General features: G+C 37.0%; 1 protein-coding gene, 1 long non-coding RNA gene, 1 other non-coding gene and 3 pseudogenes across 23 annotated transcripts; 2 read left to right on the top strand and 4 right to left on the bottom strand.

Annotated features, from left to right (window-relative positions):
* Positions 1-31,494: 31,494 nt before the first annotated feature.
* LOC143649092 (26S proteasome non-ATPase regulatory subunit 3 pseudogene) lies at positions 31,495-33,218 on the bottom strand (annotated as a pseudogene).
* A 4,913-nt stretch (positions 33,219-38,131) lies between these two features.
* Positions 38,132-38,900, top strand: LOC143649091 (small ribosomal subunit protein eS6 pseudogene; annotated as a pseudogene).
* Positions 38,901-121,110: 82,210 nt separating this feature from the next.
* Positions 121,111-123,793, bottom strand: LOC143649427 (nucleolin-like; annotated as a pseudogene).
* A 14,885-nt stretch (positions 123,794-138,678) lies between these two features.
* PLPPR5 (phospholipid phosphatase related 5) lies at positions 138,679-552,500 on the bottom strand. 21 transcript variants are annotated; one of them, XM_077120160.1, is made up of 13 exons: positions 552,248-552,500; positions 543,428-543,526; positions 481,137-481,278; positions 468,162-468,233; positions 444,872-444,950; positions 431,456-431,540; positions 402,799-402,873; positions 295,871-296,059; positions 239,623-239,755; positions 236,192-236,442; positions 191,025-191,201; positions 168,401-168,535; positions 138,679-139,189 (listed from the first exon to the last, which is right to left on the bottom strand). In XM_077120160.1, the coding sequence occupies exons 7-13, from the start codon at positions 402,865-402,867 to the stop codon at positions 139,157-139,159; spliced, it is 987 nt and encodes a 328-aa protein (XP_076976275.1). In that variant the 5' UTR covers positions 402,868-402,873; positions 431,456-431,540; positions 444,872-444,950; positions 468,162-468,233; positions 481,137-481,278; positions 543,428-543,526; positions 552,248-552,500; the 3' UTR covers positions 138,679-139,156. The 21 variants fall into 21 exon arrangements, 13 of the variants coding, with proteins under 13 accessions (XP_076976275.1, XP_076976272.1, XP_076976283.1 ...); XM_077120157.1 differs by lacking the exon at positions 481,137-481,278; XM_077120168.1 differs by lacking the exons at positions 295,871-296,059; positions 481,137-481,278.
* LOC143651026 (U1 spliceosomal RNA) lies at positions 151,337-151,501 on the bottom strand. The gene has a single exon (XR_013159772.1). It is a non-coding gene; the product is annotated as a U1 spliceosomal RNA (small nuclear RNA).
* Positions 552,481-553,823, top strand: LOC143649982 (uncharacterized). The gene is made up of 2 exons (XR_013159287.1): positions 552,481-552,643; positions 553,695-553,823. It is a non-coding gene; the product is annotated as an uncharacterized LOC143649982 (long non-coding RNA).
* Positions 553,824-569,811: the final 15,988 nt, after the last annotated feature.

The raw sequence follows: 569,811 nt of genomic DNA, 5'->3' as shown, positions 1-569,811 counted from the left end.
GATGGGTTATCTGTTGTAGATATTGACTCTTGTTATCTGCTTTGCAAATATTTTTTTCTAATGTGTCTTTTGTATATTAACTTTGTTGTTGATATCTTTGCCATTGCACAGTTTTAAATTTTAATGTAGTCAAAAATGTCTTTTATTTATAGACATTATATAGCACCTAGAATATCTTCTGTGTTTTTTGTTTGCTTTGTTTTATAAAACTAAAAATGTAAATCGTCTGCAGTTAATTTTCTATGTGGTGCAAAATGAAGCCCAACTTTATTTTCTTATGAATAGATAACTGGCTGCAAATGCCCCATTTGTTATGTAATATTTTTCCTACTTTTTTTTATAACTTTGCTATATATAATATCCTCATAAATACTGAGAATTATTTCTGTCTTTATTCTGTTCATTTAATTTATCTAATACTTTGAACACTGCACACCAATTTTATTATGGTGTCTTTAAAACATGATCTGATAACTTCGTCATTCCGTTTTTTTCAAAAGTTTCTTAATTTTTCTTCAGCAACTTATTTTTCCATAAGAATTTAGATATTTTATACACTACTTTCCCCCAAATACTCCATTGGTTTCTAATTGGAATCCAACAAATTTTAACAAAGCATGCATTGACACGTTTATATGAAGTAACTGTTCCCAAATAAGACCATGGCATCGCTTTCATTTGTTCAGATTGCTTTTTTTTTTTTTCTTTTGGCATGCGCAGGCTTCAGGAATCAAAGCTGAGTCTCTGGCATGGCAGGCAAGAATTCTGCCACTGAGCCACTGTTGCACCACCCCAGATTGCATTTTATAACTTTCACCAAAGGTTCTAATGTTTTTCATAGATGGTCTTGTTTATTATAAAATTCACCCCCAAATATTTTGTATTATGTATTATTATTAGAAATGTAATGTTTTTCTTATTTTGGGGCACTAAGTGCACATATAGAGAAAAGTTATGGATTTGTATTTATTTATCTTAGATCTAGAATCCAAGTTTTTACCACTGTGGCTTTTTCATAGATGGCTGCTTTCTATTCCTAGTTTGTTGAGTGTTTTCATCATGAAATGATGTTGGATTTTGTCAAATGCTTTCTCTGCATCTGGTGAGATGATCATTCGATGTTTTTTTTTTTTTTTTTTTTTTTTATTAATTAAAAAAAGAATTAACAAAACAATTAGAAATCATTCCAATCTACATGTACAATCAGTAATTCTTAATAACATCACATAGTTGCATATTCATCATTTCTTAGTACATTTGCATCGATTTAGAAAAAGAAATAAAAAGACAACAGAATAAGAATTGAAACAATAATAGAAAGAAAAAAAAACAAAAACAAAAAACCTATACCTCACATGCAGCTTCATTCAGTGTTTTAACATAATTGCATTACAATTGGGTAGTATTGTGCTGTCCATTTCTGAGTTTTTATATCCAGTCCCGTTGTACAGTCTGTATCCCTTCATCTCCAATTATCCCTTCTCTTTTTTTTTTTTTTAATTAACGGAAAAAAAGAAATTAACCCAACATTTAGAGATCATACCATTCTACACATGCAATCATTAATTCTTTTTTTTTTTTTTTTTTTTTTTTTTTTTTTTTAAAGGAAAGACAGAGAGAAGGAAGGAAGGATAGAAGGAAGGAAGGAAGGAAGAAAGGGAAACATTTTTAAACATTTTCTTGTTTTATTGTATTTTGTTTCTTTGTTTTTGTTACATGGGCTGGGGCCGGGAATCGAACCGAGGTCCTCCGGCATAGCAGGCAAGCACTTTGCCCGCTGAGCCACCGCGGCCCGCCAGCAATCATTAATTCTTAACATCATCACATAGATGCATGATCATCATTTCTTAGTACATTTGCATTGGTTTAGAAGAACTAGCAACATAACCGAAAAAGATATAGAATGTTAATATAGAGAAAAAAATAAAAGTAATAATAGTAAAATCAAAACAAAACAAAACAAAACAAAAACCTATAGCTCAGATGCAGCTTCATTCAGTGTTTTAACATGATTACTTTACAATTAGGTATTATTGTGCTGTCCATTTTTGAGTTTTTGTATCTAGTCCTGTTGCACAGTCTGTATCCCTTCAGCTCCAATTACCCATTATCTTACCCTGTTTCTAACTCCTGCTGGACTCTGTTACCAATGACATATTCCAAGTTGATTCTCGAATGTCCGTTCACATCAGTGGGACCATACAGTATTTGTCCTTTAGTTTTTGGCTGGATTCACTCAGCATAATATTCTCTAGGTCCATCCATGTTATTACATGGTTCATAAGTTTATCTTGTCTTAAAGCTGCATAATATTCCATCGTATGTATATACCACAGTTTGTTTAGCCACTCTTCTGTTGATGGAGATTTTGGCTGTTTCCATCTCTTTGCAATTGTAAATAATGCTGCTATAAACATTGGTGTGCAAATGTCCGTTTGTGTCTTTGCCCTTAAGTCCTTTGAGTAGATACCTAGCATTGGTATTGCTGGGTCGTATGGCAATCCTATATTCAGCTTTTTGAGGAACCGCCAAACTGCCTTCCACAGTGGTTGCACCCTTTGACATTCCCACCAACAGTGGATAAGTGTGCCTCTTTCTCCGCATCCTCTCCAGCACTTGTCATTTTCTGTTTTGTTGATAATGGCCATTCTGGTGGGTGTGAGATGATATCTCATTGTGGTTTTGATTTGCATTTCTCTAATGGCCAGGGACATTGAGCATCTCTTCATGTGCCTCTTGGCCATCCGTATTTCCTCTTCTGAGAGGTGTCTGTTCAAGTCTTTTTCCCATTTTGTAATTGGGTTGGCTGTCTTTTTGTTGTTGAGATGAACAATCTCTTTATAAATTCTGGATACTAGACCTTTATCTGATATATCATTTCCAAATATTGTCTCCCATTGTGAAGGCTGTCTTTCTACTTTCTTGATGAAGTTCTTTGATGCACAAAAGTGTTTAATTTTGAGGAGTTCCCATTTATTTATTTCCTTCTTCAGTGCTCTTGCTTTAGGTTTAAGGTCCATAAAACCGCCTCCAGTTGTAAGATCCATAAGATATCTCCCAACATTTTCCTCTAACTGTTTTATGGTCTTAGACCTAATGTTTAGATCTTTGATCCATTTTGAGTTAACTTTTGTATAGGGTGTGAGAGATGGGTCTTCTTTCATTCTTTTGCATATGGATATCCAGTTCTCTAGGCACCATTTATTGAAGAGACTGCTCTGTCCCAGGTGAGTTGGCTTGACTGCCTTATCAAAGATCAAATGTCCATAGATGAGAGGGTCTATATCTGAGCACTCTATTCGATTCCATTGGTCGATATATCTATCTTTATGCCAATACCATGCTGTTTTGACCACTGTGGCTTCATAATATGCCTTAAAGTCAGGCAGCGCGAGACCTCCAGCTTCGTTTTTTTTCCTCAAGATGTTTTTAGCAATTCGGGGCACCCTGCCCTTCCAGATAAATTTGCTTATTGGTTTTTCTATTTCTGAAAAATAAGTTGTTGGGATTTTGATTGGTATTGCATTGAATCTGTAAATCAATTTAGGTAGGATTGACATCTTAACTATATTTAGTCTTCCAATCCATGAACACGGTATGCCCTTCCATCTATTTAGGTCTTCTGTGATTTCTTTTAACAGTTTTTTGTAGTTTTCTTTATATAGGTTTTTTGTCTCTTTAGTTAAATTTATTCCTAGGTATTTTATTCTTTTAGTTGCAATTGTAAATGGGATTCGTTTCTTGATTTCCCCCTCAGCTTGTTCGTTACTAGTGTATAGAAATGCTACAGATTTTTGAATGTTGATCTTGTAACCTGCTACTTTGCTGTACTCATTTATTAGCTCTAGTAGTTTTGTTGTGGATTTTTCCGGGTTTTCGACGTATAGTATCATATCGTCTGCAAACAGTGATAGTTTTACTTCTTCCTTTCCAATTTTGATGCCTTGTATTTCTTTTTCTTGTCTAATTGCTCTGGCTAGAACCTCCAACACAATGTTGAATAATAGTGGTGATAGTGGACATCCTTGTCTTGTTCCTGATCTTAGGGGGAAATCGATGTTTGTTTTTTATTCTGTTGATTGTGTATGTTACATTAATTGATTTTCACATGTGAAACTAACCTTGCATTCTTAGGATTAAATCCCTTGAGGTCATGGTGTATAATTTTCCTTTAATGTTACTGGATTCAGTTTGCTAGTAGTTTGCTGAGGATTTTTGCATTCCTATTCTATTCTTGTTTTATTCATATGGATTTGGTCCGATGATAATACTGGCCAAGTGGAATAAGTTGGGAAGTGTTCCCTCCTCTTCAACTTTTTGGAAGAGTTTGAAGAATTGATGTTAATTCCTCTTTAAAAGATTTGTAAAATTCACTAGTAAACCCTTCTTGGCTTGGATGATCCTTTATAGGAAGTTTTTAAATTACAAATTCAATCTCCTTACTTGTTGCAGTTCTGTTCAGGTTTTTTGTTTCTTCTTCAGTCAGCATCAGTAGTTTCAGTCTTTCTGGGAATTTTTCAGTTCTTCTAAGCTAACTGATTTGTTAACATAGAATTGTTCATAGTATTCCCTATATTACTTTTTGTTTCATAAAGTTGCTAGTACTGTCCCTGATTCAATCTTGAGTTTAATAATTGGGTCTTTTCTCTTTTTGTCATGGTTATTCTCACTAAAGTTTCTTCAATATAGTTGATCTTTCAAAGTCCCAAATGTTTTGGTTGATTTTGTGAACATTTTTAAATTTCCATTTTTAAAATTTCTACTTTATTCTTTAGTATTTCCTTTCTTCTGTTTGTTTTAGGCTTAGTTTTGGAGTGTCTTAAAGTAGAAATTTAGGTTATCTTTCTTCTTTCTTAATGTCAGCATATAGAACTATAAATTTCCCTCTCAACACTACTTTAACTTTGAGTAATTTGTGTTTTAATTTTCATTCATCTTAAAGTATTTCCTAATTTTCTTTTTGATTTCTTCTTTAAACTCATCTGTTATTATAAATGTATTGTTTAATTTCCATGTTTGTGAATTTTCCAATTTTCTTTCTGTTATTGAGTTCTAATTTCATTTCATTTTAGTCAGAGAACATTTTTGTAGGAGTTCACTCTTTTTAAATTTATTGAAGCTGTTTTTATGGCCTACCATATGGTCTGTCCTGAAGAGTGATCCATGCACACATAAAAGAATGTGTTTTCTGCTGTCGCTGTGTGTAGTGTTCTGTAAATATCTGTTAGGCTTGCTTGGTTTATAGTGTTGTTTGTATGTTCTTCTTCCTTGTTGATATTCTGCTGAGTTTGACCCATTATTGAAAGTGAGGTATTGAAGTCTCTGACTATTATTGTTGAATTGTATGTTTCCATTTTTTGGTTTACATAATGTGGTGTTCTGTTGTTAGGTGCATATATGTTTAAAATTGCATCATTATGATGGATTTACCTTAATGCCCCTCTTTATTTCTAGTAGCATCTTTTGTTTTAAAGTTCATTTTGTCTGATATTAATATGCTGCTTTAGCTTTCTTGTTATTTCAATTTGAATGATATGTCATTTCTATCAATTCATCAATTTCATCTTTGAATCTAAATTATGCCAACTGCTGACAGTGTATAGTTAGATCTTGTTTTGTTTTTTTTAATCTACTCTGACAATCTCTGCTTTTTTATTGGATTTTTATTCACATTTGATGTTATTATTAATATAGCTGGATATTTTCATCTGTCATTTTGTTTTTTTGATTTTCTATATGTCTCATGTCTCTTTTCTGCCTTTATTCCTCCTTTATTTCTTTATTCTGCACTAAGCATATATTTCTGATGTTGCATTTTAATCTCTGTAATGATTTTTTTTCACTATGTATTTTGAGTTATTTCCTTAGTCGTTGCTCCAGGGTATACTTATAATCTTATCTGGAACAACTTCAGATTTGTACTAACTTAACTTCAGTGAGATATAGAAATGTTACTTTTTGATGACTCCATCCCCAACCCCTTTTGTGGTATTGTTATACATATTTCATCAATATGTGTTTAAAACACAATGATATATTGTTATAATTTATTATTTTTATATAATTTTATGTCTTTTAAAGAAGCTAAGGGAAGAAGGAAAATAAATTTAATAGATTTTGTTATATTAACTTTCTTGTTTATCATTTACAATTCTCTTAATTTGTTCTGATGGATTCAAGTTTCCTTGGACCAAGACAGCTTTGTTCCCACCTACCTCCTTTGTACAGTTATTGATAAATATATAACATTTATATATGTTATATACCAAGCAATACATTATGCTGCTACAACCCAATATACATCTGGAGGTGCCAGAAGCTGAAAGAACAAGGAAGAATCTTTCCTTAGAGACTTCAGAGGGAATATGAGCCTGCCAACATCTTGACTTCAGACTTCAAGATTCCAGAACTGTTAATCTGTTGTTTTGAGCTACACAGTTTGTGGTACATTATTATGGAAGCCCTAGGAAACTAATGTCTAAAGTCACTTGCTCTCAGCCCCTAAGAAGTTCCTTTAGTATTTCTTGAAAAGTGATTCTGCCGCAAGAAATTCTGTTAGTTTTTCTTTACCTAGGAATGTCTTTATTTAGCCTTCATTTTTTCACTATAGCTTTGCTGGATATATGATTCATCATTAACAATTTTTTGTTTTTTTTTTTTTTCTTTGAGCACTTTGAATATGGTATCCCACTGCTTTCTGGCCTCCATTGTTTCTACTTAGAAGTCCGTTGTAAATCTTACTGGGGTTCTTGTAGCTTTCCAGATGCTCCTTTCTCTCCTCTTCTTTTGGTATTTCCCTTAAGGATATTTTGGGGAGCTTAATGGCTTCCCACATTTCTCTGAGGCTCTTTTTATTTTTATTTACTCTTTTTTTCCCTCTTTGTCCTTCATACTGAATAATATTTTATCAATCTGTCTTCAAGTGCATTATTTCTTTGTTCAATCAGTTCAAATATGTTGAACTTCTCTAATGAATTTTCATTTCAATTATTAAACTTTTCAAATCCAGAATTGCCTTTTCATTCTTTTTTTAAATTTATTTTTCTTTGTTGATATTCTCTATCTGATTTGACATTGTCATCACACCTCCCCTTACTTTTTTTATTCCCTTGCTGTTTAAATTTTTACATATATATATATATATATATATATATATATATATATATATATATATTTTTTTTTTTTTTTTTTTTTTTTTTGCATGGGCAGGCACCGGAAATTGAACCCACATCTCCGGCATGGCAGGTGAGAAATCTGCCACTAAGCCACCATCGTACCGCCCTCCCCTTACCTTTTAAATCATGGTTTCCTTTAGTTTTGTGAGCATATGTATAACAGCTATTTTGAAATCTTTGGAAAGAATTATAACCTATATACTAAAGAAAAGTTAGGCAAAAGAAACTACCTGTGAGAGTAACCAGATATAGGGTTTAACAGTGAGTCTTAGATATCTTAGGTAATACATTGTAGCAACTCTGAGTATTGTTCAACTGTCTCTGGGACTTGTTTTTGTTATTTGCTTGTTTATTTATATAGTGACCGGCTGTATTAATTTAGTGAAGTCCATTCCTTTCCCCTTCCTACTAGTATTAAGCCTCTGATGATGCTCCCCAGGGGGTGCAGTCTTAAGTATGCTCATGGTCACCCTGGGATGAGAGTGGTTTTGGCAGTTATCTCTTTGACTGTCTCTTTCCCTGACCACACCCCTGACCACACTGAACTGTTAAACTCCTCTAATTTTTAGCTGATTTCTCTCTTGTTTTCAACAATTCCCTGGGACATAAATTGCTTCACAGAGTAATCCAATCAAATTCTGGCTCCTTTGAGGGGCACTTGGTCCAAATACTGCAGGATCTTATTGTTCTTACTGAGTTTAAATAGATTTTCTTGAATAAATGGTTCTTCCTTAGCTATATATCCTTAGGACCATTTCCAGATACATTAAGTGGTTGGGTTTGTGTGTGTGCTTTGTTTGTCTGGGTTAGTTTTCAACTTTCTTTAAGTTGTTTTTTAAACTTTTTGATTTAAAATTTTCCCTGTTTGGGTTTGTCCTTTGCTGGAAAGACCTTATTTTGTTTGTTTTTGGTTTATAATTTTTACTGGTTTGCTGGGGAGCAAGTCTGTGGAGCCCCTCAAGCTGTCATACCTGAAGTGGATCTTATGGCACAGAATTCTTCAACTGAATTTTTTAATTACCTTACCTAGAGCTATGAAGTATTAAAGCAGTATTATTGGATGCCTCATCATAAAAAAGCTATTTTAAACAACAATAAAATAATTTGGACTTTTACTTAAAAGAAAAATCTACCCTAAAGTTTGTGTGTACTTTTTATTCAACACGTGCCCTTTCTCAGTAACTGTTTCCCAAAACATAGTTTTCTTGCTGTTCAGTTACTTTTCCCCCAAGCCTACAAATTCAGCAAAATGACAAAGAATTATTATAAATGGGACATGCCAGCAGCTATTATAGGGAACTGGAGAGATATTTATTATATTTTGAGAATAGGTGACCACATTTAAGTTCTTCTAGGATGATTGCTTGTAGCCAGGAAGTACTGCTCTCTTCTTTCTTAAAATTCTACTCTCTCCTTTCATTCCAGTTACCAAGGAGAATTTTAAATATTTTTTTTACCTTTACTGGCTATTCAAAGCAGATGTATTAGTGATGAATCCCTTTATTTTAAGCTGAAGTGTTTGGAAGAAAGAAACTTATTTCTTGTGTGTGGAAAAGGGACTGAACTTGGGTAAAAGACTTTGCCAAAGAAGGTGACTCACGTAAACTTTGGAGTAAGCAGAGTTAGATTTAAGATTCAGTTTGGAGACATTCTTTAACTTTGTGGTTCACAGACACAGAGTGTGTATTCATAGTGTGTACTATTCCTTTTTTTTTTTTCTTATTCTTGGCAGTTGATTCAATAAGTAACATTATTTACTCTCTTTCTAGAGAATTAGAAACTGACACACAAGCACACGTACAGACACACACATACATATATACACATACTTTAAATAGGAAACCTTTGCTTGATATGCGTATAATCCTAAGAAGGTACAAATGAAAATGTGGTCTTTTTGCCTTCTCTTGCCTCATCCCAAGACTACCTTGAAAATGATTTTTGTATTGCTCTGGAACTTCCTGTGTTTCAGTGTATGCAATTTGCCATCTGCATTAGGGTTCTCTAGGGAATCAGAATGAAGAGCAATTATCTGTAATTATTGTAAGATTTTATAAAAGTATCTAACGCAACTGGGGATACACGAGTCCAGATTCTGTAGGGCAGGCTGCAAGCTGTCAATTCCAGTGAGGGTTTTCCATGAATTTCCAAGAAGAAGCTGGCTGGCTGAAATAGAGGTGACAGTTCTCTCATTTGACTCTGAAATCATCATTTCTCTCTTTAAAGCCTTCAACTGATTGAGTGAAACATCCCTCATTGTTGAAGATACTCTTCCTTAGTTGACTGTAGATGTAGTCAGTCACAGAGGCAATCAATTTACTGGTAATTTAAGTACTTGAAACATCCTTGCAATAATGGTTAGGGCAGTACTTGCTTGACCAGAAAACTGGCACCATATGGCCAAGTTGACACATGAACCTAACCATCACACCACCTATTTCAAAATCAATTTATTTATCATCTTTTTGGTTTGCACAGTTCTATGAGTGTTTTTTTTCCCGAAGCAAAAAGTCAAATCTATGCCTTAAGCTGTATTAATTTCTTTGCTTTTTACCCTTGATCCAGTTTCCCCACTTGTTTTTTATTCCCAACATTGCACTTGACAAAAAGAACAAATCAGAGTATTTTTGAAAAGAGGGAATTAATCGATTTATATAACCAAAAAGGAAAAGGATATACCTGAGCACAACTTGCTCTGAAGAAGCCTGGTTCTCTTTGTGTCTTTATTCCTTACTTCTCTTGAATGGGTTGACCTCATTTCCCCACATTGCCTTTCTTTACCTGAGGCTAATGCTGTCCTCGGCTGAGTGGTTCTAAAACTGGGGGTGGTTTTGCCCCACAGGGAAGCAGGGTTCTACCAGAATGTAGTGAGTAGATGTCAGGGATGCTGCTCAACAACCTAAAATTGCACACGAATCCTCCCCCGCCAACAAATAATTATTTGACACAAAATGTCAGTAGTGCTGAGGTTGAGAAATCCACGGTTAGATAAATGTCTTCTAGTATCTCCTTGATCACATCCTCCCAGATTTGCTACCAGGAAGAGCAAAAGAGTTCTTCCTTTCCAGCTTCAACTCAGTTAAACATCACCAGGGAAAAATTGGCATGGAACACAACCAACCATCCCTGCCCCTAGCCAATCATTGTGACTAGGAGTTGATGAAGTGCTATGATCAACCTAGCCTCACTTGCATTCGTACTTTTACATTAATTACAGTAGGCATGGAGGTTGTGTACGAAGGCAGATAGAAACTTTCCTCATTCAGACCGCATATTGGATGCTCAACCTCCAAAAGAAGGGGGTGCTTTACTCAGCAGAAAAGAATTTGAGGGGAAGGCAAAGTAATACATTACATGCCCACATCACAATTTAAACAAGAGCATGCGTTTTTATTCATTCAGAATTCTATGCGTTCTGTACATTTATATAATTAACAATATTCTGCTCTTACGCCTAAACTTCCTCACCAAGCACAGATATATAAAAATAACTCTCCAAGGAACAAGGATTGGAGAATACAAGTATAAATAAGCTGCTAGTCCTTAATATATAGTTACATAGAAAGTCAATCATAATTTGAGAGGCTAAGAAATAGCGCAGGGCTGTGAAATTGGTGTGTTAGTGCACTCACCTATATTGAAAAGACAACTTTTATATTAGATTTGACTTAAATAAGGAACTTAGTATGGAAGTTCCTATGCTGAGAGTCCACTGAAGCACACTGATGTAAAGAATATACTGAATGATAAAGCTGTGAGCCTTTCTTTTACAATATATAGAACTACACGATTGTCTTCCCGTGAATGGTGTAATGAGGGGCTGCTACACTCAATTTCACTGAAGATCAAGTTCGATATTCTTTTCACTGTTTCATGAAGATTTGAAAGTTAAAGAATAATGAAATTAGTCTATGGTGAGAAGACATTTTTTTCAATTTCCAGGCCTCTTAAGCCAGAACAGTGACCAGAAAATGTCATAGAAGCATCTTTAATTTAAGTGGCTACAGCTATAGTTGATTTGTAATTAGTCAATCTGTTGCCATTATTTCCTATCATGTTATATTTTGACCCTCTAGCAATGCACCCCTTGAGTTCTGGCAGCCTGTGACAGAGGATGGGATTTTGTTCATTTGAAAAGCAGCTTGTTTTACAAAACATCGCAAGTCAAACTCTGACAAATATGCATTACCTAAAAAAAAAAATACTTTTAATAGTAAAGCTAATAGTACTATGCCCATTTTCTCCATTCTCCACAGCTATTTTGAAAAGAGGTTATTTGCTTTGGTTTAAATAGGATTTTCATCATGGATTCCTTACAATTGAACAAGGGCTCGAGTCACCTGTTAGGCAGAATATGACTTAAACATATTCCATCCACAACATGATCGCCAAGTTCCTAAGGCTCAAGCCCTTGAGAAATTGTTTTCTTTTTTCTATTATCCCACACATCTACTTAGAACCTTCTAGAATCATGGCATTGGGAACCAGACCCTAATATTATCTTGATCAACATCTGTCATATGAGAAAATAAAAACTAAGAGGCACACAATTCCTGGTTAACTGACTCTCCATTCTGTGACTCCCTTCATATTCTCTAGCATCACTGGAGAATCGGGTTTGACACATCATCCCTGCATTGCGGCAGAGGCATCTCTCAGTATTTCACTCCCTTACAAACTCTGTGACGTCTCTCCCAGTGATTTCCAAGTCACGATTTTCTGACTCATTTGAGCCTGGCAGTTTTCTTTGGCCCCCAGTAAAATGAGAAAATTAAAGACAATGTATATTTCTCATACAAATGTCATTCTATTTATGAATTGTTTTGAAATTGCATCCTTTTTAAAGCCATGAATATGTCTCTTTTAATAGTTAATAATTGCGATGTCTTTACCTGGAAAAATAAAAAAATTAGTCATAATTTTGTCTTCCCACATTTTTTTTGAAATTATACAGATGCTGAAATCCAAAAGTATAGAATTGAGGCTCTAATTCATTCTGCAAGCACTGCTTGGTCAATCTGAAGCTCAAATACATTTCTCTGCTTCCCTACTGTACAATCAACTCCTGGGGTAATCAGTGCCTCTAAAATCTAAATGAATGTTGGAGAGAGGATGAGGGGTACTAGGTAGAGGGAAATATTTTGATGGGTTTTTCAATATATTGTCCCACCACATGATTAATTTTTAAAAGAAGCATATCCTTTACAGGTAATCTAAAACTAACAGAAGCCTAAATTGAGTTCTATTTTAAGAGATAGTTAATAATGTCTATCAATTATTGAGTTCCTTTTATGTGTCAGCCAGGCTTGGTTGTAAGTGATTTCCTCGCATTTTCTCATTTAACTTTCTACCAATCCAGGAGCAGGGGAACCATCGTCTCTATCATTTATGAGGAAGCTGGGACTTCAGAAAAGTAAGTAACTTTCCCAAGATGACCAAATAGGAAAATAATGAGGCAGGGATGCCCAGGTCTGTTTCCAGTGTCCCTGTTCCCTGTTCCACTGCTTAGCGAACTTTAGTGTGTATCTGAATTTCCTGGGCCTCTTGTTAACATGCGGATTCTACTTTAGTAGATCTGGGGTGTGAGCTGGGGCTCTGCATTTCTAGCAAGGTGTCAGTGCTACCGGTTTAAACACTACAGTTTGAATAGCAATATTATGTCATTTTTGGGAAGGCATTGTTTGCAAGCATATGTTAAATGATGTCTATAAAATCCTTTACTTGAGATTTAGAGTCTGACTTTAGTTCATATTTTGGTTGTCCCGCTTATGGTTCTGTGACCTTAGGAAAATAACTTAACTTCTTTTTACATGTTCCATAAAAAGACCTATAATAGAAACTAATGAATATAACACTGCCTAAAATAATGCATTTAAAGGTGTGTGCATTCTAAAGGGCACAAGTTAATCATAAAAAATTTGAAAAGAGGATTTCATTTTAGGATGCTGTAACTGCTTTCCCAGTGAAACCTACCTTATAGCATAGGCTTCTTTCTAAATGAAAAAATTAATTTCATTGCTACATAATCTGAAATAGAAATATGCAACTATTGTTACTGATAAAGTCATAGATATTATACCGATTAAGAAAACTTCCCAAACCCCCAGCTATAAGATTACAGCAAAGTGAAGTATGAATGGCCTAAGTTCCGAGAGAAATGGAGGTTATCTGGAAATAGATTCTTTCTAGCAACCCGATTCTGACATCTAGCTTATGAACAGAAATAATGCCCCTGTGTGTTTAATAATGGCTTTGGAAAAACTCTTATAGTTAGAGCTAGAATTAAATCCTGAATGTACTGTAAATAAAAAAAAAGATGCATTTAGCATTTACAATTCTGAGCTTGTTAAGTACCCTAGGCCCCAATTTCCCCATCTGTGGAAAGGGGGTATTAATCTGCCGGATCTGCATTGCTGGGAAGTATAAGAATAAATCACACACAGCTGAATCTGCCTATTTATTTTGACATATATATATTAAATTTCTGTATCAGCTACTATTTGTTACTTCCCAAATACTTAAAACACCCAATCCCTGCAAAAGTGTACCCTGAAATAAGAAAAATGAATTGTCCTATTTCCTAAGGCCTATCATGTAAGAAATGTTTAGAATGTTATGCATATGTGTTTATATATATATATTTGTATGTATGTATATATTGCTTTACATAGATATGTATGTGTATATATGAAAACTGTTTCCCAAAATACCTAACATATTTCTTCATGTGTCTCATGTATATATACATATATATACATATATAAGTTCATGCTTACATACAAGAGCATATATGTATGAGTAAATATATGTGTATATATATGTATAGGTGGGTGTATATATACAAATATACATAAGGTACATACACGTGTGTATATTTATATATGGAAAGTAATTAGTGCAAAGACATATGGGTTAAAAATCATTGGAGGGTGGGCCATGGTGACTCAGTGGCAGAGTTCTCACCTGCCACTAGGAGACCCAGGTTCGATTCCCGGTGCCTGTCCATGCAAAAAAAAATCATTGGAGCAAGAGGCAACTACCTTCATCCTGTTGTCTTTCTTCTCTTCCTGTATAACGGTTCTATCAGGTTTCAAATACATTTGCATTCATGTTCATAAAGTTATTAGCAATGAGATCCTTTAAAATTGGACACTCTTTTATGTGTTTGCTACCACTTTAAACTATGTGATTCTTTAAGGCTACGATACATACTTTCAAAAGGGGAAACACTGAACTTCCACTGTTCCTATTTATATATCTCTTAATGTAAGTACTGGAAATCGAAGAGTTCGTACTTTTTATTCTAAAACATGATTGGGTAATCTTTTGGTAAGACCAGAAGAACGATGCTTCCTCACTTTGATGAGATTATCCCAGAAGTTTCAATTTAAATAGTTAATCATACCTGGTTAAAAGAGGCATTTGATAATTTTGCGTAAAATATTTTCTCTTCCTACATGAAGCGTTATGATTACTGATTTTAAGATTATAATATTTTTTTTTTTTTTTTTTTTTTAGAAATCTCCGGCCTGGTTTACAGATGGTTCAGCACGATATGCAGGTACTACCCGAAAGTGGACAGCTACAGCATTACAACCCCTTTCTGGGATGTCCTTGAAGGACAATGGTGAGGGGAAGTGCTCCCAGTGGGCAGAATTTTTTTTTTTTTTCGCAATATAAAATTTTGTATTTCTCTTAGCATATCAAATTTAAATACTTAGGGAAGGGACAAAAGTACAATATATTACATCTGATAAATCTAAGTACTGGTTATAAACAATTGTTGCTTATATTTTCTGTCACTTTCCATAGATTGAAAATATTCTATTTTTTTCAAAGGCAATTGTAATTCATTTGCATATTATAAATTGGATCCTACCTTTTCAATTACTTTTTTTTTATTTCTCTTAAGTAATTAATGTGAGCAATCTGAGAATCTAAAATCTTTAGAATCACTTTGCATTAAAATGTGGTTGTCCACACAAGCTAGGAATAGCAGAAGGACAGGAAAGAAAGGGAGGTGAAAGTATAAACAAGGACATCATGGGATGGCTAAAAATTTGAGAAGCCAGGATGCAAATTGTCTTAATCTGTACTGATATTTTTTAATTTTATTTTTTTCTTAACCTGTGTTAATATTAAGGATGATTTGCACTGATACAGCTATAATGGGCATTATAATATTTAAACACCCTGATACAAAACAACACAAAAATAAAATAAATTAATAAAAATAATAAAATGGCAAATGGCTGCTACCAGTGATCTCCAATCACCCTGCTGGAAACTGTTCTGGTGACTTCCTAGACTGTCCCCAAATTCCAGCAATTAAAATATTAGCTCATGGTGCATAGGTAGTTCAGTGATAGAATTCTCGCCTGCCATGCGAGAAACCCGGGTTTGATTCCTGGTCCATGCACCTAAACAAGAAAAAACAAAACGAAATATCATGAACAAAATTCCCTAAGATACGTGTATCACATATCTGCTTCTGTGTGTGTGTATGTATATAGAGATACACATATATGTAGGGAGATACATTAAAAAATTTTAAAAACAGTATTCGCTCATGAGGCAGCAAACCCTAAAGCAGCCCTATCTTTTGCTGTTCTCAATTCAGATTGGTACCCAGTATACTGGGTATATCATAGTAAGAAAGGTTTCAAGTGTGTATAGAGATACGAATATAGATATATATATTTATGTGCCTAAATATGCACTAATACACATACATATATTTGTAAAAATTATTTAATTGGTGGAATAAAATATTAATTATTTTATGTGTCTCTCCTGGCTTTTATCTCTGAAATCTTAACCGCCCACCAAGACTCAAAAGCATTGACTCCTGGGGAAATTGTGGAGCCTAGAGACAGAGAAGTGACTGAAAAAATTAACCCAGCGTAGAAATCCAACAGAGATCATCAGCTAACCTCGATTCGGGCTGGTATCCACATCCGAACGGCCCCATTTGACTGAGGAGGTATTAGAAGCAGGAGGCTTCAGGCAGAGGCAGAGGTCTGGAGAAATAACAGCATGCCAGTTCCAGGAGAGCAGCTGAGTTAGGAGGGACGCCCTGAGGGAGACAGCTGGCCTAGATTGGGTTCCAATGTAAGTGTTGGAATGGAAGGGCAACACTGATGAAAGTTGGATGCCTTTTGCTATGGATTAGAGGATCCTCACTTCAGGAGTTTTAAACAAGGAGGAAACATATCCTCGCTTAACTAGGAAGCCTAGAGGTAGGGTGGGCACACGGAGCAGCTTCATTCAGTCACTCCATCTCATTCTCCTCATTCCCTTCTCTGTGAGTACCTTGTGAGGTGGCCTACTTTCCTTTTCTCACTCTCCCCACAGTAGGAAAAGGATTTGGTTGCCTTTAGTTTCATATCCACATACAAAGCCCAGAGAAAGTGAGAGGCTGTCTCTTCCAAAGACTATCTCTTTCTAACTATAGGACAATTCCTCCCCAAAATACCCCATGAATTTCTCCTGTATCTCATTTGTCCGAGACGGAATGTATGCCCATCATTGAGCCAATCCCTATGGCCGGTTGATTGTGGTCAATGATTGGCTTAGGCCTGAGTTCTGAACTAATCACAAACAGGAAGAATGAGATAACTCTTTTTCCATTTAGCCTACTTTTGGATTTATTAATAACATTTACTTTTAATTATCCAGGTGTAGATCATTCAATTCCTGTCTCAATATTTTGAAAGCAAAGAATTGGAAAAGGATAGAGTGTAATAGTTTGGGTGCTCAGGGAGGCAGACTCCAAGATGAAATTAGAATTGCCAAAGATATATAGAAGCTATACCTATAAAGGATAAGGGGGAGAGGAACAGAAGTAGGCATAGAAAGTCTTCAGGCTGTAATGCAGACTTGAACCTATGAAAAGAGAAGTAGAAGCATAAGGAATTGTTTTGCTTTGTTTTATTTATTTTTTTATTAGAGAAGCTGTGGGTTTATAGAGCGATCATGCATAAAATTCAGAATTCCCATACACCACCTTACTACCAACTTTTGCGTTGGTGTGAACATTTGTTACAATTGATGATAGCACTTTTTAATAATTGTATCTCTTTTTGTAGGCTGTATGGTAGGTGTCACATTTCATTCTTTTTTCATGTGACTATCCCATTATTGCAGCACCAGTTATTGAATTTTGGGGAGGGGTGCGGGGGGGGGGGAGTTCATGGGCCAGGAATCGAACCCAGGTATCCTGCATGGCAGGTGAGAATTCTACTACTGAGCTACCCTTGCACCCCCTATAATTGTACTTTTTTTTAACAGTAGTAACCAGAATTTATTGAGAAATTCTATGTTCCAGGCACTATGTGAAGCAATTTACATGGATCGCCTCACTCAGTACACAGGCCTGTGAGATATGACCTATTATTTCTTTGTTAATTTTCTGATTAGAGAAGTTGTAGGTTTATAGAGAAATCGTGCTACAGATACAGTGTTCCCACACGCCCTCTATTGTTGACACTTCATATTTGTGTTCTACCTTTGTTACAAGTGATGAAAGAATATTAAAATAGTACTATTCATTATAGTCCATAGTTTGCATTAAGTGTATTTTTCCCATATGCCACCCTATTATTAACAACTTGTATTAGTTTTGTACTTTTATTATAATTCATGAAAGAACATTTTTATACTCGTATTAACTATACTCCATCATCTGCAATAGGGTTCACTATTATACATCTCTACATTCTTTTAATTTTATTGTAGTAATATACATCACCTAAAATTTTGCCCTTTAGCCTCACATATATGATTCTGTGCTGTTTATTACACTCACAATAGTGTGCTAGCACCACCATCAGTTTCAAAAACTTTCCAATCAGCTTGAATAGAAATGATGTACAAATTAAACACCAATTCCCAATTCTCTATGCCCAATCTATCCCCTTGGAAAGTATATTCTAGATTCTAACTATGAACTAGAATCTGCTTCTTATAATTAGTCCACATCAGTGAGATTGCACAATATTTGTCCTTTCATGTCTATCTTATTTCACTCAGTATAATGTCTTTAAGGTTCATCCATGTTGTCACATGAATCAGGACTTCATTCCGTTTACAGCTGCATAATATTCCATTGTATGTACATACCACATTGTGGTTATCCATTCATCGGCTGATGAACGCTTGTGTTGCTTCCATCTTTTGGGAATTGTGAATAACACTACCATAAGGGCAAATATCTGTTTGAGTGCCTACTTTCAGTTCTTCTGGATATATTCCTAGTAGCAGGAATGCTGGGTCATATGCTAATTCTATACTTAGCTTCCTAAGGAAACATCAAACTATCTTCTACGTGGTTGCACCATTTTACATTGCCACCAGCAATGAATGAGTGCTTCTACTCCTCCACATCCTCTCCAACATTTGTGATTTTTTTTTTCTGATAGCCATTTTAGTGGGTGTGAAATGATATCTCATTGTGGTTTTGAGTTGCCTTTCCCTAATAGCTAGTGATGTTGAGCAACTTTTCATGTGCTTTTTAACCATTTGAAAAAATGTCTATTCAAATCTTTTACCCATTTTTAAATTATTTTTTCTTTTTATTATTAAGTTGTTGGATTCCTTTAAATATTCTGGATGTTAAATCGTTCTCACATAGGTGGTTTTCAAATATTTTCTTCCATTGAATAGGATGTCTTTTCACTTTTGTGACAAGCTCCTTTGATGTACCAAAGTTTTTAATTTTGATGAGGTCCAATTTATCTATTTTTACTTTTGTTGCTTATGCTTTGGGTATGAAGTCTAAGAAACCACTGCCTGACACAAACCCTTAAAATGCTTCTCTGTATTTTCTTCTAGGAATTTTACGGTCCTGATTCCTGCGTTTAGGTATTTGATTCATTTTGAGTTAATTTTTCTATAAGGTGTGAGTTAGAGGTTCTATTTCATTCTTTTGCATATGGATATCCAGTTTTCCCAAAAACATTTGTTAGAGACTTTTTTTCCCAATTGAATAGACTTGGCAGTCTTGTTAAAAATCAGTTGGCCATACCCTTAGCAAGATTGACAAAAAGAAGAAGAGAGAGGATGCAAATAAATAAGATCAGAAATGGAAGAGGAGACATAACTACTGACCTCACAGAAATAAAGGAGGTAATAACAGGATACTATGAACAACTTTACGCTAATAAATACAACAATTTAGAGGAAATGGACGGGTTCCTGGAAAGACATGAACAACCAACTTTGACTCAAGAAGACATAGATGACCTCAACAAACCAATCACAAGTAAAGAAATTGAAGCAGTCATTCAAAAGCTTCCTAAAAAGAAAAGTCCAGGACCAGACGGCTTCACATGTGAATTCTATCAAACATTCCAGAAAGAATTAGTACCAACTCTCCTCAAACTCTTCAAAAAAATCGAAGTGGAGGGAAAACTACCTAATTCATTCTATGACGCCAACATTACCCTCATACCAAAACCAGGCAAAGATATTACAAGAAAAGAAAACTACAGGCCGATCGCTCTAATGAATATAGATGCAAAAATCCTAAATAAAATTCTAGCAAATCGTATCCAACAACACATTAAAAGAATTATTCATCATGACCAAGTAGGATTCATCCCAGGTATGCAAGGATGGTTCAACATAAGAAAATCAATTAATGTAATACACCATATCAACAAATCAAAGCAGAAAAATCACATGATCATCTCAATTGATGCAGAGAAGGCATTTGACAAGATTCAACATCCTTTCCTGTTGAAAACACTTCAAAGGATAGGAATACAAGGGAACTTCCTTAAAATGATAGAGGGAATATATGAAAAACCCACAGCTAATATCATCCTTAATGGGGAAAAATTGAAAACGTTCCCCCTAAGATCAGGAACAAGACAAGGATGTCCACTATCACCACTATTATTCAACATTGTGTTGGAGGTTCTAGCCAGAGCAATTAGACAAGAAAAGAAATACAAGGCATCAAAATTGGAAAGGAAGAAGTAAAACTATCACTGTTTGCAGACGATATGATAATATACGTCGAAAACCCGGAAAAATCCACAACAAAACTACTAGAGCTAATAAATGAGTACAGCAAAGTAGCAGGTTACAAGATCAACATTCAAAAATCTGTAGCATTTCTATACACTAGCAATGAACAAGCGGAGGGGGAAATCAAGAAACGAATCCCATTTACAATTGCAACTAAAAGAATAAAATACCTAGGAATAAATTTAACTAAAGAGACAAAAAACCTATATAAAGAAAACTACAAAAAACTGCTAAAAGAAATCACAGAAGACCTAAATAGATGGAAGGGCATACCGTGTTCATGGATTGGAAGACTAAATATAGTTAAGATGTCAATCCTACCTAAATTGATTTACAGATTCAATGCAATACCAATCAAAATCCCAACAACGTATTTTTCAGAAATAGAAAAACCAATAAGCAAATTTATCTGGAAGGGCAGGGTGCCCCGAATTGCTAAAAATATCTTGAGGAAAAAAAACGAAGCTGGAGGTCTTGCACTGCCTGACTTTAAGGCATATTATGAAGCCACAGTGGTCAAAACAGCATGGTATTGGCATAAAGATAGATATATCGACCAATGGAATCAAATAGAGTGCTCAGGTATAGACCCTCTCATCTATGGACATTTGATCTTTGATAAGGCAGTCAAGCCAACTCACCTGGGACAGAACAGTCTCTTCAATAAATGGTGCCTAGAGAACTGGATATCCATATGCAAAAGAATGAAAGAAGACCCATATCTCACACCCTACACAAAAGTTAACTCAAAATGGATCAAAGATCTAAACATTAGGTCTAAGACCATAGAACAGTTAGAGGAAAATGTAGGGAGATATCTTATGAATCTTACAATTGGAGGCGGTTTTATGGACCTTACACCTAAAGCAAGAGCACTGAAGAAGGAAATAAATAAATGGGAACTCCTCAAAATAAACACTTTTGTGCATCAAAGAACTTCATCAAGAAAGTAGAAAGACAGTCTACACAATGGGAATCAATATTTGGAAACGACATATCAGATAAAGGTCTAGTATCCAGAATTTATAATGAGATTGTTCAACTCAACAACAAAAAGATAGCCAACCCAATTACGAAATGGGAAAAAGACTTGAATAGACACCTCTCAGAGGAGGAAATACAAATGGCCAAAAGACACATGAAGAGATGCTCAATGTCCCTGGCCATTAGAGAAATGCAAATCAAAACCACAATGAGATATCATCTCACACCCACCAGAATGGCCATTATCAACAAAACAGAAAATGACAAGTGCTGGAGAGGATGCGGTGAAAGAGGCACACTTATCCACTGTTGGTGGGAATGCCAAATGGTGCAACCACTGTGGAAAGCAGTTTGGCGGTTCCTCAAAAAGCTGAATATAGAATTGCCATACGACCCAGCAATACCATTGCTGGGAATCTACTCAAAGGAATTAAGGGCAAAAACTCAAACAGACATTTGCACACCAATGTTTATAGCAGCGTTATTTACAATTGCAAAGAGATGGAAACAGTCAAAATGTCCATCAACAGACGAGTGGCTAAACAAACTGTGGTATATACATACGATGGAATATTATGCAGCTTTAAGGCAGGATAAACTTATGAAGCATGTAATAACATGGATGGACCTAGAGAACATTATGCTGAGTGAGTCTAGCCAAAAACTAAAAGACAAATACTGTATGGTCCCAATGATGTGAATTGACACTCGAGAATAAACTTGAAATATGTCATTGGTAACAGAGTTCAACAGGAATTAGAAACAGGGTAAGATAATGGGTAATTGGAACTGATGGAATACAGACTGTGCAATAGGACTAGATACAAAAACTCAAAAATGGACAGCACAATAATACCTAATTGTAAAGTAATCATGTTAAAATACTGAACGAAGCTGCATCCGAGCGATAGGTTCTTGTTTTGTTTTGTTTTGTTTGTTTTGTTCTTATTATTATTACTTTTATTTTTTTTCTCTATATTAATATTCTATATTTTTTTCTGTTATACTGCTAGTTCTTCTAAACCGATGCAAATGTACTAAGAAACGATGGTCATGCATCTATGTGATGATGTTAAGAATTACTGATTGCATATGTAGAATGGTATGATGTCTAAAAAAAAAAAAAAATGGTCAGCACAATACTGCCTAACTGTAATGTAATTATGTTGGAACGCTGAATGAAATTGCATCTGATCTATAGTTTTTTTTTGTTTTTTTTTTTCTTTCTCTTATATATTTTTGTACTTTTTATTTTTATTTGTGTTTTCTCTGTGTTATCACTTTATTTCTTTTTCTGTTGTCGTGCTATTTCTTTCTCTAAATCGATGCATATGTACTGAGAAATGATGACCATACACCTATGTGATGATATTAAGAATTACTGATTGCATATGTAGAATGGATTGATTTCTAATGTTGTTTTAGTTAATTTTTTTTAATTAATAAAAAAAAAAAATCAGTTGGCCATAGATTTGAGGGTCCATTTGTGAACTCAATTCAATTCCATTGGTTAATATATCTATCGTTGTGCAAGTACCATGCTGTTTTCACCACTGTAGCTTTGTAATATGTTTTAAAGCCAGGTAGTGTGAGTCCTCCAACTTCATCCTTTTCAAGAGGTTTTGCCTATTAAAAGCCCCTTATCCTTTGAAATAAATTTGATAATTGGATTCCCCATATCTGCAAAGTAGGCTGTTATAATTTTGATTGGGGTTGTTTTGAATCTATAAATCATTTTAGTTAGAACTGACATATTAACAATATCTAGCTTTCTACTCCATGAACATGGAATGTCCTTCCATTTATTTAGATCTTCTTTGATTTCTTTTAGCAATGTTTGGTAGTTTTCTGTGTATAGTGTTTTACATCCTTAGTTAAATTTATTTCTAAATAATTTATTCTTTTAGTTGCTGTCGTGAATGGAATTTTTTCTTGATTTCTTCCTCAGATTACTTATTACTAGTTATAGAAATATTACTGATTTTTGAGTGTTGATCTTATACCTCACACATTGGTGAATTTATTACCTCCAGGAGCTTTGTTTTTCAAGACTTTCTATAGATAGAATCTTGTCATTTGCAAATAGGGAAAGTCTTACTTCTTCCCTTCCAATCTGGATAATGTTTCTTTCTTTTTTATTTTTTGCCTGACTGCTCTGGCTAGAACTTCCAGTACAATATTGAATAACAGTGGTGACAATAGACATCCTTGTCTTATTCCAGATCTTGGAGGAAAAGCTTTCAGCCTTTCAGGATTGAGTATGATGGTAGCAGTGAAACTTTCATATACACTCAGGGCCCCTTTGCATGCAGCATGCCTCAGCAGCTTGTGTGTCTTGCTGCTGTATATGCATGGGGTTCTGACTCTCTGCTGAGTGGCTCTATTGCCACTCCATGCTGGGAAGGTGCCAGGCCGCTGCCTGTCCATGTCTCTCAAACTGTGTTGGACCTTGTGAGGGGTTGGCAATCTGAGATGGCAGTTTCCTACCTGATATATTATTTTTCTTCAATTCAACATTTGTGGAGCCCTTCTCCATTCTACCATCCTCCAGATTTCTAAGCAAGTGGGATCTGTCCCTTTACTCACTGAATCGCTGGGAAAGCATTTTTCAGGGGATGTCTTATATTTGCCATGTTGATCGATATGAAGGTTTTAAGTATGACTGCAAAAGGAGATTTCATGGTTCCATTTGGAACCATTCTAAATACAAGTAATGGGGGTGGGCGGTGGCTCAGTGACAGAGTTCTTGTTGGCTGTGCCAGAGAGCCAGGTTTGATTCCCCGTGCCTGCCCATACAAAAAAAATAATAATAATAATTTTAATTTAAATACAAGAAGTGGTCCAACATACAGACTTCTCAGGCACTGAAAAGTAGAATGATTTCTGCTACTGCAGACAATCTTACCTTTTTATCAGGACTGACAACCAATACAGCAGGCAGAAGATGAGTACAGGGCAGCCAGGTTATACACAGGCCCCAGGGCAGGGGGTCAGGTGACAGCCATACACAATTCTGTTCTGCGGTATCAAGCACTGAGTTGCACCTAGGGCCTAAGAGAGTCCGGCTGCTGAGGTGCTCCACATCCAAGGAGGTGGCCTGAGAACTAGTGAGATGGGGAGCCCAGCGAGCAGTGTCTGTAAGCAGAGGATGGACTGTGCCTTCTGAAACTGGTTTTGCAGTCTCTGCAGGCAACCCAGCTCTCAGAAAGTCCAGCCAGAGGGAGCCCCAGGGAATGATAACCTGTTAGAAGAGTCCCATGTTGGCAGGAGTGGCCTGGCTCGAGTCCCCTTGCCATGCCCAGTCACTGGCTGTGAGCAGACCAGGGGAGCTGGCCCTCAGTGTGAACATCACAGAGCATCTGAGGTGTGGCAGCTGCAGCTGTCTGCTAACTACACTTCTCACAGCAGGTTTTCTGCTGGATAGAGACCTAAGCAATAGATCTCTGCAGCTGTCACACAGAGTCTTTCTTCTTTTCAGATTCCAGAAAGTATAAAGAATAGATTTGACCAAGGTTTATTCAATGACATTTACTGATTCTTATACTCTTTCACTTACAAGTACATTGTTAAACAAAAAGGTTTAAGAAGATTTAAATATTGTTGGTTTTAATGCATCTTTGACATCACAGTGACTTTTATAAAGTGCTTTTATATTGTATATTGTAAATATTTTTTGTCAAAACTGTGGAGTTATAGATTCAGCTCATCAATTTATGGAAAATGTCTACCATATAACCTAATGGGCAAAGGTAGTCTTACTGTCAAATCAGTTAGGCTTTTCTATAAAAAATGTCTGTCTTTGTTCTTTGAATTCAAATAAATTTATAAATTCATATTCTCATGGAAATCATTGCCCTTCTGAATTCTGACATAGTTCCATGGAGACAAAGCTGAGAAATGGAAGGATGGGTTCATGGATAAATAGATAAATCAGCCTTGCTATTGGTTTGTCATCTGGATAAAATAAAGCACCACAGCTTCATCGTTCCTTTCAATAGACTATCTTGTACTCATGAGAGACAGTCAGTGCAGCAATGCATTCGTTGGTGATGTTCCACCTATGTATAAGGTGAAGTCATTAAATAAAAGTTGCCATTTCTCCTGCCTCTCCCTAAATTCTGAACTTCCCAACATGGGTTAAAAGATGTCACTTTTAATTCCATGCCACACCACATACGCACACATTCATACACGTATTTTTGTATAATCAATTGAAACTCATCGATAATCATGGAACTTTCAAGGTCACTCACAGACATGTGCACAGCAGCAAAAAATTTGCATGGCCTGACAGCTGAGGTCAAACAAGGCAACACTCTCTCTTCTTGCTTAACTCTCATATTAAAGATAAATGTTCTTTTCCCAGTATACTTCGTGCCATGTTTTTCACAATTTTGTGCTTTTTGTGGGTGATTTCATTGTTTTAGAATGGCTCCCAAACATAACGTTGAAGTAGTGCATAGTGTTTCTAAGCAGAAAAAGGCTGTCATGTGCTTTATGGAGAAAGGACACGTGTTAGATAAGCTTTGTGCAGGCATGAATTATAGTGTTGGCCGTGCGTTCAATGCTAATGAATTCACAATGAATTTTAAGTACGTTTTCTAAAAGCATAAATGCACACAAGAAAAAAGGTCATGTAGGGATCAGTTGACAGTGATGTTGGGATAAGAAACTCTCAGGCAGGCAGTTTTAGAAAAAGGAGTATATAGAAGTCAAGTGTCAAGAAATTGATTACCAAAAAAAGCTATCTCCTTAGACTACCTCTTGGTAGTCTCCAAGAGTCACTCTTCCCCCCATCTTCCCATAGCACTTAATAGCTATGTTTTTTATAGTGCACCCCACTGTTCCTGAATTCCCTTGTCTATATCACCTTAGGAATAATACAAGCATAGGAATAGTAGTTCATCTCTATCTATCTGCCTCAACTCCTCAGCTTTAAACTTCTCTAGGTAAAAGCCCTTAGAGAAAATATGGTCATTTGATCCGTGACAAACTGAAGAGCTACATTTGAATTGGAGGCTGGAAGGTTAAGAGGTTGTTGGAATGCCCAGATTAGAGATGACTGAGCTATTAACTAAAGCAGTGACAGTAGAGACTTGAAAGAAGTTGTTAAAAGGTTAAGGAAAAAAAAAAATCAGAATTTTGTTTTGGAAGATAAGGAAGGACAGCGTTTCCAGGTGAATTAAAAAAACAAGCAAAAATGTCTCAGAGAGAACTTATAGGAAATGGACCTGCCAAATATGACGCTTAGGAAATGAATGCTGCCTTAGTGAATATTTTTGCTCGTAACTTAATGTTTGGGACCGCACCACATTCCACCCAACGGAATGTGTGCAGCGAGGTGCAGTGGAGAATTTAGTGTTGGAATTCTACACCCTGCTTCCTCAGGATAAAATCAGAGCTTTGTACTGAGGAAGAAGGGAAGGCTTGATATTGGGTGGATAAATAATGGTATTTGCAATAAGTCTGAACCTACGGTGGGCATCATGGAATAATGGGTCTTCCTGAGTGGACCTCAGTCCTAATGGTAGTGTTATGAGAAATCCTCCAGCCTGATCCCAGCTTGTGCAGACTTCCCTCTTAACGGAAAAAGTAGGTTCTTTCCTATTTATTTCTTCCAAATCATCATTATAATCACTTGATTTTGAGTTTTGAAATTCCATAATATATGAAATAAAATTATTTCTTGGAATAACAGTGTAGTAACTCACCTTTCTTCCTTTCTTCTCCTTTTCTCCTTTTATTTTTTTTTTTTTCATTTTTTATACTCACTCTTTCTTGGTGTTTCATGCCCCTGTGTATTCCTGTCACATTGCAACACATGCCACTAAGAAATTCAAATTGTGACATTTCAAGAAAAGGAAAATTGTGCTAAAATCTATACAATTTGGAAGGAAAACCTTCTTGCTTAATTATTATATCACGAAAATCTAAAGAACTCAATTGGCTTGATGGCATAATTTGCATCTTTCAGTGAACTTTAAAGGGCTAAAATGGAAAAATGCAAGCCATAGAACTGTAATTATCCACTTCTAAACTTTAAGATTGAAACTACATAATAGCTGCAATTGCTTCTCCCCCTCAAAGGCCTTATGCAGATTTTTTTTCTGGTTGAGATTAGTTGAGTATTTCTTTAGAAATATGTGGTAAAAATAATCAACGAAATACATTTATGAGATCAGTATTTTTCTCCTCTATGGCAAAGATGTTACGAATACTAGAAGATATTTTTGGTGAGTAATAATTCACTTTTAGAGAAAGAAGTTCATAAAATTCTGCTATAACAAGTGAACATCACAATACTTTCCTCTGATAACATAAGGTATAATATAGTCATGATCTAGAATCCAAAAAGCTGTAGAGGACAATGGACATAATCTAACGTGTAAGTCAGTCCCTGAATTTGCAAAGAAGTTGTGAGCCCGGGTCTCAATCAGGGCAGGCTTCATGGCTTGCCACCTGTGCATTTGTACAGTATCCTGTGCTTAGGCTTGATTTAATGCCCTCCTGTTGCTATTTTGAAATTCTTAATAATTTTGAATAAGAGGCCCTTGCAATTTCATTTTGCACTGGGCCTTGCAAATTATGTTGCTGCTCCTGGGCTCAATTATTTGAAAATGGGTCAGAATTAGAGCAGTTCATCTCATCTCTCCCTACCCTCATTTCCTTAACCAAATATTAACTTGCTTTTCTTTCCCCCTTTTTATGTCCTCCTACCTAATACAGAGCATCTCTCTACATTTACTCCAAATAGTGTACAAGCATCTTCTGCCACCTTCCTTAGTTACATCAAGTAAGTGACTGGCTGGTAGTAGCAAAGAGGTGGGAAGGTGCTTTATTTGCAGTTCTCTCTCTCTCTCTCTCTCTCTCTCTTTCTTCATCAGTGTAAACTTGTGCAAAATACTTATATTGGGTTAAATAATGTCGCTTGATAATTCCTGTCCACCTGAAATCTCAGAATGTGACCTTTGGAATTAGGTTGTTTGCAGTTGTACTTAGTTAAAATGAAGTCCTACTGGGATAGGATGTCTTTATTATACAACAGTGAAACACAGAAGAAGACTGTGTTTTAGTTTCCTCCTCACTAAAGCAAATAATGCGTGATGGATTTGCTTAAACAATGGGAATTTATTGGCTCACAGCTTGGAGGCTAGGAGAAATCCACACCAAGGCACCATCGAGACAATGTTTTCTCCCTGAAGATTGGTGTCTTGTGGCTGGCTGCTGGCAATCCTCGGTCCTGGGCTCCTCTGTCACATGGCAAGGCACATGGCAGCATCTTGTGACATCTCCCTTATCTTTTGGGTTTTCCTAACTTTCAGCTTCTGGCTGAAAGTCTGCTGTGGCTTTCTCTCTACTTCTCTGAATTTCATTCTGCCTATGAAGGATTCCAGTAATAGGAAAAAACACATCCTGATTAAGCTGAGCCACACTTTGACTTAAGTAACCTCATCAAAAGATCCTACTTACATGGGTTCACACCCATAGGAATGTATTAAGTTTAAGAACATGGTTTTATGGGGGTGCATAGCTCTACATCACCAGTGAGGACAGAGATAGAGAGTGAGTGATGCAGCCAAGGATTGCTGGTCACCACCAGAAACTAAGATGAAAGGAAAGATTCTTCTCTAGAGACTTTGGAGAGTGCATGGCCCTGTCCACACCTTGATTTCAGATTTCTAGTGTCCAGAAGTGTGAGAAAACAGAATTTCTGTTGTTTTAAGCCCCCCAATTATGAAAACCCTAGAAACAAATACAATATTCATTAAAAAAAAAGTCTTTGAAAATTGAGGATGGCTATGCTGACAGAAAATAGAAAACTTGATTTTTCTAAAATAAAGAGGTTAAAATTTTGTATACTTTAAAAGCAATTTTGATTTATCTCTTTGATCTACATATATAAAACAGGGAGAGAAAAAGTTATAAATTAAAAGTCTCTGGTATTGGATACACACACACACACACACACACATTACTTTAGGGAGTGATAATGCCTACTTTATTTTTTATATATAAGTTTTCCTTCCTTTCCACTTGGTATCACTCATTTTTTAGATTTTGCATTCAGAAGATGTTTCTGTGATCCTTTGTCAGTTGCTCCCTGGACATTTTGTGAAATTACAGCCCTGACCAATACTAAACTGAAGAGTTTTCCAAGGAAACATTTGCAAATCTTCTAAATAGATCCCTTCCCTCAGAGAGAACAAATGTGTGAAATTACCCTGACCTAAAATGAGAACATAGAACTATTACTGCTCAGAAACACCTGTGAATTCTTCACTCACTACTTGCTTTGTTGTCCTAGCAGGTAAACCTTACTACATAGATCTTCATAAAATAAAAATTTCCTAAAAAATGTCCTCATACTTTTAGGCCATTCGAAAGAATGCACCGTATTCTTTTTCCTCCTTTAGCTTATAACGATGATTTCCCTCTAAAATGAGGTGCTTCCTAGATATTAATTTGCTTGGCAATCCCTGAAAAGGCTAATCAATAAATTTATCACCAATTATCTATTATTTGCCACCCAGTGTGCAAAACATGGTCAAAGCCACAGAAACACTTAAGATCTAGTTATGCAGAGAAGAGTTCATATGAAAAGAGAATGAGATACTCTCTTAACGGGGTGAAGAATGAGGGCATTTGAGTTGACTTGAATTTGAATCAGTTATTTACAAGCTGTGTGACCTTGGGCAAAGTTATAAACTTCTCTGAGCTTCATTTAAAAATGTTTCTATTAAGACCAGCAGAAAGGAACCTTAAACTTCTGTGGATTAAATAAGTTAACACATGACAAGTACTAAATATAGTACTGTCACCTAGCAGCAGGAACACGGCCACCAGATGTTCTTTTTTCCCACTAATAAGCTCTCTAAGTTGCCTAAAATTTCTAAGAAAAATTTAATTATGTAGCCAGTGAGTTTTGGAAATATGGGTCTCCACACCTTAATGCTTCTGAGTCATGTTAATGTAGTAAACTTAACTGTAACTTCTTTCCTAGGCAACTTCATAACAGTAACAAGTCCTGATGAACATTTCTGCAAAATATTCCCAAAATATATATTGAGGAAGCCAGAATCAAGTAGCATGTCTTTAGGGTTGTGTTTCCACTGTACTAAATGAAGCCCCAGATACTTTATCCTTAATAAAAAGCATAGTAATATTTTTAGATAAAGATAACCAATTGATTAATATATTTATGAATATACTCATTGATTGCTGCTAAGCACCAGATCCTGATCTAGGCACTGGGGAGTCAGCTGTGAATAAAGTAAAGCTCTCATGGAGCTTACATTATAATGGAGGGAGATTAAAAATAAACAAATGAACATATAAATATGTCTATAATGGCAGCAAGAGCAATGAAGAAAGCTATAGCAAGACAAACGGATCAAGACTGGGGTAGCTCTTTGACACAAGAAGTCAATGACTGTCCCTTTCAGAAGATAATACATGAGCAGAGAACTGATAGAGTGATGAAGTAAGCCATGCAAGTACAGAGGAAGGAGCATTCCAAGGGAGGGAACAGTTAATGCAAATGTCCTGAGCCAAACAGAACTTGGTGTCTTCAAGAACAACAGAGTGGCCCATTATGAAACTATTGCAACTGACAATGGTAGGATAACTAGAAGTGAACAGATGCAGGATAAAACCTATGAACCCTTTGCCTTCCTACACTAATTGTGTTAAATAAATTATGTTTGCATGAACATTTTAAAGTAAAAGGCATTTTAGAAGTCTGTCTATCCTCTTCATTAACATGGTCTTCGTTACAACCAACTTATCATGTGTATATCTTTGGAAAGATATAAGGTAGGTGGGGCAGCCTCACATCAAGACTACTCCAAACATTGCAGCTATTATTTTTATTTAAAATATACCTTAATCTCCATTCTCAACAATTTCTGCTTTATGTACTTAACTATATTTTTAGAGCACATTTTACCATTTAAAAATCATAATTTTGGCTTCAACAAACATACAACGCAACACATGTCCTAATTCCAGTCCCCCACTCCCCTAGAGAACCATACTGGGTGTTTCTTTCCCATACCACTAGCCAGGACCCTGTGCTGGGAGGGTGCTGCCTGCCCACCTGCCCACCACATGCTGAGTAGCTGGCAGAGGAGAGCCTCTGGAAGGAGGGTGGGGGTAGCTGGCTCCCTGCACCCTCACCCCTTGAACATATGCAGTCTATGAGCCATGTATGGGAGGAGAAGGCAGCTCCCTGGACAAGGGACTCCCCACCCCCCACTGGTCAGTCAATAAAAAGCAGCCTCCAGTGGTCCCACCCCTTCCTGGCTCACAGAAAGCTGTCATTGTCTTCAGCCATCTCCTTGGCAAACTCCAAGACTTGCTGCTCTGGCACACGCTGTCCTCTGCAGACTCCAACTCCTTGACAGGCACGTTGTGGATGTTTAGGCAGAAGGAGATGTGCTGGTGGAAGGCTGGCTAGGGTTCTCGGTTACAGTAGATGCCAGTTATCTCCTTGGACTGCACACAGCCCTCTTGCTTTTGATGCCGACCTCAATAGCAGCTGTCTCTGTGGCAACAATGAACAATGAACTCTGCATCCTCAAGATTATCCAGCTGCAGCTTCTGTTCCATGTCAGCCAGGGAGATCTGGGAATAGCAGAGTCTGACCCTGTGCATGCCGGTCTTTATCACGTGCTGCTGTGGCATGATTGGGGTGTAGGTCCCATCTCCTTGATACTTCTCCCCAACTGCCCTAGGACCTGGTTGAACTGGGCTGGGTTTCCTGTCCTAACAGCTTCGGTCAGAAGGAAGTAGGGCATGAGAGAGGGCTTGAGGGAGGGTTGGGGAAACTTCAGCCTGAACGTCCTTGTGGTGGGCGTTGGTCAATGTTCTCTTGGTATCTGAGCACACCAGCTGGATGGCTTCGATGCCTCCTGTGAAGCAGAGGCATGGAGCCCACTCATTGTTGTTGGCCTGCCTGGAGGACATGGACTTGGACTTCAGCTTCTCAGCAGATTGTACAAGCTGTAGTGTAGTGACTAAGTAGCTGGAGGTTCAGCAGTGTGATGTGTGCTCTGCATCAGGCTGAACGTGGCTGCCCAGAGCCCAGCATGCAAGGAGCTGTGCACCACAGCCAGCTTGTCCAGAAACCCATAGACCTGAGTAAGATAATAAAAGCTCTTTGCAGCCACAGGTTTCAGGGCCGGGTGGTTCTAAGTACTGGCCTGCATCAGGTCATCAGAAATTTTCTGGACCTTGTTGTAGTGCTTCCTGTTGCAAGAGGAGTTGTAGACAGCCTGTCACTTTAGACAGGAGGGGTGCCGGTGCTGCTTTTCCTTCTCTAGGCCAGAACTGTAAGTCACCTTCTGTGTCCCCGGGCTTTTCCAGGAAGGATAGAAAAAAGTCCCGAGCTTTATTTGAAGTGAAAAGGCAGTTCACAGGCTTGTACAGGACATAAAGGTTGAGGCCACCAGATGTAGAAGACAGCATCAGCACCAGTCGTGGCTCTTTGCCCTCAACTGCCTTTTCCAGCTATTTCACACGCTTCTGGATGTGAAAGTTGCCTACTTTTTAGGTGTCTAGTTCCTACTGGTAGTGCTCTGACATGGCCGCTGCTGCCTTGCCTTTAGCCCTCTCTGCTGGGCTGCCAACCCATCACCATATAAATGAACATATAAATACATCTATAACAGCAGCAAGTGCAATAAAGAAAGCTATAGCAAGACAATTGGATCGAGATTGGGGCCGCTCTTTGACACAGGTAGTCAATGACTGCCCCTTTGAGAAGACAGTACTTGAGCAGAGAAAAGAACCTCCTCTTTCATCTCCACATCCTGGCGGTGGGGTGGAGCTCCTACCCCTCTGTGCTTTGTCAGCACTGCAATGCCAGGCAGGACCCTCCTGCCTCATGGTGCCCAGGACACAGCCTACTCAAGGGACCCGACCGGGGCCTGGCGTGAACCCTGGCACTTGGGACCAGTCACCGGCCCGGGCCTGCACACAAGCTTTGTGCAGAGATGCATATGAGTGTGAGCTCATGTCGCGCCGCATGATGACCAAGCATCTCTGATTTATTTTATGGAAGTGTAACCAAGTACCTTTTGAGTATCTAATTGTGCCAACTGCTCTCATGGACGATGGATTAATTATCAAAAAGATAGACATCATCTCTCTTATGAGCAGCCTGTGCATTTCTAGTAAATATGAATGCAAGACTGTCAATAATAAAATACCAGTTAGAGGAAAACAGTCATGAGATCATTAAAATCTGAGAAATTTAACTAAAATGGTTATATCTGGTTTTGCATTCCTGGTTTGTGTTTACAATTATCTTTATTTCAGAAAGATGTATTCTTATAGATATTTTACAGCTTACTATTAGATACTATTATAATATTTAGTCTAGAACAAATATGACTATATGGTCCCAAGAATCCAAAGTATGTTTTGCTACTTTGTGTCCTCCTCTCAGGATAATGTAAATGGTTTTGTCCTTTGCAGAGATTGCTGTACAATCATGGAAATATTATTAACAATTACATAGGGACGAAAAACTTGATTACAGATTTGGCAGAGTTAATTTCTTTCCTTTAGCTTTCAGAAATTTTTCATAAAAGTAGATAACAAAGAATCTAATATACAATCTTGTTGTGAGTGGGTGGTTATACGCTGAGACATCTGACACCCAGTTGTTAGAAGATCAGAAAATGTAAAGCCCAGCTGAAAGGGTAATTGTGTTTGGTGTCACATGTGGCACAGCAGCAAAAGAGGCTCACGGCGCAGCAAAGACCACTGCTGAAGACGGAGAGCCATTGGTTTTGCAGCTTGTCTAAACAAAGCTCACAGAGAAGAATCAATTTGCATCTGTCTTCCTTACCTTCATTCTCTCAATTTAATAATTCATTCAACAGAATATCTTTAGAAATAAATAAGAGGAAAATACTTTCTTTTATATGCTTGCTTTAGCTTCCTAGACTTGCTGTAACAAATGCCATAGACTGGTTGGCTTAGCAACAAGAATTTATTGCCAGTTTGAGAGGCTTCAGCAGGGCCACGCTCCCTCTGAAGTCAATTGTGCTCTTGGTAGTGGCTTGCTGACAGTCCTTAACTCAGGCTCTACCTCTGTCACATGGCCATCTTTCTTTCCATCTCTCTCCTATTGTGTCCAAATTTTCTCTGCTTGTAAGGGTTCCGGTCACATTGGATCAAGGCTCATGCTGAGTCAATTTGGTCTCACCTTAATTAATAACACCTTTAAAGATCCTATTTACAAATGAGTTCACTATCACAACACTGGGATTAGAATTGGAACATGTCTTTGTTCATGACACGGTTTAATCCATATCAATTCTATTCAATATATGTTGCCTCTGGTTCTAGTACAGGTTGCAGAGACACTTGGCATTGAATTGTGTCAGTGATTTTCAAACTTTTCTGTCTTACTGCCACTCCCCCACCCTTACTCCCTTCAACTGCTGCATCGATCTTTCCAGGAGCTGTTATCGCCTAGCCACACGCATCCCAGTCTTTCTTGGAATGCAGCTTGTCTGTTGGAAAACCAGAGTCTAAAGAGGGTCAGTGGGATGGAGTAAACCATCAGACCCAATACCAGGTACTTATGGTTTGCTATCATCACTACCACATCGGCTTTGAAACTGTTGTATTATTCCCTACCATTCCCTGCCCATGGTTCCTTGAGAAGCCTGTTTCCCCAGATAAATCTGAAAGAGAACTTGGGAAACAATATGATACTGATTCTGATATGATGTGTGTCTATTACTTCACACTTGATGCATGATAATAGCTTCTGTGGTTGCCTCAATTAATTTTTAAGCTATAAAAATCTTTTCTTCTCATTGTGAATAAAGAGTAAAATAAGGGGGATATTAGAGCACAGTTCTCTTCCAGAAAAAGAAACACAGTGGATGGTCAATCTAATTTTATTATATAGCAACAATGGATAAAAATTTTTGACAGGTACTCTATCAAATACTTTACATGTGATTAGTCCTTATTCAGTGTGGTGAGAGTGAAACAATTATTACATTTCTTTTCAGATTAGGAAAGTAATTTCACAACAATCAGTGTGATTCATACCTAAGTCTGAATTACTCTAAAGCTTGAGCTCTTAACCATCCGAAAATGCCTCTCCTAGTCTAAGGATCTCCAAGGTTTTTAATTTTTAAATAAGTGTAAGCCACTTTGCATCTCCCTGAAGCATTGAGATCTACAGTGTGGAGAGAGGTGGGTTTTTACCAGCAAAATCCCTTGGGAGAGGGAGGCCATGTCGATACCACCCTTGCAGAAGGAAGTAGAGGCACAGCTGCCAGCCACGGCCACATTTCTTTCCCCTTTAGAAATCCTGTTGAGCTGCAGAGAGTAGAAATATCAGTTTCGACAAATATGATGATCTATCAGGTAAGACTTTGATAGCTACTAACAATAGATCTGTTTGAATGGGTTTTCATGTTATCTCTGTAAGAAGTCGCTTCACTTCCTAGAATATCTGTGAATTTAAAAATGCACTGGCTGGCTGTTAAAATGTTTTCTAACTCTAAAATTATTTGGGTTTATGAGGCATTGCATTTAAATTGTAGTTTACTCTTATCTTTATCCCACCCGGCATATTAGACCAGGTTATTTCCTTTTTAATGCTCAGTCCAATCTGCATGGTTTCTTAACAACAACAAAAAAAGATCCCAACCTCCCATCTCAAAGCAAAAAAGTGTTCTTGATAATTGAAACAATAGGTCTCCTTCTTTACTCTCCTTGGAGAAGACTGTTTGGTACAACTTTCTTAAAAAATAATGATAGTGACTAAAAAAATATAAAGCAACAAAAGATTTAAAAGAAACTGTGCTTTTCCTCCAAGTTAGGCTTTGTCTAAGTCCCCAAATACCCAAAATAACATTCTAAGCAGAAAACTCCAGTTTTGCTATCAGGAAGAAGTTTTAAGTAGGCCTATGGGTATTGTGATAGTTACTTACATTTCAAAGACAAGAAGGGGCAAGATGTACTTTTTAAATCCAGCATGCATGTACAAATCTATTTATTTATTGAATGTAATTTGCAGTTTCTACCTCAACTTTGCAGGGTTCATCGGGTAAATATTGGGCCAATCTCTTACTATTTAGTTAATGAGTAATCTATTTGTGATGCAGACAGGAAAATTCCATGTTCTAGTTGGTTTCCTCACATGGTTACTATTTTACATGCAATGTATGCCAGGGACCATTTGCAAGTGCAACTATCTCTCTCCAAGTAATTGAGACACCTTAGATAGAAGGAGTTTAGCACTGTTGTAACTTCAGTGTCCTTTGATGTAACATTACAGAAGAGAGAGGATTCACAAATATTTTCTTAGTCATATCTGTAACCCATGGCACCCAACATGAAACTATTATTCCCAGATTGGAGTTATAGCTCCATATGCAACCACTTCAATGTTTTTTTTTTCTTCATTGACTTGGTTAGTCAGTTAATTGAAACAACCCGTCAATTTCATACCATAAAACTGTGGATTTTACTGAATTGTCAAATAGTTTGAAACAACTGGAAATTCAATTTAGGCTAAGCCATTGAAGTGATTCTACCTATAGGCACAGTCTAAGCAATTGTTATGATGTTCTATAAGGTAATATGTTTTATCCACTCCAAAATTCTGTTTTCTTTATTGTAAAATATCCCTATTGTTTCATTTTATTTACCCACTTACGTTACCTGTATGCTCTTCTAAAATTAAATTTATGTGGAAACATCCTGAATTTTAAGAAAGAAATTATTTCACAGAGGAGTATTTTAATCTCCTTGATTGTATGGAAATAAAAGATGCTGTGGGAATACCATATTCATCTTATAGAAATATGAGACTCACAAGTTGTCATTTAGAATAAAAAAGAATACATTTAGGGACATCCTTTTCCAAACAAGATGGAGTCACAGGGGATTGAATTTCCACAAAACTTGAAAAAATTTAAAAGATTAACAAACTATATGAAATGAGAATTATCAAGGCACTAGATATCAGGCAACATAAGACAGTAATCCCTGAAAGGTGGGAGAAAAATGGTATGAATCCTATCATTTCCTTAACTTATTGCCTTGATACAGTTTCCATGCCATAGCCTAGGAAAGTGGTGACTAGGCAGAACTTGGCCACCTGTCTTCCTGAGTTGAAAAGACAGAGCCCAGGGTTTGAGAACAAAAGGATGGCTAGAGTTTGCAAGATAAAGAGAACTGGAAAGGAGACAGCTTTACAGAGAAAAAAAAAACTTAACTCCAGGGACTGCAGCATGTTCCCCTCTCATCTCTAGCACAAGGTTGATCAAGGCTGTGAGAAAACTACCTTAATGGATTAGAGGTAGTTGTGTAACTGGAGCTCTGCTAACACCAGTGTCATCTGAGCCCCTTTACAGCTTCGCAGTCTCCTGGCAAGGAAGAATTCAGGGAGGAGAAGGCAAATCACAATGCTTATTGCGGGAGAGTCCCAAGTGGCACGGATCTAGCTTGTTTTATAGGGAGGTTTTGCAAAAGTGATTTAGTGATTTCCCATCTCGACCTTTGAACACCAGGCGTCTTCTTTGTTTCCGGAAGAGATAAATATCACATACTCAAAATTTGTTTGAGGGCAGATATTTAACAATCTTTATAACCCCAGGCTTTCTGCTATTAATTAAGAGTCCATTTCAGGCACATGATTTTACAGGCTTTATGGCTTTGTGGGGTTTGGGGCATTAGGGGAATTTTTTGTCCTAGGAAATGTGCAGCTGTGCCTTAATTCCTTCAGTGCTGGATAGGAACCAGGGACCTCAGCCTCCATGCCCTATTCTATCCTGCATCAACTCCCTCTGAAAGAGTTAGACACCCTTAATCTCCAGGGGAGGCTGAGGGGTGAAGTCCAAACTTCTTAAAAAGAAAAAGGAGCTCTGTCTTGTGGTGCCCCGGAGGTGGTCGGCTGCCTCAGCATGGAGTTCAACATCTCCCCAGCCACCCGCTGCCTGAAGCTCATTGAAATGGATGATGAACGCAAACTACGTACCTTTGAGGAGACGCGAATGGCCACAGAAGTTTCTACTGATGCCCTGGGCACAGAGTGGAAGGGTGATGTTGTCCTAATCGGTGGTGGAAATGACAAACAAGGTTTCCCCATGAAGCAGGGTGTCTTTACCCACAGCCATGTCTGGCTTTCACTGAGTAAAGGGAATCCCTGTTATAGACCAAAGAGAACTGGAGAAAGAAAGTATCTGTCTGCTCAGGGTTGCATTGTGGATACCAATCTGTGTTCTCCACTTGGTTTTTGTAAAAAAGGAGAGAAGGAATTGTGGACTACTGATACCACTGTGCCTCATCGCCTGGGGCCCCCAAACAGCCAGAAGAATCTGCAAACTTTTAATTTTCTCTCAAGAAGATGATGTCTGCTAGCATGTTGTGAGGAAGCCCCTGAATGAAGAAGTTAAGAATTCCAGGACCAAAGCCCCCAAGATTCAGTGTCTTGTTACTCCACATGCCCTGTAATATAAACATCAGTGTACTGCCCTAAAGAAACAGTGTACTAAGAACAATAAGGAAGAGGCCACGTAATATATTAAACTTTTGGCCAAGAGGATGAAGGAGGCCAAAGGAAAATGCCAAGAACAGATTGCCAACAGACGGAGGCTGTCCTTTCTGAGAGCTTCTTCCTCTAAATCTGAGTCTAGTCAAAAAGAAGATTTTCTAAGAGTTACAAATAAATAAGATGGGATATTTTAAAAACCCCGTACAACCTTGTATTAGCTAGGGTTCTCAAGAGAAACAGAATCAGCAGGAGATATTTGTAAATATAAAATTTATATAATAGTCTCATGCAACCATGGGGATGTAAGCATCTAAGATCTGTAGGGCAGGCCACGAGCTGGCAGCTCCAATGAAGGTCCTCAACAAACTCTCAGGAGACACTGGCTGGCTGAAGCAGGAAGAGTAATTGTCTCTTCTGAATCCTCCTTAAAAGCCTTCCGATGATTAGATTAAGCACCACTCATTGCAGAAGACACTCCCCTTAGCTGATTGCAAATGCAAATGTGATCACCTGTGGATGTAGCCAACATGGTCATGATTTAAGTCCATGAAATGTCCTCACAGGAACAGACAGGCCAGTGCTTTCCTGACCAGACAGCTAGGCACCACCACCTGGCCAAGTTAACACATGAACCCATACCCCTTACCCCACACTTTCATTGAACACTAGTATTGTAATCTACCCAGTTTTTTCCCCTTATCCCCCCATTATTTATTTATTTATTGTCCTTATTTTTTTACTCATCTGTCCACACCTGGATAAAGGAATATCAGCCGCAAGGTTTTCATAATCACATAGTCATATTGTACAAGCTATATAGATATACAATTATCTTCAAGAATCAAGGTTACCGAAACACAGCTCAATAGTTTCAGGCACTTCCCTCCAGCCACTCCAATATACCATAAACTAAAAAAGGGATTTCTAAAAAATGCATGAGAATAACTTCCAGGACAAACTCTTGACTCTGTTTGAAATCTCTCAGTCACGAAAACTTTATTTTGTCTTATTTCTCTCTTCCACCTCTTATTCAGATGGCTTTCTCAATCCCGTGATGTCAGGTCCCAGCTTTCATCCCTGGGAGTCAGGTCCCGTATTACCAGGGAGTTCACACCCCAGGGAATCATGTCTCTTGTAGTTGGGGAGGGCAGTGAGTTCACCTGCTGAGGTGACTTAGAGAGAGGCTACATCTGAGCAACAGAAGAGGCTCTCTGGGGATGACTTTTAGGCATAATTATAAGGAGGCTTAGCTTCTCCTTTGCAGAAATAAGTTCCATAGGGTGAGCCCCAAGATCAAGGGCTTGGCAAACTGAATTGGTTGTTTCCACTGCTAGTGAGAATATCAGGATTTCTCCAAATGGGGAATTTTAAATATTTCCTTCTTTCTTCCCAGGCCCCAAAGAGGACTTTGCAAATACTTTTTTATTCTCTTCCCAAATTATTCTAGGATGTATTGGGGCAACACACAAGATCTCACATGCCATTCAAGATTCCATCCAGCATTGTTTTTAATTCATTGGGATTGTTCCCAAAGATCCCATATGTTTTTTGTTTGTTTGTTTGTTTGTTTTTTATTTCACCTGAGTGGTTGACACAAAGCCAGCACTCTTCTTGTAAGAAGCAGCAAGTTCTCCCTTGGGCTGCAGTGAGTGAACCTAGGGCTCATCTGTTTTGGAGTATTACCACCTCTAGGGACTCTATTAGGGTCCAGCGGAGCCTAGGGTTGGTGCTGTGGATTCTACACTGCATGTGAGCTCTGAGGAGAGACTGTGGTGGAATCTGTGGCTGGTAACAAATCCTCCTGTACCAAGTCCAGTGGATGCAACTGTGGTGTCCAATAAAAGAGGGATTAGGAGAGGAAATGCACATTTTGTTCAGAAGAATGCAGTAAAGGAGAGGAGAGGAACTGGTAAATAGGATCGTTCTGGGCTATCAAAGACTAAAGAGGAAGAGCCAGTCCAATTGCTGGGTAAAGATAGGTAGATATTAGCGGTGCTTGGCACTAACTCAGGGCTGAAAGTAGCACCTTTTCCCACCACCCAAGCTTGAAACCTCATGATCCATGGGGCTTCGGGAAGAATACGCCAAAGTATTTTCATCAATAGTAGGAAATAATTAGTCTGAAACACTTTTCCAGTCCCACTTAATAAATCTATATGTAAGATCAAACAGTATTTTGATGACAAAGCTGTGACCTAGGACAAAGCTCAAGAATATTTATAGGAATATGAAAATATGCAGCACCCAACAAAGTAAAATTTACAATGTCTGGAGCTCAATACAGAATTATTGAACAAGCAAGTTAGTAGAAAAATGAGACATTATGAGGGGGAGAAGTCAATCATTTAAAAGCCAGAAGTAACATAGATATTAGAATTAGCAAATAAAGGCATTAATACAGTTATTATAACCCCATTCCATATGTTCATAAAATTAAGTTTAGGTCTGGAATATATAAAAACTGAAAAAGTGATTTTCTAGAAATAAAAACTAAAATGCGTGAGATGAACAATGCACTGAATGGGACTAATGACAAATGTAACGCTGCATAAGAAAAGATTATGCACGTTATAGAGATGTGAGAGTAGGAACTATTAAAATGGATCAAAGAGATAAAGGAGAATTAAATAATTACAGCATCAGTGACGTGGCCTAATATATGCTGGTATTTAGAGTGCCTAAAGGAAGAGACAGGGACAGAAAAAATATTTAAAGAAATAAATGACAAAATTTTCCAAATTTGATAAAAACTATAAACCCACAGATCCAAAAATTTCAATGAGCCTCAAGCACAAGAAACATGATGACAAACACAACAAAGAATATCATAATCCCAGCTGCTCAAAAAGGCAATGATAAAAAGAAAGTTCTGAAAATCATATGTATGATGGACTTGTATCTAGCATATATAAAAGGTTCCCAAAATGCAATGAAAGGAAAAGAAACAACTTATTTTTTTAAATGTGCAAAAAATTTGAATAGACACTTCATGAAAGAAGATACAGCTATAGCAAATAAGCAAATGAAACACTACAAAACATCATTAATTATTAAGTGCAAATTAAAAACTACAATGAGATACCACTATACACCTACTAGAAAGGCTAAAAGTTTAAAAACTGATCATACCAAGTGATGAGTTTTATTTGTAAAAGCCAAAATCTCTGAACAACCTAGATGTCCATCAAAAGGTGAATGGATAAACAAACTCGTATATATTCATATAATGAAATATTGCACAATAAAAGTGAATGAACTATTGATAAATTCTACAACTTGGCTTAATCTCCAAATAAGTATGCTGACTGAAAGGAGCAAGTAAAAAGAGTGTACCTACTTTTTTTTTTTTTTTGGCATAGACAGGCACGGGGAATCGAACCTGGGTCTCCAGCATGGCAGGCAAGAACTCTGTCGCTGAGCCACTGTCATCGAGTACCTACTTTTGATTCCATTTATGTAAAATTCTAGAAAATGCAAACTAATCCATAATGAAAGATTAACTTTCAGTCTATAGCAACACACTAATTTGGGGACAGAGTGGAAGAGTGGAGTGGAGAAGTTTGAAAGAGAGGGTTTATAAAAATGTGCAAGGAATACCTTGGAGGTGATAGGTTTCTTGTGTTGATGGTTTCACTGGTCTTTAATGCACATTGAAACTCATCAAACTGTGCAACTGAAATATCTATAGTTTATTGTATGTCAAATTTATATCAATAAAGCTGTTAAAAATAACAAATGCACTTAGGAACACAAAATATTCTGTCTCTTGCCTTGTCTGTTAAAACTTTAACCAGGAAAGTGTGCTGGCTTATTGTGCCAGTTTCACATGGCAAAATAAAAAAATGTATGCTACTGTTATCTGATTTTTTTGATGAAAATTATTATTGAAAATGTATTTGGGTATAAATATTGAACTCATTTTGGAGACTATCTTTCATGTAATATTTGTGTTGGGACTGCTCTTTTGCCAATAATTGGATATGTGACCGCTCTTTGTCTCAGTTTAGAAGTCCCACAGAACAAATGCCCATTTTCTGTGATAACTCCCCAGTAAGAATTTCACTTTGCACCTAACTCTTCATCCCTGGAATTTTTTAAGCCAAGCTACCCACTTAAGGAATTATTCTTGTTTTAAAACATTTGTGGAAGAGAATATTTTCTCATTAAAAAAGCAATTCATATTTCTTATAGAAAGTTTTGGGAAATACCCCCCAATAAAGAACAGGAAAAAAATATTTATAAGTCTATACCACACAGCAAAAATTGCCATAATATTTTTCATAATTCATTTGCATTTTTTCTATGCAAAGTTACATTTGCATGTCATAATAACATCATATAAAATGGTGCAGCTTACTTTTTTTTCACTTGATATTAAAGAAGAAATTTTTTTGTATTAAGCATTGATTTCAATGTCTGGCATATATTCAGTCATATAGACATATAATTTATTACCAATCTCCTATTATTGGACATTGAGTTTGGATTCAGTGGTTGGCTATTATAAAAAATATTGCAGTGCCCACCTTCTGGGTAAAACATTTCTTGGGATTTTCTCCAAAATGTAATTATTTCCTCAAACATATGTAACCTAAAAATTCCTCTTGTTGATTTAAGAATTCGTTTATTATCTATTGAACACTTACTATGCAAGATACTGGAGAGGACAAAGACCAAATTCTGAATACAACTCTTAAGTCCTATATTAGCTCAAAAATGGGGGAGAAATGACCATAAGAGTTTCAGAGTGAGAGTTCAAATTTGAGTTTGAAAAGACTTAGCAGCTAGCTTAAACGTCAATATTTTTAAAATAGTAGATTATCGGGAGAAGATGGATGAAGTGCAGTTGTGCTGAATATGTGAATTCTTCCATGCTCTGGGTTTTGTATGCCTTGGTTTTTCAGCAGTCAACCGCAGCAGTTAGTTGAGCCACATGTTCACATGCTAAATAATAACCATCTCTTGGTATGGGTGGAGTAGAGACGGCTAAATGCCTATCACACTGATTTAATGAGGTTTGCTGAGATGAAGCCAAGAAGGCAATTTGAGTTTCTTAATGCTACTTTGGGGGGGAGAAAGGTGCCTCCATATATATGAAAGAATAAGGGAATGCCATAAAATAAAACTGTCTCAGTAGTTTTATTTTTAAAATGTATATTGAAGTTTTCTTTAGCAGAGTTAAGATTTTGTGAAAACATACTTTATGGGTAATGTACTAGTGGAAATATTTGAGACTCCATTAGTGTTGATGGGTAGGAAAGTAGGAACCATTCAGTAAAAGACAAAAAGAGAGAGCAAAAGAGATCAGAGGCAAATGCAAATTGTGACTGAACAAGTGTTGTTAGTGATAATGATATTTGATATCAATGAAAAGATATAAATTTTTCCAATGATCCCTCTTTGGTTCACTCTTATAAAATGTTTAAAAATGAAACTATCATTCACTTTTAGAAACTTAGAGAATTAGGGTAACTCTGTGACCTTAGTGAAATACTGTATGATTATTTAGAGAAGGGCATGATGGAACTAAGAGAAATACAGGAACTTACTAGGGACTGGAGTAAAGGCCGGGAATAACCTGGACAGAAAGGCATAACACATAGTATTCAATATTCATGATGTATCAGGAATCTGTGAAGCCATCATTAATTCCATGAGTTGTTTAAGAGCAGCTGGCAATAGAGGGGAAAAGGGCCAGCAAATACCAGACACTCGTATTGCTATCCCTCTAGTCTGTGCCCTGACAGACATTTCTAATCAATCGCAGTTCTCTTTCCTATTAAGCCTTAGCGTGAGCTTGGAATCAGTCTTAATGTAGCACCATCTATGCCCAATACCAACAGATGAACGTTAAAGAGCCCTTAAAATTATTTTTAAATATGAGTTGAATTGATGCATCAGTTTTCTTATCCCCTGCCTATTTGATAGAACTGTTTTGAAGGGCATATAAAATAGTTCAGGTTAGAATGTACTGTCAACAAAATGGTAGTAGGAATTATTTCATGGGAACATGGCTGCTAAAATGATTATTTATTTATTTATTTTTATTCTTTATTTGTGGTTACAAATATGTGACCAACATACTAACAACTTAAAGTCTTTTGCATATATACCCTAGAAGTCATTACAGGGTTCTGTGAGAATTGTATTCATCATAGCTCTTGTTCAAAATGATCCCCCATTTCTGAGATCTTTTATCAGAATGCTGTTCCTATTTGCTCTTTATTTTTTAGTGGTTTTCAGTCCTTAAGGGGTTCCTGTATTGTGGCATGAAGTATCTTTGGACGATTGTGTTTTTATCTCCCCGTTAGCTCATGTGCTCCCTGAGGGCAGGACATGTGTCCTTCGACTTCCTATTCCTGGCACCCAGTGTAAGATCAAGGACACAGAGTATGCCCAATATCTGCTAAACTGGAATTAGAATTAAAATCTGGATAATTTCCTGTTTTTCAAACTGTACTTTAGTCTTATCGCAATCTCAGGTGAGGCCAGGAGTTCAGAGTTTTACCTTCTACCTACATTAGACATTTCTTTTTCCTAGTCACTGTGAATTTGGCTTTTGTGTGGTTTAATCCGATATTTTCATCAATTCTATAGTGCTATTTATAAACACATGAGATTTTCTTTTAAATTAGGCAATAATGTGCCTTCATTTCACTGTGGATGGTTCCCTAGGGAAAATTATTAGTTTGACCTCAAATACGTTTACTTTTCGAAACTCAAGAACTTAAGAGAGTGATAGAATCTTTGACATTATTTCTGTATTGATTTTTGCTACCAACTGCTAACTGGTTTTGAGATTCCAAAAGAAAATCTTTGCCTATGTGCCTTCTGATCACTGTGCATTTTATTTCCTTAAAAATGTAAGATTCAACTTGCTCTGCTCTGGGAGTAGGTTGTTTTGGTTTATAGAAATATTGAGACAGCAATGCATCAGCACATTTGTACTGGGAAGGGAGATGAATATTTCAAGCTTATATTCATACTGCCTTGGGAGGAATCTGTAATCTGGATCCCACAGCTGTTGCTAAGTAAACCAGTGGGGTCGTTTTCCTCTGGCTAAGCCAGTAGGGGGTTCCCAAAGCCTTTCTCTACTGCAAGATACTCTATGCATTTTTATTACTTTCTGTAACCTTGACAGCTGTGTCTGGAAATGCATGATTTTTTAAAACTCTCCTTATAAATTATGTATATGTCTATTGACTTGAGATCATGTTCATGCACAGGTTCTACAATTGGGAGAAAATAAAGAGCACTTGGATGGTGCTGGATTCTGAGATATTTTTCCAGAGAGGAAGCAAACTTACTTAGAGAGACTGATTTTTCTGAATGTTGTAAGAGAAGGTTTGGGGGTGATGTCATAGATCTGGTGTGTGTGTGTGTGTGTGTGTGTGTGTGTGTGTGTGTGTGTATGCTAGGCTCCTGAGTGCTAGGACAGGATCCTTCCATTCAGCGTGCTTTTCTCTCCCTGTAGCGTGGTGCTACTTCAAGGATTGACTCTAAAGCTCAAGACTTGAAGGCTCTGGATCTGCAGAAGGTAGTCAGCTAGGGGATGACTGAAACGCATTTTAGGGAAGAGACTTTTCCAAAAGTAAACCGATAAGGAGGGGTAGGCAGTTGGTGCCAAATTTTCTATATCACTTTATAGTTTACAGCAAAACAGTTTTTTGTACCCAGTAGTTTCTCAGTAAATATTATTTTCATATTGTGTTCTCTAGTCTTTGCTAGACATTTATGTTTAATAGTTCTACTTTTGGAGAGAAAACACATAGAGACATATTAGCAAAATGTGATTTCATAATACGAACATACCTGCTTCTGAAAATCCTTGCTGTGTTTGTTTTCCTAGACTTGCTTTAGAAGAAAAAAATATTTTAAAAGATTTTCCCCTGATAACAATGTTTGCATGTTTAGAGTTTATTACTTTAATCAAACAGGAGGCAGTGAGTCCCTCCAGATCACACTATTCTCATCCTTGATCCATCTGATCCCTAACTTTGATTTCTTGGAATACATATTGCATTATCTGCCCATGTCAATAATGGTTCAAAAATGAACTCATGTTTGAAAATCACTTGTTGTTTAGAAAGGTTGGTCTCTATAGCTTTTAAGTGTAGGTACAGAGCTGATGTACATAATGAGTGATTGTTTTTTGTTTTTGTTTCTTTTTTCTCATTCAACAGCAATGTGTTTTCTTCACTGAGCTTTGTATGGGGCTTATGAAGAAGATTTTCAAGTGGAGCTTGGAGGAGCAGGGCAGTCTTTAATGACTGCACAAAAGCTTCTGTGGATATATGTCTCTGCAACACCAACATTTCTGATGATTTAAATTCAGCACTAAATCGACTCTGATAAATGTTAGCCAACACATTGGATGCAGTTCTGGTTGCGTATATTCTGACATCTTATCTAGGGGATCTCAGCTGTTCTTCACAGAAATACATTGGAAGCAAGGCTGCAAAGCAACCTTAATTACAGGGCAGATGGACCAGCTACAAATGTATGTTCTGCTGCTAGATGTTCAGTTCCAGAGAGGGATGCAATCAGTTCAAGCTGGTTTTGACTGATGCTTCAGATTGTAGTCTTATAAACAGGTCTTAAAATAGCTACTTTTAAAGACTGTAAATGCCTATAATTAGAGTATGCCTTAAAAATTAGCCCTAAAAGAATAGGGGCTGGAGGATGGGGTAGCTTTCAGTTTTGAATTACTAGCTGAATGGCTGTAGCACTCTGTTTTTAAAAGAGGAGGAAGCAGGTCATTAGAGGGGCTGCATCTAAATGCAGTGTGTCAGAAATGAAAGGAAAATGGAGTTTCCTTGGTGCTGGAAAACTGTGTAATTAACTGGGATAACAAGCACGGGTATTTATTGTAGTGGAATGCAAGGAAGAAACTGAAAAACAAAACTCCTGGTGTCTCTGCTTCACATCTGTTGAACTAATTTGGGGGCAATTTTATCATTTTAATCTGCATGACATGGCACTCTTCCCCAATTGCTAAAGGACCCTGGTGTATGTTAGATGTCAGATATTTAATGAGGCCTCCAAGGCTCAGGATGGGTTTGGTTGCAGGTGTTTAATGGCTGCCAGGCCTTCGAACAAACCGACAAGCCAATGTTTCCTGGTTTGAAATGATTCACACGACTTAAAACTCTTCTGTGAGTGTCAGTGGCCTCTCTCTCCACTAGGAGGAGCTCGAGACTATCCCTCTAGTCTGCTCACCTTCACCAAATTCTACATCAATTGCAAGGGCAAGAGATTTGATGCACTTGGGTACTAAGGAGTTAGTATTATGAAAAAGGGAATTAAAGCTCTTAGCCCCTAGAGGTGCAGTATGGTGGCTAAGAGTATACGGTTCCTGGAGTTATAATGCCTGGGTTTACATCCAGATTCAGCTTCCTCATCTTTAAAATAAAGATAACACTAATACCTATCTTTTGAGGTTGTTGTGAGCAAAAAATAAAACAATCTGGCTTAATATCTCGTATAGAGTTGACACCACTCCATAAATATTGCTTATTTTTGATAATATCATTAGATCCCTCAGGTGCTCACTTTATTATGGGGATCCTCTTCTGTGGAGCTTGATTTCCAGCTGAGGTAGAAGACATTTTGAATCGCCTATATTACACTCATCAGTTCTTCTAGAAGTAGTGTAGCCCAGTTGTTTGAAGCATAAGGTCTATAGCCAGACAGACCCAGGTTAGAGTTCTGGTCTGACACTTAGTTACTTTGTGAACCCAGAAAAATTATTTAACCTCTTTAAACCTCACTTTCAAGAACATTCCATGAGGAAAACAATGGTACTTAATCACATAGTTGTTCCTGGGATCACAAATGAGATGTATCGTGTGCAGCATGGCTTTTGGTGCATGGCAAGTTACTCAAAAGTGTTTGCTAGTATTATCATTCCTTATTCCCTAATTAAAATCTTCTATGCTTTCTATGGTGCCTTTTTGCCAGTGTTTTCTATTAAATAAATTTCAGGCATCCCTGATCATGGGAGATTTTTGATTTATGACAAGTGGTTCTTCCCATTTTCCCCCAACTCAGTTTGCTGACTTACAACTTTGATTCTGATGATAAATGTATCTCAGGGATTTTAAGATTACAAGCTGTTAGATCAAAATGTATGGTCATCATCTTTTTGTACTTAGATACCTCATTTTTGTAGCTAAGTACACGCGGCTTTGGAACCCAGCTAGATATGATATTTTGAGAAGGAACTTCTGTTAGCATTAGTCTCCTTGAACTTAAAATGGGAATAAAATTAATTTATGGGGGCGGGCCGCGGTGGCTCAGCGGGCAAGAGTGCTTGCCTGCCGTGCCGGAGGACCCCGGTTCGATTCCCGGCCCCAGCCCATGTAAAAAACAAACAAACAAACAAAATATAATAAAAACAAGAAAATGTTTAAAAATGTTTCCCTTTCTTCCTCCCTTCCTTCCTTCTCTGTCTTTCCTTCCTTTCCTCCCTCTCTCTCTAAAAAAAAAAAAAAAAAAAAAAAAAAAAATTAATTTATGGGATGGTAAGCTCATGTAGGTAAAACACAGCGTCTGATACATGGTAGGCTCTCAATAAATGAGCCAAGCATCTGGGTAGAGGTGGAGGATGCTGGGGAAAGGAATTCAGATAATCCAATTTGCTTGCTTCCGGGACCTAGAACCTACCTTATCAGAGGGTAGGCTCCAAACTTTTACCTAAATATAATCCTGTCTCTCCCATCCTTTGCCATAGACCCTTTTCCCATTGTCCATTCTTATTTCCCTCTCTCCATGCACCAGACCCAAGCTACAAATCCATTAAATATGGGAATGTAAGTTGGTCCCCCTTGTACTGATCACTGTTAATGGGGAAGAGTTAACAATAGCTAAATGAATTGCTTAAGATTCTGGGGAAAGTCAAACATAAAGGTGCTGTCAGGCTAAGATGGAATTCCTGGACCCAATGGATGGAGAAAGGTAGCGGATGGCAGATGGTCAGGACCAAGCAGGAAGGTGTCTGGGGCATCCACGTATAAAGGATCTAAAACAACTGCAGTGTCTTGGAGACATGGTACCATTTAACCAAGCTTTTTATATACAACTTCTTTCATGGCTAGCTTCTTTTACAGTTTGGCTTCTGCCAAAACGACTCCGTTTTGGTTTCAGTTAAAATTAAAACAAAACAAAGCACTCCTTGCCAGAGTGATGGATCTCTGATGAGAATTTTTCCAACAGGTGAGAACAACTCTGAGAACCGCCAGTTGACAGCTGCCTGAAGTCAGCAGTTAGAGCTGAAATTGGAAAATGCGTGTGATAATGCTACTTAGTGAGAACCTGAGATTTTTTCCCCCTATACCTTAAACTCTTTAAAATATCTGCCAAGGTGTTTTCTGATTTGAAAAATTGCAAAAAAGAGAGGAAGAACTACTGAGAAGGCGAAAATATTTTGCTTTCATAAGGGACAGGGAAAAAATAGAGCTTTCAATGATATTTTAAGCAGGACTTTGTGACATATCCTTACAAGTTACTTCAATATTTGTGCATGTATGAGTGAGGTAAAACTGAAAGAAAGAGGATTTCAAAGTAAGTTAAGAATGTTACATTACATTGCATGTGTATGACTGAATTGGCTTAAGTATAATGAAAGGCGTGAAAATAAACTTTCTCTTTTCCTTTAATAAATAATTCTGGTCAGAAAAATTTAAATATTTGTTTAATTGTGCATAAAATTATTAGCTAATCCAACCTATCCATATGTCTGGATGGTCCTGGAAGAGGGTCCAAGGTAGTCTGTTATGGAGTTAGATGAGTGGCCTTTTCTTTTAGTCTTAAATTTAAGAAGAAATCAACTACATACAGTGTCTAGTAACATGGATGCTGATAGATAATACTGGATAACAGCAAGGCAGAAATCAAGTGAAAAATGTTAGCAATTTCACTGATATATCATTACAATGGAATATCTTTTGAAATAAACTAGATCTTTTTTTTTTTTTTTTTCTCATGTTTACTCTCTTACTCCTGCTGCTTTAAAGTCTGGACTAGAAAATCAATAAGCGTGATAACATGAGTCCACCTCCTCTTCGGAGAAGTTCATTAGAGTTACCCATGTGAGAGGCAGCTCGTTTGCAAAACAACGTCAGCAATTCAGAGGGTCTTCCCTTGTCACTCTTGATTTGGGTTCATATTCGCATGATTCGTCTTCCTGTTCCCTGTTACTTAGCATCTGCTTTACACCGCTTCACTGAGCATCACTGGCTCCTCCACTGCAGTCTAGCTGCGTAGCAAGTTTTGCTTTTGTCATATTCCCTAAATGTTAACTTAGATCGCTTGCCCCTGACATATCTACATTTGGTGAAAACCTTTTTCGTCTGTTTTGGGGGGATGCAATTATAGGCTGAAATGTTAATTTTATTTGGTTTTATTAATTAATGAAACAAATATACTTTAGGATCTCACATCATATGCTTGTATGGAATCACAGAGTGACTTGGATGGAGAGCTAAATTCAGTGAGGCGGTGAAGGATTGCCTCTATGAGGGGCGACCTTTGAGCTAAAACATGAAAGTTAAGAAAGACCACTCATGTAAAGACCAGGAGCAAAGGAAAGGACCGGAACAAAGACCGGCAGGTAGGAGTGACTTTTGATATGTCAAAGGGACAGAAAGCAGCTTAGATTTTTCTGCTAAAAAATTTCTTTGGTGTGTAAATGCTTTTTTATTTTGATGAGCTCCCATTTATCTATTTTTTCTTTAGTTGCTTGTGCTCTTAATGTGTATTCTAAGAAACCATTGCCTAGTACAAGATCTTGATGACACTTTTTATATTTTCTTCTAGGAATTTCATAGTTCTCCTTCTTAAGTGTAGCCTTTTGTTCCATTCTGAGTTGATTTTTGTATTTGGTCTGAGGCACAGGTCTACTTTCGCTCTTTTGTATGTGGACATCCAATTATCTCCAGCACCACTTGTTGAAGCTGTTCTTTCCCAATGAGTGAACTTGGCACCTGTGTCAAAAATCAGTTACCCATAAACATGAGGGTTGACTTCTGAACTCGCTATTTGATTCCAATTGTCTGTATGTCTGTCCTTGTGCCAGTACCATGATGTTTTGATTATTGAGGCTTTATAATATATAAGATTGTGAAGTGTGACTCCTCCCACTTTATTTTTTTCCTTTTCAATGTGGCTTTGGTTATTCGGGATTCCCTTCTCTATCGTATAAATTTGATGATTGTCTTTCAAATCACCAAATAAATTTGATGATTTCTTCAAAGAAAGTTGTTGGAATTTTTATTGGGATTGCATTGGCTTTGGGTAAAATTGACATCTTAACAGTGTTTAATCATCCATCTGTGGGGTTACCATTATCAGTCTCTATTTTCTTTATGCTGTTTTGATCCACTGTCTAGTGTCCTTCCTCTTCAGTCTCAAGAGCTCCTGTTAGCATTGCTTGTAGAGTATTTCTAGTCGTGATGACCTCCCTTAATTTTATCTTGGAATATTTTAGTCTCTCCTTCATTTTTGAAAGAAATTCTTATCAGATATGAAATTCTTCATTAGAAATTGTTTTCTTTCAGCACTTTAAATATTTTGTACTACTGCCTTCTTATCTCCACGGTTTCTAATAAGAAACCAGTGCTTAATCTTAGGATTCTCTTGTTCTAACTCATTGCTTTTCTTGAGCAGCTTTTGGAACTTTCTCCTTGTCCTTGACACTGGGCAATTTCATTGCTGTGTCTGGGCCTGATTCTCTTTGCATGATCTCAAGAATCTTGGGATTCTTGAATGTGCATATTCATTTCATTAAGTTTGGGAAATTTTCTCACAATTATTTTTTTAATAGTCCTTTGACCTTTTCTCATTCTTCTCCTTTTAGGACTCCCATAATACATATATTAGTATGCTTGACATGTCCTACAGTCTGTTTATACTTTTTAATTCTTTTTCCTTTTTATCCTCAGCCTGAATCATTTCAGTTGTCTGTCTTCAAGACATCTGACTCTTTCTTCTGCATCTCCAATCTACTATTGAAGCCACTGAGGAAATTTTTCATTTCAGTTATTCTGTCTTTTTTTTTTATTGTCATGGGCAGTCACCAGGAAATGAAAGTTCTGTGTCCTTTAACTCCAATATTCCTCTATAGGATTCCCATGTTGTTCACTCATTGTTTTACTCACATTCTTTAGTTCTTTCTCCATGTCTTCCTTTATCTCCTTGAATATATTGAAGATTATTATTTTAAAGACTTTTTCTGCTAAGTCCAAAATCTGGTCCTTTCTATTGATGATTTTCAGATTTTTATCTTGTTCATTTGGATAGATGATCATTTCCTGTTTCTTTGTCTTGTAATGTTTTGTTGCACACTGCACATCTTTCTATTTTAAAGTGTTTAGTCCATGAGATGTCCATTAGGTTTGTGTTCAGCTAGTGATATGACAGATACTTCCTTGAATGAAGAAGCTTATCAAAATAAACAAAAGAAGTAAAAAAAACCACCTTTCACTTGCAAATTCGCTCAGATTTGACCGGTAGTCTCCTTCAGAACTTCGCCTTCCTATAGAGAAGACCACCCCAAGGCAAATGGGAAGTGCAGGATCTTCTCTGTCTTATCTGAGCATGAGTGGAGCCAGAGACTTGGAGCCTGTTTTTTTTGTTTGTTTGTTTGTTTTTTTCTGGGCTTATGTTTGCTAGAGGCTTAAATATTCACAGTTTACAGGAGTTCAAGTGAAGGTTCCCTTTCCTCCTTTTGAAATAGCCTACTCACCTTCCTGTGTGCTCTTTTGATGACTTATTTCATATAGTTCTTTGCCCTAGGCTGCTTCAACATAATTGTTTCTCACACTGTCCCAGCTGTCTGCAAGGTGGTTTCTCTGCCTTTAGGACAAATTCTGTGAGTGGGATCCCTAGACCATTTTCTGGCTAAATCTCTTAGATTTCTACCCAGTAGATTTGCAGTGGCATGCATGTACCTCAATATGCAAACAGGGGTCACTGTGCCCCCTAGAAACAGGGCCAAGTTCCCAGAACGGGAGCATAAGCTGGCCTTACCCTATATTATGAAGGGGGTGTGGAAGGGACCAACAAGCACCAGGAACTTCTTCTATGCTTTTTGAGGGTATATTTTTGTGATTCAACACTTACCTGGTTAATACAATCCTTTAACCATGTTCTGTAATTTTGAGGAAGGTTGCTATATTTAAGATTCCTCTTTTGCCTTTTTCCCAAGGGGGTTGGAAGATTGGCTACCCTCAGAGTCAGTCCCCAACAATCCGAAGTAGCTGATCTACGGTAGAGATCTGGGGTAAGACTACCCCTATCACCCCAGGGTTTGGAGGATTAGGTCTTTATATTCTACCCTGGCACCAGCAAGCTTGTTAGGAGTTCAAGGTCCAGTCCCCACTGCTTCCTGCCATGAAACTGGGGGAAAGGGGATGGTAGCTGCTGCAAGGAGTATGAAACTCATGGGTCCTTACTGCAATTTATCAGCATCTTCTTCCCGGTCCTCCCTGGATGTTGCACAGTGTTCCACTACACTTAGAGTTCCTAAGTAGTTGATTTAGACAGTTTCTGCAAGTTTAGTGGCTGTTTGTTTGGAGAGACTGATTCCTGGAGCTTCCTCCTTTACCAAATTCCCACAACCCTCCCCCACCACTATAGTTTTAAAAGAAAGGTGACTGAAGGATGATGAGACTATACAGTAATAACATTAAGAATTAAAGTATTTAATAACATTTAAAATCTTACTTTATCCTTTACCAAACTTCTTAAAGTCTTACAACTGTGTGTTTGGGAGATATTTCTCCATCCTGTCTAAATTCAGAACTATTTCATAGCAAGAGACATTATCTTCTCAATCTACACTAAGTAAAAGAATATTTATTATAAGAAGAAAGTAGTTTCTTACAAAACTCAAAGCTAGGAGATATGACTGGTCTTCAAAATGTATTGAGCCCCAAAAAGCAATGGGAAAACCTTCGAGGTCTACCCATCTCTTCTCTGCTCTCTGTCTGCATTGGGCTCTTATGATTCCTTTGTCTATATGATGGCAGCCTCTCTCTTCATCTCTTTCTCTCTCTGACGTCTTTGCTTACATACAGGTCATCATGGTCATCCCTTATCCCAGTTCCCCTGATTTCACCTATTTTTCCAGTTTCAGAATCTATATCTAACTACTAGACTATTTACATTCCAACTAAAAATTTCTGGACGTAAGTTAGACAGGAATGGGAAGTAGAGACACTTAATGCCCAATATGGATCAAGTAAGACAAAGGGTGAGGCCATGGCTCAAATAGTTTTCTATGAATTAATCATGAGTATGAGGGTATTTTTTAGAGAAGATGGACTAGGCTGGACAAACAACCCAAAATAAGTCACATATTCCCTTTACAGGTTAGGAATCTGAGGCTCTGTGCTTTCTTCAATAACCAGGGTCTGACTCATATTTGAAAGCCCTTAGCACAGCTCTTCAGACTGAAAACAATAGCCATCACTGAAATGCTTGTGGCAAAGTCCATCAAAGCACTGCTGATGACTTTGACACTTTTTCAAGTATTAAATTTGAGAAATGTGAGAAATGTGGCTTTGTTTTGAGGGAAAGGTGTATAGTATTAAATATTTCTTTAAAAATCTGAATACTGGGCATGGACTAATGCAAATTCCTGTTGACGGCTTCTGTGAATACAACCTGACCACTCTGACCTTCCATGGATAGGTTTTGGCTGGAATCAAGCCAATCATTGACATTTGACTGTTGCAGGCAGCCCCTGTTTGTTAAAGCCACTTCCTGTTGCAGCAGGCAGGCCCCTGCTTACTCAGGCCATTCTCTGTTGGAAATTCTCCCAGACCCCAAGGAGGGTCAATAGGCAGGATAAGAGAAGTCCCTGTGAATTCCCCTCCCCCCCAACTGCTCATCCGCTTCTGTAAAGCCAGCTTCACGCCCTTCCCAATTAAAACCAGCCAATCGTTCACCCTGTCTTTTACGTGTCATCCTGTCTGTAAAAACTGGTGTTAACCTTCAGTTTGGGGCTCAGACTTTCAGAGGCTACTTGGCTGAGCCCTATGGCCATAGTCTAATAAAACCTACTTCCTGAAACTTCCGAGCCTGGGCCCGGGTTTGTTCTTTTTCCACATAATGTTCTGGGAGGCTTGCAGCCTTGTCTCTATTTTCGTGAAACATATTTTTTCTTCTTTTCTATCATGAATTATCTAAGCCTAATCTTTTTTTTTATTTTCTGGCCTACATGATGCTCAGTTTCATCCAGATAGTCCATTGGCAAGGGAAGTTTGGATGAACCAGGACATTATCAGACAGACTCCAAGATGCAGACGTGCTCCCAGGCACAAAGAAAGGAAGCAGCATGATGCAGTTGGTGATTTTAACTTGTCTGCTCTGGAGCACAGGTGTTGGCATAGTTGGTATTAGAGCTGTGTCCCTCATTTGCTGGTATCTCAGATGTGGAGCCCACCATGTTTGGTGTTTATGGTTTTTTCTCTTAACTATCCTACTGCTTGTTTGATACTGGAGTGTGAATTTGAGAGTTTTGAAAATATTTAACGGTCATTTACTAAAGTGCTGTAATACTGAAAAATATAAAGATGAATAAGGCAAAAAAAGGACAAGAGAAAGATACAAAATGATAAAAGAAAAATCACAGGGACATGCTTATTAGATTTAAGTGCTATTTCCTAAATGTAAAAATTCCCCAAGGGGTGTCAAACCATATGTTTGTTTATTTGTTTTCCCAGCAGATGTTTAAAGGCAATCTTTACTTGCAAAAGGTTGTGGGAAATGTCCAACCGAAAGTAGGCTTGAGTGATGTTTGGTGACAGGATTTTGGTGATGAATTTATTGAAAGCAAATATGATTTACATATTGGCATACTTACTTTTGTTACAAAAGTTTTAGAGAAAATATTCAAACCATTATTTAAGGTCTCTAATACCATAATTCTATAATTGGTTTGTATCTATCACTGCCTGTCATCAACTTGGCCTGATCTGTAAACACTATATTTTCTATATCCATTTCATGAAGTCTAAGAACTTTGAGTTATGTTTAATGAAAAGATAGAAAGGGAAGTCAGGAAGCCTTTTAGATTGCATCCTATTTTCATATTCTAGTGTCTTTCTCAGATTCGGAGGTCCTGGAGCCCCATGGCAAAATCGTAGTTCATTGATCATAAAGACTAACTCATACTAACCAAATAAACATAAACTACATTGCCATTGACCCTGAAGGATTTTCATTTCCATCCACCAGAATATCCTTCTGTTATCCAAGCCAATCCCTCCCCAATAACAAACTCTGAGGTTACTGAAGTGGTATATGGAACCTTCCTTGTAGACATGGAATTGGAGAAAAACTAGAAAGCTGAGTGATTGGTTTCACTGATCCATGGTGAAGCCATAAGATCTTTCCTCGCTTCACAAGAGAATCCACCTCTCCAATGAATAAGAAGTCTGTCTGATCTCATGTCTGTTTTCCTTAGAAAGCACTGGAGAAGTACTTCCAAACTCATTCTATGAATTCTATTTTCCTATGGCATAAAGATATTTTCACTTTTGTAAACACCTTCTTTCTTTATGGGGGTTTTTATGATCCACCCTCGGAAATAACATGGTGTTCCTTCCACAGTACTCTATTGGTGGAGGCAGTAGCAAAGGGCTGCCTGTGGTCAATGGGAAAGGACATTGATTCTGCCATTCAATGAAAGGAGTGTCACCACTCAATGAGAGAAAGGAAGATTTTGATGCTGGCTATCTTTGAAATATGCAATCTGCCACAGTTCATCCTCTGGCCACAACAATTCACATACCTCTCACATACAAAATACATTCACCCCTGCCCAATACATCCAGAGTTTCATCCCATCACAGCATCAACTCAAAGTCCATTATTTCATCATCTAAATTAGATCTAGTAACAGTTGAGATTCTGCAGGTAAGGCTCCTTCATTAAAGTTTCTTCCAATTTGAAGACTTGTGACCCAAAAGAGACAACATTTTTTATCTGCTACCTTTCTCCAAATACCCAACATCCAATTCTGGGGCAGGAAAAAGATAGCTGCTTAAATATTGGAAAAATGAAAGATACGCAATTGGCACTGGTTCACAGTGGCAGAAAATCTAGCGGAGCACATTTTACAAGTATTTTGATTAGGGTTCTATCCTTTTCCATGAGAGTTGTTCTCCATAGCTCTTGGTTCCGTCCTCTGAGTTCTTCTTTTTCTATAAGAAATTACCTGTGGTTTCAGTTGAGAAGCTTTCTCAGATTGCTTCCTACCTATAAAATATTGCAGGTACAAAGATTTCAGTTTTCTTTTTCCCTGTCCTTTTCAACGCATGATGGTAATGTTGTGCCAAAATCATTTTCTTAAAAATTTTGTGAATTTTCTCTGAATCTTACTGTGTCTTACTCCATCAGAAAAAAGTGCACAAATATAAATATTTTTAAGACTGGCCTTTTTCTATTTTATGCTCCCTGAAAAGCAGCGAAGTGACAAAACACTTAATATTCTTACAAGCCCTAGTTTTTGTTGAGAGAATCTGCAAAGCGTGTTGTTAAGAGTTATAAAGTGCCTTTTGTCTGTCTGAACATGTTTATGAGGCATTATTTGAGGTTTTTCTGAAGTCTGAATAAAAGAGCTTACAGTCCCATCATGGATTTAATCTTTGGTGTGATTCTTTCTTAATTTGAGAATCTTTTGCTATCTGGAGAAACTGGGAATGGAAAAACAGTTTCATTTTTGAGCCTAGAGAGTGCCGACTCCTTGATGTTTAACAGTCTGTTCTTTAGCCCAGCTCTTTCTTTTCGTATTTCATCAAAGGCTGGGAGAAGAAGCCAGGTGGCAGTTTCAATATTCTGCCTGAAAATGTTCTTAGCCATATCGTCATGTCCATGAGGTACATTTGATTATTTTTCACATCACTGCAGGCAATAGTACTGCTAAGTTTTCTACCATAATAAGGGCCCACATTCCCATAGCTTCCAATAACATTTTTTCTTATTTCCTCTTGAGTCTTGATTGACAGTCTTTGAGCTTTGAGACCTTTAGGTATCTGAATAATCTGTTCTTGAGGACGTTTAGCTTTTCAAGGCCCTTTTAGCTTCCACCCATCACTGCATTCTCAAGACAACACTATGTGTTTTAGGATTTTGTTATGACAGAATCCATTTCCAGGTAGCAAATTATGTATCAGCTGTCCATTGCTATACTAAAAAAAAAAAATCACTGCACTCATCATAGATTAAAATGACAAAAAATCATTTATTTTGTTCATGGGTCCACAATGTGAGCTGGGCTCTGTGGCAATAGCTCATCTTTGCTCCATGTGGTGTAAAATTAAAAAGAAAATTTGCCTGGTGATTGGAGGACCCACTTGCAGTGCTGCTGAGTCATTGGAGACTGTTGCCTAGGAGCACAGCCAGCGTTTGGGGTTGGAGACCTTGATTCCTCTCCACATTGTCTCTCTATGGATTGCTTGAGCTTCCTCACAGCATGGTGGATGAATTCCAAGATTAAGCATTCCAGGAAAGCAAGCTGGAAGTGCAAGGCATTTTCATGTTATTTTCATTGCATCACTTCCCTGAACTCTGTTGGTTGATGAGTGTCAAGGTCACATTGTTAGAAAAGCATGTAGAACAGGAGATATTGTGCAGCCGTCTTTGGAAAATATAGCCTGCCAATACTACTATTGTTGTAAAAGCTTGCCTATTTATGGACCATCTGTGGATTATCTATTCTTACTCAGTGTCTATTTTTAAATCTTAATATTTGACTTTTTATTGATCTTTAAGTGTGCGTTACATATTGAGACCATTGTCTATATCCATTGTCGATACTGTCCTCACTTTGACCCTGCAGCACGTTCCTTTTTATGTGGATTCCAATAGCTTTTTAAAGAGATTACACGGGTGTAATTTTCTCTGCCACACATACTGGAAGTATGCAGTTGTTGAGGCTCACAGGCAAAATAAAACCCTCTGGGCTCTCTTATATTTTGTATGTGAAAATAAATTATAAAAGAAAATAAATAGTGATTTACAAATAAGAATAAGAATATTATCCTGACTGGGACACTCGTGGTGCAATGGAAATGGGGGGAAAGCAGTACCAGGGCAGTTGGGTTTCACTCTTGCATCAGACAGTTCTTACCTTAGATTGAGGAGAATTATCTTATTCCGGTAAGATGTGTAAAGGGGAGAATTGCCAAGAGTAGGTAATTACAACATAATTATGGCACATAGTAAGTGCCTGTTTAATGGTTAGTTTCTTTGTGAATTCTCTTTCATCAATGATGGTCTTAGTTTGGGTTCTGAATAAAGCAGTCCCTGAGGGTGGGCCACGGTGGCTCAGTGGCAGAGTTCCCACCTGCCATGCTGGAGACCCGGGTCCGGTTCCCGGTGCCTGCCTATGCAAAAAAACCCAAATAAACAAAAAACAAAAAATCGAAGCAGTCCCTGAGAGAAGATGTGGGTATAAGTAGTTTACTTGGGAAAGTGAGGAAGTGAGACAGGGAATAGAGGAGAATCCTAGGGTTACCCCTGTGGGCATGTAGAACATAATCCATCTTGGACTCTCCAAAAGGCTTTATGGAACACACCTCAGAATTATCTCGCCAGGAGATAAGAAGGAAGCTGAGGCATTAGGCCATCAATTCCAGTTCCTCAATGGTTGAGTGTATCTCCTGGGAGCATTAACCTTACAGCGCTTTCAGCTTTCCCTGAATGTAAGAAATGTGTTTGACATAGGAAGCCATTGGCAAGCCCAAGAGCTGCTCACCAAGCCACAGGTGACCTCTTTGGTGGCCACAGGCATGTACCCATTGTCAGCTTTAAAACAGCAACATATTGGCTAAACACAGTAAGAACTGATGCTAGAGAACTGAGAATAGAATAACCGAAATGGAGCCAGAAAAAAGGAAATCCATTTGTGGGGGAAAAATGAATTCTCCTACAACTTCTAACAATTATGACAAATTAATTACTTTTACAATAACTCTTGGGGTCAAATAATGCAATTTAGGGCTTTAAATAAGTTTTATATTTAATTATGTGAGATGAATGTGTGAAGGTATATTTCTGAGTCAGAAGTAACAGACTGGCAGAAATTTATGTGCTTAGAAGTTGCCTTTTGGATGAAATAGAAAGAAATTCTCTTGGAAAAGAGAATGCTGGTTTACTTTCAGAAAATGAGATTTGAGATTTGAATTCTGACAAAAAGAAAGCACAAACTGTAACCTGAAACAGTTGAAGCACCCTCCCTCCTCCCACCTTCCCTTCCTTCCTTCCAGAAAACATTCAACTCAAAGAAAATGTTGTTGAAAAGGATATATGGCCAAGCATATACTTAGCCTTCTATACCTTTATCTTAACATTTATGTCACCCTGGAACCTCTTAAGGTAATGGCATGCATGTGATTAAATGTTGCCTATTGTATGGTATCTATTTGGGCCTTAGGAACTGTGGACCCTTTACATTAGCTATAAGCTGCCACATTCTGATTACCACTCAGTACTGATCTCCCAGGGAATGATAATAGAATTAACTTACCAAACAGAGTAAAATGAAATGTCAATTTTTATTACATACTTTTCTTCCATCTGTTGGCCTGCTTTTAAATGCCAGCTTTAAAAAGTAGAGAGGCGACCAGCCGGCCGTTCAGCAGGGCATGCACATGGCATGTTCTGCACGCGCTCGGAGCGCGGCTGAGCCCTGGCCGGGTGGTGGCACTGCACTGCACATGGCAGTAATCCCTTGTCCATCTGTGCTCTTTCTCTGCCTTGGGAGAAGCTGTTATGATTGAACAGCTCTGTCTGTCCTTCCTTTTCTGAAAGTTTCTTGAATTTTGGATCTTGGCTGTTACATTGGCAAAGGTTCTGCTTTTCTCTTTCAGGAGAGATGCTGCATCTTCTCTTCCTCTCCAGACTGCTATACTTGTTGGTTGTGAGCCAACAACATGTATCACTGTGCTTTAGGTTTTGGTGGTAATTGTCTGATGAAATATGGCAGCTTGTGAGCTAGATGGTAAGAGGATATGAATAGTCAAATTTTAAATTTCCCTGGGTAAATCAAATGGAGTAACCTAGGATATTAGTTATCCAGCCAGACTAAGTTAGGTACTTTAGTCAGATTCTACTGTGCATGATTACATGATTACATGCACATGATTACAGCAATACATCACATCATGCGTTGATACTAGATTATTATCTGTTTTCCTCACAGGTTTATTTTCTATACTTCCATGAGAAAATACATTTGAAGGAGGCAAAGACTGTCATTTCTTATGCACAGGTATATTTCTAGCATACCTGGGATCTACTAGGTGCACAAAAAGTAATTGAATGAATGTCATCTTACAGCCTAGTTAGTTCATTTTTAAAGGGTATTGTATTAGGAAACAGACAGATGGGCAAGAACTGAACTTGCTTTCCGAACGCGATACTACCCAAATAGGCCAGCTTCAAATTTACCTCAGAACAGCAATCCCTTTGTCATTTAAGTATTCAAGGAGCATTTAAGGAGTTAAAAATCAACAAACCATAAATAGTGAATTATCTCATTTCCTACTGAAAGATACATATTTTTCTGACAGGTTAAACCTAAGTAATCTGAGTTTACAGCTGAGAGGTACAAGTTCACTTTGCCTGGTAAAAACACCACAGTTTGTGACTGGAAATCCAAAATAATGGGCGAGGGAGGCACAGAAAGTAATGAGACCAGTACGAGGGTAAAATTGGAGTTAGAGAAAAGATGTTGGATAGAAAAATCAGGGTGAGTTGCTGTGAGCTCTGGTGAAGGAGTGGTTGGAGGGATATTTGGGAAGCTGAGGAAGTTTGCCAATTTACCAAAGGTAGTGGTGAGGCAAGAGCTAACCTGCATGGTCACAACTGCTTCCCATTGCGGTGACTAATATGCATTCCTGATATGCTGCCACTCGAAAGCACTAATCCTGGCCTTCCCTGGCAGCCTCGCTGGAGATCACTCCTCTTCCTACAACTTCCGCCTTCTCCTGTGCGATGGAGTCAGTCATCTGTGAAATGTTCCAATCCCTTCTGCACTGTTCCCATGGTGTCCAAACACCAGCAGTGCTCATTTTTAAAGAAAGCCAAGTTCAGTTTTGGATAGTCATGATTGTTAGAAAATATTTCGGTTTTTGTAAAAATATTAGTTTCATTATTTTTATCTTTTGGCTTTAATTCTATTCCCTAGGGTCTTATAGAGCAAATCTCTCTCCTCTTCCACATGACTGTTCTTAAAATACTTGAAGACAGTATTATTCCCTGTTTTAGTCAAAGAAATAAATTCTGTCAACCATAGCAGACAAATCCCAACATTTCAGTGTCTTAACACAATGAAGGTTTCTTTCTTTCTCATACCAATATTATAGTTCAGACAGCTTTTCTCACTCTTATAACTTTGCTGTCTGGAACATGTGGCTTTCACAGTGACTTTGCCAGTGGAAAAGGGATAAGGAAGCAGCAAAACAGCTTTGAGGTGCTTTTCCTGGAAGTAACATGCATCATTTCCACTCACAATCCAATGGCCACAACCAGCCATTTGACCAGAACCCAACTGCAAGAAAGTCTGGGAAATTCAGGCAAGCACATATTGCAGTTGAAAGAAAACCTTTAGATGGCTGTGCAGTTTTGATCCACTATGTATCACAGAAAAGCCATTTTTTAATCCTGAGCCAATCTCATCAGGGAAGCCATTTCTTTTAATCCTGATCCAATATTGTAGGTGGAAACTTTGATTAGATTATTGCAACAGCAATGTGGCATACCCAATTGTAGGTATGCCTTTTTTTATTAGATGGAGATGTGACTCCACCCATTCCAGATGGGTCTTGATTAGTTTACTGGAATCTTTTAAAAGAGTAGATATTTTGAAGCGAGCAGAGCTAACATAGATGCTGACACTTGGAGATCAGAGACATGGATGTGTGGAGATGCATGAAGCCCAGCAGACACTGCTGTGTGCCTTCCCATGAGATGTTAAACAAGCCAGGACCTGGAGAGAGCCAAGGGAAGCTGAGAGATGAAAGCCAGCCCTGGAGAAGCAAAGTGAGGAAAACCTCATGAACAGAGACTGAAAGCAACAGAGCTCAGGAGCAAGGGACCAGCTGATGCCAGCCATGTGCCTTCCCAGCTGACCGAAGTGTTCCAGACCCTTTGGCCTTCCTTAAATTCAGCTATCCTTACCTGGATCCCTTAGTTTGGACATTTTTATAGGATTAGAACTATAAACTTGTAACTTATCAAATTCCCTTTTTAAAAGCCATTCCATTCTGGTACATGCATTCCAGCAACTTAATAAACTAATACACTCATTCATCCTTGGAACTCAGAAAATTGACACTGGGAAAAAAACTCACAAGTGCTGTAGAAATTAGCTTCATCTGAAGTTTCTACCTTGCTTGACGGCTGCTTATCTATTCAGGGAGGAGCACAGAGAAAGAGGGTGTGGACTCTTCAGCATGATATCCAATTTGATACCTCAGCAATGAACATTTTCTAGAAATGATTTTCCCAGCCACTAGAAAATTCTAGCCATTATCACTTTCTATGTGATAATTCCTTTCCTGTCCACTATTGTGTCCAAGTACCTTTCTTCTTCAAAGCTTAGGGGCCAATGGAACAATGAGATGTATAATGATAGGGGAAGTACAGAGATTATGGCTATGTATAGACACAATAGCTAACTGAAATCTTTCCAGGATGAAGAGACATCTAACCTGAGACCTGAGGAATTAATTGCAGTCAGTCCACCAGGTGGGAGGAGAACTGAGGGTGGATGTGTCTGAGCAGAGGGAAGGGCATATATAAGCCAAAGGCCCAAGCACAATGATGAGCCTGAAGCATTCAAAGAATTGCCAGAAGGCCATTTCTACTGGAATGTGGAATAAGAAGGGGGACTGAGCAGGGATGAGCTGAGATGTAGGAAGGGGCCACATGTACTCATGGTTTTAGCTTTATTATAAGAACAATGGGACTTATTGAAGGTTTTAAGCATGGGATGAAAGGATCAGAAATATTTTGGAAAGATTATTTTGGCTTCAATGTAGGATAATAGATTATATTTAGACTGGAATTGGGTGATTTCAACGCAGAAAGATCAGTTGGTTAGATCAGATAGTTAGGTGACTGACATAATTATCCCAATTTTGTACCAAAGTAAAATAAACGAATTGGAGAGTTTAGAGGATAGGTTTTCAAGCTATCTTCCATCCTCCATAGACAGAACTGTTCTCCACTGAGTTTTCTGACTCTAGCAAGAACCACCGATCAACTGCGTGTTACCAACCCACCAACATTGGAAATGGCCAAAGTTACATTTTGAGTTTTATTAGACACCCAGGTACTTCTTTCGAGGTTTCTGTATCTCTCAGCTAAAATTTGAGCTTATTTGGGGGAATCATGTTTGTACTTCATTTCAATTGCATTGTGCCATTCATAGTTCTAAGTATACAATAAATACTTTAATAATTGATGCTAATTAAAGAAACCAAGTGGAGCATGACATTAAGATAAAACAAATTTTGAAATCCTTATTGCAATCATGTCCCTGTCTCTCAGATGATCTATCCAGCAATCCACTGCTCTTACAAAACTGCTTTGGAATATATTTACAGTTGAATGTCTTTCCTCACCAGCAGGAAGAAAAGTAACTAAAATATGGATTAAGTGGATAAAAAGGCCTCCCATCCGTGATTTTGCATAGAGGAAGATTTGCATGTCATTGACTGTCTCTTTAATCTACTAATCTGGCAAGAAGAAATATTCAAAATGATTAATTGGGTTTCTCTTTTGAAACTGGATTAAAAGGGTACATCTTTGAAAGTAAACGAAACACATTTGTCATAAGAAACACTGCAAATAGTACAGGGTCTTTTTTTTTTATTAACCATAATAGAGAGACAAAACAAAGGTTTATTCTGATCCTCAGAACCCAAGGAGTAAGATGTCAACATCTAAAGGAGAATGTTTTTTTTTTTTTTTTTTTTTTTACCCCACCTGAACTAAATATGGGTTTTCCTTGATCATAGGAAGAGGGTCAGTGTTGATACCTATCCATGATATTTGTTAAAATTGCAGAGCATATTTGTGGCCTTTTAGTAAGGCAACCTCCTCACATGCATATTTGCAGACAAGGTTCACACACCATCTGCCCGAGAAGGACCCACGTTGTGCTCACATAGTTAAAGCTGATCACTCTGTTTTGGCAAAGAAACGAACATCTCAGTGGGAGCTGAGCACCACCACAGAGTTAAGATTCTTGTTAAATTAAGATTATCCAACCCCGCTGAGGAGGATAATCCACTTACATTCACAATTCAAGCTCTTAATTTTCTAGACAGGTCTTAATAAGAAAGACTGTATTTTACACAGGGAAACTGGGAAATTAAATATTTATTGCATTCCTTTATGTTCCCACCTAAATAATGCTATAAGTAAAAGAATAATGTGGTTGCTAACATTCCTAACAGGCTTTAATTTCCAAAGTATTTCACTTTGAATATTTAAGCTTCATGAGGGCAAGGTCTTGGATGGTTTATTCTTTGCTGGATCCTTCACATATAATATTGGCCCTAATACGAAAACAATGCTCAATAAATATTCATAAAGTGAATCTATGACTAAATGGTTTATATAGATTGTGCTGGTTTGAAAGGATTTGTGTCCCCTAGAAAAGCCATGTTTTAATCCTAATCTCATTTTGTTAAGGCAGCCTTTTCTTCTAATCCTTATTCAGCATTGTGTGTTTGAAACTGTAATTAGATCATCTCCCTGGAGATGTGATGTAACCGAGAGGGGTTGTTAAACTGGATTAGGTGATGACATGTCTCCTCCCATTCGGGTGGGTCTTGATTAGTTTCTGAAGTCCTATAAAAGAGGAAAGATTTTGGAGACAAGATTCGGAGAGAGCAGAGAACGCTGCAGCACCACGAAGCAGAGAGTCCATGAACCAGGGACCTTTGGAAATGAAGAAGGGAAACGCCTCCCGGGGAGCTTCATGAAACCAGAAGCCAGGAGAGAAAGCCAGCAGATGATGCTGTATTTGCCATGTGCCCTTTCAGCCGAGAGAGAAGCCCTGACTGTGTTCACCATGTGGCTTCTCACTTGAGAGAGAGAGACCCTGAACTTCATCGGCCTTCCTGAACCAAGGTATCTTTCCCTGGATGGATGCCTTTGATTGGACATTTCTATAGACTTGTTTTAATTGGAACATTTTCTCAGCCTTAGAACTGTAAGCTAGCAACTTATTAAATTCCCCTTTTTAAAACCCATCCCATTTCTGGTATATTGCATTCCAGCAGCTAGCAAACTAGAACATAGATCTTATTATATATTTTGTCTCCTAGATAGTTCTATTACTAAATAGTTCATATATGGTGCTATTATTCTAAGTAGACTTGGTTTACAAAGCCAACATTACATTTCATTATCAACAGTATACATGAAATTATTTTAATTTTGTAATATTAATGAAGTCAAAGAGCTTATGTATTTATACATAAATCATTCAAAATGCCTCTTCATTTGATAGTTTGTAAATGCATGGAAAACATTACTCCTTTTTCTGTTGCTGATTCTTACATTGGTTATTAACCAAAATCATTGGCAGTGTCATCATAATTTTAAACATGTATGATTATTCACAACAATTTTATAAATTTTTTAAGATTATAGAGGGACTTTGGGGAACAAAGTCCTATTTGATTTTCATGGGAATTCTGTTTGCATTGCAGTATATATTTTTAGGGAACTTGAGAGGACAGCAATGTGGCATTTGTAATTCCAGGTACTGAATGAAGGAAAACTCATATTCAGCACGGCCAACTCAGCATTTTAATCTTTTCTGCCAGCAGCTCTGCATTGGTTAATTTGTAGCTAATTGTTACTAAAATTTCTACCTTTCCTTAAGTATAAGAGAAGCAAACACAAATATAATATCTATCAAAATAAACCAGTCCCTCTTTTGAAAGGTATACACACCATGAAAATGATAATTATGGACATTATGCAAAAAAGTGAGGGAAATGTATAAGATATGACATTAAGAGGAATGCATGCTATGTAAAAATATAGATGCAAATAGACAAAGATTGGGCATTTACATACAAAAAAATGGTTATGGATAACTGTGTTTCCTCTTACAAAACTATATTCAAAACTGTTATAGCATGGTGTTTTCCTTTATAAAATCGTGTGGGCAATATGGTCTCCTGCCTTTGTATTACAAAATGATGATCCTGGAAATGTGGAAACACAAGCTGAGATTGCGTCACAGGAATAGCTATCAGTGTATTTGGAATTACTACAGTACTTAGTGTTCCTAACAGACATTCAGTTGGTACTACCTTTACCCACTTGTTCTACAGCAAGCCGTTTTCGTCCAATGTTGCAACAAACTATTATGCCTAGGCCAGTCTAATTTTTAAGTTTTAGACAATAATAAGCTACATATAATAAGTATTCAGATACACTACAGATAGTGTATCTGTACAGTATAGATAATTACAGATAGATGAGAGAGGACTAAAATAGAAATAGATACTACTGAATAGGAAAAAGAAATAATTATATTCAGATCTACTAGCAATCCAAGTAAACACTGAATAATGACCTGAAATTATTTTTAAAGTTTTTGCCTAAGCCATGTTTTTTATCTTCAAATGTTACATTTTAACATGTTATTACTCACAGTATACTTATTAATTTGTGGCACATATATAAATAATAATGTTTTGTGGTTGTAAATCTTGATCTCTGGTATCTTTGGTGTTCAAGGCATACCTAATTGCTTATTTGCAACAGAGAAAACAGTAGTAATGGATACAAGACTTATTGTATGAGAAATGAAGCGATTTTTTCTTGAAGTTATATTTTCCTAGAACAATATGAAATAGTTGTTCTCAACTTGTAATTAAGGGGAAACAATGCAAGCTTTACATGTAAAAGGATCTTGTGACTTTATCTGCTTTCTTATGGAGATGCATATCTTTAACTTCAGGCAATAATATAGTCCTGTCATCATCCAGAACGTGATGAGTGAACTGAGCTTTCACTCTCAAGAATATTTGCAAATCACCTTTGTATTTAAAATGAGAAGATTTCCCCTCTAATCCACTGCAGCAGCAGAGCATTAGACATGAACATAGTTCTATGTCAGTGACCAATCGAGGAATATTGTAACTTGGTGATTACACAAGGGAGAGAGAAAAAAAGACAATGGATTTGATGTCTGACTGCTTAACTTGGAGAAACCAGGTTCTACAAAGAAGAGCTTCTTCGTGAGAAACACACACACATGCACACACACACAACTAGTTGGATGGGAATATTGTTATTAAATACATAAAGGTGCCAAATCTGCTCATGTCTGCTAAGCATCAAAATAACATTCTGGTCATAAAAGATTTTGAAAGAAAGAGACCCATGACTCTCTGGAATGATCAGTCAATAATATGACAACTATAAAAGGCCTACTTTGGAATTCAGAGATCAAAAAGGAGCTGTAGTCTTTGCAGCTCCATTTGGGATTAGACCCAAACCGATTCCCTTTTTTTATGACAGCATTCAACTGTGAACTTTAGACTTTCCCAACAGAAAGCCTAATGAGCCCTGTGGAGGCTACACTACCTGCCAAGAAAATAATCCATCCTCCAAAAGCTCCAGTGACAATATTCTCAATGCTCAGAAAAAAAGTGCTGAAAAGTTGTCATTCAAAAGACTTTCTACAATTCTCTCTGGCAATCCTATAGAATCTAATGAGGGAAATGCCAAAGTACACAAAAGAATCATCATCTCCAAATTTAGAAAAACACAAGTGCTATAAATCAGCAAATTAACTACCGCATGTCAAAAATGACCTTCATGGAATGTCAAACAATACCTGTCATGACTTCTCAAATTACCCCAGCAGGAATGCCCGATAAGTGAAGAGAGACCGCAGTATATTGATTCACTGCCCTGCTAATGTGCAACCTGTTCCTAGCATTCTTAATACCATTTTATTTTAGAGATACATTTTATGAATCAATAAAACTAGACCAGTGAGTCAGCAAATCTGATAACAAAGGGGTTTACAAAGGATTATTGTATTTTTCTTTGTTCTACCTTTTTTTCTTCATTGACTATCTTTTTTTTTTTCCTTTTTTCAACTAATGTCAATATTGCTTTTAATTTTGCAATTAAAAATTAGACAGAATGGCCTTTCAGGCATGTAGAATGCAACATTTCTGACCCTGAAGTGTCTACTTCCCTGCAGATTGCTAGGGAAAAAAATAAGCATGCAACCATGAGTAAAAGTACATATTGGTCCTCAAAGAGCTTGCATTATACTTAGTGTGGTACAGGCAACTGGAATTCCAATGAAAACACAGGGTACGTACTAAGTACTATTATGATAAAGCAAAACCAAAATCCTAAATAGTGCCTAAAATGTGCACCAAGTTTCGGCTTCAAGAATCGGAAAATATTTCTGGAGAAAGTGAGGTTTAAACTGAGATTTGAAAAAAGAGTACAGGTTGCCCTATGAATGTGCCCCCTCTTTGATTAGACCATAAAGAACTTAAAAGTATAAATTCAGCTGGTAAACCATGTAATCACTGTGTCTTGAGTATCTCCTCTCAAAAGCTACTTTTGCCAACTTAGTGGGATTATTGTGAGGATAAGGATTTCTGAAACCAAGAAACCAAAAATTGTTACCCAATGAGAAAATCCTACTATATATTTGATTAATCATAAGATCTTACATGGTATAGTTGGCAACTTTTAAGATGGCCCCTAAAGATTTCTGCCTCCTGGTATTTCCTCCTTTGTGTAATGCCCTCCCTCTCGAGTATATCCTGGACTTACTATTGCAATTATAAAGATAGAATAAAGCAAAAATGATAAAGTGGCATTTCTGAATCAGGGTATGAAAAGACTGGCTCCTGGGTTGGGGTTCTCTCTCCTTTATTCTCTCTTAGATTATTGGCCCTGAGAAGCCAGCAGCCATGACATGAGGTAGTTCCATAGAGCGACCCATGTGGCAATGGATCAGTCTCTGACGACAAGCACACAAGTGAACTAGTAAGTGAAGGAACCCCAACACACACACCCAACACACACACTCTGGCATGTGCCTTTCAGATGAGAGCATCTTTCTGGCCAACAGCCACCTTATCAGAAACCTTGAGCCTGTTGTACCCTCTCAGCAGTGCCTGGATTCCTGAAAAGCTTGGAGAATACCTTGATATTTCTATTAAAACTCCAGAGGGGCCATGAATTAGAAAGAAAGAACATGACCATAACTACAAGATTTATCACAAGAGTAATAGACACTCCCTCATAAAATCTAAGTGATCTCCACAAGATCAAAGTAATCCCACAATAATTTAACTGCCTGCTCAGGCAAATCTCAATATTATTCAAAAGTATGTAGCAGAACTCACACTCTCTACAAATATCATCTACAGTATCCTGTATAAATTTTTTTTAATTAGCAAACTTGAAAAAGAACAGAAAAGTATAACCCATAATTAGGAAAAATTAAGTCAATGGAGACAAAGTCACAGCTTTGAATTTAGCAGACAAAGACTGCAGAATACTATGATAAATATCTTAAATAATCCAAAGGGAAAAGAATGTATCTGATCAATGAATAGATGGAAAATTTCAAGAGAAATACATATGCTGTTTAAAGAAAACAAAAACCCTAGGACTTAAAAAATAAAATATCTGAAATAAAATCATTTGATGGAATTAAAAATAGACTGAAAGAAGAAACACACAAAAGGACTAGTGAACTTGAAACAAATCAGTAGACATCATTGAAGTCAGGACACAGACAAAAAATATTCAAAAATGAAAGTCACCTTAGTGCCCTGTGTGTGTGGTGATTTGGAGCTTTGGACCCTTGGAAAACTTGTTCTTGAACTTAATTCATTCCATTTTAAGTAGGACCTTTTGATGAGGTTACTTCTGTTAAGTTGTGGCCAACTCAATCAGGATGGGTCTTAATCCTATTACTGGAGTTCTTTATAAGCAGATTGAAATTCAGACAGAGAAAAAGCCACAGATAAAGCAGCCAGAAGCTGAAAGTCATCGGAACCCAGAAAAGAAAGGAAACACCAGGCGAGGAAAAAAGAAGTCAAGGACCAAGGATCACCAGCTACAGAACACTAGTATTTGAAAAGAAAGCATCACCTTAATGATGCCTGATTTGGACTTCCCCTAGTATCAAAACCTGGAGCCAATAAATTCCCATTGTTAAGCCAACCCATTGAATGGCATTTGCTTTAGCAATGAGGAAACTAAAGCATGGTGGGAAAGCATCAAGCATTATAAAGTACTTGTAGTCCAGAAGGAATGGATAGAGAGAATGGAACAGAAAAGACATTTGAAGCAGAAAATATTAACCCAAAAGTTTGCAAACTGGATTTTCAAAGTAACCTACACAATTAGGAAGATAAGCCAGCCTCAAGCTTGAAAAGAAAGTTACATTTATATTTGGAACAGTTAAATTGCTGGAAACCAAAGTGTGCTGGCTTGAAGCTGTTGTGTACTCCAGAAAAGACCATGTTTTTAAAATCCATTCGTGTGGGTGCAGACTTAATGCTGTGGGACCTTTCAGTTAGGTTGTTTGAATTGAGATGTGACCTATCCAAACTCAAGGTGGGTCTTAATCCTTTTTACTGGAGTCTTTTAAGAGAGAGAGCAGAGACAGCAAAACCCTTGGAGAAGCCAACAAGTACCCACAGAAACTCAAAGAGTTTATACATTGCTGATAGGAGAGAATATATTAAAGTCATTTTGGGAAAAAAGTTTGACCATTTTTTATTAAATTAAATGCACATTTGTTATGATCTAGCAATTCTATCTCTAATTATATCTCCAAGAAAAATGAAACCATATGCCCACAAGGCCATATATACAGATATTCATGGCAGTGCTATTCATCTTACTACAAAAATTGGAAACTACCCAAATATCCATTTATAAAAAAATTGATCAAAAAGTTGTGGCATAAAATGTAATACAACTCAGCAATAAAAAGAATGAACTGCTGATACGCTCCATAATTGGGGTGAATCTCAAAATATTATGGTGATCTAATGACACCAATTACAAAGAATACCTATCAAATGATTCTATGTATATGACATTCTAGAAAGGCAAAGTTAACCTAAATTGATAGAAATTAGATCAACAGTTGCCTTGGGGGAGGGAGTGGATTTACTGCAAGGGGCAAGAAGGTGGAAATACTGTGTACTTTCATTTTGTGCTTTTTACATGGGTATATACATTTATTGAAAGTCAACGAATTGTAGACTTTAAAATTTGTGTATTTTATGTATGTAAATTATAGCTCATGTAAAATGAGTTATAAAAAATAAAATGAAAGGAAGAAAAGAACTGTAAACATTTTTTAAAATACATCCTTTCTTTTAAAGAAAGGCTTGATATTTATGACATAATATTAATTGTTTCAGTCTCTGTGAGATTTTTTCATATTACTTTTATTTACATAATTCTATATATCTGTATTTTCAAACTTTTCAAAAATAAAAGTGCATTTATTTTTATTATCAGCCAAAATGCATTTGGTATGTAAAAGGAACTAGAAAGGATAATTAATACAATTGATTAATAATTTTAAAAATTGTACATAACCTGATTGAAACATAACTGCTAATGCTTGTGGGTATGAAAGAGTTAAGAACAGGAAAGAGAAGGAAAAATAGAATGATTTAAAAATACAAGTGTGTATTAATATTTTTAAAAGACACATATATAATCAACTGGATTTTTAATTTGGCAAGGGGGAGATTCAAACCATAGCTATGCAAAACAATCTGCTATTAACAAAAAATCCTCCAAGATCAAATTAGGGAATGTACAAGGGAGTGCATTGCAAAGTAAACTCTGGGCAAAAATATAAAGCATTATTTTTAAAATAAGAATCAGAAAGCATAGCAATTTATAAAAGAGTTTGTGTCCTGATTCTAAGTGAATAGTATATTAGCTGAGACATCATTTGGCCATGGCAAGGGGTGCATTCTATTGACAATAACCCATATTAAAAAATTTGCCTTGACTAATCAAAATTGAATTCCACCTGATATTTGTGGACATGGAAATCAATGAGAGCAAATGTTGCTCAGCTTCTAATGGATTTCTTTCTTCACACTGCCTGTAAGAAATATGATCAAGCAAAACAAATATGTGATGTAATTTATGCACAAGGGTAGTACATAATCACATGACTTCAGGAGAGAAGCAGACCACTGAAGCATTATAATGAAATCTCTAAACAATATTGTTTAACACTTTATTTTAATAATACCATATGCTGGGGATTGAATCATGTCCCCCATAAAAGACACGTTTAGGTCCCAACCCCTGATCCCATAAGTATGGATCCATTTATAATTAGGACCTTTGGAAATGTTAGTAGTTAAGGTGAAGCCAAACTGAATGAGGGCAGATCTTAATCCCATATAGCTGAATTCCTTATAAGAAAAGGAAATTGGACACAGAAAAAAAGAAGCCAGGGGGACAAAGAGAACCTGGAACTCAGCATAGAAAGAAGAGTTCACCATGTGTTACCCTGTGGCACAAAAGCCAAGGACCAAGGATAGCCAGCAGCCAGCCTTAGAATGCAAGTTTCCTGGGAGAAAGTATAGCTTTGCTGATGCCTCAAGTTTGGACTTCTCCTAGCCTCAAAACCATATGCCAATAAATTTCTGTTGTTTAAAGAAATCTATTGCATGGTATTTGCTTTAGCAGCCATTAAAAAAAAAAAAGCACAAAAAACATCATGGCTACCAATTTAAAGGTTCACAGTGGAGGGCTTTCTTTCCCCCATTAGATAGCATCTTTTTCTCTGATTTTTGTTCAATGTGGTCTGCCTATATGGAGAATGGAATGACTAAACTATTTTTGAAATAATGTAGTGTATGCCTTTATAATATAAAAGCAAACTATTGATCTTTAGCAGTATTTTAAAATAAAATAATCATATTATTTTTGGGGAAAAGGCCAACATGCATTCTACAGGTGTGTCTTACCAATTAAAGTGAGGGAAGGAAGGATAAAATGCTAAAACATTCAACTGGCATATTATAGAATCACAGAGTCTCCTTGTTGGAAGGTACTTTATACATTTTCAAGTCCAATCTTCTTTTTCACTTCTTAAGGAAGAAATGGAGACCCAGAGAAGTGAATGGTTTGCCCATTCTCTCTATTATATGAGAGAACCAGGAGCAGAATCTTGGTCTCCCTGACACCCAGCTAAAATAAAATTATTTTAGTTTAATTAAAAAATTAAAATAGTGGTTAATTAAATGGCTTTGCTTCTTAGGAAGCTTTACATTTTGCAAGGTTCTTTCTTATTTGTCTTATGTTAGCTTTCGAAGTAGGGAGGAAGTGCTTTTATACAAACAGAGAAACTGAGGCTCAGATTCTCTCTAAACAAATTCTTTGGCATAGACACTGTTCAGAGGCAGATTAACATTTGTTTACTGAACAACTAATATAAGCTGCACAAATTAAGGGGAGGAAGCGTAGAGCATAATCTTCCATGGTTGAATGAATTTCCAATCATAATTTTAAAACGGCCAAAGATGAAAAATAAAATAAGTAAAGCAAATACATGTATATATAAAGTTATATATATAATTCATATTTATATATTATAAATTGTATATATGTGAAATTATATATATATTTTATATATATATATGATTTTTTGAAGACTGGTAACATTGAGATCCAGCACACTTTAACCTGAGAAGAAAACAGGTTTTGAGAAATTTAGATTTAATTTAGAAATTGAGATAAATGTTTAGTTACTATAGTTCTATAATTTTTCTCAATAGTTTTGCCTAATCAATATTCCTATCAATTGAGTAGTTGGGGTACAGTAGTCAGGATTTGTGAGGAGTTAAGCACAAATATATTCTGTTGGTTCATCAACTTCTCAGGAATGGGGCTCTAAATTATTTGTTAGTTTATCTACATAAGAACAGGATTAGGTAAAAAGCATAAAGGTTTTGAGCCTTCTTAAATTCAGAGGTCTTATGGACAGTTTTAAAAAAATATTCTTACTGATAAAACTATACAAACATACAAACCTTATGGAGGTTTTAAAGAATTCATTCATATATACACGCATGATGAATTCATTCGTATGTCAGCTCCCCTTCATTCCATTCCCTAGGGAATAAGAAGAAGTTACCTAAACTGGAATGGCTAGATTTGGTTCCATGACTTCAGGTCCCTGCTATGAGAGACTTGGAAAGGGATAACAAGGCACTTCTGCAAGAAGCTTGTTTGAAGCACTAAGGGGTGGCTGGTTATCACAAAGGATGTCTGTGATTGGGCAAAAGTTCTAATAATTTAGTGCTTACCTCTCATGCTTAAGAGGAAAATTCTGAGCTTGCTTACAGTTGTGCAAATTTTCTTTTGACTTGGCAAAATCTCTTTTGTGTTAGACTGGACATGGGCTGAAGTCCAGTGGGAATGTCGCACTGTATTCCCACTGCAGAGTGTATCTGTAGCACTCATTCTACAGATGTGCAGTTTTCAATCAGTCTAATTGCTTCAGTCTCTTGAAACATGTTGAATGGGAGAGAGTAGGGGAATCTATAAACACTATCTTTATCTCTAACTTCACTATTGATTTTGGAATGAGGCCTGGAATGATTATTTGTGACTACTTGGATTCCATCACTCAAAATGAATTTCACAGTAGTGTAACAATTCATTCTTTTAATTCTCTTGGCTCTGACACGACAATGCTTTTGGAAATGTTGAAGCCATATTACTCTATTGTGCCAGAGAAAATTTGTATAACTTCAAATGGTTATTTTTAGACTCATTTTCCACCAAACAGATCCCCTGATTTGGTGGAAACTCATGGCTTAAATGTTAGCAATATGTAGGAAAATTATAATTTTACAATTGTGTACAAAAGTAAATGAGACTGATGTATGTCAATCAATCAGCTCTGCAAACCATCATCTGTTCTTAGTAATGAATGGCTTCCTCTCAAAACTTAATTTTTCTTGCCATAATATAAAATTATGTGAATTCTAATCCTGAATCCAAGCTAACAGAATGACATATGGGACTAGTATCTACTTCCAATAATGTCATCTTGCTTCTCTGATTCCTTTTGAAGATGAGGTTGGGGATTCTTATGTTTTATATTTTTCTTTAAACTTTTTTATTTTGAAATAATGCCAAACTTACATGGCAGTTGCAAAAATGATATAGACCCCCATACAGAGAACTCCAAGATATCCCTCCCTACATACCCAGATCCATCCAATTTAAGATTTTGCCACATAAGAAATATCATTCTATCATTCCTTCTATCAATCCATGTATTATCTATTTCTAGCTATCTTATGTATCTATCCATTTATCTAATCTATTTTTCTATTTTCTAAATATTTGAAAGTAAGTTGTATACATTGTGCCCCATGAAAATTTAATACTTTGGTGTACATTTCATAAAAATGAGTATATTCACTTATCTATCTTAAGTACAGTTATCAAGTTCAAGGAATTTGACGTTGATATAATGCTTACAGACTAAAATCCTATTTTTTCATATGTCCCAATAATGTCCTCTCAAGCCTTTTCTCCTTCATTATTAAATCCCACCCAAGATCACATATTGTATGTAATTATCATTGTATCTTTAATTTTTCTCTCAAATTGTGGATATGTATATATTAACTTTCCCATATCAACTCACATACTACTCAATGGGGTTAATCACATTCCTGTTGCTGCAGTACCCTCACCACTATCCATTATTAGAACTTTCCCATCATCTAAAACAGAAGTGCTACACCCATTATTCATTAATTTCCATTTTGCTGGCCCCCTGCCTCAGGTAACCCATGCTCTACTTTTTACTTCTGAGTTTGTATATACTCCAATATTTTCTTTATGGTTACCAATGGGCTTAAATTAAACATCCTAAATCTATAACAATTTCATTTAGTTTGATATCAACTTGACTTCAATAGCATACACAAACTATATTTCTATACTCCTCTGTCCCTCCATTTTGATATAATTCTTATCACAATTTACCTATTTATATATCATGGGTCCAAAACAAATGATTTATCATTACTTCTTATGTATTTGCCTTATAGATCCTTTAGGAAGAAAAAGTAAAATTCATAAACCAAAAAATTAAATAATACTGTCATTTATATTTACCTATATTATTTTCTTTACTGGAGATCTTTATTACTTCAACTGGCTTCAAGTGGTTGTATTCTGTCTTTTCCTTTTAACCTGCAGAACTCCCTTTATTAATTTTTGTACGGCCAGTCTAGTGTTGATGAATTCCCTCAGCATTTACTTATCTGAGATTTCAATAATTCTCCCCCTACTTTCTGACAGTCAGATTTGCTGGGGACAGACTTCTTGATTGCCATTTTTTTTCCCCTTTGAGCACTTTAAATTTGTCACCCCACTGCCTTCTTGTCTCCATTGTTTCCAGTGAGAAAACACTTAATCTTATTGAGATGCCCTTGTATGTGATGCTTTGCCTTTGCTTTGTGGCTTTCAGAATTCTCCCCTTTGGCATTTGACAAGTTGATTATAATATGGCATGGTGTGTGTCTATTTGAGTTTATCTTGTTTGAGGTTGAGTGTCTTGCGTGTTTATATCCATGTGTTTTATTAAATATAGTAAGTTTTCAGCCATTATTTCTTTGGATATTGTCTCTGTCCCTTTCTCTCTTTTTTCTCCTTTTGGGACACCCATAATGCATATATTGGTACTTTGATGGTGTCTCACAGGTTTTTCATGCTCTGCTCACTTTCTTCGCACTTTTATTTCTTCTTCTCCTCAGATTGAATGATTTAAATCTTATCTTCAAATTTACTGTTTTTTTTCCTTCTGCCAGCTCCAATATGCTTTTGAATTCCTCTAGAAAATTTTTCATTTCTGTTACTATGGTCTCCAGCTCTGTTTGGTTCCTTTTCATAATATCTTTATTGATATATACTATTCATATATTATTTTCTTAATGTTTTTAGTTCTTTGTCCATGTTTTCCTTTAGTTCTTTCAGCATATTTAAGGACCATATTTAAGTCCTTTTCTGTATGTTCTAAGTCTGATCCTCTTTGTTGATGGTTTCTAATGTTTAATCTTCTCCTTTGTATGGACCATCACTTCTTTTTTCTTGGTCTATTTTATAATATTTTGTTGCAACCTGGACAATTTGATGTTTTAATGTGTTATTGCTAGAACTTAACCTCTGAGGTATGTGTTCGCTAAGGTTGTGTCCAGCTAGTGTTATGACGGAGATTTCCTTGAATGTCAGTAGCTAACAAAGATGAAGAAGAAGAAGGAGGAGGAGGAGGAGGAGGAGGAGGAGGAGGAGGAGAAGGAGAAGGTGGAGGAGGAGAAAGGAAAAAAAGAGGAAGACAGAGGAGGAGGAGGAGGAGGGGAGAAAACATCTTTCCCAGTGGTAGGATTGGCCTGTGTGAGTGCTTTCCTTCTGAATTTAGCTATACAATTAATTTAGAGAGTAGCCTAAGGCAAAGATGTAGATACTCTTTTTTCTTTTCTCCATATGTGGCCTGTTCTAGGCATATATGTGTGTGGCCCTAAGAATTTCTGTTTACACAGATATGAATTTCCTTATTCCCCTTGGAAAGTGTGCCTTCAGGGTCCCAGGGGACACATATATGTTCCACATCCAGTAATCCTTTGCTCCAGGAAGCCACCAGTTGAGTTTTCTCCTGCAGCATTCTGTAGGGTAGCTCTGTGAGCCACCTCTAGGTGCAGGGCAAGCTTTGGGATGGCAATCCTATGATAAGCGTCCAGGTTCAGCTCTTCAGGCTGCCCCCAGACTGTTTGGCGCAGACATACATGCATCCTAGTATGTGCATAAGGGTTACTCTGCTCCCTTTGGAACCAGAACTAGGGATCCACATTGGGAGTGCATGCTGACTCTGCAGTGGGCCAGTAAAGGGGAAGAGGAGAAGCTAGCAAGGGAACCAGTCTATCCCACCGATTTTAGGTTGCTTGTTTCTTGATTTGACATTTTCCCTGTTACTGCAATCTTTTAACTGTTATCTGGAGCACTGAGAAAGATATGTCTGCCAGTTCTTGATGGTTAGTCAAAGCTTCTGTAGGGAGACACAGCACTGGAGCATCTCAATCATATCTTCATGAGTGTGGAACACTCATATGTTTTTTTTCTTTTTGATGTGATGTTTCATTGTGATTTAAAAAAAAATTAACTGGAGAAGTTGTAGATTTACAAAACATCATGTTAATCATACACTGTTCCCACATACTGAAACCCCCAATTTTTAACACTTTGCAATTGTGTGGTGCCTTTGTTACAACTGTTTAAAAAATGTTATAATTTTACTATGAACTATAGACCATAGTTTAAATTAGTGTGTAATTTCCTCCATATAAGACCTTATTATTATCACCTTGCATCAGTGTGGTACATTTGTTATAATTTATAAAACAGTATTCTGACAATTTCACTATTGACTATAATCCATCATTTATAATAGGTTCACTGTGATATACAATCCTATGTTTTATCCTTTAATTTATATTCTAGTAACATATATACAACCTAAATTTTCCCCATTAAACCACATTCACATATATAATTAAGTAGTGTTAATGAAACTCAAAATAATGTGCTACCACCGTCTATTACAAACTGGATTACAATCAACCCAAATAGAAATTCTGTACAAATTAAGCATTAACTCCTCATACTCAAAAATCAACATAGGCCCTGTTAACCTATATTCTAGATTTTAACATATAAGTTTGTTTATTCTAATTGTTTCATATAAGTGAGATCGTACAATACTTGACCTTTTGTGACTGGTTTATTTCACTCAACGTAATGTCTTTAAGATTCATCCATGCTGAAGCATGAAACAGAACTTCAGTCCTCTTTTAATGCGAATAACATTCCATTGTATGTATATACCACATTCAATTTATTCATTAATTGGTTAATGAATACTTCAGTTGCTCCCATTTTTTTATGCAGCTAAGAACATTCGTGTGCAGATATCTGTTCAAGTCCCTGCTTTCAATTCTTTTAGGTATATACTGAACAGTGGGAAAGATTGCCAGGTCATTTGGTAATTCTATATTTAGCTTTCTGGGGAACTGCCAAATTATCTTCCACAGAGGATGCACCATTTTACATTGCTACCAGCAATGAATGAGTATTCTTATTTCTCAACATCCTCTCCAACTACTGTAAGTTTCTGTTTTTTTTTCCTTTTTCTTAATAGCAGCCATTCTGTAAAATGATATCTTATCTTGGATTTGCATTTCCCTATCAATGAATGATGTTGAGCATCTTTTCATGTGTTTTTTCAGCCATGTTTATATCATCTCTGGAGAAATGTCAACTCAAGTCTTTTGCTCATTTTTAATTTTTTTTTATTGTTTACTTATTGGATTTATTTATATATTCTGCATATTAAGCCCATATCAAATATGAGATTTCCAAATATTCTCTCCCATTGAGTAGTTTGTCTTTTCATTTTCATGATAAAGTGTTTTGATGCCCCAAAGTTTTTAATTTTGATGTCCCATTTATCTATTTTTTTATTTTGTTGCTTGTGCTTTGGGTGTAAATTCTAAGAAATAATTGTCTATCCCAAGTTCATAAGAATGCCCTGCTACATTTTCTTTTAGGAATATTGTAGTCCTGGTTCTTCTATTTAGGTCTTTGATCCATTTCGAACTAATGTTTGTATAGGGCATTAGAAGGCATCCTCCTTCAATCTTTTGCAAAAAAATATCCACTTCTCCCAGCACCATATGTTGAAGAGATTATTCTTTTCTAATTGAATGTACTTGGCAGCCTTGTCAAAAATCATTTGTCCATAGAATTCTGAATTCTCAATTCAATTCCTTAGTCTATATACCTTTCTTTATGCTAGTAACATGCTGTCTTTTAAAAAATATTTTTATTGAGAAATCTTCACACACATACAGTCCATACATGGTATACCATCAGTGGCTCACAGTATCATCACACAGTTGTGTACTCATCACCATTATCATTTTTAGGACATTTACATCACCTAGAAAAAGGAAAAAACTCATACATCCCATACCCCTTAACCCTCCTTCTTATTGACCATATATCAATCTACTCAATTTTTTTTTACCCTTTATCCTTCTCCCCTATTATTTATTTATTTTTTATCCTTATTTTTTTACTCATCTGTCCATACCCTGGATAGAAGGAGCATCAGACACAAGGTTTTCACACTCACATAGTCACATTGTAAAAGCCACATTGTTACACAGTTATCCTCAAGAATCAAGGCTACTGGAAACACAGGTCAACAGTTTCCAGTACTTACCTCCCATCACTCCAATACACCATAAACTAAAAAGGGATATCTATATAATGCAAAAGTATAGCCTCCAGGAAAACCTCTTGACTGAAATCTCTCAGCCACTGAAACTTTATTTTGTCTTATTTGTCTTTTCCACCTTTTGGTCAAGAAGGCTTTCTCAATCCCATGATGTCAAGTTGCCTCTCATCCTGTGAGTTCTGTCCCACAATGCCAGGGAGATTTACACCCCTGGGAGTTGTGTCCCACTTAGAGGGGAAGGCAATGAGTTCACCTGCCATGCTGGCTTAGAGAGAGAGAATACATCTGAGCAACAAAAGAGATTTTCTGGGGGTAATTTAAGCATAATCATAAGTAGGCTTGTCCTCTCCTTGCAGGAATAAGTTTCATAGGGGTGAATCCCAAGATTGAGGGCTCAGCCTATTGATTTGGTTGTCCCCACTGCTTGCAAGTATATAAAAAATTCTCCAAGAGGGAGGTTGAATATTTCCTCTTTTCTCCCCATTCCCCCAAGGGAACTTTGCAAGTACTTTTTTATTCTCTGTCCAAATTACTCTAGTATATATAGGGGCATCACACTAACCTGTACAAACTAACAAGATCTCACACCCTATTGAAGATTTAATGTACTTATGGTGTTCAACGAAACTGACCATACAAGTTAAATTATGTAATGTGCTGCCAAAATATAAACTTTGCACCAAATAAACATCTCTCCCTTTGGTCCCACACAGAAGTTGAAGTTTTAAAATATGGACTACATCATCCTTTACCCTGTATTCTGATTTATTTTAATCCAGTCCAGATTAGCTTCATTCATATTTCTAATTGAAGTTGATCACTTGATTTCAACTTTTTAACAGTTCCTGTATGGGGTACAGCTGACTTTCATAGCTTCGGAGCCCTGGGTCTCAGGTGTCACATAAATACCTGAGGTTTCTGGGAATGACCAGGATATATACAAGCAGCTCAGTATACCAGAATTTAGAATTAACTGTTGCAAATTTTGAATATATGTTACTGCTGTAAGAGTTTACAATCTAGGACCCTTTACAATAGGCCCCAACCTAATAACCCATGCTCTCAACTTTTCACCAAGTTTGTACATTATATTCAGTCCATGAGTGGGGGATGATATTTGTCTTTTTGTTGATGATATTTCATTCAGTATACTGTCCTTAAGGTTCATTTACTTAGTTGCATGACTCACAACTTCATTCCTTCTTGTGGCCACTTAGTAGTTCATTGTATGTATACACCATAGTTCCCTATTCCTTCCCTCAGTCGTTGTGCCCTTAGGCTACCTCCATTCATTGTGAATCCTGAACACTGCTGCCATAAATACTGGTGTGTAAATGTCCTTTTGTGTCCCTACACTCAGTTCCTCTAGGTATATACCAAGCAACAAGGTTGCATGATCATATGGCAACTCCACCCCTAGCCTCCTGTAGAGCTACCACACTGCCCTCCAGAGGAGCTGCACCTCTCACCTTCCCTACCAACAGTGAATAGGTACATCAGTTTCTCTGCATTTTCTCCAGCACTTGTTTCTCTCTGTTCATTTTAAGTTTTATTCACACATCATCCAAACTAAGTAAATAGACATACCTTTGCCACCACAATTTATATGAAGACATTTCCTTTTCTTCTGCAAAGAATCCATACCCCTCCTACATACCCCTTGCTTGCTGACATTTAGTTATGGCATAATGCTTTTGTTGCATTCAGTGGAAGCATATTTACAGTGTTACTGTTGACTATAGACCCTAGCTTGCATTGATTGTACTTTTTCCTGTATAGCATCCATTTTCAATACCTTGCAATGCTAACATTCATTTTTTCCCTCATACAAAAACGTTTTTATATTTGTACATTTAATCACCATCATTGTTCAATGTAGGCATTCATAAATTATACCATCTCAGTCTTTATCCTTTATCTTTCCTTCTGGTTTCATATGTGCCCTCAGCCCTTTTCCCTCAATCATACATTCAGCTTCATTCAGTGTACTTACATTATTGTGCTATAATCAGGGCATATTGTGCTATCCATTTCTGAGTTTTTACGATCAGTCCTGCTGCACAATCTGTATTCCTTCAGATGCACTGCCCATTCTCTACCCTATTTCTATCTCCTGATAACCTGTGTTCTCAATTTTTACTCTCAAAGTTCACTCATTATTGTTAGTTCATTTTAGTGAGACTGTACTTTATTTGTTCTTTTGTTTCTGAATAGTTTCACTCAGCATAATGTCCTTAAGTTTCATCCATATTGTAACATGCTTCGTGACTTTATTCTGTCTTATACCTCCATAATATTCCATCATATGTATTGTTTAGCCACTCTTCCATTTATGGACATTTAGGCTGTTTCCATCTCATAGCAATCATAAATAATGCTGCTAGAAACATTGGTGTGCAAATGTCCATTTGTGTCCTTGCCTTCAGTTCCTCTGAATACATACTTAGTAATGTGATTGCTGGATGATATTGCAATTTTATAGACAGCTTCCTGAGGAACCACCAAAATGCCTTCCAAAGTGGTTGTACCATTTTACATTCCCATCAACAGTGGATAATGTGCCTCCTTCTTCACATCCTCTCCAGCATTTGTCATTTACTGTTTGTTTTTTATAATGGCCATTCTAATGGGAGTGAGATGGTATCTCATTGTGGTTTTGATTTGCATTTCCCTAAGAGCCAGTGAAGTTGAGCATCTTTTCATGTGCCTTTCAGCCATTTGTAGTTTCTCTTCTGAGAAGTGTCTGTTCATGTTTTTTGCTAATTTTTAAACTGTGTTGTCATTTTTGCTGTTGAGTTGAAGAATCTCTTAATATATTCTGTATACTAAACCCTTATTGGCTATGTGCTTTCCAAATATTGTCTCCCATTGCATAAGCTGCCTTTTTACTTTCCTGACAAAGTTTTTTGATGCAAAGAAGAGTTTAATTTTGAAGAGATTGTATTTATCCATTTCTTTATTCAATGCTTGTGCTTTGGGTGTAAAGTCTAGGAAGCCACCTCCTATTACAAATTTATAAGATATTTCCTTATATTTTTTTCTAAAAGGTTTATGGTCTTAGTTCTAATATTTGAACTAAAATGGTGTTTGATCCATTTTGAGTTACTTTTTGTGTAGGGTGTGAGATACAGATCCTCTTTCATTCTTTTGCATATGGATATCCAGTTGTCTAAACACTATTTATTGAAGAGGCTGCTTTGTCCCAGATGGGTTGGCTTGACCACCTTATTAAAGATCAATTGTCCATAGATGAGAGGGTCTATTTCTGAATGCTCAATTCATATATCTACCTTTATACCAGTACCATACTGTTTTGACCACCCTAGCCCCATAATATGCTTTAAAGTCAGGTAGTATGAGAACTCCCACTTCATTATTCTTTCTCAAGATAATTTTTAGTTATTTGAGGCAACATGCTCTTCCAGATAAATTTGATTATTGGTTTTTCTACTTCTGCAGAGTAAGTTGTTGGAATTTTAATTGATATTGCATTGAATTTATAAATCATTTTGGGTAGAATTGACATCTTAAACTGTATTTAGTCTTCCAACATGAGCACAATATGCCCTTCCATTTATTTAGATCTCCCTTCATTTCTTTTAGAAATTTCTTGCAGTTTTCTGTATATTGTATCCTTAGTTAAATTTATTCCTAAATATTTGATTCTTTTGGTTGCTATTGTAAATGAAATTTTTTTCTTGACTTCCTCCTCAGATTGCTCATCACTCAGAAACATTACTGAGTTTTGGGTGTTGATCTGGTACCCTGCCACTTTGCTGTACTTGTTTATTAGCTCTAGTAGCTTTGCTGTAAATTTTTTTTGGATTTTCAACATATGGTATCATGTTATTGGCAAAGAGTGATAGTTTTACTTCTTCCTTTCCAATTTGGGACACCTTTTATTTCTTTTTCTTATGTAATTGCTATAGCTAGAACTTCCAGCAGAATGCTGAATAACAATGGTGACAGTGGGCATCCTTGTTTTGTTCCTGATCTTAGAGGGAAAGCTTTCAGTCTTTCCCCATTGAGGATAATGTTATCAGTGGGTTTTCATATATTCCCTTTACCATGTTGAGGCAATTCCCTTCTATTCTTATCCTTTCAAGTTTTCATCAGAAGAGGATGTCAAATTTTTCAAATGTCTTTTCTGAATCAATCAAGATGACCACATAATTTTCTGCTTTGATTTATTGATGTGGTGTATTACATTAATTGATTTTCCTGTTTTAAACTAGCCTTGCATACCTGGGATAAATCCCACATGGTCATAGTGTATAATTCTTTTAATGTGATGCTGGATTCAATTTGCAAGTGGTTCGTTGAGAATTTTTGCACCTATATTCATTAAAGAGATTGGTTTGTAATTTTCTTTTCTTGTAGTATCTTTGTCTGGCTTTGGTATTAAGGTGATTTTGGCCTCATAGAATGAGTTAGGTAGCTTTCCCTACTCTTAATTTTCAAAAGATTTTTAGAAGGATTGCTACTAATTCTTTTTTGAATGCTTGGTAGAATTCATCTGTGAAGCCACTGGTCCTAGACTTTTCTTTCTTGAAATCTTCTTGATGACTGATTCAATCTTTTTACTTATGATTGATTTGTTGATGTCTTGCATTTCTTCTCAAGTCATTGTTTCTTTCTAGTCACCTAGAAAGGTTGTTCACATCTTTCTAGGAATTTGTCCATTTCATCTATGTTGTCTAGTTTATTAGCATATAGTTGCTCGAGTATCCTCTCATCACCTTTATTTCTGCACGGTCAGTAGTTATGTCTCTTCCCTTTCTGATTTTATTTATTTGTAGCCTCTCTCTTTTACTGCTTGTCAACCTAGCTAAGGGTCCATGAATTTTTTTGGCTTTCTCAAAGAACCAACTTCTGCTTTTAATTTTCTTGATTGTTTTCATATTCTCAATTTCATTTATTTCTGTTCTAATCACGCTGTTTTGACCACTGTAGCTTTGTTATGAGGTTTAAAGCCAGGAAGTGTAAATCCTCCAACTTTATACTTCTTTTTCAAGATGTTTTTCACAATTCTGGGCCCCTTGCTATTCCAGATAAATTTTTTAATTAGATTTTCCATTTCTGCAAAGTAGGTCATGGAATTTTGTTTGAGATTGCATTGAATCTGTGAATCATTTGGGGTAGAATTCACATCCTCACAATATTTAGTCTTCCAGTAAATGAGCATGGAATATCCTAACATTTATTTAGAACTTGTTTGATTTCTTTACTAAAATTTTGTAGTTTTCCATGTATAAGTCCTTTATATCCTTGGTTAAATTAATTCCTAGATATTTAGTTTTTAGTTGTTATTGTGAATGGAACTTTTTTCCTTGATTTCTTTTTTTGATAGATTGTTCTTTGTGGATAAAAGCACTATTGTTTTTTGGCGTTGATTTTGTACTGTCAGTTGGCTGAATTTCTTCATTAGGTCTTGTAGCTTTGTTGTAGATTTTTTGGGACTTTCTAAATATAGGATCATGTCATCTACAAAGGGTGAAAGATTTACTTCTTTCTTTCCAATTTGGATGATTATTTTTTTCTTGTCTAATTGCTCTGGCTAGAACTTCCAGCACAATGTTGAATAACAGTGGTGACAGTGGGCATCTTTGACTTGTTTCAAATCTTATAGGGAAAGCTCTAGGTCTTTCACCTTGGAATTTTCGTATACGTCTTTTATCATATTAAGGAACTTTCTTTCTATTCCTATTTTTCTAAGTGTTTTTATCAAGGAAGAGTGCAGGACATTGTTAAATGCCTTCCCTGCCTTGATTGAGATGATCATCTATCTGGCTTTTCCCTTCCTTTTGTTAATGTGATGTATTATATTATTTGATTTTCTTGTGTTGACCAGTCCTTGAAGACCTGGAATAAAACCCACTTACTAGTGGTTACCGTTCTTTTAAAGTGCTGTTGGATTCAATTTGCAGGGATTTGCTGAGGACTGTTGCATCTATATTCATTAGAGAATTTGATCTGTGATTTTCTTTTCTTGTATTTTCTTTATCTGACTTTGTTATTAGGGTGATGTTTGCTTCATAGAATGAATTAGGTAGAACTTCCTCCTGTTAATGTTTTTGGAAGAATTTGAGCACAATTGGTATTAATCCTTCTTGGAATGATTGGTAACATTTACCCATGAAGCCATCTGGTCCTAGGCTTTACTCTTTTTAGAGGCTTTTGATGATTGATTTTATCTCTTTCCTTGTAATTGTTCTCTTGAGATCTTTTATTTCTTCTAGAGTCAGTGTAGATTGTGGTGTTTCTAGAAATTTGTCTATTTCATCTAGGTCATCTAATTTTTTTGGCATACAGTTAGTCACAGTATGCTCTTATCATCCTTTTTATTCCTGTGGTGTCAACAGTAATGTCTCCCTCCTCATTGCTGATCTTATTTATTTGTGTCTTCTCTCTTTTTTCTTTGTCAGTCTAGCTTACGATTTCTCAATTTTTTATTTTACTTTAACAAACTTTTGGTTTTGCTGCCAAAAGTTTTTGGTTTTGTTTTCTATTGTTTATTTCATTCTTATTTAATTTATATTTGCTCTAATCTTTGTTATTTCTCTCCCCCTGCTTGCTTTGGGTTTACTTTACAGTTTTCTTTAATTCCTCCAGTGTACAGTGAGGTCTTTGAGTTCAGCTCTTTCTTCTTTTTAATCTAAGCATTTAGGATTATATATTTCCCTCACTATACTGCCTTTGCTGCATTCTATTAGTTTTGGTATTTTATATTCTTGTTTGCATTTGCCTCAAGATATTCACTGATTTTCCTGTAATTTCTTCTTTGACTGAATGATTGTTGAAGAGTGGGCTATTTAATTTCCCTATATTTGTGGATTTTCCAGTTGGCTGTTATTGTTGTCAGAGGAGGTGCTTTGTCGGATTTCTATATTTCTAAATTTATTGAGGCTTGTTTTATGGAAATATGTAATATGTAGTCTCTCCTGGAAAACTATCCATGTGCACTTGAGAAGAATGTATATCTTGCTGTTTTGGGGTGCCAATTTCTATATATATCTGCTAGGTCTAGTTCATTTATCATATTATTCAAGTTCTTTGCTTCTTTATTGATCTTTCCAGTGTTCTATCTACTGATGAGACTGGTGTATTGATGTCCTCAACTATTATTGTAGTGGTCTCTATTTCCCCCTTCAATTCTGCCAATGTTTACCTCATGTATATTGGGACACTGTGGTTAGGTGCATAGAAATTTATAGTTGTCATTTCTTCTTAGTGGATTGCTCCTGTTATTAATATTTAGTGTCCTTCTTTGTTTTTTTTTTTACCATCTTTTGACTTATAGTCTATTTCAGCTGATATTAATAAAGTTACCTCAGCTGTTTTTTTTGTTTACTATTTCCATGGAATATCTTCTTCCATCCTTTCACTTTCAGTCTATTTTCATCTTTGGGTCTAAGGTGAGTCTTGAAAACAACGTATATTTGGATCATCCTTTTTTATCTATTCCGACAGTCTGCATCTTTTATTTGGTGAATTTAATCCATTCACATGCAGTGTTATTACTGTAAAGACAGTACTTAATACAGACATTTTAAATGATTTTTTTTTTTTTTTTGCATTGGCAGGCACCGGAAATTGAACCTGGGTTTCTAGCATGGCAGGCAAGAACTCTGCATGCTGAGCCACCATGGCCAACCCAACTACAGACATTTTGTCATTAGTTTTTATATGTCAGATCTTGTGGGGGGTTTTTTTCCTCTCTTTTCCTTTATTACAAATTCCTTTTCTGTAAAATTGATCTTTTGTGATATATTTGACTGTATATTTTCTTGTTTTTGTTTCTGTATATTTTTACAAACTTTCTTTGTGGTTACCCTGGGGTTTTTATTACACAACCTATATCTATAATGTACTAACATATAAAGATCCCAACTTAGCTTCAATAGCATACATGTTCTTTACTCCCATATCCTTCTATTTCCCCCTATGTATATTATTTTCATCCCACATCACCTCTATATTTGATGTTCGTTAGTAGGAAACATGATTTTCCAATTGTATTCTGACTCTTACAGGAATTAAAAAGTAGAGTTGTATATTAAGGAAACAGCATTTCTGAGTTTTGCATTTATTCTTGTAGTTATCTTTATGGAAGAGCTTCATTTATTTACACAACTCCAAGGCACTCTCTCCTTTCTTTTCTTTCCAACCTACAGAACTCCCTCTAGTAACTATTGTAGGGAAAGTCTTTTGATAATGAATTCTCTCACTTTCAGTTTATCTGTGAATATTTTAAATCTCCCTAATTTTTTGAAGCACACTTTTGCTGGATGAAGAAATTTGGCTAGCAGCTTTTCTCTTTCAGTACCTTAAATATATCATACTACTATCTTCTTTCTTCCATGGTTTCTTATGAGAAAATAAGCATTTAGTCTTATTAAGAATCTCTTGTATGTGATGAATTGCTTTTTTTCCTGATGCATTCAGAATTCTCTGTTATCTTTGGCAGTTGACATTCTGATTAGTATGCATCTTGGTGTAGGTCTATTGGAGTTTCTTTCTGTGTGGAATATGTTGTGCTTCTTGGACATGAATATTTCATTCAAAAGAGTTGAGAAATTTGGTCCTTTATTTCCTCACATAATCTTTCTACCCCTTTTCCCTTCTCTTCTCCTTCTGGGACACCCATATGAGCATGTTTACACACTTTATGCTGAGACTAAAATCCCTGAGACTCTGCTAAATTTTTTCTACTCTTTTCTCTATTTCTTTTGATTGTATGATTTCAATTTTCTTGTTTTTCAGTTCACTAATTCTTTCTTCACATGTTCAACTCTTCTGTTGCATGTCTCTAGTGTATTTTTCATCTCCTTATTGTGCCTTTCATCCCTATAATTTCTGATGTTTCTTTTTAAACTTTTTTTTAAATTATTTTTTATGCTCATATATTATCTTCTTAATATCCTTTAGCTCTTTACCAAATTTCCTTCATATTTTTTAATTTACTTAGTTGTTTGAACTTCTTTGCTTAGTTTTTTCAAATTCTGCATCTCCTCTGAGGTTTTAATTTGTTACCTTGACTGAACCATATCACTCTGTTTCTTAGTGTTGCTTGCAAGTTTTTGCTGATGTCTGTGCATCTGATTATCTTGTTGAGTTAACTTGGAAGGTCAATTTCTCCCTCTTATCCAGGATTTTATTGTTGCTTGTTTTGTATTAAGTCTCTTTTTTGATGCTTGGCATAACTTATTCTGGACCTTTTAAAATAGCCTGTGTTTACTATTCAGATTTTCTCATCTCCTCTTCATCTGCTTCTTGCCCTTGATATGTGGTACAATTGTTAAGATTTCACATTCATGCAATTGTGTCACCTCCAGGAGCAATTTTCCTTTCCTTTGTTCCATCTCTGGGAATATTGATCTGTTCTTTTTGGTTTTGGGTATAATTTTTTCCACAGCTCCTATTATTAGTTTAAATTTTCTCCCTCACTCAGTGCTCCCTTTACTTTGCAACTTTTCAGTTCTGGGACCCATCCCATTATACAGCAGATTAGTCCCCTCCCCCTTTTTTATTTCTGTAAGGCTTTTCTGCCTCTGGTTTCTTGCCTGTTAGAGTATCCTGTCTTAGGCACCCAGAGAGGGTCAATTCAGAAAAGTGAGTCAATCCAGAAAAAGCCCAGTTTGCATTTAGGTGACCAGAGACTGGATTTAGTCTGTGCACCTCTTGCCTCCAGTTCTGCTGCAGGCTCTCTCCCTTATTTCCCCATGGGTTCCCTTTGGAATGGGAACTCACAGTGTCATGTGTTCAGCCCTGGGTCTCTATGAACTTGAGTCCCTGTGCCTGGATATGCATGGTGTTCTAACTCACAGCTGTGTGTGACTCTATAGTTGGCATCGATGGCAGGAGGAACCTGGACCATGCTGCCTCTGCACAGCTCCCAAGCTGCATGGGACTGAAGGAGGGGGCAGGTTCCAAACTGGTGTGTCTGGAATGGAATTCTCCTACCTGGTCTTGAGGGTATTTTTCTTTTTTTTCTATTCAGCATTTGTGGAGTCCTCCAGTCTATCATCCTCCAGAGTGCCAAACAAGTGGATTTTGTCCTTTTATTAGTTAATTCTGAGAGGAGACTTCTCCAGTGGATTTCTTATGTTACCATGTTAAAGACATCATTCCTCAATTATTTTTAAAAGGTCTTGATTTGGTGATTCCTTTGTCTCCAACTAATGATTTTTTCCTTTTATTTCTGGAACATAGTTGCTAGATCTTTAGGGAAACTCAGGCTGATGGTCAAACTCCAATTTGAAAGATGTGTCATTTCTGTCTTCCTTTCAATGAACGGGGTGTCTCAGAACCTAAAATAATGAAATAAAGAGGCTCAGAATGATGAAACAAAAGAAACATTAGAGTCATTCAACCTAGGCTCTTTGCTTTACATCTTATGTAATGGAGACACTCTGTGTATAAGGGATTAGTCAGATATTATATATCTCCACACTCAGCATCCAATGCATTTTAAATAGAACATTCTACTCATCATGAAGATTGAAAACAAGTTTGAAAGGTGCTACTATAAAGGGTGATGACAATGAAGCTGTTCTAATCATCACTGTATTACTTTTAGTTCCTAGCCCCTAGTTATATATTCTGAACATTTAGAGCTCTTGTGATTAAATTACCAGTCATAGGTTTCCTGAAGCTGATTATAATTCTTATTATTTTTGTTTCCCAATTACTACTGGATAGAGGATTCACTCCCAGGCCCTAATATTTTGTTTTTGTAATTTATAAACTGTCATGTAGGTTTTCCCTGTCCATAAAGTGTCTTCCTTTCCTGACCATGGAAATATTAGCCTTCCACTGAATGTTTGGGCTCATTTTGTATTTTACTTTCCTAGGCTGCTAAACAAATACCATGAAATGAGTGAGGTTAAAGAATGGCAATTTGTTTGTTCATGGCTTGAGACCAGAAAAAGTCCAAATCAAGGCATCGTTGAGGTGATGCTTCTTCCTGAAGACTATGGCATTTTGGGGCTGGCTGCTGTTGATCTTTGGCCCCTAGCTTATCACATGGCAAGCACATGGCAGCATCCTCTGTTCTCTCCCTTCTCTTCCAGTGTCTGTCAATATTCAGCTTCTTGCTTTCCGTGGCTTTCTCTCCCCTGTCTGAATTTCATTCTGCTTATAAATGACTCCATTAATAGAATTAAGATCTGTCCTGATTGAGGTGGGCTATACTTTAACTATAGTAATCTCATCAATGTGTCCTACTTATAATGGGTTCACACCCGCAGAAATGAATTATATTTAAGAACATGGTTTTCTGGGCCACATACAGCTTTAAACCATTACATTTAAACAGACTTTTTCTTTCTTGCCTGAACTTGACTTTTCCTAAATCCAAAAGCCTTTAGCTGTATAAAAGAGACAAACAGTATTAAATAAGTTGGGGTCATCTCAGTTGACCCAATAAATAGACTAGCTAGTCATTTAATGCAAATTCTAAAATCGTAAACTTGATCTTCAATAAGTAAATGCCTCACACTGCAATTATTTTTGATATAGCAATTCTCATGTCTTACTAACTACCTTCTTGTACAAATTATAATATTTTTCTTTAGTGATTTCTGTGGAGGATTTAAATACTCCTGAATCAATATTCATATTTTAAGAAGACACTACCCTTACATGTTTCGGAAAGCAGAAGTAGCAAGGAGAAATTTCATGTTTTTTTCTAATATCATTCATCCCCAGTCTTGATAACGTTTTATGAAAAAAAAACCCATAGAAATTTTTTTCTATCTTTTTTTTGCAAAAATAACATAGTAACTTCATCATATATTATTGATATTAAAATATATATATATATGTTAGAATGAGAATGTAAAAGAATTACCCATGAAATAAAGTAAATTCTGCTCTTTTGTTAGGAGAATATAATTTTAAATAAGAAATTAATTCGAGGAGTTATTTTCAAATAGAATTCAAGCCTGTTTAAGTCCTCTAGCAAACATTTTCTGTTGATTCTCTTTCACATGGAACTGTTGGCTCACAGATAAATTTATGCTGGTCAGTGCATATTTCCCTTTGGATCTTTTTTTTACCCCCTTGCCTGGGACCAGCTATAAGCTATTTGGTTAGATTTATTAGTTCTTAGAAAATGCTTCCACCACCTGGCAGGTTTGTTACATATCTGCACACCATGAATTGCATCTCAATGAATGGCATTTTCAGCAATGGAATTTGGAATTGCTTATTGTACAATAGCAAATTGTATGGTAATGCTGCTGACCTAGCTAATTTTTAGAAAAGGTCTTCTCAAAAGCTAAATGCTGCTGCTGAATACTAACTCTATTTTAATGATCTTCTATCAAGCAAAGTAACATAAGTCAGAAAACCCAATCATTCCTCTTAAGGTCACCACTGTCACATACAGGGAGCCACATTTATGATTGAAGAATGGCTACACCAAGGAATAACATTCAATCTAATTTATTACCTCAGACTGTCAGCTATGAGCAGAACTATGTCAAATTATTAATCCATAAATTTAAATTCTTCTTTTGAAATATCACTGTAGAATCTTATAGTATGAACCACATTCCTGAGGTAGGGTTTAATAGCATTTCCTCCCATCCTTATTTCTCCCTTGCCTCTACCATCCCGTAGGATTGCCTGCTGTTAACTTCACAGCAGACTGAGGATTGTAAAGTGGCCCAGAACTCTGGAGTTGCAGTTTGGAGCTGTGAGGATGGCTGATTTTATACCCAGACTATATAATCTGTACTTCTTTCCCATCCTGGACTCACTCCATTTCATTATTGTATATAGGTTTATCTCTGTGACAGATTTGACTAAGCTGCTCACCAAATATTTTTTCTCCCTCTTTCATAGTGTGGAGTTGTTGCTCAAAGTTCTTCCAAGCCAGGTACTACTTTTCCTGGCCCTTTTGCTTCCAGAGTAAATGATGTTCATCAATGGAATGGGACCTGGATTTTAAAAAAGGAGTTATGCTTTCTCCAATATTTCTTTCATTGTTTCCCTTTCCCCTTTCTGCTGTCTGGAGGCAGAGGGTGCTGAAATACTGAGGGTATTCACAGTCAAAAGATGGAAGGATCTCAGTTCCTTATCACTGCATGGAGGAAAGCTGCTCTTGCCTAAAAGGAATGGCCACGTTAGACTTTTACTTGAGTAAGAAATAAACTTCTATTTGTATTAGCCATTGACATTTGGTAGCTTATTTGTTACATCAGTTAGCATTTCCTAACTACAGTGGTCTCATATGTTTTTGTGAATTTATCAAGAAGTGAAAATTGACTTGTTCGTTTTTAAAACTTCTTACCTTCCTAACTCCTACTCAGTGTCAAACAGTGTTTTGTTTTTGTTTTTTCCTCAATGGGCAGCAATAAAACTCTCTCTTCCTGATCACTTGCTATGTGATAATCACTATGCTAAGAGATTGTATACATTATCACAATCATCTTTATAGCATATCACAAGATTGCTACAAGGAAATGGGAAATGTATCCTTTCTGTGAACACAGATGGATTATGTCGCTTGTTCAAGGTCATAGGATTAGTAGGAGTTTAAAGTTATAGGTGTGTAATTTCAAAATGTATTTTTTTCAATAAAATAAACTGAGGCAGAGATTGAGATTGAGATTGAGATTACTAGCAAACCAGGAAGAGGCAAGAGAGGATTATATCCTACAGATTTCAGATTTATAGCCTCCAGAACTGTGAGGTAATAATTTTTTGTTATTTTAAGCTATCCTGTTTGTGATACTTTGGTATTGGCAGTGGTAGGAAATGAACACAGGGAGTCACAGATAAAGTCCCTACCCTAATGGCACATTGTCCCAATTGTTTTTATCGAATCCAAAGGGCGTCTATGAACCCCCACCACAACTTATGAATTTTCTTGATACATTATTTTAACATTTTAATCAAACAGCTAAAAGAGTATAAAGACCTGCCCTTTAAAAGCCTACACAATAAATGAATAATTAAGCCATATTTAATAAACAAGCTCATTCCACCTAAAGGTGAAGTTTGGCTGTTAGGAAAGCTATTTATTTTCTTTTATAGGACCCCTCCCCCCATGACATTTAGTGACTACTACTGTTTCTCATTAGAAGACATAAGAAACAACATGGTAAGCAAATTAATTTTTATTTACCATAACTTCTCATTGCGCTAATTTTGGATTTCTAAATTATTAAAATGCTTTATACACCCTAAGCCTGATGCTTCTGGAGTTAAACAGTTAGCAAAATGGTATACTAACGATTTTTTAACATTTTCTTAACACATCTGGTCTTTGCCCAGTGTATGAGTTTAGTGAATAGAAAATAATATTAATCCCTAAGTAAATACAAAGTTAAAGGAATCTTGGGAAGAGGTAAGACTAGCATTTGTTCAGAAGAAAAAGGAGATCTTTCTAGACAAGATTTAGCAGGAATTTATTCATAGTCTGAAAAGATAAGAGTATTTTAGAGTTTTCCTAGAAGGAATTGGGGCAAACCTTTGAAATGTAAAGTGTAGCAATTGACAGTGAAGTCAGAAAAGTCTGGCAATTTCTTGAGAAAAGAAAGACTTAAAAAGGAATCCTTGTAGTCAAGTGGCCTCCTCTAGCAATGACTCAGCACTGCATTCGGGAAGCATCTGTTGAATAGTAAGCATGCTTGCCAATGCAGGGGACAGTTATGCTGAATTGAAACTTTCTTTGAATCTTGTTTCCAGCCTCTTTGAATCTTGTTTCCAGCCCCCTTTGCTCTAATTATGTTCTTACTGGACAGTCTTTCAGTAATGATCAGTTTTCAAATAGGTTGGAATAACTGTGAAATAGTTTTCGTAGAATCTGATGGCATATGAATGAATGGATATGTAGAAAGAGCTTCTGACCTGGATATTTTGCATCCCAGAAGCCAGGGAACAGAAGCCAGTAAATGCTTTCCAGGCAGAGACACCTGTGCTCCTTGACCTAAATACAGATCTGGCTTTGTGCCTCCTCTGCTTAAAATCCTATCAGGGCTTCACACTGTTCTCAGCAAGCAAAGGCCTTGCTTGGCTCCGCTGTAGCTCTCCAGCATCATTTTTTCACCACTCCCACTACACATACAGGTTACCCTTAGCTCTATGAAGACCTTCAAAGGTGCCAGATTCGTTTTTGCCTTCAGATCCTTGCACATTGCCTTGGTTTGCCAGGGCTGCTATAATACAATAGCACAAAATGGTTGGTTGGCCTTACAAACAGGAATTTGTTAGCTCAATAGTTTTGAACCTAGGAGTCTGAATCAAGATATCGACAGGCCATGCCTTCTCTGAAGCAATCTGGTGGTAGCTTGCTGTCAATCAATCTCTGCCTCGGCCACATATGGTTTCTCTCCTTCTGTCTCTTCCTTGTCCAATTTCCTTTGCTCATAAGGACTCTGTACCCTGATTCAATTTGGCCTTATCCAAATAGGATCTTTGAAGATCCTGTTCCCAAATGCATACATACCCCAGGAGTTTGGGTGCAGGCTTGAGCATGTCTTTGTGGGGAACACAATTCAACCTCCCGCACACATGTCGTTTCTTCTTCCTGGAACATCTCCCCCATCTCATCTCCTCTTTGCCTGGATGTCTTTCTCAGCTCCAGTTGATGGATTTGAGTTACCACCTCTGGGAAATTCTCCCTAGTATTTCCAACTCCAGATCAGTGTCCATGTGATACCTGACACATGGTCCTTACTCCTTTCACAGACCAGACCAGTACAAGGGGTAAATGCCAGTTTTCTTGTTTGTTCCTTACACTATACAATGAGGTTCTTTTTTGCTGTGGTAGGCCTGGTGCCTGGAACATAGAGGTGTTCCATATATATTTGTCAAAATAAAACTTCAGCATTATATACGTTTTATCCAATTATTTTTCTAATAATATATTTTTCACTTGTTTACACTGGGGAAGCCCAGTAGAAAACCAAGAAAAATGCATATTTACAGTGTTGATAAGAAAATGAAAAAGAGATTAGCTATCATAGTTCTGCCATTTCTAGTTGGATGATATCTGAGAAATCAATCTTATTGAGACTTAGATTTCTCATGAATAAATTGGAAATCATAATACTAGTCTTACCTACTTTACAAGATAGTTTTGAGGATCACATGAGACACTTATGTGAAGCATTTTGTAAAGTGCTACATAAGTATTATGTTTGTTATTATCACTCAAAAAGGTCAGTGCCTAAGTCAAATCACATGAAATCTACTTATGGAGAAAACAAGTACCCAAAGAGCCCCACATTTGCTTTATTGCTGAAACTGCTCTTTGTAAATTTTAATCATCATCAACAAATATTTACTGAGCTCATGCTGTGACCAAAATCTCTTCCCCTCCATCAAAAAAAATTTGCATTTTGGGTGAAAGCGCAGGAGGCTTGGCATAGTCAAATGTGTTTCTTAATTAAATGAGAGTCATTTGAATGTTTTCATTTTGCTGGATTGCAGTCTTTGGAGTGCATTTGTTTAGAATAGAAGTTTGGTGTGTTTTACTCTAGGCTCAGGGAGGCTTTTGTAAGATGAGTAGTGATATCAACCACTGTTTTCCCTTCATCCCACCCCTACCACTCCCCCACCCCGAGGCACAATATTAATTTACTGTATTAGTTTTCTGTTGCTGCTATAAAAAATAACTCCAAACTTAGTGGTTTAAAACAATTTTTTCTCTTATAATTCTGGAGGTTAGAAGTCTAAAATCAAGGTATTACAAGGCATGTGTTCCTTCTGAAGCCTACAAGGAAGAGTGTTTCTTAGTCTTTTTCAACTTCTAGAAGCAGCCTGCATTCCTTAGCTTGTGGCCCCTTATTCACATCCCTCCAACTTCTAGCTTCCATTGTCACATTTCTTACTTCTCAATTTGACCTTCTTGCTTCCTTCTGCAAGGACCCTTGTGATTACCTTGTGGCCAACTGAATAATCCAGAGTAATTTTCCCATGTCAAGATCATTAATTTAATCCCATCCACAAAGTCCCTCTGGCCATGTGAAATGACATAGTTACAAGTGCTGGGGATTAGGATGTGGAATTCTTTCTAGGCCATTATTCTGTCTACCACAATGTGCAAAGTCTATTTCTTCTTGAGGTATTGCTTTTAGTGGCATTGGGTTCACTGTTATCTGGTGTACTGGTTTGCTAGAGCTGCCAGAATGCAACATACCAGAAATAGAATGGCTTTTAAAAAGGGATTTTATTACGTTGTAAGTTTACAGTTCAAAGGCTGCAAGAATGTCCAAACAAAGGTGTCCAGAAAAAGATACCATGACTCAAGAAAGGCCAATGTCTATCACATGGGAAGGCAATGGGTGGCATCTCCTTGTCCTTATTCGCAGTTCCTTTGCTTCCACCTTCTGATGCTTCCACCTTCTGATGCCAGTGGTTTCCTTTTTAAGCATCTGCTTTGTCTTCACTTAGTTCCTCAGGAACAGAACTCTGGCTTGCTTAGCATCTCATGGGAAGGCACATGGCAATGTCTGCTGGGCAAATCTCTAGGCATCTGCTCTCTGTCAGCACTCCAAGCAACTCCAAACATCCATGTCTCTGTCAGCTGTGAAGCAATTGTTCTCCAAGCATCTGCATCTGAGGTTTCTTCAAAATGTTTCCCCTTTTAAAAGACTCTAGTAAACTAATCAAGACCCACTTTGAATGGGCAGAGTCATATCTCCATGTGATCAAATGGTCACAACCACAATTGGGTGTGTCATATCTCCATGGAAGTAATCTAACCAAAAGGTCATACCCACAACTGGGTGTGTCACATCTCCATGGAAACAATCCCATTCAAAGTTTCCCACCTTAACTAATAGGTCTGGCCCCACAAGATTGGATCAGGTTTAAAACATGGCTGTTGAAATATTATAGATTCAAACTGGCAGCTCTAGAATTACAAGTAATCAATAGTAGTTGTACTAAGTATTTATTACTAGGTAAAAAATTACATCAAAACATTGTGGATTAAAAATGACAATAAACATTTATTAACTTACAGAGTTTTTATGGTTCAGGATTCAATGGTGGGATTCAGGTTGTTCTGGCTCAGGTTTTCACATTAGGTATTAGTCAAGATGTCATGAGTTGCTGCAGTCACCTGAAGGTTCCACTACACTGTAGGAGTGGCTTCCTGTTTGGCTCATTTGCATTGATGTCAACTTGGTGCTGGCTGTTTTCAGGGTTTTAGTTTCTTTGCCAAACATGCCTTCGCATATTCTGAGTATCCTCATGACATGGCAGCTAGCTTCCCCTAGAGAGAGTAATTCAAAAAAAGGCAATGTGTAAATCACAGTGTTTCATCATCTAACTTTAGAAGTTACTCACTATCAGTTCCACAGTATTAAGTTGATCACCCAGGCCAGCCATGAATCAGTCTGTATGGTAGGGTCTATACAGGTGTGAATGCCAGGAGAGAAAGATCTTTGGGGGCCATCTTAGAGCTTGCTTTCGATATCTGTGTATATGAGCTGGTGTTCTTTTTGGAGAGCTTTAGTGTTAATCAGTTGAGAGACTGAAGGAAATACTGCTGTTTAAGTGATCTTTATGAATTTAGCTATATGTCCTCTGAGATGAAATGACAAAAGGGAATTGTGAGCTTTTTCTCAGACAGGGCTTTACAGTTTAATATATCCAGTCATTTGAATAGGGAGATTTAGAGATAGAATAACACAATTTTAAGAACCGAAATTCTTCTTGATATACATCTGAACAAATTTGTTTTTATTTATGTATTTATTTATCAAAATATAAATACACATTTATATTTTTAGCTACACATTTAACAAAGTATCTATTGAAAAGAAAAATGTTGAATGAAAATATTACTATTCCAGAGAAGTCAGGATGCATATTTACCATACAAATAAATAATAGCAGTTATTTAAGGGATTAGTTACAGCTAAAATAGTATATGGTCATATAACCTATTATTCATAAGGTGTCATTTTTTGCTGGCCTCGAGTTGGCGAGTTTTATATATTAAAGAGGAAACTCTTAGGTAGTGAATTCTGCTTAGTCTTAGTGGATGTATTGTCTAGATTTCTTTGAATAAGTGAGGGCTCCTGCAACATTGCCTGGCAGATAGAAAATGATCTTTAAGTCCATACATGGGTGACATATTATGAGGACTACACATAATTTACATTTTTCTGTTCAGTTTCTATCTTGGCTATTAATTTGGAGAATACAGAAGTGGCTTTTACGGATCAACATCTAGATTATAGCTTCTCCTAGCATTTATGATAAAGCCCAACAAATAAGGACTTTCATGATGAAATGTTTGCTGTCCTGTCCAGCCACCTCTCCCTGACCTCTCTGCCCCTCCTTCCTGAGAAAATATTCTTTTCTCTGGCCATTTTAAATGACTAACATTTCTTAAATTCACCAATCTCTTACCACCTGTGCTGGTTTGAAATGATGTATGGACCCTAGAAAAACTATGTTTTAATGTAAATCCCATTTCGTAAAGGTAGAATAATCCCTATTCAATACTGTGTGTTTGAAACTGTAATCAGATCATCTCCCTAAGAGATGTGATTTAATCAAGAGTGGTTGTTAAACTGGATTAGGTGACGACATGTCTCCACCCTTTTGGGTGGGTCTTGATAAGTTTCTGGAGTCCAATAAAAGAGGAAATATTTTTGAGAATGAAGGAGATTCGGAGAGAGCAGAGAATGCTGCAGCACCACGAAGCAGAGAGTCCATCAGCCAGTGCTTTGGAGATGAAGAAGGAAAATGCCTCCTGGGAAGCTTCATGAAACAGGAAGCCAGGAGAAGAAGCTAGCAGATGACACTGTGTTCACCATGTACCCTTCCAGATGAGAGAGGAACCCTGACTGTGTTCACCATTTGCCCTTTCAGATGAGAGAGAAATTCTGATTGTGTTTGCCATGTGCCCTTCCACTTGAGAGAGAAACTCTGAACTTTATCCGCCTTCTTGAACTGAGGTATGTTTCCCTGGATGCCTTAGATTGGACATTTCTATAGACTTGTTTTAATTGGGACATTTTCTCGGCCTTAGAACTGTAAACTAGCAACTTATTAAATCCATCGTTTTAAAAGCCATTCTGTTTCTGGTATATTGCATTCCGGCAGCTGGCAAGCTAGAACACCATCTCTTAACATAGTGTCTTATCACCATGTGTTTGCGTATGCAGCTTCCTCTTCCTGAAATATTCAACCCATCTTCTTTTTTTCCTGCTGATATCTTACTAATTCTTTAGATCTCAGCTGACATGGTGCTCTGCCTAAAAAGCATTTCCTGAGCCTACCATTCTGAATTGTTTCCCTCCTATGAGTCAGAGAATAATTGTTATAATACATGAACTACATGTCAATAAGTAACTGCCATAGGACCTAAACTCTGGTTTGCAATTCTCTCTGCATTTCCTTGTATCCTAAACACCAAGCACATTGCTCACTGAGTCTCTATTGGATGGACAGATGGATGGATAGGTGTATTAAATAAATGGCTAAGGTGTTAAGACCACAAGTCAGAAAGCCTGGGTCATTTTGGATAAAATTTTTAGCTTGCTGTTAGTGAGGACACAGCTTATCTGTTCTCATTCTTAGAAGCACGTATATTCATCTGTGAGATGAAAATAAGCTTCATAATAATAAAAGAACTTGGTAAAACATGCTGCTGTTTATAATATATAAAGTATACAGTGAGGAATCCCAGGAAAGCCCTGAGGTAACTTTTATTCTCAGAATTTTGTAATTGAAAATTTTCAGGAGATCTTACTAAATCTAGCAATATTTAAGGTACCTTCTCAAAATCTGGTGTTTGTTGTTACTGTTGTTTCTTGAAGCTGACTCTTCGAAAACGAATTAAAGGATCCTATGGAAATTAAGTACTTGGGCCTAGAAGAAGTAGTAATAGGCGTGGTAAATTAACCACGAATGGACCGGAAGCTGATTAGTTCATTCAAAATCCTCCATATTTGAAAAACACTTTACAGCACCCTTATTTGAATCCGTGACTGTGAATTGAGCAGGATAGTCTTGAGGAAATCAAAGTCCAGAGTGCTGAAGTCATTTCCCCAAGTCAGTTAGGTAGGGAACAGCTATTCATTGTTCCCCTCCAATATATCAGCACCTTAGTAGGAGCTGCAGGTAGAGTTCCCTGGCTTCAGAGTTTATAATCCAGTGGGAATGACATCCATTAACTAAGTGCAAATGCAAACATTTGCAAAGAGCTACAAAAGAAAATTTCAGAGCGAGATAGGGACCTACAACAGGGATTACATGGACACGTAGAGGTTTAGAGGGGTTCCCTGAGGAGGGGATGTTGAAGCTGAGACCAGAAAGATGAGTAAGAGGTCAGTCATGAGACAGAATCAGGACTAGAACTCCAATATTCTGAGTTCAAACTCAGTGATCTTATCTCTAACTCAAGCTTTTATTAGGAAAGAAAATTTACTGAATGCTCCACTTCAAGTTGTTTCACCTGATAAATGTTAGGAATTGATTTGTAACTCTAATAACTTAGTAAGGGGATAACATACTTTAAGAACAGTTTCCCTCTGCCGAAGAACCACCTTTCAAAAGAAGAAATGGGTGCTGGGTTACGAGGGAGATGGGCACCTAGCCATTGATAGTTTGTCATCTTTAACATAGTCTTTTGACATTTTCCCAGCTTGGAGGGCTCACTTTTCAAAACTCTCTCTGGGTGCTTTCATCACATCCCACTTAGTGTGTTATGGAGTATTGACAAACTGCACACTTCAGTTTTATATTTAGTACTTTCTGGCATTATAGTCTTTCTACTTTTTATTTCTAATAGTAGCCACATGAATGTTGAACTATCTTATCTCATCTCTCTACCCATCACCTTGAAAAGACAGAGGGAGGGAGAAAGTGTAGGGGTTGGGGAGTGACACAGGAGAGAGAGAGAGAGAGAGAGAGAGAAAAGGAGGCAAAGAACTTCTGCTCATCACTTGCAAACTAAGTTAGTCACCAACAGGCATGAGATCTTCTAAGTTGTCAGCAGTTTGGGAGTTGGATGAGACTGCCAGAGAAGCAGCAGTAACATTTTCTTATGATGCTCAAGAAAGTGTCAAGATGGAGCAGTCACTTCAGCAGCCAGAAAAGAAAACTTAGTCATAGCCGTTCTCTCCTAGGCTATTTCTTGCTCTGCTATCATGGAGAATTTTGAAACCGGCTCTCTTCTGAAGACAATGGCTTGCCTCTGGGTCTCTTTCAGAATAGCTGTTTTCCCTCCTGCATTTGTAGGTAGTTAGGTTCAGGTGTTAACTTGGCCAGGAGATAAGGCCTCATCGTTCGGTGTCTGTGGCCTTAAATCATCAGTATGTGAAATTCATCTATGGCTCATTGCATTTGCAGTCATCTAAGGGGAGTTCTTTCCACAATGAGTGAGGTTTAATTTAATTAGCTGGAGACTTAAAAGAGAGATGTCAGAAGTGCGCTCAGAAGTTCAGCATACCTCATCGCAGCACTCACAGCTCTGCCAAGGCTTTTGGAGATGTAGAAAGGAATGGTCCCTGGGAAAGCCATTGGAACCCAGAATCCAGGAGAGAAGGCCAGCAGCAGTCATTGCTGTGCACCTTCCCATGTGACAGGGAAACTCAGATGGAGGCTAGCTGCCTTTCCTCTGAAGAACTATTAATTTTTCATTAAATAAATCCCCTTATTAAAAGCTGATCTGTCTCTGGTGTGTTGCATTCTGGCAGCTTTGGTAAACTAAAACAGGAGGTGAGGTAGGAATCCTCCTTGGTCCTATTGTTCCTTCCAGACCATTATCTCTTGATCTCTTCCTCTCCAAGTGCCACCTTCTATGTTTTAATCTCAGATTACGTACAGATGCAGCCCATCTACACCTTCTTCTTTGAAGGTGTTCGATCCTGGCATATTGTACAACACTACTCTAGCCATAACTATGGTTGATTTCAACATTTGCATAGGTTAATTTTTAAAAATTGTAACATCTCAGTTTCTTGAACTACTCTCCTGGGGTGATTTCCCTCAAACCCCCCTCAGATATACATTCCCATTCTCAATTTTAGTAACAGCGATACCTCCATGATTTTAAATCCAAGCATCCTAGTTTCTGGACAATGCCTCTTATCTTTCCTGCTCATGCCTTCTGTTGTTCTAACAATTCTATTAACTTCCTTTGTGTGTTAAAATCCATTGATTCTACTCTAATGTCCCCTCTTTCTTAAATTCCAGTTCAATCATGAAATAACGTCCTTGAAATCATTATAATAACTTCCTTGAATACACTGTCACTTTTCTTATACTTATCTGGCAAAGCCCTGATCATGGTTAAACCTAAATTCCTGCCTAACTTCCCAGATATCTGTACCTGCTCAGGTGAAAATATCTGGAGACAAACAACCATGATGCCTGGCCTTATTTTAATTTCACAATCAATTACTTTAAGTGGGTCCTTAATGCTGCTCAACAGTAAAGCTGCATTTCTTGCTCTATTCATTTTCTTATTGTCCTAAATGACTGTTTCTTACCTCTTCTCCCTTCAAAATTACTGCCTCCAACACCTCCTTGCCTTATTCATTTTTAGCTGATGAAGCAATCGGAAGAGAATTTCTCAAATTCCTGCCATCTCTATATCCTCTGCATTCTCTTCCATTACAGAAGTATGACCTGTGCTGTGAGGTAAGACCAGCATCTCCCTTTTGTGGTAGATCCCATCTCTTGTCCACTCAAGGATATCACTTTAACCAGTTCTCTCCTTTTGTGTTCGAGTTGATAGTTATTTTCTCTCCATTAGATTTTCTTCAGTATAGAAAAATGCTATGATTTCTTCCACCTTAAAAAATTCTTCTCTTGATGCAAATCAATAGCAACTGTCCTATCTTCTGTTAGAACCCTCCTAAGAGTGGTCTCTACATCTGTTTTGCTCTCTGTCCATTTTCTATTGAATTCACTAGAATCGAGTTTTCTGCCCCCACTACTCCACCAAAACTAGTCTCCAGGTTATGAACAAGGTCAATTAACAGTTATTATCTTACTTGATCTACATGTAGAGTTGATAAAGTTTATCATTTTCTCCTCCTTGAAATACTTCCACTTGGCTTCCAGAGTACTGTCTCTCTTGGTTGCTTGTCTACCTCTTTGGCCACCCCTTTTTGGTCCCCTCTGTTGATTCTTTCTCAACTTCCCTGGACACTTAATGCTGGAGTGCCTCAGGGCTCAGCCTTACTTACTCCATTAGTGCTCTCAGTAGGTAAGAATATATTCTTGAATCTAGTGTGGGTGTAAATACTATATATATATATAGACTATTGATTCTTAACTTTTTATCTCTGGTTCCAACCTCTTCCCTGCACATATCTAACTGTCTGGTAGACATTTCTTAAATGGACACCAGTCATCTTAAATCAACAGCTATGATCAAAACTCACTTCATGTTATTTTGCCTCAATCAAAACTTGATTTCCTTTCATTCCTCCTCATTTCAGTGAATGGCAGCTCCATCTTTTTGCATACTCAGGAAAACATCTTGGATTAATCTTTGACTTCTCTCTTTCTCTCAAACCCCATATTAATCCATCAGCAAATCCTATCCACTATATGGCCTTCAAACATATTCAGAATCTGACCAGTTCTCATTCTCTGTTGCCACCCTCAACCACGTCAACATCATCTCTCACCTAGATAATTGTAATATCCATCTAACTGGCGTCCTTGTTTTGGCCTTGGGCTCTTCCCCTTGTCTATTCTCACATTCAAGAATGATTAGGAATATATTCTAATTTTTATTCAATTTATTATTTGATTTATAGAATATTTAGAAGTGTGGTATTCAATTTCTACCTAGTGGAAGATATTCTTTTCTAACTTGGTTTCAAATTTTAATTGCTTTGTGGTTAAGTAAGGGCCATATTCTGTATGATTTCATTATCTTAAATCAATCAAGACTCATTTTTATGGCCCAGTAGAAGGTCTGTTTTGAGGAATGTTCCAAAGAGAGAGTTTTGTTGTGACCAGCAATTAAATTTGTGGCTGATTACCTTGATCTCATTTGCAGTTAGTTCTACCATATAGTCCTTTTCTTTAGCAGTGGTCCCTAAGGTTACCTTTAGGGATAACCCTAAGGCACAGCCTTCCTGGGTTATCCATCAGTAACTCTCATTCTGGCTGGGTTGGAACACTCATGTTTCCCCAGCATTTTGAAACCTCTGAATCACTGTCCAACAAATTGAAGGGAACCTCTATGCCAATTTCTTAAACTTCCTCTTTATGTTTTCATTCTATCTAGGGCCCTGCCCCAATAATTTCAGATGCTTAAAAGTCCCAGACTCTAATATAACTCTCTATCACCTACTTCCCATTTCCTCCACCCAGCCAGATAGGTATTCTTTGCTTGTTCAGTTCCTTGAGCAGTGGTTTATAAATCTAATCCCAGAGAGTCAGATTGAATGAGAATTTGATCTCATGAACTTTTCAAAGGATCACAGCTGTCTACTGACTATTGTTCAGTATATGTAAATAGTTTTTTTAAAACATATTTTATTTAGTTTCATAGTTCTTACAGGATGATAAATCTAATACCAGCTACTCTAACATGGATTGAATCAGAATTCTGATTTTGTTATTTTTAAACATTTCAATTAAACATTTTAAACATTTACTTAAGAAAAAAAAATATATGGCATACATTTTCCAGTGTTAGGAAAATGTCCTGCAGAACTTCTGAGGGATTCATATAGTGAAGTCACATTTTATGTGCTGGTACTGGTTGTGTTGATGGCAGTGATGGTGTTGGGATGTACATGTTTATAGTTATGGTAAGTTCTAAAGTTGATGTATAAAGCATAAACTGCATATAACTCAAAATTATTCTTGAAAATTCCATAGAATGGAGATCCACATAGCATTTCTTATAAAGTCTAATGAATAATCACTCTGCTTTTTCAGTTGAGCACCAGAAGGAGTAGTTGGCTTGTTATGTATAGGCCATGTTATAAGAAATCCTATATCTTTAAGCATGTGGTCAATTTTTTTTTTTTCTTTTTTTTTAGAATGAGGTCATTTTAAACACTTATCCTTGAGGAGATACTGATGCTACTTGAAGAGATACCAGATTCATATTTCTTATCTTATACTCTCTGTGAGGAGTATACTTTTTAAGTGAAATGGTGGATTTGGTTTTTCCATTACTACTATATTGTATTAAAATTTATAAATTTCTTTGTTTCTCTCTCCCTCCCTCCTTTCCACTCTTTGCTCTGTCTCTCTTTTGTCTGAGCATGAATCCTGGCATTTGCAGAGATTAAGTGTACAGCTCTATCTCAGGCAGAGTGATCATACCCTACCAGAGGGCTGGGTAGCTAAGTTGTTACAGAATAGAGCTACAGGTTTGGGGCTTCATTCTTCCATGGGATGATTAATTTCTTTTCTTTGTTTTCATAACTATAACATCATTCTGACCCTCATTATTATATTGAGTTGGTTTTATATGAGATAAAAAAAAAATTCATCATGACCATAGAAGAATAATCCAATGCACGTGCCATGAAGGTCTTCAGGTATGGAGGCTGTTGTGCCAGTCCATTCTTTGCTGTGTTTTGTACCTTATATCTTTAATTCATTCTGATTGGCACATATAGCCATCTATTTTCAAATTTGTCTTGAGTTATTGGACAGGAGGATGATTAAACTATCTAAGAGGTAATTTGAAAATAATTTTTTCTGTCATCATACTTTTTAGTTTATCAGCCAATGATAGCTTTTTTAATGACTTTGTGATAAAATTGAAGTTCAAATAAACTATTTCTATGTAAAGCAGAGTTTAGACATGTGTATACTCTTGTGAAACCATCACTACAATAAATATAGTGAATATATACATCAGTCCTAAAAGTCTTCTTGTGTCCTTTTGAAATCCATCTCTCTCCTTTCACTTCTATCCTCATGAAACTATTGATTTGCTTTCTGTCACTATGAATTTGTTTGCATTTTCTAAAATTTTACGTAAAGGAAATCATAGAATATATTATTATTTTTGCTTGGCTTCTTTCACTCAGCATGATTTTAAGATTCATATATGTTGTTCTGTGTATTAGTAATTCTTTCCTTTTTTTAATTGCTGAGTTATTTTCCATTGTAAAGATATACCATAATTTATTTATTTATTTAACTGTTGATGGGCTTTTGAGTTGTATCCACTTTTGGCTATTACAAATCAAGCTTCTATGAATATTAATCTATAAATCTTTGAACAATGTTTTTATCTCTATTGACTAAATATCTGGCAAATGCATGTTTAACTTTTTAGGAAACTGCCAAAATGGTGGTACTAACAGCAGTGAATGAGAATTCCACTTATTCCAACATATAGTATGGTCAGTTTTTTTTTTTTCTTTTTAAAATTTTGCTCATTCTACCATGTCTGTAGTGGTATCTCATTTTGGTTTTAATTTGAATTTCCTTGATGTTCAACAATGTTGAACACTCTTCACATATTTATTTGCCACTTATATATTTGTTTATGAAATGTTTATTTAAATTTTATTCCCATTCTTTATTGGCTTGTTTGACTTTGAACTATTGGGTTGTAAATATTCTTTTATATTCTGAATACAAGTCCTTTGTCCCATATATGGTTGCAAATATTTTCCCCCAGTCTCTAGACTGCCCTTAAATTTTCATAATGGTATCTTTCAAAAAACAAATTGAAGCTAAGATAGGTAAATTGACTTATTCAAAATTACTTAACAAATAAATGTCAGATCTGGAATTTGAACCCACAGCTTTGTGTTTCACAATTCTAGCTCTTAATTTATTAGCCATATATATTGTTATATATTCCTAAAGAATCTTGAAATGATTAATTTATTTATACCAAAATACTTTATTGATTGTCTAATATTTGATGGTTTCTGTTCTTGAGTAATGTTTCTGTATAAATAAACAATACAGGGTTCCTGTTCATCTTAAGATCCTAAACAAATATGGGAGGAAAAAACCCAAAATAAAAAAGATACTTATTGAATGCTGTAATAAAGATATGTAGTACTTGAGAAGCAGGAACTTATTACTATCTGGGGTTGTTGAGGAAATGATCAAATACAGCAGATGTTTGATAAGAGTCTGAAAAGTAAACTGGGTCTTGAAAGCAGAAAAGAATGGCAAGGAATGTAGATAGTGTGGACATTGCAATGCTAGAGAGATACAAAAGCAAGAGGTCTCTGCAGAATTGGAACTAAAGCTTAGTTTGTTTGGGAGAATGAGAAAAGATGTCATTTAAAATATATATTAGGATATGATAATATATATTTTGATGCCTAGAATTTATCCTATAGGAAATTAGTTGTAAATATTTATTTGATTGTGGTAAAACCATGGTTTTAGAGTATTTATTCTGCAGTAGTGTGGAGGCTTGGAAAAAGGGGCACGAGACTTGGGAGACAATTGGAAGCCTATTGTAATGGAAGAAGAAATATTAAACTGACAGGAATTAATCTTGTAAAGAGGAAGGCCTGAATTTATGAGATAAGCTTGAGGCATAATCAATAGTTCAGGCATAGAATATATAGCATGATATCCAAGTACAGTGACTGGACCAAATCAAACATGATGCATTAGATTATTAGCTAAGGAAAACCTTGAAGGGAAAAAGAAACTACCAGTTCACAAAGTAGGAAATTGGAAATCATTATTATTGATGCTATGGCTGAGCTAGATTGGTGGCTCAAAGGCCAACAAGCTGAAAAGAAAGCAAGAAAATCTGCAATAAAGAAGAAACAGGAAAACTCCAATAAAAAAACAAATGTATGACCCAGAGAAAGGCAAGGTTATTCTAACATTATATAATACTGTCTGTAGCCAGGGCTGCCTTAGGCATTTACGAGAACTGTGAGAAATGAGCGTAATCTCTTGTAATCGAGGGTGTCACGTGATATGTGGCTGCCCATGGTCTGATAGAATAATGTGTCCTAACATAATCAAAGGTCTTAGAGAGCCAAAGGCTGCAGAGAAGAGCAACCAAAGAGTTATTATCTTAGAGGTGCAAACTAACTGCTAGCATGCTGGTTTGGGTACACAGACATAATTTACCTAGTCTAAAAAAGTCTATAAAAATCGAGCTAACTAAAAATTAGAAAATTTCTCATAAATATTCCAGACTCTTGGCTTCACTTAAAAATAGAAGATCCAAAAGCCAAAGATCTTTGGTTTGACAACAATTGACAAGAGCTGCATATAGTAGCCACCTCCTCCCATCTTTTATCTGGATATACAATCCCCACACATTTATATAAAGACCAAGGGATCACTCATTTTTGTTATCTTCCTGACCTTGTAGGAACTTGAGTTTGTAGTCCCTGATTTAAATTGCAAGTGAAGTCTGAGGTGCCAGAGTTCTTCATAAACTGTATCCAATAGATAAGAAGCAATGTGATTCCTAAGCGAAGGCTAAAGAAATTGGTTAAAGGAGTCTGAAAACTACATTTAGAGTCTTCCAGAAATGTCAGCATTTCTGAGTCTGGCATCTAGAAAAGAGGTTTCAGAACCCATCTAAGGCAAAATTATCAAGGGGCTAAATTTCATTTGGGTCCAAAAAGCCACCTCTCTCATTTTCTTTCTCTTCAACATTTCAACATAGAAGTATATTTCCTGATTTTCTGGTCTCTGTTAATGCCTTTTGTAAACGTGTGTGTGTTTGTGTATGTGTGTGTAAGTATCTTCTAAAATACTTTCAGCAGCTAAGAGCAATGGGATTTTGTAAATATCCCTGGTGCTGGTTATGGGAAACTGTGAAAGTCTTGGTTTTTAGATTCAGATATTCTTTTAACAAATATTTATTTATTCAGCTTTTGATGATATAACAATGGTCGAGGTCTTTGCTTTCTTGGAGCTTGAATTCTAGGGCATGGAAAACAGATAATAGATAAGTGAGCACGTAAATAAATAAATGATTCTGCACATTGATAAGAGCTACAAAGAACAAAACAGACTGTTGGGATGGAGAATGGCAAATGACTGTGCAAGTTGCTATAGGAAGGCTGGTCAGGGAAAGCCTTTCCGAAAAATAAACATTTGAATTAAAATTGAATAATGAGGAGTCAGCTTGGGAGAGGGTGGCGGAGTCATTTATTGGGCAGTGGCAATAGCCAATATAAAGATAAGAAGGACCTTTGCATATTCTAGAAGGAGAGTAAAAGTCAATGAGGAAGATTATAATCAGTGAGCATGACAGAGGTTTATTTTTTAGCTCTGTGAGTTACTTCTGATCGTTCAGATTCTTTAACGTAAAATGGGGAAAATAGCATCTTTCTCGGTGGATTGTATAAATATTAAATTTGGTCAAGTATGTTGGGGATTACCTGTGTTCATCTGTGGGGGTCATTTCTGGGGAATTGTGGAACTTGGAGAACACTCGTCTTAGGAGAAGGAATAGGCAGATATGCTTCACCCAGTAACAAAAGTCTCCATCGGAGAGCAGAGAGGATTCTGAGCACAGAGTGGGAATGTCAGCAGGATTGCTTTCCAAGTCCCATCCCATATACAATTCATGTCTGACTATAGTTGAATTGTGTCATTTTTCAGTGACACAATTGCAGATTTTGAATGATAGTACAAGTTAGGATAGAAGTAAAACTTTCACTTGAAACTCTTTAAGGTATGGGAGCACAAAAATTCCCAGGGGTCCATATGAGAAAGTCCACGTGTCTAACAGATCTGAAGAGTTTTTCTGACAATTTCTACACAGAACACAGCCAGGCTTCATGCTTTGGCCTGGAACAAGATGGTAATCCCCAGAGAAAGGATAGCAAAACTGAGTGGATGAGGTAGATCCCAGTGGATATAGCACTCCTTAGTGAGGTTGCTATAGTACCTGGAAAATATGTAGTGCCCAGGGGAATGGAAGTGCTAAGCTAAAGTGACACAGGTGTCCATAGGGAGATAGAGATGGCTGGTGGATGCCAGAGCTACCTAAGGAGCAGGTGTGGCATCCAGGAGATAATGTGATACTTGGCAGGAGGGGCAGAATCCAGAATGACTGCCTTGATGGTATGGCCTGATTATCCTGGCAAAAGAGGGAAAAGAGATGGAAAAAAGACATGTGATACAGTGTATTAGTTAGGATTCTCAGGGAAACAAATAACAGGAGATACCTGTAAATATGAGATTTATAAAGGTGTCTCACACAACTGTGGGGATAATGGCGGAGTCCAAAGTCTGTGGGGAAGGCCATGAGCTGGCAGTTTTGATGAAGGTCATCAATGAACTCCCAGGAGAGGCTGGCTGGCTGAAGTGGATAGAGGATTCTCTCTTCTGAATGCTCCTTAAAAGCCTTCTGGTGATTAGATTAAGCATTACTCAAATCAGAAGACACTCCCCTTAGCCGATTGCAGATGTAATCAGCCATGGACACTACTAACATGCTTAGGATTTAAGTCCATGATATGTCCTCACAGCAACAGACAGGCCATGTGCTTGCTTGCCCAGACAACCAGGCACCATCACCTGGCCAAGTTGACACATGAACCTGACCATCACATACAATAACTATTAGTATACACATAGTCATATATTACTTGGGATATATGTATACTAACAATTATTCATTGTTGATCTGAAATTCAAAGTTGACATCCATATTTTCATTTGCTAAATCTAGCAAACTTATGCCTATAAATTGCCATTTATATCTATGGTGCACTACAGCCTGAAAAACTCCCCCTACTGTTTGGAATTCATTTTCCGCGCAGCAAACTTCCCATCAACCTTATTGTAGTTATGTTTAAAAGTTATTGCCTTAATATAGCACTATTCAGCAGGAAGTTTGCTATTTAACTACTTCATACCCCCTATGAAAAAATACTTATTAAAGGACTGTTATGAATCCTCTACTATCATAGATGCTGAGGATAAAATGATGGTAAAAGCTAACTTTCTTTAGTAGGATCCAATGAATTAATATTTCTAAAGTGCGTTAGAATAGATTGAAATACAAGTGATATATTTGTTAAACGAAGTAAATTATAAACCTGGGTGTTTGCCTCATTCCCAGCATCTGATCCTAACCATGTGTTCCATTCTGCGATTAGATTGCGATTGTCTTGATTCTCAAGTTTTCATACTTGCCATAGTAACAGCCTAACACATACCATGATAATTTCAGTTTTAAGATCCTGATTTACTTTTGCCAGCCCTTGTTACTTAAGAAGGGGGAATTAAGGGGCAGGGAAAGAGGGTGTAAGAGGCTCAGCCCCATACCCCAGCCAGCTCAGTAGCTTCTGAACTGCTGCTGCCTGCTGTTAGATTCATTCAATGCCAACTTCCTATTAGGATCTGAACTAGTGTGTGGCTTTTTATTCTGTTTTGAAGCTCTTGAATTCACATTTCTCCATATTAGTTAGTCTGAGACAGACTACGATGCAGTTACCTTTTGTTATCTATTCCTCTACTTTGGGGGCTATTGTATTTTTGCCCACCAGACTGACCTTCCATCCTGGACCAGCAGTGGAGACAGCAACCTGCCGCCTCATACCTCATTATCTACCCCATTGTAGCTCACCCCTTTTAAAAGAATGTAAGGTGTATTTCCCTTCAATATGCCTTTCTTTTTCATCAATTATCACAGATATATATCTTAATGAACATTTATATTAATGCTCAAAGAGAATAGATGTTTGTCAAATTTATGAATAACTGGTGACAGGGAATAGATGAAGCCAATGTCTGAATAGTAAGAAATGTGGACTTAAAGTATATCTTCTCATCTGTGACATTCAAGTAGTTTTGTAGAGAAGAGGATGTCCTACAAAACTTTTAACGAGCTTTTATAATGATCATCATTTTATAAATAAATGTTTTTATTCTATAGAAAAGTTTATGGAAAAGTTGTGAAGATTGTATAGAGAGTTTCCATATAACTCGCACCCAGTTTTCCCTATTATCACCTGTCACGGTCAGCTTCATGTGTCAACTTGGCCAAGTGGTGGTACCTATTTGTCTGGTTGGGCAAGTGCTGGCCTGTCTGCTATGATGAGGACATTTCATAAAATTAAATCATGATCACGTCAGCTGCATCCACAGATAATTCCATTTGTAATCAGCCAAGGAGAGTGTCTTCTGCAATGAGTGATGCTTAATCTAATCACTGGAAGCCTTTTAAGGAGGATTCAGAAGAGACAGGCTCTCTTCCTGCTTCGGACAGCGAGCCTCTCCTGTGGACTTCATCCAGACCCTCCATCAGAGTTGTCGGCTTCACAGCCTGCCCTGTGGATTTTGGACTCTGCATTCTCTTGGTTACATGAGACACTTTTATAAATTTTATATTTGTGAGTGTTTCCTGTTGATTCTGTTTCTCTAGAAATCTAATACATCACCTTACGCTGATATGATGTATTTGTCACAATTAATGGAAACACGTCCATACTTTATTCAGATGTCCTGTTTTTACCTTATGTCCTGTCTCTGTTTCAGGACTCCATCCAGGATATCACATTACATTTAGTTGTCATGTCTCCATTGACTACTCTTGGCTGTGACAATTTTTCAGACTTCACTTATTTTTGATGATCTTGATATTTTTAAGGAATACTGTTCAGGTTTTGTAGAACATCCCTCAATTGGGATTTTCTTTTTGATGCTTTTCCCATAATTAAATTAGGGATGTGAGTTTTGGAGAAGAAGACCACAGAGTTAAAGTGCCATTCTTATTACATTGTATGAGGGATACATCCTGTCAACTTGCTTCATAATTGTTGATATCAGTCTTGATCATCTGGCTGAGGGAGTGTTTGTCAAATTTCTTCACTCCAAAGCTACTCTTTTTTCCTTCCTTTCCTTACTGCACTCTTTGGAATGAGGTCACTATCAATAGCCCATACTTAAGGAGTGGGGAGTTATGCTTCACCTCCTTGAGGACAGAGTATCTATCTAAATTACTTACAATTAAGCCACCAGGAGATTTGCCCATTCTCCCTCATGTATTTATTTATTCAATCATTTATTTCAATATGGACTTAAATTTATTTTATACTTTGGGTTAATTTGTTGTTCAAATGTTTCCATCTTTGGTCACTGAGTTCTCTTTCACTTGACTCCTATGTCCCTTTGGCATGCCACCATCATTGTGCTTTTGTTTTACTTTCTGGCACTGCAAGATGCTCCCAGCTCATGTTGTTTGCTTCCTGCCCAGTCCTAGGATCAGCCATTTTCTCCTCGGAGCTCTGGTTCCTTTTATGGGAGAATGGTATTAGAAACCAAGATCTAGGCACTGGGTGTGCTCATTGCTACTGAGATGTCATGCTTCCAAGCTGTCTGTTTAGCCACTGGGAAGCCTTAAGGGAGATGGAGATTACTCTGAGTGGTAGCAATGAAGAAATAGGTGTTATATGTCACTTGGCAGAAAAGTGAATGGGAGGTGAGAGGTTGGTGGTAACCAGGGAGAAATGGTAGAGAATAAGTGGTATGGTTTGAGGTGGTGTGTTGGTTTGAAAAGATGTATTAATCCTAACCCCATTTTGTAAAGGCAGCCATTTCTTCTAATCCCTATTCAGTATTGTATGTTTGGAGCTGTAATCAGATCATCTCCCTGGAGATGTGATTTAATCAAGAGTGGTTGTTAAGCTGAATGAGGTTGAGGTATGTCTCCATCCATTCAGGTGGGTCTTGATTAGTTACTGGAGTTCTATAAAAGAGGAAACATTTTGGAGAATAAGAGATTCAAAGAGAGCAGAGAAGAACGACATAGCCATAAGAAGCAGAGAGCTCACAAGCCAGTGACCTTTGGAGATGAAGAAGGAAAGCCTGGGAAGTTTCATGAAACAGGAAGCCAGGAGAGAAAGCTAACAGATGATGCCTTGCTCGTGCATCATCTGCCCTTCCAGCCGAGAGAGAAACTGTGACTGTGTCCGCCATGTGCCTCCTCACTTGAGAGTGAAACTCTGAACTTATAGGCCTTCTTGAATCAAGGTATCCTTCCCTGGATGCCTTTGATTGGACATGTCTACAGCCTTGTAATTGAAACATTTTCTTGGCCTTAGATATGTAAACTAGCAACTTATTAAGTTCCCCTTTTTAAAAACCATTCCATTTCTGGTATATTGCATTCTGGCAGCTAGCAAACTAGACTAGGTGGAATCTCGGTAGAAGAAAAGTCACCAAATGATTCTGGGCATGTTTGTAGCTAAGGAAAAGCAGCTAGTGACAATGGGGAAAGTCAAAACACAGGACAGGGGCAGACAATTGGTTAAGGAAGCTAGATTATTTTATCTGTAAAATGTCAATAAAGTGGCATTATTTTGTTATGTTTTCATCCATATTTGCCAGAGAAACCTGATGAATTGAAAATGTCAAAGCAATTGCTCATAAGCTATTTGATAATTGTATCTACATCATATTTGTGTAACCAATTTCAAGAGCTTTTCAAATATATTTAATATTAATATTTATATAGTACCTTCTAGCTTCTTGAAGAACTTTCAAAATATGCATTCCATTTCATTTTCAGAACCATCCTATGAGTTAGGATAAATATTATTTACCTAAACTTTTTTTTTTAACCTAAACTTTTATAAATAAGGAAGTTGAAGGACAGGATTTAAGGAGCTAGCTCAAAGCCAACCTCTTTAGCAGTGGAAATAAAGCTAAAAGCTGGGCTTCTTTACTGTCAAGATAATTTTCTTCTCAATACCCAGCCCAAGGTTTCACAACCTTTATACTATTGAAATTTGAGGCAGATAATTCTTTGTTGTTGGGGCTGTTCTGTACATTGTTGAGTATTTAGCAGTTTATCCCTGACCTACTTGGAAGATGCCAGTAGCACCCCTTCCTACTTGTGACAGCAGAAATGTTTCCAGACATTGCCAAATGTCCCTTGGTGACAAAAATGCCCCCCTGTGAAAGAATCACTGGCCCTAGTCCATCGTACATTTTTAAGCAATAAGGGCACAGATACTTTCCATACAAACTTCAGTAATTTAGTGCAATGTATTAGAAATAATTTATAGCTGATTACATCATACACAGTATCTCAGGATTTATTTAAGATGTAGAGCATAACTTGCAACAGTAATTCAATGTGGAAATCACTGATGGTAACAAAAATGCAGGTTTTATCACTGTAAGTTGAGTAGGATGAGTTTCCCTCAGATCAAAGCACACAGATATTAGGATTTCATTAACATGCAAGTCGATGAAGGTGAGGGGAGCAGGCCATTGTTCTCAACAGGCCTTTCAAATAGGATTTTGCATTCATTGCACAAACAATACTGTAAAAGTACTTCTTAAACATTTGTTGAAGGTAAAGACATGACTGAAATAACTTTTTTAATTACAATGAATTTGCCTTTCAAACTTTGAATGTTTCAATGTCTCTGTTAATCTTACCCATTTACATATATGATTTTTACATAATAGTAATCATAGAGTATCATTTGCAACTGATTTTTAAACTTAAAATGATCTCATAAACATTCTCCTGTTGCTACATAATCTACATAATTATCATTTTAATGATTACATACTATTCTATATAATTGATTAGGCATAATCCATTTAACCGCCTCCTTTTGCTGTATAGTTAGACTGTTTTTGATAACATAAAAACACTGAAACAATCATCTTCATGATTGTTAAATTAAATCACTTTTGGGGACAGATTTCCAGGAATGAAATTACTCAGTGGAGGCTATGAGCCTTTTGGTGGCTCATGAAATGTATTTCCAAATTGCTTTCCAAAGGGGTTTATGCTGCAAGCAAAAATATATGTGTGTATCAGTTATACTATCTCCTTGCCATAAGCTAGCATTTTAAATATTTTTCTATGTTCTATCATTGGAAATTGGCAAAATTCACTTTGTGTCTTCTGTTTTTGATGTTAATAACCTAAGGTGTTGGAGGAAGACAAAAAACATTTATTGGGTGCCTACACATGCTATGTATGGACTGTGCTAGGAAATTTGCATCTATTTCCTAAACTATCTTACCCTCACCTACCTCCCGACTCCAGTGATGCCACAATCTATTTGCTCTGCTTTACTTTTCTTCATAACTACCTATAACTACTAAAAATTATATTACAAATTTACTTTGTTTTGTTTTGTTGACTCCTCCAATAAAATGAAATTTCCCTGGAGATGTGGACTTTATCATGTGCGTTGCTATATGACAAGTATCTAGAACTGGATAAATATTGCTGAGTGAATAATAGACTTAATTAACCTTACTGTATGCTCATATCAATTCTGATGGCTGGTCACTGGATTTGTTTACAGTTATTTGGTTCTGTCTCTCCCTTTCTAGAGACTTGCCCACCCCACTCAATTAAGGCATGATCATGTGATTTGCTTTGACTATGAAACATGACAGAAGTGACAAGTGTCATTTGGGGGCAGATTATTCAACAACCAGGCACACCTAACCACTGGTCTCTTTTCCTCCTGCCACAATTAATGTCTATGTTCCAATAATTGTCTCCTCTGTCAGCCGGGTCTCAATTTTGGATGGCTGTTTACTAGATGAGCGTTTTCAGCTGACCCTTCAAGGATATGCAGAATGAACCACTATTTGGTTACTTTCTGCCAGGTTTGGGGAGATGTCTGTCACTGTAGCATTATGTAGTGTAATCTTACTGATGCAGGGATTAGTAGATTTAAATAACATGGTCCAAATCACAGTACTAGCTGTGGAGAACTGCGATTCAAACCTGGATTCTATCTGTGCCTTGTCCTTTATTGCAGTGTATTGTAGGATTTAAACTGGAATAGAAGTACTTGTTTGGTCTATTTAAAATAAATATCATGAGTGTATATCAAGATATACACACAATATGACAATTCTGTACCTAAATCTAGATTAACCTGGATATAAGAGAAATGAACTTAATATTATTTGTCTTACCATATTCCTGGAAATCTTTTAAATTAGAATAAGCCATCAGTAATGAAAAAAAATTGCTAGCGAAAAACAGAAGTGTTATCTTTTTCAAGTAAATATTGTTAAGAGTAGCCTCCAGAATAAACCCTTGACTTTATTTAATCTTTTTTGGCCACGGATGCCTTATTTTATTACACTTCTTTTCCATCTTTTGGCCTGGAAGGTTGTGATCCCCTGGGGCCAGACTTAACCCTGAGAGAATACCCCACATTATCAGGAGATTTTCACCCCTGAATCTCATGTCCCATGTAGGGGGAGGATAAGGATTTTCCTAGCAGAATTGTGCTTAGAGACAGAGAGGCCACATCTGAGCAACAAAAGAGGTTTCCTAGAAGCAACTCTTAGGCTTTGTTATGGGAAGTCTTAGCTTCTACCCTACAGAAATAAGTTTCATTAGGGCAATCCTCAAAATCAAGGTCTTGACCTATTTTCTTGGGAATTCCCAATGGTTGAGAGGGAATTTCCCAGATGGGAACATTTGATAGTTCCATGTATATATATATATTATTTTTCCTTTGGAACCTCAAGAGATTCTACTAATACTTTTAAATTATCAGCCCACCATATTCTGAGATGTATCCTGGTATTACACTAAGCGATACAGATTTACAAGGCCTCATTCCCATTCTGGACTCCAGGAGTTTGGGTGCAACGTTCAGTTAGATAGTGCTAATTGTCATGGTTTGCCAAACCCCAACCAACATCACTCCTGTTAATTTTTTTTTTAGAGTTTAGGACTTTTAATTTGTTCCAAAGTCACTGAAGCAAAAATCATGATGAAACATTCTGCTTTCCTTTACAACTCCCAATGCAAAAATCTATTTGTAGGAAAAAAAAATGGTTTTGTACATGGAATGAAACAATATAAATTCAAAACTTACATCTCTTTAAAAAGTTTATGGGAATATCCATTCGAAACCAACAGGGCATCTCTCTTGAAATGTTATCTATATGCTATTTCCAAGTAGACCACAGGACTGTATACCTTCTTGGAATGTCCTCAGAAGTCTCTGTCATTGATCAGGTAACAGAGTAAAAACCTTTTTTTTTCAAATGGAAGAGGGATAGACAGACAGGGACAGAAGAAAGTATCCAAATTTCATCTTCTTTCCTTGTGGCTTGTATTCTCTGCCTCCTCAGCCTCCTCTGCCACCACCTCTGACGCCAAATCCTCCTCTGTCTCTGCCCCAATACTCAAAGATACCTTTACCCTTTTGCTTGGCCCAGTCCAAAGTAACTTTCCATGAATTTCACCATCTTCCAAGGCTTCCTTGGCAGCTTTGGCATCTTCCTCACTGTTAAAGTCTACGAAACCAAATACTTTGGAGGATTCTGTTTCCTGGTATGCCAGTTTGAAAGAATTATGTACCCCTAGAAAAGCCATGTTTTAATCCTGATCCCTTTTGTGGAGGATGCTATTTCTTTTCTTTCTTTTTTTTTGCATGGGCACACACCAGGAATCAAACCCAGGTCTCTGGCATGACAGGCAAGAATTCTGCCACTGAGCCACTGTCACACCACACCTATAGAAACTGTTTCTTTTAATCCCTATCAGTACTGTAGATTGGTGCTTGATTAGATTATCCCCATGATGATGTGACACACTCAATTCTGAGTATTAACTTCTGAGAGGGAGATGTGACTCCACCCATTCCAGGTGGGTCTTGTTCCTTTTACTGGAATCCTTTAAAGGAGGAAACACTTTGGAAAATGTGAGAGAGCCATGACAGAGCTGACATGGCCAGAGATTTTTGGAGATGAAGAAGGAAAATGCCCCCAGGGGAGCTTCAAGAACCAAGATGTCTGGAGAGAAAGCTAGCAGATGTTCCCATGTTCACAATGTGCCTTTCTAGTTGAGAAGCCTGAATTTCATCGGCCTTCTTGAACAAGGTATATTTTTCTGGATGCCTTAAATTGGACATTTCTATAGGCTTGCTTTAACTTGGACATTTTCACAGGTTTAGGACTGTGAACTTGCAACTTAATAAATTCCCCTTATAAAAGCCATTCCATTTCTGGTATATCGCATTCTGGCAGCTAGCAAACAAGAACACCTGGCCAGTGACTATACTGGCATGAATGGAGTGATCAAATGATTCTTTCAATATCTCTTCGGTGGTGTCCTCAAACAGTTTGGGATGGCTAACCTCTTGCATTAGGTGATCCCCTGGGCCCTTGCAACTTCAGCCTGATTTCTCTATACACAATTCCTCTTTTATTACAGGCATTTAAAGCTCCTTTAGCATCTTCAAGTGAAGCAAATTCTATAAATGCATGCCCTTTAGATTTGCCATTTTGGTTCTGGGGCACCTTTATAAAAATTGCCTTCTCAAATATTTCCTGAAGAGTTTCTTCTGTTGCATTGTAGGAGGGGTTGTTTAAAACCACAGTTTTGATTCGCCACTCCATTCTTGATTTTGATTCACCTCTATAATCTTGACATTGCCCTTTCTCTCCTGTGTAGTACAGAGAAATGGATCACCCACTGATCTCTGCTTCCTGCTTTTTTCCCAATGTTTTCTCTGCATCAGCTTCTGTCTTAAATTCAATATTAGCAATCTCTTTACTCTTCCCATCCTTGCTGGCTAATCTGATCTCGCCAGCATCTTCAAACACATCTTTTAATTCATCCTGAGTGACACTGTAAGGCAGATTTTTGACCAAAAGTGTTCTGGCATCTTGATCTTTCTTGCTGTCTTTCCCTTTGGTTTCTCTAATTTAATTTCACTACTAGAGACTTTTAAACCTGTGAGCTCCAAGGCTTTTTCCAGGTCTTCAACAGATTCAAAATCCATGTAGCTAAACTTCATAGACACACCAATTCTAACATCCACAATAGCAAGATTATTTTTAGCAAAAAGGTCACTGATCCCCGTTTTTAATTCAGGAGCAGATTTGTTGAAGTTCAGGTTTCCAATAAAAACATTGAAAGCTGTGGTTTCTAGTGCTTCTGCTTTCTGTTTCTTGGCTTCAAGTGTGGTTTTCTGCTTGGACAGTTCTTCTTTCATTTTCCAGGTGCTTATTGGATGACTCTTCTTCTTCCTCCTCCTCCTCCTCATCATCATCATCCTCATCTTCATGCTCATCATCTTCATCATTGTCATCATCTTCCACCTCCAGGACCTCATCCTCTTCATCTTCAGCCATGTTTTTGGTCTTTACAGCTTTTGCAGAAGTTTTCTTTCCTTTGGCTTGTGTCGTCTCCATAACTTCTTCAGAATCATCTTCTTTATCATCATCCTCATCCTCATTGTAATCTTCATCCTCATCATTGTCCTCATCCTCCGAGACAGAAGCAGTAGCTGCTGCTCTCATCACTGCTGGCTCGAATTCATCCTCATCCTTATCCTCTTCCTTGCTGTCTTAATCATATTCTGCATCATTGCCATCCTCTTGACATTTTTACCATTCTCCGCCCACTTGGCTGAGGCCACAGCTCTCTTCTTACCAGGGGTTGCCACTACCATAGCCTTGCCAGGCATGGCTCTCTTCTTGCCAGATATTGCTACTGGTTTGGCTGGTGTAGCTGTCAGCTTGGCCAGTATGGCTGCTGCTTTTTTTGCCAGGAGTGACAGCTGCTTTTTTTTGGCAGGTGTGGCAAATGCAACCTTTTTTGTTGGGGGAAACACCACTTTCTTTGCTGGAGTTCTGAAGGCATTTTTGCGTTTTTTTTTCTGAGGAATGACACCCTCTTCTCCACTGCTATCTTCCTTGTCATCTTCTGATTTTCCTCATCATCACTGTCTTCTACCTCCTTTGGGGAGGAGCCATTTTCTTGGGGTCACCATGATTTTCACTGGCCTCTGCAACCTTCACCATGATGGCAGCTTTTGATGGCAGAGTGTGGAGCACACTAGTGGTGCAGGTGAGCCCTGAGAAACACAAGCAACATCAATGGTGGCCGCACTACTGAAGATGCCAGAGCATGGTCACCTGTTAACTCTTAGGAATATTTAGGGCTCGAACTGAGACCTTATAAAAGTTGCATGCACTAAGTTTACTTTTCTGGAACCTATAATTCCAAGAGCGTTCTTAGGTCAGATAAATCCTGAAACTCAGAGAGACCAGTATTTCCAAGATTATGAATTAATTTCATCCCCCTATTCTTTGGTATCGACATACCTTGCCAACATGAAAAAGTCATAACAAGCATTGCCTAAAGAACCCTGTGGATTGGGAGAAGGATCAAATGAGAAGTAGGAGTTATAACAGAGAAGATAGGATTAAACAAAAGAATATGACTGCTAGGACAGTCGAAGGTGGCTCAGTGGCAGAATTCTCACCTGCCATGCTGGAGACCTGGGTTCAATTCCCAGTGCCTGCCCATGCAAAAGGAAAAAAAAAGACTGGGAATTACCATATTAATATTCCTTCTAGCCTCAGTGTTTTGGAGCAGCCAGAAGGAAAATTCTGAGATGAGATGGGGGAATGGTAGCCCATGACAAACTCCGGGATCTGTTCTGTAGCTACTTATTGAAGGGTGCTTTGGAAATCATTGCATTTCCTTTCTTTGCTTTGTATATATGTTATGTTTTACAATAAAAACATATATATTCATATTTAGATTGAACAGTGTTAGAGTTCCAATTTGTGGTGGCCCAGCTGGTATATCTATATGTCTTCAGCATTTCACGATTATGACCAAGTATTAAGAATAAACATAAAGGCATTTGAAATTGTATATGAAATTGTATGGATATAATAAGCTCAGATGCTATCATCATATGTTTTATAAATTTCACATTTATGAATACCAGGTTCATATAATTTGACTTATCTGGTATAATATACAAATGGTTGTACCATAACACAAGGCACTAAATCACAAATAAACCAAAGTAACTAAGAGAACTTGAAATTTTCATAGCTTTGAAGTTCCAAATTCAATCATTACAGTTTAGAATCCACAAGGTTTCAAATTTTATTTACAAAAAAACTATGTTAATATTGAACCATGTGCTAAAATCATCCTATAAAAGAGCAAAAAGAATTGTTTGACATCTATTTGGGCTTTAGCAGATTATACCTTAATATGCTATCACTTAAGATATCAGGAAATCTCACGTTCTACTTTTAAACTTCTAGCAGTGAGAAAAAATAATGCTCTATTTCAAGATATACTTACCCACAACAAATATATAATCATAGCCCCATTTTTGATGACTACATGTCTTTAGTAGACTTCATAGAGAGTCATCTGTTAAAGAAGCATAATAAATAATCAGAGCAGCATTAGTAGTGAAAACAGCTACCGTAAAGCCCAAGCATTTTATTTCATAAGAGTGGAGTGGAGTCCACTTTGGCCTAATTGACTTAATTTTATATATAATAACACCATTGTTATTTGTGTTCCATTTGGCCTCCTTTCATTCCTCTTAGGCTCTAATTATAGAAGATGAAATTCTAAGATAGTGAATAGCAAACTGAAAGTGGATAAGAAGGCTGTTAGGAGAGATCATTTTCGGAGAAGAAATAACGAGAGATAGCAGAAGGCAGAGAGTGCCATAAGAAAGGTGACGGCGGAAAAATAAAAAATCACAACTTCTGAAGTTCTTTAGATCATGGGAGCTAATACCCGTAAGTACTCCCCCACAGAGCTCTTCATTAGTCCCAAGAGCTTTAAGTCATACAGCACCAAAATATGATCCATGTTCAAAAGGCTGGATGGGCACACGTATATATAAAAATGTATGTATTAATTCAGAATGTGAGTAATATAATTTAGAAAGAAAGCTTAAAGTATTCAACTGGAGTTATCTGAGAAAAAAAATCACTCTCCCTAATTCTCTATCTTCTCCTACCAATGACTAGTCTGAATAGATGAACGGCACTCTAATACAAATACATTTCTTTTTTTTGCATGGGCAGGCACCGGGAGTCAAACCCGGGTTTAAGGCATGGCAGGTGAGAACTCTGCCTGCTGAGCCACCGTGGCCCACCCTACAAATACATTTCTATCCATTGACGAGGTCAATATTTCTTAATTTGGACATAGAAAAAATAAGTGACTGAATAATCATAAAAAAAGAGATCCAATAATTGCCAATTATAAGGCTAGAAGCTTCTTATGCTGTGTATTAATATAAGGTATAGGTAACATTTACTTTAATAAGAATGCTTTTGCATATTAAGTATATAATTGGTGTTACAACACACACACATTTAGGTTGTCCTCCCCCATACTTTATATGGTAGTAGGAAACTATAAAAATGACCATGCAAGCTGAAACCATGCAAGCGATCTTAATAAGCAATGGAAAAATTACAGTTATTATTTAAAGTTGTTTTTTTTTTTTTTCACATTGGGAGGCACTGGGAATCGAACCCCCATCTCCAGCATGGCAGGCAAGAATTCTGCCACTGAGCCACTGTCGCACCACTCTACAATTATTATGTTACTTTAAAAAAATCTTTGAGTGAACATTAAAAATTGCTGTCTTTTAAGTGTATAAGAAAATAAAAAGCAGTAAAATTAATATCTATGTAGTACACTGTAATTTAAAATATTAGAAAATTGAGAATTAAATGCCTTATTTCTTTGCAAGTTTGAACAGTGCTTTTCTTCTTGTCATATACTTTACATTCTGGAAAAGTAGCTTTTCTACACTTTGGCAAATTATTTTACCCCTTTCTAAGTTTGGATCAATTTTCAACATTTTATTTGTTTGTACTTTTGATGTTGCAAAACATCTCTAAGAGTCCTTCGATGTGAAAATTTTAATCAGGATCACTTCCACTGGGACATATTCATCCTTTTCATCATAACAACTTTGCCTATTTATTTGGATAAACTCACTTTCACTAAGTTCCTCTGGCTGCATCTCTAGAGTCCCTTGAATGATGGCAATGTCAATTTTGCATAGTCGATTCTTTCTTCTATAACTCCATCTATGTTCCACTTGAGTTTTGCTTCCAGCGCTATCGCTTTTGGTTTCTTTGCTACACTTCCATCTTTCTTGGCCAATTACCTTTTTTGACTAGTAATTTTTTGGTAAGTCATGTGGATTTATCATGGAAGACAAGCAGGCAACATAATACATGCTTTGCAGTCTGTGCATGAACAAAATTAACAATGTGCAGCAACCAAGTCCAGACAGACTCTGAAAGAAGTGACATGATTGGTCACTGACTGTGATGTTCGTTGTGATTTATACAGCAATTTGTGGACTGCAGAGTTAGTAGCAAAGTTTGTACTTTCTGCAATTACTCACAGTTATTATACTGTGGTAACAACTAACATTTGACTGTATAGCTGGATTGGTGTTCAGTTAAACCATGGTAACAGAAAATCTCAATTGCTCAAAGTTAGCATGCACATTTGTTTATATAGATAGGTTATCTGTCTATGTGTGTGCGTATCTCAGTGTATCATAATCTGGTCTTATATTTCAATTATTCGTTTTCAAATTTTATTCTTTTGCCTCCATCCTCTTTCTTGCCCTTCCTACCCAGATATTTTCTTTTCCTTACATGTATTTTGTTTTTTTAGTTTGCTTTTAAAATTATGCTTTCTTCTTTTATTGCTGACAATGGGAGCAGACTTTTCTCACCATTGTTCTCCAAACAAAAATTCAAAAGCGCCCTATTGCTCTTAGTTAATTTGTGGATGGACAATTCTCTAGCAGTCTACCATGACGGCATTTTGGGGTGTAGTTTGTGGCTGTTGAGGTGATTGTCCTTGCTCAGATACAGCTACTTTACTTTCTATTGTCATTTGGAGATTCTCTTGCTTATCAGGATAAATTTGCAGCTCCTCCTTGAATCTGATCTGGCCTTGGGATTTGCATTGGCCAATTGTGTGATGAAACTACTGGTGTACTAGTGCCTTGCATTGGGTTTTGAATCATGTCCCTCAAAAAGACATGTCAAAAAGACATGTGGGTGTGAACCTACTTGTAAATAAAATCTTTGATTATGTTATTAGTTAAGGCATAGTTAAACTGAATGAGGGTGGGCTTAAATCCAATATGGCTGAAGTCCTTATAAGCAAAGGAAATTGGACACAGTAGCAGGGACCAGAGGAGGAGATAGGGACAGATTTCCATGAAAAAATAGATTGCTGAAAATTTATCACCAGAACACCAGAGACTTTGGAGAAAGCATGAGCTTGTCAACACCTTGATTTTGAATTTCTAACCTTCAAAATTCTGAAACAAATTCCTGTTGTTTAGGCCAACCAGTTTGTGCTATTTGCTATATCATCCCTGACAAACTAAGGCACCTCATATGCTTCTGCTCTCTTTTGGACCTCTGTGACCACTACATGAAGTGGCTTGGCTAGCCTGATGATGGTGACAAAACACATGGAAGAAAGTCCAGATGTCCCAAGTGAAGCCATATTAGACCAGCCTACAGCCTGATGAACCCCATGTGTATGAGAAAGTCTAATCAAGAAGAGCAGAGCTACTTATCAGAGCATGGATGCATGAATGAGCCCAACTCAGATGAGAAAAATGGCTCCGCTGAAACAGAGACTTATGAAGGAGGGTACATGCTTTTTATTATAGGCCACAGAGCTTTAAGCCTTTTAAAATTCAGCAGTAGCCAAATAACACAAAGTTGTTTATGGAGGCAATGTATATTTACTAACTTTAGCAGTTGATATAATCTATGAAAATGTACTTTTCTGAGTCCTGAGATTAGGTAGCAGGTTAACTTCAAGCCAGTGCTATACTTAAATTCTAAACAAACCTGTTCAGGTGCCATCAGTGCCAAGAACACTGGCTTGTACAATCTAGAAGGGCAGGAGCCGTATCTATCTTTCTAACCAGTTTAATCAGTATATTGCAAAGTATCCAGGGCACAGAACCACTTGACATATATTTGCTGAATGAATGAAAGCAGGAAGGCCTTCTTCAAAAGGAGCATTAGCTCTAGGGAAACCCGACTAATACTCAAAGTGTCTCATTACATTGGATAGATTTTCCAAAAATTTTTTATTTAAAAATCCTTTTTTTCCCTTCTGGGGAGAAAAAAAAATTCCTCTTTTCTACAAGTCACATGTTTCCATGCAAAATAAAATGGAAACATATTTATAAATAAAATATTATGAAGGTAATTAGGCCAGAGAATGGGCTCTGTCTTTAGAATGACATCTGCAAGTTCTGAACTTTCAGTTTTCATTTGAATACTGGAGGTGGTCGTGTAACCACTCATCCATGTTTACTTATTTGGAGCTCTTTGTTAGAATGGCCACAGACTGAAAGATGGCAGTCTGGGTTTAGAATTTAGATCCTGTGAGCCACCCATAGCTCACAAGGTATAGGGTGAGGATAGAATAGTGACTTAATTTCCCTTTAATACAATATCGTTAAGATATATTCACACATCATATAATCCATCCAGAGGATATGATCAATGGCTCACAGTAACATCACATAGTTGTACACTCTTCACCATAATCAATTTTAGAATATTTTTTTACCCAAAAAAACTTACAAATATCTTGCATCCCTCATTCACTCCTATCATTGATCCCTTGCATTGGTGTGGTACATTTGGTACTGTTGATGAAAGAATATTAGGATTTAACTGGTAACTATAGTCTATAGTTTGCAGTAGGTGCATTTTTTTCATATGGGAAAACTATTAACTCTGTGTAATAGTGTCAGACATTTGTTCTAGTTCACCAAGTAAGTTTTTAATATTTGTACTGCTAATCACAGTCACTGTACACCACAAAACTCACTGTGTTATACAGTCCCATGTTTTAACCTCTAGGTGCTCTCCTGGTGACATCCATGACTCTAACCCTCTGGTATCAACCACAGTCATACACGGTTCAGCACTGTTACCACCACTCCACACATTTCTGAACATTTACATTTAACCTATTTAAATATTCTGCACATATTAGGCAACTGCTCCCCATTCTCTACCCTCATTCTATTGCCTGAAAACATATATTGGGTTTACATATTAGTTCATAATAGTGAGGATATACAATATTTGTCCTTGTTTGTCTGACTTACTTCACTTGATATAATGTCCTCAAAGTTCATCCATGTTGTCATATGTTTCAAGACTTCATTCCTTCTTACTGCTGAATGATATCCTATACTATGTATATAGCACATTTTGTTTATCCATTCATTGGGTGATGGACACGAGTTGCTTCCATGTTTTGGCAACTGTGAATAATACCACTATGAGCATCGGTGTGCAAATGTCTATTTATGTCTCCCCTCTCAATTTTTCTGGGTCTATACTGAGTAGCAGGATTGCCTGATATAAGCAACTGTAGATTTAGCTTTCTGAAGAACCACAAAACCATCTTCCACAGCAAGTGTACTATTTTACATTCCTACCAGCAGTGAATAAGTGTTCCTATTTCTCTACATCCTCCCCAACACTTGTAGTTTCTTGTTTGTTTAATAGTGGCCATCCTAGTAAGTAAGAGATGATACCACATAGTTTTTCTGACTTGCATTTCCCCAATAGCTCCTGATGTTGAGCATCTTTTCATGTGCTTTTTAGCCATTTGTTTCTCCTCTTTGGCGAACTATTTATTCATGCCCTGTGCTATTTTTTAAATTGGATTGTTCGTCTTTTTATTGTTGAGTTGTAGAATTTCTTTATCTATTTGGGATATCAAGCCTTATCAGATATGTGGTTTCCAAATATTTTCTCCCATTGAGTTGGCTGCCTTTTCACCCTTTTGCCAAAGTCCTTTGAAGCACAGAAGTATTCAACTTTGAGGAGGTCCCATTTATCTATTTTTTTCTTTTTTTGCTTGTGGTTTTTTTTTTTGGTAGGGTCTAAGGAACTACTTTCTATTGCTAGATCTCGAAGATGTTTTCCTACATTTTCTCCTAGGATTTTTATGATGCTGTCTTGTATATTTAAGTGTTCGATCTATTTTGTGTTAATTTTTGTATGGGGTATGAGATAAGGAGCCTCTTTTATTCTTTTGGATATGGATATCTAGTTCTCCCAGCACCATTTATCGAAGAGACTGCCCTTCCCCATTAATAGTTGAGTGAACTTGGGAACATTGACAAAAAAATCAATTGACCATAAATCTGTGGACTTTCTTTGATTTCATTAATCAATGCTTATCTTAACCCCAGCACCATGCTGTTTTGATCACTGTGGCTTCATAATAACTTTGAAGTCAGCAGCCACAAGTCCTCCCACTTCATTCTTTTTAGGAAGTTTTTGGCTATTCAAGGCCCCTTGTACTTCCAAATAAATTTGAAAATTAGCTTTTCCATTCCTGCAAAGTAGGCTGTTGGAATTTTGATTGGTACTGCATTGAATCTGTAGATCAGTTTTGGTAGAACTGACATCTTAGTGAGAGTTAGCCTTCCAATTCATAAACATGGAATATCCTTCCATTCATTTTGGTCTTCTTTGATTTCTTCTAGCAATATTTTGTAGTTTTTTGTCTATAGGTCTTTTATACCCCTGGTTAAGTTTGTTCTTAGTTACTTGATTCTTTTAGTTGTTATTGTAAATGAAACTTTTTTCTTGATTTCATCCTTCACTAGCTAATTACCAGTGTACGGAAACATTGCTGATTTTTTTCATGTTGATCTTGTGTCCTGTCACTTTGCTGAACTAATTATTAGCTCTAGTAACTTTGCTGTGTTTTTTTTTTTTTTCAGGACTTTCTAAATATAGGATCATGTCCTCCACAAATAATGAGAGTTTTACTTTTTTCTTCCTTTCCAATTTGGATTCTTTTTCCTTTTCTTGCCTCCTTGCTCTAAGTAGAACTTCTAGTTTTACAATGTTGGATAACAGTAGTGAGTGAGCATCCGTGTCTTGTTCCTGATCTCAGAAGGAAAACTTTCAGTCTCTCACTGTGAGTATGGTGTTAACTGCAGATTTTTCATATATGCCCTTTATTATGTTGAGGAAGTTTCCTTCATTTCATACCTTTAAAAGCATTTGTATCAAGAAAGGATGCTGGATTTTGTCAAGTACCATTTCTGCATCAATCAAGATGACAAGGTGGTTTTCCCCTTTCAGTTTATTAATGTGGTATATTACACTAATCGATTTTTTGTGTTGAACTATACTTGCATACTTGGGTAAAACACACTGGTCATGATGCATAATTCTTTTAATGTACTGTTGGAGTCAATTTGCTTGTATTTTGTTGAGAATTCTTTGCATCTGTATTTATTAGAGAAATTGGTCTGTAGTTTTTTTCTTGTAGTATCTTTATCAGTCTTAGGGTGATGTTAACTTCATAGAATGGGTTAGATAATGCCACCTGTTCTTCAAATTTTGGGAGAATTTGAGCAGAATTGGTTTTAATTCTTCTTGGAATGATAGGTAGAATTCACCTGTGAAGCAATCTGGTCCTGATTTTTTCTTTTCTGGGAGATTTTTGATGACTGATTCAATCTCTTTACTTGTGATTGCTTTGTTGAGGTCTTCTATTTGTTCTCAAGTTAATGTAGGTTGTTGTTGTATTTCTAGGAAATTGTCCATTTAATCTAACTTGTCTTGTTTCTTGGCATGCAATGGTTCACAGTATCCTCTTATGTTCTTTTTTTCATTCTTTCCTTGAGGTGTGTGGTCATGCCCCAATCTCATTTCTGATTATATTAATTTGCATATTCTTTCTGTTTTTATCAGTTTGCTAAGGGTTTGGCTTTATTGACTTTCTCGAAGAACCATCTTTTGGTTTTGTTGATTCTCTCCTTTGTTTTCAATTTCATTTATTTCTGCTCTAATCCTTATTATTTCTTTTCTTCTACTTGCTTTGGAATTAGTTTGCTATTGTCTCATATGCTAGGTTCTATAATCTCTGTATATTTGTCAATTTTCCAGTTTTCTGGCTGTTATTGATTTCAAGCTTCATTCCATTATGATCAAAAAAGTGCTTTGCATAATTTCAATCTTCTAAAATTTATTGACATCTGTTTTGTGGCCCAGTATGTGGTTATCTTGGAGAATGTTCCAGAAGCACTTGAGAATTATGTATTCCTTGCTGCTTTGAGATGCAATGTTCTATTTATGTCTGTTAAGTCTCCTTTCTTTATCACATTAATTAGCTTCTCTGTTTTTTTATTGATCCTTTGTTGAGATGTTCTATTTATTGAGGAAAGCAGCATGTTGATGACTCCACTATTATTGTAAAGATATCTGTTACTCCCTTCAGTTTTGCCAATATTTACCTTTTGTACTTTGGAACACCTTGATTTGGTGCATAGATATTTATGATTGTTAGTTCTTCTTGGTGAATTGCCCCTTTAATTAATATGTAGTGTCCTTCTTTGTCTCATGTCATTTTTGCATTCAAAGTCTATTTTGTCTGATGTTAGTATAGCTATGCCAGCTGTTTTCGGTTATTGCCTGCAGGGAATATCTTTTTCCCTCCTTTCACTTTCCACTTATCTGCATCTTGGGTCTCAAGATTATAGAATGAGTCTCTTGTAAACAGCATGTCGATGGATTGCTTTTTTTTTTTTAATCTACTCAGCCAATCTGTGTCTTTTGAATGGGGAGTTTTATCTAGTAACAATGTTATTATTGTAAAAACAATATTTACTTCAACCATTTTGTCCTTTGGCTTTTATTTGTCATATCTATGTTTTTCTTTCTTTTTATCCTTTTAACTACCCTTACTGATAATCTTCATTTCTATACTCTCCTCTGACCTCTCTCTGTTGTCCTTTCTTTTCAGTTGGCAGAACTCCCACGGTACTTTTTTGTAGGGAAGATCTGTTGTTAATGAATTCTCTCAGCTTCTATTTATCTGAGAATATTTTAAACTCACCCTCATTTTTGATGGACAGTTTTTCTATATAAAGAATTCTTGGCTGGCAAGTTTTCTCTTCCTCTGTCTGAAGTATATTTCACTCCTGCTTTCTCCCTTCCATGATTTCTGAGGAGAAGTCTACACTCAGTCTTAATTGGTTCCCTTGTATCTTGTGAATTATTTTTCTTACTGTTTTCAGAATTCTCTCCTTCTCTTTGGCATTTGGCAGTCTGATTAGCATGTGTCTTGGAGTGGGTCTATTCAGATTTATTCTGTTTGGAGTATATCAGTCTTCTTGGTTTTGCATATTTATGTCTTTTATAAGATGTGTTTGTGTGTTTCGTGTTGTCAATCATTACCCTGAGACTTTGCCATATTTTTTCCGTTTTTTCCTCCCATTGTTCTTTTGTCTGTTCAAATTCTGTTGCTCTATCTTCTAGCTTGCTGATTCTTTCTTCTGCCTGTTCAATTCTGCTATTGTGTCTCTAGTATAGTTTTAATTTTGTCAATACAGTCTTTCATTTTAATAAGAACTATTATATATATTATATATTTAAATTCTTCTTTGTGTTCACCCAGTGTCTTCTTAATATCCTTTATCTAATTAGCCATCTTTGAATTAATTTAGATTTGTTTGAACATCTTTGTTTTATTCCAAATTCTGCCTTCTATGACTTTTTAATTTGTTCCTTCAAATCGGCCATATCTTCCTGTATTTTAGTAAGCCTTTTGTTTTTTTTTTTTGCTTGTTCCTTCAAATCGGCCATATCTTCCTGTATTTTAGTAAACCTTTTTTTTTTTTTGCTGCTATCTGGTCATCTGATTATCTTGATTTTATTCTGAAGGTTGGTTTCTCTCTCTTGTCTAGGATTTGTTTTTGCTTGAGTTTGTAGTAAGACTTTTCTTTAACAGTTGGATTGTCAGTATTTCTGGACCGAAACAGGGCCAGGTACCCGTTAAGGGGCATAGACCAGATCTAGTGAGCCTTGAGATAGTGTCTGGAAAGACTTCAAATAGCCCTCTTTTTCTTGAACCTTCTGGTCTGTCCGGCAGATAGCGATCTTCAGCTACCTATTTCACTTCTGAATCAGTTGAAGCAGTGTTGGCTGGGTATCTACTGGGAGAGGCTGAAACTGCCAGGATCCCATGTTCTCACTTTGGCAGCCAATACCCGGCTCAGTGATGTACTGTCTCCCCTCTGTGCATGGGCAGAGGACTCCCTTGCCTATCCCGGTCTGCAGCCACCCACCAAGCAAGGATTGGGATTGCTGCTGCTTCCCTCAAGGATGAGGGAAGGAATGACTCACAGTCTGTGACCATGGTTTCTCAGTCTCTTTGTTCCACACTTTTCTGGGCATTGTACTTTCTTTTTTTTTCCCCCAGAGCCCCAAAAGTTGGTTTGGACAGTTTCTGTCTGGCTACTTGCTGCTTTGGGGAGAGAAGTACGTTCTGCTGCTCCTTCCCAAATCCTCCATTTTTGGAAGCTCCTCCTTGGGTCCCTTCCATATTCAGCAGTCCTGAGTGGCTTATACTCTGCCCTGGGTCTTTGTGGACGTGGGTCCCTGTGTCTGGATATGAGTCGGGTCTAACTCACTGCTGTGAGTGTTTTTATAGTCCGTGTCTCCAGTGGGAGGGATCCCAACTGCTGCCTCTGGGCACATGCCAAGCTGCATGGGACCAAGTGAGCTGGAGAGAAGAGGGCCTGCTAAGTTGGGATAGAGGTAACCTACCTGATATTTTCCTTTGCTTCAATTCAGCAGTTGTAGAATCCTTCTCCAGAATTTACCTTCCTCCGACTCTAAGCAAGTTGAGATTTGTTCTTTTTCTGCTGAATTTCTGGGGAGGTTTGTCTAGGGGATGTCTCACATCACCATGTTGATGACATCTTTCCATAGTACTTTTTCACTAAACCTTGCTATGTTCTAAGACTCCATCAGACTGAGAATAGCTATTATCTAAAGTGAACAAAACAGGGAAAATAATTTGAATAATCTTGCTTTTCTTTTTAGAAGGGACTTATTTAGGTAAAATCTGGAAGAAATTTTCTCAACAGATACTTTTAAAAAATCATTAACACATAAAACTCCTGATGCCTGGAAAATTGCAAGAAGTTCAGTGCTTGCATGATTTAAGAGTCATTTAGTATAAGCCAGGTGTAACTTTTCAAAGCATGCAATTGAAAATTTAATAAACAGTTTCCTAGTTGCAGGCACAAGATCCTTTTTATCTGTTCCTCAGTGCCTTGCTCATTCCCAGGAGGTAGATTATTTAGTAGATCTTACACCTGTCCAGTGCCCAAAGGTAGTCTCCAGGGGGTTGTGATATGCAAATAAAAAGTTGGTAAAATCCCAGGACCCACGGGATGCAGAGGATCACTTAGCTGATGGAGGAACTGGTATGATATGATCTAAACCACTATGCTCCATTTCCAAATGCTTTTTTTTTTTTTGCATGGGCAGGCACCAGGAAACAAACCCGGGTCTCCGGCATGGCAGGCGAGAACTCTACCACTGAGCCACTGTGGCCCACCCTCCAAATGCTATTTCTTTACCCTGAAAATCGTGACTTATGTTAACAAGCATTTAAAAAATTCCTCCATCCCAAATAAAGGATTAATTCATGGAAAGAAACAAGCTTCATTTTTTTTAAATTTAATTTTTAAAAGTTTATTTGAAAAATACAATATATACAGAGAATTATTTTGTCCCTAAGCTTTGCCACAAAGGGAACTGTATGGTAATTATCACTGAGATATTTGGCTAGGGTAGGTCCTGAGAAAAGAGAGGCCCAGTTAAAAGCGGAATAGACAAAGTCTGTAAATGAAGGTTCACCTCTCTTTTAACATAAAAGAGCCTTTTAAATAATCTTAGGAATCAGGTAAAACATGTGCAGAATTTCTGCCATGCAAACGGAGACTACTGAAATTTTCAGGTTGACCAATTTATACCCACCTGGGCCCCAAACAGAATAACAAGATGTCCTTATCAGAAAGATATGTTTGCTTGCTTTATCTAGACGATGTATGTACATATTTACATATTCTTTTCTTAAACGTGTTCTTCATTATTGTCAGTAACAACATCAAGGTTAAAGGCTCTGGGCTGGCTTTGTGCCTTCTGCAAGTGTGTCTTTTTCCTTTTGAGCTCCCTTCATAGTAGGATCACTCATTGCAGAATCTTGGGTCAATGGCCTATATATATTTCAGATGATCTTACTCTAATTCTAGGTTAAATCTGAATTTTTGAAGAATTTACAATTCCTGCATTTAGACAAGGTTTAGTGAGATGCAAAGATATTAATGCTGACATACAAATATCTAGCTCAGGCTTCCAATAGGAAAAATGTTCCTGCTTGACTTCCTGGAAAACAGAGTTAGAACTGATAAAATTGATCTAACTCTGGAAGCCTACTGGTAACCTTGCCTCTTAAAATATTATCATCATTCTCTTCACTTCCATTCCCAGTAAGCTTGCTTCTTATTGCTGTTATTACCCTAAAAAGTCTTTGACGAGGGTCAAGGTATTCCAATATTTTTCAAATTCTAAATTTCCAATAGAATTGAGTTTCCATCTGTAGAGGTCTGAAATTGGTAGAAATGTTGGGGGGGGTTTTGCCTTTTTTGTAGGAGGCCATACTTCCCCAGTGATGGAAATGGGCAAGCAACATCTATTTTGGGAGTAATGGCTACGTCTTTGGTTATATTCATTTTCTGAATTCTGTGGAAATTCCAGAGAAGATTCAAAAGTTTATTCTTTATAATACTGTCCAGGTTAGAAAAAGCCATCTCAGCTAATTAACTACTGCTCCTATAAGCCTCAGCTACCCAAGGGAGCTTTGACGACGGCCAAACTATTGTTGAGGAGTAACATTATGGTTTTCTCATGGTTCCGTTCACCTTCTTGTAACAATCTTGATTTTCATCCCTGATGCCATATACTCAATGCAAGTCAAATCCCTCTGGGCCTCTCCCAAGAGCTAAGGAGTTGGGTCTTGGAGATGAGGGTGGCAGAAGAACCATTTGATTCAGGCTCCACCTTTAAAAATGGTGTCACATCTGGACTCACAATATTATTTTAAAATAGGATTTTAAAAGGTCATTATATATGTATATCTTAAAAGTGTTCATTTTAAAAATGTAAACATTTAAAATATAGCATAGCTTCTGTAACTCCATTTTGGCATTTCTTCATTTCTTAAAACATAGGTAGTTTTGTCCAGGACTCGACTGACCTCTGACAGGTCTAGGTGTGCCCAATACAATATGGCAGCTATGGTATATTTGAAAGTTTGGGATAAGGAAACCTGGATTTAAGTTTTAACTCTGCCTCTTACTAGCTGCATGGAATTAAGAGAGCTATGTACCCTGTTGGCTTCATTTTTCTCATCTGTAAAACCAAAATCACATGCTTAACATTTACGTGGGGTTATCGTGAGGATTAAATGAAATGATGAATGAGAATGTAATTTGTAAACTATAAAGTCCTACACAGATGCAAAGTAAAATCTGTTAACCACAGCATTTAGATAACTTAAATTATGTGTCAGGATGTGGTTCTTTACCCTTTAAATTATACGGGATCTTAACTAGTAAAAAAGCCCAAGCATGGAGCCTTTAACCGTCCTTGAGACACTGTTATCAACGGAAGATTTTGCTCAATAATGGTTGTCATTGCTGAATTTACTCAATTAAACTACCTTAAATCTGCCTGCATTCAAAAACCACAAGTCAACAATTAAGCCACAACTGTCAGAAAAAAGTCCAAATAAATAATTTTTAATTATGATACATTACTTATTACAGTAAAAATTGGCATTTTCCCCTTCAAAAGCAGAAGCACCAGTCTTAGAATGTATAGTATGAATGGTATTTTTAAGTGAAATATAGCATAATATAATGTGCAAACATTATTTTAGTATATAGAACATACTTTCTAAAAGTAAAGTAATTGAACACACTGAAATCTGTTAGAATGGAAATAATGCCATGCTTAATAATAAAATAAACCCCCCATGACTTTCAATGTCCACTTCAAATTAAATATGGCATATTATCGGATATACGAAAACATTAAAAAGTTTAACTAGCCCAAATTAGAGGGTCTTCTTAAGCAAATATGACTCATTTTGAGGTTTCTTTTCACACAGTTGCAATGACTCTGTGAGAAGCTAAAGTGAACATTTTATTTAAGAGTTAGTTTGTTCATTTGGTCGCCACGTTTTCATTGAACACCTACTTTGTGCTAGCATTTTTGTAGGTGCTGGGGATACAGAGAAAAATTACACAGTCCTGCCCTTGAGGAGCTCACAGTCTAGTGGGGGAAACAGAGAGATTGACACTGATTTTAAAATTATAAAAATTATCAGACAACTTTATAAACTTCTCCTGTGATCATACAAACTTTGGGTGTTATGAATGGACGGTGAAAAGGGATGATGTCCAATGCAGTGAAAAACCATCTGCTTCAGTATCATGTGACTTCTGCGAAGGCGGTAATGTGGTTCTGCAGAAAGGAAAAGGAATTCCAAAGTCAGAGTCTTGAGAAAATTGGCTTCATAAAATATTTAGTGCTTTTACAAATAAGCGTTGGCTTAATATACAGCGGTAGTCCACATCGGTTTAAATTGCAAAAACATCCAGCATTGTTAAACTAAGTTCAGTGTGCTGTTGCCTACTTTTAGCTCGCTGATGATGTATTTTATTCAATAGCCTTAATTAACCAGGTAGACTAAAATGTTACACCTGCTTTATTCAAAATTAACACCGAAATGTGGAGAGATAAAAATGGCAATGCCAGACACGTTCATATTCTGATCAGTGTTAATGGAATTTTAATGCTGCATGTTAGAGTTTCAGATTAATTTCTCCTTGTGAGACAGATGGTGTAGAGTGAGGTGGTGAAATGTTCAGAATGAAATGGCATTTGCTAGTTGAAAAAAATCTACTTAAACATTTCATTTTTTGATGCAAATCGAGACTCCAGACTCTAAATTCTCTGTTGTTCACCTCTACTGCATAATTCTTTACAGAACCTTTTTAGCCCCAAAGCAGCAGAATTAGGTATTAAAAACCCTGTGTAAGGGCTGATTTTTAAATGACTGGAGCCATGCAACAGGCCATATCATGGTTACTGAAATATTACAGTGAAAATTGATAGAATTAATCATGCCTATCAAAATCTAACATTAGTGATAACCCCAACCAATTACAGTAGCATTCTAAAATTGTTCACCATCATATTACCTGTTTTGAACGTTTATCATAGTAGGTTTTGTATTGACTCTTTATAAAATGAAGACATCATAAATATTTCATATAATGTGTGTATGCCTGAGAGTTCTTTCATGTATATGTAGCTTTTTTCAAGCTAAAGTGTATTAACTAATTTAAACATATTTAAAATGTATGTGAAAAAGTTAATTCATTATTACTGAAATTAAGATAAGAAACCACTAGACAGATATCATTAACTTATGCTTAGGGCATAATTTTCTAGATTTGACCAACTTGAACCTAGAAAAAACAATATTAGTAAGAATCAGTCATGTGTAGGGCATGCTGCCTTATTCACTAATTCCTGATAAAAGCTTAGAAACCTTAGTTTCCAAGGTGTATGTGTGTGTGTGGGGGGGGAGGGCATGATGAAAATGCTGGGATATTCAGTAACTCGTTTCTGTTTTCTTTACAAAAGGACAAGCATAACTTCAGGACAAAACAACATGTCAGAGTTATATAATGCACTGTGACTGAATAAAAACTGTAAGAAATGCAGAAATAGTACATCACAGTTTTATTCGAGCGGTCTCATGGGATTTGAAAGCTGTGAACTGAGAAAATACAATTTGATACACAGAGTTTCAGTACAAAACTGTCAGGAGTGTCACGCCTCTGGACGGGACTTCACAGCAAGTAACTGCTTGGAAGATATGAATGAAGATTATCCAGTCAGAGGCAACTGAAGGGTAGAGGAAGGCTGAAGAAGTGGAAGTACAGAGAGAAAAAAGACAGAAACTGAGAGAAAATGGTGGCACTCCAAAGCCAATTGGCCTAGGGATCAGCACTCTCGTCCTTCTCCTAGATAACGAAGTGTCCAAAAGATTCATTAAATTTACTGAAAATGATCCTAAGTGAAGGGGACAACAGTCACCCTAGAGGGTGGAAATGGAATAGCAAAAGACCTTAATTAAGCTGAGAGATGATCAGAAACAAATCACTGAAGATCAATGAAAGGCAAAAGAAAGCAGAAGGAAAACTAAGTATAAACTGGAGAATGACAAAAAGAATGTGCAGTGACTGTAAGGCAACAATATAATATATTGTCTAAACCTGGGCATATTGAGGGGTTAACAGAGTACTAGTAATACAGACAGAAAACAGGCTTGAATTAGGACTATCCCAAACAGGACATAAGTTTCCCTTAGAAAAGAAGCACTGAAAGTCTAGTTTTAAGTGTGCTACTGAAATCTTGGAAACTTCTGGAATTCAGTCTTGAAATTTAAAATCACATGTTTGGATAGTCACTAGAGCTTCCTTTCGTTGCCCAATTTCAAACTATATTACCCTTGGTCTTATACCAAGTCACTGATGAGTTAAACTATATGGATAATAGTTTGTTTTCCAGATTAAACATATTTTTAGATCCCAGGTCTCTGCAGAAACTCCTGCTATTTTCAGATTAGCACAATTTTTAGTTTCACATCACACGTAAGTCTTAACCGCTGAGATGATTGGTTTTATTTCAATTTGTCTGGAATTAGAAGGATCTTGCTCTGGACTCAGCATTTAAAGGTAACAGTGATTAGCATAGAAACAAACAGATGAAAATAAAACATGAAACTGTGCAAAGGGAGGGAAAAATTAAGAGGAAATTTAGTAATAGGCTCTATTCCATGAAAAAAGTGTACAAGGGAGGACACGGATGATATGTTCTCATTAACCTCTATCCCACAGAATGAGGGCCATGGATTATTTATCTCAGCAGGTTTTTTAAAATAATTCATTCTCTTCTACTTAGAAGTGGTTTTCCTTTGCAGAATCCAGAGGAAGGAGAAGATAATTACTTAAGTCCTCCCCCTCTATAAGACTATGATTCTAAAGTATAAAAATTACAATAGCAAGGTAAATAAGTAATTTCAAATATATTAGATGCCATAATTTCTATGTAAGAAACTATGATATTGCTCATTTCCCCACCAGCATTTTCCCAGCAATATGAAAAACCATAATTCATTTAATATTTTCAAATCTCCTGTCCTAAGGATTAGATTCCCTGTGAGGTAAATTTGCTGCCTAACAGGGGCTTCTCCTTTTAATTTGGATGAATTCTAAATCTGCAATATTAAATCTTATTCCTAGATGATAGCACAAACAAGCAGTAGGCAAACAAAAAACACATGCATAAAAGTTTAAATCAGAGTCCCAGGAAGAAAGTGGGTGCATAATTTTTCAGCATCGAGACTGATACCTGGAGCAATTATATAGAGAGGCTTAAAGTGGAGGTAATCGAGTTTGAACCCAAAGAGTCAAAAATTAGAATGTCCTCCAAGAAGCATTCATTTAAAAGTGCTCATTTAAGTTCACAGCAAACCAGCGAACGAAACGCTGAGTCCTTGAGTGCAGGGGTCCCATGGAAAAACAAGTTCTCTGTTACTGCAAAGAAGCTGTGGATTCTTAAGTTTATGAATTCTAACATCTATAACATGTCAAGTTTTAAAGCTTTAAGTTCCACATGAAATTCCCCATTGCATTACTTATTCTGTACTTCCATTTGTTAAACTACACCCTGTAGTTCTTTTTTTTTAAGGTCATTTAAAATAAAACAGTCATTTATTTACTCCATGAAAATTTAAACACTTGTTGCCTGATAAGATCTGCCTTCACTATTTCCCTTTGAAAAAACAAGAGGAAAGGCAACAATGAGCACACAAGGAAACTGCTCAGAATTAACCCTATAGGAAAACACAAAAAGCCACTATTAAGGGCTACTGGGTTGAGGAATGCTAAATTCTCATCAATAAGTGAATGAAATCAGAGAAATAACATATTTGAAAGCACAAGTAAATAAAATAATAAGCTCTGGTCCCTAGATCCCTTTTGGTTGTAATGGAAACGTGCACAGAAGGACCCATTTTTCTGTATTTGCTTTCACTCTGTCACTCAAGTCCCACACCAGTGCGCTCTCGCGCACATACGTTTATTGCCTTAATTGAAGATGTTCACAGTAGCTCATTCCCATCATCCAGCTGAAGAACCTTGCAAGACAGTCTTTGAAGGACCTTTCCTGTGAATTTTCTTCTTGATCATTCTCAGAAGGATGGTTTCTAGACACCTACGATATATGGTTGATGTATTATTTTAATGTTTACTTAAACATTGACTTATTTACTTGGACAAAGTACTAGTTTATTTAAAGTTCTGTGTTACATTGTTAGACTAAGCGATGAGGTCAAATATTCCACCAGTCCTTTTTTTCATGATGGTTACAAAAACTTTTGAGCTTTAATGGGAGGTTATCAACAATCAGCTTAGATTTTTAACCTAAATTAAAAAATGAGTTTTGTGCATATAACATCAACTTAATGATTTATATCCTTGGCTCTATTGGCAAAGAGGCTCTGTGGAACAGTGGAATTTGCAGTCAAGTAGTTTGAATGCCAAGTGTTTGAATGTGGATTCTATCACAATTTAAATGTTCACAATCAATTTAATTTTTCAATGTCCTAGTTTAGCTTTTTCATCTGTGAAATGGAGATAATTTCAATTTGGAGTTTTATTAAGATTGAATAAGATTATAGATATAAAGGTCCTTGTTCCTATTCAAACAAATCCACCATGCATCCATAGTTGTCTTATATAAGAGTCTCGGAAATAAGCTAAAAAGAAGAAAAAAATAGAAACAAATTAACTATCAGTATTTTCTGCAATTGGTTGGAATTTTAAAAATGAAACTCACCATTTGTTTATTTGCTCAACAAGCCCACATTTATTCATTTATAATCCTAACATCCCAACAATTTTAGAACTCAAGTGTTTTATCATAAGATTGGGCCAAATTCATTTGGCAGCAAAACCTAATCTGAACTAATATGAGGCCATTCATACATTTTCTGTTTTGCTGCATAAATATCCATGTCTTTGTTATGAGAGGTTATTCCAGACCCTAATTTATGTAACAAAATACACAGTATTTTCTTTCTAAAATTTAAAATGTTTTGAATCCTGAGAAGCAGGATTCAATGACTTAGGTTAAGGAATCACAGCCTATAACTAAATCAATCAACATTTCTGATGCTATATGGGCACAGCCTGCATTTTAACAGGGTGAGGTAGATGGATGTCATACTCACAAATACTGCCCCTCTTTGCTTGGCTCTTTTGCTTCTAAATTCATTCACTGTATAGTTGATTAGTATTTTAGTTAGGAGAAATATTGTTAGATATGTTTAAAAAAATTATTAGAGACATCCAGACATCAGGCTGTGAAGTTCATTGTGAAATTCAGGTTAAGCAATTTCTTGCTGTTTTAAGAAGTTGGGGATATAGAGCCAAAAGTTAAAATGTGACAAAACCAGACAGACGTGCTCTCTTGGGAAAGAGGACTTTTTAAGAGCACTTTCTTTCTCTCCCGTGGGGTTCTGTTTCAGTTCAGAGTTTCATTTCCATTCAGGAATTTCCTTTTTGTACTATAGGAGGAAAGGGGTTAAAAGCTACTTTCTGAGAGTTTCTCTTCTCCCTAGAGAAAGGAGAAATCTCTTGGCGGCTTACTTGATAAACTAATTAAACCAGAGGTAGGCCCAGCTTTTATTAGAGTATTAACTACAGATCTTATGAAGTATTTCCAAACCCTGAGGAGCCAAAGAAGCTTAAGGCTGTCCACACCAAATCTGCAGGAACACCGGCTCTTCACTTTGGCTGTATGTTTGTTACTGGACAAAGGCCGTGAATTCTTTTGCCTGATGCACTCAATAACCAATTCCTGAGACACCGGGGTTTCAAAGAGAGTTTATTACTAGGTATGTAGTAGGAGAGCAGATGGGCTAGTGACCCAAAATCCTTTTCCCTAAACCATCATAATTCTGATAGTTTTACAAGAGAAAAATATGAGCAAGATTTAGGACAATGAGTATAACTGGCCCCAGATGATGTGATTAGAGGTGATCTAATTATTGAGCATGCACAAGTTGATTGCATGCTTAGTCACAGAATGTATGTAAGAAAATGGCAGAATGAGGTACAGGTGACTTGTACGTTAAAATCTAAGCTGCTGCGCATGTCAGGCAGGTCCACTTTGGTTGGATGCAGTCTCGGTTATCAAGATAATTTTGGACTTGGGGTGGGTTAGTTCCTGGCTGACCTAAGACCCTTCATTAATAAACATTAGGGGCTGTCTTTAGTGACTACAAGTAAAAGTTGAAAAACTGGACGACTAGGTACAAATGAAGATTAGTCACAAGGTTTTTACAATCACGGGGCAGAAGATAAAGTTTATATTGCCATTATCAGAGATCAAGACAGCTGGATTGCAATTTAGAGATTACAGATATTTCTGTCTTTCTACTCCAATATACCAGAAAGCAAAAAAGAATATCTCTATAATGATTCAGTAATCAAAATCGTCCCTTATATCTTGGTGTCTTGGTTACACGTTAGAAACTCCTAGGTCTTTAAAAAACACCGATGCCTGGCTTGCCAACCCAGAGATTTGGGTTTAATTGCTCTGGGAGTTGGCCTGGTCATCAGGACTTTTAAATGCCTTCTGGGTAATTCTAACGTGCAGCCAATATCAGTAACCACTATAAGCTGCGCAGGCCCACCTGAGCTGGGTATAGTGCTGGCTCCTAAATCCAGATCACTTGAGAGGTCTGCTATAGTGCAGATCCCTGGGCCAAAACCAAGGCCTCCTGGATCAGATTCTCAGGGCTGCATCCCAGAAATCTGCATCGTTTTTTTAACAAATGCTTCAAGGGAATGTTTCCCTTTCACACTAGTCTGAGAACCACTGCCTAAAGACATAGAAAAGTGAATTATTAGCCAAGTAAACATTGGCAAACATCTAAAGTCAATTCTTTCTTTAAAATGCTGTCCTTTCACTGGTAAAATATATTGCCTACAAGGGCAGTAATCCTGAGTGAATTTACAAAACTCATTATTCTCTTCCTCTCTTAGAGTTTCACAATGAATATCATCAAACCAAAGGTGTAGAGAAGACTTGAGGCAAGTGTGCCAACTTAAAATTGTTGTATCCCCCCAGAAAAGCCATGTTCTTTAATCCTCATTCAATATTGTTGGTTGGGATCTTTTTGATTAGGTTGTTTCCAGGGAGATGTGACCTGTCCAGTTGTGGGTGGGACCTTTTGATTAAGTTATTTCCCTGGGGGTGTGCCTCTACCCTTCGAAGTGGGGTTGCTTACTGGAATCCTTTAAGAGGGAATGATTTTGGAAAAAGCTTCAAGGCCTAAACAGCCAGAGAACTTTGGAGATGCAGAAGGAAAACATCCTGGGGGAAGCCCTATGAGATGAGAGGCCTGGAGAGAAAGCTGGCAGAGATCACCATGTGCCTTCCCAGCTGACAGAGGGGTTGTGGACACATTGGCCTTTCTTGAGCCAAGTTATCTTTCTCTGGATGTCTTAGTTTGGTCATTTTTTAATAGCCTTAGACCTGTAAACTTGCAACTTAATAAATTTCCTTTTAAAAAGCTGTTCCATTTCTGGTACATTGCATTCTGACAGCTTTAGCAAACTAAAACAGCAAGGTTTCTGTTTCACTTTAACTAAAGTTATTTCCACAAAACCCCATGTAAATCTGTAACGCTAAAATGTACGTGGTAATTGCTGATATCTACGCTCTGTCTTAAGATCCTTAACTTTCCTAAGTCCAATGCACTGCTATATTCTCAATCATCAAACATGTTAGAAATACAATATCCCATTTCATCTCCTGACACTCCACTTCCTCACACTATAAAGGCTCTTTGACCAGTTTGAAATTTCCTAACCTACATCTTAGCCTCTGTCCTAGTCTGTCTTGCTCTTTCTGAGTTCCAGTTCTTTTCCACATCATTCTGGACCCCACAGTAGAACACCTGAGCACTCTTTAACAGTATCCTCAAGTCTCTTGCCCTTATGCTCTTACCTTACCTGCCAAACAAAACCTGTGCCCAAGCTGGTTCCTCTATTTTCAGACTTCCTTACTTGGCTAAATCTCAACAGTCCTTCATCCTCTTAGATACTGTGCTCCTCTAGTATTGCTTTATCACTCTGCTCTGTATTTGCTTATAAAATCATCTATCTCCTCACCAGACTGTAAGCTCATGAATGTGTCACAGTGATTATTATTTGATATTTATGGCATGTTTCATATACTACAAATCTGATTAAAAATGAAGGTTCATTATACATTACAACAGAGCATAAGAAAGGTAACTCAACCATAAATCGTACTTATACTGTGTTTTGTACTAGTGTTCAAAGCTAAGGGACTTCATTTCTCTTTAACTTCTTTAAATGCTATAGATCTGTTAAACAAGCAGTCAATGCCGCTTGACAGAGGAATCAAAGGACATGGATGAATCCTTTTATAATCAGGAATTGATCATAGCTCCTCATCAAAATATTTGTCTTAAAAGAAAAGGCATCAGTTGGCAAAAATCTGGATTAGCCATATATCAAGAATCATTTTAGAACCATACAAAACCATAAAGGCCATTGGCCATGACACAGATTTTGGGGGAAAATTTTTTAAGGGAAATATACATTTACCACACAATCCAGCCATCCTCCTAGATATTGATCCAAGATAAAGAAAAATGTGTATGCACACAAAAACCTATACATGAATGTTTATATCAGCTTTATTCATAATTGCCAGCAACTGGAAACAAACTAAATGTCCTTCAACTGGTGAATGGATAAATAAACTGTGGTATATCCAACGGAATACCCATCAATAAAAAAGAAAACAAAAACTTATTGATATATGTAACCGCATGCATGAATCTCAAATGCATTAGGCTAAGTGAAAGAAGTCAGACTCAAAGAGCTACATACCATGTGAGTCCATCTGTACAACATTTTAGAAAAGCAAAACTATAGGGACTGAAAACAGACCAGTAGTTGCCAGGGGTTGGGGCTTCAAGGAGGGGTTGACCACAAAAGGACAGAAGGGAACTTTTTGGGGTGATAGAAATTGGGTAAAATTCTATTATGCTGATAGTTACATTATTGTATGTCGTTGTTAAAACTCATAAAACTGTACATTAAAAAGAGGAATTTTAAATTACCCCTTAATAAGCATGACAAAAAAGGAAACAAATATCAGAACCATTAGCTAAGAAGTGAACTAAGTCTAAAATCTAGAATTTGGTTAGTCAGTTACTAAAACTACATCAAAATCTGATTGCTTCAGTCCCCAAAGAAAAAGTAAATTTCTTGGAAAATGCTCAAGAATATAAATTAAAATGAGATACTTTATTTCTGGAGTCTATACGATTGGTGAAAACTATGGAGAACAATTATACTTTGTTGTTGGAGAGGACATAAGAGAAATTTGTATATATGAATCAAGCAAGAGCATTAAGAGTATTCATCCTATGTGTCTTAGCATTTCTTTATGAAGTTACCTTGCACAGATTATTAATTTATTAACTGAGTTTACAAAGATACATATTTTAGGAATTTTACCCTAGTATTGTTCATAATTGTGGGAAATTGGAAGTAATTTTCTGTATCTAACAAAGGTAATAATTTCAATAGTTAAATTATTTATATAATCTATAATAAATACTAATTTATAAATAAATTAATAATTTAAAATAAATTTATCTATTTAAATACATAAACCTCTACATTATAATTTATTTAATAATTAAATAATTTATATGGATTACGATTTCTTCAATACAATGGTATAATATTGTACAGTGTAGTGAACATGAGCTTGGGCTCTGAAGTTAGACAAATATAGTTTCATATTCTTGCTCCAGCTCACAGATCAGCTGTGTGACTTGGACAAGTTGCTTAACCTCCCTATATATCTCCTCATCTTTAAAGTGGAAATAGTAAGACATGGTCAAATTATTTCTTTAAAAAACAAAATGAGAGCTTATGTTTGAAGTTCTCTGCATAAATTCACACACATATTAAGTTCTCATTAAAGATGAGCTGTTACTGATATGCTTGATATAATTATTTCATTTACTGATCTGGAACGACACCCATGATATGCTGTTATGTAAGCAAAAGCAGATGACAGGACAGAACATACAGCAAGAGTCTTTATTCCACACGCTCCCGCATGGGGCCTTGAAGGATAGTTTTAGAAAATGTTTCCAGCGATTACTGTGGTGAGATATGGGCGCTTCCTCTTCGTCTTCATTTATCGTACCCACATTTTCAAATTTTACACCATATACACAAATCGTCTGTTTATTAATTGTTTCTTTTGAAGACAACACAAAATAAACCCTGGTTGCTTCATAAGACTGTTAATGGGGGTGACTGTTTGGCTATTTTCCTAGTTTTAGTTTTACATTTTCCATTTTGCCTACAAAAATTCTTCACAGTGTTGTGGCGTCCCTAATTGATTCTGAAAGGCTCAGCAGCGCCTATGAAATGATCAACCACAGGGGAACAGGTCCGAGTGAAGAGATGGATGAATGGGTATGAGTAGTTTCCCACAGATAAACAATTACGTGTGCACTGCAAAATGATTTTCTAATTAGTCATCGTTCTAGTCTATCTTTCAGTCACTAATGACTGAATGAATCATATAATTTAAAGAGGTAGCCATCAATTCTATATTTATCCACACAAATAAGATGGGAAATCTTGATGTCTATATTCACAATTTATTCACTGAAAGATGCTTTTATAAAAGGCCTGTGAGCTAACTATTAAAAATCTGCTTTTTACTCTTTATATAGTATATTATGATTTATGAATAGCATGGAAAAATAAATATGAATATATGGGAGCACAATTAGGAAAAATGACATATGGTAAAGTAGCAACAGTATGGGCTTGTTTTTTAACCTAAAATGTTGGTGCCCGTTGGAATTTTTAAACTCACATCTCCAATTTAGTTTTTTTAAGCAAAATCAAATTTAACAAATGAGACTAGATTACAGCATGTAAACATTAATCTACTTCAAATATTTTTCAAAAGTACTCAAAGCTTAGGTAAAGGGAAAATACCTAAAATATGATAATTTTAAGTTCCACTAACTATTCAATATCTAATCATGAATAAAGTTGTTTTGACAAAGTCCTATATAATATTTATTTTACAGTTCAGCAGCTCCATTAAACAAAGATTTGCATTATAAAGATTTGCAACTGAATCTTAAACAGATTGCCATAGTTGCTCGCGCATAGCATTCTGGAACCTCAAAGGAATTTATCAAGGAAGCTCAGTAATATATAATCATATTTGCCTTGGCAAAACACCGCAATATTGTTTTGCTGTCGCTATGACACTAATGTATGCAACATTTTATTCTATAATATTTTCTGCCAAATGGGTGATGTATAACACAATCTGCATAAATTTTTAAATCCATCAATCACATTTATAAAATTATTCTTAGTAGGAGCTAAAATAAAAATCCCACTAAGGGAATTATCACTGTAGCAGGAGGAAACTAAATTGTGTTGAGCACCTACTATGTGCTAAGAAGCATACTTGTATTTTGTTAATTCCAAAAATTACCCCCAGGGGAACAATTACTGTATCAGATTTCAAGTAGAGGAAGAATCATTTGTCTAATTCCAAATCATTAAGCAGGTGAACGTGGCTTGAAATCCAGGACCTTTGAGAAGCATGAACCTGATCTTCTTTCCACCTCCCCACTCTGCCCGAACTCTAGGTCAGGACAGAAGTCTTCATCACTGCTGCTGAGATGGATACCACTTGACCCAAGAGCATCATTTGGAAGGAAAGTCAATGTGTTTCTTGACCATTAATTATGGGCAAGAGAAATCTCTGAAGCAAGGCTGGGAAAATGTCATAGATGAAGGGTCAGCATTTTTCTTGTGGTGGTGGGGTAGTTTTCTTAGTGACACCATAGCTACCAGCTAGCCTTTTTTACATTGTAAATGAGGAGACCGATAACTCGAACAGAAATCAACATCTGACTAAAAACAAATTGCCAGATGACACCTGTTAGTCAAAATGGCATTATGGGATGGTTAGTGGCATAGCGTTACTGAGATATTGTTCACATCATCTCTAACTTTTACCTGAATTTTTACAATAGCCTCTTGGATTGTTTTTTATTTATTTGTTTCAGTATTGCTCTCCTTCAGTTTTTTCTCCGTTATGAGCATGGCACCTCCTTCCTTCTACTCCTTAATGGCTTCCCATTGCTTTCAGGGAAGGAATCAACTCTTCAGAATAGCATTAAAGGCCCTTTACGAATTTCCATCAAATGTGACAGAGAATACTTCTTCATTCATTCACTTTATTTGTGTTTAGGCTCCAGTGACTTGTCTATTCATGATCTTTGCCAATTTTTCAATTAGGGCGTCGTTCTGGTTTGCTAGTTGTCAGAATGCAACACACCAGAGAGGGATTGACTTTTAATAAAAGGGGATTTATATCGTTAGTTCTTCAGAGGAAAGGCAGCTAACTTTTTTTTTTTTTTTTTTTTTTATTAAGGGGAGAGCGTGAATGCAGTCCCCCACTACCATAAATTATGCAGTCAAGTTTCCCACATTTGGGGAAATCGCAGGGGTCAGCACATCCGGAGTGCAATGGATAAGCCTCGCCCTGGGAAAACCACCTTCGTGATCATGGTATCTCCCCTGCCAGGTTAAGTATGGCAGCTAACTTTTGACTGAGGTTCTTTCTTACGTGGGAAGGCACAGGGCGATCTCTGCTGGCCTTCTCTCCAGGCCTCTGGGTTCCAACAACCTTCCCTGGGGTGATTCCTTTCTGCATCTCCAAAGGCCTGGGCTGAGCTGTGAGTGCTGAGATGAGGTATGCTGAGCTGCTTGGGCTGTGCTATGTTGAGTCTCTCATTTAAGCACCAGCCAATTAAATCAAATATCATTCATTACAGCAGGCACGCCTCCTGGCCGACTGCAGATGTAATCAGTAACAGATGAGGTTCACATGCCATTGGCTCATGTCCACAGCAACAGAACTAGGTGCCTTCACCTGGCCAAGTTGACAACAGAATCTAACTACCACAGATGTTTTATATGTTTTGTTTATTTTATAGACTGCATCAATCCTTTGACATGTGTGGTGTTTATATTTCATACTTTATCACTGACCTTTTGTAAACAGGTTTAAGTTACTTTGGGTAACTTATTTTAATAAATGCTTGAACCTATATTTTTCTAATTAGCAATGCCAAGAATGAAACAGCAATATTGGATCTTTCAAATATAATACTTGTGCATTCATGTTGATATTTTCTAGTATTTCTGTTTTGTTGTTGTTGCTGTTGTAACAAGTAAGACTTTTCCTTTTTTTTTCTTTTTTAGAGATGTTGTGGGTTTACAAAACAATCATGCATAAAATACAGGAATCTCATACACTACCTCACCACCAATACCTTGCATTGATGTGGAATATTTGTTACAACTGATGACAGCACATTTTTGTAATTGTACTATTAACTATAGTCTGTGGTTTCACTTAGAGTTCAGTGTTTGTGTAGTGTAATTCCTTGATTAAAAAAAAAATTCTTCTGTTACCATATATACAATCTAACATTTCCCCTTTAAATAACCACATACAGGTCTATATTTTGGTATTGGTCATTATGTTTGCAATGCTGTGCTGCCATCACCACCATCCATTACCAAACTATTTCCATCATTTCAAATAGGAACCACATACATTGTAAGCATTAACTTCCCATTCCCTATTTTATTAGTTTTATTATTTTCTATTGTTATATACATTATCATTAAGTAAATTTTATACATTTGTACTGAGTTTCTGTTACTATATTTATCACAGTTAGTTCAAAATAATTCTCTACTGAAATGGTTTGCTGTCCTAATATCACTGAATTCATATGATGGCTTTTCCAAGTTGAGAGTTGAAGATATTGCTGTTTTTGTTCAGTTATCTAATAAACATCTTCTGGCACTTTTTCACAAGTGGCATATTCCCTGAATTCTCACATATCTGGCATGTTTTTTTGGTTATCTTAATAGCTCAATGACTTTTTGTATGGGTATAAAATTTTTATGTCCCAAACTTTTTTCCTTGAAAACTCTGCAGACATTGCTCCATTCTATTCTGGCATCTAATATTACGGAGGAAGAAGGCTGAGGCTGGCATACGGTCAGCTTTGGGTAGGCAGCCGACTTTATCTGCTTTGGTGTTTGCATGATTTCTGCTAGGTACACTGCATCACAGCCTCAAAAGCTCAGTGACTTCCAACAACATTTATTTCTCCCCCATATTACATGTTGGTCAGATTCTCTGGGTCTGCTCCAGGTTATAGGTTGGGTACTGGTTTGTTTCCCATGGCTTCCTATTCTGAGGCCCTGGCTGAGGGGGCAGCCAGCATCTGGAACATGTCATTCTCCTGGCAGAAGGCACAGGAGAAGTAAGATGGGCCGAAACTCATAATGAACCTGGAAGTTTCTGCTTGGCTGGGGTACACAGCCTGTCTACCCACATTCTGTCCACCACGTCCAAAGGAAGTGCAAAGGGAAGGACCCTCTACTTAAGGAAGGAGAGAGTGAATAGATGGACAATACTACAATACTACCACCCGCCACAATGTTTGTAGGATTCTTTCTTTAGTACCAAAAGTCTAAATTTCAGTGAGAAATAGTCAAGAACTAGTATCTACTTTAGTTTTACTTAGAAGCTGGTTAATCCCTCATGTTAGTGTCTAAGCTGCCAGAATGTGATATACCAGAACTAGAATGGTTTTTTTTGTTTGTTTAATTTTATTTTTTTTATTAATTAATGGAAAAAAGAAATTAACCCAACATTTAGAAATCATACCATTCTACATATGCATTCAGTAATTCTTAACATCATCACATAGATGCATGATCATCGTTTCTTAGTACATTGGGAATTTAATAAGTTACAAGTTTACAGTTCCAAGAAGTGAAAGTGTCCAAATTAAGCCACCAACAAGAGGTTACCTTGACTCAAGGGTGGCTGATGGGTCTGGAACACCTTGGCCAGGTGGGAAGTCATGTGGCTGGCATATGCTGGTCCCTTGCACCCAGACTCCATTGCTTTTGGCCTCTGTTCCTGTGAAGGTTCCTCACTATACTTCTCCAGGGCTGGCTTTCATCTCTTGGCTTCCCTTGGCTCTCTTCAATTTCTTCTGGCTTGCTTAACATCTCATGGCAACATCTGCTGGGCTCCAAGTATCTGTGTGAGCTCTCTCTCTCTGTTGGCTCTGTCATTTCTGTAGGTTCTGCTGTTTCTGGCATGTCTCCAAAATGTTTCCCCTTTTAAAGACTCTAGTAATCTAACCAAGATCCAGTTGGAATGGGTGGAGATAATCTAATCAAAAGTTTCCAACAGTACTGTATCAGGATTAAGAGAAATAGCTGCTCCCACAAGATTGGATCAGGATTGAAACATGGCTTTTCTGGGGTACATAACATTTCAAACTAGCATACTCCTCTAGTTGGAAGATTCAGATATTTATATGGAAGAAAAATTATTGCTCCATTTATCTTCTTTTTCATGATCTATAATTATCTAAATGTTATTTCTGTGGCATGTCTTACATATCTATTATTCTTTCTCAGATCAATTTCAGTTTCCTTTTTTTTTTTTTCACTATATATTCTAAAATCAGCCCTTAATATCTCTGATTTGACTTTCTCCAGTGAGAAGTTTGTTGTTTATGGTTTCTAGTACTGGTTTTAATTCTGCCATGGCATTATTTATTTTCTTATATTGGCTTCCTAATTGTGCCAGCTATCTTTCAGCTCTCATTTCACATGTCTTCTTTCATTTCTTTGACATTGGAAAGCAGATGCTGTCTAAACTAAATTTAATTACATTTCTTGCTATTAATCTATTTTTCAAAACATGTTCTATATTTTGAAATATGTGTTTTTCTTTCTCTTCTGCCTCATGATATCATTTTAAAGGCTTTAATCATGATAAATGTATCTCTGTTTATTTTCCTGAAATGAGGGGAGTTGATTCATCAAAGACCCTTAATTGTTCCCATAAATAACCAGAGAACCTTCCTCTGAGGTCCTGAGCTGAAGTGATGGGGGATGTAGTTTTATATCATGATTTTGACGATTTACCAGTCTGAGTGGAGTGGGAGAAGAAGGGGTGGTACTGGACAATCCCAGGAAGGTTCTTTTGTTTCTCTGCAGTTTCATTCCTATGTTTGTTGAAACACCTGAAGGACCACAGATTTGATCAGCCTAATTTCTACTCTAGGAGTTTGGTGCCACCCTTTGAGGCAGTTTTTTCGTATTGTTTTGCTTTTTGTTGCTGCTCTTTGATTGAAGGTAATACCTCTTCCCATTGTGGGGTATTCATTCAGTTTAGAAAAGGGGTCCTTCCAGATGGAACAGTCAAACTCCTGGTCAGAAAAAGTCCTCTTTCCTAAAGGCTTTCTTTTGGTATGTATTTGTCTATGTTAAAATGTGCTCTGAATGGATTTCTCACTCTCTCAGAGGTTGTCCTATTTCTTGTCCTCATTCTTTGAATTTTGGGGGTATTAGTATAATTCTATTGGGATTTTATTCATTTCTGCAATATTATGCTTCTTTATTGGCAAGTCAAAACTTTAGTTGTCCCTTAGTGACTTCCCTGAAGCTGTATCCATTTATACTATATCTAGTATGTGTGACAGACGGAATTATACACCTCAAAGTCAGACCTGTTCTTAATCTCAATCTATAGTCCAATGGGTGTGAAACCATTTGTAAATAATATATCTTTGACTATGTGAAGGTGAGGCATGCTGTAGACTCAATTGTGAGCAGGATCTTTGAAGGTCCCATTTAGGCATTGCTAACTAAATCAGGCTGGGCTTTAATCTGTATTATTGGAGGATTTATAAAGAGAAAGACATAAGTAAGGGGTGGAAGCTCGGAGTCAGTAGAAGCAACAAGTGCAGGCACAAGAAGAGAGGAAGATTGCCATGTAATGGGAGCCAGAGATGCAAACCAAAGAACCTCAAATATTATATCAAGCCAGCACCAGAATGCTATAGATTTTGGAGAGAAAGTGCATTGTGGGAGTCTCAGAAGAGAACAGAGAAAGAGGCAGAAAGAATACTTAAAGAACTAATGGCTAAAAACGTCCCAAATTTAAAGAAAGACAAATAAACATATCTGAGAAGTTCAGCAAACTCTCAGCAGGATAAACCTTAACTGACTCTCACCAAAACATATAATCAAACTACTGAATGCCTAAGATAAGAGAAAATCTTGAAAGCTGCAAAACAGAAGCAATGCATCATGTACGAGAGAGTTTCAATAAGATTAAATGCTAATTTCTCATTGGGAAACAATGAAGCAACAAGGCAGTGGGATGAAATATTTAAAGTGTTGAAAGAAAATAATGGCCAACCAACAATTTTATATCTGGCAAAACTCTTTTAAAAATGAGGGACAGGTAAAGACATTCCTAGATAAACAAAAATTGAGGGAGTCTTCACTACTAGATCATGGCTACAAGAAACACTAAAGGACTTTCTCAGCTTGTAAGAAACGTAATGAAGAACTATAAATCTCTTTAAAGATAGATGACATAGGTAAAAATAAATGCCAGTACTATTGTATTTTTGGTTTGCAACTCCAGTTTTTACTTCCTACAGGATCTGAAGAGTAAATGCATAAAAAGTAATGATAAATCAATAGGTTTAGACTCCAAATTTATAAATATGTCAACTATGATAAGAACTGCATAAAGGTAGGGGGATGGAAAGTCTTGGAAACAGTTTATGTTTGTTATTGAAGTCAAGTTGGTATCAAACAAGATGAGATTGTTATAGGCTTAAGATGTTAAAGCATATTGAGTACAGGGTTTGTGGGGTGAGGGAAAGTTCTGGTAATGGATGGCAGTGAGGCAGCACAACACTGCGAATGCATTAATCCCACTGTACAGTATGCCTGGGAGTGGGTGAGATAGATACATGTTTCCACAATTTAAAGAAAGAACAAATAACAATGAAATGTAATATATTATCCTGGACTGGATCTAATAATGGATGAGATAAAGCTCAAAAGGACCATATTGGTACACACTAAAAAATCGGAATATAAACTGTAAGCTTTATATCAATATTTAATTTATTGAGCTTGATAACTGTACTTAAAGTGGTTACATAAGTGAATATCCTTGCTCTCAGGGAATAGTCTTGGAAATATGCATTCAAGGAACATGATGTATGCAACCTACTCTCAAATGTTTAGAAAACAACAAATAGATAGATAGTTAGACTGATAGATCGATGGATAGAATGATAAAGCAAATGGAACAAAAGTGTTAAAATTGATGGGCCTGGGTGGCTGGGGGTGGGCGTTGTTGAAGCTCTCCATATGGGTTTTGTTTTGCAACTGTCCTGTAAGTTTGAAATTATTTTACAATAAAAAAGTTAAATAAAAAATAGTAACAGCAATGATACTTGGCTATCATTAAGGGCCTCATAGGTGCCAGACCCTGTACTAAGTGCTGGTTAGCTTATGAACCCTCAAAGAGTCATCTGAATTTCATATTTCTATGAATAAGAAAAAAGACTCAGAGCATTTAATAAGTTGCCCAAGGTCAAACTTGCCTCAAATTCCCACTCAGTCTGCTTCTAAAACCTGTGTGCAGAAGGACTACACTGTGATGTCTGGAATTTCATTGTAGGAATGGATTGCAATAGACTCAACAATTCACTACTGATATACATTTAAGCTTTTCAAGATTTGACATCACAAACAGCTGCAATGCATGGTAACTTGGTTATTTAGTGGACACTGAGATATGATGAGCCTGTTTCCACAGATGACTAATTCTTTTCATAAAATAACATGTAATGAATGTTCAAATTTACTTAGCTTTCAGAAAAATCATGACTTTTCCTCATAAAATATGGTAATTAGCTACATGACAAACTCCCTATAATTAATGGATAAATTGCTGGCATAAAAATAAAGAATGCTTGCATGCTATAATTACTCTGCAGTTCACAGTTTATCAAACATGTGCTTTGAACATAAGAGGTTATATAAGTACATAATTTCTAAAAGAAACCTTTTCCTTCTCGGTACAAAACTGACAACCAGAAAATGACAGCTGGGATAATAGTGCTAAATCTGACCATGCCTACGGAACAAATCCTAGCAGGGCTCCCTTTCCTCAGAGGGCTGGCTTGAAGGATCTCCCTCTAATCATCAATTATAAAGATCAAACTACCAGGAAGAATTTTTTTTTTCTTAATACATGGGCAGGCACTGGGAATCGAACTGGGGTCTCTGCCATGGCAGGCGAGAACTCTGCCACTGAGCCACTTTGGCCCACCCTACCAGGAAGAATTTCATGTTCACTTGTTTCTCAGTATGAGACTACAATGAAATTCCATGTATCTATTCCACAAAACATCCTCATCACAAAAAGGAAGAGAAACAACTGTAGCTTCCCCTCCCAATAAGCTTCCTGGTTGATGAGCATGAATAAATGCCGCTCAGCATGAATAAAAGCTCCAAAGGCAAGTTCAGCTGTATTTCCACCATCTCAACCTGTGGGTCTGTGCGATTGCCGGAGGCAGACCATGCACTGTGCACGCTTCATTTTGTCTTGAAAAGGGAATGAAATGAGCTGAGAGGAAAGTGGATGCTCAATGGGGTGAGGTGCCAATGCTCTCCTCTTTGGTGGATAAAGAGGGGAATCTTATTCAAATCATCTCATTGGAATTCCCAGCCTGAGGCCTGCCCTTTGGGATTCAGATTTGCCAATCCCCATGCTTGTGCAAGCCAATTCCTATGATAAATCTCATAATCTGTTGGTTTTATTTCTTTGGAGAACCCTAATACAGTGTCTAAATATATTGTGTCATTTTTCTTTGCCAATTATCAGCAATGTGAACTTTCACAAAGTACTTAAACTCTTAGAAGGTCAAATTTCTTGAACTACAAAATGGAGGGAATTAGTGGGGTGTATCATTGTAGTAGAGAATTGGCTAAACTGCTGTAGCAAAGAGATTAAAATAATCCAATGGTATAGGGAAGAAAATAGTTTCTTTCTTTCTCTGTATAGTCTAGAGTATGTATATGGGCTCAGCTCCATTGGCTCAGCCAGGATGCCAGGGTGGCAGGATGGACTGGCCATCTTAAAAAGTGACTTCCAGTCATCAACATGGTGATATAAACAGCTACTAAAAACCTCTTTCTAGACATTCAGGAAAAAAATAAAAAGGACAATTCTCACTGATACAGAACACTAGAGGAAGGTAAAGACTGGAGAAGGATCTACAAATGCTGAATCGTAGAAAGAGAAAAATACCAAGTAAGCAACTTCCATCAGGGACTGGCCTGTCCTCTCCCCTGCCCCTCGCTTGGCCCCACACAATTTGGGAAGTGCACAGAATCAGCAGTTGGGATGCCTCCCACCTCCCACCAGAGGCACAGACTATAAAACCTCTCATAGCAGTGAGAAAGATCCCCACCTATATCCAGACACTGAGACCCAAGCCCACAGAGACCCACAGGCAGCCATGGGGGAGGTCAGAATACAAAAGGGCGGCAAGAAGAAATGTCCAAAGTAGAGGACTAGAGAGGAAACCACAAAATGTTCCCTAAAAGCTGCAAGTAGCCAAGCAGAAAATAACCAAATCAACTGTTTGGAGACTTGGGGGACCGGGGAGGATATTTCAAGGCCCAAATCAGTGAGAGATGAAAAGTGTGAGAAAACATGGACAGAGACTGTGCTCCCAGCCCTGGGTCCTGGTGCCCTTCCCCCACCCTTCAGGGAAACAGCAGCAGGTGGCCTGTTCCTTGTCTGGGGGACAGCTGCAGATTGGGGCAGCTGGAAGCTTCCTCTGTTGCAATGAAAGTGGGGGATATAGGCCCACATTGAGCCTGATTTTGTTCAGCAAAGTGAGGGCCCACGAACCTCACAGTTTCAGCCCCACCAGGTCATGAACTAGGCTCTAGGAGGTGAACAGTTTCGGAGGACAATGAAGTCACTGAACAGCTCCATGTGCTGGTCAGGCCGGAAACTGTGGGGGAATTGCAGGGCTTTTCAGAGCCTCTCCAGATCCTACCTCAGGCCCACTGGAGCTGGTCTACACCCCCTGCACAGGTACTCAGCCCTGTTTTGGCTGAGGAGTATGGATGACCCAACTGTCAAAGCAATGTTCTAATGCAAACCAGGTCTTGTTGGTCGGTGTAAAGTAGAGCACTCCTGGCTGGCAGCTGGTCAGGGCATTGAACCTTTCAGTCCACCAGTCTGAGAGCTTTCTATGTGGGAGACTGGGAATCACCACACACATTGTGCCCAGAGGTCGGGTTTGAGCCAAGATGCATGGTGCCCACCCCTATATCTGGAGATGGTAGCTTCCAGAACACATGGAGAACTGTGGCCCTGACTAGATAGATTGTTGCCTGGTTAGGCCCATGGATTTTTGTATGGGGTTGGGTCACAGTGGGCTGCCACAGTCGGGGAGAGGTGGGACTGTGGGGAAGAAGAGGTGGTCCAAGTGTGCTGTCTGCTGGCAAGACTGGAAAGACAAGTGCAGTCTGGCAAACTGCTTTTTCTTTCTGCCCAGCTCCTAACAGATTTCCAAAAAGGCTGAACCTCCGGTGTGAGACCCCAGCCCTGATTTGTCTGGGAAACACTGACAAATCAAGCATAAAGAAGACATTTAATGCAAACCCAAGCAACTACACAATCTTAGATGAGCAAGGGAAATCAACTTTCAAAACAACCTTATCAAGATAATCAAATGCCAATAAACCAACAGAAAATCACAAAGCACATGGAAAAGCAAGAAGATACGGCCAAGCCAAATGATCAAATTAAAAAGCCAGAGGGACACAGAATTTAGAACTACTCAAAGACGTACATATATATCTCCTAAATAACTTTTATGAGTTGGCTAAAGAAATAAATGTGGACATCAAGAAGGCAATAGAAGAGCATAAAGAAAAATTTGAAAGAATAAATAGAAAAAATAGATCTTACAGAAATGAAAGATACTGTAGAGCAAATAAAAAATAACTTGAGACAAACAACAGCAGATTTGAAGAGGCAAAAAAAAAAAGAATAAATGAATAGAAGATAGAGCAACTGAATTGAGAACACAAAAGAACAAATGGTGAAAAAAGATGGAAACATTTGAATTGGATCTAAGGGAAATGACTGACAACATATAACACGCAAATATAAGAACAACTGGTGTCCCAGAAGGAGAAGACAAAGTAAAGGGCTAGGAAGATTATTTGAGTAGATAATTGGAGAAAATTTCCCAACTCTTATGAAAAATATAAATATGCAAATAAGAGAAGCCCGACAAACTCTAAATAAAATAAATACAAATAGACCCACTCCAAGACTGTCAAATGCTGAAGAGAAGGAAAGAGTACTGAAAGCAGTAAGATAAAAGCAAATCACCACATACAAGGGCAGCCACATAAAACTACTCATAGGGCACCATGGAGGTGAAAAGGCAGTGGTATGATATATTTACGATATCCAAGAATTCTTTATCCAGCAAAGTTGTCCTTCAAAAGTGATGGAGAGTTTAAAACTTTCACAGATAAACACATGCTGAGATAATGTGCTAACCAGAGACCTGCCCTAAAAAGAAATACTATAAGGGAGTTCTGTTGGTTAAAAAAAAGACAAGAGAGAGAGAGGCATGGAGGACAGCACAGAAATGATGTGTTAGTAAGGGCAACTTAAAGGATTAAAAGAGAGAGAAAAATATATATATCCCGCAAATAAAAACCAAAGGATAAGAAGGTTGAATCAAAAATGGCCTTTATAGTATTAGCTTTGAATGTTAACAGATTAAACCCTTCAATTAAAAGACACAGATTGGGGCAGGCCATGGTGGCTCAGTGGCAGAGTTCTCGCCTGCCATGCCGGAGACCCAGGTTTGTTTCCCGGTGCCTGTCCATGTAAAACAACAACAACAAAAAGATACAGATTGGCAGAATGGATTTTAAAATATGATCCATCTATATGCTGTTTATAAAAAATTCATCATAGACCCAAAGATACAAATGGGTTGAAAGTTAAAGGATGGAAAAAGACATTCTATGCAAGTAGTAACCAAAAGAAAGCTGGGGTAACTATACTAATATCAGACAAAACAGACAAGGAAGGACACTATATATTACTAGAAGGGACAATTCACTAAGAAGAAATAACAATCAGAAGTGATTATACACCCAATCAAGGAGCTCCAAAGTACATGAGGCAAGCACTGGCAAGACTGAAGGGAGAAAGAGATTTTCTACAATAGTGGAAGACTTCAACACACCACACTCTTCTATCACTAGAATAACCAGAGAGAGAATCAATAAGAAAATAGATCACCTAAACAATATGATAAATGAATTAGACCTAACAGACGTATATAGATTGTTGCACCCCAAAACACCAGGATATACATTCTTCTCAAGTGCTCATAGAACATTCTCCAGAATAGATCATATACTGAGCCACAAAAGAGGACTTAAGAATTTTAAAAAGATTGAAATTATTTTCAATGCGCTTTCTTTTATCATAATGAAATGAAGCTGGGAATCAATAACCACCAAAACATTGGTACTTTCACAAATATATGGAGATTAAAACAACATACTCTTAAACAATTAGCAGGTCAGATTACAAGTGAAACCAGTAAATATCTGGAAACAAATGAAAATGAGAATACAACATATTAAAACCTATGGGATTCAGTGCCTTCATTAAAAAGCAAACAAGAAACTAGAGAAGAACAGCAATCTAATCCTAAAGCAAATAGAAGAAAAGAAATAAAGATTTAAGTGGAAATAAATGATTTGAAGAACCAGAACAACAGAGAGATTCAATAAAACCAAAAGTTAGTTATTTGAAAAGATCAGCAAGATTGACAAACCCTTAGCCAGACTGACAGAATAATAGAGAGAAGATAAAAATAAACAAAATCAGAAATGAGAGGGCGTCATTATTATGTGCACCAAAGAAATTTAAAAATACGTCGTTAGAGGATACAATGAACAACTGGATGCCAACAAACTAGACAGCCTAGATGAAATGGACAATTTCCTAGAAACACATGGACAACCTATACTGACTCGAAAAGAAACAGAAGTCCTCAACAGATCAATCACAAATAGAGATTCAATCATCATCAAAAACCTCCCTCTGAAGAAAAGCCTAAGGCCAGATGCCTTTACAAGGGAATTTTAAAAAACATTGAAGTATCAGGTAGCTTTTACATAGGTTTTCCAAAAAACTGAAGAAACTGGAATGCCACTTAAATCATTCTATGAAGCAAACATCGCTCTAATACCCAAACCTGATAAAGATACTAAAAGAAAGAAAAACTACAGACCAATGTCTCTAATGAACACAGACACAAAAATTTTCAACAAAATACTGACAAATCGAATCCAAAGGCACATCAAAAGAATTGTACACCATGATCAAGTAGGGTTTATTTAAGTCACATGGGGATAGTTCAACTCAAGATTATCAATCAACATAATACAACACATTAAATTGAATGGGAAAAATTACATGATCATCATGATTGACACAGAAAGGGCATTTAACAAAATTTAGCATCCTTTGTTTATAAAAACAGTTCAAAAAGTAGGACTCAAAGGAAATTGCCTCAATATCATAAAGGGAAAACTGTCAGTTAACATCATACTCAATGGTGAGAGACAAAGCCATCCCCCTAAGATTGGGAACAAGACTTGGATGCCCACTGCTACCACCGTTATTCAACATTGTGCTAAAAGTTCTAGCTAGAACAATCAGGCAAGAAAAAGAACTCAAAGACATCCAAATTGGAAAGGAAGAAGTAAAACTGTCATTATGTGCAGATGGTATGATGCTGTATTTGGAACATCTCAAGAAACCTATGTAAAAGCTACTTGAGCTAATAAATTCAGCAAAGTGGTGGGATTCAAGATTAATGTGCAAAAATCAGTAGTTTTTCTATATGCTAGTAATGATCTAATTGAGGAGGCAATTAAGAAGAAGGTTCCATTCACAATAGCAACTAAAAGAATCAAGCATCTAGGAATAAACTTAACCAAGGATGTAAAGGACCTGAACACAGAAAACTACAAAACATTACTAAAAAAAATTCAACGAGACCGAAATAGGTGGAAGACATTCTGTGTTCATGGATAGGAAGACTAAATGTTGTTACGATGTCAACTCTACCCAAACTGATCTACATATTCAATGCACTACCAATCAAAATTGCAACAGTCTACTTTGCAGACTTTGAAAAGTTATTACATTTATTTGGAAGGGGCAGGGGCCTTGAATAGCTAAATGCATCCTAAAAAAGAGAACAAAGTGGGAGGACTTATACTTCCTGACTTTAAAGATTATTATAAAATCACAGTGGTCAAAACAGCATGGTATTAGCACAAAGATAGATATATTGATCAATGGAATAAAATTGAGAGTTCAGAAATAGACTCTCAGATCTATTCCTCAGATCAGCTGATTTTTGCCAAGGACCCTGAATTCACTAAACTGAGACAGAATAGCCTTTTCAATAAATGGGCCTGGAAGAACTGGATATCATATCCAAAATAATGAAAGAGCACCCTAACTCTCACCCTATACAAAAAATAAACTTGAAATGGATAAAAGACCTAAATATAAGAATAAGTGTCCATAAAAATCCTAGAAGAAAATACAGAGAAACATCTTCAAGACCTGTGATAGGAGGTAGCTTCTTAGATCTCCCACAAAAAGCATAAGTAACAAAAGAAGAAATAGATAACTGGGAATTCCTCAAGATAGAACACTTCTGTGCTTCAAAGGACTTTATAAAAAAAAGGTGACAAGGCAGCCAATTCAATTGGAAAGAATATTTGATAAACATATATCTGATAAGGGTTTGATATCCAGTATATATAAAGAAATCTTGCAACTCAACGATAAAAGGACAAACTGGGCGGGCCATGGTGGCTCAGCAAGCAGACTTCTTGCCTGCTATGCCGCAGACTCAGGTTTGATTCCTGGTGCCTGACCATCCCATGTAAAAAAAAAAAAAAAAAAAAATGGACAAACTACCAATTATAAAATGGGCAAAAGATATGAATAGACATTTTTCCAAAGAGGAAATACACATGACTAAAAAGCACATGAAAATATCTTCATCTTCATTAGTTATTAGGGAAATGCAAACCAAACCACAATGAGATATCATCTCACACCTATAAGATTGGCCGCTACTAAACCAATAGGAAACTACAAATGCTGGGAGAGGATGTGGGGAAACAGGAACACTTATTCACTGTTGGTGGGAATGTAAAATGGTACCGCTATTGTAAAAGACAGTTTGGCGTTCCTCAGAAAGCTAAATGTTGAGGTACCCTATAAGCCAGCAATTCTAGTACTCGGTATATACCCAGGAGATCTGAAAGCAGGAACTGGAACAGACATTTGCACACAGATGTTCATAGTGGCCTTATTCACAATTGCCAAAAGATGGAAACAATCCAGGAGGTCATCTACAGATGAGTGGTAAACAAAATACGGTATATGATGAAATATTATGCAGCAGTAAGAAGGAATGATGTCCTGAAGGATGTGACAATATGGATGAACTTTATGGACACCCAAGCCCACAGATGAAATAAGCCAGACATAAAAGTTCAGATAATGTATGATTTCATTAATATGAACTAACTAGAACATGTAAACTCAGAGTTTTAAAATGTAGAGTACCTAGAGAAAGACAGAAGCCAGAGAAAGGGGAGTGTTTAACATGTACAGAACTGTTAATGAGGTTGCACTTAAATGTTCAGGAATGGATAGAGGGAATGATAGCTTGTTATTGGAGTTATAAGCTATGGTGCCCTAGTGTAGGTTAATTTGATTGAAAGTGATTGTTTAAAGTCATGTATGTTGCTGATTAATACTACGAATATAAATAAGTTCTTGCCTGAGCTACTACAAATATAAAAAAAAAAGTAATAGAATAGTATATGGGGAAAAAACATAACTATTGCAAACTACGGACTATATTTAATAATTATATTTTAATATTCTTTCATCAACAGTAACAAATTTACTTCACCAATACTACAGGTCAACAATGGGGGGGGTGACAAAGCGTATAGGAGGATTTGGGTTTAGTTTTTATTCTTATTTCTGTTTTGGAGTAACTAATGTTCTAAAATTGATCACGGGGACGTATGCACAACTATGTGATGATACTGTGAGCTAGTGATTGTATGCTTTGGATGGTTCACATGATGAGTGAATACATGTCAATAAAATAGGAAAAAAAGTGACTTCCAAGGTTGCTCCATTTATTACCTTCTCCATTTAGCAAGAAGAGGTAGAGAAAGTCCTGGACAAGAGTCTTCAAAAAGATGACCCAGAAGTTGAATGTATCCCTTCTGATCACCTTCCATTGTTCTATTCTTAGTTGTGTGGCCATACCTAATGGGAAGGGAGCTGGGGAAATATTTACTGTAGCTAGTCAGTCATGGGCATATCTAAAACTGGGGGATTCAATTACTAAAAGGAAGTAGTGCTGGTGGACTGCTAGAGGTCTTTGCCCTTATAATTACATGATACCCAGCTTTAAAAATATGTTCTAAGGATTAACATTATATGTGTAGAGCACTAGAAGTGTTTTTGTGGGATTTACAGGGTGATCATCATTGTAACTGACACAGACTGAATGGTAATTAAATGGTAGTCATCAGCATATCATCATCACCATCATCATCACCATCATCATCAATATTTAGTACCTTTTTTTGCACTTGAATGCTTGAATTCACTCCACATCACCATGAATAAGTGATTATATAGCCTTTATTGAATTCCTCTGTAAAAGGAATTTCATTCTCTCTTAAGGCAACAATTTTTCAGAAAGTTTTGCCTTTTTCCGGCTATCTCCCTCCCTCCACTTTCCTTTCTTTCATCCCAGTTGTGATCTGTGAGACGCCCTCAGAACAAATCTCATCCTTCTTCCACATGATATATCCCAGTGGTTGTCAAATAAGAGCCATTTATATGAGCCACTGCCTCTTCTGTGAGTTTCGTTTTTCCTAGATTTATCATTTTTCCTTCCTTCAAAAGTACTTCATAATCCACTTTGAGCCCTTTCACCATCCTGGACACATTCATTCACTCCTTTAACAAATATTTATTGAGTGCTGACTATTCTGCTTTGTCAATATCTACCTTAAAAATGTGTTGCCAAAGGTAGTATGTTGTATTCCAAGTTTATCTGACCAGCCAGAGCGAAGAAGAACAAACCATAAATCCCACCACTCAGAAAATAGTTTTCTCTAAGTGAGACTTAAGATTATAATAACTCTTTTGGCAGCTATATCATGCTGTTGACAGGCTGAATTATAGTCAGATATGACCTCCAAGCCTTTTTCATTTGGGTAGTTAACCCGGGTGCCCCTACTCTACCCAGGAATTCTTTTTTACCCACATTCAAAAGAATTTCCTTTATTTACAGTTGTTAATACATCTTATTGCAGACTGTCAATAACTCTTATTCTGCACAGATTCATACCATTTGCACACTTGAAATAACAGGTAATTGGACTTTTAATCCAAGATGTCAATCAAAACTTGGAACTGGCTAAGAAATGATGATCATACATCTATGTGATGATGTTAAGAATTACTGATTGCATATGTAGAATGGAATGATTTCTAAATGTTGTGTTAATTTCTTTTTTTTCTTTAATTAATAAGAAAAAATTCCAATTATAAAAAAAAAAGAAAAAAAAAAAACTTGGAACTGGGCAGGGCTGAGGTTAAGCCACAAGTAAAATCCTCTGAGTAATCATGTAACCAGTTACAAATGCATATAACTGCAGCATCATTAAGAAATATTACTCTACCTTGTTTACAAGACTCTGGGAAAGTTTTTGTAAATATTTGGTTATATTTCTATTAATTATGTCTATGGCATTGACCTGAAATCACTGTCAAAAAAGGAAATTAGTTAGCATGGGTAGCACATTTTCTCACAAGACCACTATGTTCACTGCCATGCTCAGTGAGGCCTGAACTGCCATTCAAAATTCTGGATGGTCTGACTTCATTCAGCCCACTGACCCTCGGTGCTCCCTGATTAGGAGAGCATGATGGGAGTTTTCCTAGTGCTATACCTTTGTACACTGAGTTTAAACAAATATTTATTGAACCCCTAGTGCCAATAGCTAGGCTTTCTACTAAGCACTTTCTCTTATACATGGAACATGAAAGAAATGGAATATAGTTTATGAAAAAATGCACATATTTTCAAGGAAAATTTTCTTCTTATTTTGTTTATAAGCCAGACCAACCACAATTGAAGGCTTTTCCCAGCCTCTCTTCAACTGAAGTACTAAACATATTCTTTCTACAGGTATTCAACTTTAAGCATGGGGAATACAAAGAAATATTTTAAATATGCTATGTAGGTTTCTAAAATAATCTCTTAGATAAGCTCTTCAGGGGCTAAACTCTTGCTAAATACCACATTAGACACTGAGATTATTTCTGTATAATCAGCCATTCGCTCTACATCACAAATCACATTTTTGAATTTAAAACACAAATCACCTGTACAGATGTTACCTTTTCCAAAGGACTTTCTACTCGAGGAATGCTGATCATTGGCATCTGGGAGAGATTATCCATGTGTAAATGCTCATTTTCTGGTTGTCTTCCTTTGAAATTATTTACCACACATACAACCTAAAATTTCAGAAAACAGTTACGGTTAGATTAAAACCATGCTCCCTGTGACAATGACCCTTTGGAGTGGCTTAATATATCTAGTTATAATAACAAAATATTAAAATTACTCAACTATTACATTTATATAATTTTACATTCAGATTTACCTTGTTAAATTTTTAATTCTCCAGCAACGCAGTTACATTTAAGAAAATTCACCAATGACTAGGGAGCTCAATTAATAATGAAAATTTTCATTAAATTAAGACATAGTCAATGCTTAAATCAATCCAGAAATAATATCATAACCTTATAAAAATTCATACCAAGCTAACCCTTCCTTAATACAGCTAACCTACAATTTAACTTAAATGCTGATTATTTCCCATTGTTTCAAAATCATTACATTCATTATAATCCAACAATTAGCATTTAGCATCCTTCAGTATCTTCTCTTTAGTTACCTAGTTTATTGTCTATTATTGTATCCCATATATACTTGGCATTTCACCAATAGCTTATTGGAACTAAGAGCTTAAAGAAATGCAGTCGATCGTTGTTTCAGCTGATTATATTACATAGCTGATGAAATGTGAATTAAATTGAAGTTCTTAAATTTTAGTGTGCATAAAAATAGAGTTCTGACAATGCTAAAAATGCACATTCCTAAGTGCTCCTAGAGATTTTGATTTAGTCTATGAAGGATCGGTCTGCTAAAGTTGGCACTTTTAAAATGCATTCCAGAAGTTTCTGATGCAACTAAATCATACTTTGAGAAGGACTGAATAAAACAACACAGTATGATATAGTTGCTTGTTAACTGCTGGATAAAATACTCTTCTTTTTTCTGGGTTTTATATTCTAATACAAATATAGAATCAAAATTCAGAACTTACAGTTATAACCTAGCATACATACTTTTAAAATAAATGCTGAATATGTAATTATATATTTACTTTGTATATTGCCATAAAAGCTCCACTGGAGGCTCTTTTCTTTCGTAGGGTTCATTACTGAATGTTTTCAAAGGCCAATTAGATCTTGGTTACTCTCCAGTTTTTAAATAGAACTTACAAATGTACAAAACAGTAACTCGTACTACGAGATTTCATGTCAGAAAAAAAATTCCCTGGAAATTGGGATATATTTATTATCCTTCCACTCCATGAAGGAGTACATATCAGAAGCCTGGATCAGACCCTGATTCTTTGATACCTCCAATTCATTGTTGGTATCAAGACCCTTATTATAAGCATCCAAGGCTCGGAGATAGGTGCTTGATAAAACTAATATCAAATGTTTTTACCAATTTCATGACCCTATAACGGACTAATATTTGCTTTAGACCAAGAGTTAACAAATTTTGTCTGTACAGCGCGAGACAGTAAATATTTTTCACTCTTCCAGTCAAATTGTCCCTGCAGCAACTAGCCAACTCTGCCATTTTAGAACAAGCAGCCACAGTGAATTTGTAAATGAATGGGTAAGACTGTTTTCCAGTGTAACTTTCTTTGTAACAATAGTCACTGGGCTAAATCTGGCCCATGGGCTGTAGTTTGCCCAATGACCCATGCTCTAGGGTAAAAAGGATATAATAAAGAATTTTAGCCAACAACAGAAAAACAAAGCAGTTTCACACCTATTTCATGATTTACACATACAGACTCTTTTCCTTTTCGTTACTATTTTGAATTATTGGAATATTGGTCAGATGAAAAAATCCTATAATTTCTTCTGAAGTAAAAATTTGTTGAAAAGTAACTATGACTATAGACATATGGAACTCACAAGATGAAGAAAAGTTCTTAAATTAATATGGGTCTCTGAAATTGGTACAATTTTTAATGCAATTTTATTGAGATATATTTATACAATATATAATTCATCCAAACTATATAATTAATAGCTCACAGTATCATTATAGTTGTGCATTCATCACCACAATCAATTTTAGAACAATTTTCATTACTCAAAAAAAAAAAGCAAAATAAAATAAAAATTAAAAAGAACATCCAAAACATCCCATACTCCTTGGGGTGGTTTGAAACTATTATGTACCACAGATGCCAGCCAGGTGCCTTCCCAGGTGACAGAGGTGTTCTTTATGGCATAAGCCTTTCTTAAGTGAAGATGACCTCTTGTGAGTGCCTTAATTTGGACATTTTCACAACCTTAGAACTGTAAACTTGCAACTTAATAAATTCCTCTTTTAAAAGCTTTCCATTTCAGGTATATTGCATTCTGGCAGCTTAACAAACTAATACAGATTTTGATACCAAATGTGGGGTGCTATGGTTGCAAATACCAAACATCTTAGAATGGCTTTTTAAATGGATATGGGGAATATTCTGGAAGAGTTGTTAGGACTTTGATAGAGTAGACCTAGAATGCTTTTAAAAGATTGTTGGTAGAAATGTGGAGTGTAAAGATACCTCTGACAAGGTTTTAGACAGAAATGAAGGGCGTGCCATTGCAAACTGGAAGGAAGGCATTCCTTGTGGTTGGAAGGCAGAATTTGAGAGAGATGAACTTAGATATTTAGTAGAAGAAATTCCAAATGTGGAAAATGCAATCTGGTTGCTCCTTGTAGCTTGTAATAAAATGTGAAAGGAAAAAAGATAAGTTGAGAACTGAACCCTTATGTACAAAGAAAACAAAAATTGGTGGTCTGGAAAATTCTGGGCTTCCAGAAAGTGAGACCCCATTGAACAGAGCCCCACATGAAGATTTAACAAAACATGGAAGCAGCCAGCCATTACAGGACAAGCAAGGATTGGAGATGGAGTTATCCAGAAAGGACTTGTGAGAATCCTATTGTCTGATGGTTATGATCCCTGAATACCAAGGAGATCTGTATAAACAGAATCATTGCCAATCTGGACTAAAAGAGACAGAAAAGGGACAAATTTACAGAAACAAGTCTTCAGACCAGAACCACAGAAGCTAAGGTTTGAAGCCAAGAAACCTCAGATCCAGAGAGTGGACCCACCCAAGCACTTGGAGAAGGTGAGTTTGACCCAAAGGCAGAGGGGCTGGCCTTCCACCTCAATTCTGAAGAGTTTTGCCACTCCAGGCCTCCGAGAGAGTGGAGTACATAAACTGAGGATTTGGGGAGCCTGGCTGCCATTTCATTGTTCTGAACGGGTTGAGCAAATGCCCAGGAGATGGCAGAGACCCCAGGTGCCATCCCAAAGCTTGGAGACAGTGGACCTGAGAGAAAGGTGGTCCCCCAATGCACCCCAGTGTTGCCACTCACCCCAGCATTTACAGAAAAAGCAAAAGCCACTGCATAGGCCCTTGGAAAGGGTGGGACTGCAGCTTTCTAAAGCCCCAAGAATAAATGACTCTCAGACTTTGGAATCCAATGGAGTTTGTCCTGCAGGTTTTGGGAACTGTTTGGGTTCAGTGACCTCTGTGTGGCAATGAAAACATGCATCTTATGACTGTCCCAAGTTATTAGCAGCAGATAACTTGTTCCAAGTTTCACAGGCCCAGGGCAGAAGAGATTTTTTTGTCTTAGGGCAGACCATACTTGTAAGTGACTTTGATCAGATTTTGTACTGTTTTTAACTTTGTACAATATTTGTATTGTAACAGAGATGGTTTAAGGCTTTTGTGATATTGTGACAGGGTGAATGTATTTTGCATATGAAATGACTATGTCTTCTTTGGAATCCAGAGGATTGAATGTGCCTGTCTGAAACTATTATATACCCCAGAAATGCCATGCTTTAATCTTGATCCAATCTTGCAGGAGCAGCTATTTCTTTTAATCCTGATTCAATACCATAGGGTGAAATTTTTTTATTAGATCATCTTCAGGGAAAGGTAGCATGCCCAATTGTGAGTGTGATCTTTCAATTGTGCGTGTGACCTTTTGATTAGATGGAGATGTGACTCCACCCATTCAAGTTGGGTCTTGATAGTTTACTGGAATCCTTCAAAAAGGAAAACATTTCAAAGAAACTTCAGATGCAGACGTTTGCAGAATAGTTGCTTCAGAGAACACAAGACCCAAACATTTAGAGATGCCAGGCCCAGCAGAAGTCATCATGTGCCTTCCCATGAGATCCTAAGCAGGCCAGAACCCAGAGTTTTGTCCTGAAGGAACTAAGTGAAGGCCCATAGATGCTTAGAGAGAAAACCACGAAAACAGGTGCTGAAAGCCATGGAGCCCGGGAGATGCCAGCAGTAACTTCTCAGCTGATAGAGATGATCCAGATGGGATCAGCCCTTCTTGAGTGAAGGTAACCTCTTCTTGGTGCCTTAATTTGGACATTTTCATGGCCTTAGATCTGTAAACTTGCAACTTAATAAAGTCTCTTTTTAAAAGGCATTCCATTTCTGGTCTATTGCATTCTGGCAGTTTAACAAATTAATAGACCCCTAATCTTCCCCTCTTTATCTATCTATCTATCGATATCATTTTTATTCTATTATTCTTATGCCCATACACTGATTAAACACTGTGTCAGTCACAAGTTTTCACAATCACACAGTCACACCATAAAAAGCTGTATAGTTACACAACCATCATCAAGAATCAAGACTACTGGATTATAATTTGACAATTTCAGGTATTTCCATCTAGCTATTCTAATACACTGGAAACTAAAAAGAAATATCTACATAATGCATAAGAGTAACCTCCAGAAGGACCTCTCAACTCTATTTGAAATCTTATAGCCACCAAAACCTTATTTTGTTTCATCTCTTCTCCCCCTTTTGGTCAATCCCATGGTACCCAGGGCCAGGTTCATCCCTGGGAGTCATGTCCCATGTAGGGGGAAAGTAGTGAGTTTATTTATAGAGGTGGCTGAGAGAGAGAGGTCACATCTGAGCAACAGAAGAGTTTTTCTGGGGGTGACTCTTAAGCATAATTATAAGTAGGCTTAGCGTCTCCTTTGCAGGAATAAGTTTCATAAGGGAAAGCCCCAAGATCAAGGGCTTGACTTATTAAATTGGGAGTCCTAATGCTTGCAAGAATATCAGGAATTCTTGAGGTGGGGAAGTTTAATATTTCCACATTTTCCCCAGTTCTTCAAGGGGACATTGCAAATAAGTTTTTATGTTCTGCCCAAGATACACTTAGGTGTATCAGGATATTACATTAAACTGTACAAAATAACAATATCACATTTCTTACTCTAGGTTCCATGTAAATATGTTGCTTAAATCAACTGACCATACAGGTTAAATTAGATAGTGTGCTACAGAAAATATAAATTTTGTATGAAATAATCATCTCTTCCTTTGGTCTCACAGAGAGTTGGCTCATTATAGTTACTTCATATTAGTAAGACTATACAGTATTTGTCCTTTTGTTTCTAGCTAAATTTCACTCAACATAATGTCCTCAAGGTTCATCCACATTGTTGTATGCGTCATGACTTTATTCCATCTCACAGCTGCATAATATTCCATTGTATGTATATATCACAGTTTGTTTAGCTACTCACTCATTGATGGACATCTGGGTTGTTTCCATCTCTTGGAAATCATTCACTTGCCACTAAACATCAGTGTGCCAGTGTCCATTTGTGTCCTTACCTTCAATTCCTCCAAATATATACCTAGTAATGGGATTGTTGGATTATATGGTAATTGTATACTTAGCTTCCTGAGAAACTGCCGAACTGCTTTCCAGAGTAATTGCACCACTGCACATTCCCACCAACAGTGAATAAGTGTACCTCTTTCTCCAATATTTGTCATTTCCAGTTTATTTGATAATGGCTATTCTAGTAGGTGTGAAATGTTATCTCCTTGTGATTTTATTTCCCTAATAGCTAGTGAGTTGAGTATTTTTTCATACGCTTTTGAGCCATTTATATTTCCTCTTTGGAAAAGTGTCCAGTTGTTTTGCTTATTTTAAAAATTAGACTGTTCATCTTTCGGTTGTTCAGTTGCAGAAATTCTTTATATATTCTGGATATTAAACCCTTGTCTGATATGTGGTTTCCAGATATTGTCTACCATTGCGCTGGCTGCCTGTTTACTTTCCTGACAAAGCCTTTTGACATGCAAAGTCTTCAATTTTCAGGAGATCCCATTTATCTATTTCTTTTTTCATTGCTCATGCATTGGGTGTAAGGTCTAGGAAACCACTTCCTATCACAAGATCTTTAAGATATTTCCCTACATTTTCTTCTAAAACTTTTATCATCTTAGCTCTAATGCTTAGGTCTTTGATCCACTTTGAGTTAATTTGTGTATAAGGTGTGAGATAGGGGTCCACTTTCATTCTTTTGGATATGGATATCCAGCTCTTCAAGCACGATTTGTTGAAGAGGCTGCTCTGTCTCAGTTGAGTTGACTTGAATGCCTTATCAAAGATCAACTGTCCATAGATGAGAGGCTCTATTTCTGAATACTCAATTCAATTCCATTAGTCAGTATACCTATCTTTATGTCAGTACCATGCTCTTTTGACCACTGTACTTTGTAATATTGTGAGACCTCCCATTTCATTTTTCTTTCTTAAGTTATTTTTAGTTATTCACGGCACCTTGCCCTTCCAAATAAATTTGATTATTGGTTTTTATATTTTTGCAATGTAAGTTGTTGGGTTTTTTATTGGAATTACATTGAATCTATAAATCACTTTGGGTAGAACTGAAATCTTAACTATATATAGTCTTCCAATCCATGAACACAGTATGACCTTTCTTTTATTTAGGTCTTCCTTGATTTTCTTTTTAGCAATGTTTTTGGTATAGGTCTTTCTATGTATAGGTCTTTTATGTCCTTGATTAAATGTATTCCTAAATATTCATTTGGTTGCCATTGTAAATGAATTTTTTTCTTGATTTCTTCCTCAGATTTTTCCTTACTAGTGTATAGAAACACTATGGATTTTTGTATGTTGATCTTGTATCCTGCCTATTTGCTGAACTTGTTTATTAGCTCTAGTAGCTTTGCTGTTTTGGGGGATTTTCTACACATAGGATCATGTTATCTGTAAAAAGTGGAAGTTTTACTTCTTCCTTTCCAATTTGGATGTCTTTTTTTTTTGCTTAATTGCTCTAGGTAGCACTTCTAGCAAAATGATGAATTACAATGGTGACAGTGGGCATCCTTGTCTTGTTCCTGATCCTAAAGAGAGACCTTTCAGTATTTCTTCATTGAATATGATGTTAGCTGTGGGTTTTTCATATATTCCCTTTATCATGTTGAGAAAGCTTCCTTCTATTCTTATCCTTTGAAGTGTTTTCATCAAGGAATTAGGTTAAATGTTGTTAAATGCCTTTTTTGCATTGATCAAGATGATCATGTGGCTCTTCTGCTTTGATTTATTGATGTGGTGTATTACATTAATTGATTTTCTTGTGTTGCAATCCTTGCATACATGAAATAAATCTTACTTGGCCATGGTGTATAATTCTCTTAATGTGCTGCTGGATTCTATTTACAAGTACTTTGTTTAAGATTTCTGCATCTATATTCATTAAAGACATTGGTCTGTAATTTTCTTTTCTTGTAGTATCTGTGCCTGACTTTGGTATGAAAGTGATGTTGGCTTTATAGAATGAGTTAGATAGTGTTTCTTCTTCTTTAATTTTTTTAAGAGTCTGAGCAGGATTGGTATTAATTCTTTCTTGAATATTTTGCAGAATTCACCTGTAAAGAAATCTGGTCTTGGAAATTTCTTTTTTGGAAAGTTTTTGATGACTGATTCAATCTCCTTACATGTGACTGGTTTGTGGAAGTCCTCTATTTTTTCTTGAGTCAGTTTTGGTTCATGATTTTCTAGGAAGTTGTCCATTTCACCAAAGTTGTTCAGTTTGTTAACATATAGTTGTTTATATATCTTTTCATTTTCTCCTTTATTTCTGTGGGGTCAGTAGTAATGTCTTCCAACTCCCCATTTCTGATATTTTCTATTTGCATTTTTTTTCTCTCTTTTGTCAGCTTAGCTAAGATATTTCAATATCTTAAATATATTGTATCACTGCTTTCTCACCTCCATGGTTTCTGCTGAGAAATCTGCAGATAGTCTTATCAAGCTTCCCTTGAACATGATGGAGTGCTTTTTTCTTGCTGCTTTCAGAATTCTCTCTCCGTTTTTGACATATGGCAATATGATTAGTAAGTGTCTTAGAGTAGTTATCTTCAGAACAATTCTGGTTGGGGTACACTGCATTTCTTGGATCTGTAATTTTATGTTTTTCATAAGAGTTGGGAAATTTCCAGTAATTATTTCCTCCATTATTCTTTCTGCCCCTTTCCCTCCTCTTCTCCTTCTTTGACACCCATAGTATGTATACTCATGTGCTTCATGTTGTCATTAATTTCCTGAGATTCTTCTCATATTTTTACATTCTTTTTCCTATCTGTTCTTTGGTGTGTAGGATTTCAGATGCCCTGCTCTCTAGTTCACTAATCTTTTCTTCTGCCTCTTTAAAAGCCACATGTTTGTGCTTCCTAGTGTGACATGATTTTTTTCCTAATGTATAGGCATCCTTGGTTAGTTTATTCTGGAGGTCATTTTCTCTTTTACCTAGGGTTTTCCTGTTGGTTAACTTTGTTCTCTATATGTTCTTTGACAGTCTATTCATCTTATTCTAGATCTCTAGCATAGCTTCTGTTTAACTGAGCAGAATTTTTCGACTCTTGTTTTTCTGGTTCTTACCATACCAAACAGTATCTACCTCAATTAGACTTTCCAATACAAGACAGGCTCAGGAAGAAGGTGCAATCACTTTTGAGGTTCCCTGTGGATGATACCTAACAGAGTGCCAATCTTTTCTGTGAAGCTTCTTGATTCTGTGCATTTCCTATTCTGCCCAGCATACAGCATTTGTGAGTATACAGTTCTCCACTGGCATAAAGTGGTACTGTGCCATTAATTCTCAGCAGATCCCATTCCTGCCAGGGACATGGTTGAGACAGAGGCTGAGGTAGAAGGCAGTCTTAAATTGCTTCTGTTTTCCAGCCCTTGGAGTGTGAAGTGTCTGAATGAGAGCTGCCACTTGTGTTGGGCCCTGCCCCACCCTTTTCTTGGGGAAGATATGTCCTTTAGTGAATTATATCCTTCACTTGACTAGTTACTTTTGTCTCTGACATAACTTAACTCCATCCTTTGCCTGTGGTAATATTGACAACTGAAAAAACCTCAGGCATTCTTTAATGGGCTGCTAAAAAGTAAAAAAAAAAATTTCCATTTCAGAACTTGTCCCCAGCACCCTGAGTTCACCAATCAAGAGCCAGTGTTGGCAGCATTGGTACCCAAGTCTACTGCCCCTTTTCCTCGGGCACAGACCTTTTTCAGTATTCTGAGCTCAGCCAACTCCAAAAGCCTCTTTTTTTGTTTGTTTGCTTGTTTTTGCTTTTTTTTTTCCATCAGCCCTGCCTCCTTTCTGCCAGGAAGAGACCTCCAGTTTCTTTTCACATTTGCTTGGGTTTATCTCCTCAGAGCTTTTGTTCAGCAGTCTGAATTGTTAATTATACCTGCAGTTGGAGCTTGTTTGAGCTACCTTTCCTTCCTCCTAGTAGAGACTACTTCTTTCTCCCATGGGGAAGTGACTTCAAAACAGCCAGCCTTGCCTGTGGGGGAGGGGTACCAACCTCCACATTTTGGGATACTTTACTTACAGTTCTGTGCTGTGATCTCAGCCCTTCTACCCATCACATATTGGTGTACAATGTGTGTCTTGTCTTCCCCAAACAGTTTTTTCCAGGCAATTCCTGGCTACTTACTAGCTGCCCTACATGATGAACTGAATTCCATACCTCCCTACAGTGCCATCTTGCCCCACCCAACTACAATTGCTTAATTTTATTAAGATGTGGAAAATTCTCTGAAAGGTTGTACCAGTTATCTCTTTATCTTAATTGAGGGCAAAGACAACACAGTTAAGAATTCTTATATAAAATGTTTAAAAAGTCTAACATACAGCAAATATTTATCAAATGGCATCTATTAGTATAATAGTTATTCTTCATTACTGTTATTATATAAATTATATGGAAGGAAGTCACCAATTTTTCCTTAGAATCACATCCAAATGTTTAATATCTTCTCTGAGACTACTCACATTATGGAACTGGTTTCCTATTGGTAAAAATGCTGGTAGGAAAAAGCAAGAGACTGTTTTTGCAATCCTGAGTCTGCCTGAGTCTTCATGTCCTTTGGTAGTTCTCCAAGTCTCAGTTTTCTCAATTAGAAAGTGAAGAGGCTACCATAGACTAAGTTAGCTCCATTTTTTTTGATTGGCAAATGTATGACAATTTCAGCAAATGTTCAAAACTAAATTCAAAATCTGCCCATTTCCTGACTCCACTCCAAAACTTGACCTTCTTTTTCTGGACCCTCTGAGGGAAGTACAGGATCCCTCAATTATTTGCAGAAGCCTGAAAACTTTTACACCTCTTATATTCAACCTATCACTCAATCTGCTCAATTTTACTCCCTAAAAATCTTAATTTCTTATATCTGTTCCATTTTATCACCATTACCAACATCAAAGACCAAGCAACCACTATCTCTTGCCTGGATTCCTGAATGACTTCCTAAGCAGTCTGCCTGGATCCTGTCTTGTCCCTCTTCCATTCATTTCCTACAATGATGTGAGAATGGTCTTTCTAAATGCAAAATGCAAACAGGATACTCCTGAAAAGCATTTTGTGACTTGGCTTCCCTTTTTTTTTAAATAAGTATAATCTCTGGCCCACCTGTGCAGCCTTCCTTTACTCAGTTCCCTAAATACCACTGTTTCACTTCTTTCCCTTTGGAATATCCCTCATCTCCACCCATTTTTGGATATTACATCTTATCTATTGTATCTTATCTGAGTGCTCCTCAAGGAAATCTTCCCCCAAACCCCCGCCCCATCCTCAGGTTAGTATAGCTTATTTCGTTGTTGTTGGTTTGTTTTTGTTCATACGGAATTGTGATCCTTTTGATAAAACCATGTATTTCAGTATGAAATTAAACATTCATTAAAGTAATATGTTGATTGATGAATATCACTCTTCCAAGGTTGTAATCTCCATGGAAGCAGAGATCCTGACACTTTTTGTTCACCATTTTATTCCCAATGCCACAGTGAATAAGATTAATGAATAAGCACAATCCATTTCTAAAATTCTGAAATTTTCTGATGTGTCTATATAATTTAGTTATTTTCTCTGAAAAAACTGTTTTTACATTAATGTCTTCCACATGTATGAAGTTGTCCTCTTCTATAAAGATAACACTAGTAAGTAACTCCTATACAGATATTCCTGTTTTTTTCTAGTAGTGATAATACATTAATCTGATTCATGTGTAATGGTTTCTTTCTGTCCTTGTGACAAATGAAACATCACTATTGCAAGGGTTAAGTACAAGGGCTTTGTGGGCAGACAGATCTGGCCCTTAACCTTGGGCTCTCATTTACTAATTCTGTGAAAGTGGTCAAACTGAGGCAGTTAGATAGGGTACGAGAGAGGGGAAGGACCCTAATACCCATAACAAGAAGTTCCTTTTGGATCTTGCCTTTGCACACCTAGCCCTCACTCAGATCCATACTTGAAATGAACCAAAGAAAACTGCAGTTTCATTAATCTCTTATTAGCATAACTAAAGAGGGGAGGGCCCTCCAAGTCCTTATAATGCAGGAATCCCAGCCTCAGAGGGCTTCTCCTTTGGAGAATGCCTGTGCTCACATAGCTAATGCATCTAGTTTCGCTACACATTAACTTTTAGGCTATTGACTGGTCATTGAATTCTTTCCTATGATGGCGCCAACTGCGAGTTGAGGTCTTGACCTCTCTAAGAATTCCCAGAGCTCTTAGGCATCAAAACTACCTAATATAACCAAACCTCAGTTTCTTTTTACCTGCAAAATGAGAATAATAACTGCACTTTTCTTCCTTAGTTAAGAGGAAGAGGCTGTTAGCAGCTAAAAATTTGCTGAGCTGCCTTTTCTTTTTATATAATTGTATTGATATATCTTCACACACCATCCATCCAAAGTATACAGTGGTTCACAATATCATCACATAGTTGTGTATTCATTAACATGATCACTTTTAGAACATTTGCATTATCCCAGAAAATGAAATTAACAGAAAAAAAGAAATCCCAACCATCCCACATCCCTTACCCCTTCCTCTTATTGAACACTAGTATTGCAATCTACCCAATTTTAAGACTTACAATAGAGGTAGAATAGCCACATCTTGAACAGGATTATTTTTTCTTTGTCTTGACCAAACTGGTGGCCTTGATCTTCACACACTCCTACCTGCTCCCTCCCTGGTCCTAACTACTTTGAAACTAATCTTTAAGCCATGGAATTGCAGAGAAAAACAACCCAGATGGCAGGAAAAAGAAGACAACTTCAGGTACTCGTTATTCCAAGTTAGCAATCTCACCCCTAACCTCTTCCACCCCTTTTTCATTGGAAGGCTTACTGGGACTTTTCCTTTGCCCTTACCCTGATATAAAACTCAACTACCACCCACCCTGCCTTCTTTGGAGTTGAGTTCAACTCGTTCTCTCCAGCCATGGTAGCTATAAGTAACGTCATCCTTATCTGTTTCACACAGAGCGGTAGAGTTTTTCTTTGACAGTTTATTGGTGGCCTGATGGATAGTATCAGATTCCTCACGGGACAACGAGGACCCTAGATGCACACTTCTACAGTGAGTCAGACCCTTTGCTAAACTAGTTTTCCAGACTGTCTGTTGAAGCACAGAAAGGACTTGCCTTTGATTCTTTGAGAGCACTCTTTTCATATTAGATTCTATAGACTGGGGATTCACTCCTTGACTCACTCAGTTTGAATGGGGCCTTTCCTCACTCCTTCCTCCCTGACCCCTTCTCCTGAGTAGGATTTTCTTCCTAGCTAAGCTCTGTAAAACAAGAAATTTCCTGGAAGGAAGTTTTTTGTTCTTTTGACCCCATCCACAGAGCTGAACTCTTCCTGGTTCTTTTTGTAAGGGCTCTGTCTTCTCTGTTTGTTGATATCTGATTTACATTTTGGTTTGTTGTTCTGGTGATTCCCTTCAGGAGGGGACACATTCAGTCTTTTAATTCTCCTTCATTAAAGACTACTGTTTATTATATACTTTGCTACAGCGGTTCTAATACTGACTGCCTTCTTTCTCCAAAGCATGAGTTCACTATGGACTCCCCAGAACTACACTGGCCTCTTTGAGAAATTGTGTCTCCCCCAAACTGGATGATTTAAGACCTCTGTTTTCTCATCACCCTGCACTCCTCCTTCCTTCTTTGGACCACTTCCCAACCTTCCTTTTAACCCCTTTGAATCCTTTCCCTTCCTAGTCCGGTCCCTCAACTCCCTATAATCAATTCAACTTCAGGCCCTGTCTCCCTCTTGGATACTCTTTGGTGGCTCAGGGACACTAAAATCAACCATCCAGGGTTGAAAATGTTAATCGGAAACAGATCATATATCGTATCCACTCAGATGGATTTTGGAGACTCCCAGGGAGCTGCTTGGTCTCTCCTCAATCCCTCACTCAAAGTTTAGTCCACAGCCTCCATAAAATTACACATCAAGGCAAAGAAAATCTTAAAGGTCTCCACAGATACTGGGAGGAGGGTGTGGGAGAGGGGAGGAGGGGAAAAGGTTTAGCCCTCATATTAAACAAGCAATCTCAACTTGTCCTGTCTTCCAGGAACACAAACAACTCCGACAAAAAATACAAAGTGAGACAAAGATAAAAATCCAGCTCTTTTACATAAACATGTTTCTGTGCTTACATATGACTCACGGTTAAAAAGTTTTAAGTAGAAGCTAGAAACTCTATTTGTGTCTGCCTGTATGTTTACGAATGCATGTATGTCACATTTGTTGTACAGGTATATTTTCCTACCTCTAGAAGGCGTTACCAAATTACCTTATAAAATTCCTTAAAAGAGCTCTATTCAAATTGGCTTAAATATAAATAAGGATTTGTATAAATTATATAGTCCTAAAATCCTAAGAATTAAAGGAACTGAATTTGAAATGCTTCCAATGTAAAAAAACAAAACAAAAAAAAAACTATACTTATAAAAAACTAACACAAATATTTAAAAAATTCAAGTTTGCATAATTAAGGTAGATCTTTGGCAAATGGGATTTAATTGTTTTCTGAGGTATAATAAAAGAATGTATTTTTATTCAATTTAGGCCTATTCTTCCTAAACTTACACAGTTTTACCAATCAAATAAGCTAGCATTATAACTAGTAGATATTTAAGATGAAAAAATATTGTAATTTTGCATTTAATCAAATTGAATCATTATTCTGACAAAGTTTATTTCAACAGTAATTTTGTTTTATAGGAATTCAGCCTAAGAGAGATTTCAAGATTTTTTGATAATTTAAAACATTAAGCATATGCTAAGTCATCTTTGCAAGGTATGCAGGATATGTTTTTGTTAAGAAAGAAGAGGGTAGTTCTTCCCTAAAGTAAAATGACATTTGTTGCAGGATAAGAAAGAGAAAAGGGCAAGATTAAATTTTAATGGATATAAGAAGTTACAGAAAATCTGTGGAAAAGGAATTTTATTTCTTGTCAAAGATGGGTAAAATTTAATGGATATATTTATAAGAACTTTTATAGAGCTTTAGTATCAAATAATATATACTAATGCAAAAACAGAATTTTTCTTTGTTAAAATAAAAACAAAATTCTTGATTATTGATCTGCTCTTAATAAGAGGTTATAGAAGGTTTTCTTTACCTTTTGAGTAATTGGCCTAGAATGCAGAGATTTTACACCTTATCAGAATAATTCCCTGTAATTTATGTTGATTTTATCATGTCCTTGATAATTTAAGAGAATCAGGTCCTCTCAATTTTAAAAGAATTAACATTTTTCTAACCTGTTACTGTATATAATTGCTTTTAAAGGTTTTTTTTATTATCATGTTAGAGAGCCGAGTATTGTTTCACAGTGACCCATAGATCCTATTTAATTAAGTATTCAATTCTCCTGACAACTTTTGACATTTTGCCTTCTCCAAGTCAAATCCTAAATGATTTATCTTCTTGACCTAAGACTATCTTTGGGATTTTCCAGAGAGCCCCTGGAAAATCACAAAGGATTTCTTCTTTCACCTTGTAAAAGGAAAGGTAAAACCTAAAAATAATTAGGTTTATCTGATTTGTTATGAATTGCATGAAAGTGTATTTTTCCTTTCCTAGGAAAAACCTATATGGATAAAATGTTATTAACTGAAGTATTTTAGAAATTGTACAAAGTTCCTAGAGATTTATCAGTGTCCTCACCGTCCATGGTTTGTCCTGGTACTTCCTTGCCTGATATTAGACATTAATACTATGATATCAGTCACAATTTCAGTTATTTTAAAGAATGTTATATGTCACAGAAACATCAAAATTTCCTTGTCAGTTGCACTGTTTTTATTATGTGCCTCTTCAGACATTTCACTGTTGTAAAACAGTAATAAGTTAACAATAACCATTTGAATCTTTTGTCATCGACAAATAGTTGCTGATTGCTTGTTTGTCTTAACTCTGATACTTCCCTAAAGGTGCCTCGAGTCAGTTACAGACTGGAGTGCTTCATCTTCAGTCTCAAAAATACCTGGAAAGGACTACACCACGACCCTTGTGCACAGGCTTCTAATGGTATTATTTAAATAATGTTGAGATCATATAACTGAACTGAGTCAAAATTTCCAGGACTCAAGTGAAAAAACTGATGGGTTCATGAGATTGCTAACACAATGAAACAGAGCAAGAATAAACTACATAGAACTGAATCATCTGGAAAAGGATGATTATGGGTTTCGTTAGAGATATTGCCAATACTTTAATGTTCTATTTTCTGAATATGATAACCCTTCCCCTTTTACCATGAGCTATCTACAGTTCATAACAATTTAGTTGATGTGTACTTTTTTTTTTTTTTTAAAAAAACATTGGCAGGCACGGGGAATCAAACCTGGGTCCTCTGGCATGGCAGGCGAGAACTCTGCCTGCTGAGCCATGGTGGCCTGCCCAATTGACTATACTTTTGGTGACAAATTGAAACATTTATCTTTGTATCCTGCCTAATCCCTCCAGAATTCAAAAGTTCTTTAGTTACCCTATTTTCATGTCAATGTAATCAATCACTTGCATATGTTCAATGAGAATCTGTCCTTCTTGTTAACAGTACATAACTGGAAACACTGACTGTATAACCAAGACTTTTAAGGAAGTAGGACATCTGTAAGCTACTGTTGACTTCAATGGAGCCAAGTGCTCACAGAGTTGTCTTGGGAAAACCAGCCTGGTCCCTGGCTTACAGGGCTCTCAGCCTTAAAAGTGAGTAAAAAACCACTTCCTGGCAAGCCCAGGAACCATACAATTTGGGGAAGAACTTGAGGAGAAAGAAATTCACTCAAATTTTTAGGCACTACAGGTGAAATCTGGTGGTGAGTACTTGGCTGGGATTCCTAGCCTGGAGAGGCTTTTAAAAGTTCAATCCGAGATTCCTTAGAAAAATTTCCAACAAAGAAATCTTAAAAATGCCTATATGGGGAGGACAGTGGTGGCGCAGTGGCAGAGTTCTCACCTGCTGTGCCAGAGACCCGGGTTCGAGTCCTGGTGCCTGCCCATGCAAAAAAATTTAAAAAAAAGAAAGAAAGAAAGAAAGAAAAAAAATGCCTATATAGCAAGTTACCATTTTTGCTGTGCCTCTATAAATAATCAGGCCAAATCTGATTGAACTAACCTTATTTTATAATCAAGAATAATCTTTCTTTGGGATTATCTTTGATCAAAAGAGAGATGATTATGGAGATAAATTTTATATTTCCATAAACAATTATAGCACACGCCTGGATTATCAAAAAATTTTACTCTTGTTCATCATCTTTAAGCTACTTTACATCTCTTTGCTATCTACCTGTAAATTGGACAAAATCCTGTCATCTTGTATATTTTGTCAACCCTTACCAATTTTCCAATCTTCCCAGTTTCCTTCAATATCTGGCTGCAACTCCCCAAACTAATGTTTTCAATTTTCCTTCCATCCTCCCGACTTGATGTCACTGACAATGAAAATCTAACTGCCTAAATCCTTTTGAGACTCTAGGTTATCTACCAGCCAGTCTTTCCCCAGGATCTAAAAGGGCATGGGAAACTAAAGCCTGACAACTTGATATATATCTCAAAGGACACAGTATAGCATGTGTGAGCTAGATTTCTCTCTGGGCAAGCCACTTTTAAGTCACTGAAGAAGTTGAGTAAGAGGCTCAGGTCCTGCATGCCCTTATCTGAGAGATAACATGACTATGACCAGCATCACAAAAAGCATCCACATTTTAGCTTCAAGAAACTCAAAGAGCAAGTGTTACGAAAGCAAGAGACTTTTACCCGTTGGCCTCAAGTATCACTACAACCTTCTGTATTAAGGTTTCATTTTTTTCTTTTTCTAACATCCTTCTTTTATGATGCCTGACCCTACAATAACTTACCTTTTGCACAGTCTCTCAAGAAATTATTCAACTTGTCCTCTACCAACAACAAAAAAGGCTAAGCCAAATGACTAATCATCCAAAACTTGATGATTTTCTTGAACAAGAGGAGGGACTGACCAAGATTTTTATTCTCTGTCTTAACCAAGTTTTCAGTCTTGCTCTTCAGGCACCACTAACTATCCCTCCCTGGGCCTGAACACCTTGAAACTAATCTTACAGTTGTGGGATTGTACTGTAGGGGGAAAAAGAAGACAACTTGAGATACTACCTATTTCAAGTTTCCAGTCTTGCCCCCAATCTCCCCAAGCCCGACTTTGCCAAATGGTTTTACTGGGACTTTTCCGTTGCCCTTTCCCTCCCTATAAAACTCAACCACCCCGCTGCTTCCCTTCGAGTTGAGTTCTACTTTCTTTCCAGGGTCTGGTACATAAGAGGTGGTCAGTAAATAGTTGATGGATGAAAGAATAAATGAGCGAAAGGATAAGGACTTGCTTTATTTACTTCCCAGAGCTAATTACTTGGTATCTCCATTTATAGGTAGCTATAAGTAAAGCCGCTCTTGTCTGTTTCACAATGTCCAGTACAGTTTTTCTTTGACAAAATCTCAATGGTCTACTGTGAGGAGTAATTGAGTTAATGTACAAAAGATCATTCAAATTACCATTATCATTACTATTATTATGGTATCTATAATAACGCAACAAACTACTACTGTGGCTTAATAAATGTGGACTATACTAATTAATGTTGTTATATGCATCTTTTCTGGAAGTGCTTTGAAGCTCACATACATTTTTATAAAATACTATTAATCACTCTGTTGCTCAATTACTATTTGTTTTGTATCTTACTAAGGATGGGGATTATGCTTTCTAAACTTGAGGAGTATGTATATGGGATAAGAGTGATGACTTAGCACAGGACTTAATTCCTTGTTAGACTGTAACTACAAATGCTGTAGAATTTCAGGAAAATGGGGATACCAAGTAATTAGTATATTTCCCAGAGAGGTTGGAACTTGCCAGAACTAAATTTCAAATGCCTGAGGGATTTGAATATAGTAGTCAAAGGTGAAGAACATGTTAGCAAGTGCTTTCTCTCCTGCCGGTCCTGGGTTGCACTTATTACATAAGTCATTCATTGCATTTAACCCACAAAAGAGCTCTGGGAAGTAAATAAAGCAAATCCATGTTCATTCAATCATTCATCAACTACTTACTGAGCACCTCCTATGTACCAGACCCTGTTTTATATACCAGGGATACGCAGTGAACAACACAAATAAAAGCCATCTTCACAAGGGAGGTTTCATTATAATGGGGTTGCTAGTAGTAAACAAGACAAAACAAAAACAGAAAACTAAAGAGAATCATTATGTGTGGTATATTAAAAGTTGAAATGTTCCTGGTGCCTGCCCATGCAAAAAAAAAAAAAAGCTGAAATGTTCCATGGAGAAAAGTGGGATAGGGAATTAAGAAGGTAGTCCTTGGAGAGGGGTAGCTTTTAAAAATACACATCAGGTAAAGCTTCACCATTTTAAGAATGAGTAGCTAAGTATCTAGTGCCTGGTCATACAGTAGCAAGTAGCAAAAGCAGGATTCAAACTTCAGTTTGTCTGACTCCCAACTTCTGTTTTGCTCCCTAAAATATATAGAAAAGAGGGCATCCCCCTGAGGCAAATGTATAGGATGGAGACATCTGAGAAGAAAGAAACTGGCTGGATTCAAAGTAGAGGGTTTACACTGTTAAGAGGGAAATATTAGCTTAGCCAAGAAAAGTATAGCCAGAAGATCAAGGTCCCAGAAGTTCAATGGAAGTGTCTAGATTTGATGCAGTAGGAAAGAGGTTTTGCTTTTGCTCTTGTTTTATTGTTATCAGTGAGTTATATTATAAATAAGATGTGTACAGAAGTAGAATGTGGGGTATTTGAGGGAGAGTCTGAAGGGGGCAGACAGCTGGGAACCTATGGACATAATGGAGGTGAGGAGCAGTGATCTCTAGAATTGAGGGATTATGGTCATAATGGCAAAGAAATAGGACATGGAAGAAATATTTTCATAGTGAAAATGAACTGGGCCTAGATGAATCACCGAGTGTAGGGGATGAATGAGGAGAATGAGTCAAAGGCAAATGCTGAGCGCTGAGGCAGGATGACTGGGAGGTAAGGATGCCTCGCACGGAGACCCAGAGGTCTGGAGCAGCATTCATTTTATTTTGGAATCATTTTAGACATTGGAGTCTTGCACACACTCCAAGACAACTGGAAACAGCGATTGGATATTGCACAGCAGAACTGGAGACACTGCCCAAAAGAAATGTTCTATTTAGTTGCCCAAATGAAAAACCTGGAAGTCATCACGGATTGCCCCTCCCCTTTATCCTCATCATCTCCAGCCTTTGATTAGGCTCCGCACCATTCCATTACCTAAATCCCTCTCAGACATTCTCCCTTCTTTTTGTATCTACTGATGCCCAACTTGTGCCATTCTGTTTCCCTTGTTCCCTATCTCCTCTTTCTTTACCTGGAAGTTTATTTTCCGCCAATCATGTTTCCAAAACATAAATCTTATCCTAGGGTAAAAGGAACCAAGAGGAGGCAAGGTAACATTTACAAAACTCATTTCCTTCATTCATATGGCTGTTTACTAAACATTCAGTATTTCGTTTAATCTTTATTAGTTCTTCCAGTGACTCTTTAAGGAGGGTGTTACTAGCCTTATTTTAAAAAGTAAGAAAGTGAGGCTCAGAAAGGTTAAGTAAATAGTTAAATGGCATACCAGGAGCATGTGAAGGAGCTGGGATTCAACCAAGCTGTTTTTCTGTTTCAACTCACTTAGTTGAGACTTTAGTCTGTCAGTTGCTCCTGAATCATCTACATTTTTAAACAAAAACCCAAATTATTTTTATAACATATGTCACTTTAGGATACCCCCCATGCCATTCACACTGGATGACAGGTGCCATTCCAGGCCTGCGACAACATCTCATGCACAATGGGTAAATGCATGTTTAGTTCTCATATGGTTAAGGTATTATTTTCACATTATCCTTTTTTAAGGTCATTTCCTTGGGGGTGTGGGCATGCTCATTTGAAGGACCATTATGGAATCTTTTGAATACACCCAGGAGGAGGGTCTTGAGTCCCAAGGGGATGAGTTATTTAACTCATCTTCACCACAAGGTTGCCACCCTGGGAAGTGACTGGGAAGATATGAGGGTTCTTGATTTTGCCTCACAAGGTGTCAAAATGGTCACAGGAAGTAAAAGGAAGACGGCAGCTGTCACAGGGAGATGGGCAGTGCCAGTGAAGATGCCAGAGAAGATGTTCTGGACTATGGAGCTGAAATGCAGTTACATATGACACTAGTGCCGTGAAACTGCGACTGTTGGCATGCTCGTAGCCATGCCTGTGATTGTTTTCTTAGGATTTGTCTAAGGCTTCGTTTGGTTTATTTTTGCTTCTAATGTCAACTCGTTTCAAATGGTAAAGTGAAGGTTTGGTCCAAAACTGGGTCCCAGTTTTCATGAGGCTACAGGACATCTCTGGGAGAGAGTGAGGTGGACCTAAGTATGCCACTGGAATCAGAAGGAGCGATACCAAGAAAAGAAAGAAACACAGGGGTTAGAGCAGACGTGACTATATGATCACTACTTCCCAATAAGAGGTTCAAGAGCAAATAAAACTTTTTACAATGCCTGGTACATAAATTATGCTCAAACATTTACTTGGTAGCTAGAAAAGCACATATGTAGTTTTGCTCACTGGCTATTAATTAAAGGAGGCTGAGGAGGGAAAGTTGTATAAGAAGCAACTGCCAATTTAAATGTAATCAAAATGGAAATAAATGATTTCTTACATTATAATGGTTCGATATGTTTTATTTATAGTTTACACATTTTTTCCATCTGGATAAAACATGATATACTCATATTTACAATGGACTGATTAATTCTAAAGCCAGACTAAAATATATTTTCCAACAATTAAAACTTATCAATACCATTCAAAGAGATTTTATAATAAGAGTATAGATAGCAGGCTCATGCCATTGAAAGTCACTATGTGTGCCCTTCCGTTTTGTGTAAAATTGATTTGAGATAACATTTTCTTAGAAGCTACCCCTGACGTTGCTGAAGTGACATGGCTGCTCTCACAACTGAGTTTCCCTTGTTACAGAGCTTTGTGGCTCACGGAGAGTATGGGGTGAGGCACTAGGGTATTTTGCGATGCCCAAGATGCTCCAGGATACAAACTTCCCTGAGGAAGTTTAAAAGTTTAAAAATTTTTCAAACCACTCACAACCCAGTTTTAAGGACTAGCTAGGGGTGACCATTAGGGAAATCACAGGAGCCTATTCAGTGGCCATTACTGGACCTCACTTACCTCCACCTCCTTCTCTGGGGAAATCACAAACATGTGCTAAGTGGTCCTCCTCAGACTTTCCACTACTCCTACCTCCTTGTCTGTTGTGTGCCTTTCCACAACCTAGGGGGAATTGACATCTTTGACATCTAATAGAAAAGCCCAGTAAGACCTTCAACCCAGACACCAGATGCATATCAGAGCAGGAATTGCTGGTGACAGGCGCCCGTTCCCCCGAGGTGGATAAGCCCATGCTTGATATGGATTTGTCTCTCTCCTCCAACGGCAAGTATGGTGAGCAGAGCTGTCATCTACCAACTGAGATCCCAAGCTCTTTGAGCTACCTTTGAGAGCAGGTGCGGTGGGACTCCTCCCCCGCTCTTTGGGACTTTTTTGTGCTGTGTAAGTGACAAGGAGATTATTTGCCCTTTCTGGACTCCTTATGGTGTGCTAAGGAATAAAGAGATCATTTGTGGAAAGTTTCGGCCTGTGTTCCCATGATGCACCATTGTAGCATCCTGCTCCACACAGAGGGAGTTTAGCCCTGTTTCATTTTAAAGGAAAATATTTGTATCCCCCTTAACTGCAGAATTTATATATTTTTCACCTCAAATGAATTAATTAAAAACTACTCCTGATGTTGCTGAAGTGACATGGTTGGTTAACTGAATTAATTAAAAATTCAGTAATATCTAAATATATCTGTACTTACCAGAAACACGGCTATAGATATTCCAACCAGAAAGCCTGCTATCACATCTGACCAGTGATTTCGATATTCTGCTACTCTGTTGAGTCCAGTAAGAAAGGCCAAACACATCAACCCCAAACACAGAACTGGCTTAGCAAGTCTTGTTCCTTTGGCTTTAATTGTGTTGGTAATGTACATCTGAAATATTAAATAAAAACGTGATATTAGATAAAGATATTTCCTTGATATTCCTGCATAGCATATTATGTCTTTGTACACACATATGTTTATAGACACATGCATATATAGTTAAAATTATTAACCATAGTTTATGATTTTTTCAAAGGAAATTTCGTATATGCAGAATTTAAATGACTATTTAAAATAGTCATTTTTTTTATTAGAGAAGCTGTGGATTTACAGAACACTCATGCATAAAATATAGGATTCCCATATACCACTCTATTTACTAACACCTTGCATTGATGTGGTGCACTTGTTACAATTGATGAAAGCCCAATTTTATAATTGTACAATTAACTATAGCCTATGATTTAACTTCAGGTTTACTTCCTGTGTAGTTTCATGGATTAAAAACTATGTAAATCCTATTACCATATTTACAACCTAACATCTCCGCTTTTAGCCACATTCAGTTATATATTTCAGTAATGTTAATTTTGTTCACAATGTAGTAATCTGTTATCAAAACATTTCCATCATTCCAAATAGGAACCCTTATATTTTAAGCCTTAATTCCCTATTTCCTACACCTATACCAACTCCTGGTAACCTATATTCTAGATTCTGACTCTCTGAGTTAGCTTATTCTAATAATGTCTTATCACTGTGACCATACAATATTTGTCCTTTTGTGCCTGGCTTATTTCACTCAATATGATGTTTGCAAGGTGCATCTACATTGTTGCATTTTACAGCTAATATAAATATTCCATTGTATGTATATACTACATTTTGTTTATCCAGTCATCAGTTGATGGACATTTCCATTGCTTCCATCTTTGGGCAATTGCGAATAATGCCACTATGAACATCAATGTGCAAATATCTGTTAGAGTCCCTGCTTTCAAGTTTTTTGAGTATATACCTAGAAGTGGGATTGCCAGATAATATGGTAGTTCTATATTGAACTTTCTAAGAACTGCTAAACTTCTTCCCCAATGGTTGCACCATTTTACCTTGTCACCAGCAATGAATGAGTGTATCTAGTCATTTAATTTTACTTACCCGATATGGCCATTTCTGGTCAATGGCCAACTCTTATGTAATTTTATTAATCAGCTATGAAAACTGAATGCAGATATTCAAACTGACCATTTTTATATCTACTTTTAGTATATCTATACTTTATCTGAGTTTACATTTTTAGATTAATCTTGACGATACTGTTAGCAGGGGTAAATTGAGGGGAGTGTTTTAAATTTTACATTTCTGTATACCAGGTTGAGTAGATGCTTGTTTGGTAAAATCAGTACCAGTGACTATAACTAGAAAAAATAAAATGGAGTAAATTTCTACCAAAAATACGTTACTTTAGAGAAAAACTTTAAGATTCATTACAATTTGCTTTTACATGGTTATCTGAAATCGTAAAATTACTTTGTTTTACCTAGGTTTTATTAGCCAGAAATATCACAACAAAAAAATCTAAATTACAGTGAGGGAAATGTGTCAGCCAAAAAACAAAACAAAATTAATGAATAGCTACATACATTCCTGGCATCTTCACATATCCTAATGAAGAAGGTGTAGTGTTAGGTGCTTTCACTGTGTGCCAGGTCTAGAAGTTGTGTGCCACTATGCTCAACATGCTCCTTTCACCAATCTGATTTATTCTATTGCTCCATCACTCATAATTTAAACCATGTGTTAGTGGGTAAACAAATCTAGTGATTACAAGCAGAATTTGTCAGTTATGGTTTTGAGTCTTTAGAAGAGTATTTATAAAAGAGATGGTTCTGACAGCACTACCAGAGAACTGATTAGATAGTATTAATGTCATCAAGTATCTGAAAGTGATAATATACTTGGAAAAACACTCAGAAATGTATATAACCATGTGTATACTGTCCTGAATTGAATAAAGAATCTATTTGCCTAAAGAGACTAAACCAAAATCAACATTTCAGTTTTTAGTCCAAAGCAACCATTTTAGTATACTATAAAATTCAGTAATTACCTTCTCTCTTTCTCTCTCTCTGTCTCTTTTTTTTTCCTGGGCAAAGTTTGTAGGCTTATTAGCTGCCAGAAGTGCTTATATGAATATTTAACTATTTCACATAATACAAGACTTCACTGTATACAAATTTTAGTCCTTTGCAATCTATCCCAAATCCTAATGCTTTGGAGGAAAACAAAAGGAAAGAAGAAGCTGAGTTCTCTCCTTCTTGAGCTGTAAACTTCAGACTATATCTGTGCCTTCTAAGCCTATGCTCAGAAAAGCACAGTCATTTCCGTTCTGAAGGATAAGTATGCCTGAAGAGAAGGAAAGAGATGAGAAGGAGAAAATTATGTTTTGCCATCCCGAAGAATATGTTAAAGAGCTCTGCCCGTGTGAATAACAAGGCAACGATATCATACCGCTTCAGGATTCCAGTGATGCATTTAATAGAGTAATTCCTGATACAACTAGTGCATATGAATAGGGAGTGAAATTTAGGCTGCTTGTGAGATTTTCTTTAACACAGGTGACTAATAAAGGATTCCTTATCATTGTATTTATTCATGTGTCAGAATCTTAATGATATCCTATCTCTATTAATACAAAATAGATCTGAGCTAATATGAAATAATATTGATATTTTAGTATTAGCTAGAGCTGCCATTTATTGAGTGTACACTATGTTATAGGCAATGTTCCAAGCATATTACATTAATTATCTCCTTAAGTGCTCAGAACAACATTATAAGCTAGATTTTATTATTACCTTCATTTTATAGATGAAAAAATGGATCAATATAAAGTTCATTATGGAGGATGCACAACTTAACAATTGGGGGTGGCACTGTTGAGGAAGGAGAGATGCAAATGGGAAGGAGGCAGAGAACACTTGGGTAACTCTGAATCTTCATTTCATCTTTCTCACTGATTTCTTATTTGGAGGAAATAGCCAACTGACACAAGATGAATATAACTGAATACAAGAGAGCAGGAATTAAAGAAAAGAGAAAGAAGTTCACATTAGTACCATGGGGGTGAGGCTGCATCTACGCTCTCTGCTATTTGGGAAAAGGGGGAACAATGTAAGCATGGTCCATGCAGGAAATATCCTACAGATGCTATATGGCTTTGTAGAATGTCTGTCTTCCCCTTTGTCCCAAAAGGCCATCTCAGATAAAATCTAGCCCTTACTTGTTCAAATTGTATAGATGCATATTAACCTGTGGGTCATGACCCTTTTACATTTCTCTTGAATAATCAGTTGATTCCTATGAAGTCCTGAAGACTCAAGGATGGTCTTTAAAGAGTCCAAAGATAGTCTTTTATTGGCTGCTTTGCAAATTCATAAGAAAGTTCTAGATTATGAATTGCCTGGGATTTGGCTCTTCTTCAACCAAACCCTAATTAACATCAAGGACAAAATTTAAGAGATTAAATTTCAAGGGTTATGGAAGAAGGGTGACATTTGTTCAATCAACTACATTCAATTTTCAGGTGGAATATAGCAGTGCTTTATTATGCAAAGATTTTCTGGAGTATAATCAGTTGGCATAGATATCACCAAAGAAAAATTTAAAAGTTTTCACTTATAGTCAGCAACCATTTTGTACTTCATGAATATAAGTGCCTTTTAACCAGTCTAATTGTGTTATTCTTACACAAAGCCTATTATTCCTAATTTGCAAGAAAGGAAATTATGGCATAAGAATCTGTTAAGCAAGTTGGATACAGAACAGGAATTGATTATTTATGCTTTCTTGGTTTTTAATTCACTTACAAAACCATCTAGATTAACCAGATGTCAAAGTGTTGCTAAAATAAAACACAAACAAGAGGTGATGTGATTTGGGTAGGATGGTATCCACTCAGTCCTCAAGGATCAGTGGATGCACATTACCTTACAGGCCAAGACATCTAACCATTGTTGGCATTTCTTATTCATTCATTCCAAAAATATCTATTAGCACAAGATGCAAAAAGCCAAAACTGTTCCATTTATAGCCTGATGTATATTCTTTTACTCTTTTCTCCTTGCTGATGCAAACACATATAAGAATTAATACGCATATAGAGAAGTTTTGCTTCCTTGTTCATTTTTACTAAAATATAGTCACAAATACCCATATTATTCTGTGAGTAAACTGGCTCTGTTGTTCTAATAGCACGCATTTCTCTGTAACTTGAAAACACAATATATAAATGAAAATCAAATACACAGATGTTTGTTTCATGTCATGCACCAGGTACTGTATTTCTTCAAAGAAAAGACATCTCAAGTTTGATCTTGAAGGATGCATACAAGAATTCCAGGCAAAAGGAAACTGGTGGGAGAAAGGTGACCTAGGCACAGATGTGTCAAAGGCACTCCTGCTATGTGCTCCCAAAGCACCTTGTTCATCCTCTTGGATAATTATAATAATGACTTATTATTACTTATTTGTGTTGTTTCCTTCAGTAGGAGTGAACAATAGAAAACATGTCGTTTACCATTGTAAGCAAGTACTTAGCACCTTGATTGACACATAGTAGGCACACAACAAAGACTTAATGAATAAAAGAATGAATAGATGAAAAGTGATACAAGGGAGAGAGGGCAGAGTATTTTCTTCATAGCATTTATCACTATCTAAAGTTGTGTTCTCCATTTGTGTGTATATATGCTTATCTGTCCCTTCTACTGGAATACTCCTTTAGAATGGAATGACCTCTGTCTATTCACAGTTCTATTTCAAATGCATAGAACAGTGCTTCCACATAGCAGTTGTCTAGTAATTACTGAATGAGTGAAGTAGTGAATTATGTATATGCTGGGGGAAGTACATTTTTGAAGTCTTTTATTGTCTTTAAAGTACTTATCATTATTTGAAATTACCTTGCATATATTCATTTGGCTACTTGCTGATTGTTCATCTCCTTCTTGTCTCAAATTGCCTAGATCAATACCTGCTACAGAGTTAAAACTCTTGTGGTAAAAAGAATAATGTTCCCCTGAAGATATCCACGTCTTAATCCCTGTAACCTATGAATAAGCTACCTTGCATGGCAACAGACTTTGCCTATGTGATTAATGGTAAGGATCTCCATGGTGGTTTGGAACTGTATGTACCCAGAAAATTATGTTCTAAAGCTAATAAGATTCCTATGGGTGTAAAACCTATTTTAAGTAGGATTTCTGGCATGCCCCAGGGAAGGTATTAATCCGCTTCCCTGGGGAAGACTGGAGTCTTTTATAAGTGAATTAATGTCAGACCAAGAGAGAGAAAGCCACAGAAACAAGAAGCTGAAATCAGTGAAATCCAGAAGAGAAGGGACAGAACAGTAGATGCCACTGTGTGCATTGCCATGTGGCAGAGGAACAAGATTGCCAGCTGTCGGCCTTCAGGAAGAAAGCACTGCCTTGATGATGCCTTGATGTGGACATTTTCATGGCCCCAACTGTAAGCTAATAAATTACCATTATTTAAAACCAACCCATTTCATGGTATCTGCTTTCAGCAGCCTCACCTTGAAATGGGGAGATTATGTTGAATTATCCAAGTGGGCCCAACTTTATCACGTGACTTTATAGAAGAGGAGAACCCTTCTCATTTGTGGTGAGAGAGATTTGAAGAGGCTGTGCTACTGACTTTGAAGATGGAAGAAGGGGGCACAAGCCAAGAGAAACAGGAAGCTCCTAGAAAATGCAAGGTACCAATTTCCCCTAGAGCTTCCAGAAAGGAACACAGCCCTGCTGGTACCTTTACTTTACCCAGTGGGACCTATGTTGGACATCTGACCTAAAGAACTGAAAAATAATAAATAAGTTTTGTTTCTTGTTACTAAGTTTGTGATAGTTTGTTATGGTAGCACTAGAAAACGAATTCAGATTTTGGTACCTGGTAGTGGGGAGTTGCTTTAACAGATTCCAAGAAAATGTGGAAATGGCTTTGGAATTGACCAACGGGCAGAGACTAGAAGCATTTTGAGGCACATGATGGTAAAAGCCTGGACTGTCATGGAACAGAGAGGGGGAAGATATGCGGAAGTTCATGAACCTGCTAGTGGAGACACAGAAGGAAGTGAAGACCAACAGAACATTTCTAAATCATCATGAGGCGACTGTTAATATAAAGATGGACCTTAAAGGCACTGCTGGTGAGGGCTCAGAAAAAAATTAGCAACATGTTATAGAAAACTGTAAGAAAAAGGATCTATGTTATGTAGTGCAGACAACTTAGTAGGACTGTTGAAGCACAGTTAGGTAGAAAACAGGACTTGTAAATGATGAATCAGGATAATGAGCTGAGAAGATATCCTGGCAAAGTGATGAGGCATGGCCTGGTTTCTACATGCTACTTAATATGAGAGGAAAGAACTGTTAAACAAAAAGGAACCAGAACTTGATGTTTTAGCAGATTCTTGGCCTAACACTTTGAAAAGATGACAAAATTAAGTGATTGCCAGGAAAATTTGCTCTGAGAAAAAGCTGAGAGTATGCTTACACAACCTTTTGCTAAAGTCTGAGAAAGATAAAAACATCAGAGTGCTCAGTCACAAAAAAGGCTCTTTAAAAATATTAACAGTGTGACTCACAGATATCCTCAAGCAAATCTAGGAAGCTTAAGGACTTCTTCATTTAGCCATCTCAGCAAAAGCCAAAAACAGAGATGGAATTATCTAGGAAAGATCTGTGGAGGAGCCTCTTGCCTAAAGGAGTGAATTCTCATGACAGGTACAGGAGACCCTCAAAGTTGTTGAATACTTTATATCAGTGCTAACAGTACTAGCATGGACTGAAAGTGAAGGAAGTATGAAATGCAAGAAGGCCTTTGGAACTCAAATGTGCCATAGCAGCACAGCCAGATGAGGACTATGTTGCCTCCAAAATCCAAATCCACATTCATAAATTTTCCCAGTAATAATACAAAGATGTCTGGTAGTGAGGCAATATGATGGCAGATAGACCATGGACTTTGAACCAGGCAGATATGTGTTCACATAATTTATACTTTTCAGGGCACTAAATACCACAATACACAGTGGTATACTGAAGTCATACGTTTTATATACTACAATACAGATTGTGTAAAGCATGAAGCTACTTATTTTTCAGTTGAGCTAAATTTTCTCACGAGGACCTATCCTGCCTGAATAGGAATGGGATGGAGGAGGGGATAATGTTGAACAAATTCTCAGTTGTTCGTTTCTCAACCTTCCTTCTTCAGGCCAAAATGTCACCACGGTCTAGTCGGAGGTCTGCACGACCTCATGGTAGAGTGGGGAGTCAAGCTCAGAGTAGCCACAAGGCAGTCTTACAGTGTTCTCTCTGTAAGGACAGAGACTGTCGGCCAGCCTCCACTGGGCCACTGGTGCCCTTCAGGCACCCACTGCTAATGCCCTTGTAGCTCCCATGCTGACTTGGTCCATCTAGGCTCTCACAACATTACAGATCCTCAGAATCTCCACAATCTTGCTTCCATCCCTGAGTGGGCTTTCTGTCCTCCAGATTCTGCTAAAGAGTTCTCCAGCTCCCATTACAGTCACATTCTCTGCCACTTGAACTACCTACTAGATGAGTGCATTGAAAGACTGAGTTCTTCCACATGTTCAAACCAGAAGTGAGGTAAAAGCCTCTTAACTCTTGGGTTTCTATTAGCTGGTGACCAATTCCTTTCTCAGGGTTTCTTAACTAAGAGTGTTCACTGGGATGCTCAGATCTGCACTTCTGATATTTCTGCTTCTCCAATCCTGCTATCTTCTAGACCCAAAACACTCCCCACCCCTTTCCTAGGCTGGTGGTAGCATCACTTATACTGTATTGTGTGCTCTCTCTATTACTAGCATATAAAAAATACTCAGATCTCAAATTTTTCCTTTGATATATAAAGGAAGGTTTGGAATTTAGAAATTCCTGTGATTTTTTTTGACAGAGTGAGCCTCAATTAACCTCAAGAAAAACACTTTTTTTTTTCATTTCTGATTGGCCTGCCCTTCTAAGAAGCACTGAGCCATGGATGAGAAATACTAGAGCTATGCTATCCAATATGATAGCCCCAGGTATTGTGGACACTGAGCACTTGAAATATAGCTATTTTAACTGAAGTATTGAGTTTTAAATTTTATTTCCTTTTAATTAATTTTAATATAGCTTACAAAACTAATATTAGAAAATTTTAAGTATGCTTGGAACAAACTGGGTATGTGAATCTATTTTTTCAACTGTAAACTCAACGAAATCTAAATACAGATATTTCAGCTGAATACCTACCATCTGATTTGAGATGTATTGTGTCCAATAAACACTGGATTTTGAAAAAAATTTTAAAAAACCGGAATGCAAAATGTCTTGTTAATTATTTTTTATTGACATATGTCAAAATGGTAATTTGGGGGTATAATGGCCTAACGAAAACACATTTTAAAATTTAGCTTCACCTGTTTTTAAAAATATTTTAATATATCAGTAAATATTTCAAAAAGATCATAGCCATTTTTATTTGTTATTTTATTATTTTTTATTTATTTTATTTGCTGGAATTGGGTACTAAACTTATAACCGTTTTTAGGCCACCTATGCTTCATCAACAACTTTATCTATAATTATATTTTATCTTTTATGTATTAATATATTACTCTTTCAAATATCATGTAATCTAATAAAATGATAGTATTATAGACTTCTTTAGAATTTTCAGTGCTGTACAATCATATTTAGTCTAATGTTTTTGAGGAGCTGAATACCCTAAGAACTACTTCCAACTTTTATTTCATCAAAGTTAACCAACTGCTTTGTATTTTCTTAACACCATTCACATAGCTGGGAGACTGCATGTTTAGTCAGTGTAAACTAGGAGGGAAAGCTCTGTCTCAGAAGTACAGTCATCTGGATTAAAATGCCAGCCTACTACCTATTAGTTTTGCTTTTTTGAGACAATTTACTTGTCTCAACTTCTCTGAGTCTAAGTTATATCATTTGTAAAATTAAAATGACAATAGTATCTGTTTTGTGTGGTTACTAGGAAACATAGCACATAGGTGAGAATGCATGCCTGTGTCATAGATCATTTCCATTTTGCTATATTCCCAGCTCTTAGCAGAGTGCCTGATTTGTAGTAGTTGTTCAATAGATATTTGTTGAGTGTTGTCTGACTATATGCAATATATAAACCTAGCACAGTACTAACATAGCGAATTGTTTCTCTTATTGTCATATGGCACCAAAACATTTTGTTTTCTTTGTGACTGGAATTAACAGGAAAGATTAAAATGCCACATTTAGATCAAAAATATATTTTCAGGAAATGACAGGTTCAACTGCTGGAGTTACAGCCTTAAGTATAAAGATCCTTGAACATATTAGATAGAAAAGTGAAGAATAATCGTCCATTTTCTTTACAACTATGCTCAAAGGGTGCCTAACAAAAGGTTACATAACCACAAGCACAGAATTCATCATGTAGCTGATGTCCTTGAATGGGGAGCACCAGGAAGTCACAAATGTGATTTAAGTAACAACAACCTCAGTGTTCAGGACCAGCTGGTACATGTAGTTAAGATCAGAAGATGCTCAGTAACTCAGCTGCCCTCAGCACAATGACCGATTGATGGTTTGGTGGAGAATAACAGCCCCTTCATCACTGACACATTTACCTTATCCCTAAAGTGCAGCCACCGCTGACTTTACATGGAGACCATTTCCCTCCAGTATGTCCACACTGATAAATATGCAACACGTGGAGCACTTCTTTATCCAACATTAGCAGAGGAAAACACTTTTATTTGCAATTTTTTCTGTCTTCTATAAGCAATCAAGATCCATATATATTTGCCATTTAACATTTTTTCCATATACCAGATAATAAGCGAGATGATATTTAGATAAAGATAGGCTGCTGCTTTATTTCTGGTTCTCATACAAGGAAGAGAAAGCTATGTGACATGAGGAGTCACAGGCAGGCAACATATATCTGATTGCTATAATTTTAAGAATTCCATCATCTCCAAGATTTAAAATTAACTGACTAGCAAAGAAGAATTAAAATTAATATGTAAGGGTGGGCCACGGTGGCTCAGCAGGCAAGAATGCTTGCCTGCCATGCCAGAGGACCCAGGTTCGGTTCCCGGTGCCTGCCCATGTTAAAAAAAAAAAAAAAAAAAATTAATATGTAAAAGACCACTTTTGAAATCTTTAAATGCTACAAAACTAGGCATGATAAGGTTAAGTGAGTTTAGGTATGTTTAGGCTAATGTTTTAGTTTTACCTTAAAGTCCATGAAGAAAGGAACCTGCAAAGCTACTAAAATACTCAAATGAAAAATTCAAGTTTAATGTCAGGGACAAGAAACTTGGGGTAAAATATGGTGAAAGCACATCTCAAATATCTCTGACCAATCCTCAAAACTGTTTGAATTTGTGGTTAAATCTTGAGGACTCAAATATTCCTCAGATTTCCTTCAGTTAAGGAAAGACGCTATAATTAATGATGGTATAATTTGTTAAATGTATATTGCATAGGATCTCTGTACAATATATGCTATATAGACATATATATCATATATATTTATATAACATTTCTATATGTCATGGAGAATACATACTAAATAGGTATATATAGAATATATTTGTATACTGTATATATATTTATATAATGTTCCTATACATCATAGAGAACCAGAAAAAAATATTAAGAACTGTATTTCAGATCATGAGAGATTTCTTAAATTATATAATGACAGGAAAAGACTCATATCATACCTAAAATACACAAATGTGATGTTGCAATGAGATAAAGAGAAGTGCGCCACAAAGTACCTACACAGCATGCACGCATGCACACACGCACACACACAGATCTCATAGTCACTCTGGAAATATATGAATAGATAGCATGCATAAGTGTGCAATCACCATCAAATTGCTTTATCAATTTCACACTAATTTCATTAAGTATTGTATTAGGGTTCTGTAGGAAAACAAAACCAACAGGACATGTCTGTAAATATGAGATTTTATGAAAACTGTCTCATGCAACTGTGGAAATGAACAAGCCCACATTTTGTAGGGTAGGCTGCAAACTGGGAACTCTGATGAAGGCTTTTGATGAATTCACTAGGAGAAGCTGGCTGGCTCAAGTAGAGATGGAAATCTCCCTCTGGACTGCTGAAATCATCACTTCTCCTTCTAAAGTCTTCAACTGATTGTTGAAAGCAATCTCAGTTGATTGTAGATGTAATGAGCCATAGATGCAATCACTTACTGATGATTTAAGTCCATGAAATAACCTCACAATAATAATCAGGCCAGTGCATGCTTGACCAAACAACTGGGCACCGTTACTTGGCCAATTGACACATGTACCTAACCATTACAGCCCACCCCATGCCAAAGTGGTAGCCATTATATATCACCTTAAACCATACTAACTCTCTAAATAAAAAACCATTATGTATCTAAAATATACATTTTTTCTAGCAATACTCAGGTGTCCTAAATCTCTCTAGAAAAGGGTGTGAGTCTTTGGGTAATATTCATTCTTAAACTTGGATATTCTATAACTTAAATACTACGACATGAAACTAAAATAACTTATGTCATATGAATAAGGGATAATATAGGGAAGAAAAATTCACTGGCTTTATGTACACATACAAACATACTCATAACACAACAAGGAAGAAATAGTCATTGCTTCTTTAACTGGTCACATGGCCATAGTCCATGGTCATCACTCCCTTCTTCCTCTACCCATTCTATGTTCCCTTTAACTTCAGCAAGCACCTCAGCTTGTTGAAGGTTCTTAGTGTGCTAGGGTGACCCAGACCTTCATTCCTGAAGTTTCTGAGCCATTGGTAGTCCTACGTGGATTGCACTTCTGTAGTTTTCCATTGACTTTAATCACAGGGCATGGTAGTACAAAGAGATGCCCCAGGGGCTCTCCTGTATTCCAGTAAACTCTTCTTTATCTACATTGTGTAATTTCAGTCCTATTTCCTCTTGATAGGATCAATCACCCTAGTCAGTACATGTATTAGTTAAGGTTCTCCAGAGTAACAGAATCAACAGGGAACACTCGCAAATATAATATTTATAAAAGTGTCTCACGTGACCATGGGAACGCAGAGTCCAAAATCCGCAGGGCAGGCTGTGAAGTCGACGATTCTGATGGAGGGTCTGGACGAATTCCACAGGAGAGGCTCACCAGCCGAGACAGGAAGGGCCTGTCTCTTCTGAACCCTCCTTAAAAGGCTTCCAGTGATCAGATTAAGCATTACACATTGCAGAAGACACTCCCCTTTGGCTGATTACAACTGTAATCAGCTGTGGATGTAGCTGACATGATCATGATTTAATTCTATGAAATGTCCTCATCACAACAGACAGGCCAGCACTTGTCCAACCAGACAAACAGGTACCACCACCTGGCCAAGTTGACATATGAACCTAACCATGACAGTACAGTAATCCCATTCCTTGCCTGTTGGTTCAGAGGCATGAGAAGCCCAAAGTGGCCAAGTGACAGTGTTAACTTCCAGTTCAATATAATCACAATGTCCTGGTAGAAGCACTCCTACTTTTAGAACTAGGACTTGTAGACCAGAATTTAAGGTTACAAGGACAGGAAACAAAAATTCTTCTAGTGGATCAGTAGATGTAGTAGTGAGTGGTGCCATTCCCATTTCCAGCCCCTGATTCCTGGATCCACGAATCCTGACTATGGGAGAAACAGCACCATAAAGTAGATGCTGATTCAGGATATATACAGCCTCCTGGGGAACACTGCCCCAGCCTTGCAAGGTAATACCTCCTAGCTGGCACCATAATTGAGTCTTCAAAAGGCCATTCCACAGTTTTATCAATCTAGCTGCTTCAGGATGATGGAGAACATGGTAAGACCAGTAAAATCCATGAACATGTGCCCATCTCCACACTTCATTTGCTGTGAAGTGGTTCCTTGATCACAAGCAATGCTGTGTAGAATACCATAATTGTAGATAAGGCATTCTGTAAGTCCTCGGATAGTACATTTGGCAGAAACACTGCATATAAGGCAAACCCATATCCACAGTATGTGTTTATTCCAGTTATAACAAATCGCTACCCCTTCCATGATGGAAGTGACACAATATAATCAACTTGCCATCATGTAGCAGGCTGATACCTTGGGGAATGATTCTATACCGGGGAACAAGAGTAGGTTTCTGCTGCTGGCAGATTGGGCATTCAGAGAAGGCTGTAGCCAGATCAGCCTTGCTGAGCGGAAGTCCATGTTGCTGAGCTCATGCAAAACCTTCATCCCTAATACCATGACCACTTTGTTCATGAGCCATTGGGTAGTGGCAGGGGGGCTGGGGAAAGAGGCCAACTGGTATCCACAGAATGGATCACCTTAGCCACTTGATTATTAAGATCTGCTGAAGTCTCTGAGGAGCATTCATGTGGGACACACATATCTTCATGTTTTTTTGCCCACTCAGAAAGATCTATCCACATACCTCTTCCCCAGACCTCTTTTTCTTTCCCAGACATCTTTGTCACCAATTTTCCAATCATGTTTCTTCAAAGTCCTGACCATCCTACCAAACCACTGGCGACAGTGCATGAATTAGTATACAATCCACAGCCATTTCTCCTTCAGGCCAAATGAACAACCAGATACACTGCTCCAAGTTCCACCCACTGGGAGGATACCCCTCACTACTGTCCCTCAGGGATGTCCTAGAAAGGGAATGGGCTGCTCGCTGTCCATTTATGGATGGTACCTGCATATCATGCAGAACCATTTGTAAACCAGGCCTACATTTTCTCATCTTCAGTCAACTGATTGTACGGAACTCCCTGAGACCATAGTTGTGGGTTGGAAAAGAGAAGGTAATGTGGCAGGAGTGGCATCCATGGACATTTGAGAGACTTCCTCCTGTAACTTACTTGTGCCTTCAAGACCAGCCTGAGCCCTAACTCATATATACCACTTCCGTCTGATGATGGAATATTCCTGTGCATGCCTAGCTTTATGGCTTGGTGGGTCTAACAACACCCAGCTCATGATAGGTCTGCTGGTTTGAGGCAGTTGCATACCCCAGAAAAGCCATATTCTTTCAGTCCTCACCCAGTTCTGTGGGGCCAGACCTATTGTATAGGGTGGAGCCTTTTAAGTTGTTTCCATGGAGATGTTTCCAGCCAATTGTGGGTGTGACGTTTTGATTAGGTGGTTTACATGGAAATGTGTTTCAACCCATTCAAGGTGGGTCTGCTTAATCTTCTTACTGGAGTACTATAAGAGGGAACCATTTTGGAAAAAGCGAGAGATGACATGGACAGAAACGTTTGGAGATGTAGAAAGAAAATGCCCGCAGGGAATCTGTTTGAAACCAGAAGCCAAAGGACCAGCAGATACCAGCCACATGCCTTCCCAGCTGACAGAGGTGCTCCAGATGCCATTGGCCTTTCTTGAGTCAAGGTATCTTTCTCTGGATACCTTAGTTTGGACATTTTTATGGCCTTAAACTGTAAACTTGTAACTTAATATTTTTTATAAAAGTATTTCCATTTCTGGCATATTGTGTTCTGCCACAATTAGTCAACTAAAACAATAGGTAGCTTAGTTCTCATAGTAATTTGGTGGTCCACAGTTAAGCATATGGTCTCCATTAAAGGCCAAAAGCTCTTTCTCAAAAGGAAAGGAGTTATCTGCAAGGATGGCAAGGCTTTGCTCCAAATTCCTAAGGGTCTACATTGTGATTCTCTAACAGGGGACTTCCAAAGGCTCCAGACAGCATCTCTATTTGCCACTGACACTTCCAGCACCACTGGATCTGCTGGATCATAACAGAGCAGCTTGCACATCAGCCTGGACATATTGCAGAGCTTTTTCTTCCCAGTCCTTACTCAAACCTAGCAGCTTTTATGGTCACAGAGTAAAAGGGTTAGAGTAGCACACTCAAAGAATATGCTCTTTCAAAAATCTGAAGAGGCCAAATAAGCATTATGCCTGTTTTTCATTGTAGGAGGGATCAGATGCAACAGCTTATCCTTCATCTTATAAGGGATATATTGTCATGATTTCACTGATGTTGAAGGACCCTGAATTTTGGTTGCATTTATCATCCTCTGACATGCAATTATCTTAACAATAAATCTAAAGTAGTTGCTACTTCCTGCTCACTAGGTACAATTAACATGATATCATCATTATAATGGACCAGTGTGATGTCTTGTGGGAGGGAGATACAATCAAGTTCCCTATGAACAAGATTAGGACATAGAGTTGGAGTGTTGATATTCCCCTGAGGTAGGGCAACAAAGGAGCATTGCTTACCTTGCCACCTGAGAGTAAACCATCTGTGGTGGTTTATTAACAGCAATTGAGAAAAAAGGATTTGCAAGATAATAGCTACATACACGAGGTACCAGGCGATACACTGATTTGCTCAAGCAATTATACCACATCTGGAATAGCAGTTGCAATTGAAGTCACAACCTGATTATGTTTACGATAATCCATTGTCATCTTCCAAGATGCATCTGTTTTCCACACAGGCCAAATTAGGGGAGCTGAATGGAGATGTGGTGGGAATTACCATTCCTACAAAGTGCAAGTTCTTGTTGGTGGCATTAATCTCTGTAATCCCTTCAGGAATTCAATATTGCTTTTGACTTGTTATTTTCTTAGGTAGGGGCCATTCTAGTGGCTTCCACTTGGCCTTTCCTACCATAATATCCCTGATGGCACAAGTCAGGGAACCAACATGGGGATTCTGCCAGTTGCTAAGTATGATTATTTCAATTATACATTCTGGAACTGGGGAAATAACCACAGTCATTATTAACCACAGAATGAGTCAAGGGTTCCACTGGCCCCACTGTGAGATGGTAACTAGCTAAAATCTGCTCTATCACCTGATTCCATAAGACCCTACTCTGACTGGTGGACCAGAGTGACATTTTGTGTACCCTGGAATTAATGTCATTTTTGAACCAGTGCCTAATAATCCTTGAAATGTCTGATTGTTTCCTTTTCCCCAATGCACAGTTATGCTGGTGAAAGGCTGATGGTTTCTGTGGTGAAGTCTCAGAGGAAGATTAACAGTATAAATTTTTGGCAGTGAAACAGGGTCCTTTCCCAAGGGGACCTGGTCTTCCCATCATTCAAGAGGCTTTGGGTCTGTAAAACATTTCTTAAGTCTGATAACTGATTAAGGGGCCATTATTCTCTGTTTTTGTAAGTCATGTTAGACTTTTCTTCACTTGGCCTAAGATTCTTCTGCTTATACAGTTCAACAGGAATTTAGGTGACTGCCCATATATTTTACTTCTGGGTACCTCATAATGTCTATCAGGCAAAGTCATAGGGCTCTCTGAGTTGGACTATCTTTACTGCTGCTTTGAGTCTGCTGTCCATTGTGGTAGCCATGCCCATGTGTCTTTGGCAAATTTATGCTGCCACTTGGCTCTTGCAAACCCAGGATCTGATCATCCCCATTTTGTTTAAGGATTTCAGCTCAATGACAGCAGTTCCCACACTACAGAGATGAGCAACCACAGAGATTCTCAGAAAAGATGGAGTTCACAAATTTATTCCTCACAGTCCTGCTGGAAGATGTGTCCCCTGGACATTCCTGGAGTGGATGAGCAGCAGGTCTTATATGATAAAGCCACACTACATTCCAATCTTTCTAAGCTTTTGGATTTCTTCATCTACATTATGCCAGGCAGTTCTGGCATTTTAATCTCAGGCAATGTCGGCCACCTTTTGACCCATGTTTCAGCCAACCACCCACACTATTAGAGCCCTTTCTAACCTTTCGAGCTACAATATTATTCTAGAATCTCTGCTTAATAGGCCCATATCAATAAATTCAACCTGATAAAAATTTATATTCCTTCTACCATTATCCCACACCCTTAGTATTCATTCCCACAAATATTACCTTGATTTCTGTCTATATTAATTGGAAAATTCATGCAATTCTTTTGGAGTATGACATACCTCCTTATGGGCCGCACATTTTACCTCACTTTTGGGGGCCTATTAGGACCTCAGTCTGGTTAGAGGTCTGGAAGAAAAGGGGTGATGGGAGTGGGTCATGAAAAGAATTAGAAGTTCCTTGCAAGTCAATTACCTCAAGAATTATGTTGCAGCTTCATTGATGAAATGGGATTAATCTCAACAGACAGAAGAGTGAGGGGTGTTTTCTCGGGGGGGGGCGGTGGTTACAAGTTTATTATAGCATTAATATATTCAGGTGGAGGGTGGATGGCAGATTCTTCATGTCAGATTGGAGGTCCTGTGGCTGTTTCCTCAAGGCAGACATTACATATTTATCAGGCAGACTCAACACAATCGAGGGTTTGAATGGCCCCATACCCATCATTAACAGCCCACACATGCCCATTCTAATTTGCAGGATCCCAATTCTTTCTAATCTTTTCCTTCATTTTATCAGCAGACACCCTTCAAGTTTGGGAATTTAGTTTACATTGTAATTCAGCCACTCACACAAGATGCTGGATCTGATTTTCAGAATTATCAAGTCTGTGGCTATGTGAAATTAGATTTTCTTTTAGGGCACACATAAAAACTTCCACGTCCTGCATGTGGCACTTAAGGTGCAAATTTGAAGACTTCAGCTCATCCCTTTCTTTTATAATTGTATCCAGCACATTTAGAACAACCAGCTAATGTCATTCTACCTTTTAACACCACAAAACTCTGTTAAGGTGACACAAACACTCACCCAGAGCCTTGCCTCTTCTAAGCATTTGTGTAGATATATCCAGAGGCATTTTGAGTGTCTCTATTGCCTCCTTATGCCATAGACTATAAATGTCACCTTGATTATTAGAAAGAGAATCGTTAGTATCTTTATATCTAATCAAAATAGAGAATCAATTACCAAAACCCAACACCAATTCAGGTATCTCATCCTTAAGATTCTGTTTCCCAAGAACCACTCCTGGTACCAATGCTGTATTAGTCAGGGTATTCTAGGGAAATAGAACTGGCAGGAGATAGTCCAAATTCAGTAGAGCAGTCTGCAAGATGGAAACTCCGATGAAGATTTTTGATGAATTCCTCAGGAGAAGCTGGCTGGCTGAAGTAGAGATGGAAATTCTCTCTTCTGGGTGCTGAAATCACTTCTCCTTCAACTGACTGGATAAGACATCTCTCACTGTTGTAGGCAATCTCCTCAGTTGATTGCAGATGTAATGAGCCAAAGATGCAATCATTCACTGAGAATTTAAGTTCATGAAATATCCTCACAGTAACAATCAGGTCAGTGCTTGCTTGACCAAACATCTGTGCACCACCACCTGGCCAAGCTGACACATGAACCTACCATCACAACTACAAATACTAATTACAGAGTGACATTTTAAGGGATGTCTCGAAATTCAAGGCTGTGAATATAGGATACTGTTGACCACATTCCTAACCCTCACTTGTGAATCAATCAAAAGGTTAGGGATAATTTGCCCTGGTTGATGACCCTGGGGTCTCAGGAGGTGCCTTAGTTGTCTACCTCTCTTGGCTTGAGATTTCCCTGCCTCACTCCCTCCATCTTCATTCAACTAAAAGCTGCCTGTATCTATCCCTACTGTGCTCCCACTCTGTGTCCAACTCTCACTTCACTCTTCCTCAGGAAGAGAGAGGAAAAGCGGAGAGGAAGATCTGCCATGGCGTTTCTTCTCTCACACTCAACGGTTTCTACCCTGCACTCTGGAGTCGGGGCAAACAGGTGTCAAAGATACCAGAGGACATTTCTCTTCTTAATATCATCCAGCACCTCAAATCACAATTTCAACCTCGGTCTCAACTGTTAGGCTGAATGATCACCTTCCAATCTGGTACTCAGCACTGTGTTCATAACTATGATTAAAGGACTGATCACGTTTGTATTGAAATAATATATTTTTTCTCATTGGATAGCTTATGAGCCACAAACATGTCCTTTTCTCTCTGTAACCTTAGTGCTAACATGATGTGCAGCTCATACCCCAATACCTAATTAATACTATAAATGTTAAGATTTAACAAATTCTTGCACTGTTTCAAAGACTGCGCTAATTGCTTTACTTGTATTCATTCCTTTAACTCAAATAATCTCACGACATTGGTACTTTTCAGAAGAGGTAGATACAGAAGGATTACATGTCTTGCCAATGGACTCATAGCTAGTAGGTGCAGAGGCAGAGATCCAAACACTAGCAGTTTAGCTACAAAGCTTTTGCTCTGAATGATTATGTTATATGACCTGTCTAATAAATGCCTGATAATGAAGATGCTATAAAATGTACATAATAGTTGTCTTACTTCACTGTACACATAGAACATCTAATCATAAATTTATCATTTTATAAAACAATAGTTTTAAAATATTTTTGTATCAAGGAATTCCTAGAAAATCTCATCATTTATGGATCCCTCCTGATTAAAAATAAAGCAAAACAAACAAACAAAAACAACCAAACAAAAAACCAACAGAGAAGTATTCAATATATGTGCATGTTTAAAATGGTGCACACACTATTTTCAATACAATTCCAGAGGTGCATTTCAGGGATAACTAAGTGTCTATGAATAATGAGAAACAAATGCAGGATGGGAAGATGTCCTTATATTCCCTGGCTGCAATTACAGAAAGGAAACAAAAGTTCTTTAAGACAGAAAACTGCTATAAAAGCTTGATGCTTCTAGGCTCTGGAGGAGGGAAGGAGCCATCGAACAATGGAAGCACACTGGGAAATAGGCATGTTCCACTGGCCCAGCAAAAGAAGGGAAGGTAGGGAGTCAGATGGAGAGGGAGAGGTACCTCCTGGAGGCTAGTAAGGCCAGAAGTCCTAGACCTCAGTTGCGTTATTATCCCCCATTTTCAAATTAGGTGACCCGCAGCTTTTTACTTGCCTTTCTTCATGTAGTCATTAATTTACATATACATTGGAGTCCCACTATGACCCTGGTGATATGATAACATGGGCACGATCCTTGCTCCCATGGCAGTTTCAGTCTTATGGGGAACATAAGCAAGATAAGTGCGTGAAAATGCAGTCCAAAAGTTAGGGGAGCAGTCGCTAACTTAGTGTTGGAGAGAGGGCAGGGCTCAGGGAGTAGTAGAGGTGAGAGCATGCATAAAGGAGGAACTGAAATGATGTATTATGCCAGAGTGAAGACTCTGTGGGCATGGCTGTGGGTGGCACCGGGAGGGATGGTGCAGAGAGCGGAGTGGCAGGAAATTAGGTCAGAAAGTTAATAGGGGTCATGTTACAAAACGCTTTGTGTGTCAAGTTGAAGAGTTTGGATTTTTATTAAAAGGAAAGTGGGAAGTCATTAAAGGGATGTGGGGAAATGACAGAAGCAGATTTGGGCTTTATTATATCACTTTTGATGAAGTGGTTCCAGGGTTATCATGGGTTATGATGTCTTGAGCTGGAGGAATGACTAAAGTTAGGGATAAAGGGGGTAAATGTTTAGGAAAGGAATTGGTAAGACTTGTTAATTGTATGGGTGTGCATGTGTGTGTGTTTCCTCAGATATACTGTACCCATGGCAGCCCTATAGCACTATTAATAAGATATTTTAAATACGCAATGGGTTACAGATTTTTGAAGCCTGAATTAGGTACCAAAACTCCATGTTATGACCTGACATCCAGGCAGTAACAATTTTAATTAAATCAAACACTAGGCTGTAACTCCGTGAAGACAAACATGATGTTTGCCTTTTTACCCAGCCCTTAGCAAAGGGTTGGGAAAATTTTAAGCACTCAGTGAGTGAATGAATGAGCATTCTGCTTTTGAAAACTGGGCCTGTGTCTATATAATGATGGTAAAAGCTAACAAAAACAAAATTTAACAAAATGGACAGTAAATTCTAAAACAGATAATCTAACTCATGACTTTCAAACTCAGGATTTTTTACTTTAGTTATATTTTTTTTTTTTTTTTTTTTTTTTTTTTTTTAAGGAAAGACAGAGAGAAGGAAGGAAGGATAGAAGGAAGGAAGAAAGGGAAACATTTTTAAACATTTTCTTGTTTTATTGTATTCTGTTTCTCCGTTTTTGTTACATGGGCTGGGGCCGGGAATCGAACCGAGGTCCTCCGGCATAGCAGGCAAGCACTTTTGCCCGCTGAGCCACCGCGGCCCGCCCAGTTATATTTTTAGGTGGGTAGTTGTTTTCATGTTTTGGAAATTACTTCTGAGAAACTCTAGATTATCCAGGAACCTAGTGATTATCTGAAAAATTAATGCATTTGGCAGGATGTTGTAAAAGAATCTCAGCAGCTCTACTCTCTCCACCCTGTAGTAAGCATTTACATGAGGGTAACTCTGGTGAGTGGGATCAGATCTGAGTTTGAGATCTCGTACATTAAGGCTATTATATTGGGTGAGTGGCATATTCTCTTTGAATCTTAGCATCTTCACTGGTCAAGTGCAGAAAATAAAACCTGGCTTGCTACAGCTCTACAATCCCTTATCTGAACCCTGGAGTTGAGAAGAACTTTAGAATTCAGATTTTTTTTCTGATTTTAGAAATACAAATATGCTGTAAGACTGCTCATTACGTGATACACTCAGGGGAGTCTGAGGTCATATCTCATAACGAAACTCATTAACATTTCTAATTCAAAACATATGGATATTCATAGTAAATGGAATAAAGACTCTAATTAGCGTCACATCAATTCACTCAATGAGTTCAGCTCAGATCAGATTTTGGCAATAAATGAGTTATTGGAATATAAAAAAAATCAAAAAGCACTTTTCTTTGAGAGGTTTTGTTGCTGTTGTTTTGCTTTAGATTTCATAAGCAAGAACAAAGGGCTGTGAAACCAGGACGGTTGTCAGCCAAAAGTAATAATGATCCTTGAGGACAACAGTACAGAGAAGAGGAGTTAGGTTGCAGGTAGCCACAGTCTGTGCTGGGGCTTCTCGGCAGAGGGCTATGATACTAACTAAACAGGGAGGGGTTACCATCTAACTTTGAAAACTGAGAAAGTACTAAAAACACACTGACCATTCAATGTCTGGGAAAACCTTTTCACTGAAGGAGCCAGTAGGGATGCGAGGTGTATTTTGGAGCCTGGAATGAAATGAGCAAAAGCACTGAAGGGTACAGAGTAAGGCCTGTTCTGGAAAAAGCAAGTAGACGTATGTGCCTGAAGTTGGAGAATCATGTAGGAAAAAGTAGCGTGGGCTTAAAAGCTATACAAAGCAATTTTCTACTTACTCTGACGAAGAGGGAGTATGCTGGTTTGAAACTATTATGTACCCCATATAAGCCTTGTCCTTTTTAACCCAATTTGTGGGTGCAGAGAATTGTAGGTGGGACCTTTTGATTAGGTTTCCATGGAGATGGGACCCATTCAATTCAAGATGCATCTTAATTTGCTTACTGGAGTACTTTAAGAGGGGGACATTTTGAAGAAAGTATAGACACCAATGCTTGGAGACAGAATTGCTTTGGGAAATGCTAAGCAAGGACCCAGAACCTTGGAGAAAAGCAAGAGAAGCTAAGCGATGAATTCAGAGTCTGCCCCGGAGAAGCTAAGAAAGGACTCATAAACACTTGGAAAGAGATGGCCACTGGAATCAGAAGCTGAGAGCAACAAACTGGGGACACGGACCAGCAGATGCCGGCCATGTGCTTCCCCAGCTGACAGAAGTGTTCCAGATGCCAGCTGCCTTTCCTCCAAGAACCTATCTTCTTTTTGGTGCCTTAATTTGAACACTTTGACCGCCTTAGAATTCTAACATAATTTAATAATTCCTCTTTATAAAATACAGTACATTTCTGGTATATTGCATCTTGACAGCTTTAGCAACCCGAAAGAAGGAAGTAAGTATCATAGGTGCTTGAGGTGCTGGAGGAAGATGTACCTGGCAGATGGGGCAACATGGGATGTAGGGGAGGAAGACAAGAGACCCCAGGCCCTCATGATGTCAGCAGAATCAATTCAGAAGTTGCAGACATTTAGCTATACTCAAGGGATAAACCTGAGTACAAAGATAGGAGAGATTATTTTACAGTTCTTTTTCCACAAATATGTTGCTTTGCTGGAACCTGGAACTTGGGTGACAACGGGATATAGGTCAGGGAGCTGAGGCTGGAGTGTGGTCATAGATGGACAGGAGCCAGTGGCCAGGAAGTATGATGCCCAGTAGGGGAAGCCTCAGCAAGGAGGGTGGGGAAGACCAGAAAACAGTTCCTAGAATACTGCTGAAACATAGCATATGCCAGAAAAAGCTCTTGATTAAAATTTAAGGATTGAGGTGAGACTTGAAGAAAAGACACAGATGAAATTCTTTAATTCACGTTCTTCAACAATTATCATACCTTGCATCTGTCCTGGACAATGTACTAAGGGGTGGTGATATGGCAATAGGGAAACTTTTTGTTGCTGACCTCAAGGAACTCTTAGTCTAAGGAAAGAGGGAGATAGAAGAAGATCATTGTAATGCAAGTCAATAAGAATAACTGAAGTGCGTGTACAGGAGCATTAATCATACAAAGAATTCACAGAAAATGGGAGTCAAATCAATCAATCCATTTCTCTGAGGTCCTGAGAATAAAATGGTAAATAAGATCCTTTCTTTGCCTAAATAAAAACTGAGGCAGAAACCAATCAAGATACAGAGTGAGGGTTAGGTAAAGTATACCGTAGAAGCTATTTTTTTAATGAAAAATTGAAAGATGAGGAGACAGGGAAGCAAAAAGGGAGGGAATTTTAAGTAGAGTAGAAGAGGGCAAGGGGGGAAATGTAATGAGCCAAGTCGACCAAGTAGAGAAAAAAAGTAACAGCAAAAACGCAATGATAGAAGGTGCTCTGGTTCGTTAAAGCTGCAGGAATACAATATACCAGAAATGGATTAGGTTTTACAAAATGTCCAAAGTGAGACATCAAGAGAAGACAGCTTCTCTGAGGAATGGCAGCTGGCATCCAGGGTCCCTCTGTCACATGGGAAGGTACATGGTGGTGTCTGCTGTCCTTCTTGCCTTACTTCTGGTTTCAAATGGTTCTCACAGCTTCTGGCATTTCCTAGAGCATTCCCTTCTGCATCTCCAAACATTTGTGTCCTGATTTCATCTCTCTGCTCTCTGTGTGGGCTTGGAGCTCTCTGTGTGGGCTCGGAGCAATCTGTATTGGCTCTTTAAAGGCCTACAGGCAAGTAATGAAGACCAACCTTGAATGAGCAGGATCACATTTCCATGGAATTAATCTAATTGAAAGTTCCCAAACCATTAAGTCTGCAGCCACAAGACTGGATAAAAAAAGCAGGGCCCTTCTGGGGTACACAGCAGTTTCAAACCAGCACAGAAGGTAAATGACCTCAGCCTTGTGTTAAGGAACAATAGTGAGTAAGAGGGACTGGGGCTAACAGGAAAGGATTTGTGCCATTTGGATGGGGGAGCAGCTAGCTGCTCAGCTCCAACCAGCTATTACCATTAGTGAACAGAAGTCCAGGGCACCACATCACTAATACTTCAAGAAAGAAAAAAAACATATAATTATGACATGAAATATTCCAATTTAAAAATCCTGACAAGTAATAAAAATTATTATTTTTTGACAAGCACATCTGATGGTTGAATTGGGTGTGTACCTATGGTTCACATTCCCAAAGGGTGAGGGAATGGAAGCACACAGAGGATAATTAAATAACTCCTTACAGCATTCAGAATAAATTGATTTTTAAGTATAATTTATAGAGCACTTTCCTGTGTGCCCTTCCTTTCTTCTCCAGATTCATCTTAACAATCCCTCCCCAGAGTTTATGTTCGAGCCATAATTAATTGCTATAATTCTCCCAAAAGAGCCATGTTTTCTCTCACTTCATCTTTCTGACTCCTAAACTACCCATGTCCTTACCTGGTTCACTCTTTGAGGAATCACCTATGCCTCCGAGCCACCTGACCACTCTGCGCGCAGCTCTATGAAAGTACTTATCATACTTTTTATTAGTCATCTTGGATACTTCTTTGCTAGCCCCACACATCTGGGCAGTTAGTACTCTGTGTGTAGACACCGTATTTGAATCCCAAAAAAGCCTTGTAGGTACTCAGAATTGTTTAAGTTGATTAATAAATAATTGAATCAGTTATTATTGATTTTCAATATTTTGTAATTAAACATATAATTGTTTGATTTTGTGACCTACATTTCTACTCTAACATGTGGTACAAGTGCTATAAATTAATATAAAAACAGTGAATCAGATTCATATATTTGAGCCCTTTTCTGAAATTTCTTATCAGACACTAAAATAACTAATGGCAGTGGAACGTACTGAGAAACCCATTCTAGAGGGTTTTTTCGTTTTTTTTTTTTTGTTAGTGAGGTGTTATATTATTTGTCTTTTCATTTCTCACTTGTTTCAGTCAATGTTCATTCACCTCATTGCAAGCCTCACACCTTCACTCCTTCTTGCAGTTGCTCAATAATCCATTATATGCTGTACTAGTTTGAAAGTGTTGTGTACGCCAGAAAAAAACATGTCCTTTAATCCTGATTCAATATTGTAAGGTGGAAACCCTTTTGATTAGATCATCTCCGCAGAGATGCGGCACTCTCAGCTGAGGTTGTGACATTTAGATTAGATTATTTCCATGAAGTGGTGCCCAATTGTGAGTCTAGTCTTTTGGTTAGATGGAGATGTGACCCATTCAAGGTGGGGCTTGATTAGTTTACTGGAGGCTTTTTGTTGTTTGTTTTTTTTTTGCTAGTTACTTAGGTGCATTTTCTTTTATTTAGTTATTTATTCTTTTTTATTGCTATACATTATACATTCACACACCATGTAGTCATCCAAAGTATACAATCATTGATTCACAATATCATGATATAGCTGCACATTTATCATCACAATAGACTTTTTTTCTTTTTTGTGAAAATAACATATACATAAAAAAGTAATAAATTTCAAAGCACATCACAACAGTTAGTTGTAGAACAGATTTCAGAGTTTGGTATCGGTTACAATTCCACAATTTTAGGTTTTTTGCTTTTTTTGTTTTTAATTTTTTATTTTTTTTAAACATAACATTTAAACATGAAGATTCTTACCATATGATCATTCCATTCTTGGTATATGATCAATAATTTACAATATCAACACATAGTTGTAAATTCATCACCATGATCGCTTCTTAAAACATTTGCATCAGTTCAGAAAAAGAAATAAAAAGAGAAAAGAAAAACACTCATATATACCATACCCCTTACCCCTCCATCTCATTGACTGCTAGTATTTCCATATACCCAATATATTTTAGCCTTTGTTTCTCCTATTTTTTCTATAACCTTTACCACTCCCTTTCATTAAGCACTAGCATTTCAATTTACTAAATTTATTTTAACATTTCTTACCCCTATTATTTACTTATTTTTAATCCCTATGTTCTACTCATCTGTCCATAACGTAAATAAAAGGAGCATCAAACACAAGGTTTTCACAATCACACAGTCACATCGCAAAAGCTATATCATTATACAATCATCTTCAAGAAACATGGCTACTGGAACACAGCCCTACATTTTCAGGCACTTTCCTCCAGCCTCTCCAATATACCTTAACTAAAAAGGTGATATCTATATAATGTATAAGAACAACCTCCAGGATAACCTCTCAACTCTGTTTGAAATCTCACAGACACTGACTCTTTATGTTGTCTCATTTCTCTCTTCCCCCTTTTGGTTGAGAAGGTTTTCTCAATCCCTTGATGCTGAGTCACAGCTCATTGTAGGATTTCTGTCCCATGTTGCCAGGAAAGTTTATGCCCCTGGGAGTCATGTCCCATGTAGAGAGGGGGAGGGCAAGGTTTGCTTGTCATGTTGGCTGAGAGAGAGAGGCCATTTTTGAGCAACATAAGAGGTTCTCTGAGGGTGACTCTTAGACCTAATTTTAAGTAGGCTTAGTCTATCCTTTGTGGGGATAAATTTCATATGAACAAGCCCCAAGACTGAGGGCACGGCCTATTGCTTTGGTTGTCCCCACTGCTTGTGAGAATATCAGGAATTCTCCACATAGAGAAGTTGAATTTTCCCCCTTTCTCGCCATTCCCCCAAGGGGACTCTGAAAATACTTTTTTATTCACTGTTCAAATCACTCTGGGATTTATTGAGACATCACTCTGACAAACCTACAAACTCTCATGCCCTATTCAAGGTTCCATGTACTTATGGTGTTCAATTAAACTGTCCACATAAGTTATATTAGGAAATGCACTAGTCAAATTATAAATTTTGTACCAAATAAACATTTTTTGCTTTAGTCTTGCACATAAGTTAAAGTTTTAAAATATGAATTACCATCTATTTTCAACAACCTGCAATATTGACATTCCTTTGTTCTTTCTCATGCAAAAACATTTCACATTTGTACATTTAGTCACTATCATTATATACAGAAGACATTCCTAGATTATACCATCTCAGTCTTTATCATCTATCTTTACTACTGATTTCATTTGCCCCCAACCCTCCTCCCTCTATCATTCTCACATTCAGCTTCATTCAGTGTACTAACATTATTGTATTACAGTTAGGTAGTATTGTGCTATCCATTTCAGAATTTACAATCAGTCCTGTTGCACAGACCCCAAAAAATCCACAGCAAAACTACTAGAGCTAGTAAATGAGTACAGCAAAGTGGCAGGTTACAAGATCAACACTCAAAAATCTGTAGTGTTTCCATACACTAAGTAATGAACAATCTGAGGGGGAAACCAAGAAAAAAATTCCATTTACAACTGCAACCAAAAGAATAAAATATTTAGGAATAAATTTATCAAATGATACAAAAAACCTATACAAAGAAAACTATAAGACATTGCTAAAAGAAATCACAGAAGACCTAAATAAATGGAAGGGCATACCATGTTCATGGATTGGAATATTAAATATAGTTAAGATGTCAATTCTTCCTAAATTGATCTATAGATTCAATGCAATACCAATTAAAATCCCCAAAACTTACTTTTCAGAAATAGAAAAACAACAAAACTTATCTGGATGGGCAGGGTACCCCAAATAGCTAAAAATATCCCTAGAAATGCACATATTTGCATTCCCCAAATAGCCAGGGAAGTTGAGCATCTTTTCATGTGCTTTTGGCCACTTATATTTCCTCTTCTGAGAAGTGTCTGTTCATGTCATTTGCCCATTTTGTAACTGGGTTCAGTTCTTGAGGGTTTTGTGTAAACATGAGCTCTTTCACATCCTTTAATATTTACATTTGTAAAGCACTTTATTGTTCATGGAATTACAGAACCATAAAGAGGAAGGACACTTACAGAAAACCCAGATGTTTCTAAACCACATTCCATGATTTTCTAGGAAGTTAATGGTGGGGTTTCTTGAGTCTTTATAATGATGGGGGTGGAAATTGGATTATGTGATTGCATATTACCAGAACCAAATACATAATTCTCAGGGTTCTTTGTTCAAACATCATTGAGAGTTTCAAGACAGTGACAATAGAGCATTGCACCAAGTATGGAGCCCTGTATACATGCTTGAAGCCCACCCTGTGCATTATGATTCCCATTTTAGAAAATTGGTTGGGCAATCATTTGAAGAATGAATTGACTGCAATAGGAAAGAGTAGGGGTTACTAGGAGATTTTTATTGGTAATCCTGGCAACTAATAAAGAGGGACTAAACCAATTAAGCGGAAGTGGGGGTGGAAAGAAATTTTATCATCCTAAAATAATGACGCATATGAGTGGATGTTTATCATCATTATTTAGTTTTCCCCATTTTAATTATATTTGTTCATTATAATTATATTTTCTTTAACAACAATGGAATGAAACTAGAACTTAAAAATACAGGCTAAATTGGAAAATTAAAAAAAAATGTGTACATTAAACAATGTACTCTTAAACAACAAATGGTTAAAAGAGATCACAACGGAAGTGAGAAAATATCTTGAGGCAAATGAAAATGTAAACATAGCATACCAAAGTAAAGACAACGCTGAGAGGGAAATTTATAGCTATAAATGCTTACATTAAAAAAGAAGAACGATCTCAAACAAGATCTCAACCTCACTACTAGAAAATTTAGAAGGAGAAAAGCAAACTAAACCCAAAACAAGCAGAAGAAAGGAAATAACAAAGATTCTAGTGAAGACAGATGAAGCAGAGGATATTAAAAACAATTGAGAGAATGAAGAAAATCAGAAGTTGGTTATTTAGAAAGATCAATAAAATTGACAAACCTTTAGATAAACTGAGAAAGAAAGAAAGAGAAAATCACTATTGACTTGACAAAAATATAAAGGATTTTATAAGGATAGTATACAACTGTAGAGTAACAAATTAGATAACCTAAATGAAATGGGAAAATTCCTAAAAACACACAAACCACCTATGCTGACTCAGTAAGAAACAGAAGATCTCAACAGTTAAAACAAGTAAAGAGACTGAATCAGCAATAAAAAACCTCCCAACAAAGAAAAGCCCAGGACCAAATGTCTTCATATATGAATTTTACCAAACATTCTAAGAAGTTACATGAATCCTGCTCAAAATCTTCCAAAAATTGGAGAGAATGGAACATTTCCTAACTCTTTCAATGAGGTCAACATTACCCTAATTCCAGAGCCAGATAAAGATACCACAAGAAAATAAAATAAAAAATTATTAATATAATGCAAAATTCCTCAACAAAATAAAGAAAACCAAATCCAATAGCCTACTAAAAAAGTTATTCACCATGATCAGCTGGGATTTATCCAGGGTGTGTAATGGTGGATCAATCTAAAATCAAATATGCAATGCACCACATTAATAAAACAAAGGAAAAAAAAACATCTCATCATACCAAATGACACAGAAAAGGCCACTGACAAAATCTAGCATCTTGTTTTAAATTTTTGACAAAATTTAACACCTAAAAAACTAGGAATAAAAGGAAAGTTCCGGAACAGAAGTTCTGACACATGCAACAACATGGATAAACCTTGAAGACATGCTGAGTGAAATACGCCAGGCATAAAAGGACAAACATTGTATGATCTCAGTGACTTGACATAATTAGAACAAGTAGACTCACAGAGCCAGAAACTACAATATAGTTTACAAAGGGCTGGGATGGAGGTAGGGAATGGAGCATTAATGATTAATTTTTTTTTTTTCACAAGGGCAGGCACTGGGAATCGAACCCAGGTCTCTAGAATGGCAGGAGAGAACTTTGGCACGGCGCCACCATCGCCTGCCCTAATGCTTATATTGTACAGTTAATATTTGGGTTGATGGAAAAGTTTTAGTGAAGGATTATGGTGATGATAGCACAACATTGTAATTGCAATGAACAACTAATTGCAATGAACGACACTGAATTATATATCTGAGTGTGGTTAAAAGGGGGAAATTCTAGGTTGTATTATCGGTATTAGAATAAAAATCTAAAAAATATCCATAAAACTATAGAACACATACATTGAACCCTAACGTAAACTATGGACCATAGTGAATAGTATAATTATAATAATATTGCTTCATGGATTGCAACAAGGTTGCCACACTAATGCAAAGTGTTAACAATAGGGAAAACTGTGTGGGTAACGTGTGTGTGTGTGCGTGTGTGTACACGTGTGCCTGTGGTTTTGGTAAATGGGAATTCTGTATTTTCTGCATGATTTTTCTGTATACCTGCAGTTTCTTTTATGAATACCAAAAATAAAAAATGATAAACAGCATAGGGCAAAAAAAAAACCCCACAAAAACCAAAAAGCTCAACTACAAAGACCCAGCTGAATTAGCGTATGTCATCCTAAATAAGTGAAACTTAAAAACAACAAATAAATGAGCACATAGAAACCACTGAAAATATTTAAACATAAGAAATATGCCAGGTGTATGTGCACTGGCTTCCTCTCACTGCTCCTTATCTAGCGCGTACGATGTGGTTTCCTGCTCACTTTTTAGAAGCCAACAGTGTTGAAAACACCACATTCTACTGTGGACATGTGAGAAACAAATGGCCAGGTTGGAAGGCAAAAGCCCAAACGTGGGAAACTACAGAGTCTTTAGCCACCCAGAACAAAAGAGCCAGGTGAAGACACCTGGAGATGCTGCACCGACATCCTCCCTGGGGTGTGCACCTGCAGTTCGCTGGCCCTCCTGGGGAGGCAGGGGACGGAGTTCAGAGGGTACCCCTGGAAGACATTCTGGATTTAGATCCAGAGCAGCTTGGATTCAGCTTGGAGCAGCTCTGTGCCTAAGGGAAAGTTATTAAGTTTCTCTCAGCCTCATTTTTCTCATATTTAATCTGGAAATAGCATCAATACGTACTGCACACAAGTGTGAAGATAAATAAGATATTCTATGTAAGGCACATGGCACAATAACTAGCACACATAGTTAAAGGAAGTTATATATTATTCAACCATCCTCATGAACAGGATACACTTTTTAGGGAAAACAGGAGGCAAAGTGCCTTTTATAGTGTGTAAGGAGCATTCTGAGGTCAGCTGCTCCTGGGTCCAAAGTTGTGCTGAATGGGATGTTGAGCATATGGACACGAGGAGCCACAGACACAGCCAGGCACAGGGATAGTGCCAGCCAGCCTCTCTCACAATCCAGTTCAGCAGCCTCCACTCACAGGTGTGCTTTGGGGGACTAGGATTGCATGTAGGATGCAGCATGACCCCCCTATGCTCAGGATGTGCATGGATTCCCTTCTGTATCATGTCCACTTATTAGACTGATAAACAAAATTGTTTTCAGTTGAGGTCAGAGTGGTAAAGAGGCTCAGGAGAAGGGCATACGGGGCCTTGTATAAATGTTAAGGTATGTTCCCACTGCCTCCCTTGGTTCTAATGGAATTGACAAAGAAAATGCAAATCTTTAATTTATTTAAGGAACTAGGCAGGTATTTATTTAAAACAAATTACCTGGTACTTTGTGTAGACACAACCTCAAGACTGACTACTTTTTCTTATATCTTTGAAATTATAGATTTATTTGGGACAGATCTATTTAAATCTCCCAGATAATAAAAATGAGCACTTAATATATAGTTGCAGTTGTTTGAACCAATTAACATGCTTTTCTAAGTCTGTGTTATATTCATGCTACTGTTAACATATATTCATACTACTGGTGGCTATAAGAAATGGTCTCCTAGATTCAGGGAACGTATAGTCTACTGGAGACAAAATACACAGATAACAATAAAACAAAGTGAAACTTAAACCTTTTCAAGTGTATATTACCAAGAGCCTTCAGAGAGTAGAAGCCGGGCTGTGCACACCAGCGGTGGGTTGGCAGTAGCACCTGCCCCAACTGCAAGTAGTCAGGGAAAGCACCAACTACAGAGAGTTTAGAAACAAAAATAAAACTCGGTAAAGGTCTATCTACTCTGTCATCATCGTGTTTTGGACATTCTAAGCAATATTAGCGAAAAATATTCTTCTCTCCCCAAATGATCTTTTGATTGTGGCAGGTTATATTTCCCTTCCCCACCATGCTTCCTTTTCACCCTCCCATCAAGAAGTAGAGACAAATTTCCTTCCCTTTGAATCTGGACTGGCTTGTGGCTTGCTTGGGAACACCAGAATGCAGCAGACTTGACACTGTGAAGTCATAATTGAAACATTCAGGCTTTCATTCTCATAAGGGCTCTGACTCCCCTGGGGTCACCAAGCTGTAAGGAAGCCAAGCCATACGGAACGTTCACTTGTAGAAAGGGCTAGTCTTTAAGTTTTCCCAGTCCAAGTGCCAGACAAGTGAATGAACAGCTCTTCAGATGATTCCATGCTCCAGCCATCAAGTCACCCCCAAGCCTCTGAGTCTTCCCAGTGCAGGCTTGAAACATCAGGGAGCAGAGATGGGTCACACTGAGCCTTTTTCAAATACCTGACCCATAGAGTCAGTCTGTGATATAGTAAAATGTTGTTTTTCATGCTGCTACATTAGGTGTGGTTTGTTATGGAGCATTAGTAAATGAACATTAGTCTAAATTTAAATAACTGCTGCAGTTAAAATGAAGTTAAAATGAGCATATTTTTAATTACATAATCTCTAACATAGTGTATTCTACATGGAATTTAATTTAGAGAACTCCAAGCTATACATTTCACCCTAAGCATATGGATTCAGCTATACATATTCATCTGAAGAGTAAACTTTGACCACAGTTGGTATCTCCAAACTGGGTGTTGCTATGTTTAAATGGTAAATTAGGTGAAGGAAAAGAACCTGAATTACTTCATATCTGTCAATCTGTTTGACTACTTGGAGTTTTTATTTGTGTTTAAAATTGAAAACAATGAAACAGCATATATGTAAAATCTGATATCATTGTTGGGTAAATGCAAATTGTAGTTCATATCTGAAATAGTACACTGAATTTGAACAGCTTCTAAATCCAAATATGTTCTTATATAACTGTTTACTTTAAAACTGCAAAATGAGTTAATACCATGACTGTTACTGTTATTACATAACTAATACTGTAAATGATTTTGTCACATTAAAGGAAAGGCTACTAAAATGATTTGTTTTGATGTCATTATGCTGGGTGCACTGAAGATGGATTGAATCCATTTAGAAAGATGCGATAAAACCTCAAGAAGGAGGCAAACCTTGATCTAGCTTGCAAAGGTAAAAAAATTTTTTTTTCTTTTTCTCATTATGGAACAATTAAAACTCTCCTTCCTGAGACTGGGAAACTCCCCCCTGCCTGACTCATATGGGAAATAAACTCTAACCCACTATCAAAGCCAAAATAACTGGATATCACTTTCCTCAAAGGCCTGGCTGGTAGTTTGCTGGCATATGACTCACAATCAATCAGATGTCCCTGCAAGGGATGCAAAGAAGCAGATAAAGTAAAACATTGCAGTTAGTGCTGGTGGAAATACCCAAAGTGATGGAGGCAGTAATGTCCTGGACCTCGTGGTCACCGCAGTGTTACCCTCACCACATGCTTCTCACGAGCTGATTCTGGTTGTACTTCTGGGCACTTAGGTTCCATCAATTCCTGTTCATTCCCTGAACTTTCACTTTCTTTTACTGATACGTTAACAGTGAACAGAATTTTGACCAGGCAGATACAGGAATTGGAAGCACAAGGACACTGTCAGCTGAAAGAAGAGCAAAAGTCAAAGTACAGGGGTAGAAAAAATATGGTGTTTAGTGACTGCTAAGGGTCTAGTGTGAACTGAATGAACATGAGCTGAGAACTGAGTTCTCGAGAAAGGACATTATGAAGTTAGGGAGGGAAGAGGTTTTAGCCAGCACCTAGAGGGACTTGTATGCCACAGATAGGAGTGTGAATTTGATGGGTTGCCAATGACAGTTTTTGGGCACAGGGAGATGCTATAGGAGTGTTACTCCAGAGGTGGAGTATAAGATAGACAGAAATGAGAAGAAAATTATGTGTGAAGCTTCTTTGGGAGGCTCATTCAATAATCAAGGCAAGCCATATAAGGAACTGAACTCTAGCAGCAGAAGTATGCAGGAGAAAAGACTTTGATTTTGAGTGGTATTTCAAATGTGGAACCAACAGAATTAATTAGACATCTGGATGTGGGGGCGAGGAAGAGGGAGGAGTTGAGGATGACTCAGAGATTTCAGGCTTGGGTGACTGGGAGGGTAGGGATGCCAATAATCAAGTTAGAAGACACAAAAGCAGGAACCAATTTGGAGCAGTGGCAAGATCATGATTTAGGTTTCTGAAACGCTCAGTGTGAGCTGCTGATAGAACACAGCACAGACAACTTCAAGTTAGCAACAAGATCAGGAGCTCAGGAGAGAGGTTAAGACTGGTGAAGGAGTTTGGGGATTCATTTGAAAAGACAAAGAAATGAAAATATCGGGGATTACCCTGGGAGGGGGAACAGAGGGAAAAAAGAAGGTCAAGAACAGAAACTTGATAAATGCTGGTAGATGGCTTTCTGGCACTATAATAAAGAGAGAAGATAGAAAATGGAGAGTGTGACATTCTCAAAATTCTAAAAGGAATAAACATTTCAATAGGAGGGGGTGACCAAGAGTATCAAAGCTTCTGAGACTGCCAGCAAGACAAGAGGGTCCTGATAATATTGCTGGTAGATGACTTCCAAGGAGTAGTCTCAGTGAAGTTTGTGCATGCTGAGGAGGTAAAACTCATGTTGCAACTGGTGTATAAGATAAGGTGGTGTAAACTTATCTTTCTAGAAGATTCTTTTTGAGAAGAAATGGTACAGCCAAATTAATGGAAATATTGCTTTGGTTGTTGGTTCTGTTTTATTGATACAGTGGTTTTGCTTTTTTTTAATGTATGTCCAAAGATAATGTATATTCATAAGCAAATTACACACTTTTCTCTATATAGAAAGATGCCAATGGAAGTATCTGAAAAGGAAAGAAAGCAGTAAATATACTGCATGTTAAGTGCTTAACACAGTAAGCACTCAATAACGATAGTTATTATTTTTATATTCTAAATTTCTGTATGGATTTGTACTTGTTATTTGAAATCCTTTGTTTCCCTTCCAAGATTTTCTTCAAATGGCACAAACAAATAGCTCAAAGCAAACTGTGTTCCTTAGGAGAAGGTAGCCTCTTGTATAAGACAGTAGAATAGGTGCCAAGAAATGTCCTTCATTCGAATTATTTCCTGAATTTAGGAGGAGTTTGATGACTGAAATTACACTGTTATAATTTTTTACTCTGTGTTAAAACATTTATAATAAAAATATATTTGACAGAAGGAGGATAACAAGATAATAAAAGGCATTATTAACCCTTTTCTGTGCATTAGCTTATTAGACCCTCTCTGAGCTAGAACTAGATGAAGGCAGTGTGGCAGCCACAGAGGTATGTTTGTCTGATCTCCTTTCAATAATGAGTCTTTCATTCAGCCACAGCAAGGAATGCGGTTAGCTGATAGTCTCCATTTGCAGTGCTTCCGGATTCTCTGGAGCCTTGAAGCAGAGGCCATGGTCCCAGCCAGGGCCTGAGCACTGTAGAGGCACTAAGGCTTGGCCATTTCTGCCCTGTGTGGGGCTCCTCTAATAGGCTCTTTTTTCAAAGTAGGCTGAGACCTTGTCAAATCTGAGTCTTCCTGTCCAACCTTGATTCTTCCTCCATTATTTTTCACAAGTATTACTCACCTCCCTCCAATAAATCTCTCATACTCCTAATTCTATCTCAGCTTCTGCTTCCTGGAGGATCCTACAGAGTAGAACTAGGTGTAGTCTAAGAAAAGAGGTGGTAAGATGGGGTTTGGGGACTGAACCACTCATCCCCTGGCTGAAAATGAGGACACCCTCCCATGTGGTAGTGGTATGTGAGGCACAGCTAGTCCAGCAGGTAGCAATACCTCTCTAAATTTCTCACCATTAGGTACTTTGGAGAATGTTCTGGTGAGGGGAATGTGCTTATAGGTGTTTTGCAGGAGGCTTTCCTGGTTTTAGCACTGAAAGTCCCATGGCCTGAGAACTCCCCCAGCCCAGTCAAATCAGGACGGTTGGTGACCCTAAGTGGAAGGCATACCCTGGCCTGGTCCATGAAACAGGTAGCTGAGAAGTCCAATAAAATGATTCCTAGAAGGATCATGAAATTGGCTGACCCTTATTCAGTTACATTGGCAGCATAAAAAGGGAAAACGAAGAACTGAGGTAGTTAAGAAACAATTGACAACTGAGTGTGAACGCCAGAGGGCTTTTTTGGTAGTTTACAAAGAGGTCTTTGTCCTGCGAGTGTGGGAAGCAGAAAAATCCAAAGGCCAAACTCCTGATTCACTAGTTAAGAGTCAGGGGACCTGCAAAGATGATTGAATGCTCAGATAAGGCAGGTCTATTATGCCAAGGTCAAGACCCTGGTTGAGAATATCTAAGATCTTGACACACAGGATGGTAATATCTGGGTAGATGTGCCCCAAAACTGTGGTTGCTGAGACTCTTCTTAACTCTCAAACCTTTGGACATGGCCCATCCTACTAAGTGTTAGCATTTTCAATTCCACCTCCACTTTTGTGAAGCAAAAAGAGACCCTTCCCCAACAAGGCAACAGGGGCTTCCTTCATGATTTATCCCTACCTCTTCCTCCCTTAGCTACCAGGCCAATAACTAGGGCTAAGTTGCCGGGAGACCTATAAGGGAGAAAAGGAACCATACCCCAAAAGAAATGCAAGAATTAGCCAGTATGTACCAGCAGGAGACAAGGCGGACATGTGGGGCTGGATTTTGAGGGTGATCAGTCAAGGAGACTGAAGTATATGAGAAGGGAGAGTTTGTTGAAGTGGGGACACTCACTCATGATGTGGGACTTAACCCTTTCGAAGGGCCCCAGGGAATGGTGTGGGATAAATAAAAGGTGGTTAGCATATTGGTAGCCTTCGCAAGATTCATGCCATCTATTTCTTGGGAGATAAACTCTAGGTCAGGGGACTGTGATATCAGTTGAGTTTATAAGGATATTCCCTCCAAAGTAAAAGAAAAACTACTGCATCTTGTGTCCCCAACCATAAAGAAAGGCCACGACACTTGGCAAGCTTCTTTGGGTTCATGAGGCAATACATTTCCACCCCTAGAATACAGCTCTGGCCCAGGCGACATGAAAAGATGCCAGCTCTGAGTGAGGTCTAGAAAGGACTCTGCAGCAGGTAAAGGCTGTGAGAGAAGTATCCCTGATACTTGGACCACATTCTACAGCAAGCCCCTTTGTGCCTGAGGTGTCAGTCATAGAAAAATATACAGTATGGAGCTTATGGCAAACCTCAAACGTAGGGCCCTGGAGTCTGGGAGCAAGGCCATGCCAGCTACAACAGAGAATTATTTATTTTTTGAAAATCAGACCAGAATATATCAGTAGGCCTGGCAGAGATGGAATACTTGACCTCAGGATATGAAATGATTCCCATTATATGTTGGGTTCTGTCAGACCCCATTAAGATATTATTGCCTACCATGGAGTTCTAATGAGTTATAAGCTCTGCCAATGCTAGCTAGCTGGGTTATTATGTAGCCAATTCTTGTACATTGTAAAGACATTAAAGCTAATGTAGAAGTTGTTATTTTAAAAGCAATTATATTAACACCTCTAGTTAAGTGCAGAACATAAGATATTAAACATTGTCACAGGAATAAAATACTCATTCACTTAAAATCAAAGTACAATTATAAAACAACAATCAAGACCATTTATATTACTTTTAATGTCTGAGCGACTTGGCTGTCTGGAAAATAAGACATGAGATAAGAGCAACTTGACTATACTCTTTTTCAAGCCATCTTTCTAATTAATATAATACAATATTCAATTAACTTCAACCAATAGGTCTTATTAACCTATTGTGTGCTCCCTGAAGACAACTCAAATGTGGCTGCTTTGTTTCTCTGGGCAGAGTGTGATGTAAGGAACGAAACGCTGGCTTTGGAGTCACACTGACCTGGGTGACATTCCTAGCTCTATGCATACGACCGAATGACCTTGGATAGGTTATTAGCTTTCCTCATTGTCAGTTTTGTTAACCATAAAATGGATACAGCCATGCTTTCATTTCAGCTACTGTGATGATTAAGTCATATGAAAAGAAAAAGATTATAAAGGACATAGTAGGAAGCCAGGCAAATAGATAATTTTCAATAAATAGTAGCTTGAGTGGGGAAGGAGTTGAAAGTCACAGCAGCACTGAATAAATATTACAGCTGGGCCTTGGGACTTGCTAAGTTTAGCCATAGCATCTATGCAATCAGGTGATGGTTTATCAACCCAGAGGTGGACACCGGAGTGCCACCTAGGCACTCTAGGGCTGACTTGCCTACCCCTTTGCTCTCAGAAAAGATGCTTAGAGATTCTGTGGCAGCTCCAATTTGTACTTACCCTGACACTACTTAGGCTGCTGGCAGCTCAGAGAATCCAAGCTAATTCCATCCTTCAGAAACTATGAATTTCCTTTCTTCTAATTATGGTCTCATCATACCACAGCTGGCAATTTTAGGGAAACCAGGTGAATCCAAATCCTTATCTTTTCATGCCTGAGATCTGCAGAATTTTCTTAACATGCTCCCTTTACTTACAGTTTCTTTCATTTTTAATTGCCTCTTGACTCTGTGCCAGCCTATTCTTTAAATTCTAGAGGGACTTCGTATTAGTACATGCAGGCCTGATGCATTCTGGGCATCCATGAAGTATTGACAGAATTGAATTGCATGCAATTACTCTGAAGCACTGCTCTTGCAATGTCGTTTTTCAGCTCTGTATTGCTTATTAGCTTAAATCAGGTTAGTTTACAGGGTATTCCTGACTTCGGTACTCTTGCGAATCCTTGAAGCCCACAATTTCCCACATATCTTTACCTATCCAAATTATATTCATCTTCAAGACCCATCCTAAGCTCCGCTTTGTTCTGAGGCATTCCCCTGTGACGTGTATAGGCAGTGATCTCCCCCCGACACTGGATGACATTCATTACCATTACCAGATACATGAGTGATTGCATTCCATCTATAACTTTATTTCCTATTATCCTCAGGATAAGGCTGCATTTGACTTATCCATCAGATACAGAAGGTACCGTACACCTTCAGGGATCCATGCGAATGTTTAAATTTCCTTTAAAATCAGAAGAGAAATATAACATTTTAAGTTGAAGAAAATGTTTTAATATATAATATTCATTTATTTGTTTTATGGCAATGTAGTCACAGACTACAATTTTTAATATTAAATGGAGGAAAGGGCTCAGGAAGGCACAAGCACCCCAGGCTGGTGAAAGCCACAAGGCAGCCCTGACTTTTTCATGTTGTCTTTTAATAATCAGTCCTGTTTACCTAATTATAACATGGGAAATGCTGTCAACAGTCCCCAAGCTAGAGCTTCTTAACACCTAAGAAACTCAGATATGTTAATGGAATTCTGTGACATATTTTCAATATTACGAAAAGCCTAACAGAACAGCATATTTACCAATAATGAGCCCATAGGTAATAACTAAAATGCCAATACCCTTTTTGGCTGGAATATATCAAGTCAGTTGGCAACACGAGTGACCTCAGGCTGCTCAGTGGTTCTAATAAGTTGTTGAAGACACAGGAATTTCTGGAGAACTGGATACACTATAAAGCCACATGTCAAAAAGGAGAATACCCGAATATCAGTGTCATCTGCAGAGGTCAGGTAAAATTAAGGTAATTTCCACAGTATTCATGTGCCTTTAAACATTTCCTTAACTGCCTATAACCATCCTGGCCATTTTAATATTTGGATGTATGCAATTTCAAAACAGCATTATTAGATGCTTATCATTATGGACCATTTTTAATATCTGGACCTAAGTTGGGATGGGGAAGTAATACTATACTAGTTATAAGATTTAAAATCATGGAGTTCACGGAGGAGTATGGGGGTAGGGGTAGAAGGTGAATAATAAAAAGGTTCATGGTAGTGAAAATACTGGAACTCATAAGCACTTCACAGATGTCTCTTATATCTTTTGCTAAACCCCCTACCAATAACAATTAACTGAAGGCTGGATGGAGAAACATCAGTCGACTTCTAATGATGGTTGTAGCACCATAAGTCACAGTAATAGCACAGCAGTCACATTAAGAGTGGGAGCTCAATAAATACTTTTTGCTATATTACCTAGTAGACACTTAATCAAATTTGCTGATTTGAAATCTAGAGCACTAGGACCTAATACATTTGAGCATTAAATTACTCTTGAGCAGAGAAGATTTAGGGGAATGGCTTTCTGATGGCACCAGATTTCATCAGCTCAGGGAAGACAAATGCATAAAGGGAGCCCAGAGATTTCCTTTCATCTCCACCCCCAATTCTTTTTTTTTTTCCCCAAACACTATCCCTGAGCAAGTTCATGAAATCAACTGCTACAACTGGCATGCATTCTCCAAATTCTCGTAACCCCAGAATGAAGGCTGCTCATGCCCCTATATAGGCTTAAATATAAAGACACTAAGGGGGTGGGAGGGATGCACAGACATCAGTGGATTGTGTTGATTTTGTTCTTGTCTGGGTAGTCGTGAGTACTGACTGCTCTACATGGGACGGTATGAGCTTATTATAAAAGATGACTCGGTGGGAAGTAAGAGTAGGATGATTTGAATAACTGGGCACAGATAGGAAAGAGGAGAAAGGAAAATGATATTTTGGAGCTTTCCACTGGTCTTCTGGGAAAGACTGGGGGTAACTGCTTACTGTCCACAAATTCTTCCTGATCCAGGTGAGTTGCCTCTTCACAATCTGACCTTGCTGTGCCTCCCATATCTAGGTGGAGCCTCTTTCTTGTGACTTGCTTGGACCAAAAGAACACAGTGAGGTTGATGTCAAACATATTTAGGAGCCTAGAGCTCAACCCCAGGCCCTCTTGGAATGCAACTCTGAGACTGCCATCAGGGAGGAAGATTTTTAAGAAAGACTTCTGGTCAGCTGGATGCAGCCCCTTGGATCCGGCAAGGATAGATGTGCTGGGAAACCACAAGTCAACCAACAGAATCCCGAGAAAAATTATCTTGAGGCTTGGGATTTTTTTTTTTAAGACAAGAACAGAAAATGCTAAGTCTAACATAAGGGTAAGAAATGAACCTCAACTATTTTTTTTTTAACATTTTCAGAAAAATCTAAGGTCAGAGTTGGGAAATGATCAAAACAGATCATTTTTATGTCTTTCTTTTTCATGGTTTGATAAGGTTAACTGGAAAGTTCCTAAATGTAATTTTTCATTCTCAACATTGAAGCTCATTTGTCTTTAAATGGAAAATAACCCATTTTATATGAAACAAAATACCACAAAGTTAAAATTTAGGTATTATTCTAATGTAACAATACTAAATTAGAAATTTGACAGTGAAGAGTTAAATAACCTTCAGAAAATTTTCCTGGGAAACCAACAGCATTTTCAAAAATAGGCATAGGGCTTTTTTTTCCTGAAAGGTTTTAAGCAAAGGAAAACTGTGTTATCAAATTATCCTCAAAGCCTTAATTAAAGTCAGATGCTAAGGGAAAGCCAAGTTCCTTGATTTCATTTACTAATCCACAAAAAGAAGCACCAGAAAGCTATTTCTCAGTTCTTATTTGCATACTTCATAATAGGACACATTTTTTATTTATGTTTCATATGTTTATAACACCTACAACGCACTTAAAAATACCTATAACTAAATATAGCCACAAACCTATTTCCACAGAAACTACTGAATATATGGCTTCTTTTCTTCTTTTTACGTACTCATCAAGAGTCTAGCAAGCATTACATGAGACTACATTAGTTTGAAATACCCCAACCTTTCTATTATAAAATTTTCCTAAGGTGTCTCTAGTGATGGTGGAAGAAATATATTTGTATATAGGTTCCAATATAATGGCAAAACATGACTGTAAAGCCTACATTTGCAGCAGGAGTTATATTCAGAGTTGCCATAGCAGCCACCCACACTCACACACACAAAAAGGGGTGGTGGGGAAAGAGAGCAAAGCAGTTAGCAGAGAAAAGAATCTATTGTTAACAAGAAAGAGGTACCCATCAATGTAATTACAAGTAGGAATCTTGACTTTGAATTTGAATCACTGTTTAATGATAGAAGATTTCCGAGTGTTGCAGTGATTCTTTGGTATTTTTTCTCTAAACAAATCTGTCATTTGCACTCTCCGCTTTAACTTTTACAGGATGTGGAGATTATGCAGGGGGAGGGTATTCCGCTGCCCCTGTATACTTTATAGGCACTATGATTTAATGTTTTCCCTCTTTGGAACATTGGGAATCATCGTAGGCAGTAAAATTTGTCGTTCTATGCCTCTGCGTCAGTTACTTCTCTTTCTGAGTATCTTCATCTGCAAAATGAGTGTTAATACGTTCTTTAAAGAATTGTTATGAGGATTAAATACATTAGCAGAAATATTCAATTATTAAATAAATAAATGACAAATTTGAAAAACACATAAGAACTAATTAAATTAGTAAAAGTGAAACCCTTATTGTCTGGCACATAGTAAATGCTCAATAAATTTTTGCTATTATCATTATTACTATTACTAACATCTATTAGCCTTAATTAAGGATTAGAAAAGTACGGCTTATAATTCAGAAGTAACCAATCAAATGGCTGTAGGTGGCCAGGAGATCAAGCGCAACACAAAATGATTCTTCCACTGCATAAAAGGAGAACGTGGGCGGGCCACGGTGGCTCAGCAGGCAAAGAACTCTTGCCTGGAATGCCAGAGGACCCGGGTTCGCTTCCCGGTGCCTGCCCATGTATTTAAAAAAAAAAAAAAAAGGAGAACGTGTTCCCCCACTGGAAAAATGCCTTTGCTAGCACTTCTTTGGCAGAATAAAAAGGCCAAGTATTTCACGACAGGAGCACAGTCACCACTTGGCAAATCCTGACTCCATAGCAAAATCTGTCATCTGTTAGCGCTAAAATATTCATGTAATAAGTATTTGAGGTCAGGAAATAATCAGGAATTTGTCCCAAGGCATTGGCTTATATGCATATATATATGTAGATATATTTACAATTCATTCCCAGATACAAATATAAACATCAGATTTGGGTGAAATGGCAATCAGTGGAAAGCACTTTGTGATGCTGATTCACTGAAGTTTCAAAGCTTCATTTTAAGGCTGAGTGCTTCATATTCTACCAGAGGTGGAAGGTGCAGTCAAGTAACTTAGTGAATGGGAAGGAATTCACGGTTAGATGTGCATGGTTCGCAGAGCACATATCAGGCCTATAGGTACCTTAGAATGTGAAGGAGAATGCAAAGTGATAGGCAAAAGAAATTAGGGAAATTTGGAAGAACAGAGTTTTGAAGCAGTGAGAGGGCAAAGAGCAAGTTGTGACAGGCAAACTGTACAAAATCAGATGGCAATGGAAAAAAAATAGGATGGAATTTGATCCTTAGTTCTATAACATTTTTCTTAATGGAATTTTTTTTAAGCCCAGGTAATAAAGACTGATGATAAATTGGCTTAAAAACTTTAAGTTATGTGCAGTGGCATGTTTCCTCTCCTAAATTCTCCTTATCTTATAGTAGTCTTTATTTCCAATCACAAGCAGAGGTGTTATAGGACATTGCTATATTTTAGTGATAATCTGGAATGACTGTATTGGAAACATTTCCATTATCAAACAGCTTTTTGAAGGTAAAAATAATCCTACATTTTTCCACATCATTAGACATGATCAAATTTTGTTGCAAATCTATCCTGAGTCTTTACAAATTTCTTGTCAATAAGCTGAAAGTAGAAGAAAGTAGCTATTGGCATCCATGGAAAGGAGAACTTAAAAAGACATTTAAATTCTTTCAACTCCTTATAGAAGTTTATAGAAAAGCCAATAGGGTACACTTTTGGAATCCAACTTCATAGCTGCAAGGCAGGTCCTGGTGATGGAAGGGAAAGCTGATGATAGGAATACTGGGATACCAGGTCAAGAGCTGCTTGCCATACCCAATCCTCTTTCTACTTCTGTATATCAGCAATGCAGTCAGCTCTGATCACTTACTTCTACAGGAAAGTCTTAAGATACCTGTGCTTGGGGCCCGGCTCCTGACACTGAAATGATGCAAATGGTTAAAAAAAAAAGGGAAAAGTAGCATTTATAAGTTCAGTGTTCGATAGTTCTATTAAAACACTGGTTTGAGATACTATAACAATATTGTTACCAGTAACAAGAGAGTCTTCTAGAAGAAGAGTGCTCCTAACCTCTCCAAACACCCTCCTCCAATCCAGAGACTATTAGAGCTTGAGTAGGTAGCAAAGAGACCTAAGTAATTTCCTGTACTATTACAAGTTCATGGCGAATGCTACAGGATAAATGTGTTTCCATTAAATCCTATTTAATCAAAGACAAACATAGTTTCAAATAGAAATGCTAATGGCTATGTTTTTAAATACAACTAAATACCCATACATAATCTCAGGAGAGTCAACTGACTTAATTTTATTTACAATCTAGTGATTATTAAAAATAAATTAAATGGCCTCCAGATAGCTGTTAATGTACTATAAGTGACTTTCAAAATTGAAGAATTAACAAAACGCAGACGGATACTATTTTACAATGCTTACTTACTGCCAGATACATAGCTGCATAGACACTGAGAGCAGCTTCTTTGGATGGAAATGTTTTCCTTGCTCTCATGATGAGGTCTGGGTTGCCAGTACAGGCCTCTTCACCACTGATGAACTGTGTGTACTGTTGACATCCAAGTGCTGTATAGTTGGGTTTGCACAGGGCAAGAAAATGTGGAGCCAGATTTCCTGTAACTACTTGTCCAGCATTTACAAATATATCTGTAGCAAATAGTCCAAATGTATAAATTCCTATGGAAGAAAACAAACAATTTAAACTCTTTATTTGGTGTATTTCAGTGTACAATAAGCTAACATGGAAATACTTTAGGAACTATAAAATATTGCATATATACATACATATATTTGATTTCCTCCATTTCACTCCCCACTTAATTCCTCCCTTAGCTTTCTGGAGTAGAGGGAGTATTAAAATTATTTACCATATTGGGTTCTCTACCACTGGCTACATTGTTATGCATGGCAGGTTTATAAAGCATAAAATAAAGGAAGAAAATATATTCTAAGACTGTGTTTGGGTAATACAGTTTGTAAAATGGAAACATGTTTCTCCTAAGAGGGTACAGTCTGTAATGATCTACTAATGTTAGCAATCTTTTTCCTTCCCTGTTTTTGAAAATGTTTTTTTATCTAACTATTATAAAGCAAAGCAGTTGTCTCCCTCTGATTTATGCCTCTTAAACCCATCCTGACTCATATTAACTATGCTGGAGGTGCCAATTAGCAGTAAGATCCAATGCCATCAGTTTTCATTTAAATATTATGGAAAATCTTGAGTGAAGCAGAATGTTTTCAGATTAATCCCCACACTGCCTTAAGAAGCACACTTTTAAAAATTATATAACAGCTAGTAGTGTCATCCCACCTTATCTTTTTTTATTGAGTGGCTTTCTTCGGATAATTTATCAAATATAAAGCAATTTCAAAAAATTACAAGGCAATCAAGATGATAATTTTTTCAACTATTTTTACAGTACTCGAATTATTTGCTTTAAGTATCTTAAGGAATAAAATTAAGTACATAGATTGTTTTCCTTCACCTTTTGTAAAGAACTTACCAATTTGCTCGAATATCAAGAACATTTTCTAATGTCATTGTCCTTATTGCCAAAATTTAGTTTTCTATTTAGGGAGCCAAAATATATTCATCAACAGGATGTTCGATTAACTTTAGAGATACAACCTTCAAAGATGTTGTGTCCAATGTAAAAAAATCCATCCTTCTATAATTTTGTGAAATAAAACCTATTAGGGCCTTTCAAAAACTTAACTAAAATGATACTTCTCAAGACAGCTGATTCATTAAAAAGTCATATAATTTTATTATAATAATTAAATATTTTTCTTCTTAGCTATGTGTTCTGGATTGTTTGTTTCACTGATATAATTATTGGCTATTCTGCAGGAAATCACCAGGAAGGTTGGGCAGGATCAAATAATTTTGCAAGATGAAATGCATGGGTCTCCTTTTAGTTTTCAAAATACTGAGATTAAAGAAGTTCCCACACACAACCTGCACATGCAAAACTCTATCTAAATGACAACAGAACAAAGACATTAGTTTTACCTTTTTCTCAAAATTCTAAAAGGAAAAATAAAAAGCCCTTTCTTTACAGCTTTACCAGCATTTCATGAGTCACACAAGTAAATGCAATCAAAAGCAGACATTTCGGAGAGGCAGAGAAATCAAAGAGAACTGAACTCAATAAAATAATGTACATAAACTCTCTTTCTAAAATAGCATGGTTAAACATGGAGATCTAAATTAAAAGTTTCTTCATTTGTACTTCATTGAAATATAGGCTAAGATGTACTCATTTTATTTAACTAAACCATTCTTTTTAGCAGATGTATTAGATTTTCCTGCTTAAAATAGAGAGAAATATTTGATAAGGATATAGAAAGATCTCTTGATACTTCAAGTTGCCAAATATGCTACAGAATTAAAATGTCAGTGCATAAGGTCCAGGGCCAGTACTTTAGCTGACTACAAATGTAATAAATTAAATGAGATTCCAAAGTGTATCCACTCTGCTGACCTCGAGAATAAAGTCACTATGAAAAGTGATGACCATTATGCAGTAATCCTTTGCTTATATGCTTCCATGTTATTCGAACAAACTAGAAACACTCAAATCATAATAAACAAGAAACAAGAAAAAAATTACAGACTCCTGAATGTTACATAATATCATATAAGTTAAAAATATGCAGAGACTTAAAAGCACACTTTCCTTTGTGCCATATTTTCTATGGAAGAAATATGTGTGCAAATGCAGAAAAATATTTGACTTAAATAGGCATTATAATTTAACAGAATTTGGAAAAGCTTCAACTTCATCAAACACTATTAGTTCTGGGTATATTGTTGCCTATTGCCTTTTTTTGCAATTAAATGACTCATGTAAACAGAAATGAATCAAGAACATAGCATTGATGCATGTGAAAAACAACTTTTAAAGTTTTATATAATGTTAGCTTTCAAAAGGATAAATGAGGGCTTTACAGATGTATAACTTGATGGCCATATAAGGAACATTTTTGGATTTTAGGACCTTTGGGCTTTAAATGATGACATTTGGCTAGTCTTTAATGGGTTTATATAAAGATTAAGTGATCTATACATAACATCTCCAAAGGTTTCATCTTGAGCCCATCAATATGAGAAATACTTTAAAAGGCTCACAGCATTGTTAATGTATCTTAGATAATGACCAGAATTTATCTCAAATTTTATTTAGTATAGATAAATCTATGTATTTCTATCTGAGAAATCTTTGTACAGAATTTATATTCAATTGTATTCCATCAGTGAAAAGATTGCCTTGGCCAAGCTGGCATTGAATTGAGATGATTTCCAACAAATCAGAAATGTTTTATTTTTATTAGTGCTAGAATTTGAGTTTGAATGTTAAAGTTTCAGTAACCCTTAACCTCTAATAAAACCACCAATACATTTTTATAAGAAGCTGCTCAGAATGAAGGCAGGGAGTAGTATGTACACTAATTAACAAATAACATTTCTTCTATTTGCCAAGCTGTTTTTCTTATTCTTCATGATGTTCGATAATCTACATGAATCATCATTTTCCCAAAAAAACATTGCTTTGGAAATTTCATAAACACAGTAAATCATTTATTTTAATTACAGTAATTTGTAGTTTTTAAAAGAGTAATAAATATCCAACTATAGCGTCATTTTTCCTAAAATAATGTGGAAATGACTTCCCAAAGTGGGGTCTCATAATACGAAAGAGAAAACAGTAGGTAATGCTTATTTTGAAACCAAATTGAAATATTTCAAAGGAAAGAATGTCTAATATTTGTAAACACTCAAAATTCTGGACACTGTAAAGGTCAATTTACACATAATGTTTCAACAATAGTAAAAACAATGTAATGAAGACATACCAAGAAATCGGATAGTTCGGCGGACCAGTGGGTTTATATAGCAACAATCTCCAGTTAAAATAGTTTTTTCCTGGTTTTCAAAGTCCCTCGTGGCTAGTTGTAGGCAAAACACAGCAGTTTCTCCAACTATTATCTTGCAAGGAAACACAAGATTAAAGAATATTAGAATTTAGCCAGTTTAATAGTAGAATATTTTTAGTTTAAAAAAATGCAAAAAAGGAAGCTTCTATGGATGGTAATAATCTTCATGGAAAACTGAGCCATATTCACTAAATCAGACTCTATTATTATAACCTTATCTCTATGTATAAACCCATATTTCTGGCAATTCAAGCGACTGTGAAATTAATAAATTATGAGTGAAAACAGAGTACAATATTTTATTTTCTACAAATTTTCATTGAAAAATGAAATATGCAATAAGGTCTTTGATTGCTTTAATGAGGTACTCTTTCCTTTTTTTGTTTGTTTGTTTGGATGCATGGTCCAAGAATTGAACTCAGGTCTCTTGCATGGAAGGCGAGCATTCTACCACTGAATATATATATATATTTTTGCATGGGCAGGCTCTGGGAACCGAATGCCTATAGATTCACTTTTTCTTTTTTTTCGCATGGGCAGGCACCAGGAATCTAACCCAGGTCTCCGGCATGGCAGACAAGAACTCTGCCTGCTGGGCCACCGTTACCCACCCTGAATATTTTTATATGTAATCGAAATTCCATATTTTATTTCTTAAGTGGCTATATCTTGTTTAAATTTGATTCTGTCATAGAAATCATAACAGATTCTCTATGCAAATATTTAAAAAATAATCTTATATAAACATTATAATTTAAAAGTATATTAAATACTGTTATAAGAAGAAAAAATTAATTCACAAGTGTGCAATCTTTATCTTTTGCTAAAACATCATTATTCCATGCTAAGGCATTATTAGGTGTTGCAATGGTTAATATATTCTTTATACTTTAGCATGCATATGTAATTTTATCTTCATAAAGCACATGTGAACAGGGAATATTAGCATACCCACACCCCTTTACAAGTAAAGAAACCGAGGCATGGAACTCAAGTGAATTTCCAAGGCCACAGAGGTAGTAAGGAGAAGAACTAGGATCTTTCCACTAGCATATGTACCATTTGGCCTCAAAATCACATAATGAGGTATTAGAGTAAGTATTAGTATTCTTTTTTACAGAGGAGGGAATGGAGGCTTGGTGGGGTACAGGGATTTGCTCCCCACCAGGACAGTCAGAGCTGAGCAGAAATTGCTGACTCTTTCTCAGGTCTTTGATTCCACATGATACCAACAGCACTAGAAACAAGATTAAGAGCAAAGAAACTAGAGACAATAAATAGCATGTGTCCTAATTTGCCATAGCTAAGTCGATTGATAGCACATATTGTCAAGCTTAACTAACACACTGAGTAGGGAGTCCCTGACATTTCCAGAGAAATATTTTGGGGACTCCATGAAAAGTAACATCTTTTATTAGAAGATATTCAAAAGAGCAAGCGGAAAGGTAGAGAAGGAGGTCATAGGAGAGTAGTGTCGACCAACTTTTACTGCAACATGAGCAATAAATTATTTGGCACCCTTCTTTTTTTTTTTTAAACCCTCTATTCTTCTTCCCTTATTATATTTCTTCTTCTAAGTAGGTCAGAAGGTTAAATGAGAAGATTTTGAGCTGAACTATATTAAAGGAAACTGGTCTTGCCTATCGGGTGAGACTGGATTAAATTAAAGAAAGGCTTAATACAAAACCCCCTCCTGAAGTTTTATCTTTGGCTTTGGCAAAGTAGAGCAAGTATGCGATGAAACACCTCATTCAGCCTCAGGAAGCACAAGAGATATTTTTCACAGGTGCGTCAGTTGCCACCAGGGCCCTAAGAGAAGCTGAAAAATAGGTAAACTGTGTGTTTAACATCTCCGTTTCCAAATGATTCTTTCACTTCCTACTTCTTCTCCTCTCTCAAAAAACCACTATCTCCTTGATGCTTCCTCAGTTGTCAATTTTCACTTCCTCCTGGTCTGTTCTACCCAAGAAGAGTTCAAGTTCTAACGATCTCTCATCCATGCCACATCCTTAGCTAATTGGCCTTCCGCCCTACTTCCTGCCTCTCAGCTTCTCTTCTCGACAGCAGTTGCCACCCAGGTTGGTTCCACCCTTCAGGACCTTGAACCCCAACCCAGTCTGTTAACATATTAAATTCTCTAGAAGGTATATGTACCCAATAAGTCTTTTGAATGCATGAATGAATTCTACCTCTAATGGGAATTCAATAGTTTAAAAGGTCATAGTATCACTAACCTTATGCCTGACCTCTATGGTTTTTGTTGTTGCTTCTTTTTTCTTTTTATATTTTTAATTTCTTTCTGACTTCTAATAACTAACTTCTTCCTTGTTCCTGTGAAAGCTCTGTCCTATACCTCGGTCCTTAAAACTAGGTCCTGGAATACAGAATCATGCTTAGTTTCTGACTTGATAACTTTTGAAGTTACCAGGTGTGCTGGTTTGAATCTGTTATGCATCCCAAAAAAGCCTATGTTCTCTTACTCCAATCTTCTGGGGAGAGACCTTTTATTGAGAAGGACCTTTTGATTCGGTTTTTCCATGGAGATGTGACCCAGCCCATTCAGGTTGGGTCTTAATCTGCTTGCTGGAGTCCTTTAAGGGAGAGAAAATTTGGAGAGAGCACAGCCATGAGAAGCTAAGAGAGTACAAAAACACCCCATGAGAAGCCAGAAGGACCCATAGGAGCGGAGAGAGCCATTTTGAAATCAAACCAGGTGAGAAGGGCCTGCAGCCATCACCATGTCCCTTCCTATTTGACAGAAGAACCTGGGAGATTTGCCACTGGCCTTTCCTCTGTGAAGGTATCCTCTTGTTAATGCCTTAGTTTGGACATTTTTATAGCCTTGGAACTATAAATTCACAACCTAATAAATAAATCCCCTTTGAAAAAGCCAGTCCATTTCTGATATATTGCATTCCGGCAGCTTTAGCAAACGGAAACACCAGATTCCTACTAAGCGGTTAACACCAGTGGCCCCTTTATGAGGCCACTTTTTTTAGGGCTTGAGTTGTTGCTTTCCTAGTGCTAATCCCTTGCTTGGCTGCATGTCAGCACATGTCATGTTTCTGAATTTCCTGTTTGTGGCTGTGCTGGTTTGAAAATATTATGTGCCAATTTTAGAAAAGCCATGTTTTAATCCTGATCCAATCTGGTGGGGGCAGCTGTTTCTTTTAATCTTGATTCAATACTGTAGTATAAAAACTTTTGATTAGATTAGCTTCATAGAGATGTGGCATGCCCAACTGTGGGTGGAACCTTTTGATCAGATGGAGATGTGACTCTATCCACGTAAGGTGGGTCCTGATTTGTTTATTGGAATCCTTTAAAAGGAGAAACTTCATTTTGGAAAAACTTCAGAGCTGACAGGCAGAGCCAACGTAGACGTTTGGAAATTGAGACAGAAATAGCCTGGGTGCTAAGCAAGGACTCCCAGAAATAGCCAGACTTAAAAAGAAGAAATCTCTGACCCCGGCAGATGCTAAGCTAAGAGATGAAACCCAGAGTATTGTCCCAGAGCCGCTAAGTGAAGGCTTAGAGGGGAAACCAGTGGCATCAGAAGCTGGAATCAATGGTACTGGGAACAAAGACCAGCAGATGTCAACCATGTGCCTTCCTAGCTGACAGAGGTGTTCCAGACCCACCAGCCTCTCTTGAATTAAAGTATCTGCTCTAATTTGCAAGCTGCTGGAATGTGATATACCAGAAACAAAATGGCTTTTAAAAAGAGAAATTCATGAAGTTGCAAGTTTACAGTTCTAAGGTCATGAAAATGTCCAAATTAAAGCAAGGCTATAAGAATGACCACTCTAAGGCATCCAGGGAAAGATAATTTGGTTCAAGAAGGGTTTCTCTCTCACCTTCTAGACCAAAAGGGGGAAGAGAGAAATGAGACAAAGTGTTAATGGCTGAGAGATTTCAAATAGAATTGGCTATCCTGGAGGTTATTCTTATGCATTATAGAGGTATCACCTTTTTAGTTAAGGTATATTGGAGAGGCTGGAGGGAAGTGTCTGAAAATGTAGAGCTGTGTTCCAGTAGCCACGTTTCCTGAAGATGATTGCATAATGATATAGCTCTTTCAGTGGGATTGTGTGATTGTGAAAACCTTATGTCTGATGCTCCTTTAATCTATGATATGGACAGATGACAAAAACACATGGATTAAAAATAAATAAAGAATAGGGTAACAAATGTTAAAACACATTTAGTAGATTGAAATGCTAGTGATCAATGAAAGGGAGTGGTAAGAGGTATAGAAAAAATAGGGGAAACAAAGGCTAAATTGTATTGGGTAGATAGAAATACTAGCAGTCAATGAGAGGGAGGGGTAACGGGTATGGTATTTTTTAGTTTTTTTCTTTTTTCTTTTTATTCCTTTTTCTGAATTGATGCCAATGTTTTAAGAAATGATCATGGTGATGAATGTACAACTATGTGATGATATTGTGAGTTATTAATTATATACCAAGAATGGAATGATCATATGGTAAGAGTGTTTGTGTTTGTACGTTATGTTTTAAAAAAATTTTTTTTTTTTTAAAGAAGGGTTTCTCTCTCAGCTGGAAAGGCACGTGGCGAGATCTATTACCTTTCTCTTCAATGGCTTCCCCGGGGCTCTATCCGTTTTATTGGCTCTGTCACACATATCCATGGAAACCATCTAATCAAAAGTTATCACCCACAATTGGTGAGTTACATCTCCATGGGAACAATAAAAAAGATACCATCCAATCTAAGTCGTATTTAGTACTTAGAATTTAAGAACTTTGCCATCTGAATTTGTAGATTTTTTTCCTTGTTGTCTTAATTTTAAATTGGTTTATGAAACTTACTATGCAAACACAGGCTTTACAATGATTACATGGTTACTTTATTTAAATATGCCTATGATTAAGCTAACTAAGATGTCCATTTTGGTGGTTCTAAGTGCATTGTTTGTTTTCTTAAATAAATAAAAAAAAAAGATACCATCCAGCAATATTGAATGAGGATTAAAGGACATGGCTTTTCTGGGTATACAACAGATTTAAACCAGCACAGTACTTTCCCTGGGTGCCTCAATTTGGACATTTTTATAGGCTTAAAACTGTAAACTTGTAACATAATAAATTTCCCCTTTATAAGCTGTTCCACTCCTGGTATATTACATTCTGGAAGCTTAATAAATTAATCCAGTGGTTTATATGCCTAATCAGTAAGCAAAAAGTAAATAATCTTTTAGTTGACACTAAAACACACACACACACATTAAACTGGATTAAGAAAAAGAATGAATTTTTTCTATGGTTGGTGGTTTATTTTAGGACTAAAGGGTATGTAAGACTAAGTTGAAAAATGGATAGTCCTTAGGGGTCCAGGTAACAACACTCTCAGAATCATTCTTTTTCTTCCTTTTGAGTCATGCTGTCTCTCAGCTTAGCTCCTCCCTGAATGCCTGAGTCACTCATGTCTTTCTGCAAGCCAATTCTTTCTGCTTCCTAGTAGACATGGTGTTCTAGTTTGTAAGCTGCTGGAATGTGATATACCAGAAACAGAACAGTTTTTTAAAAAGAGAATTTATTAAGTTGCAAGTTTACAATTCTAAGGCTATGAAAATGTCAAAATTAAGGCAAGACTATAAAAATATCAAATTAAGGCATTCAAGTAAAGATACCTTTGCTCAAGAAGGCCGATGATGTTTGGGATTTCTCTCTCAGCTGGGAAGACACATGGCGACATCTGCTAGCTTTCTCTCCAGGCTTCTTCAACAGCTTCCCCAGGGCTCTGTCTGTGCTAGTGCTGTTGTTTCTGGTGGTTCTAAAGCTTTTTCCATAATGGTTTCCTCCTAAAGAGCTCCAATAAGCAACCCCACCTTGAATGGGTGGAGACCATCTCCATGGAAACCATCTAATCAAAAGTTGCCACCCACAACTGGGTGGGACATATCCCCATGGAAACAATAAAAATGTTTCTGCCCAGCAATATTGAATGAGGATTAAAGGACGTGGCTTTTCTGGGGTAAATAATAGCTTCAAACAAGCACACATGGTTACCCCAAATGTTACCAGGAGCCTTGGCTCCCATGTGCATGTCAGTTCAGTTCAATGACATAGTTCCAAATGATTAGTTCTACCAAAGTCCAATTCCAAATTCCAGGAAGTTCAGGTGTCTCCCCTGGTCCAATTAACCAAGGTTAAGAAGGCAGTGTCATGATGATTGAAAACTACCTCTAAGGACAGGGGTATTCTAAGGAAAAAGGGTTTCTGTGACTTGCTGTCTACTTCAAATCCCATCCATTATATCTAGCTTGTCTTCTTCCATATTAGTTGTTGGCCTAGGTTATGATTTTCCACGATATGCTCTGGATACACATTGTTTCCACCTACTTGGAATTCATCTCATCAAATGTGTGTGCCTTGGCCCTAATGTCTGCTTTGCTACAGCAGGTAATGTGTACTTCACATGCTATAGTTTCCCTTCCTTCATGAATGTACTGTGCCATCTGTAGGACTCTTCAACGAAACCATATTCTCTCTTAATTCCCTCTCATTTCATCTTTCTGTGCCAAAAACACACTATTCACTGTTTGCTCTCTAGCAAATTCATGAAAGTAAAGCAATTTTTATTATGATGAATACTTAAATGCCATCTGAATTAAAGACAGGGCTTTGGCTTGACATTCAAAAAAGAGTTCACAATCTAGTTGGGTGAACACAAACTGAGACAATTAATAATGCTACAAAGTTGCACGTAATGCAATTTATTTAAGAGGTTTGGATGGTAAGTGCCAGAAGAGTATTTAAGAAGATTTGTCACTGAGTTTGGAGAGGACATCTGTGGTGGCCATGAAATGTGCCACTCAGATCTCTGGCTGTAGCAGCCTTACAGGCTAATGGCCCCAGCCGCGGCTCCTCTGGATCCATTACTGCACCCACACTGAGGTCGCACTTCCCATGGGCTCCTTCTGGTCAGTGCCTAGGCACGGTGTGGTTGCTAAGGGGAGGCCATTTCTATGAGATGTGGGATACCTCTAACTGGCAATTTTAGCTGGAAGACTGCATTGGCCTGGCCAAATCTTTCTTCGAAATGTGCTGTCACCTGAGGCTTTCCTACCCGATTCTCTTTCATTCTTCTTGCCCTTTGCAGGTGTCAGACCTCCCTCACGGTCTAAAGGATCTTTCTGCCTTCCTTGGCTACCCGCTACTCCCCTTTTATCATTTACAGGTATTTACCCTGATAAATCTCTTTTATATCTAATTTCATTTGGTATCTCCTTCTAGGAGAATCCAAACTAATGCTGTGTCAAAGACAGGATGTGATTCTAACTACTCTTAAAGGAATGTTCATTTCCTAGGCTGCTCAAAGAAAATATCATGAAGTGATTTGGCTTAAATAATGGGAATGTATTCACTCATGGTTTTGAGGCTGGGAAAATGTCTAAATCAAGGCATCACCAAAGTGATACTTTCTTCCTAAAGACCAGATGTTGGTGATCCTTGGCTTGTTTGTCACATGACAAGATACATGATGGCTTTTGCTGGTCTCTCCCTTTTCTTCCAGGTTTTTTCTGGAAGGTTTCCTTGATTTCAATTTCTTGTTTCAGCGACTTTCTCTTTTCATGTCCAAAGTCCATTCTCTTATAAAGGACTCCCATTACAGGATTAAGACCCACCATGACTGAAGTGGGACACGCCTTCACTGAAGTAACCTTAGCAAAAGGTCCTACTTACAATGGGGTTACAACCACAAGAATGGATTAAATTTAAGAACCTATTTTTCTGGTGCATACAGCTTCCAACCACCACAGAAAAGCAGGTATTAGATAAGTGTAGAGAATGTGAAAGCAATCTGTGCTACCAGGAAGACAATGTTGTTGGACAGTAGGAAGGCTTCCTTTATCAACTCTCAACTTAATCTGAACAGAGGCTAGAGAGGTGGAAATTAGGCACCTCAATGAAAGATACATTCTTACTCTTTTTTGTTTTTTTTTTTTTGAGGTCAAAAGCTGTTACTCCCTCTTTTTTTATTAAAGATCTTCATTTTCTAAAAAATAAGCAACCAGAGCTTGTCAACATTTTTTTTTAAGGCTGATTACTACAAAACCATAGTACATCAGAGAGAGACTTAATAAATGTATAATCAAATGTACTATTATTGATCACAATTTATTTTCATCATAAAAAGCCAGCAACAGAACAGACTGAGTCAGCCGGTCAGGCTGGACAAATACTTGATTGTACCCATGTTTCCATGGGATGTAGAACAGCAGCACGGAGTTTACACAATGAGAGCAACACTTGTCTTTTCCACTTTCCTGGCAAAATTTTTGTTAGGTAAGGCAAAGGATGGCAGCTATGGATGGTGGTTTGAACCATGCAAGAACAAATAGTAGGGTAATGTTCTCTAGGTCCATCCATGTTAGCCACTCTTCTGTTGATGGAGATTTCGGCTGTTTCCATCTCTTTGCAATTGTAAATAACGCTGCTATCTTTGTCTGATATATCATTTCCAAATATTGTCTCCCATTGTGTAGGCTGTCTTTCTACTTTCTTGATGAAGTTCTTTGATGCACAAAAGTGTTTAATTTTGAGGAGCTCCCATTTATTTATTTCCTTCTTCAGTGCTCTTGCTTTAGGTTTAAGGTCCATAAAACCGCCTCCAGTTGTAAGATCCATAAGATATCTCCCAACATTTTCCTCTAACTGTTTTATGGTCTTAGACCTAATGTTTAGATCTTTGATCCATTTTGAGTTAACTTTTGTATAGGGTGTGAGAGATGGGTCTTCTTTCATTCTTTTGCATATGGATATCCAGTTCTCTAGGCACCATTTATTGAAGAGACTGTTCTGTCCCAGGTGAGTTGGCTTGACTGCCTTATCAAAGATCAAATGTCCATAGATGAGAGGGTCTATATCTGAGCACTCTATTCGATTCCATTGGTCGATATATCTATCTTTATGCCAATACCATGCTGTTTTGACCACTGTGGCTTCATAATATGCCTTAAAGTCAGGCAGCGCGAGACCTCCAGCTTCGTTTTTTTTCCTCAAGATGTTTTTAGCAATTCGGGGCAACCTGCCCTTCCAGATAAATTTGCTTACTGGTTTTTCTATTTCTCAAAAATAAGTTGTAGGGATTTTGATTGGTATTGCATTGAATCTGTAAATCAATTTAGGTAGGATTGACATCTTAACTATATTTAGTCTTCCAATCCATGAACACAGTATGCCCTTCCATTTATTTAGATCTTCTGTGATTTCTTTTAACAGTTTTTTGTAGTTTTCTTTATATAGGTTTTTTGTCTCTTTAGTTAAATTTATTCCTAGGTATTTTATTCTTTTAGTTGCAATTGTAAATGGGATTCGTTTCTTGATTTCCCACTCAGCTTGTTCATTACTAGTGTATAGAAATGCTACAGATTTTTGAATGTTGATCTTGTAACCTGCTACTTTGCTGTACTCATTTATTAGCTCTAGTAGTTTTGTTGTGGATTTTTCCGGGTTTTCGACGTATAGTATCATATCGTCTGCAAACAGTGATAGTTTTACTTCTTCCTTTCCAATTTTGATGCCTTGTATTTCTTTTTCTTGTCTAATTGCTCTGGCTAGAACCTCCAACACAATGTTGAATAATAGTGCTGATAGTGGACATCCTTGTCTTGTTCCTGATCTTAGGGGGAAAGTTTTCAATTTTTCCCCATTGAGGATGATATTAGCTGTGGGTTTTTCATATATTCCCTCTATCATTTTAAGGAAGTCCCCTTGTATTCCTATCTTTTGAAGTGTTTTCAACAGGAAAGGATGTTGAATCTTGTCAAATGCCTTCTCTGCATCAATTGAGATGATCATGTGATTTTTCTGCTTTGATTTGTTGATATGGTGTATTACATTAATTGATTTTCTTATGTTGAACCATCCTTGCATACCTGGGATGAATCCTACTTGGTCATGATGTATAATTCTTTTAATGTGTTGTTGGATACGATTTGCTAGAATTTTACTGAGGATTTTTGCATCTATATTCATTAGAGAGATTGGTCTGTAGTTTTCTTTTTTTGTAATATCTTTGCCTGGTTTTGGTATGATGTGATGTTGGCTTCATAGAATGAATTAGGTAGTTTTCCCTCCACTTCGATTTTTTTGAAGAGTTTGAGGAGAATTGGTACTAATTCTTTCTGGAACGTTTGGTAGAATTCACATGTGAAGCCATCTGGTCCTGGACTTTTCTTTTTAGGAAGTTTTTGAATGACTAATTCAATTTCTTTACTTGTGATTGGTTTGTTGAGGTCATCTATGTCTTCTTGAGTCAAAGTTGGTTGTTCATGTCTTTCCAGGAACCCGTCCATTTCATCTAAATTGTTGTATTTATTAGCGTAAAGTTGTTCATAGTATCCTGTTATTACCTCCTTTATTTCTGTGAGGTCAGTAGTTATGTCTCCTCTTCCATTTCTGATCTTATTTATTTGCATCCTCTCTCTTCTTCTTTTTGTCAATCTTGATAAGGGCCCATCAATCTTATTGATTTTCTCATAGAACCAACTTCTGGTCTTATTGATTTTCTCTATTGTTTTCATGTTTTCAATTTCATTTATTTCTGCTCTGATCTTTGTTATTTCTTTCCTTTTGCTTGCTTTGGGATTAGTTTGCTGTTCTTTCTCCAGTTCTTCCAAGTGAACAGTTAATTCTTGCATTTTTGCCTTTCCTTCTTTTTTGATATAGGCATTTAGGGCAATAAATTTCCCTCTTAGCACTGCCTTTGCTGCATCCCATAAGTTTTGATATGTTGTGTTTTCATTTTCATTTGCCTCGAGGTATTTACTAATTTCTCTTGCAATTTCTTCTTTGACCCACTCGCTGTTTAAGAGTGTGTTGTTGAGCCTCCACATATTTGTGAATTTTCTGGCATTCCGCCTATTATTGATTTCCAACTTCATTCCTTTATGATCCGAGAAAGTGTTGTGTAAGATTTCAATCTTTTTAAATTTGTTAAGACTTGCTTTGTGACCCAGCATATGCTCTATCTTTGAGAATGATCCATGAGCACTTGAGAAAAAGGTGTATCCTGCTGTTGTGGGATTTAATGTCCTATAAATGTCTGTTAAGTCTAGCTCCTTTATAGTAATATTCAGATTCTCTATTTCTTTATTGATCCTCTGTCTAGATGTTCTGTCCATTGATGAGACTGGTGAATTGAAGTCTCCAACTATTATGGTATTTGTGTCTATTTCCTTTTTCAGTGTTTGCAGTGTATTCCTCACGTATTTTGGGGCATTCTGGTTCGGTGCGTAAATATTTATGATTGTTATGTCTTCTTGTTTAATTGTTCCTTTTATTAGTATATAGTGTCCTTCCTTTTCTCTTTTAACTGTTTTACATTTGAAGTCTAACTTGTTGGATATTAGTATAGCCACTCCTGCTATTTTCTGGTTGTTATTTGCATGAAATATCTTTTCCCAACCTTTCACTTTCAACCTGTGTTTATCTTTGGATCTAAGATGTGTTTCCTGTAGACAGCATATAGAAGGATCCTGTTTTTTAATCCATTCTGCCAGTCTATTTCTTTTGATTGGGGAATTCAGTCCATTAACATTTAGTGTTATTATTGTTTGGATAATATTTTCCTCTACCATTTTGCCTTTTGTATTATATATATCATATCTGACTTTCCTTCTTTCTACACTCTTCTCCATACCTCTCTCTACTGTCTTTTCGGTTCTGACTCTAGTGCTCCCTTTAGTATTTCTTGCAGAGCTGGTCTCTTGGTCACAAATTCTCTCAGTGACTTTTTGTCTATAAATGTTTTAATTTCTCCTTCATTTTTGAAGGACAATTTTGCTGGATATAGGAGTCTTGGTTGGCAGTTTTTCTCTTTTAGTAATTTAAATATATCATCCCACTGTCTTCTAGCCTCCATGGTTTCTGCTCAGAAATCTACACATAGTCTTATTGGGTTTCCCTTGTATGTGATGGATTGTTTTTCTCTTGCTGCTTTCAAGATCCTCTCTTTCTCTTTGACCTCTGACATTCTAACTAGTAAGTGTCTTGGAGAATGCCTATTTGGGTCTAATCTCTTTGGGGTGTGCTGCACTTCTTGGATCTGTAATTTTAGGTCTTTCATAAGAGTTGGGAAATTTTCAGTGAAAATTTCTTCCATTAGTTTTTCTCCTCCTTTTCCCTTCTCTTCTCCTTCTGGGACACCCACAACACGTATATTTGTGCGATTCATATTGTCCTTGAGTTCCCTGATACCCTGTTCAAATTTTTCCATTCTTTTCCCGATAGTTTCTGTTTGTTTTTGGAATTCAGATGTTTCATCCTCCAAATCACTAATTCTATCTTCTGTCTCTTTGAATCTATCATTGTAGGTATCCATTGTTTTTTCTATCTTTTCTACTTTGTCCTTCACTTCCATAAGTTCTGTGATTTGTTTTTTCAGTTTTTCTATTTCTTCTTTATGTTCAGCCCATGTGTTCTTCATGTCCTCCCTCAATTTATCGATTTCGTTTTTGAAGAGGTTTTCCATTTCTGTTCGTATATTCAGCATTAGTTGTCTCAGCTCCTGTATCTCATTTGAACTATTGGTTTGTTCCTTTGACTGGGTCATATTTTCAATTATTTGAGCGTGATCCGTTATCTTCTGTTGGCGTCTGCGCATTTAGACAGATTTCCCTGGGTACTGGATCCAAAAGTTTGGAAGATTTTTCTGTGAAATCTCTGGGTTCTGTTTTTCTTATCCTGCCCAGTAGGTGGCACTCGTGGCACACGTTTGTCTGCGGGTCCCATCAGTAAAAGGTGCTGTGGGACCTTTAACTTTGGAAAACTCTCGCCGTCAGGGAGGTTCGCTAGCCGAAGCGGCTTGGAAGGTCCGGGGTCCGAATGCGGGGAGGGTTGCTGGCCGCCGCAGCCTGGGAAAGCACCCGTCTGAATTTCCTAGTCGCCTGGGCGACAAGCGTGGCGGGAGGGCGCCAGCGGCAGTGGCCTGCCCGGGAGAGTGCACGTTCCCGGGGAGTCACAGGTTTGGAAGGGGCCTCCCCCACCCGTCACCGTTCTCCGCGGCCTGGGGATTTCCGATCCAATTCTCTCAGTTGGTCCGGGGGGCCGCGCGTGGTGTGGGCGCCAGCCGCCACGGTTTCAGGGGACCGCCTCTCCAATTCTCCCAGCTGGCCCGGGAAGGGGGAAGGGAGTGACTCCGGCCGCTTGCCGCCCCACCCAGTGCAGCCCGCGTGCCTCGGCGATCTCACCCGAGTGGCTTCTCTCAGCCAGCCAGCCGTTCCAGGATGGGGTACGCTGTCTTTTTTATCTCTGTTGTGGCTTTGGGCGCTGTTCTGTATTGTTTCTACTCCCCTAGTAGCTGTCCTGGAGAAGAAACTAAGATCCGCGCGTCTTACTAAGCTGCCATCTTCTCCGGAAGTCACATTCTTACTCTTAATCCATGTTCCTGTGTGTATGTGAACCCATTGTAAACAGACCTTTTGCAGATGTTATTTTTTAGTTAAGGTATAGTCCAACTAAATCAGGGTGGGCCTTAATCTGTACTCCTGGAGTCCTGTAGAAGCTGAAAAGATTCGGACATAGCAGTCAGAGAAGAAGCCAAAAGAGCAGTGAGGGGATCAAAAGGTATAAGTCAGCAGAAACCAGAAGAACAGATACAAAGAGAGGGAGAGATCACATGATGGGAAGTAGAGATGCAATCCAAATATGCCCAAGACTTGTGCAAGCTGGGACAGAAACACTACAGACTTTGGGGAGAAAGCATAACCTTGCCATGCCTTGATTTTGGACTTCTAGCCTTCCAAAGGGTAAGCCAAAAAATTCTTGCTGTTAAGCCAACCCATTGTGTGGAGTTTATCACAGCAGCCAGGAAATCAAGACAGAGGCCTAGAGTAGGATTAGTTTGCTTTGGAGGCAGAGGTACTAGACAGTGAATTACCTAAACTACATTCTCAAGTATTTTATTTTTGGCTTTTTTCTCTTTTTCTGTCAGGAGCACTCTCTGGTAGACTTCAATCTTTCTAAGCCTTTAAGAACCCCTGATACTCTAAATATATATATATCTCCCCTAAACTCTAACTGCAGGTCTCCAACCACCTATTAAACAGCAACATCTCAACATGCTTAGATCCATCTATTGAAGTCATCAACGACTTCTCATTCAAAATGAAATTCATTTCTCCCCACCTCAACCTCCTCATATTGGTCACCCTATCAGTCAATCCACCATCCTCCATTAAACACTGAAATTAAAACTCTCAGACCCTTATATCATTCTGATACCTCCACTTCCATCATTTGACTCTCACCATTAGTTGCTAAATCCTATTGATTTTTTAATCTTAACTATGTTTCAACTATATCCATTTTTATCACTATTGCCATTTTAAATTTAGTTTCTCAATACTTTTCCTATATCCACAGCATTCTCAAAACTCACCTCTGTGCCTCCATTTCTCTTCTTTGAAACCCAAAACAAAATTTGTATAATTCAAATTTCCTACTTACAATTTTCAGTATGTTCTCTTAGCCTACAGAATAAGAGGAATTATCATAAGAGATCATTTAGAGTCACGTCCAAGCCTTTCATTTCAGCTTCTGCAATTCCTAGTGCCTCTAATCATGCTATGTGTTAGTTATAACTAAACATTTTCATTTGCTACCATACCAGACATTTCCATACTCCAGGGATTTTATACTTAGTCCTTGGATTAGTGTTATCTCGGTAGGCAGGGCATAGTTCAGAGCTTGAGAGACGGCTTAGATGCAAACAGAGACTTCCTACTCTATTGAAACCTTGCTGATTCCTAGTGCAATTCATCTCTCCCTTTTCTGTGTTCCAGTAGCCCTTTGTACATTTGTTACGATACATTCCATACAGTTTTATAAGTATCAGTACTATCTATCTTCACCATTCAATTGAGAGTTTCTCTGAGGCAAGGACTGTACAGTATTCATCTTTATATTTCCAGCATTCGGCTTTCTATTCGCAGTATTAAAGCACAGTGACTGATAATAAATATGAATGAGCCTATGAGTGAATGACATCCAGTCCAATCTTCCCGCTGCATATAAGGAAATTTTTATTTAGAAGGAGATAAAGAAGTTAAAACATTCGGAGGTACAGTGTGGTAAATGGAATTACGTACCCCAAAAAACATGTTTTCCATCTAATCTGTGTACCTGTGGGTATGAAATCATTGGAAACAACTTTTTTGGAAGATGTTATTTTTAGTTAAGGCGTGACTAACTGAACCAGGGTGGGCCTTAATCCAGAATACTGAAAGCCTTATAAAGAGAATTGGGAAGTCACAGAGGTGAGAAAGTAGAGTACATCGCCATGTGATGGGAGGCAGAGATACAAACCAGGGACCTCCAAAGATTGTGGCAGGCAAGCACCAGGATGCAGCAGACTCCAGGAGAAAGCAAGCCTTCTTGATAATTTGATTTTGGACAATTTCTCACCTTAAAACCATGAACCAATAACTTCTCATTGTTTAGGCCAACCCATTGTCTGATATTTGTCATGGCAGTTCTGGCAAACTAAGACACATGGTCATCAGCACAGATAGAATCTGAACTCTAGTTTAGAGCTCTTTGACCACAGCCTGTGTCTAGGAACGCCACTGCTCACTGCTTTTCCTGCAACTTTTCCAGGTTAATCTAGGTCAGCCCCCTGCTCCCCACTCATATTCCCCAATGCTCAGGTTACAGTCTGGACTTCTTCCACAATTCCCTAGCATTTCTGCATCTTTAAGAGAAAGTTTTGGTGACACAAAGCAACTCAAAAGGGCCTTTACAACTCCTGTAGTCTCCAGGTTTAAGAGAACCGAGTATAGAAAAAGACCTTCCAGATCTTTTTATACACACACAGCAGTCATCAAAAAAAGACCAAAAGAACTTCACATCAGCCTTTCTGGATTCACCTTTATTATTATTATTATCATTATTATTATTATTATTACTATTTTGATTCTCTTTTCACTGAATTTTTTTCATTTCTTCTCTGCATATCCTTGGATCTTATGTGGAATCGAGGACCTGGTATTTTGGTTATTTCCTCATCATTGTGAAGGAAAAAAAAAAGAGATTCCTCATGTGGACTCATTGCCTGTTGTTTTCATTAGATTTCCAATGAAGCCCCTGGATAAAGAGCATAATTGATCTGTTTCCTTCCTAGGGCTTCCAAGGGGGAAACATGAGCAGAGAAGCCAGAGACAGGAATGCTAACATTGGTCACTTCATACATTTCCTTAATAAGGTTTTCTTTCTTCTGAAAACTAACAAATAAAAGCTGTCTCCCTAGGGAGCTCCCTGATGAGCAGTGTTAACTGAAGCTGACTGGGAAGGAGCGCACCCTCCTCCTGCCGGCCACAGGCACTGGCTCTCTATGGGAAGTGAGAGAGGAACAAGCAGCAGGAAGGACACCCATGGCACTGGGGGAGCCTCACCTGGCCGCTTACGGAGCAGCCTTTCATAGGAGGCACTCCTCCCCCATGTCTGCCAAAGCTCTTCATTCACTGGGATATAAAAGAAAAAGAAAAAAAATAAAATAAGACTCATTGGTAGAGAGGGCGTGGGCTGGCACAGTATATAACTGTCAGCCCTCAGCTCATTTCTAATGCATCTGCCTTCCAGCTCCCCTCACCTGCGCTCACAAACTCATCCCCACCCACTCCTCCTCTGCTAAGAGAGGCTCAGCGCCTGCCTGTTTCCGGACCTGTAGGAAGCACTCAAGCAACCTCCATGGACGGTTAGCATCTATTCATGCTCCCTTTCAATCTGATCTGAAATGTGAAGAGATGCCCAGCAAAGCATGGGAGCTGATACTGAGGGATCTGCACTGCCTCAACTACCCAACCAGGGCTGTACCTGAACAACTGTGCTATGCCCTTTGTCACTTGACAGTTCACCTCGTTGGGGGCAAGAACTCTGCTCTGACCCAGCCTCACAGATAGAGGCCGGGCACTCCACTAACAGACCTCTCAAAACTTGCCTACCATGTTCCTTAACATACTCCGTCCCATTGCTGGGTCACTGAATTATTACTGAACGCAGTTTTGAGCATTATGGGGCCTCCTGAAGCCTCCCTTGACTCTCAAGCTGAATTGACACATTGCACCCCAAGGTGAACTGCACCTTCCTTCAGGATCAGTCTAAATCTCCATCCATTCTTTGAGGACATATCTGGAACCAGGTCCTGTTTCTTATCCATTACTCTTTTTGGCAATAAGTAAAAAGCCCCATCTTGCTAATGAATAGCAACCTACAAAACTGCAGGCGTGAATCATGGATCCCAAGACACAAATGTCTCTGGTGTGAGCACATAACTTTGCTCTCAAATCTCAACTTCCAGAAGCTATCTCTTTGTTATCCATATTCCCTATGACAAAATACTGAAATTTTTCTAGGAAGATGAAATCATTGCAGACCTTCATCAATGTCAAATTCCAAATAGCTTTGTTTCCATTTACAAAAACCTAATTAGAAATTTCCTTCCAACTGGTACTGACTCAAAATATCCATGCATCACTGGTTTGGAGTTGGTGCAAGCAAACCACTTCGATACAGTGTGGCTGTAGGAGTATGCAATCAGTGAGATGGGACTTGGCATGTGTCTCACACACCTGAAATATGTGTGAAATAAAATCTTATCCAGGTAATCTGAAAAGGAACTTTAATCCATAGAAATGTGGTCATGGAACATACATTTTTAAATGTACAACGATATTGAGTTTATATTTAGGTCCCACCAAACATACTGTACCTTCCTGCCTATTATACCTTCTTGCTTATTATACAGATGTATATGTAGGAGAATTTATTTCCTATCATCAATTTCAAGCTAGCAAGGAAAGTTCTAAGCTATACTTAGAGGTAAAAGGCTGAATTGGGCTCCTTCAAATTAACAGTGTCATGATACAGAGAAACTAAAGTCTCTTCTATGTACACATGGTAAATTCTTACATGACTGAAACATAAACTTCTAATGTGTGAAGCCACTAAAATATGGGAGGTGTACTTGTTACAGAAGCTAGAACTTACTAACTCCCCCATTTTTAATAAAGATAGAGTAAGTCTCAGGCCCAGAGTCTTCTGCAGAAAACAGTAATTGTAGAATTCATTTTCACTTTGACAAGTGATAGAGGTTTTCCCTTTATGGTAAGAATATAAAATGTCTTTTTATAATAATTTGTTATTAAGTGGACCGATTTAAAAACTAAGAAGAATTGAAGCGATAGACACTGATAGAAATCATGAAGGTGATATCCTAAGACTGAAATTCGGGAAATATTTACATATAGTAGAGACTAGCTTACATGACATTTACAAGGTTCTAACACTGTTATAAGTGATTTCCATACATCAACCAATTTACTCTTCAGACCAACACTATGAAGTAGGTACTATTATTTAAATTCAGTTATAGATGAAAAAAATAAAGCACAGATAAGGTAAACAGCCAGGGATGGTTGTACAGCAAGAAAACTATATCTGAACCCAAGGGTGCCCATTTCCAGAAACTCATGCTCTTAAGCTATATCTCTTATTAGCAGTGCTTAAGAGCTAACAGCCTTAAGGGGGAATTGTTTTTGTGAAATGGTGGGTCAAAAGACAGCTCAGATAGAAGGATATGAGGTTAAGAATTAGATTTGTTCCTTTGACTTCAGTTTATAGTCTTTAAGAGATTCTTGTTAAAATGAAGATATTAGAGGATCTGAAGCACATGAAGCTGCCATCAACTGTTAATCACTGGATAGGAAAAGCTTACTAAATCACTTTTCAAGTAGGAAACCTTCGGAAGGTTATTTGCCTATTTTGAGATTTATCTACCAGGAGTGGTTTTCAAATGTGGTCCCAGAACCAGGAGAATCAGCATTACTTGGGGGAACTTGCTGGAAATGCAAAATCTTAGGTCCCACTCAAGATACCGAATCAGAAATTCTTGGGGTGGGGCCCAGCCACCTGGGTTTCAGCAAGTCCTCGAAGCTTTACACGTATTTCAAGGGGTCTAAAACTCCTGATTATCATATGTTTTAAATTTGTCAGGGATATTTTAGAAGCGACTCCTAGATATTTATTTGAACAAATAATTATGTACTTGCAGTGTGCAAAGAGCTATTCTAGGCATTGTAATGAAGGATGAGATTAGAGAGAGAGAAGTTTAACAAATCCTAAAATAAGAAAAGAAATCCAGGCCCTCACTTCCCAGTTGATCTAAGGGAAACTTGGAGAGATTAAGTATCCTGATGTGGATGGCGCAGCCAGTCAATGCTCAGCACCCCAGAACTTCACCCACATCCTCTGACTCAGATTTCACTACACATCTCACTGTGGCTAAAATGGAGGCCAATAAAGAAGCTTATAACTTTTCTGCCAATACAGACAAACATACAAATAACGCTACAGAACGAATGAAGAAAGGATGAGATAAAGAGTAACTGCTGAATGAGGAGCAAGGATGCAAGCAACCAAATTTGTGTCCATTTTTGGAATGCACTTGCACAAAGGTATCCAGCCTTTTTCAACCCCATATAAGCAGAATAGTCAAGATTAACCCTCCGGGGCCTCAGGACATGGGATGGAGAAGTACGGCTTGGGATGTTTGTCCTAAGCACTGGATAAGCATACTTACATCTTCAGGCAATTCAGTGAGCATGAACTCTAGAACCAAATTGCATGCTTTGTTTTTATCACTTATTAGCTGTATGATCTTAGATAAGTCATATAACTTCCCTTTGCCTCTTTGTTCTTACCTATAAAATGGAGAAATAGAAATAACACCATCATAGAGCTGTTGTCAAGATTAAATGAGTAATTATTATAAAATTCTCAGAATAAGGCCTGACACAGAGTGAGCACTATGCAAGTTTGGTCACTATTAGATGACCTTCAAGTTTCTGTCCAACAGATCTGTGATGTAAGTTTGTGGTTATGCTAAGGAGGATGGAGAGAGATCAGATTCTGGGATGCCTGCAATAGGGTAATGGAGGACCTGGACAATTTGGGAGAGGGTGTGAAAGTTCTGACACTAATCTTGGAATGTGTGTTTGGATGAATAGGCAGCATGAAGATAGAGAAAAAGGAAGTGGGATCTGCTCAATAATAGGCATAGATCTACAAACGTGAATTTTTTAAGATGACAAGTAGCTTAAGAAAATCATTAAAAAATTACTTCCAAAATAAGCTAAATGTTGCTTATCAAGCTTTATATGATCTTTATATCTTGCTCAACCCACTCCTAATATAGTGAACATAAGCCATAAGAAAAATGAATAAAAGCCTGCAATGCAATCTCATTTTATGTTCTTATAAACTTAATTTTTTTTAATATATAGAGTCAACCTCTCCATGCTCACAAATGTGTTGTGGGCCAACACTCTGATAAAGCGTCAGTCCTTAAAAGAGCTAATTCATAATTTATAAAAATTAGTGTACAGTTTATTAGTATGATTTCCAGCTCTTTATAAATACATGTTACAATTAATTTTCCCTTTCTTGGTCAATAATAAAATGGCAACATGGCAAAAGTTAAATACTCTTTGGGATTTGGGGATGATGGAGTTTTTAGAAAACAGTCTTTGAAGGGTAAACAATAATTAAATGTTTCTATGTCAGTGTTTCTAAAACTAGGTTCACCAAGACATTAACTGGTATTTTGTGTGGGGAAAAAAAAGATCCCTGTTTCAAAAAATCAGTTAAAAGCTATAAAATCTGAATCCCTCTGGAGAATGACAATGTATTTTATTAGCATGCCAAGATTCATTTATTTCCAACAGTCCCATTATGGAGTTATTTTTATTGTCTCCATTTTAGAGACGAGTACACTGAGGCAAAGAGAGATTATATGATGTACCCAAGATCATATAGTTAACAGGTTGTAAGGTCAGGACCTGACCCCATGCAACCTGGTTATGGAGTTCAACTTAATAATATTTTATTATTCTATTTTAGGAAGAAAAGTATGGCGGTTAAAGTTGTCGTGTCTACATTTCTACATTTGTTAAGTTTTTCCTAATTAATTTTTCTGCATGAATGATAAGCGTGACAATCAAAGAAAATTTAACTTTGCTGTCTAGTGTTTCCCAAATTTATTTCATCTTAGAAATCTGTTTTCTAGGAACAACCCTATAAAGCTGGTAAAGCTTTCGTTCCAGTAACACTATAAAAGGGGTAAAAGAAAAGTCATCCTTCTTAGAAAAGAGAAGTGACAAATTTGGAGGGATTAGCTGGTTTATCTCTTAGAATAAATGGCTAAAAGTTTACAGCTCCTCAGAAAGAGAATGCAAAGCTGAGAGAAGCTGACTTTATAAAAATGACATTGAACTCACCCCTACTTCCCTGGTTATTAAGAAGAGGAGAGAAAAACGTTTAAAATGAACAAGAACAAGTACTAATTCACACAATGAGAGAGAAAAACATTAGTCTAAAAGCAGATACAGGCGGAAAATACAAAGGCATTTAGTAGTGTTTTGAGATGTACACAGAGCAGGAAGTGGCCTTTATGGGATACTGGAATCTACCTGAGCTTTCAGGTTGGTATCTCAGAAAGAATAAAATTCTTTTCTTTTAGCAGACAGTAATTCTACCTTTTTTCTTTTTTTGCTAGTTCAGAATCTATGCTGCTGTTTGGTTGAGATTTTTTCTGTACTCAAACAGAAGAGTTTCTTATTCAACAGGTCTGAATTACTAGGAGTCACCTTCAAGCACCCTACCTGCATAAGAGAATATGTATTCCATAGCCCAAACCAGGATAGTCTAGGGAACGCTCTCCTTTTCATGGAATTGAGCTTCGGAGGTGACAGCTCTGACTTGAGGAAACAGAGTCTTTCCTGCAATTTCTAATTCATCATACAGATCTTTCCCTTGAGGCCTTCTTCTTCAGATTTTCTTGGCTCTCATTTCGTCCATCTTTAAACAGACTGCCAGAACAAATGTCTTTTATGGCCATTCATTTTTACTGAAAAAAAAAAACGACTAGACATTTGAAGGGCTTTATTTTTAAAACACTTTCATAGGAAGAGTAGATGCTGATTATATAGGAAATCCTTAGACTTTACTAAGTCATCAAAAAAAAAAAAAAGGTTGATGAGAATACAAAGAAAAGCATGACTCAAACCCAAAATTAAATTAATGAGACAAACCTTGGAAAATAAACTCATTTTGCAGGCTGGTCTCATTTAGGTTTGGTAAAAGTACAACTTTCCAGCTTACTGCTCATGGTGTTTTGGGAAAAGGTATAATTATCATTTAAATGTGAAATTCTAACAGCTCTGAATCAGTTTGATTTATCAAGCAAGACAAATTAAAGGAATATACAATGGGAAATACACTTTAGAAAGCTGATTTTTATCCAAAATGCCCATAAATTCAGCTTATGATATATATTATAAAGTCATAAATATATTCTATTCATTATAATTTTCAAAAGTGACATATAGCACTTCACAGGGACCAGATACAGTGCTAAATACTTTACATACATTAATTTGATTTGGTCCTCACAACAACCCATTAAGCATTTATTATCATGATCCCATTTACAGATGAGGAAACTGAGGCACAAAGAGGTTGAGTAACTTTCCCAAGGTCTCATTGCTAATAAATGGCAGACCTGGGATTCAAAAACAGGCAGTCTGGCTCCAATTTTAATATAACATTCGCCATCAAAGAGTTTTGCAGAAACGGAGTCAAAGCATTTTTTAAAATACATATTAACCTACTTTGCCATTCAGTGTCAAACTTGATATTATAACATTTTATTATTTTGCTTTATTTTAGAAGGAAAAGCCTGGAAGTTAAAGCTTTCTTAGCTGAACTTCTGTACTTATGAGCATAATTCTCCCTCAATCAGCTATTCAGCATGAAGCATAAGCTTGGAAATCTGTTCTTCAAAAAAAAAAAGCTGGATAATAAGGTCAAAAAGATACTCTAAAAAAACAGTTACATTTATTCAAAGAGTAAAGGACAGAGTCTGTACTGGGAGATGGGTGCTGTAGAGCTGTGAATATCAATTTATAGTGTTCCCTCAGTCTACTGCATCTTATTTTTAGAATCAGCTCCTGTTATCCCAAAATGTCTTTTTGAAGTATTGGTGATGGGGCTGTTTGGTGGGAGGTAAAGAAAGTAACAGTATTTCAGACAATATTAGCAGAAAGCTCAGTTGAGAAAGAGGGTAAAACTTCGGAGTCACAGTATTAAGCAAAAGAATGATGACTACATATTGATTTGCAGAGGTTGAATAGCATAGCAGAAGCCTACAGAAATAATGTGTAAACCTTTCTACTGATTCTAATTGCTAAGGGAAGAAAAGTATGACATTGGAGCCAACTATCACTTCTATATATATATATATATAACTTAGTTTCAATGCTATTTTCTCACCACTCCTCCCTTCAATATTCAGATTAGCATTTACACATATTTGAAAATTTTTGTAAAAAAATTGCACTGAGACAAGAATCCCTGCCTTTTACATCTGGAAAGCAATTCATCTTATCTAGCCTCTTCACTCTCAGAAGAATATCCAAACCATGTGTAATCTTAGATTCCACTTTTCTATTGCCATTTACTTGGTATACTCTGGGTTCCCAAATATAATTGGAGTCATCACATCTCTGCAGTTAGCCAAAAATGCTGGCTGAGAATACAAATGCCAGCTTCAAGCCCTCGGGACTCAAGGTCCATTACCTGGACCTGCAATGTCCTGTAGCAGTTTTCTTCTCTTTCGTTATTTCTGTTTTACCCAGAAAGAAAATGAGTCTTTCTGATCCCTTTATTAGACGGAACATTTTCACATTAATAGTTCTGGCTCCTTATCAAGTTGACTGAGAGGGCGCTAAGCCTCCCATGGTGGCTGACTGCTGCCAACACTTCAGAAGGGCTCAACAAGCTCCCGCAGGCCACAGTACTAACTGCTGAGCAGGGGACACCAGCTCTGCTCCAACCTCTATGACTTCTGCCTCTGAGTCATCCATGGAGGATGGTGGGAGGGGCTGAGCCTGAACAGACACTGGAGAGGAAGAATGAGAGTTCCTAATGGGCAAAAGGTTCAAGGGCCCTCAGTTTCCTGCCTCTCCTTCCAGCACCTCTCCTTAGTGCGACAGGACATCACATTTTTTTTTAACCTATTTTTAATCATGTTTCACAGTCGGCAGAAATTGTAAGAAAGCTGCAATTTAATACCCAAAGACAAATTTGTACCATATATTTGAAGTCCTATGAACATTCAAATAGCTGAAAAAACATTTCCTCAAAAAGACAGGAAACAATTCTACTTAATGAGCAATTCTGAGCAGTTTGCTGGCCAGCAGTTTTAGATGGCCATTAACGTCTCAATCAAGTTTTCTTTCAAAATCCTAATTATAATCTCTCTATATGAACTTAAACAAGAGCATTCGAATGAATTGGATATATACAATACCGACAATTTTTAAAGTCTATTTAACATCGGATTTTATCATTCGTGACATCATTAGAAGATTCAGGTGAACTGATATTCTTCAGAAATGAAATTAAACCCAATTTAATAAATATTGATTGAACCCCAAATTATGTGTAGCAGGCACTGTTGTTCACCTAAACTATGTTAACTGCCCCCTCTTTATTACACAGCCCTGATTTGGTTCATTTATTCACTTTCCCATGATCATCAGAAGAGTTGAGGCCTCAAGGGATGAATGATTGATCCAGTCGCAATGGTTCTGTTCTCTGACTTGTGGCTGGTATGTGATGCAATCCTGCTAAGACAGAAGCTTCCGAAAAAAAGTTTTCTTGCTCCTACAAAGAGACTCACAAAGGAAATGCTCTTTGGCTGATGGACATCGTCATGCCTGTAGGTGATTTCTAGAACAGCAGCAGCCATTCTGCAACCTTGAAGGGGGCCAGCTATGACCACAGCAAACATACATTATGGCAGGGTAGAAAGAAAAGAGAAACCTGGATCTTTGATCTGTTGTGCATATACCAAATTGGTCATTTTTAAGCCATACTACCTTGGAACCCCTGTTATGTGACAGGATAAATTTCCCTTGTGGTTTAAGTGGTTGAGTCAGAATTTTCTGCTATTTGATGCTATAAACAGTCTAACTGATACAAAGAACAAGGCATTGCACCCGTGAAGGACTAGAAGAATAAAATAAAAAATATAAATAATTATATGTAATGACAAATAACTACAAAGCCACGTTGGTAAATGGGATTCAAAGTAAGAAAAGAGAACACTGAATTGGTGATGGCAGGGTAGGGACTGGGGAAGAAAGCTTCATGATACTTGATTTTTTTTATATGGCACATGGCCCAATAAAAGGACAGGGCTATGGCTACCACAAGCAAAGTTAAACATGGTGGATTTTGGGAGAATACGACAGAGAAGGCAGGGTGACTATATAATTTATGACCCAAACTGCAAAACATTTTTGTCCATGCAATGAGAAGCTTAGTTATATTGATGCCACAACAATAAGAAGAACCTGAGACTGACCCAGGCACATTAGGATTTATGGTTACTATAATTATAGGGCAAAAGGAGAATGTAAATAAAATCTCAGAGGAGGGAAAGTACAGGTGGTCCAATTTGGCTGGAATGGATATGGGGAACTGATGGAAGATTACAATAAGACTATGATGTAAATGTTTGGGGATCTAAGTAAGAAATGCACACTTAATTTTGTTCACGGTGGGAGACCATGAAATTTCTGATCAGTGAAGTAGTGTGTTCTGACCTATTGAAGCTTCAGATAAACAAATCTGGAAGCAGGGAAGACTAACAAGAGGAGGTAGAAAGCCTAGCAAGAAGCTGCTGCAGTAATCTTTTCGAGGTAAAGACCCAGATTTATAGCAGTGGGAAACCATAAGGACATAGGCAACTAATGAGAGGGGAAAAACAGAGGGAAAGAAAGACTCAAGGGTGAATTTCAAGATTACCTACATTTGGGGAGAAGGAAAAACAAAAGGAGCTAACATCAGATATAGTGCATAAGTATGAGCAAGATTCAAGAAAGTTATGCCATGGAAACCAGAGGATGAGAGAATTTCAGAGAGGGTGGCCTTAATAAACCCAGTTCAGTGTTGCAAAGACATGAATTTGACATCCAAGCAATAAGGCCATTAGTGGTGAAAGAGTTTTGACAGGTTTGAAAGCAGAAAAATTTTTCACATCACTTTGTCTTTCAAAAACTCTTGTTGAATCAATGGAGTAATTCCCCAATCCAGCCAGTCTGACCTCAAATGACCTGAAAACAGGTTTGACTTAGATGATGTGATTTGATGGAACTCTGAAATGGATCACAGGTATTTCAACTTACTTCATTCTTATGCTCTGAACCCTCATCTCCCACCCATTTAACAAGTCTAGGGTCACTTGAATATACTTCTCTCCCCTTTCTCCCCAAACTTTGGGCTCATCCCTCTCTGATTCTCTGACCTAAGGCAGGAGAGATTTACACAGCTATAGACCAAGCTCTGTGATTCAGCAACCATCTCCTTTGCAGCTAATTCAGTTTGAACATTTTGGCCTATATTTGATAACACAATTCATGCATTGTTCCTGAAATGCAATATCTAGTTTGTACCTGATTTCTGCTAACTGTTCCCTGCTCCTGAATCTCTGCTTTGGTCTATTACTTTGTACCTCAAATTGCTCTAAGGCTGGGACCATGCTTGCTCCTGTCCCTCTGTCTCCCAGGCACTACAGCTAAGGCCCTAACTTCCATCTATTCCTAGATTCCTGGGAGCTAAATTCTGCCCAACTAGTGGGGCACGCCACTTCTCCCCATGGGCCTCCCTGATGCAGACTCATTCCTAGATGACATCCATTGTCTGTAATCCATGTTTTGCTGCAGGAGCAGATGTCTAGAGCATCCGTGGCTGGATCTAACCTTCTATACCTTTACCATGTCCAACATCTTTCAGTTATTTCCATACCCTAGCTCTCACTGGTTCAATCCATTCCATTGTGTTAAAAAGTAGGTCTCTGCTTCACTCTGATTTGATGCATGGTAAAAGCTTTTTGTGTCCAACCCCATCTTTTGCAAAGAGTATTCCAGGCCACTGGAACATGTGCAAGTTGGAGCTAGAGAAAAAGAGATTTTGCATGCTCTCTTCCATTAACAAATATCATGACAGGTCACTCGTAAACTTGAGGATGTATAGGAAGCAGTGGGAAGAACTCATCCATGCAGACAGATGAACTGAAGCCTTTTAAGTTAGTAGCAGCATATTTGTTGTCAATACTTGTGGTATAAATAAAGTTGCCAATAGTGATTGATGGTAATTCTTGAATACAAAATAGGAATACAGCCCATGGATAATTGAAAATAGCAAAGTATTAGCTTCTCCCAGTATCTACCCAACTTGATCCAATAACTCTGATAATTAAGCACAAATATGGAATTAACTTCTTCTAGTAGGAGTATTTGTTTGGAAAAGGGGGAGCCTGGAATGCATGGACATTAACATAATTACCACCTTTAATAAAAATGAAGAAAGCGTGGAACACTTCCCTATTTCCAGACACTCAGGACATCTGGGCCCAAGCTCTACCACATCATCAAAGAATAAGGGATATGTCTCATTGAGAGTAGTGATGGATGCCATATGTTAATATTGTAAATTTTCTTAATGCAATTTCCCCACTATCTTGTGAGCTGCTTGAGAGTTTCCTTTAATCACATATCTCTAGTGCCTAGCGAGCTGCCTGTATGTAATAGTCATGAAGCGCTGTATGAATGAATGTGTGAATGACCTGATGCAAGTTTAATCTTAAAAAATGTTCTAACATTTCCACAAATCCTTCTGTATTTCTTTTTTTTTAGAGAGGGAGGAAGGGAAGGAAAGACAGAGAAGGAAGGAAGGATAGAAAGAAAGGGAAACATCTCTAAACATTTTCTTGTTTTATTATATTTTGTTTGTTTGTTTGTTTTTTACATGGGCTGGGGCCGGGAATCGAACCGGGGTCCTCCGGCATGGCAGGCAAGCACTCTTGCCCGCTGAGCCACCGCGGCCCGCCCCCTTCTGTATTTCTTAATGTGTTGGAAAAATAGTATTTTTATAAAGATCATATAACACAGTAAACCAAGTTTATTAATGTAAGAAAATCTCTTTTAAAATCTATTCAGGTATGCCATGTAAAACCCAGACGAAATGACACTATTGGTTCAATAATAATACAACTATCTTTGATAATTATAGAAGAAATAGACTGAGAAACCACTAAGTATCTTTAAAGTATCAAGGAAAAATGTATGTAGATCTATGCTCTCCAGTAAAGTTGAACTAGACAGGTGTGGATCTTGAGCACTAAAAAGGTAGCTAGCAAAAATTAAGATTTAGGTTTAAAATACACATTGGATTTCAAAGACTTGTTACAAAGAAGAATGTAAAGTATCTTATTAATAAATGTGCACCTTGATTATTTGTTAATATGGTAATATTTTGCATATATTGAGATATGTAAAATGCATTATTAAAATTAACCTTGCCTGTTTCTTCTTAATTTTTTAATGCAGCTAAAAGAAAATTTTAAATTTGGCTCATATCTGTAGCTTACATTATATTTCTATTGGACAACACTCATCTAAGTTCTATTTTATGTTACCTGGCCCAAAATAATTTCAGATGGTGCAATAGGTCCTAATTTTAAAAGGAGCAAGGGCAGAGGGGAGAGCTGCAGGGTGACATAGGTGCTCACTGATTTTTTTAAATGAAAATTAAATTTGAGGAGAGCTTTCAAAAATTTTTTAACTCACTTCTGTACTGGAGTGTCTTTTTCTTTAAAGGATAAAGTACCATAGGATGGACATTACACCAAGCAAGTGGGCATGTATTCGCGGATGGATTAAACAAATACACATTAGTGTACTGGATAAGTGCTTTAATCAACTCTCCTGACATTTGTCACTGTGCTGAATCAGATCCAGACATGTCAATCACATCTTTGGTCCAACCTGCAAAAATTGACTTACTATCCATTATTCTTACAAATTCTAACTAAAACAAATGGATCACAAACTTTGCGAGGAATCAACTCACAGAATTTGTTCACTGGTTTTACTTTCCTACCTTTCTGCCTGAAAGCAATGTTGTCCTAGCTTATATGGAAATATGCTAATGTACGTGGAAATTTCTAACGTGGTTTCCTTCTTGAGCTTGATTTTTACTAACGAATGAGGATTCTAAAAAGTAGATTTTTTTGTAGACACAAGCTATTTGAATGCAGCAAGTTCAATAAACTCTTCTCAGTGAGCCATCTCCTCCCCTTGTCTATTTCCTCTATCTTGATGTGTTTGAACACACCTTATTCCCAGCAAGTTCCCTGTGGGTGAGAAACAAAAATTGGTCCCTTAAACATGCTTGGGAGGAATGGATTATTATTTGGCAGAGAACTAGTTGGTCATTTTCCTTGGAGCGGGTGCTCTTTTATGGAACATTCATATCATATATAGTGTCTACAGGCACCAGAGCAGAAGAAGCTTTTGGAGTATACCTGCAAATCAGTCTTAAAAACGCACAGCTGGCAAATATATATACATAAAAATACAAATACAGACAGATTCCTTAGTGCTCTGGGAAAGAACTAACATCCAATTTTTCTTTTATTCCCACCTAATACTATTTTAGCAGTTTCTCTCCTAGTTCAAAATGCTCATAAGACACAAACTATCCTGGTTGTTTATTTCAACTCGATAATGCCTTGGTTTACTAATTGAATATGTTTTAACTTTAGGTCTACCTTACCCTATTTAATAAGTGATACTCAGTCAATTAACATCACAGCTATTTGTTTTTCATAGGGAATTTTATCCCATGTTCTAAACCTGACTGTCTCTGCTAATTATGGTAGAAATATTGCACTAAGACTTGTTTCAATTACACATAATTATTTCCTTTATTTATTTAGAATTCCCTTTTTCCTTCTACAAACTTCCCATACAACCATATGGACTAAATAGATGAAGTGTGCTCCTTCTTTTCAAAAATCTCCAGGTACCCCCTGCATGTGTCCTTCATGTGTCCTTAGAGGGTGCCAGAAGAAAAATCAGCTTTGGAGGCAGGCAAATCATCTGGTTTCAAACTACTTAACTTTATGCAAATTACTTAAATTTCTTTTAGTCTCAGCTTCTTCTTCTGCAAAAGAATGACGATAATCCAAACAGATAACCATTGTGAAATTAGATTGGGCAAAAAATTTGGCACACTCAAAAGTATTAGCTTCTTCACAATAATCACCTACTATAAGGAATCTAAGAATCAATGAGGTCAGGTGACTGGCTCCATATTAATTATGCACCAATTAATAAGTGGTAGATCCAGGATCCAAATCCAGGTATGTGATTCCAAATCTGCCCTTATAAATATGAGTTCTCTTTTCCTTCTAACCAAATCCAAATATACCTGTCCTTCACAGAAGTATCCTGTCCTAGAATAGTTAAAATGCCATGTTCTCAGAGAAGCCTTCCCTATAACCTGAGTTAAATTCAGTATTTTGTTCACTGGGTTAATATAGCATTTCACTCAATATTCATTTATACATCAAATAGTGACTGAATACTTCTGAAGCTCCAGAAACTTCTCAGTATGGGGTAACTTTTGAAATTTTAGCTTTGAACTGAGTCTATATCTGCATGTGTCTGGATCCTTGAGTAGAATACGAATTTCCTGAGGAATGAGGAGTGAGAGGAGCCCTTCTTATTTATTTACTCACTACCAAGTGAGTGAAGCTATCTCCTTACACCTAGAGGTTTGACGTGCCAACAACAAATTCTAATCTAAGTTCTGCACTATTTTTGGTGCTGTGACTGAGAGCAAATCTAATTTTCGTGAGCCTCAGTTTTACCATTGCCAAATTATTATAACTTTGATTATTGTGAGCAATACTATGGGTGATAGAACACTATACAAATGGAGGGGGTCATTTTGTTACAGTTGCTGATATTCCATTATTATTATTTAGTACATGAATGCCAGAATGGTGTTCTGCAGATAGCTAGTAGCTGTAAGGTCAGAAGTATGGCTCCATCTCAAGGTTCTCTTAATTCCATTAACCTACATCCATTGTTCAGACTGGCCAGAATCAATTTTCCAGCCCCTGACTGCTACTGCCCAGGATGAGTTGCTGTTCTCAGCCTGCTGGTGGTCTTGATGTGGGCCACGAAGCCCCAGTTCTCCAGATAGTGCACCTGGGACCTCATGTCACTGCCCTATTCTGTCCTTCATCCCTCTGGACATCCCAATTTTGACCGGCCTGCCTTGTCTTCTTACTCAGGTGTGCTTTCTTCCACTTCGCTAACTCTTGGCTTCTCCCATGCTACCCTGTTCTTCCCCGCCTCTGGGTGGCCAGATTCCAAGCTGCTATCTCTTCTGTTATCAAGGTTCAGCACTGATTGCTGATGATCAAGTGACTCCCTATTAGAAATGCTTGCCAGAAGCCTGCCTGCCCGAATCCTTCCTTTATCCTTCTCAGTCCTAATCGCACCACCAGTTCTCCCCAGTCTCTGTAATCAAACCCACCTGAGACCTCACGTTGCTCTAACTCCAGTGTTCTCTTTTGAAGAAACACCAAGATCTTGCCCATGTGAATTTCTCCTCTCTTTTTCCTAAGCTAGTTTTTACAGGCTTGGCGAGCTTATATTTGTCTAAGCTTTGATGGTTTTAGCTCCTTATAGCTTGTTTTCACCATGCCATTAACCTGTTTTTACATGCTTCCTTTGCAACCTTTAATGTATTTCCTCTTTCAAATTCCTTTATGTTCCTCATTCTAAGTGAATGAAGTCAAGACACCAACACATTCATATCATAAAATTTATGCAAATCCAGTTAATCCAATCAAAGTTTGTTTGAATGAAAACCAGTCTTATGTGCTCTTTAAGTCATTTCCCATGAATGGAAATCTTAATTAGATGATTAAATTTAGAAGAACAGTGTTTCCTGCAGGTAAACAAAGCACATTTAATCCCTAATACTATAAACTGGAAAATCCATGTTTTACCTACCATAAATAGGACTGTTCAATTTCACATGTTTCACTGAACACTTTCTGAAAGAAGTGCAATTATCATATCCTGAAATTTCTAGAACAACATATTGATGCACACATTTCACTTTAACTTTCAATTTATAATTAGAAAATTAAAGACATTTATTATATAAATAGCACACCTGTTAAGCAATTTAGAATCTGCAAGTCAAGATGATCTAATTATAGAAAAAGCATGGCAATAATAATGAAAATATACTTCCAATTTAAATTTTAATTGCACATATAAAAATAAACTTCTGTAATTATATAAATATTGATCTTTTAGCATTGTCCATGTGGCAAATAATGATTTATAATCATGTGGTATGTGGCACAGGAGTTAGCTTCTCACAAATCATCTAATGAAAAGTTTATTTCACAGTGGTATTATTATTTGGAGTCGGAAAAACATATGTATTCTGAAACACATATAGCAACTGAGATCCATGAGATGAACATTGTCTTAGATTCCTTAAAACTAAGTTAGAATAGACAATATTCTAACTCCTCCTTTTAGTTTACCAAATTAAAATCAGCCACAGAATCAGATACTTTTGTGTGATTCGTAGATTTAGATGCCCCATTTTGCACACAGATAAAATGAGGTTGAATGTTTATTACATTCTTCAAGCTGGAAAGGGAATCTTGACTTAAATCTCATTATTATTGTAACGCATTTTCCACTAAACAACCTTATGTTCCAAACTAAATTCTTCTGTTGTACAGATGCTCCCATTTCAGGCATTTTGTAGTTACTTCAACCTACCAAGCTTTCTCCAGTTTGTTATTCTGTGCATGCTCTTTGTTTGAAAGACTCTTGCCTCCCTTTCCGGCTAGCTGAAAGCACGTCTTCTCAGAAGCGTTACCTTTCATTATTCCCCTCCCAGTCATCCCCCAGCTCACCTCCACTCCCAGTTACACAAAACTCTATCCGAATTTAGAATGTTTTACTTGTTCACTGATATCGGACTTTGAGTTCCTTGAGAACAATAACCCTTTTCTCCTATCTTTTTATATCGAGAACCTGTTACACACAAACCTTTCTCTGGGAGGAATCAGAAACGTTTTTAAATGAATAAGTGAAGGAATGAATTGCTGAATTCCAGATCATCGTCCTTTAATGTGATTGTTACTAAGTAATTTCATTTGAATTCACTGGATAAGGTGAGAAGCTACTTTGCACTTCTTTGATATTTAACTCTAATTGGGAAATGCTGAATTTCAATGAAAAGTATCCATAAACAATAAATTTCTAATTTCATCTTTCCTGTTCCTCTTGAAGGTAATTGAAATTGTAAGTGATTTGCCTACCCAAGCAGCACTAAATTTTTTTCTACTCTTTAATGTCATTCTCTAAAGTACCATTAATTTTCATCACACTCTGAGGAAACTCCTCTCAAAAATATTTCCATGTATTGATTCAAATGTCTCAACTCATAATCTATGATTACTAATGAAAATGTACAGTGTATGATTCAGAGATCCTTACTGAAGATAAAATCGTGACACATCTCATTAGAAACACTGCCAGCTACAAGGATATACTATCAGAACACCAAAAAAATTTTCGAATTTATCATACATAAAAATTTCAGATGTAAAATGTATTGGTGGTTTGAGTTATAAAATTGTAAGGAATATGATATGCTCTATAAAGTGCCAAATTTTCTTGTGAAAATGAGAAAATAAGTGTATTAATAAATAGACAGTATCATACTTTAGGAAAAAACATGCTACACAAATGTTTAAGAAGTGACAACTTAAAGTTATAAGGGTATGTACTATGTACAATTAAATATATGGAAATAAAATTGTAGCTACAGAGCCAAAATATGATGATGTCACTGACTTTTAAAGCAAAATAATATGTGCCTGCAATATGCTCCTTAAATTTAAAGTAAATGGTCTTGTTTTGGACTACATTTCATATAATGATTAAATGAAAAATTAAATGAGTATGCAATTTGTCATTTAAAAAAATCTGTGAAATAGGTTTTTATTTTAGTTTGCTTGTTTTGATCAGATCCTAACATTCAAAAAAAATCTCCATTATATCACCATCTGGATACAAACTTAAGGAACAGATAGCTCAGGGATCAAACCTCAGAATTAACACCTCAAAAAATTTAAATGTACACTATGGAACAAAAGATTACAAGATAAAAAAAACAAGAATTGATGGCTTCTACAATGGAACAAGACAAAAATCCAGAAACCATGAACGCCAAGGACCAGATTTCAGATTTACTGGACAAAAATTAAAAAAAAAAATATATATATGCTCGAGATAAAAGGAAAACACAGAGAAAGAACTAAAGGAGATGAGAAAATAAATGAATAAACAATATAGGAATCTCTTTGAGATTCTAAATGGAAACTAAAAGGAATACTGGATTTGAAAAACATGACAATCGAAATGAAAAATTTGCTAGAAACTTTCAACAGAAAATCAGAGACGGCAGAAGAAAGTGAACTTGAAGACCAGTTCATGGAAATGTTTCAGGCTAAAGAACAGAAAGAAAAGGAATAAAAAGAAGAAACAGAGGTTAAGTGATTTGTGGAACACCATCTAGTGTACTAACATATGGATTATGGGAGTCCCAGAAGGAGAAGAAAGAGTGAATGGGTAGGAGGAATATTCAAAGAAATAATGGCAGAAAACTTCCAAACAAAAGTAATGAATAATGACATTCCAGAAGCCCAATGAACCCAAGAAAAGATAAACTCAAAGAGAACTATGCCCAGAAACAGAGGAATCAAATTGCCCAATGCCAAGGGAAATGAGAGTGTTCCAAAAGCTGAAAGAGAAAAGCGACATGTTTGGTACTAGAGAATCCTAATATGATTGAATGCCAATTTCTCATCAGAAACAATGGAGGCAAGAAGGCAAGGGTCTACAATATTTAAAGTGCTGGGAGAAAACAATTGACAACCAAGAATTTTATATCTGTGAAGATTCTCTTTCAAAAACGAAGAAGAGATTAAGATATTTCCAGGTAAAGGAAAACTAAAGGAGTTTATCACCACTAGACCTGCCATACAAGCAACTGAAGGGAGCACTTCATAATGAAAGGGAGGGACACTAGATGGTGGATTAAAGAGGCATAAGCAAATAAAGATCTCCAAAAAAAGGTAACCAAAAGGGTAATTAAAAATGCCTGCATGTATTGTATTGTTTGCTATGTTACTTCTTACTTACTACAGGTGTTAAAATACAATTGTATAGAAAGTAATGATAATCTATATTTTTTGGAAATATTGTACAAAAAGATATTATTTGTATCAAGTATTACAAAGAACAGTGGTGCAAGTCGTTCAGTGGTAGAATGCTCACATTTCATGCAGGGGACCCAGGTTCAATTCCCAGACCATGCACCGCCCCCCCAAAAAAGGAACAGTGGTGGATGGAGCATATTCATATGCTATTGAAGAAAGTTTTGTATCAAATATGACACACATTTTATAGATTTAGTATGTTAAATTCTAACCCAAGGTAACCACAAAGAAAACAGAAGAAAACTTGTATTTAAAATATGTGAAAGGACTCAAAATGTTACCATACACACAAACAAAAAAAAATGCATAAATATGGAGGTAGTCATTAATGGAAATATTCAGGGTCAAAAAAAGTAAAAGATTTATGAAAACAAAATATCAAAATGGCAGCAGAAAGTACTTCACTATCATTAGTTACTTTGAATATAAATGGATTAAATTCTCCAGTCAAAAGGCAGAAATAGGCAGAATGGATAAAAAAGAACGTCCCAACAATATGCTGTTTACAATGGAATCACCATAAATTCGAAGCCATAAGTAGGTTGAAGCTAAGGATGGAAAATATATATATCATGCAAGTAGTAACCAAAAGAGAGCTGGGGTACCTATACTAATATTGGATGAAAGAGACTTTAAGTCAAAAACTGCTCTGAGGGACTAAGAAGGTCATTATATGCTGCTAAAGGGATCAATTCAACAAGGAGACATAACAATTTTAAATATATATGTACTTAAGAGCAGAGTCCCAGTATTTTTGAAGAAATAGTGTTACATTATTAGTAGGGGATTTCAAGACATCCTTTTCAAAAATGGAAAAATCATCTAGACAGAAGATCAATAAAGATATGAAGACTGTAACAAAACTGTAAACCACCTACATTTAACAGACAAATATAAAACATTTCACCCAACAGGAGGAGAAAACATAATTTTCTTTAGTGCACATGGATCATTCTCCACTATAAACCATATGAGAGGTCACAAAAGAAGTCTCAATAAAGTCAAATATATTGAAATTATAAAATGTATCTTTTCCAACCACAATGGAATGACGCTACACATCACTAACAAAGGGAGAAATGGAAAATTCACAAATATGTGGAAATTAAACAATGTTTAGTCAACAGGTCAAAGAAGAAATCACAAGGGATATTAGAAAATATCTTTGGTGAATGAAAACTAAAACGCAAGGTACTACACTTTCGGGACACAGCAATGACAGTGCTGAGATGGAAAGGTATAGTCTAAATGTTGACATTAATAAGAAAGATCTTAGAGATCTAACCTCAGAACTGGAGGATCTAGAAAAAGAAGAGCAAACTAAATCCATGGTGAGTAGAAGGAAGGAAATAACAAAGATCAGAATGTAGAAGTACATGAAATAGAGAATAAAACAACAAAAATAGAGTATTTTTAAAAAGTTAATTATTTGAAAAGAACAATAATATTGACATACATTTATTTAGATTAACAAATTAAAAAAAGAGTACAAAAATCACTATAATCATAAATGAGGGGGATATTACTGTTGACACAGAAATACAGAGTATAAGATCATACTATGAACAACTATATATAATAAATCAGATAACCTTTATGAAATGAACAAATTCCTAGGCATACAAAAATCACACTGATTCAAGAAGAATGTGAAGATACCAATAAACCAATAACAGGCAAGGAAATTAAGTCATTATCAAAAGTCTCCCAGTGAGGAGAAGCCCAGGCAAGATGCCTTCACAGAGGAATTGTACCAGTCATTCCAAGAACCCCAATACAGCTCAAGCTCGTCCAAAACACTGAAGAATAGGGAACATTCTCTAACTTATTGTATCAGGCAGCCAACAATACCTGCCATACCAAACCAGATAAAGATATCACAAGAAAAGAAAATTACAGACCAATATCCCTTATGAATGCAGAAATCCTCATCAAAATACTGGCAAATGGATTCCAACAGGTTATTAAAAGAATTATATACCATAAAAGAATTATCCCACCAGGATCAAGTGGCATTTATCCCAGGAATGCAAGGGTGGATTAACATAGGAAAATCAGTTAATGTAATACATCAACAAAATAAAGAAAAAAAAACATATGATCATATCAATTGATGCAGAAAAGGCACTGAGAAAATCCAGCATTCTTTCTTGATAAAAACAAATTTTAAAAACTAGGAATAGTAGGAAACTTCTTCAACATGATAAAGGACATATATGAAAAACCCACAGCTAATGTCATACCAATAGTGAAAGAATGAAAGCTTTCTCTCTAAGTTATAGAACGAGAAAGGAAATCCACTGTCACAACAGCTGTTTGCATTGTAGTATAACTTCTAGCCAAAGCAATTAGGTGAGAAAAAGATAGAAAAACATCCAAATTGCAAATGAAGAACTGAATCTTTCCCTATTTGCAGATGACATGATCCCATATACAGAAAATTGTCAAAAATCCACAACAAAAGTACCAGAGCTGATAAATGAATTTGGTAAACTGGTTGGTTAAAACATCAATATGCAATAATCTGAGTTAAACTCCTTCTAAACCAGAGACCTAATGACACAGCTGCTAAAAAAAATTCAAAAAGTTACTTGAGTCTCTCAATGTCTTAAAGCTAGTAAATAGCAGAACAAACCTGCTTATCAGGGCAGTGACTCGCTGTCCACTTTATTTTGTAACACTGTCCTTACAGCCCACCATTCAGATTATTCTTTTCTTTTAGGAAGATCACATAAAATAAGGGGAAAAGATTATGATTCAAAAAAAGAGTTTATAGGAAAGATAGATTACTGCTGGCTGGGAACTTCAAGAAGAATTATAGAACAGGTAGGACTGTAACTGCCTAAACTAACAGATAGGAGGTATTTAAAATAGAAGGAAACAAAGAGCAGGGAAAAGAACATAAAGCATGCCAAAGCAGATAACAGCTTTCCCAAGGTACCAAAGCTTCCCAGGAAATGGTACCAAAGGATGTGACCAATATTTTTGTTGTCATTTCGAGAGGATCCCTAAGAACAGAACGAGTTCCTTAAAAGAGAGAGAGAGAGAGAAAGGAAAACTAAGGCCAAGAAAAGATACTGAAGGCAAAGCAGAGAGATACTGAGAGAAACATTCTTACAAACTGTCCTACATCCCAAAACAAGGTTTAAAAACTTTTTATTCTGGGGATTTCCAGGGAAGATGGTGGAAAAGAGAGCTCAAGGACACACTCCTCCTCCAAAAAACAGGTAGTGGCAGGAAATGTCTGAAATAACTCGTATGGGGCTCTGGAGGTCAGGGAGCAGGAGAAAGAGACGGAGCAACTGCAGTTAAGAACTGTGAATAGTTCACTCTGTGGCTGCTGCTGGCCACTATCCCCCATTGTTGAGGTAGGCTGCCTCAGAATCTGGTGTCTGGCTCGCTGCTGTGGCCAGAGAGGGACATAGAATCCCTTTTCCCCAAAACAAGGTTGTGGGAATGGCTGAACACTGACCATGGCTTTTGATTGGTGAATTCAGATCACCAGGTCATGGTTCTGAGCTGCTGTTTCAGCCTGCCCTGGACAGGGACAATGATGGCCATCTTTTCAATCACATTCCCAACAGGGGTATGAGTGGTGGAGGTTTAAGATGCTGGGGCTCCTTAAGACTGCAGGGAACAGTTTTCAGATGGATACTATTTGCAGGGCAGGACAAGAAAGTACAACTTCAAGGAGTCATCAAAAAGGCTTCAGGCATCTTTCCTGACCTCTCCAGGGGCTCTTTGGAGCTGCACCCTCTTCATGGGTCCCTGGCCATGTTTTGGCTGAGAAATACTAACTTGGGAAAGTCTTCTCCAAGGTGCTCATCCTCCCAGAATTTGTCCTCCAGGCAAAAGCAGCTAGAGGCATTGAAAAGAGTGTAAAAAATAATATAGAGGCAAAACAAAAACAATATAGAGGAAAAACAAAAAAAAAAAGAGACAAGATCACGATTCTTGGAGAAGGAATAGAAGAAAGGAGGCTATCTCCTGGGGATGAAACAACTGCACAAATAGTGAATCTTAAGATTTCTACTGCATATCCAGGACAAGGATCACAAAAACAAGAGTTGTAAAATAAATCTGATCAGTTAAACATGGACAATTTTAAAGATCTAGAATAAGTTAAACCAAGTGTCAAAGCAGAGTCTTAATACAAAGCCAATCAGCAATAAAACCCTAGGCAAGAGAAAGACACTGACCTTCAGAGTAAACTCTTAAGATACTCAGACACCTAGACACCAGCAAGAAATTACAAGTCATACTAAGAAATTGGAAAAAATGGCCCAATCAATGGCAGAAATTAAAACTTTGGAAGAGACGCAAAATTTGGAACAGCTAATCAAAGATGTTCAAACAAATCTCCTCAATCAATTCAAGGAGACGAAGGGAAATATGGCTAAATAAATAAAGGATATTAAGAAGAAACTAGGTGAGCATAAATAAGAATTTGTAAGTATGAAAAGAAACATAACAGAAATTATGGGGATAAAAGGCACAGTATTAGAGATTAAAAATACACTAGAGGCATACAACAGCAGATTTGAATAGGCAGAAGAAAGAATCAGCAAACTAGAAGATAGGACAATTGAAATCTTACAGACAGAATAACAGATAGAGAAAAGAACAGAAAAATATTGAACTAGTTCTCAGGGACTGAATGACAACACAATGCACACAAACATACGTGTCATGGGTCTCAAAGGAGAAGAGAAAGGAAAAGGGTCAGAAAAGTTGTTTGAGGAAATAATGGTAAAAAAGTCAACTCTTATGAAAGACATAAATATACACTTCCAAGAAGTGCAACATACCCCAAACAGAATAAACCCTAATAGACTGATTAAGACACATAGTAATCAAAATGTCAAATGGTAAAGATAACAACAGTATCCTGAAAGCAGCAAGAAAAAAGCAATTTTTCCACATACGAGGGAACTGTAATAAGACTAAGTATTGATTTTTCATCAGAAACCATGGAAGTGAGAAGGCAGTGGTATGATACATTTAAAGTACTGAAAGAGAAAAACTTCCAGTCAAGAATTCTTAATCCAGGAAAAAGATCCTTCAAAAATCAGGGAGAGTTAAAAATACTCACTGGTAAACAGAAACCGAGAGTTCATCAACAAGAGACATGTCCTATAAGAAATACTAAAGGGAGTTCAACAAGCTGAAAGGAAAAGACAGGAGAGAGAGGTTGAAGAAGACTATAGAAATTAAGATTATAAGTAAAAGTAACAAAAAGGGTAAAAAGGGGGACAAAAATAAGATATGACATATAAAAAAGCAAAGGATAAAATAGTAGAAGTATTGCCTTCACAGTAATAATATTGAATGTTACTTGATTAAATTTCCCAATCAAAAGACACAGATTGGCAGAATGGATATAAAAAAATACGATCCTATATGCTGTCTACAACAGAGTCATCTTAGACCCAAAGGAACAAATAGGTTAAAAGTGAAAGGCTGGAAAAAGATATTCCACACAAATAGTAATCAAAAAGAGTTGGGGTAACTATACTAATAACAGACATAATAGACTTTAAAAGCAAAAGTGGTATAAGAAACAAAGAAGGACACTACATATTAGTGAAGGGGGAATCCACCAAGAATAAATAACAATCATAAATATTTATGCATGTTATAGCCAGGGCACCCCAAATTACATGAGGCAAACACTGGCAAAATTGAAGGGAGAAATAGACTTCTCAACAATAGTTGGAGTCTTCACTACACTGCTCTCACCAATAGAACATTTAGAGAGGAGATCAGTAAGGAAACTGTCAACCTGAATAATATGATAAATGAACTAGATCTAACAGATATTTACAGAATACTGCACCCCCAAACATCAGGATCTACATTCTTCTCATGGATGGATCTCATGAATCATATTCCAGTACATACCACATGTTGAATCATAAAACAAATGTGAATAAATGTAAAAGGTTGAAATTATACAAAGCACAGTCTCTGACTACAATGGAATGAAGCTGGAAATCAATTACATACAGAGAACTTGGAAATCCACAAAAATATGGAAGTCAAACAACACACTCTTCAATAATAAATGAATTAAACAGACATTGAAAGAGAAATCAGTAAGTATCTCAAGACAAATGAAAACAAGACCACAACATAATGATATTTGTGGGATGCAGCAAAGGTAGTGCTGAGAGGGAAATTTATAGCCCTAAATACTCATATAAAAAATACAGAAGAGCTAAAATCAAGACCTAACTGAACACCTGGAGGAACTAGAAAAAATAACAGCAAACTAGTTCTAAAGAAGGAGAAGGAATGAATTACCAAAGATTAGAGCAGAAATAAATGAAATTGAGAATAAAGAAACAATAGAGAGAATTAATGAAGCCAAAAGTTGGCTAGACTGACAAAGAAAAAGAGAAGGTTCAAATAAATATAATCAGAAATGAAAAGCGGACTTACTACTGGCCCTACAGAATAAAGGATGATAGCAGGATACTATGAACAACTGTATGCAACAAATGAGAAAACCTCTATGAAATGGACATGAACAACTTACACTTACTCTAAAAGAAACAAATGACCTCAACACACAAATTACAAGTAAAGTAATTGAATCAGTCATCCAGTCATCAAAAACCTCCCAACAATGAAACATTCAGGACCAAATGGCTTCACAGGTGAATTCCACCAATTATTCCAAGAAAAATTAATACCAATCTTGCTCAAACACGTCCACAAAATTGAATAAGAAGGGACACTGCCTAAATCATTCTATGAAGCCAACATCATCCTAATACCATAGCTAGATAAATATGTTACACAAACAGAAAACTACAGACCAATTTCTCTAATGAATACAGATGCAAAAATTCACAATAAAATACTTGCAAAGCAAATCCAACAGAACATTGAAAGAATTATATAACATGATCAAGTGGATTCCACGAGGGTTTGTAAGGAATTGGAATATAAATATCATATGATGTTCAAAACAAGAAAATCTATTAATGAAATACACCACATTAACAAATCAAAGGGGGGAACCATATAATCATCTCTATATAGAAAAGACATTTGACAAAATCCATCATCCTTTTTTGATAAAAGCACTTCAAATAATAGAAATAAAGGAACTGTCCTCAACATGATGTAGAGTATATATGAAAAATCCACTGCTAATATCATACTAAATGGGGAAAGACTGAAAATTTTCCCTCCAGGTTCTGGAACAAGACAAGGAAACACACTATCATCACTGTTATTCAACATTATGCTAGAAATTCCAACTAAAACAGTTGGGTTAGAAAAAGAAACAGAAGTCACCTAAATTGGAAAGGAAAGAAGTAAAATATTGACTATTTGCAAATAACATGATCCTATATTTAGAAAGTCCTGAAAAATCTGCACAAGTCTTCTAGAGTTAACAAATTCATCAAAATGGCATGGTACAAGATCATCTCGCAAAAATTGGTGCTGCTGGGCAGGCCACATGGCTCAGCAGGTAGAGTTCTCACCTGCCATGCCGGAGACCTGAGTTTGATTCCCAATGCCTGCCCATGCAAAAAAAATCAGTGGTGCTTGTATACACTAGTAATGAACAATCTGAGAAGGAAATCAAGGAAAAATTCCATTTACAATAACAAATAAAAGAATCAAATATCGTGGAAAAAAATTAGTCAAGGACGTAAAGGACTCAAAACTCCAAAATATTGCTAAAAGAAAGCAAAAAAGACCTAAATAAATGAAAGGACATTCTGTATTTATGAATTGGAATATAAATATCATATGATGTTAATTCTACACTAACTGGCTTACAGAGACAATGCAACCCCAATCAAAATTTTAACAACCTAAGTTGTAGAAATGGAAAAGCCATTTGTCAAATTTATTTGGAAGGGTAAGGATGGCCAAATAGCCACAAACATCTTGAGAAAGAAGAACAAAGTTAGAGGACTCATACTTCCTAACTTTAAAGCACATTACAAAGACACAGTGGTCAAAACAGCACGGTATTGGCAAAAAGATACACATATCAACCAATGGAATCAAACTGAGAGTTCAGAAATAAATCCTCACATCCATGGCCAACTGACATTTGACAAGGCTGCTAAGTCCACGGAACTGGGACAGAACTGTCTCTCAACAAATGGTGCTAGGAAGATTGAATATTTATACACAAAAGAATGAGAGGACCCCTAACTCACACTTTATACACAAATCAACTAAAAATGAATCAAGGACCTAAATATAAGAACCAGGACCATAAAACTCCAAAAGAAAATGTAGGGGAGTATCTTCAAGGTTTTGGGGTAGGCAATGGCTTTTTAGACTTTATTCCCAAATCATAAGCAATGAAAGAAAAGAATAGATAAATGGAACTTCCTCAAAACTGAATACTTTTGAGCATCAAAGGACTTTGTCAAGAAAGGGAAAAGCCAATGTACTCAATGTGAGAAAACATTTGGAAACCACATGTCCAGTAATAGTTTAATATCCAAAATATATAAAGAAATCCTACAATTCAACAATAAAAAGACAAAGAATCCAACTAAAAAATAGGCAAGACTTGAACTGACATTTTCCCAAAAAGGAAATGCAAATAGCTAAAAAACACATGAAAAGGTGTTCAACATTGCTAGCTATTAAGGAAATGTAAATCAAAAACACAATGAGATATCATTCAATACTTTCTAGAATGGTCACTATAAAAACAGAAAAGTACAAGTGCTGGAAAGGGATGTACATAAATAGGAACACTCATTTACTGCTGGTGGGAATGTAAAATGACGTGGCTGCTATAGAAGACAGTTTAGCAGTTTCTCAGGAAGCTAAGGTAGAACTGCCATGTGATCTGGCAATCCCACCAATAGGTATATGTCCAGAAGAACTGAAAGAAGGGACTAGAACAAACATTTGCACACCAATATTCATAGTGAAGGAATGAAGTCCTAATGCATGGAACAACATGGATGAGTCTTGAGGACATTATGACACAAAAGGACAATGTGGATTAATCTAGAGGACATTATGCTGAGTGAAGTAAGCCAACAGAAAAGAACAAATATTATATAATCTCACTAATATGAATTAATTGTAATAAGCAAATGCATATAGTTAGAATCTAGAATAATGGTTATCAGGATAGAATGGGGGTAGACAATTGGGAGCTGGTGCTTAATTTGTGCAGAATTTCTATATAGGTTGATTGTAAATGTTCGGAAATGGATAAAGGTGATGGTAGCACATTATTGCAAGTATAATTGACAGGACTGAGTAATGAGGGAATGTGGTTGACAGGGGAAGTTTTGGGTCATGTATGTTACTAGAAGAAAAGTTCAAAGATAAAATCTGGGACAGTATGACAGTGAATGCTGCTGTGAATGATGACTGGTTAGTAGCACAAATATGAAATATAACAAATATACGTCACATTACAGGGTGCTAATAATTACAGGGGGAAATATATCTAATGCAAACTATGGACTATTACTATACAGTAATTTTTTAATATTCTGTCATCAATTGTAACAAATGCACCACACTAATGTAAAGTATCAATGATAGTGGGGTATATAGAAATGTTGTACATTTTACATGACTTTTATGTAAGCCCACAACTTCTCTAATAAAAAAAACAATAATTAATAAAAAAAATTATGGTATGTGAAAGAAACCAGGCACAAAGTATAATACATTGTATGATTCCATTTATATAAAATGTAAATATAGTACAAAGTAATGGTGGCTCAGTGGCAGAATTCTCGCCTGCTATGCCAGAGACCCGGGTTCGATTCCCGGAGCCTGCCCATGCCAAAAAAAAAAAAAGTAAATATAAATAAATCTGTAGAGACAGAATTAGATTAGTGGTTACAGGGTGTTGAAGGATAGTGGGATTGAGAGGCAACTGCTAAAGAGAGTGTGGTTTTTAATTGTGGAGTAATGAACATGGTCTGAAATTGTGGTGACGAATGCACAACTCTGTCATTACACCAAAAGCCATGATTATGCACTTTGGAACAATTGTATGTATGTGAATATACTTCAATAAAACTGCTTTACAAAAAGCAGTTCAAAAGATAAATATATAAATGTCTACATATGATGTCTCTGTGTTGTAACAAGTTTCAAATGTAGTTTTACCTATTGTTTCAAATGATTTGAGGCTACAAATATAAAAGAAGGCATCATATAGCCAAATGATTTCTAATTAAATTCTCATTTTTCTTTATCTGTTGCTGTCTTCTCGCCATCATAGATTGTTAATAAATAAAATATTTAATAAAATCTTCTGGTTCAGTAGCATAAAAACACAACTATCTTAATAATTACATATGCTTCATACCTCTCTGTCCCAATTAATACTGCTATGCAGAGAGGTTCTCTGCAGAATCATAACCTCTCCAGGAGATGGCAAAAAAGAATACAGCTCTGGGGATGGGGCCATCCCTCTTCTAAGAGCATAAATGAGGCCATTCTGCCAAGGCACAACTCATCTTTGCTGTGGAGTCATGGGCTAGTTGCTTAACTTTTCTGTGCCTTGGTGTCCTCATCTATCAATTGAGATAATAGCACCTGTCTCATAATATCATTGTGAAGACTAAGTTAATGAATATTTGTAAAGTACTTACAAAGTGCCTGATATATTCTAAATGCCTGATAAATGTCAGCTATTTGTGTAATGTCTCATGTAACTGCATGGCCTTGGGCCAGTCATTTCATCTCTGTGGGCATTCATCTGAAATTTAAGAGGTGAAACTACATGATCTCTAAGTCCCCTTTCATGATTAACAAGTTGCAGCTATGAGGAAGCACGTTCTCTTTCACATTGGCTTCACAAGTCTTTTCCAAAAATGGAACAGCAGAAAAAGCCTGAGAGTGTGGCTTGAATAAAGTATCTACTGGAGACCCATATCTGTATTCTAGACTTAGCCCCAGAACAGATATAAAGGGGACCCCAAGTAATCATGTGATGAGGAGCCAAAGAGAGGAAGAAACAAAGGTCCTCTTTGTGAAAGGCCAAAGTGGTTGTCACGTACTTTTCACTAAGTCTCTTCATTCATTTCAGTAATTGAACAAACCCAACACTGCAAAGATACATGTAAAGGAAGCAGCCATTGCCATCAGCCTAAAGATACTATTTTTTGTTTTTTCAATTGGAAACGTAATGAGTTCACTTTAAATTATAAGATGAGGCCCCAGGTGCACCATCTCTATCCAAGACTGCTCAATTTTGGCATCTGGGAGAACACGGCATTCTGCTTTGATGAGATCTCTGGAAATACAAGATGCTTCTCAGTTTGAAAAGTGCTTCTGTGCAACCCAGTGTGAGAGAATGTTAAATCTCAAATGGAGATAGAAAAATGCAGTTTCTGCTGACTCCATTGAAAGCATCCTTTAAAAAAAAGGATCATCACACTAGAAAGAATTTACTCAGCACAGAGGTTCTGGTTATTTCAGCACAAACCCTGCTTCCCTTAGAGGAGATTGCCACAAGTTATTCTGGTAACATATACCAATATCAGGACCATATTTGTACTTAACTGCCCTATGATTTCATAAATCCTTTATTTCATGATACTGCTTTGAAAGATTTAGACAAGGGAGAGGGGAGCTTTAATCCTGGTTTTGGAAGTTAAAGCAAGTGATTTAACATCTTTAAATATCAATTTCAAGGTATACTGTGCATGGAAGGTGCTCAACAAATGTTTGTTCAGGGAAAGAAGGAATATGGGAGAGAGGAAGGAAAAGAAAGAAGGAAGAAAGGAACAGAAAGAAGGTATAGAGAGAGGGAAGGAGGGGAGAGAAGACGATGGAAGGGAAGTTTTTCTGCCTCCATTCTTTCTGTATTGTTTCAAAAAACATGATTCAGATATCCAGATATTTCCATACTAAGCCAGACACAAAGTCAGCCATCAATAAATAACTGAAAACTTAAATAGACTAGAATATATGATTATGGCATTAAGACAAATGAAATGTAATCAACTGCATGATTATCTATTATTACTAATTCATCCATTATCTGACATATTTTTGAGTGTCTTTCTAGACATAATGAAGATAAAGACCCAGTTACTAAATCATGAAGTCTGAAATTTACTTTAAAATTCTTCTGCATAATATATGTAAGTATCAATTTGTTTATGATCTAATTCTAGGAATGGTCAGTTAAAATGATATCAAGAAAGCATAGTCCAGGTTAGTAACTGGTATTTTTTTTTAGCAAGAGCCCACTCCAAAGTTTTGCTACAAATCTTTCTGCTATCTGTATTAAAATGAACAACGATTGAATTAGTACTGTGGATATAAAAATATTTTTAATTGATGAAAGGAGTGACTTTTCATTAGCATGATGAATGTTAAAAATGGTCTCCTTGGTGAAATCAAGATTTTCAGGCTATGTGGATTGATGAATAGTTTGGATAAACTTCCCACTCTTGAATGAACAAGGTATTAGAACTTGATGACACAAATCACCAGGACTCGACGGCTTGTTCTCAAAGAGCCCTGAGTCCAGTCATTAGTTTGGAGCATTTGTTGCAAGGACCACATTAACCTGAGGATTCAGCATTCCACCTTCACTGTACATACAGTGTCTGACCCCACTCTGCTTTTCATGCAGGGTTTCATATTCCTAAAATGCCTAAAAGGATAGAGAGCTGGGCGTCCATGGAGCTAACAGGACAGGTTCTATGGACTGTTTTACCTGTTTTAAGGAAAGGTTATTAAATAAATGTATGCTCCGCAGAATTTGTTGTGACACTTGAATTCATTATAACCTCATAATCACAAACTCCAACTGGTGCCTGCCTATCTTATGTACCAAAAATAACCTCAGAGTTGCACATGAACAAATTGGCTTGAGTTAGACTGCCAAACCCTGATTTTGAGATGCTTAAGTTTGTTGATGAAAACAGGAATAAAAGTAAATAAATAAATAGCAAGTCCATTATAAAGTTATTTTAATCTCATAATGTATATAGGAGGCTAAGAGATCAAAGAGGAGAATTCATCTATTTCATCTGGTGGAACCCAAGAGTTCTGCTCAAAGGAGCTGGCATGAAGGAAATATCAGAAGGAGCAAGGATTTTTTTTTTTTTTTGCAGGGAAGGGAGTGTATTGCATGAGTGAGAAGCAAGGTAATAAAATGAATTCATAAAATTAGAAAACTATTACACACAAGTATGTACAGCACACTTTACACACACCTATATATGTATAAATATACACATACACAGATACTCATATATCAATACTTTCACATCCACTTGGATTAAAATGCCACATTTTCTCAATGAGAAATGTCCATCAAACAAAACACAACAAAGAACTATCTTTTAGAGTTTTAAATACATCTCATCTGGAAAAAAATCTAGAATTCTGGTTTTACCAATAACAAAATGGTAATTTTACTGACAGTGACTGCAAAGTACAGCTGTCAGATTAGGAATAAAAAAGCAACCAGCCCGCTGCATGAAAAGTGGCATTCTCAGAAATGGTTTAAATAGTACAGAATACAGGATTCCATTTCACATATTTTTAAAATACCTTCCATCAAAATGATATTCCTTATGCTTTTCTAAATTTTGTTAAAAGATCATCCTAACTACAAGTTAAAATGATAATTCTGACATTAGAGATTTCCCTTCTCAATCTGTACAGATGGGACTGTTGAACAGGGAAAATAAGAGTTGTATTGGCTACTCCACAGGTCTCAGAAATGAAGGAAGTTTTATTTTGAACACAGATTCTAGATTTCCCTTTTTTCAGATTTTGTTGTACTGGAGCCCGTACATTAACATGCATATGTATCCTGTAAAGAACACATCAACATATAATTAATATGCTTTAACCCTCCCCTGCCATTTAGGAATGCTATCATTTATGCTACAATTCAAATTAGTGAGCAACTGCATGTAGCCAACAGTACAGTGGACTTGACATAATAGATGCATAGCCGATTGATTATTTACCAAGTGGAGAAAATTATTTAATCTTCCCAGATGTGCTGCCACTGAAAGGGTTAATGTGATGGTGATGTGAGATAATGTTTACATCATTCATCAACAAAAACAATTTCATATGCATGATGTCATTTTGCTTTGCACTTTCAATAAAAATTATTAACATTTATGCTATCAAAGCAGATCTCAATGAGCACTTTCTGCATGGATACAGTTAATTGTTATAAGGTATTAAGTATCATTATCTCAATTTTACAGATTAGAAAATGAAGCTTGGGGATATACTTTTATATATATTGTGTGAGTTCTTGAAGGGCAGGAGTATGCCTACTAGCATTGTATCTAGTACAATGTAGGTGCCTTATTAATCACTGAAAACACTGACAAGTAATGTCTTTTTGGTACAGTGCAAATTAAAAATTAATAAGATACAATGAATGCATATCAGATAGTATCAACAGGGCTCCCTGGAAACAGTACTGATTTCAAATTAGAGAAGTGGCAATGCTGAGAGCTTAATGAAATATTTTGCAAAAAAACAAAGCATTGGGTATTGAAGTAATAGTTTGTAAAAATTACTTAGGAGACCAGTTCATACTGTTGGTTGGTTATTTCTTTATTGCTATTTTTTTCTATAAGACAATCAGAACAGAAGCATAAATGTGTTGTTCATTTTTTTCACACCACAGAGCAAGGGTACTTAGGCTGGCAAAGGTGGGAACTGCAGTGCTGCAAGCAGTCCTAACCATTTCCAATGGCCAGGTGGCTACATAACCCACGTAACCTGCTCACGTTATGCTTCCCTTTTATGTATGAAGTGATTTAACTTATTGTCTCTAAAGTGCATTCTCATCCATTTGATCATCACAACAGCTCTGAGAGGTAGAAATGTTTAAGTGATCAATCTTTGGATGGATACCTGGCTCAGAGTCACGGAGAATGAGTGATGGGGTAAGGAGGCAGGGAGGAGAGGAGTGAGAGAATTGGAGAGAAAAAGCTACTTTCTGGAGCTTTGCTTTTCCCTCAGCATCCCTCAGCATCGTAGCTTATCAGTATGCAAAGGAGATGGAATAACTGGAAAAAGAAAAACAAAGAGGAATAGAGGGAGGGGAAATACGAATGAATGAATATGAATGAGAATATCTGAGTAAAGCAAGGTCTTAAGAAAATAAGGAGGAGTTTAAACAGATCTGTAAACCCTAAAAGAGTGGCTCTTTATTTTAAGAGATCTTCAACTTCTTTGACAATCTGATAAGCCAATACTAGAAAAACGAATTCACACAGTACTTGACACAATTTCAGTGGGTTCCCCAATCCCGCAAATCCAGTAGTAGGTCCTGTATTAAGAAATCTGCCTTAGAAATAGAGATGACTTTCCCTCTGTGCACTGGGGTTTGTAGATCTAGAAACAGAGGATGGTTTGACATAAGCGCAGGTACTGCAGCACTGTATCAGTATGTGCTACTGAAATGTGCCTTCGAATCAGAATAACAGAAATATCTTTGAATCCCTTCTGCTGCCATTCACCATCTATAACATTTCCAAGCTTAACAGGAAACAAAACAATGTCCTATACCGCACACTGAGACCAGTACCTACGATGGAACATAAAGCTTCCTATGAAACCAAGAAAAAAACAAGAACAAAACAAAAACCTGAATTTGAGCATAGAAGATGTGAGAGAATATCTGTACTGTTATTAAGTCATTAGGACTAAAATCTTTAAAGGCTAAGACACTGGGATGAAACTATATAACAAAAGGATTAAATGCACAGGCCTTGGAAACCCTGGCATTGTCACTGTGAGGCTGTGGATTGGTCATCTAACCTCTTTACAACTGAGTCTCCTTCATAAGCTTATTGTGAAAGTTAATTATATTGATGAATTGAAATAATTTACTATGTCTGACATATAATCTCACTAAACTTCATGTTTCCAATTTGCAAAATGGATTTAATGATAGCGCTCTTATGGTGAGGATTAAATGAATAAATGCATTCAGTGTACTTAACACAGTGCCTGGTGCGTGGGAAATCCATGGCAAATACCCAGGGTTAGACTATCTGAAGAACTGGAGCAGTAATCAAAGGTAAGAATCACTGTCTTAATTCAGAGAACAAGGTTCTGACTAAGTTCTACCTTTTTTACCCCTCAGACTCACCAATTTTTTGATGAGTGGATTAAACTGGGTGGCCTCTATAGTTCTGCCTACCTCTAATATTTCATCAGTCTTGGAGTCCACTAATAAGCAAAAGCATATTTCTAGGTGCTTTAAGTAAGTTATATTGATGAATCATCATACCTTGGGAGGAATGATGATTGCTAACGCTAAGTAGCTGGACCTAGTCTATTTACATACCTTAACCTTACGAGGCCAGCTCCAGATTATCCCCGCTTTACAGCCGAAGAAACTGAGGCACAGAGAAACTAAGTGGCTCAAGTTCACACAGTTGGAAAGTGAAAGAACTGGGTTTAACCCAGACAGTCAGACTCTAGAGTCTGTGATCTTAATCTTTACACATAAAACCTTTCAAGAGCTAGGCATTTTAATCTCCAGTTTATAGATAATAAAATTTTGCCCTTGGTTTTTATAGTTAGTGAGAGAATCTAGACTTGTCTGACACTAAACTCAGTGCTTTTTCTCCTGCATTGCCCCACAGGAGCGTGTTCCAGGACTGCAGATAGGAGTGGATACCAAGGCTAGGTTTGGGGGAGAAGAGGACTATGGGTTAGCTTTGATTCCATGCAAAAGGCCTCTGGATGCAAAATTACTTTCTATTAACATGTACCTCAGCTGCAATTTAGTGACGCTGGTATCCTTGGCGTAGCAGCAGCAGAGGTAACCCAAGCATCTGAATCTCAGTACAGAAAGATTTCATGAGGACGCAGACCTAAGAATAGAGATGCTGCTCAACCCTCAAACTTGCCTCCTTGGTGTCAGTGGCCACCTTGGTTGAGAGGGTTTTTTCAGTCGTGGTTCTGCCTCTAGGGAGATGAATAGGAGCGCTGTATTTCCTTCAAATCATCTGTGTTGCCCAGAGATCTCAGGCACAATACCTGCTAGTGGCCATTATATTCAAATTTGGGGAGCAGAAACCATTGTCATCAGCAGTTCTTTCCTACAATCAAAATCAATTATTGCTTATTAAATTTATATCCGTCCATGCTATATGCGGTGCTTTGGCTGAACAGTGCCTGTTTTCAGAGTTATAAACCATATTATCTATGTAAATAAGCCCCATATAATGGTATTTTCTGAAACCACAATTAAAATATCATTATACAACACAAAACAGACTTGGGGATAAACAATTTTAAAGGATTGTATATAGATATTTTAAGAATAGGAGAGTCCTACACTCTTGCCAAAATAATGTCTGGAAACACACCAGTCATGCTACATTTCTGCTCAATTGCTAATAAATTAAGAATATTCCTTTATTCTGGCATTCAGGTTTAATCAATGTTACACCAGTCTTCTTCATATTTTCCCTGCACACTACTGTTAGAAGCAAGCTAAAACAGCCACTGTTTCAATGCAACCTGCATTTTCTGCCTCCATGGAGTTGCTTATGCAGATCCCTCTATGGTGCCCTGATCTAAACTCCATTTCAGACTCTCCTTCAATACATACCTCAAATGCCACCACCTCCTCCAGGAAACCGTTCATCATCCCCCCAACAAAAATGATCTTGTTTCCTTCTGAATCATCAAAAGATATACCTATAAATATACTTCTGAAGTTGCCTTTTAGCCTCTGCTCATCCTGATGTGATGCTTGGAACACAGTAGGTATTCAATAAACATTTGCTGAATTTATATTTTATTGAATAATGACAATGACATAGTGACCGCTTATGGAGTACCAACTATGGGCCAAGGATGACATTTATGTAACTTTATCTAGTTTAATATTGAAAATCCTGTGATTTAGGGAATTGAGGCTTAAGTTCAAGTAAGTTGTTCAAGGTTACAGAGCAAGTAGACTTCCCATTTTTAACATAGCAGGAGAGTGCATTTTGGATCTGAATCCAAATTTTTCAGACCCAAACCAGAGCTCCAAATCAACACTGTATTTATAACAGTGATAAAATTCAAAAGCCATAGTGCCTTTAATTATTAGACATATAAATATAGCAAGTATGAAACAAATCCACAGATTGTGGTAATGAGAGCTAGTTTTCAAAAGTATTGTCAAGGATTAGAAATGAGTTTAAAAAGTTACATATATGAATGAAGTACCTTTAGCACTGCAGTCTAAGAAATGTAAGATATGAAGGAAGAGACTCTGTTGGAATAATTTATAGAGGAAAATGATTTATGAGTACATTGGATTTGCTTATTACAATAGAAAAAGTATAGGCTTTGGAGTTTGACAGACGAGGGTTAAAATTTTGGTTATAACACATCTGAGCCCTAGGTTTGAGCAAGTTCTTACTCTTTCTAAGCTTCAGTTTTCCCAAATGTTAGATGATGATAGTTATCTTTCAAGGTAATGTAAATTTTAGATGAGTATAAGGTATGCAGGAAGCCTATTAGAGTATCCAGAAAAGAAAAGCAGTAACTAATGATGGGTACTCATAACATCATTATTAATATTATTATTACTTTTCTGCCAAAGTGACTGTGCTAAGCCAGTCTTCTCGAGAAAAATGGAGAAGCAGAGCTGCCGAAACGATTCCCAACTCCTCACATGGCGACAAAGTGCACTCAATCTTAAGGCCAGAAGGGGAAAGAAAGATCAGGAGCAGGACAACCCAAAACCCAACACTTCCTTCTCTTCAGACTGACTCCCAGTTCCTCTTTCTTGTACCTAAGGAACTGAAAATCGAAACACAGAAATCAATCTGGATAAAATCCCTTTTAAAATCTACCCACTTACACTGTCCATGCCAGCCCTGTTAGCCATACCCATCTTCTTTTGGAGGACATGCTCATGCTCATAATAGAGAGGAAGTAGCATGGCCTTTGGTCTCAGTCTCACGGACATATCACACCCTCATTTTTATTTTCAGGTGTTTTAATGTGTTATCGGAGTCTGTGTTTCCTCGACTGTTCAATGGAGATAATGTCTCCTTGAAGAACTGCTCTGAGAAATAAATGAGACTATGATTGTTCAGTGCCCTGCACACAATCAGCACTCAATAATGACTGCTGCCGTTTCCCTCATCTATGGAACCCCCACTCCTAAATGGAGAATAATCATAATCTTCGGACCAAAGTGTTCTTTTCTCTTACTGTCACCTGCAACTACGGGATAGATGGTTAGAATCTGAAAAGTGCTATCTCATTTTACAGACAGAACAATAATGACCAAGTGAGGAGCTACAAATGTTATTCATTATCATTGCAACCAAACCAGTGACCTGAAAGTGACAGACTTTTTTCTTTTTTAAAAACATCCTTGAGAAAAATCTCTGAGCTATTTAGGCTCCTAGAAAACATATGCTTGGAAACAGCATTTGCAGAACTAAGAGTGGGCCCAAGAAACTGACTTTTATTTTTCTTTCCCCTTTCGGTGTTTCAAATGGAAGAGAACATGAACAGATATGAAACTGGATTTGGGATTTCTGACACATTTTAGCAAATTGCAATATTAAATTTTTTTTGCTTGTGTGAGATCTAACACATTTCAAACCATTTTGCTGGAGCTGGGATGCTACAGCTATCATAGTATAGGTGATAAAGTCACTTTGAAGTTATCAAGAAGTTCTTTGGTTTGTCTGAGGAATGCCATTGTCTGTGCGTGTGTGTGTGTGTGTTAGGAACTTTTAATTATTTTTGCATTTTATTAAATTATTTCTCCTAAAATTAAAGAAGATAAAAATCCAAACCTAACGGATACAACAGATGTTCTTAACATTCATTATTACAATCTGCACAGTCACACACTGAAAATAAAGCTTCACGCTCCCTTTCCTCTTCATTTTCTAATTTCTTATTTGTTATCTCTTAGAGATACAGATCAAGACAGAGAGAGAGAGACAACACTGTAAGGGATACTCCAACACTTTGACTAATGTCAAAGGAATCATAAGGTAGGAGGTCTTCCAAAGAAACACCACCATTTCTCTTCAAATAATTCTGCACCATATTCGAATATGTAAATTACTATGTGATTATTATCCCAATAATAACCATAGATGTATATATGTGTATAGATGTATGTGTGTATGGTCTGTCACATACACATGTGCACGCCCACCCGCGTGCATACACACCAGTCCTTAATACCTAAAGAAAATTTCAGGGAAGCAAGCTAGCTCTAAGCAAAAATGCTTTAAGCTACCCAGGCAGCAGAGCTGCCTTTAAATAAATCTGAAGTGCTCTTATTTAGACACTGTCACTGCTTTTCAGCAAAGCACTGCTAGGGCCCTCTTCATCTGGAAATGCTCATACTCTTTTTGGATATTTCTTCATTGATCAGCTTAGTCCCACTTGCACTTTCATCTAGAAGTCAAGGTGGTGGTAAAATTGGAATATGCGTCCCGAATCGGAAAGCAGGACTCCCTTTCACACCCCAGAAACTGATCCCCCTTTCCATCTAGCCGGGCCAGGCTGCTTCTCATCTCCCAGTCACCGTCTGAAAGGAGGCAGCCAGCGCAGTCGGGCCACTGGATGAAGTCAAGATTCATCCTAATGTTTTACCGCCTCGCCAGCCCCGACTGCCACCCATCACCTCCACAGAGTCCCTCTTCCTTCCGGTCCTTCTCCCCGTTGCCCAACACCGCAGTCACCGCAGGGGGCTCGGGGGTGGCGTGAGGGGAGAGATGGGGGCTTCCTTCCCATTCACCCCTCACGCACCCTAAAAGAATGCCCTCTGGGAAAAGGCTGCCAACAACTTGGAGGAACTTAGAAGGCAAAGGCTGCAGAGCCCTGATCCTACGCGCGGCCTCAGTCCCGAAGGCGAAAGGCGAAAGAAGGGAGGCAAGGCGAGGGCGAACGCCCCGGGGCTTACCGCGAGCACGGGGACCCCGGCGGCCAGCGAGTAGAGGAGCACGGGGGGCACAGCGCTGCTGTCCTCTGGGCCCGGGTAGGGCTTGCGGTAGGCGCTGTCGTGGCAGAAGAAGCCCTGCACGTTCACGGTGAACGTGTCCGTGTACTCGAAGTAGTACGCCAGCATCACCGTCCCTGCCATAATCACCATCTGGAAATAGAGCATGCTGCTGGTGAGCGCCGCGGGCAGCCGGGGCATGCACGCCTCCCGGGCCGGGCCGAGCGGGCGGCGGACGCGGCGGGCCCCCTCCCCGGTCCGCCCAGGCAGTCACCGGGGACGCGGCGCCGGGGGGCGGTGGGAGGACGAGGCGTGGGAGGCGGGATGAAGCTGTTGGAGGAAGAGGCCGAGGCAGGTCCGGGTTTCCAGGCGGTGGCACGCTGCGGAGGAGGCGGCTACCCCCGGACGAGCCCCCGCTCCCCTCCCCGCCCCGTGCCAGCCGCAAGCGCCGCCCGCCCAGGCGCGGGGTCGCGCTCAAGGGCGGGGAGTCCCGGGCGCCCGGTAGTAGCGGCGGCGCCCCGGCACGAGATCATTCGCGGTGCAGCGGCGCGGAGTCAAGCCCCCAGGACCGCTAGAGGAAGGTGGCGTCGGTGGGCCGGCGGCAGCAGCCGGGACGGCGGCACCTGTGCCCCGCGGCAGGCGGGGCGGATGCTGTGCAGCTGGGTAGCTCCTCGCGGGAGTAAAAACCGAAAAAAAAAAAAAAAATGGGGAGGGGGGAGGAGGGGGAGGGAAGGCAGTCGAGATGGAGCTTCTAGAAATTCCCTTCCGAGGGAGCAGCTCTGCGGCTTAAGACGCGCGCACCACGCTTGGGAAAAATGGTTGCGTGGAGCGGTCTTTGGAGCGCGATCCCCATCAAAGTGCAAAGTGCTGGGTGGCGCGCCGCGAGTTTGAGCCGGTGCGTTGGGTCGGCACTCTCTTGGATTCCTTAACCCCGCACAGGGCGCAGACCGAGCGGGGGTTTCTCAGCGCAGTCACAAAAAATAATCTCAGAGGATTTTAGACTTAGGCTTTCTTTGCTTCCCTCCAGCTTCCTAGCGCTGTATATGTAAAAACGTCGGCCCCTTCCTTATTCATGCATTCTGTCGCTCATCATTTCAGGCTCCCTTCATTAGCTGCTCGTGAGAATAGGCATTGCAGATTCTTGGGACTCAGCCTTCAGGGAAGACAAAAAGGCTATTTGCCTCATCTCGCTATTCCCTAAGTTCCAGTGAACTGCAGGAATTCCCCAGGGATCAGACGAAAGGAGAGGGAGACCAATGCCAGAGCACACACATGCATACAAAATATAAGCCATGCATACAAAATATAAGTCATGCATGGGTATGCACGGGTGGGCGCAGTTATGCATGTAGCTATGGATCTATATATGTGTAAAAAGCCTGTTGTGTGAACCCTGTGTGCAAGCTTAAACAGCAGACTTCAGGGGATCCTTTGCGGAGCCTGGCACTGCTCACACCCTCCACCCCAGGGCAGCAAGCAGAGAAGGAAGCCTGTGTACAAGGCAACGGGATGAAAACATTCCTAGAGCCCTGCCCTTCTCATTAAAATGTCGAATTACGGTAGCAGGTTTCTAGAATGTTAATTTGTCTTCAAGGGTGGTAGCCTGATGATTTTTAGACGTGGGAGTTTATCATCAGGAAAAACAACATTGCTAGGCTACAGAGACCATTTAGATCTGGCAAATAATTGGTAGTTTTGAGATGGAATAGTAATGGCAATGTGGTTTGCTTCAATGTAGAATGAGGTATTGTATATCTTTCACCTTCCACTTTATAATAAGCATGGTTCAGCAGCTAACTACTTAGAGTTTACAGGGTAGGCTTAATAATATATACAACAAACAATTTTAGGCAGTGGAAGTAAACTGTTCCTAGATGGACAAGAATTAACTTACTATATGAGAATATAACCACTACAAAGATACATGGTTCAAGGTTTCATTCAGAAAATTATTGTAAAACTGTAAGAGTATTTAAACTGCCCCTTTAGTTCTAAATAGGTATCTCCCAAATCATCCTACTTTATAGAATTTGGGGGAAATGGTATTAATTTTTTAGGGTAACTTTCAAAGGTAACTTTGGATTAAGGCAAGCCCCGTGTAGGCATTTTATGCAAACTAATGAAAATGTGCATATTTTTCCAAATTAAAAATGCATTGTGATGCATTGTTAATGTGTACCAAGTGGCTAATACTGAATATATAATAAGGTCACTTCTTGTCTGTCCTGTTCACTGCTCCGTCCCCAGCATGAGCAGTGTTTTGGTACATTGCAGGCATTCGATAAACATTTGTTGATTAAATTAATGAACTTTCCTCTCTAAAAACAATGGAGAAGTATCTTCACTATAAAATATATGTCAGGGATTAGGGAATCACAGTCTTTATGCCACTGAATAAACATAGCCTGCATGCTTACATGAGCACACTGACACAGAAGGTGTGAGACCAGTGTGAGAACAGTAACTCAGCAATCTGACTACCTCACCTCCTGTTGTGGCTTTCTCACTTACCAACTCTGTAAACCCCGACAAGCAGGTTAACCTCTTTGTGCTTTAGTTTCATCAGCAGTAAAATTGGGATAACAGGGTTGATATGAGGATTAAATTATGCTCAATTCATTGTGTCTTCATTATGTGATTATGTGATATGTTAAAATAAATACACATATGGTATATTACTGCACGAATTATGTGATTCGTTAAGCACCTATAGAGTGTTTAAATTCCAGAAAATTTAACTTCTGGACATAAACCTGTCAAACCTACCTTTGGTAAAACAGGTAATTCTAACAACCTTCGCTAGTCACTTCCTCCTCATTTTATTGCTCGCAAACTGCTTCTAGGTATACCCAAATTGTCATAGGTCTACATAGTTTTCTGTAGGTTGGTATTCTTTCTGCCTCATTCAGATGCTATTCATCTCAGAAACAAGATGTTATTTTCCTTCAGAGTTCTCCATATCCCCATTATTTGTACCTATTAAATGGTCAAATAGCGTTGTTGACTGATATGTGGTTGACTCACCATCCGATGCTGAATTGATACTGAACCTTAACTCATACTATAAGGATACTAACATTTAAATCATATTCCATGAATATTTGAGCAGATTGGTTATTCATAACAACGGTACAGGGTGGATGAAAAAACATAAGCCTAGTTGCCCTTGGGCTGGTTACTTTACCTTCTTGAGCCTCAGCTTCTTCGTGCTAAATGAGCTAATTTTTCCTATGTCTGTGCTTATTTTCAAGATTAAATGAGAATATTTAAAGCCCATGGATGGTGCTTATTTAATGTTGTTATTCACTTTACTTATAAAACATTTAAGCTAGTTTCTCCCAAAAAAAAGGTCTTTTCATCTGCAAAGGATCTTTAGGAATCCTGCATCGATTCTTAGTTTAACTTCTGAATGTTTCTAGATTAAAAGCTGATTATTGATCCTTAATCCTTTGGGATCATGCCTAAATTCTTAATTTAGTTCTTAAGCTTATTATTGGGCTTTGAAAGGTATCCTTCTTAACAAAACATTGTCCTGTCCTTCACACCCTCCACTTCTTGCCTGTTATCAAGGTGATAATCCAGGGTCAAATGTGGAATTTATAACCCTTTTATCCTATTTTCAAACTTCCAGTCATTCATATTATGTTTATTAGACATATATATGGCTTAAAACCACTCCTATTCTCCAACTGTAAAGCAAGAGCCATTATAAATCTTGAGTGATGCATTGATCAGTTCTAATACCCCATGCCCATAATACTCATTTTGTAGTAAGAACTACTGGCTCGACCAGTATGGGATGATATGGTCCATTGTCTGCATGGTTTAGAGTTTTTCTCCATCAGATAGAAGAGAAATAAACCAAAAGTTGGGATGAAGGGAACCTTTATGTTGGTATCAAGTATAACAAAAAAACAACTAAAATAGTCCATGGGTGGTCAAGCATTCAATATTTGTGGACGGCTAGATACAGAAATGTATTCTTCCAATTTAACTTTGAGAACCTATGGTGCCTGCTTGAAGGGAAAAGGAGTAAGCCATAGGATTATTCCAGTTGGGTTCCATGCAACAAATGTGTGCCTATTGGGAGAACCAGACTGAGATTTTCTACCCAGGACCAAGGATATAGCCCTTATAGACTTGTGGACAGAATATTTTGGCAAAGAGATACACAAGCATTCCCAGGACAAAGGAGATACAAAATATTAAATGTTGGTTTTCATGAGTTTTGTGTAATTAAGATGTAAATAAAGTAATTTTCGTGAAATCTTCTCATTCCACCTGCAAAAGCAGAGAAAAATAGCATTGCTTCAATGCATATTGGAGTTGGTGGGATACAAAGGATTCTGAAGTCTTCACGTAAGGCAAACTAAGGAAGCCTCTCCAAAAGAGTAGATGCTTACTTTTTTATAAAAACAAAAACAGAAACCTTGATTTCATAATGCTAAACCTGAACTAGAGATCTTTAAATAGATTCAAGTGTGTGAAAAGCTAGATGACTTAATGTTAATGAGGAGCTTTAAATATTAACATATAGACTAGTGGAAGATCTAATGGAGGTAGATTTGGAAGAAGGTTTTTTGAATAAACCAGGTAACTGCTTTCAGAACAAGTATGTAAGGACATCTGGTAATTCCTTATAATAATTATTGAATGTGTACCATGAAAGTATCACAAAAAGCAATACCTTAACAGCTCAATATTGGGCTGGATCTGGAGAATGAACAAATACACTAGTTTACTAACTTCCAGAATATTTGATATAGGGAAGACCCCCGAAACTTCAATAAGAGATAAGTTGTATAACTGTTTCACTCAAGCTCTGACATGCTTAAAAACATTCCGATAAATTCAAAGATAGAAAACTCTCAAAAGCAAATTAAAGAGAGATGGAAACATTTGGGATATGCCCTTCACCTCTTTCTTACTACTGACATCATAGAGTACTGCATCCTCACGGAATGATCGTCAGGCTCAATTTAGAAGATGTCTACTTTCTCAAGAAAACAGGAAGAAATAGAGCTAGTGTAGTAATTTGAATGTCCATCTTTGAAGTTCCAGCTGCAGTGGAATGTTCATCTTTAAAAGGCCAGATGCTTCTGACCTGACAAGTGGTACTTATCTTCATCTGAGACCACTGAGATATCCTTAAAATGCCTTCCTCCGTGACTGTATATAATTTATTCTAGTCTTCTACATTTCCAATATTTTATATTTTCACTTTCAAAATAGGTATCCCAAGCCCAGCACATATTTTATTAGAAAACCTAGCTATATTTCACTGGATGAACAGATATTAAGTTGATTGGCTAGGTACAAAAATAATTTATAAGATATTAATGCTGAGAAAGAACAGGAAAATGTAATGTTATCAATTGAACACCCCTATATTAAAGTAAATATTTTAAAATATTAAGTTAGTGTAAGTTAATTGGAACATGCTTTGAGACCCTACTCAATTACTTGGCTTCTCTGAGTCTCAGTTTGTTCATCTGTAACATGGGGTTGATAAATCTGAACTACATAGAGATGTTGATGGACTTGCAAATATTAAAGCATTGAGCAAATCTGCATTAGAAAACCCTGTTGTCCTCAGGTGGAAGGAATGTCTAATCTAAGTAGGTCCTGGGTTTTCTTCCCAGCACTGAGCTCAGGTTAAAGTCAAGTCAATCACTGTCTGGGGCTGTTCCTATGTCTGTGAATATTAGATGAACACATGTTTTAATCATGAATAGACACATTATTTTGTTAAGTATATATTCCTGGACCCATAACATCAAGGAATATTCCAAAATATTCAAGTTTCCCAAGAATAACTTTAAGCAATCTTAAGGAAGTTGATGTAGAAGTATGTCAATGAAGTATGATGATTGACCCCAAAGATTGGGAACTCAACTGGCTTGAGTTCATATCTTAACTCTATAGATTCGTAGTAGTGGGATCTTGGCCAACTCACTTTAATTTCTCAGTTTCTAAAGTATCCTAAAATTAGGATAATTTTGCCTCTTTCATCAGGACATAGTACAGAGCCTAGGACTTTCATAACTGTAAGAGATCATTACAGTTTGTTACTCTTGATCATACTTATAGAATTCATCCTGCTACTGCTAGATCAGCAAAACTTTCAGTGATTCATTTGGAAATGTGCCTGCATAAAATCTTGCTGAACTTTCCTTTGAAATTCATGTTGATAAACCAATTTGAAGACACCTAGAGTCATTGTGCTATGAAAAATGAGGACCATCCTAAACCAAATCACAAGTCCTACTAATACTTTGGGAAAGAAAGGTTTTTTAGCAGTGATATGGAACACATGGGCCAAATTAAGCTGACTACAGCTGCAGCTCCTTTGTCAAAGATACAAATTGTGAATGTTAATCAGCATTTGTTTGGTTGCCCTTCAATGTACGGTAAATGGTTGAAATAAAAATATAACGGGAAGTAGGCAGTCACAATTATTCCTTTTGTCATATTTCAACCATGGTCAATGTTTAATTTAAAACCTTTAAATATTGGGATAAAAACAAATAAACAAATAATCTTGATTAATAAAAATTTTATTTTATTTTTTTACTATGCACTCTGAAAACCTCAATTAAGTGGAATGGACCCAAGAGGATACCGTATTCATTTTTTGGAAGAGAGGCAAACCAAGATTGATGTTATTATATCCCTTCAGTGAACTGGGAATAATTGTTAAACTGACAGCATCCTTCAGTAAACTGGGAGGAGTTGTGAGAATCATAGATATGTGAGTAGAAAACCTCTTCCTGCTTCTGGAATATAGTAGTCATTAAATAAATAGTGGTGTTTTTGTTACAAGAAAACAGACATATTTCAGTCTTTTTTTTTTTTCACATTATCATCCTGAGGTTATCCTTTTGTCAGCACTTAAAAAACTCAAATCTCTTTCCTCTTGTACTACTGCAATAACAAGCAATAAAAACTGAGCTTCAAAATAATGACCCTTATGCCAAATCTTCAAAGAGAAATGTAGTATATTCAGTGCACTTTGACTGCTAATTTAGGGATTCTGACAAAAAAGTGGACAGTTTCTATTAATGAAAGCTGTAGTTTCCCAAGATATCCCATTTTATGAGGCTTTATGGAGTTAATTAAGGTTTTACCCTTCTAGTTTCCTCTATTTTTATTGGAAATCTATATGAGTCAAAAGAAGTGTTAAAACAAGTCATCAGTGAGCGAAAAGCAAACTAAAATATTTGATTCTTAACAATTACATTAAATTGAAGACATCATTACACATCAAAACATAGATTATAATGGAAATATGAATATTACCCAATTTAATAACAAAGAATGATAATCACAAGAGTAAACAAACACATATGGACAGTGATTTGTTTTTCTTCCAAATACTTGTTCCATCATTCTTTCAAATGATTTTGTTTACTTTGACAGTGATATACTGTACAAATACTATATTTTAAGGGTAAAAATTTCCACCATTTAGTAGCTTCCAGTTTAGCAATTAGGAAAGTATTTTTCTTTCCTTGACCAAATTCTTTTCCTCACTTGTATTTGTAAACTTTTAGCAGAGAGAACCCCAGTAGCTTAATAGTCCATTTTAATATGATGAAATTTAGGGCAAGGAAATCAACCCAGAAGCTTTTACACCTTCACTAAAATAACATTCTGAAAACCATCCGAATTTTTATGGAAGAATATCCTTGAGACCATTGTAATTTATTTGCCTTTGCATTCTTCATGGCACAATGCCTCACTCAAAGCAGATGATCGGGAAACTGGGCATAGCATAAAGGAAGACTATTGTCCCTAAATCTATTATAAAACATCCAAAGGTGAGTACATCCAGAAGCTACCTTGGAGTGATCGACCATATGAACTTATTCATCTTAAAGAAAGATACCAAGTCCTAAAATATTTCACTGTCTTACGTCACATAGCTAGTCAGAAAGAAAGAGAATCTCAATCCCCTAATTTCCAATCCAAATTTTTCCCGTTTTTTTTTTGCACCCAGACAGAGTCATGTTTTCTAAAATAATCAAGTAGCTTCTTCTTTACTGAGAGTATCTGTATCTATATCTTTAACTACAGCTTCATGACTTTATATTAGAAAGGATTCCAGGCATGTCCTAAATTTAGGTTCTCCAATTCTTAGTCCAGTTGCTCTTTCATTGTAAAACATTGCTTATTTTTATGTGTATTTGAGAAATATAAAGGTAAATGTCAAGGGCTAAGAGCTTATGTGGGGATGTTCAATGGTTGCATAATGGGCCTAATAATACAGATGTGTTGTTATTAGAGAGCCTTAAAGAAGATAGCATGTACAAGCAGCCATCGTAACTTGTATCATCAACGCGCTAACACAGGCATAGTTGCAGTTTCACACATGAGACTTACTAACTCAAAGAAACAAGTTGCTCATGATAGCATTTCAGACATGTGGCAAAGTGATTTTGGGATAAAATGGGCAAAATACATGTTAGTCCCTGGACCTTCAAGTGCTATTATGTCACACAGTGTAGAGGCCTCAATTTGGAACTTGAGTCTGCAGACTTAAACCTAACCTCATTGTAATGCTACAGTAGCATTTAAATGAAGATTGTTGAGTGAACCTGTAAGTGGAAATTTAAGCTTGAGGGTAGGTGCCTTTACATCCCTTTAATATTTGATAATTGGGCATGGCTACTGAATCAGAAGTGGAAAATTAGGAGAGGATTGGGAATATCCACCCAGTCCTCTCCCAAGCCAACAAAGTAGAAATTTTTGAGATTGATCCACATGAAATTTGACAACTTTTAGGTGAAAAATAGTTTAATATTAGCAATTTCAAATGTATCAGCCTATACAAGGTCCTTGCAGGTGTGCATTTTATTGCTAAAATATTCAGGTGGTGATCTCATAAATTATAATATTGGGAAATGATAAATTATATTTACTCATTTTTTTAATGATGTCTCTGCCTCCTAAACTGAAAGATTTCCAGTTGAACTCTTTGAAGTTAAGTTGGAGACCAAGTGAATTTTTATGACCTAATTGTAAAAGTCAGAAAGCATGAGTTAAAACTGAATCAATGGCACATAACTTTAACGATTTACTTGGCAGAACAACTGCACTAAAACCCTCCTTAACATGATTTTCCTACTATAAATGTTGGTATCTGAAGGGACAGTCTCACTCACTTGTTCAGCTAGAAGTATAAAATGAATAAAATGCAGGGAGTTTGTGCAGAGCACATACATTTTTACCTTTGGGTCCAAAATTTAATTGCTTCTTCTCACTCATACTGATAAGGAAGCCATATGTTACACTCCAGGAACTGCAACAAATCAATTACTGACAAGTAATGGAGTCCAGTATCCAGTGAGATAAGGGTGCTGAGAAATCAGTTTCATCAGAGGGTTTACCAGTGCTGTCTCAACCACCCAAGCCTCTTTTATAGTGAAGTCCTGCCTCCTTCTCTCTAGGTGGATTTGATCACATAACAGAGAGCAGATAAAATATACATCTGTCATGTACCATCATCAGATTACATGGAATTTCCATTTTTACTGGTACCATTCAAAGCAAAGTTACCAATTTCCTCATGGCAGGAATAGTCACCCTGCCCCAATGATTACGAGGAGCAGACCAATTCCCATAGAAAACTAGAGGATTAAGAAAGAGATATTAACTAAGACACATTTGCACCCCTTGAGGCTAGAAAATGGAATTCAGAAAGAAGCTGGGCTAGTGGACAGAAAGAGTACCAGAAATCAATCCAGCCATACCAGATAGTCGGTCACTTCTGGCCACAATCACTGACCACTTCTACACGCCATACCGATAACTAACAGCTTGGTCACAGCAATTGGCTAGGTACTTGCATCAATGAAAGTTGGTGATAGAGGCTAGGAGAGGGAGAACTGGCCCTTTAAGTAGTTCTCTTACAGCTTCAGAAGGTCACAGAGCAGGGGGTGCAAGTGTGGTTCAGTGGTAGAATTCTCACCTGCCATGCGGGAGACCCGCGTTGGATTCCCAGTCCTTGCAGTTCCCAAAAAATAAACAAGCAAAATAAACAAACAAACAGAAATTCAACAAATAGTGCTGCAGTAACGGGATACTGACATGGAAAAATAATGAAATGTGACCCTACCACAGCACACAAAATAAATAAATAAAAGTTTATGGAGCTTTCCCAAGACTGCAGGTCATGATATTAAGTGACTTAACGTATGTGAAAAGGGAACTATAAACCATCAGGTGCCATACAAGCATTAGTTATTATTAACCTTGAAACTGGGAGACTAACTCCAAGGAGCATATTGAACTAGATTAACATCTGTAAGGTCGCCAGATGCTCAGTCTTTCAAATTTTTAAACATGTACTTCAGGAAAACATAATCCATGTGTGCCTGCACATCATGCAGACTTTCATACTGCACATGAATAACACACGTAAATGGGCAGAAAATTGTGAATTACTAAGTAAAACCACAGCAGTCCATCTTGATGAAAAGATTATCCTTTCAGAAAAATCCATTAAAATGCAAATGTCTTAAGTAAATCAAATTTGGGGGGCCAAATTTTGTGGGGAAGTACTATCTGTTAGCAATATTGCTTCTCTAGAGGATTTCCATTTGAATTGTACTAATGATGTGCAGACAGAGTTCAGTGAAGGACAGACTTCTAAGACTGTGGGCTTCAGTTTTAGCAGATGTTGTCTGTTCTGAAAACTAAATCAAGAGATAGACAAAATACTTTGCACATCCTTTATATATATTTGCTAGGAAAATGATACTCTATAAGAAGCAATTCAGAGCGAAAATAAACAAGTACCTAGTATTTTAAAATAGCATATTAATATATTCAAAATATTAAGTATATTTACAGCATTCCACTTACATGTGTTTTTTTTTTTATACCAGCATTTGCACTAAAGGCTTGAGTTCCGTTTTAACAATGACTTTCCCAGGCAGAGCACTGCTCTACCCGACTAATCCACAAGTGCTACTGAAAGTACCACATTGCAGGCATCTGTGGCTCCAGGCTTCACAAATGAAAACTAAGATTTGGACTGAGGTGGTAAGTAACTATCTGGTTAATCATCTGTGCCTTGTTCTACCGAATGGTTAGTCGTACCCTTTTGAAGGAGTGTTCAAAGCTACCATTTAAAGTAAAACAGTGCAGAGAAGCCTGTCAGACTCTCAAAACACTGTTTTGTGATTTTTTTAGCCTTTTTATACAGTTCCGAGCACTTGCATCCCTGGCCAGATTCTGTGACTCAATCTTTCTTTACTTTGACAGGGTTCCCAAACATTGCTGCACAGTGAAATCACCTGGGAGATTTTGAAAAAAGTCTTGCTGCCTGAGTCACACATTAAATCAAGATGTCAGGGGAGATGAGATGAGCAGAGTGAGATACAGGACTTAGTATTTTTTAATAATTCCCAGGTGGTCCCAGTGTGAGGCAACATTTAGGACCCACTGCTCTCTAGCCAAACTGACAGAGAGCATAGTGCCTCCCACATGGCTGACACCCCACATATATTTTTAGGTTAAATGAAAAAAAAATTGCTTCAGATCAGAAAGTTTTCTAGATACTGGGGCTTACTGTACCCTTTTTCAGTAATTTCCCCAACACTTATTCCCTCAAACAACCTCTGGGCAAATGTTAAACCTCATTAGTTACAGATATTCAAATCAAAACAACATCAGACTGTTTTTTTTTAAACTATTTAGCTAAGATATGCTCAGGTCCTAACCCTGAGTCTGAAGAATGTTTGGAAATAAGGATCTTTGAAGATGTTATTAGCTATTAGTTAACATGAGGACTACTGGATTACGGTGGACCCTAAATCAGTGTGAGTGATGTCCTTATAAGGAGAGAAACTTTGAACACAGACAGACAGAGAAGACAACCATGTGGCATAGGCAGGGGTTGAATTACGCCAAAAGCCAAAGGACATCATGGCTGGCTGGCAAGGCACTGTCAGGATCCTACAGACTTCAGTGGAAACATGGCTTGTTGATCCCTTGGTTCAGACTTCCAGCCTGCAGAGCTGTGAAACAATATATTTCTGTTGTTTTAAGCCCCCCAGTTTACGGTACTTTGTTACAACAGCCCTAGCAAACTAGGACATAAGCAATGATAAAGAATCACCTAGTGAGAATGTGCTGAGGTGAGCATTTTTATACACTGCTGGAACTGCAGCCTTACTGGTAACTGTTAGATGCTATGTATCAAGAAGAGCATATTTTTGAAAATTTAAAAAACAAATAATGATTTAAGCACATTATCTACATCATGACAAAATGGAAAAATCTATATGTCCAGCATTAGAGTATGGTGAGTACATAACAGAATAGCAACTCAATAGTATCTTCTGCAGCAAATAAAAATATTACCAAAGAATTTGTATGAACACTGAAATAATCTTATTATAATGATAATTACCTTAGACTCTTTTATTCTCTTTTCTCTATTTTACAAAACTTCTTTTAGAAAAGAATTCACAAGCTGGAGGACTAGAGGCACCCAGCAATCAAAGGCAAAGGTAACGATCCAAAAATGTGGGTGATCTTTTCAAAATTCAATGTTGTCTTGTCACCCTATGATTTAAACACTTCAATGGGTTCCTCTGATCTCAACATAGAGACAACATTTGTTAACAGAGTGTCAAAGGCCCTGTATGGCAGACTCTTCACCCACCTCTCCAGCTCCCTGGCTTTGTATCATGTGCCCCCTAATTCTGCACTTCGCCATATTGACCTTCCTGCAACCTCTGCTCACCATGCTGCTTCCTTTGCTCAGGGAGAGCGCCCCTCCTGTGCCTAGTTCATTCCTACTCATACTTTATATTTCCATGTGAGTGACACTCCCCATTCAAGACCTCATTCATGTCTTATGACTAATGTCTTTCAGACATCGCAGTTGTCGGCGCTGAGATTATGCATTTGTTCGTGCTCCTCTTCTTAGCCCCATGAGGGCTGAATCAATGTTTTGCCTTATTTTGTATCTCCACTGCTTAAAAGATTTCCTGGCACATGGTAGGCTGTTAATGAATAGTCGAATGTATGGATGATAAATAAGGAGTGGGAAAGAGAGGTGGGTTACAAACTGAAGAGAAAGGATAAATATGACAGATATTTTAAAAGAAGAATCTATAGCAAAAAAGGGAAGTCATGAATAAAAGATGATTCCAAAGATTTGTGTCTCATGATTGGGACAGGTATCATTGACTAGGACAGAGGGAAGTGTGGTGGGGGAAAGGTCAGGCTTAACATTGTCAAGTTTAGAAATGCAATGAACTCAGAGATACAGATTTGATAATTATTTATATAAATATGATTAAAATAATGGGAATTAAGAATAACCCATGCTATGTATGTGTGTATATATCTTGATATTTCCTTTTGGAGGGCCCTCTGCAAGAATAATGGCTTATGGTGTCTTCCTCATTTTTCCCCAAGCAGGAACAGTGATTTTTCTAACTGGGAGTGCCAGTGACATTCATTGGTTCACATCTTTCAACTGAGTAAAACATCTGCTCAAAGACTGCAAATTCTGGAGATGCATCTTCCGTATTTCTGGGAAGCAGAAATTCTGGATAAATGTGTCTGCCCTACAAACCCAATTTTCCCCCATAAATAGATTCCCTCAATCTCTGAGCTTGTGGCAAGTGGTGAAACAAAGAATATTACCATACCTTTTTGGTTATGGATCTATAGAAACAGATAATATCTATTTACCGACTCCTATGTCTGTATTTTCAGTTGGCTCATAACTGTCTAGTGGAACTAAGTGGTATTATACATTAGTTCCCTAGAATCCCAGTTTTCTAGAAAAAAATTTGAAAGAAAAGTGTAAGGGTAAAAGATGATAGAACAGCCAGTGAAACAGAAGTAATAGTTGAAAATGTCTGAAGATATCAAGGATTCACAGTATCAAGGAAATGTCACAGTGTCAAGGAAATGTCACAACTACAGGATGTTGTGAGTAGGTAACTGGTGGCTGTAAAGTTTTATTCTACATAGAATGGTCAAAGAGGAATCCAGATTTCAGAAGGCGGTAAGGAAACAGAGGATCTTTCTGGTTTTGAAACACCTATCCAGGTGTTTCCTTTATTATAGAAAAGCAGTTTGATTGAGATACATTCACATATTATACAATCCACGCAAGCACACAGTCGTGACTTTTAGTGTAATCACAGACTTGCGCATTCATCACCACTATCAATGCTAGAACATATTCATTACTCCAAAACAAAAACCCCACACCCATTAGTAGTCACCTCTCAATCCCTCTAACCTTCCTCAGCCCTACATAACCACCAATCTAATTCTATATAGTTTTATGTTAACATTTTATAAAGTGGAATCATACAATATGTACTTTGTGTCTGGTTTCTTTCACTTAGTATGATGGGTTTTAATTATTGTTATTTTCTTTTTTTTATTTAAAAAACTATGTAATACGTACCATGTACCCCCTAATTATTGATACTTTGCATTAGTGTGGTACTTTTGTTATAAATAATGAAAGAATATTAAAATATTACTGTTAACTGTAGTCCATAGTTGCATTAGGTGTGTTTTCTGATATTCCACCCTATTATTAATACCTTGTAATAGTGATGTATATTTTTTATAACTCATGAAGGAGCATTCTTCTGTTTGCATTATCAATCACAGTCATTGCCCACAACAGGGTTTACTGTGTAAAACAATCCAATGTTTTATCTTCTAACTTTCCTTCTAGTAACGTACACAACCCAAAACTTCCCCTTTCAACCACATATACAAACATAATTCATCGCTGTTAATTGTTCACAGTAATGTGCTACCATCACTGCTATTCATTTCCAAACATTTATAATCATCTTAAATAGAATTTCTGTACAAATTAAGCAACAGCTCCCAATTCTCTACCCCCATTCTATCTCTTGGTAGCCATTAGTTTAGAATCTAACTCTGAGCTTGCTTATTATTGGTTCATATCAATGAGATCATACAGTATTTGTCCTTTTGTGTCTGACTTATTTTACTTGACATAATGTCCTCAAGTTTCATCCATGTTGTTAACATGCATCGGACTTCATGCCTTCTTACAGCTGAATAATATGTATATACCATATTTGTTTATCTATTCATTGGTTGATGAGCACTTGGGTTGCTTCCATCTTTTGGCAATTGTGAATAATGCCACTATAAGTGCAAATATCTGTTTGAGTCCCTGCTTTCAGCCCTTCTATGTATACTCCTAGTAACAGGATTTCTGGATCATATGGTAATTCTACACTTAGCTTCCTGAGGAACTGCTAAACTGTCTTCTACAGTGGTAGCACCATTTTGCATTCCCACCAGCAATGAATGAAACTTTGTATTTATGTACATCTGCTTCAACACTTGTAGTTTTCTTTTTGTTTTGTTAATAGTGACTATTCTAGTAGGTACAAAATGATATTTCATTGCAGTTTTGACTGAATTTCCCTGGTGGCTAATGCTGTTGAACATCTTTTCATGTGCTTTTTGGCCATCTGTATTTCCCCTGGAAAAATGTCTATTCACGTCATTTGCCTAGTTTTTGTTTGTTTATTTGTTTGCCAAGTTTTTATTGTTTGTCTTTTTTATTGCTGACTTCTAGGATTTCTTTGTATATTTTAGATATTAAACTTCTCAGATACATGGTTTCCAAATATTTTCTCCCGTTGAGTAGGCTGCCTTTTTACTATCTTGACAAAGTCCTTTGAAGCACAAAAGTTTCTAATTTTGAGAAGATCCCTGTTCTAGTTTAAAAGGTGCTGGAATTCAATATACCAGAAATGGAACCACTTTTAAAAAGGGAAATTTATTAAGTTGCAAGTTGAAAGTTCTAAAGCTATGAAAATGCCCAAATTAAAGCAAGGCTATAGAAATGTCCAGTCTAAGGCATCCAGGCAAAGATACTTTGGTTCAAGAAGGCCAGTGATGTTCAGGGTTTCTCTCAACTGGAAAGGTACGTGGCAAATATGTGATATCTGCTAGCTTTCTCTCCAGGCTTCTTGTTTCTAGAAGCTTCTCCAGGGCATCTTCCTTCTTCATCTCCAAAGGTCTCTGGGTGCATGGGCTCTGTGGTTCTCGTGGCTCTGCAGCTTTTTCCAAAATGTCTCCTCTTTTAAAGGATTCCAGTAAACTAATCAAAACCTACATGGAATGGGTAGAGTCAAATCTCCCTCTACTCAAAGGTTAATACCCACGGTTGGGAGTGTCACATCTCTGTGGAAATAATCTAAGCAAGTTTCCAGCCTTGGAAAAAATGGATCAGGATTAAAATATGGCTTTTCTAGAGTGCATAATCCTTTCAAACTGGCACAGTCCCATTTATCTATTTTTTCCTTCCAATGTTTCCTCTCACTAAAACCTAAGCATATCCAAGTTGTTACTCAAATCCTATTTCCTCCTCAAATTCTAGGAGATTATTTGTTCTAGAAGCTGAAGAATCATTAATGTGTGGGCAATAGAATAGTGACTAAAGAATGTAGCAAGGTAAAAAACTGTATTTTGTCTTGTTTTGTTTTCTCAAGAAATGGAAAACCAGTACACATATTTGATACTTACAAACCCATAGAATTTTCAGTGGATGAAAAGGTTGGAGGGTCAAGAACCATTTCTTGGAGTTGGTTTTGAGAGAAACAGAAGATAAAAAGGTGAGATGGGCAATGGGGTTAGCCTTTGTAGATGCACCTTACTTTCACTGAAACTGGAGGATGAATGTAAATATACCAACCCATAAAAACTGAGAAGAGAAGCTGGTGAGATCCTCTACTAAGTAAAGTTTAGAGGAAAGAGCCAGCGAGAAAGTAGATCAATAAAAATATCATGCTCTCAAGAAGACTGGTGACTCTCACTTTATCTGAAAACAAGCACACTCCTTTTTAATTTAGCTCTCGCATTAAAGTTTTAGATCTCTGTTTTAGATTGTAGAATGAGTGAGAAGTGTACTAAAATAGAACACACTAACCCAATTGAAAAGCCAAGTTTAAGAACGACGTATAAGCATGAAGGCACCTGGGCATTCCAATTTGGAAACCGCAATTCCCAGGAGAACAAGGCTGAATCTTGAAGTTGAAAAGGCAGACCTAAGATTCCTGCCTCCAGGAAATATGCCCTCCACTCCTTTGAGTCTTTCTATCTCCCCTGACACCCCTTTCTTCCCTTTCCCTTTGGGAAAAAAATAGCAAAGACAGAAACACTTTTATTTTTCCCTTTTAGCAGCCAAAACATCTTATGAATATGGCTCCCTTTATTTAAGACCCTATATCAGAGCAACTAAAGTTGTGCCAAAACCACCAATTGATCCAGTGCCACACTGTGAGGCTGAACTAAATCATGGGACACACTGAGTCAGCAGAGCGTGGGGAAAAGGCAAAGCAGAAAATAAACTCCACAAGGCTTTTTTATATGGTCTAGCACTTGTCAGTGAAAAACAGTAATGCATCATGGCCCTTTTTTTTTTTTATGAAAAAGATTAAACCATATCAAAATGTGGAGTAAGAGTTTTATATTAAAAGCAAAAGGCAGGGTGGGCAATGGTAGCTCAGTGGCAGAATTCTCACCTGCCAAGCTAGAGACCTGGGTTTGATTCCCAGAGCCTGCCATGCCAGAGACGGGTTCTCACCATGCAAAAAAAAAAACAAGAAAAAACAAAGGCAAATAGCAATAGAGTCATTAGAAAGAAAGACTGATTACAATTAAAAATCAGTACAGTTGCAATTTTCTCAAGGAACTTGAAGCACAGGAAAATAAAGTTTACTAATTATCAATTTCATTTGCTGTCATTTACAAACTAGGAAAATAGAGGAATAGGAGAAATATATTTCAGCAGTTCCTGTCCACTTTCTCAGCACGTTAGTATCAAGTAAAGAAATTCTAGCATGAAAGCAAGAATAAGTTGAGTTATAGAGTGCTTATTACTTTCAAAATGTGATGACAAAAAACAAGTTACCACTACTTGTTCATCTTTTACATATAGGCATTATGCTAATTACTCTATTTCTCTTATTTGCATTATTAGGAAACATTTCATGCATTCAGAAAAGTACGAAAATATTTTAATAACACTTGTCTACTCACCACCCAGATTTTTTTTTTAATTATTGAACATTTCAAGAACATAACAAAATAAGAACAGCGTAATGAACGCTCCTCTCCTTATTGTCCATATTTAATAATTATCACCTTATAATCAACCTTGTTTTATTTTTGCTCTCCCATTCCATTCCCCCAGATTATCTTAAAACAAATTCCTAATAATATCATCTCATCCATAACTAAGTATAACTCCAAATGATAAGTACTCTTTAAAAAACAACATAAAATAGAATAATCTCACTTAATATGTATTATTTAACATCTACTCAGTATGCAACTTTCCCCGAGGGTATCATTATTGTTCCTTTTATCTTAGTTTCTGAGGAAAGATTTGAATATAGTTGAAATTTTGAAATTGACTGTCATGTCTTTTAATTATTGTATAAGTTCTTCCTGCGTAAATTTTTATCTTGCAATTTATTGAAGGAACCAGCCATTTACCCGATAGAGTCTCCTGTAGTCTAGATGTTGAGAATTGCTTCCCTGTAGGGTCAATTAACATGTTCCTCCAGCCTCTGTATTTCTATGCATTAAATCTATTTTGGGGGGTTTTTCTGGCAAGAATTCTTCACAGGTGTTGGTGTGCACTCCCATAAGGTAGTACTTAGAGCTGCTTTGTCTTATTTTGTTTTGTTTGTAACTGTTAGTGATATTATTAACTGTTGATGATTACTATCTTGACTTGTTCATTCTTTAGGGATTGGAAAATGTTGATAATTTTATTTCATAATTCCTTCTTTTCATTAGCTGCAATACTTCTATACATTTTTTTTTATTATTCTACAATATAGTTTATACAGAAAGAGCAGGCCAAATTCTTGATTATTTTTCCCTTTTTTTTCCAGTTAAAAAAATGAAATGTTTTCCTAGGATCATGACAAGGTAAATAAATGAGATATTTAAAATATATAAGTATATATAATTGGGGTGCACGAATAGTTCAGTGGTAGAATTCTTGCCTGCCATGCAGGAGACCTAGGTTCAATTCTTGGTCCGTGCACCACCCCCAACAAAGAAAATAAATATATATATGTATATGTATAAATTTCTGGATTTTAATATTTTTAGTTCCTGGATCCTTTCGATGTGACTCTCTTTACCATGGTTAGCTACCTTTCTTCTGGTATAGTACCCTCTTGTTCACACTTTGCTCCGTATTTAGAACCAAAACATTTACCAACATACCCTCCTTTTGGAGGGAAATGGTATTTAAAGAGTAAAATCTATTCAATAGGGCTGATTTTTCATTGTTTCTAGGTCTTTTTTTTTAATTTTTTTATTAATTAAAAAAATTAACAAAAAAACCTTAAGATATCATTCCATTCTACATATACAATCAGTAATTCTTTATCATCACATAGTTGCATATTCATCATTCCTAGAACATTTGCATCGATTTAGAAAAAAATGGAAAAGACAACAGAAAAAGAAACAAAACGATAATGGAAAAAAAAAAGATTATACATGCCATACCCCTTACCCCTCGCTTTCATTTACCACTAGCACTTTAAACTAAATTTATTTTTAACATTTGTTCCCCCTATTATCTATTTATTTATTTATTTATTTTTTATTAATTAAAAAAATTAACACAACATTTAGAAATCATTCCATTCTACATATGCAATCAGTAATTCTTAATATCATCACATAGATGTATGATCATCATTTCTTAGTACATTTGCATCGATTTAGGAAAAGAACTAGCAAAACAACAGAAAAAGATATAGAATGCTAATATAGAGAAAAAATTAAAATAATAATAATAAAAAATATATATATATAAAAAACAAAAAACAAAGAAACACAAACAAACAAACAAAAACCTATAGCTCAGATGCAGCTTCATTCAGTGTTTTAACATGATTACTTTACAATTAGGTAGTATTGTGCTGTCCATTTTTGAGTTTTTGTATCTAGTCCTGTTGCACAGTCTGTATCCCTTCAGCTCCAATTACCCATTATCTTACCCTATTTCTAACTCCTGATGGTCTCTGTTACCAATGACATATTCCAAGTTTATTCTCGAATGTTGGTTCACATCAGTGGGACCATACAGTATTTGTCTTTTAGTTTTTGGCTACACTCACTCAGCATAATGTTCTCTAGGTCCATCCATGTTATTACATGCTTCATAAGTTTATTCTGTCTTAAAGCTGCATAATATTCTATCGTATGTATATACCACAGTTTGTTTAGCCACTCCTCTGTTGATGGGTATTTTGGCTGTTTCCATCTCTTTGCAATTATAAATAATGCTGCTATAAACATTGGTGTGCAAATGTCCGTTTGTGTCTTTGCCCTTAAGTCCTTTGAGTAGATACCTAGCAATGGTATTGCTGGGTCGTATGGCAATTCTATATTCAGTTTTTTGAGGAACCGCCAAACTACCTTCCACAGTGGTTGCACCATTTGACATTCCCACCAACAGTGGATAAGTGTGCCTCTTTCTCCGCATCCTCTCCAGCACTTGTCATTTTCTGTTTTGTTGATAATGGCCATTCTGGTGGGTGAGAGATGATATCTCATTGTGGTTTTGATTTGCATTTCTCTAATGGCCAGGGACATTGAGCATCTGTTCATGTGCCTTTTGGCCATTTGTATTTCCTCTTCTGAGAGGTGTCTGTTCAAGTCTTTTTCCCATTTTGTAATTGGGTTGGCTGTCTTTTTGTTGTTGAGTTGAACAATCTCTTTATAAATTCTGGATACTAGACCTTTGTCTGATATGTCGTTTCCAAATATTGTCTCCCATTGTGTAGGCTGTCTTTCTACTTTCTTGATGAAGTTCTTTGATGCAGAAAAGTGTTTAATTTTGAGGAGCTCCCATTTATTTATTTCCTTCTTCAGTGCTCTTGCTTTAGGTTTAAGGTCCATAAAACCGCCTCCAATTGTAAGTTTCATAAGATTATCTCCCTACATTTTCCTCTAACTGTTTTATGGTCTTAGACCTAATGTTTAGATCTTTGATCCATTTTGAGTTAACTTTTGTATAGGGTGTGAGATACGGGTCCTCTTTCATTCTTTTGCATATGGATATCCAGTTCTCTAGGCACCATTTATTGAAGAGACTGTTCTGTCCCAGGTGAGTTGGCTTGACTGCCTTATCAAAGATCAAATATCCATAGATGAGAGGGTCTATATCTGAGCACTCTATTCGATTCCATTGGTCGATATATCTATCTTTATGCCAATACCATGCTGTTTTGACCACTGTGGCTTCATCATATGCCTTAAAGTCTGGCAGCGTGAGACCTCCAGCTTCGTTTTTTTTTCCTCAAGATACTTTTAGCAATTTGGGGCATCTAGGTCTTTTTAATGGGTAGTTAGACATTTTTTTTTTTTTTTTTTTTTTTCTTTTAGAGAAAACACACCATGAGTTCATATGACTTTTCAAACCAAACTCAGGCTTACAAGGTTTGTGTTTAATTTCTTCGGTTTTACAACTGTGCTTCCTTTCTCCCATGCTGAGATTCCTGCTTCAGAGGGACACCAACATAATTTTACATATCTGCTTTATCACAGAATACAGAATACAACAGAATACAACATCAGCACTACTCCAAACAATATGATTACTGAAAACAATGAAAGGTTTTGTTTCTTTTTTTTCAGGACTGGAAATTTTGTATGCTTGTTTTGTTTATAGGGTATTTGCTAGTAGGAATGTGGAGTCAAATTCCTGTATTTTGACATAAGTTGTGGTTACATTATATGGCAAAAATGCCTATGTGGTTAGGCCACCCACTTGATACAGTTAGCTGCATTTGTTTCATTTTGCTTTTGAGTTTCAGGTATTATTCTTTTCTAATTTTGTTTATACTTATATAAAATATTTTCAAAACAAGCAGGAAGCAGATCCTTTCTTAAGATGACTGCAGGCCCATAGAAACTTAATGTCTTGGAAAAGACCTGAATCTAAGACCCAACTAAGCCATACCAGAATCCTTGTTCTACAGAAGCCATGTAATAATAAATGTTCATTGTTTTAAATTGCTGTTTGCGAGTACTTCATTATTTGCCAACAGGTTGCTGATACTCTGCATTTCTTTTCTTTTTGATACCTGTAGCCTAGTTTTCTATAAGCTGTATTTTTCTTTCCTATTTTTAGAAATTTTTAATGTATTGGGGTATTAACTCTTGGCCTGCAACTAAGATTCTAAGTATTTTTATGTACTCAAATTTTTCAGTTTTTTTCAATTTGGGGCACTTCCAGATTATTACTCATATATTCCAGTTCTTGTATTTTTTGTGTGTGTGTGTGCATTTCAGTCTCTGACTTATTTGGAGTTTATCCACACTAACATAAAACAACTGAAGTATTATATAGGTTAGGCAGCCTCCTATGGTGGAATTATAAAGCTGGATATTAGACAAATCTGGTTTTGAACTCAGTTCTGCCTTTACAAATCCTGTAACCTTGATTAAGTTATCTAACATATCTGAAACTAGGTTTCCATATTTGAAAAATGAGGAAAAATAAATTTAAAGTACATGACATGCCTTTCCAATTTTGTTCAATACTTACATAAAATATTTACAAAACACTTTTGTAGGTACTCGTGCCGGTTTGAAAGGATGCATGTACCCTAGAAAAGTCATGTTTTAATCCTAATCCCATTTTATATATCCAGTCATTTCTTCTAATCCCTATTCAGTACTATATATTTGAATCTGTAATTAGATCATCTCCCTGGAGATGTGACTCAATCAAGAGTGGTTGTTAAACTGGATTAGGTGGAGATGTGTCTCCATCCATTCGGGTGATCTTAATCAGTTTACTGGAATTCTATAAAAGATGAAACATTTTGGAGAAAACTGGAAATTCTGAGAGAGCAGAGATGACATAACCACGAGAAGCAGAGAGTCCACCAGCCAGTGACCTTTGGAGATGAAGAAGGAAAATGCCTCTCAGGGAGCTTCATGAAACAGGAAGCCAGAAGAGAAAGCTAGCAGATGATGCTGTGTTCACCATGTGCCCTTCCAGATGGAGAGAAACCCTGACCATGTTCACCACATGCCTTTCCAGATGAGAGAGAAACCCTGACCATGTTTGCCATGTGCCTCCTCACTTGAGAGAGAAACCTTGAACTTCATTGGCCTTCTTGAACCAAGGAGTCCTATAACAGAGGAGATATTTTGGAGAATGGGAGATTCAGAAAGAGCAGAGAATGTTGCAGCACCATGAAACAGAGTCCATCAGTCAGCGCTGTGGAGATGAAGAAAAAAGTGCCTCCTGGGGAGCTTCATGAAACAGGAAGCCAGGAGAGAAAACTAGCAGATGATGCTGTGTTCACCATGTGCCCTTCCAGCCAAGGGAGAAACCATGACTGTGTTCACTATATGCCTTCTCAGATGAGAGAGAAACCCTGAACTTCATCAGCCTTCTTGAACCAAGATATCTTTCCCTGGATGCCTTTGATTGGACATTTCTATAGACATTTTAATTAGAACATTTTTTGGCCTTAGAACTGTAAACTAGCAACTTATTAAATTCCCCTTTTAAAAGGTCATTCCATTTCCGGTATATTGCATTCCAGCAGCTAGCAAACTAGAACAGTACTCAATAAATGTGAGCTGCAGTCATTATTATTATTGTTTTTATATACTTCATGACTCACCTATGGAGAAAATAAAATTGCATCTTGTTGACTGCTAATTCTGTTCCAAACACTCATGAATCTTTAAGCTTCAGGAACCTCTTTTTTTAATGAACTGTATTAATCAATGGCTGTATTGGTGTGTATGTTTGTTTGTGTGTGTGTGTGAGAGAGAGAGGTGGCAGGGGGTGGGGAGGTGGGGAGACTTACATCCAAGTCACTGATTGTATCCAAAATAATTCTAGTAGAGTTTTCATGGGTACCTCTAGCCATCTTCTTCATTCTTTTTTCTTTTCTTTTTTAAAAAAGCAGCATTTGAAAAGAGCACATCACTTCCGCTGTACTGACACCTACATTTCCTATTTCATTTTAGCTCACAGTTACCTGGCTTCTGATCTTACCACTCCACAGAAACTGAACTTTCTAAGTTTACCTAAATACCAAATTCTAATAAATACATTTTTGTCCTTACAGTACTTGACCTCTATGAATTAAATACTTGACATTATTGATTATTTCTTCCTTCTTGAGATTCTCTGCTCCCTTAACTTCCGTGACACCATTCTCTCCTGGTTTTCCTCCTGTTTCTCTTATTTCCCTCCTTAGACTTCCTGAACTTCTCTTCCTCCACTGGACCCTTACATGTTGATGTCTTCTCATATCACAAACTAGTATGAGTCCTTATTTACAAGTGGAGACCCAACATCTTATGCTCATGATACCACAAATGTAAAGGCCCAGACATAGAAATATGCTTGGCTTGTTTGTAAAAGGGCTAGGGGAACTGTGTGACTAGAGGAGATTGCATGAAGGTGAGGGTAGTAGGTGACAAGGTCAGAAAAATAAACAGGTACTAGACTTGGATTTTTACTTTGAATGAGATGTCACTCCATTGTTAGGAAACAGTGGAGTGGCATGATCTAAATTACTATGTAGAGAATGGACTGTAGAGAGGTGAGGAAGGGACAGAAGCTGAAGTAGGAAGACCAGTTTGGAGGCAATTGTAGTGCTTCTTTGTCCTCCAAGCTCATGTATCCAATGCCTGATGGACTTCTTCTCTTATATAACCTACAGGTACCTCAAGTACATTTCAAAGTTAAAACCATAGTTGCCACCCACCTTCACCAAATCTAATTTTACTTCTTGTTCTTCATTCTGTTAATAGTACCACTTTCTCTGTGGGCACCAGACTGGAGACTTGGAAGTTATTTCATTTTTTTGCTTTCTCACTTATGCCCATATCAAGTTGATACCAAATGCCATGGATTTAAACTCCTGTTTCCAACCCCCCTCCTCTTCTCCATTCCTTTTGCCACCACCTTAATTCAAGCCTCATCATTTCTTGCTTCATTCAGTAGACTCTGAAACATGCCCTTCCCCAAGAGTTGAATCTCTCTATTCCCTTCTCAACATTGCTTTCAGAGTGAATTTCCCAACATATGAACAAATTATGCCTTTTCCTACCTCTATTATCTTTAAGATTTCAAACTTTTTGCATGCTATATAAGCCCTTCCTGATCCTTTTCTGTTGCCAGTCTGCCAATAGCACTCATATTTCCACAGCCACTAGGCTCAATCCACAACTGCATTTTCACAAATATTCCTTATATATGAAACCCTCTCTTCTTTCATATGCTTAATCATATGAAATTATAATCTTTTGGAGTCCTTTCCTGATAACCCCATTGAGAATTGGGGCCATTCCACGGTGTTCAGATAGGTTCTATGTTTGCCTCTCTTATGTCACTAATTTTATTTTGTGTAATTATTGTTTTTAATTTTCCTACTCCATTGTGAACTCTTTTGCAGCAGAGAACAAGCCTTTGTTTTTAAAAAGACTTAGGTTTACGTTCTAGCTTTGTCTTTTCTTAGCTGTGCAATTTTGTGCAATGTAACCTCTCTGAACCTCAGTTTCTTCATCTGTAAAATGACAACCATATACGCCTAATCGTGAGGTTTAAATGAGACAATGATGTGGTGTGCTTGATAGATATATCAAGATATCATATTGATTTTGAGATCTTTCAGTAACTATGGCCTTTGCTATCATCATCAGCATCAATAGAGAATTAAATTAGCAAAGGTAAAATAAGGACAAGGTTGGCCTTCAGGGAGGCAGACACGTCACCAGAGGCAGGTACTGATCCAGAAGTTGCAGGTCAGTAAGTTGCTCCCCTAATTAGACCAGGAGTGACAGCCACACCATACCCAAGAGGCAATTCTCAATTGAGGTTGGGAGGAACTGACTGAGAGGTTAGGTAAAGAAAATTAGGACGCACAAGTGACAGTCTCAGAAAAGTGCATTGACCAGCGCTCTTTTAACTTGGAGGAGTTGAAGGGACATAGCTCCTTTAAGAGACAGAATTAAAAGTAGATGCTTGGGGTGGTGCAATGGTGGCTTAGTGGTAGAATTCTTGTCTGCTTGCCGGAGACCCAGGTTCAACTCCAGAACCTGTCCATACCAAAAACAAACAAACAAACAAAAAGGTACATGCCAGGTGATATTAAACAACAGCTTTCGCTGGTCTATGTAAATGTGTTAGGCTCTGTGCAAAGTGCTTGTCATGGATTTTCACATTCAATCTTCACAGTTCTATGGATTAGGAACTATCATGTCCATTTAATAAATGACAAAACTGAAGTTTACTGATGTTAAGAAACTTGCCTGGTATCGCACATCTACTAAAGGGCAGAGCCAAAATTCTAACCTCCTCTACCTGACTTAAAAGCCCATATTCCTAACCACTGCTCACTCGCTCCCTGGTACATAACAATAAAGGGCTGTGGTTTTACAGAAATGTGAAACAAAACTCAAATTCAAGAATATTGCCATCCTAGTAAATGGCAAGTATATTCTCTGTGTCTGTGTGTCAGTTTCTGGAACAATGACAAAAGCAGACTGCTGTGGTACCATGGAAAAGAGTGGAATTAGAATTAGATGATCTGGGTTCAAACCCTGAAATTTTTGTTAGATGTTTGCTTTGAGAAAGGCAAAAATCTACCCATTTCTCCTTATGTGAAAATGTCTTCTTGTGCTCTAATCTCTCTTTACATCTTGCATCTCCTCCTTCCTTCCTTCCTTCCTACCTTTGTTCTTTCATTTAACAAATGTTTCCTGAACACCTACTATACATCAAGCACAAGGCAAGGTGTTGGGATCTCAAAAAGGAAAAATAGCTCCTGTTTCTCAGAATTTCAGCCCCTACTTTAGTGCTTATCTTTTTTTTTTTCTTTTTTTTACATGGGCAGGCACCCGGAATCGAACTCAGGTCCTCTGGCATCGCAGGCAAGCATTCCTGCCTGCTGAGCCACCGTGGCCCACCCTTTAGTGCTTATCTTATTATACTGTTGTGTTTTCTTTTTTTATGTTCATTTTTCTGGGTTGGCCTTAAAGATGAGTCATATATTTTCCACTATTTCCTTAGAAGTATGCATGACTATCAAGAGCATCATTTGCTTATGTATCTATTGGAAAAAATAAACTTGTGTTTGGATCTTTGATCTCCCCATATTGTTAATGAGACTTTGGGTAGATGACCTAAGCTCTCTACACTGAAGTTTCCTCATTTGTAAAACAGGAATAATTACAATGATTTCATATTATATTTTTGAGTATAAAATGAAATAAAGTCTCCAAAGCAAGCAGTTCAGTGCCTCATAAATTGAAAGACGTAATGAATCTGATATTATTATTAATAATTTGGCATATTGTCCAGAGCATAATATATACTCAGTAAAAAATGTTTAATATATAAATGAAATAAGATAATATTAATGAAAACATTTTATCCATAATTGAGTTATACAATGTAACATCTTCTGAAAAGTTTACATATGTACTAACCACTTTCTTTATATTTTTATTGTGAAATATAACAAATATACAAAAAAGCAATAAATTTCAAAGCACTCCACAACAATTAGTTATAGAACAGATTCCAGAGTTTGGTATGGGATAAAGTTCCACAACTTTAGGATTTTCCTTCTAGCTGCTCCAAGATACTGAAGACAAAGAAATATCACTAGTAATGATTCAGCAGTCATACTCATTTCTGAAATCCTATCTTCTCTGTTGTAACTCCACCTTCTCTGTGATCCTTCTCCCAATCTTTAGGGGTATTTGGGTTATGCCAATTCTAACTTTTTCATGTTAAAAAAGACTGTTGATAGGAATAGGGTGATGGAACTAGTTGATGTTCTTGGAGAGGCTGGTGCCCCTGGGATTCAGGACTTATCTGGCCTAAGAACCCAACTGGAGCCTGTAGGTTTCTGGAAAGTAATCAAAGTGTATGGAACCTTTGTATCTCAGATAGAGCCCTAGGTGTTCTTTAGGGTTGCTAGGAATGGTTTTGGTTGGAGTTTGGCAAACCATGGTAAATCCAATATCTAGCCGAAGCTTGCATAAGAGTAGCTTTCAAAATAGCCTCTCTATTCTATTTGAACTCTCTTAGCCACTGATAACTTATTTTATTATAATTCTTTTCCTCCTTTTGGTCAGGAAGGTGTTGTAGATCCCATGGTGTCAGGGTGAGGCTCATCTATGAGAATCTTATGCTGTATTGCCAGGGAGATGGTCAACCCCGGATGTCACGTCGCATATAGGGCGAAGGGTAATGATTTTACTTGCAGAGTTGTGTTCTGAGAGACAGAGGCCACATCTGAACAACAAAAGAGGTCCTCTTGCAGTAACTCTCAGGCATAACTATAGGTAGGCTTAGCTTCCCTGCTACATAAATGAGCTTCACGAGTGCCAGCCTCAAGAGCGAGGGCTTGGCCCACTGACTTGGGAGTCCCTAATGTTTGACGCAGTATCAGAGGTTTCCCTGGTGGTAAAGGTTAATATTCCTTATTTTTCCCCCTATCCCTCAAGGGACTTTGCCAATATTTTAAAATTATCTGCCCAACATACTCTGGGATGTATCTGGGCATTACACTAAGCTGTACAGAATTACAAGCCCTCATGCCCATCCTGGGCTTCATGTATTTGGGCTGTTTAAATGATCTATCCAGGCAGGTTGCGTTAGATTATGTGTTACACAAAATTTAGGTTTTAAGCAAAATAAACCTGTATTCCTTTAGGGTCATAGAGTAGGTGAAGTTCTAAAATACAGCCAATGGCCTCCTTATCCCTGTATTCCGATCTTCCTTAGTCCCTATCCGATTGGCGTTGTTCTCATCTCTCATTGAAGCCTGATCTCTTTCTTCAGTTTCTTTAAAGGTTGTTATATGTGGCAATGCTGATGTTCAGAGCTGCGGAACTCCTATTCTGAGTCTCAAGTGTCACACAGGTACCCAAAGTCCCAGGGAAGTACCAGGTTACACATATATAGCATAGCCTCTTAAAAATCTAAAATAACAATTATAGCTCCGGACTAAAAGTGACTGCTCTCAGAGCTTACAATCTAGGCCCCAATTCCCTTATAAGTATTTTCTAAATGTAACCATACAATATTCCCTCTTTTGTTTCTGGCTTATTTTCCATCACATAATGTCCCCCAGTTTCATTCACATCATTGCATGACTCACAACTCTGTTCCTTTCTGTAGCCTCACAACATTAGATCGTATATGTATATACCACAGTTCACCATTCTCCTTCTCAGTGTATCCTTCGGCCACTTCCATCCATTAGGCATCATGTATAATGTCCAAAGCCAACAGTCCATATCTCACATTATACTCTCCTCACTTAGCTGTGTAATCGTCAGTATTCTCAATTTTAGGCAATTTTCATTACTCCCAAGAGAAAAGTAACTGATAAACATGCCCTCACCAAATAGAAACTCGAAAACTCCCCTTAATTCTTGTCCTTCTCCCCCAATTATTTACCCTGGTATTGCTGTTGTTTTCCTGTTAAACAAAGCCCATAGCATGCACTAGCAATTTCCCCCTATATCCGGATACTATTTACGCTTTATGCACTAATCACTTTCTAGTACCACTTCTTTTTTTTTTTTTTTTTTTTTTAAGAGAGAGGGAGGAAGGGAAGGAAAGACAGAGAGAAGGAAGGAAGGATGGGAGGAAGAAAGGGAAACATCTTTAAACATTTTCTTGTTTTATTATATTTTGTTTGTTTGTTTGTTTGTTTTTACATGGGCTGGGGCCGGGAATCGAACCGGGGTCCTCCGGCATGGCAGGCAAGCACTCTTGCCCGCTGAGCCACCGCGGCCCGCCCTAGTACCACTTCTTTACTGGAAGATACAATTTGAAAACCTTGTTCAGTATATTGCTAAATTTTAATTTTCTGAAAACATTAGCGATAAAAACAGAACATCAGTATTTGTTCCACAAGTCAGAGAAGGTAATGAAATATGAATAGCAAGTGCAGTAAGAGCTTATTCATATGCAAAATAAATTTTAGGTTATCTGGTTGACTGCTTTGCTTGAATCAGCTGCTTAGTTAAATATTAGTCTGACTCATAATTTTGACAGATTCAAACAGCAACAATAAAAATCCTAAATTGAACAACTTGTTCGGAATGGATATTTCTGTCCACCTTATTAAATTCTACCTTGTCCATCTCTGAAAGCCTAAAACAAACCCACCTTCAAAGGCCAGCTGGAATGATGCCTATTCAAGAAACCACTTTTAACCCTAAGCTTAAGGGTTACGCTTTTAACCCTAACCCACTAGTCTGTTTCTGTTTCTATCACCACATCTCCTACTACATTAATTATTTGAGTAATAGTTTTATTTCTTCTCTGACTCTAAAGTATCTTTCCTTCTCATGGCACTTAGTATAGCACTTTGTATAGAAGAAATATTTGCCAAATAAATTAATTAATTTTAAAGTTATATATGAATACATGAATAGTTGCATTACTGAATCATTACTTTATATAGACACAGTCACCATAAAAATGACCTATAACCTGAATATTTGATATTTCAAAATCTTAGAAAAATTGGTATATGCTTTGGGTAATGAGGCAATCACACTTCAGCCCTACATGCCAGCATCCACGCCTTCATTCATTATTGTTCACCGGATGCTTATTATATGCCAGGTACTACATGAAGTATTGAAGTTCTATCCCTACCCAGCCTTAATGTTCTTTCTAATATGGAAATTTGATGTTTCACGTTTATCTTCTGGATAAAGATGAAATTCTTTAGCATTACCTCCAAACTTATACTTAACTCTTTAAGCTCATCTTTGCTGTGTGGGATACCCATCCATCCTATTTTCCAGCCACAAAGAACTCTTTACAATTTCTCACCATCATATGGGCTTTTGTGTGTCTGTGCCTTGGAATTCAAATTGTTCAGGATATCCTTACTATTAGTAACTTCTCCTCCTTCTTCTTCTTTTTTTTTTGTATACTGTATGGCAGGGTCACATTTCATTCTTTTTTCCATATGAGTTTCCCATTATTGCAGCACCATTTGTTGAATTTTTTTTGTTTATTTAGGAAGTGCGTGGACTGGGAATCGAACCCTGGTCTCCAACATGGTAGGTGAGAATTCTACCACTGAACTATCCTTGCACCCCCAACTTCTATTTAATCTTTAAGACTTATATCAAGATTACCTACCCTTGACAATCTAGTCTGAGCAGGCAGGGCCATCTCTACCAAGCCTTGTGAAACTTCTCTCTTTAGTGTGCTCTTTGCGTCCCATATTTGTTTCTGTCCTTACATGTAATGCATTCTATGATAACAATTTACAGGAGACTCTTCTACTGGGCAGTAGTTTCTTTGATAGAAGGCTATTTTTCCTATCTATTTATATGTTCCTAATACCAAGGATATAGGCTGTACTCAGCAAATTCTTTTTGTAATGGAAAAAATCAAGAGATCTTTTAATACCAGTCATTTATTGTAATTACCAAATTATCCATTTTAGTGACCAGATGTATGTTAGAAAGTATTGATAATAATAAAATGTTATATTTTAATAGTTTTAGTCTTTCCAAAATGCTTTTGCACTAGATTAAACTGGAAATTTATATTTACAATAAAGTTATACATGCTTAACACTTGTTCCATTAAGGATGAGGCAATCATAAGAACTCTTCTGACTTGTAATTTCCTTCCTTCCAGGTACCTTATGAGACTGCATTTCTCTGTCATCTTGAGGTTGGGCATGGATGTGTGATATGCTTTGGCCAATGCAACATGAGGGGGAAGTGGAGTGTGCCAAGTTCAGGTGGAATTGTTAAAGAAACAGTGCTGATTTTCCTCATCTTGAACAAATGATGTCAGCCTATATTCCTGAGCGAAGATGATGAGGAACAGAACTCATGCTTGACATGAGATACATATGTAATATGAGCAAGAAAAACAAAGCAAGGCAAGCAAAATAAATCCTTTTGGCTTAAAATAGCTGACATTTTTAAGGGTTTTTGTTGCTGCCATATAATCTAGTCTGTCATGAATAATACTCAGGGTATGTTCATATTTGCAACGGTATGTCTCTAAATTATGCAGCATCCCTAATCATTATTTAATCTATGGAAAGATCAAAGTTGCAGATAGAAGCATAGCTTGGTGATAATGCTGGCTCTGCCCATATATTAGCAGGGATGCCAAGGGCTAGATTTTAGACCATTAGTATAAAACCATGAAAACTTTCGTGTGTGGAAAAGCAATAGCTGCAAGAGGGTGAGGAAGAAGATAAAGAGGTATTTGGCCTTGAAGAGGATTAAGCTGAAAAGAGTCAACATGACTAACTGGTGTTTCTGATACTTTTGTACGTCTTCCCCAGAAGATAGGAAGAAGGGAAAATAACTATATGCATCAAATAATCCAATACGTCTGCCTATTTTCAGAGCAGAGAAAATATTATTTATTGATTGTGAACTGCACAGCTTTAAGTAGTACCATGTGAATCCGAAAAGGAGGATGAGACAAAGTTTTCTACTCTCCAGGTTCTTCCTTCGTAGGTTGGTCTTTGGAGCACTAATTTCAGAACTCAGAGAGTCAGGATCAAAATGTATGCAAAGTTTATTTATATACCTAACATTTGCACAAAAATGGTATAAGTATTTTCTTTAATTGGCTCAAGTAAACTATAGATTTTCTAAGAAAAAGTAACATAAATCGAAGGGAGTGCAAGGGTAGCTTGGTGGTAGAATTCTCGCCTGCCATGCGGGAGACGCGGGTTCGATTCCAGACCCGTGCTGTTCCCAAAAACAAATGAACAAACAAACGAAAAAATTCAACAAATGGCACTTCAATAACAAAATACTTACATGGAAAAAGAATGAACGGTGACCTCCACCATACAGCATACAAAAAGATGTTTTAAAAAAGTAATATAAATTGAGTATTTATGTGTATGTACATATACATATATATGTCTATATGTACCTATACATGCAGACACATACAGTTAAAATTTCCTCTAGTAAAAGAATTAAGCTTCTTTTAAGACTGAAGAGAATGAAAGAGAGAAAAATGAATGTCACTGCCAGGTTTTCATATCAAGTCTCAACTCTTGGAAAATATGAATTCAGAGTCCTTAATGGATGGGCAGAATCTCAAGTTGAATTGAAATATTGTATACCTTATTTATGCAATTTAATGAATACAGCATTTGTTGTTTTATAACAATTGTTTTACATTGCATGCAAAAATGACTTATTTTTGTGTGTGTTTTTTAAACTTTTTTAAATTTTATATTATAACATATATACAAAGGGAAAAAAGCAATAGTTTTCAAAGCACTCTTCAACGAGTAGTTACTGGATAGATCCCAGAGTTTGTCATTGGCTACCATATCATCATCTCAGATTTTTCTCTTCTAGTTGCTACAGAACATTGAGAGCTAGAAGGAATATAAATTTTTTTATCATCACTTTTTTTGTGTGTGAAAAATATCATATATACAAAAAAGCAATAAAATTCAAAGTACAATACAACAGTTAGTTGTAGAACAGATTTCAGAGTTTGATAGGGTTACAATTCCACAATTTTAGGTTTTTACTCTCATGCTTCTAAGATACTGTTAACTAAAAGAAATATCAGTATAATGCTTCAGCAATCATATTTATTTGTTAAACCCTACCTTCTCTGTATAACTCCACCATCACCTTTGATCTTTCTCCCACTCTTTAGAAGTATTTGGACTATGCCCACTCTATTTTTTTTTTCATGTTGGAAGGGCTGGCAGTAATAAAGGGTAGGGAGATGGAACTAGCTGATGTTCTAGAAAGGCTGGCCCCTCTAGGTTCTAGGACTTACCTGGTCCAGGGACCTACCTGGAGGTTGCGGTTTTCTGGAAAGTTACCCTAGTGCATGGAACCTTTGTAGAACCTTATGTAATCCTTTAGAATTGGTTGGAATGGGGGTTTGGCAAGTTATGATAGGTAGCAAGGTCTAACTGAAGTTTGTGTAAGAGAAACCTCCAGAGTAGCCTCTCGACTCTTTTTGAATTCTACTGGCCACTGATACCTTATTTGTTACACTTCTTTTCCTCCTTTGATCAGGATGGCATTCAAGTCTCAACTCTTGGAAAATATGAATTCAGAGTCCTTGATGGATGGCCAGATTCTCAAATTGAATTATAACATAATATACTTTATTTACACAATTTAATGATTACAGCATTTGTTGTTTTAAAACAATTATTTTACATTCTATGAAAAAATGCTTTATTTTAAAATTTGTGACACTAAATCTTTTCTGAGTCTTAATGTTACATGTTCCTTGCTCTTTAGAAACTCAATGTATTCAAATATGATTTCTCATGTAACTAAAGCATTCATTAGACATCCTTTAAATAGTAAGTTCCTGATGAATTTAAATGCTGACAGTTCATCAACTAATTGACAGAGATCCTTGAAAAGCAGAGAAATAGCAAAGGTGTTATAAAGAACTGCCAATTGAAAAAATCAATCAGAAATGTAGATAAAACTGCTCTTCTGATGTAAGTCAATGTAATTGGATTTGCCCTTATTTAATTTCACTTAACATTTAAAAAATCTACTTAATGAATAAAAAAACATGTGCATAAAAATAATTTTAAGGTTTAGTGTTTGTATCCTCTGCCTCCAGTTTGCAAATTTCTCAAATTAATTTCCAAATTAATGTTTTTATCCGTATAAGAGTAACCTTTCTTACACGAAATAAGTTGGACAGACATTGTACTGGATTGAAACTGTCGTGTATCCCAGAAAAGCCATTCCTTAATCCTCATTCAGTATTGCTGGGTGGGATCTTTCTGATTGTTTCCCTGGAGATGTGACACACACAATTGTGGTGGTAGGTTTTGATTAGATGTTTTCCGTAGAGATGTGTCTCCACCCATTCAAGGTGAGGTTGCTTACTGGAGCCCTTTAAGAAGGAACCATTTTGGAAAAAGCTTCAGTGCCAACAGAACCCATATAACCAGAGACCTTTGGAGATGAAGAAAGAAAATGCTCCAGGGAAGATGTTTGAAGTAAGAAACCAGAGAGTCCAGCAGATGCCAGCCATGTGCCTTCTCAGCTAAGAGGTATTCCAGACCCATCAGCCTTTTTTGAATCAAGGCATCTTTCTTTGGATGCCTTAGTTTAGATATTTTAATGACCTTAAAACTATAAACTTGCAATTTCATAAATTCCCTTTTTAAGAGATATTCCAGGGAGGTGTGATGGTGGCTCAGTGACAGTATTCTCGCCTGCCATGCTGGAGACCCGGGTTCGATTCCCAGTGCCTGCCCATGCAAAAAAAAAATAAAAATAAAAAATAATCCATTTCTGGTATATTGCATTCTGGCAGCTTTAACAAACTAAAACAGATTTTCATACCAGAGAAGTGGGGTGCTGCTGCAATTTGGAAATCCTAAACATGTTGGAATAGCTTTTAAAATGGATAAGGGAAGATTCTGGAAGAGTTGTGAGGAGCTTGATAGAGAGGGCCTAGAATGCTTTGAAGAGACTGTTGGTAGATATGTGGACTCTAAAGATACCTCTGATAAGGCCTCAAACAGAAATGATGCACATGTTATTGCAAACTGGAAGGAAGGAGATTCTCGTATTAAAGTGGCAATGTATTTGGCAAAGTTGTCTACTGGTTTTGGATGGAAGGCAGATTTTAAAAGCCAAGAGCTGGAATACTTAGCTGAAGTGATTTCCAAATTAAAGCTGGAAAGTGCAGGCTGGTTTCTCCTTGCAGCCTGTACTAAAATGTGACTGAAAAGAGATAACCTGAGAAATAAACTCTTGGGTACAAAGAAACCAGAAGTTGATGGTCTGAAAAATTCTGGGCTTCCAGAAGGAGAGACTACAGAGAATAGTACCCCACATGAGAATTTAACCAAAAGCAGTCAGCCGTTACAGGACAAGTAATGACTGCAGATGGACTTATCCAGGAGTGATTTGTGGAAAATCCTATTGTATGATGGTCATAATCTCTACATATTGCATAGAAAACCAACAAGACTGTTGTGGGATCTGTATAAACAGAATTATCCCATTCTGGACTAAAAGGGTCAGGAAAGGGACAAATGGAAGAAAAAATGACTTCAGAAGCAGAACCGTGAAAGCTAGGGTCGGAAGCCAAGAAATCTCAGGCCAGGAGAGCAGAGCCACCCAAACACTGGAAGAGAGTGAGATTGCCCCAAAGGTGGACCTTCCACCTCAATGCTCTGGAAGAGTTGTGCCACCACAGACCTTGGAAAGGGTGGAGCACATTTCTTGTGAATTGGTGAGAGTCTTGCTGCTACCACATTGTTCTGAGGGGGTTGAACATGTACCCCAGAGATGGCAGAGAGCCCAGGTGCTGCCCTGATGCTTGGAGAGATGAAGGTGAGGAAAAGGTGGTCTCCTAATGTCCCCTAAGGTTGCATTTGGAGACAGTCGGGCCACTGTGTAGGTCCTTGGTTAGGGTAAGACTGTCCATAAGGATTAAAGACTCTCAGACTTTCAAATCTAATGGAGTTAGCCCTGCAGGTTTTTGAAGCTGTTTAAATCCAGTGACCCCTGTGTTCCTTCCAATTTCTCCCTATGGGATTGGAAAACATATATCATTTGATTGTCCCTCCTTTATAAGTTTGCAGCAGATAACTTGTTCTAAGTTTTATAGGTCCAGAGTAAGAGGAGAATTTTGCCTTAGGTCAGACCATTACTGTAGCTGACTTTGATGAGATTTTGTACTGTTTCTCACTTTGTATTTTATTTGTATTGTTATTGAAATGGTTTAAATGGCTTGTGATATTGTGATGGAATGAATTCATTTTGCATTTGGAAAGGATGTGTCTTTTGACGGTCCAAAGAGTGGAATGTGCTAGTTTGAAACTATCATGTTCCCCAGAGAAGAGCCATGTTCTTTAATCCTCATTAAATATTGCTGGGTGGGATCTTTTTTATTGTTTCATGAAGATGTGGCCCACCCAATTATGGTGGTAGGTTTTGATTAGATGATTTCCATGAAGATGTATCTCTGCCCATTCAAGGTGGGGTTGGTTACTAGAACTTTTAAAGAAACATTTTGGGAAAAGCTTCAGTGCTGACAGCTCACACAGCCAGAGACCTTTAGAGATGAAGAAAGATAATATCCCTGGGGAAGATGTGTGAAATGAAAAGCCGGAGAGCCCAGCAGATGGCAGCTTCATGCCTTCTCAGTTAATAGATGTGTGCCAGATCCATTTGGCTTTCTTGACTCAAGGCACCTTTGTTTGGATACGTTAGTTTCAAAATTTTAATGGCCTTAGAACTGTGAACTTGCAACTTAATGCATTCCCTTTTTGAAGCATTCCAACAGCTTTAACAAACAAAAACAGTCTCTTTAGATCATTTATGCATTTCCAGCCTCTGAAAACTCATCTGTCACACTGGTCATGTGTTGAACTTCAGTGTTGAACCTCTCAAATCTGCTTTTCAAATCTTGATCTACCCCTGTTCCTCAGTTCTACATTTCTGATAACCAATAGGACACATCTATTCATCCTCAAACCCAATATGTCATGTATTCTTTCAAAATGATTAATGGAGCACCAAACTTATACTAAGTTGACATACCCAGCTAAGTATTGGAAATCCAGTTCTAAACTAAAAATTCTTTCCCCAAATTATTTAAGGTTCCAACCTATAATCAACACTGCCCCCACAAATGGATTTAATAAATCCTTAATTTTCTCACTATTGAAGAAATCTCTTAGGCTTTATTCCTGGGTATAATTATTTTAGTTGTTTTTTCTTTCTCATTCTTTACATTCAATCTGCTACCAAGCATGATTTCTTTAAGATTTTTCTAATATATTCATTCATCAATAAATTTTATTGAGCACCTACCTTGTGCCACGCAATGTTCTAGGCTCTGAAAATATAACAATGAATAACAAGGCAAAAATAAAAAACAACATGGTTTACATGTTAGAGGGGAGATATAGGCCATAAACAAAATAAATAAATAAATAGGGAGGAAAACTATGAAAAGCATACATGAAAGGGATTACGGAGTATATGTGTGGGTAGGTCAATTTTAGCAGTCAAAGATCATCCTTTGGTCTTTACAGAACATGAAGTATTCCTGGTCTATCATCTCATGCTCTAACTACTGCAATTTATGGTCTCCCTAATTCCACATCTCACTATCCTATTCATTTTTTTATCATTCCAAGATCATTTTTCAGAAGAGACTGAGCTCATTGCATCACAGTTACATTACTCTCTAATTATTGCATATTAGCATCTAATCCTTCTCCAGTTCTTAGGACTCTTAACTCAACCAGTCTTGGCCCCCTTCCTGAGAGCAGGCACAAAGTTTTCTAATATTCTCTTAAACGTTCCTCAAGTCTAAAACATTGTCTATAACAAGGGCACCATAAATTCAGAAATTTGGAGACACTTTCTATTGGCTTATAGGTTGCTAACCTCTTTCTGCCAATTAAGACTGTAAGTTTTACTTGAGCTATTCAGCCTCTTGTAGATTCTTTATATCACTATCTAACAACAGGAAATAATTTGGTTTCCCAATTCACAAATTTCCACTAAATAATATCACAGAAATGTAACCCCAGAGAATATTGTCACTATTTAGACTATTTACTCTTGTTCTCTGGTAGACCTTTCTTTTCCCTAGAGTGCATTCTACACTGCATAGCTGGTCTTAAATTAAAAAACTGTAATTCATACCCAAATGCATCAAGTATCTTCTTGTATCAAAAGGGTTATAATTTAATCTCAACATAAATTGGTGTTTTCAGCTTTGCATGAAAATTTGTGATAATATTCTTTCATCTTTTTATCATCACAGTCTACTCGTTACTAACACATCCACACATGGTAAACTTTTGGGCAAGGTCTGCCTATCATCCTTCACTTTATAGGAAAGGTAAAGGCAAGCAAATCTTTGAAGGACCCAGTTTTCTGTATCCAAGGAGAGAAAAAATGTAAATGTGAAAGTGCCCACCAACTGGGTAAGGGTCATATTTTATGTAGCTAATCTAGCCTTAAGTAAGTTCTCTTGCCTAATTTTTAAGAGGCATACAAAGGGAAAACTGGATTATTTTTATTTGGTTTTGTGATCCTGGTTACTTCATCTCAAAGATATCATATGTAGCATGTCTCATGGAAATAAACAGTTTAAATTTTATTAGGACTTTGCCTAGGGAGATTTTTCTAGGTTCTTTTCCAACTCTACAGCCAGAGTTTCAGAGTCTGCCTTTCATTCCAGGTAATATACACACCAAAGAGAATAAAAGTTGATCTTCAGCTTTGTTTAGGCTAAATGCTTCCGGGAATGATTAAATATAATGCTCTTCTTTTTTATATCAGTCTATTTGTATCCAGCATTATGTTGCATTGCTAGTTTCAGTTATTTTAAAAATGAAAAAATTACAAGTACTTTAAAGCATCTCTTCATTATTGCAAATCCTGTTTATTGAATTCTACGCTGAATATATTAACCTATACTTGTAAAAAGAATGGAAGTGACCTGTGTCAGTCATGACTAACCTGCATCTAGTACCTTCCCTAGGATGCAGGTTAGACATGGCTAAGGTATATAACAAGTCCTTGAAAGATAAATGCCAGATGAATGAATATGCCAGAAGAACTTAGCATAGAATTTATTTATTTATTTATTCAATGCTAAATTCTTTGTGTATATGACCCAATGTCATAATACAGTGAAAGTTATTGTTGTTTTTTTAAATTTAATGTGAAAAGTGAAAGTTTTAACAGTGAAAATTATTGTTTTTTTTCAAATTTAATTTTTCTGTGCTGAAAGTCTCTTCATATCTTTTTAAGTATATACCAAAATTTAATTATTAAATGGCCATGCTGGAAATTGGAGTACTATTTTCAAGCATTTCAACACTAGTAAACTTTAAATAAATTGTATGAGCATTCAGATATCATAAACACACATTTCAGAGTCCTAGACTATGTCTATGTCAAAAAAAAAGGAGAAAAAGTCATCAAAGTGCGAAACAACAAATTGTCTTAATGTCCACATCAGTTTAGCAATTAGATTTTTGTATCAGTCAAATTAAAGATGATTTTTTTTTAACTTAGGTATGATAATCTTATGCTTGTTAAAGTAATACCCTATTTGGTCAGAATGAGCTATTTTCTGTTTCTACTATGTTGTCTATACTGGTCTGCTTACAGCTTTGCCCAAGATTCCTGTTTTAGTTTGTAAAAGCTGCCAGAATGCAATTCACCAGAAGTGGATTGGCTTTTATCAAGGGGATTTATTTAGTTACATACTTACAGTTCCTCAGAGGAAAGGCAGCTGGCTTTCCTTTGACTTTCTTTGTCATATGGGAAGGCACACAGCGATTTCTGCTAGCCTTCCCTCCTGGCTTCTGGGTTCAAATGTCTTTCCCTGGAGGTGGTTCCTTTTTGCATCTCCAAACATCTGGGTCTGAGCTGGGTCTGAGCTGGGTCTGAGCTGGCTCTGAACTCTTATCTGTATTGCGCTGGGCTGTGCTAAAATATTCTCTCTTTTCTGATCTCTCCTTTTAAGCCTCACTCATTGTTGAAGGCACTCCCCTTAGCTGACCGCAGATATCATCAGCCATAGATGAATTTCATGCTGATGATTTAAGTCCACAGCAACAGAATAACTGGGCACCATCATCTGGCCAAGTTGACACCTGAACTTAAGTATCACAATTCCCTTCTCCTACATCTGTATACACAAATCCTATCCATCCTGTAATACCAATTTAAATGTTATTTCTTCCATGAAGACTTTCCATAAATCTCCATGTGAAACTATTATCTTCCTCAAAAAAATTTAGTTATTTGCCTATGGTGTTTTGCCATAATGATCACAAATTTTACATACAGAGAGCCTATTTCAAGTTCTAGTTCTATATTTCCTAGCTCAATCGCCAAGAGCAGATCACTTTATCGTTATGACTTCTTTATACTCATCTAACAAAGAGTGATAGTAGCATTTGCCTCAATATAACAGAGAAAATGCTTTCTATTTATTGCACTGTTTTCTCTTTCTGGGTGTATGAGGAAACATTTCCCAGCTTTCATTGGATTTACATTCAGATCACACCACTGGTTCTGATCAAGAAAATGTGAACAGAAATTATTTGTGTTGAATGAGCCTGAGGCAGTTCCCAGCTGGTGTGCCTCTACCTTTGCACTCTATCCCTGTCTCAGTCACCAGGTGCTGTGATGGTACCATCACAAGCAGGTTTATGGATGGTACTCATGGTCAAGGATTTCAATCTCTCTGAGCCATGCTTAGAAGGAAAGCCTCTGCTGGCTCACATGGTCCTTTGCTTGAGTGAGACATAAACTTCTGTTGAATTAAGTCACTGAAATTTCTGGGATAATTTATTGTCACAAATAAATAGGCATCTTATCCTGATGCCTATACTCCCCTCTTCACAGAGATGAGGTGAGAATCCAGTGAAGAGTAACATTTCTTTTAAGTATTAAAACATGAATGGCCATCTATTTTCAGCACCCTGCAATATTGGCATTCCTTTGTTCTTCCTCATGCAAAAACGTTTTTTAATTTGTAAATTTAGTCACTATCATTGTACACTCTAGTCATTCCTAGATTATACTATCTCAGTCTTTATCATCTATCTTTCCTTCTGGTTTCATATGTGCCCCCAGCCCTCCTTCCTCTACCGTTCTCACATTCAGCTTCATTCAATGTACTTACATTACTGTGCTGCAATCAGGTAGTATTGTGCTATCCATTTCTGAATTTTTACAATCAGTCTTCTTGCATAATGTATCCCTTCAGCTCCAATTACCCAATATCTACCTTATTTCTATCTCCTGATGACCTCTGTTCTTAACTGAAATTCTCCAAGTTCACTTATTAATGTTAATTCATATCAGTGAGACCATATAGTATTTGTCTTTTTGTTTCTGGTTAATCTCACTCAGCATAATATCCTCAAGGTCCATCCTCGTTGTTACATGTTTCATGACTTCATTCTGTCTTATAGCTGCATAATATTCCATCATATGTATATACCACAGCTTGTAACATTTTTTTAGTATAGACTATATACCAAGTAATATGCTAAATTCTTTATATATATGACCTAATTTCATAATACAGTGAAAGTGCTTTGGAAACTATAAATATTATTATAGGAAGGGATACTTTGTTTCCACACATCTTCCCATTTTACTAAATTGTAACTTCTTTAAGAATGGATTGGAATACAATTTATTTATGTTAGGTGGTGTAGTACCATATTAAAAAGTGTGGCTCTGGGTAGGACCATCATCTTTGCCACTTACTACCTGCGTGACTTTGTACAAGTTACCTAATATCTCTCTATCACTGTTTCTTCATCTGTAAAACAGGTTGAATAGTAGAGCCTACCTCACAGAATTTTTGTGGCACTTAAATGATTCAAAGCATGTAAAGTGCTTAGGAAAAATATGTTACAAGCCAATAGTTCAAAGAAAGTTTAACTCTTATTCTAACCATAATTATTTTCTGCATGCTTTACACATAAGTCGGCAGTATATTGGATAAATGAATGGACGATAAGATTAAATGTTTTTATGTTTTATGAAAACAAAATGTTCTCATCTTTGCTTTAGTGAATTTTGTTGGATTATAACATAACTTTATACAACCATGTCTATAGTCAAAATTCCTATAATTTCTTTTCCATATTTGTTTTACACAATTTGCATTTAGCTTAAGTTATTACTATTAAAAATAAAAAACATATTTTATATATATGCATAGATGATCTGGGACCTGATTGACCTTGTTGAGTTGGTAAAGCCTGTTGCTGTCATTCATCTATTTACATGAATCAATTTGAATAAGATAGGAGTCAAGGGCAGTAGATGTGGGTAGGGTCCAGCGTTCTTGTCCTGGAGCAGTACTAAAATGTAAATAAACCTTGTGGAGAGATGGGCAAGAGGGATAGGCTGAAGGGCATCTTCCATGAGGGACATTGGATGAATGAGAGCACCGGCTATGCTGAGTCAGTCATGCCTTCATTCTTAATTCAAGGAAGTCAACATTTATGGTCTGTTCAACAATTAATGCTTTGGTGATAATACTGACGTTTTCACCAACGCAAAGTTACTCATTTAATATAAAAAATGTAAAACTCTATTGCAAAAATACGACTGAGCACAATTTCATATTTTCTATAATTAAGCTTGTTTGGCTTAAATATCTTGTAAAACAGCCTGAACCAAATGATTTTGAAAATGAAAGTGCAGTATTTCAGCAAATTAGAATGTTCAACCATTGTCAAGTTTATTAAAGAATTCATTCATTTATCAATTATTTATTGCAAAACGACCACACGCAGGCACTATGCTAGGTCCTGGTTGTCTGCTAAAAAACAGCATAGACATTGTCTGTGCACCCTTGCAATTTACAATCTAAGAAGGGATACAGGTCATAAATAAGTAAATATGTAATTTTAAATCAAAAAAGTACTCTGAAGAAAAAGAATAGGACTGTGTGAAAGACAATTCAAGGAGAAAATTACTTTACTTTGGGTGGTCAGGGAGGACCTGTTTAGAAAAGAGTCATTTAAACCAGGACCTGAAAGTGATAAGAAGCTGACCCTGCACAGTTTGGGTAGACTGTTCCAGGCAGAGAGAGGGAAGACCATCTTCAAATGCTCCAATGAATTTCCATGTGCAGGATGGGAGGCGATGAGAGAGTGACACAAACCAGGTTAAATTATACCGAACTTGTAGCTCAAGGTAAGGGATTGAAATTTTTTTCTAGATGTAACGGAAAGTCATGAAGGGTTTTACATAGGAGATGGATATGAATTGATCTGTGCTTAAAATAAATCGTGCTGGCTGTTTATGTGAAAGGACTTAGAAGCTGGAAGTCATATTTGAAAGCTGTTGTCATAGCTCAGACACTCGGAACAGAGTTGTGACAAGAGAAACTAAAACCAACAGATTCAGTGACACATTTTATCTTGGACAGGAAGAGTGGCAAGGGATAACAGATATGCAGGGTGGTTTCTAGGGGGAAATAAGCCTTGTGCCTCTGGGTCGATGGTGCAACTGCTCGCAGAGACCAATAAGACAAAGAGGACAGCAATGAAGACAAGATGTTCTCTGCAAATTCCAGCTTCTTTTGAGTGTCCAGAGCTTTGTACACCCACTCTAGAACTTCAGTAACATCATGTCCTGAACTGTGGCTGGTATAAGAGTGAGAGAAGCAGGTACTAGAAAATTGCAAAAATGATCTGGTGAGGCAAATTTCTTATTCTAATTTCATTTATTTGTCCCAATATCTATTTCATCTGTAAAAATTAGAAGTATAAAGGCCTTGGAAAGGGACATAGAGGGTAGGCAAAAGATAATAGAAAATTAGTGGCAAAAAATAATTAAATCTGAAAGTATTAAACATGGGGTTATTTATAAAAAATTAGATTGATGAATAAAACATTTTAAGTTCAAGTTTTCATATTCTTCATCAAGCCTTACTCTCTCCAAAAATATTTCTAAAAATAGAAATTTTAAGGTCTCTCTGCGCTGAAAAAGAATGTTTACCTAGCCTTTCATGCCTAATAGTTTAAACAACTCCATTATGTCATGGAATTTAGTGTGTTTTCATTAATGAAAGAAGGGGAAAACGAAGGCAAATGGGAAAAAAATTCTTGTCGAGTGGTTAGTTCAACTGTAATTTCTACAGATCCAAGTTTCAAAGGTATATATGTGATACTTACATTTAATTAACCTGCTACTGAATTTAATTAAATTTCCAACAAGCAACACCATTTGGACTTGATGCTAGAAAAGCACGTTCAAATCTAAAGTAATAAAGTCTTTGGTTTAGGGACCAGGAAGAAGGTTTGGAGATGGTAGCCATGATCAGTAATTTTAATCTTTGGATTTTTGTCTGCATATCTCAAAGTTGCTGTGAGAAGTAAAACAGTAATGTATATAAAATGCAGGTATAGTGTTAGGCATCATAGGTCTCTCTGAAGAAAAAGCATTATGAATACGGACAAAGTGTACATATGTACTGTATCCATAGGGCAGACAAATTTTAAAAAGTTATATGCTGGAAGTAGAGGTCATGTTATTATTATTCATTCAACACATATTCATCAAGAGCAGTCACAAGACAGCTACCATTCTGGATGCTGAAAATAAGGACATGAACAAAACAAAGTTCTTCTTCCTCATGTAGTTTATATTCTAGCAGAGGAAGACAGACAATAAACAAAAAGCTAGGTAATATTTAGGTAATAATAAATGTTATGCAAACAAATAAGGCAGGGTGAGGGAGACAAAGACATAGTATAGATAAGGCCACTCTGATCAAGAAGTGGCATGAGAGTAAATAAATAATAGGGAGAACAAATATTAAAATAAATTTAGTAGATTGAAATGCTAGTGATCAATGAAAGGGAGGGGTAAGGGATATGGTATGTATGAATTCTTTCTGTTTTCTTTTTATTTCTTTCCCTGAATTGATGCAAATGTTCTAAGAAATGATCATGATGAGGAATAAAAAAAAAAAAAAAAGAAGTGGCATGAGAGAGTCAAGGAAGTAAGAAGGTGAACACATGGTTATATTGGGGTGGAGAGGGAAGCAGGATTTTCAGGCACAGGAAACCTCAGGGGCAAAGTTCTGAGACAGGAATATATGTGGTGTGCCCAAGGATCCCCAAGTAGGTTAAGGTGGCTGTAGCAGAACATTTGTATCGGATGAAGTCTGAATGAGAAATGCGCATGAGATGAAGTTCCAGAGTTAGCCATGTGCCAGACAGTGTGAAGCCTTCCAAAGCATATCATGGATTTGGACTTTATTTTGTGCTAGATAGAAAACCCTGGACAATTAGGGTAGCAGAGTGACAGAATCTAACTTATAATTCCAAGTTGAGAAATGTGAGCTGACTAGAAAAAAAAAAGTAACTGAGATGGATTCTGAGTTTGGATGAACTTGAATAGTCAAAATGTTGGATGATCTCTCCAAATAAAAGGAAGATTTTAGGAGAAAAAGTTTAAGTAGGCAAGGGATAATAGAGTGACAAATAGAAATTTAATTAGCTTAAAAATTATGGGAAGATATTTTAATAGAATGGGCAAGAGTGGGTGATGGTGAAAAGGAAGGAAGTGGAAGAATGCGCTAGCAAGTTGAATGGGCCAAATTTTGGTGACCATTTTCAGTTGTCATATGTGACACATGAAAACATCATGAACTTTTGATTGGATAAAATATCCTATTTTATGCATCCCTTATAAAAATGCCAATCAAACATCTTTCTGGATTTGAGAAATCTGCACCAAACTTAAGAACTTAACTAAGACTGAAAAAAGTAGAAACATCTTTATCCATTTGGTCAAGGCTTCAATTTTTAGAGTTACCTGAAGGTAAAAAATGAATCAGGAGAAAATGAGATTGGTTAGGCAACTATGTGGCCAAAGACATATTCCAGCAAGTTTTACTTTTTTTCTAATTCTTTTTTTTTTTAAGTGCTTTCTATACTTTGACACTGTGGAGGACTGTAATAAAACTAGCTATGTCCTACAATAAACCAAATATTATCTCTTTGTTCATCTTTCCTTGCTCCGCTCTACCACACCCACAGCATTGCAGTAGAGGAATTAAAGAAATGTAAAAAGCAAAAGGATTTTCTTCTTAAATTTTCAAAACTTCTTGATACTTTGTATTCCTAAATGATTCAACAGAGGAGGGCATTATTATTTTAGGTTTATTCACATCTATACTCTCCTTTAAAAGATGAATAATACTCCCTAGAACAGAAGGTGACTTGACCAGGATTGTATTTGATGCTCTCTAATGTTTTTTAGTTCTAATACCTATAACTGTGTGATTAAATCAGCATAATCAATAACCCATGAATAAGTCATCATTAATAGCTTCATTTCTTTGCATGACATTTCTTTGCATTAGATGCATAGTGCATAATTTCAGTTGCAATTAAGCCAAGAGAAAAAAGTTAAACTGTATTCCTTTATAAGAATAATGATGAGTGGAAAGAATGTCATGGCTAAAGCACCCAAGAATCATTACTCAAAATGTCAGTGTTGCCCCTGCAATAGCATAGTGCTATACAACTCATAAAAGGAATATGTGCTTAGCATATAAATGTTTGTTCTTTTTTATTCAACATTTAAGTGGTTGTTCTTTTTTATTTGTTAAGGGAAATCTAAGACGTGCAGGCCACATACCATAAATCAGGCACTATGCTAAACATTAACACTATTATTCTATTTAATCCACACAGACAAATGTTGCCATTTCAGTATTATCAATGAGGAAATTGAACCTCAGACACACTAAGCATTTTTCTAAAAGATTTCATTAAGAAGTATATCCTTAAAAAAAAAGCTAATCAATTAATGCTTGCATGAGCTATGACAATTTAAAATGTAGAGGGAATATTTAAAGAAAAATAAGTGATTCCACATCTTGAAAGTATATATCCATAAATTGGCTGGATATTTAGCTGTTTACTTATGAAGTTGCTTGTAAAGGGACTTTCCACATTAGAAGGTTAACTAGCAGAACTTCAGGGTTCTTGGTTCCTTATGAATGGAAGTCTATCATCTCTGTTACTTACTTATGTGGTGATTTTGCTTTTGGAATCTAATTTGATAGAATTGAAAAAATAATCATATAGAAAGCTCACCTTCCAGATATTTGTATTGTGATGGAGGTAATAAAAGTGAGCACCAAATAAGGAGGCAGAACGTAGCATGGGAAATTTGTGCCAGGGAAGACGGGGTCACCTGTATGTGCGATGACTGGAAAACTCCTTCTTGGAGAATTTGGTGTGCTGCTAGGGATTTGGGGCCCTATTGTAATTTTTTGCTTGGATTATTAGAAAATATTCAAATCAGAGGAGCATCAAAAATCTTAAGACTGTAGCTCTGAGGTCCCCCAAACAGGCCAGGTTTCTAAACGGTCTTGAAAGAAGTTATGCCCATCACATCTACTAATTCTGTGTCACAAGATCAGCGAGTTTACATGCAGAATTAACTTAGAGAGAGAGAGAGAGAGGCCACATGTGAACAACAAAAGAGGTGTTCTAAGGCTGACTCTTAGGCATAATTGTACGTAGTCTTAGGTTCTCCCTTCGAGGAATAATCTTCATAATGGCAAGTCCCAAGATCAAAGCTTGGCCTATTAAATTGGTAGTCCCCAATGTTTGAGAGAATATCAAGTCTTCCCCAGGTAGGGGAATTTAATATTTGCACATTTTCCCTCAGTGCCTCAAGGAGACTTTGCAAATAATCTTTTATCTTCTGCCCAGACTACTCTGGGATGTATCTGAGCATCATACTAACCCTTCCAAACCAACGATATCTCACTTCTTATTCAAGGTTCCATGTAATTATGGTGTTCAAATAAACTGACAATATAAGTTAAATTAGGTAGTGTGCTATAGAAAATACAAATTGTATCCCAAATAAAATTTGGTCTCACACAGAATTTAAAGTTTTAAAATACAGTTAATATAATCCTTTATCCTTTAGCCTGTTGTATCTTCATCCTAACTACATTAGCTTCATTTGTATCTCTAATTGAAGTTTGTTCTGCTTTTCAGCTTTTTAAATGGTTGCTATATGGGGTAATGCTGATTTCATAGCTGCAAACTCTAGCAGTCTTAAGTGTCACACAGATATCCAAAGTTCCAGGGAATGACCAGGTTGTACACAAAGAGCCCAGCATCTCAGAATTTAGAAATAGTAGTTACAACTCAGGAATAGATGTGACTGCTCTAAGAGCTTGCAATCTAGGAACCTTTACAATAAGCCTTCCCCTGATACCTTATGCTCACAAATTCAATTCTAAGAATTTGCATATTATAGTTAGGCCATATTAGTGAGTCGTAATATCTGTCTTTTCAGTTCTGATTTATTTCATTTAACATCCTGTCCTCAAGTTGCATGCCTCACAAATTCATTGCTTATTGTAGTAACTCAATATTCCATTGCAAGTATACGCCATAATTTGCCTTCCCATTCATTAGCCAGTGTATCCTTAGGTTGCCTTCATCCATTGCAAATCATGAAAATTGCCACCATAAATACTAGGGTGCAAATGTCCATTCATGTCCCTGCTTTCAGTTCTTGCAAGTACTTACCTAATAATGGAGCTGCAGGATCATATGACAATCCTGTACTTAGCTTCCTGTGGAACCTCCACACTGTCCCCAAGAGGGGCTACACCACTCTACTTCCCTACCAAAAGTGAATAGGTACATCTCTCTCCACATTTTCTCCAGCGCTTATCTCTTTCTGTTTATTTTTAAACAGATTTTTTCACACATAATACAATCTATCCTAAGTAAACAGTTAACAGTTCCTGGCATAATCACATAGTTATGCATTCACCACCACAATCCATATGAGGACATTTCCATTTCTTCTGTAAAGGAAGAAAGAAAGAAAAAGATGAAGAATAAAAATAAAACTAATAAAACAAAAAAGAGAAACACCACCACCACCAAGAATTCCATACCCCTCCCTTGTATCTCCCTCTTATTGACATTTAGTTTTGGTATATAGCCTTTGTTAAATTTAATGGAAGCACATTATAATGTTTCTGTTAACTATAGACCCTAGTTTGCATCGATTGAATTTTCTCTAAATACCATTTCTGGCACCGTGCACTCATGCACTATTGATATTCATTTGTTCTCCCTCATGTAAAAACGTTCTTATAATTGTACATTTAATCACTGTCATTGTTCACTTTAGGTTTCACTAAATTAAACAGTCCCAGACTTTACCTTCCATCTTTCCCTTTGGTATCGTTCATGCCTCTAGCCTTCCTGTTTCAGCCACACTCACATTCAGCTTTGTTCGGTGTACTTACAACATTGTGCTATCTATTTATGGATCTTTATAATCAACCTTCTTGAACATTTCATACTCCTTCAGCATCTGATGCCCAATTTCTACCTTTTTTCTATCTCCTGATAGCCTATCTTCTTAACTTTAACTCTCAAAGTCACTCAGTAATGTTAGTTCATTTAGTGAGACCATCCAGTATTTGTTCTTTTATTTCTGCCTAATTTCACTGAACATAATGTCCTCAGGGTTCATCCATGTTGCTGTCGGCATCATTTGTTCTGATATAGCATATCTTATTTTTTCACTCTCTTTTTACCCTTCCTGCTAATCTTCATTTCTACGCTCTTGTCCAGACTTCTCGCTCCTGTCTTTTCCTATCTGCCTGCAGTGCTCCCTTTAGTATTTCTGTTCAGCAGGTTTCCTATTCACAAATTCTCTGTCTGTTTGTCTGAAAATATCTTAAATTCTCTCTCATTTTTGAAGGACAGTTTTGCCCGATACAGAATTCTAGGTTGGCAGTTTTCTCTTTCAGTGTCTCAGATTTATCATAACACTGCCTTCTCTTCTTCATGGTTTCAGCTGAGAAACCAGCACATAGTCTTGCCAAGCTTCCCTTGTGTGTGATGGATCATTTTCTCTTGCTACATTTAGAATTCTCTTTTTCTGTGACCTTGGACAATCTGATTAGTAAGTATATTAGAGTTGGTCTATTCAGGTCTATTTCGCTTGGGATATCCTGCACTTCTTGGATCTATAATTCTACGTCTTTAATAAGAGCTGGGAAATTTCCAGTGATAATTTCCTCCATATTCTTTTTGCCCCTTTTCCTTTCTCTTCTCCCTCTGGGACACACATCACATGTATATTTAAAGTATTAGGATGTTCCTTGACTGAACAATATCTTTGTTTTTCCTAGTATGACGTAATTTTATGTTGATATTTACTTACAGTCCTGTGCTGTGATCTTGACCCTTTAACCTGTTCCAAACCAGTGTACAATGTGTGTCTGGGCACAGATGACCCCAAACCGTTGTTCCAGACAGTTCCTGGCTATTCACTAGCTGCTTTAGATGACTTAATTCCATACCTTTTTATGCTGCCATCTTGTCCCCTTCACCTCTCTGCTTTACTTTTTGAATTTACTTTATACTCTTTGGTTGTTGATATTCTCCCTCTCTCTCTCACTCTCTCTCTTTTGTAGTTCTTGAATTGAGTGATTTATTTCTTTTTAATTATGAAGGCATCCTTAACTAAGATGTTTCCTTTAAGAAATGCTATTTCTATTCCACAATTAAAGAAAACATTTTAATTAACGAAAATTCCAAACATATACAGAAATAGAATATCTTAATGGAACCCCATGTATATTTGTTATGTAGATTCAACTATGTTAATCTATGGCCAATCCCCTTTAATCTTTACCTCTAGATGGACCTCCAATCATCAAATTATTTTGAAGTAAATCTTATACATTACATAAAACATCCATAAATGTGTCTAAAATACAAGCATTCTTACTTTGATACATGACTTGATATGCCTTTTAAATATTTTTTACTCTGTAGGTTCTCTCTCTTACTCTGGACCCCATACCCCTTCTCTTTTCTCTCTTTCAGAAGCCTGGCCTTTTATTCTATTCTGTAAAGTTTTTGGATTTTAGAAATTATTTTCCTCTGGTATATTTTCTGTTTACATCTGTCTATTTTTCCTGTAAATTATAGTTATATCTAGAAGCTTGTTCAGATTTAATTTCAGTCAACCTGTAACTATTTATTGAAGACTGCTTTCAAAACTATTGCTTTTTCATTTCTTTGCTTTGTATATATGTTATGCTATACAATAAAAAAGATTAAAAAAATTGTTGCCTAGATCTTTTACATTATGGATTGCAGAATGGTGGTGGCATTGTGCTATTATCATGTCTCTTCATTTATTAGCTGTAAAATTTCCATAGAGAGAACCACTCATCAATTATTCAATTATTATAAGTTATAGTTCCTATGCAAAAGGCAGATTATATGATTGGTTATATTCTTTATTCACACTTTTCAAAATATTGAGTTGGTTTTCTCATAGGTAGTCAGAGAATTATGGGGAGGGACCTATTCTTATGAACTCATGGATTTAAGCATATTTGATGCGCCTTTATCTAATTTGTGCTATTATTCTTATTGTTACTCAAAGTACCTATCTTTGGTTAAGGTAAGCTTTTTCATGTTGGTTCATAAGTTATTTTGATATGAAACCTTTTTGTTTTGACAAATGTTCAGACTCATATGGGATATTTTCTGACTCATCCTTGAAATCAGCTTTCTTCAGTGAGTCCTGGCTCCCTTTAGTGAAAAGTGATGTTTAAAGACATAATTACAGTGATTAGGTCATATCTCATTAGTTTCAATAGAAATTTGTCATTATTTTCTAAACTGTGTGCAACTGTAATTTCATTTTCCTCTCTTACATTTTAAAAATTTCTGAAATAAATCAGACAAAAAGGGCAAATATTGCATGATATCACTAATATGGCATAACTGGAATAAACAAACTTATAATGTCAGAAATTAGAATACAGGTTGCCAGCAGCCAGGATGGGTGGGGAATAAGGAGTTAATACTTAAATCGTATTGAGATTCTGTTTGGGTTTATGATCAATAGTAGTGATGGTAACAGCACATTGTGAATATAATGAAAGGACTGAAATATTTATTTGTATGTGATTATAAGGGGAAATTTTGATTATATATACATTTCTGGAAGAAATTTTTTTTTCATTTCCAAGAAGCAGATGTTTATCAATTGTCCATTTTTCCCTTTTGGTTTTTATTTTCCACTTGTTTAGATTAGGATCAAAGAAATCAGTCTGTACACATTTTGATCTAGGTTGTTGCCAGCCATTTCTAGGAAGCTGCCCTCATCCACATTGAGGATGGCTCACCACCATGTCAACTCTCAGCCAGCTGGAAGGAAAAAGAGGGCATGGGGAAGGATATGCCTTTCTTACTGAGGACATGATGTATAAATTGCATACACAAATCCTGAACTTTTCCTTTAGACCAGTACTTAGTTACTTGCACTTGTATTGAGAAGCCAGGAAAGCTGGGCATTTTAGTGTCCTTGTCTGTTATGATGAATACTGCACAGTGGGTTAAAGTAAACAACGGGGATTTACAGGCTCACAGTTTTGTGGCTAGGAGAAATCCAGAATCGAAATGTCAGGTGGGTGATGTTTTCTCCCCAAAGTCTATAATATTCTGGTGATGACTGCCAGTAATTCTTTGGATGCTGTAGCTTGCATCCCTGCCTTGTGTTACTCTCCTTTCTCTTCTAGATTTTGCTGACTTCTGGTTTATGGATCTTCCCCATGATTTTCTCTTACTGTGTCTGAATGTCTTCTGCTGTAAAGGATTCCAAAAATCCAGATTAAGACCCAATTCCATTCAGATGGGCCACACCTTAATTTTAATGAATTAAATAATATGTTTAAAAGATACTATTCACAATGGGCCCACACACAGGAATGTGAATTAAGAATAATAACATGCTTAAATTGAAGTACATAATTCAATCTACCACACTGAGCAACGGAGTCCTTGTTTTAAGTAGCCTGTTAACATTCTATTCCTGTGAAAGAAGGTGAGAAGAGAGATTGTGAGGTCAATTAGCAGTCTCCAATACAGCTTGAAAGATGCATTATCTTTGAAATTAAAATGTTCCCCATGTATGTCTATGTTTGGTCTCTTTCATTAATTTTGGCTCTTGAAACATTGATGTTTCCCTTTGATCTAGATCTTATTCCTAATTAAGTAAATTTCCTTCTATTATGTCTGAAATTATTTTTTCTGTCCCACATGCACAGTATTTTCCTTCATGCCCACAAATTTCTATGAGATCTGGACCTGTTTTAGTTTAGATTATAAGCATACAAGAAAGTAATTACAAGTATGTAATTGTTGTCAATGGAAGAGTTCGAGCTGGTTGATAGGTGTGGTTGGAGCAAGGTCCTTAATTTTGGAAAGAAGCTTAGACTGGTGATGAATTCTAAGTCTCCTCTCATCTTTGGGATTCTCTGATACTGTGAAGTTTTTAAAGATGTTTTATGAGATAGTTAATTTTTCTCATGAAAATGATCGGCACTTATGAATCTTTTGGACCCTGTAACACCTGTAGGAAGCCCTCAGTGTAGCTACAGTTGCAGGGACTGTAGATACAGGTGCATTGCTTGCAGGGAAGTTTCTTGTTTTTTTTTCCACTGATTTATTGATAACAAATGTATTTCCTCCTCACTGAAGTTCTTGAGCCCCTTGAAGCTTCATAGGTCAGAACCTTCTGAAGTTACTGTCTTTCTCCTTCCTCAAAGTGGTGTCTCATGAGCATGTAATCAGATGTCCCATATTGTTAGAAGATTTCAACCAAGTATTTAATTACTCAAATTTGATTGAGTCCCTACCGTATGCCAGATGTCTTACTGAAAACAAAGATGGAAAAGACTTGTATGTGTCCTCATGAACCTTATAGTCTAGACATTATTATATTGGCATGTAATTAGAGTTTCTCTTGAAAAAATATTTCAAATCTGAATACATATTGTTGGGGGCTGAATCATATCTCCCACAAAAGGCATATTCAGGTCTCAACCCTTGGTTAGCAGCCGAGAAACTAAAAACAGATATATTACAAATATGTATGGACAGGAGAACAAGAGTAGTTCTGATTAAGTTTTAAATGTTATCTGTGCTGGTTGGAATCTGCGGTGGACCACGTTCTTTAATCCTCATTAAATATTGCTGGGTGGGAGTCTTTTGATTGTTCCTATGGAGGTGTGACCCACCCAATTGTGGTTGATAACTTCTGATTAGATGGTTTCCATGGAGGTGTGTCTGTACCCATTCAAGGTGGGGTTGCTTACTGGAGCCCTTTAAGAGGGAAACGTTTTGAAGAACGTGATGAAAATCATGAGTGCCCACACAGCCAGAGACCTTTGGAAATGAAGAAGGAAGACAGCCCAGAGGGAGTTTCATGAAACAAGAAGCCTGCAGAGACAGCTAGTAGACGTCGCCATGTTTGCCATGTGCCTTTCCAGTTGAGAGAGTAACCCTGAACTTAATTGGCCTTTCTTGAGGTGAAGGCAACCTCTTTTTGCCTTAATTTGGACATTTCTATAGATTTGCTTTAAGTTTGAATAATTTCACAGCTTTAGAACTATAGGCTTGCAACTTAATAAATTTCCTCTTTTACAAGCTATTCCATTTCCGGTATATCACATTCCAGTAGCTAGCAAACTGGAATGTCATCTGTCAGTGAAACAAATATTTTGTTTACATGGACCAGTATTAATATCAGTTCAGCCTGTTGAACATGTGGAGAGATGTGTACTGATCAACTAGGTGAATAACTAGAAAATCAGGCTTTTAGACTTTTAGTTCTCAAAAACTATTGTGGTTTGGGATTAAATAACAGTATAAATTTTAAAAAATTTTCCCTATTGTTTTAGTTCCCTGGCTGCACAAACAAATACTGTAAAATGTGTTGGCTCAAGCCATGTCCATTTATTAGCTCACAGTTTTGAGGCTAGGAAAAGCCCAAACTTAAGGTGTGAGCAAGATGATGCTTTCTCCCTGAAGAAAGTGGTGTTCTGGGGCTGCCTGCTGATTATTGTCGGTCCTTGACTTTTCTATCACATGGGAATGTACATGGAAGTATCCTCTCCTTTTTCTGGGTTTTTTGACTCCCAGCTTCTGGCTGTTTCCTATGGAGGTTTCACTATTAGGACTTCAGTAATAGGATTAGGATCCACTCTGATCTTAAATTGGGCCACACACCTTAACTGAAGTAACTGCATGAAAAGAACCTATTTAAAATGGGTTCACACTCAAAGCAATGGATTCATATTAAAAACATCTTTTTCTGGGGTGCATGACTTCAAGCTACTATACCTATATGCGTCTCTAATTACATAATCTTCTAGAGGTCCAATAGCCTACATCCTAACTATCCGACATTTAAGTTACCTGTAGTCTTGTGCCACTTTCACTGTTTTGGAAAAAAAATGTAATAGTCCCAAAACTCTTTCATAAAATCAGAGGTTGGTTCTCCATCTAAGGGAAAGTAGTAATTCCAAAAATCATGTTTTTGTGTTTAAAATATTTAGGGGATATGTGAACCACTTTGTGAGATTTAGTGCAGAAGACATTTATTGAGATACAAAATGAACTAAGTCTTAAAGAAAAACTTAGTAAAGCGCTCAGTGTGCATACCCAGTGGACCTGCAACCTAATTAGACTGATAGGCCTGATGCAGTTCTAGCAACTTATACTACATTAACAAGTCAGTTATCCACATTTTAAAACTGGGCTGGCAATGTTAAAATCTCATGGGGTTCATTATGCCTTAGTGTAACTGGGCATCTCTAAAATCTCAAATGGTTTGAGACAACAAAAAAGAATTGGCAGGAGATTTACACTGTAATGCTGATACAGACACCCTTTCAATTGCTAAAGAATATCTCTATTACATTTGTTGACATCAATCACTCAGCCTCAATCAAATGCATTTGTATCTACTTGGTGATGGTAGTTCTGCTTTATGGACTATGACTTAGGTTCATTTGATCCTTTGTATTTCACTAAGCTAGGTAAATTCTTACCTGGAAAAATCTCAAAGAAAATCAAAGGGATTTTTGTTACAAGCTAGGAATATATGTGTGTATCATATCTGACACACATGCATGCATCTACTATATAAAAGGAATAAAATTGGCTAAGAAATATTTAAACAAGTCTACCCTGAGGAGGAAATAGCCTCAGAGTGTGTTTCTCTTGCATTCTTCTTGAAGTTTCTAGGAAGAAAGAGAGCCTTAGATGGAACTCCTAAAGGCACTCTTTACTCCTGTATAACAAGGAAAGTATTGGGAGGCAACATATTGCTTCAGAGTGGGGGTTATGTGACATGTAGAGGAATTGGAAGTCTGGCTCTGTGGTACCTGCCAGAGATTCTGCAGACCTATGTGGTCTTGGAGCCATGGGATATCAGAGTCACATCCCAGACCTCTCAGCACTAGTAAATGAAGACAAGATTGAGTCAGAAAGGGAGAATCTCTTGGCCCCAGTCATGCCAAAAAAGATACAACAAGTTCCCTAGCCACAAATTTTAGCATGGTATTTCAGCAGATACAAGGGCTTATTCCTTAGAACTGATGTGTCCTTCCTCTTAACACCATGGGTTAAGCATACTTCCCCATCTTGCAACTGGAGACCATCTTGGAGAGGGGCAGAGGAGATTGTAGTCATTAGGTTCAGGTGCCAACTTGGCCAGGTGATGGTGCCCGGTTGTTCTCTTGCTGTGAGCGTAAATCATCAGCTCGTGAATTTCATCTATGACTGATTACATCTGTAGTCAGCTAAGGGGAGTGCCTTCCACAATGGCTTAGGCTTAAAAGGAAGAGTCAGAAGAGCAGCTCAGACCCAGACATTTGGAGATGCAGAAAGGAAACTCCCCCCACCCCCACCATCTGGGGGAAGCCATTGGAACTTAGAAGCCAGGAGAGAAGGTCAGCAGTTGTCACCATGTGCCTTCCCATGTGACAGAGAAACTCAGATGAAAGCTAGCTGCCTTTCCTCTGAGGAGCCATAAATTTATAACTAAAGAATCCCTTATGAAAGCCTGTCTCTTTCTAGTGTATTGCATTCAGGCAGCATTAACAAACTAAAACAGAGGTGAAATCTGAAAGACTGAGAATTTACCTGAACAAGACTGTCATCTAAAGAAAAAGTTTAAATTACCAGATCGAAATAATCTACTGGATTAAACCAAGTCATATTTTCTCTTGTTACCCAGCATTGTTGGTGAGGAGGTCATGGGTGTTGTCTTTAAGAAAGCTTATATCAGTTATTGGAAATCAGCTGTATTTTCTGTAGACATCTGTGTGAATTTTTTAACTCCTTTGCAAACACATGTGCTGATTTAGTCCACAATTAAGGAAAAGTCGTCATGTCTTTGTTAATAATTACCATGGTGGTGCTGGTCAATGTCAGGAGACAAACATGAAAATCAAGCTGTCACGTATGGGAAGAGGTCAGTAGTTTCCCTTCTGGTAAGACAAATATCACCCAATGAGTTAAACAATATGAATTCAATGGCTCATGGTTTTGAGGCTAGGAGAAGTCCCAAATTTTAGAGTCAGCCAAATGATGCTTTCTCCTGAAAGACTGTGGCATTCTGGGGTTGGCTGCCAGTAATCCTTAGGTCCTTTTTGTTCCTCACATGGTGATGCAGGTGACATGTCCTCTTCTTTGCTTTCAGATTCTGCTTCTTCATCCTGCTTTGTCTTCATAAAGACTCCAGAAATAGGATTAAGGTCCAACTTGATTCACACCTTAACTAAAAATAAAGGAACTTCAAAAATTCATTTTTACAATGAGTTCAAACCCATGGGAATGGATTGAGATTAAGAACATGCTTTTTTGGGGGGTTACATAATTCAACCCATGAAACCTACCATGTTTAAAAATTTTAAAGATCTTAACTTCCTATTAAGTGTCAAGGCAGATTTAGGTCACTAAATCACAAAATTTCTTTCAATAATTAGATGGGCAGCAATTTCTTTCTGTTTTGTCCACTAATATATTTCCAGAAACTTCAAGAGGACTTGGAATACTGTAAATGCTCAAAAAATGCTTATTGAAGAAATAAAGTATGAATTATGGATGTTGAGGTGACAAACACAAGAAATAACATCAAGAATTTAAAGAAAATACTATAATTCACACTCATAGACTAGTTATGTTAGATATTGTTAGGTCAATAATCATCTTGAAGTAAAGTTATGAAAGATTGATTGTCTGGCTACTCATAGCTATTTTTCTTCCATTTATTTCTGCTGGGAAGTTAGTTCGGTTTATAGATTTTCCTTCTGGTCCTAAGGGGTAGTTTCAAAATATTCCATGACAAAAGATGGGCAAGGTCAGGGGCAGTGAATTCATTCCAGGCTGTGATAATCCACCTCATTGTACCACAGCTGAAGATGATTTCCTTATCTCTAGAGCAGAAATTTCTACACTTTAAAAAAGTACAAGGATCTTTTTTACTGTTACATAAGCCAGAAGAGATTTTCTCTCTTTGACCTCACCGCTTTAACTAGGGATTAGATAATCTAAAGATAAATTTGGTCTCTAACATAATAGAGAACTATTGAAGAAAATAGCAGAATGTTCTTGGAAATTAGAGAAATGGCATTTCAAAAACTGTTTTAAATGTTTCTTATTTGTAATTCTCTGTATTTAAAGGCATATAGTTTTCATGAAAAAATTAATGATATACTTATGAAAGCACAGAAGAATACAAAAGTTTATAATGACACCACAAACTAAAATGAAATTCATGACAAACTCTTGCAAGAAGTTTGGCTAATCATAAGGTCAGTGAAATTGAATTGAGGAGCAGGATATGACTTACTCCCATGTTGCCTTCACAAACAGAGCAGGCTCCTGATATATGCCCCCTAGCTCAGATACAGAGGGCTGTACATGCCAAAAAAGGTCCAGGATTTTTACTATATCTTCTGCAAAATGCTAACAAAAGGCAGTATTTTTTTGTTCTTTTGGGTTATAACAGGAAAAATGCACAAAATATGTGCACAAGTTTATTCATTTTAGCACGTATTTTAATAGTAAAACATTGGAACTAAGCTAAATAACCATTCATAGGGGATTGGGCATAGAAATGAAAGTACAGTCATAAAATGGACTGCTTCACAGTACGAAAACTGTTGATGTGTATAGGTGCTAAAATGAATTATTATCAATAATATTTTAAGGGGACACATTCTTGTGAATTACTGAGTGCATGTAGAATAAATTCCCCCCTTACCTTTTCTATGTGTTTGTGTGTATATGAACAGAAAATACCCTGAAAATGCACCACCAAAATGTTCAAAAGAGTGGTTGGTAGGAAGAGGAATCACCAGTGATTTTAATTTTTTTTCTCTTTTTAAGTATTGTATGAAATTTTTGTAGTGACATGCTTTATACTTATACTGAGGAAACAAGCAATTTTTAGAACCAAAACCCTTAAGTTTTATGTACAATATTGTGAATGAGTAATTGGGCATTATTATCATAAAGCATAAAAGGATATAGTCACCAAGTTAAATGCTAATCAACACACAGAGCTCTTCTTTCATGCTGTATGATAAACAGAGAGGAAAAAGCTGTGAATTAATCAACATTTTCCTATCAATGTAATTGTGAGTAGTCACATGCTCGGCTGAGTATCTTGAATTTAGTTATTACTGGAGGACACAATTATCCCCTTTCCTCACATGTCTATTGTGGTAGCTTGGAACTGTGTATCCCAGAAAAGCATGTTCTTAAACTAATTCCTGTGGATGTGAACCCATTGCAAATAGGACTTTTGATGATGTTACTCTCCTTAAATTGTGGCCCAAATGAGCCAGGGTGAGTCTTAATTCTATTACTGGAGTTCTTTATAGGCAGAATGACATTCAGACACATGTAAAGAAAGCCACAGGGGTGAGTAGTAAGAAGCTGGAAGTCAATGGAACAAGGAAGAAAAGCAAGGAGAGGCTGCCATGCACATTGCCCAGTGACAGAAAAGCTAAGCGCCAAGGATTGCCAACAGTCAGCCCCAGAATGTCATGGTCTTCTGGGAGAAAGCATCACCTTGATAATGCCTTGATTTAGGTCTTCTCCTGGTCTTAAAATCATAAGCCAATAAGTTTTTGTTTAAACAACCCATTGCATGGCATTTGCTTTAGCAGCTAGGAAACAAAAGCATGTATAGAGGGGAGGAGAACTTTGTAGCACTCTTGAGGAAGGATCAGTAATTATTTGTTTTAGTAATGAGAGCTAACATATTAAATCATTTAATCTCCATGTTAACCCAACTGGGGAGTTTGAGGCCCAGACCACAAAGGAACACAACCTGTCTCCAATACTGGAATAAATATTTCCTAATACCATCTCCACCCCCTCACTTGCTCTTCCCACTGTGGAAGGAGTGATTTAACTCACTGGTGAATTGAGAAGGAACCATGGGCATACTTATTAGGCATAAAGGCTCCCTATAGATGTGTGAATAATGGGTAATTCATCTCTTTACTCTCACTCTCTTCTGGTTTAATCTGATACTTGTAACCTCAGAAAATATCTCGTTAATTCTCAATATTCTTCTCAATAACCAGTAAATAAACATGCCTACCTTTAAATCTCTTAACATAAGATTGGACACCTCATAAGTGCCCAGAAATGTTCACTGTTATCATCAATATCACTGTTGTTGTTGTAAAGAAGAAAAGAGAGCAATGTAAGGAGTGGTTAAAGTTTTACAAGCTCTGCCGGACCTGGTCGAAAGGAATAGGGGAACAACAGAGAAGAACAGAACACTGGAGGTAAATGGAGCACTGAAGGAAAAGACATGGCCATGAACATTTATCAGGCAGCTATTGAAGAAATGAGAGGGATTCAATTTCTACCAATTCTAAACCTCTGGGAAGGTGGCACTGGCAAAGTACACATAAGAAGAATGTATTTATCCTCTCTCAATCCACTAATGGCACAAGCATTGGAAAAAATCAATGCCAACTTCAGGTCAGGAATCTTAAAGGGAAATCTCCAGCTGAGGCAAAGGCGGAGACAAAATAAATATCCTCCTAAGTCATGGGATTCCTTAGGCCCAAAGAATTCAAGAAGCAGCAGCGGTAGAAGCAAACAAATGACATGCTGTTAGAAATGCCTTTAGCTATATCTGGGGTTGGAGAAATCCAACAAAAGAGCAGAAGACTGGCAGTAGAGGGAAGGCAATTCCATGATCTCTGCTTGGAGAGTTGATTCTTTTAAAAAAAAAAAAAAAAGGGCAGCATCCAGTGCTCCAGGGGGACTCCTCACTCCATTCAGTATCTGCATACCAGCATCATATGATGCAAAGCAAAGGAGATGATGTGAAATGATCATAGGGAAAGAAGAAAGCTTCAAATAATGACAGGAGGTTAGAGAGATCATCACAACAAATTTATAATTGTTGCAAGATCTCAGAATGTCTCAAATGTAGGAAGTGATGTCACAATTAGTCTCTTAATAGGATCATTGAATTTAAGTTCATCGTTTAAGGACTTGTAATAAACTTGTCTGGACTATCAAGCATTCTAGCAAGGCTGAAGTGAAAAAGTATTCTTTTCTTTTTTCTGTTATAGTTCAGTGCTGGCAATTGCAATGTACCTCTGTGTTACATTACATACAGGGATAGCTGCTGTGGGGGGATAGAAATTAGTTTGTTTTTTACTCTTTGGATTTTTTTTTTTTTTAACATGCTGACATGTCACACATGAGTGTAACTTGGAATTGAGTGACTTGAAATTGGATTAAATTTTGAAGTGACTAAAGGGACTTTATCAACTCCCATAGAAAAAGACCAACTTGTTCCTGAAAGGGACTAGATTCCATGTGAGTGATACCCTTCTTAAACTGGAAAGAAAAAAAAGTTGGATAAGGAAGACTTTGGACTTTTAATTTCTTTGAAGTATAATTTTCATTAGATTTTGATTTGATCTTTAGTTTCTCTCTGAAAATGTAATAATAAGAGGAATCTCATGCTGTTCAAGTTAAGGATATATTATGAAGTTGCATTGTATTATTGGAGGTACTTTTTTATATACTTGGGTATTATATTATTTGGGTATTTTGTTTGCTCTCTATTACGTTTATTTGTTAATAAGACTAAGTATAATTTGAGAGTGGAAATTGAACAGGGAATGAGTTTTTGGTCAGGGATACATTGTGGTCTGTGAGTTAAATTAATTAATGGTTGTTCTGAGCTTTGTAAGAGCATTCTAAAGTTGTCAGAAAGGTGTGCAGAGGGACATGGCAGAGAGGAGAGACAGAACTCCGGAATAGGGAGTGGCGCTCCTAGTATCCACAACCTAAGTTCACTTTAGGCTTTGTTCTAGTTTGCTAGCTGCTAGAATGCAATATACCAGAAATGGAATGGCTTTTAAAATGTGGAATTTAATAAGTTTTTAATTTACAGTTCTAAGGCCAAGAAAATGTCCCAATTACAAGTCTACAGAAATGTCCAATTTAAGGCATCCAGGGAAAGATACCTCAGTTCAAGAAAGCCAGTGAAGTTCAGGGTTTCTCTCTCAAGTGAGAAGGTACATGGCGAACACAGTCAGGGCTTCTCTCTCAGCTGGAAGGGCACATGAGGAACATGGCATCATCTGCTAGCTTTCTCTCCTGGCTTCCTGTTTCAGGAAGCTCCCTGGGAGGTGTTTCCCTTCTTCATCTCCAGAGGTCGCTGGCTCATGGACTCTGCTTCATGGTGCTGCAGCATTCTCTGCTCTCTCTGAATCTCTTATTCTCCAAAATGTTTCCTCTTTTATGGGACTTCAGAAACTAATCAAGACTCACCCAAATGGGTGGAGACATGTTGTCACCTAATCCAGTTTAACAACCACTCTTGACTAAATCACATTATCTGGGGAGATGATCTGATTACAGTTTCAAATATATTGAATAGGGAATGGGATTTTGATTAAAACATGGCTTTTCTAAGGGACATACATCCTTTCAAACCAGCACAGGCTTGGTACAGACAATTAAATGGACAAAATCTTTGAGAGTGTTAAGGAAAAAACTTTCTTAGAAAGTTTTAAGGACTTTCTTTCTTAGTTCTTGGAAAGAGGAGAATCTGAAAATATTCCGCATAGGAGCAGAGATGAAATATCTGATTGGTGAGCTCTAGGAGAACTGGTATTTTATTGGCCACAGTTCCCAGGCGGGCAGGTTTCTGGGTTAAAATGCTGCATTGCTAAGGGATTTCCTCCTTCCCTCATCTGTGCCAATAGTCCACTTACCCTCATGTGCTGAGGGCTGGCCTTGTACTCCCATCATCCTTGCGGTAAACAAGCCAAAAAGAGCCCTGGAAAGCCCAGTTTGTCCTCTGCCTTCATAATATGGGGTTTCTGCCTGTGAATGGTCAAACTCTTCCTGGGAGTCAGTTGGCTTCAACTTGGGAGACAGCGAGGAAGTGACATTCTAGCCTCAGATCCAGTCAGGATTCTCTAACCCGCTTTACCAGTAATAAATCCGGGAGGAAATGTGTTCTTTATTTATCCTCTAATTTCTATTTCTCAATTAGAACCAAGCGTGGAGGATGGTGAGCAATGAGTACCCAATGATCGACGAAACATACGACATCAATTTTAAAGAAATACTGCTACCTCAGGCCCCAAAGGACCATTTGAAAAATTAAATAAAAGAGAGATTGTGACCTAAGAAAGAATAAAGGAGTCAAGATAATTAAGATTAAGGAGCTGAAAATTGGCAGAAATTTTATCAAAAGCACACTCACATTGAGAATTCACTGATTGTGAATGTCTCTTACTGATTTCCTGGGGACCCAACGTCCCTGAGTGTCCACTCTGAGTCCTCAATTACAACAAAGCTGTGGGTGGTCTATGGAAGGGTTTGGGGGTTTGTCCTATTTCCCTTTGAATTTTATCGTAACAAATTGTCTTACAATGGTGAAAAATTTGTGTTGCCTCTGCCACAAAGTGCTACAGTGTTTAGTATCTGGCTTCAAAAGGAAGAAATACAGACAGACGCTGAATATGTCTAAATACACATCCATATAGCTGGATGGTTGTGTTATGCAGGGAAAAACCTCAATTTTAGAGATAATTTTTATTCTATTATAACTCAAATTACCCAGGCTCTGACCTTGTCTTACTCCACACAGGAAAATCCAACCTTTGCAATATCCCTTCTCCTACTGCTGCCTCCAACACCCACTCCATTACATCTGGCCACAAATGATTCTGAGAGTCCCAAGGAAAGGTCTCACAAGTTGACCTAACTTATAGTATCTATATTGCTTTATTGACATGGTGCATTCTATATAAAAGACCACCAAAAGAGCATTTCCCTGCAAGTGACCTTTGCCTTTCCCAGTTCTGCTAGCGATTGCTGACTGCCATATAGCTCCACTGATTGTGAATGTCTCTTACTGATTTCCTGGGGACCCAACGTCCCTGAGTGTCCACTCTGAGTCCTCAATTACAACAAAGCTGTGGGTGGTCTATGGAAGGGTTTGGGGGTTTGTCCTATTTCCCTTTGAATTTTATCGTAACAAATTGTCTTACAATGGTGAAAAATTAGTGTTGCCTCTGCCACAAAATGCTACAGTGTTTAGTAAAACAATATTTTCTTATTCCATGAAGCTGACCCTAGACTTAAATATTCCAGCCAGGTCACTGTACTCAGAATTCCTCCTCCTCTCATGACTAAAGGCTTTGTTACTTCGTCAAGGTCATTTGCCTGGTTTCTTTTTCCCTTAGGATGAGCCCTTCTCACATTCTCACACATTCTCTCCCATTCTCTCTCTCTCTCTCTCTCTCTCTCTGTTCTGCTCACAATTACACTTTTTTGGGGGCCAAGTCATCAGTTCATCAGGCATAATCAGGTGTTTGAAACTCAGCACTGGACACAGCTTACATTTTTTTTGCAGAAAACTTTTCAGTCATTAAGAATCTTCTGGCAGATCTATTCTATACATCATCTAACTATCAGAGGACAGTAAGATGGTAGTAGCTTAATATGAGACCCGTGCTCTGTTTACAATCATCGAGAAACAGAACACAAACTTATGTGGCTAAATGGACTCAGGAGACAGCACCTCAATCCCCCATTAACTTCTAGCAGTGTCACATGAAATATGTATTTTTATAGATACATATACAAAAGAATTCAGTTAGTCTGCCAATAGAGCCTTATTACTTTTTATGTTTTGAGTCAATGGCTATTCCCACAAGCACAGCTATAGGTTCAATCTTAAACTACTCTGCTCATAATTTTCAGTTGAGTGAATTAGCCTTTTGACGTGGTGTCACCATTAGCAAACTCCTAGAGACATTAATCACTTTGACTACCCACTGTGTATAAGGACTGGTTCAACTCTTAATTTAGCAACAGTTTGGCAGTAATATTTCCATATTTGTTAAAAGTCTATGGAAGACTTTTTTAGTCTGCAACCTTTAAAAATGGTTGAATTATTCCGTGATATTTTTCTCCGGGTAAAATGACTCTATTTTTAAATTTCTGTAAAATTAAGCTCAGATATGAAACGTAGCTTCTTATCACAGTGTACTGAGTACCTAAGAGCTGCTGTGAGATATGAAACTAGATGAACTCCTCCATGAGTGGTTCATGGAGGAACGAACAGTAAGGCAGAAAAAGAGTGGGGGCTCATCCAAAAGAGAAGGAGGACTCAAAAGAAGAATGCAGGACAAAAGTTATTCAAATAAAATAAAAAATGAAGATTCAAGGGAAATCTGAAACCATTTATTCATGAAGACTCCTCTTATGAATCTACAGAAATAACAATTAAAACCTATGGTCAAAATAAAACCAAGTGGGGTGTTTGAAAGTGAAATATTTTGTATTTCAACGCTAGGAAAGCATATGAAGGTAGTAATTGTGATAGCAAATATTCTTTTCCATTTGGAAGCAAAGAATAATACAGCAGAATGAGCGTATTAATGAAAGGAAAAGATATTTGAATTTAGAAAGTGATATCTGAATACATAGGAAACAAAAACTGGAGTACAGGTCAAAGACCTAAAAATAATCTAGAATGTGAATATGGAAAACAAGTATATCAAAGTAAATAAAAACTGATACTCTTACACCCACCAGAATGGCTAAATGAAAATAAAGAAAACACCCAGTAACTGAAATTGCTATTCATTTCTAGTGGAGTATAGAGTCATGTCATTACTTTGGTAAACCATCTGGCACTATCTTCTAAAGCTGAGCATATGCATAGCGTATGATCTAGCAATTCTACTTCATGTCACTAAATGTCATACAGCAGAATGTTCATAAGCAGCACGATTAATAGTAGTCCCAAACAAGAAATTATCCACATGTTCATCTACAGAAGAATGAGCACATTAATTTTGGTAGAATCACCTAGTGGAATAGTATACAGTGATGAGAATTAGAAAATTACAACTGCTTGCAAAAAAAATGGGAAAATCACATAACATAAAGAGGTGAGCAAAAAATTCCAGCATAAAAGACACACACTATGTGATTCCAATTATATACATTACAAAATAGACAAACATCTCTCATTGTCCTTAACAGTCAGCAAAGTGGGTTATCTTAGGAAAGAGAGGGTAGCAATGGCTGAAGGGGGGAAGTTGAGGACTCAGGAGTACTAGCAAAATCTCCAAACTATAACAAAACCTCTCCACCTCATTCTGACCATTAAGCTGCCATCACCTTTTGCCTTGGCTGTGAAGACAGCATCCTAACTGGTTTCCTTACTGCCAATCTGCCTGCCTGCAAATGTTTCTTCACATTGCAGCTAGCATGGTCATTTAAAATATAAATCAAATGAGGTCATTCTCTAGTTTTGAATACCTGCTGTGGCGTTCCCTCACACTCAGAATAAATTCCCAACACTCCCTCCAGACTCAACAACCCTGAATGGCCTGGCCTCTGCCTGGCCACCGTTGCTTGCCATCAAAGCTTTGCCACCTTGACTTTCAATCTGCTCCCCAAATCTAAATCTCTTCTGCCTTTGTATTTGTTATTTACTTGGCCTGGAATGCTCTTCCTCTCCAGATATTTATATGGCTGATTCCTTCATTTCATTCATACCTCAACCCCAACCATCTCTCTTTGGAGAGACCACTAATATCTTGGTTAAAAACAGCCCACTCTCCTTCCTACCCTCATGGGACTTGCCACATCACCTTGTATTATCTTTTCATAACATCTATCATTTTCTGAAATTTTGATTTATGCAATTTCTTGTTTATTGTCTGCCTTCATTCATAGAATATAAAATTCCTAAAAGCTAAGCTCTCTTTATCTTGCTTACTGCTTCATCATCAGCTCCAAACACAGTGCCTGGCACATAGTAAGTGCTGAATAAATGGAAAGAATGGACAGCCTTGAGGGACTGCAGGGGCATGGGGCTCAGACAGTGGAACTGCCACAGGTTGTCAGCAGTAATTAGAGCAGAGAGAGGCATAGAAACCTAGAATCAGGAGGCACAAAGAATGGTGTGACCGAATGACTTGATTGCTACCTTCTAACCCTCGATGTATATACAAGAAACACCTTGATGTGTCAGAAATGAAGGGCACAAACATGCTCAGGTTACCTACTTGTTTGTATATCTCTCTCCTCCATTGGATCATGAACTGAAGTTTCTGTATTTATTCAAAAATATGCACCAAACACCCACTATGTGCTAAGCACTGTGCTACTATTAATTATATGGCATGAATAATGGAGTAATAACTCCTCTCCTGATGCCTGGTTGTGGAGATAGACATTACACAAATAAACACACAAAAATATGTAATCCCAAATTGAGATAGGAGTTCTGAAAGAAGGTAAGGTGAAACAAGAGGGAATAACTGGATGGTGCACACTTAGATTAGGAATTAAGGGAAGTATTTCCGAAGAAGCTGAAAAAATAATATCTGAGATTCTGGGTTCAAGTAAAACTCAAAATGTTGCAAGGCATTCTCTGGGAATTCTTTGGTGATGGAATGAATGCCTGAGCAAGGAAGTCAGGCAGAGAAGTGGTTGGGTATTTGAACAACCAAGTTGATATATAAAGCTTAGAGAGGGAGAATCAAATGGTACATATATGCAGGTCCCTAAGGCTTGTGATGAAGAATTCAGATTATTCCCTATATGTTATTGAAAGCCATTTGGGGAGTTTTAAGGAGGGGACTAACATATCCTTTTTACATTTTTAAAGATCACCTGGCCATTGCTTAAGAGAGGAAACAGGAAGATCAGCTTGAAACGTACATTAAGAGCCAAAAGAAAGATGATGGTAGCTTGGACTAGTTGCTGGCAATGACGATGGATGGATTTGAGTTATATTTCAGAGGGGAAATATTTATATTTATTGATGGATTAGATATCAGTTAATTGGGCTCTTGGTAAATGCAGGAGGCATTCCATTAAGCAGTAATGGAAAACTGGAGGAGAACCATATCTTTAAGTAGAGATTGAATGAGTTACTGAATGAATAAATGAATGAATGAGGAATTCAATGTAGAGAAAATAAACTTAGTGAGTAAAATTTGCTCACTGTGTATCTTACATTGTATAACATAGCAGGCCTGCACACAACGGTGGAGCAGGGAGCATTCATCTAGTTTCATCATAGATAAGCTTAACATGGAGATTCAGATGATTTTTTGAATTTTCATATCGTTCTCTCCTGCATTTTTTGCTAATTATTTGCTCTGCCTAGAATACTCTTCCTCCTTGAACCTTTGCGTGGATGGTCCATTAATGTTATTCATATCTCATCCCAAATTTCACTACCTCTAGGTTGAAAGTAAATCCCTTCTACTCCCTAATGACTCTCCCTAAATATATATGTAATTTTTAGCAATTATATTTTTACTTCCGAAATGGAAAATTTGTTATAACTATTTTCATTTTTTTTCCCCTTGGGTGCATGGGTCTGGGAATCGAACCTGGGTCTCCTGCATGGAAGATGAGCATTCTAACACTGAACAACCCACGCACCCCATAACTATGTTCATTTTTAAAATAATAAAAAATAAAATAGTACATGAAGTCCTTCCACTTCTTTTTACCATTTGTGTCACTTTGAGAATGCTGCTTAGCCTCTTAAGACTCTGTTTATTGCCCTGGAAGATAGGGGTAATATTGGCTCATAGGGTTATTATGAGAATTTAATTATATAACATATGTAATGTGCCTAGTACAGTGTCTGGAACAATGTAAGTATTTTTTTAAATGACAATTATTATACTTTATCATAGATCATATGTTTCAAGGAAATATAAATACATATACGTATACAAGTATAAATGTAGGTATTCCTTTCATCCATATGTGTATACGCACATATGTATTACTCATGGACTTAAAGACTTTGTATATACTAAAATGATACCATAGGGGGATTTAATTTTTTATTAGATAAGTTGTAGATTTATAGAAAAACATGCATAAAAATACAGAGTTCCCATAGATGACCCAATTATTTATTTTTAACACTTTGTTTTAGTGTGGTATGTTATTTACAATTCATGAAAGAATGTTTTTATAATTGTACTACTAAATATAGTCCAGGGATTACAATAGTGTTGACTGTTTGTGTTGCACCAACCTATGCTATGCTTTAAAAAAAAGAATTTTAGTCTGGTAATGTATGTATGACCTATTTAAAATGTCCTCTTTAAAAACATTCATATATATAATCCAGTGCTGTTAATTACTTTCACAAGTGTGGTGGTTTGAAGCTGAATGGACCCTAGAAAGTCATGTTCTTAATACTTCCCCATTCTTGTGGGTGAGGACGTATTGCAAGTAGGATCTTTTGGTGAACAGGATCTTAACTTTTTTTTTTAATATGCCATGTGGCGGGGTCACATTTCATTCTTTTTCCATGTGAGTATCCTGTTACGGCGGCACCATTTGTTGAATTTTTGTTTGTTTGATTTTTTGTTCTGTTTGTTTATTCATTTGTTTGTTTTTGGGAAGTGCATGGGCCGGGAATCGAACCCAGGTCTCCTGCATGGCAGGTAAGAATTCACCACCGAGCTACCCTTACATCCCCGATTTTAACTTTTCGATGTCAGCATTTACAGCTGTAAATTTCCCTCTCAGCACTGCCTTTGCTCCATTCCAAAAATTTGAGTATGTTATACTTTCATTTCATTCACCTCGAGATATTTGCTAATTTCCTCTTTAACCCATTGGTTGTCTGAGTACTTTCTAAAATGTCCACATAATTTTGAATGTTTTTCATTTCTCCCTCTCTTATTGATTTCTAGCGTCATTCCATTGTGGTCAGAGATACACTGTATTATTTCAGTTTTTGTTATATGTCACTGAGACTTAGTTTTTGACCTAACATGTGGTCTGTCCTGGAGAATGACCCGTGGGCACAGAGAAGGAGGTGTCAGCTGGTGCGGCCGGGTGAGTAACTCTACAGACACGCGTTAGCATTAGCGCGTGTAGAATGTTGTCCGTCTTCCATTTCCTTATTGATCTTATCTCTAGTAATTCCGTTTATCATTGAAAGTAGTGTATGTATTAAAGTCTATTTTATATAATGTTACTTTAGCTAATTGTACTCAAAATTATACCATTTTGAGTTCCTTCTCATTTCTTTCTGAATGTATTTTCCATGTATTTTCTTTGTAGGTAGCATGGGCTTGAAATGTAACATCATGAATCTATAACAATCATGTTTGACTTGATACCAACTTACCTTGGCTAGCACACGCATAGACTGTTCATACACTCCTCCCCACCCGCTTTTGTATTTATTTGTTGCAGATTAAATCTCTGCACAGTGTTAGCCAAAACCATAATTTATCTTTACTTTTCTTGCACTGGAATTTTAACACTTGTAGGAAGTAAGAAGTGGAGTTACCTAACAAAATTACTGCAAAATTTTACTGGTATTTAAAATTATCCACATGGTTACCTTTACTGGGGGTCTTTTTCTTATGACACTTTGAGCCACTGCACAGTGTGCTTTCCTGTCAGTCTGAAGACCTCCCTGTAACATTGTTTATAGGGCCGGTCTCGTGGTAATGAACTTCTTCAGCTTTCATCTGAGAATTCTTTAGTCTCTCCCTCTTCTTTGAAAGAAATTATTCCCAGATATAAATTTCTTGGCTGGCAACTTTTTTCTCAGTACTTTAAATATTTTATACTACTGCCTTCTTGACTCCACAGTTTCTGGTGAGAAATTAGAACTTAATGATATTAGGGCTCCCTTGTACATAATAAGCTGCTTGCCTTTTGCTGCTTTTGGAGCTCTCTCCTTTTCCTTGGCATTAGGCAATTTGATTGTTATGCATCTGGGCATAACTGTCTTTGAATTTATCCAATTTGGAGTTTGTTGGACTTCTTGAATGTGCATATTTATATCTTTCATTAATTTGGGGAAGTTTTTTGTCATTATTTCCTTGAATATTCCTCTGCCCTTTTTCCCTTTCTTCTCCTTTTGGGACTCCAGTAAAGTGTATACTGGCATGCCTGATTGCGTCCCACTTGCCTCTTCACTCTTTTCATTCATCTCTATCCTTTTTTCTTTCTGCTCCTCAGACTGAAGTAATTCAATGGACTTTTCTTCAAAATCAGTAATTATTTCTTCTGCCAACTCCAATCTACTGTTGAAACCATCTGGGAATTTTTTTTATCAGTTATTGTGTTGCTCGATTCTGTAATTTCTGTTTGTTGCTACTGAGAATCTTAGCGAGATTTTCATAGTGTTCCTTTATTGTTTCTCTTATATGCTTACTTATTTCTCTGTCTTCCTTTGTCTTCTTGGGTATACTGAGTATCTTTTTTTTTTAAGTCTCCGTCTGCTAAGTCCAAAGTTTTGTCCTCTATATTGAAGTTCTCTGGATTTCTATCTTATCCCTTTGGAGAGCTATCATATACTGTTTCTTTGTTTGTCTTTTAGTCTTTTGTTAAGCACATTGTACATTTTAATACTTTGAATTACTAGCTAAGGATTTAGTCCCTGAACTGCGAGTTCCTCAAGTTTGTATCCAAATGATAGAGATTTTCTTGACTGCCAAAAGCTATTTTAAACAATCAAACCAAAGCAAAAACACCATTTACTATCTTTTAAAATAGGCCTAGCTTTGGTTGCTTCCTTTAAGAGCTTACCGTTCCTGTCAAGATGATCAGCCGAAGTCAAATGGAAAGGGCAGGCTCCTCTCTTTCTTCTCTGAGCCTGCCTCTAAGTAGAGCTACAGATCCTGCATCTTTCCCTGACCCTGTGCTTGATAAAGGCCTCAGGGATGCCCTGTTTACAGTTGATAGGGCATTGAGTGACTGCCTCCTTCACTCCCTTTGAAATAGTCCTCTTCCCCCTCTTAGGTGTTCTCTAGAGTAACTTAAAGCAGATAGTTCTTTGCCTAGATCACTTTAACTTAGTCATTTCTTATGCTGTCCCAGTTGTCTTCAAACCATTTCTCTGCCCTAAGGACCAGCTCTGAGAGGGTGAGCACAGGACACTTTTCCAGGCTCAGTTTCTCAGACTTCCACCCAAGCATTGGCATAGGCATGTATACACTCAAGTATGTGGACAGGGGTCACTCTTCTCCCTCTGGGGAACAGGGTCAGTGACCCACAATAGGAGCACAAGCTGCCTCCCCAGCAGGGGCTTGGGGAGGGGACAGAAAGTGTTTCCAGGAGCTTCTTCTGTGGCTTTTGCTGCTGTGATTTCTGGATTCAGCACTTGAGGTACACTGCTCTCTTAAAGATTCCCCTGCCACCTTTGCTGCAGAATGGATGCCCTCAGCGCTGGCCCCAGCTATCTTAAGTAGCTGTACAAAAATAGAGATACCAATAAAATCATATACTTTCACAGTTTGGAGGACTAGATGTTGTGTACCTGAGCCCCTATCCCCACTGATGCCTGCCATCAAGCTGGGGGAATGGGGATGGTAGCAGCTGTAGGGACGGTTAAACTCACAGTTTCTCAGGCTTTTTCTCTCCCTCCTCCCTGGATGCTGCATGGTGTTCTCCTAGATTCTAGAATCCCAAGAGTTGATTCAGAGATTTCCTGCCAGTTCAGCAGTTATTTTGGTGCAGAAACTGATTCCTGAGCTTCTTATTCTATTATCTTCCCACGGTCCTCTCACATGGGAGGATTTTCTATTCCATCAAGATAATATAGGTCCATTTCTCCCAGATTCTTCCTCTTACCCAAATAATAAAACCAACCAACCAAAGAACCTAACATCCATACACAGCAAACAAGCACAGGAAGACCCTGAAAGGTGGAACAGAGAAGGTAGACTGCCTAGGGACCTTGGGACTCAAGAAATGGTAGGGCAGTTTCCTTATTGCCTTCCATGTATCCTGTAAAGGGAGCTTGAGAAAGTTCTAATCAGAATTGTGAACAGGTACAGAGAAAATGGCCTAATGAGAGAAAGCCTTTTTTTTTAATTTTTAAAATTTTTTTAATTTAGTAGTACCCATCTCATTCTAGTCAAACACCAATGGAAAAATTTCATCCTGCAGCAATCACTTAGTGCCCCCTTCCCTGTGAGCCAGAGGGGAATTAATCTTACACAAACTCTTTGTATGGTAGCAATCCAAATTAGAAAACGGACAAAATATATAAAGAGACATTTCCCCAAAGCACATGAATGGCAAATAAAGCACATGAAAATATGTTCAATATCATTAGTGATAGGAAAATGCAAATTATAACCAAAAGAGATATCACTAGACACCTATAGGAATGGCTTAAATAAAAAATAATAACACCACCAAAGGCAAATGAGGTTGTGGAGAAACTGAATTATGTATTTGTGGTCAGAATTAAAATGTACATTCACTCTGAAAAACTGTTTCGGAGTTTCTTATAAAACTAAGCATGCAAATACCGTATGACCCAGCCATTATATTCATAAGCATTTATTCCAGAGAAATGAAAATTTATGTTCACACAAAAACCTGAACATGGATATTTATCACAGCTTTATCTGTCATTGACAAAACCTAGAACCAACCCAAATGTACAACAAATAAATGGTTAAACAGTGTGGCACTTCCATACTATGACATTCTACTCAGCAACAAGGGACAAATTATTGATACACATATTAACTTGGATGAATCTACAAGGAATTATGCTGAGTGAAGAAAACCAGTCCCAGGAAGTCATATATTGTATTGTATCTAGGACATTCTTGAGTTGACAAAATTGTGTAAATGGAGGACCCTAGTGGTTGTCAGGGTCAGGGGCGGGGTTTGGAAGAGGGATGTGAGTGTGCATGAAAGGGCAATAGGAGGGGTCCATGTGTTGATGAAATTATTCTGAATTTATAAACTGTGTAATTATTAATATCTTAGTTGTGATAAAGCACTGAAGTTTTGCAATATGTTAACATTGGAGAAAGGATACTCAGCATCTCTCTGTCTCATTTCTTACATTGCATGTGAATCTATAATTATGCAAAATAAGTCTAATTTCAAAAAAGAGATAGCATTAGATAAAGAAGAGTCTCCTAAGTTGTTTTCCAGAGTTCTTGAGTCAAAGAGAGCAGCTTCTTAAGGGAAGAAGTTTCCTGGATGCATACCAGAAAAAGTTAAAGTGGGAATTGGCAACATTTAAGGGGTAGAAAATTGCACATATTATGGTTGAAAAATTACGTATGTGGCAAAATGAAAATGTGTAAGAGAGGAAAGAGAAACATTGTGGTTTCTTCTGAGAAAGAGAAATGCTAAAATGCACAAACACATAAAAAAAGAAAATGGCAAAGCACCTTATTGAAACAGAAGCAGAAGAAGAAAGGAGAGGAAAAAATGAAAAATGTGCATTTACTGTGAGTATATGAAATGCATTAGCTGAGGCTTAAAGACAAGGAGAAGTTAGCAAAGGTTGGTAATGACACGAGAGTAAAGAGAGGGTACTTCTAGTTAGAGGTGCAAATAATATATACAAAAGTTCAAGCTCTGATTGTGGAGTATATTTGAGGAACTGCTACTTATTGGATGTGACAGAAACTGAACATGATATGCATTTCTAGAGGATTCAGAGGTTTTCAGAGTCAAGCAAGAACTGTCTTGAACTCAAGCTAAGGAGCTGGAAATCTATCCCCCCACTCTTCCTTGCTTTTCAGCGATGCACTTCACTAGGCATTGAGTGTGCTGAAAAATATAAGAAACTGCATCTGCCCTTAAGGGCTTATGGTCGAATAGAAAAAATATGCATTTAATTGGCTTACATCTTTGGAATTTCTTTTTAGTTTACTATTATTTTATTATTATTATTATTTTTTGCATGGGCAGGCACCGGGAATCAAGCCTGGGTCTCCGGCATGGCAGGGGAGAACTCTGCCTGCTGAGCCACCGTGGCCCGCCCTAGTTTACCTTTGGTGATAGAAAGGAACTGGAAATAAAATGTGCTAAATTTCATGATGATCCAGACTCTGTGCTCAATATTCTGCATGTCTTATTTCATTTCAGCCTCACTATTACCAGATGAAATGAGAAAATCATGTGAAATATGCCAATTAATGTTTTATATAAAACCTTTTCATAATTGAAACTCTATGTTAACTCAAACACTTAGAACACAAATTCTGATTCTTAGTTATTATCTGAGTGTTATAGCATATATGATTATGACAAGTTTGAAAACAAACATGAATAAATAAACACTTTAGAAGTAGAATAGGATGGTACATAAATACTCTTCTTTTAAAATACTATTTAATATTGCCAACAAAATTTAGAAAGTAATCAAAAATTAAACTATTTAAAGAAAAGAAAACGTGTCAAAAAACATGACAAAACCTTCTGTCTCTGAGTCTAGGTAGCCATCTGTTATGACAGCTCAGGAGAAACCCTAAAGGGGATCTGAAGCCCCTGACTCAATGAAGTCATCAGCTTCTGTCTATTTAAAGAATCTGGATTCTAAAATCATATGGAAGCAGTGGTGAATTCTTGCACTGTTCTCAAAGGATTAAATATGATAATCTTTTTGAAAGAAGAAACCAACATTTTACTCTATGTTTTCGCTAAAAATGCCATGCCCTTCTCCCTGGAGTGATGGAGGCTAAGCGTATGCTGGATGGACTTCCAGCTTGGTAATTTTATTTGGCTTGCCTAAGTTCCCTGAGACTTCAGCTGCTTAAGACATTCTTTCCTTCTGATTTCAGTATTTGCATAGTTGTATTGATCATATTTGCATTTAAGTTTAGATGGTGAGGTTACATGCCCATACATGTTCATATTTGTATTCATGTATAAAAAGTGAAACATATTTCTCAAATTCACTAATACAGAGCACTGAAAATAATTTTGGATGGGTTCTCCAGATTCCTGTGTTCTAGTGTGACTTTAGCCTCTAATCAGCTATTTGATCTAAAGCAAGTAGTGTCACCTGTGCGTCTCTATTTCTTTCTCTGAAATATGATGGAGTTGAAAATATTAATTTCAACTTGTGCTCAAAGGTGCCCCAGGAATCATCAGAAGCAGGTAGGGGGTACTGAGTCCAACTGACCCTTTTCTGAGGTATAGGACACTACAAGCTCCACTGTCTAGAGACCACTTGTGGTTGATCATGCTCAGTGGGTATGACCCTGTTCATAGTTGGGGAGGGTTCATGCCAAACATAATTTCTAATTCGTAAAGAAGTCCCTTATAAGCTCACACAGTCTAGACATACTTCTTTATAAATTAGAAAAATAAAATTAGCCACCTGAGGCCCCTTTTACAGAAGAAGCAAAACTGATTCAGTTAAGCAAGTGACTATTTAAAGTGATACTGATACCTACTGATGAGAACAGCAGGGTATTTTATCCATTTTTTGATCTGGCTAATTTGAGTGATTTTTTCAGAAACTCTTTCGCCATGTAGGAAAGAATAAGAAGCCAGATCCTTTACACAGTTTGGAGGCTTCCTTCAGCAATGTGGACTAGTTTCTCAGAAAACCAAATATCATGCAAGCCAGAACCTTTTGTTCAGAAAATCTGAAAGGAGGTGCTATTTAAGCTACTTTCTATAGGTTCTAATATAGAATTAAAAAGTCAGCCATGACTGCTTCTTTATTTGCAAGAAAAGAAACTGTTTTCAATAACCAAAAAAATATTTATGGAGCACCAAGCATGTGCAGGACTTTAAGCTCATGAAAGCAGGAACCAAGCCTTGTCTTTTCAACATAATGTACTTTGCATTTAGAGCAGTGTCAGATACAGAGAAAGCATGCATGTATTCCACTGAATGGGGAATAAATAAATGAATGAATACTTGCACAGATGAATACAAGGCAGTGTGATAAGTGTTTGGGATACAATGGTGAATGAGATCTGCAAGGTCTCCGTTCACACAGTTTTTGTAGAACAGAGAGGGACAAATCCACTTTTGGCTGTTGCCAACAACTCTAATGGGGTCAAATGGCACGTGTATCCGGGGGTGGGGTGGGGAGGCATTGGGTAGGGAGTGAGGGGTAGGGGTGGATAACGATGTCCGGTGTAAAGGTGGGGCTCAGATGCATAAGGAGACATGACAGAGACAGGAATGAGATACCATGAATTAAGGAAAGCCAGTTATAAGTAAAGATATCTAAAAGCAAAAGCTGACATGAAGAGTAGAGGTATAATCTCAAAGGCAACCAAATTTCCTCTTAATTTTGTTTATTGGGGCAATCTGTATTACTCCCCTAGATATGGGTAATCTTGTTGTAATCATTCCAAAAGGTAAAAACTATATCTTAGTTAGTGCAAGTGACCGTAAAATTGTCAGATGCTGCTTGAAAATCATTTGTACTATGTGATAGACTCTCAGGAAGGAGATATGAGAGAAGTCAAACTCCTTTTTAGCAAAATAAGTATATAGTTCTATTTTAACAACTTTATTTGCTTATGCTTCAGTTAACACTTTATTTAAATGTTTCCAATTTCGAAAATTTTGAAAACCGGTAGGATATAGCTGATGTATCAGCTCCATTACAAATTCTAGCTCTAAGGGAAATTAGAATAGATTCTACTTTCTCTCATTATTGGTTGTTTCATACGACCAAAACATTCTAAAATGCATAAGCTTAACCTATAGCTAACTAAAAACCTATAGCTAACTAAAAAGTTCCAACTTTCAACGTTATACCCTTATTCTCCACTACTTTTTCTCTTGACAGTAATATTATTAGCTCTACTTTTCAGTTATAGAAACTAAGACAAAAATTGACTCAGCTGGAAGCAGACCAAGTGTCACTTACAAAAAGAGACCCAGTATGTACTAATGTTAGAACAGACAGAAGCTTTGAAGGCAGGAAATATGTTATTTTCTTTAGAGAATTTCCACATTTCCTAACACAGTGTTCTGAATTTAGTTGACTTAAACCAAGTACCAGATAGCACCACATTCTCAGAACGGCATAAATGACATTGACCTGGGTTCTCGTGATAAATGGTGAAAAATGAATTGCTTAGCTAGATGTCTGTGAGTGGCAAACACCAATGAAATAATAATTATGACTTTAACAAATAATTTGCATTTCTCATACTGAATTGATTTAACACAGAGGCTCAAGAAGAATTTTCAAGACAAATGAAGAGCACAAAAATCTGGAAAAAATTCTAGAATTTAGGAAAGAGACTACTGAAGATGTTATCTGATACTTGTGAGGGTTCCAAATTCACTATCCAAATAGTATTTGATCAATTATTTAATCATTAAATAAATTATTAAAATAATGTTTGTTAAACTTTAGCCATGGATTAATTTTATTTTATTTTTCCCAGGCACTAATGCACAAGCACTTTTAGAACCTATCACATGCTGAGTGGTAACCAGCATCTCAAAGATCTCATATTTGGGGCTAGATCCAATAAAGCAACTTGTTGCAATAGTAGGAAAGAAAGTCTCAATATCTGGACAACACTTTTCTTCAGTCATTCAACTGACACCCAAATCAGAACCACCGTGTTTCATTCCTTCACTGACTACTGCGTCAGACATTTTTTTCCAAGCCCTGGGAATAAAACTGTGGGAAAAAGAAATCAGAGTCTCTGCCCTCATGAGGCTCAGATTCTCATGGAAAACAAACAAACCATAAAACCCATAAATGAACAAATAGCTATATTATGCCAGATAATAATAAAGATTATGAAGGAAAAATAAAAAGTAGGATAGGGATCAAAGAGGGATAAAAAAAATCTAAAGGACTCCAGTAATAGAACTAAGACCTATGGCCTCATAAAAAGATCCTACTATAATAGATTCATACCCACAAGACTGGATTAAGTTTAAGAACATGTTTTTTTGGGATGCAATGAGTTCCAAATCACTACAAGCCCCATGGCTTTGGTGTAACCAACAACACATAACATAACATATGGAGAGCTTAGGTTTAAGATCCGAGCAGCAAATTTCCACAAAGATACCAATAAACCCTTTCTGAGGTTTATCAAGTAAGAAAACTAGCCATAATTTACAAAGCAAAGGGGAGGAAAGAAAAACCTACCTAACTTTACCACTAATAAAGACTCTCCATAAATTTATTAGTCAATGATCTTAGCTAAGAAACCAAGTCTGACTCATTACAGCAGAAAAAGGTAATTATCAAGAGTGTATTGGTTTTCCCTTGATGTTCTGGTAAGTCTGAATAAATAGACTAGGAAAATGTGCACAAGCAAAGGACTCCAGCCAGAATCATATCGTAGAACAGTTCTGGTGAAGACTCTGCCACCACTGCCGCTGGTTATCCAGTACCATCGCCTGTATTGCAGCTGCCACTGCCGCGATGGTCTGTGCTGGACACTGGATGCTGTCACTGGAACCTCTGCCAAAGCAGCTCTTGAAAACGGATTGCCACATCTGCTACCAATACTATCGTGATCTCCATGACTGCTTCTGTCCTTCACGAGTTCCTGTCTGAATGCCTGCAGCATTTGATTGGTTAAACCTAGGTCAGTTGTACATATTCACGCACTGAGAGAGTCTGGGAATATAACCAGCTAGCCATTGGACTTATAAAATAGGAAGCAGGCCCGACCTTCCACCATGACCAAGGCATGAGCCATACATCACAGAATTCACAGCATAGGAAGAGGGATTGGAAACTGAGTGACATAAGAATAAAATATATTTTGCCTTTATCCAATCATTTGGCCATTGGGCTCAGTTTTTAATAAAAACAATGCTTTATAGATAAATGGATAAAGAAACAAGGAACATATCTCTTTACATAGATTCAAAGTGATACTATACCAGAACAACACTGATTTATAATTCTTATTAGCATGATCTCTAGTTCCATTCCCCCTAAGGACACATAAAGTTGTTTATAAATGTTTTTCTTTATTTGAAAATTTAAGTATATTAAAAAACTTGAAAGCAAAAGAATTGCCAAAGGAAATTATTTGCTTTTCAAAAGTTTTTTCAGCTTTGTTAGATAAAATTGACACAATAAATAAACTATACATATTTAAAATATAGAATTTAGTAAGTTCAGACAATATTCACACCCAGGAAACTATTACCATAATCCAGAAATGAAAAAATCCATCACCCTGTAAATTCTCTCATGCCCCTTTATAATCACTTCCTCCCCTTACTGTGTAAGGCAAATAGTTTCACTTGGGCAAACCCTGTCCCCCTTTCTTATTATGACTTATTCCCCCTTCATTACTGTGGGAATGAAGGAATGCCTAACCTATCAATAATCTTCTATGAACAGAGAGTATCAGTGCATAGAGCGTGTTATAGAAATAAACAGGCACAGGGAAAAGACAGCAATATGAATTAGATGTAGAAACCCATTCTTATGACCACAAAGGGGCTCTGTACATTCTACTGAATTCCTTCCAAGTCCTGTGTTTTATTATGCTCCTGACATTGTGTCTTCTTTGTTCTTTTCCTGTATAAATTGTGGCATATCTCCATTTGAAGAGCAGAGTGCTACTTGGGGTCCAGCTGCCACCCTAGACCACGTCTCTTGTACGTAAGCTTCGCTAAATAAACATTTGTATGATTCATCCATGTCTTTCTGAGATGTTATTTGGGCTCTTGAGCATGGGTAGTAATACTTTGAGATGGGTGGCTATATTACTACAGCAGCATACATGGCATCCCACTTGCCCATGATCTGCTTTCTTTCACCACAGATAATTTTAATATAATATAGTATGATATAATATGATACAATATGATATGATATAATATATGTAAGTGAAATCAAATAGGATATACCCTTTTTTGGTGTGGCTACTTCCACTCATAATAATTATTCCGAGGTTCATTTATGTCGTTCCATTTACAAATAGCTTATTACTTTTTATTGATGAAGAACATTCCATTTTATAGGCACACCAGGCTGTTGATAGACAGTGGGGAATTTTGTTTTCCAATGTGATTTATATTTCTACCAGCAGTACATGAGAATCCCAGTTGCTTCATCTTTGCCAATACTTGGTTTGGTCAGTGTTTTAATATTAGTCATTCTATTAGTACAATGGGATCTCATTGTAGTATGTATTATGCACTTTCCCGATGGCTAATTATGTGTAGCATCTTGCCATCCATAAATCCTTGATGAAATGCCTTTTTCAAACCTTTTGTCAAGTTGCTATCATTTTTTAAATTTCCCTATTGAGTTGAAAGTGTCTCATGTATTCTAGATATAAGCCTTTTATAGGATATATGCTTTTGAAAATATTTTCTCCCTGTTTATGGCTTGCTTTTTAATTTCATAATAGTGTCTTTTGAATAACAGATATATTTAATTTTGATGAAGTCTCAATTTTTGTTTTCTTTCCTTTCTTATTTCATGCTTATGTGTCATATTTAAGAAATCTCTGCTAAATTCAAGGTCACTAAAGATTTTCTATGTTTTCTTTTAGAAGTCTTGCAGTTTTAGTTTTTACATTTAGGTCTATGATACATTTAAATATTTAAAAATTAATATTTTTGTATGTTGTGAGGTAAAAGTCAAAGTTCATTTTTAAAAATACAGCTATCCACTGTTCCAGTAAGATTTGCCAAATATTTTGTCCTTTCGCCTTTGAATTGCCTTAGCACTCTTGTTGAAAATAAACTGTCTATATGTGGCTCTATTTCTATAATGTCCATTCTATTTCTTTGATCCATGTGTCTAATTTTATGAAAATATTATAATGTCTTGATTACGGTAGGTTTATAATAAATTTGGAAGCTAAGTAGTATAAGGTCCCAAAATTTGTACTTTTCAATGTTGCTTTTGACTATTGTTCTTTGCGGTTTTTTGTTTCTTTTATGTATTTTGGGACGAGTTTATCAATTTCTAGAGATAAAAAGCTACTGGGATTTTGATTGTGATTGCAGTGAAGATATGGATCAATTTGAGTAGAATTCACATATTCTAATATTGAATCTTTCAGTCCATGAATATGCTTCATCTGTACTTTTATTTTTAAATTTCTCATGTCACAGCTAGGTTTTGAAATTTTCAGTATACAGGTCTTGAATATACTTTTCTTCAAATTTATCCCTAATGATTTTTATTTGTGATGCTATTGTAAATGGCCTTGTTTTTTTATTTCAATTTTCAATTCTCCCCTGCAAGCATACAGAAATACAATTGATTTTCATTCTTAACCTTGAAACATTGCCAAACTCACACTAGTTCTATAGCTTTTTAATATGTCGGAGAGGGTTTTCTACGTTGATCAGTTTTCTACAACGACCGGGTTGTCTGTGAATAAAGACAATTTTACTTCTTCCTTTCCAAATGGAATGACTATTTTGCTTTTTTCTGTTACTGTACTGTTTGGAACCTGCTATTCAATGTTGGGTAGGAGTGGTTAGAGGTGCCTTATTCTTGAGCTTAGGGTAAAATAATTAAGTTCTTAATGAGTAATTATGAATTTAGCCATAGGCATTTCATCAGTATCTGCAATAAGCAGCCTCAAAGTGGGCCCTCCAGTGATCCCCACTATCTGGTCTTATACCCTTATGCAATCCCCTCCCCTTGATTATGGGCTTACTAACTTGCTTCTTTGGAGGGGGTGGGGCATACATGGGTGGGAAATTTCACCTAGGTATTCCACATGACAGGCAATTTCTACCACTGAACCACCCATGCACTCTTCTGACTTGTTTTTAATGAATAGGGTCTTGCAAAGATGGTAGAAGTTAAATTTTGAGATTAGGTTAGGTATCCTGTCTTTGATGCAACTATTTCTCTCTCACACTTATTGTGTGGGAAACCAGGTGCCATGTTGTAAGCTGTTTTCTGAAGAGGCCTGTGTGTAAGGAATGGAGGAGGGCCTCTGGCCAAGAGTCTGTTAGAAACTGAGGTGCAACAGCTCAAGGGAAACTGCACATAGCCAGCAACACAAGAATAGTTTTGGGAGTAGACCCTTTCCCAGTTGAGCCTTCAAATGTGACTCCGCAGCCAACACCCTGATGACAATTTCAATATAGACCTTGAGGTTAAGCCTAGGCAGCTAAACTATGTCCAAATTCTTGACCTATAGAAAATATGAGAAAATAAATGCTTGTTGTTTTAAACTGCTAAGATTGGAGGTAATATGTATTGCAGCAATAGATAATAAGGCAGATTTGTCCCTAGGAGTGGGATGATGCTTCAACACCAACATAAAAATCTTAAAATATGGAATTGGCACCAAGATTGTCCTTTAAGGAGACTGTACTTGAAAGCTTAATGTGCCTTGAGCACACTGTTCAGAGAATTTTCAACTTTGAGGGTGCCAGGATGAGGACATGCGGGTAGGTAAGGGAAATCTTATTGGAAATTGGAGGGAGAACACCACCAGGTAGTGGCAGAAATTTTAGCCACAGTTATGCCTGCAGTTTATGGAAGGTAGAATACCTAATGAACTGGAAGACTTATAAACAGTGCTCAAAGTACCACTTGGTTTCTTCTTGCTTCTTATAGTAAAAAAAAAGAGAGAAGAGAGGGAAAAAATTAAAGGAAGGAATGTGAAACAAAAAGAAGACAATGCTTAGTGGTTTTGAAAATTCTGTCCCTCCAGATAAGATGATGCTGAAATTAAGACATAACCTCCAAACAAAGATAAAATCAGGCTACTGCCAGGACAATGTGCCTTAAAAATGAAGACATTAGCCTGTAAAACTTTCATTTAAAACCCAGAATGATCAAACGTTGTGCCTCAGAAGTATTATTCAGTCACACAGCAGGCTACATAAACAGATTAAAGATGTGTCATATCCTTTCAATGAAGAAAAAGGGTTTCAAGAAAGCATTTCACTCTGCCATCTCAACAGGACTCAAAGGTAGGCTTACCTAGAAGAGATTAGTGGGTATAGCTTTTTTCTTAATAGAATGACAAGGAAATTTACAAAAGACCCACTCAAAATTCTTGAAAAACTTATACATGAAGAAATATTGCCAAAATGGAGTGAAACAGTAAAATAGACAGGCCTTTGAACCACCAAACTTCTACAAACAGATAGAAGGTTGAGAAAATGATTTCTGTAAACAAGTGCCACCTTCATAAAAAAATATAGAAAATGACTCAGAGAGCACAACTATTTCACTCTAAGGTGGAGCTAACAGCAATGGAGGAGTACTCATAGGCTTTAAGACAATGAAATAATTTGGAACATTTGCCTGGCTGAATGTCATTATTACTATGGACCAGTGGCACTCCTTTGTATTTCTGATTTCCCTTTTTGAAAACGAATGCCTATAGTATTTATCCCATATCTGTCCCTTCATTGAACACTGGGGCTGCGGGGCACAGAAGGCATGCCTTTTAAGTTTCACAGGTCTACAGATCAAAAGAAATTTTATCTGAAAAGCTATACTTAAGGAACTACACAGGTGGGGTCTTATTGACACCCAGACCTGATTTAGGCTATGGAATTCTGGACTTTGACATGATAGTGTAATGCAATGAACTTTTCAGGAGTTTAGAAGCGGGTGAATGTATTTTGTGTAAGAAGGAAAAGGATCTTTGGCTGTCAGTTGCTTCTCAAGCATATAAGATAGTCACCAATATTCCTTATCTCCTGGTATTATGTCCTGGTGTACTCCCCTCACTTTGGGTGTGAGCTGGACCTAATGACTTGTTACTAACCAGTAGACAGAGGAAAGTGATGTTGTGGTAAGCAGACCTTAAAATGGGTCCCAAATTGACCCCAGTCTTCTGGTATCCATGCTGTTGTGTATTTCCCTCCTCTTGAATGTCAGCTCAATCTAGTGGCTTCCTTCTAGCACATAAAACATGCCAAAGGTGATGGGATGTCACTTCCAAGAATAGGTTACATAAAGACGGTTATTGCTACCTGTTCTCATTCTCTTACTTGTTTGGTCTGATGAAGTATGTAGATACTTGTAAGGAATTGAAGAAGACATCCAGTAAGGCCTCAGTGAAGAACTGAGGTCTTCAATCTAACATCTGGTGAGAAACTGAATAAACCACAACTATGTGAGTGAGCAGGGAGTGGATTCTCCACTAGCCAAGCCTGCAGGTGAGACCACAGCCCCTGCTGGCAACCTTGTAGGATACCCATAGCTAGAGGACCAGCCAAAAGTATTTCCAGACAACTGATCCACAGGATTGGGACATCATAAATATTTATTGTTTTAAGGCACTAGTTTAGGGGTAATGTGTTATACAGCAATCAGTAACTAAAATGTATAGATGTCACTTTCAAGATTAGATTGCAAATAAACTGTGGGTTCCACCTTGGGTACTGTTTTCTCTTGTAATGTTACTCACAACTCACAAAATGAAGTTGTCATGTTGTGAGTTGCCCTATGAAAAGACACCCAAAGGAAGGAGCTCAGGAAATCTCTGGTCAACAGTCAGAAAGAACTGAAGTCCTAAGAAGAACAGGCCATGAGAAATTGAATCTTGCCTAAACTGTAGAGTGAACTTGGAAGCAGATCCCCCTTCAGTTGAGCCATCACACAAGACTGCAGCCACACTCAACACCTGACCACAACTTCATGAAGAGACCTTACGAGTACCCAGCTAAGCCGTGACTAGATTCCTGATCCACTGTAATTGTGAGATAATAAATGTTTGTTGCTTTAAGCCAATACTTTTTTTTTTGGTAACTAGCTACAAAGCAGTAGATACAATGACCTTTATTGGGCTGAGGAAATACCATTCTATTTTTAATTTGCTGAGGATTTTTATCGGGAATAAATGTTGGATTTTGTTGTATCTAATGAGATGAACATATGTTATTTTTCTTTTTTCAGTCTATTAATATGGTGATTTACATTAACTGATATTTGAATGGTAAACAAAACCTACATTCCCAGAATAAAGTCCATGAACTTTTCCCTTTATTATATATTATTGGTTTCAAAATGCTAAAATTTTGTTTAAAATTTTTACATCCATGATCAGGAGGGATTTTTTTTTCCTGTAGTTTGTGTGGTGGCTTGGAACTGTATGTTGCTACCCCAGAAAGTCATGTCCTTAATGCTAATCCATTTCTGTGGACACTGTAAGTAGGATCTTTTAATGAGGCTACTTCAGTTGAGGTGTGAACCACCTCATTCAGGATGGCTTTTAATCCTATTACTGGAGTCCTTTCTAAACGGAAGCAAGACAGAGAAAGTCATGGGAGCAAGAAGCTGAAATCAAAGAAACCCAGAAGAAAAGAAAGATTAGCAAATGCTGCCATGTGTCTTGACATGAGGCAAGGATTACTGGTAGCTTGTATTCAGGAAGAAAACATCCATTGATGATGCTTTGATTTGGACATTTTTCACAGCCTCAAAACTGTAAGCCTATCTGCTTTAAGAAGCTTAGGAAACTAAAGCAGTCTGTATTTATTTTTAATGTCTTTGTCTGGTTGGGGTATCAGAATAATTCTGGACTCAGAATCAACAAGGAAAGTGCTATCCCTTTTTCAAGTTTTTGGAAAAATTTGTATAAAAAATGTGATATTCCCTCCTTGATGCCTGGGAGATTTATTCAGTGAAGTTATTTGGGCCTGAAACTTATAGTGTGGAGAGTTTTTAAACTACAAGTCACTTCTCTTAGTAAATAAAAATTTACTTGGGCTATTTATATCTTCTTGAGCAAACATTTGTAGTTGGTATTTTTCAAGGAATTTGTCTACTTCATTTTGTTGTCAAATTTATTGACAAAGTTTTTTTGCAATGATCCTTGTTATCCTTTTAATTTCTGTAGAATCTGTAAGTTCCCTTTGTCATATATGACATAAATTTGAATTTTATCTGTTTTGTGAATTTCAAAAACTTGTTTCTGCTTTCATTGGATTCTAAATATTTTGCAGCTTTAAAAAATTATTGTACTCAGCTTTATTATTTCCTTTCTTTTTTAACATTTTTATTGTGAAATATAATATATATGCAGAAAAGCGATAAATTTCAAATAATAGTTTAACAAATAGTTATAGAGGATGCACGGGTGATTCAGTGGTAGAATGCTTGCCTTCCATGCGGAAAACCCGGGTTCAATTCCTGGACCATGCAACAACAACAACAATAAAACAAAACAAAACAAAAACAAATAGTTATAGAACTAATTTCAAAGTATGGCATGGGCTACAGTTCCATAATTTCAGGTATTTCCCTATAGCTGTTCTAATACATTAAAGACTAACAAGAAATATTAATATAATAATTTAATAGTCACAATCACTTGTTAAATTGTATCTTCTGTGTTACAACTCCTCCGTCTCATTTGATCCTTCTCCCAATCTTTAGGGATATTTGAGTAATGGCTGTTCTAGATTCTTCATGTTGAACAGGGTTATCAACATTATGGGGCAGGGCGATGCAACTAGTTGATGTTCTTGAGAGAATGGTACCCCTGGGTTTCAGGGCTTATCTTGCTTAGGAACCACCTATTTCATTTCTGAAAAATGAACTTAGTGAGTGAAACTTTTATAGAGCTTCAGATAGAGCCCTGGGTATTCTTTAAGATTTTCAGAAATGCTGTAGTTTAAGGTTAGCTTACCATAGCATAGCAATATCTAGTGAAGCTTGCACAAAAGTAACCTCCAGAATATCCTCTTCACTCTAGTTGAAATCTCTTAGCCACTGATACCTTATTTTGCTACATTTCTTTTCCCCCTTTTGGTCAGGTAGGTATTGTCAATCCCAGGATGCCTGGGCCATGGGAATATGTCTCATGTTGCCCAGGAGATTTACACCCATGGAAGTCATATCCAATGTAGGGCAGAGGGTAATAAGTTTAGTTGAAGAGTTGGGCTTAGAGAGAGAGAAAGAAAGAGAGAGAGGACACAACTGAGCAACAAAATGGGTTCTTTAGAAGTGACTCTTAGGCATAATGATAGGTAGGTTTAGCTTCTCCATTACAGAAATATGTTTCATAAGAGCAAGCCTCAAGATCGAGGAATTGGCCTATTACCTTGGGAGTCCCTAATGTTGAGAGTATCAGGAATTTCCTAGGTGGAGAAGCTTAGTAGTTCCATATTTTTCCTCCAGTCCCTCAAGGACTTTCCCAATACTTTTTAATTATTTGCTCAACATATACTGGAATATATCGGTGTATTACATTAAGCTATACAGAATTACAAAATCTCATCCCCAACTCTAGGCTCCATGTGTTTAGGCTGTTTAAATGAACTGGCCAAACATATTAGGTTAGATTGTGTGCTACAGAAAATTTATGCTTTGGACAAAATAAATGAACACCTCTTCCTTTGGTTTCAGACATAGTAGGTGAAGTTTTAAATACAGACATTATCATTCTTTACCCTATATTCTGATTTACCTTAGTCTCAACCAGATCAGCTTCATTCTTATCTCTAATTCAAGTCTGATCTCTTTTTTGGCTTCTTTAACAGTTGCTGTGTGGAGCAATGCTGACTATCAGAGCTGCAAAACTCTGCATCTTAGGTGTCACACGGGTACCCAAACTTCCAGGGCAATACCAGGTTATAGATATGGAGCACAACATCTCAGAATTTAGGATAATACTTAAGGATTAGGAATAAATGTTACTGCTGTAATAGCTTACAATCTAGGCCCTACTTTTCTCATAAATATTTTCTAAAAGAAACAATCAAAATCTATCCGTTTGTTTCTGGATTATTTTGCTTGACATAGGTCCTCCAGATTCATCCACCTGGTTGCATACCTTATGATGTCATTACTTTATGGAGCCCCATGGAATTCCATTGCTATGTATTTACACCATAGTTTGCCTTTCTGCTTCTTAGTCAATGTACCCTTAAGCCAACTTCGTTCATTGGGTATCATGAATAATGTTGCCATAAACATCCATGTGCAAATGTCTATTTGAGTCCTTGTTTTCAGTTCTTCCAACTATATGTCCAGTAATTGGATTGCTTAATCATATGGCAACCCTATACTTAGCTTCCTGTGGATCTACTACATCTCCCTCCATAGGGGCTGCACATTCTGCCATCTTCCAGCATTGAATAGGTATATTGCTCTCGCCACACTTTCTCCAGCTTGAATCTTTCTGCTTGTTTATTTATTTTGAAGCTGTAGATTTTATTGAGATATATCACATAGCATATACTCTATCCAAAATAAACAATTCAGTGACCCACAGTATCCTCAAAGTATTATACTTTGTTGTACAATCATCATCGCTCTCAATTTTAGACAATTTTCATAGCTCCAAAGAGAAAATTAACAGACATATCTATCCCAAATACTCGATAACTCTTACTCCCCAATTTTTTACCTATAATATCATTGTGGTACTAGTGATATATTCCTGTTAGATATAGTCCATAGTACCCAATAGGTAGTTTTTCCCATACCACTTTATAATTAAGTTTTTGTATGTGTCATACCTTTGATGTAGTTCATGCAAGAATTTATTTATACTTGTGGTGCTAATCAGTAACATACATGACTTTAAACAACCCTATTCTATCTTATTCACCTTCAGTACAACACTATTACTTATAATCCCACTAGCGTACTACCAATAACTCTATCCATTCCCATACACTTCAGATCAACCCCCTTAACAAGTCTGTACATATTAGGTGACCACTCCTCCCTCACTAGCTTCTGTCTGTCTCCAGGTCCTCAATATTCTACCTTTTAAGAGTCCAAGTTCACAATTTCTAGGGAGTTCATATTAGTGAAGTCATACAGTATCTATCCTTTGGTATCCATCTTATTTCACTCAGTCTTATGTCCTCAAGGTACATCTATGTCGTCATTAACTTCAAGATTTCATTCCTTCTTACTGCTGCCTAATATTCCAACATAGGTAAATACCACATTTGTTTATCCACTTGTTCTGTTGGTGGACATTGGATTGTTACTATCTTTTAGTAATTATGACTAATGCTACTATGAGCATTGATATACTAATGTCTGTTTGTGTCATTGCTTTCAGCTCCTCTGGGTATATACCACATAGTAGAATTGCCAGGTTGTAGGGCAACTGATATTTAGTTTTCTGAGGAAACTCCAAACTGTCTTCTATAGCAGTTGTACCATTATACATCTCCATCAACAGTGGATAAGTGTTCAAATTTCTTCACATCCTCTCCAACAATTATAGTTTCCTGTTTGTTTAATGGAAGGCATTCTCATAGGTGTGAGATGATAGCTCATTGTAGTTTTGATCTGCAGTTCCCTAATAGCCAATGAAGATGAACATCTTTTCGTGTGCTTTTTAGCCATTTGTATTTCCTCTTCAGAAAGAGTCTACTCATATCCATTTTATAATTAGGTTGTTTGTTCTTTTGTTATTCATTTGTAGGATTTCCTTATCTATACTTAATATCAAACCCTTATCAGAAAATGGTCTCCAAATATTTTCTCCCACTAAGTTTGCTGCCTCTTCACCTTTTTGACAAAGTCTTTTGAGGCACAGAAGCATTTGGTTTTGAAGAGTTCACATTTATCTCTCACTGTTTTTTTCTCTCACTGTTTGTGCTTTGGGTGGTAGGTCTATGAAGTTGCTTCCTATTACTAGGTCTTAGAGAAGTTTCCCTATGTTTTCTTCTAGAAATTTCATAGTACTGGCTCTTATATTTAGGTCTTTGATCCACTTTGAGTTAATTTTTGTATAGAGAGTGAGTTATGGGTCCTCTTTCATTCCTTCAGCTATGAATATCCAGTTCTCCGAGCCCCATTTATTGAAGACACTCTTCTGTCAGTGGATTTGAGAGCCTGTAAAAAATCAATTGACTGTATATCTAGGAGTCTATTTCTGAACTCTTAATTCAATTTCACTGATCAATATGTTTATCTTTATGCCAGTACCATGCTGTTTTGACCCTGTGGTTTTATAATAAGCTTTAAAGTCAGGCAGTGTAAGTCCTCTCACTTCATCCTTTTTTAGGATGTTTTTGGTAATTTGAGTCTTCTTTCTCTTCCAAGTAAATTTGGTGACTAGCTTTTCCAAATCTGCAAAGTAGGTTGTTGGAATTTTGTTTGGTATTACATTGAATCCGTAGATCAATTTGGGTAGAATTGAAACCTTCATGATATTCAGCCTTCCTATCCATGAACACAAAGTATCTTTCACCTATTTAAGCCTTCTTTGATTTCTTTTAGCAATGTTTTGTTATTTTCTATGTAAAGGTCCTTTACATCCTTGGCTAAGTTTATTCCTAGATTCTTGGTTCTATTAGTTGCTATTGTGAATGGAATATTTTTCTTAATCACCTCCTCAGATCAATGCTAGTGTATAGAAACATAACTAATTTGAGCATTAATCTTATATCCCACCAATTTGCTGAATTTGTTTATTAGCTTAGGTAGCTTGTCATGGATTTCTCAGGATTTTCCAAATACAGCATCATGTCATCTGTAAATAATGAAAGTTTTATTCTTCTTTTTCAATCTGGATGTTTATTTATTTTTATTTATTTATTTATTTTTGCCGGATTGCTCTAGCTAGAACTCCTAGCACAATATTGAATAATAGTAGTGACATTGGGCATCTTTGACTCGTTCCCAATCTTAGAGGGAAGGCTTACAGTCTCTCACCATTGAGTATGATGCTGAGTATGGTTTTTTCATATATGCCTTTTTCATATATGCCCTTTTATATTGAAGAAGTTTTTTCTATTCCTGCTTTTTGAAATGTTTTTGTCCGAAAAGAATGTTGAATTTTGTTGAATTTTTTCAGTATCAATCAAGAATATCATGTGATTATTTCCTTTCCATTTGTTAATGTGTTGTATTACATTGATTGATTTTTTTTTTAATATTGAAACACCCTTGAATGCCTGTAATGAACCTTACTTGGTCATGGTGCATAATTCTTTTAATGTGCCTTTGGATTCGATTTGCAAGTACTTTACTGATAATTTTTGCACCTATATTCATTAGAGAGATTGTCCAGCAGTTTTCCTTTCTTGTAGTGTCTTTACCTGATTTTTGGTATTAGAGTGATGTCATCTTCATAAAATGAGTTAGGTAGTGTTTCTTTTCTTAAATTTTTTTGAAGTGTTTGAACAGGATTGATGTTAGTTCCTTTTGTAATGTTTGATAAAAGTCCCCTGTGAAGCCATCTGGCCCTGGGATTTTCTTTGTAGGAAAGATTTTGATGACTGAATCTGTTTAATTGTGATTGGTTTGTTGAAGCCTTCTATTTCTTCTTGAGTCAGTGTGGGATGCTCATGTGTTTCAAAAAACTGTCCATTTTTTCTAAATTGTCTAGTTTATTGACATACAGCTGTTCATCGTATCCTGTATGCTTTTTCTATTTCTTCAGGATGCATAATAGTGATCACCCTCCCATTTCTGATTTTATTTTCATCTTCTCTCTTTTTTACTTTGTTAGTCTATCTAAGGGTTTGCCAATCTTGTTAATCTTCTCAAAGAATCAACTTTTGGTTTTATTGATTCTCTCTATTGTTTTTTGTTCTCAATTAATTTATTTCTGCTTCAGTCTTTGTTATGTCTTTTCTTCTACTTGCTTTAGGGTTAGTTTGCTGTTATTTCAAATTTCTTTTTAATTTCTGTTTTGATTTATTATTTATTTCATGGATTATTAAGAAATATGTTACTACTTTCCAAATATTTGTAGATTTCCATATATCTTTATTCTATTGATTGCTAATTTAATTCCATTGTGGTTAGGCACCACAGTTTTTATTCTTTGAATTCTTTTAAATGCATTGAGATTTGTTTTATGAGCTAGAGCATGATCTTTATTGATAAATGTTCTATGCACACTTAAAAGGATTGTGTATTCTGCTATTATATGCATAGAGTGTTCTATAAATATCATTTAAGTCAAATTGGTTGATGTGTGACTCAAATTTTCTCTGTCTTTACTGATCTCTTTCTACTTGTTCTGTTGATTATTGATAAAGGAGTTTTAAAATCTCCAGCTCTAATGGTATATTTATCTATAAAGTTCCGTTCTGTCTTTTTTACATGTGCTTTGCATCTTTGTTACTAGATGCATAAATATTTGTAATTATGTCCTCTGAATAAATTGACTGTGGTTCATCACTAAGTGACCTCTCACTGGTAATATTCCTTGCTCTGAAATTTATTTTGCTTTTATTAAGGCCACCACTCCAACTGTCTTTTGATTAGTTTTGACATGCTATATCTTTTCACATCATTTTACTATTAGCCTATTTTTTCTTTATTTTTTAATTTAATTTGTTTCAGACTCCATATAGTTGCATTTTTTTTTGTTATCCAACCTAATAATCTCTGTCTTTTAACTGGGGTGTTAGGCCAATTATATTTAATGTGATTGTTGAGATGGTTAGATTTAAATCTACCATCTTACTATTTGTTTTTTGTTTGTCTTGTTTGTCTTTTGTTCCCTAGTACCTCTTATTGGTTTTTTTTTTTTGATTAATTGTACATTTTTAAAATTGTTCCATTTTCTTTCTATCTTTGTAGGTGCTTATCTTTGTAGGTGTTTTAAGGTCTATAGTATGCATCATTAACTTATCACAATGTGCCATCAAAAAATAGCATTTCACTTTATCCTTAGTAGAAGAATACTCAAACAGTATACTTATATTTCTCAACTATCAGTCTTTCTGCTATAATTGCCATCTGTTTTACTTCTACATATATTTTAAACCAAATACATTGCTATTTATTCTGCTTATAACATCCAATCATATTTTGAATAGAAGAATATATTTTACAAATATACACATTGCTACCATATTGAGTGTGCTTCATTTCTTTGTGTCAGTCTGGATTTCCATCTGATATCATATTCCTCCACTTGAAGGTCATTATTGACCATATCTTATTCCTTATCCTGCATGAAGGAATTCTAGTGATGAATTCTTTTAGTAGTTTTTTTTTTTTAACGTGTGAAGAAATCTTTTTTTAGATTTCTCTTTTCAAAGAATATTTTCCTAGGTATAAAATTTTAGGTTGACTTTTGTTTCTTTTCTGTTCTTTAAAGAAGTTACTTCACTGTTTTCCAACTTACATTGTTTGCCGTAAAAGACTGTTGCCATTGTTTGTTTTTCTGATTTTCCCTTTATTGATACTTTTCAGCAATTTGATTACAATATGTTTTGGAATATTTTTTTGTGTGTTTTGTTCTTGGAATTTATTGAGCATTGTGGATCTGAGGGCTTATAGTTTAGATGAAAGCTTGAAAATTTTTATCTAATTTTTTTCACATATTTTTTGTCCATTACCCTTTTGGGGAATTAATTTGCATGCATATTTGATGCTTAAAATTGTCTCATATCTCAGTGATACTCTGTTCATTATTACAAATTGTTTTTTTTCTGTGTATTTCATTTTGATTAGAAACTATAGTTTCTTTTACTATGTCTTTAAGATGGCCAATCTTTTCTTCTGCAAGGTCTAATCTCTGCTAATCCGCTGAAGTTTATTTTTTTCTAAAACATGGTGGTTTCATCTCTAAGTTTTCCATTTGAGTATTTTCTATGTCTTACATTCTCTACTTAACATGTTTACATTTTCTTTTATCTTTTTTGAACCCCTGAAATGTATTTATAGCTGCTTTAGTGTTTTTGTCCATTAGCTCTGTCATCTTTGTAATTTCTGTGTTGGCTTCGATTGTTTTGATGTTTCTTTTCATTATGGGTCACATTTTCCTGCTTATTTACATGCTTGCAGTTATTTATTGAATGCCAGACATTGTAAATTTTTCTTTTGGGGGTATTGGATGTTTTTGCATATCTATAAATATTCTTAAGTTTTGTTCTGTGAGGAAGCTAAGCTGTTTGGAAACAGCTTGATTATTTCAAGGCTTGATTAAACTTGTTAGTCAAGAACAGAGTAGCGTTACATGTAAGACTAATGTTCCCAACTACTGGGGCAATATTTTTCTGAATACTCCACCTGATGTCCCTTGAATTACTATGTTTTTTCATTCTGGCTAGTGGAAACAAACTATTCATGACCTTATGTATGATATAGGAATTGTTTCAATACTTCTTTCAGATACTCCTTTCCCTAACTTTGGATAATTTCTTCACTCACATACAAATATGGCTTCCAAGTTGTACCACTATGGATTCTTATCATTTAAAAATGTGACTATATATTTATCTTCTATATTTGATTGTAAGGGTCTTAAGCACAAGAACTGTTCAGTTTGAGATGCCCAAAGAGGACTTGCTCATGGAAGCAGCAAAATAGATATTTATGCAGATTTCTGCAGCATGCTCTCTCTCTTTTCTCTCTCTCTCTTTGCCTTTTTGTAGCTCTCTCTCCTTTGCACAGTAAACTCTAGCTATCTTAGTGCTCCTGGACCCCCAACAATATCACTTCCACTCAGGGGGGCCACTAGGATTGGCTTGAGTCCATCATCCCTGTCCCTGGCCTGTAATCTCCTTCAGGGACTGCTGGGACATTCCTATTGGACCTTCATCCTATCTTTTCCCTCGTTCAGGAATTCTGAAGTCAGGAAACCTTATTTAAGATGATAATTTTTTATTAACTAAAATTAGAATATCAAATCAGTGACATTTACAAATAACTACAGAATTGCCAGAAGATAATTTATGTGTTTTATTTTTGTTTATTAGTGTATATCATTAATTTAAAATATTATCGGGTATTCAGACAAACATTTCCCAGAACTCAGTATGTGTTAATTATACAAAGCAGGATTTTATTAGTGTAATTAATCTGCATTCATCACTGAATTCCATGTAAAGAATACATTAGACACTATTCTAGGCATCACCAAGGTACTCAGTATTTGGGGCCTTGCCAGTGATAATCAATACTTCCTATATTAAAAATTTTAGAACATAATTGACTAATTTTTTTAGTTAAAAGGCAATAATTGAATTAACATCAATAGTAAGTCATCTCATTTCATAATTTTAGACAAATATCTTTAAACATCTAAGACAATACCCTTTAGGGCTTAGCTATTTAATTATAGGGCCCCTTCCCATGTTTTCAGTCACTATTTTATAACACAAGGCTGTAGTCCTATTATTTTACCACAAAATAGTTTAGCTCATTCCCCAAAGTAATAAAAGTTGCTGCACTTAATTAAAAATTGACCCCTTGAATTGCAATATGCTATTCTGTATATTGATTTTTAGGGTTCTATTAATTTGCTAATACATATAACTTGCAAGTTAGAGCATCAGTGAGCTTTGACAATTACTATTATTGGAAGTCCCACAATGCCTTCCTTAAAGGTGCTCGGGGCTGGAATCAGTAGAGGAGAATGGCTGAGATTAAGTCTGTCGAGGAGGCAATGATACATTCAACCCAATCTGTTCGGGACACTGACCATGCACTACCTATCAGTTTTGATTCAGCTTTCAGGCTGAATCTTTTCTTTTATCACCTCTCGTCATTATGATTAACAACAAATCCTCTGTCAGATTGACTTAAATTATAGGTCTTTAAATATCAATTCACTCCTTCATAACAAATCATATGTCTTAGATAAATCACTTTAATTTTAAATAACAGAAATTAACTCCTACATATTTAAGTGAAAAGAGAAAATTGACTATTAAGATAAATACTTCTCTTATGTAGCCCATGGGCATAAAGTTCAGTTGGATCTCCCAAAGAAATAGAACTGGGAACTAAAAACTTCAAGGCAGCTTATACTTTCAAGCTTCTTTTTTCCTGGCGTATCAGATAGCTCTGATGTTTTTGGAAGTGGTTGACCATAGTTCCCTTAACTCCTGAATATTACTGTTCTCACTTGAGGCATTTTTTTTCAGTCCAATTTGCATTTTTTGAGTGTCAGTTCCTGACATGGGATATTTTTAGTGAGAATTGTCTGCTTAGTGTATTGCTAAGAAACTCTAACTTGTTTTCCTTTGTTGCTATATGAAAAAACCTTTATTAGCATAAGGAACTCCACTTCTTACTAATCAATAGAACACCTTCAAACCCATAGTGACTCACTAGGTAGAAACCACGTGAAGGCCTTGGAAGCTGAGATAAAGATGTTAACCAGGAACTGGGAGGTCACTGGGTCTCCCCATAACTCCTCTGGGGAGCTGGCGCCTCCCTTGGGGTTATGTGTGGCATCCTTGGAATGCTCTTGTTTGTTCACTTCTTGGGAGAACTGGCCTCTTTCCCAAGAACTGAAGTCATACACCTGATATTTTAAAATCATGCATGTGCATGTAGCCTGTTTACTGTGCACCATAAAAGGGGACCTCGGTGGCCAGCTGCAGGGAGAGGACGCTCTGCCTGGGATCGTGTGACCAGTCCAGCTCTGAGTGCCTGTTAACAAGGGACTTCGCAGCCTGTGCGCTCAGACGTTGTGGTTTCCCCGGATTTGGTGAGCTTTTCTTTCACTCTATTTTCCTTTCTTTCTGATTCTATTTTCTCATAAGTATGCCCAGTAATTCTAATCAAGTGGGTATGAATTTATATTTGTAATTACTTTCATTAATTATTTTTGTTGTTACAATAAAGCCACTAGACTATATTGTGGTAAGTTACTTAATTAAGCCATGAGCTTGGGAATTTCGAGAGCCTAGCAGGACACTTCCAAATTCCCCAACTCCATAAACTTACCAATACATTGGATCCCACTGTCAACTGTTGTTGCAATCATTTGTGGCAAAGGGACCAGATCAGAGAAAAACAATATGACTTCAGGGCCTACCACAATAGGTTCTATCATCTAAACAACTGGGCTATGAGGTTATCTCAGTATGAGATTGCATGGTCCCTGAGAACAGGGACTGTTCAGTTTGAGATACCAAAAAGTACTTGCCCATGCAGGAGTACAATAGACATTTATTAAATGAATAAAAAAACGTTACCAACAAAAATTATTGAGACCCAAATATGTATCAGGAATTGTGCTACATACATTTTACATTATATAATATAACTTATTTGTTCCTTACAACAGCCTTGTGAAGTAGCCTTTAAAGCAAAATTTGAAAGTTAGTGTACGCCATAAAATCTAAGCTTTTTACAAGTATGGAGCCTGAGTATCAGAGGGAGGTTAAAGGAACTTCCTAAGCTTTCACTTCTATTAAGAAATGAAACTGAATTCAGGGATCTGACTCCAGAACCTAATACCCGCTAAGTAAACCTGACTCCAGGTGTCCCAGAGATGTTGTGCATTCTGGCTCAGTGGTCTCTCCCTCCACCACACCTGCCTGTTGATGTCTGTGCTACTGTCTAATCGCCTCAGTTAAAGTTAATGCTGGGCTTTTTGTTCATTTGTTTGTTTATAAATGAACCAAGTGTGAAAACCAGTCATCAGAACACATATATAGAGCCACGAATATGGGACTTGACAGATGCCTTTCTTTGGTGAAATAGCTGTAGAAGGTGGACTCTTATGCTTTCATCAGTGTGAAGAAAAGCTTTTGTTTGAAAGTGTTTTCTACACCTGTTTTTAATTGGCCAATTCTTATAGAGAGGAAAAAGGCCAAAGTCAGTAAACATTTCCATTTTTATTATTCTTTTGGAAAGTTGGCAATGTCAACCTAGGAGTCCTCTTGTGATAGGTATGAGAATCACAGCAGGGTATTACTGAGTCCAGGAGTTCTGATTGGCTGGAAGGCCTGTTGTTTGAAGTTGTCTCAGGAATGAAAAAGCAATATGCCTGCTGTGCAAGATATCTTTGTGAAGTCTGAACGGTACCTGAAGGGGGGGAATGTAAATTGCCCAGTGACCAAAGCAATCGAAATTGTCTGATAGAAGGAGTACTGTGTACGGCAAAAACACTGCTCTTTGTTCCTTTAAAAATAACTTCTGAAACATTGGTTCTCAAAAGATAAAAAGAAGCATGAGAAGAGGTAAATAATCAACAAAAGCCACAAATAATTTTAGAGAAGGAACTGAGTTTAAAATGTCAGGTGGAATATGAGTTATATAAATATTCTACCATCTTATAGTAAACTAGGTTAGAAAATGTTATGTCTTTAATTTGCTGAATTTTTGAGGCAGTAGCATTCTACTTACCTTGTGTATAATACCTGTGTATAATAAGGCAAATTCAAATACATGAAAAAAACTAGTCTATTGACCAAAATTACTCCATTTCTTCATTTAATTTCTTTGCTTCCAGATAGCTCTATTCTGACAATTTTGAAGAATTAATTATGTAAGATTTATCTGGCAAACTTATGGAGACAATTTTAATTAAAGCTAAGTTTTAGGAAAGGTTGGTTTAACATAAGCCACGAAATGAAATACTGACCTCATATCCCAGGAAGCCATAAATAGTTATTGGCTATCTTTGGCATATGTTTTTCCTCCCTGTCCATTGTAATTTTTCACTTGCCAAGAAAAAAGTCATATTTTCTTGTACCCTGCCCCCCGTGCCTAGTGCAATGCCTTGTAGATGTTCCGGTCACTTTATGTTGCTTTGGGGTGATTTTGGAAGTGGTTATAACCCACTAATTACATTCTCCATGGCCTATTGGCACAGTCATACGCTCATTCCACAAGTACTTACTGAGCACGGGGGGCTAAAGAAACCTGGACTCAGAACTCAAATAATTAATATTATGTAGCAATTTTAGTCCTGTTGAAAATAGGGAAAAAATTGGCACATGTTGAAAATTGTAGCGAAAATAAGGACTTCTAAATTACTATTATTTAATTTAAAACATAATAAAACATGCAATGCTCAATTTGGGGACTATGATATAATATTCAGAACACTGCAACTTGATACATTTTTAAATTACAGGGAAGAATAGGAATTTCGTGGGCATTTCATTCAAATGGACACATAGTATTAATTAAGGTGTTAATTAGTATCAGGTAATCAAAAAGTTGCTGTTTAAAAAATGATCGTTTTCTGGAAAAGGTCAGAAGCGTGGTCACAAAAAGGAAGAAAATCAAGAGATACTACTCTAAATAGAGAGTAAGATTTTATAAGGGAAGCAAGAAACCACCCAGAATTGTTTAGAATACTATCTAACACCCAAAATATTTCTTACAATACAAATAATTTAAAGTAATTTCCATGAGTTTTAATTTTTGAAATTATTTTAACTAAACCATCACTTTTTCTATATATTTAATTATTGAGAGACTGTTGGTGATTCCCTTTTAGAAACAACACCTTACACTGCCATTTCCTCTTTATAGAGAATGCTACGCAACTACTTCAGGATGTCATTACCTCAAAAGTCTGATTAAAAATATTTATTGCTATGCCTTTACTTTTGATGAAATTTATCTAGAATTTCACCACCAATTTAATTTGAAAAAAATCTCACCCCTAAAGTTACTTTTACTTTTAAAAAATATAACGGTTCCTCTTGTCTTTCAGACAGAAACTGAAGTTCCATTAAAGAACAATACTGCATAAACCATCCAATCTTAGATCCATTCTTCCCCAACAGGAGCTTTTAATAAACCACTTGGATTATTCTCTTCTCTTCTATCTCCATAGTTCGTAAATGTTTCTTCTTCTGGTATCATTTTCGGTTGCTCAAACTGGCCAGAATGACTTTTTTTGCTCTCTTTCCAAAACAGATCAGCCTTCAAGGGATGTAAGAAGATCCTTCAAGATGTAGATGTTAAGTAATACTTTTCCATGATGCCTTTATAGACCACTTTCACAAGTAACCTTTTATTCTCATCTCATTTTATGTGGCAATATTTAAAAATTAGAATACAGTTATTAAAAACTTGCTCATTAAACAATTCTTACTGTAACAAGATTTGACTTCTAAATCTTTTGGTGTGCTCAAAATTTATTTATGTGCTGTGTTGGATAGGCATTTAGTAACATTGTTTAATAGACCAAGAGAAAGCAGAGGGGAGATTTCTTTTCCTGGTTAATTCTCAATAGAATTTAGAGTTAGCCATAGATATTTTTCACAAACTAATGATAATTATTCAAGTATTAATGACCTTAATTAATAATACTGGAGTGAAAATATTTGAATAAAATAGTAAAATATAACCTAAAAATCAAAAAGGAAAATCTTTATAAGTTTAATAATGTAATGGAAAGTAATAAAATGATTTATAAGGAAAATAAAAACTGGAATGTTTTTATTTTAAATGTCACAATGAGGAAGTTAAAAAGCATCTTCTCTTTGCTGATATTTTTATTCTTCAGACAATTTCTCCTTCAGGCTACTGTCTAAAAGCAGACATCTGCTAAACTCATGAAGGGAAAGTAAAAGGGAGATCTGAGGAAACCAGACCAGTCATGGCTCTCAAGCTGATCTCACATCTCTTGAGTCAAATTTGCACAACGCTATTTCGATAAACACCCATCAACCTGCATTTATGATAAGTACTTTGAATAATCTAAGGAAGTCCTGCAATATGATAAAAAAATAGAATGGGAGAGCTGTGACTTCTGGTCCTTATTTATTGCTTATGAATCCAGTGGATATTAGTGATTATACATTTAGTTTAGCCATAGAGCCACTTGCAATTAATAATCCACAAATATAATTTCCCAATTTGTGCCCTAACATAATTAGCAATCTGATCCCACATCCAAAATTTTCAACAAACCTTTTGTAACTTATTCTTATATGCAATGGATATTTCAATATCACTAAATATTGGAAAGAATATGAAAGAGAAGGGCAAATAACCCACAAAGACATAAAGAAAAATTTTTTAAAAAGCAGAGACAATGCAGGAAGAAGAGGAAAACTTCAAATAAACTATTTTAGCCAAAGTGAAAATATTGTACCCGTATAGCTAATAAAGAATGAGACCAAAAAAAAACAACAGCAACAACAACACAATTAAACAGATTATTTCTTATAAATTAAAAATGTTATAACTAAAATCTTAAAAAACTCAGTGAGAATGTTGGAAGATAAAATTGAGTAAATTTTCCAGAAAGTAAGATAAAGGAATGGACAAATGGACAATAGCAGATAAATTATATATGCACACATAAATATATATATACATATATATTATTTCTTTTTTATATTTAATATAAGCATAAGCATAATTCATCTCTCTATGCATATATATATATACACACACACACACACGTCTGTATATAATATTTATCACCTTGGGTATGCGTGCATGTCTGTGTGTGTGATGTTTCTCCTATGTTTTATATGTATGAGTACAGGAAGTTGAACATCTGAACCATAAAAGCTCCAAGTAGAGAAAATAGAAAAAATTAAGATGAAGATTTACCAAACAAATAATCAGCATAAAGAAAAATCAGAATTTAAAGTTAAGTATCTTCAGAGTAGAAAGACTGCACACAAGTGCCCAGAACAATAAATTGAAGAGATCTAAACCAAGTCACATAGTATAACGTTTTGTAACACCAACATAACAAAGAATTCCTGAAAGCTTCTTGAGACTCAGAATGTCATCTGAATACTAAAGAACAATTTTGTAAGCAGGAAGAAAATGAAGTACTGCTTTCTAAATTATGGATGAATCATTTTCAACCTGGATTTCTACACATAACCAATCAATTAATCAGCTGTGCTTGTAGGATGAAGGCATCAACATATTTTACATGTCCTGTGATAGGCAGAATAATGGACACTCAGATATGTCCATGTCCTAGTCCCTGGAACCTGTCAATATGTAACCATATATGGCATAGGATAATTACAGTTGCAAATCTGCTAAGTTTAAAATAAGGAGATCCTGGATTATACACGTGGGCCAAAAATAATCACATGCCCTTAAAAGTGGAAGACAGAGACAGAAGAGGAAGTCAGAGTGATTATGCAGAAAATTACTGAGAAATATTTAACAGAGGTAATAAACTGTGTGTATAGAGTGGCTGTAGATTTAAGGGAAATAAGATAATGAAGCCATTATTAATGCCAAGAACAGCTAAAAGTTGTTAAATAAAGGAAATGTACACATAATACTCTACTTTAATAACATTTATAATAATAAGGAAAACATTGTTCTTTGAATTGCCAAAAACTGTGCTTCATCTATTTAGAAATGTGGAGGGGAAGAAAGTGGTAAGGGATGTAAACAATAAAATCTCCACCCTCTTAAAAGGAAATCAATAGCTAGCATCTAAAATTTATGAATCAAGACAGCAGTATACACAGATTATTTTTGTGAAACACAGTTAAAAATGTCATTTCTGGAGAGGGGAATACAGAATTAGTAGCCTCTTTTCCTGGATTTACTCCACAGATAATTTAGCAACTGTCCCCAATTTTATGTTTTTATCTTTTTTGGCATGTTTTGACCTTTTAAATTATGCCACTGTAGTAATAGATAAAAAGCAAAATAAATCTAAAAAATACAATTCATAGTAGGTTGGTTTCTAAAATATTAACAATGATTATAATTAAGTGGCAAAATTATAGTGAATATTGTGAGGCTGCCTGCCATGGGCAGACCCTATCCACATACCCTGCTTTCTCCCGTCCCATAACAACTTAACCACATTTGAATCCCTAAACATCCTACTCATTTATTTGTTAGTTGTCGCTGTAGCTCATTAAAATGTAAAATGTAATATCTCTCCATGAGGAAATTATTTATTTTGATCGTCATTGAATCCCAGAACCCAAAACAATGTCTTTTAGATAGAAAGTGCTCAGTAAATATAAATGTGTAACTATATATTTTTTAAAAATCTATGATATAAAATTTATTTTTAAACCAAAAGAACATTTATTACTTTAAAACTGGAAAAACTAAAGTCATTTCTATTTTAAAGGAAAACAAAGGGTGATGGTTAGGGGGAAATACAGTGGGCGGTCAGCAAGGATGGCTGGTTTTGTCTTTCTGGTTTGAGACAGAGTTGGCTGAAGCAAACTGTAAGGAATATGGAAATCAGCATTCCAGCCTGTTCAAGGACAAGAGTTGTGCCATGAGTACGAGGGTGGAGGCTTTTCTCTCTTAGCTTCCCTGGCTTTAGTCTTTCAGCTTCTCTGAATTTCATTTCTTATATGGGAATTCAGTAAGAGGATTAAGACCCACCTGGGACATACCTCAACGAAAACACCCTAACCAAAATGTCCCACCTACAATAGCACCCACAGGAATGGATTAGATTTAAGAACATGAGATTCTCGTGGGTACATCCAGCTTCAAATCATCACACTAATCCAGAGTATAGTGGAGGATGTTGGTGAAATTGTGGGGAGGGGGGACATGCCTTACTTTTTCCCTATCAGCTAGAAATTCTAGTAAATTGATGGGTGCTACACAAAACCCTTTTAATCCAGCCTCCAGTTTAGTCTATTGAGGCTCAAGTGAATATCACCTAATAAAGTAAATTGATAGACTAAAACTCTGTCATATATTAACATCAGATAAAATAGCATTTAATGATAATTTAAAGAAATGTAACACCTAGTCACCATTCCTGTCTTCTCCCTTCAGTCTCAAATCTTTTCAATCTGTCTCTTTTCCTGGATTTACTCCACAGATAATTTAGCACCTGTCCCCAGTTCACCCTAAAGCATTTTTTTCCGTTGTTAGAATCCTTCTAAAGAACATCCATTGCTCCCCCAAACATCTGAATTGCTTCAGTTTAAAGGAAAGCGTGATTTGGCATTAGGATTTGTCATTTATCCTGCTGTGCTTCAATTTTCTTTCTATCTAATCTTGAGAGCTTTAAATAGCAAAATACTCTTATATCTGTGCTTCCCATTGCCAGTCCTATTTAGCAGCCTAGAAGCTTCTGCCTATTTTACTTGTAGACTAGTTAGAGTTTTCAAATTATTCCTACTGCCATGATCTTTCTTTTCCAAGTCAGAAAATTTTTAAATAGTAGAAATAACATGTTACATATCTTTCCACTTAATTGTAAATAAAGCTTTGTTTCTAGTTCATCATTTTTCAATTTAGTTATTTTTAAGTAAATATCATTCATGCCAAGGATAAAGATGCTTAATTTCAGCTTGCCTCTGTATTTTTACCAAGTTTTTTCAGAACTTATTTTCTGAGAGGAATTTTATCCCTCAGAGGCCTGAAGTTTTTAGCATATTTTTAAATGATAAGTTTCAAAGGGGATTTCACTATCCGCTCTCCCCTAATATCCTAGTACTCTTCCTCTCCATTTAAACAATTTCCCTAAATATATATAAAGTATATTAGAAAACCACATTACAGTTATAAGAAAGGAGGCTGACTCCAAGAAAGCTATTGTAATGTCTAAGTACTAAACTATAATCTTTTTAAAACCATTGTGGGAAGAACCTATTACCAATTTACAATTTCTGGCTTAATTAAAATTGTAGTTTAGTTTGTAATAAAATGGAAATTATATGTATATGATAAAGATGAAGTCACCGTAGAAATGTACTTGTGATATTTCTTATATTATGTAGACAATTAAAACTGTAAATATACAATTGCAGTTTGGGCTGGCCAAACAGGTGTCAGTAGAGTTTCACTTCATCTTTGTATTGACACCTTATGGATTTGTTCTATATGCAAAGCCAATTCAGAAAGGCTAAAAGTTGAATATGAATAAAGCTTCATATATGAATAAAGGTTCATCCAAATTCACATAAATCTCTACTGCTGTCATGAGCTCTTTCATGGGAGTGCACAGTTGGCTTCTGAAATACAATAATCTTGGAGTTGTACTCTAACCTCCCATCACACTAACTTCTTTATAATGATGCAATGACACTGAAAGATAGGCACATATATCTTTTTATGGTAGATGGGAAGAAAGGTGAGAAAAGCAAAATGAGGTGGTAGAAACGAATACATATGAGTAATGGTGATCCAAAGAGAGAAAGAGAGACAGAAGTTCCTGAAATATGTGACATTAAACCTAGGGCTTCCTGTCTAATTTGGGTTGAGACAAAGATATATTAACCAATGGATAAAATCAACACTATGGAGTTCCTCAGCCACAAGGCTGAGAGGTCCTGGGATAAGGAAGAGCATCTGGAAAGAGAGGTGGATATTAGGGGAAAAGAGAGGGAAATACATCAGTGAGGTAATAAAACTGTAACTCAGGATCTAGAAAGGTATTTGTGTATGACATAAATATGGCACCATTGTTCATAAACAGCATAACCATGAAACATTTCAGAAGAAACAAGATGAAATTCCCACATATTATTGATTTCTATAATTCAAGTCTCAATATATGCTGAGTAATTACTGAAGGCATAGCACATTTATTTGACAATACATTTTCTGATTGTGAATATCCAAAGTTTTCTTACCTCTGCAAAGACGAAGCAAGGGAAATTTTTGCTGTTCTTAAAATCTCGGCTTTGATGATTTGGAAACATGTTTTCCTGTTGGAATAGCATGAAAGAATACACTGTTTTTGAAATCTGTTTTGTCCATGGCTACATATTCTGTGGAAACTCAATAAATTCTCATTACAAAGTTAGCTTTGTCTCTACCAGGATGTGACACTTTCATACTGTTACTGGTTAAAATGTCTAAATTCATCAGTAACTCCCATTTGTACATACAGCTCACCAGGATCCTTTGTTTATAGATGCAATCGCTAGCTTGAGAGATGAGCAGGCTTTCCACCTCCACTCTGCTGCAGACACAATCAGATGTCTATCACATGACTATATCCATTGAAGAGATGAGGGTTTTGACCATGGAAATAGTGTAGGAAGGTCACTGGGTACACAGCCGTCCTTCTCCCCTCCAGCTCTGCCAACACTCGTCCCATTCCCCATAACAATATTAAGCATTTCCTTAGATGACCTCTTGTCAATGAACATTCATCAATAACCCTTCCCAAATGTACGCCTGTCCCCAGGAGTATGGGGAAGGAGGAAGACGTACTGAACTTTAAGCTATAGCAGGAGTTCAAATTCCAAAGAGCTTCAACATTATCCCTGCCACCAAGTTTGGAAAATTTACAAAATAAAACGTTCCTAGTTATAAAAACCTCCTGATTAGTTTGTATATATATATATCATACAACAAAAAAAGTGAAAAAAAACCAAAACACCCGATTAGGTATATGTGTCAAAATGGTGAATCATCAATGCAAAATCATCAATTAATAGGTTTTTATTATGATCCTTGTGGAAAGAAAAACAAACCACAAATAAATAGTTGGTGCTCCTTCAGATAAATGGGGTAAAACCAGAAGACCCCACAGAATTAAAATTAGATATTTATTTGAAATCATTAGAAGGGAATAATATACATACAAATAATTATGAAGCTACAATTCATTAAAGACAAAAGAAATATCAAAAGTGTTAAAGTCTTCTTTAGGCAAAGCTGAAGTGGTGATGAAGTGTCATTTTTGCCCATTCTCTATGAAGGCCAGGCCCAAAGGGGCTGTGTCTCTTATTATTTAAGCTCTGTTAATGCAGCAGTTGGTTTGGCTCCTCACTACAAGGAGGGAAAGCCAAATCAACCTGCCCACCACTTTCTCTATAGTTCAGTAATTTTCAGTAGAGCGCTTCCCTTCAGGGGCTATTTGGAAATTTGTGTAGGAGGATTGTGTTGTCATAACTGGTTAATTTTTTGGTAATTTGGGAGAAGAGCCAGGGATGCTGCATGTTAGAATGCACAGGACAGCCTTAAACACAATGAAGAATAGTTCCTGCCTCCTGCCCCACTTTCTAATGCCCCATTGACTTTTCTCCACTTTAAATATAAATCAGGAGTCATTTAGTCATGAAAACAGAAGTAGTTTAGTCACATAATAAGATGTTATGTGAAAAATCCAGAGTAGTGGTTTGAAGCTGTATGTATCCCAGAAAAACATATTCTTAAATTTAATCCATTCCTAAAGGTCCAAATCCATTGTAAGTAGGCTTTTTTGATGAGGATATTTCAGTTAAAGTGTAAACGATGGGGCTTCATTTTATTACTGGAGTCCTTTATAAGAATGAAACTCTGACGGAGAGAGAAAGCCACAGAGGATGCAGCCAGGAGCTGAAATCAACTGAACCTGGAAGACAAGAGGAGACCGGAAGATGCTACATGTGCCTTGACATGTGACAGGAATCAGGGTTTGCCAGCAGCCAGCACCAGAATGATCATGAGTCTTGATTTGGACTTTTTCTCAACCTCAAACAATGAGCAAATAAATCGCTATTGTTTAAACTGAGCCATCTCATGGTATTTGCTTGAGCAGTCTAGGTAACTAGAATATCCAGTAATTTAAGGCAAGGTCATGGATAAAAAGCTTAAATGGAATAAGAATATTATTTCAAAATTATAAAAATTTTATTAACTATATTCTCTTCACCAAAGATAATTTCCAACTACATCTTTAGTTTAGAAGGTGTTCAGTGCTGTGATACAATAATGCAGTTATTGTAAAAGCAAAGAAATTGATGCAAATATGTAACAGAAATTGCCTTTTTCAAGGATTTAGGATTGTGGTGGATTGATTCCTTCAGAAGACATGTTCTTAATCTTAATCCATGTTCTCGTGGGTTTGAACCCTGTGCTGGTTTGAAAGGAAGTATGCCCCCTAAGAAAAGCCATGTTTTAATCAAAATATCATTTCATAAAGGTAGAATAATCTCTATTCAATACTGTATGTTTGAAACTGTAATGAGATCATCTCCCTGGATGATGTGATTTAGTCAAGAATGATTGTTGAACTGGATTAGGGGACAAAATGTCTCCACCCATTTGGGTGGGTCTTGATAGGTTTATTGGAGTCCTATAAAAGAGGAAATATTTTGGAGAATGAGAGATTCAGAGAGAGCAGAACAATGTAACCATGAGATGCAGAGAGTCCACAAGCCAGCACCTTTGGAGATGAAGAAGGAAAACACCTCCCGGGGAGCTTCATAAAACCAGAAGCCAGGAGAGAAAACTAGCAGATGACGACACCGTATTCACCATGTGCCCTTCCAGCTGAGAGAGAAGCCCTGACTGTGTTCGCCATGTGCCTTCTCACTTGAGAGAGAAACCCTGAACTTCATCGGCCTTCTTGAACCAAGGTCTCTTTCCCTGGATGCCTTTGATTGGACATTGCTTTAGACTTGTTTTAATTGGGACATTTTCTCGGCCTTAGAACTGTAAACCAGCAACTCATTAAATTCCCCCTTTTAAAAGCCATTCCATTTCTTGTATGTTGCATTCTAGCAGCTAGCAAACTAGAACAAACCCATTTGTAAATAGGTCCCTTTGAAGATGTTATTGTTAAGGTGTGGCCCAACTAAATTAAAGTGGATCTTAATCCTTTTTACTGGAAACCTTATAAAGAGGAGCCAGAAGCTGGAAGTCAGTGGAAACCAATACAGCAGGCAAACAGAGAAATTGCCATGAGACAGGAGCAGAGAAACAAGCCAAGGAACCCCAAGGATTGTGGCAAGTCAGCACCAGAAATCTACAGACTGCTGGGAGAAAGCATTGCCTTGCCAAACCTTGATGCTGAACTTCTAGACTCTGAAACTTTGAGACAATAAATGCTTGTTGCTTAAGCAATCCATTGTATGGCATTTGTAATAGCAGCTCCTACAGACTAAGAGAAGAATCAAATACAATATTACATTATTAGAGACTCATTATATGCAGTGATCTTATTGAATTCCATTAATGACGTTTCTTTACACTTTCAATAGATGTGTGAGCCTGTGTGTACATGTATGTATTTTAATTTCTGTGCATATTAAGAGATCTGTGTAGTGACACTTGTGTATTCAAATTATTTATTTTGGGGACCCATATGTGTTTTCAGTTTTACTCTGATACTTTCACTACAGTCTTGAGTAGAAATGGAAGAGCTGAGAAAATGAGGTAGCAGAAAAGTTGCCAGCACGCCCACTGTTTGTCAGGGAAGTGGATGTGAGATTTTTCCCATGTGTGTAGCTGACACAACAGAAACTAGCCAGGCTTTGGGTTTTCTTTGCCAGCACCACATTTAAGAAAGCCATCTTGCCAGCAAGAGGGTGAAGGTGGAGTGCGGAAAAGATGGAAAGGTTTCTCCTCTTCCTACAAAGACCCTTCATGCAAACCCTGGAGAAAACCAGAGCTGACCATGAATTAGTTCCGACCATTGGAGAATATTCCTAATTGATAATAATGAAAAACACATTAAATGAGGTCCCCCAAGTTTAAGCATGAGAGAAGAGGGTGGGGGAGACAGAGAGAGAGAGAGAATCTGATGACTCCACCTCAAATTTCAGTCGTGACTTTGTCTGTGGGGACAGTCACCTAGCCTTAGATGCCTGCTAAGAGTCAAGCATTGAGCCAGTCTGTGCTATTCAGAGCAGCTGTTTTCACACTATTCTCCCTTCTCTCTCTCCAAATATAACAAGATAATCTTTTGGAATTTAAAATGTATAGTGAACAATGAAAAGATAAATGTGATGTTTATTAAACTAGAAGGAAAATAATGATTAATACTACAATGGCATATTTCAAACTTCAGTTTAAGCATTTTGAGAGCATGGTACAAGTTGCCAGAATCCTCCTTTTAAAATGATAAATAATCCTTCAGCTCTTGGTGCTGTCCGATGGAGAGCTGGAGCGATGATTATCCAAGGAAAATCTTTTGATAGCTTTTGCACGTGATTTAATCATACTTCTCATAAAACTAATACATATGTGCCAATTTTATTTGAATTCTGCATAAGCTATCAGTTCTTTTGGATTTAAATTAAGTCAGAAATGGACAAGGACTGTAACACGGAGCAACTGGTGACCTAACCATGCTGCCTGGACCGTCTTATGTCTGCAATGTTTTAAACCAAAATATTTTGCTTGTTTAAATAAGTCCAGACAAATTTCTGCTGAAATGTTTGGTTTTGTTGGACTATTTTTCAGAATATTTAATGCATATTTATCTCATGTATTGCATTCAGTCATATCTTATGTACAAAGTTAAGGTCTAAAAATCTCTGTGCTTGAACTTTAATTGCTGTTGGAAAGTCATGGAATCTTTCTGAATCTGATACTTCTTGACAATATATACATGCATTGTGCTGGTTTTAGAAAAGGACCGCAATTTCTTTGATGCTCTTTCTTTAAGTAGAAGGAGACTGTTCACCTTCCCCTTAAGTGTGGGGTGGGCTGACTCTTCCCTAATATAGAAGAAGTGAAGTCATGTGACTTTGAAGACTGGATGATAAGAAGCACTGTGACCTCCTGCTTACTTACACTCCCTTGGATCACCGAGCCTGAAGCTTCCATTCTGTGAGAAAAAGCACGTGGCAAAGAACCCTGGCTTCCTGCTAATAGTACATCCTCCATCCTCAACCAAATCTTCAGATAACCAAGGCTCCTGCTGACATCCTGACAGTAACCATATGAGAGACCCTGAGCCAGAAATACTCAGCTAAACTCCTCCCAGATTCCAAGCCAATTTAAACTGTGAGATAATAATTGGGTATTGTCATAAGTTGCTAAGTCTTGGGGTAATTTTTTATGCAGCACTAGAAAGCTAATGTATTAGCAGTCATTTATTGGATTCAATGGATAACATTAGATAACAATTCATTGGAGTCACTGGAGAACAACAGTCAGGATGAGGGTTTTTTTTTCCCTTTGTAAAGAAATATTATCCAGATTGTGAAAAGATGACTGGGTAGGAAGCTCCAGGATTTGGTTCTTCCAAATATTGTTGCCAGAACAAATATTACACAGGCAAGAACTGACTGAAACAACTATTTTGAAGCTCCAGAGCCCAGTAGAACACTGTATAGTATCCAGGGAAGAGTTGGATGAAGACGCTGATAAATTATGGTAAAAACCAGGAATTGATTTCTCTACCTGGCATTTACCAGAACACATCCCAGACTTTTGAGGCAGGCTGCCATGGGGTCCAGCCCCTGGTTAGTTCATTGGTGACAGAAAGGGACATAAAAATCTTTGCCCCTAAAATCAGGGTGGGCACAGACAATCACTGATCACGATTTATGATTAGTGACGAGATTATTGCAGTCCTGGCTCTGAGGATGCCCATTGTTCCAGTGCCTTCCACACGAAGGCGGAAGCAGAGGAAACTTAAAGATGCTAAGCTCCCTAAGGGCTTCCAGGGCCATTAGGACAGCTTTTTTTCTGGGCAGGTGAAAACAGCTCAGCTTGGGAGACCCAGTGAAGAATCTCTTGGTGCCCTTCCTGCTGTCTCCCAAGGACACTTTGGAGCCTGTCTACACCCTCTTCATAGGTATCTGGCCTTGTTTCAGCCACAAAAGGCTGGTTTGGGAAACTTGCCTCCAGCATGAACCCCTTCCCATAATGTTCTCTAGGTGAAAGCAGTTTGAGACAATGATAGCTATGTTTGAAACTATATAGATGGCCAGTCTGGGGCAATGGCCTTGCCTACTTTAAATACCGGGAAAAGGGAGGTCTTTCTTCTGGGAAATGGAGGGTGTATTCAAACTCCTGTTAACAGGACAACTCCAAAACAACTAACAAACACAATAACTAGACAAGACAAGGCTCTGAAAAGACAGGGAGGGCCCTGCACATTGCATCTACCTTGGGCAAACCTTCCTGATAGGTAACATCTGTTTTGTCACCAGTTGCTTACAAAACCAAGGAACAGACATCTCAGGGAATAAATCCAAGAGTTGAAATTTTTAAATATCAAAATGTACAGTGTGCAACAAAACAGTACAAGATAAACAAGAAACAGGAAATGATGTCTCCCTTATCAAAAGGAAGAGGACAAAAATCCAGAAAACATCAATGAATAAGAGTACGGATATACCAACCAATGTCTTTAAAAAATCATCTTAAAGGGTAAAGGTAAATACAGAGAAAGAACTAAAATATCAGGAAAACAATGATTGAGTAATATGAGATTCTCAGGAAAGATATAGAAATTTGAAAAAGGGAACAAACAAAATTACTGGAGTTAAAGACCATAATAAACAAAATGGAAAATACTCAAAAGGCTTTCAGGAGAAGACTGGAACAGGCATAAGATTCAGGCAAGACCCTTGAAAAGAGTAAGGCTGAGGAGCAGGAAAAAAAAGAGAAATATTAAAAACAAAAACAGCCAAGGACACCTCTGGGATACCAGCAAGTGCTCAAATATACAGATTATGGGAGTGCTGGAAGGAGAAGACAGAGAAAAAGGGGAAGACGGACTATTCAAAGAAATGACAGAGGATTTATCAAATTCAGCAAAGATATGCATATGCACATCCAAGAAGCCCAGAGAATACCAAACAGAATCAACATGAAATACACCCCATCATATATTGATCACACTATTAAATATAAAGTAAAAGGAAGAAGTTTCGAAAGCTGCAAGAGAAAAACAACATGTTAAGTTCAAGGAAAACTTAGGTTGAGTGCTAATTTCTCATCAGAATACATGGAGTCAGGAAGGCAATGGTTTGAAATACTTAAAGTGCTGAGAGAAAACAATTCACTTTTTTTCAAAAATGAGGAGGAGATTAAGACATTCCCAGATAAACAAAAGGTGAGGCTGTTCATCATCATAGACCTGCCCTACAAGCAATGCCAAAGGTAATTCTTTAGGCAGAAAGTAGAGGACAGTAGACAGTAGTGCAAAGAGGTATAAAGAAATAAAGACCTTCAGTAAAAATAGCCATTTGAGTAATTAGAAATGCCAGTATTACTGTACTGTATTGCTTGGTATGCAATACCACTTCTTACTTAATACAGGTGTGTAAAATGGAAATGCATAAAAAATAATGATAAATATATGGTTTTAGACATACAATGTACAAAGATACAAGTTGTAACAAGTGCAAAAAAAGGTGGAAGGGAAAGGAGGGAAATAGGAAAAGTGTATGCATATGCTATTGAAGTCAAGTATTATCAAACCAAATATGACTGTTATATATTTAGGATGTTGTTCTAGTTTGCTAGCTGCCAGAATGCAATATACAAGAAACAGAAGGGCTTTTAAAAGGGGGACTTTATCATGTGCAAATTTACAGTTCTAAGACTTTGGAAATGTCCAAATTAAAGCAAGTCTACAAAATATCCAAATTAAGGCACCAAACAAGAGGTTGCCTTCACCCAAGAAAAGCCGATGAAGTTCAGGGTTTCTCTCTCAACTGGAAAGGCACATGATGAACATGGCGATGTCTGGTAGCTTTCTCTCCAGGCTTCTTGTTTCATGAAGCTCCACTGGGGGTGTTTTCCTTCTTCATCTCCAAGGGTCTCTGGCTGTGTGGTCTTTTGTGGTTCTTGTAGCTCTCTCCAAAATGTTTCCTCTTTTAAGAATCCCATTAAAGTAGTCAAGACCCATTCTGGAATGGGTGGAGTCACATCTCCCTCTAATCAACGGTTAATAAGCACAATTGGGTGAGTCACATGTCCATGGAGATAATCTAATCAAATTTCCAACATACAGTGCTAGATAGGGTTTAAAAGAAATAGTTGCTCCCACAGGATCGGATTAGGATTAAGCATGCCTTTTCTAGGGTACATAAATTCTTTCAAACTGGCACAGATGTTAACTTTTAACCCTATGGTAATAGCAAGGAAAATATATGAAAATACATCCAGATAGAATAGAGACGTCATTAAATATGGTACAACCCCCCAAATCTAATAAATATGAAGTCAAGCATTAATGGAAGAATTAAGGGACAAAAAAGATATGACTTATAAAGACTACATAGCAAAATGGCAGAAGAAATTCTGCATCATCAGTAGTTATTTTTAATGTAAATAGATTCAACTCTATAGACAAAAAAGCAGAGATTGGCCGAATATCTAAAAGTATAACCCAACTATTTGATGTCTGCAACAGACTCACCTTAAATTCAGTGATACAAATAGGCTGAAAGTAAAAGATGGAAAAAACTATGCCAACAAGTAATAACCAAAGTAGAATGGGGGTAAAGTAGTATCAGTAAAATAGACTTTAAGTCAAAGCTAGTTAAGAGTAAAAAGATGGCCATTATATATATTGATAAGGGGCTCAATTCAACAAGAAGATATACCAATTATAAACATATATGCACTTAATAGCAGACCCCCAAAATATGTGAAGCAAATAATGACAGCTTTGAAGAGAGAGATTGATGGTTCCACATTAATAGTAGGAGATTTTAATGCACTAATTTCAATAATGGATAGAACATCTATTAGAAGATCAACAAAGAAATAGAAGACTTGAATGATACTCCAAACCAGCTAGACCTAACATACATATATAAAATACTTCACCCTACAGCATCAGAATAAACATTCTTCTCTAGTGCACATGAATCATTCTCCAGGATAGAAAAAGTCTATCCTAGAGAAAGTCTCAGAAAATTAAAAATTATTGAAAACATACAATGTGTCTTCTCTGACTATAATGCATAGAAACTTCAAATCAATAACAGAGGAAGAAGTTAAAAATTCACAAAAATATGGAAATTAAACAACATACTCTTAAACAACCAATGGTTAAAGAAGGTATCACAAGGGAAATTAGGAAATACCTTGAGGTGAGTGGAAATGATAATACAATATATCAAACGTTAATGTTACAGCACAGTCAGTGCTGAGGGGGAAATTTATAGTTATAAATGCTTACATTAAAATAATAGAAATACTTAATATCAGAAAACTAGCCTCAAAATTAGAAGAACTAGAAAAAAAGAAGATCAAAGTAAACTCAAATTGAGCAGAAGGAAGGAAAGAACAAAAATTAGATATAAATAACATAGATAGAAAAAAGAGAGAACCAACAAAACCAAAAGTTGTTTCTTTGAAAAGATCAACAAAATTGACAAACGTTAAACTAGGCTGACAAAGAAAAAAAGGAAAAGGATTCAAATAATGAAAATCAGAAATAGAAAAGGAACATCCTGTTGATGATGCTGAAATAAAGAAGAATATAAGAGGATACTATGAACAAGTGTATGCCAATAAATTAGATAACTTAGAGGAAATAGACAGTGTTAAAAACACACAAAATACTTACACTGACTCAAGAAGAAAAGAAGACCTTCGCAAAGCAATTACTAGTAAGGAAATTGAATCAGTCATCAAAAACCTTCCAACAAAGGTACGCTTAGGACCAAGTGGTTTCACAAGGAAATTTTACCCAACACTCCATGAAAATTTAACTCCAATTCTGTTCTAACTCTTCTTTCAAAAATTGAAGAGGAGAGAACACTACCTAACTCATTCTTCAAGGCCAACATTACTCTTATACCAAAGCCAGATAAGGATACCACAGGAAAAGAGAGTTACAGACCAATATCCCTTATGAATACAGAATACTAACAAAGCAAATATAATGGCATGTTAAAAGAAGTATACACCTGTGTCAAGTAGGATTTATCTCTGGTATACAAGGGTGGTTCAACATAAGAAAATAAATTAATGAAATACACCACATTAACAGAATAAGGGCAAAGAAACACATGAACACCTCACTTAATGCCATTTGATAAAAACCAGATCTGATTATTTTTAAAAGTTTTTCAAATGCAATTTTAACATTTGAGATATATTCACACACCATACAATCCATCCAAAGTATATCATCAATGGCTACCAGTATCATCACATAATTGTGCAATCATCATCACAATCAATTTTAGTGCATTTTCATTACTCTTAAAAAAAATAGTAGTAGGATAAAATAAAAATATAAAAGAAAACCTAAAGTATCCTGTATGCCTTATCTTTCCCTATAGTTCTCCCCTAGTATTAATGTGGCACATTTGTTATGGTGGCTGAAAGAATATTAAGACATTACTGTTGATTATATTCCATAGTTTGCAATAGGTGTGTTTTCTCCCAAATACCCCTGTACTACTATCTCTTATAATACTGTTTATATTTATTCTAGTTCCTAAAAGAACTTTTTTTATATTTGCAATGTTAGTCACAGTCATCATCCACCAAAAGATTCACTGTGTTATACATTCCCATGTTTTCACTTCTAGCTTTCCTTTTGACAGCACCCATTTTTTAAAAATTTTTAAATTAATTTTTGAATTTTTAAAAAAAATTACAAGAAAGAAGCAAAAACATTCTTAATATATTATCATTCTGTTCTACATAGATAATCAGTAATTCATAATATCATCACATAGTTGCATATTCATCATCATGATCATTTCTTAGAACATTTGTATCAATTCAGAAAAAGAAATAAAAAGTCAACAGAAAAATAAAATGAAAACAGAAAAAAAAATATACATACCATACCCCTTACCCCTCCTTTTCATTGATCACTAGCATTTCAAACTAAATTTATTTTAACACTTGTTCCCCCTATTATTTATTTTTATTCCATATGTTCTATTCGTCTGTTGACAAGGTAGATAAAACGAGTATCAGACACAAGGTTTTCACAATCACACAGTCACATTATGAAAGCTATATCATTATACTATCATCATCAAGAATCATGGCTACTGGAACACAGCTCTACATTTTCAGGCAGTTCCCACCAACCTCTCTGTTACACCTTAACTAAGAAGCTGATATCTATATAATGCATAAGAATAACCTGCAGGATAACCTCTCGACTCTGTTTGGAATCTCTCAGCCACTGACATTTTATTTTGTCTCATTTCTCTCTTCCTCCCTTCAGTTGAGAAGGTTTTCTCAATCCCTTGATGCTGAGTCTCAGCTCATTCTAGGATTTCTGTCCCACGTGTCAGCACCTATTCTTAATTTAAAAAAAAACAACTTAGAACACTGGGAATAGAAGGAAGCTTTCTGAACATGATGGAGGGCATATATGAGAAACCTACATCTAACATCCTACTTGATGAAGAAAGAAAGAAATCTTTCCCTGTAAGACCAGGAGCAAGACACTGATGCCCACTGTCTCCACTGTTATTCAACAGTGCACTGGACATTCTTGCCTGAGCTATATAGGCAAGAAAAAGTAAAAGTTATCAAATATGGAAAGAAGTAAAACCTTCCCTACTTTCAGATGACATGATTCTACATAGAGAAAATTCTGAAATATCCACAATAAAAGTTCCTAAAGCTAATAAACAAATTCAGCAAAGTAGTCAGATGTAAGAACAACAACCCCTATAAGTAGTATATATAGGCAATGAACAATCAGACCTCATATCTTATTAAAAAATCTATTCAAAATGTATCAAAAGGCTAAATATAAGAACCAGAACTGTCAAATTCATGGAAGAAAATGTAGGGAAGCACCTTTAGGACCTTATGTTAGCTGATGTTTTCTGAGAAGGTACATCCAAAGTACAAGCAAAAAAAGGAAAAATAAATAAATAAGATCTCATCAAAATTAAAGTCCTTATAAGAAAACAGGGGCCTAGATTATAAGCTTTTATAGCAGACACATTAAATCCGGAGTGGTGATTGTTATTTCTGGATTTTGAGAGGTTGTTTTATATATATAACCTGTTATTTAGAGATAAGAACAAAGCTGAACAGGTTGGGGTTAAAGTAGTTCAGAACATAGGGGTAAGGAAGACAGTGTCTATATTTTAGAGCCACACATACTCTCTGAGACCAATGGAAGAGAGGTTTATTTGATCGGGAACTGAAGTTTTTTGTAGTGCATAAAATCTAATTCAACCTATCTGTATAGCTCATTTGAACAACTGAAACACAGAGAGCACAGAATGAGAAAGAGGTCCTTTAATCCAGAGGTCCTTTAATCCTGTACAGATTATTGCAGTGTCTGAAAACATCCTAGAGTATATTAACCAGATAATCAAAAAGTATTGGCAAAGTCCCCTGAGGGTAGGGAGAAAGACTATGAAACTATTAAACCTTACCATCAGAGAATCCCCTGATACTGTGTCAAACTTTAGGGACACCTAAATCAATAGGCTATGCCCTCAATCATGAGATTTACTCTTGTGAAGCTTATGTAGAAAGCATAGAAGCTTACACTACCTATAGACATGCATAAGAATTACTTCTGGAGGACCTCTGTTGTTCCTCAGATGTGGTCTCATTCTCTCTAAGCCCAACTCTGCAAGTGAAATCACTGACCTCCCCCCTGTGGGAGATGACATCCAGGGGTGAAAGTCTTCCTGGCAATGTGGGAGAGGACTCCCAGGGATGAATCCAGACCTGGCACCGTGGGACTAACATTTATATCCTGAGCAAATGGGGGAAAAGAAGTGTTACTAATAAAGAATCAGTGGCAGAGAGAGTTCAAATAGAGTTGAGAGACTTCTCTGGAGGTTGCTCTTAACAAGCTTCAAGTAGACCTTGCTATCTATTATAACCTGCCAATTCCCACCCAGGACCATTCTAGCCAATCCTAAAGAACATGTAGGGCAATTTATAAGATTCCACAAGGGTTCCTGGCACTAGAGTAATTTACCCAAAACCTATAACCTCCAGATGGGTCCCTGGTCCAGATAAGTCCTGACTCATAGCCCATCCTCTCCAGAACATCAGATAGTTTCATCTTCCTACCCCATACTAGTGACAGACACTTCCAATATCAAAAATTTAGAATTGCCATAGCCCAAAGAACCCTAATGAGAGGTATCGAAAGATCAAAGGTGATGGTGGAATTTTACATAGAAGATAGGACTTAACAAATAAACATGAATGCTGAATCATTAAAATGATATCTCTTTTAGTCTCCAGTGTTTTAGAGCAGCTAGAAGTAAGAACCTAAAATTGTGAAATTTTAACCCATGTCAAAGTATGAAATATGTTCTACAAATAATTGTGGTGCTGTGCTTGGAAATTTATAGCTCTTTTGTACATATGTTATTGTTCGCAAAAAAGAAGGAAAAAAGAGTCAGTTGTGATGATGAAAAAGTATTTAAGCCCTCTGGCCTCTTACATTCTGGAGCAGCTAGAAAGAAAAATAAGAGAGGATCATATAGTAGCTCATGACAAACTCTGAGATCTATCCCGTAACCACTTTTTGAAGAGTTCTTTGAAAACTATTGCTTTTTTATTTCTTTGCTTTGTGTATATGTTATACTATACAATTTTTAAAAGTTTTAAAAATAATAAATAAATAAATAAAATCAAAGTCGTTTTGTGCCTCAAAGGACTTTAGCATGGAAGTAAAATGATAACCTACACAAAGGAGAAAATATTTGGAAACCACATATCCAGTAAGGGCTTAATATACATAATATATAAAGAAATCCTTCAACTTAAAAACAAAAACCAAGGAACCCAATTTAAAAATGAGCAAAAGACTTTAATAGACGTCTCTCAAAAGAAGATATGCAAATGGAAAAAGCATGTGAAAAGATGTTCAACCTCATTAGTCATCAGGGAAATGCAATCCAAAACCACACGGAGATGCCATTTCACATTCATTAGAATGGCTGCTATTGAACAAAGGAAAATTATAAGTATTGGAGAGGACGCAGAGAAATAGGAACACTAAGTCACTGCTGGTGACAATGAAAATGGTGCTGTCACTGTGGAAGACAGTTTGTTTGTTCTTCAGATGGTTGAGTATAGAATTACCAAATGACCTCACAATCCCACTACTAGGTACATACCCAAAAGAATTGAAAACAGGGCTCAAACATCTATTTACACACTGATGATCATAGCAGCATTATTCACAACTGCCAAAAGGTTGAAGCTCCCCAAGTGTTCGTCAACCAGTGATTGAATAAACAGTATGTGAAATATGCTTACAATGGAATATTACTCAGCTCTAAAAAGGAATGAAATTTTAATATGTGAACAATATGGATGGACCTTGAAAACATTATATTGAGTGAAATAAGCCAGACACAAAAGAACAAATATTGCATGAACTCATTGATATGAAATAGGTAGAATAATCAAACTCCTAGAATCAGAACCAGGGGATGGGGTAGGGATAGGGAATGGGAAGTTTAGGCTTAAAATAGACAGGGTTCCAATTTGTAACCATGGAAATACTTTGGTAATGGATGGTTGTCGTGGTAGCACAACATTGTGAACAGAATTAACAATACTAAAATACATATCTGGATGTAGCTAATAGTAGAAATATTAAGTTGTAGGTATAGTAACAATAAAAAATGTAAAAAATATCCATGGAACTGCACTACATAAGCAGTGAACCCTAAGTCAAACCATGGACTATAGTTCATAGTACAATCATAAAAATGTGCTTTCATCAATTGTAAGAAATGTTCCACATCAATGCAAGGTATTAATAATAAGGTGACATATGGAAATCCTGTGTTTTATGCATGATTGTTCTGTAAACTCACAACTTCTCTAATAAGGAAAAAAATATTATCCATCCTGGGAAGGGAAATTCCTAGCAATAAATGACAAATCCTTATGGACCTCTTAGTGGAAATGAATCATAGAGAAGTTAATCTTAAAAATCGTTATTTTGCTTTATTTTTTGCTCATGACCCACGCACTTATTCATTCTCTAACACTCACACAGCCATGTCTGCCCTGACCTTTCCTGTTTTGTCCCTGATTGGTATCATGAAGTGTACAACCGACTGACAAATGATGAGGTTCCAACGGTGTCAGACGAGATGCAGACGTGGAAGTATATATCAAGCGGAAGAGTGCAATAGAGACACAAGTAGGAAACTCAGTGCTGACTGGATAATTTCTTGATTGAACCATATGAAATTGCTACTGTTGTAGGTCAAAACTACACTGATTTGTGCAATTCTATTTAGTGCAACATATGTATCATTAAAGATCAATCTTCATTCTCTATTAGCACCTAATAAAAATGACCCAGAACAAAAGAAAGAACTAAAAAAATCAAAGAGAAGAGGAAAGAAGAAAGAAAGAAAGGATGGGAGGGAGGAAAAAAGAGAGGCAGTGGGGAGGGAGGGAAAATGAAGGTAGTTAATTCTTCGTAGGTCAACTTGTGTGTGAGGATCGTGCTTAAGTCTTGGCTTTATCAGTTAATGTGTAATCTTTGGAGATCATTAAGCTCTTGCAATCCTCAACTTTCTCATCTATTTCATGAGAATAATAATTTCATTGACCACACGGGTTTACTTTGAGGATCAAATGAAATATTGTATATAAAGAAGACTTTATAAAATATTGTGTACTCTAAACAGGCTATGAATATGGGCTCTTGTACTCCAGACTTCACATCCCAACAGAAATGATGGGTTGTAATCTCCTGTCTATTGGAAATTCCTTTTGAGATCTATGTGATAGGGAAAAAAGGAAACTATATTTCCTCAACAATAGCTACCAAGGTGTTAGACAGGGGTCTGGGTGCTTTTTTTTTTTTCAGATTCAGTGATCATTTAATATATAGATTTGGGGCTAGTGGGTATGTAGGTAACAATTTTGTGGTGAAAAAAGATCTTTAGCTTAGAGTCTTTAGAACTGTTACTAGCGGTCACATCTTGGACAAATTACTACATTGCCTCAAAATACCTCAGAAAAATTGAAAGAACTATTTCAATGTTAGTTGTTTTGAAAGTTTTATTTTCCATCAAGGGGAAGTTTAAACACTTTCTACATGGAAAATAATATACATAGAAAATTCTATTTAATTTGAATATGGCTTAACAGTGGCCCATTTAAATTCTAGAGTGATTTTCCTCGTGGGTGCAAATGGAATGCTAATTAACGTTAACATTAGTCTCAGAAAAACATAATTATGAAGGTAAATATGCAGCTTTATCCTTTAAACCAAATAATGTATCCCATTAGAAATTATTTAGGGATGAAGAGAAATTTGACTTAACTTTACCACATCCATTCATCATTACTGAAAAAAATTGAGAGGGGATTGGACCTTATTACAGCTTTTGTAATATTATTCTTTACTTCAAGCATGTGAATATAGTAGAAAAATTCATATAATGCTTTTAAGACAAGATTAATAGGATAGTATTTTACTAATGTTATTCTATTATTGCCAGGAAACCCTACAATATTATTCTACATTTTATTACCACTTATGTATTGCTTTAATACCATTTTGTATATTAACTGATTTTCAGTAATTGCCCTTTTGTGTCTCAAGTACGGCATAAATATGAACTTACCCTCTAGAAGAAAATAGCTATGGGTTACAACCACCATTGAAGAATTTTGTGGGAAGATATTAAAATCTTCAATAACTCCAATAACCTTAGATGCCTTAGGGTAACGTCATAATGATTTCATCTGATTTCAGGGAGTTTTTGGCTGGATTATCTTTTCACCAACCCACAGTAATTTACTAGTATTTTATATGCCACATTTTCTCACGAAAACCAAAGGAGAGAAGAAATAACCTAAGGTTGAAAAAGTTCCCTCTTCCTCACGCTCTTTGACTTTTAAATAATGAGGTATTTAAATCTTAAGTGAATGTGTTAGCTTTTTGACAGGTGATGGAAAAGCAGATAAAATGCTACTGATTTTATAGTGATTTTTCTAATAAGGCAAAAATATTTAAACTGATCATCCCAGGAAAAAGAATGTAACCTGGTTACTCCATCAATTTAAATACAAGAGCTTTGTCTAAGATACTTTTCAGCTTCAGTAACAGAGACCCAAAATAACACAATAACACTAGGTTAAACAAATAAAAAGAAGAACCTTATTTCTGGCGTAAGTGATGAGTTCAAGTGCACAGAGTCTAGTGCCCATGATAAGGCAACTGAAGATCCAGGCTCCTACTAACAAGTTGTGCTTCTCAAATCTCAATTTAGAATCTGAGAATTTAGCAAACACAATGTTGGAAACTCAAGCTGCCTTTAGATTTGTTGTTGTTGTTGTTTGCATAGGCAGACACCAGGAATGTCTTTAGATGCTGGGTGAAATTCAAAAGCCCAACCTAAAAAGTAGAATAGTATGGCTGATATCCAGCAGCACACAGTGGGTGCTTTAGGAACTTCCTTTAGTGAATCAGGAAGTCTCACTGTATATTTCCGAACCCTGGTCATGTAAATGCTTTCACAGCTGTTGTTTTCTTTTTTTCTCTCAAAACAAGCAGAAATTGTGAGATGAACTTAGGCTAGGTCACTCTGCAAAGGAAAAAAAAAAAGCTACTGATCATTTCAGCTTTTTCTGGTTCTAAACTGGAGGTCTTATTTCCTCTGACTATATGAAGTAGAATGTTCACGATGACAGCCTGAATTTACATAGCACAGTTTTGCTATTATTAAAACAGCTCTAATTTCTATTTTATCAATTGGGAAAAAACTTCATATTTTCTGATCACAAAAGTTTTTAATTCTCTTTAAAATGTAAAGAAGAAAGCAAAAATGTTTCATAATCTCATCACTCAAAGGTAAGTCCTTGGCATTTTGTGCCTATTTTTTATTACTTCTTCAATGCAAATACGCTATGAGTCAGCAAGCTCACAACACATTATATTAAGTGTAAATGACAACTATGGTACTATCGAGGGTGCTAACAGAAACTCTGCACAGATTCCTTGACTCCAGAAAAACTTGGAGATGCTCTGGCTTTCTTGATCATCTTCCTATGTGTTCTATCACAGTCTTATCCCTATCCATCTCATAGGGATATGTCATCTTGGTTTGGGATATTTAAAACTTTTTTTTTTGGTATATTTAAAACTTTTATGAGTTTGCTAATGCATTTATGATAAGTTCAATAAATAAATGAAAGTCTATGGAAATATTTTCTTGCCCACTCCCTACATTCTGATTCACAGCAACTGAGAATGGGTCTTGAGATTCAGCAGCTCTCAATTTCCCTCCCCTGTACTCTAAGTCTCTCGGGTGTTTATCTTCCACCTGAGATGCTGCCCATATATTATCTGTAAAACCATGTGCTGCATGACACACTCAACAAAAAGAGGGAAGTTTATCCACTTTTTAAACAGAAAAGTTACTTCATTAGTGCTTTCACTGAAAATATCTTTTCACAACTGAAGCTTCGCTAAGGGGTTAGAGAAAAAATTTAAGTCCACTTTCATGTGCGCTTCATTTTTCTTCTATTCTAAAGTTATTTCAGTGAGGCATGTCTCATTGTTTTTTATTTATTTATTAAAAAATTAACAATAAATGAGCAAAAACATTCTTAACATATGATCATTCCCTTCTACATATATAATCTGTAATTCACAATATCATCACATAGTTGCATATTCATCATCATGATCATTTCTTAGAACCCTAATGAAAGGGAGGGGTAGGGGGTATGGTATGTATAATCTCTTTTTTTTCCATTTTATTTCTTTTTCTGGTGTCTTTTTAGTTCTTTTTCTGAATTGATGCAAATGTCTTATTGTTTTTTATCATCTAGTGTGGCTGCTGAAAACATGATGTCATTCAATTTTTCACTTCTCTTTACAGAGTCTGTTTTATTCTTTTCTCTTCTTATAGGTTTTTAGAATATTCATTTTATACCTGACTTGAAAAAATTCAGGGGTATATACCTCAATGTGGGTCTTTTTTAAGTTATATTGCTCAACACTTTGAATCTTAAGATTAGTGTTATTTTTTTTGTCTCTGATAAATACTCTTACTCAGATTAATTTATCCCTTGCATTTTTGCTAGTATTTCCCTAAATATTGTTTTCAGACTTCTTATTTGATTTTGCATGTCTCATAACATTTTAAAGACTTTCTTTTTCCCACTCAGTATTTTTGTATTGTGGAAGTATCACATTGAGACAACAGGGAGTATAAATTACAATACTCCTTATCCAAATATACATCAAAATTTAGATATTGTAATTTTTACAAATAACATTAGTTTCAAGTAACATTAATTTGTCATTATTAAATCTCAAGTAATTTCCCAATGCATCTATTTTGTCTCTCAGTTTGAATTGGTCAAGATCCAATCTCAGTGTAATAAAATAAATTAAAATTTCATGAATGATTGCTAAGCGAATGCAAGTAGGCTAGAATAACTTTAAAATGCTAAAAAAAAGAGTGATTTATATTTAAAGTGGAGGTCATATACAGTAGAATTAAAGTGATTGAAGGCCAACTCAGTAATAGAAAAATTTAGCATGCCTTTCTTGAATACAGAAATAAAAAAGATTAAAGATAAAATAGAAACGAGGAAGAGAAAAAGGAATACTACAGTATAAATTATGGATTTTTTTCAAAGGGGAAATTGATTAATATTAAAGCCCCACGTTTCTCTTTTAGATGTACCTCATCCCATGGCCTGGTATAGAATAAGGCCAGGGAAGATAATTTTTCAAAGAATTTCCAGCCATTGCTTTCTCTTTCTCTTTCTGGATTCCGTATACTTCCTACACAAGGATGTTTTTCCAAACACACAGTTGGTAAGGTACTTTGGATTCAGGCTCCTGTAGCTGCCCAAGATAAGAAGACAGCTCACCCTAGACATTTGGGCCAGTATTTTTTCCCTTCCCACTGGTTGCATTTGGTTTTTATTCCTTTTTCCCCACTATTGGAGTGGAAATTGTAAGATCTGTGAGGACAGAGGAGGTAATTGCCTTATTGGGGGTCTACACTGTTATAGGCTAAAAGAATCTTCCAAATGGTCTGTTTTTTCGTAAACATTTTTACTGTGAAAGATGACATATATACAAAAAAAAACACACCACATTTCAAAGTATATTGTGACAAGTAGCTATATAATAGATTTCAGAGTTTGGTATGGGTTACAGTTCCACAATTTTAGGCTTTTCCTTCTAGCTGCTCCAAGACACCAGAGACTAAAAAAATCACCATAATGATTCAGCAGTCATACTCATTTGTTAAATTCTTTCTTCTCTATTATAATGCCTCCTTCTCCCAATCTTTCAGGCTTTGGGGCTGTGTCCATTCTAACTTTCTCATGTTGGAAGGAGCTGTTGATAATATAGGATAGGGGGATAGAACCAGCTGATATTCTTGGAGAGACTGGCCCTTCTAGGTTTCAGGACTAATCTGACCTAGGAAACCATTTGCTGTTGTAGGTTCTAGAAAGTAATCAAAGTGTATGGAACCTTTGTAGAATCTCAGATAGAGCTCTAGGTGCTATTTAGGGTTGATAGGAATGGTTTTGGTTGGGATTTGGCAAACCATGATAAATAGCAATGTCTAGCTGAAGCTTGCCTAAGAGTAGCCTCCAGAATTACCTCTCAATTCTATTTGAACTCTCTAATACCTTATTTGTTACATTTCTTTTCCCCCTTTTGGTCAGAAATGCATTGTTGATCCCATGGTGCAAGGGCCAGACTCATCCCTGGAATTCATATCCCATGTTATCAGGGAGACATTCACCCCTGGATGTCATGTTCCATGTGGTAGGGAGGGTAATGATTTTACTTGCAGAGTTGGGCTTAGAGAGAGAGAGAGTGGTCACACCTGAGCAACAAAAGAGGTCATCTGAAGGTAACTCTTACGCATAGCTATAGATAGGTTTAGATTCTCTGCTACATAAATAACCTTCACAAGAACAAGCCTCAAGATCAATGGCTTGGCCTATTGACATGGGAGTCCCTAATGCTTGAGACAGTATCAGGGGTTTCCCTCATGGTAAATCTTAATAGTTCCATATATTTTCTCCACTCTCTCAAGGGACTTTGTGAATAGTTTTTAATTATCTGCTGAACATACTCTGGGATGTATTGGGGCATTACATTAAACTATACAAAATTATAAGCTCTCATTCCCATTCTGGGTTCCATGTATTTGGGTTGCTTAATGAGCTATCCAGACAGGTTGAGTTAGATTATGTGCTACAGAAAATTTAAGTTTTAGACACAATAAGCCTCTCTTCCTTTGGCCTCATACAGTAGTTAAAGTTCTAAAATACGGACAAGGTCCTCTTTATCCTTATGTTCTGATTTACCTTAGTTCTGACCCAATTGGCTTCACATTTATCTCTAATGGAAGCCTGATTTCTTTTTTGGTTTCTTTAACAGTTATTGTATGTGGCAATGTTGACTTTCAGATCTGCAGAACCCCTACTCTGAGTCATAGATGTCACACAGGTACACAAAATTGTCACGGAAATGTCAGGTTATATGTATATAGCACAGCATTTCAAAATGTAAAAATAACAAATTACAGCTCCAGATTAAATGTGACTGCAATAAGAGCTTACAATTTAAGCCCCAAATCCCTTATAAGTATTTTCTAAAAGAGACTATAAAATATTTGTTCTTTTGTTTCTGGATATGTTGCATCACACAATGTCCCCCAGTTTCATTCATCTCATCGCATGCTTCACGACTTCGTTCCTTTGTGGAGCTGCACAGAAGATGTATTCGATCATATGCATCCACCACACTTCACCATTCTACTTCTCAGTCAATGTGTCCTTCAGCCACCTCCACCCATAGGGCACCACATATAATGTCCAAAATCAACAGTCAGTGTCTCACATTATCCTTACTTACTTGTATAATTATCAACACTCTCAATTTTAGACAATTTTCATTGCTCCCAAGGGAAAAATAACTAATAAACACAGCCTTACCAAATAGAAAATCAAAATTTCCCCTTAACTCTTGTCCTTTCTCCTCAATTATTTATCCCTGATATTGTCGTGGTACTGTTGATGTCTTCTTGTGAAACACAGACCACAGCATGCATAGCAGTTTCCCCCATACCCCCAAATTATTTACTTTTGTACAAGATTCATACCTTTGAAATAGTTCATGCAAGAAGTTATTTATATTTGTGGTGTTAGTTGGTGGGATACATGGCTCTATGCAACCCTTTTCAATCATGTTCACCTTCAATATGGCAATATCACTTGTAGACCCACTAATGAGCTGCCTTTATTTCTGTGCATTTCCTTAGACTTAAGTTCAACCTCATTAGCTAACTGTTTAGAGTCTGTGTATCTCTAGGTCCCCCCAAATCTTCATTATAAGTCTCTGAGTTTACCTTTACCCAGGTCATAAAAACAAAATTATTCAGTATCGATCCTTCTGTGTCTGACTCATTTCACTCAGCGTTATGTCCTCACGGTTCATCCACGTTGTCACGTGCTTCAGGACCACATTTTGTTTTACTGCTGCATAATATTCCATCATATGTATGTACCACAGTTTGTTTATCCACCTGTCTGTTGATGGGCCCTTTGATTGTTTCCATATTTTGGTAATTGTGACTAATGCTGCTATGAACATCAGCATACATATAGCTGTTTGTATCACTGCTTTCAGCTCTCTTGGGTATATACTTAGTATTGGTATTGCCGGGTTGTAGGGCAACTCCATATTTAGTTTTCTTCTATAGGTGCAGTACCATCATGCATTCCCATCAGTAGTGGAAATCTCCAGATCCTCTCCAGCATTTGTAGCTTCCTGTTTGTTTAATAGCAGCTATTTTTAAAGGTGTGAGGTGATATCTAATTGTAGTCTTGAGCTGTACTTCCAGTATAACTAATGAAAATAAGCATCTCTTCATGTGCTTTTTAGCCATCTGTATTCGCTCTTTGGAAAATTGTCTATTCATATCTTTAGCCCATTTTATAATTGGGTTGTTTGTTCTTTTATTGTTGAGTTATATGATTTCTTTATGTATACAAGATATGAAACCTTTATCCAATATGTGATTTCCAAATATTTTCTCCCATTGAGTTGACTGCTTCTTCACCCACTTGACAAAATCTTTTGAGGTGAGGCACAGAAGCATTTGATTTTGAGGAATTCCCATTTGCCTATGTTTTTATTTCATTGCTTGTGCTTTAGGTTTAAAGTTTAGGAAACTACACCTTATTACTAGGTCTTGAAGATGTTTCTCTCTATTTTCCTCTAGGAGTTTTATGGTACTGGTTCTTGTATTTAGGTATTTCATTCACTTTGAGTCAATTTATATAGGGTATAAAGTAAAGACCCTCTTTCATTCCTTTGGCTATTGATATCCAGCTCTCCTATGCCCCTTTATTGTATGGACTATTCTACCCCAGTTCAGTGGATTTGGGGACTTGTCAAAGATCACTTGACCATAGATTTGGTGGTCTATTTCTGCACCCTCAATTTGATTCCATTGTCTATTTTTTTTTTCTTGAGGATCCGTGGTAATGACCCTTCACACACACTCATTTCTGATTTTGTTTATTTGCATTCCCTCTCCTTTCTTCTTTCGGCCTAACTTGGGGTCCGTCAGTTTTATTGATTTCCTAAAGAACCAACTTTTAGTTTTATTGATTCTTTCTATTGTTTTTCTGTTCTCCAATTCATTTAATTCTGCGTTAGCTTTTGATATTTCTTTTTTTCTATTTGCTTTTCAGTTAGTTTGCTGTTCTTTTTCTAGTTCCTCCAGGTGAGTAGTTAAGTACTCAAGTTTTGCTCCTTCTTCTTTTATAATATAAGCATTTGCTTCATCCCATGTATTCTAATATGTTGTATTCTCATGTTCATTCATTTCCAGATATTCACTGATTTTCTAGAAATTTCTTCTTTGACCCACTAGTTTTTTAAGAATATGTTACTTAATTTCCATTTACTTCTGAAAGTTCTCCTTTTTTGTTGTTTATTGATTTCTAGCTTCATTTCATTGTGGTCAGAGAAAGTGCTTTGACTAATTTCACTCTTTCAATTTCTAAAGACCTGTTTTGTGCCCCAGCATATGATCTATCCTGGAGAACATCCCATGAACACTAGAGAAGAATGTATATCCTAGTGTTTTGGGGTGTTATGATCTATATATACCTGTTAGGTCTAATTCATTTATCAAATTGTTTAACTTATTTATTTCCTTGTTGATCCTCTGTCTGGTTATACTATGTAGAGGAAAGTGGTTTATTGACATCTCCCACTATTATTGCTGAAATATCTATTGCTCCATTCAGTTCTGCCAATGTTTGCCTCATGTACTTTGGAGCTCCTTCATTGAAAGCATAAACATTTTTCATCGTTATTTCTTAGCGGTGAATTGTCCTTTTTACTAATATATAATGCCCTTCTTTGTCTCTTATGATGTGTTTACAGTTAAAGTCTAATTTTGTCTGATATTAGTATAGCTACTCTGCTTTCTTTTGGTTACAACTTGCATGGAACATCTTTTTCCATACTTCCATTTTTAATATATTTGTATCCTTGTGGCTAAGATGAGTCTCTTGTAAGCAGCATACAGATGGATCTTATTGTTTAATCCATTCTGTCAATCTGTGTCTTTTAATTGGTAAGTTTAGACCATTAACATTCAGTTATTACTATAAATTCTTGAATCTACCATCTTATCTTCTTGCTTTTATTTATCAAATCTATATATTCTTTTCCTTTTTCTGTTTTTACCTTTTAAGCTACCCTTACTGGTACTCTTCAATTCTGTGCCCTCCTCCAGACTTCCCTTTCCTGTATTTTTTTTTCAGCCAGCAGACCTCCCTTTAATATTTCTTATAGAGTTGGTCTCTTATTGACAAATGCATGCAGCTTTCATCTGTCTGTGAAATTTTATTCTCTCCCTCGGTTTTGAAGGACAATTTGGCTGGGTACAGAATTCTTGACTGGAAGTCTTTCTCGTTCAGGATCTTAAATATATCACACCACTGCCTTCTTACCTCCATAGTGCTAGTTGAGTAGTCCAAACTCAGCTTTATGTAGTTTCTGTTATATGTAGTTAGCCACTTTTTCTCTTGCCACTTTCAGAATTTTCTGCATCTTGTTAAGATTTGATAGACTGATTAGTATCTTGGAGTAGGCCTATTTGGACTTATTCTATTTAGGGCTCACTGAAATTTTTTGATTTGCATATTCATGTCTCTTACAAGAGTTGAGAAATTTTCTCCCATTATCACCTCAACAAATCTTCATAGCCCTTTACTCTTCTCTTTGTGGGACACTAGTGATTCTTTCATTTGTGCACTTCTTGTTGTCCATCATTTCCCTGAGATCCAATATACAATTTTCCATCTTTTTTGCTATTTGCTCTTTTGTGTGTTCAAATTCATTTGGCCTGACCTCTAGTTTGCTTATTCTTCCTTCTGCTGCTTCAAATCTGCTGTTGTATTTTTTTATTTTGTCTACAGAACCTTTCAACTCTATGATATCTGCTATTTTTCTATTTATTCTTTTAAACTCTTCCAGTATCTCCTTGATATCCTTTATGTCCTCAGCCAACCCATTGAATTTATTTAGGAGGCTTGAATGAGCATCTTTGATTAGTTGTTCCAAAGTCTGTGTCTCTTCATTTCGCTGGACTATTTCTGCCTGCATCTTCATATGCTTTGTGATTTTCTGTTGACTTCAAGGCATTTAATTATTTTGATAGGTTTACTTTGGAAGATATTTCCCTCTATGATCTAAGATTTTGTATTTGCTCGGATTTGATGGGGCACTAAGTGTGGCCAGCGGTGTGGCATGGATGCAGGGCCTGGGGGTGGGGAAGTGGAGCAGTGGGGGTGCAGTGTTTGGAACAGGATGAAGTGTGGGGTGTGCCTTGCAGAGTGCAGGGGCACAGGGTAGGGTGCAGTTTGGGTGCAGGGCTGGCTGCAAGGTGTTGGGTGGTGTATGGAGGTACATTGGTGGGGTGCGGCACAGGATCAGACACAGGGCAAGTCACTTTGCTGGTACCCAGGGGTGTCACGGGGGTGTGTGGGGGCAGGGCACAGTGCAGGGGATGCAGAGGGAAGGTACAGCAGGAGGCATGTCATCAGGTGGTGAGGGGCATTGGATATGGGGAGCTTGGGCATGGATGTGCAGGCATGGAGGTTATGGGAGGGCAGGTTTCAGGTTGAACAGGACAGGAGGTACAGCATAGTACTGACACACAAGGGGACAGGGGTGGGGAGTGTGGGTGTGGGGTATGTTGGGGGGGCAGGAGTTGGGGACGAGGGTATTGGGGAAGGGGGCCTGCATGCGTGGACATGGGGCAGTCAAGGGGCATGGCTTGACCTGCTTCCTCAGGCTCGCCTCCCTGTACATGTGTTCCTGAAGTCTCCAGTCCTGTGTTTGGAAAGGGAGCAGTAAGCTCTTTGCACTAGTTTGATGGTCACTATGAGCAGGAAAAGCTAGTATTAGCTTCGCAGTTCCTCAAGGGAGCTCCTGGCTATGGAGCTGAGGGGTCTAATATCCCAAGGTAACTGTGATGTCAGGCAATTTCCTAAGTCCAGCCTCTGTCTATGGTAGAGACCTGATGAACCCACTCACTCCTCTGTCTGGATTTTACTTCTTCAGCTTTTTCATCCAGGACTTCCCTATATACTATAGAAGACCCTTTCAGGTCACTTGCACCCTGGAACCACTGTCCCAGTCATTCTTCTATCACTTCTCTTAACTGTTCTTTGGAGCAGGTGTGAATTCAGCCTATTCTATTCTGCCATCTTCCTGGTCAAATTATTTTTTAAAACTTCTCAGAGAATTAGAACTACATAGGAGTTAGGGACCTAACTTTAAGATAGTAAAGGGATATTTTAAAATGTTTTTTTTTGCCAATAGTTGACTGTGAACACACAATCTCTCCTTCCTGAAGCTTATGGGGATATAAGTGATGATTTCAGCCCACGTGTGATTCTTGGATTCCTTTAAGAACACAGTTTTCTATATTAATAAGTACTGCTTCCTTCTAAAGTGCTGGTTACATGTGAGTGAATAGAGAAGACCATATAGATGTATGCACTGGACTTGTTATTTGATTGGTAAATTTTCACTAAAATTAAGACTCCACAAGACCCCTAGGAATAGAGCAGGCTTCTCAGAGGTTTTGCACTGACATAGTAGCCAACTTTCATAGGTATGGAGTTTGGGACTTTTGAAATTGTGATCATTGTGTTTTTTCCTTTAACTTTGTTTGAGAAGAAACCACATTCCTTAAGTAGCAAAAATCCTCATTCTTCTACATTTGTTCATTGAGAAATTGATACATTTCACCATTTCTTCCACGTGGGTCTCTAACATCCATATGCACTATCGGGGCTTATTTAATACTCACCAAAGATCCTAGATTGAGAAATAAAGCAGAGTGTCATCTCAGTGATCCCTCAGTGAAGCCTTACAGGTTACAGGAGATTAGCGCTTTTGACCTACTTCATTCCAGTGATCAGACTTTATCAAATGTTCAAATCAGAGCCCATTGAGAACATATGAAAGGTAAGTATCAGAAAGACAATGGACAAGCCACATGGATCTGAAGTGACAGTCTACTATGAGTTACCTTTTTGACCCTGATTAAAGATTCAGAAACTAATGAATTCATATGGGAAAATAATCTGAATCAAGGAAAAAAGGAAATAATCCCAAGGGTCAATGCCATCTGCTTATGCCCAGCACTAACCCCATTCTCTAACCCATAGCATCGAAAGCTTGTTATTATTATGCTCATTTTACAGACAATGTAACTTGCCCCAATATTAAATAGCCAATATTTGAGCATTTCAAATTCTGCCCAAATACAGAGTATGCTGCATTCCAATGTCAATGAACTTTCTACTATACCATCATGTCTTTCAATTAAAATACAATGTGATAAATGCTGGGAGGCAAGTAAGACCAGGGAACTAGTTTCAAATAGACGGGGAGCAGTAGGTCATGAGGTAGTTACCAGATTAGTGACTTACAAATTAATTAAGCAACAGAATGTATTTGTGTTTCCTACAGTAGTGACTGCCACAGTAGACTAACAAGAAGTATTACATGTAATTAAAAAAAATCTGGTATAATATTTAGCAATGAAAGTCATACAATCAAAAGACACTTATTTTCCAATTTTAGGGAGCTACACAGAGATACAGTCTTCGATGGACTTTTTCCTTCCACAAAGATACTAAGAATTGATGGAGGAGGAAAGGGATAAGAAGGCTATAGTACGGGATAAAACAGCTTAATTCTCATTCTGAAAAAATGTGCCTTTTGGATACACAAAATATCTGGCTTGCATATATACTTTAAGGTCTGTTTTTAAATAAAATATTCCCAGACTGAGCAGGAAATTGTAAAGGATGATGAGGACTTGTTGCTGCCTTTAGAGAGAAAAGCTGATCCTGTCAGCAGATGAGACATCACATGTACTAGCTGATAGGTCAAGATCATAAATGGATAAATGCATCCCTGTTATGTCCCCATAGATTTTAATTCACTGAAATCTTAGTTTGTTGCTGACCCATATAAATGTACAAGAGATTTTCTTCTGCTTTCCTTTGCTTTTCATTTCCTGTCTTTTGTTTCCATGAATCCCTGTATTCATGATGAAATGGGTGATAAGAAGATTCACATACCCAAAATGCATTTATTCTGTTCAGCAACAGCTTCTTAATACACAAAGGCTGACTTCATCTTCTTATGCTCATCCATCTGGCTTTCCTGGTGAGAGAAAAGCAATTTTAAACAGAAGACTCTTTTTGGTCTGAGTAAATGCAAACCATGAAAAGAAAACTCAAGCAAGGTTCAATACACCTGATTAGGCAGTTCCCTGTTCATCTTTCCCCCACCTCCTCGGTGAGCAGTTCATTTTTCCAGATGTGGAACACTGGAATAAATTCTAATACTGGTTCTAACTCTAATACATAATAAAAAGGTACTTATTCATTCATTTCTTTCATTGAGGCATAAACACTCTCAACCATTGTCTGCTGCCCTCGATTGTGGAGGATCTTTCTCCTCTTTTAATTTGTTACCCATTGTGCTTGTTTGTTCCCTGGTTTAGTTTTCCTTTTATCAGATTCAGTTTTATTTCTTCAACTTCCATTTCATCACTGATTCCCTTTTAAAACAAGTGAAAATAATCACGTTTTTCTGTAGAATACGGTATATGCATTGATAGGATTTTTTTATTTAATAGGTACACACACAGACGTTGGTTTAGAATTCTCTTTAAGAACAATCTCTATCACTAGCACAGTCATTGAGTAAGCATTCTGTAAATATTGGTTGAAAAATATAAGTGAAACAAAGACTCAATTTTTCTTGGTCCTTCCTGTCAATCTGTGTTTTGTGTCTTCAGAACTTAACCCTAACCAAAAGCTATTCAGGCAAAACTCATACAGTTGTTTATTTCTTTACTTGACATCTCTTGATACCCAACTTAATGGAGAAAGGATATTAATATTTATAAGGCACCTACTAATGTCAGGTACCATACTAGGTAACTTTCACACGCTATATTTATATAACTGACAAAATTTCCTCTTTTAGAGATGACAAAATAGTGACTCAGAATAGTTAAAGGAAAATTTCCTCACTTGGTTAGAATGTAGAAAATCTCAAGAGACCATTGCTTCCAACAGTGTAACTAAAAAGATGGATAGACTACAGAAATAATCATTTATACACCCATCAGAGAGTTAAGGTACAAAGAAGTTAAAGGAACTCAATTTCTGAGCTCAATAAGCTCCTACTAAAGGATAAGAAATTCCCTACTTTGTTCATCCATAGAAAGATAGTGAGAGAAAAAGCAAGCCTAATATAGAGGGTTAGATTTGCAAGGTAAGGAGAAACTAGCCAAACCTCAAATGTCACACCTAGGTTGACATAGCACATTTGGATTTTGAGATGCCCCAGATACACAAGTCTGTGCCCACTTGCCAAATCTTTTCCATGAAATCGTAATTGAGAAATCAAGATTTAAGGGATGATTTTGACTACTGAATCATTTTATAAATATTCTTTCTTGTTTTCTGGCATGTTGGAGAGAGAGAGGGAAATACCTGAAATCTGAATTGTAATCCAGCTGCCGTGATCTCTGATGAATGTATAACCTTTATTATTATAAAATCTTCTGCCTCTGTGATTATAAAAACCCTGTGACTAACCTTCATTCGTACCCAGTTATCCAGTTTTTCAACTTTAGAGTCTTGTAATTGCTAAAGATGGCCCCTAATGTTTATTAATGAAGGGTCTTGGGTCAGCCCAGAACTAATCCACCCCAAATTTAAAGCTATCTTGATGACAAGACTGGATCTAAGCAAAGTAGGGCTGCCTAACAAGCACAGTTGCTTAGGCTTTACCTGCAAATCACCTATACCTCTCTGCCATTTTCTTACACACATTCTGTGACTAAGCATATATTCAATCTGTGCATGTTCAATAATTAGATCACCTCTAATTGCATCATCTGGGGCCACTGTGCTTATTAACCTAAATGCTGCCCATTTTTTTCCCTAATAAAACTACCCAAATTTTTTTGGCCACTAGCCATCTGCTCTCTTACTACATGCCTAATAATAAACTCTTTCTCTCTTTGAAACCCTGTTGTCTCAGGAATTGGTCATTGAGCACATCAGGCAAAAAAGTCCACAGCCTTTGTCTGGTAACAAGTCACCAGTTTATAGAGTCAAGGGTTGGGAAAATGATAGGAGGACTGAGAAAATTCCACAATGTGCCTTGACTCTTCACTAGCGCATGGAGAGCAGAGAAAGAGGGCGGAGAGAAATACCTGCGATGATGGACACTGAAAACTTTCTGGTGGCCTATATGCATATCACAATTTTTATTGGTAATTAAATCCCAAACCTTGCTTGAGGGAGTGCCCTAATCCTGCCCTTGAATTATTCGAAACCAGCGATGACTTGAAATCTACCTAAACTGTAGCCTTTCCAGGCCCAGATCAGTCATGCATTCTAGGAAGGAGCATGCCTTTTACTGAGGTAAATAGTATTTACTTCAGTCTCTATAATGATTTCATAGCAATGTTCAAAATACAAATTATAGACACGTAAAGAAGTACAAAAACATTACTTGATCTTAAAAGAAAGAATGAGGAACATAAACAGACCCAAAGATATACCAGAGATTAGAATTAACAGACAAGAACTTTCAACTATTATTATAAATGTTTAAAGTATTTAGTGGGGAAAAAATGTATAAAGAAATAAGGAATTTTAGCATAAAATTAAAAATGTGAAAAAAGATAGGTATTTTCTAACTGAAACTTCTAGAACTGAGAAAGACAATGTCTACAATGAAAAATTATTTCACATGGCAAAGAGCAACAAGGACACTTTGGAAAAAATGACCAGTGAACTTTGAAATTTATAGTTTCACATCCATCAGAAGGTTAAGGAACAAAAAACTTTAGTGAATAAAATTACTCCATAATCTTTTCCTAAGAGGAAAGGAATCCCTTGATACTCTTATCCTGGATAGACCAAAAAGTAAAATGGAATGGCTAAGAATTTTTCCCAAAATAAGAGTTATTAATAGAAACTGAGATTTTTATTCAGGTAGTTCTGATACCAAATCTCATGTTCTTTCTGTTATATCTCCCTGTATCTCAAATTATATTTCTTATTATAGTGCTTTTATTCAGTTGCTTCCTACCATATGTCTCCTAATCTAGATCATAAAATGTCTGCGAGCAAGGCCTGTGTTGTCTAAATCAGTTCCATCTTCTGTAATCCCAAATCGAGGAGTCTGCTTATAAAAATTGCTAGTTACATAATGTCAAAACTAAGTAAGGTCTAAATTAAAAGCTAATTCAGATAGATAGGTAGATAGGCTGCAAGATAGATAGATAGATAGACAGAGATATTATTTAGAGCCTTCGAGGTACATATAGTTATGCTGAATTTTCAACTAAGTCTTATTTATCCTAGCACTTTTCACTTTCCCTCACAGACTCCAACATTTCTATTTTATTGTAATTTTTTTGAGGCAATGGAATAGGAGTCTCAAAATCAGATGTCTTCTATGGCTGGGTAGATAAACTAGATGTATGAAGTAAAAATCAGCTAAGTAATAAGACAATGGAAAGTAGTTAGAAATGGAGAGGAGCTGCAGAGGGCACGCCCTCCCAAAATGTATTCAAATTCAAATATATTGTTAACATTCTGCTGACCAAGTCTTCAGCCAGGTTTGGCGCTTGCATTGCCAGTTTGCTCTTCAGAATGGAGCACAAGAGGTTAAAATCCAGTCTTTGGTGACAGACAAAACTGGTTTCTTGCTCTGCCTCTCGTTTACTGACTATGCAACATTGAATGAGTTGTTAACCATTCTAACCCTTGGATCCCTTATTAATAAAAGGGACAGGATAGTGGTACTTATTTCGTAGGTCTTAGTATGGATCAGATAATGAGGTAATGTGTTAAATGGCTTTGTACAGTGTCTGATGCACTGTGAATTCCCAATAAATACTAGCTACTATTAGTACAATGAATCTTAAGTTTTTCACAAAGGATTTACAGTTCAGTTTGAAATGTATTGTTAATAGGGTCTAAAAGGTCTATTTAAAATGAAATATGTACTGAAAAGTTATCATTAGGATTTGTGCTTGCAGTTATGCATGCAAATATCATATATATCATTATATGCTAAGGATAACACAAATAACGTTTTAGCAGCAGTGACTTACCCATGACTCATGACTGGTTCACTTTTCAAAAATGGCATATAGATCCTTTTCTCTCATTTGTACAGACAGCTGGTAATATCTTTAGTTTTAGAATTATTTTTCCTTCAAAAGCATGCTACTGTGAATACGTTCCCCTGGAACATCATTTTAAAAATTCCTGATCATCTTCAGGAAGCTTTTTAATTAAAATATTGTAACCACTCAATAAGGAAATATTTAAATGCAATGGTAAGATTATTTCTGAAAGTAATCAAAATGAAAATGAAGCAGGACTGTGACACATTTTACATGTTATTTTATCTATTTTTCATGTTAATAAATTATTGTTAGACAGTATAAGTCATTGACTGCAGTTTCTTTTTTTTTGCTAAAAGCCAATTTATATGCACCATATATATGTTTTATGGACACATTTCCCATCATATTTTGACTTAGAGCAAAACAAAGAAATCATTTTGCTGAAGGACATCTCCTGTGGGCACAGTTTCTTGACAACTTTTAAAATTAGGATTTTAAATCCTCAAATATCATAAAACAATACTATTTCTTTTCCTGAAATGCTTATTAATCATGTACATAATTTTTCTATACAAACTTTTAATATGAATATTTGATGCGGTTTCACAATTTCACTGAGAAAGAACATAAGTTCATTTGGTAAATATTTACTGATGAGCTACTCTGTGCCAGACCCTGAGGATTCAATGGGAAACAAGACTGCCACAACCTGGCCATCTATCTAATGTGGAAGATATGCGGTAAAAAACAAAAACAGTGATTACACAAAGTGATTTACTTTCATCCGTGACCACTATTACAAATCAAAAGCAATTTGCATTTAAGTACATCTATTCATTTATCAAACATATTGAAAACATGTTGTATGTCAGAAAATAGGGTGAAAAAAAAAGGTGAATATCATGATTCCTCTATCAAGAAGGTTACACTGAATTTGCCTAGGAAGAGAGATAGATACATCTCTCTTGTGTAACATAATAAAGTGACATAATAAAGACACAGAGCTAGGTGGCAGCTTAGTAGGGTGCACGCGTCTTAGTTCCTCCTCCAGAACAACTACTAAATAACCAGAAACAGTACAGAACAGTTCCCGGAGCCACGACAGAGACCGGACACACAGCATACCCCAGTCTGGACTGGGTGGACCGACTGCGAGACTCCGCTGCAGTGAGATTCCCGAGCGGCGCACACTTCCCGGGGCCATGGTGGCTGGCGGCTGGCGCCCCTCCCTCCCACCTTCCCAGGCCGGCTGAGAGTCTCGGAGAGGCAAGTTCCCCAAGCCACGGCAGCTAGCACCCCTCCCTCGCGGGTGGCTTCCCAGACCGGCTACGAGTCTCGGATCAGCGAGATCCTCAAGCCGTGGCGGCCAGCAACCAGTGCCCCTCCCACACAGGTGGTTTCCCCGAGGGAAAGGAAAGAGTCTCCAACAGTAGCAGGGACTGAGTCCAACCAAATACCAATAGTGGCATTAATAAACAAATTCTGACTACTAAAAATAGGCCCCCAGCTCAGGCGAAACTGATCAAGGTGGAAGTCACCTATTGGGTTAACTGAAAAAGAGGAAAGGGGGTGAAATAGAGCCTTCTGTGGCTGTTTCTATGAAGGCTTGGTGCCTCTGGGCTCAGCGCCGGGATTACACAGGTTGCAACTGCCCCAAACGCAGAAACAGGCTGCTTTCAGGACTCTCTACCACCTGAACCTTCCCCACAGGAGGGGTGAAATGCAACTCAGGTGGAACCCCTCTCTCAAGGAATTCAGATCCCAGGACTTCGCAATTTGAAGCCATTAAAACCAGCCTACAACCTTTCCTCTGTCTCCACCACGCACAGAGCAGGAAGAGCCTTCCAAAGTTAAAGGAACCACAACATCTTTTGCTGGTGGGACCTGCAGACAGACAAGTGCCACATACTGGGTAGGATAAGAAAAACAGAGCCCAAGGCTTTACAGGAAAGTCTTTCAACCTGCTGGGTCTCACACTCAGGGAAATCTGATTAAATGTCCAGACACCAGCAAAAAATAACAAATCACACCAGAAAAATTGAAGATATGGCCCAGTCAAAGGAACAAACCAATATTTCAAATGAGATACAGAAGCTGAGACAACTAATTCTGAATATACGAATAGAAATGGAAAACCTCTTCAAAAACCAAATCAATAAATTGAGGGAGGACATGAAGAAGGCAAGGGATGAACAAAAAGAAGAAATGGAAAGTCTGAAAAAACAAATCACAGAACTTATGGGCATGAAAGATACAGTAGAAGAGATGAAAAAAACAATGGAAACCTATGGTAGATTTCAAGAGACAGAGGTTAGAATTAGTGAACTGGAGCATGGAACATCTGAAATCCAAAAAGAAACAGAAACTATAGGGAAAAGAATGGAAAAATTTGAGCAGGGGCTCAGGGAATTAAATGATAATATGAAGCACACAAATATACGTGTTGTGGGTGTCCCACAAGGAGGAGAGAAGGGAAAAGGAGGAGAAAAACTAATGGAAGAAATTATCACTGAAAATTTCCCAACTCTTATGACAGACCTAAAATTACAGATCCAAGAAGTGCAGCACACCCCAAAGAGAATAGATCCAAATAGGCGTTCTCCAAGACACTTACTAGTTAGAATGTCAGAGGTCAAAGAGAAAGAGAGGATCTTGAAAGCAGCAAGAGAAAAACAATCCATCACATACAAGGGAAACCCAATAAGACTATGTGTAGATTTCTCAGCAGAAACCATGGAGGCAAGAAGACAGTGGGATGATATATTTAAATTACTAAAAGAGAAAAACTGCCAACCAAGACTCCTATATCCAGCAAAATTGTCCTTCAAAAATGAGGGAGAAATTAAAACATTCTCAGACAAAAAGTCTCTGAGAGAATTTGTGACCAAGAGACCAGCTCTGCAAGAAATACTAAAGGGAGCACTAGAGTCAGATACGAAAAGACAGAAGAGAGAGGTGTGGAGAAGAGTGTAGAAAGAAGGAAAATTAGATATTATATATATAATACAAAAGGCAAAATGGTAGAGGAAAGTACTACCCAAACAGTAATAACACTAAATGTTAATGGACTGAATTTCCCAATCAAAAGACATAGACTGGCAGAATGGATTAAAAAACAGGATCCTTCTATATGCTGTCTACAGGAAACACATCTTAGACCCCAAGATAAACATAGGTTGAAAGTGAAAGGTTGGGAAAAGATATTTCATGCAAATAACAACCAGAAAAGAGCAGGAGTGGCTATACTAATATCCAACAAATTAGACTTCAAATGTAAAACAGTTAAAAGAGACAAAAGAAGGATACTATCTACTAATAAAAGGAACAATTCAACAAGAAGACATAACAATCATAAATATTTATGCACCAAATCAGAATGCCCCAAAATACATGAGGAACACACTGCAAGTACTGAAAAGAGAAATAGACACAACTACCATAATAGTTGGAGACATCAATTCACCACTCTCATCAATGGACAGAACATCTAGACAGAGGACCAGTAAAGAAACAGAGAATTTGAATATTACAATAAATGAGCTAGACTTAACAGACATTTATAGGACATTACACCCCACAACAGCAGGATACACCTTTTTCTCAAATGCTCATGGATCATTCTCAAAGATAGACCATATGCTGGGTCACAAAGCAAGTCTCAACAAATTTAAAAATATTGAAATCATACACAACACTTTCTCAGATCATAAAGAAATGAAGTTGGAAATCAATAATAGGCAGAGTGCCAGAAAATTCACAAATACGTGGAGGCTCAACAACACACTCTTAAACAACCAGTGGGTCAAGGAAGAAATTGCAAGAGAAATTAGTAAATATCTCGAGGCGAATGAAAATGAAAACACAACATATCAAAACCTATGGGACGCAGCAAAGGCAGTGCTAAGAGGGAAATTTATTGCCCTAAATGCCTATATCAAAAAAGAAGAAAGAGCAAAAATTCGGGAATTAACTGTCCACTTGGAAGAACTGGAGAAAGAACAGCAAACTAACCCCAAAGCAAGCAAAAGGAAAGAAATAACAAAGATTAGAGCAGAAATAAATGAAATTGAGAACATGAAAACAATAGAGAAAATCAATAAGACCAGAAGTTGGTTCTATGAGAAAATCAACAAGATTGATGGGCCCTTACCAAGATTGACAAAAAGAAGAAGAGAGAGGATGCAAATAAATAAGATCAGAAATGGAAGAGGAGACATAACCACTGACCTCACAGAAATAAAGGAGGTAATAACAGGATACTATGAACAACTTTATGCTAATAAATACAACAATTTAGATGATATGAACAAGTTCCTAGAAAGGCATGAACAACCAACTTTGACTCAAGAAGAAATAGATGACCTCAACAAACCAATCACAAGTAAAGAAATTGAATCAGTCATTCAAAAGCTTCCCAAAAAGAAAAGTCCAGGACCAGACGGCTTCACATGTGAATTCTACCAAACATTCCAGAAAGAATTAGTACCAACCCTGCTCAAACTCTTCAAAAAATTGAAGTGGAGGGAAAATTACCTAATTCATTCTATGAAGCCAACATCACCCTCATACCAAAACCAGGCAAAGATATTACAAAAAAAGAAAACTACAGACCAATCTCTCTAATGAATATAGATGCAAAAATCCTCGACAAAATTCTAGCAAATCGAATCCAGCAACATACTAAAAGAATTATACATCATGACCAAGTAGGATTCATCCCAGGTATGCAAGGACGGTTCAACATAAGAAAATCAATTAATGTAATACACCATATCAATAAATCAAAGCAGAAAAATCACATGATCATCTCAACAGATGCAGAGAAGGCATTTGACAAGATTCAACATCCTTTCCTGTTGAAAACACTTCAAAGGATAGGAATACAAGGGAACCTCCTTAAAATGATAGAGGGAACAAATGAAAAACCCACAGCTAATATCATCCTCAATGGGGAAAAATTGAAAACTTTCCCCCTAAGATCAGGAACAAGACAAGGATGTCCATTATCACCACTGTTATTCAACATCGTGATGGAAGTTCTAGCCAGAGTAATTAGACAAGAAAAAGAAATACAAGGCATCAAAATTGGAAAGGAAGAAGTAAAACTATCACTGTTTGCAGATGATATGATACTATACATCGAAAACCCTGAAAAATCCACAGCAAAACTACTAGAGCTAATAAATGAGTACAGCAAAGTAGCAGGCTACAAGATCAACATTCAAAAATCTGTAGTGTTTCTATACCCTAGCAATGAACAAGCTGAGGGGGAAATCAAGAAATGAATTCCATTTACAATTGCAAGTAAAAGAATAAAATACTTAGGAATAAATTTAACTAAAGAGACAAAAGACCTATACAAAGAAAACTACGAAAAACTGTTAAAAGAAATCACAGAAGACCTAAATAAATGGAAGGGCATACCGTGTTCATGGATTGGAAGACTAAATATAGTTAAGATGTCAATTCTACCTAAATTGATTTACAGATTCAATGCAATACCAATCAAAATCCCAACAACTTATTTTTCAGAAATAGAAAAACCAATAAGCAAATTTATCTGGAAAGGCAGGGTACCCCGAATTGCTAAAAGTATCTTGAGGAAAAAAAACGAAGCTGGAGGTCTCACGCTGCCGGACTTGAAGGCATATTATGAAGCCACAGTGGTCAAAACAGCATGGTACTGGCATAAAGATAGATATATTGACCAATGGAATCGAATAGAGTGCTCAGATATAGACCCTCTCATCTATGGACATTTGATCTTTGATAAGGCAGTCAAGCCAACTCACCTGGGACAGAACAGTCTCTTCAATAAATGGTGCCTAGAGAACTGGATATCCATCTGCAAAAGAATGAAAGAGGACCCGTATCTCACACCCCATACAAAAGTTAACTCAAAATGGATCAAAGATCTAAACATTAGGTCTAAGACCATAAAACAGTTAGAGGAAAATGTAGGGAGATATCTTATGAAACTTACAATTGGAGGCAGTTTTATGGACTTTACACCTAAAGCAAGAGCACTGAAGAAAGAAATAAATAAATGGGAGCTCCTCAAAATCAAACACTTTTGTGCATCAAAGAACTTTATCAAGAAAGTAGAAAGACAGCCTACACAATGGGAGACAATATTTGGAAACGACATATCAGATAAAGGTCTAGTATCCAGAATTTATAAAGAGATTGTTCATCTCAACAACAAAAAGACAGCTAATCCAATTACAAAATGGGGAAAAGACTTGAACAGAAACCTATCAGAAGAGGAAATACAAATGGCCAAAAGGCACATGAAGAGATGCTCAATGTCCCTGGCCATTAGAGAAATGCAAATCAAAACCACAATGAGATATCATCTCACACCCACCAGAATGGCCATTATCAACAAAACAGAAAATGACAAGTGCTGGAGAGGATGCGGAGAAAGAGGCACACTTATCCACTGTTGGTGGGAATGTCAAATGGTGCAACTACTGTGGAAGGCAGTTTGGCGTTTCCTCAAAAAGCTGAATATAGAATTGCCATACGACCCAGCAATACCATTGCTAGGTATCTACTCAGAGGACTTAGGGGCAAAGACACAAACGGACATTTGCACACCAATGTTTATAGCAGCATATTTACAATTGCAAAGAGATGGAAACAGCCAAAATGTCCATCAACAGAGGAGTGGCTAAACAAACTGTGGTATATACATACAATGGAATATTATGCAGCTTTAAGACAGAACAAACTTATGAAGCATGTAATAACATGGATGGACCTAGAGAACATTATTCTGAGTGGACTAGCCAAAAGCTAAAGGACAAATACTGTATGGTCCCACTGATGTGAACCGACATTAGAGAATAATCTTGGAATATGTCATTGGTAACAGAGACCATCAGGAGATAGAAATAGGGTAAGATAATGGGTAATTGGAGCTGAAGGGATACAGACTGTGCAACAGGACTGGATACAAAAACTCAGAAATGGACAGCACAATAATACCTAATTGTAATGTAATTATGTTAAAACACTGAATGAAGCTGCATCTGAGGTATAGTTTTTATTTTATTTTTTTATTTTTTTACTTTTATTTTTTCTCTCTATTATCATTTCATTTCTTTTTCTGTTGTCTTTCTATTTCTTTTTCTGAATCGATGCAAATGTACTAAGAAATGATGAATATGCATCTATGTGATGATATTAAGAATTACTGATTGTATATGTAGAATGGAATGATTTCTAAATGTTGTGTTAGTTAATTTTTTTAACTAATAAAAAACAAAGTAAAAAAAAAGACACAGAACTAGTGCTACAGCAACCCGGAAGTGAGCCTGACACTCTGTCCCACAACAGATAACTTGTTATATGGGTATGATGGTGGGGAAGGAGAATAAGTAGAGGATGCATCTTTTTATGAAGCAGGCAATGATGTCACAAAAATGATAAATTTGGAAACAAGTTATCAATCACATTTATTGAAATTTTACAATACGTAGGCACTATTCCATAAAGTGCAAAGATGAAAATAACTGCCCCTTTGGAAGCATTTATGCAACCTAGTAGTTGAAGAAAAAAGCACAAATAAGTAAGTGATATAATGTTAGATCATTGTATTAGAATTCTATGCCAAATACAGAATGTGATTTCAAACAAAATACCATGGAATTTTTTTTTAATTTAACAAAATGAGTTTTTTTTTAAATCTGGAAAAATTAACACATAAAAATTTATTGAAGCAAATTTCATTGGAAAGGAAAGAAGAGGAGAATGGCCTACTTAGAGATTTAAAAATACAATATTTTAACACATTTATAATTTCAAGTTTGGAATTGGTGCATGAATCGACAATTGAAGGTTGATGAATAACTGCAAATTTAGTTATTGAAGCAGCACTTCAGATCAGCAGGGGAAAGTATTTTTCATTAAAAGATACTTGGGAAAAATAAGGTGGACCCTTTCTGGGGGCGATTAGTAAGTTACACCTCTTTGTCACCCTTCTGTATGTGTGCATGCTTTGTCTCTGTGCTTCTCCTATAGGCATTGGCGGGTGAAGGAAGAAGATGTAGGTTTCTTTCTCTCTCTCCTTGGGATTGATTGGATTGTCTGTAGTATAATCTCAAGCATGCAGTAAACTTTTTGTAAATGCTGTCTCCCTCCAGCAGGCATCCATTGTCTGGTGCCCCTGTGGCTAGCCAGGTGAGATTTTCTATTTCTAGGTAGGTTTAGTAGGAGAAAACACACTACACAAATAAAGTGTGGTTGGGTGCATGGGCAGAGGGCTTTGATAGATAAATAAGGTTTGGCATATAATTCTCTTTTTTTATTTCAAATATTTATGTATTGTTTTTTATTTAAGAAAACAAACAATACACTTGGAAACCCACCAAAAATGGATATATTAGTTAGCTTAACCATAGGCATATTTAAATAAAGTATCCATATAAGCATTGTAAAACTGTGTTTGTGCAATAAGTTTTGTAAACCAATTTATGGCATTTAATTCTTAAAAAAAAAGAAAACATTCATATTTCTGTTATAGCCAGAGTGGGCGTCTTTAAGCTCTGCTGTTTTTTGACTAAGTGCAGACCAGACAGATTTTTGATCCTTGCGTTTTGTGGTGGTTTATGTTAATACCGTATTTTTACCAATCTATCAATAGCCATTAATGGCTGCAACCTGGGCCAATAACTTTATGCCTTAGGGATCAAGCAGGCAAACTAGGCAGGATTTTGACTTTGCTGCATCAGTGCAAATTACAGCAAATTTGCTGCAATTTGTGTGGCAACTTTTATATAGAAAGGATTGAAGGCAAGTGGCCTTAACCAAACAGCAAGCAGGACTCAAGTCCTAGGCTACTGCAACTTGACCTTGAGCTACCTCAGGATAGCTTGGCCTGGCATTACAGGGAAGACTGTTATGGGATTATATTTTTTTCAGGAATTGGTAGACAACAGAATGTTTGCTACTTTTAAATGCAAGGCAGTTGAAACTCCTGAGAATAGTGAGGTTCTGGCTTTAAAGTGTTAGTTCTAAGCCTAGAGAGGCAGCATTATGAGGACACCAGATCTCCTTCTGCATTCAGAGGGATGAGTCTTAGACAGAGTCAGCCCACACCCTGTGATCTCCAATGGATTCTGGATTAGTTGATTATGTAAGCTCGGATCACGGCTTTTAGTGCTCTGGATTCCATGTGAATAATATCTAATGGGGCACAGAGCAGAGGGACTGGCCTTCCCCAAACCCTCAGGGTCACAAGCTTCAAAAGCATCCATCACAACTGTAATTCAAGAATCTGCAGAGGAATTTCTCCTCTGAAGAAATGCAGAGATGAGGGGAATACCTTCCTAGAAGACAGACGTCATGGACGTAAGCAAATCCATGGTGTGGCAACCACCAAGATGTCAAAGGACTGCGAATGCCTGTTCAAGAGACAATGTGCGGATAGAGTCACACTCAATTCAGCATGAAGATGCCGGAAACTCAGTATTAAAAGCCAAACTCGAAATGAAGGGGTTTTGCACAAATATTTCTTATAACCTCAGAGATGAGAATTGCATAATGTCAAATTTAAACTCTTGCTGGGAGCTTAAAACTCACCCAAGTGAGTTCTACTTCACTGCTCATTGATTCTGGAAAACTGGTATAGAATAAAGCTAAAATCAAGATTTTTCTTCACCATCACCTCTTTACCCAAATACATTAAGTTTCTGCTACTGGTGCAGGCATCACTCAGTGCAAAAAGTGGTTCAGGATCTTATTACTGCCTGGGATAACTCTTTTAGGGGCTGGGGATTAGCTAAATTTTAAATTTTAAGAATACGAGGACACAAGCTATAAAATTTCATGAGTCCTTTTAAATCTCTGGACTTCTTTAGAATAATATCAGTGACTAAATATTCATTTCTGAGGCCCTGAAGTAAGTACCCATCCTATTAAGAGACAGCCCAGGATACAGCTGCTGAAGATACCCTAACTCCACTGGGGCTCAACTTCTGTAGCTGAGACTGAGTGGAATAGGATATTTTGCAGGATGGATTTGGGACTTCCATTTCTTTGGATATTTTATTCATAAGGCAGGATAATTTGATTTCAGACTTGAATTCATTTTAGACTTTGAATTTGAACTTATAAGGGGATTTAAACTTTAGACTTAATTTCTCCCTGGGAATTTGGTAATGTTCGAGGAGGTTTGCAGTAAAAAATTTGGAGTACTCTGGGATGTTTTCATTTATTATTGAATATCTTAATTGCATTGCTATATTGTACTACATGGATAGTCATAATTTTGAATAGCAACTAAAGAATAAACTTTGGCTTTGAGCATAGTATTACCTTGGATTCAATTCAATTAATGTACAGTTGTGACCCACTTCAGAGTATTTCCAGGTAATATCTGTACTGACCCCAGGAGGATCCGCAGAGGGGTTAGTGGTTGGGGGTTGAAATAAGGGTTGTGGTTTTTAAGAAAGTGGAAGCAGAACTCCTTAATAGATTGCTGACTTCTACCTCCAAGGAATATAGCCACATTCCTCCTTGTCCATAGATTTATTTGTTAAGTTCAATGTATTAACAACACAAAGTATATTTGTGCGTATATATGTGTGCAGTATATCTATTTCTCTTATTTTCTGGTTTTCAGGAGAAAGGATTATCCCTAAACCCTAATATCCTCTTGTTCCACCCTCCTCAGCCCTCCCACAGAGGTTGAATGAGTTAACTGGTGTTTTTCTCCCAATTGCAGGGAGTGGAGCCGCTCAACGATCATAAATCTTAAACTAGAAGCATCTCTTTTCCTTTTAGTATTCTCCCCCACAGCCCCATGAGGACAAATGAACTGGGTGCTAGTGTTTGCTCTAGAGACTTACAATTTCCCTCCAATGGGCTGCTGTAAAGGGAGCACGAATCAACAGGCCCATTTGGGTTTCATATTCTCCAAAAGCTTTATCACTAAATCTTAGAGGTAAGGAACTCTAACAACAGCTGTTGTCATGATAATGCTGCATTACTAATTACCCCCAAATTCAGGAGCATGCAGCAATAGCCACTTCATCTCCTGTTCACACATCTCGACAAAGTGTCTCATTCTGGGACCCAGAAGGGAGGTGCACAAATACCTGCATAGATTCTCCTATTGGAGATCAGACGCTCTCCGAAAGGCCAGTGAAATGAGTTTTTGTCTCTTAAGAACTGGGTTTGGAATTTGCACACTCTCACTCCCATCTACGGAGCAGAACAAGTACCATGGGTAGGGACATCATGTGGGGTTTCAGAAAGTGTCCCCCTCCCATAGGTGTCTTAGATGTGGGAAGGGAGTGAATATTTGCTGAATAATATACTCGCTGTGGAAATATTGAGATATAAGTCATGCCTCAGATGTAATTAACACGAAGGAGACGAGTCCATCGTGAGGTTTGCCTTCTTTAATCTTTTCCTATTCTGGCCACAACAGAAAGATTTCTTTTCTTTAAAAAAATTAACTTCAGCAAACTGAATTTAATTGAAATATGCTAGGAGGATCTGAAATAAAATGTGTGCAAATTACACAATCAAGACCAGAAGCTATGCATATAACATCTTTAGCCTTCTTATTGTCACGTAATTCTGCCCTACTTTTCTTGAGGTCATTTGCTAGAAAACAAACAGATAGATAGATAGATAGATAGATAGATAGATATATAGATAGATAGATAGATAGATAGATAAACAAAGAAAGAGTTTTATATTAACTATTTTGCTATTTTACTAGTTTCCCAATGGTTTTTACATTTGTAATCCATTTGATTCTTATATCAATCCGAATGTATGTGTTTAAATTCACACACATTTAAAAATAAAGGAGAACGAAGAAGCTCCGAAAAGTTAAATGACTGACTAAAGTCATACAACAAGGCTTAAACTCATCTCTTTTAATTCTAATTGTGTCTTTCGTTTTCTGACTAGAAATCTTTAAAACACTTCAGTTGATCCAATCAATATCAAGCATTCCTGAATTCCTCCAATGGATTCTGCATTTCCAAGTGTGTTTTTCAGGGTGTTTAGGGTGCTAAACCTAAAGTGGATTAGTTTTCTATGGCAATTTTCCTATGGGAAATAGAGCAATAAAAATGCGCATACCCATATCGATTCTTCTACAGTTCTCAATCCCTATTTTGATTCCTGGTCCTATAATCCTACTCCTACACATGCCCATTTCTTTACCCATATTGTCCATAACTTCATTTACTAAAAAATTGTGGAGTGGCTGGAATGATAATTGTCTATTTAAAAATTATTAGGCAAGAGATAGGACTAGAAAAGGAAAATTTGCAGCCTTGAATTTCTTTAAAAAGGAGATTGTAGAGAAATGAGAGCAGTTTGGCAGGAGAGTCAGAAAACTCAGGTGGTAACTGAGTCATTTTAGTGAAAATCAGTAAAGGATGGTTTTTTTTGGAAATCTGTTTTTCTGCTACATAGAAGTCTTGGTGGCAAATACTGTGAGATGAGGTGGCAGGATGAGTGCAAACAAGCAGTGAGTGGCTATGGAAAAAAACACTTAGGATATTCACTCAGTGTTCTAGTTTGCTAGCTGCCAGAATGCAATATGCCAGAAACGGAATGACTTTTTAAAAGGGGAATTCAATAAGTTGCAAGTTAACAGTTCTAAGGCTGAGAAAATGTCCCAACTAAAGCAAATCTATAGAAATGTCCAATCTAAGGCATCCAGGGAAAGATACCTTGATTCAAGAAGGCCAGTGAAGTTCAGGGTTTCTCTTTCAAGTTAGAAGGCACATGGTGAACACAGTCAGGGTTTCTCTCTCATCTGGAAGGGCACATGACAAATATGGCATCATCTGCTAGCTTTCTCTCCTGGCTTCCTGTTTCATGAAACTCCCTGGGAGGCATTTTCCTTCTTCATCTCCAAAGTTTGCTGGCTGGTGGACTCTCTACTTCTCATGGCTATGTCTTTCTTCTCTGCTTTCTCTGAATCTCTCTTTCTCCAAAATGTTTCTTCTTTTATAGAATCCCAGTAAACTAATTAAGATCCACCCAAATGGGTGGAGACAGGTCTCCACCTAATCCAGTTTAACAACCACTCTTGATTAAGTCACATCTCCAGGTAGATGATCTAACTGCAGTTTCAAACATACAGTATTGAATAGGGATTAGAAGAAACGGCTGGATTTATAAAATGGGATTAGGATTAAAACATGATTTTCCTAGAGTTCAACATCATTTCAAACCAGTACATTCAGCTTCTTTTTAAATGAAGGGTAAATAAGGTGCCTTTTGTTTTTTTGTTTTTTTTTTAAAAACAGAATTACATGCAGTTTTAGAAAAATATGTCTGAAATAATATTCCCCATGGTCCTACTTCCTCTAAATCTGGAACTTTTGAAGATCATGACTTTAAGTCATCCTGGAACAAAACTTTTATGCTAAATCAAATCTCTCTTGAGAATAGGAATTAAACAAAAAAAAAAACACTAAAGAAACCTTTTACTGATCCTCTTCACAAAATATTGAGCAGAAAAATAAGTAGTTAGAGAAAAGAATAGGAATTGACATTTTGTTAAGGTTTTCATATTCTAAAATTTGAATAACTTGAACGAATTAGCTTGGCACAATAGCTTACAGTGAGCAAGTATTTATGGTTGTTGATCATGCCAACAACAACTCATTAAAATTGAGTAGTGCAAGTATTGATATTCTACTTTTTAAAATGTTAGTTTATACTGTGTATCTCTCAAACCTAAAGTATTTTCATAAAGTTAATTATGAAATATTATTTAATCCATCTTTTTTTCCTTTTTTTTTAGTTTCCTAAGGTAGCAGACTTTCATTACAGATGCGCGCATAAGAGGAATCAGGACCAGGAGAAATTATGTCTCTTGTTTGCCTCTACCCAGTAAAGTAAACTCTGTACTTTTAAAGTAACAAAAGCAAATTTCAAAAACCTCTTTGTGATTTCTGACATCTTATCCACTTCCACACTGTAACAACTATGCACCATGGTCAAATAAGACAGACCAGGGTCTGGACATAATGTGGGTTAGAGCATACGTGTCAGTTTTAATGGGAATTGCATTCTTTGGACAAATGCTCCCTTCTCCTTCTCTTCTTGAATCTAGCAAGAAATAGGAGGAACTAGTCAGAGCTAAACTAGATCTCCTCGATTGGAATGGAGAAAAAGGAAAATGATAATAAATCATTGTATTATATTTTACAATTAAAATTTGTAGAACAGCACTGTATCTCTCTTGGACCATTGCAATAGCCTCCTAACTGGTCCCCCTCCTTCTACTCATGACCCCATACCATTATTCCCTATGGGAGATAGTTTCTTTAAAATATAAGTTGTTTTATGTTCATTTTCTCTGCTCAAAACCCTTCAATGATTTTTCATGTATCTCAAAGTAAGATCCAAAATCCCCACTAAAACGTTCAAGATCCTAGACTATCTACCTTGTACTTTCAGTCCAACTATCTCCCCACCCCTGCTGTAACTTCTTCTCTGTTGTCATTTTCTGTCTTTGGTCATTCTGCTTCATTCTGGCCTCCTTACTATTCTTACATGACACCAAGTATTCTCCTACCTCAGAGCCTTCGTTTTTACAATTCCCTCTGCCTGAAATATTTTTCCTTTTTCAGTTTCCTAGGCTGCCTAAAGCTGATACCATGTCATGTATTGGCTTAAACAAGAGGAATTAATTAGCTCAAGTTTGAAATGTAAAAATGTGCAAGTCAAGGCCTAATCAAGGCAATGCTTTCTTCCTGAAGGCCAGCTCCTGGAGATCCTTGGCACTTCTGTCACACTGGAAAGCACACGGTGGCATCTGGTGTACTCTTCCGTTTCTGGACTTCCTTTCATTCAGCTTATTGCTTCCATGGCTATCTCTTCTTTTTCTGAGTTCATTCCATTTAGTAAGAGGATTAAGAACCCTCCTGAATGAAGTGGGTCACACCTTAACTGAAGTGGCCTCATCAAAAGGTTCACAATTGGTTTACATCTATTGGAATGGGATTAGATTTAAGAACATATTTTTCCTTGGTACATACACCTTCAAACCACCATAGTCTACCCTCTGGGCACTCCAAGATATATTCTTTCTATATGCAAAACACATTTATTCCATCACAGTATTCCAAATGCCTTAAGTAATTTCAGATACAATGCTTAGTACAAAGTCTCATCAGATTCAGTTAAAGGTGTTGTCTGTCCTGGGGGCGTAATGCTCCTCTGTCTGTGGACCTGAAGCCTAGAAAAGAAATTATATACTTCTTATATACAAAGGAGGAACAGGCATAGGATAAACATCCTCATTCTGGAAGGAAGAAATTGGAAGGGAAAACAGGGGTCATGCAGCCAAACAAGCTTTTTGAAAGCTTGCAGGACATACTCCATTAGATTTCAAGGTCTTAGAGTCATCTACAGAAGGATGTTTGGTACACTGGGCCTGATGGAGTGACAGCCCCACCCCTTTCAAGTGCTTAAGTAATGGTCATGCTCTCCGTGAACACTGGGGTAAATGTTCCACCCTCTTCAAGCATTGAAGTGATGGCCAGTATCTCCATAATCTCGGGGCACAGGCTCAACCCTCTCAGAACAGTGGGGTGGCAGTCAGATTCTGCAATCTCCAGGGAATATGCTCTACCTTCCCTGAAGAATGGTGCTGCAGCACTGTTTCTGAACCAAAGGGCAGAATGCCCACCCTCTCCAGGTGCTGCGGCATACTCACTCTTTTCATATGCAGCAGTGGGCTTACACTCTTGGCCCTAGAAGATGTCTTATGTCCAAACCTCAGCTTCCATAGTCTGCCCTTGAAGTGATTTTCCCTTCAATCTGTCCCTTTTCTGTCCCTTTTTAGTCCAAGCTGTCAGTGGTTCCATTCATTCAGATCTCACAAAAAGTTTGTTGGTTGTGAATGCAGTATACAGGGTTTCAATCCATAAGATGACAGGACTTTCCACACAGCCTTCCTGGATAATTGCATTTCAAATCCTGACTTGCACTGAAATAACTGACTAGATCCATGGTCAGTTAAACCATCCCATGGAGCAGTATATTCTGGAAACTTGCTTTCTAGGAACCCAGAATTTTTAAAACCATCAGTTTCTGGTTTCCTCTGTTCATCAATTCCCAACTTATCTCTTTCCTCTCAAAGTTTACTATAAGCTGCAAGGAGAAAACAGGCTACACTTTTCCAATTTAGCTTGGGTATCTCCTCAGCCAAATATACAAGCTCATCACTCTCAAATTCTACCTTCTAGCCAGCAGCAGAAGTCAATTTTTCCAAGTTCTCTCCCACTATAAAGTAAAGATCACCTTTATTCCAGTCCCCAACTCTGTTCCATCATTTCTGCTTGAAGCTTCATCAGAAGTAACTTTGTCATATATATTTCCACCAACAGTCTCCTCAAGACAATCCAGGACTCTTTTATCAAGTGCTGCACAATTCTTCCCACCTATACCTATTACCAAATTCCAAAGCCATTTCCACATTTTTGGTATTTGCAATAACAGTACCCCACCCTTCTGCTACCAAAATCTGTTTTAGTTTCCTGGACTGCATAAAGAAGACACCATGAAATGTGTTGGCTTAAAGAATGGAAATTTATTAATTTACAGTTTGAGGTCATGAAAATGTCCAACTCAAGGTGTCATCCAGGTCATGCTTTCTTCCAAAAGATGGACTGCCATCGATCTGTGGCTACTCTACAACTTGACAAGGCACATGGTGGCATCTGCAGGTCTCTCTCTTCTCATAAAGGTTTAATTGCTTTCAGCTTCCTGCTTCTGTGGCTTTCTCTATCTTCCTCTGTATTAATTCTGTTTATAAAGGACTCCAATAATTGGATTAAGACCCATCCTGAATAAAGTGGGTCACATTTTAACTGAAGTAGCCTCATCAAAAGGTTCACAATGGGTTTACATTTATAGGAATGGCTTAGATTTAAGAACATGTTTTCTAGGGTGTACATACAGCTTCAAACCATTACATGCCCATTGAAAACCTCATGGCTTGGCCCATCATTTCATTCAAGTCTCTGCTCCAATGCCATCCTGTTAGACTCCCTCTCTGACCATTACCTGTCAAAAGACTTACTCCTCCCCATCCACTTTGCCCAACCAGATGATTTTTGCTCTCCTTTATTTTATGGCCCTTATTATCAATTAGCATGGTTTACACTCATTTTTAAAGTTTTTATTGTGTCTGTCCTCTTACTGATTACAAGTTCTATAATGACAGGGTTGAAAACCAAGTGTTATTATGAGCTCTATTATGCAAATAGAAACATAAGGCTTATAGGGATAACTAATTTTCCAAAAGTCACAAGCATTACATAACATAACACCTACTAACACCTGGTTTTAAAACTCTAGGTCCTATTCACTTTTCTTCCCTTTAACTTATAGGCATTTTTTCTTAACTTGGAAAGGAAAAGAAGTTAAGAACACACTGGAAGCTGGAGAATGTAGCAAAGGGGTAATATAGTTATCTGAGTTCTCAAAATCAGAGGTAAATTCTACTTTTGCCTAGTTAACCTCTATTCACACTCTTTCTTCTTTTCCCCTGGAGTTGTGTTTTCCTTTCTTGCCATCCATTTAAGATATATATATTTTTTGTTTTTCAAAGCCCACTCCAATTTCTTCCCCCTCATGAAAACTTCTGTAATGTTCCTCATCCTTATGATCTATTGACTATTATTTTTAGCAGCAAAGCCCATTCCTCAAGGTAAGGAAAACAAACAAAAATGGGGCTGCTTTGTTAAAGCAGCCTTGTGGGGCAAGAGCCCCATCCTCTGAAATTTGCCATTGATTCAGGTACCATACGGCTTCTCAGGCACTGTTTGAAACACTCCTGAAAGTTTGCATTTACACATATTGGTCAAATATTTTCCATTCCAACTTGCCCAGTTATTCTAAGTTCTATGACATACAAAGGAACCCTCTTTGTAGAAGATAAAATTAGACTAGAAGTAACGAAGACAAAAATTTCCTTCTCCATGTGCATCTTAATTTTTCTCTCAGGTGACAGTGAACTCGGGCAGTGGCCCTAAGTGTTTGGGAGATAGAAGTGCTTTGAAAAGCCAAGGAAATTGAGTTGAGACATTAGGAAAAAGAGGTTAAAAGGAAATTAGTCAGGCCTGCCTGTAGATTTTGAGTTAAAGGGACAAGAGAGATCTTCTAAGCTTACAGGCTATGCTGTCTGGCTCACTATATGCCTGGTACAAGCAGTGCAGAAAAAATTAATAGTTTTCATAATAAGAATATGATTGGCATTTCTTTTAGAAATTATATTTTTTAGTAAAGAATGCAATATCTGCAACTTTGCATTAGTACTTTTATTATTTTTCTATTTCTAAAATATACAACTATAAACTCAGAAAGTGCATCACTAAAATATATTGAATAATTTCATTGCAATCCTATTTTTATGATCAATAATTTGTAATTTTTAAGGCTTTTTTTAAAGCAGTTTTATTGAGAAATATGTACACACCATGCAACCCGTTCAAAGCATACAATCAATGGCTCACAGTATAATCATAGAGTTGTTCACTCATCACCACAATTAATTTTAGAACATTTCCATTACTCTTACAAGTAAAACCCCATATTCCTTATATCCCTTATGATTGACAATTAGTTCTGGTGTGGTACCCTTATTAAAATTGATGAAAGAATATTAAAATATTACTGTTGACTATATTCTATACTTTGCTTTAAGTGTATCTTTTCCCATATACCATTGTATTATGAACACCTTATAATAGTGACGTACATTTGTTCTAGTTCATGGAAGAACATTCTTACATTTGTACAATTAGCCACAGTCATCACCCACAACAGGGTTCACTGTGCTATATAGTCTCATGTTGTATCCTCTAGCTTTCCTTCCAGTTACATATATCACCCTAAATTTGTTTCTTTTTTATCACAATCACAAGCACACTGTGATCAATACAATGATCAAAGGCTTCAATGATCAATACAATGGAAGATACTTGACCCACACCAGGCAAATAAAAACTTTCCCCAGGAATTTATAATTTATAAAGAAGAGATTCATAATCTAGGAGTCCTTAGATTTAAATGATATGATTCCTCAACTTTTCCTTTTATCATTTGAGAAGCCTCAATATCCTGCCAATAAATTTCTCCTTCACTCCTCCTACTTTGTTTTTTTAAGTGACAGATTAGTTGCCCGCAAGTAACAGAAATTCCATCTATCTATCATCTGTCTGATAGTGATGTACTTTTCAATCTTCATATTTTGAAATGCATGTTTTCATCACCCATCCTTCTCTTCTTGACAGCAACATTTAAATTTTATTTAGAATGTAGATTATTCCACTTAAACTATAACTTCCACTGGACAATTAGATTCTTCATTTTTGCCTATATAATAGATTGCCAGAAAGATTCCATCCTTTTAGACTCTTCTGTTTCAGTCTCAGACAATAAAATGCCAACATTCTTTATTAACAAATAGCTGCTAGTTGGGACAGTGCATAGCTTGAGAAAATGTCCTAATATCTAAACCTCAGTTTCCCCATCTCTGAAGTGAGATGGATTGTGAAACTAAATATATGGCTACATAAAGAAGCTAGGTAGTAACCGTGTGGTCTGAAAGCTAAAATTACTTCATCGCTGAAACTGGAATATAAGACTAAAGTCTTAGAAAGTAATTTTGCACTGTGAGTGACTTCTGAGGGTTCTCCTCTTCAATCTCTAGGGGCAGAAGCAGAAGTAATGGTAGTAGTATTTAAGTATATGAAATGTAAAACTCAAGGCGCTATTATATAGAGTGAATACATTTAGAACTGTTCAAAGCAATACATTGCAATGTAATTTATTATTTTATATCTATAAGTCTTAACTGTTCAAATAAATTTCTTGAAAACTCCATGAATGTTAAGGTAATGCATTATATTTATTTTTTATCCTTGCATTCCTCAGCATATAGAAGGTCTTCAGTTAATATTTATTGATGAATTTGAATATTTGAAAACAACTTTAAGATTTAAATTAGTGTTTTCAGTTATAATTTTCATGTGAGATCTGAATACTAATTTTATGCTGATGGGGTTTTTGAGTTTTACAAAAACAGTTTTTCATTTTTACTCAAGATTAAGTGTAACCATAAAATATGTTATTCAATATTGTGTTCATAAGAACTACTGGAAGATATGTAATCAGGAAAAACTGTGAAAAGATGAGGTGGGAAGAAAGAACCTGAGCCTTCTTAAATTTTCATTATCTGGAGATTAATATAAGAAAGCTACAAAGGACAGCCAACCATTGAATTAAAATCCCCCATTGCTCCACAAACGATAAAGATGATTTATAAAGAGAGAAAACAGCAGATTATATCTGAAGTAAACAGAATTAGCCTTCATCAATCATAATAATTAGCTAAGATTTTCATAGTAAGACTATATTGATAGCTATGCTTTTGTGAGGCAAATTAGCAAGATTACCTCGCTAAGCATATCAAATAAATATGTAAAATCAACCAACTCTTATACAGAGTTTTCATTTATAGAGGATGTATCTAACTAATAAGTAAAACACTATGCCTTATATAAGAAGTCCTGTAAAATAAAGTAATACCTCTAATGTCACGTGGTCTTTAAAACTTTATTTGCCTTTGCAAGGGCACTGTGCAATGTCCAGGACAGCACATTGTTTTAGAAAGCAATGTGGTATTGCTAAATGCCTTCCCTAAGTGAAGGATGCCACAATCCTCTGTGTACACAAACCAGGGAACTATCAGTCATCTTAGAAACCCCCATTTTCCTTAAGCCTTCACAAAATCCACCAACAAACCTGGTGGGTTTTACCTTATCTATCTATTATGTAATCTTGAATTTTTCTAATTAACATCGCTGACATCTGCACTCCCTTGCAGTCTACTGTAGGTTCTCGCACAATGTAAACCTCTATATGCACCTATCAGATCTACCCTACTCTCACCCAAATCTACTGGCGCCAGAAAGATCTTTAAAAACTGAAAATCTGTTCATTGCATTCCCTGTTCAAAGTCTTTCAATGGCTTTCATTGTCTTAGCATGGCTTACAAGGACCCATTAGGCTGGCCTCTACCTGACTCTCCTTCTCTAGTCAAGCAGCCCTGCTTCAATCACAATGGTTTCTCAATCCCTCAAGTGCACTATGCTTCCATCAGCTCACAGTCTTCACACGTGCTATTGTTTGCATACAACACCTTTCTCTCTACTCCTACCCTCTATATTCTCCATCTACTCCTCCTTGCACACACAAGTTTCCCCGATGACACAGATCCAATCAGTCTTCTCAAATGTATATGGAGAACTCATTCGAATTATTCATCACAGTTTTAAGTCATGGATTTTGTGTAAATAATTTAATTTTATTTTTAATTAGACTGTAAACTCCCTGAGGAGTGTAAACCACATGTATTTCCCACCATTGTGTTCTGGTGACAAAGAATAAAGGAGCTTACAGTTGACAATAACGAAACCAGAAAACAATCTAGTGAAAGATCATGTGTTATTTGAAAATTAAAACTCATACTTATCATTCTTATTGGTGAGCTCAAGTTTAGTACTAAATACATTATACTAGGTACATGTCTTTGTTAATATTCCTAGTTAGCTTTCAAGCTCCTTAGAAAAAGAATATATGTTTTTTAGTCCTCATAACAACTTAATATCTTCCATTTTGTTAAGATACCAAGACAACATTCTACCCATGATGTTTCTCCAGAAATCCAGGCCCACTTATTACCTATATATGGGTATTTTATATGCATATCATACTAAATAGGACCAAAGCAAAATTCTTGACCTCTCCGCTTAAACATGTTCCCCCTGTAGTTTCCCCATCTCAATAAATGACATTAATTAGCAACTAAGGTGATCCTTTAAAAATACTGCTACACTGCTTAAAATTCTATCCTATTTCAACAGACTTGTAGAGCAAGACCCTAGCTATTTATTATAAACCAAATGTTTTTACATCATTTGTCCTTTGCCCACTTTTCTAACTTCATCAAAATCTCGACACTTTGCCCTTCTTACTGCAGCTATATTGACCTATTTATTATTTAAACTTATCAAAAGCATTCCCACTTTAGACATTCTGCATCAATTTCCACTTGCCTGGAATTCACTCTAATTTTTTTTTACATGACCAAATCTCTCTTTGTCCTCTGGATCTCAGATTAGGTGTCACCTACATGGAGAAGCCCTTCATGAACGATCCAATTTAAGGTAGATAACCAGTTTCTATCTGTGAATGACATTGAGGTTCAATAAGAAGATAGATTGATTTGGGGCTATTTTAGTTAGAAAGTTCAAAAAAGGCTTCTCTGAAGATGCCATATTTAAGAAATGACCCAAACTAAGCCATTTAGATACCTAGAAAGCAATTCTTCAAGATAAAGGAATCAGCCATGCAAAAGTCCTGAGGTTGTATACGTGAGGCATGGCAATGAGGCCATGGGGCCTAGAGCTGAGTGTTCACATAGGGGAATGGCAGGGGAAGAAATCAGAGACCAGCTGCAGACCAGATCGTGCTGTGGTCTTGTCGTTCATGCTAAGGATGTTGGATTTTACACAGAGATAGATAGCTGCCCTTAGGGGTTTTGATGAAATGCATTATATCTTTTTTAAAATAAGCTGAATGGGTGAATGAACAAAAATGAAAAAAAGAAGCCCTGAAACACAAGGCTCTAACTGACTCTATCTCTGATAGATGTGCAGAGAAAATCATTTCATCCATGTCCACTTAACAACAGAGAGAAACTCTGAAACTCAGATATGTTGGACTGAGTTTTGAACTGTGGTGCCCACCCCATTTATAGTTGAGACCTCTCATGATACTGCAAGTAACCCTTTCCTGCTTTATTTTTTTTCCCATGGTACTTATCATTATCTAATACTTTACATATTACATTTTTGTTCATTTCTTTTTGTCTTCTACTAGAATGGCAGTTTTTTGAGAGCTTTTTGTCTGTCTTGTCCGTGTTTTCTGTTGCGCTCCTGGAACAGCGTAGATGTTCAATATGTGGTTTCTAAATGAATGAAGGAAGGAAGGAATGCAGGGAGAGTGTAATCACAGATGTACTGTGTGGCCCCAAGCAAGTGTTTTGACTGCGCTGTGGGTGGTGCCATCTCCTCCCCGGTCCTCACCCAACACCGCCCCCTCCTGGCTGGGAGAGACCTGCAGCGCCAGCTCCCTTCCTCCTCCATAGCCTCCCCCAGGCTTTCTTGAGGATATTCTGAATCTGAAGTTTCACTTTAAAACAAAAGGGGTTCTTCCCGCTTTCATCATCTAAGAAAACACATTGAACAACTCTCCAGTGGTGGGAAGACAGACTTGTATCATTGTTACAAGAAAGAAAATTATTTTGTACTCTGAAATCGGGGAAAACAGAATATAAACACCTTATGTTGACCATTATCAAACCCCTAAGATAATGGGAGCTCAGACAAATTTGTAAGTATCTTGTTTTCTCAATATTTTTTCTATTTATGATTTTTTTTCAGTCTTCAGACATATGGCAGCCAAAATTTATCTTACTGGGTATATTATCTGCTGTTGAATGAAATACATGATACCAATAAGCAATTTCCTGCTGTGACAACAATAGAAAGATTAGAAAATGCTTATCCCTCAAAAGCATATCTATAATTATTGTCCAAGTTTACTTTGACTGAAGGCATTACATGAAAGAAAAAATCTATCTCCCCACGGAAACAAATTTTAAGTATATAGTATATAAAGTATATATAAAAGTGATCTATCTCAGAATTTGAGATGCAAAATTCAAATTTGTACTGCTTTCAATGTCAATCATAAACAGTGAAATCCTAGTTGCAGTAGAGATTATAGATACCATAGAGAATATTACATTAACATAATGAAACAAATTATTCCAATGTTTTCATCTTTGTTCAATGCTTCGCAGTGTAAAACAATTTTTTGTAAAACATTTTTAAAAGTACTATTGGCATTAAAAAAAATTGGCCGGAGTTGGCCATGAAATATAACTTAGAGTGGTTAAAGCAAAATATAGTTTCTTCTATAACAAATAAAAGTACAACTCCATTTGTGATAGATATTAACATTTATATTTTAAATGATTACAGTTCATATTTGATAAATCTTGATATTTTGGAAAAAAAGAGGGTGAATATTCTTCGTCAATTCTCTTTTTTTATGACATGTATATTAATTTCCACATTTGATGAAGGAGTAGAGAAAATTTTAAAAAGGTGGATAGACAAAAGAAATACCCACTGACTTGATTATCCCTTGTGACTTGATGTGTTTGGGAAAGAATATTATTTCAAATTTCAGTTTTGATTGGGATTATCCCAGAAGACACTCTAGCCCAGTGCTTCTTAAACATTAATGTTCTTAAAAATCAGTGGAGATTTTGGGTAACTTCGGATTCTAATTTGGTAGGTTTTAGGTGGCACCTGGAATTCTGCGTCCCAGACTAGTTCCCAGCTGAAGCCAATGCACCATGGCAGAGGACCGTACTTTGAGTAGCAAGGTTCTAGTCCTTCAACGAGGAAATGCATTGAATTTTAATGTGAACCTAAATAAAATGTGATTATTATCAAGAAAAATCTACTTCCAAAATGTCGTATAACCTAAATCAGACCTACAAAAATGCCTCTCAATCATTTACGCTATCATCCACTGTTACATATGATTTGCACTGAAGTTCACGCATGACTTTAAAATCCGAGAACAATCAAGGGGTGATTGCATTAGAGTTTGGGAGCCTTTCTGTATCACATTTCAAAATTTCATTCTAGCTCTGAACTCATTTTACAGGTGAGATATTATTAAATATTGCTCTTTTGATATATCTATAAATAAATCTGTGTAATGAGTTTAATGAATGTCCCAGACAGTTTCTCTGAAAAATCTTACTAATGTAATTTTCCAGCGGCCTTTTTAAACTGTAAATTGTTAATTTTGATAGTTGTTAAATTTCATTAATACTTGAATGTATTGTTTTATATTCTTTCTTTGTATGTTATGTTCTAATCTCTTATTTTCCATAAAATGCACAGTCCCTGAAAATAGGGCCATATCATCTCTGGCTTATAACCAACTTAACTACATGGTACCATTCAACCCCTCTTGTTTACTGGAGGCTCTGTAATTTGTACTGTTTTTTTTTTTTCTTTACCTCCCAAAAAGCAGGAAACCATTTAAGGCTTTTAAGGAGATGTGCGTGCATGTGTGTGTAGGGAGAGATGATGTGATGAGGTATATGTTTTAAAAATATTCCTTCGGTTGCAGTATGAGAAAATAGATTATGGGGTGGAGCAAAGGAGTCGGGAACAGTTGTTAGAAGAAGACTCTATTTGTCCATGAGAGAGGCGGTGATGGCTTGTTCCAGCAGGTGGGCAATGAAAAAGGAAGTAGAAGGACAGGAACCTAGGAAGCCAATTCAATAGTCTGTAGGTATATGCTGTTAAAGCCCCAAATTAAGTTTTCCTGTTAGGCTAGCTAGTTATTTCAATGCTATCTATTGAATAATCCATCTGTCTCCCACAGTTTGAAATGCTATTTTTATCGTATACCTTATGATAAAATTATCCCGTATACACTTGGCTCTATTTCTTGCATCTGTTCCTTTCTATTGATTTGCCCATTCTGGGCTAGTACCACACTGTTTTATTACCATAGTACGTTATTGTTGCATTTCACCATTCTCCCATGCTTCCTCTTCCAGATGAATTTCAGAGTCATTCGATAAAGTTCCAAACAATCCTGGTGGGATTCTGATTGGGATTGCATTGAATGTACAGATTAATTTAGTGGAGGTGATAGCTTTCAAAATTAATAGAGATGGTAGCAAGCGTCTGTCTTTCTAATTCCTGATTTTAGTAGAATACTTTTAGAATTTGCTATATAGCTCTTAAAGCTATGAGATGTCTATCATAACTTGTATTGCTATAATTAATACTTTTAACATAATATAATTTAATGTGTAAGAATGTATCCTTCTTATTTATTCGTGATTTCTAAAAAGGAATATAGGTTGAGTTTTAGTAAATACTTTTTAGTGTCTACTGATAAGATCATATGACTCCTCTCAGAACTTCTTAATGCAATTAATTATTTTAATAGATTCCTAATGTTGAACTATCTCTTCAATCCTAAGAATAATCCACTTGATCATGATGCAAAAATTTTAAATATACTGTTATATTTTATTAATGACTTTGGAGGGTGTTCAGGTTTCTTGGCTGCCAGAGCAAATAGCATGCAAGAGTTTGTTGAAATGATGGGAATTTATTGGCTCACGGTTTTAAGCTAATATCTAAAGTCAAGGCATCATTAAGGCAATGCTTTCTCTAGAAGACTGTGGTATTTTGGGGCTGGCTGTTGATGATCCCTGGTCGCTGGATTTTCTGTCACATGGCAGTGCACATGGTGGCCTCCCCTGGCTTCTTGTTCCCATTGACTTCCAGCTTCTGGCTGCTCCTTGTCGGGTTTTCTGACTGACTTTCACTCTACTTATATAAGACATGACTCCAGTAACCCAAATTAAAGCCCTATGTGATTCATTTGCACCACACCTTAAATGACATCTAATCCTGAACAGATCTTGCTTAAAATGGGTACACCTTCACAGGCATGGATTAAGAACAAGATTTTCTAGGATAAGTACATAACTCCAAACCACCAGACTCTACCCTCTAGACCCCCAAAAGACATGTTCTTTGCACATGCAAACTACCTTCATTCTGTCACAACATCCCAAAGCCTTAAGTCATTTCAGTAATAATACTCAGCACATGATCTCAGTTATGAGTATGGCATAACTGGGGGCACAATTCCCCTCTGTCTGTGGACATTTAAAACCTAAAAAATAAGTTATCTGCTTCCAATATACAATGGAGACACAAGTATAGGATAAGCATTCCCATTCTAGAAAGGAGAAATTTGAAGGAACCAGTGGTCACAGGTCTCAAACACTTCTGAAACCTAGCAGGGCAAATTCCATTAGATTTTAAGGTTTGAGAGTTGTCTCTGGATAGAAGCTTTGTCTTCCAGGCCTGGTGGAGCATAGTTGCACCTGTTCCAAGCGCTTGTGCAGTGACCACGTTCTGCCTGGTGGAGCATAGTTGCACCCATTCCAATCACTTGTGCAGTGACCATGTTCTTCCTGAATTCTGGGGTGACGCCTCCACTCTCTCCAAGCATCAGGATGGTGTCCAGTCTCTCCACGAATGTCAGGATACAGGCCCCGCCCCTTCAAAGCATTGGGGTGCAGCACTTTCCCTGCATAATGGGGCACAAGGCCTGCCCCCTCCAAGTGCTGGGGCAGATGCCCTGCCCCTCCAAATGCAGGGGTGAATCTGCTCTTTCCACACACTAGATGGGCCTGCTCTCTTGTCCTGAGATTTCTGCAGTCTAGGCCTTGGATTCCATGATTCTGCCCTTGAGGTCGTTCTTTCTTCAATTTATCCTTTCTCTGTCCCTTTCATTCCAGGTTGGCAATGGTTCTGCTCATCCAAATTTCACAAAAACCTTACAAGTTTCGCACGCAGTTCACGGGGTTCCAAACCATCAGACAATAAAACCTTCCACAAATCATACTTGCATAGCTGCATTTCCAATCCTGACTTCCACTGAAATGGCTGACTGTATCCATGTTCAATTAAACCTTCAAATGGAGACCAATTGTCCAGGGTCTCACTTTCTGGAACCTCAGAGCACACTATCTAGACAGGCTCAAAATTTTCTAAGCCATCAATTTTTGCTTTACATGTGCTTAAAAGTTAAGTTCTCAGATTATTTCTTTCCTCTCTCTTTAAACTATAACCTTCAAGGAGAAACCAAACCATATCCTCCACACTGAGCTTGGAAATTTCCTCAGCTAAATATCCAAGCTCAATGCTTTCAAATTTTGCCTTCCATTTTATATCAGAACTCAATTGTACCAAGTTCTCTGCCACTTTAAAGAAAAGGTTGCATTTCCTCCAGCTTCCAATAACACATTCATCATTTCTTTCTAAGGCCTCATCGGCAGTATTCAGTGTTCATACTTCTACCAACAGTCTCTTCAAAGCAATCTAGCTTTTTCTCTTTCAAAAAACCTCACAATTCTTCCAACCTCTTCTCCAATTACAGAACTTTTTTGCACATAATTTTGTATTTGCAATGGTAGCACCCCACTCTTGGCACCAAAATCCATTTCAGTTTTTCTGGCTGCCAAAACAATACTGGTTGGATTAAACAACAGGAATTTATCGGTTGAAAGTGTTCAGTCTGGGAGAACTCCAAAATCAAGACATCATCAGGGTGATGCATTCTCCCAAAAGACTGTGGCATTCTGGGGTAACTTTCATTCTGCTGATAAAGGACTCCAGTAATCCAAATTAAAGCCCAACCTGATTCATTTGGGCCACACCTTAACTGAAGTATCACCTTAAACAGATCCTGTTTACAATGGGTTTACACCCACAGAAATGAATTAAATTTAAGAAAATGCTTTTTTGGAGTTCATAGCTCCAAGCCACCACAGAGGGTATGTCATATTTTTTACCCTAATATTCATAATATTGGTTGGTGTTGTTTGCTTCTATGCTATGTTTGCCAGATTCCAGCATATGTGTAATTCTCATTGCATAAAATAATTTGAAAAGCTTCCTTCTTTTACTGAGATCAAGTACAGTTTAAATAATAGAATGCTTCTTTTTCTCTTGAGGTTTTGAAAGAATTCATGGTTATAATGAACTGGATCTGAAACATTTTTCAAGAATCTCTGTTGACAACTGTCTCAGTTATTGGAATCTGATATGTTTCTCTTTTTGATCCCAATTAATTTATATTTCATCAATGATGCCATTTCATCCTGGTTTTCAGATATTACTAAAAGGATGGATTCCTAATTCTTTTTTAATTGTCCCATATCTTCCATTACTCATTTTTCTTTGTATCAACTTGAGGTACGTTTGATTTTTGTTTTCTCTTCTTTTGGAATCTCAAATTTAAATTGTTGATTTCATGGCTGTTTTTGCTGCTGCTGCTGTTTTCAAGGAATATGTGGGGAATGTATGATTGATTCTACTGTTTAGTTTCCCTAGTGTCAAAATTCAGTAATATCTTTATTCAAACCTTCCTTTGTGGTGATCTCTTGCATATGCTTTGGTGATCTCTTCCCAATTACTTGGATGTTTAATTAGCTTATTTTATTTCTTTCATATTTTGTAGTGAAGCTATTTTAGATAATCCATGCCACATCTTTGGTTTCATCTCCTAGTAGCTTTCATCTGCATTTGACTCATATAGAATTCCTCTGACTTTAATTAGATTTGTGTGTGACTCACACACAGTATGCATTGTAGTTGGGTTTTGCTTTTTGTAATAGAGCTGACAACATTTTTTTCTATTTAATTCAAGATTTATATTATTTTCTAATCAATATTTTATACAATTAGGTTTGGTTTTATTTCCCTTATCTATTTAATTCATTTTGCTTGTTTGTTTTTGTGCGTTCTTACTGCTTCTTTTATCGTTAATCATTTTCTTTTTGGTCTGTGTGCCTTTCCTCAAATAATTTGGAAGGAATAAGTCTTTTTTGGAGTGATTACCAATGAATATCTAAAATATTTCTTAACGCTATTCAGAATTAGTACAATATGAAGGCTATAATACACATTGCTAGTATTCACCGATAAACAGTTCTTTTCTTCCTTGCATAAGAAAAGCTGTAATCCCCTGAGATCTTATAGAAAGGTGAGGCCCTAGGACTAGTCATGGACAATTCATATGAGCAGATGTGACTTTTGTCATTCCAGCCTAAGGCACTGGAATGAAAAGTCTCTGTGCTGTGCTTCATTCTTTCTCCCCTTCATGTTGCACCTGTGAGATTCCAGATGGTGAAGTCTCAGTCAACCTTAAGTGGCCTGAGGAGCAGAGCTCCTGCCACCACCCAACAGTGGATATGAGTGAGTGAGAAATAAACTTTTATGTTAAGGCATGGATGTTTCAGAGTTAAATTGTTATCACAGCAAAACTAGTTATTCTGGCTGATCAAAGTGGAGAAGGGACTCTAAGTACATGCAGCATAACCTAAAATTAACAGGAAAATTGTTTGTACTGGCAGAATATAAGCATTTGGCTTACAGCAAAGACAGTCAGTCTAGTGGCAAAAGCAGAGTTCTTGAAATCAAACAAGCTTGGGGCTGATTTATGAGCTGGGTGACTTTGGGCTAATTAACTTCCAGATACTTAGCTTTCTTAGTTGTAAAATGGGATTAATAACTACCTCGCAGAATTTCTCTGAGGATTAAGCAAATAATGTTTGCTAAACACCTGGGGCTAATCAGTACAATAAAAGTAGATATATTAATTTCTATTAAGTTTCTGTTGTTTATGCAAAGCATATTATAAGACAGAGCATTACAAAAACTTTCTGCTGACAAAATCTTACTGATTTCCTTGGAATTTTAACAAAGTCAGTCAAGTCAGTTGGTTCTGATATTATTATTTAATGCTTCCATATATACAAAAGAAACAAACAGCCCTGAGGCTTCTTGAAGAAATAATATTCTCACATACACAATTTATTAAATTCTATGCTAACATAATTGCACCTGAAAATTTGTGCTCTTTATATTACGATGTTTATGTTATGATCCATTCTGTCCAAATGAGTAAATACATGAAAATACAAAAGGCTGAGTGTAATATAAAATATAAAACCAGAAATTTATATTCTCCATCCAAATATCAAACAACCTTATGAATATGTTGAAACAAAAAATGCTTTGCAGATTCCTGGCTTAAGTGTTCAAATATTCCAATTTTCTTATTTTTTATCATTGAACATTTTCCTTTCATTGGTCATATTTTAGAGATGATTATATTGGTTTTTATTTGTTTAGAAATATGAATGTATGTGTGCATATAAATACATGTATGTGTATGATAAGTGTATATGTGTGTGTATATATATATGTTCTATATATACATTTATGTTCATGTGTGTTTGTGTTCATCAAGATTTTTTTTCTCCTACACCATTGACAGGATAATCTCTGAAATATGGTTATCTAAAATCTGCCTTATTTCTTCCCTCAAACAGGGCTTCTTAATTTTGACAAATAACAAGAGTTGAACAAATGTTGAAAGATGCATATTAACTCACATATTCACCAGCAACAGTGTTTAGGAAACTTAACTATTTCTTATCTACTTAACATATTAAAATTAACTCAATGCTTTCAAAGTTCCTCCAGAAGGTTAAAAATTAAAACCATGGAATAGAGACTTCGAAAATATTTTTGCTAAATATTTTCATAGAAGATATTTGATTAATTAACATTTTTAAATTACTCTTATCTATATCATCTTTTACTTATAGTATCAAGAGAGCTAATGTTGCCTTAGCAACCTCAATGGATAACTTGCTTTAGGGATGCAAATGTGAATTTAGAAATGTGACTCAAAGTTTATTGACCTAATTTTTAAAATCAAAACACACCGTAAAAGGCTTCTGCTTTTAATAATTAAAGGAAAGAGAAGGGATAAATATATAGGAAATAAATATAACCTATTTACTCTGGAAAAATAGATGTTAATATCACAACTTGAATTTTTTTCCCCATTTCTGAAATACTTCCCAGAAATAGGCTAGGGGGGAAAAAAAACACACTTATGACAAAAAAAAAAACACTGCAATTATGACTATGGCAACAAGATAGAAATATTTATCCAGGGAAATCTTCCCTCCCCCTCTCCCACCCCCTGGATAATACAAGTTTCACAGAATATACTGCATATGGGAAATCCATGGTTTATGTAGGTAATCTTATCTTTACTAACCAAAAGAAACTTGCAGGCTGCAGTCTTGAAACCTAGATCTGCTGTAAATGAAAGTGATTAGGATTTGAAGTTGCAACTTCTTTGTACCCACTTCCCACCAGACTGTTTCTCTTTTATGGTGCGCTAAGCCATTTGCGAGGTTCTCTGCCATCCAGAGAGTCCAGCTAATTTCCTGGAAATGTCTGTCAGCAATAAGTGCCTTGCTGTCATGAGCTTCCATTATGCTTCTGCTGCCTCAGCCTCCATCTTGCCATGTCCTTTGCTGTAGCCATTACCCAACTTCTATGCCCAGGCCTCAGTATTTACCGATCACCTCCAGCCAACCGTTATCACCCAGGTGCCCCCACGGCTCTCCCAGAGCCCACAGCTGACCCCAAATGATAAGCTAATCCTCCCCACTGCCCTTAGACTCTTTGTCCACATGCCCCTCACCACCCACATGCCACAGCCAAGAATCCACAGGGGTCTCAACTGATAAGCTACTCATCCTCACTCTCCCTTTAAACTAACTAACCCTTGGCTACCTAGGGAAACCTACTAACTACTTCCCTTTAGCCGCAATAAAGGCACAAGCCCAGGGGTCCCTTTCTGCCTCCTTATTTGTTCCCTACCTCCTGGTTGGGCTCCAGAGCCACTGGCTTCCCAGTGTCCCCTTGTAGCACCCCTCTCCCCATGCAGGACCTGTAAGTAAAAAACTATCTTCTTTCATGCATTATTACTTCTGGCTCCCCATTATGTTGCACCTGACCTCGCCCCAAATCCAAATTAAAAATCATACTTAACTGCTCTGGAACACTTACCTAAGTAAAATTGATCCCAAAGTTGAGCTTCTGCTTTATATTTGGTGATGTTAGCATTGGAAACCAATGTTCCTAAGGGGTGGATATAGAGAGTGGACAAACAACTTGAATAGGGACCTTTCTTGGAGATGGAAGGTGGATTTATTTATGTATTTATGTATGCATGTACGTATTTATTTATTTATTTATTTATTTATTTATTTATTTATTGTGGTACACAGAGGACAAATTCCTGTGGCTGGTTTTAGCAGCAGTAGTCACATGTGGGGCAGTTTCCAGAGACTGCACCCATAAGGAAATTAATTTGAGCTCTAGAGTAAAATGGATAAGGGGCTTGACTCTCATCTCCAACACTTGTTTGTTCTGGGGCTATGGGTAAGTGATTAGACCTGTTTGGGTCTCAGTAATCTTGTCTATAAAATGGAGATAATAATTTTTTAGCAAGGTTGTTGTGAACATCAGAGCTGAGACACTTAGAGATCTGAGCCCTTACTAGATGCTCAATAATGGGAGCTATAATATCATTTTTTTACTTTTGTAGTTTGAAAGCTTCCCATGGACTGTCCTAATTTAGGGCACCATGTAAAAGCTTTTGATATAGTTAAGTAACGTTTGAGTTTCTCTTCCCTTTCTCCCTCATTCCTTCCTCTTTCTCTCTTTATCACTGTCTACCTCAATTGAATTAATTCTTAATTTGGGGGTCTGTTTTGTGCATACTATTAGTACATGCCATTGAATGTTGAGATTTCTGATCCACCTTAACCAGGTCATTTTTCTGTTTATTTTTCCAGCTTTATATCCTTTGACATAAACAAGAAGAAAAACTATACCTGTGAGGGTTTTCGGAAAACCTACCATTTGTTTTACTCAAAGATTTATCCCTGGAACAAATTGAACTTCCAAGCAATAAAACTGCCATGCACAAGGTTTGTTTAAAAGAAATTCCACTTGGAGGTGTATTGAGAAATAGAATATATTAGGAGAAAGTGACATACTTCTGATCACAAGAACTATTTCTTTCAGAAGAGAGAAATACAATAAAATCCTTAAGCAAATTTCAATATTATTGTGTTTAGGCTAATGCTAGACTCTGCCTCTATTGTGCCCTTCTATGAGCCTAATCAGGCACTTAGCCACAGAATCAGATTTCGTAAACTAGAGCAATGGAAAAGGATAAGAGGCTCATGGGATTTTCTCAGCAATACCAGTGTCTCCAAGAGGATAACTGAGCAAGTCACTTAGCCTCCATGAATTTCCATTTTCTCATTATTTAGTAGTTGGATTTAAGAATTTTCATCTCTTAGGAACCGGTGGTTTGTGTGCTCTTTTCGTTTCAGAAGACTAAATCAGGAAGTGAAGGGGCCCTGAAATATGGTGACTGAGAGGTGTTTAGCATGAGCACTAGATTCTTCATCATGATTACTGTGATGGTTAATTTCATGTGGCACCTTGGCCAGGGTCTGGTGTCCAGTTGTTTGGTCTGATTGTAACTGTAATCATATTTCAGGTATTAAAATCATTAGTTGATTTCATCTATGTCTGATTAAATCTATAATCAAAAAAGGAGATATTTTCAGCAATGAGAGGAGTCTCCTTATCCAATCAGTTGGAGGCCTTGCAGGGAGAATTAAAGATTTTTAGCAGCCAGAAAGAAGAGTGTCTATCTCTGCTTTAGCTGGTCAGCTTCTCCTAGGGAATTCATCATCAAAGTCTTCAGTTTGCAGCTTCTCCTGGGAAATTCAGTATCACCTTCACTGAGTTTCCAACTTCTGTCCTATTCTGTGGGATTCAGATTTTCCAGTCCTAAGCCAATTCCTGTAATAAATACTTACTGTCTATATCTATATCTATCATCTCTATATATCTATATCATCTCTGTCTGTCTGTAGCCATACATCCATGTATCTATCTATACATCCTGTTGGTTCAGTTTCTCTGAACAACCCTGACTAATACTGTTCCCAAAGCCTTGCCTCCCACCTGCTTAATGTCAGGCTGAGCCCAACCCCATACTCTCCTCTGGCCTTAACATTTTCCCATTAGGGTTTTTGCAAACTCTACCCTTGGCCAGAAGCACTTTACCTCACTATTAATCACATGAATAATTATGCAGCATTTATGACGCTTCAGGCATGGTGTAAAGATGTCAGGGTTCTATCAGTCAATAAGATAAAGTCTTTGTCTTCATATGATTTACAGTATAATAGGGGTGGGGCGTAGACAAAATAGAAAGTACAGATGATCGCAAGTTGTGTGAAAGAAATAGGCATTCCTCAGGTCTCCACTGAAACATCATTATCCTGTATACTACTCTTATAATAAATTAGTATGTCCTCTTAAATGTCTTTAACTGCACTATTTTTGTTCCTTTTATTTTTGCTCATTTTTGTATCCCTGGCCCCCATCATGGCTCCTGGCATATAGTAGACATCTAATAATAAATTTGTCAACTTGATTAATCAATTATGGTTTGAGGTTCTGGGGCAAATCAAGATTTTCTGTATTTGGGCCATCATATTGATAGAGGTTCAGAAAACATGTTTCTACAATGGCAAGGGCCTAATTTGGGCTTTCTTTTATAAATATTATTCCAAGGAAGTAGTATATAAGTGGTCTTGAAGAATGAACAGAATTCAAAGCTGAACAAGAGGTATTAGGGAGAAGAACCCAGTTAGGAGAAAGGCATTTTTAAAGGCTAAGAAAATGAATGAATCTGGACATGTTAATGAATGGGTGTAAGGTTATAGTTTTTGAGTAAGCCACTCAAGTTTGTTGTTAGCAAGGGAAAAATGGAAGCAATTGAGAATTAATATTTTAATCTTCATTGAGCACTTCACTAAATGTATTGAACATAATAACCCATTTAGCCTGCAAATTAACATCAGTGTCATCATCTCCATTTTAAAGATGAAATTGAGCGTCTGAGAGATAACCTATCCAATGCCAATAGTTATCAAGAAGCATAATTGGTTGGAATCCAGGCATATCAGCTTTGTCTATACTCTTTGCCTGCACAATACTGTCACCTTTTTAGGTTTTGCTTGACTCTTTCAAATTACAATCTGGTTCTAACTAAACAAATCTTTTTTAGGTGAAATGAGCTTTTTTTTCAGTCCGAAGTATGTTTATCCCTACCTGAGGTTCTGAGGTGTCACTTAAGGGTATCCACTCTGTCTTGGGGAGCAAGAATAAACAACATGTCACTCGCAAGGGAACTTCAATAAGATCAACAGCTGACTTCTCATCAGAAACAATGGAGGCCCCCAAAACGATAAGACTCCATCCTCAAAGTGCTCAAGGAAAAAGCTGTTAACCAAGACTCCTATATCCAGCAAACTATCTTTCAAAAATTAAGGTGAAATAAAGACAATCTCAGATAAATAGAAGTAGATTAAGTTTTTAGATTAAGTAATCATAAGGAGAAGTAGATGGGTCTATCACCACTTCAGGCAAAAATAAAATTATCTTTTTTTGGAGGGGGAGAATTCAATTCCAGAGAAATTTCCCCCTCTTATTAAAATCCAGTTTTTGATTTTGTAATGTTTATTTTTAAAGTATATGCTTTTCTTTTATTCAAACATATAATATCGGGGCATAGGAAATACTGCTGCATGGATTATTTAATTATTTTTAACACTTCTCCATAGAATCATTTTATTATTACATTTATTTTGAAAAGTCCTGTCATTTTAATCTACCACCCCATCAATAGTTTCTAAACGTTTTTTAGCACTGGAGCAATTTCTATGTTGGACCTTGTTTATACAGAACAGATTAAAATGAAGATAACCTGAGGCACCCTGGGGGACGTATTTTGATAATGTCTACTCTATGTCATGGAGGCCATTGCAGCAGTTGCCTCTACATGAGTAATCAGTAACTGACTATAAGAAATATATTCCCATGTCATTGACTTCAAATTCTCAAAATTGCAGCAAAATTCAAGTGACTTAACGTAGGTTGTCTACACTTCTTTCAAGAGTCTTTTAAAAGGTTGTCGAGCTCCCTTTGTTACATTAAAACCCATTTATTAATGGGTTTAATTATGTTACATTTTAAAAAAAAATTCACTGACAGCTTTTGAAGGGCAAAACTTACATATATAATGAGACTGAAAGATTAAAGCATGACTAGCGAAACAGATAATTTGGTGGGAAAGGAAGGGTTTCAGGGACACCAGTGTGGCAGCTTCTATGGTGATGTGTTTAACTCATACTCTCAGTTCAGCACCTCCCTCTGTTAGGCCCTTCTTCTTTATCCTTTAGCTTGCATCCCAAGTGCAGGTGAAATAAAACATGGGTAGATTTAAGAGAAATCTGTTGTAGTCAGGGAAGACTACATTAGCACTCCAAAGAGATATAAAGTAGGATCAAGGAAGATAGGAAAAGGAACATGATAGTGGTAATAAATAAAGTTACTCAAAGGAGTTTCTATCCCTTTCTATTCAGAGAAAATTAAGAGCCGTATGTGTAGTTATAGTGGTATTCAAATTGATTTTGGTGGCAGAATGCTTTTGTCAAATAAAATAATAAGAAAAAGCCAAAGTAGGAAATAAAAAAAAGGATTCCATGGTACATGCCAAGAACCCACATCTTATCTGCTCAGACCCCTCTTGTATTCTTCCTCCAAAACACAGCAGCCCTGTGTCACTTTCTGGTTTCCCTAGAGCACCAAAGAAACCACTGCGAAACACCTGGGGAACCACTGGCTAAGTAGAAAGTGCACCTGCTTTGGAGTCAGAAAGTTTTGGGCTTCTGATTCAGCTCTGACTCCTACTCACTGTAGGACCTTGAACAGCTTATTTAACTCCATTGATGATGTTATCTTATTATGAAGATTATAAAAAATAATGATAATGGCCATAAAACATTAACACATTATGTGGGTAATAGGATAGATGGTCAATAAGCATCTTTCTTAGAAGAAAATTTAATTAGTAGTTAACTTTGGGCTTTTCATAATAAGTTAAATCGATGAAGTTTTGGAGATATCCTAAATAGTAAGCTCATATCTAAACGATCCATTCACCTTGTGTGTTTTCATTTGGGAAAGAGCGTGAATTCTTCATATCTCTGTTTTCAGAGTGGAGATGGATAACAACCCAAGAAAAAAAGTACATGTCTAGGAACACTCATTATGATTCAGAAACATAAATTAGAAAATGCAGCTGTTGGCCCTGCTTTGAGAGCAGATAACAGCATCTATTTTATAAATGAAAGCAGAGATAAAGTCAATGTAATATACATCTCTACAATAACAAACCAGAGAACGTTAGAGACAAATAAATATTTGTTGCCAGGGGGATATTTTCCTCTGGGAAAAGGCATGCATTAGCTCTCACAATAGAGTCATCTAATAAATGATTCATCCAGACACTAATATTTAATCGGTTCATACCATTAATTTCTCTAAGGACTTTTTTAAGCACTGTAGCATATTTAAACATGTTCAGGGTTATTCCATGTTCAAGGTTGATTTAAATTCCTTAGTCATACTTGTTTTAAAATGAGTAAACTATACAAAAGAGAAGCATATCATCACTTCATACTAAATGCTAATGTTGCAATTATTTTCTTTAGATAACGAGATTTGTGTATGCACTGTTTTAGCTTATAATTTTTCTGCTGATTTAAAAGGTTAATAGAGGCTACTTGTGGAGTCATGCAAAATTTGCTTTGCTGTGATTTAAAAAATAGATTTCATCTTTTTCTGTTAACTTTGCTTTTAATTTTTTATAGCATTGAAATGCTTTACCTACTTAATTTCATAATATGAGCCATCAATAATGAAATGTATTTGCTACATTCAGAGAGACAAAATAAGTTGTCAAATTAGGAAATAGTAATGGATTTTCTTTTAATTTAGTATTGTTTCCCATTTACAATTATTAGGTAAATAAAATTGATATCCTGAATTATAATAGTTTTCCACAGAGGGCTCTTAAAGTGCAAAAATATTGCCCTAGATTACTCTCTGCCTATGCCTGTTGGTTAAAACTAGAGAAATAGGTTTTGGTTTATTTCCCTGAGAATCATCTAAACGAAAAGAACAAAAAGCAAAAAAAAAAATAATAATAACAGCAACACAAAAAGCAACTCTACTTTGAAAAAAGCAACTCTACCACAGAATGTGTTAAGTGTTTGGTGTGTATGTATCATTATCAAATGCACTATATAGAGTCAGTTACGATGAAGCATGGAACTCTGGAGCCAGATTGCTTGGATTTGAATCCCAGCTCTGCTATTTTCACTAATTCTGTGATGTTGGGCAAGATACTTGTTAATTTATCCTTCCTCATTTTCTCTTTCGTAAAATGAGGTTGTCATAAGGTTTAAATGAGTTAAAATACATAAGGACCTAGAAAAATGCCTGGCACATAGCACGTGCTTTGGAAGTTTTAGCTATTACTACTATTGCAGAAGATAAAACTGAGGGAGATTAAAAGACATGCCCCAAATCACGTTTGTGTTGGGAAAAGCCAAGATTTGACGCAAGCTGTGTGACTATAGTATGTACTAACCGATATGGCTCTAAATAACGTATGACGAAATTGGCAATGCCACCCCCTGATGGTTGCCCCCATTGCCAGCATTAGGAGCCCCTCCCCCAGCCCCGCCACTATGATAGATACCCACATCGCCAGACCTCTCCGTGGTCCTGAACTATTCTGTTCTCTCACTACTATTGTCTGATATCCCTAGCTGTAATCACTGATTTATGTACCAAACTCTGCGAATAGTCTTCTTGAGTTCCAAGAAAATATCTTATTCATTTTTAAGATAACTAGCATGATCCTAAAAGATACTTTCCTTGGTTAATGAGGATTAGCAAGGATGATTAGAAAACAAGGATATGTTAATCTCTGCAACTGTCACATACAATAGTTTTGGTTAATTCCACTTTATAGATGAAGAAACGGAAATTCTAAGAGGCCACATCGTCCAAGATCACATAGCTTGGGAGTGACCAAGCTATTTGAAGCCAGATCTGACTCCAGTATCTATATTCTTTTTGCTGCAGTACCCCCCCCCCCACATGCCCGGGGTGGCTGTACTTTCAGTGGCTGAAGGGAGTCTATGAAAATACCACCAAGCTGAATGCTGGGGGAACATATCTGAGAGTTGTGGAGATATGTAGGTGATTGTTCTAGTTTGCTAGCTGCCAGAAGGCAATATACCAGAAATGGAATGGGTTTTAAAAAGGGAAATTTAATAAGTTGCTAGTTTACAGTTCTAAAGCCAAGAAAATGCCCAATTAAAACAAGTCTATAGAAACGTCCAATCAGAGGTATCCAGGGAAAGATACCTTGGTTCAAGAAAGCGGATGATGTTCAATGTTTCTCTCTCAAGTGGAAGGGCACATGGTGAAAGCAGCCAGAGTTCCTCTCTCATCTGGACTGGCACATGGCAAATACAGTGTCATCTGCTAGCTGCTTCTCCTGGCTTCCTGTTTCATGAAGCTCCCCGGGATGCATTTTCTTTCTTCATCTCCAAAGGTCGCTGGCTGGTAGACTCTGCTTCTCATGGCTATGTCATTCTGTTCTGCTCTCTCTGAATCTCCCATTCTCCAAAATGTTTCCTCTTTTACAGGACTTTAGAAACTAATCAAGACTCACTGAAATGGGTGGAGACATGCCTGTACCTAATCCAGCTTAACAACCACTCTTGATTAAATCACGTCTCCAGGGAGATTATCTAATTACAGATTCAAACATACAGTATTGAATAGGGATTATTCTGCCTTTACAAAATGAAATTTTGATTAAAACATGGCTTTTCTAGGGGACATACATCCTTTCAAACCAACACAATGATAGAGAGAGAGAGAGATAGATACAACCTACAATAACTGAATTATTCAAATAAGTGTTGTTCCCTTCAAATAGATTTGATCAATTTATCCCTTTTTTTCCAACAAGCTTATAAATTCTCAAATTGATTTCACAGCTCCTCTTTGAGGATACTTTTGGGAAACATTTCAAAACATTGTCATTAAATGCAAATACTTTATCACCATTTGTGCCAGGTAATGTTCTCAGGTCTTGGAGATACCACAGTGCAAAAACCAGGTGTAGTTACAGCCTTCAAGGACCTAACATACTTTGAGAGAGACAGTCATGAATCAAATGGTTGCCCAGGTAATATACAATCACAATTGTGAAAATCCCTAAGAATAATAAGAATATATTACAATGAGCATGTATAATAGGGAGAATTACCAGGCCAGGGACTTCAGGGACAGTGTCATTCAAGAAGAGATGTCCAAACTGAGAGTCAAATAGTGAATAGGTATTAACCTGATGCAAAGTAGGGGAAGACCATTGTTCCAGGAGAAGGAACAGATGTGCCAAATCCTGTAGCAGGGCACACTTTGCTGTCCTGTTGGGAAAAAATTAAAAGAAGGCCAATGGAATAAAGAGGGTAAGGTGGTGAATGGTTCATGAAGAGGTTGAAAGATAGAAGATAGACAATTCATTAATTTAATAAATATTTTTTGGGAGCCTACAATTTCCCAGCCAGTGCTATGGGTGTAAAGGAGTAAAAAAGTGAGTTAAAGCATTTTTTCTTTCAATGAGCACTTAATCTGGCAACACACGCACATACACACACAGCTAAATATAATTATAATATAATGTGATCAGTATTATAAGTGAGAACAAAATGTTGTGAGAGCACAATAGAAAGAATAAATAATTCTCATTGGAGAGATAGAAGGAAAGATTTGGCAACAAAATTTATTGAGTAATTGGCATTTGAGCTGAGCCTTGGAAGTAATGCGGGCACTAGCATGGAGAAAGTCACTGAGGTGTAAGCATGAGCCCATAGTCTATTAAAAAAATAGTTCCCTTGAAAAAACACTGATTACAGAGGTAGTTACTCGACTTTCTTTCTGCTCCCCAAGTCTAACAGATTAAAATGTTTACCAGAATCATTCAGGATTTCTCAGCTGCTACCACTAGGTGGCAAACGTTTCCAAACTATGGCAGCAGCTTGACCGGAATTTCAGAGGCAGTTGGACACCATTTTCTGCTCTCCAACAACCACAAACAGAATATTCTAAAACCCTCTATTGTTATTTTGAGGACTCTCACAGTATCATGAAACAGAAGTTGGCAACAGGAATGAAACTGTATTAAAACACACACACACACACACACACACACACACACACACACACAGAAACCCAGGTTTTCTTGGCAAAAGTTGAAACCCTTGCTCCCTTATGACAATAGAACCTTCCACTTCAAGCTCAGAATAAGGCCAGAGAAGTGGAGCAGCCTTATCACAGATTCCCATCTCCATGACAACCTTTTCAGTTCTTTGCACAATTAAAGCTGCAGTATCATTTTGTCAGAAAGAAAAAAACATTAGAGACCTGACTGGAGCCCAATTTTTTAAAAAAGGATTAGAGCAATTAAATTTATTCTGATTTAGTGAAGCTGAATTATGGGAATGATGAGGATGGATTTGAAAATGCTTCACAAAAGCAGTCATATCTCTTTCCTCCATTAGAAAATAAAAGTATGTATTTTGTGCAGTTAGAGAGAGTGACATTATCACTTATCCTTTTAGCTTTCTTTGACAACAGCTATTTTGTGGCCAGGCATTCTCCAAAACCCTTGCTTAATTACCCTTTAGGCTATATTTGTGGATGAAAAAAAAATCTGTTCACTCCGTTGGTAATTAGATTTCTACCAGATGGTGCGGGAAATGCCAGGACTTCCTCAGAATCCTGGGATAACCTTAACTCCATACCCTGCATCCTTTTCATCTCCTGAAGACATTTCTGGGATTTTCTGTTGTCGGGGAGAAAATGTAAAGAGCTCAGGTTCTCTTTGCCCTGAAGGGAATTGTACAGAACTTCTGAATGGTTCAAGGAAAATATTTAAAGGGTTAAAAAAAATTAAATGTATAAGGATCATTTTGAGAAAGAAAAGTTGGATATATGAAGAGTAAATGATTGATGGAAGATTTTATAACATGAGTAATCTTTTCAGGTGTGTATGAAGGTATATAAAATAGACTGAAAACCAGCTAATTAGCTCCTTAAAACATATTTCTGAAGATAGAACAATGGGACCTGAGTTTAAGCGATGACATGAAAAATTTAGTTGATTTTAAGATCCCTAAAGATGGTTATGAAGGTGGCAATATATTAGCAAGAAACATAATAGATTAATCTTCCCTGACAATCCTAAATATGTATTTTAAAAATTTTTTTCTGAAAATATAATAGTGTAGTCCTACCTGAAATCAGTTGGATGGGACAGATGATCCTTCATGGACCCTTTCAGTTCTAGCATCCTAAATTTTGACAGGTGTAAAATGCAGGCACTGTAGCACTGCGGCTTTACGCATTTTAACCATCTTTAGCATTCTGTGGACAGGGCTGGGAGAAACAGAGTGGTCAGTCTGTGATCCGGCTCATGTGTGGGTGATGTCATTGGCTTGAGAAAGGTATTCCTATTAGTCCCTTTGTTAAAATGGGAAAATTGAGACAAAGAGAAGTTAAATGTCCTCTTCAACACCAAGTCCACGGCAGGTGGCATATGCTTCTAAATGCCCAGCACCCCTTTGGCCAAGCACACCTCCTCTGCTCCCGTCAGGGAGCATGTCTGGGGCAGCTGCGTTCCATTGCCCAACAGTGGACATGGAACTGAGACCAGGTTGTAGGGAAAGTTCCATCCCCAGGCCCAATCAGTACAGTCAGGGACAGACATGAGACCGAAAGTTTGCCACTGGAAATTACTTTCTTCTAGAGGACGTTGAAGCTATTGGGAAGAAACCATTTATTTTTGCTGGCAGGGCAATTGTAAGCCTGGAGTTATTGTGACCATTTTTGCCACCTTTTAGGAAAAGCGTGTCAGAAAATGAAGCCGACACAGGTAAAAGTGAAGAAAACATCCCCCTGTCATGAATGAATAGTGCAGTTGAACATCTGGAGACATAAAAGCTCCATCAATTTTAACTGTGAGGTAAACAGAGAAAGAGAAAATATCTCTAATGATATTATATGAGCTCCCATAGCCAGATTTTGACAAACTCATCTGGAATTGTTTAATTTTTAAGCCTGAGTTGTTTTTTATTTAATTAATTTTGTTTTATAAATTATCATACTGCCCAATTCACTCTGTTTTGGTATGCAGTTCTATTAAATAAACCATATATAGATTGTATAACCACCGCCATTATCACGTTATCGTACAGTCCACAATTACCTCAAAAGAATCCCTCTTCCCATCCTTTACAGTCACATCTCTCTACACCCCTAGGCCTTGGCAACCACTGATCTGTTCTACATTTCTGTAGTTTCACATTTTTGAGAATGTCATATAAACGGAATCATATGGTATGTAACCTTTTGAGACTGGCTTCTTCCCTTCAGCACAAAGCATTTGAGATTCTCCAAGTTGGAGCATGTATCAATAGTTTGTTCTTTATTGTTTAATAGTATTCCATTGTATGGATGTATTTCAATTTTGTTTATCCATTTACTTACTGAAATACCTTTGGGACTTTTCCAGTTTGGGGCATACTATAAGAAAAGAGCTACTATAAACAGTTGTGTACAGGTTTTCATAGAAATATAAGCTTTAGTTTCCTTAAAAGAAATGCCCAGGCATGGGATTGCTAAGTCATATATGGTAAGTGTATGTTTAACTTTATGAGAAGCTGTAAAACTACTTGTTGAATGACTGTACCATCTTATATTACCACCAGAAATGTATGAAAGTTCCAGTCACTCTGTATCCTCACCAGCACTTGGAATTATCAGTATTTTAAAATTTGCATCCAATCTGATAGGTGTATGATTGTATGTCATTATGGTTTAAATTTCCCTATGGCTAAGGATGTTGAATATGTTTTCATGTAATTATTTACCATCCATATATCCTGTTTGGTGAGTGTCCAGGTCATTTCAAGATTGGATTCTTTGTTATCTTACTGTTGAGTTTGGAACATTTTTAGGTATGTTATGGGTATGCCTTTTGCAAATATTTTCTCCTGGTTTGTAACTTGTCTTTTCATTCTCTTGAGCATCACTTTCAAAAACACCACTAAATGTGCTGATTTGAATCTGTTATGTACCCCAGAAGAGCCTATGTTCCTTTCACCCATCCCTGTGGAGGGCAGACCTGTTGTGAGTGGGACCTTTTGCTTAAATTGTTTCCATGAAGATGGGACCCAGCCATTCAAGGTGGGCCTTAATCCCCTTGCCGGAGTCCTTTGTGAGAGGGAGTTCAGAGACAGCAAGCAGAAAGATAAAACCAAGTGAAGGATGCAGAGAGAAAGAAAGTGCCCCAGGGGATGTGAGAAGGAACAACAGGAGCTGAGAGAGTCATTTTGAAATCAGAATCCAGGAGAGAAGTTCCAGCAAACGTTATTATGTGCCTTCCCATGTAGCAGAGGAACCCTGGATGCCAGCAACCTTTCCTCAGAGAAGGTATCTCCCTCTTGATGCCTTAATTAGGACATTTTCATGGCCTTAGAACTGTACATTTTTAACCTAATAAATCTCCTTGGTAAAAGCCAATCCATCTAGTATATTGCATTCTGGCAGCTTTAGCAAACCTAAGAAAAAGCTTTAGTCTTGATGAAGTCTCATTTATTTATTTTTTTCTTTTATAGATTGTGATTATGGTATCATGTCTAAGAGCTTTTTGCCTAACCTTAGGTCAAAACAATTTTCTCATATGTTCTCTTTTAAGCCACTTAGGTAATTATATTACAAACTTAAGTTTGAGAAATATTACCACTCTTATCCAAGAACGATATACTCTATAGAAGTAGATGAAAAGTCTTGGCTTGAACTAAACTACATCTATTGTTGGATTCTGACAAAGAAATATCCTGACATAAGCAAAAACATATTTGTTTAACTTGCCAAATGGAACTTTGGAAATCTAACATATATAGAAGCAAGGAACTACCACAGAAATTCGTGCTAAAGGACAGGAAATTTAGACACACAAACCTGATAAAAGAGTTTTAAATTTGGGTGGAGGAGTGTTTCTGAGGACAACGTAATGTTGCTCTGCATTGTCTTTGACTGAGTCCTTGGCTGAATTCTAAGAGAAGGCAGCAAATCCAAAGATGAATGTCAACATTGCAGAATGCTGAAAATAGATGATATACGGGGAAAAAGTACAATCAATGCAAATTAGGGTCTATAGTCAACAGTAACATTGTAATATGCTTCCGCTGAATGTAACAAAGGCATAATGCCAAAACTAAATGTCAACGGGCAGGGAGCATGGGGGAGGGATATGGATTCTTTGTGGAAAAAAAGGAAATGTCTTCATATAGATTATGGTGGCAAAGGCATGGCTATATGCTTAGGTTGGATTGTATGATGTATGAATAAAACTGTTTAAAAATGAACAGTGAGATACAAGTTTTAGAGAAAATGCACAGAAAGAGATGTACCTATTCACTGTCGGTGGGGAAACTGAAAGAGCAGCCCTTGGAAGGTGGTGTGGTGGTTCCACAGGAGGCTGGGGGTAGGGTTGCCATATGATTCTGAAGCCCTGTAGTTCAGTATATACCTGAAGGAACTAAGTGTGAGGATGCCAATGGACATTTGCACACTCGTGTTTCTGGCGACAATGGATGAAAGTGGCCTAATGGTACAAGGACTGAGGAATGGAGGAGGGAGCTAGGATATATATGTACAATAGACTACTGAGTGGCCACAAGTTGGAATGAAGTTGTGAGGCATGCAACTAGGTGTATGAACCTTAAGGACTGTATGTTGAATGAAATGTCAAGAACAAAAAGATAAATATTATCATGCCTCAATCATATGAACTAGCTATAATATAAAAACTTGGTAAACTGAAGTCGAGAACATGAGTTATCAGGTTGGGGCCTATTGTAAAGAGTCATTAATTGCAAGCTCTTACAGCAGTCACATATATTCAGGAGTTGTAACTGTTATACTGAACTGTTTGTTTATAACCTGGTTGTTTCCAGAAACTGCAGGTTTTTATTTGACACCTGAGACTCACAGTTAGAACTGTGAAGCTATGAAAGTCAGCAGTATCCCATACAGGAACTGTTTAAAAAGTTGAAAAAGTGCTCAGACTTCAACTAGGGATATGAATGAAGCTGATCTGGATAGGGCTAAGGTTAATCAGAATACAGGGTAAAGAATGATATCATGCATATTTTAAAACTTCAACTTTTGTGTTTGGTTGGTACAAAATTTATATTTTGGGTAGTGCGTTTCCTAATTTAACTTGTATGGTCAGTTTAGTTGAACACCATAAGTACATGGAATCTTGAATATGGCATGAGATCTTGTTGGTTCGTCTAGGTTAGTATGATGCCCCAATATATCCCAGAGTAATTTGAGCAGTGAATAAAGAAGTATTTGCAAGTTCTCCTTGGGGGACTGGGGAGAAAGGAGAAAATATTCAACTTCTCCATTTGGAGATTTCTTATATTCTTGCAAGCAATGGAGTCAACCAAATCAATTGGCCGAGCCCTCGATCTTGGGGTTTACCTCTATGAAACTTATTCCTGCAAAGGATAGGCTAAAGCCTACTTAAAATTATGCCTAAGAGTCTCTCTCAGAGAACTTCCTTTGTTGCTCAGATGTGACCTCTCTCTCTCAGTCAGCTCGTCAGGTGAACTCACTGCCCTCCTTACTATGTGGAACATGATACCAGGGGTTTAAATCTCCCTAGTCATGTGGGACCGAAATCCCAAGATGAGCTGGGACCTGGCATCAAGGGGTTGAGAAAGGCTTCTTGACCAAAAAGGGGAAGAGAGAAATAAGACAAAATAAAATTTCAGTGGGTGAGAGATTTCAAGCAAAGTCAAGAGGTTATCTTGGAGGTTATTCTTATGTGTTATATAGATATCCCTATTTTAGTTTATGATGAATTGGAGTGGCTGGAGGGAAGTACCTCAAACTGTGTTCCAGTAACCTTGTTCTTGAAGAATGATTGTATAAAGATATAACTTTTGCAATGTGACTATATGATTGTGAAAACCTTGTGTCTGTTATTCCTTTTATCCAGGGTATGGACAAATGAGTAAAAAAATATGGATGAAAATTAAATAAATAATAGGGAGGACAAAAGGTAAAATAAATTGGGTAGATGGGAATACTAGTGGTCAATGAGTGGGAGGAATAAGGGGTATGGTATGTATGAGTTTTTTTCTTTTTTCTTTTTATTTCTTTTTCAGGAGTGATGCAAATGTCTAAAGAATGATCATGGTAATGAATACACAATTATGTGATGATGTTGTGAGCCACTGATTGTACACCATGAATGGAATGTATGTATGTGAAGATTTATCAATAAAAATATATTTTTTTAAAAGTGAGATATGTCTCTTTAATAGACCTGTAATATAGAGTACTTTCATACTACTATAAAAAACTAACCAAATGAGAGAGGGTAATTCTTCTTTTATTTAGTATAAAATACCAAAAACTATTTGCCCCCTGTTTGCCCAGCACATCACCAGCGATACCAGTGGAATTGGTGATAGTACTTAACTGAGAAGGCAGCACAAGGGGGTATGGTGACCTCAGGAGGGTCAGGAACAATGAAGCATCATTCAGTGGCAGAACCTTGAGAAGACAGTAGTCCCCAGAAGAAGTGGAAATGGTAACGATGCCACCTAGCAATGGTGGCCCCCAGCAGAACTGGAAGCAACATCTTGGCAGGGGTGACAGAGTCCAGTAAAATCAACTGTCCAGTAGAAAAACAAATAAACAGAAGACAAAATGGAGGAAAGCACCCAAAGCCACAGCTATTGCAGAATTTGAGAGTTTAAGTGATTGTAGGTAGCATGATGGTGCTACATTAACATGTTGACATAAGGGCCAGTAAATCATGGGTTACCCATAGTGACATTGCATCTAGGTATCTTTTTTAGTTATTAGCTGCATTTTACCAAGCTTTGCATTGGAATCTTATTTCTTTTTAGGAGTTTAAGGAATAATAAATCAGTAGAAGCTGGAGCTTACAGCTAACATTTTGGAGTTGATCTAACATTTCAAAAAGGACTGTGCTATTTATACGCTTTTAAAAATTGCCATTTTTCAGGCTGTACTCAGGATCTTCTGTTCAATTCTGTCTGAAACGGGGCCCTATGTTTCCATACTTTTTGATAAACTCCAAAGAATAGTCTGATCCAGGGAAAGACTTGCAAATCTCTGTTTGAAATATAGTAAAGAAGACTAAACATCTTATAAAGTGATAGGATAGGATAGCTTAGAATGCCAGAAGCACGCAGTTCTAGCAACTACTTTTGGATTAGTCTAAGTTAACCTTTCAGTTACATTCAAAAATCTCAGTTCCTTTAGATAGACTACATCTTTTTCACTAAACCTGAAGTCCATATGAAGGAAGAAACATAAATTAGAATAGGAGGTTGCTGTACTGGGCTGCTCAGATTTGCTCCTCAAGCTGCTGCGGGTGCTGCCAGAAAATTGCCCTCAATTGTCACTTTCCTTCAGTGACTGCCTTGTTGAAAAAAACTCCCTCACCCTAAGGTACATGTCCTTTCCAAGATGGCTTACATTCATGGCTGATCAACAGGGGGTGCAAAATAAATTCTCCCCTATCGCAATTAGGACAGCTTGAAAGGGCCTTTCTAGCTCCACAGTTCTCTTTAGGGTCCGCTGAGGTCTTTGTTGAGATTCTAGTACAACTCAGCTTCTCCCTCTGTCCAGTCTTGCTTCCTTCCATGCCTCCTAGCGTACCGCTCATTAATGTCCTGTATGCTGCTTTTCATCTGAGAGTCTGCTGCCTAAGGAACTCAACCTGTCTCAACTCTTCTATAACTCAAACACAGGAGAGAACTCATCATAAGATACTGAGATATATCAAGTTGAATTACAAACACTGGCAAGAGAAGAGATGAAGGCCACCAGTTTATCCTCTTATGCCCTCTCATTTTCTTGCATACACATTCTCTCCCTCTACCTCTTTCACTTGCTCGAAATCTGGTCTCTGCTTCTCACTGTATTTCTGCTCTCACCCTAGGCTGGTTACTTCTTCTGGATAGGGAATGTGGCTTTTCAATTTCCCATTTTGTGTTTCTACCATCAAAGAAGGAGTAAATATTTTTCTCAGTCCAGTTGGTAAATTCTTAGGGAACATTCTGTTTGTTCAGTTTCTTAGCACTGGACAAACAACCTTGTTGTCTAGGAGAAAGGGCAGGGGCAGGTATGAATGTGGCAACTCCTTCTGAAACTGCCTTGGTAGAGGAAGAACAGTTCTGGTAAAAGACGTTTGTCAGTCCAGAAGAAGGTCCAGGAAGTTGGGTGGGTGGGTCAAAACACCTGACACTATCTGAGTGCAAGTCTCTTAATATCTCATCACAAATACAAATGTTATAAATTTCTCATAATTTAACATCTATATAGTTATTTGCATTTCAAAAAAAAACTGTGTTTTCCTACTTTGTCTCATTTTTAACTTTATAAGATATTTAAATGTATAAAACTAGTGAAGTACTAAAGTCTTCTATGATTTAGATCTGGGGCTCAAACTAGTTCTTCTGACTTCAAATCCGAGTCTAATAATTGTCCGCCTCTGCACCGATTTGCCAAATTATTTTTTCTAAATACCATATGAGTCTTAATTGGTCCCCTATTCATGCAAGTGTATAGTGCTTGCAAATTTTCATGCACATTTTAGGTGGGAATACTTGTTACATTTAAGCGCAGATCATTCTCTCACCAGCTCCTCAGAATGAAGACCAAACAAAGACCAAAAAAGCACCTTACCTGAAATTTACACCAGCCAATAATGCTTCTTAATGGTCAATCAAAGCAGATTAATTATTATTTTACAAAACCACTCTCAAAATATACATATCTTCCCCCAAAGAGAAATTTTGTCCAAGAGATAACCACTTACATTTTAACTTTCTAGTACCTTTCCCTACACACCAGTAATCATATTATGAGACAATTTGGATCATGATTTTATTTCACTTAACAACATTAATCTGAGCACTTTTTAAAATTATTACTATATTTTAATTGAGGCAACAACATGTATTAAAAAGTGTATAATCTTAAATGAAAAATATGATGTTTTAAAAATATTAGTATACACCCATGCAATCACCACTTAGATTGAAATATAAAACATAAGGTTCTCCCGTGTCTCTGACCAATCTGCCCAGTCCCCAGAAGAAACCATGCTTCTGACTGCTGTCATTATTGACTTATTTGCTTGTTCTGAAAATTTATATAAATGGAATTATACAATATATACTTTTATAGATGGCTTCTTTCACTCAACATAACATAATAAATCTGTGATTTTTTCCACATAGTTGTACATACAGCTCTTTTTTTCTGCTACATAGAATTCCACCATATAACCACATCACAATATACTTATCCATTCCTCTATTGATGGGCATATAGATAGCTCAAATTTTGGATTATTATGAGTAAAGCTACTTGAAACACTCTTGCCTTATTTTTATGTGCATGCCCATGTGTGTGTAGAATTTATGTGTATGTATACAATTTCTCTTGAATATTGTATTAGTTAGGGTTCTCTAGAGAAACAGAATCAACAGGGAACACTTGCAAATATAAAATTTATGAAAGTGTCTCACGTGACCGTAGGAATGCAGAGTCCAAAATCCACAGGGCAGGCTGCGAAGCCGACGACTCCAATGGATGGCCTGGATGAACTCCACAGGACAGGCTCACCAGCCAAAGCAGGAATGCAACCTGTCTCCTCTGAGTCCTCCTTATAAGGCTTCCCATGATTGGATTTAGCATCACTAATTGCAGAAGACACTCCCCTTTGGCTGATTACAAATGGAATCAGCTGTGGATGTAGCTGACGTGATCATGACCTAATCCTATGAAATGTCCTCATTGCAATAGACAGGCCAGCGCTTGCCCAATCAGATGAACAGGTACCACAACTTGGCCAAGTTGACACCTGTCCCTAACCATGACAAATATATACTGAGCAGTTGAATTGGCTGTGTCACAGGGGAGATATGTGCTTAGATTTAGCAAAAACCACTAATTCTCTAAAGGGGTTATATTATTTTATATTCCCATCAGCAAAATCTGAATTTCAGTTGCTTATTATCTTCACTAACACTTGGGGTGGTCAGTCTTTTTAATTTTAGTCATTTGCCTTTTGAGGGAGCAGGAGAAGGAGAGTATTTTATTGTTTCTATAATTTTGCATTTCCATGATGAGTAATGATGTGGATCACTTATTCATAGGTTTATTGGTTATTTGGATTTCCTCTTTTGCCAGATTATTATTTTTTTTTTTTGCAATTTGAAAAATTGATTATTTGCCTTTGCTTATTGACTTGAGAAAATATATTCTTTTATTTTTGGAGCAGATAAATGTGTTGTGGATGTAGTCTTCCATTCTGTGTAATAATTTTCTCCTTTCCTAAGAATAAACAGAATTTTTATCTTTTATATTTAGGTACATAATCCACCTGAAATTATTTTTTGAGTGTAATATATGAAGTAGGGGTCAAAATTCATTTTTACCCAAATAAATGTCCAGTTGTTCCATTACTACTTATTAAAAAAGACATTCCCTTCCCAATGGAGTGTACTGATGCTTATGTTTTGAATCAAGTGACCAGAAATATGTGGATCCTTATTTGGACTCTCTGTTTTGTTCTGTTAAACTTTATGTTTTCCCTTGCTCTTTTACCACATGATCTTTTTTTTTAAAATCATACTTCTATTCATGTACCATATACTCCATCCTAAGTGTATAATTAATGGCCCCTGGTATGACATAGTTATGCATTCACCATCACACTGTATATGAGAATATTTCTACTTCTTCCAAAAAGAAAAAAATTTTTAAAATCCCACACTCCTCCCTTATATTCCCCTCTTATTGACATTTAGCTTCGGTATATTGCCTTTGTTACGATTAATGAAAGAATATTACAATATTACCATTAATTATGGACCTTACTTTGCATTAACTGTATTTTTTCTATATACCATCCCATTTTTATTATTTATTTATTTATTTATTTATTTTTACATGGGCAGACACTGGAAATCAAACCCAGGTCCTCTGGCATGGCAGGCAAACATTCTTGCCTGCTGAACCACCATGGCCCCCATCCCATTTTTAAAACCTTGCAATGATGACATTCATTTGTTCTTCCTCATCTAAAACCTTCAATATATTTGAACAACTAACCAACATCATTGTCAACTCTAGTGTGGCATATTTCTCAGGGACTGGAGCCTAGCCATGCTTAAAATTTTTTAATCCTCTCTGCCCTCCGTACCTGTAACCCCCCTCTCTGTTCCCCCCTTCCCCCTCTTGTTGTAGACCGCCCATTTCCGTAGCTCACCACAAACCCACAACCCTTCCTGTTTTTCTCCTCCCTTCTCTACCCCTAATTCTAGCTCTACACCTGCCTGAAGCTTAGCAACTGCCTCCTAGCTTGTGTGATTGGCTGTTACCTCCTGACGTGTGAGCCCGAAACTCCACCCCTTCCCGGAATGTACTTAAGCCTTGCGCTTTCCGAGCTCTGGGTCGTCCGAGCCCCGGGGTCTTCGGACCCCAGACGTCTCACTCCTCGGGTTCCCGGGTGGCCCATCCCGGTGTGTATCAATAAAAGCGTTAACCCGAATCTGGCCTCAGTGAAGACGTTTCTCACGACCGCCGGCTGGGGAAAGCGCCGGCTCCAGCTTACCCAGGTTAATTCCTGCGAGCTCGCTCCAAACCCACCCAGTGTACCGGTCGCGCGGCCCGGCTGAAGCTATCAGCGGCACTCTAGGTTTCATTAAGTCCTACTGTCCCATTTTTTCATCCTTTATCTTTCCTTCTTTTGCCGCAGATGTGCTGCGCCTTCCTCTTTCAGTCACATTCACATCCATCTTTATTCACTATACTTAGAATATTGTGTCACTCTTGTAATAGAGTATTGTGCAATCTATTTATGAACATTTACAATCAATCTTGTTAAAAATATTGTATTCCTTAAGCATCAAATGCCCAGTCTGTACCCTCTTTCCGTCTCCTGATAACCTGTATTTTCAGATTTAACTCTCAGAGTTTGCTCATTACAGTTAGTTCATATTAGTGAGACCATACAGTATTTGTTTCTGGCTTATTTTGCTTAGCATTATATGTCCTCAAGTTTCATCCACATTGTTGCATGCAACATGACCTTATTCCATCTTTCAACTGCATAATATTCCATTGTATGCATACACTTCAGTTTGTTTATCCACTCTTCTGTTGATGGACATTTGAGCTGTTTCTATCTCTTGGCAATCATAAATAATGCTGTTATAAACATTATAAACAAATATCTGTTTGTGTCCCTGCTCTCAATGCTTCTGAGTATATACCTAGCGAAAATGGGATTGCTGCATCATATGACAATTTTATACTTAGCTTACTGAGGAACTGTCAAACTGTCTTTTAGAGTGGCTACACCATTCTACATTCCCACCAACTGTGTATAAGTGTACCTGTTTCTCCACTTCCACTCTAGTGCTTGTAGTTTTCTGATAATAGCCATTCTAATAGATGTGAGATGGTATCTCATTGTGGTATTGATTTGCATTCCCCTGATAGCTATTGAAGTTGAGCATCTTTTCATATGTTTTTGAGCCATTTGTATTTCCTGTTTGGAAAAGTGTCTATCCATGACTTTAGCTCATTTTTTTAATTGGGTTGTTTGTCTTTTTGTTGTTGACTAGTTGTATCTGTTTATGTATTCTGGATATTAAATGGTTATCGGATATGTTTATACCACACAATGTAGTAACTGCATATTAAATTACTAGTAATGTAAATCCCCAAGCTTTTTCTGCTTCTTCAAGACTGTATTCATTCTTTCGTATTCCTTGCTGTTCCATATAAATTTAAAACTCAGCTTGTTGAGAGAGGATTGTGGGAAGATGGTGGAGTAGAGAGACCCAGGAATTGATCCCTCTCCCAGAAGATCTATTAAATAGGCAGAAACCATCTGATTCAATTATTCTGAAATGCCAGTGTCTAGTAGAATGCTGTGTGGCATCCAGGGAAGAGTGGGAGGAGAAGACTGATAAATATCAGTTAATGTAACTCTCTGGGCAGTGGCTACTGTCACATATCCCTCAGCCTCACAGCAAGCAGCCATGAGGTCCTCAGTCCTGGCCACTGATGCAGCTGATTGGTACTCAGGTAGGAAATAAAGTTCCCCAAGATGTGGGTGTGTGCAGTTTGATTGCTGACCATTCGTTTTGATCAGCTACTTCAGATTGTTGGGGTTCTTGCTGAGGGCAGCCATTATTTTAATTTGACACAGGTAAAAGTGACAGAGGATTCTTAAAGACAGTACTCTTCCTTAAAGTTATAAAAAACAGTCAAAGGGCTGCATTTATTGGCAAGTGCCAAGTCAAGAAATTGCAGCTTCAAAGAGTCATAGGTGAAACCCTCGCTGGCCCCTTCCTTTCCTCCTCCCCAGGACAGTGTGGAACCAGCCAATGGTCCCTTTGGGGATTCCTGGCCTCCTTTTGGCTGTGAAAGACTAACTTGGGAAACTGTTCTCCAGCTTATCCTTCCTCTCAGAATATCCCCGCCATGCAAAAGCAGCTTGGAACAGGAAAAGTGATAAGAAGCAACTGAATTGGTGGTCTGGGGCAAAAGCTTACTTCTTTTAATTCACATGGGAGAGTAACTTTGAGAGGGATGAACAGCTGTTTCCTAAGGACTAGAGGAGGCAGTCAAATTCCTATAAACAAGGGAACTCCAAAGATCACTAATAAATACAAGCCCAGGACAAGAGACAGACCCAGGAAAAAAAAGGGACGATCCTGCAGATTGCATTTGCCTAAGACTGACCTTCTTGATAGAAGGGCTGAACTCTGAAAGAAAGCACCAGCCAATGCAAAGAGAATTTTAAAGTACTGTGGAAGGTGTTTTTTTTTTGCATGGGTTTGTTTGGTTTGTTAGCCCTTATCACTCAAGAAAATCTCTGTCACATCAGACAGCTCAGGGACTAAGTTCCAAGATACAAACTCAAGAGATGGCTCAGGGACTAAACAGCAGATAACATTTTAAAATATTAAATACTTAAAATATTAAAATGTACAGTGTACAACAAAATATTATAAGCAAACAAAGAAACAATAAGCAGTGGCCCATTTATAGGAACAAGATAAAAACTCACAAAATTTCAATGAAGATGACAAAGCTGTGGATATACTGGTCAAAGTCTTAAAAAAAAATGACCCTCAGTATGCTCAAGGAGGTGGAAGAAAATTCAGAGCAATAACTAAAGGATATCAGGAAAACACTGGATGACCACTTTGAGGAAATCATTAGAAAGATATAGATTTTAAAAGGGAATCAAAAAGAGCTACTGGAGGGCGGGCCGCGGTGGCTCAGCGGGCAAAGTGCTTGCCTGCTATGCCGGAGGACCTCGGTTCGATTCCCGGCCCCAGCCCATGTAACAAAAACAAAGAAACAAAATACAATAAAACAAGAGAGATGTTTCCCTTTCTTCCTTCCTTCCTTCCTTCTATCCTTCCTTCCTTCTCTCTTTCCTTTAAAAAAAAAAAAAAAAAAAAAAAAAAAAAGAGCTACTGGAGTTGACAACCACAGTAACTGAAATGAAAAATTCCCAGGAGGGTTTCAATAGGAGATTGGAGCTGGCAGAAGAAAAGAAAATGTGGACTCAAAGACAAGACCATTGAAATGAGTCAGTCTGAGAAGCAGAAAGAAAAAGGAATTAGAAAAAGTGAAAATATCCTGTGATACCTGTGGGGCACCATTAAATATACCAACACACATGTTGTTATGAGAGTCTCAGAGGAAGAAAAAGGACAGAATGGAGTAGAAGGACTATTCAATGAAATAATGACACAAAATGCCCCAAACTTGGCAAAAGACATGAATATGCACATCCAAAAAGCCTAACAAATACAAAACAGAATAAACATGAAGAAAAATTCCCTCTGTCATATATTGATCACACTAACAAATAGCAAAGGATAAAGAGAGAGTTCTGAAACTGCAGGAGGAAAACCGTATGTAATATACAAGGTTAAGTGCTTATTTCTCATTAGAACCTGTGGAGGCAAGAGGGCAGTGGTTGAAATATTTAAAATGCTGAGAGGAAACATTTACCAACCAAGAATTTTATATCTGGTGTGCTGGTTTGAAAGGATGTATGTCCCCTAGAAAAGCCATGTTTTAATCAAAATCCTATTTCATAAAAGTAGAATAATCCCTGTTCAATACTGTATGTTTGAAACTGTGATTGGATCGTCTCCCTGGATGATGTGATTTGTCAAGAGTGGTTGTTAAACTGGATTAGGTGACAACATGTGTCCACCCATTTGGGTGGGTCTTAATTGGTTTATTGGAGTACTATAAAAGAAGAAATGTTTTGGAGAATGGGAGATTCAGAGAGAGCAGCACCACAAAGCAGAGAGTCCATGAGCTAGCAACCTTTGGAGATGAAGAAGGAAAATGCCTCCCAGGGAGCTTCATGAAACCAGATGCCAGGACAGAAAGCTAGCAGATGACACCGTGTTCGCCATGTACCCTTCCACTTGAGAGAGAAACTCTGACTGTGTTCGCCATGTGCCTTTTCAGTTGAGAAAGAAACCGTGAACTTCACTGGCCTTCTTGAACCAAGGTATCTTTCCCTGGATGCCTTTGATTGGACATTTCTATAGACTTGTTTTCATTGGGAAATTTTCTCAGCCTTAGAACTATAAACTAGCAACTTATTAAATTCCCCTTTTTAAAAGCCATTCCATTTCTGGTATATTGCATTCCAGCAGCTAGCAAACTAGAGCATCTGGCAACCCTCTCTTCCAACAATGGGGGAGAGATGAAGACATTCCCAGATATGAGGAAGCTGAAAGACTTCATTACAACTAGACCTGTCCTACAACCAATTCTAAGGGGAATTTTTCAGATTGAAAGGAGAAGACACTAGATAGATCAAAGTGGTATAAATAAATAAAGACCTCCAGGAAAAGTAACCATATGGGTAATTATATATGCCAGTACTATTTTACGTATTTTTTGGTGTGCAACCCCACTTCTTACTTCTCACAGGTGCTAAAATGTAAATGCATGAAAAAGTAATGATAAATCTATTGTTTGGGACATGCCATGTATAAAGGTATAATTTGGAACAAATACCAAAAAAGGTGGGGGGAGGGAGGTAAAGGGGTTTGTAGAAACATTGCATGTGTATGCTATTGATTTAAAGTTGATATCAAATAAAAAATTATTGTTATATATTTAGAATGTTAAATTTTAACCCCATGGTAAGAACAAAGAATATATATGAAAAATATATCCAGAAAGAAAATGCAAATCAAAATTATAATGAAATACCACTTCATATGCTCTAAGATGACTACTAAAAAAAAACAACCCATGCACTTCCCAAACAAACAAACAAGCAAGCAAACAAACAAGCAAAAACCCAAACAAACAAAAATTCAGCAAATGGTGCTTCAATAAGGGGACACTCACATGGAAAGAGAATGAAATGTGACCCCCACCATACAGCATACAAAGAAACAAACCAAAAACAAAAGCCAAGTGTTGGTGAGGTTGTAGAAAAATAGCAACCCTTGTATATTGTGGGAATGTAAAATGGTATAGTCACAATGGAAAACAATTTGGTGGTTCCCCCAAAAGTTTTAAATCCCAGGAATTCTTCTTCTAGGTATTTACCTAAAAGAATTGAAGGCAAGGTCTTTAACTGATACTTCAGTGTTTGTAGCAGCATTATTCACAACAGTCAAATGGTCACTATTCAATCCCACAAGAGTGTCCATTATAAGATGAGTGGCTAAACAAAGTATGCTCTGTACATACATGGAATATTATTCAGTCATAAAAGGGAATGAAGTTCTGATACATGCTATAACATGGCTGAACCTTGAAAATATGCTAAATGAAATAAGCCAGACATGAAAGGACAAATACTGTATGATTCCATTTACATAAATAATTTAGGAATAGGCCTATACACAGAAACAGAAAGTATATGAGAAGTTGCCAGGTGATAGTGGGAGTCAGGGAGTTGTTGCTTAATGGGTACAGAATTTCTGTTTGGGATGATGAAATTGTTCTGGAAATAGATATTAGTTAAAAATAGAGTGCCAAAGTACTTAAAGTCACTGAATTGTGAACTTGCAAATCGTTAAAATAGTTTTTATACTACATATATTTTATCACAATTAAAGAAAGAAATAGAAAGGAACTCAATATGGTACAATACAAAAAATCAAATAAATAAGAAAGAATCACTAATGGAAGAATTGAGAACCAAAAAATTATGTCATACAAAGACTAAACTGTATAATGGCAGAAGAAATTCTCATGTTTTCAGTAGTTACTCAATGTAAATAGATCAAACTATATAGTCAAAAGGCTGAAATTGGTAGAATGGTTTAAATTACATGACCCAACAATATGCTGTTCACAAGAGACCCACTCTAAATTCAAAGACATAAGTAAATAGAAAATGAAAGGGTAGAAAAATATATCATGCATGTGGTTAACCAAAAGAGAGCTGGGGTATTATTCTAATAATGAATAAATTAGACTTTAGATAAAATTCTTGTGAGGGACATAAGTCATTTTATAAAAGAGTCAAACACAATGACGTAAAAGTTATAAATATACCTACACCCAACAGCAGAGCCCCCAAAACATGAAGCAAATATTGAAAGATTTGAAGAGACATATAGATGGTTCTACATGAATAGCAGGAGACTTTATTACACCAATTTCAATAATGGATAGAACATCTAGGCAGAAGATCAGTAAGAAAACAGAAGACGTAATTGTTAGTCTGAACCACCAGCCCTAACAGACACCTACAGGGCACTTCACCCAACAGCCCCGGAATGATCTAGCGCCATGGATCATTCTCTGGGAAAGACTATATGCCGGGTTACAAAACAAGACTCAATAAATTAAAAAATCTTGAAGTCATACAATGTATCTGCTCTGACCACAATGGATTAAAATAAAATAAAGAAATAAAAATAAATAAAAACTAAACAAATAAAAGAAAACAACAGAGAAAGAAACAGAAAATTCACATATATGTGGAAATTCAATAATATGTTCTTAGACAACCACTGGGTCTCAAAGAAGAAATCCCAAGAGAAATTAGTAACTATCTTGACGTGAATGAAAATGAAAACGCAATGTACAAAAACGTATGGGATGCAACTAAGGCAGTGCTGAAAGGGAAGTTTATAGCTCTAGACATTTACATTAAAAAAGAAGATGGGGGAGGCCACAGTGGCTCAGCAGGCAGAGTTCTCGCCTGCCATGCTGGAGACCCCGGGTTCCCTTCCCAGTGCCTGCCCATGCCTGTATTAAAAAAAAGAAGAAGAAGAAAAGAAGAAGCAAGATCTCATATCAGAGACCTAACCTAAAATCTGGACGTTCTAGGGAAAGAAGAATAAACTAAATCCAAAGCATCAAAGCGAACAGAAGGAAAGAAATAGCAAAGATTAGAGTGGTGATAAATGAAGAGACTAAGAAAACATTCTTTATCTGAAATTCAAATTTAACTGGCATCTTGTATTTTTATTTGCTAAATTTGGCAACCCTACCCTTCCCTTCCCTCCAACGGATAATATTTATGGTTAATTTTACCGGGAAACAGATTTTCACAAACAACATTGTCCCTGGAAGAGATCAAAATGCTAAATTATTGTTTTTTAATGTCACATTTATAATATCCATACCATGAAGTTTCCTGAAAACTATTGAAACAGATTTGGGTCAGAGGGGTGTGTGTATATGCTTTATTCTGAAGTCCTTTTCATTTTATTTATTTTCTTTCTATAATGCTTCATCTTCTATTTGATAGTATATCCCGGAAATAAATTTGGTGTCTATTAAAGTATAACAGGATTGAAACTATTTTCAGGTTATGAATGTTTTCCCTCATCTTGGAGCTATCTAAATGAAATCTGTCTATCTCTAAGTCACACATAAGTGAGTACATTTGGCAGAGTTCACAGCATGCCATGAAGGCCCAAACTTAGAGAAAAGGATGGGCATCTGGGTCTGGAGACATAGAGAGAATGCATATTTTAAACTGAAGTTGTTTTCAATTCAAGCCACTGAAGATGACATAATAGTAATTAATGCATATTAAGTAGTTATTCTCTCTCAGACATTTTCCTGAGCGCTTCACATATATTAATTCTCAACCACAGTCTTATAGATTAGAAGTTACATTATACACATTTTATAGATGATAGAACTGAGAATTTAAGTTTAAGATCACGAAATAGGAAAGGGCAGACCAAAAGTTGAAACCCAGGCAATTTGGCACAAGATCCTCGGCTCCTAACTTCATTTTTCCAACATACTCATGAAAGCTTAAAATTAAAAGATATTTAGCTAAATACGATTCCTAAAGAAAAAGAGGCCAATGGAATGCCAGTCAGTACCTAGCACAGTGCACAGTGCATATGGGTGGTCAATTAAATATTTGTTAATTGATTATCTATAACCTCCCTCCATCCTCAGTGCACTAGCAGCACTCTTCACACCACCACTGCAGCGCCTCTCTGAATTTATTTGTTATTTAAATGTTGTTACATGGAGTGAATGATGATCTACTTTGGACTAAAGATTAGGTATTTATCCTCACATTCTTGGCTCCTAGCAGAGTGCCTTGTACTTAGCATTAACTTGATTAATGCTAAATGAAGTAATAAATGAGTAAATTAAAAAAGAAAATGAGTTCTTAAGTATTAAGTTAGGATTCAAGTTTCCTGCTGTTTTTGACCTAGCAATCTCTCATAATTCTTTCTTAATACACTATGGAATTGAAATGGAAGGGTAGGTGGCTTCCAGTGTAAATACTGGATAACCAAAGCATTACACTGATGAATTCCGACTTGATGCACTATTAATATGTATTACTCTTATCTGACTAAGTGTATTTTAGACATTGATGGGATAAAAGAATGTTTGGACAAAAATATGATACTTTTCTTTGTACAAATTCTAAAGGAAATCAGCAATTAAATTTCTGATATTTCATTATAAGTTTTGACATAGAAAATTTGCCAAGGGCATTGAAATTTAAACATGGATGTTCTAGAAAAATATATGTAGTCAGGGCATCATTGATATAGAAAAGAACCCCCAATGGCATACTCTGTTATATGTATATACATGTGGAAAAAGGCACAGCAGGGGCCTCAATACACTGGGAAGGAAATGGAATTGGAGGTGGTGGCAAGTGAAACATGAGCTTTAGCTATAGCATTTATAATTTTAACAAAACTATATGTAGGTCTTATTTATGGAATTAAAAATTAATTCTTACTGGGTGCACGGGTGGTTCAGTGGTAGAATGCTCACCTTTCACGTAGGAGACCCGGGTTCGGATCCCAGACCATGCACCCCCCAAAAAAATTTTTTTAATTAATTTTTAAAAGTCTAACAGTGTTCTTATTCCCAGTTATCACTGTTATACACATTATATTTAATACCATTAAACTATTTTACAATCATGAAGAACAACTTGAGAAATAAGTCCATTTTCAAAGACTTTATAAACAGGTTTATATTAAAAATATATGAATGGCAAAATAACATATATATAAAATTTCAACAGTATGGATACATATAAAGTAAAAATTTAAAGTTCCTTTTAACTGGGAGGTCAGAGATGGGGTCTAGCACAAAAGAAACATGAGTCTAGGATGTTTATTGTAAATATCATTTGGTGATAAAATTCTCACAATTTGCTGAGGTTACTTTTTTTCATTCTTCAAAATGGCCTTGTAAAAAAATATTTATCTAGCTCCAGAGTAAATTGTAACATGCGACTGATCTTTCTCTCTTTCTGAAGGAAATGCATTGTCTAACATCAGTTGCCTTTCTCAAAACTGACGTCTCCTGTGAATTATTTTCTATACACAATGAATACTCTCTTTACATATCTTCTCTTTATCTTGGCAGCTAATATCCATTATAATGAGGAAATGTCTTTCTCTTATTTCCAAACTGAAAAACTAGGAGCTATGAATGCATACCGCTTTCTTTTTTAAAACAAAAAAAAACTACTAATAGGTTGTTTTAGACTTAATTTATTTTCTTTAAGAGTATTAAATGGCACATATCATTTTTTGAACACTGAGATCACCTTAGCGCTGTCAAAAGACATCATCAAAATTACCTATTAAATGGAGACCGCATGCTCTGACACAAGAACACATTTTTGTTCTGGTTTAGCAAATTATCTATTCTGACTGGAAAGTGTATTCAACAATTGTGTAGTGAGTACCTACTGTATGCTAAGCACTATTCTACATCCTGGGCATACTGCACAAGTCAAAGAAAGTGTTCATGTTAATTTGGAATTATTTCATATGGTATCTAGGGTGGGAATGAATGACTCGGATGGAATGAGAAGTCTCGAAAACATCTTGTCTATTGATACCAAGACTTTGAAAACACCTGCACCAGTTGCCACCCCTTTTCAAGACTGAGGCTGACATATTTAATGTTTTAAATAGGAAAAATTTTTAAATTTTGGGCTATAATTTCCCCCAATAAATTGGCAACTATATATATAGTTATATTTAGTTATATATGTAGTTCTATATCTATATACAATTTTTACAACCTATATTAAGGAAAGTTCACCATCAATATATTAAAAATATGTGAAATAAATCAGCAAAAACTTTTTAATTCAATATGCAACGAGTATGTATTGAACACTGTGCTAAGGGCTAAGTATAGCATGTTGAACAAATAATCATAGTCCATGCCCTCTTAATGCTTAGAGGTTGGTGGAAGAGACTTGCAATAACCAAATAAATCTGCAAGCAAACTCATAACGATAAAGATAAATAGTGGACCACTGCAGAGATTATAGTAAGGATGTTTTAGTTTGGGGGAGGAATCATAGGAGATCAAAGGGGTCATTGTCAAAACATGATAACTTATTTTCCCTCAGCATATTGAATTACAGCAACAGGTCCAGGTTGGTAACGTCGGATTAATAATTTTTTTTAATGCCCTAACTATGGTGTAAGTAGAGCAGAATTGTTTCAGTGAGATGTATATTAAGAAAATGCCTTCACTTATCAAATTTGTAGGAGGCATTCAGTTTTCTATGCCACAGTACAACTATTCCTACATTTCTTTGTTTCACCAACGTAATAGTTCCATATAGCATAACTAATGGAATAAATAATGTCACTGTCTCCTATGGCCTATATCCTTTTAATAACAATTAAGTTGTATGACATTTGAAATGCATTCTAAAAAGTCTCTCACATATTTTATAAAGGGCAGTAGTAATCCCAGAGGAAAATATATCTATTATAATGATTTAGCGATGCTCAAAGAATGCAATCTTGGCTTTTCTTCTGAAGAAATTGGTAATGTTAACCTTGAAAAAATTGATATAAAAATCATCATTTATATTTTTGGATACTTCAGTTAGGATATTTTTGGATAATCAGCAGCATGCATTATTTCAGGTGATATTGGGGATACTATAGCACCTAAAGGAAACTATCTAACCCAGTCTAGAAAGTCAGGAAAGTCTTAAAGAAGATCTAAATTTGGCTAGATGAGAGAGCAGGGTCTAAGCAACACAGAAGCAAAGAAAGGGCTGAGTACGAGTATGGCACTCAGGGAAGAGAGGAGAGCCTGAGCCAGGCTGGAAGTGAGAGTAAGCAGGGGCCAGGTGGAGAACAGCCTCCAGCCAAACTGGAGGTTAGAACTGTTGATGGAGTGTGGGTAGAAGTGGTTGAAGATATAAACAGAATCCAGATTAAGAGAGGTCTTGTAAAGCATTTCTGGGGTGAAGCCTTTGCCCTTTTAGAGGTTTTAAGTAGGGGTGCTGCATAGTTGGATATACCTTTTGAAAAGAGCTTTCTGGCCGCAATATGGAAAATGAAATCAAGGGTGCCATGGCTATTAAAATGGAAACCATTTCTCCCAGTTTTTCAGAGGTGTTTAAGATAATAAAATGTACTTCAGTCCATTCCCTTGGGCTATCTCTATTTCCATTCCACGCTCCCAAACTCAGTCCTCACCCTCAAATTGGCAGGTAACTGGAAAACATCTTGAGAGAAATTAAGATAGCCCATCAGGAGAAGGAGAAAAAGCAAAAAGTCACACCCTAAAAAATTAGAGTCTGTATAAGTTATTAATTGCTGCAAAATAACTGCTTTAATCTCAGCAGCTTAAAATAACAATAACAATTTATTATCTCACACAATTTCTGTGAGTCAAGATTTCAAAGGTGACTTAGCTGAGTGTTCTGGCTTAGGGGTCCCTTTAAAGGTTGTAGCCATGATGTTGGCTGGCTTGGGAGGCAGTCATCAGAAATCTGGGATGTGGTCGTCAGAAGTCTGAGATGTTGTCATCAGAAGCCTGGACTGACCTGGAAGATCCACTTCCAAGATGGCTCACTCGCACGTGTGTGGTAGGAGGTCTCAGGTCTTCACCATGTGGGCCTCCCTATTAGACAGATTGAGTGGCCTCAGGCCATAGCAGCTGGCTTCTCCCAAAATTGAGTGATCCAAGAGACAGCAAGGAGGAAGATGCAACTTTCTCTTTTTTTACCGTCTTAGAAATCACACATTATCAATTTTGCCACATACTTTTCTTGAGAACAAGTCACTAAGTCCAACACTATACTCAAGGAGTGAAGAATTAAGCTTCACATTTTGAGAGAAGAGTTTTTGAATAATTTGTGGACAAATTTTAAGAGTAACACAGACTCAAACTCCCTTAGTGAAAAGAGTTCTCTTCTGAGTTTGAGACCTTTCTGGTCTATAGTGATATATGAAGATCCAGGATTAGCTTTCTCCTTCATTCTAGGAGAAAATTTACACAAGCACAGGAGGTCACAAGAACATAGAGGAGAAGAGTTTGGGGAAAGAAAAAAATAAGGGTGAGAAAAGGTTTGGATTTTTGTCTTTGTCACTGGCTGGGGTTGGGGCCAGTTACAAAAAGTGAGCAGATTCTCCCATGAAATATCTTTCTTTCTGAGAAAAAGACATCTTGTCTCTCCACCCTCCACCCCCAATTCAAATTAAGAGCAGAGCACTTAGGACCTGCCTAGGACTTGAAGAAAAAAAATGATGTACTTATTCTTGAAAGACCAAAGATGGTTATCATCTATTCCTTTCCCAGGAGTTTTCTATGTTCCCAAGAGAGGCATGGAAGGACCCCTAAAGTTTTTCAAGGAAGAAGAATGAATTTTGAGAGTTTTTTGGTAGCGAGAGTCCACATGTCATTTATAAGAGACTTTCCTGCAAAGTAAAGTGGTCCACATTAGTGTACATGGATCTCGGTGGGGGAGGTCCCTACTTGCAGCTAATAGGATCACCCGTGCCTAGGAACTGCATAAGAAGTGAACGTGGCCTCTGAATGGAGCCATCACAAATCACTGTCAGAACATAGAGGAAAATACAGTGCGGGCATCCTCACAGCCCATGAGAAGCTGACAAGACCTGAAATCGGACAACATTCCCATCTCCAGATGTCTAGCTATTGTTGACAAAATCTTCATGGCATTAAAGCATACCCAGAGGGAGGAAGAGCAAGTTCACAGATGGAGATTTGAATGGCTTGAAATAAAGTTAATAATCTCAAATTTGACCAATATAACTTATTGGTGTTATATAATTATATGGTGTTTATATAAACTTGGATGGAATCTTCTAAATAAAGTTGTCTACCAGAAGATAGGCTAGAGGCTTAGAGTCTGAAATTAGAACTGGTAGAAATAAACTTCCATTTTAGAGAACTGACTTTTCATTACTGTCAGAACTGGTGAAATATAATATATGGTTCTAGGGAATGGGGGCTAGCTAAGCATATCCTTGGTCCCAAAGACTCAATTTTGGTCCAAAGAGTTACCCCAAACCACTTCACTTCTGTATCTACTACAATGGAATCCAACTTTAAGAATTCTGGTATGCCCCATCTAGCTCAAGAGGCAAGGTTCTCCCCAAATGTCATAGCAATATGAGTGTGAATGAATTCCTAGAGACCCAGATGGAAAGAATCCAATGGAACTTAAAAATAATCCAAGTGTCACTTAACTATATAATATGACAATAATGTATACACCCCTGTAAAGAAATTTTTTAAGTATATTATACTTAAAGACAGAAAAACTGATGGACAATAAAATGTATGTTGAAAAATAAAACTCACAGCAAGACTCTGACCAAGTTCAAAAACAATATTATGTCTATATTGGTAAACTATATGTAAGATTGATAATAAATTAATAAATTTGCATTATACATGAGCTCACCTACCAAGATGGTTTTTTCTCAAAAATAGCTTACTTTATAAGAGAATTTGAAAGCATAAAAACATGCAAATTATTGTTTCTCAAAAAACACATATTATACATAGTAGTGTTGTGCATATTTTCAGCAAGAAAAGGGCAAAATGACAGGTAAGTTAGCCTTTATAAGATTCAGATTGACTTAAATAGCTAAAGTCTAAATGAAATAATAAAGGATACAATTTTTAGGGGAAGACTCCATAAGGAATCATGTGACATTTTTAGTTTTCGTTTCTGCATCAACTGAAAATTACAATACTTTCTGCCTCAAATTGCCACCTTTCTTCATTTTTCTGAAATTCCTCATGTTTAAGTAAAATATATACATAATACTAATATCTATATTCACATATTTGTATTTGAGCTTTCACCAATGGCAGATCCCTTTTGCCTCAGATCTTCAAGGCCCTTTCCTTTTTTCCGACTGATAGGTCGGCTGAGTCAGTCGCAGGGATAAGGACCAGTGCTTCACAAATGGGCAAGAATCTCTTCTGTCTTAAGCTCTTCCAAAAGGGAAGGCCCACCTCCTCCCTAATAATCTGCCACCGTGCTTTTGAGCCCTAAGAGGCAAGATTTTCTTCCATAAATCTAGCTGAAATTTTTCATCCTCCATTTGAATGATCTCTTACCTGCCCTTGGAGATCATCCGTTTCTCACACTCTGTGCAACAATTTTTCATCTACTTCAATCACAACTGTTCCCCATTCCTTTCACTTTTTCTCAGCCTAAATTAATCTAGTCCTCTCCTCTGTTGAATTTTCCACAGTTGAATCATCTTTGTGCCATCATACTTTAGTGGCAAGATTTGGGAGCCAGAGAAACTGGGATTCTAATCCCAAGTACCATATATTCCTTCCAGCTATGAAACCTTGGGCATGATTTTGGAGGCCCAGTCTCTGCATTGTAAAATACAGTCAATGAAACCTCTTTTGAATGATGAGGATTAAATTAGCAATGTGTTTCCCAATAAATATTAATGAACTTCACCTTCCTTCGTTTCTTGGACTGGCTACTTTTTCAGCAATCACACTGACCTCTGCTTCTCTCATACTGAGATGAGAGAAAATATGTCACCAATACATACAGTTTTTGAGTTACTATTTCACTGATGATGAATTCTCCGTTAAAACCATATAATATATTGTGAAAAGTAAGAAATATTAATGAACCCTTTTATTTATTAGAGCACTGAGGTATTATTTTTAGAAACCAAATTATGTTTTGATATGACTAATTCCAAAGGAGCATTAGAAAAAAGTTTTCATTGTAATCCTTCTTAAACCAGTCAAATCAACCTCCTTAAGTTCAAGAGAGCCAAAAGGGCTTACAGATTCATTTCTACTCCCTGATTAAGAAAAATGTCATGTTTAAATAGTGAGGACATTTCCTTTAGTGCAGGCACGTGGAGGAAGAAACTAGGCTGAATTGTTATACTACTAATGCAGTAAAGATACCAGTTTGAAGGTCCCAAGTGGCCATTCAACACTTTCTTAAATCTAAAAAAATACAAAAAATTTCATCTAAACACTTAGTGTTTTCTGTCCTCAAAGGACATATGAGAATATTTCAGTCAACTAGTTAGAACTGTGCTAACACAGGGTGAAAAATAAATGGTCAAAAAGTCTGGGATAACTGAACGCTATTTTTTCACTTTTCCTGTCCTTCCAGGAAAGCTGATCCATAGATGTGTCTACTAAAGGTTTTATGGTCATAAGAAAATAAATTGCTAAGTGCTCTAATTAATTTATTTAATTCATTTAAGTTAAATAATTATCTGGAAAATTGCTGTCACAACTCCCTTAATATTGAGTCATGGCCTCACTATAATAAAGATGTGGGCTGGGGGTCTGTTTCTGGCACATTTCTTCTCCCAGTGAATGCATTTACTGAATGTCTACCTGTGTAAGGTGGTTTTTTAGGCACATTGCTGGTCACTGTGCAAGATAAAGAGTTGAGGGAAAACATGGACCCTTTTCTTAGGGATTTTAAATTCTACGTCAGATATAAAATACAGAGACAGACCTATAATATCAAGTACATTTCTCATTTTTCCTTACTATTTCTTATCTGGGAATTACCAGATTATTGTTTTATTGCTTTAAAATGATGTTTACTCCTTACTATTTGGATCAACCCAATATAGAAGAAGAATAAGGACAAATATGAGGGCTATGAATTTCTAAAATTTCTCCTCAATGACATAAGTACTGAGTACCTCGATTAAAAGTTATGGTCAATGTTGAGGGGAGAGAATTAATATTTGGAAATGAAACAAATGCAAATAAATTTTTAGTGGGCTTTATAAATGAATAAGAATATAAGGGATTCAAAGTCAGGAAATCATGTGAAAATATATAATTACATTTTCTAATGCCTAAACTATTATGGAAATGCAAGATTTTGTTTTTTGAACTTTGGTATCTAAATGCCTGATCATTGCTTAAAGTTTGGTTAAATGAACTTGATACTTCATAGTGAAAAGTGGTTAAGGTTAAAACAATTGTTATGTTAACATGCATGTATTTCATACTAAGAAATTCAAACCAGTTCAGGTTGTAGAACTTCATAATAGTTGTTCATAAATGCATCTTCTCCTGTTCACTTGGGATTTTGTACATTACAGTTTGCATTGTAAATTCAACACAGCTGTCATTTATGTTTATTTGATCTGTAGGAAGTCAAGAGCCAAGAGTGGCCAAGCCAAATAAAGTCAAGTCGAGTTTGTAGGTGGGGGTGATGGAACTTGATCTTGTCTTATGATACACATACTTGCTATTATCACTTGGTCTGGGTTAAATGCTTTAACTTGGAAATGATACAGTAGCACAGAAATCTAGGACTGAGGCAAGGCTCATTTCAAATGACAGCTATGTTTACTTTTACAACCGAATGAAAAAAATAGCAGAATCTAGTTTAATATGTGGTGATTTTTAATACTTACTAGCTAGGACTCTGCTGTAATACTAGCCAGGAGGACTCTGATGATAGAAATTACCCTTTCTAAAGACTCAGGTTTCCCCATTAAATGCACACACACACACACACACACACACACAAATACACACACGATTATTAGTATTACCTATTATTATTTAACCAAAATATCTTTTAGACTTCTTTTTTGCGTAAAAATATATTTTTTCCCATTGGTAGTAACACCAGACTAAAAACAAAATCAAACAACAATTACAGCAAAAATAACAGCCATCCCAAACTTCCCTACTGCCTCCACCAATGGGAGTTTTAGATCTGTTTTTTTCTGATAAGTGTGAAGACAAATTGTCCCCTTCTGAATGGTATATGGCTGTACCCTACATGTTTATTAATAACCCCAATCTTAAAATGCATACTTAGCTAATTAGCTCTACCCAAATATGTTAAATCAATCACTTTGCAATTGCTAGTGAGTAAAAGATCATCCTCAAATGAGATGAAGCAGTTAGATGGGTAGGCTTGATGTGGGATTGAGAATCTAAAGAGGCACAGTAGAGAAAGCTGACGAAAAGCAGACTGGAAAATTAAAAATCTGAGAAAGTTGTTGAAAGCTATCTCAAAAAGAGGAAGAATAAATAAAGTTAGAGAACTGAACTGAATGAAATGCCTGAGATAACCAAGATTATTTCTGGAGCTCATTTAGAGGTGTCAGGGGGTAGGTTATTGACTGAACCAAATAATGAAGGAGTCATCCCTGGAACCAATTCAGAAAGGATCCTGCTTATTTCAATACTGGGTAAGGAGCAGTGGCATATAATACATATAGGATTAAGCGCAGGGAAAACAAAAATCAACCTTATATGGTAACATTAATTCCAATTATGCTGTCAATCTAAAATTTGTTTGCTTTCATGGAGGGTTTATGCACAAAGAAACTTTATTCTATGTCAAAGTAATCTGAATATACTATACGATTGTCGAAGTTGTGGTGATTTCAAAAAGTCATTGAGAAAGAGAATGGTTGCCTTGCTGTCAGATCCAAAGAGACAAAATTCCCTTAGTCCCTCGGATGATGCTTCTACAAGAGACCAGTAGCAGGGCTTGGCATGCTTTTGGTTAAAGAGAGCTATGTTTTCATAAGCTCAACCTTGCTATCTATTATACCATATTTGTGTCCTATTCTGTCATAGTTTCCCTCTTTTTAAACAGGGATTTCATTATCAACCATAGAATTGATTGTACGAGGAAGAGAGTGTGAAGGTCAACCTCTCCCATTGCAAAGTCTGATAAGGAAGGGACACTGTGAGAAAGAAGGTAACATAGAGAACCACAGCTGACATTAGGAACATTGTTTCTCCTTTTTCTCCTCTCCCTTGCATAACCCTTTAAGAGGCCAAACAAAATTGGCTGTGGTTTTTCAACTGCTCCTTTCAGAAGCTTCGGAGTGATAGAATAGCATATTCAGAGCCAGTGAGAATAATGGCAGAATTACTCACAAAAATAGCATCGCATATTTGCTTGTCAAAATTAGAGGGTTAGTCTGACTTAGGAAGCTATGGAGGTAATACTATATAATCAAACCAAGGTTTGTTGTTTTTTTGTCTGAAATTGAAATCTGTTCCTGAAATAACTTTCTAGCTGCTAAAAAATCACTGATACTGAATTGTCTTTCATATGACATGTGTTTGTTACAGATACTGTCTGACTTCCCAATTTCTCATAAGAAAGGCCTCAGAGAAAGCGCAAACTACCATACTTGAAACTATCCAACAGCGCTGTATTCATCATTCAAGTTCCCTTACAACTTCCAAAGTTCCAATGACAATGATTTATGTTCTGAGGAGGAGTGTTTCTTTGCAGTTAGCAACTCTTTTAAAAAACATGAGCGATGCTGAGAAAGCAGGTAACTTATTTGGCATGCGTGTTTTATAACTCGGATGCCATTTTTTATATCATATCAACTGCTTCAAGGAGAATTGATACGAAGAAGCAGCTTGTAGTACTCAGTAAATGAGCATGAAATGGCGATAATTGTTCAGTTTGTGTCAGTTCCGTGGAACCTGTTAGAAATGACTGCCCTCATTTTTAGTCATGAGGAAAAGATATCGATGTCCTTGAAGAAGACATCTTATTATGCAGCAGAAAAGCATTTTGTCTCCCTCCCCACATTTCCCAACATTATCTCATTTAATTCTCAAACCAACTTTCTGAGGCAAATATGGTATTATCACTTTTATTTTAAAGATAATAATAACAACCAACAACTATTATTACTTTCCAGTTTATGACATACTTTTCTTGTCTTCACAATTACATATGAGGTAGGTAGCACAGCACACGCTCTCTGATTTTCTGGTGATGAAACAAGGACCCAAAACGATTTCTCACACAAGCAGCCCCAGGTGTTCTTGCCACAGTTTCTACTGCTGTGACACAAACATTCACTGCTAATAGATTGATAACTTCGCATCTACCCAGAAGTCGTCTCTTAAACAGATATCATCAGAACCCCCAAGCCATGTGTCAGCAGTCAGTGGCGATTTTGGATAACCATTCCAAGCACGAATGCCAAGTTTGTTACGTTATCAATCTTTAAGCAGAATTCCTCTACATAACCAACTATCGCTTCTCCACTGTCAATGCTCCATTATTACATCAATAGTTCAAGATAACTCTACCTTTCCAACAGTCTCCAGACAAGGGATTAACTGTCAATGTCAAAGTCTAATATTGGCCTATAATCAGAATTTACATGCATTTAATGTAAAATATCTCCCCTGTATCTGTTCACTGTAGGACCAAAGAATATCGGTTCCCTGTAGAAAGCTGGTAAGTCAGATCACGGTCAGAGCATAGAGACATGTTCGATGCACTCAAAGAAGATTTTAAATCCTGCCCTACTAATCCTTAAACCAAAAACATTTGTCAAGTATCTGCTATGTACCAGTTGCAGTACCAGGCATGTGAGGGATTCAGGCGTAAATGAGACAACATCTTTGAGCAGTTAAGAAGATCAAAAGATTTGCGTGTACAAAAAATGTACCACTCTCTAAATATTTTTAAGCACCTACTAAAAACAGCCCTTGGCCTCACAGAACTTGTAAATCTTAAAGAAATGAATGTCATCATTGCTAGTGCCATTAATTTTTGTTACTATCATATTATTCTTTATTGCTGGTAGTGATATTTATGACCATAATCTAATTTATAAACTAAGAATCTGATTAACATACCCTCTCACCAGTATCTAAAAGAATCAAACATCAAGAACCCAACTAATTAATAACCATCCAACAGTTTGATTCATTTTTTTTAGTGTTCTATGTTGTGCCTTGAAACTATACATAAGGTACTGTCTTTATTTTTTTAATCCAAAAGGAAGGTATTATGCATCCGACACAAATTAAGTTCAATCTTTTCATTATTATTTTCATAAAATATGTTGTGCTAGAGCTTGAAAATGAAGCCAATCTCCTGGCTATTGTTTGGCCATGAAAGCTTTTTTTTTTTTTCTGCAGCTATTGACATGTTTTTTCTTTGGCAGACATGAGTTGGGAGGGTATGGAGTGAAGACTAATGGCAAAAAGGGGAGAGAACGTGGGTGGGATGCCTGTGTTCAACCTTGGTTAAAAATGCGCTTATGCCTGGAAGTGCATATAAGGATTCAGAATTGAAGGGAGTGACACAAATGAGTAGAAAGGAGAATAGCCAAAAAAAAAGGGGGGGGAGGGGTTAAAAATACTATAGCTCTATCTCCCCAATGCAACAGGCAGACACTGAAAATAGAAACATTCAGTCAACTGGCTATCCTGCTTTTAAGACTGTTTTTACTGTTGACCCCTGATCACTAGCTTCCCCACAGACCTGGTCCTTGAGTCAATGAGTCATGTGGGTGTTGTGCCAACTCTTAGGTTATGCACAGTGTCTGTGTTTCTGGATGAATTATTTAAGAAATTGAGAGCAATCTCCAAGGTGATTACTAGGGAGAGTCAGGAACTGTGTGAAGAGGAGGCGGCATGTGGGCCAAGTGGGGCCAGAGGAGGGAAAAGGGAAAGATGAGGAAGAGCTCCAGCACTTCTAGAGTGGGCCAGGGTTCTAGGGTGAACGTTAGAGAATATGTCTGGGCCCCCCATATTATTTACAAGCTCCAATCATTCCTATCTTGACTTAGTGAAGAAAAAAAAAAAGGAAAAGAATCTTTGCAAATATGACAAAAGAATCTTTTGCATGTAAAATGATGACTTTTTAGTCATACTCTGTACAGTCAGCAAAGCAGCAAAGGCTCTGAGTCATTTGTATCTGGGAGTCATTCTGCCTACTAGTCAGTGAAAACCTTCTAATAAATCAAGAGTCCAACCTCACCCCAAGCTAACACCCTCTCCTGCTGCCCCAACACACATACATGCACACACATATACATACACACGCACACACATACACACACACACACACACTTTAGCCTTAGTGGAGAAGAAGGCTCAGCATGTCCCTGCTCCCCTGGCTGCTGTTTCATTTCTAACAACTCAGATAAGCCACCTGCTTCATTTCAGCTCCCCGAGCTCTGTGCCTGCTGCCTTGTTCTCATATTTGTGTCTCATTCACTTTTCCCCAATTTGGAGTTGTATCTCCAGAATATATATCTGACTCAGTCTGACCTTGGTTGATATTTACATAAATCCTGAATTTCCTTTGACCTCTTCTCTATCTTTACAACTAACAAATAACCGCCTCTCCACAAAATAAACACGCGCACATTCTCATGTACATAGGTACACAAAGCACAATGCCCACACATGCGCACACACACATTCACACACCAACAGAAATCTCCAGACTTTGAACCCTGAGCTTATATTATGCATTAAAATGCTCTTTACCATCTTGGTCTAAATATGACCCCTTTGAAGTGCTGGCCAATTTTACAGCTCCATTGAGTCACATTTTAAGCCTCATTACAAGGTCTAAAATGATTTGCATTGCCTCCTACTCCAAAATATAAGCTTTTTAAAAATAAAGTCAGACTATAAATAGAACTGTGCTGAAATTACATGTGGCACATAATTAAGTGGTGCACATTTAAGCACTCAGCTGTCTCATAATTCCTCAGGTCCTGATGCTGCAGCTCTGAAATTCAGAAAACACACTGTCCTTATTCTGGGCACCGTCAAACCAATGAACTAATTGGCCACAGATTTAATTCACTGGGATATGGTGTGAATAAGCAATGTCTGAAAGTAGAAATACCTACACCAAATGTATTTTCTTTCTTTGACTCAGAAGCATCAAGACATCAAACCTTAGAATCTCTGTTGCCCAGTTGCCCCTCCTGATGAACAGGGGAGGTGGACCTTTTCTCCTTCTGATAAGCATCAGAAAAATTCACAGCTTATGGGGAAGGGGGAGGTTCTCATTGGGTGGTGCATCTGTGGACAAGGCCATGGGTTTTTTCTGTCCTTGGCAAGCTTGAAGTCTATAGCAAGTCACAGAGAAAAGGAAACGATGTCTCAAATCCCTTACCTGGTCCTGAACCTGCAGCTCTCCTTGCCTCTGCAGAATGCCAGCCACAGTTACAGTAGGAGGCTGCTCATGTGATACCATCAATATTTAAAAGAGATCGGGGACATGGCTGGAGGCCCGAGTTAGGGAAGAAGTGTTGAAAGTAATCTTAGTTTTCGAAAGAGGCCAGAGAGTATTGTCTTTCCTTCTCTAATGACTAATTGCTTCTGAGTCTCAGGACTGAATGTCAAGGCCTAAAATAAGCCTTCTCTGGGAGCAGGAATAGGACTACAAATAAGAAGGGGAAGGAATGGGGCAAGGAATATAATATGAAAGAGAAGGGAATGAGAAGAGGAAAAGGAAGCAAAGGAGATGAGCATATGGCAGCAAAAAAAAAAAAAGGAAAATAAAGCATGGGAAAGAAGAAAGAGAAGAATCAATGATAAAATGAAAATGGAAAAGCTGAACAGAAAGAAAAATCAGGCTAAACTGAGCACAATCAAATACTTATTCAGAATCCTTACAGGAAGATTTGTCCACATTTCTAGTCATGCGAGGGCAGTTATGAATGACCATGTCCCTTTGTGACCACTGCAAAATGGTACAGCAACATGGGACGCTCCGTGACCTGCTTCAGTCAAGAAACATATTATCTTACAGCTTAAAGAGAATGTGATGGTCACTTAATTCAACCTCTTGTTCCTTGCACGATGTCTTTACAACTGTTCAGATAAGTTCTTTTCACCCTCTCTTGCACATCCCTTATACTGAGGTGGTCACTACCAGAAAGTTGCCTGTGTCCATTTTAGATAACACTCAGAGAGAAAGGTCTTCCTTCCTTTGAGCAGAAAGCTATTTCATTAATGGTTCCATTCACTTGTCTTACTTCTGCAGAATAAAAGAGAAAGGAAAAGAAGTAAAGAAACAGGAAAGAAGGAGATATTGGAGGAAATAGGCTGGAGGGAAGGAAAATGTCGGGAGAGAGGGAGGGAGGGAAATCTGGTGGGAAGAGCAGATGATAACGAGAAAGATGCATGAAGGAAAAAAATGTATCAATTGCAAAAGGAATGGACAATGTGATATTCACAAAACACAAGGAAACGGGAAGTAAAAGGAGGCAATAAGAAGATCTCCATCATAGAAAGAAGAGAGAGATAAACAGGGAAGAATGCTTGTCATCTAATTATTGACTTTATTTCAATTTTTATCTTATGACTTTTTTTTCTTTTATGTCTTCTTCCAAATGGAATTTTATTGTCCTGGTGAATAATAGTAGCAATTTGATTGTTGTTTTTTTTTCATTATAATTTTGAAAGTGTTATCTTTCTCTAATTTTCCAAATGCAGCCATAATCCCCTCAGTCCAGCTTTTTGATGTAACATTTATGAAGCTACATTTGTGATGCCTCTGTCTAACATGGTCACCACACGGTTGGAGATATAGTGATTGCTTTTTTGTTTTTCAAATGTTAGTGATTTCTGTACTATAAATAAACTGGATGTTCCCTAGTTATTCATAAACAGCTTCCATTTGTGGCCCAGAATTATAATAGTTTTGGCTTGATACATATTTATGTATTAGCAGCATCTGAACTTTGTGAAAAAGAAAGAGATTTTGTTGACTATTGACTTGTTTCTAACCACATGTTCCTGACGTTCAAACAATTTCAAAATGCCCTATTAATTAGTATTTCATTAGGGCAAATATATCTTTATAGAAATAATTTTCTTTTTTTTTTTTTTTTCTTTTTCCCTAGGCAGTAAGAAGGAATCTGTAGCTACATATTCTTCCTGTGGAGAAAATCTCTTCACATACAATACATTAGATTAAAAGAATTGTGAAGAAAATTACTTCATCCAAGAAATGATTTCCACCTATAGAGTTTTTTTTAAGTTTGGCTTTCCTATCTACTTATCAGAAAACTTCAAGCTGAAGAAATTTTTGAAAGACTGACAGAGTCAATGAAAAAAAAAGCATGTTCACAAAATTTTGTTGTTCAAAATAAATACTTTGTTATGAAAACCCTCCAAATTCTATATAAAATCCTCTCTAATCAGTTTGAATAGACCTTTCAACATAAAAAATTACACATAAAAGTTCCATTATATAGTCTGCATTTTGTCTTTGAATTAGAAAATATCTCCTGTGGTATTTTATAGTTAAAAATGTTTCATCATTAGTTTTTAATATTATAGTTTTTCTTGAAAAAAGACATGATATTGAGAAATTAAAAAATAATTTCTTCTAGAATGTTAAGAGGACAGAGTTGAAATCTAGGAGGGCAAGAAACTTTTTTCACCAAACAAAAATAGAAACAATGGAATTTTCATGACTCAAGAGGAATAATTAACTCAAATAGGTAAGTGAATATTTGTAATCAGTAAAAAGTTCCTTATATGCTCTGATAACTTTTGAGACAGTTCCTAAAACTTCATATCATCCATATTATTGGCTGTTCTATTTCAGGTTAAAAAAATCCACATTATTGAAAACTATCTTTTTCAATAAAAAGATCTAAGAGTAAGCAATCCATCCAGGGATTCATACTGTTTTCCTTCTTTCTACATACATATTTCTGACACTAGATCTGAATATTTTATTTAAGCAACAAATGGATGATGATTAGCCTAAGAACCAGATTATTCCATATCAAGATGAGTATTTTGGTCACTTTTCTTTTTCTGGTGCATTTGCATTCTCTTCTATGAGAGTAGATTCCAGAAAAGTTGAAGAAGCGTTACCTCTCTTTCTTTATTTTCCTTTTTTTTTTTTCACCTATAAATGTTCCCAAATACTACAAAACACTTTCTGTTCCTTTAGCTTTGTAGCCATTATGTACTTAACCTGTGACCTTGCAGAAGCCATTGAATTTCTGTGACTTCAATTTTCTTGTCCTCAATGACACATTACAAGGACTATATATTAAAAACTAAGGTCTTAAGTTATGTTTCTGCCATGCTATATATTGAAGTCTGGTCTATATTCATAAAAACTAATTCAATCTTTTAAGCAATCCCCCAAACCAAGTTATAAATCTGTAAAAAATTTTCAGGGCCTGGGAGAAACATTAGGAAATGAGGGAAAGAGATCAATGAAGAACAATGTTCTTGGTAAGGACATTAGGTTGATTTATCCCATGGTAATTCATTTGTACAAAGACTTGGAATTATTAAAACACACCATAATTTTTCTTTTCTTAAATCAGAATAAAAACTGTTAACATAAAGAAAATAATTATTGTAATATCAGGTATATTTTTCTAATGAGAAATAATCTAACAAAGGGAAAGCAACACTTTTTTTTCCCCAATAAAAGTGCCATAGAGTCAAAGATATGCTGCAAAGCATTTAGAGAAAAGACATCATTTCATACACCTTTTATCCAAGTATTTTGCTAGGAGCAAGTGAAATAATACTGAGTAGAACATAGTTCTGGCCATTTAGATTTGGTACCAATAGTAAGAAACAAAAGTTGGTTCTAGAGTTTTGGAACTGGTTCTGTAATATTCTTAGATTCAAAGGCACTAATCATTCTATTTTCAACAGTCAAGATGGCACTGAGAGTCCATGGCTTGAACTGGTAATAGAAATATGCAAAATATCACCCTTGGATACGGCTACTCCTATGTGTATGAGAGGCAAGGCTGTGATTAACAGCATATTTGATATCTTAACAGAGTTTAGTGGAGTTAAAAAAAAGTATAATGATATCAGCTGGTTGCTCCTAAATATGCTGAATACACTTGTTATAAAAAGGGATGAGAGCTCAAGGCTTCCAATTTCCAGCTTAGGTTCCACATGCAGGATATGATTTCTAAGTGTACCCTGAAACAAACTCTTATTTCTTATATTTGCAGTCGAGATTTCTGAAAATGAGACCCAGCATCTCATTGTGTGAGTGGCTGGATTACTACATAAATTGAATTCCCAGTCTCGCGAGGTATATGCTATTGAAATGAACACTGATCGGAAAGGAATGAGATCCTGAAAATTTTAATGGGGACATAATGATGATGATGGGACTGAAACCCTAAAATCTGCTGAGTCTTTTTTGCTAGAAAAATCTGTGATTGTCTGCCTTGAAGAATCTGCCACTCTGTCTCCAGTCTGCCTTGAAGAATGAGCCATCCAGTATCCAGCTGAAAAGAATAATGATTCTGTATCTGATAAGCCTGTATCTGCCACCTCTAAGGAAACAGCCCTTGCACCTACCTCTGACAGATTTATCCTGTCATACCAGATGAAATGGCAGTGAGAATGCCCTGAGGTCCTTGGTATGCAAGATGCTGCTAATTCCTCTCAGGACCAACCCCCATCATCCCTCTTTAATTCCAGACATTTAAATAGACTGAAGTCTTAACAAGCCTCAGAACGTGAGGTACCAAGTGTGACCTGAAAATGGGTATGAAGGGTGTGGGGTAATGAAAATGAGTATTAAGGACGTGGGAACATAAAGAGGGACTGGAATAAATTTATCGATATGAGTCCACACATTCTAGAGCCTCAAGGAGCCCTGTCTATTCTGGTGGACAAACAGGGACATTGGGTGTGTTTGATATTTGTTTTTAATCCTGCCTAGATGAAAAGGGGGCAGGCGAAAAGCATGAACTGAGCTTTATTTAATTTCCAAGTTTAAGAAAAATTATCAGAAGGTGATGCCATTAATATGGTAATGTGACACATGCCTTGAAAAACCTTCCCAGAGATTCAGTGACTATAAGGGAATTATATTCCAAGCTACTTGCTGATAATTCTAGAGCGCAGTGGAGACTGACTGGAAAATGACTCCACAAGCACCGAATTTAATGAAAGACAAAAATATCAGGTAGGAAACTTTCGTTCCAGAGCAGCTGGTTCTCCTTCCTTCGCCTCACTTGGTCCTGTGCAGCTTGGAAGCTCTCCAGAGGCCGTGGCCTGGATACATCCTACCAGGGTCACAGACAAGAGAAGTTAGAACCCCATGCATATTGCAGCGCAGGGACTCAACTTAGGAGAGAACCAGGGCACATAAGCTCCTGCAGAATGCTGCATACAAAAGGGCCTCCTGGGGGTGAAGGGAGAAACTGAGGCAGAACAGTGGTGGTCAGATACTATGCTCCCTCAACCCAGTTCATGTTAGCAGGACTCTCTAAAAGCAAAATAGATTTTTCTGGAGTGATCACCTTTCTGGATTGACACCACCTGGCTCCCCAGTATGGGTAAACCAGAAGTGTAAAAATCTCACAGAGAAAAAAAAAAAAGAAAAGAAAGTGGAGGGGGGTGCGGGGGGGGGTGGTATACACTGAACTGATATAAGACTGAAGGATCCAGAACTGAAAAGTGTTAAGAAAATGGGACACTAAGTGATGGAGAGAATTTAAATAAATCATAACAGCTGGGGAGAAAATTTTGCACACACAAAAACAACAAATTAAGTTTCCCAGAGAAGGAACAGAGGAAGGAAAGATTTCTCATGGAGGTGAAACAATTCACAAAAAGTACAATCTTAAAAAGTGTACCTCATAGCAAGGACAAGAATAAGATAAAGAAGATCTGAGAAAATCTGACCAGTTAAAGTTAGGCTATTCTAAAGGCCCAGAGTAAAGAAGGGCCTTAACACAATGTCAATCAGCAATAAAACCCTACAGTTAACCTGGAACCTAGAAGGTTACCTCTGAGTTAACCTTCTGAGTTAACTCATCAGGATAATCAGATGCCTAGACAGTAAGCAAAAATTACAAGCCATACCAAGAAACAGGAAGTATGGCTCAGTCAAGGGAACAAATTAAAAGCTCAGAGAAGACAAAATTTTGAACAATTAATCAAGTTCAAATAAATCTCTTGAATTAATTCAAGCAGATAAAGGAAATACTGCAAACAGAGATAAAAGATAACAAGAAGACAATGTGTGAGCATAGAGAATAATTTGAAAGTATAAACAGTAACATAACAGAAATGATGGGTATGAAAGACACAATCGTAGAGATTAAAAACACATTAGAGGGCGGGCCACGGTGGCTCAGCAGGCAGAGTTCTCGCCTGCCATGCTAGAGACCCGAGTTCAATTCCCAGTGCCTGCCCATGTGAAAAAAAAACACCAAACACACACACACACACACACACACACACACACACACACACACACACACACTAGAGGGGCTGCAAGGATAGTTCAGTGGTAGAATTTTCGGCTGCCATGTGGGAGGGCTTGGTTTGATTCCCAGTTCATGCACTTCCCCAAAAACAAGCAAACAAAATACCACAAAAACTCAACAACTGGTACTGCAATAACGAGATACTCACATGGAAAAATAATGAGTATCTCACATACTCATTATGACCCCGCCATACAGCATACACACACACAAAAATACACTAGAGACATTCAAGAGCAGATTTGAACAGGCAGAAGAAAGAAATCAGAGAACTAGAAGAAAGGGCAATCAAAAAATCATCCAGTCAGAAGGGCAGATAGAGAAAAGAACAAATTGAGTAGTGTATTGGGGATTTGAGTGACAGAATGAAGCACATGAACATACACTTCATGAATGTTCTAGAAGGAGAAGAGAAAGGAAAAGGAGTAGAAAGAATATTTGATGAAATAATGATCGAAAATTTTCAAACTCTTATGCAAGACAAAAATATACATGTCCAAGAAGTTCAACATGCTCAAAACAGAACGAATCCTGATAGGCAGACTCTGAGACCATTACTAGCCAGAATGGCAAATGGCAAAGATAAAGATAGAATTCTAAGAGTAGCAAGAAAAAAGTGATTTGCCACATACAAGAGATCCTCAATAAGACTATGTGTTGCTTTCTCCTCCGAAACCATGTAGAGGAGAAGGCAGTGGTGTTATATAGTTAAGGTACCAAAAAAGAAAAGCTGTCAGCCAAGAATTCTTTATCAAGCAAAACAGTTCCTCGAAGAAAGAGAGAGATTAAAATATTCACAGATAAACGGAAATTGAGAGAGTTTGTCAACAAAACTCCCACCTTTCAAGAACTACTATAGGGAGTTCTGCAGGTTGAAAGAAAAAGAGAGGAGAGAGGGACTTGGAGTAGTGTGAGGAAATGAAGATTCAGAGAATATGTATGCCACTGAAACTAAGTTGTTATTTTTCAAATTAGTAGGTTATAGATATAGACTGTGCAGTATAAACCCAGGGTAACTACAAAGAAAGTATTTAAAAAATTACAGAAGCAAAAAACAGAAACAGTAGAAAGCTATTGATCATACACATCACAAAAGATGAACTATACAGATAAGGAGGTTGCAATGAAGGAAAAGAGAGACAAAAAGATATGACATATAAAAATCAATGGACAAAATGCCTTTTCAGTAATAACATTGAATGCTAATGGACTAAACTCCCCAATCAAAGACAGAGATTGCATGAATGAGTACAAAACATGATCCAACTATAGATTGTTGACAAGATACTCCCCTTAGACCCAAAGACACAAACAGGTTGAAGGTGAAATGCCAGGAAAAGATATTCCATGTAAATAGTAAACAAAAAGGAGGTAGCATAACTATACTAATATCGGACAAAATATACTTTAAGTCAAAAGATGTTATGAGACAAAGAAAGACTCTGTATACTAATAAAAGCAGTAATGCAACCCATCAAGAAGAAATAACAACCATAAATATTTATGCATCTAACCGTCATGCCCCAAAATACATGAGGCATACACTGGCAAAACTGAAGGAGAAACAGACACTTGTACAATAATAGTTGGAAACTTCAATATACTGCTCTCATCAATAGATAGAATATCTAGACATCAATCAGGAAACATAGCATTTGATGTAGCAGACATATGCAGAACAATGCATCCCAAAACAGTAGGATTACAATCTTCTCATGTGTGCATGGATCAGTCTCTAGGATAGACCATATGTAGGGTCAAAAAACAAGTCTCAATAACTTTTTAAAGATTGAAATTATACAAAGTACTTTCTCTAACTATAATGGAATGAAGCTGGAAATCATAACAGGCAGATAACTGGAAAATTCACAAATATGTGAAAGTGAAATAACACATTAAACAATCCAGGGTCAAAGAAGAAGTTGTAAGGAAAACCAATAAATATCTCTAGATGAGCAAAAATGGGAACACAACATACCAAAACTTTTAGGATGCAGCAGAGGCAATCCTGTGGGGAAAATTTATACCCCTGTTTATATTACCACAAGAAGAAAGAGCTGAAATCAAAGACCTACCTGCACATCTGGAGGGACTAGAAAAAGAACAGCAAACTAGACCCAGAAATAAAGATTAGAGCAGAAATCAATGAAATAGATAATAAAACAGCAATAGAGTTAATAGAGTTGGGACCATTTGATTAGGTGGTTTCCATGGAGATGTGTCTCCATCATTCAAGGTGGAGTTACTTTCTGGAGTCCTTTAAGAGGGAACCATTTTGGATAAAGCTTTAGAGCTAATAGAAGCAACAGAGCCAACACAAAACCCACACATTTGAAGGTGCAGAAGGAAAACACCCCTGGAGAACCTGTTTGAAACCAGAAGCCAAAGACCACAGCAGATGCCAACCACATCCTTTCCCAGCTGACAGAGGTGTTCTGGATCCATTAGCCTTTCTTGAATCAAATAAGGCATTCTCTGAATGCCTTAGTTGTTCATTTTAATGGCCTTAGAACTGTAAACTTGTAACATAATAAATTCCCTTCTCCATTTTCCATTTCCTACATCATTCCATTTATGGTGTATTGCATTCTGACAGCTTTAACAAACTAATAGATCATGGATGCCCACTGTCACCATTGTTATTCAACATTGTGCTAGAAGTTCTAGCTAGGGTAATTAGGCAATAAAAAAAAAAAGACATTCAAATTGGAAAGGAAGAAGTAATGCTTTCCTGTTTGCAAATGACACAATCCTATATGTAGACAATCCTGGAAAACCTACAACAAAGCTACTAGAGCTAATGTACAAGTTCAGCGAAGTGACAGGATATGAGATCAACAAGCAGAAATCTATAGTGTTTTTATACACTAGTAACCAGCAATCCGAGGAGGAAATCAAGAAAAAGAAACTTTCACAAAAGCAACTAAGAGAATAAAATATCAAGGAATAAATTTAAGCAAGGATGTAAAGGAACTGTACAACTGTATACAGAAAGTTATAAAACATTATTAAAAGAAACCAAAAAAGACCTAAGTGAATGGTCTTGAAACCATTTATTCATAATAAATGGAAGACTAAATATTAGCATGTCAATCTACAGAAAATTATTTACACTTTCAATGCAATGCCATTCAAAATTCCTACAGCCTACTTCTCAGAAATGGGAAAACCAATTATCAAATTTATTTGGAAGAGTAATGGACCCCAAATAGCCAAAAAAAAAATCTTGAAAAAAAGAACAAATTCAGAGGACTCACACTTTTTTAAAAGAAGACTTTAAAAACATATTACAGGGCGGGCCACGGTGGCTCAGCACGTAAGAATGCTTGCCTGCCATGCCCGAGGACCTGGGTTCGATTCCCAGTGCCTGCCCATGTAAAAAAAAAAAAATATATATATATATATATATATTACAAAGCTTTCATGATCAAACCAACATAGTATTGTTACAGGGATAGATATATCAACAAATGGAATCGAAGTGAGACTGCAGAAATAGACCCTCACATCTGTGGCCAGTTATTTTTTACAAGACTACCAAGCCCATTCACATGGGAAAGAAAAGTCTCTACAACAAATGGTGCTGGGAGAATTGGATATTCAGTTGCCAAAAAATGAAAGTAGACCCCTATCTCATACCATATACAAAAATTAACTCAAAATGGATCAAAGACCTAAATATAAAATCTAGCAACAAAAAACTCATAGAAGAAAATATATGACTGTGCCTGTTTGAATGTGTTGTGTACCCTAGAAAAGCCAAGTTCTGTAACCTTCATCCGATATTGCTGGGTGGGAGCATTTTGATTGTTTTCATGGAAATGTGACTCATGCAATTATGGGTTATAATTTCTGATTGGATGGTTTCCATGGAGATGTGTCTTCACCCATTCAAATTGGGGTTGTTTATTAGATCTCTTTAAGAGGGAACCATTTTGCAAAAGTTTGAGAGCCCATGCAGCCAGAGACCTCTGGGGATGAACAGGGAAAATGCCCCTTGGAGAGCTTCATGAAACAAGAAGTCTGGAGAAAAAGCTGGCAGAGACGGTCACAATGTTTGCCATGTGCCTTTCCAGTTGAGAGAGAAACCCTGAACATCATTGGCCTTCTTGAACCAAGGTTTATCTTTCCCTGAGTGCCTTAAATTGGACATTTCAATAGCCTTGCTTTAATTTGGACATTTTCACAGCCTTAGAATGTAAACCTACAACTTATTAAATTCTGCTTCTTAAAAGCTGTTCTGTTTCAGGTATATTGCATTCTGGAAGCTTTCAAACTAAAACAGGGACACATTTTTAAGATCTCTTATTAAGCAATGGTTTCTTAGGCTTTGAATGCAAAGCACAAGCAATGAAAGAACAAACTACATAAATAAGACCACCTCAAAATTAAAAACTTTTGGGCCTTAAAAGATTTTATCATAAAAGTGAAAAGACACGCTACTCAGTGAGAAAAAAATATTTGCAAACAACATAGCTGGCAAGGGGTTAGTATCCAAGATATATAAAGAAATCCTATAAGTCAACAATAAAAAGACAAATATCCTAATTAAGAAACGGGCAAAAGAGTTAAGTAGATGTTTATCTAAAGAGGATATACAAATGGCTAAAAATAACATGAAAATATGTTCATCATCACTAGCTACTAGGGAAATGCAAATCAAATACCACAATGAAATATATTATTTCATATGCTTAAAATAGCTACTATGGAGGGGATTTGGAAAACTAGGAACACTCATTGTGCTGATTTGACACTATTACATAACCCAGAAAAGTAATGTTTTAATCCTGATTCTGTCTTGTGGGGCCAGATCTTTTGTTTAGGGTAGAAGCCTTTGATTAGATTGTTTCATGGAGACTGATCTACTCAATTGTGGGTGTGACATTTGGGTTAGATTACTTCCACGGTGATGTGGCACACCTGATCGTGAGTATGGCCTTTTGATTAGATGGAGATGTGACTTCACCCATACATGGTGGGTCTTGATTTGTTTATTTGAGTCCTTTAAAAGGGAAGACATTTTAGAGAAACCTCAGATGTAGATGCTTGGAGAACAGTAGCTTCAAATGTGACACAGAGATGTTTGGAGATGCAGAAAGAAAACATTCTCAGGGAAGCTGTTTGAAACCAGAAATCAAAGGACAACCAGATGCCAGCCACATGCCTTCCCAGCTGACAGAAGTGTTCAGGACACTTTGGCCTTTCTTGAGTCATGGTATCTTTTCATGGATGCCTTAGTTTGGACATTTTTATGGCCTTAGAGCTATAAACTTGGAACTTAATAAATTCCCTTTTTAAGTCATTCAATTTCCAGTACATTGCATTCTAGCAGCTTTAACAAACCAAAGCACTCATTAATTGTTGGTGGGAATGTGAAATGATGCATCTGCTGTGGTAGGCAATTGGGCAATTCCTCAGGAAGCTAAGTATAGAATTACCATATGACTGGCAATTTCTCGAGGTATACACCCAGAAGTATTGAAAGCAGGGATTCAAAGAGATATTTGCACACCGATGTTCATAGCAGGATTATTCACAAAAGCCAAAAGAGAAGCAATCCAGAGGTCCATCAACCAAGGAATGTATAAAGAACGATGTGGTATATACAAACACTGGGATATTGTTTGGCCATAAAAAGGAATAGAATCGTGATGCATGGAACAACATGGATGAACCTTGAGGATGTTATGTTGAGTAAAATAAGCCTAACACAAGAGGAAAAATATTGGATGATCTCACTGCTGGGAACTAAATATAATAAGCAAATTCACAGACTTAGAATCTAGGATATATGTTACCAGGGGATAGACTGGCTTTACAGAATGGGGAGTTGATGCTTAATTTGTACCAAATTTCTATCTTGATTGATTGTAAAGGTTTGGAAATAGACAGTGATGACAGCACAATGTTATAATTATAATTATCATCACTGAATTATATAAGTGAACGTGGTTAAAATAGAAATTTAGGTTATATATGCTACTAGAATAAAAATTCCAAAATAAGACATAAACACAGTGAATGCTTGTATAGGCTATGGACTATGGTTAATTGTACAAGTATAAGGATGTTCTTCTATGAATTATGACTATTGGACATCACTAATACTAGGTGTTAGTAATAGGGTGGTATATGGGAAAAATACATCTATTGCAAATTATGGATGATAATTTATAGTACTATTTTAATAATCTCATTGATTATAACAAAAGTAACTACTGTTTAAAAATTTCAGAAGGAAGTTTATTTTCTCAAGCCTGCATAGTAGTAAAGCACCTCTAGCAGCTAAACTTGAAGTCCTTTGCCAACTTTGTGACATCGCAAACCTTTGTGCTGCCCAGTCCACACTGATCTTACAAATAGGCCAAAACCCTATCTGGACTTTTTCAGAGACACACCTGGGCCAAAAATCTCTCACGCCTGGTGTTGCAGCACTTAAAATTCATATATTTTAAATGCCATTTCATTATTTATTAAATCACTAATTCTAAATCATTTGTTGATATCCTTCTGTGAGCCAAGTCTGTACTTAGCACTAGGAATCAAAAAATTCATGTGGCTATGTGGCAAAGTGGTGATTGAGAAGAATAAGCTAAGTGTTAAAAAGCGCTTGAAAAAGGCCACACATGTCTTTCTACAGTGCTGTTGTAGGAATGAAATATCAAATGGCATCTGCCTAGTGGCCGGATCACCTGGGGCAGCTTTAAGCCACATTCAGAAACAAGGCTTTGGAGGGATAGAATAGACGCCAACACCGGGACAAAAGCTCTGAAATAGAAAGTGTGGGTGCTAACTTACTCAATAACAACATTTCTGTATAGCCATTTCCAGTTACTGAAGTTTTCCAGGAAGCCCTGCTCTGTCAAATGGGTTGGTCTTTAACTATCTTAATAGCCCAAGCATGAAGCAGAGCTCTGATGTACTAGTTCGGTTTAAACCTGAAATGTCCTTCTCTGATTCTCTGTGCATTCTAATCAGGCAGCAGCCTGTCCCAGGACAGAGGGCTTTGCCCACGTGCTGTCCATCAGTTAGCAAGTGGGTGTGCAAAGGGGAAGGAGGCTCCCTGGGTATGTACCAGGCACCATATGTCAGACCTCCCTGGTCTGAGCTCATAAAGTTGTGTCTCTTGATACTAATTCTGAAGTGGAATGAAAAAAAAAAAACACTGCTTCTTAGCTGGAAGCAGTTTTTCTTTAAAAGTAACTGAAAAATATCAACTTGGAATCTGATTATAAAAGCTGATTTCTAAACATAATTGATATAAAAGCTATAGCTAAATATTTATGGCCATGGGGGTATCTTGATGGCTCATAGGTGTATTGTTAAGTGAGAATAGCAAGCTATAAGTAATAGGTCACCAATGTCTTGGGGAAAATGTACAAAAATTTGAAACTGTAAATATAGGTGATGCTGGAAAGATTCTCATCAAAAATTTGTTAATCTTTACGCTACAGAAATAAAGGTATTTTTCCATTGTGTTTCTCTGTGTTTTCAAGTTGTTTTTGTTGCTATTGCATGTGTGTTTGCTTTGATGATTTTATATCAAAATACTGTATACAAAATTCAGTGGAATTAAGGTGGGCCATGGTGGCTCAACAGGTGGAGTTCTGGCCTGCCATGCTGGAGATCCGGGTTTGATTCCCAGTGCCTGCCCATGTAAAAAATAAATAAATAAATAAAAAATCAATGGAATTAAACAATACAAGATTGGAATCGTGCACTAGGGAGGCATATATCTCCATTTTAGCAGAGGTCAACAAAAGGCGGTGACCTGAAACCTTTAGAGTAATTTCCTACAAAATCTGTTATTAAATCTGTGATTGCAACTGAAAACAATATTTTTGTCTTCATCAGGTGAGAATAAAACTGTCTCTAAAACCCATTTCAGGAAAAATAAAGTTATAGCCTGTTCAACCTGGTGTCCTTTAGAAACAGGTATTCTTTGCAAACAGGTATTGTAATAAACAGGTATTGTAATAAATAGGTATTGTAATAAAAAAATCAGTGTTCTTTGCAAATAGGTACTGTAATAAAACAAAAAATTATAAATATACTTTATCTTCTGAATTTCTCTTTCTCAAATGTACTATAAGCACATTTTGCAGAGCGCCATGTTTTTTTTTTAATTTCAGAATGCCAGATGGACATTGAAGCACACATTGTGCTATGAAACATTTACTCCTCCTACTCAAGATTTGTGCTGACAGATTCTACTCTGTGATTTCACTTAAACTGTAGCATGAAAATAACCTACTGCCAGCAAATATAATAGTTTGTAACTTTTATTAAAATGGAAACTAAGATAACAGTTCAGAATCAGGATTCTTGTATGACTAGCTTTTATTTTTTATCAGTTTGTTCTCAATTGTAAATAGTATTTTATACTGTTAACATTCAGATGAAATAGCCATCACCTGAAAACAGGGGCAGTTTAGTGGAATTCTTGTAGGCACACTTATTGAATTTTATTAGTGTATGCTATTAGCATAAATGCTCACACTGCACCATAGATTTCATTAAATGTTGTATTTTTCTGCAGCTCTATTGGGATAAATTCTACTCTGTATGGCATCTTTTTCTTCTATTTTTAATGAAAAATCACAATTGAAAGAGCACGGAATTATTTTGTATTAAATTCACTTGTAAAACATGCATTGTTCCTTGAAATTAGCTTAAGTTTGAAAGGAATCTGGTATATATCCTTTTTTAACTGCAAAGCCTATGTTTTAGTTTTCTAGGCTGCTTAAAGCAGACATCATGAAATAGGTTGATGCAAACAATTGGAGTTTATTAGCTTACTGTTTAAAGCTGAGAAAATGTCCAAATCAAGGTGTCATCAAGGCATTGCTTTCTTCCCAAAGACTGGCTGCCAGTGATCCTTGGGCTTTCTGCCACATGGCAAGGTATAAGGTGGCATCTGCTGATCTCTCTCTTCTCTTCTGGGTTTGGTTGCTTTCCCTTTCTTGCTTCCGTGGCCTGCTCCCCCTCTGTCTGTATTCATTCCATTTATAAGGACTCCACTAAGAAGATTAAGACGCATTCTGATTGGAGTAGGCCACACCTGAACTGAAGAAGCCTCATTAAAACATCCTACTTCAAATAGGTCCCCACTCACTGGAATGGATTAACTTAAAGAACATGTTTTGCTGGAAAACACGCAGTTCCAAACTACCATAATCTGTAAATTTAAACTCATTGTTAAATTCTCAGCTGTGGTTGTTAAAAAATACTTTAAGCATCTTTCTCCTCAATATTAGAAACAACAGTAATCAGCAAATGTACGGTACTGATTTTGAGTGAAGACATTATTGTACTTCTACTGTGAACACTCCCTGTGCAATTTTATGAAGCATATTATAGAAAATTTTGCACATCTGGAATTATCATTTACATGTTTTATACATCTTATCCATGGGGCCTTTGTGTGCAGTAAAAGTTGGTCTGTGATTCATCAGAGAGAATAGCATCCTGGTAAGCCAATGTTTATGTTTCCTTGGCTGCTTAAGCAAATGCCATGATATGGGTAGGGCTAAGCAATGGGGACTTATTTGCCCATAGTTTTGAGGCCAGGAAAACATCCAAATTAAAAACTATAATCAAGGCGATGCCTTGATGTTCAAGGAGAGCCCCCAGGATTGTGGCATTCCTCAGCTGGCTGCCACTGGTCCTTGGTTCCTCTGTCACATGGCAAGGTACATGGTGGGGTCTCCTGGTCTCTTCATTCTCTCTTGGGTTCTGTTTCAGTTTCTTGCTTGTTGTTGTTTTCTCCCTCTTGCGAGTGAATTTGTTCAACTGATAAAGGATTGCAGGAACAGGATTAAGACCCATTATGATTGGGCTTGGCCACACATGCCTTAACTGAACTAGCCTCATCAAAATTCCTGCTTACAATAGACTCACACCCACAGGAATGGATCTGATTTAAGAACATGTTTTTCTGGGGCACGTACAGCTTCAAACCACCATAGTCAATCTCTGCAAAACCGTCATTGAGTCCATCCTCGGTGCATTCTCAAAGGCCCTACTGAAGTCATGGAAATTGACATAAAAGTCCACTAATGGAGCATCTTGAGAATAGATATGTGGAATGATTCAAATTCTATCACAAGCAATTTTCTTATTCTGAATCTCAGGAAATAATGTGATGTTGGTGAGATTTTGTAGGAAGAGTCTTTTTGGAAATACCACCTGAGATCCTCAAAACTTAGGAAACTTAAGTTATTCCATGATTTAACTTTTAACTTATTTATTAACTCTATGGGGCTGTTTTATGTACATTATGCCCAGGGTTCTCAAATCTGTTCTGACCTTGCCACTGCCAAACCTTTGGTCAGTGATGATTAATGTAATGTAATACCTTCAGGTATTCTATGAAAATGTCTTCCAGAGGTAATTATTTTACCTCTGCAGTCAAAAGGTAATTATTTTTTCTCTATGAGTTAAATGGTTTTGTTACAAAAGAGAACCCACACACATCACTTTCTCACCTCTTTAAAGCCATTGCTCAAAAAAGAATTTCTCAATAGGCCAAATTTGACCACCTATTAAAATTTACAATGCTCTCAAGAACTTCTAGTCCTCCTAATCTTGGTTTATATTTGTCTGTAGCATGTATAATTTTATAAAATACTGCGTAATTTACTTATTATGGCTATCACTTCTCATATTTCCCCTGCTAGAATTTTTTTTTAATTTATATTCTGATATCATGTATGCAATATAAAATTTCCCCTTTTAACCACATTCATATATACAGTTCAGTGCTGTTAATTACATTTCAAATGTGCTACCATCACCACCACCCGTTATCCAAAACTTTTCCATCATTCCAAATGGGAATTTTTATTTTAATAAGAGGAACTTTTGATAAGCAGGACATAGAGAACAGATCCGTAGGGAAGCATTGTGAAAGATACTGGGGGGTCAGAGGAGCATCTTTCAGAAAACCTGTCTCAAATAGTTACCCCCAAAATGTTGCATTCCATCCATATCTGGTTCTTGGACCTTAATTTATTTTATGTCATACACACAAACACACACACACACACACATATATATATACGTGTGTGTATATTCATATATACACATATATACATATGCATATATGTATACTTCAGCATTGTCATATAATCCTTTGATTTTATACTTATTAAAGTTGAATATCTCTTTGTGAACCATGACTTTTTGAAGCGAATAGGGACTTTTCAGAATAACGTGATTCAAATCTCTTACTTTTAAGATGTGTAAACTGAGAACTAGAATGCTTAATGATTTGCCCACAGTCACACAATCAGTTTATGGCAGAAACTGTCCTAGACATTCATGAAGACTGACTTATAGAATGTGAGCTGGCAGGTAAGTCCTGCCCAGCATATAAGTTAAACACCTTTGGAACACTGAGGTACCATTTTGCAAACTATTACTTCAAGTCATTAAGGCTTTTTATTCCTAAGCATCTTAACAATTTCAAGAGTGGTGCCCTAATGGGTCCTGAGAGTTAGTGTAGCTTCCCAAAGTGCCCCTTTTGTTCTTCGAGGGAGACTCACTAGCAAAGATATATTGCTTTAAACACACTAACATGTGTTCAAAGCAGTATAAAATGCCATATATTTTGAAAATGAGAATATCATCCTACACATGGATGCTTCTGAAAAAAATCCTAAAACACAAACAGATGGTCTATGTATCTTAGAAACACAAGGAATGATAGCTTGTTTTCTTTGTGGAATTATTAAAAAGCAACCCAGCACTATTACCTTCATTTTTTGTTCTCTAAGAGAGAAACTAAAGTTGTTGATGAAAGGAATATTGCAGATTTTCAAATGTTTCTAGATTTCAGATGAGTATTGGATGGATGTAATAGTTCATGTTGTAATAATGATGAAGATATGAAAAAATAATAGTAGTTACATGGATACACAGTGGAGTGAATAGTGAAAAGCAAAGAAATGGATTTATGTCACCTAAGTGAGTCACTCATGTCCACCAAGGCTCTCTTCTTGTCTTTGGCTTGGGTGTTATCAACACTATGATTATTTATTTTCCCTGTTGTTCTGAAAGGAAATTTAGCACGCTTAAAATGATACATATGCTAATTAATATTTGATAGGTCAAAATGTATATGGTAAAGCCTTGATCAACCACTATGGAAATAGTTTTTAAAAAAAGTATATTGGGGTGCATGGGTAGTTCAGTGGTAGAATGCCTGCCTTCCATGCAGGAGACTCGGGTTTGATTCCTAGACCATGCACCCCGCCCTCCCCCCAAAATGTATATTGGATTAAACAATCCAATCAAAGCTAGAGGTAGTCAAACGAGATAAAAACCAAGATCAAACTATTCTGACTACGAAAGTCAAAATTTGGGTTCAAGTGAAAGGATGTATGATGGTTAATTTCATGTGTTAACTTGGCTATGTTACAGTGTCCAGTTCTTTGATCAAGCAAGCACTGACATGGTTGTTCATGGACTTAAATCATCAATTGACTGTGTCTATCACTGATTACATCTACAAACAGTAAAGGAGGTAGCTTCAGCAATGAGAGGAGTCACCTTATCCAATCAGTTGGAGGTCTTAAAAGAAGAACACAGGGTTTCAGCAGGCAGAAAGAAGAAGTTTTTATGTCCACTTCAGCTATCCAGCTTTTCCTCATATTTCAATGTCCCTTTCATCAGAGTTCCAAAATTGTGGCCCAACTGTATTTGTACTTGCTAATTTCCACAGTCACATGAGTCAATCAATTCTTATAATTGCTTGCTCTCTTTTACCCCACCCCTTTCTCTCTTTCCTGTTTTTCTTGATCCTGTTTGTTCTGCAGACAATTGCATGCTGGAAAAAGATATATCATGCAAACATCAATCATGAGAAAGGTGGAATGACAATATTAGTATCAGATAAAATGGACTTTTAAAAATATGCCACTAAAAATAAAGAAGGAGATTTTATAAGATTAAAGGGACAAACCATCCAGAAATAATTTCAAGTGTGTATGTAACCTAAAAATAGGGGCCCAAAACACATGAAATCAAAGCTTTCAGAATGGAAAAGAGATATAAATAATTCAGCACTAATAATTAGGGCTTTCAATAGCTCACTTTCAATACTGGAAAGAAAGCCAAGCAGAAGTTCAACAAAGAAAACATGAACAGCACTATAAGCCAACAAGACCCAACAGACATCTATAGAACAGTCCATCCAACACAGAATATACATTCTGTTCAAGTACACATGGAACATTCTCCAGGGTAAACCACATGCTAAGTTATAAAACAAATTTAAAAGTATTGATATTATAAAAGGTATGTTCTCTATCCACCATGGAATGAAATTAGAAATCAATAACAATAAGAAATTTGGGGATTCACAAATAAGTGTGAATTTAACAACATATTCCTAAATAACCACTTTGTCATAGGAGAAGTCACAAGAGAAATTAGAAATGTTTTGAGATGTGTGAAAATGAACACATAACATGCCAAATCATATGGGATAGAGCTCACATACAGCAGGAATTTATAAATTGACATGCCCATATTTAAAAAAGAAGGAAGAACTCAACAAACAACCTAACATTCATTTTAGGACACAGGAAAAAGAAGATCAAACAAAACATGAAGCAAATAAATAAATATAAATAATAAATATTAGAGCCAAAATAAGTGAGAGTATAAAAAAAAGTGGATAACATCAATGAATCCAAAAATGAGTTATTTTTTAAAATATCACCAATATTGACTAAGTGTTAGCTGCACTGGCAAAGAATAAAGGAGAGAGAGAGAAGGACTCAAGTTAAAATCAGGAATGAAAGATAGATCAGTGCCATCGAATTTACAGAAATAAAAATAATTATGAGGGAATACTATGAACAACTATATACCAGAATATTATATACCTTAGATGAAATGGACAAATTCCTAGAGAGACATAAACTACCAAAACTGACTCAAGAGGAAATGGAAAATCTGAATAGACCTGTAACAAGTAAAGAGATTGAATTAACAAATTAAAAATTTTCCACACAAAAAAACCCAGGTTCAGATGGATTCATTGTTGAATTTACCATACATTTAAAGAATTGATACCAACTTTTCACAACAACTTCCAAAAACTAGAAGGCGGGACAAACTTACAAACTCATATTCCATGAGGCCAGAATTTATCTGATATCAAACTCACAGAGAGACACCAGAAGAAAACCTACAAAATTCTTTCTGAGTATAGAAGCAATACCCTCATCAAAAACTACATAGACCACATACACCATGACCAAGTGGGATTTATTCCAGGAATGGAAGGATGGTTTAACATACGAACTTCAAGCAATGTAATACACCACATTAATAGAATAAAGGTCAAAAATACATGATTATCTCAATAGTTTAAGAAGAAACAGATTTGACAAAATCCCACAGCTTTTCATGACAAAACAAAACAAAAAAAACAACAACAAAAAACACTTAACCTAGAAATAAAAGGAAACATCCTCAACTTTACAAAGAGCATATATGGTAATCCCACAGTTAATCTCATACTTGATAGTTACAGATGAAATGCTTTCCCCCCAATATCAGGCAAAAGATAGGATATCTGCTTTTTCCACTTCCACTCAACATTGTATTAAAGGTTTTAGCCTCTTTTTTTTAACAATTAAGAAAGTTAAATAAGGGTGGGCCACGGTGACTCAGCAGGCAAGAATACTTGCCTGCCATGCCAGAGGACCTGGGTTCGATTCCCAGTGCCTGCCCATGTAAAAAAAAAAAAATAGAAAGTTAAATAAAAGGTATTCAGATTAGAAAGGGTGAAATTAAACTATCTATTCACAGATATGATTTGTCTATTGAAAATTCTAAATCATCCACTAAAAAAACTATTAAAGTTGATAAGCAGGTTCAGGAAGGTTACAAGGTACAAGATCAATATACAAAAATCAATTGTATTTCAATATGCTAGCAATGACCAATCCAAAAGTAAAATTAAAAAAAGCTCAGTTTTCAGTAACATCAAAAATAATAAAAAATATATATATGTTTTATATGTAGAGAAATACATAGAGAGAAAAATAAAATTATCAAAAGAAGTTCAAACATATAGTCTAAACTATAAAACATTGTTGAAGTAAAGAAGATATAAATAAATGTCCATGGATCAGAAGCCTTGTAATTGTTAAAAGAAAAATACTTACCAAATTGATCTACAAATTCAACACAAGCCTGGCTGGGTTTTTTGCAGAATTGGACAAAGTGATCCAAAAGTTTATATGGAAATTCAAGAGACCTAGAATAGCCTAAACAATTTTGAATGAGAACAAACTTAGAGACTCATACTTTCAAAACTTTTTACAACACTGCAGTCATCAAGGCAGTGTCATACTGGCATAAAAATAGACATATAGATCCAAGAAACAAAAGTGAAAGTTCAAATATAAACCTTTATGCTTATGATCAATTGATTTTCATCAAGGATAATAAGCCAATTTAATAGGAAATTCATAGTTTTTTCAATAAATGGTCCAGGGACAACCAGATATCTACATGCAAAAGAGTAAAGTTATATCACTTTCTTGTACCATACACATAATAAACCTAAATGTAAAGGCTGGAACTATAAAACTCTTAGAAGAAAATATAGAAGTAAATATTCATTACCTTTGGTTAGGGAAAGGTTTCCTAGATGTGAACACCAAAAGTACAAGCAACAACAGAAAATAAATAGATAAATTGGGCTACATCAAAATTAAAAACTTTTCTACCTCAAAGTATACCACCTTGAAAGTGAAAAGAAAATCTATAGAATGGTGGAAAATATTTTCAGAGCATATAACTTATAAGGACTTGAACCTAGAATATATAAAAACTCTTACTACTCAACAATAAAAAAATGAATCACCCAATTAAAACAGGGAAAGCTATCAAAAAGACATTTCTCAAAGGAAGATGAAAAAATGGCCAATAAAAATATGAAAAGGTGTTCACCATCATTAGCTGTTCGGAAAATGCAAATCAAACCCACTGTCTGATACCACTTCCCACTTGCTAAGATTACTATAATCATAAAGACAGATAATAACAAGTGTTAGGGAGGATGTGGAGAAATTGGAAAGCCATTCATTGCTGGTGGGGATGGGAAGGTACAATGGCTCAATCTCTTTGATGGAACCACAGTCTGGAAGTTCCTCAAAAGATTAGTTACCATATAACATCAAATTCCTCTCCTAGGTACATACCAAAGAGAAATCAAACAAATGTCCATGCAAAAGCTTAGCCATGCAACTATAAAAATGTGCTCTCATCAGTTTTAAACAAATGGTCTGCACCAATGCAAGGCATTAGCAATAGGGTATTACATGGGTATCCTGTATTTTATGCAGGATTGTTTTGTAAACTCACAATTCTATAATAAAGAAAAAGTTAAAAAGCTCGTACATGAGTGTTTATAGCAGTATTAATTATAATAGCCAAAAAATGTAAATAAGCCAAGAGCCCAGTATCTTAATTTCCTAGGACTGCTGTAACAAAGAATTGAGGCTGTGCTCACACAGCCACTTAAAACAGAAATCTGTTGTCTCACAGTTCTGGTGGCTAAAAGTCCCAAATTTAAGGGTGAGCAGGAGCATGCTTTCTCTTAAACCTGTAGGCGGGAATTGTTCCTTGCTTCTTCTAGCTTCAGATGGTTTAATTCAATCCATGATGTTCTCTGCCTCAGTGGTCAGATGGATTTCCCTTCTGTCACTTCATGTTGCGTTCTCCCTTCTCATGTCTATCCTTCTGTGTCTATTTCCCCCCTTTCTTAAAAGGACCCCAGTCATACTGCAATAGAGATCTACTCTACTCCAATGATATTATTTTACCTTAACTAATTCCATCTGAAATTACTCTATTTCCAAATTAGGTCACATTCTGAGGTACTGGGGTGTAGAACTTCATCAGATTGTTTTTAAGAGGCACAGCTCAACCCATAATATCCTTCAACGGATTAATAGATACATACAGAATTATATATCCATAAAAAGGAATATTATTTGACAATGAAAGGAATGAAGAATGGATACATGCTGCAACATGATGAATCTAAAGAACACCTATCATATCCATTCACAAAAAAATCCAGAATAGGCAAGTCTCTAGCTGGGGGTTAGGGAGGTGGGGTGAAATGGGGAGTGACTGCTACTACGTATGAGATTTCTTGGTATGTGAACAACATCGTAATAAAACTGTTAAGCAATTTATTATTTTATATAATTCTATGGTTGGGTTTGCAGTCCCTCTATCTGGGCTCACTTGTTCAGTTGCATTCAGCTGAAAATTCAGATATTGTGGCTATTGGCATTGGCTGCCGGCTGCAGAGCCTCTATTCTTCTCCATGTGGCATCCTATCCTTCAGTAGGCTAGAAAGAATTCCTTACATGTTGGTCTCAAGGTAGTATTCCAAGAGAACAAAGGCAGAAGTTGTAAGGTCTCTTATAAACCTAGGGTTGAAGAAAATCATTTCCATTGCATTCAATGTGTCAAAGAAAGTCACCAGGATTGCACATATTCAAGTGGTGGAGGAACAGAAAACATCTCTGGATGGGGAGAGCAGCCTAGTTGTATGGACAAGGGACATGCATATTGCGATGGGAGGAATTTGTAGACATTAAGCATTCTACCACAATAGCGTTTATCATGCGTCAGGTACTATTCTAAGAGCTTTGTGTTTATTAATTTGTTTAATCACCACAATAACTGAGTGATAATAATAGTACTATTATATTTCTTATATTATAAATAAGCAAACTGATGCATAGGGTTGCGTTAATACTAATTAACATTGCTCACTAGTCTGTGTCCTCATCAGGTGAAAAGAGGCATCTAAATTAAATCACACAGCTCTGACTAACCTAAATTTGAGCAGCTTCTTTTATTTTCCTCCATCAACTATGCATGAATCTTTTCTTACCATGACTTGGTGACATTTGTCAGTGGGGCAGGATGCTGGCTTGTAATATAAATGGCATAAATATGAAAGAACTGAGAAGTTTGAGAGAAGTTCTCCAATGACAGTGGAGACATTCAGAATATTGGAAGCATCCCAACAGACATTTCATCTGACCAAGGTAGGGTTTGAAAAAGGAATAGATCACCACTAACAAATAGATTTGACCAAAGATTCAAACTACTCCTCCACTGAATCTACTTTTTCCTTCCTTGGAAATTAGACAGCTATAAGATACTCTAGCAGTGGCAATTTTTGTAACATTTAAAAAACTGGTTTATAACCAAGATACTTTTTAAGCCAACTATTGCCCTTGATTCTAGGGACTTCACTGTCTAGTGAGAGAAAAAAAGAAATGAAAACAAATGGGTCTTTACAAAGTAGAATGATCTGGTCTATATTGGGGGTACATTCACATTCAGTTTGTTAGATGGTAGAAACAGAATAAAATGTCTAATCATCATTGTCTGAAAAGGATGTATTATGCTGCAAAATCTAAAAGAACATTGAATGCAATGATCAAAGGCAGTTAAAAATAAAGATATGAAAGCATAGGTTTCTTATATACTGATGATAATTAACTAGAAAACATAATTTAAGAAGCATACCATTTAAAACAGCAACAAAAATATAACTTCCAAGGAATAAAGTCAACAAAAAATGTGCAGTAACTATATGAATTTTAAAATCTTTATTGATGATGATAGAATAAATCTTTAATAAATATGGATACATAACACAATGGGAAAATCCAAATCATAAATACATCAAATCTCTTCATATTAATCTATAATGTAATTATGCAATTAAGTATCTCAACATTTGCTAAATGCTATAAATATGTATATGTACACACACTCTCATACTCAATCTTTATTATTTAATTGTACTATCTATAATTAAATTGGCTTAATATTGTTAATTTCTTAATATTTTAGCTTTGCAATCATAAGGGAAAGAATATTACAATCAACAGTGTTGAGATAACTGATTATATAGAAAATCTTATATTTGCTATATAACAACCTTGTGTCTTACACCAAAATACATTTCAGATAGGTACAATCCAAATGCAGAAATATGAAACAACACACTTTTAAATCAAGATGTTGGGTTGAGGATATGCATTGCTTCCCTTGTTGGCAGTATGCCACAGAGACTGACTACTCTAAATAAAAACAATAAATCTATCAGTGTTGAAAAGAAAGGCTGCTAAGACTTGATAATTTTTCAAATGTCTGAAAGTCTTAAAATAGTTGTGATTCAGTTGAGAGATAAGACAGGACAGAAGAACCTTCAATACCAATAGTGCCCAGGAGAAGACTAAAGTACAGCTAAGAGTCATTATTTCTTCCATAATCCTAGAGTCTTAGATTGAGGGAGACCGGCACAGAGAAAAGGAATGGAATAATGCAGGTAGCCTTTCCACCAAGGTAGTCATGGAAAGCTCGTTGAAATAGCTAAGTCAATTCCAGTTGAGTCATGCCTTCTCCTACAGATAAGGGGCAAGAGGCCACAGATTTACCCCCAGTTTACCTACTAAGCATTCTTTCTGGGGGAAAAAAAAGAACAATTACTTAAGGTTGCATTCCAGCAAAATAAGAAACATACTTAAGAAAAATCAAGACACTTGCTTCAATATATAGTGCAACTAATTTATGAATGTGAGGAAAATAAATTCCAATAAAGTGACCGCTTTGCAGCTAACTTAGAAATCAATCAGTTCAAACTACAATGAAAGTCAAAAATCCTTTTAAAAGTGACTTCAAGAATAAAGTGGAATGTGAAGTGAATGTTCAATTGAGAATTTGGAATTTCTTAATGATAAGATGAAGGTATATATTCATCGTATTTATTTACTAAATAGTTTCAACCAGGAAAATATGAACTAAGAAATGGTGGGAACATTTTTAGGTTGGATAAGTAACTATTCAAAAAATCAAGACAAGATTTTCAGCAAATATTTAAAGGTAAGAAAAGAAATCCATTTAAATTTGCTTTTTAGAACATGCTCCATAAGCAGCAAAAATTAAGTGGCATAAAGATTATATTTCCTTCTTTACGGGCACAACTACAATATTTGTTCTTTCATAAATGATTATTTATATATTTATAATATGGAAATTGACTTTCATGTGTTTCAGAATTTATATATGAAGTACTGAATTTTTGGTTATAGTGGTTATAAACAATAACAATACAAAAATAATAATAGATCTGATAGAAGTTGAAAGTAGAAAAGAATTACAGAACATGGAGGATAAAAACAGTAGTATATGGACATTTTAATACTGTCTAAAATTCATGGTTCAACAAATGAAAGTTTAAGTATACCATTTTATATGTATAGCAACTAGATGACTCGGAAATACGCACATAACTAATAAAATGAGAAGAGAAACAATAAATATTAAAGTCGATGAATCAAGAAACAGAGGTAGAATTTATTTCAATAATCTCTGTAACAATTGAAACGGAAACAGTTAAAATGGCAATCTGGAGAGTGAAACTGGGAGTGAGGTGAGGTGGGGTAGAGCATTCTTTCTGAATGTTTCTGAATTTAAGGGTTTTGAGGTGTTGATTAGACTTACCTCTTTTCTCTCTCAGTTTGGAATCAACTGAGAAATAAACTCAGAGTCAAATTGGAGAATATGGATGTGAAGCCACATGGGATTTTCCATTTCTCTCTTCTCCCCCCCTTGTCTAGTCTCTCATCCTGGGAGCAACCACCCCACCCTCACCCCCACCTCCACGTATGTGCGCATATACACACAATCACAGAAAGGAGAGAAAAGATGAGCAACTTCAGAGGCACAGCTTACTCCTATGAACTCATCAGAGAGCTAAGAGAGAAAGAGGGAATAAAGACACGCTCAGCGTTTTTCTCTCTCATCAGAAATGCTAGCACATCTCTTTCTGGGAGGGTAGGAGTTGGGGAAATTTTTCAGACTTGTAACTATTCCTTGGGAAAGTTGTTTTACTCAATGGAAATATAAATATAAAGCAAAGTGTTCTGACTATCTGTCCCTCTTCCTACTTCTTTCATTCTTTCCTTCCTTCCATCCATCATCTATCTATCTGTCTTTCTGTCTAACTACATCATCTTTTTTCCCTCTTAACTTTTTTGGGCTTAATACCCAAGTGTGGCAGTTTGTGGCTGTTATGTACCCCAGAAAAGGCCATGCTCTTTTAATCAATTCCTGTGGGTGCAGACTTATTGTAGTTGGAAATTTTTTATTGGGTTATTTCAATTGAGATATGGCCCACTTCCTTCAGGGTGGAGTCTTGATATTCTTGCTGGAATCCCTTATAAGAGGATAAAACACATGTAGAAGCTTAGAGATGAAATTATGAGAAGTTCATAGGAAAAAGCCTTGGAGAAGCTATGAGAGGACCCACAGATGCTCAGAGAGAAGCCACTGAAGCCAAAAGCTGAACGCAACAAAACCCAGGAGTGAAGAACCAGCAGACATTGACTGTGTGCCTTCCCATATGACAGAGGCGTCCCAGATGTCAGCAGCCTGTCTTCAGAGTCCAGGTATCGTTTTTGATGCCTTAAGTTGGACATTTTCACCACCTCAGAACTGTAAATTGTAAATTAATAAATCTCCATTGTAAAAGCCAACCCATTTTTGGTATATTGCCTTTCACCTGATTCAGCAAACCAAATCACCAAGCCTGCTGACTAGAGAAATATCTGTAGCTTTCTGGTGGAGGAGATTAGGAACTTATTAGAAGAAACTTTCTTCCACCTTAATTAGCCTACTCCCTAAATACAAAATTTTATGTCCTTTTGAAAAAACTGAAAGTTCCAGAAAATTCTATATTGGGCCAAAACATCAATAAAATCTCCACAGCCATGCTATAATTATACTGAAAATCCAATCACTATTTTATTTGCCATCTAAAATTTAACCAAGTAATCTTTTCTAATATAGACAGGAGAGTCCTCAATCATTCTTCTTATCGACTCTATATAGCCTTAAAATTGTGTTTCCCAATAATTTTCTACTTCCAATTCACCTAAGAGTCTTTCACTTGCTGAGGTGCTGACCTTTTCCCTTAGATTAGGCCACATTTGACCGTAGTCATCCTTGTGGTGGCTCTTTTTTGTTTTTGTTTTTTGAGTCTCATCTTTAAGAACTACTTAGTTTGGCTGCATCTTCCTTTCCCTTTCTTTATTTTGTAAACTGGTCACTAAAATTGTACACTTTTAAGAAGAAAACTCCTCTTTTCATCTGGTTTAATTATTGTATCTTGCTTTTTCTTTCATTCTCCCACTTCTGTTCTTGCTCTAATTTCAAATTTTACTTTTTTTTAAAGCAATCAAATTTCTCCCTAAAAATCTAAGCAAACTTGACTCCTTATGGTCAAGTTTCTGCTTATAGTTCCTTCTCAGCCTTTCAGTAAATCAAATTAATTGTATCAACTTAATCTGTCACTGAGTCCAAAAGATGAAAAATCTCTCTGGTCCCCTTTTCTGCTGCTGTTAAATCCCGTTGAGTTGGAACCCAAACTCCAGGTCCCTGATAGACAAAACATGAGAAGAGCTTATATTGTTAAAAACATAGAATCAACGTGTCACTTTGAGATGAATTTGAACCCCAGAACAAGACTCCAAGAGATTAGCCTGTCCACCATTCCTCCTTGACCTTGGATGAAGTTCAAAACAGGATAAAACAAACCCAAATGCCAACTACCTATGCCTGCCCCTCCACATTTAAAATTTAGAATCTCGTGCATTGGTGCTCTGAAGACTGTGCAAAGCTTATCTTCCTTTAAAATTTTGGCCTGTGATTCTAGCTAAGCATCAAAATAAAGAGAGCAAAAATTATTCCACCCACCAGTGCCAAAAAAGAAAAAGAAAATAGCCTATATAAGTAACTGTATGATTCATTTCCTGGTACTCAAATTCCTATCTCAGCTAGACTTGCAATATGGGCTGTAGCAGTTTGTGCCCATTAAGGTCATTTTGTTACAGTTGCCTGTATGGACAGAACTTACTAACATCTACGAAGTCCCTGTTAAAAATAGGCATTGGCCTGTAGCCTCCAGTCACCGCAATGGCTTCAGAAGGCTGGGTATACCTATGCAATATTTTTTCAAAAAATACTCATGACTATGTCACACTTTTCAAGTGCCCTGTGTTGGGTTTTCAATGTGCTGTATAATCAAAACCCTTCTCCATTACTAAGAAATAATCAGAGTTATGCATTTTTTAAGATGACAAAAAATTGATAACTCAAATGTCCAAAAATTGGGATATATAAAGGACACGCACACTAATATATTGATCCTATCATACTGTAATGAGTTGTTTTGTCTGTTTTCCTGGATTTCCAAAATATTAGGTATTGAACACCTTATTTTAGTGCATGCTTTTTTTGAATGAAGAATATAAGCTACCTAGAAAAGAAATCTTTAAAAATTTGGTGCATTTTCATCATCAGAACTCATGTTGCCAAAGCTACATTCAAACACTTTGCCCTCAAAGGCTCTGACAAACAGATTGAAAAGCTCTTTGCTTAAAGTTAGGAAAACAATGGACTATCTGTATCTGGCCAGATGTATGGTTATGATTCCAATGTCATCTTCTCCTAAAAGAATTGGCTACTTAAACCAGATGAAAGGCCATTCACAAGCATGCCCTAAATAAGTGGACTCAACTGTTTTGAAGATGTTTTGGCAATAGATACTAAATTATATTCAGTCATATTTCAGACAGAAATCTGTGGGAAATGGAATATACAAAGAAGGGAACAGAAAAATCAGAGTTATAGGATTTTAGAATAATCCTATTATTTATTTTTTCCCAATTTTTGGACATATGAGTTATCAATTGTCATCTTAAAAAATGCATAACTCTGATTATTTCCTATTACTCTTCCTAATTAGAAATATAGTTTCTAATTTTTTAATTTATTGATTCACTTATCCAATATGTATGTACAACTGAGGAAGGAAACATGACTAATGTACTATGATGTCTTCAAGTGAACTGTAACCTAATGAGAGTTACCAATATGCCCAAAAAATGAGAAATAGGTGCTGAGAATAGAGTACAAAATATGAGTGAAAACCTGCAAATGTGGGATAAATTGGGTATTGCCTTTTCTTTCTTGATTTGCATCTTTTGGTGATAATGCAATGGGCACATCTTGCACAATCTAGGCAGGGGATAGAATATGATATGAATGGCACCCCATGCATCACAGCTTTTCTAGGACAGGAAAACCGCATAGTCTTTAGGGGGTTACAAAGGCTACAAAGCGGTGGCTTTGAATCTGCTTCTTTCTTGTCTTACAAGTAAGTGAAAATTTTGGTTGCAAAAACTTAAATGTTATGACTTACTCAATAAAGACATTTAATTGTCACGAATTTTGAGAAATCTGAAGACAGGCATTCTCTATTTCTCTTTGCAAGTCTAATATCAATGCAAATTCTTGTGTGTGTGTGTGTGTGTGTGTGTGTGTGTGTGTGTGTGTGTGTGTGTGTGTGTAGGGTCTTCTTTTTCTTCCTGAAAGTTGTAGAAGGTAAGTAAGAAAGAAGGTAATTTTGGGAAAAGTGTGCCAGGTAGAAGGAACTTGCAGGGACAAAGTGCTCACTCTCCCTCTCAGGACACAAATTAACATGGGCCACTGGGTTTCCTCCCCCAAACCACCTACTCAAATGGAATCTACCAAACAGCCTTTCCCTGATTACCATATACAAAACAGTTATCACCTATTCCCCCACCCCACCTATTCTTTTCTCATCTTTCTTTAATTTTCACCCTATCACTTCCACTACCAGACATATATTTATTTTTGTACTTGTATTAGTTTTCTAAATGCTGCCAGAATGCTATATACCAGAAATGGAACAGCTTTTGTAAAGGAAATTTATTAAGATACAAGTTGACAGTTCTAAGGCCATAAAAACATCCAAACTAAGGTATCCAGGGAGATACCTTGACTAAGAAAGGCCGATTGGTCTGGAACACCTCCTGTCAGCTGGGAAGGCACGTGGCTGGCATCTGCTGGTCCTTTGGCTTCTGGCTGCAAACAGCTTCCCTGGGGTTGTTTTATTTCTGTTTCTCCAAATGTTTCTGTCTGTGTCAGCTCTGAAGCATTTTCCAAAATGGTTCCCTCTTAAGGGACTGTAATAAGCAACCCACCATGAATGGGTAGAGACATACCTCCATGGAAACCATCTAATCAAAAGGTACAAACCAATATTGGGTGGGTCACATCTCCATGGGAGCAACTTAATCAAAAAGATCACACCCAACAGTATAGAATCAGAATTAAAGAACATGGTTTTTCTGGGGAACACAATAGTTTCAAACTGCACAGTACCCATTGTCTGACTTACTCCACTAGAATGCAAGCTCCTTGAAGGACAGGGATTTAGTCTTTTGTTTTCTGGCATATTTTCCAAGCCTAGAAATATTCTTGCATGTATTAGATGTTCAGTAAATATTTGCTGAATGAATGAATGAATAAGGAAAGAACTGGTATAAGTGCATAGTCCCATGTTCTTTGTATAAACAGAATGCATTTTGTGTAGTTCTGCTGTAGTGAATTAGGTCCTTAATCACTCCTGTTATCTGATTCACTCCCATAATAAAGTGATGGAGTTCAGGAAAAACTGCAGTCACCAACATGGATTCTTACCCAGGATTTTCAGACCACCTTGGTTTCTGCTCATAGTATTTTACTTCGGGGAATTCTTTTCTCAGGAGGCAGTGGTCCATTGTGTCTTCTTGTTGCTTTTGGGGACTTGTAGTCTCTGAATAAATGTGGGAATATCACAAAATGCAGTGCATCCAAATACAAGGAATAGTTCCTCTGTTTCTTGATTGGTATAAGACTGTTGCCAGGAGTTCCTCAGTTGAAGGGGGATTTATTTTCTTTCTACTTCTTGCAGGTGGGAAGAATTACTTGGTTTCCTGAGACAAAGTATGAGTAACATACTGATTGTATTTCTCAGTTAGTGGAAATTCCATCCAGGCTCCGATAGAAGATTGAGAGTTATACTATTTAGTGTTGCTTGTGTTCATTATTTATCATCTGTTTTCTGTATTCATAGGTTACTTTTCTGGTAAATATTCTAAGCCTCATTATATTCCATTTCCAGATGATATTTTAACCCTGAATTCAGAAATTGTCATGTAAAGGCTAAATAGGCACCTGTTGATGGTGTTAAAGAAAAACAAATCTTATATCCAATTCCTATATTGAATTAGGCAAAATTCAAATTTTCTTCCAATTTTCATATCCTTTGACAGCAAATACAAATAAAATGGATTCAAGGAAAGAAGTTTATAAAATATAAAATCATCAACTTATGCTTATGTATTACTTTTGAATTCACAAATGACCTACATAAACACTTGGCAGAAACTGCCTATTACTCACCCACATATCAGAATTGTGATCTTGTCAGGGAAGACAATGTGTTCAGCTTGAAAACTACATATTCCAGCCTCCCATACAGTTAGGCCCTTTGCCCTATTTCTAGGTGGAAAAGACAAGGTATGACTAAATGAGCACAATGTAACAATGGGTGAGCAAAGTAATAAAAGAAACCTAGGTCTCTGAGCACACCGTGGAATCACTGTACCACCCCTGTACTACCAACTTCTGGCATTATCTTGTGAAAAATGAAAATTCTCAATTTGCTAAAGCCACTTTTGGGTATGTGTGTGTTCTATTACTTGCAGTCAAAACCAATCTTAATTGATTTGCATACATAATGTTTCTCTCTTTTTTTCACTCACCTGTTAGTTGATTGAGCATATATTTCAGTTTTCCTCTAACAGCCTGATTTATCTTTTTTGTCTTATCATTATAATAAGCATCCCTCCTCACTCTCAGAAACATCCAAGTGTGGATGAACTTCATCTTTAGAGCTAATGCTAGATATATAACTTTATAGATAAGACAATTCAAATTCAGAGAACTGAAAGTACTGGAATCATGATGGAATCAGTGCAGTTAAGTATATTTGCTGCCTTGCTTACTTGTTACACTAAGATGGTATTGAAATTAACAATCATCTTAATCTCTTCCCTTTTGCTTAGTTCCTGTATCAAATCAATCATTATCTCCAGAAGACTTGATATCTTTAATGTCTATCCACTTTTAGACTATCCACATTTAATATTAGCAGGTACAAATATTAGGCCTCCAGTGGCAGGTGTTTTAATAGACGACTTTAGTTTTCTAGAACCAAGCTTCAGTTTCTATTATTATCTTTCATTTTACCTTATCTCAGAAACTAAAAGTGATCTTTCCAATCACCAGATTTTCTTGTGGTCACATCTAACTTCTGCCAAAACATTAGGGATGGGGTGAGAAAGCTAAATAATCTAGTCTAAGTTGTACCTAAACATTTGGTATCTGCCTGATGCCCTGTCCCATTTCCTCTTTGGTCATGAGTCTTACTTGTCATGACTAAACTATCTCTTGTTTCAGAATATAAAGCCTCTTGAAACCTGCTTGCTCCACTTGCCTCAATTGTGCTATCTGTCTTAGACGAGAGAAAAACCATCTAATTCTTTTGCCACTTGATATGTTGTAAGAAACTCTGCCTAAGTGCCCTTCCTGGGTACGAATATTCCTGTCTCACTGCCATGGGGGAGAGGTGGCTCCTCGATGACCATTTGAGGTTGTCGCAGGCTAATTTACTTAGAAATATCTCATGGATATTTCTTCTGCTCCTGTACCAAGGTTGGATTTAAAATGTTGAAATTTTGAAACCTCTAAGCTTTACAGGTACATTCTGATTCTAGAATGTTGGAATCAGACATTCCATCTCTGATTTTATTTAAAAGACACCACATAAGATTTTATTAACCTGCAATCCCCTAGGCCTGGCTAGGTGGAATGTGTCTAGAGATCTACCAACATATAAGTTCATTTTGCTTCCCTTCTGACTTTTTTCTTTTCACACAAAGTATGGTTAGAGAGCTTAGGAAAAATGAGGAACTTTTTCTTATTCATTATCATTTTTTTCTATATGAAAAACTGCCTTTTTGGTTCATTACTTTATATTTCATCTGTTCTCCAAATAATTTCAAATATAATATGCTATTTTGAATAGAAGGGTCAAAAGCAAATATAGGGTGGGCCACGGTGGTTCAGTAGGCGGAGTTCTCATCTGTATTTGCCAGAGACCCAGGTTTGATTCTTGGTGCCTGCCCATGCAAAACAAACAAACAAACAAACAAACATAACCTATTTCTATACAATAATATCATAAAAATACCAATTATAACAACATCAAAGAACTCAAATACTTCAGCATAAATTTAAAGTTATAAGACTTTGCAAAACATCCATAAACCATCGTTTAAAATACTAAAGTAGACAAAAATATATAGAGAATATATATTGTTTAGAAGATTCAACAATGCAAAGAAGTCGATTTTCCCTAAGTCGACTAATAAATTCAATAATATTTCAAGAAAAACCCCACGATATTCTTGTTTATTTCTTGTATGGAATTTGGCAAACTCATTTAAACATTTATAAGGAAAGCAAAGGACCAGAAAAAAGGAAAATGTGGAAGATTGCTATATCTTATATCAAGATTTAATATGATGGTATTAATAGAGCTAGCACAGTATTAGTGCGCAGAGAGCCAAAAGATAAATAGACTAGAATAGAGGTCACAGAAAGAGATCTATGTATATATAGAAAATTGATTTATGTCAAAAAAAGTATTGTAGTGCAGAAGAAGGGAAAATTGACTTTTTCAATAAATGATACATGACGGTTTGGTATCTTTTTGGAAAATAAAGATTGCACCCCATTCTATAAAAATTAATCTCAGCTGTTTGAAAGACCTAGATATTAGAGATTTGGGTAGATCACTAGGAAATTATCTTCATGATCAGAACAGGACAACTTTCTTAGATAAGACACAAAGTACAATAATTATAAATAAATAGTTTAATAAACTGGACTTAATTAAAATCAAAAACCTTCTGGTATCATTTAAAGATACCATAAAGAAAAAAATGGGAAGCTATATTTGCAAGACAAAATCAGCAGAGAACACATATCCAGGAAACACTTTTTTAAAAAACATCTACAAATGAAATACTGGAAAAAAATTAAACCCTCCATAGAAAAATGGACAAAAGACCTGAACAGGCACACAAGAGAGGGTATTCAAATGGATAATAAATTCATGAAAAGGCGAATACTCTCTTTAGTTGTCTAGGGAATGTACAGTAAAACCACAAAGAAGTACAATAAATCACCAACTATATCTGTTATAATCTAATAGTCTCATAATACAAAGCATATGAAGCAATGGGAATTCTCACACATTGCCAGTGAAAATATGAACTAGTCTACTATTTTAGAAAACAGTTTGGCATTCTATAGTAGAATCTAAATATTCATTCTTTATGGCTAGCAACTCCAATCCTAGGTGTGTGCTTTTTAGAGACTAGTTCAAAAATGCACGAGGAGACTATTCTTAGAAGCATTATTTACAATCACCAGAAACTAGAACTACAACCCAAGTACTTATAATCAATTAAAAGCATGAATGATAGTGATGTTTTTACACTCTAAAATATTAGAGGAACTACGTTTAAATATCACACGTGGATGAATCTGAACACCATCATATTTCATGAAACAAGAAAGTCTCAAAAGGGGAAACACAGGAAGAGTTTCTGGTATGCTGACAGTATTTTATTTCTTGGCCTAAATGAATACTACTTGGAGTTTATTTTATTGGAATTCATTAAATGTATATCTATCTTATGTACTTTTCTATATGAATGCTATATTTTATCACTTAAAATGGAATAAAACTATTATAAAAGGTAAAATTTTATACTTGTAGCTTATTATTCTTAAATATGTGAAGATAGAAGTTGACAAATGCATCAGTGCAGAAATCTGACAAACCATTGAGCTGACTCAATTTAGGGCAACTTCCTAGAGTTTTAACATGCGGAGGGGTGGGGGGAGCAGGAAAAGAGAAGGAGGGAAGTCAATAAAAGTATGGACAACTATGGAAAAGTGAACATATTTAATGGTAAATAATTAAAACGTACTTATATGCATTATAGAGTGATATTAATGCTCATGAATTTTAAAAATAAATGTATATTTTCAAATGTATTTAGCACTTTAGTAAATAGAAACATATTCTCCTTTTCTAGAGAATAGAAAAGTTTGACAAATACTGCTGTATTAATGGGACACCATTAAAATATGATCATCAGATGTGTGACATGTTCAAGTTTGCATTTTGGATAAATCATTCTGGCATAGAGTAAGAAAGTTACGAGGAGGCAAAGCAGGAGTCAGATGTCTTAGTCACGGTTCCCTAGAGATTTATAATTGACAGGAGATAAATATCCATGTGTGTTTCAGGGAGGGGAATATAAATACTAAGAGATTTACTGTCAGAATTGGCTTATGCAACCATGAGAATGGGCATGTCTAAATCTGGGAAGATAAACTGCACGTTGGGAATTCAGATGTGGCTTTCCATGAATTGTCCAGAAGCTGGCTGACTGAAATAGAGATAGAAATTCCTCCTTATGCTGAAGGAACATCAACTGACTGCTGAAATCATCAGTTCTCCTTTTAAGGCCCTCAACTGCTTGGATGAGACATCCCTTACTGCTGAGGGCAATCTCCTTTGTTGACGGTGGATGTTATCAGCTACCCTCAGTATAACAATCAGGCCAGTGCTTGCTTGACCAAACAGCTGGACACTACAACTTAGCCAAGATGGCATATGAACATAACCATCACAGCAGGTAAACAGTTGAAAGGATTTTGTAGCAATCCCTGTGAGAGGTTATAGAATGTTGGTAATTGTGACAGAAAATAGAAGAAACCTCAAAAATTAGCAAGATTTAGGGGTAGATAAGGGAACTAAATGAGGAAAGGAAGTCTTGGGCAGCTGAACAAAATTAATTAAAAAATACAGGAGGAAGAACATTTTTGCAGGGAGAATGAATTGTGTGTGTTGAGCATTTATATGGGATTTTTATAAGCAATTTTATATGAGTTTGTACTGAAGGGTTTGGTTGTCATCAGCATTACATAAAGTTCAAGGTCTTGGCAATGGATGAGATGTCCAGTGATAGTACATGAAATGAGTTCAGGAATCCTGACAGTGCCATTTTTTTGTAAACCCCCTACCATGTATTTCCCTCCATCATATTACCTATTTCTGAGATAGTCAAACTGAAATATGGTATCCTGTTGGGCACATAAAGGCTTTCCCATTATATAAATAGTTTTAAAGAAATCATTTTCCAGATCCTTATATAAATTCTTTTCTAAAATTGGTCTCCTTGAGAAAACACCTCTGTTCTAAGCACCATGCTTGCTTGCCTTTCTCATCTACTCATTGACAAAACAATTTCTCTTACTTTACAAAACACAGACATAATTTTCATCCTCCTTGATTCTTGCTGTGATATATCAGACCCCAAAATATAACCTAGGGTTTAACATATCGAATTATATATATATATATATATATATATATAGGCAGGCACCAGAAATCAAACCTGGGTCTCCCACATGGCAGGCAAGAACTCTGCCAGTGAGCCATTGTGGCCTGCCCAACACATTGAATTTTAAACAACAGACTTTAATTAATTAGGATTGATTTTTCTCCTCAAGTGGAGATAGGCTGGTCAAAGTCAGCCAAATGTATAATTATAAATACAATAATTTTTAAACATGAAAAATGATGAATTAATTTTTGAGTAATAATTTTTATGTTTCCATCTCTGTGTTGACTTGTCACATGTGTTTACACACTTTGAGGAATATTTGAAACATATTTGGCACAAATATATAGGTTTTTACTTGAAGTCAAAGGTGAAAATCCAAAAATAAACATTTGCTAAATTTGTAGAGCTTATTTTTACCATCACGAAAGAAATTTATTTGATAAATAAAGAACTTCAAAGTGAAGGAGTAAAGTATAATCATGAGCCATTTATTATGTATTGGTAAAACTTTTCTAGTATATTTTTAAGAAACTGAGAAAATGGGCAGGCCACGGTGGCTCAGCAGGTAAGAGTGCTTGCCTGCCATGCCCGAGGACCCAGGTTCTATTCCTGGTGCCTGCCTGTGTAAAAATAAAATAAAATAAAATAAACTGAGAAAAATAACTATAATGTTTAGTTAACAAATATATTTTTAAGGCAGGCAAAATTCTTGACCTTTTTTCTCCATATAAATTTTGGAATCAGATTATTAAACTCCTCATAGAAACATTTTGTGATATTTATTGGGACTATATTGAATTCATAGGTAAGTTGGGAGAAAATTGACAATTTTATGTCATTGAGTGTTCTACTCCATAAACATGGTATAACTCTCCATTTTCTTAGGTCTTTAATTTATCTCATTAAAAGGTTACTGCTTTTACTGTGGCGGTCATACAAATATTTTTGCTAGGTTAATTTCTAGGAACTTAATAAATTCTTTATTCCATTGTAAATTAATGCAGATGCATTGGCTTTCTTTTGGCTAGATTTTCATATGGTAGACTATTTCCCTTCCTTCAAATACTTTCAAATGTTCAGAATCTTCTATAAGTAGCATTAATTAATTTTTAAATCTGATGTACTAATACTTGTATTTTAACTAAATAATTCAGTCAATTTGAAGTCTATATAATTGTGTTTTATATACAGTATCTATATTATATATTATGAATTTGTATCTTTCATTTTCTTATGTACTTTTTATCTGTTCCACCTGTTATATATTTTTTCCTCCTCCCATACAATGCAAGCTCTTTAGAATGCTGTAGATCTATTTGATCCCTTCTTGACTTATATACTACTTTCAATTGTGTATCTCCTCCCATTCTTATACTTTCATCTGGGTCTAATCCGCTGTGCTGATCTGAAAATATTATGTACCCCAGAAAAGCCATGTTTTAATCCTGATTCCATCTTAATTCAGAACTGCAGGTTGGAATCTTGATCAGATAATCTCCTCAGATATGCGATGCGCAATTGTGGGTGGAACCTTTGATTAGATGGAGATGTGACCCATTCCAGTTTACTGGAAACCTTTAAAAGAGCGTAAATTTGGGACGGAGTCAGAAATGACGGAAGTCTAAGAGCCAGCAGAACCTTCACAGCAGAGTTGACACAGATGTGGACACGTGGAGAACAGAGACGAGGATGTTTGGAGATGCTTGGAGCCCAGCAGACATTGCCTTGAAGTGTTAAGCAAGCCACAACCTGAAGAGAGTCAAGGGAAGCCAAGGTGTGAAAGCCGGCTCTGTAGGAGCAAAGTAAGGAATCCCAGCAGGAATAGAAGCTGAAAGCATCAGAGCCCAAGAGCAAGGGACCAGCAAATGCCGGTCACGTGAGTTCCCAGCTGACAGAGGTGTTCCTGACCCATCAGCCTTTCTTAAGTGAAGGTAGCCTCTTGTTGTTGCCTTAATTTGGATACTTTCACTTCCTTAGAACTATAAACCTTAGTTACTTAGTAACTTAGTAAATTCCCCTTTATAAAAGCCATTCCAGTTCTGGTATATAGCATTCCAGCAGCTTGCAAACTAACACATCTGCTGTTAAACCACTCGATACAAGCTCCTCTTCAAATCTGTTTATAGAGAGAATAAGTGTTTGTTGTATCATAGTATATATCTGATAAATCTAATATCTAGAGTTGTCTCAGATTTATTTTTTGTATCTATTTCTTCTGCTAATTCTGGCCCATGTGAATTTGTCTCATTATAGGCCTTATACTTTTAAATCATTTTGCCGACAGGTTTTATTTGACCACTTATTTTCAGATGGAATTTTTACTTAGAATGCTATTATCTTCTTCAAGGAGGATTTTATTTCCTGTTTCCAGTCACCTGTGGATTCTTGCAATAGGGGGCCAAAGTTTGGAGGTCCTCTGAGTTGCCTAGGTAAGATCCAGAGTAATATTTACATCCTACTTCCAGAATTTAATCCTCTGAGACATTTGTCCAGAGCCAGTATTATTCTAGGCTTCTGCGTTTGGAGTTATTGAATTCAGCACAGTCTATCAATCTCTGCAAGTCAGCCCTAAAGGACAGCTTGCTTCACAGTTCTTTACCTGAGGAGTTTCCTTCCAGTTCCCCTGTCACCCTCACTTAAATACGAGCTGCCTCCTCTCCATTGACAATTGCCACTGATGTCAGCAGTACAGTTCACCTTTATATACTGTTACACTTTACCTGGTCTAGACTTAGTTACTCTTCACCGACTTAGATGATTAATGCTATTAAGAGGATATTTTCTTTATTGTGTCTGGATTTTTTACTTATTCTTAGCAAAAGTGTTTTCTGAATCACCAAAATCACCATTACTGAAAGCATCTCTTTTTCATTTTATGATTAAAAGGCAAAGGTGAGCATCATGTCATAATGACGTTTTGATGTCATTGGATGCATTTTTTACAAGTAGTCTCACAGTTTTGTCTAATATTATCAGTATTTAAAATATGCCAAAATTTTATCATTTGCAGCAATCAAAAACATGTTAAGATTTAAGATGCTAAATTTAAATGTTCAAGAAAAAGAAATGTTTAAATATTATTTTAAGGGGTTTATAAGAAAAGATTTTTAAGACTGATGATTGATTTTCTCGTTATTTCATTTCAAATAGGCTTCCCTAATATAGTTTGAACCTGTTGAGAACAGGACATGTGCTCATACATCTCTATAATGCTTGCACCTGGTGTGGTATCTTGTATAGAGTTTTTCCTTAACAAATTTTTGTTGAATTATTAATTTTTTTCACCTAAATGTGAGTAAAGATGCATAGATACATATTAATATATACACCAGCACATAGTGCTGCATCTCTTATTCTCTTTCTCTTTGCAAAGGCAAGCACGCACACACACCATGGGTATATGCAACTCATATTCTTTACAAGTGAGGGGGATTAGGGAACCAAGTCAGAACTCCCTATTAGACAATATATAAATATCATCATATATGTATATATATACATTTTGAACTTGTATAATGGTGGTGATGAGTAATTAATCAATAATGGAAAATATTTTCCATTATAGTCTAGTTATAGTCCCTTCTAATCAATACAAAAGTTGCTTTCAGTGTTCAAATGACAATAACCAAGTTTCCATCTGCTTTTTCTGAAACCCAATTTACACTGATTTGCATGCCATTTTAAATAATTTTAAAAGAGCTCAGCACAGATTGAGCAAATTAAAGATACTTACATAACATCACTTTTGTCATTTTTCACATTTTAAGGTACAATTTTTTCTCTGGACTATATTTGCAAGAGTAAGTGGATGTCTGGAATTTAAATATCATATTAAAATATTGCTCTACTGCATTTTATGGCAGATTACTCTAAGCGACATTTTTAATTTCCATCAAATATTTTACAAAAGTAGACTTAAAGCTCTTCATTTTATGTTCATGTTATTCCTATGTGTCTGAATTCATAACAGAAATTCATTGCTTTCAGTGAATTATGTCCATAGAATGTGACATTATGAGTCAAACACTAACTATTGTGATGATATAGACTGTTGTTTAAGAACTCAGCCATGGGAAAGATTGGCGATGAATCGTGTATGAGGAAAGAGTCATGGTCCATTCTGGAGACAGTAAGATCACACAGGGACTCAGGGTAAACTCAGAGACTGAAATCGGGATTTAGTGATAATTAAGATAGACGTATTAGAAATAAATTATGGAAGTTGTTGAATAGCAGCAGGTCAGCAAATTTTTCTGTAAAAAGAAAATGATAAATATTTTAGGCTTTGTAGGATATTTAGTCTCTTCCACAACTACAACTCTGCCATTGTAGTGTGAAAGCAGCTGTAGATGATATGGAATGGAAAGGATGTGCTTTTGTTCCAATAACACTATTTATAAAATGGGCTGGATTTGGCCTGTGACAGTAGTTTAGAAAATTCCCCTCTAGAGGGTCCAAGGTCTCCAGGGGCTAACTTGATCTAAAAGGTTAAGTCTACTTCCAATGTCAGAAGAGATATAGAATCAGAAAGCCTTATTTTTTCCTACTGCATTTTGTTTCATTTGCTATCACACACTGGTCATGCACAGTGCAGTGCAAGTGGCCCCAGGCCAATGTAATTCTCTCTTTGACTTGGAACCCTGCACAGGCTGCAGTTATGCCCCACTTTAGGACTACCATGTAACAGCTCTCTCATTTCACAATCTCATGTTCATTGATTGTTCTTCAAATCACACCACCATGCCAGGGTTGCCAAGCCCACACGGGCTTCCAAACTTACTTTCATATTCCTCCAGAACTAGCCCTTTCACAACTTTTATTTTGGACCTGGATTACCAAACGAGGGACAGTTTTCATTCTGGTGAGTTCCTCTTGTGAGTCTTGCCAGTAGACGTCAGGTTTTGAGTATTTCCTAGCTTTTATCCAGTAGTGTAAAGGCCACAGCCTGACTCCCTTTCTTCCACAAAAATTTTAGCTTTTTATAAAACTGGTTCACCTCTCAACATACCAAAGAAACCTTGGAAGAAGGTTTTCTGATCACAAAAGTTGTATGGCATCCTTCACTAAGCACAGTGGCTTCAGTTTACACTGGCTTACGTCAATTATTTGCAAAGCAAAGATCATCTCCAAGGTGACTTCTTTGTTTGCCTATAAAATGAATTTGCATTTTCTCTTCATAGAAAGAAAACTTAACCCTGTTAAAATGAAGCTCTTACTAGGAGTGTGGCCTTTTCCTTGGGATACAAGAAGTCCTTTCTGGAAGGTGTAAACAATGTGTATTAAATAGAAGCTAAATTGATTCTTTTAAATTGCCAGCTCTCCATTTGTCTTTATTCTGGCATCAACTCACAAGTGCTGATGCATTTACTCAACTTGCACAATTAACCAAACAGCTTTACTTAACCCCAGTGAGTGGTACATACGGATGAATTTCATGTTCCTGCAAGCAGTGGAGCTCCAGAATCACTACATTAGAGGGACAGATGTGCACTCCAGTCATCATCCCCACGTGCAAGTTGTGGGTGGCACAAATTGTGCAGTGGTGAATAGCTTGTGCTAAGGCTTAATTTGTAACCTTTTGTGATATAGTTGAGGATTTTGGTGTGGCAGGATTGTATCTTGAAATCAGTTAGATAATAACTGTTAACATCTCATAGCTTACTCCCAAAGAAAAAGTCTTACAACATCATTAGCACCATTGTATTTTTTTGCACTTTGTAGAATGTATATGATACACAGATTTTTTATTATAAGCGGTAGGGACTCAAAGCAAAGTACCAAGCAAAAATAGCTGAAGAGAGAGGATTGTGGGAAGCTGGAGGAGTAAGAGCTCCAAGACCCATCCTTCCACCAAAACAACTATTAAACAAGCAGCAACTGTCTGAAACAACTCTTTTGAACTCTGGAGGCCAGAGGAACACTTTCAGCATCCAGGGAAGAGTGGGAGGAAGAGACTGAAAAATCACAGCAAAGAACAGTAAATTTCTCTCTCTATGCAGCTACTGGTACCTAGCCCCCAATCCTGCAGAAGGCCGTCTTGCAGTCTAGCCCCGGGCTAACTTGCAGGTGGCAGAAAGGGATGCAAAAATCCTATTCCCCAAGACCAGGGGTGGGCATGGCCAATTACTATTTGTGGCTTTTGATTAACAAGTTGAGATTGCTGAGGTCCTGGTTCTGAGGGTGGCTGTTGTTTCTCACCCCTCACAGTGAAGGTGGAGGCTTAAAGATGCTGCACCTTTAAGGGCTGCAGGGACAGTTAATGGAAGGGCTGCATTTGCTGGGCAGGCCAGGAAAGCACAGCTTTGGGGAACAATCAGAGACACTCTTGGCACCCATCCTAATCCCCTTCCCAGGTCTTTGGAGCTTTTATGTACCCCCTTTCATGGGTCCCCAGCTCTGTTTTGACTGGGAAAGAATGACTTGGGAAAGTCCAATCTGGTGTCTTCTTCCTCCAGAATTTGCCCTCAAGGCACAAGCAACTTGAGAAAACAAAAGGAGTATTAAAAACTGTGGATGCTGAACTCTAGGACAAAGGCCTGCCAATATCAAACACTGAGGAGAGGTAGGTCTGTCTCCTGGGAAACAGACAGGACAACCCAACTCCTTGGGTTGTTAATAAACAACTAACAAGCAAATCTAAGGACAAGACAGAGGCCCAGAAAGACATTGAAAAACTCTGCACAGTGCATTTGCCTTGGGCAGACTATCCTGATAGGAGGACTGAAGCTCAAGAAGATCTCTGTCTTATCCCCAGCTGGGTACAAAACCAATAAAAAGATGAAAAATATATCCAGATATAAATGAGAAGGCTCTCAATATGGTACAACACAAAAAATCAAATAAATATAAATACAGCATTAACAGCAGTGAGGGGGGTCAGAAAACGTATAAAACTTACAAAGGCAAAATAGCAAAATAGCAGAAGAAAGTCCTGTATTATCAGTAAATACTTTGATGGTAAATAGATTACCAGTATTAAATACTTTAGTGGTAAATAGATCTCCAGTCAAAAGGCAGATGGTGAGAATGGATAAAAAAGCATGACCCAACTATATGCTTTTGCAAAAGACTCACCTTAAATTCAAAGATACAAGTAGTTGAGGATGAAAGGGTGGAGAAAAGATATATGCAGGTAGTTACCAAAAGAAAGCTGAGGTGGCTATACAGATATCAAATAAAATAGAATTTAAGTCAAAAACATTCATGAGGGACAAAGATGGTCATTACACACTGATTCAATGAGAAGATGTAACAATTATAAATATATATGCACATAACAGCAAAGCCCCAAAATATGTAATGCAAATACTAACAGATTCAAAGGGAGAAATTGATGGCTGTACATTAATAGTAGAAGACTTTAATATATAACATTCACAATAATGGATGGAATATCTGATCAGAATCAATAACGAAGTATGAGACTTGAACAATACTTTAAACCAAGTAGACCTAACAGACATATATGGAACATTTCAGTCAACAAAAGCAGAATACACATTCTTCTCAAGTGCACATGAATCATTCTCAAGGATAGACCATATGTTGGATCATAAAACAAACCATAGTATATTGAAAAATACTGAAATCATTCCATATGTATCCTCAGGCCACAACAGAAATGAAGCTAGAAATCAATAACAGAGCGAGAAATGGAAAATTCACAAATCTGTGAACATAAACAGCATACCCTTAAACAATGAATAGGGTAAAGAGGAAATCACAAGGGAAATTCAGAAATATCTTGAGGTGAAGGAAAGTAAAAATACAATACACCAAAACTTTTAGAATGCAGCAAGGGCAGTGCTGAGAGGAAAGTTTATAGCTCTAAATGCTTACATTAAAGAAAGGCTGAAAATAAGAGGCCTACCCTCAAAGTAGGAAGAACTAATGAAAGGAGAGCAAACCAAAGCCAAGGCAAGCAGCAGGAAGGAAACAACAAAGAATAGAATGAAAATCAATGAAATAGAAAAAACAACAACAACAATAGAATCAGCAAACCCAAAGATTTCAGATCTTTGAAAAAATCAATAAAATGAACAAACACTTAGGTAACTGACAAAGAAAATATAACTAAAATCAGAAATGAAAACCTGAACATTACTATCAAGGCCACTAAAATAAAAAGGGCTAGAAGAGGATACCATGAACAACTGTATGCCAATAAGTTAAATAACCTCAGTGAATGGACAACACTCAAACTCTCAAACTACCTACATGAATTCAAGAAGAAATAGAAGATCCCAACAGCTTACTATTAGTAAAGAAATTGAATCAGTAATCAACAACCTCCCAACAAAGAAAAGCCCAGGATGTGAAGGCTTAACAAGGGAATTATGCCAAACATTCCAAGAAGACCTAACTCCAGTTCTGCTCAAACTCTTCCAAAAAATTGAAGGAACACTACCTAATTGATTCTATGAGGCCAACATCATCCTCATACCAAAGTCAGGTAATCAAAGGAGATCTAAATAAATAGAAGTATATTCTGTATTCAAGGATTGGTATACTAAATATCATTGATATGTCAGTCTTACTCAAAGCAATTTTATAGATTCAATGCTATACCAATCAAAATTGCAACAACCTTCTTTGCAGAAATGGAAAAGCCAATCGTCAAATTTATATGGAAGTGTAAGGGGCCCTGAATAGCTAAAGCTCTCTGGAAATAGAATACTGAAGTTGGAGCACTCACACTTCCTGATCTTAAAACTTATTGTAAAGCCACAGTAATAAAAACATCATGATACTGGCACTAGAATATATATACCAATGGAATTGAATTGAAATCTCAGAAATCGACACTCATATTTATGGTCAACTGATTTTTGACAAGGTGGTAAAGATCACTTAATTGGGAAAGCATAGTTTCATCAACAAATGATTCTGGGAAAACTGGATCTCTATTTGCAAAAAAAAGAAGGAGAATGCCTACTTCACACCATATACAAAATGAACTCAGAATTGATTGAAGTCCTAAGTATGAGAGTAGAACCATCAAACTCCTAGAAGAATATGTAGGAAAGCATCTTCAGGACCTTGTGTTGGGCAATGGTTTCTTAGACTTTGTACCCAACACACAAGCAACAAAAGAAAAAGATAGATAAATGGAACTACCCCAAAATAAAAAAAAATTAAAAAAAAACTTTTGTTCCTCAAAAGACTCTATCATGAAAGTTAAACAACAATTTGCACAATGGGAGAAAATATTGGAAACCACATTTCTGATATAGGTTTAATATTCAGAACATATAAATAAATAGTTCAAATTAGCAACAAAAGACAAACAGCCTAATTTTAAAATGGGCAAAAGACTTGAATAGACATTTCTCCAAAGAAGATATACAAATGGCAAAAAAGCAAATGAAAAGATGCTCAACATCACTAGCCATCTGGGAAATGCAATGAGATACCATTTCACACCTATTAACATAGCTGCTATTTTAAAAAATGGAAAATAATGAGTGGTGGGGAGAACGTAAGGAAATGGGAACAACCCATTCATTCTGATGGTAATGTAAAGTGGTACGGCCACTGTGGAAAACAGTTTGGTGGTTCCTCAGAAAGCTAAGTATAGAGCTACCAACATTCCCAGTACTCAATATACACCCCAAAGAATTGAAAACAAGGACGCAAACAGATATTTGCATACCAATGTTCAGAATGGCATTGTTCACAATTGCCAAAAGATGGAAGAAACCTAAGGGTCCACTGACCAATAAATGGATAAGTACAATGTAGTATATACATAAAATGAAATATTATTCAGCCGTAAGAACAAACCAAAATCCTGATACATGCGACACCATGGATGAACCTTGAAGACATCATGCTGAGTGAAATAAACCAAAAATAAAAAGTACAAATATTGTATAAACTCACTAATTTGAAATAATTAGCATAAGTAAAATCTAGAATATAGGTTAACAGAGGATGGGGTGTTGGGGATAGGGAGTGGGAAGTTAAGGCTTAAAAATAAAAGTTTCCTATTTGGAATGATGGAAATATTTTGGCAATGAATGGTGGTGATTGTAGCAAAATATTGTGAACATAATTAATAGTGCTGAAATGAATATCTGAACATGATAAAAAGGGCGAATGTTAGATTGTTTATATGGTAATAGAATAAACATTTTTTAAAAATCCTTGTCCCTGGTAGTCTAGAGATTAGGATTCGGTGCTCTCACTGCCGTGGCCTGGGTTCAATTCCCGGTCAGGGAACAACGTCTGGGGGATGCAAGGGTAGTTCAGTGGTAGACTTCTTGCCTGCCATGCGGGAGACCCAGGTTCAATTCCCGATCCATGTACTTCCCCAAAACAAAAAACCAAACAAACAATCATTCAACAAGTGGTGCTGTTCAATAAGGAGATACTCACATGGAAAAAGAATGAAATGTGACCCCCCCCCATACAGCATACAAAAAAAAAAACCATGGAATTGTGTGGAGAGCCGCCTCCCGGGTCGGGCCTAGTGGACACGCCGCAGCCTGCTCTAGAGTTCCCCCCGCCCATCGAGTGAGCCAAGATGGCGCCCGCATCCTGCCTCCGCGTATGACGTACGCGCCCGCCAACCCTGTCTACCAATCACCCTTGTATACGTGGCGTTAGCCCATTGGGTTTGGATTTTGTATATAAAGGCGTTACCCGGACGGGGAAAGCGAGACGACCCGCAGGGAGCCGTACCTGACGGCCGCATAGAGGTTGCTCCCCCGTGGGGTATTTTAGCCCGCGCGGAACCTGTTACAAAGAATGCAAGCTTAGCTCCAGTAAAGGTCTGTGCTCACAACCGCCGCGTGTTACGGATTCGTGTCTGCCATTCAAGTCAGTTTGTCTGCGTCTGTCTCTCTCTCCTCTGTCCCCTTCGCCGGCCGGGGGCTTGATGCTGAGCGAGAAGTCCCGGACAAGTGGTGGCCCGTACGGGGAACCTTCTTCTGCTGCCTTTCCCCGAGCTGGTGAAGACGTGCTCCTCGGGTTCACGGCGGAACCTCCGCGCCTGATCAACGTGAGAGGGTAAGTGCTTTCTGCTACGTGAGAGTTAAGGGCTGTGGGCGTTCAGGTAGCCCCAGTGAATCGGGAGAGCTCCCCGATTGGTTAAGGTCCAGTGCCGACTGCAAGCATGGGGCAGTCAGGAAGTTCACCCTTGTTACCTCCCTTAAAGACCCTTTTGAAGCAGCGGGGTATCTCGGTTAAGGAGAGTTCCCTCCTGCGGTTCCTTGACGATATTGCTGCTTTTGCCCCTTGGTTCGCCCATTCCGGTAGCCTCAGTTTGTCTTCTTGGATAAGACTTGGTAACGACATAGATCGGGCGCGCCGGACGGGCCTATGCATGGACCCGATCCTAGTCCCTATCTGGGAGATCGTCCGTGCTTGTCTTGAGGCAGAGGCTGCTACGGGCCTCAGTCCGTCTCCTGCCCTGCTAGAGGCACGGCACGCGCTTCAGGAAACTCGGTCGGCTTCGTCTGCAGACGGCTCCTGTAAGAGTGAGCCGCCACCTCGCAAGCCGCCAGAGTCAAGCACTAGTTCAGACGCCTCTGACTCAGAGTCAGATGGTGATGAGACCGAGGGTGCAGACGCGCCTCCGCTGATCGATTGGGGGAGGCCCCCTGTCTCACCCACGCAGCCTTCCGCCCCGCCAGCGCCTGCTGCAGGGGCGCGGCGGTTTCCGGTGAATGGTTTTGGTGATCTCGCCAAAAACCCTCACCACGGGCTCCCTCTGGTGGCCGAATCAGGTAATTACAGTGGCCCTCCTTTGCGAGACCCGGAACCCCCTACAGGCTGGTCTAGGGAGGGGCAATTACAGCTGTGCCCCCCGCCTGCGTACGCAGGCCCTCAGGGTCCCACGTCATCAAACAATAGAGGGAGGCATTTCTGGAATTGGATTCCTTTTTCAACCTTTAGACCTTTCGGTATGCTGGGTGGTTACCAACCGCTTAAGCCAGAACCAGCTTCAGAAATGTACCCGGTTATTATCAATCCCCAAGGTAATAATCAGTATGAGTCATATGATTACAAAGTCTTAAAGGAGTTGAGGCAGGCCGTCCATCAGTATGGCCCCAATGCCCCTTTTACATTGAATATGGTTGAAAACCTTTCCGCCCTGAATCACACACCCGCAGATATATATCAGTTGGCCCGTGCTTCTTTGCCACCAGGCCGATACATAGATTGGAAAGCATGGTTTGAGGAGTTGGCTGAGGAACAAGCCGCAAAAAACGCAGCGGGGAGACGTGGCGGGTGGAATGCAGATATGCTATTGGGGAAAGGTGCCCATTCCCAGAATCAAACAGGGTTCCCTCAAGAAGTCTATGGACAGATTTTCCGCTGTTTCATAGGCGCCTGGAAAAAGTTGGCAGGCCAGGGAGAGGCTCAAGCTTCACTCAGTAGCATACACCAGGGCCCCACTGAACCATTCGTGGATTTTGTAGCCAGAATGCAAACTGCGGCTGAGAGAATTTTCTCAGACCCAGGAGTAGCAGAGACCGTAGTCAAACAAATGATATTTGAACAATGCAATAAAGAGTGTAAAGCTATCCTGGTACAAAACAAGGGAAAGAGCATGACGGAGTGGGTTCGTCTCTGTAGAGACGCTGGCAGCCCGTTAACTGCTGCAGGTCTAGCTGCCATGCTAGCCAGCTCCTTACAAGTAAATACAAAGAAAACCAAAGACTTAGGAATAAGACCTAAGGGATGTTATCACTGTGGCCGGTCGGGACACATTAAGAGAAACTGTCCCAATAAAGACCAACCACCCACCACTCAACAATATGATAGGCCGCATGCGATGACCAGACTATGTGGCCGTTGCCGCAAGGGACCCCATCGCGCAGAAGACTGTAGATCAGCCTTCGATGCGCAGGGCAAGCGCATTTCTGGCCGTCCTGAGCAGGTTCCAAAAAACGGGCAGAGGGGGTCCGCCCTTCCGGTGGGCCCCCTTGCTTGCCATACGACGACACAACACCCGTCCACGTTCGTGCATCCCCTGGATCAGCAGGACTGGACCTCTGTGCCACCTCCAGGCTTGTACTGACCCCCTCCATGGGAGTCCAATTGGTGGGGACCTCCTTTAAAGGGCCCTTACCAACAGGTACTGTGGGGCTCCTATTAGGGAGAGCATCCACAGCCTTGAAAGGATTAACAGTTATACCAGGTATTGTAGACTCAGATTTCACAGGTTATGTCCAGATTATGGTACAATCTCAGCAAGGTACTCTGGTCATTGCAGAGGGTGATAAGCTGGCACAGCTCCTGCTCTTGCCCAGCTTACATCCGCTCTTTCCGAGTAAAGCCAGACAAAGAGGAGATAAGGGATTTGGGTCTACTGGAGAAGTTTTTGAGGGCCTCCATATGTCTCTGGAGTCTCGACCCATGTTGACTATTAAGGTACAAGGCAGACCCTTCCTGGGCCTGCTAGATACCGGGGCCGATCGGTCGATTATAAGACAACAAGAATGGCCCTCCGCCTGGCCGACGTGCAAGGCGGAGGACACCATTAGAGGAATAGGCCAGGTCTCAGCACCCATGCTGAGTGCAACTGCCCTTCATTGGGCAGATGAAGAAGGACATCAAGGTAGCTTTCAGCCTTATGTGTTAGCCCTGCCCGTGTCCTTATGGGGAAGAGACATTCTAGCCCAGATGGACGTTACTTTGACCAGTAACTGTTCTCCAACTTCTAAGCATCTGTTAAAAGGAATGGGATATGTCCCTGGCAAAGGCTTAGGAGCCTCATTGCAGGGGCGCACAATACCTATACAGGCTGTCTCCAATTCTGATAAACGAGGCCTGGGTTTTTCCTAGGGGCCACTGAGGGGAGATTCCCATCCACACCTATAAGACTAAGGTGGAAAACCGAAACCCCGGTTTGGGTGCCTCAGTGGCCCTTACCAAAGGAAAAACTCTCAGCGTTACACACTCTTGTGTCAGCACAACTAAAAAAGGGCCACATCATTCCTTCCACATCATCTTGGAACACCCCCGTATTTGTCATAAAAAAGAAATCAGGTAAATGGAGACTGTTACATGACTTAAGGGCTATTAATAACTGCCTGGAGCCCTTAAGACCTGTTCAGATTGGGCTGCCCCTCCTCTCAGCTCTACCAAAACATTGGCCTATTGTCATCTTGGATCTCAAGGACTGCTTCTTCTCCATTCCACTTCACCCTGAAGATACCCCAAAATTTGCTTTTACTGTGCCCTCTCTTAACCAAGAGAAGCCCTGTCACCGCTTCGAGTGGACAGTCCTGCCCCAGGGCATGACTAACAGCCCTACCATGTGCCAGTTGTATGTTGCTGCAAAACTGGCCGATACCCGGCAGCACTTCCCCCAAGTAAAAATCCTTCATTATATGGATGACATTTTGCTGACTCATAAAGACACAGATCTCCTTAAGACAGCTCTGTCACATTTAGTCCTTACACTTAGAAAAGCCAACCTAGAAGTAGCCCCTGAAAAAGTCCAGATAGCAGAGATTACCACCTTCCTGGGGGCAAAAATTACACCTACTCATGTATCCCCCCAAAAGGTGTCTCTTAGGCTAGACAACATACATACCCTCAATGACTTGCAAAAACTCATGGGAGATATCAATTGGATTCGCCCGTACCTGAAATTACCTAATGCCAAATTAGCGCTTTTATTTGACTTGCTAAAAGGGGATTCGAACATAACTTCGCCCCGGCACCTCACTCCCGAAGCGAGGCAAGCACTATATCAAGTAGAACAGGCACTCAGTAGCGCTGCTTTAAAAAGAATAAACCCCCATGAGCCCTTTGAGGCCTGCTTACTGCCAACAGAGCTACAGCCCACGGCGGTGCTGTGGCAACAGGGACCATTACTCTGGGTCCACCCCGGAGTTTCTCCTAAGAAGAGTTTAGAGCATTATCCTACGGCGATTGCAGAGTTGGCCTTAGAAGCCATAAAAAGGGCCGTACAACATTTTGGCCAACAACCTAAAAACCTCAGAGTACCTTACTCTTCCCAGCAACTTGAGACACTTACTGGATGTATAGATCAATGGGCCATTCTCCGGTGTACCTTTTTAGGAAGTATTGACAACCAATACCCAAAAGATCCCCTCTTGCAATTCGTTACCCGACACCCAGTAATCTTTCCTAGAGTGACTTCACCCAAGCCACTAGTGAACGCCCTCACCGTGTACACGGACGGTTCCAGCTCCGGTTCAGGAGCATACTGTGTGGAAGGGAGTACTCCCAAAACAGTGTTCTTCCAACCACAGAGACCTCAATGGGTAGAATTACAGGTCATTATTACAGTCCTGAAAGAAATTACCGATCCCCTAAATATTATATCTGATTCGATTTATGTCGTAAATTCTGTAAATATTTTAGAGACGGTGGGCATTATAAAATATTCCTCCTCAGTAAGACCATTCTTTATCAAACTTCAAGAGACAATATGTGCCAGACAACATCCTTTCTACATAACTCACATTAGAGCGCATACAGGCCTGCCTGGCCCCATGGCACAAGGAAATCACATAGTAGATGTAGCCACTCGACAGCCACACATCTTCCCTGCGCTGACACCATATCAGCAAGCCCGAGAATTCCATGACAGATTTCACATCAATGCAGGTACCCTAGCTAGGCGGTTTAATATACCACGTGCGACAGCTAGAGATATAGTCCGAGTGTGCGGAAATTGTGTAGAACAAAGAGCAGTCCCTTCAGTTGGGGTTAACCCTAAAGGTCTCATCCCGGGAGACATTTGGCAAATGGATGTCACCCATCACTCAGAGTATGGTAAAGTTAAATACCTGCATGTGTCAGTGGATACTTGTTCTCAAGTTTTATTTGCCTCTGCCGAATCAGGAGAAAGAGTCCACCAAGTAATTGCACACTGCCTTGCCGCTTGGGCAGCTTGGGGTAAGCCGAAAATATTAAAAACAGACAACGGACCCGCTTACACCAGCAAAGCCTTCCAAAGATTTTGTGCAAATATGGAAGTGCAATTAAAACATGGTATCCCCTACAACCCTCAAGGGCAAGGAATCATTGAAAGAGCACACAGGTCTCTTAAAGACTTGCTCAAAAAACAGAAAGGGGGAATAGGCCACGGCCTGTCCCGAAGGCTCAACTGTCTGTAGCCTTATTTACATATAATTTTTTAAATGAAAATTCACTAGGAATGACACCTGCTCTTCAGCACACTACTCCGAGTCCTCCACATAGAGGTCTAGTCCGTTGGAAGGATGTCCTGTCAGGACAATGGCAAGGCCCTGACCCAGTGCTCAGCTGGGCCAGAGGCTCTGTTTGTGTTTTTCCCCAGGAACCAGGACGTCAACCTGTGTGGGTTCCGGAAAGACTGGTGAGAACCGTGACGTCGCCCGAGGACGCCAAGGAACTGTTGCCCAGAAAATTGATAAGCCTCCAACCAGAGCCACCAGATCCGGTCTCCAACTCTGCTGATGATGGCGACGAACGACAAGATGACAACAGGAGCGCTAGTCACCCTTCTATCGTATAGAAAGGGGACCAGCTTTAAAACCTCCCTACCTTTACTAACCTCTCCCAACAGGTGGATTCAGACCTTCGAGTGCTTGGGGATATCAAGTTGACCCCCGTTGATTTCGACCTTTCCAAACTGGGCGAGACTGTACAAAGTCTGTGGAACCGAGTCACCTCATGGTTCTCTTGGCCCAATTTGACTACTTGGATCCTCGTGGCAGTGGGACTATTAGTGGGTTTAGTCACTGTTAAATGTTTGTTAGAACGCTTGCTCCAGACACAGCAGCAATTACGTGTCACTACCATGTTGGCTATGTCACTCGCCCCTGATGCTCCTGGCAACGAACCAGCTCCCCCCTCACTGTATGACCCGTCCCGGCCACTCAGGGCGGGGCGCTCGAAAACAGGATCTGCTGCAAAGCCCATGGCCGTATCCCGGGTGTAAAAGGCGGCACCAGAAGTCATAATTTTTGTCTAAAGGATGATCTCTACGGCGGAGTCACGGTCCTGGCCAGACTAGACTCCGGCCATTGCACAGAGACACCTAATGACGCTCTCGGCTCTGGTTGCCGCTCTCCTGCCCCCCTACATAACCCAGTTGCGAGGCGAAGCACTGCAGGGAGAGTCACGTTGTTTCCAGTTCACGGGCTCTCCGGTCTCTATATGAGGAGGCATTCTGGTTGGTGCCTAGCAAGCCTAGTCCAGACTCCCCAAAGCACCAAAACATGTAGTGGGCCTGAGTGGCCCACGGGAGCTCACTCATCAATGGAGACACTGGGTCAAAATGAATAAAAAAGGGGGAGATGTGGAGAGCCGCCTCCCGGGTCGGGCCTAGTGGACACGCCGCAGCCTGCTCTAGAGTTCCCCCCGCCCATTGAGTGAGCCAAGATGGCGCCCGCATCCTGCCTCCGCGTATGACGTACGCGCCCGCCAACCCTGTCTACCAATCACCCTTGTATACGTGGCGTTAGCTCATTGGGTTTGGATTTTGTATATAAAGGCGTTACCCGGACGGGGAAAGCGAGACGACCCGCAGGGAGCCGTACCTGATGGCCGCATAGAGGTTGCTCCCCCGTGGGGTATTTTAGCCCGCGCGGAACCTGTTACAAAGAATGCAAGCTTAGCTCCAGTAAAGGTCTGTGCTCACAACCGCCGCGTGTTACGGATTCGTGTCTGCCATTCAAGTCGGTTTGTCTGCGTCTGTCTCTCTCTCCTCTGTCCCCTTCGCCGGCCGGGGGCTTGACGCTGAGCGAGAAGTCCCGGACAGAATTGCATAACACAGACATTGAACCCTAAGTTAAACCATGGACTTCAATTAATAGTACAATTATAAAAATGTTCTATCATCAATTATAACAAATGTTCCACAACAATACAAGGAGTTGTTGGGGTGGTGAATGGAAATTCTTTTTTGATGCATTATTATTCCATATACCTACACCTTTCTTTACAAAGGAAAATATTATTTTGGGGATTTGGTTATCAGACTTATATAGCTGAACTTCAGGGAAGGCCGTGCTGGATCCAGGCTGAGTAATTGAATTTAGAGACTCAAAACTGTCAGAAATCTTTCTCTATATTTTCTCTCTCCTCTCTAAATGTTCTTTTCTATTCTAGTAGGATATTCTTCACTTGGTAGAAGGAATGCAACCACAAGTGTAAGGCTTTGTAATTGCAACACCTCTGCACAAAAAAAGGGAAGGGTGCTACTCCCTCTTGGCTCTATTAGAGAGTTCAGGCAGGATTCTCTGCTAAATAGCTGCTGGTTATATGACCATCTCTAGACAAGCCTCCTTGGCCAGAGAAGGGAAACCATCTATGACTGGCCTTGCCTCAGTTGTGTGCTCAGCACGGGACCGGCATGGTAGATTCTGTGGCGGGAAATGCCTTCATGCCCTGGAACTGCCTATTGACTTATATTAGGAGGAGAGATCATGTTTCCAAAGGTGTGGATGCACCCCAAAACAACACATATTCCTTTTTCTGGAATTTATCAAAGATAAAAATTTGATGAAAGAATATTTCATTGAATTACAAAAAAAAAATGATATGTAGATCCATGTAAACAGTGAGTCACTGATTCTGAGAGTTCTAGAATTTGAATGAGCACTGTGACTATATTGGCAAATACAGAACTGAAGAGCCTCTGCCATTTTGTGACTCCGCACCCAGGTGAGTTCAGATTTGTATGATTTTTGCACGTCAAAATAAAGCACAGCGTGAATGCAGCTGTTTTTCAAATATAAGCAAACAGATCTATATCAAATGAAATGGGGAAAAGGTGCTTTAAATATAAAATTTCCATGTACTTTATATATTGCTGTGAAATTAAAAGAAATCATAATGATAATTCTGTAATTCTGCTTTAAAGTTATCAGATATCTTAATTTTATGAACTACTTTGCTTCAGTTCTTCTGATAAGTGTTGTACAAATACGCCGTGAGGAAGAAAGTGGTGCAAGTGGCAGTCAAGTTAAGAACCACTATTTCACACCATCTTATCTTGGTTTCCATGTTTATAAAGAAGTTTCTTTTGTTAATTCCTTCTAAAATCGATTGGACCCTTGTCCTTCATTTTGTCACAGTTGATTATCAGATGTAATGTTTATCATCATGGAAGTCAAGTTAAGAGAACATATAGAAAAATTGTAGCTTGGTATGGCCAAAAAAAATTAAACAAATAAATACATGCCCAGCCTACAAAGTTGTTCAATGACTAAGGATAACAGGATAGATAAGAAGAGGAATGCAAGAGCTGCAGAAGTGCATAGGTACACAGAGAAAAAAATAAGAGGCTATATGGATTATAGAAAATGTTTGGAACTGTTAGAGCCTAGGGCAAGCCTAGGAAACTTCATAGGGAAAGTGAATCTTCAGTAAAACTTTGGAGAATATGAGATGCAATATTTAAGCAGGATCAATAGAGAGATTGGTAGCTAGGACACTGGGAAGAGAGGATGTCTGGAAGAAAATCTGCACATTTCTCAGCAGCTCCAGAGAAATACTCAAAGTTCTGATTTGAACTCATTATTACTCAAACTCTATGTAACCAATGGGTAATTTTTGAAGGATTGAGAGAACTGGAGTCACTCTGTGCTAATTAAAGTAGATTCTCACTTCTGTGTGTCAGACTCCTTTCACACTTCTCTGAAAGTTGACAGTGTTCTCAAAAGTGCTAAAAGAGAAAGAGAGCAAAAAGAGAATTTATGCTAAAAGAATCACAAATTATGAACCCATAAATTAATCAGTAAGGATTTATTCAGATTATTGGTCCAGTGCTGTGCTGACTGCTGTAGGAGAAGAGTGGAAATTACGGAATTTATTTAATCAGTAAATATTCATATAACTCTTCCTGTGTATAAAATACTATGGCAAGGGTGAAGCAAAAATGAATTAGACATGGCTCCCACTTCCAAGGAGCAAATTGTCCCTGCAGAAAGATAAGATAATCCTGATAACATGATGTATAAGAGATGTCCAAAGGAAACACAGAGATGGGAAAGATCAGGGAAGCTTCATAAGGAGATCGCTCTTGGTTTGAAGTTGACGAATGGAAAGAGGAAGAGCACACAAAAGACCTTAATGCAAGGAAATTATGGTTTAGGCAATATCATGTTGGCCAGTGTGTCAGGAGCATAGGATCGACACAGGAAAACAATGGGAGGTGATGGAAATTTGGTGTAGGTCAGACCCTGGAAGCTTTTAAATAACATTTCTAGGCAATGAAGAACCATGGAAAGCTTTTGACCATGAGGGTGGTGTGATCAGAACTGTGCCTTAGAAAAAATGATCTTTTGCAAAATTATATAATTCATCAGAAAAGTAAACCAGGCAAATCAGCCAGGAAACTATTACGTGTTATAGAGATAATAGATTGAATAAGATGATAAGAGGAAGAGGTAACAGGAGGAAGGGGAGGAATAAAAGAAATTACATGGGTCAGTCCCTTAATTTACTCTTATTATTCAAATTATGAGATTAGAAAATATCAAAACAGTACATAATCTAGTGCAAAATAAGAACTACTGTCACTGAGATCTGGAGCAGCGAGGATAAAATTGAGAAACATGAGATGTGACTGCATTTTGGGAGAGGGGAACAGCATGTAAGAAGGCACAGAAGCAGGAAGAACAGAGCACATCTACAGCTCAAACTGCCTCATCAGCAGGAAGGAGACGTGTGAACCAGGGGAAACAGGCTGGGTAGCTGACACAAGAGGTAGTTAGTGGGGAATGACTTACCCAGAGTGATGTTGTACTGGGGAAGAACTTGGAGATACAACAGTTTTTCAAGTAAGGCATTAATTCATGCCAATGGAAATGGGGAATAACAGATAGGAAAGAACAAAATTTCAATGGAAATTCAACAGGATTTTGAGATAAATAAAAAGGAGGAAAAACATGAATAAATTAGCGATGACAAGATTTTTAGATTGCAATTGTGAGCATGTAACATTGCAATTAGTGACTCGGTGTTACTTCCCACTAAGTGTAGAAGCGTTTGCATAGTGTGACACTGAAGGAAACAGAATTGTGTGATTTTTGTTCATGCACTTTGCAAGCAACCTTTTCACACATAAAATAGCGAAATTTGTATAGTACACTGTGGTAAACTGAGAGAATTGAGGGCTGTTACATAGAACTTGACGGAAAAAAATTGCATTTTTAAAGTAGGTAAGCATGAAGACAAAATGCCAAGTTTTAAGGAAATATATTAACTGCTTAAATTTATATAAAACTTCCAACTAAAATCTATTCAATTTTTTAATGAGAAATTTGAGCTTACTTCCATGAGTAGGAGCCATAAAGAATGGCTATATACATTTTCTGATAG

This window comes from Tamandua tetradactyla, chromosome 11 (genome assembly GCF_023851605.1).
Source record: "Tamandua tetradactyla isolate mTamTet1 chromosome 11, mTamTet1.pri, whole genome shotgun sequence".
Taxonomy (NCBI): domain Eukaryota; kingdom Metazoa; phylum Chordata; class Mammalia; order Pilosa; family Myrmecophagidae; genus Tamandua; species Tamandua tetradactyla.
Note: the sequence above shows the minus strand (reverse complement) of the source record. Positions and strands in the feature narration are given on the sequence as shown.

Excerpts from the sequence above, each read along its gene's own strand:
- PLPPR5 (XM_077120155.1), bottom strand. The coding sequence starts at position 407,770 with ATGGAGGATGTACTATTAGCAGGAAGCCAGGGTTCTTTGCCACGTGCT. Across the intron at positions 191,202-236,191 it reads ATGCAGCTATGTATCTGGCA|ATGTACATTACCAACACAAT; the intron begins GTAAGTAAGCAT and ends TTAATATTTCAG. Across the intron at positions 168,536-191,024 it reads TATCTATAGCCGTGTTTCTG|GTTGTATGTGTGGTAAATAA; the intron begins GTAAGTACAGAT and ends CTGAAATTTTAG.